The sequence below is a fragment of the Vanessa tameamea genome, chromosome Z (genome assembly GCF_037043105.1).
Source record: "Vanessa tameamea isolate UH-Manoa-2023 chromosome Z, ilVanTame1 primary haplotype, whole genome shotgun sequence".
Classification (NCBI taxonomy): Eukaryota; Metazoa; Arthropoda; class Insecta; order Lepidoptera; family Nymphalidae; genus Vanessa; species Vanessa tameamea.
Window position 1 is genome coordinate 12,604,951 of NC_087341.1, and position 515,050 is coordinate 13,120,000.

The 515,050-nt window shown below is 31.2% G+C and overlaps 3 protein-coding genes, 1 long non-coding RNA gene and 2 pseudogenes across 16 annotated transcripts; 3 read left to right on the plus strand and 3 right to left on the minus strand.

Annotated features, from left to right (window-relative positions):
* Window positions 1-4,462: 4,462 nt before the first annotated feature.
* Window positions 4,463-351,656, minus strand: LOC113401481 (potassium voltage-gated channel protein Shaker). 10 transcript variants are annotated; one of them, XM_064220491.1, is made up of 11 exons: window positions 350,876-351,637; window positions 52,658-52,775; window positions 24,595-24,698; window positions 23,667-23,828; window positions 22,480-23,123; window positions 21,748-21,877; window positions 19,998-20,203; window positions 16,783-17,009; window positions 16,331-16,505; window positions 14,541-14,581; window positions 4,463-12,315 (listed from the first exon to the last, which is right to left on the minus strand). In XM_064220491.1, exons 1-9 carry the CDS (start codon window positions 351,067-351,069, stop codon window positions 16,338-16,340), a joined length of 1,953 nt encoding a protein of 650 aa, XP_064076561.1. In that variant the 5' UTR covers window positions 351,070-351,637; the 3' UTR covers window positions 4,463-12,315; window positions 14,541-14,581; window positions 16,331-16,337. The 10 variants fall into 10 exon arrangements, with proteins under 10 accessions (XP_064076561.1, XP_026497203.1, XP_064076562.1 ...); XM_026641418.2 differs by lacking the exons at window positions 14,541-14,581; window positions 350,876-351,637 and adding exons at window positions 92,852-93,322; window positions 146,029-146,113; XM_064220492.1 differs by lacking the exons at window positions 14,541-14,581; window positions 21,748-21,877 and adding an exon at window positions 21,970-22,099 and having other exon boundaries at window positions 350,876-351,656.
* A 14,252-nt stretch (window positions 351,657-365,908) lies between these two features.
* On the plus strand, window positions 365,909-417,056 carry LOC113402438 (uncharacterized; annotated as a pseudogene).
* Window positions 417,057-426,783: 9,727 nt separating this feature from the next.
* On the plus strand, window positions 426,784-428,759 carry LOC135193296 (SCAN domain-containing protein 3-like; annotated as a pseudogene).
* Window positions 428,760-444,502: 15,743 nt separating this feature from the next.
* LOC113402446 (uncharacterized) lies at window positions 444,503-448,888 on the minus strand. Its single transcript, XR_010309888.1, has 2 exons — window positions 448,719-448,888; window positions 444,503-444,782 (listed from the first exon to the last, which is right to left on the minus strand). It is a non-coding gene; the product is annotated as an uncharacterized LOC113402446 (long non-coding RNA).
* A 7,064-nt stretch (window positions 448,889-455,952) lies between these two features.
* LOC113402413 (chromatin complexes subunit BAP18-like) lies at window positions 455,953-462,078 on the plus strand. 4 transcript variants are annotated; one of them, XM_064220434.1, is made up of 5 exons: window positions 455,953-456,136; window positions 457,202-457,293; window positions 457,900-458,001; window positions 458,474-458,537; window positions 461,497-462,078. In XM_064220434.1, the coding sequence occupies exons 1-5, from the start codon at window positions 456,116-456,118 to the stop codon at window positions 461,602-461,604; spliced, it is 387 nt and encodes a 128-aa protein (XP_064076504.1). In that variant the 5' UTR covers window positions 455,953-456,115; the 3' UTR covers window positions 461,605-462,078. The 4 variants fall into 4 exon arrangements, with proteins under 4 accessions (XP_064076504.1, XP_026498448.1, XP_064076503.1 ...); XM_026642663.2 differs by having other exon boundaries at window positions 458,474-458,636; window positions 461,497-462,071; XM_064220433.1 differs by having other exon boundaries at window positions 455,954-456,136; window positions 458,474-458,579; window positions 461,497-462,068.
* Window positions 462,079-472,273: 10,195 nt separating this feature from the next.
* On the minus strand, window positions 472,274-481,864 carry LOC113402403 (LIM homeobox transcription factor 1-beta). The gene is made up of 4 exons (XM_026642646.2): window positions 481,731-481,864; window positions 474,087-474,288; window positions 473,319-473,941; window positions 472,274-473,195 (listed from the first exon to the last, which is right to left on the minus strand). The coding sequence occupies exons 1-4, from the start codon at window positions 481,819-481,821 to the stop codon at window positions 472,948-472,950; spliced, it is 1,164 nt and encodes a 387-aa protein (XP_026498431.2). The 5' UTR covers window positions 481,822-481,864; the 3' UTR covers window positions 472,274-472,947.
* Between the last annotated feature and the right edge of the window lie 33,186 nt (window positions 481,865-515,050).

Here is a 515,050-nt window from a genome sequence, read left to right on the forward strand (position 1 = left end):
ATGAGAACTTTATATACAGACAGATAATAAAATATATATATGTATAATAAATATGTTTTTTCACCAAGTATGAGAAGAGTAATAATATATAAAAAGAAATAGAAAACTATCTTAGATATTAAATAAAAAAAAAAAAACCGTTTATAAAATGCCTTGGAGATTGGAGATTTTCCATCCGCCAACCTTATGCATGATATAATATATGATATACATATACATAATGATAACCATATGATGATGATGATGTCGTCTTGGCCGATTTAGGTCACTGCAGCCAATCTCTAAGGTGAGCTACGCAAGACTTATACGCAAACACATCCGACACTATCGAAAAGAGTTCAGGCACAGGACCAACGATTACGATGTACGTGCTCGCCGGAGGCAACTTCCAACTTACAGATTGCGGACTGTTACTGAAAATGTTTCGATAGAAAAACTCAAAAACTTATTGTAGGGATCTGTGGCTTTATATCTAGCCACTAGAGCAAAAAAGCAGTGAAAAAATAATACTGTTAAAAATATTAAGCAAAGTAAAAAAGTACAACAAATAAAATAAAGTGACTACTCATAATACAAAAAATAATTCCGATACGTCGACAATTCGCTAGGCTATTTGTCTGCGACATCTACATAAGTTTATTCTTATGTGTAACTTATATATGTATTATGTAACATTATATATTTAATTTGATTAAATAAATAAAAGAAAAACTAATAACATTTAAAATATGTATAAAAAGTTTATTTTTTTATTGGAATTTTATTTATATTATTATTTAGTACATCTTGGTATAAGATTCTGTAGAGCCCTTAGCCGTCATTACAACTTTCCATTTAAGCATAGCTCTTTCAAGAAAGTTTTTAATGATAGGTGGATATTTATAAATATCAAGTACACGCAGTAGCCACTCATAAGGTATACTATCGAATGCGTTTTTATAGTCGATCCAGCACATGATTAAATTCTTTTGAGTCTTATGTGCATCTTTCAGGATAGCTTTATTTACCATTAAATGATCTTTACATCCACGGGCACCACGTCGACATCCTCTTTGATCTGGATCAAAGAGGATGGTGAAGGTGAATACAACAAACAAACAATGAAAACAAACAATATTATGACCACGTCGACATCCTCTTTGATCTGGATAATATTGTGTACTTGAAATGAATGTACAGTTGTTCGGATAGTATCGACGTGAGAAGCTTATACATGCTAGGTAAACATGCGATGGGACGGCAATTTTCCGGATCTTCGGTAGCTTGATTTTTCGGTATTAACCTTTAAGTATCGACGTGCATTTTTTGTAACGTTAGTACCGATGTGAGGCCTGAGAGGCCGAGTATATAATATCAGGTTTTTTAAAGAAAAGTAGGAGTTCAATATTTGTCCTTGCATTATGATGAAAAAATAAAGAGTTTTAAGAACAATTTAGTATAGAAAGAAAATCAACTTAATTAAATATTTGAGTATAACACTATAATAATATTTGGCTTAAATTTTGGGAAAAAATCAGACCATTCGATATAAAAAATCAAAACACAAAAAATACTCTTTGCATAATAACAAAAAATAGTATTTTTCACTAACGACTAATATAACTCTTAGATAAAAAATAATGTAGGAATATAAACCTTTTGAAGATTCCCTGAGTGTGTTTGTTCTTTCATTATGACACATTGATGAAGCTAAAATGACTGTTATGCCTTTCTTGCGAACATGAGATAATATCGTTGTATCCTTTGTAAAACCAAATAAAGTTGATTTTTCTGGTCTCGTTTTAGCAGGCAAAAATTCTGGGGATATTTTTCTTTTATTTATTTTTAATCTTTCGCACAACTGTTTCGTTTACTGCCGGTAGTCCTTGGTGTATCCATAATTCATAATATCTGTCGAAATAACAGCTTACTCAAACAATATATAAAACAAAAAACTTACGTACCTAAGTAACGACGTGAGCCCTGTAAGGCCGCGTCGGAATTTCAAAGCGTAATTACTCACCAAATACATCCGCGACGACAACAATGCCGTTTCCGATATCGACGTGGGCACTAACCATGCAGCTACTGAAAAGCTGGGATCGGTATTGTGCAAATAAAGGACTAAACTAGCGAGTCGAGTACCTATCGGGGCCTCTTAGACCGCACGTCGGTACTTAAAGGTTAAAATGACATTGTCAGTTGTGAGCCAATCTTCTAGCGGTTCTTCGTCTTTTAGAAGTTTGGTGAATAATAATGCTAATTGGTCATGTATATTAGTGAGATTTTTAGATAATTATTTTGAATGTTATCTTGCCCTGGCGCTTTCCAATTAAGTAGTTTACTAACATATTGTCTAACGTTTTCAACAGTTATTTCTTCAAAAGTGCTCGTATTTAAGTTATTATTGTCTTGTTCTATACCAGCACCATTCTGCGTCATGGTTGTATGTAATTGGTTGCGATAAAATATTACTCCAAAATTCCTCGATACTTCTATATAATAACTTCTATATAACCTATGTTCGTCTTCAATAAACATTTTATTCGGCCGAGCTTGCTTGGGAGACACCTCCCTGCTCTGCAAAGTATCATCCGTATGGCTTTGTTCATCGGTTGTAGTTCTTAAGGATCTTTCCCTAACCCCCCTATTCCCGACTCCCGTCCAACCGGCAAGCCGGGAGTCGCTGGATCGCATTCGGTCACGTTTGACGCCAGGCGTTCCCCGGCGATCGCCCCCGGGAACCGACCCTATACGTATATTTCTTGAATGTGCTTCCATATATCCTTGGGTTACTAAAGCTCCGTTAGCCATTGGTTAGTCAACTTAAAAGTTACCAATGTCCGTCCCTCACGTGGCAAAGGTGCTCATGCCGGACGTGAAGCTAGGTTTTGTGGGACTTATTTATATTATTATAATATATTTAATAAACTCATATTTTGTTACTGTATTCGATTTCATGAAAATAAGTGTAATAGATTTCAAAACGTCATTCGTATGGCTTTAAAAATTATTACAAGATTTTTTCCCGCATAAAATTATACATCATGACTAGCGTACGTATGTTAGGTATATTAGCAATTATAAGTAAAACTCCTTTCTATAGTTTAAATTATTTACTTTTTTAAAAAGTCACACTTAACCGTTATTTTATGAATTTATGATTTATATTTACTTTTGTGATTTGTGAATGTGATTTGTGATGTGATTTGTGAAGCCCGCCAAAACAACTCATCCTTTTTTCCACAAATAAAATTTAAAGGTCCTAATTCGTTAACAAAATTAACCCTTGATTCCAGTAGATAGATAAATTATTATTGGTTCTAAATATAAAGTAGGTAATTAATATTCTAAATTATAATATAAAAAATAACTATAATTTGCTTACGCAATAGATAACGAATAGTAACAATAATACCATTTTTACTATTTTACTTTTAAAAGTAAATTACAGTAATTATTTGCGGAATACCTCAGAAGTCAATTCTACGATCATTATTATATATTATAGATATCCAACTGAACATTAATTTTATTCAATAAGTTTACTGTAATCCATAAGAAAAGAATATATAAAGAACTCTGTGTTAGTACATACAATGTGCCTGTGACGTAAACGCATTAAAAAATACCCCTAAAAATATATGGCGTTTTAAGACCAAACCCAAAAAAAAACAACCTATAACATCATTGGAAAAATCGTTGCATAAATACTAGCAGGTCAACTTACGGCCAAAATAGATCAAACGTTGTCGTTCCAAATTATTAACCTAAAGTAATGCCGGCTGAATATAAAGGGAACTGTACGGGGAGTGGGTGAGGGGGTACGTTCAATACTCAGGGAGTTGCCGTTTATACAGGTTATTGAACTAATTTTGCAAATGGTGTTTTACTTTGTTTTCGTTTCCGTGGTAATTATTTTGTTCGAAAATTCCACTTCTTTATTATTCGTCTATTTGTGTTTTCGATAATTTTATCAGCCTTATATTAATGAGTATTAATCGTCGTTTTTTTTAATGTGTACAAAGTGAATCTGAATGTAAAAGTAACAGGAGGAAGGGCTCTTTTAGGACTCTCTCAGACAAAGTAAAAATTTATTTTAACCCCAAATATATGTTTGAAGTAAGCGTAAGTATACGACAAGAGATTTTGTGTTTCGCGAATAGGAAATGTAATAAGCACATGAAATCTTTATCTAATCTACCAGAATGTGAGGGCTGAAAAATAATTTTAGTAATGGATTATAAAAAATAGTACTACAATTACATATACACTTCTATTTAAGCAAAATTTAAAGAAACAAAGAAAATGGCGTATTCACTTTAATTTTGTTTTTTTTTATGACAACACCCTGGTTCACAATTCATTAGGTTTTACGCTTTATTTATATAAACACTAATGAAAATTATCAGAAATCTCTACCAAAAATATATCTAGCGTTATTTTAAATTAGGAAGGAGTGGGGACATAAATGAAACATTAATTACACTTTATTGAATCATTTATACAGGTCTCATTTAAAACTCAGGGTACAAAGTAAATTAATGATACAGCGTAGCACTGTTTAAAATTAGACATAACAGTAGGAAAAGCTTCAGTCACACCAAATTTCAAAAATCGATGATAAAAGCGATTTACTCATTATAATAAGACGAAAAACCAACTATACCAGAGTTAACAATATTTTAATGGAATTCTCTAAGCAGAAACGCCAGCTGATGGGTTATAAATCGAACTTACCGAATTTGTTATTGAAACTAGGCCATTGCAAATACCAGGTTTGAATTAATTGTTACCCTACTGGCGCTGCCTTACGCTGTAAATTTTAATATAGTTGGTCTTTCGAACGACAGGGAAAATGTACATCTATAGTGTAATTTTATTAACGAAACATTTATGCCATTTGAACCGTATTAGGTTTAATTATTAACTAAAAGAATTACATGTATAATTTCCGTTGAAAATCTTCTACGGCAGTTCAACATATTGCCATGCCATGCCAAACTTTACATACATACTAAACACCGTATCGCAAAGCCAATTAGTCATCGCCTCACTCATAAATAAAAATTCATACCGATACACAATAAAATATTGTTTAACGGTTGAATATTTGAGTAAGTAACTTCGTAGACGGACTGACATAGCGTCTTTCTTAATAATATTACAATTACGATGAAAGTAATACACTGATTTCATCATATAAGAAAGAAATACGAATTAAAAAACATCTCAATAATCAAAGTCAAGGTTTGAATCTCGGGCATCACATTAAATTTTATGATTTACTTTGGAATAAATCCGTGAAAAATGTTTCGTTATCAGACTTACACTGCACATGGGATACAGTTAGATGGTAAAGCGATAACGGTTTCTCATTTAAACAGAACCATTCACACTTTTGGCGCAGACGCGTAATTATGATTCTTTAAAGAGATAGGATCGCCGACTTCAGTGTTTACACGGGTCGACAATGTATAGACAGATATCTATTGTGTACGCTAGTCGGGATTTTAATGATATGTGGTACAGCTGTACGCGAATGGCTCTATATTTAACGGTGAATTTATAAGCGATTTATAAGTATACGGCAGTGTTTTGAGAATCGAGTCGTCAGTTTTCAGGCTAGAGCGTTGTGCTTCGAGTGCTTTTTATTAATCGCCAAATAATTATTATATTTATTAATGTATTATGCCTATATTTGAAATTGGAATAATATCATATCATGATGTCTTATAATTTAGTATAAATATTGATACTTTCAAGTCAGAAGTTCGTGTCGTTTCAGCCTAAATAAGTTTTTTTTTTAATTTCATTGGCACATGATCCTAACATTGAATGTTCGTAGCTGTACCACATAAACATTTATTAACACTGGCACGATTTTCGTGAAAGAAATGAAGGATGTAACAACTGTGCTAACAACGACCTTACGTTTAATATTAAGTATAGTAGGAGATACTGTTTTTTCTATCATCTTACGATTTCTATGTGCATTAATATAATTGTATCAGTTTTTTTTTTTTCAAAAATACCACATATTACAATTACGTATACGTTTAGAGGCTGTGATCAGATTATTAACAAACTAGGATACGCTCTAAAAAGGCTTTCAATGATCAAATGTCTGAGCAACTATAAGCCGTATTTAACTCTTGTGTGTGACCAAGTTGCAACACGTGGTCTTCTTGAAAGCACTGCTTCATTTATTTCTCATTCACACCTACTAATGGACACAGGTGCTGTTACATATGACAAGAATATTTTGAAATGCACATTTATGTTTTACACAAGGTCGCCTGCACTTATTTCAAACAATTAATTACCAAAGATAAACAATGTGACTCCTAAAAACCATTTGTCAGGTCGAAAGTTTAGATGAATTCCAAAACTCCATAAACTTCTTGCTCCTTCGTGGTAGCTATAGCTAACAAGGTATGGTATCATCTACCCATATATTGAAACTGGGAAGTTATTGAGAACAATGCTTCCCCGACGCATAAATATCTCTTATTATATTTAAATTTTTGCTTCAGAAAAAAAATATATTTACCATAATTAAAGGTCTATTAAAGCTTAAAATTATTTATCGTGTATTTGAATTTTGTAAAGCCTCAGAAATTATATTGTAATAAATAACGCATTGTCAGGGACCGATATATCGGAGAACGTTCAAATTTTACTTATTATAAGAATTTGTTGGCCAATTAGTGAACCTATGTTATATTAACGTACTATAGGAGCTATAAAATGGCTTTGGCCATTACACCTATTTATCTAATAATACTGGATGGACATTAAATTTAATAAATTATCGCGAAAAATTCAGTTTACTTCATAAGATCTCTGGTAAGTATACTATTCGAAAAGCTCTTAATATTATAAAACCTTATATAATTTTTATGTATTTGTAAGAGGTTTAATAATTATTAACTAGAGAATTCGCTCAATTTAATTTAATTTTATGTGAATTGAGATAAATACACGAATGCGGTGTTAAATTTTCAAAAATCGAAACAATAAACAAGCTCTTATTAGTATCTAACAATCAGCAAAATCGCATTTTAATTTATTATTATAACATTATGTTTAACTAAAAATATATGAATAAATATGCCAATCAAGCATATCATAATCGCTATTTATTTAAAGATCAGACAATTTTAAAAATACATCTAAAACATTTAGAATGTAAGTAATTAAATAAATATAAAAATTGAAAGGTAATATACGGCTAATTAAATGTTAGTAATTTTTGATAGTATCCGTAACAATATGAACACGCTTTAATCTGGACGGAGAGGGATAAGTGAAAATGGATATATTGTTTAGATTGCATATTATATTGTTTCCGATATCGATGTACTTTCAAGATTAATTCTCATTCGTAACCTCGTTAGAGTGCTGTTATACAAGAATAATCTAAATCGATTGCTCGGGAAAAGCACCTGTAACTTGAGAGGTTGGAGACATTCATTGTCACTTTCGTCGTTCGTAAGTTTTACCCGAAACAATGTGATACACAATGTTTATTAATTTAATAAAAAACCCTCTGCGTTGTATCGAAAAATTGAATAAAGCATATAAAAATGCATCAAAGCTCCTACGTTTAAATATATACCTCATAAACCGCAAACAATATAGGCGGGTCCCGTTAGAGTTTTAGAATTCATGAAAACGTTTCGACCACAAAAGTTACTTAGCCGAAACACACAAGCAAAATATATATATAAAATAATTTTAGATATTCCACACTACTAAAAGATTTGTGGATATATCCTACATATAAATCTTAAAATAAATACAATATACAGATAAAATTACGATTACAATTTTATACGAACGTATCGGATGCGGTCTCTCCTTCGAAACGAATACCTTCAGACTAGGATGTTGATTTAAAATTTTGCCAACTGCTTTCCTAACTACAAAATTTGATATTTCTCGAATAAGGAGAAAAAAAGATTCCTTCAGCGAAACCTATGTGGTTTATCTAACTACAATATTAAGTTTTCTTGAATATATTATTATTAACGTAAACATCTAGATATATAGATATATATATATATATATATAGCTTAGTCTTTTACACTGAAATAGATTATACTTGAATTTGATTAAATCGTGAATGTGTATAATGTATAGTTCCCGTTCATAAATATTATTTTATAGTTTTTGTAAAATAAATATTATTTATAATTTTGTTTTCGAATCGCTCTACGAACTGGGAAACATAATTAATAGCATTTCTGTGATTATTTACACAAAAAAACACGTGCAGATTTAATACAAGTAATTAAAATTCAATGGAATTTAAATAAAATAATTTAAACACCAAACTAATCTATTAAAACATAGAAAAATGGTCAGTTACTTATATTTTATTTTTTTGGTCGCATCGGGCCCATGTTTAACCACGCCTATACAATTAATATATGTATAATTATATACCTATTATCGATTGATAACCATAATTCATCCGAAAACAAAATTACTGCGATTTTGGCCAACACGAGTAATTCACACTTTCAACATCTAATGACTTTCGTAAGGTATTTTAGGAATGATTATCAAATTTTAAAATTGAAGATATAAATAAATATTTTGTTAAAAAAGGTAATTTACGATAAAATAAGATTTTGGATAAATTGTTAATAATCGCGTAATTTAAGAATTTAAATAACGAACTAAATAACGAAACAGTACTGAACAAGAAATGAGAGGACAAAGAATTAATAATACATCAAAGAAATAAAGTCATATTTCGTCAACAACCTGTACCCGCGCAGTAATCAGAAGCCTTCATGGACCCGTTTGCTGGTTTTGTTTTGATAGTACACAACATGCATGTTCTACACTTAACAGTATTAACATCGACACATCTAATAATATATTGTAACAACCTCGGCCGCCATAAATACAAAATCTTCGAACTCATTATATTTTATGAATCCTACATTCGTTGAAAAAGTATTACTCTCAAAAACTTCTCCGATCCATCTTACTGTTTCAATTGCTTAAAAGTAACAATTGGTTGAGGGCGCGTTAAATTGAATATGGATCATGAAAAACTAAGTCTGCTTTGCATTTGTGCCTTTCTTTCTATTTATCTAATAATGGCTATGGAATATATGATATATCAACCAATTGATGCTTAAAAACGTTCAATTTATCACATCATGTTATCAGTTAAAATTATTATCTAATAAAAATGTCCTACTTGATGCGATGCGAGCTTTATTTCGAACAACTCCATGACAATCTGTCAATTTATAAGATTAATTGATTCTACATACATAGCTATAGACAACACAAATGTTAGCTTAAATTACAATTCACAAAAGACAATTAATAAAACTGGTGTAAAAACATATTACAGAGAATAAACAATTTCGTATAATTATTAGATACGTAACATAAGATATGAAATTGACAGATTTGAGTTAACTTGTTTTCTTTAAAGTCTATATTGCTCCAAGATATGTATTTTAACATTCCATTGAGATCTACTGAAACCTTATTAAAGTCCATTATTATATCAAAAACGCTAAAGGCTCGATGTACACGCTAGATTCGTTATTATTGTAATAAAAGATTTGGATAAACCGTAAGTACAAGTAGCGTGCACACCGAACCTGATTTGTAAGTAGTAAAGTGAATAATATAACATATACACTAAATTAATTATACCTATGTATAGCTACAATCTAATTGGCAGATTTGTGAAATAAAGCGCATTGAACGTCTATTGACACTTATAATTTCTTTAATTTATATAGTGCTCGTTGATTGAAATGTCATTAAAGTCTATATCGTGTCCTCTCCTTAAAATACGGTAATAAGCCACAAAGTGACAGTCAAAGCGTCTATTACATTGAGAATGTAGATCTATTTAACCGTTATGTAATAAATTGCATACAATCTAACACTGATATAAACACAAATTGTCCTACGCTGTTTCTGAACCTATGAGTAATATTTGGCAGCGTTATGTTAATACAGTTTCTATAACTTACCACACAATGTCTATAAACCGGTAATACACCAATATAACGAACAGTTTGTATATAATTCTGTCTTTTACACGGCCACTTCGCGGTCACTGAATTTATCGACGCGAGTTTTACGAGTCTTTGTGATAGCAATATATATTTTGTTGTACATACGCTTTTTGGTTAGTAATTTCATTCGCCTTGTGTTTTTTAAACTTGATTATAGACTAATAAGTTTACAATTAAAACGAAATTGGCGCTCATGTGAATCTGGACTTATGTATGTAGACACTATTTTTAATTCTAATCTAGGGCATAAATATCATGCGTTTTAATTAAAATGTTTAAACTCTATGAAATGTGTATTAATGATATGATACAAATTATTTCAATGATTACTATGACTAACAACAATTTACCATACACAAAATGTTTATAATACCGGCCTTTGGTGAAAACTTGGTGATGCAAATATCAAGAATTTAGTTAGCAAATAATTCGAAGAAGTAATAGAGTAATTAGAAGTTCGAATAACAATCGCGTCAACATATAGAGAACTATAATTTTGAATAAGTAAATAAATTAAAATACTTTAGAAATTGCAAAGCTTTTAGATATTGTTCGTTAAGGATATTTTATTCCAAACTCAGACTTCAACAAACCCACAGAGAAACGTAAAAGTATGAAATTGACAAGTAGACAAGAATCTCGTGGGTTCAGAAAAGTCGAGAGAAATGAGTATTGGGCCGTTATCTTATCAATAGTTCGAACAATAAACACATTAAGTAATAAAATCACTTCTTATTGGATATGTCTATAATATTAAAAGCTAATATGATTATATTATCCATTCTCATTATTAGCGACAGTGTAAAAATCACGCAAGGCAAGCGAGTCCTTAAAATGTTTGATAACATTTCATAGTTCTTAAAGAAATTGTAAAGATCCAATAACATTACAAATTTGACTAGAACTGTTTGCCTGACGAAATTGAGCATATCCGATGTTGTAACGAAGCGCTGTCACTAACATTTCTCTGTTCACAACCATCCTGTATTGTATACTTAACGAATAAAGCCTTTAAATGTAGTAACATATAAGATACATCAACAAGCAGAGTTATGTAAACCTATGATTAATAATCATTAAACTACGATGCTAGTTGCTGTTAGGCGGCCGAGGCTGTCTCAACATTGAGTCGGAGCGGGTCGGGATCACGGCCGTGTGTCACGGGGCTTATACATTGGCAATCTTTAAAACATACGACATTAATCTTACGACTACGTTCCTGACAACACGAGGTTGATATATTTAAATCACCTCGTTCTGAATACTCATTCGACCGCGTTTCACCGTACCTTAAATCCAACTCTAAATTTTATACCGGAATAGTACTTTGATTGAGTCCATTGAAGCGATTGTCTACTATGGTACGAGATTAGCGACAAGGCGCACAGGCCCGACCTTGTGCTGAATATCGGCTTACTGGATTTTCCGTGAAATTATTGTATGCGAGAGAAATTTATATTTCGGCGTCAAATCCATTCGATGCGTTCAGTCTTTGGTCGTACTCGTACCTTTTGGTAGATTCTACGGCCTCTACGTTAAATCGGCTCTGTCTTCGAAGTGGACTATCTCGGTATCTGAATTTCGGCTTTAAATAAATTGTTGCGTAGCCACGTAGGCTTTTTAAATAATCATTTGTGTCACATTGAGTGTACAGTAATCAGTATCAAGCGCGAGTGATTGGGCAGCGTCGTAGAGACAACAACACGTTCACTTCGCCGAAGTCAAGTCATTTTATGCATTAGGCGCATTACGCATGCATGTACGTATTACAAATGTGGCGTCACTCGAAGCTAACGCCTCTTAAAGTGATTCATAATAGGCCTATTTGAATACATATAAGTCGTCAGTAGTATAATTCCTAATATTACATGTGTATCGAATTGTATAAATTATTAGTGTACGAAGCGGTTTGTAAGCTTTCTGGATTTATTTACAATAAGGGCCGAGGCGAATTGCACTCATAGTAGGTACAAGCGTATTCAAAGATATTATTTATAGAAGGTAAGTCGTTAAAAACTTGATTGCTAGTATTTGTTTAAAACTAAAGGATCGCTCGAAATCGAAGCATCTATAAATAGTTCATAAGTGTGTGACAACGCGGTGGGCGTGCAACCATGCGTGCAGGCGTCGCGCGGCAGCGTCGCCGTCGCGATCAGAGGGCGGCAGGCGTGCGGCGGGCGCGACGCTCACACGTGACACGCGGGCGGCGAGCGCGCGGGCAGCCGACCGCGCCATACGGCATGCGCGTGCTCGCCGTCCTCCCGGCACGCCTTACCTGAAACGCATCAAGCGAACATTAATACTTGTAACCACTGGTACGATACCTTCAAGCGTTTTTGATTTTATTTCACATTTTTCTTGTTAAGTTCCTGCATTAATTTGTCATTGCCTTTGTTAACACCTATTTGGATATTGATGTTGTACTTTAATTTTTTGGAGTAATTTAACCATTCGATTAGAGAAAAATTTAATATTCGATATAACTCAAGATATTTTTCAATAATATATTGTTAATTTAAGTTAATAATTAAAACGAACACTCATTTGACACATACATTAAACATATATTTATCTACAACAGTGACATCTGTCTATGACGTGTTATCATTAGCGTACATTTTAAACTAACAGATAAAACAGTGAATACAACATTGTCTATGGAAGGGGGTCGTCACAAAGCCATGCCAGTATTGACAGGACTGCACATAATAACGCAATACTCACGATATACAATCACAACGACTATGCCAATTGTATAATCATTCTCGATTTGCGTTGAGCAGCGAGTTTACACTAAGCTTGATTTTCTATTTATTTAGTTTCATTTATATCTGAGTACTTCAGAATAATTGTATTTATTTAGTTACGATGTGGTACATGATGATGAACAAACTCTGCCATATTTTTATTTTTAACTTATGTATCAAACTATCAAATAGAAATGATATTGCGTCGCATATTTAAAGATACAGAGAAAGAAAACCAAGCTTCTCGCGTAAACTGACGTAAGCTCGAGCAAGATTCGAGAGTTCATGCGAATTTTGTTACCCTACTAGACATAAGAACACAATTCAATTTATTATTAGCTACCACTGTAACATATAACAAAACCACAAACATTATGCTGCAAGAAATAAGGTATAATTTTGATTCTCAATATTTGAGATATTTTGTCAAGCAAATGCCAATCGGTAGAGTATATATAGATCAAGTTGAGTGTACGGAGTGATTTGTTAATTTAGTGCGAAGACTGGGATCACATTTTATTTATTAATTACACAACACATTCAATCGGACGAACACTTAACTGTAAAAAAAAAAACGAAAACAAAAACAAAGTTGTAAACGTCTATGTATTAAGTATTAACCCCCGACGACTCGACGAGCGATAATTACCTATTTACGTTCGTTACAAAGTCAGATATACGTGAGAGAATTTCTGAATTTGTTAATCGACAGCCTCGTCGGGGTTTAAAGCTAGTACCACGTGCCGATGTCAAAACGTCTTTGATAGTTATTAACAAAATTTTGAATGCATTTGAAATCATTTTAAATGCACAATATTTCTATTTTTTTCACAGATATAGAGGGTCTTATTTGATGCAAATTATTATTAAAACAGATAACTTACGTCGGACAAATACATTTAATTAAGTTGCTAAATTAAATTCGCTTGTAACTGTTAACGATACGTAATATTCTATCAGAATGATTGCGTGCATAATCCATTGTGGTTTTTGATGACTGTGGTGACGGGAGCAAGTTGCTTTAATATTGATACGTGATATAAATAATTACGTTTCCGTGGATATTAATTGTACGGCTTTTTTATATATACATAATATTATTACGCGAACAATAATACATAATATTATTTAGATTAGTAATAATATTTTACGTCTCCACTCACGTCCTCCAGAAACATGAAAAGTACATAGAAAAAAGGTTAATACATTTCCTGAAACTCTGATGAATGAAGGTAAATAAATAAATATTAGTACAAAAGGTATCGATAAAATCAATGTATAAAATCCTCTAGAAAATAAAAAAATAAGGAAAGGTATTTTAATGAACGAATGAGTTTATTTCTTATCACTAAATTGCTATCATAACGCAGTACATAGGTAGAGACAAGTCTCGTCGACATAGATGCAATTTTTACCTCTAAATCTGTGATTTTATGTAAATATTTCTAGTTTATTAATGGTGACAGACGTTTCAACTTCGTACCGTTTTTTTTTAATACAAAACTAAAGCCAGACACGGGACAGAGGGACATGATAACGTATGGATGAGGTAGAGACACCGCATGCCTGCATACAAAATAATAATCACCATTTAACACACCAATAAATTAAGGCTAGCGGGGTCCCAGTCTAAAGCCGAAGTTCTATGAAAAAGATATCAAATAAACACTGAGTAATAAATCGCAGGTTGCTTTTTGATAGATCTACGGCAAGAAGTTTTCATGCTAATTACGTTTTCTGTTGACTAACTTACAATTTAAGACTGTCCCGGGTTATGATGTATGTCTACGGTGACTGAAGAAACGAAAAATGCATTAATGTTTATAATTAGATTACAAAATAAAATTTTAAAAGATGTGATGCGCTATTCTTTTGTTTTTCATTATGAATCTATTCACAATTCGATCGATGATTTTATAACAATGATTTTTTTATGTCTCAAGTCCGATAATATGTGAATGTAGTATGTAATGAAAACCTCTTCATGTTTTTAAAAGTTCAACAATATTTCTTATAAACAAACCAAGAAGACACAATTAATACATTTTAATTTTGCGATTTTTTTGTTACTTTGCAAAAATATTTATTTTTGATTTTCAATTACTTTTGATCAAAAGCAGAATGCGTCAAATAGGATACTGATTTTTTTTAATTTTATTAAAGATTTAGATTTGGTTACGAATATATATATATATTTAGATATTTAAAAAAAGATAGCCTATTAAAACTTGAATTACAATATGAAGGGTAAATATAAATGAAGGGCGCTGTTACAAGCTGATATTAAAGTTTAAATGTTCTAGATAATTCCCCTGAGCTAAGAGAAAAAAAAAACACCATTATTATAAATAAAAAGCAAATACAAAAATATATGATATTGTAAAATATGAACGCAAAAATGAACCTTATTAGTCGAGTCCTATTTATTGTTGGAACGCGGTTATTTAAATGATCGCCTTCACGGCTGTCGTCCACACAAGAAGCTCAGACATGTGACATAATAGGCGCAATGCAGCAGGCGCGTTAAATCGCTTACGTGAACTTCATATTCTTTGCTACAAAATCATGTAGTAACGTAACACAATTTACGCCTCGAATTAGTGTATTATTCAGTGTTCTTTCAATTATTATTTGTATTTTGATTTGATAATTATGTCTTTTTTTTAGTAGCTACATATTTTATTGGACGGAAATTCTCAGCAAACAGAAGAGTTGCTATTTTACAAACACCTAATTGCTATTTACATATATTTTAAATAGGAACTAAGTGTTTTTATTACTCAATTAAATAAATATTAAATGGTCTAGTAACAAAAATGTTCTTTGAAAATTCCCGAAATTTAGGTAAGTAAAAGTTGTCACAACAATAGTTTAAAGTAATATAGGACAGGGGGTGATGTGGGACCGATTCGGGTCGTGCTGAGCACGTGACGGGTCGACGGGCCGTGGATGTGACGTCACGGGTGCGCTGCGGGCTATCGATCACCCCCTTCCATTCACGTCGCGATCGAAGAGGCTGCATCACGCCGTGTCACTGACATAAGCCATTCACTTCAGTCTGTTCGGAGTTGCCGTCTGCGGTATGCCTTTGGGCGCTCTTCACAAAATATTTTGTTCAACGTGGATTGCGAGTTCTTTAAGATAGTTTTTTTTTTGTTTTTGTTGAATCGATGCTTTACTATGATGTCTTTTACAGTGTTTTATTTTACATTATTTTGAGTTTTATCGTTGCGATGGTTAGTTACTATTTAATAATATGATTTTTGAATTGTGAAAGAGTTATTATTTTTATTTAACGTTGTTGATTGTCCTCCATTTATCACAACTAATATGATTTAAAATCTGAAAACTTATCTGAAAATAATAATCACATTCTATGAATACATGATGTTCATTATAAAATTACAGCAATAAGTTGATAAATATTAACTGTAACCACATTTCAGATCTCAAATGATATGATGACTAATAAATGCAGTTCCCAATGCTCTCTAAATCTCAATAATATAATCTGTCCGTGGAAATAAAAATATGGTAACTTACTCGTTGGTCAGACGTCTGTCTCCAGGGCTTCAGCGCCCGAAGCAGCGTGCAAGTGGTTGACGCGCACATTGCACGTCGTGCGTCTGCGCAGCTCGCCGCGCCGATTGTCTGGCGCGTTCGCGTTTGACCGGTTCGCCTGTCGCGTTTGTTGCTTCTGCACCTCTTGCTGCTTTAGCTAGTTTAAGTGGATTACTTTGTCACAGTTTATTCATGTTGGCTCAAAAAGTAACATGTTTATAGTTATGGTTATTCTTTCATTATAATGATTCCCCCTAAATTATAATATATTTACATAAGTATTCAAGAAAAATAAATTGTTGTACAAACTTAAGTCACTTACTTGTGGAGTATTTTGTAATACATTCGCAATGCTTTGATATACCTGAAGTGTATAGTGCTTCGCGCTATTTATGATGGTCGTGGTTGAATGGCGTGAGTCACTGAAAACGTACTTGATTCAAGCGCAGTAAATCCTGGTGTTCTAACGCGGCGATGTCGTCCACGTTCCCTGCAGCTTCCATAGCTGCTTGCTGCTCTAGAAGAAGACGTTCCTCCTCACGAAGCCGACGCATGTTGCTCTCTAGATTAGCAGGATCTGCCGCTAAGGCCGAGTCCTCTAATTCCATCATGTCGGACGATGAATCATCGCTCACTGATGATTTCTTAATGGGTCCTGAAACTGTTTACGACATTTGTTATTATCTTTGTACAAAAAATTACAATTTATTACCCGTCTCAAATGTTGTTACGATGGGACCTTATGAGAAGAACACCGTATAACGTATGATACCTTTAGATGTCGTTGCGAACGCAATCGAGTTTATATTTGCATTATATTAATCTATGGTGCTTTTGATGAAAATCAGTGCTCGGATAATGCTGATGAGTACTTTTGGAAAAAGAAATTGAGTGACGTATGCTGTGAAAAGAATTAATTGGTTGAGTTTAATGTCCATCTTGTAATTAAGAGTACCTTATTATATTTCTTTATTTAATAGACACTGTTAGTAATCTATTGGTTGGTATGTGTAGGTATCTACATAAAATAGATTTTGTTTAATTCTTCCGATTGTTTTTCTGACGCTGTACATAGTCAATTACATGTAACACAGTTTTAAGGTCCTATCCAAAACAGCATTTGGTACAGATAATATAAGCTATAAAACTGTAGCAATATCCAAGCTCATACGCTGTTATTATATGCGGTAGCGTTTACTTTTTAATGGAGTTTTAGAGTAAAATATCATAAAGCCAGATGGTAACAATGAAATAAAGAAGTTTTACAAATGCAATTAAGGCACTACTTTTGTTGTCTTGTGAAACAATGAAGAGTTGATTTGTTTTTATAAAGATAGCCTCTGTTTACTACACCCTTTTGACTTTTATTACGAGGATGGAAATGTTTACACTTAAAAAGAGGAGAATAAAAGAACTAAAAGACTTTTTCGCTTTCTGATTAATTAGTTATTTTATAATTACGTTCTGGAATGTATATTCTATAATTAAAATTAAAAAAAAAAAAAAAGAGTCGCCATGCTAGATATTGATATTGAAGGATATTATCGATACACCGTGTAGACGATATTAATCCTCCTTTGAATTAGAATTATGATTTAAATCACAAAATAAAAAACAGAACGATTTATTAATGTCTATAAAATGAATTAATGCGCGAAAAACATGAAACACGAGCGGCGAGATATATATTTAATGAAAGGAAAATGAAGAGTGCAGACTGCTTTCACTATCGTTTTCCCGATATTCACTACGTTATGTTTTCTAAACAGAGACACGTGACATGTTTACAAACATTTACTTTAAATCTGAACTGACCGACTATACTGCAAATAAATGCAAAACATACAAAATTAAACCAATGTGGAATTATGAGTCCTGCGGCTTCAATTAAATGTATGATTATCCAATCACTTTATCGCTTAAGTATATGTTAAAAATCAATTCGAAATATAGATGTAATATTATATTCATAAATTTTGATAAAATCTTCTAACCTACACTACTATAGCATTATACTTATAAAAACTCTAATCAATTAGCCTAAAAAAGAGCGTCTAAATAACATTTCACATAAAGCCTACGTTCGATTTTTGTGAATGTTGTTTATTTATACCTTACCAGTCAGTTTCATTTTAATTAAACATATTGATAAAGAAATGTAATAAGCAAAAGCAAAAAAATATCATTAAACACATAAAAGCGATAAAATGCAAAATTTAATTACAGATAAAAAAAAACAAGCAAACATAATAAAAAAAAAACTTACTTCTGACAGCGAAAAGCTGAATAAGGTGCTTACAATTAAATATAAAATAAGATTTTTTTAGTTAAAAGCTAGATAGTTTAAGTAATCATTAATTTGACTATTTTCTTTCGAATTTACTTTGAAATTAAATTGTAATATTTATTAATGTGAAGAAGATTTTCTAAATACTTTAATGTAGGAAAAAAATGTCTGTGTACATAAATCAGTCCATATAGGATTTTTATCGTATTGAGTCGTTATTTTTAGTGCATTTGTAAGCACCAATAAACCCGCACTTTATGTGAACAAAGTGCCCGTTACCTACACGATGAAAAATAAAATAAGAATTGAATTTGCTACGAGGAAAACTTCGCTACGTCTTATCTATTCTTTGAGAAGGAGCTTAAGATAGTGCGGGCGAAAGAAATAAAACGACGGCTTACTTCCCAGCGGGCATGGAAATGTTTGAAGAACAGTTTAAGCCGCTTTAAAACTAGTATGCCGTGCTACCGTCTTTTAAATATCCGTTCAACAAATAACTATAAAGAATTAATAAGTTACTTAATAGTTGACTAATTGTTTCACGGCCTTTAAAGTTATTTAAACTATTTAACTGTTTCGAAGTGCTAAACAAAAAAAGGCAAGCATTTCAGAATGCGATCAAAATTCTATTATCTTCAAATAAAATAACATCGCAAACATAATTAAGAACAAAATAAACAACAACTTTTGATGTGGCATCTTCATATAACTTATGCTAATATTTACATGAACACTGCACTTCTGGCCTTATCATAATATCACAAAGATCGTCTCTATCGATAAAATCTAATCCGCACTAAACAAACAAACGCACAACACTATATAGTCAATGATCACCGCAGAACTCGTCTCTCTCATCGTCCTTCCCACCTGAAAGTATTCAAAATGAACTTAAAAAAAAACAAATAAAAGGAAAAAGCGAAACGTGCACATTGTATCGTGGCGGCTTTTGCATGCGGAAATGAAATTAAAGATAAGGGAATGACTATGGGAAATAAACAAAAAATTGTTTCGTGTTTGATAATCGCACGTTCGTTTACAATTTAATCGACATTTGTTAAAACACCTTCACACAAGTCGTTTTCATTGATCAACTGCGTAATTGACAGTGATTTTAATCGAACACACTTTAAATATAATTGAAGTAATAACAGATAAAACAGATAAAAAATTTACCGTTTTAGATATAAGTTTTTATTGATGCTATTTCAATATATTTTTCAATAAAATGTTTTTCTTGTGCAGGAACTATTGGTTAACAATAATCGATCGATATAAGTGGCTGTTAGATAGATTTCTATACAAAGAATTAGAGTAAATGCAACATTACAATGTGATCTCTAATATTTAATAAAAACTTACTCAAGTAAGGTTCGCCCATAGTCCCGGGCAGGTAAGGGCAGCTTGTGACGTGGTTGAAGTTCTGGGACTGCATCTCTTCTTGGTCGGTCTCACGGTGATAGAAGTAATTAAAGTTAGATACGATGACAGGCACCGGCAGAGCGATCGTGAGGACACCAGCAATCGCACAAAGCGATCCCACGATCTTACCCCACACTCCAACAGGCCTATCGGAAAGAAAACGTTGTATATCTCATAGTTGGATTGAGTCATTGGTGATACAGAGCTCAAAAAATATAAGCCCAATGATTATGAACATGCTTCATACACCCTGCACGGGGAATAATATAATAGATGCACTAAAAATAAAAAAATAAATAAAAATAAAAACAAAAATTTCTGGTTAAAGTTTATTTAATATTTTTTGCAAAATTGGATATATTTTATAATTTTAAATACAATTTCATACGTCACCATTCACACACGCCAGCAAATTTATACCTGCCATTTGCATTAATCGCACAGCAAAATTTTAACGCTAGCACTATGTCCAAAATAACCAAAACTCCAGTCTTAAACGTATTAACAGATTATAAATTCGCTTGCAAAAATAGATTATAGAGGCTATTAATACATTTAACGCACCGAGTCTTGAGCTTTTTTGGACATCAAAAATCAAAAGGAATCTCATATAAATTATAAAGGTAAAACGAAAATGATATTATAATTAATGCATTAAATTATCTAAAGGAAAACTATTTACCATAAACGAAAATAATAAACATTGCAGCATACATGCAATACGCCACTTTACGTCTAACGTATAAAGTATACAGGTACATCCTAAATCGAAAATGGTGTGAAAACTAAACATTGATAGGCGACGGAAAGAATAAGCAGTAAAATGGTTGATCGACAATTTTACATAGTAGCAAATGTGTAAAATTTACCAGAACAATATGGATTCTGGATATTAAAATGATTAACATGAATATGTGGTAATCAGGACAGATTCAGCACTGGGTGAAGAATAGCAAAATAATGTAAATGTGGCTATGTGAAGAACAGCTGTTGAGAAATGAAATCAACATAAGTGCAAGTCCTTTATAATCACCATTTTCGATAAGCTATATTAGATCCTTAATATTTATAACAATCACAACAACAACACATCGGACAGGAACATTGTACAAAGATACTTCAGCGAAAGCATTACGTAGGAGCACATTTAACAGTAGGACGTGGACATCGAGACACCAACAGGACCACTTCAACTTGATATCAAAGCAACGAGCCTCCACAGTTTAAATTCATCTTTTACATTTATTTTATCAGAGTTGAAGTGCATCTCTATACGTAAAAGCGTTTTTTTCATTTGATAACGATTTGGAAAGGGCGATTGTCACACCGACGACGGTTGTTGTGGTAAAAAGAAATATCGTTGTTAAAAATATTTTTTGTGTGGAAAATTTTACAACTATGCTTCCATGTAAAATTGTGAGAGTCCAGTGGAATATTTGATAGTATGTAAATAAATAAATGTCTACGACGAACTGTCTGAACGTGCATTGTCTGTTTAAGTAAATAGTATAGATAAAAATGTTCGGTTATGTTCTAGGCGAGCCGTCGATAAAATCAAACTTAAAGCGTAAGTTACATGATGTGGCGAAATAAATCACAACCGTGTTAAAATGCCGATGTAAAGTTGTACGATAAAATGAAATGACGAGAAGGCATAGATGATATTTAGGGTGAAGTCGCTGTATCATACGTCATATCGCCGTATCCTACGGTCGTCATTGTCACGACCGCCCACCAAAACGCATCAGGTATGGATTTGAAGAAGCTGTTCTCACTTCCGGCTTCCGCGAAGTACACCGCAGATGAAAACAGCACCACACCTTTAAGCACATACGAACGCGCATACAGTGGGATTACAGTGCGAGGGAGTGACTGCAGGTGGGCACCGGGCGGGTCGCGAGACGGTGGTTACCTCATGTCTCCGTAGCCAACAGTAGTCATTGTTATGACGGCCCACCAAAATGCATCAGGGATGGAGGAAAAGTTTGAATCGGGACAATCTTTATCAGCAAAGAAAACTGCACTTGAGAACACGACCACCCCTGTGAACACAAAATATTTGGTGCACGAACGCCCGCAGCCAACCCGCAGCGCCCAGTTCCATGGCCTCGATGATTGTGCGTAAGTAACATCAAATGCCACTATGACGCAATCCACAGTTCCTTATTTTATTCCTATATGAAGCTGTTATTTTTAAGCCACATAAAACTTTCATCGAATAGAGGTTTTTCAGACATATTTCCTTAACCTATCCTGGAGTTTTGATTATGCTACTTTTATTGATTATTTTGGAATAAATTTGTTATATGTGTATAATACTTTTGAATAAAAAGTATTATTTTGATGTGAACATACAATTTATAAAGAAACTCGCGGAAGTCTTCTAAAAGAAAAATCGATTGATTTATAAAACGGTACTTACCGATAAAGAGGAAAAATATTAAAAGCCCAAGTTCTCTCATAGATGCTTTAAGAGTTCGTCCAAGAATTTGTAAGCCCTTGGAGTGTCGCGATAACTTGAAGATTCGGAAGACTCGCACGAGGCGAATTACCCGAAGTATAGCGAGACTCATGGCTTGATTGGTGGATTTGTCTTGAGGCGAAACCGGAGCTCTTGGTAGGTTCAAGGTATCTTCTTCTTCGGCGACGACGGTGGCCAAGGTAATGAAGTAGGGGATAATAGCTATTATGTCTATTATGTTCATCACGTCTCTAAAGAAGTTGAACTTATTAGGACAGGCAAGAAACCGTACTATCAATTCGAAGGTGAACCAGATTATACAGAGTGTTTCTATTAAGAAGAAGGGGTCGGTGATATCGGGCACTTCGTCTTCTTCGATTTTGGTTCCGTTGGTGGTGGTGTTGAAAACTTTGTAGTGTTTAAATTCTGGCAGAGTTTCGAGACAGAAGATCACGATGGACAGAAGGATGACGAATACTGAGATGATAGCAACGACACGGGCAGCCTGGGAGCTTTCCGGGTATTCAAACAGCAGCCAGATTTTGCGCTGGCGTTCGTTTGACGGCAGGGGTTTCTCCTCCTCCTTTATGAAACCTTCATCCTCACTGTAAAAAATAACACTCTGTCATATCTGTAAATCTGCATAAGCAGTTGTTACATTTTATAAATAGCAGCAATATAAATGTTCGCATCGAAGCACGCTGGAATACATTTACAATGTAAAGTAATCACAAAATCGAACTGAAATCGTAATTTGTTGTTATAATTCATTCAGTCGTTACATTATTACGGCGTACTAAATATTTTTGCATATGAAGTAAATTATAAGTAATTATAAGTGAATATATTATCAGGAAACGTTTGCAGAATTTAAATTTTATATCATAATAAATATTACTGTAAAGCGATATATGTTGTTTTTAATATATATAGAAATTCAATTCAAAAATTACAATTTTTGAATGTCATGTACTATCTTGATTTTTTAATAAATCTACATTTATTTTTGAAGGTAATATTCAAGTTTTTAAAAGTATGTATAAATGTTCAAATATTTTGTGAAATTATTAATAAAAGATCGTTTTAGGTAACAAATCAACCATGTCTTATGTAATGTTTGAAATTGAGTGTCAGGCTATAATAATAACCGGAATTTGTTGGTGGCCTGCTCCCCCAGTTCGTAGAACTTGATCTCTTCTGAGAAGACGTCCAGAGGGACGTTTACGGGCCGACGTAGTCGACCCCCGCTTTGGTAATAATAGAGGATGGCGTCAAAGGACGGCCTGTTTCTGTCGAAGAAATATTCGTTCCTGCAACAACAACACATTTTAAATAAGGTTCTTATGTAATTGGAAATTTTCTATATAAACTATATACTGCATTGTACTTCAAAATATAATAAGAAAAAGAGATTAATCAAAATATATGTTGTAAGTTAATATTTGTCAATGTGGATTAAAAAACAAGAAACTTAATAGTGTAATATTACCCGATAAAAAAATAATACAGGATTTTAACTACAATCTTTTGCTTGCTATCGATAGCTAAATATGGTATGTCTTTGTGTTAGAGCATGTCAAATGTAGCGACATACAGACAGACAGTCAGACTTCTGGGCAACAAATAACATAATCTGACAAAATTACTGACATCACACTCTCAAAAACGGCTATATCTACCATCTTGCTATCTAAATGGATTTATTATGGCTTCTTAAAGTAGTGATAATAATTATATACTTGTACGTTAAAAAACTAAAAACATAATTTCTTCAGCGTCTTTTACGTTTCCTAGCTCGTTTCAGGTAGCGACACACAGAGGATTGTTAAAATTTGTTTACTTTCAATAAAATTTTATATTTCAGTTACTAAATATAATAATATTTAAACATATATGCGAAGAACAGTCATCACATTTAATAAATATATAATTATTTATTAATTAATTTAATTAAACAATTTCTTAAAAAAATAAGATTTTGTGTTAACTATTTAGTACTTTTGACATGTTGATTAAATTGATTTATATTTGATTTATATTGATTTGATATTTGTATAAAGAATATATTTTTCTTACCTCAGGGGGTCAAAGTATCGTATCCTCCTAGCAGGATCGCCCAGCAGTGTTTCCGGGAACTGGTTCAAAGTCCGAAGTTGAGTTTCAAATTTGAGCCCGCTTACCTGTTAACAAGATAGTTATTTAGTATTACAAATATACGTATATATACTATTGATAACCTTCTGCTTATTGAGATTTCGTGAACATATAAATTGTCTACCAAAATAATTTATATAGACGATGTTGTTATGTTATAGTATTACTTGAATATTATGGCCACCTGACCGGCTTCGACCACTCTCAAGGGTTGGCTGGTCAGTCAACTTCGCAGGCTATTATAGTGTACAAGTATAATCGTCAACAAAAGTGCGCTCTCTATTAATGTAGATTGAAATGTACAGTTTTGTTTTGTGTAAAAATCCTTTTATTAAACAATACCTTTAAGATGGATATCAGAGTCAAGGAGAAAGTCCATTTCTCATTCGAATATCTGCTTTACAATCATGTTGTACTGACCACTAACTGACCTAGTTACGCTGTGGACCGTGCATTGTTTTAATACAGATTCCGAACAATTAATTATATTAATTATAATAACAAACCTTATTATTCAACTTGGTTTAACTGACTTTTATTAGAAAAGCTTTATCTTTCTTTTCTTGTTATGCTAGGAAATTGTCATGAAAATAAATTCCATTAAATTGCACTGCAAAGAAGCGTAGCCTTTGATTTATGTTAAGGAGATATTACAGCCTTGTTATAGATTAAGTCGGAATATTGTTTAGTAATAAATGGAAAATTACGATGGTGATATATTCCTCAGCTTCAAACCAACATTATGCTCTGTACAATATAGGTTTTTAATCTTAATTGGGTCATTTGAAATATTTCTTCTTAAAAGATAAAACATAAAAATATATAACTCCTAAAAACAAAATCAACTTATCCTTTCAATAAGAATTAATGTTAAAATTACCTAGACAATAATAAAAGGCTAACAACAAACAAATGTAACGAATATATTTTATTAAACACTCAACCCTTTCCCTCGACACATTTCAACATGCTAACCCATGCATGGGGTATGGGGCCAAGGTCGAGAAGCAATGCACTTTTCTTAACGAGGTGCGGGTGTGCCATTCATGTGATATGACCGAGAAAGGTCGAGATCGCGAACGTGTCATAACTCATAATGTAATGCTTTGCGAGGAACACGATAACGGTTCTTGTTAGCTTGTCACTTACATTACATGCATACGGAATGACAAGATATTATTGTGAACAATTTTCCGCTGTAGGGTAATGGCGCATTTGCCTTCGCCCACGTGGAAATACCAAATCGTCCCGGTAAGCTTTCAGGTAAAGGTCGAACATTATCTCATTTTATCACTATTTAGATACTGTTTTAAATCTTATCCTGACCTATTTTTAAATAAACGACGATCGTTGAAGTTTTATCTATCATTCGTTAAAACTTCAATCAAATATAACATGTAAGGTAAGTGCAGTGAATTGTCAAAACGGAACACATATTATTAATCTTTTATTTATTATTTAAAGCAAATAATAACCAACTTTTGAGTTCATATGTCAAAGTAGTCGTAGATTATCCGATACCTATTGTTTTTGTAAGACAAGCTTATTTAAAGATACAGTTTCAAATTGATTTTATTATTTGAGGGGAATTAAAATCTTAGCTGTGGTGGTAGATTTTATTAATATGAAGTTACGATTTTTCAAAGTTTACATAGTTTAAATGCACAGCTGATATTGATAATAATATACATCTAAAACTCTGTGCTTTTTAATTAATGCACTTAAATATCGGTACCACTTTTCAAATTAATTTCATTAAATTTTCATAGCAGTTCGGAGGCCGGAAGTTGAAAGTGCCTTGGAAATTATAGATAGATAGTTCGCTTCATTTCTCCCTTCGTATCGTATTAGCAGATTGTGAGAGGACGCTTGTGTTTGCGCAAATATTTGTGCAGTATAACTATAATTGTGTAATTTGCTTTCTGCGGCCGAAATTAGGTAAGTTCCTTTGTTTTTAATAATATACCTGAATATATCTTTAATAATATAATGAATAATTAAATTTACTGAGCCCAGTGCAAGATGTGTAGAGAATTTTAAGTTGAGAAGCATTAGATATATCCAATAGGACGGTTGTATTGATAGATTGGTACTAGATTAATACTCTGCAGAATTAGTGATAAAAAATGTACATAAATATAGTTAGTTCTGTGTAATTAATTAGGTGATTTCATAGTACAATATTCTGTGGCATACTGTTCTCTGGTCATGCAGTCAAATGAATTCTTTGTTTTTGCTATCTGTGCTACTCTGTACATAAAACAGTACTTGCTTTTTTACAACCGAATCCCAATAAACCATTAAATATTTTAAATTTAAAAGAATAGTTAAGAATAGAAAAATAGAATGTAATATATATTATAAAACATAATTGTTTCATTACAAGTGAAAAACACTCTCATTCGACGCCATTCGCATTCGCAGTCGAACTTTTGTCGCCAGTGCAATGCTGAGTTAGATTTTTCAAGCTGGTGGTCGATTTTTATGGTCTACGAAAATGCATAATTAAAAAATATTTTTTAAAAAAGTAAATAATCTGTCCTTTTTCATTTAGATATATGGTAAGTAATATAATGTTGTTTTACAAATAATTTTGACTTCAAATGACTTGAGTAAAACTGCTTTTTTTTTTAAATGTTATTTTATAGATTTTATATAATTTAATTTATTCATTAATGATAAATTCTATCGTATAATCTATAGACATGGTGTATATTTAGAATACGATGTATATTAATTTTAAACAAAAATAACGAATTGCTTTAAATGCTACAAATAATTTAAAATTTTGATGCAATATCCTAGCTATGGAAATATGCATTGATTTACATAATCTTCGATAGTAGGGACCGAGATCGCTTAATTTAAAACCTCTAGACGTTTCTTCTTAAGCTTACTTGAAAGTTGAAGTCACTTGCTTACCCCAATAGGTTAAGAGTAAGTCAAGAGTCTAGGGAAAAAATAGCGTAAAATTAGGAATTTAAGTACGAGCCATTTTGAGTAGAAGTGTACTTAATACGTTTATTAATGAATAGTCGAACATTAAATATCATAATTTTGGTTATTTGTACAAATTAACTGTTATTTAGATAAGTATTTTGTATGTTTACAAATTATTCTAAACGGCTGTGTTAAATGTTAAGACGGGGTTTATCTATTTTCACACTGGCTTTAAGTACCTTTTAAATCCTTTGAAGTCGTAATAATGTCAGTCGTTTTAGCTAATGACCATTGGTTGAAATTCGACCACAAATATTATTTATAACGTTATGGAAACATATATAAATTAAATATTTCGATTCGATATCTTTTTACTAACACATGAGTAGGTACCAAACAAAAATAGAAGAAAATCGGAGAAAAATATAATCAACTATTTTATCTTTGATTATTATAAATGTTTATTACGTTATTATTTTGAAAAATTGTAATATCTTACATTACTAAATATAATAATACTGTCCATGACAGCTAATCTCAAATACTAGTCTTGTACACAATCGATACTACGTAAATTTATGCACACACCGGTACATTTTCTGTGCATTTTCTGTCACTCGCACTTCGATAGAACTACAACCCATAAGCGAGATATCAGTTGCTAGATATTCCTGAGGGAGAAGATTTCTTAAAATTTCAAACAACTGCAAAGAAATCCTATTTTATTTGCCTGAGGCGCGCATGTAGGGCCTCAACATCTGTAGTTTTATACAAAAATGAAGAAGTTTTAAATTTATAAATAAAATATGAAGAAATTTATATAATAATATTTAATCGCTACGCAGATTTTACGACGATTTACACAATAGCATATTGCGGGTACATTGCGGATGCTGCACGGCTTGATAAATCGATCTCACCGCGTCCTCACTGGCGAGTCAGACCGAGGGCGTTTTATTTATTCTTCACACTTAAAATGTCCTACATGAGCGTTGGAAAGACGGTCTATGTTATTTCAAACTTGTATAAAGACGCTGGTTTGTTTATATTTGAAAGACAACGGTGTATAGTATAATGTTATTATAAAATGTGTTTTATAACGTATTTATACAGTGTAAGGTAATTTTATTTTATATTCGAAAAACTTAACCATATATCATACACTGTATTATTAAAATTAAGTCCAACGTAATTTTAAACATTCTCCGTGATATTAATATTGTCATTCACTATTTGAGCCTAGTATGCATTCGGATATTTAAAAGATAAGAAATAGAATCTGGAATTTATACCAGCGTACTATTTTAATTTAATTCTTTATATTATACATTTTATTTAGAAAGTATACGTCGTAAAATTTATATGACCTAAAGGCTATTTTACTTTATAATAATACTGTTACGACACATATTTATTGGATATATTTATAACAGGGGTCACTTTGTTTTCATATGCTTAAATTATGTTTTTAATCCCTCACGTGGTAAAGGAAAACATTCCGAGGAAAACTGTATGGAACTGATAAAATTGTACCGTTTGTTTATTAACTAAAGCTCTAAGCCGCATTGGTGCAACGTGGCGGAATAAGTTCAAATAGGTAAGAGATATTTACCGGCTGTGAGTTTACTTTATTAGTTAGTTTAGCCTGCTTCTAGAGATGAGGATTATATATTTTGATCCAAAGCAAAAACAATATAATGTTATACCTTTAACATCAAATAATACATTTCCTCGTTATATGATCATTGACTTATCAAAGTAACTACGTAATATTAAACACCGTGTTACAAATGTGCATTTCACTAATTTTATATAAGAAAAGACGCTTCGAGAAGCCCTTTTATTTTTCCATTTAATACGAAATTTACACCTTGTATTGTCATCGATTTGGCGATAAAAGTTTCTATAAATTATTTAAATTGTCAAGAAAGTGAAACTATATTATGTGACTTTCTATAGAACTGCAAACACTTGGGACTTTCGACCCGTTTACAATAATTTTCAAATTTTATAAACTTTATAATAATTAAAATCCTCCTAACACAATAATTATACTTAACTTGTGAGTAAAATAGAAACATTAAAACTATAAAAAAATTACATGATATGAAATTATTGTTAAATAACAATTTATTATGGTTGAAACAAAAATACAGAACACAATATACAAGTAAATAAATAAACGTTCGTTATAACCGTTGCTGTATAATAAAGAAAATAAACACAATAAAAATGATTGTTTTCAGGCTGTTTCAGGTTTGTTACTGTATATTTATCCCACAGTCTGTCAAGATGTAAAAGACAGGGTTGGATTTATCAGATGTAATAAAGGCCATGTGTCGTGGGAAACAGCCCGTCTGTTATACGTTACCTTTCCCACAAAAGCGTAATGATTGTATAACTTGACTTGCTCCGCCTTACCTTACAAAGTCTCGCGACTCTGAATTTTTATTAGACTTTAAAACAGTTTTAAAACTCTTTGTTTACAAGAAAATGAAATGATACTTAGAGTTTAGTTTTATTTGTGATGTAGTTGTTACATTAGCGATAAGATTTTTGACTGAGAGGAGGATACGTCGTTGACCTTGCTCGATTGGGCGTTACCAATAAAAATATGCCGCGCGGAAACCTCACTCCCCTGTGTCCTGTATTTGTGTCCCGTATTGATTTATTAGGCGACAGAGGTGTTGCATTGCGATTTTTGCGTATCGATTAGACAAAAAAATCTTTCAAAAAAGACATTCTACAAAAATAAGCCGAAAGATGACTTAGTGTTACTTAAAATTCCAATGTAAATTAAGAATTATTTTGATTGGTAGCGTGAAAAAAAGCTATTAATAATAAATTCAGTGGGTAATTTGCTTATTTATTTGTATTACCTCTAATAGTTCTAATTTTTTTTTAAGTTTCCCCGGCAACGGTTACCGAGATAAAATGAATAATATAACTCAAATAAAGCCATTTGAGTTACCAATCCACGCCTTAAGATTGTATTTATGTATTTAAATTCAACATTACACACTAAACATCAAAACTTATAACGTATATAATTTACTATAAGGTACTGCGTATATACTAAGATAATAATTTAAATTGTTTTATTTATAGTCGTTTCAAAGGAAAAATTGATACAAGTAAATGTTTCATTTACTTCTTTAGTTTCAGATAAAATTATAGAATATGATTTAAGCATAATAAGAGAAAAAATGTTCTCGTATGACGGGCGTGCAAATGGGCCATCTCTTGGTAAGTGGTCACCGCCGCCTATAGACAATATCGCTATACAAAATATTAACATTTTCTTACATCGCCAAGGCTTCACCAATAGGAACTAAGATGTTGTATATCATGTGCCTGTTGTTACACTGGCTCACTCACCCTTTGAACCGGAACACTTCAATACTAAGTGTTTTTGTTCTGTGATAAAATATCTGAGGAATGGGTGACGGTATTTCCTTTTTAAGGTGATATATACAAAACAAAGTTATAACTAGTTACTGAAACAAACATGAACACGTGTTTAGAAATAGTGGAAGTGCAATGATAGCAAGAACGCGGTTTAATAGTAGTAATGGAAATAATTAAACTCATTTGAATCGTAATTCCATTTTTCTGTGTTATGTTTAAGAAAAGTTTTCTTACTAATCATCGAAGGTCCAAATGGTAGAGGTAAGCTAAAACTGCAAACACCATAAATTCGCTTCAATATTTTCCAATGAGGCTCTAGCTTTTGACATCGCATCCCTAAATGAAACGAGGCCTACGTATCAATGCACGTATCGTCTCACAATAGGGCACGTCCCCATTTCCAGGGATATAGAGTTTGTATCATTATTAGATATTTAGCCATCGAATCGAATAATTGCAGAGAGCTTAATCCGAGCAGGAACGTCGTTAGTTGCAAGAGTCATTGTTATTGTATCATGTAAAGCGGTAAAGTTAATTTATACTGTATTGTGTGACTAGGGTTACGTCTTTCTACTATTCATTTCTACACATTTAGCTCTATTAAAAACGCTATTATTTATGCGTTTCTTAACTATAGTTGTTTGACAAAATGCCATAAACGCTATTGTTTAGAACTACAAACAAAAAACATGGAACTAAAAAGGGATTTTTGATCTACGAGCGTTTTTATAAAAATGATATACGTATTACACAAAGGATGAATGTTTGTTTGAAATAGGAATGTGAAGTGTTGCGATTAAAATGATTTATATATGGCGCGTACCTAAAGAGCGGACGGTTGTCGATGACTTGTGCTAATAAACATTTACCAGTACAGTACTTTATGTAATAACAGCTCGTGTACTTGGTATTTGTCTAAGCTTCGGCCTTGGATGTTGAAATTAGATACCTATTTTATGTTTGTACTATTAAGCAGGAATTAAATGTAATCAAAACATTTCATAGACGAAATAGTATTCGAGATTTCATAAATATCAAAATTAATAGCATAACAATATATATTATAATATAATTTTACGTATTTAGATTCTGATTAAAGAAAATGCTTATGGTGATATCTCTTACGGCACGATTTCTTACCTTTTAAATTTTCTACTATATTACGTGATCAGTTAACAGATATCCTTTCGTATTTCGTAGCACTCATGTTATAATCTATATATTTTTTAAATTTATTTGCAAAAAATATTATTTAAATTGGACTGATCATCCCTGAGATTACTTCAAGAAGTTAGATCACAAGTGGGTCCGTACAGAGATAATGAATTACAGGTCTACGTTTACACGATTGTCTCGTCACAAGCCCATTCCTGATAGCAAGTCTTGATTAATCCTGTAATCTTTATTTCAGAGAAGATTTCATTAATACATTGAATGTACCATAAATATATGTATGTGTTTCATAGTTAGAGTGGCAACGGTCGAGTACATACAGTACGCTTTTTGTAAAAACTTCAACGGCTCACGTTTTGCAATAGTTCGATAATAGTGCTAGATACAGGTCCGTTTGGGGGTACCAACAGCTCTCCAGTTATTATACTGTCAAATACCAATTATTTTTATTTATTCTGGTTTAATAGTATGCATTGGCTCATTTTTATTTGAGCCGAGATGGTCCAGTGATTATAACGCGTACATCTTAAGCAATGATTGCTTGATAATTAATTTTCATGTACATAATTTGTGTTTATAATTCATCTCGAGCTCGGTGGTGAAGGAAAAAATCGCGAGGAATCCTGCATGTGTCTAATTTCAACGAAATTCTGCCCAATGTGATCCACCAACCCGCATTAGAGCAGGGTTGGGGAATATGCCCTTACCTTATTCTTAAAAAGGCTTTAGGATTTAGCCCAGCTGTGGGATATTTACAGGCAGTAGTACATGTAGTTGTTTTTATTGACTCATAGTGTAGTAACATGGACGATATTAACTCACTTCGTTTTTATTATTGAAAAGTTATCTAATTTCGTATATAAAATAATAAATATTTTAGAATCTAAAATAATCTTAGTTGTTCATTATAAACGTATTATATTTATAACAAGATCAATTACGTTAAAAAAGGGAGAATTTAGGTTAAGACATATTAGATAGACAATGTTTGTCATAAATATCGGCAAGTGTGAATTAACAAATATACAATTTACAGTCATAGAGTAGGAACATCAGGAAGTAGATACAGGTGTACCAACTATCAGTAGTACAGGTGTAATAGGTAATACTTAATAGCAGATAGTCTGGATTTATGCAAAATGTTTCACAAACATCTTACTAGTTGATGTCTTGTTTATAGAACGTTTCAGTGCAAATAAACTGTAGTGTGTCAGCTTGAAGGATTAATCAAACGTGCTGGCTTGCATCGTATTCCCGACAGAACGGAACGGCTCGTTTTCCAGCTTGTTACATTTGCATATAAATAGAAATGACACACGACTCGACATATATCAAGTTAGGAACGTGAAATGTGAATTCAAGTAAAATATTTTTTTTTTATCGATATAATATACTTTTTATCTGTACGTAACTATATAAAACAGATATTTACAATAACAGTAGTAGGTGATTTGTCGAAAAGGTTAAGTTTATATTTTTTATTTTTTTTTATCGTTCTGATTGAAAATATTTCGCTGCTCTTCTCATAAGTACTACAAAGAATATGTAAGAATAGTTTGCACTATTGTCATTCAAACCATGTACCACCGATATTCAAAATTAACGAAGGTGTGGGAGTGGATTTACCTTATTATTCTAACATTCGTTGCATAGAAGAGTAATAATAATGACGAAATTACGACATTAAAACAGTTTCAGATTACATATATAATAACAAACTTAGATTATGAAACAAAAGGCAGATGGAGCACGTGGATTGTTATAGAGAAGCGGAAGCGAACCAATTCCCTGTAGTTCGAAGCGACACGTCTATTTTGTTAACACGTCAAAATTTCTGTTATTTTAATTGGTAATATTAACAATGATTTTATTACTGCATACACCACTATGGATAGAATTAGGTAAAACGTAACCTTTGTTAAAATACTTGACATAAAACCTTAAGTATCATCACATAAATCGAATGTTAAAATTATGTTTACAATTTTAGTGAAAACATTTTAATACGCGTTGACTATTAGATATAAAATCCGTCTTTCAACCAGGTACTCTTGCAAAGGCAGCCTCAGAAATCATAACAACTCACGTTTTTAAAAAGCGTTAACGAGTAAGTTTTAACGAAGTACCCTCAAGACGTTTACCTGAATTGCTTCTGACTCAATTATTGAAAAGTGGCAGTAAGAGCACTTTGGCTACGTTCATTTCGAAGTGTATTTCTAGTAAAATATTTCAATCAAAAACTTTAATTCGGTTCAAATTTTGCTAATGAGTGAGACAGTTGCTTTGAAATTTAGGATAACTTAAAGAAATAGGACCCGAAGTAATTAGCGGACAACTATAAAAATATATATATAATTCTCATTATTGTTATAATAGAATAGAAGTATTTACTTTATATGTAAATAGTTTAGAATAAAATTATAGTAGATACGCTTGGTGTAAAAATATAACATTTATATTTATTAATATTTTACACCAAGCGTATGTACATAAAAGTGAATTTGTTGTACCTACAGTACAACTGTACGGACTTTTGGTTAGTCCTATCATCAATCACTAAGTAAAATAAAACAAAATAATTTTTAGTTTATTTACTGTACTTGAATATAAATAATAAAATTAAACCGACTTCAAAATTAGAGACAGCTAGTGAACTAAAAATAAAAATAATAATATTTTGTAGGAAAACCAAAAATTAAAAAAGGCATTTGTCTAAGATATACCTAATTCAGTACACACGCCGACAAGTTTTTTGAGGTCGGTGTTAGCCAGCACAGAACAAAGACAAGTTGAAAAAAAAAATTACTTAATACATAACAAATATTAATACTTATTAAGTACTACTACTATTTTAATGAAATTTAGACTGTACCCTAAATTGAAGTGTACGACGGTACTCGGTACGACTAAGTTTTCGAGAAATTCGTGGACAAACTCACAAACACACATACGAACTTACACTTACGAAATTAAGCGCACGTGCTTGGAAGCCTAAATGGATCATCATAATAAAATATAATTAAATTCTATCACATATAAATCTTACATCTACACAGATAAACGTCGAACTGATAATTTCCTTTTGTTTGAAGTCGCTTAAAAAGTATTTATTACAAATGTAAATAAAAAACGAAAACGAAAGATTTATTTGCAGTACAAGTGTGTGTAAGACAGTTAAACTACAGAAACTAGACACAGGACATAGCATATTATATTATATTATATTTCTTACAGGGCCAGTATAATGTCTACAGGCAGTGGTGACCACTATATGGTGGCACATTTGCTCGTCTGCCTGCATATAATAGTATATGTAGTAAAAAAAGAATAGTAAAAAAAATTAACATAGTTACTACTTCTCAGAAAGCAATCTTATTTCTTATCTTAATTCCCTTTTTACCTCAATGTGTTGTCTATTTTATATTCGATCGAGAGAAGGCAGGTTGTAAAACTCGCGTCGGTGTTATTGACCTTTGCAATCATCGTAACGTATTCCTTCATACTTACATAATTATAGATTAGCTGTTTAGTATAAAACACGTCCGAATACGTTTTTATATATTATTTAATAAAATTGTCAATTATATCATAAGCATAATTACACAGTTGCATAAAATATAGGTAAAATATTAGTAGGCGAATCATTACAATATTTTAAATCTTAAACGAGAATCCTAAGTGACCTTTTACTAAAAAAAAAATACCGTCTTGTTTTATCAATATATATTTTTGGCTTTTTATATTATAGAAGCTTCATCAAAGAAATCACTTAATCAATTAATTCTTCTTTTTAAAGTCATGTTTATCAACTGTACAGCTTTATAATAGTGCGTATATTATTATTTCCAGTAGATGGTACTTTTGAAATAATCAGTGTAGTTTTTATAAGATTAATAGAGGGGGTGGTGGTGGCGTCGAGGGTGATTTGCGCGTTACGTTATCGTGTAGGGTTAAGCGATAAGTAAATGTTTACTAGCGACGCGAATGCACGTTTTCGACGCATAAATTAAAATTTACGACGCAAGCCCAACGGTGCTCTGCTTTACGCGGTATTTCTTTCGCCGCGGCTGTTGCGTTGCGGTTGGCAATGGACCGGGCCAAAAATACATTTTATTGTGTATTCACCAAGGGCGCGTGTGCGTACTGCAACCGATAGACCGGCAACGCTTTTATGAAGAGATTTTATAATTAATACGCCGACGGTAACGTTGTAAATCCGACCGCGAATGGTTCCTGGTTTTAAATTTTATTATACGGCTCGCATGTGACGTACGCGGCTCCACTGCGAGCGATTACCATCGCTTACTTTTCTATTTCATATTCGACTGATTTATATTTAGACGCGTGTTGTCGTATACGATAATTTATTAAAGCTCCGTTGTAAACGGGGGCAGTGAGTGTTTACAGAATATTGTAATCATAAACAGAGAAAAAATCTTTACGAGGAGATAAATAAATACTACAAATAATTCACTAGTATTCCCAGTTTTGAGGGCTCGGAATAAAACATGAGATTTTTCCGACGCGTACAATATTTGACAAGCAACATTCCACATTGGCAGTCAACCGTGATCGCTTTCCAATAAATTCAACGGAAAATTCTTCTCTTGTCTGCTAGTTTGACGTCATTAAAGTCGTGTGTTTTTTGTCCCTTAATAATTGTATGTTTTGATGGTCTCATAACGATTCAGAAGCCGTACTTTGATGACACATAAGGTGCTATTTTCAAAACAGCGCGCAACAAATCTATTTGTAATAATCAAAACAAACTTAAATACGTAACGTTGTAATTTTTTGGATGTCTAACGACAGACATTAATACGGAAAACAAAAGCGAAATAAACTCATTAGTCACTTTTATTAAAGGTAAAATACTCTTAAGTTTTAATTAAATAATAGTTAAGTAATGGGGATAAAGCTCTTACTTTCTTTTTCGTACAGACGTTAATGTGTGCCCAGTGTTTTGGCAATCGTAGACATTGCGTTGTATCGTCACTAAAATTCCTCGCGCTAGTGCGTTCAGAGATCAGAGAAACACCAAGTTCAACTATTTATAATGCGGTATTTTAAGGTATCTATATTTGGTTCTTTTAAATGTCTCGGTCCCTGAAGATGACATGGATTCCATGCGACCTACTTTCATACATTTACTCGTATAATCTTTTTATTAAACGTTTGGCCGTTTAGTGTATGGAAATGGTATTTTAGTGATTAGACTTTAAAAAGATAATTTTTTAATGTTGATTTATTTGGAAAGTCTCTATTATTAGTTATAACATGTTATACTTGTACATGATTTGTGGATTGTTTTGTTTTTGTTTTGACAGGTGCTGTTTGCAAGACGAGTTTAACTATTAGTGCCCTTGGAGCTTTAGTCTTCTGGTGGCTCATTTGGTTGTCTGCCTGCCTTGACGACATTAAAAGAAACATTTGTGCGATGTTTATTAAATAAATGTAAAAATAAAGTTGCTTCTTCATCTTATTTTTTCAATTAAAATTATTAATTCTGTTACGTTATTTTTTTACAATATATTTTTAACGCTATAAAAAAAAGTCTAATATAATACAAATACCTTATCAAGTTGATACTAATATATGAAACTTCTACATCAGATGTATCAGCCGCTTAAAACAAGATTAATCTGTAAAGAGCGGTGGCTGTATCGAATATATAACATGCATACATTACCAAAGGTTATCTCGCAGTTGCCTCGTATTAAGCACTATCCTTGGAGGTTGAATATCAGGAAAATGCTTTGTGATGTTAATTTAGCTCGCTAAAGGTCAGAATAGGAAATTTCAACAATGTGCACGTAACTGATAAAGGGGAGTTTAACAGTTATAACTTCTTATTGCAGTTTGTAATTATTTTTTCTTTTTTTATCACTCTGTGCAAGATCATAAGTCATGTTTCTAATATATTACACAACATGACAGTTATGACAGCAGTGGATAAACATCATGCATTTTTATTTACTTTACTACATTAAAGTTTTAAATATAAATTTAATAATTGATGATGAATTTCAAGGAAAAGGTGTCGGGATGACCGATAGATTAAAATAACACCTAAGTTTGCGGGTTCTAACCCGGCAAGCGCATGATAATCATGGGCTTAGCTTCACTTCTTATGATGGAGAAACGTTTTTGATTTTGCTAGTGGGCGTTACCGATAAATTAGCCGCGCGGTAACCTCACACCCCTGTGCGCTGTTTTTGCGGTGGAAGTCGTCGTTCTCGCCCGCACTGATTTATTAGTGACATAGAAGCTACATCGCTTTAAAAAAATCGTTAAATATACTAAAGAGAAATTCTGAACAAATATGCCGAAGGTTCCCTTAGTATTGTGTTACTTATTATTCCAATGTAAATAAAATCAATTTCTTAAAAAAAAAAACGCTAGAAATAATTTCCATTACTTCTAATTATTTTGTAATATTTTAATAGAGGATAAGTAAAAATACTGTTTACGATGAAGGTTTACATTGTGTTTCCGATAGAGATTACCGAGATAAAAAGGAATCAACGTAACTCAAATTAGCCAAACTTAAAGTGTTTATTTCTAACGCAGCTGTGAAGTGAAATATCGTGAGAAAACCTGAGTGTTTGATGAAAATCCACCAATCACATATGTAGCAGATTTCCATCAACACCCAGAAACAGCATTCTCAAAAGAGAAATGAATCCAGTAATATGTCATTTACGGTATGTTGCTAATGCGGTGTTTACATCTGTCGTAAGTTTTTTGAGTTATAGCTTGTAACGGAACGTAAACGAAGTTTTGTACTGTAATCAAAATGTATTTTTTTTTATTTAATTTTTTCACTTGTAAATAAATTTCTGAAAAGATTATAAACTCTTCCTCATTACGTGTGAATAAGCTATTTAACTTAATCTGTACAAAATTAAAAGATTCCAAGCTCTATATATTATTTTGTATTTTGTTACTCGCGTCAGTCAGTATATACTTTTAATCAGTTTCATTGTTTTGTGTTTTCAAGTTCCGTTTCATGCATACTAAATGTGAAATATAAAAATCAGTTTAGCAGTTCACAGCAGTCTTCACATTTACCTCGTGTTGTCCCTAAATTCAGTTTGCATATATTTTCATGTGCGATGGCATCGTGTAGAACGTCAAAAAGCCACGTTTATCACGACTGTGAAATGGAACTGGTGCGTGTTATAACCGCACACTAATTTGATGAACTGTGCAAGTTTTCAGTCGCAATTAGTTATGCAATTTAGTTTACGATTTTCGGTTTCACGTTCATCGTACTTTTTGAGCATGTAGTAGGTGTTTAAATATTGAGTTAAGCATACAACTTCATATCTATACACCATCACACTTGACATATTTTAGAATGTACATTTATACAATATTATTAATATTAAAGTATGTTCGTTAGTAGAGAAGCAGTATATTTATTATGTTGAAATTTCATAGCAATTTATGAAAATAAATTTAACTTAAACGACTGTTTTTTTCGTATGTCGTTTTTTGATATGAAACATCCACGCCTTGCGTTTTGCAGTTAGAATCGACTCGTATAACCAGCCAAAGGCATGCTGCCTTACCGCCAGAGATCTTTAGTCCCGTGCGGCTTAGCAAGTATTCTATGTTCTTTTTTACATATTATTATAATTACAATAAAAAATATATTTATTCATTTAAAGAAACTTTTATTAATTTTACATCTGCCGAGCGTTCCGTGAAGATAATGCTCACCATTTCCTTCACGATTCCAATGTGCCTCAACAGACACGATTGGAGCATTGTTGTGGGAGAGATGCCGAATCTCGTTTTAGAGAAAAAGTCACATTTGCTTAGCAGTGGGACATTGAGAGAGTTTTACTTTATATAACATAATTTAGAAGTTAAAAAAAAGCATTAAATACCAAAAAGTATCTAAACTGTTGACCATTGATAGTTGATAGTTTTTTCGTCTCGAGGAAATCTTAAGAGTAGAAACAGGTCATGCTTACCATAAAAATACATTGTCGTCTGAACTGAATCAACGCCTACAATTTAAACTTCGTAAGATAAGAGAAAAAGTTTCTAATCCAACTCGTCTTAAACAAAGTAACAAATATTGCAAATAAAACCATGTAAAAATTGGTAAAGTACATGAGCACCAGAGTTACCATGAGTATAATGCGGTATTTATATTTTATATTAATGTGTATTAGTAAATTAAGAATATGTTTATAATTGAGTGTGTAATCGATATTATTTAATATTACAAGATAATGTCGTCATAATCTAATTGAGTCAAATTAATCGCAGCGGACACAACCCATCGGCGCGGATGTGAGGCATCGTAGCGAAGCTTAACGTGCATGAGTATTTGTGCATGTTTGCATGTAATTAGAAATTAACTAACACTTTAAATAATTATTAACGCAACCGTGAGTTCATCCATTATGTTAAGCTTTGGATATCGTACACCTATGAGTATGGTAAGTGGTGATCATTATAAGAAATTGTTGGAAAGTTAAGCAGCTTTAAGGAGAGTCCCAACTATAAAACTTGGGACACCAAGTGTCCTTCCAATTGGAACACAACAATATTAAACAATGATGTTTGGCTGTAGAATAATTGACAAGTATTAGGTATCCATAAAAACCAGCCAGTACGGTACAGTACTGCTATGTCGGTATATATATTAAATGCTGCAGATGCAGAAGGTTGAAACCCCAGGTGGGGCTAATAAAAAGTTATTGGATTATTCTATCGAAAACTTTTCAGTAACAGCCCGGAGTTTAAAAGTTGTGAGTGTATATGGTGCCTGTTTCCGTTCATGTCAGATTTGCTGTCGCATCGGTTTATAAGATTGAAGGAATAGAGAGAGCAACTGTGTCTGCATAAACACTTGTGTGCTTTAATATATCTGAACATTTGGCTGGTCTCCCTTGAGATTGGCTCTCGTGGTCGAAACCGGACAGGTCGACATAATTATACATATGTATTAAAGTATATTTTACAACAGACAAAATATTCTTATTTTTCTTATAATTACGGATAACAAAATATATTAAATGCCCATTCGCTTTTAAGTAGTATAGATTTTTATTCTCAGTATAAAAATAATTATCTATTATACACGCAACATTTTTCAGCATGTTTTGTATCAGTAGAAAACCACTTAACCGAATTATACACAGTATAACAACATTTATGTGTATTTGCACTTTGATGCACGATATCTTTGTTCTTATAATAGAGTTAAAAGTACAATAAAATCATTGCAAGTAATATTTATAAGTTATAAAAAATTATATCACAGCTCGTCGTTTACAAAAGGTGCGCTGTGCCAATAACAAGGTAAAGTTCTTGTTAGCGATACAAGTTTAATGAAAAGACGTTTCTTCGCAACCGAAGTCCTTTGGTCTCTTGAGAGCGGCCACCGACAATGGTGCAAAAGTTTTTTAATTATATTTATCGATGGGCGAAACGAGGTTTGAAAGTAATGAGATACTCTGCCGCCATTGATGGGTCAGTGGATATCTTTAATTATATCTTTAAAGTTAAAGAAGTTATGTGTTGTCATTGTTATTTTATATAAGTTTAAAATATAAGGAATAAACGGTATGTTGCTAGTAAAATAATAAAGGGAAAAATATCACCGATATGCAAGCGACTGCCAGTAAATTAAATCACCTTCTTATGAGGTGAAGGGTTGGAGTTTATTCAATCAAGCCACTCTTATACGGATTGATGGGTACACAGGTTTCTCTCCAACATTGAACATGAAATTAATTATAAACACGAACAAAGAACATGATAATCCAGTGGTGCATGCTAGGATATGAGCCCGCTACATTTTGTTAAAATTCACCTGTACTAACCACTGGGCAATCTTGGCTAACCGGTACTCAGTGTTTAATCATCTGACCACACGCTCTTCATCGTCATTGCGGTGAATTTAATTGTCAATTAGAGTCCGAATATTGTAGAGTGAATCCTTCACATCAGGCGTAAAATTAAGTGCGGCGCAAAATTACGTAATTGCTATTTACTTTACGGTACATTTATATTGTATCTCTTTTTCAATAATGACAAACTTTTCTCATTGTCATATAATAAGAGAAAATCGTTGGCTTTGCTTAATATATATAAATACATATTTATATTATGTAGTGTTTAGTTAAAACTATTTTTATTGCTATTTAACTTGTCAAATTTTAAAAGGAGGTTCATTGCATTGATTTTTTTTTATTTAGAATTTATATTTAAAAAAATCTTTCTGTCAAATGTAAAAAAAATTGTTTTAATATATCATTTTATGTCACAGAACTAACATCGTTTTCTTTATTAATTTTCACAGAAATATTTCTTAGCATGTAGGTATCCTGAATCCATCATAAACCTTCACCAATTTAATTCGTAGTTAATTTGATTCCATCAATCGGGTAAATAGTAATTGATTTCATAAAGTATCAAATATATGTTCTTTATAAATATTAGTATTTTTAAGTATTCAGATAAAAAAAACGATCTTTATGGACTAAGAATGTATTTTTTAAACTATTTTGTCTTAAATAGTTATATAGTGTATTCATAATGTTCAAGTATTTGGGGTTGGTCGATAAAACACGAGCACCAATAAACAGTTCACAATTGACGACGTTAACTGCGCGTGCGCACTTGGTACCCAGTTTAATTATTCATTTGCCGCCAGAAATACAATTTTGGGTATAATTTTGAAAACATGATCGTTATAACTACGTTCCAGTTTTAGTGTAGTGTTGTTTTTTTGTTGTGAATTGGATTTAATAGCTTGCTTACATTCCTCATAAAATGTACTCATACATTTTTTATTGAAATTTTAAGCACGCATAAAAGCATGTCTTGAGATTTCTTACTTTTTACTGTGATAGTTGTTTTTCGAGCGATTAAAACGCGTTCAAATTAATCAATGTAGCAAAATAAGCAAAAGATTCAAAACACCCATATGTTTGTTAGATCTACAAATGTAATATTAAAATCGAAACATTTTTAACGATTAAAGCTGTATTAAGAAGCGAATAAACAGATCCAATACAATTTTAAACCGAACAATACTTTGTTTACAAAATAAAATTAACTGTATTTACTGGTGAAAGAAACCTGGTGTTAATAGAATCAAGCTAGCAGTGTTAATAAATTGAGGCTAACGGGAACGCCTGCAGGGAGCGACGGATTAACTTAATAACAATTCTCCGACGTACCTAACATGGAATCCGATTACTAAAACATTCCCTAACAATGTCGGTTACAAAATCTATACTCTGTACTGTGACTTATCGATGTTCGACAACACTTTGATAAACATTATGAAATATTATTACTGAAAATAAACATATTATTAATATTATAAATTTGAAAGTATGTTTGTGCCCTCAAATCATGCTCGAACGGCTGGACGGATTCCAATGAAATTTGGCATAGAAATCGATTATGTTGGTGTGTGGAATTGGACACAATTTTTTATTTAATATCATGTCTTTAAAAAATGACCTATATTTTTCTCTATCTATAGAAATAGGAAACTGGAAGCGTGCGTTTTTGATTTATCTGTCCAATGATACCGACCCATTCTCCGAGATGTTATAATGTTGATGTTGCTTATTAACAAGATCAAATGTTACAAGTACGTAAGTACGTAATAGTATGTATGCCTAAGAGATAAACTTTGAAACTTTATATGTGTTTTTTTTTTTTATACGTTACGTTTTCCGACTGGCGAGTAGACCATTCGATAACAAATGGTTACTACTGCCCATATATATCATGAGTAACCTACCCAGTCAGGCTTATACTAAGCCCTACCACTGTCTGCTTTACCAACATTGTTTATTTTAAATTAAATGACACTAAATATTAAAAGAAGGGACATTATCGTATTCTTGTACATTTTATGTTACAATTATTTAAATTAGATCTGATAGACGGTGACCATATTCAATGGAGAGTTGGAGATGAAGTGGTTATGTGTAGTTCAGGCATATCCTCAACACCTCTTTACCTCATGGCGGAGTGTAAGTGTAAACAGGCACTAAGATATTTTTGAAAAAAAAAAAATTTTTTTTATTGTCCCGACCTTAGTGATGTTATCTAGATCTCCGGACCTGCAGCCTTAAAAGACTAAACGAACGAGCAAAAAACACGCTTAGTACATTGAGGTGTTGTTCGATTTTTAAATCCGAAATAACATCGTATCTTCTTTGCAAGTACAAGACATTAACATTAATGTCATATTTGTATTTCATTTTTGAGAAAAAATTCTCTTTATTACTTTATAATAGAACAATATTTTACAATAGAATACAGAAAACTATTTCTATATTAGTATTCATCGAGTCAAGCTCTCTGAAATTGAATGTGAACACTGGCAAGTTTCGCTGCCAAGTTTCGACCAAGTTATAGAAGTGATATATTATCCAAGTATTCTCGCAAAATGGGGACTATGCATATTTAATTTTAGTATCGATTCAACGTCAAAATATCTCCTTAAGTTTTTACCCATGATGTTTCTGGCTATTATACCTACATATTTGTTATTATGTATTTTGTCGTTATTGCTTGTAATTCGTGCAACAAACAACCAGTTTTAAATTCACGTTGATATTTCCAAGTATATTATAAATATTATGTGTTAGATATATTTTTAATGTTACTTGCAACTTTAAAATAATATTATGAGGGGTAACTTTTGTTTGATTGTTTTTCTGAATTCATGGAATAACTACGTACTACTTCCATTGAAATTAAACTTTCATTATTGCAAACTTGGGCAAGTACTACTGAGTTCCCATAAGCTTATGTGTTACATCATCTCGACAGGTCTGTGTGTCGGAAAATCTGATAAATATGTGTCCCATTTGGAGCAGCGTGGCTCCATAACGTCTCCTCTAAAGGACTTCACTCTATCTATAGGTTGTTACTTTACTTTTTATAAGCAATACAATCAATGTTTTGCTTATAGTTATGCTGTAAACTTTTGAGATGCTACATCTTATTTTCAACATAGATGAAAAAAAAATTCAAGCCTACTTTAATACTTATATTTTTTAATAAATGGAAAGAATTGACATACAGATTTAGACTGTCCTTTGTCTGTCAGACAGAAGTTAGTTTCTTTTAAGACAAAATATCAATTATAAAAACTAAATACATGCTCAAATTTATGCAAATAAATAAATAAGTAAGCGTCTTTAGATTTTAAAGATTTTAAAAATTACAGCCAAATAAAAATATCGTAATTGCTATTTGTAAGCTATTAAAACTAACACATCGATTTTTAATAAATGGAAAGAAGTCGTATGTTATTTTTTATGTGGAACATATTTTGGTGCGCCTTGGGTAGGACCGGCTCGTATGCCGTAACGGCTAACGGCATGATGCTCTCTTAAGCGGTCATGTCTCCTCTCCTTCGTAACTTTCTAATACCTCATAACTACGTGGCGATAGTATATACCTCATTGCTATGTATTATTATAATAATAAGAAATATATATATTTATTTTAGTAACAAATGTTTTTATTTATATTACTCCAGATTTATTTATTGGTTTGCTTTAATTTTAAATTCAACAAAGTATGCGCTTGGCTCGATAAAATATTTATTTATATATAATTGCTTAAAAAAATTGCAGTTTAGCTCTAATTGAAACCTTGTGTCGTCGGGACGGTTTGCTAGTTTGTATAAATAGTTTGCAATATTCGCAGCTGCAGCTGAGATTGCAAAACGTAAGAAAGTAATATTCTGTGTAATTTAGTTCAGATTGGTAGGAATGAAATGAAGAATACATTTTATAATTATTATTTAACCATAGAGTACGTAGATTTGACCAAAGATTACGAGTAATTTGTTTGATTAGTAATGGTAATTCATCTCGTACTCAGCGCTGAAGTAAAACGTCCATGGTGGAGGAGTGTGGTGGAATCATGGTATTTAGTGACCCAAGAATTCTCCTCAAGAGAATTAGCGGTTTTCCAGGAGTCAGAAACGTGCAAGCTTCACTTAACTTTAGTAACCACTCCTATCAATGTAATATATATTGTTAGTTTTGATATTCGATAAATATTAGATATTTTACATTTTTGTACGTACGTAAAGTACCGGAATACGTGGTACTCAACTCACGGCATCATACATCTTGTTTGAGTAAGGTTGTAACACGTTACGCTTAGCAAAAAAAAGTCTTTTTTGTAACGTAGTCAGTCCCCTTTCATAGACTGATTACGTGAACTCAATAAAAATATAGTAGCGCAAACTCATAATAAGCGATATGTTAACAATTAACATTAAATATGCTTAAATATTATAATCAACAAGAAGGAGAATCAACAAATAATTTAGTAAACGCCAATTACTACGATTGATTATTGTCTAGAAGTGTGCATGAATTACTGTTTATTTCATTTATAAAAGATTGTAATTATAATAAAACTGTTTAATTTAAAAACTTAAATGAAAATATACTTCATTCCAATAATCTTTTATAACACAAGTTAAATGAAAATCTGAAGCTACCACCCACTACAGGATTGTAAACTCTAATGAAAAGAACCGGCGAGAAACGTAACACTTACTCAATAAAACGGAATACTTCTAATGCAGGATGTTGGCATATATCAATATCTCATTTTTAAAAAGGATGTATCCAATTAATTTTACTGTTTTTATCATACACAAGAACATGAAATTCACGCATTCACATCAATAGTCTAAATTTAAAGCGTGTGAAACTGCTAAGCCCAGATCCTTATACAATTATTATTATACACAAACCTTTAACGAAACGTGACGCATCTTCTGCTATAGTTTTTATGTATATTGGTTTAGCAGTTACTTCAGTTAAACATTACAAAAAACGTCTCGTCATTTCCTATTATAAATGTATAATATAAAGATATTAATATACAATTAACTGAGTGTTTCATTACACGGGTTCTGAAGCTATTGCATTTGCCTTAACGTTGAAAAATATTCCCAGATATAAAAGATGAAAGCAACAAGAACAGACAATGGGATCTCTAGTGCTTTTACTAAAAAGGTTTTCATGGATAAAATCTTTTTTGTTTTAACGGAGAAAAAAACTTTTGTGTTAAACATCGAAACACTTGAACTAAAGAATATTATGACTTTAAAAGTGCCTTTTCTATAATTTTGTAGTATGATTATTATAAAAAATAATAATTTAATTTTTGTTCAAAATGTATCATAATCATAAATATTGCTTTTTAAAACTTACTACGAATATTTTAAATTCAAATAATGCTCGTAACAACTAATTAATAGAATTTGCTGAGTGCCCAATGGAATTTGCTATTGGCTCACGGCATTTCAGTGTCCACCTGACTTCACTTAAATGTTAGATTCTTGGTAGCTTACAGTGCCTAAGCTCGTTTTCAATTTAAACTCGCAGAGGGGAACCCACGTGATATCTATGTAATACCATGGTGATTATTATACATTCTACCGCCAAACAGCTCTACTAAGTATATTTGTGTTCTGATTTGAAGGGTGATTAAACCAGCGTAACTACACGCAGAAGAGAGATAGTCAGTTCCCAAAGTTGGTGGCGCATTTGATTTTTTCCCGGCGCCAATAACTATGGGCATATTAACCACTTATTACACATTAAGTAGCCTTTTTGTCAGTTCGCCTACCTATGCCATAAAAAATATTACGCGATTCCATTTATACCCTTAAAGTGAAACAATTTACAGAAATATTCAATAACCTCTATTTAGTGCACGTCGTACCTCATGTAAGAAATTTCTGTCCAAAAACATGCTTGATATACCGATTTAGGCTGTGCTTTGTCTGTCAGACAGAAGTTAGCGTCTTTTAAGACAAAATATTAAATATAAAAACTATATAGGTAATTATAAATAATTATAAAACGAACTATAAACCTATATGCTCAAATCTATGCAAATAAATAAATAATTAACCGTCTGAGATTCTATAAATTACAGCCTAATAAAAATATCGTAATCGCTATTTGTAAGCTATTAAAACTAACACATCTTCGTGTCGTTATTTTTATCTGTATGTCTATCTATTTGTTAGGGGTAATCTTCAAAACGGGTTAAAAATGCAAATGTAAATATTTACATTATTACAGAGTTTATATAAATTTAATGCGAGTAATGCCGCGGGTTATATTAAATTGCAAAAACGTTCATAAATCAGTAAATTATATTTTACTTGTGAACCGTCTTCAAGCTTGTCGGTTTGGCTGGATAATCTCATAATCGGCTTTTAAATTGAACTCAGTCACTCAAGATTCGATCAATGATGTCGCATTGGTGAAAGATTCAATTAATTATATGAATGCCGGTTCTTCTCAGGTTATGGTATTTTATTTTCCGAACCGGTGGTAGTGTTTAATGTGACTATCAATAAGTCTGAGTAATGCTTCTATTTTGAATAAGGGACTTTGAGGTTTGAGTTTAAATATAACAATAATGTATGCAGAGATTCGTTTACGATTTCAAAGACTAACCAATTCATATTTTACGAGAACATTTTAATTAGGATAATTTCTTTTTTCGTTTCGTTTTTATTTTTAGGTAGGTATTCTGTTTTGAAAAACAGACGAATAAATAAATAATAAATAATTATCGATTACTCTCGGCCTTAAACCTGCTATGGTCGAAGTATAAATTACTTCTTTTACCACCAATGCAACAATAGAAATTATTAATTAATTACTATTCTCCGCTATAAAATAACTTGTGACCACAGAGCCGCCATCATAAATTCTACATTTTAAATATTCTTGCAGATCGATTCTGTGTTTATTAGAATTATGTATGTATTTCGTATATTTATAAATGTATTTAGTCTTGCATATATTGTGGTATAAAAATTTAGACCATATATTTTTAAAGTATAGAGAGGAGACAGATATGGTAAGTGCCTTCCACCGTCTAATGGCGCTGTGGGAAATATTAATCATTCCTTACATCGCTAATACCAAACTTGGGAGTTAGGATGTTATATCCCTTGTGCCTGTAATTACAACTAGAACACTTCTGTCTGGCTGTAGAATATCTGATAAATGAATAGTATCTATCCACACGGACTTACATAACGGTCTAAACTAAGCAAAAATAGTATAAAGGCTTCATTCAAAGATATCTGAAGATGACAATAAAACTGTATGAAAAAAAATCCTGATAAACGTTCATTTAAAAATGACTGAGTAGTTTCTTTTTAAATGATTTCAAGTTATGAATTCGGTATAAACGCATATCTTATTTTTTTTAAATTATAATCACCGTTTATTTATTGAATATATTATTTTGATATAGTGTTGAGAAAATTTTGGCAGAGAAAACCTAATATTCTTTTATCCGTATTTAAACCCTGGACATGATGTTATGAACTTTCACACGCTAGGCATTAGACCGACAAGACCGTCAATGTGTCATAGTAATAATTATGAAACAAGGCTACTACTATAGGCATGTATAAAAGCGTGGAGTTTTAATTACAAAAGGAAGTCGGTAATTGTCGAGTCCCTGTGCCGGAGTCCACTTTTACTAAAACCCTATACTACGGTATTGTAATATATTGTAGCAAACTATTTTTTGTTGACCATTGACTATATTTTCATACCTTAAGACCAAAGCGTTTTCATAGAACAATAAAAACTGATGGTAATCGTCATAAAATATTGTGGAACAACATACTACAGTGCGTTGTTAGTAACAGATACGAATGTTTGTTTAAACAGTGATTGGTTAAATATAGGACCCGTTAATCCGAAAGAATAACAGTTAGCGCAATATGTTGAATTTTAATTGAATTCATTATCATTAGCTTTAATATATTTTTATAGTACAGATTCGGAAAGGATTATATCTGTTATGATTTATTATATTAGTCTTTCTTTATATTTATGAAATGGTTTGTCCTGACTAGTCTAAAAAGAAATCTAGAAAGCTGAAATTTGGAACATAAGTTTAATTCGTAATGTAAGAAGCATTTTCATTTTCATTGGAGAAAATGGGAGAGTCAACTTTGTATTAATTGTACGCGTATGAAGTCGAGACAAGCTGCTAGTAAATGATAAAGCTGTGGTTACCAGACCCACCTGCGTCCAGACACACATGCCTGTTTTCTCAATTTTGGCTAATGCTCTACTTCGTAAAGTTACTGCATAACATTAAATACAATCTTTCTGAATTGTCTTATAATAATAATCACTCGCAATCATTACTCGAAATAATTCCGATTTAAATCGAACTGATATTCAGTCATACGAATTCCTAGCTTTATAATATACAGACATGGAGGAATAGTCGAGGTAGGCTACCTCGAGGTAGATGACGGAAGTGTCAAAACATATTCATTTTAATAAAATTTAACCCTTATCGTGAAAACTGGACCAGAACTGTTGTACTTGGAAAACATTTTTACAGTAAATTTATTTTGTATATGCCGATCAATGTCCGGTTTTTGAGTTATTTGCATTTTTAAGTAACCGCTATCGGTTCAATAACTGTTGAATTTGCGTTCCCGAGCAACGCAATATAAAAGTATTTTCATTTAAAATTAATCAATGTTGTGACAGTTATGTAACTTTTTCTGACGTTTATTTTTGTGTATGTAACGCGTAATATTGTATAGGTATCATGAATACAATATCACTTTTTAATGGAATATAATTTAGTAAATTAATAGTTAACATTAATAATACGTTAATTTTTTGTTTTTTTTTTTCAAAGGAAGGAGGATTTCAATTATTACTAATATGAAAGCCAAATAAGTACTAAAGTTTAATTCTAAGCCATAAGTTCTTTGAAACTTAAGCCGTGAGAGAAACCATTTCGCAATGTTTACAGATAAAGAATTTTAACTTATTCGATTGTTTTTTATCGATCTTTTCATCGAATATCGATTTGATGCTTCATAATAATTCCACCGATGTCATTACTAAATGTTTCTTTGAACATACGGTGTTACCAAATTAAAAAAAAGGGTCATTACAGTAAAGTAGACATTAATATAGATAGTGATCTCACTTGGTAAAATGTCATTCAATGTACTTTTTTTTAATATTTTACCCGTCCAGTGACGAGAGCAAATAAGGTACCGGTTATTGGTTTTATAGTTAATGAACGTCTAATTGTGTGTTTAGAAATGTACTCGACGCCAAACGAAGTTTAAGTTTTGCACAAATTCATTGAACCGATAGCTATTAACGATTAACGGGGAACTTTAGAAAGATATTTTAGCGAAACTTCAGCAGAACAGTTTTTAAGGCAGTGAGTAAACTAAGAGTAAAGTAACTCTCTGTGAACGTCCCATTCCTAGCCATCTAGGCCATCTGTGAAAAAACTGTAAAGAGAGAAAGCACGTGTCGGCAACATTTATGGGCAGCGACTATTAACTACTCTGATTTTAAATCATTTTTTTTTATAAAGCAATATATATCAATATATATACTGAAGTTAATGCATTGGACAGGAATAAGGAAAATAAAAAAATAATTGCACTACACATATTGAAACATGTTGTAATCTAAGGAATGAAATAATGACGTTATATGAAACAGACTTAGGATTTTGGAGTATACTCTTCAAAAATCTATGTAAACGGACGCAGTACCCAGCTACTATATATATTTACTATAAACTATATACATAAATAAAATTTCAATTAACCGTAGGATTTGAAAACTGAACATATAATTTATATGTACATATATGTATACACATAACCTGTTGTGTTGGCACGTCATATACAACATTAATATCTAATTTCATTCAAAGATAGAAATAGTATGTTTGTGTATATTGATCGAAGCTATTGGCAATTATGGCCCATTTTATAAATAGAATCTGCGCCTAGAAAGTCGAGAGCATTGTTAGACGAAGTCAAGTGTTATTGAAAAATGTTTATACCTATTTTTATTTTTATTGGGTTTTAATGAGGAGTCGATTGAAATATATTTATTTTAACACCTTTCTTGTGTTATAATGGACATTAAAATGGCTGGTTTCTATCCGAGAACTGGCAAAACATTTCTTACGTGTTCTTACATGTACGCCAATAAAATGTCTGACAAATTTATCAAACAAAATATCTCGGTTTCGATAAATACGCAGCTTCGCTCACAAAAAAAATTAATTCTGTGTTTTCAGTACTGAATCAAATGTCACAAACAAAAATACGATATATTCGTTCGATCATAGTTGGGCCAATGAAACTTGTTTGATATTTTAAACAAGAAATTCTCAATGAGAGACAGGAAGTTGACATTGCTACTTTCCGGAGCCTTAGAAAGTATGAAAGGTGTTTGATTTTTGCTTCATCTTTCTCGGGTCGTGTCGGAATATGTTTGACTTCGCGCATAAGATTGCACGCTTTAATATATCATACGCAGTTGATAGTCCTTGAGGCTTGGTCGCAGCTAGGATGATGTCAAAAGTATTTTTATAAGATTAACATAAGCGTACTTACATTGATCACGACCCTCTCGCAGAAGTCGTGGTCATGGTGTATGGGTTCAAATGTGACGACGCCGCCCTGAGGTGGCCGGCCCTGCTCTTCTTCTTGACTGCACAATTTCGGCAGCGACCTTAAACAAAAAAATAATATTAATCTACTTTGTTACATATAAATTATATATTAAAATATGTTCTGTCTTATTTAAATTGTTTTTAAATTTTGATTGATATATAATTAATAAAAATAAAGACTATAAATTAAGTAATGATTATAATTTTAGTATTTTACCTTTAATCCAAAATTATGTCTTATATGATAAAGATATAAATAATATGTCAATAAAGATTATCACACTAAATATAGGGGTATTCCGTGTACTAAACTGTTAAATGAACTTGATTAAATCATATTTACGTAAAGTATTTTAAAATGGTGAGTCAAAGTGGATTTAGCTCCTAACAAGACAGTTCGCGGTAGTGGAACATTAATGAACTAACAAATAACTAACTTAAAAATTAATAACTTACTTGCGATAGAAGTTGCAAATCTTTAATAAGATAATTTATTGCATTTTCCCACAAACATCGGCAATGTCGCTTTCTTGATTGGACGATTTGATCAAATGCCAAATATCGGATGAATAGATAGTGCTTATGGGCAGTTACATAAATCATTGGCCATTAAATAATCACAGCCAATGTACTTAGTAATATCTCAATAGCTCACAACTCGTACGTTAAACATCACTGTGATGTGCCCCCGTCTTCTCTCCTTTCGAGGCGATTTATGAATATGGTTTTATTTTCGAGCGTAATGCTAATTGTTAGTAGTTCCAGAGCAAAACTATAACGATTTATTTCAATCAGTCTTGTATGTACGGCATTTATTTACAAGAGGATAAGACTTATACTATTAAAAATAAAATAACTTTGCGTACAAACACGCTGTCATCTAAAAAATTATTTTAGACGCGACATTGTTGCGCTTTATTGAATACATCAATTATAGAACTCGTGCGAAATATTACATTTCAATTACAGTTAAATTCAATTGACCTATTATTATAATTAACTAATAATAATTGATAGTTTGTATTTAAACAAAACTAATAATTGTAATATTTCATTAAAAAAATCTTAATATAAATAAGTTGAATAAAAAAATCTCGATGATAAAATTAGGATAATAATTTTAATAGTTTATAAATAAAATTAATGGATGGTAGACGTTCAAAATAATTCATATCTATAGGGTCAGCTCTTGTTAAGAGATTACCGCCGACCACGGACACTTGCAGACTGTAAATAAATCGGAGTATCTGTTTATCCTCTTGAAAGGCCTATATAACGTAATAGTTGGAAGTCCATATCATTATTTATGTAATTTAATAAGATCATTTCTTATAATATAATATAAATATATTTCGACAAGACAAACTGCCATTTATTGTATATACTAATACCTTCTCCAAAACACGCTGTATCTTCTGGTATAAGTTTTATATAATTATGTTGATTTAGTATTTTATTTCCGTCTAATACTAAAAAACGTCTCCTCATTTAATCATATAAATATTAAATAAGATTATTTCTATACTCTAGGCTGATATTTAATTTACGGTTTCGATAGAGGATTCGATATAAAACCTTTATGCGTCAAAGTTACGAATCAAATATTGTACGGTCTACTTAAACACGACATTTTTGATTTGTAATATTTCCTAACTGACGTCAAGATATATGATTATTCAACACTAAAATGCAACAAAATTATATTGACCTATACCTATGTTACTCATGCTATTTTGTTCACGTAAAATAGTTTTGTAACGTATGCAGAACCAGAAATAGTTTAGATTCACTATTTATATGGGGGTTTCGACAAATTTACTGAAAATCGGAACACTTTGTAAATATTATCTCGGATGATTTTATTGATGACATATGACAATTATGACTATGAAAATTTCCAACGATGAAAGCGTTTTCGATAGAGAGTTTTGGTGTGATCGAAGACTGGAGGATATCTGAATGTCAATTATTACAATGCGGTGCTTCGCATTATAATTATGAATAACTATATCGTTAGCTGAAAATAATAACGTCACTGGCTTAAATCCCTGGTCAGCTAATCAAGTAATTGTATTTTTTTGGGAAGGAATTATCAGAAGCAAGCTCGAAACTTCAATGGGTATGAATTATGAATTGAAATGAATTAGATAGGGCCAGATTTATTTTTTTATTAATATTAATTTATATAAAATATTTACATATTCTATTATCTCCGTTATTCCAATACTAATCGGAATAGTAGCAGTGATTAGGTTCTTGAGTAATTAATATCAGTTAAGACATGTAGTTAACTCTTTTCTTAATTCACAAGTATTAACAAAAAAAGTATATATGAACACGCGACCTAGTTCCACAGTTATTTCATTTTTTATTGGAGTGAAACATTTTCTGGTGACAAAGACCTCTAGAGACTGGAGTTTCCTCTATTGAATCTAGACGTTACTCTTGTTTTATGAAAGCCCACATATGGCTCTTGTCTGAAAAGGGCCACGTCCTCGTTTCAAGTTATTTAAAGGGATATGAAGAAAATACATATACTAGACGCAACATTACATTTATATAATATCATAAAAAAACGAAATATATTAGACTACAATTATTGTTAGAAAAACAAATTATTTTCTAAACTTATCCGAATAATAATAGGTACTTCTGAATAATATTAATTACTAGTGAAATGATTTTTTAAAAGCATTCCTAAAATAAAAGATGCCAAGTATTGTATAAAATGCTGAAGTCAGCTTAAAGGCATTGTCCTGAGTGCCCCCTCTTAAGGCAGCGTAGATTTTAAACGAGGATTTCAACTATCTTTGTGGGGAGGACGATGACAGATAAAAACGCTTTAGATTATTATCCAAGGCGCTGAGACACGTTTAAGGGAATGTGAACTGAAATAGGAAGGTAATGTTACGTCTTAACACGTTAACATATGCCTGCCTCGATCTAGTGGTTTGTATATAAGTTAGTATGCAAGTGCTGGACTCGAACCCGGGATCGACCACTATAAGTTTGATATTCTGTCGAGAGTTTTTCAATAGCAGGCTGGAGTCTGGACTGAGTAGTGTTTACATTTTGTCGGTACTAGCAACTAGACGCCGCTGTAGCACGTCAACTTTTATTGGTACACATTTTAGTACGGATATTATTATATCTCAGATCGTTTCGGGTAATAGTTTATTTAAACGAATTTAAAGAGAGATTACAACGCATGCTATGTAATTACTATTAACATACGTAATACTATAATATAAATCGGTATGGTATTGTGTAGTGGATTATTATTTTTAATTAATCGCGCATCGTATAATATTTTCTTTATTATTTAATTTTTTACAATGTATATTTTTTTATCTAAATGAGCAATCTGATATGAGGTAAATACAAATAGTCACCATTTTCAATATAATTTATCATTAAAGTAAAAACATTATCCGGCCCTTGTTTGTTTTTTGTTTTAAATATATAGGTGGACTGGCAAATAGGGTGTCTGGTGGTAAGCGGTCACGCCCCATTGATATTGGCACTGTAAAAAATATAAGCCTTTCTTTAGATTGCCGATGCAACAATTGAGAATTAAGTTGCTAAGTCCATTGTGCCTGTAATTACACCAGTTTACTCGCGCCTCAAACCGGAACGCAGTGTTACAAAGTATTGTTGTAAAACGGTAGAAATTTATTCTACCGTTTTACAACATGAACGGCTTTTACCTAATCAGACCGACTTACACAAAGCCCCACGAACGAGTATAAATTGATAGTTCGTTATAAAATGTGATTGTAATGTATGTAAATCGACGAAATACGCTATTAATAAAACAAAGCTTTCAAAACATTTTGTCAGCTGTTGTGTAAACACACGTTAATTATGTTACGAGCATAATAAAAGTTAAAGTATTTTTATCTTTATCGTAAATCCACGTATTATGACTCAATCTGTGGATCAGATTTAAATCATAACTATTTTGAATCTGTTTAACGTGATCTAATTCCCATACAACTTAATCTGTTTTACGCAGAGCTTGCCTATGTTACAATTATTATATTATTGCGTTATAAAAATATAGGAAAAAAAACTAAATCCCTTGTATGGTTAATGACCTCGATTTTTCAGTGACGTGTAATAGATACGTTTTATTCATAAAAAGTTATTCTAGTTACTATAAAAGTTAATAAACGCCTCTGATAAAATATCTTTGCAGTAATATTCTATGTTATGTTTACGTTAAAAATATACCCGTTTCTACAATAATTACAACAAAAACCATCCTCACACTTGGTCTGACATGTATGATAGACTGAATCTCCTTCAAAATTCTCTGCATTTGCGAATCTGGAATAAGTTAAAAGTTTAGTATTTTTTTTTTCAGTCAGTTACGGTTTATTCTAATGACAACATATAGAAATTTGAAATAAATTCGACATCGCCGTCTATAAACAGCAGCACGTGAGAATTATATTTGACATTTCTCACTGCATTAGAGCGAACATTGTTGATTTTAGAGATTGCTATCCGTTGCACGGTAAAATTATACGTCCAAATATAAGTTCACGCAAACCATAGCGGAGTTTGTAATTTCATTTGTGTTATACCCGTAGCGAAGAATATAAATAGTGAAGTTCTATTCAAAGTATGCTTTACCATTTAGTTACTCATAAATAGTTACCAATGCAACTTTATTCGTGTCTTAATTTATTATTTAACTTGTTTTGTTATGAATAATTGAAAAAGTATTCTATTTATCATATCAAGACAATCGATTTTTATAGTCGATTGTGGCTACCATGTATAAACACTTGCAGTGTGGCACGTTTTCATAACGTGAATTTTTACAGGATGCATTTTCAGAACCGCCGCATTTATATTCCCAATTTAAAATATTATCAAGATATTTTATTAAAAATATTTCCCAAAATAAAAGTAATACATGTTAATATTTGTTAAGTGGTAATCGGAAACGAAACATTTTTGACGGTTTAATAAATTCAGACAAGGTTATGACTCTAGATGACCTAATTCAGAAATAAATTTATCCATGTCAGTTTGGAAATGAAACTGTGAATCCGAACTAAAATTATGGATACGATCGAATTTTGTATGGGTTTATAGACTTAGGTTAAAAAAAATTATATGCTACAGATGGTATATTGTCGACATCTGTTACTTAAATAGACCATTGATTCATAATTATCGCCTATGGGATATTGGTTTTATTGATAGAAATGAAATAAAGCAAAGCTCTACTTACACAGAAATATCATTGCTCTGATTTAAAAAAAAAAAAAAATTTTTAACTAATCCCAAGAGATAATTATTTTTAAGTGTTATGTACAAAAAAAATTAAGGTTTCTTAACACATTTTAATTAATATCACATTTATTATTTCTTGTATTATTAATTTATTAGGTACCAACTCTTTCTAGAATAAATTAAAAGATGTCTTACTCAAGAATACAAATTCAGGGAATTTAATTTATATTATTAACTAATTAATAAAAATTCTATACGAATGTAATTTTCTTGCACATTTATTTTCCTACTAGTAAATATTGAATCGTACGTATCCTTTGGATTTAATAAGTCGACCAGACAGTACACTATCTGTGAGCTTACAAAGCCTTAATATTTATTTGTAGATATGGGTCAACCCGTCTGGTCGATATAAATTTGTCAACTAAACTGATTCACAAATTAACCTTCCATAAATTTATACATCTCAAATTGTCATGATACTTCTATGATCAAAGTTGCAGTTAATATATCGTTCAGTTATATAAACCAGTTACGTTTCGATATTATAAACTGAATTGAACTGCACTCTAATATAAGATTGGTCCAGAAATAGGCGACTTTAGTAAAGGCAATATTAGTAGGTATACAAGTAATATAGTCCGGATTGTGACATACTTTGACTTTTGATTTATGTCTTGTATGATTGTTTTAAATGTAATATTTTGTAAACCAGCCAATAAATAATACGAATATTTATATTATTATTACTCTTACTTTGTCTAGAATCACATAATTATTTTTCAAGCCAAACTATTTATGAATAACTCTTATAATATATTATATATTCTATATGTATAGTATTATTATAAATTAAAATATTTGTTTCTTAATAAATGATCGATAATTTCCGATTTTAATAATCGACTAGATTTTATTTCATTAATAGTTAGATTACAGCCTGAAATAATGTGTAAAATAGTATAAAAGTAAAATAGCAAATCACGGGTCGGTTACATAAGGAGGACGGCACGTAGGCAGCCTGTAATATCAGTTTTTATGTTTATTTCGTTATACATATTGATTATTAGCTAATTTTTGTATTGTCATGTGTCAATTTATGCGTGTACCAAATTCCATACATAGAAACATAAAGCTAGTAAATACATGTTAACAAAACTACAAGAAAAAACGCTGTCTAGTTGCGATACTCGCGTTTGTGTACTCGTATAGTCAACAATTGAACGTTTCGCAGGCAAAGCCGCGGTCGCATCTATTAGGTTTTTAATTCCGGTTATAATTACTATGTAAAAAGTATATACTTAGATACAGCATATTTGACACCATAATCGATTGATTTACGTATATAAGATTCGTAAATCTTCTAAATCAACAGAAAATTCTACCATTTATTCTATGATTAAAAAATAGAAAAAATATGAATAAATAATTGTTTTATAGGTTTTCTATAAAAAACAATTGCTTTTTACACTTGTCACAAATTATTTGAATAAACGCACGTAAAAAGTCTTAGATCTTAGATAAGATACATTGGTTCGATATTGAGTTGGAGAGTGCTGTCGGTGAGGGACCACCCTTATGTTATTATTATGATCATATACTTTTATTTAAAAAGTTTCAAGGGTTAACAAACTAATTTTAAACAATTGCTCAAATAGAGTAAACATTTACAGTTCATGTGTATTTACGAGTTTCTTTACGTCACTATATTCTTATATATTAATAGCGTAAGCTGATTTTTGTCCCAGTGATTATGGGACGATAGCTGCACGTAGAAGATCGGCTATGGTCTTATATGCAGTTTACTAAATTGTTACGATTGAACAAAATAATTAATTTTAGAGAGCGGAAAAAATTACTGGCCGGGTAGAGAGCGGCGCTATGGCCGTATAAAAAAAAAAACAAATGTAAAACATGCGGACAGACGTCGTCAGTTTACAATGAAATTAAATTAAAACGAAATCTGCCATAGGTTTTGAAATTCCTAAAAATCTGTTGAATAAACGCGAAGCTTTTACATATCCGATCACGTCTGAACCTGATATCGTTAGAATCCATACATTTACATACTTTTCTCTGTTATTAAAATAGACTTTTATACGGTTGGGAATTGAATAATATTATTAATAAAATCGCGATCAGATTTAGGAAAATTTCACGTTGATAGCATAACGCATATTTTGATCGAACTAACTCATTTTCTAATTACAATAAAACGATTGCTTGAAATGGAATGAATAATGTGCTACTGATATGACAGCAAGGGTAACAGGTAACAACATCCTCGCACGCCTATAACGTCGCCGCCTCATCTCCGAAGGAAATTTGGTCCATATTATCATTTATGGTTTATATCTCCGACGTGAATCCCGTTAACATCTACTATTACTAACTATTATTACATATTAGGTATATTATCTTGTGTTGAATTACATATTTATATTATTTTGTATTTCAAATGATACAAAAGAGTAGCTGAAGAATCTACATTACGAGTTTCCCCGATTCTAGCATAACGTTTAAAATACAGTTCTGTAAAATTACGATTTTAAATTGCCTGTAATAATTAAAATAATTCATTTTCTATTATATTATTGAACTTCAAATCATAATGCAGAATATCTTTGTATCGATTGTCGTATGGTGTAGGTTATATAACAACAGTGTCTCAACCTCTTATTGAACACGTAACCTTAATCACCTGAACGGTGGAAGGGAATAAAAATAAATCGGATGAGGCAAGTGATTGATGTTAGCGATATTGACGATGACACTTGTTTTAGTCAATAGTTGCACTCATTTTAAGAATTTATCTTGACTGTCGTTTATCAATATGTCTACGACTCAAGAAATGATGTGCAAATATAGACATAAAATCTAGTAATCACTCAACTAAAACCGTATTGATTGTAAGATTGTAAACGAAAATATGCACATAGGAAAAATTCAGCGTTCACATATCGCTCTGACATTTCACGACAGTCTATCTCAACAGGATGTCTCTGGCAGCTTATCATTCGCCGAACAACGGCTGTCAGTTAGCGCAATACACCAACTCGATGATACATTATTTAAACTTATTTTTAGGCATTTATTCATTAAAAGTAGCTAATTATACGAGAAAAATTAAATTAAATTTAAATAATAAGGAGGTTTAGATTTTAATATTTAATTAGTTTTGGTTGGTAGGACTTTCTGCAAGCCCACCTGGGTTGATACCACGGGCTCATCATATAGATTCATATATCTGCCACCAAGCAGCAATACTTAATATTGTTGTGTTCCGGTTTGAAGAGTGAGTGAGCCAGTGAGTTTATAGCCCTTGTGTTATAGCAACTTAGTTACCAAGGTTGGTGGCGCATTGGCAACGTAAAGTATGTTTAAAATTTCTAATGCCAATGGACTGTGGTGATCACTAACCACCAGGTGCCCCATTTCCGAATACCAAATTTATAAAAAAAAAGTAGTAAATATTTTTCCTCGTCGAGAACTTGCTACGGCGCGGTTTTATTATAATAATAGATCCTGTTTTTCTGAGTATTTCTTCAAGGTAAATTGGATAGGAAAACTTTTCTAAGTCCGTCTAAATATTATTTGCGATGACAGATATCAATGTTGACGTCATTAAAGCATTAACTTTTTTTCAATTTGACATCATCCTGTAATGCAAGTTCCGGGACAAATAATTCAAAAATTTCAACGCCTAATGTCACTCTACAATATAAGTAATGAGTCATGGTGTGATTCTTTTATTTTAGTTTGATAGTTTGAGTTCATTAACATATATATATATATATATGTGTGTTAATATAATACACATTTTTATTTCATAGTGTTAGTATTAGTACGGGCGTATAGATCGCATCTATTTGTTTAAATTATTTTTTCAGATGAAATCCTTATTTTACACTTACGAGGTCCGAGGTTATGCCCATATAATGAAGAAAATAATTTATATTATTTGTACAAACTTTATTTTGTTCAAAATTAATAGTATAATTAATCCAATTTGATTGTATAAAATTGCTTTAGTACACATGTAATTATTTAAATTAATTTAATGAATTGGATTGCCACGCCGATAACGGTTACACAGAATTGTTATTTACTGTAATTCCATTAATAATGTTCAAGTTTTCAGCAGAAACTGAAATAAATGATGAAGCACTCTTGATGTTGCAATGTAGGCAAATCGAAAATGCATTTCGATGCATTTTTATACGATTAGGGAAAACTTTGTACTTCGTAAAAGAATACAGTATTTAAATTTGAAAGGTATAATTATAAGTTTACTAAATCACAGTGCAAATTTAAATAGAAAATAATGAATATAAAAGTTAGGCTTTAACAAAGAGTACATGAATATTATTGACGTTAAAAAAAATACATGTTTTCTTCAATTTAATTCATACATAACAGTTTGTATACGTAGGTCCTACTGGCCTCCCAAAGGCCTTGTCTTCTATCTGAGAAGAGGACTCAAAGCTTTTTACACCACGATGTTCCAATTAGGTTTGAATACACATTACAAATGTAGCAGAATTTCGAGTAAAATATATTAATTACACAAAAAGTTAATAATATTTGATCGTGTTTGAATTCGCAATTTTCGGTTAAGATTCACGTATTCTGTCCATTGGGCCATATTGACTTATTGTAATTATTATTATTGATTTAAATATAAAACATTTAAACGTAGTTTCTATTTGGTATGTTTATAAGTTATCTAACAACCATCAACTTGTTCTAACAAGAAGTAAGACGAAAAGAGCATTTTTAAAAATTTATAATAAGGGATACACAGCATTCAAGCGAAGCGTCACCCAATCTATAATGCAACGCTAGCCATGTAACATGACTATGAGATATGAATGTCAGTAGTCATCCATCTAATATCGAACTACCCGCCACTTGTACGTGTCGGTTTAGCTAAATATAGCGAGCTATATTTCAAATTTTGACAGTTGAAGGTCGCGCTATGCAGCTTTAAACAGAATACTTAATTTGATGGATAAAGTCAAGGTTCGTGCTACGGGGGAAAGGTGAAGCAGACATTTAAGAAGCGGTTACGGGTATCCGAATTTTTAATGAAACGGTTGCATGTTCGTGTAACCCATGTTACATACGAAGACATAAGACGTGTTGCATTTTTAAAGAAAATTGCTTTATTCAGACACGTTAAACATCAAACTGACATTTACGCCATTTACCGGGTAAATGTTATTAATTACTAATGGAATGTCTGATATTTTTTCATGAGACTTAGAAATTAACGTTTAACGTGTTTTATACTAGGGTTTTGACAAAAACAATATTTTTACGTAATTAATGCATTTTTAGCGAAATAAGATGTTTGTACGTATGTATGTGAACGTAAGTATTGCATTGTCAATTTATTATGTTTGACATAAAACCTTTCTTTATTTTGATATAAGTATTTCAATATTTACGTATAAGTAATAAATAGTATATAAAATATTAGTATACAAAAAAAATAACTATCTCTTAATCTCATCGTCAATGCATGATCAACCTTGAGAACCATGATTTTATGTACTTTGGGACAGTAGTTACATGAGCTTTCCGAACTGGAATCCAACAATCCTTATATAAATATATATATTCAATAAGTGTTGCTATTTGGCGGTAGAATATGTGAGAGGTTGGTACCTACCCAGAGAGAGGCAACCATAAAAGACAAAGCACTACAGCAAATATAGTAATAGATTCTGTGTTTTAGTTGTGATTAAGTAACGAACAGACAAGCTTTCACATATTTTATAATATTAGTCTGATTTTCTTGCCAAAAACTAAATTGTAGAATACTGCACTACTAACCTTATTAGTGCAGTACTGCACTACTGCAGACCTTAGTAGTGTAGTGTTGTACTGCAATATAATATTTAGTATATTGAGAATATAAAGGGTGATAATTTGAGATGGTAGATCTTATTTATTTTTTATTTATTTATTTATTTATTTATCTTTGCTGTTTAAAGTAAACGTCTTTTCACTCGATAAATTTTGAAGACATTTTGGTTGGCATTTAAAAAAAAGTAGTTTTGTCAGAAAAATAAGCCTTGCAGATTATTATTAGAAATGAATGATCCTTTTTATTGTATAGATTTTAATAACAATGAAATTAATTAAGACGTTATTTCGTTAGTAGAATAAAACAAAGTAACTCGGCTGATAAAAATGCGGGTGTTTAAACGGAAAATGTATATTTTTTTGTTTAGCTATAAATAGTTTAACTGGTATTCTACTGTTATCCATTAAAAGATTAGCTGTAAAGTGTAAACTTTCGGATGATAGCGAAGCAATGAAATGCAACTGGAACGCCAGGCGGCGCTGGGGGCGCTTTTTAAGCTTGTGATTCCGAGGCACGATCGTTTAAATCCCTGCATACTAATTGGAGTGCCCGATCCTCATTTATTGTTATTGGAATTGATTGGAAAATGTTCTAGTGACGCCTATAAAAATATATTTTTTTTTGGAAATAATCGGATAATAATATTTTTTTATTTAATTTTTTATTTTTATAAAAATCTTTATAAAATTGCATCATTTTTTAAAATATAAATATTGTAGTGTGTAGAATAAACGTCTTTGAATGGTGCTTTTATTGTGTAGGAGGGTTTTTAAATAAGTTTTCGTCATATTGCAGATATGCTATTTAAATGTAACACTTTCCAAATTACATAACATCTGCAACATGCTGTAGTCGAGAAGTATAAATTTTAATAAAGAAGCATTTATACGGACTACGCATGTGTATTATATATTTTTGACGCGTTTAAATGAACGTATATGAAGATTGTCATAACGATCTTGTTGCCTATAAATAAAAATGATATTACTATAAATATTTTGTCTATTTCTTTTCCGCGATTTCAACTGTGGTAAACCGGGGTGATTAGATTTGTATCAAATCTTTATACGACGAATTTAGTTAGAGAGTTAAAATATTTATCGTGTACAGTGCGGAGTGCAACGTAAAAAATCATAATAACTCAGAAATTCTTCCGAGTCTACGCACGACCGACCTGTAACTATTTCCGATGACTTATTTATTGCAAATGATTAAATTGTGAGTCTGTCATGAGTCATACGTGTAGTCTCTTTATTGATATACATTGAGAGTTACGATCCAAAGTAATCGTTTTAAGTGTATCCAATTTGTAATATAAAACATCACAATTTATATTTTCATCAGCGAAATATTTTTATTATTAAAATATTATATAAAATGATTAATCACAATACCATTGATGAGCATACAATATACAGAGAATTCCATTCGCCGATAATAGAGCACTCGCCAATCGTTTAGAACAAAACCTCCAGTATTACTCCAGAGAGAAAAGCGGACAAAAGCAAGGTAAATTAGAACTGCGATGTGGGTGTTCTCAATACTGACGCTGTCGCAGTCGTGCGGCTCGCTGAGTTGATGCGACCCTCGGCGCACGCGAGTGAATAATGCCGAAACACTGAAACAACGGAATTGGGTCGACGCGAAATGAAGACTCGAGGCGACACTCACCGGACCCGGGGATCGTAAGTGGTAAATCGTTGTTAGTAGCGGCCACCACGCGGCACACTCACCAACACATGTCGAAATATTCCATAACAAAGCTTATATACATTTGCGATCAAACTAGAAACGAACGAGTATCGTGGACGCACTTCGCACAGCGTGTGACGAGAAAAGCGGGCAGGCGGGCGTCACGGGTGTTCCGTGACGCAACCGACAGATCCTGACCGCAGCCTCGTACGTCTTCGCCTTACCGTTCCGGTTTAGAACGTAGTTATAAAAACGATATGGTGTTACGTACCTTTGGTCTTCGCCTTGCTCCTGGGCCCGGGGGCATTCCTGCCTCGGCCTGAGGACAGGCGTCAGCCCCCATTTCTCGACCAACTCTATACGAGCAATGGTGGCTGCTCAATTTCAATGTGTCATCGGGTCGTAGCAAATACGGTGGTACAGCAGATAAGTGGCAGGGGCCGGCTGGCCCGCGGCGCCCCCCGGCCGGCTGGTGGCGCTCGCGGCCGCCGCCACCTTACTCGTATGCCATGCCACGCTCGCGTGCTGCGGTGGACCGCTGCCACTACGCCCGCTCGCTGTTCTCCCGCGCGCCCGCGCTTCTTCGCATAATGGGTTCAAAGCGCGCGGCGCGGTAGGCACATCGCGCTCACTGCGGCTGCGGCACGCCCGCCCAATTCGCGCACCGCCGACTCCCGTCACCTGCGCGTTCTGCCAATCCTACACTCGTGCCCGCACTGGCGTTCGTATTTTAATTAGTGTATAAATGTTATTACGAAGTATGTTGATATGTACGTTCTGTGATTATCGGGCGGAGACCTTACGTAATGTGTAAGGGGCGCGTGCGGCGGCACCTCACCGGGTGCGGCGAGTCATCATCGTCTTATAGAGCCGCGTGTCTATCGCGAGGCTCAAGCGAGCGCGTGTATCGCCGTTGCACGACGGCGGTGGACTGGCGCGGTCGCGCGTGCGTCCCGCCCCTTCGCCGCGTCGTATCCCCCGCGGGCGGCCCGTGCTCGCCCGTTGCCCGCACGCGTATCGACACCGCGTGCCAACCACTGCACCGCGGAATGGGCCCCCCGCTCGCCGCCCAACATCCGCGCCGCCCTCGATGCTCTCGCTCAGCGTCCGCCGCACGCCTCCGCACGTCGTTGCACGCAACCCCTTTAAAAGCCGCGACCCTCGGAGCAAAACATTCGCTTTCCTTGCCCTTATTCGTATTTCCTGGTTTTTAAATTCGCTTTATGAAATTATTTTAACTAAATAATTCCATAGTCCATAAGATGTATCGAATAGATAATGTTTAAAAAAACATAATTTCAATTGAATAATGTAATTTTCAAACTATACTATACTTATTAAATATTAACAAAAGCAACTTCATTCAAACATATTTCACAAAGCTTTTTTACAATTTATATTTCGCGATGTTGCATGGCGAAAAAAAACAACAAGTAAAATAGGGATATAAAAAATTACATGACTGTCGGGTGCTTGAGATGTCGCTGTAGCGCGATGGGCTCGGTGGAGCGGTGGCGCGGTGGCGCGTCGTTGCGGTGGCCCGGAGGCGCGACGGGAGCACAGGGATCACATCAGATGGAAGGCGCGCGTGGCCGGCGTGGAGGCATGGCGAGTGGCGAGTGGCGCCTGCAACGCGACGCGATGCACCGCGGTGCCAAGCCGACCCAACCTCAAGTAAGAAAGCTCGCAAATGCAACCCGTGAGCCAAATATTTGATCTGATAAAATATTAACTATAACGACCATCAATTTATCGATGGTAATACGTGAAAAAAAGGATACCTTTTGAAAAGGAAAAAGTTTTTTTTTTTTTTTTAAATAAAGATAGAAATTTTTATCCGTGATGTGGGAAAAAGTCGAAGAAATTTAACCTTAGAAATGCATAAAAAATTTAAGGTCCAATTATTTGAGGTAAGTAATATTGCAACTGAATCAGTCACACTAATAGACCTAGGTGAACTGATACGGCTGGCGATAGAGAATGCACTGACGCTGAAGTTTAAATTTCCTCACTGATATAAGCCTTTTGCCTTAGAGGGGCTATTTAAAGCTGTCATTTGCTAAACATGTTATAAATTATTTGTTTGACTTAAAGTTATTATTTATTCTCAAGGTTGAAAACTTCGTATTGACTGTTCGACATGGCGAAGACACAGAGCATTTTAAATAAAATTTTATAAACATATTAAATTTTTATTACTGAAAGTTTTTACTGTAACGGAATTTATTACTCTTATTAATATGAAAAATAAAACCCACCCACTTTACAACATTACGATAGTACTTCACACTATTAGCCTTTTTTAATTATTTTTTATTGGGATCTGCGTGTTTTTTAAATTTGCATTATTTAAGATTATAAAAAATAACAGTTATAAAGTAAGGTACATTTTCAAGGTTGCAAAGGAATATCAAAGAAAATATTTTATCTTTTCTTGCAGCCTCACCTTGCAACCAACTCATCTCTAATGAAAATTTATTACCTTTCTCAAGAACTCGTCTGTTAAAATAGATGAATCTCTTCAGTTTATTGAAAAAAAGTTGCTATTTTTAAGGGATTTAAGTTATAAAAAAACTGTAACATAATAAATAAAATATATTTGAAATCGCTTCCTCTTGTGTTGGTGGACTGAGCCCGTGATGGTGAAAGAACCACCCACTCATCAGATATTCCTAGACATATGGGTCTGCCGTAGCGGCTATGTGTAATTACACCTCAAGGCCGTTGTGTTGATCTTGCGCTATGCCATTGCACAAATATTTCCAAGTCTAAGATATTGGCATTCTGTTGCCAGATATGTTTTTTCATTTTTCATCGTATTATTTTTCTATTCGGTTTCCAAATTATTAATCTTTAGTAGCAGATTTTATCGGCGATTTATAATTTGAATGTGGAATCGTAAATGTATATATTATTATTTAATATAAATAATAAGCAATCATCTTGCTACTTTTCTATGAAAAAAAAAAAAATTAGTGCCTGGCACATTCAATGAAAATGATCTAAATTAAATTGTTTGTTAATATTATTGCCATTCATATTTCCTGAGGCACATCACTAGAGTATCGATTTCGAATGACGTCAATAAGATTTTTCATTATTTAGAGGAAGGGATCAAACAAAGGTCTCGATCATTATTTCATTTCTACGAAGGTCATTTTAAATGCATCATGTCTCAAGTATATAATTCTGTACAATTTTATTTGCGTCGTTTTCTATTTGTTTATACTTCACTTTGTATCCTTGATACTAATGTCATGCCTTTTTAAAGAAACGATATATCAATAACGAAACATGAGTGCTTTCGATGCAATGCGATACGGCGAAGTTATTTTAATTTATTACGAAAAAATTGTTATGAATATTGACTTATATTTTGTAAATTTGAATTTTAGTGTACCTATTTTAGTCTATATAAATAATATGAATAGGTGTCATAAATGTATGTTGTTATCACAATAAAATAAATAAACATCTCTAATGTAATTAGCACTTTTTGCAGGTAATTTATTTTTTAAGTACTCAAGGTACTTAAAATAATCCTCTTATTTTATAATAAATTCAATTAAATTATATTGTATTATCTGTCTCGTAGGCGTTAAGCATTATCCTTAATTATTTAATTGGAGAACTTTTTATACTTCAGAAAATCTACAAATACCATAAATACCATTCTTTAATAAAATCGACATTAAATTTACGCGACATACATATTTAAGACGCTGGATTCGATTACAATTATTCATTTGTTTTTTTTTAATGTTTTAATATAAATCAATCAATTGTTACCCACATTTCAGATTTATTTTAATGACATTGTTTCTTAGTACTTAGTTTGTCGTGTTTGTCTTATTAGTATGTCATGCACGCTCACAGTTATGTAAATGATAACGCATATAAAAGAAGCATTAGTATTTGCATAATGTATAACAGTGCACTTACGTTGTAAAGTTTGCCAAAGACAAAATATATTAATGTATTTCCTATAAGTAATTACTTTATTGTAGCTGTTTGCTATAGTTTTTTGGAACGTTTGTTGTTCCGGAATAAAAGTTAACCAAATTTTCATCCGAGCATAAATCTATTAACTCACCGGTATCCATTAAAAGCCATCCGTTCTACATTTTGATATAGACAGGCAAGCAAAATAAAAAATATCCGATTAATGCTGACGAAGTTTAGGACTTTTAATAAACTTTAAACTGGCGTTCCAAAAACTACATTTTAAATTAAAAGTAATAATCGCGTACTTTTATTTTTCACTCGAATGTTTATTGAAATTATCGGAATTAAAGTTCAGATTAAATTTTGATGCTGAAAATCCTTCTGATTGAGATGAAATTATAGATACTCTCGTAGTTGTTTTATATATAGTAAATAAAAGGTTGTTTTGAAAAAAAAATGGTTAAATTTAAACTATTACGTATAAGAATTATTTTTTCGATAATAAATACTTACAGCTATATCCGTATCGTGTTTTCATTAGTTTTATTGTAGATATAGAGTTTAAGTTTTGAAGTCACAACGTCTGAGTGCGAATTTGTCTCGCTAACGTCTTTGTATTTTACGCAATATGCATCTATTTTTATATTAATTTTTGTTTACAATTTCCTAAATAAATATTGGGTCAGTTGTTTATAAAAATATTGAAGTTGCTTTTAGATTTTACAAGAAATGAATTTAAATGTAACGTTAAAAACAAGGCGTATTCGTTGATATTCGTGTAGTATACAAAACTAATTGTAATTAATTAAAATATTTATGTAATTTAATTGTTGAAAGATGCTACTAGATTTTTTGTCCGATATTCTTAGTAGAATTTAATTTGATTATTCAAATGTCCTTTTTAATAAGTACATTTTGATTTTGAATATCTTTGGAAAAAATATGTTGTATCGATGTATGATTTGTCTGTAATCGTCTGATAAATTAAGATAATTATCATATATTAGTAATTGGTTTCATTGCTATAGGTTATAAAGTTGTATATATATTTTTATATTAATAGTAATTAGATTAGATTTGTTTTAATAATAAATTATAAGTAAAATAAAATTTGTAAAACAATTTCGTAGACCTTGTATTTCGTGATATATGTTGGACTTTAGGACTACAGATCGATATCGCTGTCAGTATAAATAGGCTTCTGTTACTGACAGACTATAAGTAAATGAATTATTATAAACCAGTATTATACTGATACTCGATAGTGCTTTGTTTGTAAAAGTTGACACGTGGATGTATTAAACAGCTACTTATTATATAATATTAATAAATTATCATTTTAATATCAGAGCTGTACCAGTTACGTACTAATTTTTCTATCGCCGAACAGTAGTACTATACATTGCTGTTTTCATATATGAAGTATGTGTATAACACATCAGATCCCTTTCTTGGAAGGAGTGGATAATGATCGATCACATGACTCGTTTGGAGCTTTATAAGCTGGCCAATAGACCTAAGAAGCAGTCACTTGAAGTAGCACTTCGCACAGTGCCGGAATCTGTGCGCAAAAAAGACCGACTATTAAAGGCTTACAATCAATTGTTTCTTTAAAAATATATAGTCTAGAAAATACAACAACTTTTTAAGTAAATTATTTTAAACATTAGGAGTATTAAAATATTTTTTAAAACGTATTTGATCGTGATCGTTGCAAATTATTGGCATCGTGGCAAATTTATATTAATTTGAGTGTCATGTTTATTAACGTTTCTGAGACAGATGGGTTATCTTACATGCGTCTTAAGTTGCACTTGTGAATAAATATAGTTATTCACAAAAAGATACAGCCTAAAACCAAACAGATAGTTGCTAGTATTGTATACATTTTTATAAATATAATCAGATATTCGTAATTGGCTTGGCTTGCTACTATCAGTTACGGCCTTTTTGTTGGTACGTAGTTATGAGAAAGTCATTACGATCAGTCAGTCAGTAAGCATTTGACCCATTTGTAATATCTTGTAAATATTCACGTTATTTGTAATGTCAATGGAACTGAGTATAAATTGATTTCCAAATCAAATCAAAATATACTTTGATCAAGTATACTCTTAGGAACACTTCTGAGTTGCGATTTTATAATATTAATTTAAAAACTGTTGTATGTAATGAACTAAACATTTTTTGTAATCATTTTTATTATCTATGAAATTTTATATCGAAGAAATTGCCTTCATTGCCATATTAATCTGTTCTTGTTGTAACAATTAATAACAAATAAAGGGATTATATTACTTTAAATGTTTTTATAGTAAATATACTTCACTAGTCAAGTAAAAACCAATAATATCATAATTATAATATATAATAGTATTTTGTGTCAATGTTGGTGATATAAATTTCATATAATATAAGATACCTTGTTAAGGTCTCGATATCCTGGGATCACATTTCGGTTCGGGCAGATGAAAAGGTATTTTATCTAAAGCGAAATTCTCAGTAACAGCCAAAGTTCGAATGATGGCAATGTTAGTATTCCTTTGCCTGAGGAAGCACGTAAAGCCATTGGTAGTTCATTCGATCTCTGTTTGAACATGTTTCATCCCACTGGGCTTTCAGAGTAAGACAAAACAGAGTGCAAGTATACCAGCACTATCTTCCGCGTGGTTGTACTATAAGAGATTTTCTCGATCGAAATCGTTCAGGACCGAAACCGAAAATGGTTTATATATATATTATTGTATAAATCAACATCGGTAAATGTTACACTGATATTACAAATAAGTAAGTTAAAAGTTTTGTTCGTCTGTTTTAACATATTCACGCAAAAACTGACCATCAAATTGATATATGAAACTTTCATACAGTGAATGACAACGCAGCGAGAGAGAAAATTGCTGGTCAGGAAATTTAAACGAACGATGCCGAAACTAAAACATTCCGTGGATGTATATCATGAATGGAAATAAAATAGTTGGAGCTCCATGCAAATGTTATGTTTTATTCGAAATTTAACTTCATGTGATAACAAACTGATTTTGTTGTTGTTAAAAATAAGTAACTTTATTATTATAACCGGAGACAATTGACTGTGTGTTTATAAATATTAAAATATATAAAGAATAATTTATCGTCTGGTTATTTATACTGATTAAATTTACTTTTGAAAAATTAAAGAAAATGTTATGTAAAATAAAAACCGTTCACGAAACCGTCGTATTGAAATTCAAAAAATATATTGGTATATAATTTGGCTTTCAATGCACGTGTTAATTATTTCATATACCTAATATACTATTTTTTGTTGAGCTGGAGGTCATTTCGACTGCAAAAAATATTTTTAATTCAGTCCATCCAATCCTCACATACGGGTTGTCCATGGCTTTGCCTATTATTTTGGTATTTGGGTGTTGCATGTTCTTATCTCCATGCAGAATCCATTTTAAAATTACAATTAGTGTTTGTTACTTCTCTATCACCGTGTTATTGTTCTTATGGGAATCTGATCTAGGTAGGATTCGGCCAGCCGTGCTGGTGTGGGTGGCCGTGCTGGGGTTATATATATTTTGGATTGTAAAGTTACAAAAAATATTAAGATTTTTATCGTAGCATCGTACTTTATTTTGTCTATTTTATTAAAATGTAGTAATAAATTTACCCTAACATAGCCTATGTAGGAATCTAATTAAAAAATCTATAACTGTTCATAAAATACATAAAAATTGTAAAAAATACAAATAAAATGAATAAAATTTAGATTTAATTGTAGTGTGTAATAAATCTCACAAGTGCTTACAATGAAATTCATTTACAACAATGAAAATGCCTAAACGAATAAATTTTTGGCTGTCTCAGCAAAATATCCGCTTGCATTTCGGTATAAAATATAAGTAGTTAGTTCTAGACTTTGATAGCACCTTATTGAAATATGAATATAAAAATGTTATACGTCTGATGTGAGCATGTAGATCTAATATTAATTTATTCTTAATTTTATTTTGGTATGTAAAGTTACGGCCAGTACTAGACCGAGTATTTATTATAAGATAATCGAATTCTATTTTATTTTTATTCGATTATTATTTGAAGAATGCTGCGCTTAAAAAAAATCTTTTTTTGTAATTATTTTTAGTGTTTTTTTTTTCGAATAAATAAATTCATTTAAAAAAACAAGTTTGAAATTGTGACATTCAATCTACAGGCGCGTTGTACGATGATATCGAGATGTATCTGACCATTTTTATTCATGATATTTGATGAAAAATAGTAACTACTGAATTAATTGTCGATTCTTCTTGGTAGTATTCACGTTGTGAACCGATGAAAGTTTTACAGTAAATTCAATTTTAAACAATAACGATTCAAAAGTGCTTGTAAGAGCCTACTCGAATAAAGTGTATTAATTTGATTTTGATTTTATGCCAAAAATCATACTGGCTCACTAGTCTTTAAAAACAGAATACAGCACTGCAAAGTTGCTATTTGACGGTCGAATAACGGGTGAGCCACCCACGCTAAAACAAGCTGCAATTAAGGATACTTTTAGTGAGATAAACCTTCAGTAAACAAAGCATCAAGAATATCTTATTTTAAAAGTTCTATTTCATATTACAATAACTATTTTGTTACACGGTAAAGGAAAACATCATTAGGAACCTGGAATCTGAGACGCTCTCGGGTGAGTAAGGAGTAAAGCGTTTTTTTCTTAATTGAATAGAAAGCGTTCGCTTGTTAAGAAATTTGAAGGGTTTTTATCAATCGCTGTGATTGCAAAATAAGATTAAAAAATTATTTTTTTAACAAAATAATATATAAATGTAGCACAAAAATATTCTGTGATTTACCGACTACCGGGAAATATTGAAATTGTTAAGAATATAAAAAAAAAATCACCCATTCGAGTATAAATATTAAAACATTTCATAAAAATACAACATATTTGTTTCGAAATTCTCGAATCTTATTTCACCGTTGAAGATTAATGTCCGAAACTACCCATTGAGCTGAAATGGCACACTTCACTTCTCTGTAAAACAGGAAACAGTTCTTATACGTAGAGTGAGCGGGATAGATAATATTTGGGCCGATCGATCCGCTCCGAGCAAGAAGAGAGAGCCGGTGCCGTTTCGACTAGAACAGGTAATGTATACAATTGCACACTGTCATTTTAAGCCTAACGATGATGTTGACGTGTTGATCGCCATTTGTGGATTTACAGTACAATAGCAGCTTTGACTTGACCGCTATTTTTGGGTTCCATATAAAATTCAACGACTTTAATGATTTTAACCAAATATTTATCCAGTTCAAAACTACCGTTATATGTGTTAAGTTAGTATTGGGCGTGTCATTAAAATATAGATTACATATATTTATATGAAGAACAAGACGAAGTGCTCATCTAATTTTTATAGCCCTAAATGTCTTTGTGTACATAACTTGATAATTTAAATTTTCTTACTAAGCGTATGTAATTTATAATTCGTTACACATAAATAAATAAATTACATATTAACTAAATGAACAGTATTGTTAATGAATGTTTCCTTGCAAATTTTAGTGACGTAATTGACTTCGTTATTTAAAAATCTAAAAAGAACTTTGAACAGAAAACCGGGTATTCAGAAAACAAATGTGCGGCTTTAGCCAGTCTTTGAGATGAATGCATCTTTTATTTTGGTTTACATGGACAAAGCCGACTTCACCGGAAACTTTTTGTGACTGGTATCTTTTCGCTCATCGTTCTAAAGGTTTTTTTCTTACACCAAATGCAACTCTGTTGACAAAACTTTTGGTATTCGATGAATTTGAGATTTTTCATGAATTAAATTCAAAGTTAAATGTTTTATTAATTCTATTAAACATAAATAAAAGTACCGTTCAGAGAATATGATCCTACGAGCTTCCAAGATGCTCTCTAAATGAACAGACTTATATTAAAATAATGCCGGGTTAAATAGTTCCATCAAATAATACTAAACCAAGAACACACATTATATGTATGTACAATTAAAATAATTAATAAAATATTTTAACATAAAATCAACGTAACAAATTAAACATTAAATCTTTCATGACGATTATGGTTACAATAATGCTATCCTCAGGACTAGAGCGGAAATGGAACTACGTAAAAGATTTGTTACAAATGGCAAAGAAAACAGTCTCGTTATTGAATGTGTCTCGTTAAATACCAACAATAGCTTACATACTTTGTCACGTGACCGGTTTTAATACCAACGCGCCACCATTCTATCCCTTGTATTGCATTGCGGACGCGATGCGGCGTGACGTCATACAAAGGGGTGCGGGGAACATGGCCTATTTATCCCTGGGAAGAAAAAGTTGAGTTTCATCCCGGATTTTCGGACAAGTCTTATAATAATTACAAGATCTAAATTCATTGGTTTTATTTTAGCCTTAACTATACATTCATCATTCTGCAGTGTCTCGATCTATGTAAGTATTTCAATCTAAATAATTAGTTTTTATAAGAATAATACAGATTGTGTCGTGTGATTATAACTACATCATTTTAAATTATGATAAATACAGGTCTTTTTATTAAAAAAAAAACATGTAATATTATATATATACATAAATATATTATATGTACCGTATATCTATCTGAGCGTATTAACATCGTAAGACGCATTGCAATTCCTTTCAAATACGCTGCCAACTTTGTATAATAATTATTATATTATTGTACCTGATTTTACCTTGTATGAGTTTTATTGCTTTAAGAAGTAGCATTACGTATTAAGTTATACAACTTTAAAACAGTAACATTTAAGGAGGACACTATGCAAAGAAATGTTTAATCATAGTTCTTTATCGAAATCGATATTTTTTTAATGATTAAAATATTATGAAAATGTTAAGTTAGTATGTTTATATTTTCTCATCTGATTTTGATAAATTCAATGAACACAAATAAAAAATATTCATGTGTACTCTTACAGGCACTTTTGATTCATTTTATGAGATTGACTTCAATCTTAGGTTACCGGTTAACAATTTATATTCTAGACTATAATTAGCTTAAAAGTGGTCTCTTTTTTCATTAGAACAATCATATATTATAAAATTTTATAAACCTTAATTACATAAATAGCTTTCACTTAACTAAAATACAAATAACTATTATTTCCACCGTATAAAAAAATCAATGATGATAATTTTAATTACTATCTGTAAACAAAACTTGTTTGTAAATGTAGTAACCGATCTATAATCGCTTAAAGTCCTAAAGGAATATTGTGTTAAAATAAAAATTTAATAAAAGTATCATAATAAAAAATAAAAATAAATTTGTGTAGTAATAAAACTGCGCTCAAGAGAAACTCTCAATAAGAAAATATTTTCCGATGCATCGTTTGTCGCGATATTTCTCACAATATTACTTAGAAAAGTGAACTTTTATGTCATTTCGCTTTCATCGAAGACTATTTAAGACGGATTTATGAATGAAAGTAGTAAGATCGCGTCCCCTTTCTATAGAAAGCTGGGAAAGTGAAATTGAAAAGAAGTTATTGCGGGTGACTGAGACAGAGGGGTCGAGAGCTTTCTGAACTATGTGTAAACAATGTAGCATCGAGCGTTGTGGTCCAATGGTCAACATACAACATAAGTATCTGATTTGTGTTGTTTTAAATTTAATAAGAAATTGTTACAATATTATTCATTTAATTTAATATCATTTCAAGAGAAAATATTCTTTATTTAAACAGATTATATGATGTTCCACAAAATCAATCTTACGGAAGTTTTTGGAAATTGGTGAATTGCAACTCCTTCCATCCTCCTTCCATTCCATAGCATTTAATAATAGAATGTTATGTTATTTTATGATAATAATAATATACCTATTTTATGAATAATAAACATTATTATCGATCTATGAACTAATTTTATTTAAGGTTCGTTATGATTTTTTTAAAATATAATATGTATAATAATAAAGTGCATGACTTTTTCTTATTAATTCCTTAACCTAAAAAGACAGCTCTAAAACGTGACCCTTGATTTTGCAGTCACGTCTTTCGGTAAATATGCAAAATAGTGACGTCATATGCAACTATATAGAAAGCTATGACAAAACGTGACCAGACCGTCAGTATGATACAGCCTTTACCTAATTGCTCGGGTCGGTCGTGACCTAGAAAAGAGAGTCGTCGCGGCGTCTACTTTAGCTCGAGCGTCGCACTGCCGTATCATTCCCGGGTTTCCCCTGCGCCCTACCCCTTCATCCCCTACCTCCCTTCCCTCGCCAGAATTCGTGAAGACGTGCAAATTATGGATTGCCCGAAGTGGCCCGAATTTGATGTACGCGTGACGGGATATATGCAAATACTCTCTTCCAGTCATTATGAATATTAGATCTGGTTTAAGGATATTTCGTTTTTTATCCATATTACGCAATCGATTCTAATTATTATAAATTATATTAAAATACGCACCTAAATAAATTGGCATTTTCTTACGAATATTGAATCTGATATTACGGATTGCTTGATTGAATATTTAAAATTTAATATTATTTAATTATTTCACTACAGTTATTTTTGCCAAGTAAAAATTGAATATTGTTTTAATTAAGTAGAATGTTTAAAGTTATTCAAATGTGTGAGTTCAATTATACACATAAAAAAATATTTTTAACATTTTTCTAATTATATTTACTTATTTTGATTTGTATTCAAAATGAAAAAAAATCTGTAGAAAAATTACAATACGATTGGAAGTACGACACAATTTTGCTTATACCTTATATACGAATACATATCATATCATATTTTTAATGTATTGATACTTATTTTTTTGAAACGAATATTGTACATTGTTGCCTAATTCTATGAAGACTACGCTTGTTACGTTTTTTGATACTATGATATTATTCAATATAATTTTATGTATAATTATTCAAATATATAATGAACAATAAATTTATGTATAGAACAGCAGCTTTACGTAATTTTATAATAGTTATTAAAAACAATGCGTGGGTATTGTTAATACGGCTTATGAATGTCGTAGCACGTTGTTCTTTGTTGGCTACGCCTGCTACGGTATATCCGTAGCACTGTTTGTTAAGAAGTGCTAGTACAGCCACTACGGCGTTATTATTACTAAGTTTACATGTAAATTTTTCATTGTTTCTTGTAACAATATCTTGTGTAAATAGACTATTTTTTTTAAATTTTAATATAATACATAGTTATTGATGCTAAACAGAAAAAATCAATAGCAATTGTCTTAATTACTAACAATTAAAAAAAAAAAATAAGATTTTGATTCCAACGAATATAAAATTTATGTTATTTATATAATTTAAAACTGTATTTTATTTAACGAAACAATAACCTCATTATAGTTACGAATGAAACAAATCCGTCTTTTTTAATTTTGCTCAAAATATAATTACTTGTATTAAAAATGTATTACAAGACTAGTTTATATGAATTCAAATACTGGCCGAGTTAAGACTTAATTAAACTCGGTATGGGGTTTTGTTCTGCGGATTGAATTCAATGCTTTGTTAGCATTTGAGGTTACTAGTGCGCTTAAATGAGTCTTGTTTTTAATTAAAAAAAATTAGCCGCAAGTGTGTCGTTTCGCTCTTTTTAGCCAATTATTTGGTGGGAATGCATTTTTATTCACTTGATTTGTTTATATATTAATTATGCGTGTGTATTATCTTATCTTAATCTTATTATAATGTGTATATCTTTTAATCAATGTTAATTGTAAGGTTAGTCTCTTATATTTTTCATTATATGATTACCAAATAATTCGATTATTATTAGTCTGTAAATTTTGTTTTCTATGTAAGTTATTTTCTACTAATGTAATTTTTTTGGCTATATTAAATTGTTGTAGTAATATTCAGTGCTGCCACCTAGAGACTAAGGGTAAATTTATCTTTGTCGGTTGTAACGCCATCTGTTTTAATACTTATAACTTACAGTAGCGCCATCTAGAGGCATAAATACTAATTAAAATAAAATTTAACTTAATAATTTTTCATTTTCCATTCTCCAAACATTTTAACTGGTAAATAGTACTCATGAAATAGTAATTACTGAAAACAAAATTGCTAACACGAAAGAGAGAAAATTATTTAGTTTGTTTTTTGCGCTACGACACTTAATAGTGTCCCAAAACTTACACTGCACTTTGCAGTTTCCCTCCTTACCGCTAGGTGGCGTAATTTGAAGCTTATAATTTTTTAAGTTTATTTAATATTTTACAAGAAATAAATAGCAAATGTTTTACTGCAATATAAATTTATAAGTATAATAATAATTGATTTATACTGGACAATAAAGTTAATAAACTAAAATATTTAAGTCAATGTTATAAGAATAAAAAAAAAAAACGAAGATTCGTTAAAAGAACGTATGTTCTTTTCAAATCTAAAGTAAAATACAAAAACATAATATTGAAGTTAAATAACAAGCAGCGTCAATCTCCAAAATTCTCCGTTCAATATCTATGTCAAGCCGTAACGGTCCACCGCCCTTAATCAGCCATTCCCTAATACTTCTCGGTAAGATTTAACACACATTATTATAAAACAAGCGCCGTTCTTTATAATTGGTATAGGAATGAATTATAAAAGGTTTTGCGAATTAATTATAAATAAATTCAATAGCCTAATTATGTAAAAACTAAAATTGTCACGTTTACAATTATCAGATTTTTAGTTACCTTCACATTTGAACATGAAGAATAATTGGTTATTAGCGCTGAAGTCGTAATACCAATTGCAGTAAACCTTTTAAGCACATTTCTTTAAATCGGTCTTGATTTTATAAATCTACGTTCTCACCAAACTGCAGTATTTATGATCAACGCAATAAAGAATAATCAAAAGATTTTTTAAATACAATGCTCTTCTTGCAACGAAACCCATATTTTCATAAGTTTTCATCCTAATCTTATATTTAACACACATCAATCATATAATAGTTATAAAAAAGGTATTTTAAAGCCAAGCAAATAACAGTAGGCTCGTTTATAATTTGAACACAATTTTAATTGTATTTTAAAATGAGGACAATTTTTTCTCTATAGCTACATTAATAAAAACTTCATATACTTTGTATTTCCTAACACTCTTCAAAGAAATATTAATATAGATATTTTAAAATCTTTCTACGTTTGTAGGTTTATCCTACTATTAATACTTTTATAATAATTCAAATTACTTTTTTAATAATATATAAAATTTAATATGATATATAATAACGAGTTGTGCTAGTAGGCTATCTGTATTTTTGATGGAATTTTAATGAATATACTCGATATGCATAATGGAAAGGGCAAAGAGTAAAAATAGTAAAGCAAAGCAGAAAGTTAGATTAAACATGAATATACCAGCTTTTTGTCCGATGGGATATCCCATTAGAAATTATGCAGAAACAGTGATGTTAATATAAAATTTAATTCTACTTTTCATTTAATTTAAGATTTTTTGTTACTTTTAAGTTATAAATCTAGAAGCACTGTGTACCCTTGTAATTGAATTGAATTGAAATATATATTAAATATTTTGTTATTGTTATGTTAGTTAACTTGTAAATAAATAAAAAGAACGCCGAATTTGCCTTCAGTAACAGTACACTTTCTGTGTAACCCTGCTGGCGAAACAATTGTATATAATAAATCAACGGAATACCTTATTTTTAGTCTGGATTTGGAAGTCGACCCGTCAAAATGTTAAGCCAAAAGGAAACCATATAACCCCGAAACGCCTGAAATAATTAATTGGCGCCATCTTTTAATGCTAAGTTATAAATGCGCTTAATAATAACGAGGCAACTTAAACCAGACAGTTTTTAAAAATAAATTATTAAATTCCAAAAAATATATCACTGCTTTATAAGTATGGCTCAGATTTTACGCAATATAAACGTTTTTTTATTAACATTTCAGCATAAATATTATAATCCAAACAATTTTTCATACAAATTATCTTCCTAAATTAAAGTCTCTTAGGTGATTCCATTTTCAAAAAGCTATTATATATTTTAATCATTAAATAAGCCTAAATATTGACATATTTTTAACATTATTAAAGACTAATTTTCATACTAATCTTTCATTCACAATTTAATCCCATTTGAATATGAATTTTGAAAAAACTTTTGTGGTTTAATGTCCCTTTTTTCCTGCGTTTCATAAATACCCGTAGAAAATTTCATCCTTTTAGTTCCACCTGCTTAAGATGTGCGTTGTATGTCAGTAAACCATTTAATAACTTTGTTAAGTATATAATGTTATTGTAAATTTAAATTACAGATCATACAATTTTTCCCAAATATTGAAAAGATCAAAATATCGTCCGGAATTAGGTGCAATATTTGATATCCATCAGAATTTATACCAGTTTTAGCGGAGGTTTCATTGGAGGTAATTTCACATGTTAACCATCTTGTGAAGCGATCTAGAACAGTGACACAATACCGTTGTCCTTGGTATATGGGTATGGGATCAAGGGATAATATCCACACGGACGAAGGCAAATTGAGTTGATACGTCACGATTCAACATAGCATACTGACATGACAGTCATTTTCGTGATCACTCTCCGGGTTAAACGTATCTCATGATAGTTTGGCTGTAAGGCTAGTGCCGGTGTCACTGCGACTATACAGATTGTTGAAGATTTGCTTTCATAATGGCTTGGTCACAAAAGGACTTAGCGATGAGGTACTCATATCATATATTTCTACGCTACTATGCGGGATTTTGAGCTTCATAAGGCAAGCAGTTGTATAAAATCTTGGTCAGAACTTTGCGGTTTTTTTAGAAGGTTCAAAAAAAGAAACCCAATGATTGGAAAGAATTATGACCGTTCGTGATCGTAAAATTTTAGAACTAATTTCTAGCTCACGTCGTTAATAATTTTATCCTATTATTTCTACTAAGTAATTTCATTTAAATTTCAAATATCTTTATAACTTCATAATGATTGTTTCTTGCTACCTTGCTCTAAGACTTTGTTCACCGTTTTCGCCTTCTTTTTTGTATACTGTATTCGTGTACCTATGTATTTGTTGGCGATTTTTTTACTTTAATTATTTAATCATTCAAATTAAATCAATTGCAAATATTAACCGAGCGCTATGCAGTAATTATGTGGATACAATATAATGGCTATTATGATAATAATAGGTTATTATATTTTGTGATGTTATTTAATATCTTTAATCCTAAAACACCTACAATATTATCCAAAATTTATAGCCATACTGTAGCTAATATTTATTGAAAATCTGCAATTGAAGGTTATTATTTATGGACATCGAATAATTTTATATTAAATGCTTTAAATGGTATGTAATTGTTTCATTTCAATGGATAATGGGATAGATATATATATATATATATATATAATTTTATATATTATATATACAATTATAAAATTTACTATTATGCCGTGATATTCATATATATTTAAAATTTAAATTGTATTATATAATATATTAATAATAACCAACAAAGTTTACACAAGTACCAAACTAATATACATAATTATATATTTTATAACTTTGTCACGTTTTCTTTGTGTAAAAGTTTCATATTATACAGTTATAAACATAAAAGTGGTAAGGTTTCAAATAATTCAATTATTTTTCAATTAAATCGAAGGACAAGTTCATCTTTGAAAGGAGCACTTGGTAGGTAGGTCTGAGTCATTAAAATACTTTGTGGAAACAAATGCCCGCAGAGATTTATTTTAAAAGGCTAATCAGGTACGAATGGATCAGCAATTCTTTCAAATTTACCACAAGTTATAAATTTAACAAAGAGAAAAGATTTCGACCATGAAATGTGTAATTATTACAATGCTCTTTTTTACGTACATATTACGTTGCTTAGGTAACACAAGTTTAAAGTTATTTAATAATTCTTTATAATTTTATCAATATCGAAGTAAGTTCTTTATTTTAAATGTATAATTAATAAAAAAGTTAATTTTGCCTACAGTTCGTTTCATAAAAACTTACGAAAATATTGTGCGGTAACCTGTTGTAAATGTAAACCTATAATCCTTGTAACTTTTGGTTACCAATTTTTATGTTTTTAAGGATTATGCTGCTTATTACAGACTAGGGCTGTGTTAGTAATTAACCGACGAAAACAGAAGGAGGATGTTCTCAATTCGACTCGTATATATGTTTTTCGTAGATACAATTCTGAAAGTGGATTTCTTTTCAGTGAAGCGAAAACGACCCCATGGGCAGATAAGGGTTAAGAAATCGCAATACAACAGTGTGAAGGATTCGCTCCTTAATCCTTTTCCTTAATAGAAAAAAGGGACTTTAAAGAAACTTTTGGTTCATTTATTTGAATTCATTTGTTGATTAAGCTTTTGCAGAGACATTCGTATAATATAGAATGATCACCAGCTTATTGAGTTTTTGTACGTGTGCGCGAGTTTGAATGAAACTCTTTGAAAAAATACACCAATGGTCCGTAAATGTCTCATTGATAGGTCTTCTCCTTGACAAGATTTGAAGTTTATTTCACCACGATGCTCTAATTAAGGTTATCGGGTAAACATATTGCAGATTTTCATCCTACATAATGTTGGTGTTCTCTTGATGTTTTCCTTCAAAGGCGGGCAAGGTGATATTTTAAATGGAGTGGATATAATGTAATGTAATATTATTGGTCAAAGAGGTTGTGTAACAAAACTTCTGGTGAAAGTAGCCGATTTAATATTTCCATTTCAAACAGATATGGCTCCGAAATTCATAACTTTTGCAACTATTACTAACGAAGCTTTTAACTTCTAGTTTGATGTCAAACTGCGAAAAATTTTTCGATCATTAGCTACCTATTTGCTTGAATTTATAATTGTTATATATGAGAACATGGAGAATATTTAAATAATTATTAAATCACGGAGAAGTTATATTGAGGTTAGGTATATAATATATATAAGACTTTTTTATCTTTTTTATCTGTGATATAAGAGATAATTTGCAACGCATGCTGAACATTGACTTGTGTACTTATATCAGATAATATTATAAAAAGATAATTTTAATTTCTTTCTAAGATTCTTCGGATTCTCGGAGCTTTAATTTATATATCTTTCATCATTTTTAATATAGTAGCTTTAGGGTGGGTTCTTTTTGAGATATATCCTACTATGTCAACATAATCGGTCTGGGTGATTTCCAAATGAACGTTGCCAAAGCAAAACTGCAGATGAACACTTTTCTCGAAGAATGTTAGACTTCCAAGCATCTTTACTGTAAACACAATTAACTTTTAGGTTTAAAAAAATATATAGGATAGAGGATACATTTTAGAATTACAATTTTATATCAATGAAGAACATTTTAAAATGTTAAATAAAGTAAGTAATTTAAGTTTAAATTAGTATAATGTTATATCTTTTCTTATTGTTAAGCGGCGTACCTAGTTTAGGGTGTCGAGGTATCTTTGAAAGTAAGCACCACACCTAATTTAACAAACAACTTTCATTATAAAAATTATTCATTTTTTATTGCTTATAAAAAGTTATAAATGATCACTTTTTGTTTTTAAATTTGGGAGGTATAAAATAATCGGTTCATAATGAATGTAGGCTACGTGGTAGGGCTCTCTGCAAGTCCGTCTAGATACCACCACGTCCGTACCACCAAGTCATCAGATATACTACCGCCAAGCGGCGGCTTAGTATTATTGTGTTCTGGTTTGAAGGACGAGTAACTACTGATACAAGGGACATAACATCGCTATTGATTGCTCCCACATTGGCGATGTAAACTCACTACCTATCACTTACCTTCTGGTGTCCATTTACCCGTTCTCTAACCAACGATACGTTAAAGAAAACAGTAATCTTAAAATAGCACGACACTGTTATCATTTTCTTGTCTCATATAGTATTTAAATTTGTTTAAAAATTCAAATTTGTGGAAATCTAAAAAACGTGGTCGCGAATAATGGAAAATGACAAAAATTAAAGTTTGCTCTCGCTGTACTTGCTGCGGTTCTGAAACAAATGGTGTAAATTTCTCGCGTTCATGTCGTCTTACGTATTGCTTTCTGAAGATTTCCACACATACTTACGTCATGATGAACGGCAGAGTGACCACGAATATATATAGTGACAAATCGCACGTACATTTTGCTTATGTTTTAACCACGATTATCTGCTTTTTATTTATTCTGTTTCTTTAACAGAGTTTCATCCGCAGTAGTCACAAGCTGACTGATTAGATTTTTTTTATTTTGCAAAATAAAAGCGTGAACGATCGTCACTCACAAATGATCATTTAGAATAATACCAAATTAGTATATAAAAAATATATGAAATATGTTAATTTGGTATATGTACCGTGTGTATGCATTTAGTAAAAATCGGTTATTTTAATATTACAAACAGACACTCCAATTTTATTATTGTAGTATGTATAGATTATTGTTATTGTTCTCTTTATGATCGTGTATTTTGTATCTTTTGTAAATTGATGTTAAGATTTTAATATTATTTTGCAGCCAACTTTAAAAGAACATAATCAGTGGGCGAGTGGCTGTTGTTTACAGATTGCTTTCGAAAGTCTTGTCCACGCTCATTCTTACATAATCCGAGCTACATTTTATATAATATTTTATCTTGAATTACTAAAGTTTTCGTCGGAAAGTTGACAAAATGTCACGATGTTGTTGTTATTCCGAAATTTTATTGTATCAATTTAGGTGTTTTATTTGACTTATAAAATAATTTTAATAATTCTTATCAATAAGGCCTTAATACGATTATCATGGTATAGAATTAATCAGCTATGTTTCATTGGGTATATTTCGAGTTTGTATAGTATTAGGATGTAAAACGATTGTATATTTTAATCAATTTGATTACGAACGCTTTGATTCTCTTCGCTTTGAGTCTTCACCTGATGGTTTATAAGGCCAAGAAATGTATTCATTACTAGAATAGTTTCCATTCTATTAATTCAATTTCCCTAATCACCATAGAAATGTTGTTCGTACCTTTGGTGTATCTTTTCATTATTTCATCGAATTTTGTAGTTCGGCGTTTTCGGTTATATTCGGCATTGAAATTTCTGGATTGTGAATATGATTGTTGTATACCAGTTGTCTTACTTATATAATTGCTCTAAGTGGGATTCGGGATTAGTAGCCTAATTTGGATGGTAATTAGTAACAGCTTGTATATATAGTATCAGACTGCTGTCAGAAATATGTACCTACTTTAAAAGCTAGCTCAAGCTAGATTTATGATACCTAAAATTAACTGACATATGTATTACAAGTTTTTATGTGATATTGTATTATTTGACATCAAAAGTAAGAGACTATCATGATTAAGCAAATATAATAAATTGTTTCGTCAAAATGACTTCATATCTATCTCCAAATGTTTGTCAGTTCAGGAAATTATTAAAACTATTTCGCAAATACCAAATACGTGATATTATACAATAGACAATTGTATAGTCGTCTTCAGATTATCTTGTATCAAAGTCGTTATAAATGTTCCATGAAGTTAGTAATGTACGAATTTTAGTAACAGCTTCATCAAAATATGTTTCATAAGAGGTACAATATATTCACAAAGTTTTACGCAAGAATATTGTAAAGAATGACGTAACTCTGCTTAATTTCAATATTATCGTACATATCGTACACACTTCTTGGTTACAAAGTAATATAAACATAAAAAAAAAATCCATTACCTTATTTTTGTTTGTATGTTATGCGTTCGTGTATCGATTAGCTAATTTTGTTGTTTTCTATACTATTACTACCCTGTGCGTGTTACTGTTTGACATAAAACCATCATTGTACAATAAGTGACGTGTGAGTCGTATCGAGATAATTATTTCACTTGCAACGCAACCCTGTATCAATAATCTTTACCATTTATTAGTTCATTATTAAAATTACATCAATAGTACTTCATTAATTTCATGATTTCATATATATTTTGTTAATTTCATGATGACTATGCCAATTAAAAAATTTACTTTAGAAGTTAGTTTTGTTTTCATCTAGTTGCTTTATTAATTATTTCTTTTTGAAACACTATATTTTTGTCTCCACAAGATGACTAGTTTGAAAGATCACAGTTTTAACTGCGTTCAAACTTTTAAAAGAACAGTTGAGACAAAAGTTAAAACAAACGGATCTCACGATTTATTGTGTAATGTTATATTATTCTTATTATTATATGTGGAGATCAAAGGCCATTTGCAAATGTAGAGACAAAAAAATAGGTGCCGAAAGGTACGACGGCCTCATTGTTTCTCATCATGCTATAATGCCTAGCTTAGAAAGTCTCAGATCTCGAATGTTATTGGGTTTTTCTGATGAAACATTCTCACTAGCATCCTGGAGTCTAGATATTGGCAGAGTTTAAATTCCAGTGCGCATAAAGCTGTTGTTATCATCTGAATTATGTCCAATTTGCCATTCCATTCATTAATATTCATTCAAATAAGAGTGAAGGAAAAAGAGTGCCTGTATTAGTGTATTACATTTAGGCACTATAATATACAATTTGCTAGTCTCTCTCGAAAATATCTGCGGTGGCCGAAATCATACTCATTAGCAACTAATAGTAATTCAATAGGAAACATACATAACAGTGTCAGAGTACTGCAGTACAATTTCTACTTTAAGCGTTAAATTACAGGCGTACGTTAAAAGCGATTGATACGTACGCGAACATTTGTATGTGTATTACAATGAATTAGCTATTTACGTCGAGCTAGGCAACTCGCAATGACATGATACCAACGATGTATCCTGTTACATTACGCAAGAGGTAAGCACTGGTTTGTTACAAGTACTTCTCATAATTTCTTCTAGTAAAAGTATCATTGTTTGAAGTTGTTACATTATAAAAGTTAGTTTTAATGTTTTGATATATTCAATACTGCACTTTGCTTGCAGCTTGTTACTAAGCTTGTCAACGCTTGATTTTATTTAGTACGTTTTCCATCCAAGTGTTGTATCCACTAAAAGCTGTATTTATATATTTTGTTTAGGAGTTATCAGTGAAGCAATTCTGTGTTTTCTTTTTTAGATTGTCAAATTAACGATGACAGAAAGAAACTTTATTAGTCAGGCCCACTCGTCTGTTTTACATTAGAATGCTTCCATAAATATTGCTATTTTAGGGATGGTGGACATTATCGAATTAAGTATCATACATTAATTGATTATAGGAATCATTTTTATCACTGGATAATTTACTTTATTAGAGACACAATTTATTATTTTTATTACAACGATGATTTAGCGAATTACATATATTTTTTATTGTTTTTAAATTTCTATTTCAATTAATTTAAGCAATTGTTATAAAAAAGTTAATTATAATTATTATTAATTATAATTTAATATATAAACACAATATGTGTCGTATAGGACACAAATTATCATAAACAAGTTTAATCGAATTTCTCGCAATCTCATAATACACTGGATTCTATGCGGTTGCACGTTACAGTTAAACTGTAATTACGATTGCTTTCCTAGATTTTAACATTATAAATATTAGGATAGAAATACTAAAAATAAAACAGAAATGTCATCGCCTCTCGTTTGACATTTTAATGTTCATTTAGCCGCAATGTTTACGGGCATGAATGTCAATTGGTTTAATTCGAATATAAGTTAAATTAACTTGTTTATAATTTGATTTGTATATTTATTCATAATATCATGCACGTCTCATTATGATTTTGTTATATTTGTCTGACAGTAAATGGCTTTATTCTAAATTACCTTCGCCTATAAACATTGCCGTTGAAAGAGATATAAATAGCTCATTACTCCCATGTCACTCACCACGGAATAGTTGTTTTGACCTTTGCATCTGTAAGCTCATTGGTTCATTCACCTTTTAAGCTGGAATATGGAAATAAAACATTGTTGTTTAGCGGTAGAGTGAGTTATGAGTAGGTGATTTATATTATTTTTTAATAAGGGATGGTTATTATTTCTTACAGCGCCAATGTCTATGGGCGTTGGTGACCACTCACTATCAATTTGTACATTTGGTCGTACACCTGCGTTTAAAATAAAAAAGATATAAACTTGGAGTTTTAAAATTTTGCTATATATGTACAGGCATTGGAGCTGCTTGATGGAATAAATCCCAAGCTATCTCCTTTAGGAGTAAAGAGACCAGTAATTAATGAATGCAAATGATCGACTACTTCGTTCGTCTAGTGGCCACTTCATCGGGCTTCAGATCCCGAGGTTCTAAATTCATACTCAATGTCATTCCATTAAAAAGTTATTGAGGCAGAAGTTTGGAAGTTGACAGTGTTAAGAATGTTGAACACTCTTCGGTCGTGTCCGATTGCCGTCTCATCGAATTTTGAGAATGAGTTAGTAAGTGCATTAGTTTTCTCACACACTTGAGCATTAAAGTATATCCTGTTAGCTATCCTTCTTTGAGAAAGGCCACTTTAACCGAAACATGCCAGGATTACGTCATCATCGTCATTACTATATCTTTTTAAATAAATAATAAATTAAAATGAGTTATTTTTTTCAATAATGAAAAATTGCATAATGGAAAATATATTAATTTTTATTCCAATAAATGAATGGTCTTAAAAGACGTATAACTTTACACCAAAGTATAACTAACAGTGCATTTCAATAGTAGCGTAGCTTTTCCTAATGTACGTAACGATTTTCATGTTATTGGCGATTAATGCGGTGAAAAAGTAACCATTTTCCATGTAAAGTAATATAAACGTCTAGACATTTAGTGAACCGGCCATATTTGTTAACCAGCTGCGACATATAGCTGTGGACTGTATCTACAACATATGCAAATAGCTGTCATAAAACAGGCCCCGTAATATGAATGTGTACGGTTTTTTTTTGCACCGAGTTACGTTTACCAGTAGAATTCGCTGCGACTGTATGAAAACGTTTCAATAAATATGGATATTATTTTTCAATGTTAAGTGAATAAATATTTTATAAAAAAATAGAATTATTTATTTAGTCAAGATTCGTTATATCTTACATAGAGTGGACTGGATATCATAGTAGGCTCGATCATAGAGCACGGATTGAAACCGATATTTAATTTATGTTCATTTCATACTTAGTGGTAAGGAGAAATTCTGACACATGAATAATCGCAGTTTATAAATCAATTTTTGACATATAGGAAGTACTAATATCACGGCAGACGTTTTTCCGCTTGTATATAATAATTGTCGTTGTAATCGTTTTAACGGTTTAGGTCCTGAACTGATTTGACTGACATTTATGCTAATTATTATGGTGATTGGTGAAACAATATTGAAGTCTATTTATCTCAAATAGACTTCAATATTTAGAATCCATTTATATATATATATGCATTATTTTATAAGATGGGCCTGCATAAAGCCTTATCACCAAATAATAGCATTTTCAATAAACTAAAATTGTCGAAACGAATTACTATTAACAATTTTTATTTTCTGGAGTGAGTTGAAGTGGGTTTTAAAACGGATCCGCTCAAACGGATTAAGATAAGGGGTATGTTAAGAAAAATCTAATTTACGCTCTCCCGATGTCGTTGAGCCGAGATGGTCCAGTGGTTAGAATGCCTGTATCTTAACCGATGATTGCGGGTTGAAACCCAGAAAAAAACCGCTAATTTTTCCTGTGCTTAATTAAAAAAAAGAATTAATCTCGTGTGAAGGAAAAAGCTGGGATAATCCCTTTTCTCCTTTTGAGTTTATTCCACAACGCTCCTCCGATGCGGCTTGGTGGATAAACATGTAACAGATTTTCAGTCACACATATAGATACAAGTTTCCTCACAATGTTTTCCGTAAACACTGAATATGAGATACATTATAAACACCAATGAATTTTATGAAAACTCTTTGACGCTTGTCCGTACTTGAACCCAAAATATATGGTTAATGGTCGTGTGTTCTCACCACCGTACCATACTGTCTTGGTTTTTTAAATAACTTTTTACTAACGTTTAAATTTAGTATACTATAAGTAGTAAAGTTTTAAACTACGATTAACTACTTGAAGAACTCTGAGATACCCATTTCTTTACCTCTGATAAGGTTTTAGTTGTTTTATCTATTTTGTTATCTCTACTCTTATTTTTAGATATTAATATTATATTTAGTTTTAGATAAGAAGATTTTATTATGTCGTTTTTTATTTTTCGTATATGTTCATATCACATTTCGTATATGCACAGTGTGTTATTAGGTTATTAAAAAAATGTAAACATATGAATATTTTATTCAGGTATTTTGATAAGGTTATAATGTTTTAGGATCAGGAATACCCGAAGTATTTCGTCTGTAAGATTTTTGTGCTTTATATATTTATGTATCGCACAAATTCTTGACATTCCTGTGTACAACTACTGTCTTGACCTAGTTTGCCGAATTTAAAACGAATATACAGCTTCATTCTAAGGTTACATCAAGACCTGTAATCGATATTGTTTTTAACAATCTATATATAATATATGAAAAAAAAAAACGGTCTTCCATATAAAACGAGACTGCTGCTTTTATTCAAATCAAAAATATTTTAAATAAGGTAATTAATTTTCTTTTCTATAATCATTGGAATACTCATTTAGATTATACGTATTTCATGCAAATAAACAGAAAATTGAATATATTTTATAGTAAACAAATGATATTACTTTTATAATCCTGAATAAAGATTAAATAAATATAGTCGATGTGGCAACACGACATTTATATTCAAAATCAGTTCTTTAAAATTTCAATTGAGATAAATGTTAAAAATAGAGCTCTTCAGCGGTTTCGGTTATATGGCGGAGGCGTCTTTAAGATACCGTTAGAGCATTATGCAGGAATCTAGACTTGTATTTCGAGATATCGAGTTAGGGACTGTCGACAAAGTAATACGACATTGACAGCTACTTCGATTTCAAATGAAATGGAACAGCTTAAATGAAAATTGACAGTTCAGTATTTGAAATGTAATACGGTAATTTAAGCGTTTTCGTAACGTTCAAAATTATTTCATATCGACAATGTTGTCGGATGTATATTTATAATATATATGTATTATTAGAGGTTTATATATTACGTATAAGAAGTGGATGAGATGTAAATTTAAACCGTCGCTTACATGTCATCTCTTTCATTTAATAATCCTACTAATGTCATAAATATGTGCGAAACCAGACTATTACTACTATTGAACACCTAACATCCCTCCCTCTTCTCACACACAGACAACGCTGTGGGCGGAAACTAGATGTATAACTAAAAATATATTAAGTAATAGTAATTTATTAGGCCGTTTCTGTAAATAAATACAATTGTCATGAGATGAAAGATTTAAAGCACTTACGCCTCAGTGTTGTCATCCCTGGACTCGGAGCGTTCGGCGTTGGCTTGGCCGCGCCGATGTCGTCCGCGCTGCTCGTCTCCCAGTCCATAAAGGCCGGCGACGGCCGCCATTCTGGCGTTCGTTCACACCATACCACAACAATCACAGGCCCATAGTCATCAAAACACCACCGGAAGACAGAACCAGAACCACGGCGATCATATTCATGTCTTCACGTAAGATATCACGTAATGTCCCCGCATGAGTGTCCTTAAGTTTATAAACTACGTTAAATCTTTACCTAATATGAAAAATTTGGACGCGTTCATTGGTACAGTACGTGCTAATCATCACAATTGAATTATTGTAACTCGTCATAAGTCATTTAGTATTATTAAGCTTTCATTGTTATTATGTTAATGTTGCGTTGGCCACGTGTCATTCATATATCTCGCGCTCGCGATCTTCTCGTTTTTTATGTGGCAACTGCATCTGTCAATTTAAAATGATTTACATTCATTTGAATATGATACTGAATGCTATTAATCATACGATACTGTCAAAAGTGGTTGTTCCCGTGCGTATCCGATTTTTGGAGTTTCACAATTTAAAATTAAAATGACGTATTTTATTATGACAATTTAATTAGTCTTTTACATTCGAAGCAATTTTAAAATTCAGTTGTTTTTCAATTATCTTATATTAAAATATTATATAATTCAAGCAATATCTCCTAGACGTCAGTTGCAGTAAGAAAATTAATTACAACTCTGTCCGGAGCGACGCGTCAGCGCAAAATATTTGACTTCCAAGTGCAATTAGCTTTTTAAAATCGTTTTCTTCAATTTGTTAAGTAATTATTCATGTATTTTAAATTTTTTTTTCGATATTATTATTTATTATTGTTCAGCTTGTTACAGAATATTCTGTAATGTCCATTAAGTGCAATAATAGAATTCGATCTCTCGACAAATACTTTAATTATATTGATTGAGTGTTATCTTATTTTTTAATTTGTGAACATAAATCTAGATTTAGACATAGAAGTAATCGAATGATCTTATCATGATATATGACAAAACATAAAACAAAGACTCAGTCAACCGAGCTCAAATACGAGAATCAAATCTGCAAGATTGTAAGAAAATGTTTGTAGTAATATATCATTAAATATTTATGTAGAAATAGCTTTATTTATTGATTGTTAAAAATCATGTTCAAAATGCAATCAATGATTAAAAAATTTCGCAATAAGTTAAATATGTAGCAATGTTTTCAGTGATTTAAATTGAATGCGGTATAAACGTAGCGGCGTGGTTTTATTAAAGCAAGTGAAATAAATGGCGTCCAATCGACGATGCGGCCGAGGGCGGCTGAAAATCGTGATTTATTTACATCCTACAAGAGAAAACGATCACTATGGTGCTTTACTGATGTACGAGTTCATTTATATGAGATTGTTGAAAATTTATTTAGTGTCGCTTACAATTAACACGAGTGCGAACATCAAAGTGTAAACACACTCCGGCGCTCGCATTGTTTGAATAAAAATGGTTAATACCTATGTATGTATATTTTTTAATTCCATTCTGGAGATCTTGAAAACTTAATTTATTATTAGTAAAAAATAATATTCTACTATGCTATTGTTAAGCATAATATTTACGGGACGTCGCAGATTTATTTCATGTTTAGTAAATAATATATATATATATATATATAATAATACGATTGTACATTGTTGCATAAATAATTGTTATGAAAGTCGTTAAAAAGATTTACTAAAAATATTCAACGAGTTTAAAAAAATTATAATTTGTAACTATTAATCGGTTTAGTTAAATAGTCCATAGAATAATTAGTACAATACGATGCATGTTTTCTCGGTCGTAAAACAAATCATAAGTGCAATTAAGCTGAGTTGCCGATATAAACTTTACAGCTTGACGTGTAGTGTCGTTGAAATTCGCTGTTTTTATGATATGGGTTGGCGGACGGGCAAATGGCTCGCTTAACAGTAATTGGTCAACACCGCCAAATAGAAATCAGCGCTTTAATAAATACCATTCCTCATATCGCCGATGTGCCGCCAATATGTCGCCTTGGAAACTAAGATGTCATGTCCCTTGTGCCTGTTACACTGACTCAGTCACCGTTAAAATGGGACCACACCAATACAATGTATTGCTATTTGGCGGCGTAATATCTTATGAGTAGCTGGTACCCGACAGGTCTGCACAAAGCTCTACCACCAAATAAATATAAAGGTTACAACGTGAAAAAAATTTTGTAAGGGAATCCCCCCTACTATGTAAGTAAGATGTAATAGACTTTTGTCCGTTCAGTTAAATGAGATTTATAGTTAGGACGCTTTTTGTTTTTGAAGGAGGCCAAATGTCGTATTTATGAGTGATTTTTTGATCGACCGTGAGACACTTAACGTGGTACTGCATTGATTCTTTTGACTTGGCATTGACACTTAACCATAGGAGAACGTATTCGTACAGCCTTGGTGATATTTCGGCTGAAATTATAATGCCAATGATTAACTCTTTTGTGAAATTGAGAGAATCAATAAAAAGATAATTAATAATAGGTTTGGCTCAATGTCATAAAGGCTTATGTCAATAGAAGTTACAGGATTACAATTGATAATTGGTTATGTTTGTACCATCAAATATGTTTCTAGATATTTTTAGAAGTTTATTTAATGAGTTTCGAAGATATCTAACGTTGAAATAACTAATCCGCGAAGATCCAATTACACATTTCTCAAGGGACGCGCGATGCAATTTATTGAAAATTTCAACTTATAAGTTCTCATACTACTTACTAAATTTCAACTCCATCGATTTCCGGACTGACGCGACAGGGCGGACCCTTATATTTGTCAATTTGTCACAGACCACGTATGGAATCCATTTTCTTTTAAGTGAAAGCGGATGATTACTCTTTAAATTATGTAATAATATAAAGTAAATAGTAAAACCTGTAAACGTGTGCTCGACAAAGCATTCCTCTCCTCTTGAGAAGTTTCGGATTTATCACAGTACTTCAAAATATGCTTAGATTTAGAGGACTGCTGAGTTTTTAATTTGTGTTTTTATTTCGTGAGATCTCACGTTCGGGGGTGAAGGAAAATATCATGAGGAAATCTGCATATATTCGATTTAGTTCGGCCATTCACTTGCCGCAATAGAGTAGTGCGGTAGCGTAACTTCCAAACCTTCTCGTTAAATAAAAAGGCTTTAAACCCAGTAGTTGTATTAAGTGACTGGTAACTTTAGTTTTTACCTTAAATAAATTAAGGTTGTAGGTCTTTGTACAAACCCATCTGAATAGGTACCACCTAAGCATCGTATATTCTACCGCGAAGCAGCAATAACCTCTCGGTTCCTAAGGTTGGTGGATTGGTTATGTAAGAAATGGCTAAAATTTCTTATGGACAATGTTGACCACTGACCACCAAATGAGCCATTTGCTAGTCCGTCTACCGATGCCGGAAATATATATAGTTATATAGTTTTTGTTGCGTTCACGAAACAAAGATTTTCCATAAATTAAATTAAATATTTTCATCATAAAAACATAAGTGGTTTAGTGCACTTGTAAAGCTTTCGCACCTATGTCTTCGAGACATGGCCCACATTGAGGTGTTAATCCAATATAAATAAAAAGTAACCTCCTAGAGTGATATGACCTAGTTGAATCTATTACCATAATCTGTTTCATAGGATTCAATATGAAAATAGATTTGTGAGAATAGATTAATGTATTATAAAATTATCTGAATCTGAGGGACTGATTATGTCATATAATTTTGTTAAAAAATATGTTTGGGAACTAGTAGTAGCTACTGAATTTCTTGTCAGTAGTTTTCGGTAGAATACATTTCATATAGTAAATTTTATGAGTGTAATTGAATCAAATTACCATTTTTATTTTGATATTGATATCATCTGAAAAAAGAAATATAAATTTATTCACGTAAAAGCGAAATATGAAAATAGTTGTCTACCCACGAGTGCTGTTAGAAAACACAAAGATGCGAAGTATAGCAATGTTCTGTTTTTGAAATTATACTGATTTGGAAAAACTGTTACGATTCATAAATTTTATGTACTCAAATGTCGTCTCACATTTTCGTGAAAAGAATTTTTTGTGTTTTTTTTCATCGCTTTCGTTCCGTTTCCGATATATATTCTACGTTGAACTACGCCTAGGTGACATTGGTGAGATTTATTTCACTTGGCACAACCAAAAGCCATTAAGAAAAGACTTAAATTGAATTATAACTATCTAGTACTACTTAAGAATAAAAATGTCAAGAAAACAAATAAATACCTTTAATTTAAATTCTTATCTATACTGGATAAGATATTAAGTACAGTGTGACGAAATTAGTATTGAAATTCTAGTGAAATGGTTTCTAGAAGAGTTATGTAGGGAACTTAACACTAATTCTAGGCACAAATTTGCATTAATTTCATTGCTAAAACTACGTTTAAATAAACACCCGTTTCTAAAGTCTTGTTTGTAGAACGTTGAAACTGTCTGCGTATAATCGGTTTTAGCGAGTTTTAATTAACCCAAGCATAATTCACTTAAGTGATTATTCGTTTGAAATTTATATTAAAAGTTATGCATTTATATTATCTGTGATCTCCATCTCTAGATATGTGATTTAATTTAATTTAATTAGGGATTGCATAAAATACATATTAAAAATAACTTAATTATTTACCAAAACAATACTATATTAACTTACAATTTAAAAAAAATGTTAAAATAGTTTCAGATGTAAAAATATATTATGCCGAACGTGTTAACTGTTTATAATATTTTGGGTTTAATGACCTTTTGCGCAAGTCGCAATGGAAATTCTACGCACTACATTGCCTTATTACGGTTACAATACGTGTACGTATTTAGTAATTATTTGTATTTGCATGTTCAATATAAACTGGCTGGATAACGTCAGAGTAGCAAAACAAAAAATCCATTGAGCCACTAGATTAATCATTTATATTTCAATATCTTAGTGATATTCGACCTTTTGAATTTGTATTCAATTACACATTTTTTTTTACTTGACATATTTTTAATAATAGCTAAACCTGCGGCTTTTTAAAACATTACCCAGCGTACAAACAATCACCCCAATTTTATCCCCTTATGGGGTAAATTAAAAAAGCCTATATCTTTCTCAAGGATTCGAACTATCTCCATGCCAAATTTTATATAAATCGGTTCAGCGGTTTAAAAGTGAAGAGGCAACAGACAAAGTTCCCGCAGTTATATTATTAGTGAAGGTATAGATTTACGAAATTCATAATTAACCCGAATGAAGGATTTGCAATAATAGAAGTATTGTACTGTGAAGAACATCACGTTTTACGAATTTTATGTAACATAATTCCTTTCGTTGTTGTTCTTAAATTTTGTTTACTTTATTAGTACGTATAAAAATGAATCCTTCACGTAAAATACTGTATTGACTTTATGATTTCATAAAAATAACCAATAATTTTTCGAGTTTTTTCTATTTGCTCATATTATTGTTGTGTACATTATTTCTGTTTTGCATACCCCTAAACTTAATTTATCAATACAATTATGATGTATTTTTATAATTTTGTACATACATTTTTATAACAATTGTTTTTGTATATGTATTTTATGTATAAGATTCATTGAATTAATTAACGGATTATGTAATTGTTATTTGCGAAAGAGCTAACTGCTGAGATATTTGTCGATTATTTTCAATGTAAATAATGAATCAGTATTTCCTTTGAATTTTATTAAATCTTGTAAAATTATGATAAAATAGTAGGAATAGTACTGATGTGTTTTGATTTAACATATACACACAGGATTCTTAACATGATTCGGCTAACTAAATAAGTAAGCCGAATGGCGATAAAAGTAATTAAGAACTCTTGCAGTGGCAAGTTTTTGAATGACTACTTACTGTCAAATTACTTGTTCACTCTGTATTCAATCCTAAATTAAAAAAAAAAAAAACAGTATATGTATGTTTTGTTTTGAGTGTTTTGCGTATTCTAACAGATGTTATCTAACAAGACTAAAAGTAGAACAGTAAGTCAGAAAGTGTTGCCTCAGTGGCAACTTTACAAAACGGACAGCGACAAGTTTGTAGCGAAATACGCTAAACCGTTTTGTAATAGTGGAAAACAATTGTAACAAAGAAAATGCTCGCGTCATACGCTTACGTTTTGCTACATGTAAATGATACTGTCACGAGGTACTCCCGTTCATGTACTGAACATAGGATAAAATACTGAAAACATTTCAAAAATGTTTTCAGACAGATTATCAAATTACCCACGTGAAAGAATGGCTCCATTGTTACCAGACATTAAAATGCACAGCGATAACTGCTCGGTTAATGTGTATTACTTAAAATGTATTTCGTTTAGTTAGATCGAAGTATTAGTATATAATTGTCGTCAACATGTAGTTTTTTCAATTGTGCGTGCTAAACACAGATGCGCTCTTTATTTCCCCATTATCATAACCCAATAGGACCACAACTCGAACATGATTGGACAGAGTTCATAGGACCAATGGATGTAAGTGTCTCAGCACGGGAATATTGATACTGCTAAAATTAAAATTTGGGGCTGTTACAGACAAAATAATGTTGACGAAAAAATCATAAATTTTATTGTCCCAGCAGACTTGAAGCTAGGATATCTAGCCACTAGACCGACAAGGCCTATCATTCTTGAATCATATTCAATGTAAATAAAGCGATCATTATAAATTAAAAACCTATTAAAAACAAATTGATATGAGTTAAAAAATGAATGCTAAATTGATAGAAGTTTTAGGTAATCCAATCACGAAATAAAACCCATCCCAAGTCTATCGCAAGTTTTTAAAGTTCGAGGTTCAGTGTAATATCATTTGATAACAGATAGTCTGCAACCGATCTGTTGTATTTCACAGAACTTGGGAACTTCGCTGTTTGACTTGTTCAAAGGTTGTATCTTTCTTAACCATCATGCCTTCTTTGGGATTTCTCTTAAAACATTTTCACAACATAAATCCACTACAACCCACAGTGATTAACAAATTTATTTTTAAATTTTTTGCTGAAATTGTTATTACTGGTAGCTTATTTTATCTAGTAAATATGTAATTATAGATGTGGGCGTTCAGCGAAGATCTATTTACTCATCAAATTTATTAAACGTAGGAAGGTTATATTACGTTTATGAAGATTTCATTAAAATTGAGGAAGACTTCGACTTCAAATGGGATTTTTAAAATTTGTGATATTCTTAGATTTATTAATAAATACTGTTAAGGTAATAGGAAACTATAAGGTATCGATGAGATTGTTTTTAAGGAATATAAACCAAATAAAAACTTTGACAATCAATTAAAGTCATAGATTCCTTCCGACTGCATCTAAGAACCTTTAGGTAATGTAAGATTTCACACAGAATGTCGCATGATTGCGCCTGGAAAAACTGTTGTTCTTTGGGCATACATAGATGTTGGTTTAGAAATAGGGATGCTTTTTGATTACACAGATTTTCTTGTCCAAGCATTGACGCCAAGCCTAGCTACCGCTTCGCTACGCGCTATTAAGTAATTCCTATTGTTATCTCATTAGTAATATGGAAGAGGCTACTTTTTGCGATTGTAGAGATTTCATATCTGGGGTAAGTGTGGCTGCACTGTTGTCAATCCTAACTAGAGGAATAGGTGGGTTTGTCCAATGAATTCCGATAGGTTGTTGACAATGATGAGTATCAATATTCTCATAACTTTTTATGTCATAAAGAATTATACGGCGCAGAAGCAAGCCGGTTGAGTGGTTAGAAGATTTGGAATTTTAACCTAGCTGACGGGTCGAGGCTCGGACAAATACTACTGAGTTTTCATTTTCATAGTTTGCTGTTGGTGAAATGTGGTGAATTAACTCCAAAACTTTTTTGATTTATGCGCCATTTTAGTTTTTTTTTTTTTTAACCCGTATAATTTCCTAACGTGGTGATGATATTAATAAAACAATCACATGAGGTACGTTTATTGTGTATTATATAAATATAATACACTAAACAATGTTTATTTTTATAGCTTCTTTAATAAAATAAGCAAATAATTCGTACAGCAAAGAAAATTTCCTGCATACTCATGTGTACTCATACTAACACTAGTTTTTTTAATTACTTTAATAAATTTGGTTATTTATAAAATAATTATGTAATGTATATAATAATTTCGAAGATCTTTTGAATCAGAAATTTAGTAATTAAAGTTAGTCAGTGCTCAAAATAATAATGGACCTTGTAAAATTAAATATCGATTTAATACGAACGTGTTTTAATATTAATCAACTTATTAAATATATTTATTGACCTTTCAAGCTGAAGGATTTTATCTCCTTACTTAAGATGATTACTATTTTTATATACGTCATTAAATGATGAAAATATAATGTCTAATTTAATTAAAATTACAATGCCGTGATAAATAGTGTAATCGGTCACGTGCGCGTCGAGTCACGTACGTTAGCTTGAATGTCTAATGATTTTGCAAGCTCGGCGGAATAAAGTAGAATATTATTTTAATATTATTCTTTACATTATCACAGGCATTTTAATCTACTTAATAAAAAACTAAATTTTACTGATTGAGTTATTGATGGACGGTGGGTTTAAAAGTATGAAATGTGTGTCAATATCAATTTCTACAAAGTAAAACTAAACTGTTTTTGAAAATACATCCTCTAAGAGGACTAAATCGAAAGTAAAAATTTAATAGAAGATGAAGATGAAAGTTGAAACTGAAAGTGTCTTCGGGTTCTTATTATTATTTCTTTTTGAATTATCATAATCAGGTCAACCGAACCCAAAAGCTCTTACTTTTGTCTAAGAGGATATTATTGATTGGAAATCGTTAAGTACGTTATACAGTACAAAATATTGAAAGTTTCAAAGCTGCATAAGAAAATTTTGTCTTGAGAGGTCTTAAGAATTTTTACATTTTGTGATTTCTTTAATTATTTTTATAACATTTTTTCTCATTACTTTATTGATATCTCGTGACAGTTGCCGTGCCGTTGATGTATCTTTAGATTGCATTTTTATTTTAATAATTTTCTTAACAGGCAGCATCACAATTTAAGCCTTAAGAATATATATTTGGAATTCGGTATTAATTAGCAACACAAATATAAGTCTGCATTAGAAGCCGTAGCGCAGCAAAAGTTTCTAAAGCATTATGTTATTAGTATAAACCGTAAAATTTATATCTGGATATTGTTTAAAAATAAATCTGGTAATTTTTTACTTATTCGAAGTATTTTAATGATAATTTATTCAACAATAATAAATCAATTTGGGGACAGCATCACAGACTTCAACGGGTACCCTTTTTTACGCTATCAATCAAATTGAGATGGTGGTTAAGGATTATCGTCTACCAGATTTATAGCATCATATAGTATAGTTCTTTAGTATATTTCTGTAAGCCAGCGCGAATTTTGCCTATATTTATTTTTTCCACAACTCACTTCCGTGGGAGACGATATAGTAACGATATTTCTCGAGATTGTGCAGCCGTGCGCTATTTTTCCAGTAAACAGCCAGGCTAAACCAATTCGTTCAAGCATCGAGATTTATTTAAATTTCTACCGAGCACAGCAGATTCTATCGACTCAGCGAGTCATGGATTTTCCTGTAATGCAATTTGGTTTCAGTTACATTAAAGGTGTTCAGAATAATAAATGACAGCTTACTATATATTAAGTTGCTTAGTGAGTTGTGTTTTTATAAAAACGTACTTTATAAATAAAAGATACAAAGAAAATTTAGTGCATAATATTACATCTTAGGCTTAAATAAGCTCAACTTCACAACGAAATATCCGTAACATCGCCACGTCGCATCTAGAAGGATTAGCAGCTAATGCACAATTGTCAGCGTACTTTAGTAAAAGTTTGTCTTAAATGGTTTATTTCTTGCACAAAGAGTAATACTTCAGCGTAACTGTGAATTGCGTTTACAAAGTGAAACATTCAGTCTTCACTCTCAAGCCTAATCGCGTTTGCCGTCCGACTGCATCTGAATAGAACTTTAAGCACAAATATAAATCCTTTTTGGATTACTCAGGTCGTGATATCTTACTCAGCTGCCTCACTCGGTTAGTGTTACACGAATTATGTTCAAGTTATGTTATAAATGTATCTTGATATATTGTAGTGAGTGTTTATTTTATGAGTAAAGATTAAGTGGTTAAAAGAATACGTAGATCTAAAGCGAATATCGATTTTTCAAATATTGACAAGCACTGCTGAGTTTTCGTATGCTTAATAATGAAACGCGGAGAAGATCAAGTGAGCAGAGACAGTGAGAACAACGAAATACTCACTGTTACTGATGCTGTAATATGTTATGTTGATATAAAAACCTTTCTGTTTGTTGTATTACAATACCAAGGCGTTTGAGTTATATTATGCTTTATCGTTTTAAGTTTAAGTGTTCCGGTTTAACGGATGAACGATTCAGTCTTATTGTAGCGAGATCTTATACCGGGACTCGCGACAATATAAGTAGTTGTTTTTATTTCTTCGAGTATCGTCGTATTAGGGTGAAGGTGACCGTTTAACAGAAAGATAATATCTCTCAAAGTGATAGCTTGATGGCGCTCCACACAAAACTGAACGATAAGCATAATATTTAATAGTTACTCACCCATGTAAAATTTTATGACGTCATAGTTAGTGGATTTTTAAAACATCCATATAGAACACGTGCGGTAACATAAAACTTAATGTTCAAATCAGGCCTGAAAAAAACCATCGAAAATTGAATATTATATTTTTTAATGTTTTTTTTTACATCAAACTTCGCTCCATTTTAAAAATATATTTTTTCCATATGCGATTTTTTAAAGTAACGGCGACTTTAAACCTGTATGGAGCGATTGAAATAGAGCAGTTATCATTGAAAACGATCATTGCAGCTCAAAGCTTTGCCGCTGGCTGCTGTGACGCAGCCGATACACTCGTTCAATATGTAAAGATTTGCGGACTATTTTACAAAATGCCTAGGTTTTATTGAACGTTCGTTCCTATTACTTTAACTATGAATGGTTTTGCTTTCAGTACATAGATATAGTAGAAAAAACTTATCAGCTTATTACTAGGAATTATCTTTAGTGTTATTTTTATGAATATTTTTTCCGTTCTTGTTAAAAAAGTATTATCTGAATGTAAACAGTCTACCTACACAAAGCTTACGACTTGGTTCGGACGGAAACTTCCAACCCTAATCCTTAATAAGAATATTAGTTTCATTTTTAGATCATAATAAAGGAATATTACTTATGAATATTATTTTTTCGAAGATACTCGCTTAGGTTATTTACCAACGCACCTTAAAGCAGCGTGAAGGAATACGCTCTAAGAAACCTCCTTAAATTGGGAGGATGCTTAAACCCGGCCGTGGGCTGTTTACTTTCTTCTATTTTTACTTTTAGGCATTAAAGTGGATTGGTAATAAGCTTCTAAGAAACGAGTTGATAAAAAAAAAAATAAAAAATTATTATATTATTTGTTTTTATATTTTTTAAAAGTGAAAATAGTATTAAGACAAAATACATCGATGTTCGCTGAAAATTTATATAAAAGAAAATTGTTATTTCATCTTTAAAATGGTCAACGGGTTTGATTGAATTCTTACTGAAATTCGGGATTCAATAGGACCGTTGGAAGTTAGCTAGTTACGATTCAAAATGTTCATTCTCTTTGAACGCTGTGCCGCAGATTTGGAGATCGGACAATTCCATAAACGTGTTAGAAGTAACGATTGAATAACAGATTCGTTGTGAAAGAAAATATAATGATATTTCAATATAAAGGATATGAAATTTATTGTTAAATAAAATAAAATTTGTAACTTACTCTGTAATAAAGATATAAAAAATACTGACCAAATGTATGAATATGTATAGTTACTTAAATAAGAACTAGAAAAGGCTTGGATCTAATTTTACAACTCTGGCCCAAAATGCTTTAGATATTTGATACATGTAAATTTCTTCACGATGTTTTTCTTTATCGGCGAGATCGACAGGAATTACAGATAGTAATTAAGCCCACGAAAATTCAGTTGTGCTTGCCCGGGCAAGTACGTAAAAGTATGTAAATATTAAAGCATGATTCAAAGTCCGGACTTTGAATCATGCGTTAATATTTACATCTAGTAACTGGAGTTCCAACAGCTACTAGAAAATCTTAAATTTAGTGTTAAGAAAAAAATGAACAAGAAATGGTTAATGTAACGGACACTGATAAAATACTCTAAAAATAAAAGATAACACATTGTAAAACATGCATTCATAGAATGTGTGATGTAAGTAACAATTGTTACCTAGTATCTACTCTATGATGGTAGATGGTAGACCATAGAGATTTACGACGGTTCCGTATCGAAAGGAGCACTGTTCCAAAATATTTAAATGTAAATAAAAAAATTAAAAAAATCATATAACTTTATACAACGGTGAAAAGATACTACTTTGTAATAGATACTTTATTCAAGCCACCTAGGTAGGTACCACCTACTCAATCCCATATTATAATGCCAAATAGCAAATAACTTATATATATATATATATATATATTATTTAAGATTTAAAGGGTGAATGAGCAACTGTAACTATAGGCACAAAGGTCATACATCTTAACTCAAAACGTTGGTGGCGCATTGGTGATGTAAGGAATGGTTAATATTTCTTACAGCCCCGTGGTCTCGGCGATAGTGACCACTTACCATCATGTGGCCCGTTTGCTCGTCCGTCTATCTATAATATAAATTAAAATAATAATAATATTTTTTTCACCAAACCAGAGGAATGAAAACAATTGATAATTGTAATGTTTCTATATTAAATAAAGATTTTTAATTTAACACCAACGGTGAAATGACAGGAAGAAATGTGATTCGCTTCGTGTCTGTGTAAAAATTACTAGATCGAACAAGATACGACTCTTTCTGTATTTTCGATACAGCCCAGCGATAATTTTACGCCTACAGACTGTGATAAAATAGGAATTTGTAGATATATTCTATTGAGTTTATATTTACCGTATATATAATAGTAGTTTGGCGCGTTGACAAACTCGTTGGATATTATAATCTAATTAAAAATAATCGTCCAATTTTTTCTTATAAATTATGCGATAGGCAATAATGGTATTTAGGAAATAAAGATCCTTGCATTTGCTACAATTGCCTTTAAAAAAACAGAACGTATAATACAGTTAATGAATAGAGGGCGTACTTATCGACGAGGAGCTGTTTTTTGTAATGTCAAACTGAAGTGCTACTAAACCAATATATGTATGTACATGGTTTGTTACGGAACATACGGTGCGTTGCGGAAAAGGTTTTATGGGAAATATTATTATATAAGTATACGTGTTTCGCAGCATTCTTGTGTACTATATTTCATTATTTTATGTAAATTCTACTATTACCAGAAATGTTTTTATGATTTTGTTTTTACTAAATTCATATCGAGGCCGGCAGTTACCCGAATATTGTACCAATTTACAATATGAAGATTTCTAGTTATAAAATACGACATCGAGTGGAATACTGTGAACTTAATTGAGCTGTTGTTCTGAATTCAACGTATTCTTTTTTTTTTTTTAATTTTAGACATTGTTGAAATTTCTTCATATTGTATATCGAATTAAGAAAAAAATAAAAATAATAAACAAATTATAAATAGAGATAGACCTTACGAGATTCTAGAATGACTTTAAAATATTTAACTAAAATTTTTGTCGTATGAAGGTCAATTCATAGATTAATTATTTCAAACTGTACAACCAAGTACGATAGATACTGCAGAATAGCGTCTACGTCTATTATTTTTCGGTTACCCAATCATTACTCGTAATTATTCATCACTATAGAACAGTATGAATAAAGGGAACGAAACGCGGCAAATATATTTCGAAAAATATTAATTTGTGTTTCTTCAAGCGGTGTCTCAGGAACAGGCGATAACGGCCGTATCGTTTTTACTTTTATATGCTTAGGGATTTTTTGTCTGACTATCGTAAGTAACAAACAATAATAAATCTTAATTATGATTAATAATATTTGTGTCTAATTTTACGTATGAGCCGAGATGGCCCAGTGGTTAGAACGCGTGCATCTTAACCGATGATTTCGGGTTCAAACCCAGGCGGGCACCATTGAATTTACATGTGCTTAATTTGTTTATAACTCATCTCGTGCTCGGCGGTGAAGGAAAACATCGTGAGGAAACCTGCATGTGTCTAATTTCAACGAAATTCTGCCACATGTGTATTCCACCAACCCGCATTGGAGCAGCGTGGTGGAATATGCTCCATACCTTCTCCTCAACGGGAGAGGAGGCCTTAGCCCAGCAGTGGGAAATTTACAGGCTGATTATGTTATGTTTATTATGTACGTATCTGTATAATTCTCGGTAATACTATGCTTCTAGAACGAGCGAGAAACGACGTGAATGTTTCACCATATTTTCAAATACAGTTGCTGTCTCCGATCTCGGAATATGCAAAATAAGTCAAATACTGACGCTATACGCCGCTGATATTACGGCTTTGTTACATTCGCACGTGAGACTTTGTTTTTTTTTTTACGTTAATAAAATATATATGGAGATTGCCGTACGGAAATGTTTATTTATTTTCAGTCTATAGTTATATTTTAAGTTACTACGAAACAAAAAATAATAATTTTCTATTGAAAACTTATCTATTTAAAAAAAATAGTAAATTTTATATAACGTTTAATATAATTATTTAAAAAAATATTTTTGACGCATGACCGGTTAAAAAAAGTAGCATAGCATGCTAATGCGGATCCATTTCGTTGAATATTTTTTTAAAATCAAATACACAAGAAGGTATTCCAAGACTAACCCGGCCAAATTTGTGAGTCAATTTTCCAAGCACTTTGTTAGCGAGTTAGCGAGAAATTGCGGATCGTTTACAATTTTCAGCTGTAGTGTTAGGAAACGCTTGATTCATTAATATTTTAATGTATCTGTCATATTATTTTAATTAAATATTCGAGTTTCACTCTTGTTATCGAGGGATATTCGAAACGTTCGGAAATAAATCTGCCTTGGAAATTGTTATATATATTTTTGTTCGTCATATATATTTACAATCGTTGGACGAAATCTTAATTAACATTATCTCATCTGTCTAGAGATAGCGTTAAAAATATACAAATCTTATTTACTTGAAATACAAAAATTGTCGTTTCTCCTTCGAGTTAACTTATCGTATATTTGACAGAGATAAAACAAAATCGAATATGCATTCGTAGGAACATTAACAGTATGATAGATGTGTCGAAACTTATGCAGTAGACATCACCTTGGATACGTAGAATTCAATGCCTGTATATATTACTCGACATTTTCCATTCATTCCATTTCCATTCAGGGAGATGTTTTTATTATTTTATTTGAAATACATATGTATATTGGCTAATGGGGCACATGATGGGATATCACCACCTTGTTTAGACTTAGAAATAATAAAATAATCTTTTTTTATATCGCCAATGCACCACTGATCTTGGTAACTAAGAAGTTGTCTTGTGCCTGCAATTACACTGGCTCATCTACCCAAGCTTTGACTTTCACAAAGCCCTAATACCAAGCTCGTGATAGAATCACGTTCGATAAACGCAAGATTTTATTATAATTTTTGTCTTTACATCAGAGCTCAATAAAATTAATAAGCACGTAGAAGTCAGTCGTCCGTCGCTGGATTCGAAGGCGCGATTAATAATTAAGATCCACGCGTTATTTGCACGAGACCATACCGGCTCCATGTTTAACCTAGCTAATGCGAATTGAACCGGCACATTTTACTGATGGAATTATTAATTACACATATTCAATTTTCATTAACGTCTCATTGGTTCGAGCGAAGTTGGCGAAGTGTGAACTTTGATCACCATGTTAATTTGTGGAATCAATTTGAGTGCTCCCAACATGAACAAAATGTGTTGATGGTGCAATTACAAAAACGCCACGGCGTTTTGTTACCCCAGTGTCTTTTTGTGAATTAGCTAAAAAACAAAAAACAATCAAAAAATCAAAAAAAGCAAAAAATATTGGCCTATATTTAACTACAGTTAGGTGATAATTAAAACCAATTATATTAATAAGTAAACAGATCATACTAAATTGTATTGCTTTTTTTTTTAATTACACGCTGCTTTTTCTCAGTTCGTTTATAGTAATACATACGACACAAACAAACAATAATAATTAATTATTATTTCCGTATTCATTTCATATATTTAATTTTATGACTAATTAATATATATATATATTTATATATATATAATATTATACATATATATATATAATATTAATTGGATTTATCTGATTTTATACGTTTTTTATTTCATTTGATCCATAAGTACTTTGAAATCGTATTTTTATAAGTTCAGTGAAACAAAAATTTTAAATATATCAGTTTTAATAAGCGTATTCCTACGGTCCATGATGTAGATTTATAAAAGCAGTATCTAGTACTAAATAAAATATTCCATTTAAATATATAAAAATAAACCCTCGCTGCCTGCGGATCCCATTACAAAAGCTAAAAGATATGATTTATTCCGTGCCTTGGTGTAATTTAAAAACGGCTCCGCTAGTAATTTTTATGGATTACCTTAAGCATCCCGAAAACCTTGTTCGCATCTCTACGTGATTGCGAAGCTTCGCTTATAAAGTTTGTTACGATAGTTAATCTAATAGTTTTGATATTTTCTTAAGATGCTTATTTAGATTATGCGTATAAAGTTTTATGTTAAACTCTTAGTTTCATGTTAGTCTCCCGAACTCGTATGGGCTACGTAATAAAATATCCTGAAACATGATCGCATTCACCTACCAGGTCAATCAAAACCGACAAAAACAAAATCATCAAATTCGGCCCAGTCCCTTAGGACTTAAGGAGTTTAATTATTTGGAGAATTAATTGATTATCTTCATTTTAGACACGTAATAATAATTATATTTCTTCGTTACGAGTACGTTACATGTCTTATATCAACGGTGTTCGACATTAGAACTTTGAAATATCAATGACGTATTTTCGTCTTTGCGGTAGAAAGTTTACAGCCCGGGGGCCACGAACTTACGAATTCCTTAAAGGTACGTCTCTTTGAGGTGACCGCAGCTGGCAGTATTTCTCCTTAAGAATAAGCCTCGCTATTCAGCGCCGTAATGCAGCTACCCTTAGTGCTATGCGCCATATTGAAGTAGTGGTTTCTTTTTTTTTCGAATATATATAAAACATAGTATGTACAATTGTTATAGTACATTTTTAAATCTGTGAATCTCTGTAGATTGTTTCAAAACAAATATTCATATCCATTCTGTATTAATTTATATATCTTCAATATAACATTTAACTCAATTCAAAAAAGTCGTTAAAAATAAATATACTAAGCACGGAGTATATTTGTTTGCGTTACAAACGACCGTTTAGGTTAAGAGATCGTAAAAGCATTGAACGGCGAGCATTTAAGTGTTTGACCGTTAACGCTAAGATAAAGTATAATTTAGATGAAATATAATAATTTGTATGAGTACTGCTGTTTACTGGTTTGATAGTTTAATGATCCAGAGATATAACGTCTTAGATCCTTAGTTGGTAAAACTTTAACAGTGTAGGAAGTGGATTTTTTGGTGCCAGTATTTATTGGTGTTCATACAATCAGGTGTATAATAATCACAACTAAAAAATAAAAAATAAAATATAACCATACATAGAATTGAAATTTCAAAGCGTCATGTAACATCTAGATTTTACTTTGGAACGTTTTTCTTTTCCGTTTTTCGTAAAATCAAACTATAAAATAAGCCGATATATTTGAAGTGAACGTTTGAAAAATGTAGTCATATAAAGTGTAAAAGCGACAGAATAGTGTTGAAATTTTTATGACGGTACTGGAAAATACTGTCAGGAAGCCGTTGAATAGTTCATACAGTTACCTCATGCTGTGCGTTTGTCTCGCGTTAATTTTTTAGTTACATTGCTTTGTTTATGGGTAAGATTCGTTTTAAATTAAATGAAGGTAAATAGTGTAAATTTAATGTTTGTTTTTGAACAACTTCTTGACCAAATGCTTAACCGAAGATTTCGGGTTAAACACCGGGCGAGTGCTATTAAACTTTAATGGGCGTAATCTGCGTTTATACTCCTAATTCATCTCACGTTTGGCGGTGGAGGAAAATGTCATGAGCTTGCATTCGTCGGCATGGAAAATCTGTACACAAATGTATTCACCAACCCGCATCGGGCAGTGTCCAAGCTAAAATAAGTCTTTACAGAAAGAGAAGAAGCTAAAAGAGAGACATGTCAAGGTTGTTAGTTTTTCGTAATTAATGATTTAAATGAAAATTATTTAATTACATGAAAGTCATGTGCATTAATCTTTTTTTTTATAATATATAGAGACGTTTGCCCATATAACAAAAAAAAATGTGCATGTGCGATTCCGATTCGCGCGCTGAGTTTTTGTCCCACCAGACGGATAGACAAACAGACGCTGATTTAACAACTAATTTACAGTTTTCGGATTTTTTCCTATACTTGTTATACAAGATATTGCTTCTTAACAAATTTCATGATTCTAGGTCAACGTCAATAGGTTTTGATTCCCTTCGCGTCAACAAAATTGATTCCCTTTAGAGCTTTGATTTTGATACTAATTTCAACTTTATACTTCTACGTGTTCTCGAGAATAAAGGTCTCGACGGACAGACAGATGGACAGACGGACAACAAAGTGTTCTCATACGGTTTTCCTTTATAGGTATCCTTAAAAATACCGTTTGGATGTCGTATCTCTGAGCTATCTCGAAAAATGTATACTTTCACCTAGTCTACATTAAGAAAAAATTAAAGTTCATATTTCCTTCAGATTGGTGACGATAACAATTATTATTAGGACTACTAATATCTCAAGATATAAAATCTTTGGTTTTTATTCCAACTGTGTCGAATGTCTCGGGCAGTTTTAGTGTAAATTGGTATTATATAATATCCCAAACTACTAACACGGTTAAATAAGGCAATCTTCTTCTCATATTTAAAAGTATACACTCGACCATACACTTGTTGCGCTGCCTTTTGGATGTGTACATTCAATGAGTTCTTGAACCCTTCTTCATCCCATGAAGTATCACAAAGTTACTTTATACTAGATGAATGTCAAGTTGTTCTAGACTTGGTATAGTACTTTATGATGCTATATTGTACGAGGATTACCAGTAAAGTCAACTGGTAATTCTTTTACCTACTAAAAGTTACATAAACTAAAACTGAACTGCATTTTTACTGCACCATGTAGATCTAATTCCAGACGCGTTAACGCCTTACTGTGATAACAATATACAAATTTTGTATTGTATTATGTATTGCGAGTCCCACTGTAAAACATTTGACGTATGGACAAAATGTTTAAACCAGCGTGCTTCATTTACTCGTTTGCTGTTAACTCGATTGTAAACACTCGTTAGTTACAAAATTATACAGCAGAAAGTGTAATCAACCACAGAATAGACATAACGCACATAAAACAAACACTAAGTTACTTCATAAAGGTGGCTTAAAATATATGTACATAGTTCATTATCGCGTATTTACGAATACATATGTTAATAGTTAACCTTTAACCAACAACGTGACTATTTCTTAACGTAAGTGCCGAAGTGGGGCCTGACAAACCCGTACGATCATTTGATCCTTAATGTAAATTTGTAAACTCAAATGAGTTTACAAAGAATTATAGGATTATAATGGTTAAATTAAGATTTGATGTAGTTCATTGGATTGTACTTTGCAATACTAATGATGTTTAGTCGATCAACATATATTGTCATAGTAAGAAATTCTTAACTGTCTGTAATATTTAGGTCGTAATTTTCAGATTAAAGTTATTTGCGATTATTAATGCCTTTTTGCAAAAAAAAAACAATTAACATAAATCAAAATGTTGTACTATCCATGAACCCTAATTAACACACTATTTAATAAATTTAATAAAAATAAAAAGATCCTAAAGATAAACAAATACAGTGAAAAACTACATTTCCATAAAAAGTACAAAAAAAATTCGCAATCTGGGTATACATGCTTGGTTTTTGCAGTTTTTACAAGTTTGAGTTTTATTGTCTATGTTTAGCTTTTCGCCAAAATATTTTTTTTAGTGTAGGTACCACTAAAAAGCCACACTAGTAACCGAAGTAGGGTCTATGAGTACCGTGATACGTGGATACGTGGCCTCAGCCGTGATAAATTCGAAGCAACACGAAGTGGAATTGTTGCTTTGTGGAGATTATTTGCGATTTTTACTAATGGTCCTCTAGGGCCGCCATGTCGGTGGTTTAAGGTTGAAAATAGATTTTTTTTATAAAAGTTTGATTACGAAATTTTCAACTTAGAAATCAGTTATTTTATAATAAAACTGCTATATTTTATATTTATAGTCAGATTATTTATTGATAATAAAGTAAAAATAATTATTCTCCATTGCAAAGGTGAACAATGTGCCAAAATTTCATTCGAGATATGCAGATTATTCTTATTCTTTTATATATATTATGTTTCAATGTCGGAGAGAATATTTTGTGAAATCTCTAAAGTTACTTGCCCGAGTTGGAATCCCTGAAATTCGGTAAAGGATTGCTTTTTATTCACTAGTGACGAGGCTGTCTAGGTTATATGTTAGCATTATATTAGCAAACAATCTATTATTTAAAATGTAATAATCTGTTTGTGAAATGACATTATAGTTTAAAAAGAAAATTGTATTTACTACAAATATGAACAAAATTCAATTATGAGAAAATTGTTACAATGTGCTTAAAAAAACTTTTATAAATGTGTAATTGTAGCATTATAATTCTAAATGAAATTTAAAAAGAAATTTCACGATGACTTATAAGGATTCCGAGTCGTGGGTTGGTTGGAATGTACGTCAAAGTCACGTTGAACCGACAACTTCGCGCCAACCTTCACTTCTTCAAGTGCTTCTACTGTGGAGCAAGTAACAATTACAAAAAAGTTGTACAATTAATCAAAATAGTTTACAACAAAAAGATTGTCGTCGGCAATAAAGTAACATGCTGATGATGAACCCGACTGTTATTTGCTAATATAACTATAAAGATACTAACTACTACTTTTAAATATGGTGGTATAATATTAATTTGGTGGTAGCTTTGTGCAAGACCGTCTTAAGATCGTCGTAAGAGTTATTTAGGGCTGGATTTAGGGGAAGGCAACTGGAACGACTGCCCCGGGGCCTACACAAAGGTGACACCATACAAAATACAACAGGTATGTATTAAAAAATACGAAAGAAAGAAAGAAATTTCATCTGTATATAACTTATTGAAAAACCTGACTGATAGAAATGAAATTGTTCAAATTATTTTTTAATATAATAATTAGGGTCTCCTCGCCTCTGTTGCCCTACGGCCTCCGCTCCTTTATTGCCCAGGGTTACGTTTCTAAATCCGGCCCTGCACCGTCTCAACACTTAATCTCCCACTTAGTACTGTGATATTCCGGTTTTGAAGGTCGAGCCTGTGTACATAATTTCTTAGTTCCCAAGGTTGTTGGTGAATTGGCGATGTAAGGAATGGTTAGTATTTCTTATATTGCTAATGTGTATGGGCAGTGCTGGTTACTAACTACCAGGTGTTGCATTTGTTGTCCAGTAGCAGTTATTTTTAGAAAAGAACTCGGATGTTATTGGATTACACAATAACTTAGAACTTAAGTACTTTCGATTTCGATCACAAAAACCTATATCTCCACAAGCAACATTCACGCTATTGAAAATTTTTGGCACGAACTTTATAAAAATATCTTTAGCTTTCAATTTATACGATATTTAACTTTATTGCATTATATTCTTTAAAAAGAGAAAGCTACGGTAACTGATGCTTAATAACAAAGTAGTACAACTACTTGACGTAGTTTCAAAGGCTCTACCGCATGACTCTAAAAATAGGTCACAGTGTGGCTGTGGCACCCCTTTTGTATTCAATGGAAGGATGCCTTTTAAAAGGGGTTATTTCTTTAACACCAACTGCGTAAACGTAATTAAAAAATAAATGATTCATTTTTTTTTTATTTTTATTTTATGAATGTCATACTTTTTAACTAGTGTTTATAAAATATTTTATTATAATAATAGGAGTGATTATTATAACTTTGTATGGAGAACGCCACCTTTTTTCAATTCATATATTCTTTTAAATAGTGAATGGTAGAGACTGTGAAACTTTATTCAAGAGCAAAAACCTTGAACTAGTAACTCGTGATAATGGGTCAACTCCTACGCTATTATTTCAATTAAAAGAAAGTATCCGAGGAACGAATCGTTTTAATATAAGTTTCAAGATATAAATTGGCTACGATTTATGAAGTCATTATAATTCCGATACGAAAATAGATCTTATTTTCAATGGTATCTAATAGTATTTACGCAAACAATATTTAATTGAATTGAATTTTAGTTGAGTAGACTTATTTGGTCGTTATTAATTTTATCCGGTTCAAAATGAGTTTGAGTGGTTTTGCAAATAATGACGGTTTGTTTGATTTTTATTATAAAACTAGCCCGCGACTTCGTGCACGTTTGAATTTAATAAAAAAATTATTGTTGGAGCCTACGTTACTCCTTATTACAACAGCTTTTTTCCAGTGAAAGTCCTGACAAAATCGGTTCAGCCATTCCAGAGATTAGCAGGAACGAACAGACAGACAGATAGACAAAAATTGTAAAAAAAATTTTTTTGGTATATGTAGCGTGTTTTTTGGTATACATATGCATTTAGTAAAAATCGGTTATTTTAATATTACAAACAGACACTCCAATTCTATTATATGTATAGATAACAGTTATAATGATGATTCTTCCATATAGTTTATTTATTTCTAATACCAAAATCGAAATATTCAGATATAAACAAAACAAATCAAAACGTAAGACAAATTCGGTTGAATATGAATTTATTTGTTAACGAATTGAAGATTATATGCGACTTTAATAGATACATTATCGTTATTGTTTTGTATCAAACGTTTCTAAATGTCACTTGTACATGGATTTATTAATATTTGCGGCATGTGAGCCTTTATGCCATGTCGCGGAAATTCATTATTATGTTCACAGTAATGTTGGCATTATATCAATTTTGAAGACTACTCTATCTTAGTAATTTTTTTTTAATTTATATTAAAAATATAAGCAAATATAGTATAATGCTTTGCTATTTGGATCTGTATTATTACAAATATTTAATCCGAATCTGCTGCTTTACTCGCGCGAAATTTATAAAAAAATACTTATAGCACACAAATCTTTACCCCACATTTTACGTCCTCGAGGAGAATTAAAAGAGTAGCCTATGTCCTTTCCCGGGACTGAAACCACCCAAACCAATCAAATTTAATCTAAATCGGTTCAGCAGTTTATTGGTGAAGAGGTAACAGACAGAGTTACTTTCGATTTTTATAATATTATTATAGGTTTAAGAAAGAAAACTTAGTACCGTAAGTAAACTTAGGATGTCAGGTAAGCTGATGTACCCGTATTTTAAAAAGTAAGCGTTAATATATGACGAGACGAGATACAGATAACATTATAATACCACTTTGCATCTTATTATTTTAAAATTATCTAGAGAATTTACGTTATAATCGTATCTATGCAACCATGACAAGCCTGTACTTGTAAATTATACTGAAATACTTAACATTTAATAATGATTAAATAGTTTTATAACAAATAAAATTAATGATTTTAAAATAAGTAAAGATTAAATATAGAGTAAATGATCAGTAGGCTATATTTGTAGGTCTTTATGGATACTTAAAGTTGGTCTTTTAACAAGCCTCGTTCAGAACTCATAAGCTATTATATCCATACCGAGTTAGTATAAATAAAATTTTAAGACACGTTACACCTTAAATAACTTGGTAAGAAATTACTTATATATAATTTTGTTTATGCTACTGTACGAGCCAAGATGCCTAGTGTTTAGTCCACGTAGACATGGGTAAGTAAGGAGTTTCAGGGGCTTCGTTTCATTAATCTTGAACTCGACGGTGAAGAAAAATCGACTGAATGTGTAATTCGAGTAGATTACTCGAATTAAAACGGCTTCGTGGAATAGCTTATTCACAAGCCAAAGCCATTCCAAAGGAGATCAGGTATTTTTAAAGAAATGGGGTATAAGTACATCGGTTGTTACTTTCCTTTTTACTGAAAAAGGACCAATGCCTATGAGTAAAGACAATCACTTACCGTCTATCAGCACGTCATTTGCTCGTCTAATTTGTTCGTAAAAATATATTTTCAAAGCTGGTGGATTATATATGGATATATATGGATGATAATCATGCTTGTTTTTATCGAATGAAATCTTCAGTAAAATAATTATTGGTATTAAAAACAAAATATTCCGCTCGAGCTCGGTATAAAGTGTATTTTGAAAGAGTCAGTCAACAAATTGATTTTATCTGCCAACTGGGAGAAGGCAAACAGCCGCTGAAACTAATTGATTAACGGACTAACTCCGGTAGTTTCACATGGAAACTAGTTTAATTGTGTTCGTGGCATTTACTCTTCGATAGCCTCTCGATTAGGCTAATTTTATAATATAATGAATTATTATATAATACATGTATGTATATATTTTAGTTGATATGGATTGGACAATATTGGACAATATTGGACAAAATCACATACGTTACTCTGATCCCAATGTAAGTAGCTAAAGCACTTGTGTTATGGAAAATCAGAAGTAACGACGATACCACAAACACCCAAACCCAAGACAACATAGAAAACTAATAAACTTTTTCTACATCAACTCGGTCGGGAATCGATCCCGGGACCTCAGAGTAGCGTACCCATGAAAACCGGTGTACACACTACTCCACCACGGAGGTCGTCAAACATTTTTTATTTTTTTTTTTGGATTTGGATTCGTCCGATATTTGGATTACATTTTGATTATACTTTTTGGTAATATTATATCTATTTGACTAAAAATATTTTATTTGTTGCGAATTCCATTTAATTTGGATATTTTTTTGTGTATTTAAAACGTTACTGTAATAACGTTCCTTTCGTAATTTGAAATTATATAAGTGCCTTATAACCTTCCTTTGGAAATGTTTTATTTAACGCGATAAGGATTACTCAAATTGGACAGGTAGTTCAGGAACTAACCATTTTTGATAAGAGCGAGATTGAAGAATAATAAATCAGGTTTGTAATATAAACGTAGATCTTTGATATTTGTGTCAAATTTATTGTATTATCAAATTTTAATCTGATTGAGTCTCATATAAACTCAACTGAGCATTTAAAAAATAATTATAGATGAAATAATACTAATGAATTGTCTTCAAGTGCTACGAATATCGAATATGAATAAATTTTGTATATTTGTTGTTTTCTTTTTACTCACCTATAACTGTTTCTTTTTTTTAAATATCATAACTGTTTTGTACTGCTCTCTACATTAACTTGCATTAAAAGCAATATAATTTTTTTCTGATAACTTAGTGAAATGTTAAAAAAATAAGCTCTAATCTGACTTCATTAATAGGAGTATTTTCTGTTGTTTTTCTTTATTTTAAAATTCTTCATTTTAAAATGATTTTAAATGATGCAATTGGTGAATGTTATGTACATTTTAAATTATTATACATATCAGTGGGTGTTTGAAAGCCCATTTATTCTTTAATAATGTAAAAAATTTACGTCGAAAAGTACCTTTTCAAATAAATAAAACTGCTAAGTATACAGAATATTTATATTACAATCTATCTCGCGATATCGTAAACCGTCGAAATGTTTTGAACCGTAACATACTGCTTAAAATTTAACACATTATTTTTGTTAAATGACCGATCATTAAGACTATTCATAAAATAAATAATCTTAAAATTATATAACTACTAAGCTAATGCCTATAAATTTATGGTGTTTCCTAATTGTTCCTACTACGCAAGTGGGTATTTATGAATGATAATTTAAATTAAAATTAATAACACAGATAAAACAGACGTATATCTGTAAATTTAATTATTCGGTCAAATGTTTTTGAAAATAATTTGATCTATGTTCAAATGACTGTTGCGATTTGATTTACGTATTGTACGTACGTTTAGATAACTTGGTACTCATAAACCTAAATACGTATATATTATGTCATATGAGCTCGAAGATAATTACATTTACATTTTAAAAAACAAATACAGGACCTTTTTTTATTTTTTATGTATTTTTTTTTATTGAAATGAAATAAGCAGATTATCAAATTAACCTCCTAGTCGTGAGCGATCCCTACGGTAGATTATGGCACTGTTAAAAATATTACTAAGCCCTACATCGCCAATGCACCAACTATGAGAACTATTGTGTTATATGCTGTATTATGTGTATTATGCCTGAAGTGACACTGGGTTATTCACCGGTAAACAACAATATTAAGTGTTGCTAGATGATGGTAGAATAAGGAATACCTACCCCGACTGGCTAATCAAAATCCTACTACCAAGTACAGTTATTATTCATAAGCTTATTTTATGTAACTCGCTACTCGTTCCAGCTACGCACGGTTATAATAAGGGTCTATGAAACGTTAAATTAAAGGACAAGTACACTAAGAAAAATTCTAGTTTTTACCTTTTTAGAATACAACGGGCTTATCCGAAACAGCCCGCGTTTCATACAAGCGCTTATTAATTAATCTCGAAGTCGACGGTAAAGAAAAACCTCGTAACCTGCAACCCAACTCGGGTTAAAATCTACTAATCGTGTACACGCGAACCGAATTAGAGCGTTTTGGAGGAATAAGATCCAGACTGCTCCAGGATATGAAGTCTTTTCAAAGCAATGATACCATTATATCAGGTATACACACTGACTGTTATTTTTTCATTTACATTACAATTTACTCCCATTTATCCAGAAAAAGAAACTCTTATAATGTTACATAAATCAGTCCAAGCGAAAGTTCATAAGGAAATAGAAACAAAAAACATAAAACGATTTATTTCTAAAACTGCTTATATTATATTATAAACCTAGTTTTATCATATAATCCGTTAAGCTGTATTTTGCGGAAGTTCGTAACATGCTATGAACCAAATAACTTTTCAACGCGATACAAATAAAATAAAGTATTTATCATGTTCTGTGTCGTGGATTATTTTTCATATCGATGTAACTTTATAATTTAATAAATATATTACTATCCGTAAATAAATCTTGAAGACAGTTTTGAATCGTCATTTTACAGAATTTTATTATATGTAAAGATATCGCCGATTACGAATATGGAGTCTACTGAGAGGTTCCAGCAAAAAAATCAGTAGTTACTCTTATCCAACATTCGAAAAAGAGTCACTATCATATCAATAGGAAACTATTAAGAAAACGAATTTAAATATACTACTATTCTACTCTGTGGTGCAAAAAAATATTTGAGAATTCTATGGTATATATTTTTTATTAGAATGAACTTCTTTTACGCGGCTTACAACTAGCAGAAATTGTCACGTAAGGAAAGAGCGTTATGCCCTCTCCAGCTGAATTTTCCCTCTCTTACTCTTTCTCGCTGTCTCTTTCTATGACGTATAAAGTCTCTGTATACGGTATAAATTTTATTTAAACTCATTTTTTGTAATTGTTTTCACTTATTAGTCTCAAACGTTGTATTTCATTTATTTTATTCTATCTGTTATTTAGTACATAATAATATATTGCGAGGACAGATTCATTTCAACCGGGTGTCCCACGGTACCTCTTTTCATTTCACCGTACTTTACGTAAGATTATTTAGTGAGTAAAGTAATGTCAGTCAATATTTCGCTGCTGCGCTAATCTGCGCTCTCATTTTATATGAGCCTATTCCACCACGCGGATTGGTGGATTCAAAGTCGCAGATTTTCATTCAACACGTCTTAACCTTCCTTAACCTTCCTCCTTCTTAACCTTACGGCTTAACCTTCGCCGTCGAGCATGAAATAAATTATAAACATCAATTACCACATAAAACAAAATAGGGCTTGCCCGGCCCTCGTGGTTTGAAGTCGCTTAAGCTCAATTAAAATCTCAGCATGTTCATCATTGGGCCATATTCTTTTCATTTTAATCATTGTAATTAATTAAAGTACCTACGTATAAAACATTTAATATAGTTTTTATTCAGATAAATTTACCAAGTATATCCCAAATATCTCTGAAAATAGTAAACAAATAACTTATTCTGATCTATACAATAGAATACAATACTTTCAAATTAATCCAAATTAGAAACACAGCTTAGTGGTGTTCAAACAAATTTGAACCCGCAGTATTTATTTAAAACCAACGCCACAGCCACTGTACCGTTTCAGCTTTAAAAACAATATATTTCAATCCATTAAGATAGTTAATTAATTAACGATAATAAATTAGTCTCATTGATCATTTCTTTGAATTCAGTCTCATTGTACTCAATTCAGTAACAGATACATTGATATAATAAGTTTTTATTATTAGCTTATGCGAATTCCGTGGCTATTATCAAATTAGTAGGGTTTCTTGCTTACGACACACTTATTCGTGCCTCGCTAGGCAATTATGAACGTTACAATATACTTACAAGTAAATAATTCAAAATGTGTTCACTTACATTGGTTAAATGAAACAAATGATTGTGCTTGTTAGTTTGTTTTAGCAATTATATGAATTTAGTTACGTTTTAGGTTCACTTGTTTTAGTGTTCCAGTTTAAAAGGTGAGTGCATTGTAATCACTGGTACAAGAAATATCTTCTATATATAAGAAGAATCTTAGATTCTATGTTGGGGTGGCGGTGTTAGAAATAAATTATGTTTGTTACGTGACCACGTGGCACCAGCTTGTCTATTTCTTAGTAAAATTTTCTATTAAATCTATTAGAAAAATAAACACGAATGCAATGTAAGCGATATTTTGTTTGGTATAATATAATCAGAAAAATCGGAGTTCGAGTTCGTATAAAAATAAAATGTACCTTTATGATAATATTATATTGGTATAATTTATTTGCGACTTAAAACATATTTTAGAAATATTTTAGAACGCTTGATTGGAAATTTAATTAAGTAGAAAGTCTGAAGGGGAAATACTTTAAAAAAAGTTTTAAAGTTTCCAATAGAAATTCCCGCTCGCGCTTTTATTTTTGAACTTAAAGTATACTTTTATATAAATCCGAGCATCGAGATTACAGTTCACCTTCTATTCTATACATATAGATTACAAGTCTTAAAATATTTACGAGGATAAATATGTTGTACGTTCATAAAAACAGGGTGTAACATGTAACATGTTATCAGCTATTAAAAAAGTTTAAAAAAACCGAACCACCTCAAAAAAACAATTAATCTTTCTTCTTCGAAGATTTTACATTAGAGCTCTTATACTACAAAAAGTGTAATATTCAAGCCCCGGTTCTGATAGCTCGAAGCACTTTGTTTGCGTATGTTTATTACATTATTATTTTGTTCCAGATAGAATATTAACGATAACTTATTTTTAAAAAGTTGCGGATACTTTTATTTTGTATTAAAACAATTTAAATGATTTATTGGGCTCTTTGAATTAAATTAGCAGTAATAAACTAAGATGTATGTTCTTTGTGCGAATTTTAACTTCTTTTATATAAAATATTTATGGCTCAACGGTATGTGAGGTCAAGTGACCTGTAGTTTCACGTTCGATCTCACTTCAAAATTATTATTAAATGACACGAAATAATTGTAATATTACAATAAGATAATTTAAATAAGATTGTTTATTAAGCAAGCCTCTCTGGCCATCTACTCATCAAAACTCAAACTCAAACTCGAATTTCTTTATTCAATATAGAAGCATTACACTTACTTATTGATAGTCAAAATAAACACTACCAACGGTTCGAAAAAGGAAACACCTTTAGAAGAACCGGCGAAAGAAACTCAGCGGGTCTTTTGTTTTTTTGTCAAACTAATTAAACTGATTATTAATATATTGAATATGAATAGAAATAACCAGGAGGCGATCGTTTAATTCATCAGATATTCTTCCGCCAAACAGGAATACAAAGCATTGTTATGTAAACTTACGTAATTAAAAACAGTTTAGTATAAAATAATATCGTCGTCCGACAAGTATTAGAGTTATTAAGACGTGCACTTTCTCGAGAAGCTTATTTGAATTAAAGAACTCATTTAGTTAAAGTATCGCGAACATTAAAATACTTGCAACATTAAACTAAGGTTCTTTACTCTGTAAAACTTTGAAGTATCCCCTAGTATCCTTTTGAAGGTTTGTGTTATTTGGAGTAGAAAAGTAAATCTCTTAGTATGCAACTACAATGGAAAGGAGTATAAAAGTCAGTTTTACTGCACAGTTATGTTCAGTGCGCTAGGGTATCTCAAATGGCGCTTAAGTCAGTCTATTTAGATTTCTTTAAAATATTTAGTAGCATGCTATACGTGTGTGAAGTGATCCTTAAAAGTAAGGAAATATTTGTTAGTAAATTATAATTTGGGTCATATTTAAATTTGCAATGTAATCAAACTTGAACCTGTGCTAATTATTTTCATATGTTTTTAATTTATACCCCTAAGTAATACTTAACATGCAATATTAAATCGTTTAAAATATTAGGTCAATTCAAATTTGTGTTAATTGTATCGTTAAGTTAAGGTTATTAAATACAATACGATAATTATACTAAATTTCTTACATTACTTTAAATTTTTTATTAAATTTCTTTAATTTATTAATGTTTTCAATAACTCCCGAACAGCTGTTAATTATTTAAACTAAAAATATTGATTAACTAAACAACAACCTTTTTAGAGGACAAGGTTACGTTAAATTTTAAATAACGTAATGAAAAATTCAAATGATGTTACATAGTATTAGGGGTTATAGCAAAGAACTATATTTAAAGAGGCCACGGTAAAATTTTACGCCACCCAACAAGGCTTCTACGTACATGGTAATTAAATACCCAAAACAGAATTACACTAAAACCCCTGGTATAAGTGGACTTTATAGAATCACAGAAAAATATATTTTAACACGTGACTTTAAAGTTCATAATACTATAAATATAGGTAAGTTATGTACTATGTGAATGTGTGAGCGAATGTATCGAATAAAAAATAACTAAAGCTTAATTGGTGTTCCAATTAAAGAATCTTACAACATGCAATTTAATTACAACGTTTTTGAAGTACGTCTCATCTATTATGTTTTTATTGAAAATTTCGAAGGTTTTTAGCGACTAAAATATAGTAAAACCAGGAATAAACTGAAGAAATTTGTTAGAAAAATACCCGTGAAATAGTAAATTAAAAGTATTTGCGACACGTTGGACTACATCATCAAAATATTTGTGTACTCCAATAACTCATTTTGAAGTCACGCTTTTAACGCGCGCTATTGATTCTCTATTTTCAAAGACAGGCTACTGGCCTATTGGGCTTAATATAGTTTTGTCTTTTGTGTGCAATAAAGTGTTTATAAATAAATAAATAAATAAAAATAGTTATAGTAAGTAATCGTTATCGTCATATAACGTACAATTTAGTGGCAAGGTTTGTGCGAGTACGTCTTGGTAGGTGCCAACCACACCCTTAGTATTATTGTGTTCTGATTTGAAGGATAAGTGAGCCAGTGTTAACGAGTTCCCGAGGTTAGCGACACATTGGCGGTGTATGAGTTAGTCAATATTTCTTCCAGTATATATATTTATTACTTGGTGGTAGGGCTTTGTGCAAGCAATCTATCACTGTTTTTATCTATAATAATCATCACGAATAGACTATACCCGTTGTTTTAAAGGGTGTTTGTTGTATTTGTTAATATTTTGTTGGATGTTAATACAACACTCAAAACATGTATAATGAATTGAAAATGTTGTAAAAAAACAGTTTGAAAAAGTAGAGTCCGTATTATACGAAATCCGTATTATATAAAATCAGTCTTAAATAGAATAAGAATTCGATTAAATTTATCGTTATAAATAATATAGATGAAAAAAAGCAGAATTATTGCTTTTCTTTATGTATTTTGATCAATTTAAATTTCGAAAAATCAGTACTACTTTAAACACGATATCAGTTTGTTTTTCTCGGTAAAGTATAAGCTACAAAACACTGAATTAATGTTAATGTAAATGTACCTAAAGTCTGTTCTCAGCAATACCAGTTGAGTGTAACTGACGTCCCCCTGCAGGGAACGATACAAGCTTTAAAGGCAAAATGAACAGCTATCCTAGATGAAGCTACTGCACACAACAGAAGTCTTTGGCTCACTGGAATTGTCTCATGAGACGATACTGAGCAACGAGTGCTTTACAAGAAGTTATCTTGATTTTATAATATTTCACATGATATTTCATAATGAATTTAAACAAGTTCATAATAGGAAACTCTTAACTTTTTTATTTCTAAATTAATTGTATATAAAATAATCCATATACGTATTATGCGACATGCTTTTTTTTTTAGTTTTATGTTATTTTTTACTTTTTAGTAATTAAACTCGCATTCGTATTTGCAGTAAGTCCTTTAATTTGATTCCCATATTATAGGCAAGTACTAAAATCTTACTCCGCTATATTAGTTTACAGTGACGTCACTTTATTTTTTTACTTATTCTCAGTAAGTAGGAATTAATTAAAAAATATATCCGCCATCTTGGGTTTGCCGCCATGTTGGATTTAGAATGACGTCACATAGTTCTCTATGCATTGTCATCCAAACTGAACGTGTATACAAAAATTCATCTCAATCAGTTAAATATATCTGCTTCTAAATTGAGTTGCAAGATTTCACCCGTACGGCGTACATACTTGCATTGCAAGTTAAATAAAAGCTTGTCAATATATGAAAGTGTATATTTTACCTTCATATAAAATAAACAAATGTTCATTAATCCGTTTTATTTTAACAAATACATAGAATTAGTAAAGAGCTTAAAAATATTTATGACTTTATTGAATTGAAGTTGACTCCATTGTAGTTTTATTTAAAAACACACATTAGGGGCTAATCGTACACGTGACTTTATATATCTCAATCTATTCCATCGATTTTAACCGTGAGCTATATTCTCTAATGAACAAAGATTACTTTGAAGGGTTTTACACGATAGGGTTTTAGTGGAATTATTCTATTTGCATATTTATTATATAGTTTTAATTTAAACAGTAACAATTTATTTTGTTAATATGAGGCTAAATTCTATTTCAAATACTTAGGCGTACATATTTAATTCATTAATAATTTGATAAATAAGTTTATACCTTAATTAATTAAAATCCGAATCAATTAGACTTTTATAATTAATAACAAAAATGTTTCTTATGAATTGGTTAATAAAAAAATAATATAATTTATAATAACCAATTACTACTTACGTACAAACAAAGGGCGTGCTTTCGATTCCGTTACTCTCATAGGCCAAAGGGTCCAGACACAAATCCAATGATTTTATAGCGTGCTTTCCGAGTCTTGGGAGTATAAAAACTGTCAATGTCCTGACTTCATGCGGATTACCGCAGAACAATAGAAAAGCTAATATTGTTTATAGATTTAAACTTAAGGTATTTAGATCTGCAGCCTCATAAGCCCGTCACTAGACTAACGAGACAGTCAAGTCAATACAGCAATCACAAGGTTTCGTGCCCAAATGAAAAATCATTAAAAACATTTTCTACTGTTCATTAAATTATTAACAAGACGTCTTGGTAGTTTTTTGTTGAAACCGCATTATTCGTAGTTTAACGGTTTATACATACGTTGAAGTGACGGTTACCTAAACCGGTTGACGGTAAATATATCTAGGTATTAAGAAAATTAATTATTTATAACAATGTTAAGTAAGCATAAAAAAATCATCAGAATTTTCGTTAAAAGAATCAGGCAAAGGAAACTCTAAGAGGGTCGCAAAAGTTTATGAAGAGAGAATTAAAAATGTTTAAAAAAATAAATAAGATCCATTCGTGTCTTCCTCTCTAGTTCTTAACGTCATTAAAAATATTAACATACTTTTGTGTTGCTTTCAATTACTTTTTTGATTTATTATTTGAATATTGAATATTAAAATAAAAATGTTCTGATCGAAAATTCTGAGTTGCTAATTTATTGAAATGTTTATTTTAAAAATCATTACAGTACATAGAACTAAATCTTTATTAGTTAAATAGTGTAAAACGCGATGTAAACGGCACGGATCAAACGTTGACTGATTGACTACTTGGAATAAAAGTTTCTTGTACAAGTTTTATCGTGCGATGCAAGTTCGTATGAAATCATTGATACAAGACTATTGATAATGTAATAACGGTTAAGTGTTCTCATTTCGTAACAACTTCGTAATTCACAATTTTTTAATGTTAATAGTTAAATAATTTAAAACATACGACATACATACATACTATCGTCTATACGACTAACTCTTAAGCCTAGTTGAGATGGTGAAGCTCCTAGTATCAAACGTCAAATAAATATCACTTATAAGTACTTTGATTTGAGGTTTTGTGTAGTTTAATAACTTAGATATGTACATATTCCATACGCATAAACATATAATACGCATCTTTCAAATAATTGTATTGATACTTTGTAGCCGTTGGCAGGTGCATGAAAGCTAAGAAAAAATATTATAGGACATTAATCCAAGATAATATTTAAAAGGCTTTGCAACGAATCAGTATATGTGTATATTATTGAGGCTAAGTGTACATTAGTTAATTTCGCCCTTGATTGCATTTAGTCGAGTAATAACACGTGTAAAATATTTGAGCTCTATAACAGCAAATCCTACTTACAACAAGGACTTTTGTGACATTCATAACTTGTGACATTTTAAAGGAATGCCATAAATTGTAGGATATGTGTGACCATATACAATTTTCCCGTGATTCTTTTGTTAAACACTGGATTCATTATCGAAATGTTTCGACGAAATCTCTTCACAGCTTTCATACAATACTTGTAAAGCGAAACGAATAAAAGAGTCGGGCATTCGTTTCAAAAGTAAAATTCGTAGTCTTGGTATAAACACAATATTAATGTTCGTATACGCTGAAGGAAATACAAATGAGATATTTTTAAGAAAATATAGATATAAACTTGTTGTATGATGTTGTAGATTCTCGTATCTTTGAAAATGTAAGATTTTTAATTCACAAACAATGGAGGCAGAAAACTCGAGGCAGACAGAATGTCGCACACGGTCGCATAGCCTAAAGATATATTTGTAGACGAAGAGCGCTCGTTTAATTTCACCGTTAAGACTACATAATATATACGTACAATAATACATATCAACATATGTAAGGATAACAATGGAACGTAACAAGTAAGTAAACTCTGTACATATATTTCGAAAATTATTTTCAAGTATGTTTAGATTTAATTACTCGCTACGATTCGTAACACAGTATTTAACTTTCTAGAATTAATCATAATCAAGATAAATCTAATGGGCTGATGCTAATAACCTAAGAACGGATACATGTTCTAATCTAGGACGAGACGTGCATATTCGACCCGTCTTGTGTCAAGGAAACGACGTTGAGGGCGTGAGCCCCGGTAAAAAATACTAAAGCGGGCAAATGGTGAAAACATTCGTCTCTCATTTGAAATTATATCTTTGTGCCTTTTGCAGTTGAAAAAGCTTGGACCTTGGAGTAATAGTGCAAAAAAAAAATTAAAACATGTAACACCCCGCCTCATTGCCTCCAGTGCAGCTGACAGGAGAGATGGTTCATTTTTCGGCTAGAGAATCAGAATTGCGATTTAACGAAAAAATGCTGCTAGCATTCTTACGATTATTCCATGTGGCCGTGTTTCAAAAAGTACCTATTTTTATTTTGACCTGCATTAAACAGTCTTTTATCATATTTCATAATTTGGTATATTTTATTGAGTCATAAAAATAAACCGCATTAAAAGTGTTATATTTCATTAATCTGTGTAGATTATCCCGATGAAATAATACTACAGAAACACTTCGTAGTAGTACTACTAATCTCGAAAAAAATATAGATCGTTTTAGTTTAAAAATATTATTCCTAGAATTTATGGAGCAGCGGGCTTATTAAAAATGCATATGATAATTTTCAAAGCGATTTCTAGCTTCTATTTCTTCACTCATTTTATTAAAAAATCATAGAAATATATTGAAGTTACTTGATAAAGTTTCTATTCGTTTTGAATTTTCTATAAAACCTGTCAATAAAACTTTTATGGAGGCAGTTCTTTTTAAATAAAGCAAATGGTATATGTTACGTCATATTCCTCGGTAATTAGTCTCATATCAAATGAGTCAAATAAGGCAATACAACTTTTTGAAATTTTTATGTTGAGTGGTAGGTGGGAGATCATATGTAAATAACATTGTTATATTCATATGCACCAAAAATTCCAACAAATTCACTAAACGAGCACGCTAAGCAAGAGTAAATGAACTGATAAAATAAGAAATTGTAAACGTCCTTTCCCATTTGTAAATCATCATCTATCACGTTTGATACACAACTTTTTTCATTTTGGTGTTTTCTACAAATGAAATCGTCAATCTCGAATGTGAATATTCGTTATATTACGATGCATGGAGATAAACCTTGCGAAGACTACGTTACTTCGGGGGAAGCTGAAGACACTTCACACCGCCGTCAGTAAGCTCTCGCGCATCATTTGTTTGTGTTCGAGTTTCGCTTGCGCGGCGACGTTTCGATCGATAAAATCGAATGCAATAAATAAAAATCTAATATAAGTGTCTAATTTCGACATGGACAACGAAGTGTATCGATATAATTTTAGACCATATCAGCAATTATCCTGGGGAATTCGCGGTAAATTACATGACGATGTATACACATTCGCAGTGGGCCGAAGGCGAAGTTGTCTCGCAGGAATATTATCGCGATGTGTGCAGATTATGCATAATGCTATTCCGTGAGATAAAACTCTGAACTAATCGTAGACCACGATTGTAAATTGTTAGGAAGGGATGTACGATATTAATTATAACGATTATAGAAATAAAATGTTACATTACTTCATTATTTCTTCAACTAAAATTCGAAGTCAGTATTAACAGAGTAGCGCTGCAAATCTTAATTCATTATGTTTCCTTTAGTTTAACCCTACTGAATAATATAGGATCTCCATTTTAATAAGATAATATATTAAGCTTATGATTATTCGGAATAAAGTCGGCATTCTAAAAATATAATATCTAGAAAATGTTCTCAGTAACATGTATGTATATAATATGCATGTTGTTGTATGACGTGATGAATCTTCACGAAGTTTTGCATACGTGTCCTTTTGTTGGAAGATATTTATTCAGAATTCTAGTATTTATTTTAATTTCGCCAGCGGATGAGACGCGGTCTGAATTTAAAATATTCTTTTTCGTTTACTATTTATTTAAAATCTATTTCGTATTACGTTCTATTAAATTATATTTTAAAGAAAAATAAAATGTAAGATTTGTTTTTTTGGTGCTGTATATTTGATTATGATTAAGGGCTTGTGAGTAATAATTCAATTCTATTATATATAAATAACTATATTTAATCACGTTTATTAACATTGAGGGCTTAAATAATATAGAATAAAAATAATAAAAAAACTAAATGCTAGATATAAACACATGATATACAAAATTATTGTATTCTATACTGAATTGATGGAAAATAATAACTACCGAGTTTTAACCGCTTTTACTCTGTGGAATCTATATTCATAATCGGTGGAAGCTTTAAATCAATTATTATTGTAAAATTACAATTCAATGGTGCTGGTAAGAGCCGACTGGAATAATAGATATATATTTTGTTTTTAATTTGTTTTGAATAAAAATAATATGATAATTTTATACGTAACTTATTTTACTTGGTGGTAGGGCTTAGTGCATCAGATATTCTACCATCAAACAGCAACACTCAGTATTGTTGTGTTCCGGTGTGAAGGGTGAGTGAGCGAGTGTAACTACAGGCACAAGGGACATAACATCTTAGTTCCCAAGGTTGGTGGCGCATTGAGATATAAAGAAAATTTAATATTTCTTACAGTGTCATTGTCTATGGGCGGTGGTGACCACTTATCATCAGGTGGCCTATCAACTGGTCCGCCAACCTATAGCATGAAACAAATAATAATAATTATTATTTTTTAATAAATTAAGTTGTTATAAATATAACATATCTACTATATTTTAGTGTCAAAACAATTACTTCTATTTAATTCAATGCGTTAAGTAGATTGATTATGTCATTTACATTACTCATTCAAAATCAGATTAAACTTGAAAAGATTTTAAAACCAAAACTACTTATTAGTATTATTAAGTTTCATTGCATGTAAACAGTATTCATATATATAGTAAGATATCTTTATATATCCAAAATGTTTAATAATCTTGCCAATTAAGTCTTTATTCATGTTCAACTACAGTTTTCTTTTGATTTGTCTGCCTATATTTTGACGCACATATTATAATTATAGACAAGGCAGAAAATCAAATATCTTAGGGTTTGTATTCATAGCTGCCCAGTTGCTTTGGCAAAGTTACACGCATTAGTTATGCCCCATAGCGCAGACAGCTCTGCTATATCCCTTGTGCCCGTAATGTCTTTTACACTGCAACACAACGATACAGATGTTGCTTTAACATATACAATATTTGCTTAGAATTTGATACTTACTTTACTTATTAAAATCTGACAATGTGATTTTGATACTTCGTTCGCTAATAAGATTTTGCGTAATGTATTCGTTCACACTTAAAAAATGTCGATGTTGTTATTTAGTTGTTATTTTAAAACTAAAGTAAGAAGTTTACTTTTTGATAGGGCTTTGTGCAAGCCCGTCTGGGTAGGTACCGACAAATAACATTACTCAGTATTGTTGTGTTGGTTTGAAGGGTGAGTGAGCCAGTGCTACTACAGGCCCAAGAGACATAACACCTTAGTTCCCAAGGTTGGTAGCGCATTGGCGATGTGAGGAATTGGTAATATTTCTTACAGCGCTATTGTCTCTGGGCGGCACTTACCGTCAGGTGGCACATATGCTAGTCCGCATACCTATGCCATAAAAAAAGATAAAGAAAATTAATGACATAATTGATGCAACAACAACAATATATATAATATATAACAACAATCGAACTGACTGACTAATATTCGTATCCAGGCTAACCGTATAATATGATCATATCAGGATAATCCTGTAAGCATATTCAAGCATTGCTCAACGAATTTAATGTATGAACCAAATTAGTATTTATATGTTTATATTTCTCTCGATTTAATAATAATAATAATACGTTTCACAGAAACACGTAGTTGTATTAACAATCTCAAAAGAAATTAATCGATTTTAATATAACGCGCAAAATCTGATATTTTAATAAATATATATAATTTTATTAATAACGCCATTGTTGATTTTTTTTACGATAATATATTTAATTTTGTATAATAGTGTAAAATATTTATAAAATAAGTAAAGTAAAGTAACAGTAATATGTATAAAATAAGTAAAGTATTATAAATAAAAAATCAGTGGTGCTTGCACTTGAACCCGCAATCATCGGTTGGGATTAGCGCGTTCTAACTTTTGCATCAGCTCAGCTCATTTATAAGTTAAAGGGTATAAAAGCGGAAGCATAAAACGTATTTTGCACAACAACAAAGCCGCGAAGAATAACTTGTAATAAGTTTTAAAAAGCTAGTGTAAGTAGAGGTTCGGTCTCGTATGAAAATGTTTTGAAAACTGCTCACATCTTGAATAGTTAACATATTTAAGTTTATAAGCAGTGACGTAACTTTGATAGCTAAAGCAGTGGATGCTATCGGAGCCAACATTCTTGGTTTCAATTTTATATGAAAACTTCTAGGTTATTATAATATCCTTAAATTTATACTAACATAGAATAATTAAGTTCTTCAACATGTAGACTACAGGTTAAATAATATTTAAGGAATTCAGTGTATGCTTTTGCGATGTATTTATGATGAGTGTAAGTCGAATACGGTTAAATACACAGCAGCGGTTAGGTTTTCAGTTGTTTTCTAATATTTAAATCTTTCTGCGCTCGTTCAATGTTCAAAATGTTCAAAATGGAAATGTTTTTTTTTTTAAGAATGAAATTTTCAAATTGTAAATAGTTGGGTCATTAATGAGTATCACGTGATCGTAACTATGAGGGAAAGTATTTTTATGACTTTATTTCGATTTCGAAATATCGTTACCAATCATGTAACGATCTTTTTGAGCTTAACAATATATTTTTATCATCGGTCAATCTGCTTTACTTACGTGTGGTGGGTAAAGAATGAGCTCAGCGAAAATTTGAAATTTTGGGATGTAGTGCTGTACATCCCAAAATTTCAAATTGTTGATAAACAATCAAATTTTTAGGTACCACGAAAATATAATTAAAAATATGTACTTGATTGGTGCGCCATATACACATACGCCATTTTAGTAAGAGAAGATATGATGTTAATAAATAATAAGGCACTCAAAAACTAACGTGATTTTGTTATTTCCAGCGTGAATATAATTTTGATCAAGGTATTATTTGACGTCAAAATATTGCATAGAAGAAGCTCATATCGTATTATCAATATGTAATCATGAATTTCTCGTAGTGAATAAAATATTCGATTGGTACCTACGTATAAATTTTATTCTTAGTAAATACATACCTACTTTTATTTTGTCGTGGCGATCTCTTGGGACGGCATCGATCTTTTGAAATCACGTTTAATATTATAGATTTTTTTATGAGATTTGATTTTGGCGGCAAATGGTTTTGTATTTTTTTACATAGTTAATGTGTTAAGTAAATGTTTAAATTTTGTATTTAGTGATATGTATAGGTATATATTTTACATATTCCAGGTTATTTAATGTTAACTTTTTTTATGAATCTTCTGTATATTGTAAGCAAGTAAAAATATTGTTTTATTTTTGGTTAAATTATTATAATCTAAATAAAAAAAATTAAGCGCTCGGTTTCTTGAGCAGTTCCTATTTATTACTTTTATTGTGTGGATATGTTGTAGTATGTAAATGCATTAATTATTTTATAAATGATATTGAAAATAAAACTTAAATTACTGAAACTTAAAAAAACAGTCTTTCACTAATAAATTAAAATAAATAGGTAAATTATTGTATTGAAGTAATTCTATATAATTTAGATCCACTTCTTACTATCACTTGCATATAACTGCAGAAAATCGTTCACGTAGTTAGAGCACGTGCGACCTACAACGCGGTTAAACAGTGACTGAGCGCTACCAATCTCAAGTTAGACTCCCCACCTCCATACGCATAAGGACACTGCGACTCACGTGGCTGTTAAGATAATATATATTTTTTTAACTTTCGTTCATACCTTTATTTTTATATCGAATGTACTATTTATAGAAATATAATATCGAATCAAAATTCGAGTAATCCGATTCGCTCATAGAGGTTATTGTTTTGAAAATCTTAAGATCCTAGAAAGGTAGCTGACTCTTTTGGTACTGGTGACTAACTAATATCAGTCACTAAAGTAACACGGTTTATAGACATATATATGGTTTAAAGGTTGACCGACAGAAGAGAAATATAGTTTTACGCACTACATAGATATAATATAATTATTGTTTTGGGGATGAATAGTTAAGGAATAACTTGGTGATTTTCTTTCGACTGACAACTTCGTAATGACGTAAAGAGATAAATCAGCGTTAACTGCATACCTACTAAAGACGTTTGAAAATGAGGCCGTAAATGTAGTGATCACTTACCATCAAATTGCTTAAGGCAAAGTGACCACCTTTTTAATTAAAAAATAATGTACTACATTTGATGATTCAATAAACTACATATAAAAGTTTTATTTATAAGAGAATTTAATAATTTAATTAACACTGAACGTTTTTATATCGCTGATTTGTTAATGGATGGCAAATTATAAAGTTGTTTCTAAGTATTTAAAAAAAAAAATTTTTTTAGAGAAATAACTCTTCAATAAGCTTGACACGCTGATCTAGTAAGAATTAATTAGTTAATTATATGTCATTAAAGATCTATTATATCCTCTGAATTGATAACCTTTATTACAGTTTTATAAGAAGTGTGGAAGAGAAGTGTTACGCTTACAATGAAAAAGACATGAACAATCACTGATGCATTTTTACTTTAATGTATGAAGAATACGCTGTAACAATTTCATATCACGAACGCTTTGAAAACTTTACTTTAAAGTTCTAGTGATGATAGATCATAGTTATATCGGGCCTATAGATACTGCCCTTAGGTTCCACTCACTTTGGCACGTGTCCAACTTAGGCAAGAGAACTGTCGGGAAAAATACTGCTTCATCGGAATGAAGTACATAAATATACGGGTAGTTTCACGGGGAAGTGATCCTTGGGGGGAGACGTCATAGTCTAGTTGTTGGCTTAATTGAATATAATATAAGTTAAAAGGTTAACAATCAATGCGTATAATAACTATATCGTTAACGTTTAAAGTAATAGGAAAATCTATGGCACTTCTAGAGATTTTTGATTGTGTTGCAAGAAATTTGTAGCGGAAAATATGAATTTTTTACTGCACGAATTTCATGCAAAACGTACCTACTAGCCTTGGACGAAATTTCTTTCGTTATCGCTTGCATATTCGTTAGTAAGTACTATCCAATACACGAGATCAGAACTGATTGGTCGACACGTTTGAGCTGGGTGTGTTCACTGTATTTTTAATAAAAGTAATTTTTTATTTCAGTTTAAACATATTGTCAGCACATTTCCTATTTCGTGTTGCAAATTATGATATCGATACGGACGTCACTGACGCTGCTCAAAACTTGAGAAAGTTATTAATTATATTAAATTTAAATCTGCTTTATCGTCATTTTCATATTAAAACATATTTTGTGTTATTTCTTATTATTAAGTCGTATTTGCGCAAACAGAAAAATGTTGAACGCTTTTTACAATTAAATTACAGGTAACAAAAAATCTGGTGATAACTTTTTTATTTTCCAAAGTGGGTTTTGAGACTTACGAAAGTCTTAAAACAATATATAGTCTTAAAAAATTGGAACTATTTTCGTCAGTCAAATAAAAAATATAATTATATTATTTATTTGTTATTGCTTTCAATAAAGAACAATGAAAACCCCGTAAGGCAATAAAATTCTTGCGATTTAGTTCGGACTTAGCTGTAATTGTGCCTTTGAAGTTTTCTTCATGTATTCACTCATGTTTTGTATCTGATGGCTTATTGAGATTAATGATGTATTTACTTATATAGGATATCCTTACACAAATATTTTAATGAGGATTTCTCCCTAAGAATCGGAAATTGGGAACGCTAGAACCGGGACAAGGCCGGCACTCGCGTATCTGATGATACTTCACCTTTGTATCGTTTTCGATATGTATCAAGCTTATTAACATCAATTCCCAAGTGTTCTTGCATAAAATGATAATATTATTTTTAAAAAAAGATAGCTTACTAAACCCACCATATAATTGGAATTAGAATCAATATGTATGGAAAAAAAAAGTATTTGTATATCGTTAAATAATACAAAAATCTTAAGCGATAATCGCGGATTCAAACCCAGGCAATTGTCGGAGAAGAAAAACATCGTAAGGATATCTGTCACAAGGATTCTAATCTTAATTCTAATACACGTTGGTAAAGTGCGGTAGTATTCGTACCAAAACTTCTTCTCAAAAGGAGGCTGTGCCTCAGCAGTTGAACATTTAAAATTTAAATAAAGTTATATTTTAAATATACTATATCTGGTCAAGTTTTAGTTTAGTATAAATGACATAAAATTATGCAAACTTCTCATTCTGGTTTTTTAGATATGTTCTCTTATACGTGTTAGGCCCAACGGAATATTAGGCTATAAGGCATTAAATATAATAAAAATTGTTGATGAATATATTTTTTCGTTCGCACTTCAAACTTTTTAAATATGTTCGAACTACAAAATTTTTTTTTATAGATCGGTATCCAATTTGTAGAATGCTTGTTCCAAATTATAAAAGATAAATGAGAATATAAAAGTTAAAAATCAATCGCAACAGGAATCCGAACTTCGGTGTGTTCTATTTCTTTCGTGTACGAAGTAAATGCCGTAATCAACTTAGAATTTGTTCGCTAGAGAAACTTCTGAGGTTTTTTTTACTTTATACGTTCTCCTTTTGATACTGTTTGAAGTTATTGTTTAAATGGCTTCACGTATATTATAAAATATCCGTTGGTATGATGGATTATATGTAATGAATTATTATTAATTATCTTTTGAATGAAGTGAAACTTCCTTGGACATTCGTCTATGTAGGTCGAGTTTTATAAACATTTAACATTTATGAACATTTAAATATTCTGCTTTCTTTAATTAAATATTCATTCATGATGTGAACTTAATTTTTTCTTTTCTATTTGCAAATTACATTTTGAATTGAAAGCCAATTTAAAACAAGGCTACACAGTTAATTTTTTTGGATGGTTGCTCTTATTTAATTTAAAAATCGACTTTAAATCGTATATTCGACGAAATAAAAAGCTTTTGTCTTAATTTTTTTTAACTTCCCACATTCTTTGTTTCAAACTTGTTAAGATATTTTCCGGTCTTCAGTGACTTATTTGTAATTACCTAATAATTTTCGTTATTTTTCTGAGGTGGTATTAAATATTACCATTAGAATAACGTATTTTTGCTTTATTTTTGAACAGCTTGATATGTTTTTACTAATAAATGAAGTCACGTTTTTTTAAGGCTTCAATAAAAAATAATAATTCAATATATAACACATAAATCAGAAGAAGAAGGATGTTTCACAGAGTTTCATTATATAAGTAGCTACGTTTCGTAGTTTCGTTTTAAATTTTGATTATTAACGTGAGAAGCGTGAATTTCTAGTTCTGTTTTTTGTATTTGACAAGAATATCAAGTGACGAGTAAAATTTTGGCAAGTGCAGTATATTTTTAAATTAACTGCTCATCTAACGTATATTATTAAATTAAATTTAACAACATATAAAAAAAGATATCTGGGTAGTTTTTTATGAATTTGTCTTTAAATAATAACAATATTTGAAGTGCTTGGACTTTTAAGCGAGTTAAACTAGGTTCCACTTCTTTTAGTTTATGACTACTTTAATATTTTCAACTTAAGAGAAAAGCCAATAATAAAATTAATCTAATAAAATTTGATCATTTTTTTTTAAAATAAAGACACGTTTTTTCGTTATTCTTGTTTACTTTCTTCCTTTACGTTTTTTTTTTATTTTTAGTGACGAGACGTTTTAAATTTTGATATTTGTTTTACGTACCTTCTTCTGCAGAATTTGAAATTACCATATTTTATAAATACATTTATATTTTCAAGTAAACAAGTATAATATATATTTTATATTTTTTTAAATTAATTTTGACTTTCAACCTTGAACTTCTTTTCTACTTTACGGTCAATTATTTATATATCATTACATAGTATAAAACAAAGCCGCTTACCACTGTATGTCCCTGTGTATGCTTAGATCTTTAAAATTACACAACGGATTTTGATACGGTTTTTTTTTAATAGATAGATTGATATAAGAGGAAGGTTTATATGTATAATACGTGCACAATATAGTAGAGAAACACTGATAGTTTTAGAGGTTTCTAAAGTGATGTTGTAAATAAACACATTTTTATGCGCTTACATTACAAACGCTGGCTGAACTCTACGAGATAGATTAAAATAATGTACTACAGTATTATACAGCTTAAAAAGGTCTTCAAAAAAGTCCGTGATATTATATGTTTATCTATTAGGAATAACCCACAATAACCATTTTTTATTCTTTACTTTTTACGAGAAATAATGGCTTATTTTCAAAGCAATTTTAAGCACTATAGGATTAATCCTTATTCAATTAAGTACCTTAAATACATTGTGCATTTAATATAGATCAATATGGTTCTTTACAGCGTGTAATTTAAATGAATAGTTTCGAAGATATTACAGATTTAAAACGTAGGGACATAGCGGTTTGTATTGTTTAATGACTGAAAAACTGTGAACGTTGCAAGACATTCTGTAGTATATTTAGTATCAGCATTGCACCCGTGCATAGCCGGAGCTGGTCGCTAGTTTAAATATAAAGAAACTTACAAACTTGGCGTAGCGGGAGTTTCAGTAATCCTTGATTTGACTTGATTCTTAAGACAGAACATTGTTTAACTAACCACCTCCTAAGCGATATTTAAAGGTATAAACGTTAATTATGATCGTATTAGTGTCTGTTTCAGCATTTAAAACTACTAAGAATAGAACTAACGTGTATTGCTGGTTTGAGATTTTATGTCATGTATCTTGAGTAATAGTTATTTTGTTTAAACAGTAAATTAATCTGAGATTGATATGTTAATTATGTGTATTATTTTAATGTTTACTTTAATATTCACTTGACATTATCCTTATAATGCAGTGATGCGACACCAATTGTCTGATCGCAATGCAGTTGCTGTCACTGCAGTTCCATTATGATTTACGATGTGTTAAAATTTTATTACGCGAACGAGTACAACAAATAAGGTATTCAGACGAAGTTAAAAAAATGTACGTTTTATTATTTGAGCGATTTGTGATTCGTTTATTGGAGCGCGTTGGTTAATACTGAATCGTTTATCGTCACGACAAACGGCATGACGCTCTCGTATGTCGTACACGTACGTAGCTAGTATATAGAGGCGTTATATACTAGCTTATGTTTGTGTGGAGCGTATACTTTATACATCATTGCTCTCTTTGTGACTGTACTTCGTGAGCCTCTCTGTTCGACTACACTATAATTGTCGTTTCAGCCACTTGTATACAAAGTAATTAATTATAATTATAAATTAATCCAATGAAGAAATAAATAATAATTACTTATTATTATAAAGTTGATGTATTTAAACAATATTAACGATTGAAAATGTGATATATACCTATACTCGTATGTGTGATGTTTTAATATACGTAAATATATGAGAGAATATGGTAACTAAAAATATCGCAAAATGCCAGAGCAAAAAAGAACACAGGAAATTGAGAGAGGATATGTTACTGGGTTCGGAAATGAAAGTTGTGTCATTCGTCAACACATTAATGCAGTCAAAACGGTTAGGTTTCAAACTATCGTGAAAAAATCCATTCGGAATACGAAAAATCTAATCAGTCACTAGTCAATAAACATTCGTTCAACTGTTGATCTTAAGGAAATTTGGAGTTTTACAAAATTTACAACAATATATTTTAGTTGATTTATTTTATTCGTCGTTATTATATATACGGCGTACGAAATAAAATGTAATTGAATAAAGCGTGTTAATACAAACAATGGTCTGACTTTAGCCTGGATTACTTTAATCAAGTAAATTTATAAATGGGTATTATTTTAACAAACTACACGATAAGCAAAATTTAATCAAGCAACCGAAAATTCGACGTTGAGATAAACTGTTTTTTTATTAAAACAAATGTTATGAACTTTTTTTTTTGTATTAATCATCAAATATATCTTGACGTCTCAGAATACATCATAGTTATATACGGGTGAAACAGGAGTGGGTTCGTAAAGCGTTAACTCTTATCCGTATTTGGAACCGAGAGCTCATTGAATTTGGCTCTGACAGGTTTTCGTTGAGTTATTACCTGGAGGGATGAACTGTACTGCAATCCTTATAAATCGTTAATACGAAGAAATACTTTTTAAAGCAAAAATTTTGATAATGAATATATTTATTGAATATTGAACTACTTCGTGATAAATAAGATCACTGATATAAGTCAGGATCATTCTTAGAAATAAAATAAATACCTCAATTAAATTATTAAAATTATATTTCAATGCAATGCACGTAAAAGTATATACACGATTTTAATCTTAAAGGTTTTTATAAGGTAGAAGAAGAATTTCAAAGAAAAATTTACCTGCCCCGGGTCACATTATGAAAACCACTAGAAGGTTATTGTAATGGATCAACGGACGGGTAGGGCTTAATTATTATCAAGAATCCCTATTTTCATACTCATATGTCAGCGTCACTACGGGTATTTAATTAGATTGATGTTTTTTTCATATCTTGTTATAATAAAATATTATTATGAAAAAAAAAATAACAAATATTATTTAGCAATAAACATAATATATTTTTTCATTAAGTGTACCTGCAAAAATGCCATCTGATGTTAAACGGTCACCCCAGTCCATAGACATTTCCTTAAAAGGCCAACGTGCCACCAAGCTTGAAAACTAAGATAATTAGTCCCTTGTACTTGTAGATACACTGCCTCACCTTTCGAACGAGACCACAATAATACTAAGTATTGTTAAAATGTATCCTAAATTATTACACAAATATTTATGTATTTCTAAGTTCGAATAAGTGTGTGTATTTATTAACTTGATAACTTGCGAAAGTGCTGCTACAAGTGTTCAATAATTTGAAGTTATATAATACTGTTTATTATATATAAGAAATACATTAATCTTACTTAGTCAGTTTTTTTAAAAACATTCAGAATACTGTTCTCCTATTATACACAATTTTAGTGCAGCGATGTTAGAACTTACGTAATGTTTTAAGCTTCATTATAGTAAAAGCTTTTAAAAGCCGAGCAATGCAAGAAAAGGATAATGCTGATAAAACATGGAATTGTTCACCTATTTTGTGTAGTTTGTATACGCTTTTCATTTTTCTTCGTTTCACATACTCAGACTTTTACTTTTTGTGGAAAATCTTCTTTAAGAATTTTTGTATTTAAGTGGCCGGAGTGAAATTAAACCTTTGAATAATTTGTCCAAATATAAATATAACTAGTCAATCTTAAACTAAAATATTAGAAAATGGCTGTAAGATAAGTAAATTTGTTGATAAAAGTCAATTTTAACGAACGTTTCGACAATATTGCGACATAAAACTTTAAAAAGAACACGTTTGTTAAAACGGTTTCATAAAAAATCTCAATTGAAGTTTTGAATAAAGTGAGTTAGATCCTACGCAATCAAACCGAATATCCTTTTAAATTTCTTTTCATACAAATTTTGGTAAATTGCAAAATGCGAGTTTTACGATTGATAAGTCCAAGGGAGATCGTTAAGAGAGCTCCGTAATGCCGTAAACGCCCTATTAATATTCTAAAGCCAAAATCATCTTTATTTAAATATCTTCTTAAAACTTGAGCTGTTAAACCTGATTTAGCTACATTTACGTATATATCTATAAATTAAATCGTTCTTTAACTGTGGGGACTCTACTTGATAGTAGGGCTTTGTGCAAGTCCGTATCAGATGGTACCATCCATTTATTATTTATTCTACCGCTACTTAGTTATGTTGAGTTTCAGTTTTTAAGATGAATAAGTCAGTGTAACTACAGGAACGAGGGAAATAACTTCTCAGTTTCCAAGGTTGGTGACTTTTGATTTACGATGTGGGGAATAGTTAATTTTCTAACAGCACCAATTACTATTGTCGTTGTTGACCGCTCATCATTAGTTAGCCCAAATGCCAGTCCACCTAACTATTATTAAAAAAAAAAAATTAATGACAAGTTTACTTCATACTGCGTGATTGATCATGATAAAAGAACTTGTATTTCAATATGTCTGAGTTTCATTTTGGCATATTAATCGGTAAACAAACATAATATTTGTCATTAAAATGCTTTTTAATGCAATTAGTAGGAAAAGATTTAGATTTTAGCTTAAGAAATAAGGAACAAAGATCATTTTTACTATTCACCTAGCGTCAACTGTCGGTTGCGATAGGAACGTTTGAATAATAACGTCTGTTTTCCATAAGTTCACTAACGTTTTTATCTTCAATAATATTATTTTGGATGAAAAGTTAAATTGCACAATGATTATTTGACATAACATTAATTTTTACGAGCTACTGTGGTTTATAAAATACATTGAAATATGTATATTAGAAGTGAATGAGTCCAAAATGTCTAGTTGATAGAAATGGAAGGTGGATATTAAGGGAAGATCAAGGGTTTAAGCCCGAGCGAGCATTGCTGAGCTTTGATGTGTTTAATTTGATTTTATAATTCATCTTGCATTCAGGAGTTAGGAAAACGTCGGTGGAGAATCTTTTCGTGTCGATCAAAATTCTGCTATCCACTAATACGATTTTCAACGGCGTGGTGGAATAATATCTTAATATTTTCGTTAAGCGGGCTGCTGCTTTATATATTAGAAAATTGAAAATTAGAGAAATATTAAGGTCTCAAAGGTGAACAGTTTAAGAAGTGCAAATAAATGTTCAATAATTATGTCACTGAGGTCCTTAAAAATATAATTTGTCTAATAAAACTTTTTGGAGTTTCAAAAGAATCTCGTTTTCAGATTGAACGACTTACACACAGAAAATTCCAAGTAGACCGAACTCTCTTTTATCAAAGAGACATTATGTTTCTAAAAGAAAGCACTAGTGGAAAGACGAAAACTGTTCCGCAGCGCTTGGGTTTCTTTTACTTTAAAAATTCCCACACAACTCTATACAAAGAAGTTTACATGCGATGAAATATACTCTACTTATATAACACGGTAAATGTTCGAATTAACACGCGTAACTATTAATAGGAATAATATTAATTAACAGCCTCATGCGCGTACGAAACTAATTTCGACAGACATTGATAAATTACCATTTTTTAAGATTTTTAAAGAAAAATGTTATAGAATTTAATCATCAATTCTAATTATACATTACGAATTATTTATGCGATTATTCACTAACCAAATTATATTTATTATATAGAAATATTGTTGTAAATCGAATTTCGCTCTGAAAGCAATAAGGCACCGATATTGTTTATGACTTGGTGCAAAAACGTAGAAACTGTGAAAAGTGTACTTAAATAAGAGTACGGAAGAGGATTAAGAGCACAACCTGAATTCTTTTCACTATTTCGCTTTTAAAATGCATTTTTGCAGTAAAGCAAAATAATAATAGACTACACACATAAATAGTTTAATAAGTTAATTTTTGAAAGTATTTGCTCATCTCTTTGATTTCACACGCGGCTTAAATATTTTGAATATAGAATACATTTGTTTTTATTAAAAATTATGATATAAGTTTAAAAAATATATGTGAAAACTTTTCATGTAAACGTAAACGTAATAACATTTGATGTTATACGTAGCTTATGTTACTGTCATTATAACTTTACTATATCAGATGTTAATTTGAATAATGTTAATTGAAGTGAGTGCATTTGTTAACATTGATTTTAAATAAAAAGTGTCGCAGCTTCGTGTGCTTACAAAATTTTAGTTGTATTTTTTAGATTTTCTGAAACAATCTCACATACGTTTTTGATAATCATTCCATACAGTTAGGAACCTAAATATACAAATCAGTGTATATATTTATACAGATGATCGGCACTAGCTTGGTTTTGCTATTGAAATCCAATATTTAAAAAAAATGGATAGCAATTAGTTTACCGCAGCTAACAATTGGAGGAATTTGTTTAATTTAAGATCTTTAGAGAACTGTGGAGATTGGAAATGTCTTATAGCTCAAGACAAAGGCAAAGTCTTCAGTCGAATAATTACGAAACAGTCCGACGACAATATCTTCGTGCAGTTACAGCTAAGTTGTCAATAGTGATTGTACGATCATTTATTATGAGGTAATGAACAATTTATTATTTACACCTAAAAGTATTTTTTAATTATATACGTGATGATATAACCTCACGTTCCCAAAACCCCAAGATTAAATATAATATAAAACGAAACAAGCTGTCGCGGTCGTTAAAGAGATTCCGTGAAGAAATAACCAAACGTATCTATCAAAGTAATTCTTATGTATTCGATACATATGATCGACGAAAACACGCAAACTGATTATTTTTGTTATTATAGTAAAGAATATATCGTGCAGGGCTTCAAATATTGAACGTTCAATGTTTTTTTTAATACAACCAGTCTAGAAGAAAATCGAAAGCAATCTATGATTCGAGCTTTAAAATAAGATTTTATGAATCAACTAATAAATCCAAATGGAAAATCAGTAATTGATTTTGAAATTATTTTAACTAATCCTATTCCAAGTGTTCATAGTTAGGAGTAAATAAAGCTCATTATGATATTTAAAACAAATTTAATGAGTCCCTTTTATGAAGATTTATTACAAGAGATCTTACAATTTATAATATAGTTCAGAATAATTCATTTGAGGACGACGAAATATATTCACCCAAATTTTGTGTATTTTGGTTGAATAATAAATAATTACAATAAGACAACGCAAAGCCAAGACTAATATTATTAAATGTGAAATATTAATCAAACGCGAAGTGGAATATTAAATTGATACAAGTTCGCGTCATCTATTTTATCTCAGGTGTTTAGAATTATTATTATAATTCAAACGGCTCATCATTATTACGATAAAAAGGACAACGGATATTTTAAAATATGAGGTAATATATGACGTAAAGGCTATCTTTATCTTTACTTTAATGGAACATTTGGTGACATTAAACGGTGAGTAGATGGTGCTTTCTACCGATATCTTGGCGGCATTTCAAATGGTGCCAAAAACTAAATTTAATATAACAAATTGCTCAAGTGCCGTTTATTAAAATTATGACAGATATTGCATGTTAAGAACATCGTCGTTTAGCGGAAGTTTTTTCGAAGTTTAATAACTATGTTTTCTATTAAATGTTACTACAAAATTTCCCGCAGGAAAACTTTCAAATGTAAACTTTTAATATTTTTCTTAGTAATTTAATGGGTCGTAAGAGTAATTGGGATCATTGATGACAAATTCGCAATGCAGAAACAATCGTATGTAAGTGAGCGATAGAATAAGACAGAGTTTCGTAACAATAAGCGGGAGGCGCAACAATGATAGCCGGCACTCTTAAATCACCCCGCGCTTTGTCCGTGAAACTCCAAAAGTTGCACTGAACTCGTGAACCTGACGGTTTGGCACTGGACGACCGGGAACCACCAGAGAACTGACCACGCGGGTGCGATCGGCGCGTGAGGGCCGTGCGCGGCGAGTCCGCGCTCATCGGGCGCGGCTGCCGGCTGGTTTTAGCGTGGCGGGCAAGCGGCCACGGCGCCTCCACGCTACTGCGGCACGCGCCAACCCGCGCTTGCCCCGCGGCCCGCACCGCGACGCATCCCCCACCGCTCTTCGTCCCGCGCACCCTGCCGCGGCACCACTGCCACCCGCACGCACGCCGCATTCTTGCGTTCCGGCCGCCCTCAGCTTCGGCGCGGAAACAATCTGCACAAAAAGCCTACGCCTCACCACTCCGGCACTCTGCTACTCAACCTTTACATGCACCCCACATGTTGATATGTTGCCATCTCTAATTCATAATACATATATTTCTTTTGCTCGCTGAAATTATCCTATATGGTACGTAACTTTATTAAGGTTTCACGGGTGAAATCGGGAGCAGGAAATTACTATACGTGCTGTACATATGAGTATACTACTAACAAACTTGCTCAAATTCTGTCGGATGACCGCAAACTGAAACTTGCTGTCCTTGTGGTAAAATCTGCTAAAATTTCTCTCGACGAATAACGCGTTTAAAATTATGAAAGAGTTTATATAATTTAACATTCAGTTGAATTTTAGATTATTCATAATATTATCATAGCTAAGTACTAATCCAAATTTTGCGACTTTGTCGAAATTATGACGCAGTAGTTCGAACAGTAAACTAAATTATAAAGATAAAACAGACGTTAGTTAGGTTTAGCGAATTTTGGAAATAGCAATATAATTTAATAAGTGAGGGCTCTTTACTGGTATTTTCTAACAAAGTTAACTCTGTAAGCGTTTGGAAACTAGTAGATATATTGAGCAATTTGAAAACCCAGGGACTAGTTACTTCCAATTTCATTCGTCATGCGGTGACCATTTGCAAAATTGTAAATATACTTTATGCTATTTGACAGTATTTGTGGAAACGTCCTAGCAAATTACCAATTTTGTTTTAAAGTAACTGTGACTAATGATCACTTTAATATTTATTTATCATGAATATAATTCAGTAATATATGAATTAAATAATGTTTTGGACACATTACAGACATTAGTCACAAAATGACGACTTAGAGAAACAAGGAAGCCAGTGGACCGTGATGATCTATGCACAGCTGTGGACGGAATTCGACTGAAAATGATCATGATAATTATTGATATGATGTAAAAGTAATGAATGAATACGTGATTCAAAATCACATTATATATGAAGCTGAGATTGAGCTTAACTAATACGAACATAAAAATGAAATAGATGACTAAAACGGAGATTAAACGACTATGATCGCACATAAACTTCTATTAAGTAGCGTTTCTGAAATTCTTTTAAATTTTAAACCTTATCGGCGTTGAATTTACTCAGTTGATAGTGAATTTGATCAGTATTTCTGAAATGAAATGTAAAACTTATTATGTTTATCTTTTTCTAGATTCAGTAAGAAAGCATTTTAACATGTTATATATATATATTAGTAAGAAATAGTTAGTAGTTTTATGAATTAGTAGTTTACTTAATTTATAATAATATATCTTATATAATAATTACCATTAGACAGAAGGCTTAAATTTTCCGAAAGATTAATTGAAAATCTTTAAGTCTATTTTTGTGATTTTAAATTGATAATTGAGACTCAAGATAACTTCAAATTAACTCTGTTATCATTAATAAGAAAAAAATACGATACAGAATTCGACAACTTGGAAATCATATTGAAAGTTACAACAAAGTAAGTCCTTTGATATCGCATCCAAAATGTTCTAATTAGTGTATAACATGTCTAGTTCGGCGAAACTCTTGGTACGGTTAACGATCATTTGAAATTGATCACATCGAACAGGAATTGTACGAATGATAAGTCGATGAAAATGTAATAAAACACAAATCATAAAACATTTTTATTAGCGGTAACGCCACACGGCGTTTATGCATTTATTAAAATTCTTTCTGTTAACAAAACTGTTTATGCTTTCACGCGTCCCAAGTTGTTCTTGTACGATACTATGACATGTTCAGTTATGAAAACAAGCAAAAACAACCACTTCCAATAAGAATGTCAAATATATGCTATCTCAAAATAAGGTCAAAGTAAGAAGAACTTATGTAAGTTTATTCGGAGAATATATACGGCCAACTATTGGAAACATAGACACAGAAAGTTTAAAATTGGATCGCTTCTACCCACGTTAAATGTACGTGTAATCCCTTGTTACCAGACATAAGTGAAAGGTGGACTGGGATTGTTCCCGTCTATCCTCAGGGAAGAAGTCACAGGTCGGTCGCTTGTGCAAAATAAAAATGCAAATTGCCGGCAGAGGTAAGGGTGAGGTCTTAACGCGGCGGATTTACGATTATCTCCCTGGGGAAAATGCGGATGTGACCAAGCGCTAAAAATACGTAGACCCGGCATAATAAAATCGAACCATTTAATCGGAAAAGCTGTTTACCTTGGCTATTCCTCTATTTATATTTGTATTGTTCTATGAAATTGTCATTGAAGCCAATATTTAGTGCCAAAATGTGTTTGTATAATATTAAAATTACTTTTATAATATCATATTTTACTATCTAGAATTTTTTATTTATTTTATTTTCTAAAACCAGATTTGAGTTCTACAAAATAAAGTTTTCATAAATAGTTCATTAATTTAAAAGTAATATGTTAGTAAGGTTAAATAGTAAACGATTTAAATTTAGTTTTTAATTATATTCATATAAGAATGATAGTTAAAAGTAAAGTCACAGCTCCTAAAAGTTTTGACATTTGCCAATCAGCGGAACCAGATATGAAAGGCAAGATTAGGAGCTTGCGGCTTTACTGCGAGGTGAAGCTCGTATGAGCAATACAGTCGTAAGTCACATTTTATATTCTTATATTCGTCTACCATTATAATTGTTTTAAGGCAAATAATTTTCTGTTTGTAAATAAAATGTACAACGAGTCGTTGATATTTAATTTTAATAAATAAATTATTATGATTATTTTTTTGATCGTGCTAGTGATTTTAGTCCAACTTTCTTTGGCCAGGAAAAAGTCTGTTATGAATTAAGATCGTGAACTACAATCCAATAACTAGTGATTTCACGTTCGAAATCCCATGATTTGATCGTTCGAGGCAACTGTAATTAAAAAATAAAAAGTCTTGTTCTCAATGCATGACAATGAAAACTTCACTATAGTAGAGGTGTTAAAATGTACAGACAGATAATATAAACGAATTTATGACGTAAGTATATCTAGTAAATGAGAGCGCAACGTCATGGTACATTTTTATTCGTGCACATGACAAATAGATCGTAAAGGTGTTTGTCGAGGTCCAATTGTGTGATTCTAACTAGCATGATGATATGTCCGGCGATCGGAAACGTGTTCCGGTGTCAAACAATATACTTCAACTCTGTGTCGCTTGAACAAAATATTTGTAAATATTTCTTGCATTTATTTTTAATTTATAGTAATATAGGTTTTTGTATTAGTAAATATGTTAGTACAGCTATAACTGCGGTGTTGTTTCACTTATTTTTTAATCGGTTGTTTTAAATTACTTTGATAACATTAATGACGTTTGATGAATCGACGAATCATTCTTTTGATGAATATTTGATATGTAAAGATTTTAATATTAACGATTTCTAGAATTGTTAGGTGTATAAATAAAGAAATGCTTATGTATCTATATACATTTAATAAAATTGTAGTGTCTGTTTGTAATATTAACATAACCGCTTTTTGGTAAATGCATATGTATGTATGTATGTATACACGGTATATATACCATAATAACATTTTTTTTTTATTTTTGTCTGTCTGTTTGTCTCGGATTATCTCTGGAATGGCTGGACCGATTTTGATGACTTTTCACTGGCAGATAGCTGATGTAATAAGGAGTAAGGCTAAAACAATATATTTTTTTTAAATGAAATGCGCACGAAGTCGCTGTCACTGCTAGTTTATAAATAAATTATAAACATGTACAAAAAAACGTATGTAAGTTTTTTGTGTTTTATAATCTTAATCGAACAAAAACTTAAGAGTAACTGAGTCTGATCGGATCAGGTTGAAATACTTTCCGAAGCATTAAACATTCACCGGCGATGGATCGGGTTTTCGATACTGTTGTAATGTGACGGTGTACAATTTATAATTTCAAGCATTAGAATAAATAATTACGACGCCTTTGAAACGTAAGCGAAAATATGCAATACGATACAGGTTTAGTAGACATTATAAAGTTTTTGACAAAATGTCTATTTAGAATTTTATAGTTACAAATAATTTATATATAATTTTAAATTAAAAATAACAAAAAAAGTTAATCAGTGATCAGAGATTTATAAATCGAATAGTTTTTCAATCGTCACTTGTTTTCTCGAAATATATATACGGCACATATAAATATAAATACGGCAGAGCTCCTAGAGGCTTGACTCTCACATTATCACATAACAAGGCTTAAGAAAAGGTACACTGTCTTTATTAGTATTTTTGTTTTTTATAGAACGTGATTCGCAGTCAACTTTCCATGCTCCAGAAGTAAGCAGTTTTCGAAAACTGAAATTAATGCAGCCGGTATTAATGAATTGGGTTTTTTTTTTGAGCAAGCTCTTCTGAGTATGTGTCGACTAATTTACCGCCAAGCAGCAATACTTAGGTTGACTGTGTTCAGGTTTGAAGGATAGTGAGCCACTGTAACTACAAACGTAACTTCGTATGTTTGGAGGTGCAAAGGTGAAGTAAGGAATTGTTAATATTTCATACAATTAAAATGTTTATGTGAATATCAACTAACAAGTTGCCCATTTTCCGGTTTATCTATTTTAATAAAATAAAAACTGTTTGAAACTCTATTATTACGTATGAAATACTAGCCGCTCTGTGTATTTTTAACGACGAAGCTCTCAATGGATAAAAGTTTGATTATAATATAACCTATAACCTTTCCCAACGTTCTAACTAGCGTATAAAAAGAGAACGATTTTTTTAGGTTCAAACAAACCGAAATATTCTTTTCAATTTTATATATTACTATAAAATAATATTATGAGCAAAATTTTGTTGTTACAGCAATATCAATTTAGAAGCAGTTTATTATAATCTTAATCGAATACATTTGGTTAGTTTATTACGAACAGATTACGCATTTAAGTATAATTAATTGGTTATTTCGATGTATGTGCAGTATGTTCTTATGTCCTTACTTTTTAGTACTTATCGATCATTACTATAATTCGACATTTTGACCTAGTGCAGACTTAGACAAGGGTCGCAACGGAAGATTTCGGGTTCTAACTCAGACAAGTACAACTGAGTTATCAACTGTTTAATTTGAGTTTATAATTTATAACATCCACCTTGGCGGTGAAGGAAAGCATCGTGAAGAAATTCTAATATATCGGTTTGCTTCCCAAATCCGCATTCGAGCAGTGTGCTGGAATCATCTCGAAGCCTTCATCTAAAGTAATATTATATGACGATAACAATATAAATAGAACAAGGCTTATCGAGGTGTTCGATATTTTCTTAATTCCAAATGATAAATACTATGAAATATGATAGGTAACGAAATATGTTAATTAAACAAACCAATGCGATGCTCGTAAAATAAAATATAATTAAGGTAAAACCAATTTTCTGTACGTCTACAAAATATTATGTCATCAAATATGAATTCTCGCAGACGAGACGGCGATTCGGCTTCAATCGAACCCGTTCTCTACTTCCACGTCCATATGACATTGAACAGAAATAATCCTTAGACAAAAAATATAAAAATACATTTAAAACGATTATAGACTGGACACCGTTAGATACGCAAGTAAATATTAATATAACGAAGCACGTAATATGTGGCGGCGTAAAATATACGATATTTCGTAATACTCGCACGTTATGTTTGATAATGTCGCGAAGTTGTCCGTTTATTCATATTTCGTGAGACGTATGAATGGAGTTTTTTTTTATAACACACTAGCTACCCTACCGGGCTTCACACGAGTGCAATAAATGATTTATACAACATTTAGATCGAAGAACAAACATATATAGAAAATACTAGATTTTTTTCTGTAATATATATTATACATATATGTAAACCTACATTTTGAATCAGACTGTTTATTGATGAAAACCGCATTGAAATCCGTTGCGTAGTTTAAAAGATCAAAACGTGCAGACGCCGGGAAGCGACTATGTTTTATACTATGGAGAAATATAAGCGGAAACGCAAATCGTTCACCTGATGGCAAGAGATCCCCACAGCCCAGAGACATTAGCGTTAGAATTTTGTTTCAATTTGTGGTTAAGGCTTGCCCAAAGATTTATATATTTAATGACTTAATGTAGTGGGTGTAGACGTCCCACTGCTGGGCTAAGACTTCCTCTCCCCTTTGAGGAGAAGTTTTGGAGCTTATTTCGCCATGCTGCACGATTCCAATGCGCGTTGAGGATGTTACAGAATATCAATGAAATTAGACATGCAGGTTGCCTCACGATATTTTCTTTCACCGCCAAGCACGAGATGAATTACAAACTCAAATTAAGCAAATGAAAATTCAGTGGTGCTGTCTGGATTTGAACCCGCACTCGTCGGTTAAAATGCACGTGTTGTAACCACTGGGTCATCTCGGCTTTGAAGCTTAACTAGCTACTGGTCCCTTTTTCGCACGAGTACAATAAAGTTAAAATATAAAACGACTTTTTCCGACATCTTAAAAAATAATTTCAGTCAATTTACACAAAACCTTAATACATTGTATAAATAAACCTCCCAATTGAAGCATTCTGTCTATTAGTGAAAATCATATGAATTTACACTTGGTAATTTTGGAGTTTTAACAGTTTAGTAGTTTTTAGAGTTCAAACAGACAGACAGACGCAGGTGGTAGGAAATTGTTTGATAAAATTATATAGTGATACGATGTTCCTTATTATATACAAACATATTACACAAACACATTGAGAATCCAATTCAATAGTTACCGATGATATGTAATTACGTTAATGGCAGACCTAAAATATATTAAAAGATATCTACTAACTTAAATTGTAAGACATCGGGCGATCAGTTATTTGCAGAATATATTGCGGATCTCAAGCCAAATAGCCGAATATGAGCACGAAAGCAGTCGACGCTGAACTGAAGGAACTATACTTTGATATTAAAGTTAAAGTCAGACTTTATACGTATGACAAAATTGGTAATCGGAATTGATTTATACAAATGAAAAGTAACGATTCTTGAAATGCTAATAACTTAGAGTAATATATCTGCTACTACTTAACTCTAGAATTACTTGATCTAAGTCTATAAGAAGAGAAAAACATAGACTCCATTCTGAATTGTATTCTTTTTTGTGTCAAGCCCGTCTGGGTATGTACCGCCCACTCATCGGATATTCTACCGCCAAACAGCAGTACTCAGTATTCTTGTGTTCCGGATTGAAGGGTGAGTGAGCCAGTGTAACTACAGGCACAAGGGACGTAACATCTTAATGTAAGGAATGGTTAATATTTCTTACAACGCCATTGTCTATGGGCGGTGGTGACCACTTACCATCAGATGGCCCATTTGCTCGTCCGCCTACCAATATCATAAAAAAAAATATTGGAATAACCATCATAGTAAACAAACGAATCCGCGACAAAATAGTTTTTATTAATTAAGTAAGAATCTATATAACGATGTTTCAAACGAAAACTGCTTATTGCCATTTATTCACCGTATTTCGACATTTAACGAAAACGAAAATATTTTTAAATGTGAGAATATAATAATTTAACCGCTAAAACCATAACACTGAAATCAGAAATGCAATTCTGCCGAAACACTGAAATTAAAAATAATCTTTGCGTAGTCGTAAATTAAGCCGTCATATCAATTTACCGCCATTATATATGTATTTCCCCCGCTTTAATATAACTTTGATGGGCGATATTTTTGTCTTCTTACGTATGAATACGTTTTATACTCATTTAAACTAATTTATAGTTGAATAGTGATCAACACGAGTATATAAAGACTTTTACTATTGTATTTCTGTAAAAAAACGTCCCACTCGAAAATATCAGGGTAAAAAATGGAGCTCTAAAAATACACAGTATAAAATCATATAACAAAGATTTTTCATAAGCTGAGAGCGAACTGGTGACCGATTAAGTTGTAAGCTGTTCTGTACTGAACTAAAATGCTACAACATTTCATCATATACGTAGTATTAATGATAGAAAATACAGTTACATTATCTAAAATTACAAAGCTTAAAAAAATACTGCGCGGCTGATTCACGGACAATTACAGTTTTTCGACGACAGTTTTTTTTAAGCATTTTTTGCACCGGTTCCGCGCCAAACCTTCTCCCGCCCGTACCCAAACTATCAACGTAAGCTGTTGCTATCAACCAGCGGGAATTTAATTATCGTACCGCACATGTTTAAGGTATTTTAGATATATCTCAACTGACTCATTTATTTTAAATAAATTGAATTTATTTTAAACTGAAACATAAAATATAATTTTGTAAGGATTAGTATTACGAATATACTATTAGCCTAGTGGCTAGTTTATAAGCTACAGAGCTCAAGGTTCCGGGTTCATAGCCCCATTGGGCAAACGAAAATGTCATAGGGATTTTCTGTCATAAATTTCGCGCTAATCGCCTGGAATTTTGAAGTTGACAGTGTTTACATTTCAAAAAGCCTCCTGCCTCATGTCGTACGCCTGAACTTTCTCCGGTCGTGTCCGATAGCCGTCTTAACGGATTACTAGAGTGACAGAATTGACAGTACACTGTTTGCCCACATTATTGGGCACTATAATATCTTCAGCTGAGACTGGCCAGGGATTGGAACAATTTTATCATTTTTAATGTCGATAAAAAGAATGATTTTGAGCTAAAGTGCAAAATTGACTAAAATTGCCGCATGGGAAAACTTTTCAGTCATCTGAAACCAATAAATTCGTATCGGTTTTTGAAAATATAAATAAACGTAACAATTGTTCAATAAATACATTGTACTAGACGATACATGTTTTAAAAATAGTATTAATTAAAAATATTATATTATTTGATTTCATCCGGTGGTTGGAATGCGTGCATTTAAACCGATTATTGTGGATTTGAACCCAGGCAAGCACCAATGAAGGAAAACATCGTGAAGAAATCGAAGGATTTCAATGGAATTGCCACATGTTTATCCACCAATCCGCAGCGGAGCACTGTGGTTGAATGCGCTCCGAGCCTTTCCTCAAAAGAATAGGAGGCCATAAAGAATTAGTGAGCCATATACTTTATTCTATTATCAGTACTATGTCAAGCGATTTCTCAACATTTACCTTGCTAATTAGTCTTACCGTACGTCCTATACGTTTTCCTCGAAGCGATCTCTCAATCTCTGTACCACTCAAAAACTATTGCTTTCAATTATATAACTATTAACGTATAAAATAGCAAATACCTTCTGTATTTATTTGTATAAGAGGATTACGACATGAAGGGCTTTAAAAAGGTTAAAGGTACCTTATCATAAAATTTACATTTTGCATTGTGTTATAAATAATATCGCACCTGTAACACTTTACTTTTTTTACTTAATGAGGCTAAATATTATAAGTAGTCGTTACGAGAAGTAGCGACTTGAAAAGATTCGAGTGCCGGGTATAAGCCTTATTCTTAGTTAAGGATAAAAATAAAAATAAAACTCGGGTCTCCGAGTTTTATTTTTCAAGACTTTTGGCAACGCCTATTTCAAAATATAGGGCGTGTACTTCTCTCCGAGCAAAATAGAGCCAACATTTTCATCTATGGGCGTCGTAAGAACTAACTTCGCGAAGCACATATTGCATATCAAAACACAAACCATCATAAGGTAATAGAGAACCACCACCATCAAATTGTACCCAAAAAACGTTAAAGTTATAAAAGTAGTATGTGCGATCTTGTTACATTGCGCCTCTAAAATAAATAGAATAGGGGATTGAAGATGACGATAATGGCACGTTTCAGAATATCCTTCGACAAATACTGGTTATCTCACAATGTTTGCTTTCGTCGTTGAGCACGTGACGAATTATGAATACAAATGTAGTACTGGTGTGTATTAATCTTAGTTATGTAGGACAGTCTAGGTGGATACATCTTACTTATCGTTTATTCTGAAAGACATCAATCTTGTAACACTACAACCAGGTTTTAAAATCTTGGCAGGTAGTACAACTACAAGTGTTATAATATCTTGGATTCTGTTGTTTGGTTTTCAATCTGTAAGTCTTCCCTATAACATATAAAAAAATAACACCGCTGTCCGTCCATCCTTCCGTATTTCTGTCTGTCACCAGGCTGTATCTTATGAATCGTGATAGTTAGACAGTTGAAATTTTCAAAAATAATGTAATTAATTGTCGCAATAACAACAAATACTAAAAAACTGAATATAAGAAACATTTAAGGGAGCCCCATACAACAAATGTTTATGTTCGAAATTGCTAACGACAACATGTAGACGCTTGAAATAATCACATAATATTCAGTTATATATTTAAAAATAAGTACCTAATTATATTTAAAAAATAGAACAAATATTTAAAGGGGCTCCTATACAACGGACATGTTTTTTTTGCCGTTTTTATAAATAATGGTACGGAACCCTTCGTGCGCGAGTCCGACTCGCACTTTGCCGGTTTTTTACTTCTTATAAAGTCATTATTTAGCAGAGGATATGCCTTAATATATTATCGCTAGATATTATCTGTCACAACGCTAATGATATTTTTTTTAAGTTTCCCTAATTTCTTTGTAATTGATCATAATTCACCAATTTTCTATTTATTCTTAAAGTACTTACGTACTCTTATATGATAATATTGCACGGGTAATTGTAACTCGTATTGTAGCAAATCTGCTTAGTCTGTGGGTTGGCACAGTCTGACGGCTAATGCCATAACTTTTACACTAGTTAATTAGAGACTTATCTATACAAAACTTATACAATACTATTATAGTGAATCATCGTGCATGATGTATTAAAATACTGTTTTTTGTATAATATTTGTATAACGGTATGTTTTTATAACGAAATATATATAAATAGGTACTAAAAAAATACAATATTTCACTACAAGGACTAAGAAATGTCGTCTACTTAAAACATCTTACTTATTACTTGGTGGTACGGTTTTGTGCAAGCCCGTCTGGGTAGGTACCACCCACTGATCTGGCATTCTACTGCTAAACTTACTCAAATGTTGTCCAGTTTAAAGTGTGTTTACTTCAGGCACAACGGCATGAGATCTTAGTTACCAAGATTGGTAGCGCATTGGCTATGTAAGGAATGGTTAACATATCTAACAGCATTGTCTATGGGCGTCGGTGACTAGTTACTACTAGGTGATCTTTTTGTTCGTCCACATACCTATAAAATAAAAATTGTTTTTTAATTGTCTAAAAAATATATTTTACAGTCTAGTGTATGCTACCTACCCTGTTTCTGTATGTAATGACGAATTAGTCTCGATATCGCCCCTTACTACTCATTTATAAATTCAAGGTATTTTTCTAAACTATTCTTTAATTTTAGAATACATGATAAAATATAAAACATATAACAATTTTAACCGATTACATTTAAATTAATATTTAAATACTTTATCACGTGAATGTCTATAAGTATTATTTTTTATATTTATTTCATTTAACAACATCTACGGGTTCCAAGTTGACCGTGCCTTTTTTTACATTCTACTTTAATACATTTTGGCGTTTTATATTTTATATTATTACTGAATATAAGATCTTCACTGGACTTCGAGTTAGTTGTCTTCTTGGAAGACGTGGCCGACACTCAATTAAATACTTCTTTTTATTTTTTATACAATATCATTGTAATATATAATAAAGAGGGAAAGTATTTTTATATGTTATTTAATCAAAACATTCTAAACACATAATATTAGGAGAAGCCGTAGACGTGTCAATAAGTGTCATTCTTTAATCATCACTTTAAAATATATATATATTATTTGAAGATAAGATTAAGATTAAGACGAAAAATTCTAACATTCAGTATTGATAAGATGAAAATTAGAAACGAACTAATGCGACTTAATTACTAACTGATTTGAATTTGCCCCATTGGGATGGAAGCCAAGGTATTCAATTTACAATACATGTTAACTGGGGTAAACAAACTTGTAGATATACTTATGGTGTTTCAAAACGTCACTAAATGCACGTCAGAGACATATATATATTTATAAATCGTTAATTTTAAATAACATTTACAATGTGCTTCAATATAGTTACGATAAAGTTTGAAAAACCCATATGTGCAATTTATTATTTACATTATTAATAAATATTTCAAAGCGAAACACTTATTGACTTGAAGTATAGTTACTACTTTTGCGTCGTAGACGCTCGCTAAGAAATTATTATTGATTATTTAACTTCTAGCTGGAGTGGTCAATTTGTATGTATTTCACCTATTTTAAGTCGGGAAGGACAACACGTAAATCAAATAAAGTGTTAATATTTAATTCATCGATGACATAGTATATTGGAAATATTTTGCTCAAAGTGGCCGATTACATATAACCAGTCCTAAGGCACAATTTATGGTATCTAAACAAGTCTGGGAGCAAAAATATAACAACAACAACAAGGGCACGTACTATAACATTATATCAGTTCTCGTACTATGAAAGAATGCAGTTAATAAGATAATAAGATACATTTAAACCTTTTTAGTTAAAAAATAAGCAAGTTAAAATGAATACAGAACAATCGTATATGTACAATATTACATTTTAAATATATATGATTCTCAAATAATGCAAAAAAGTATAATGAACAAAAGACGATTATCCTTATTGATGACATTGCGAGATACGCCAAAATAGGCTTAGTGATCGTAACCTCGGTCGAGATGTGGAAATACAGTTTAGCGACTATCAGAAACAATTACGTCTTACAAAATAAAAGTGTAACAAAAACTCTATCTTAACAAAGATAGTGAGTATTCCTAAAGATGACTTTAGTTAAGCGTAGTTAAAGCGCTTCTCCTATTAAAGGTTTTACAAGTTGGTGAAACTTAAATGTTTACAGACATTAACAAGTCTGAAGTTAATATTCTCAAGACGTAAACTCAGGTTCATGAGAAGGTATATAGGATTACCAAACTTACGTTAAAAGCAAGCGTCGAACTAAGTATTTTAAACGGAACGAGAGTTCTACTCACTGGCTAAGATGAAAGATGAAGCATGGATACGTCATCTGTATAACTAAATTTACTTGGTACGGCTTTGTATGATCCCGTCTGGGAAGGTTACACTTACGCTTAACCGCACTACTTTGTATTGTTGTGTTCCGGTTTGAAGAGTGACTCAAGCTTGGTAATTACAGGTACACTATCTTGACAGCGAGAATACTATGCTATTACTACCTAAGCAGCTATTATCGGAACTATATAAAAATAAATATGAAATGCTGATAACAATCAATTAATATTAAGAATTGATGTTTTTAATTATGAAATATGGTTGTAAAACTGATATCTACTCGTATAATGTATTAGAACGAACAGCATAATTTGTAATAAAGTAACTCAATTAAAATCAAGCTTAAAAGATATAAAAGTAACAAACGGAATAGAAGAGTTACATGTAAAGAAAACTCTGTTTTTGCTACAAAATGTATTAGTTTCACATGTTACTTCGAGTAAATGTACTCTAAAAGTTTTTCGACCTCATCCAGTAACATCCTATCTACGTCTGAAAGGCATGCCGTCGACACCGCATCGGTGGGCCTCGCCTTTGCAATGCGGCAAACATGTTACTGTGATGGAAAAACTGTGATTACAATTCAGCTCGACTCGTGGTTTTGCATCTGACACACGAATGCTTATCATGCAAACGTTTTATTGGCGAATTGAATTCCCAGCTTGGGTTTTAACTGCCGCTAAATTGGATAGACAAATATGAATAAAATATTCGGCTACATCCTCAGCGATATATTATATTTAAAGTTTCGAAACGGTCGCATAAGTTAAATGACGTATTTAAATCAGTTGAAGTTATTATATAATAATAGTCGGTGAAAGAGAATTAAAGAGAAGCTTATTTTTCTAAATTATAAGTATGTTTCGTTTACAAATAAAACGACGTTAAACAGCTGATGATTCGGTCTTGTTTTTTTGAGACAGTGTAATAATGTACATTAGTGTAGTAACAACCTGTAAACGTCCCAACGCTGGGAATCCCTTGTCTCTTCTCAACGCTTAGAATTTTATTCTACGCTCCTACAATGCTCCTAAAATGGTAGTAGATACAAAATAATGTAGCATATACAATTTCACCTGACATATTTAAGTGTCTACACGGCGTTCATTTTCACCCAGCATCAGATGACTTGCAATAACTTTCACCATGAAAGCACAGTGGTGCTTACTCTGTTCTGAATCCGCAACCTAAGATTAACGTGTTCTCACAATTTAGACAACCAACAATTAATAAATTATTACTTTAACGCAATCGAATCGAAATGTTATCGTTACTATTAAGCCGTTTTCCTATTCTACTAACACAACAAACCAGTTGCAGCTCGGTCGTAGTTTGATCGGAATATAATGGGGATCGTAGCTTAATCGAAATAAATATATATAACTGACTCTAAGTTACGATTAAAATGAGTTTTATGTTTCTCAAGAATAGTCAAAGTTATATAAGGTTAGAATCGGGAAAATATCATAGAATGTAATTACTCACATTTAAAATGACATTTATTCTGGTACATTTACTGGTAAATGACTTGTTAACTCACATTTAACTGCCGATACATTATTTAGATCTATCTTGTAGGGTTCAGCCAGCGTTTGCAATGTCAGCGCAAAAAAGTTGTTTATTTACGAAATCACTTCAGAAACCTCTAAAATTATCAGTGTTTCTCTACAATAGAGTGCATGTATAATACATATAAACCTTCCTCTTGAATCAATCTATATATTATAAAAAACCGCAACAAAATCCGTTGTGTAATTTTCACGATCTAAGCATACACAGGGACAGACAGCGGTAAGCGACTTTGTTTTATACTATATATATAAAAATAAATTAAACATCTCAAACAAGCGTCTACTTAAATAAAGTACTGTCAATGTCACTTATGTGACCAGTCGTGTGCATGGGAAAGCACTAAATTTACATAGTCTATGTATTTTGATAGAGCTAGTGTCTGACAGAATGAGAATAGCAAAGCACAATATAATCGACGAACGTCAATTACATAGCTGTATTTGAATTGACATACTGAAATTAGCTTATAGATTTATTGTTTTGAAAATAACTGCGCTTATAAAAAATGAACTGTCACACAGCGCGCTCGTGTGTGTTAACGTGAGAAATTGATATGTATTTTTCAAAGAAAGCAATTCGTTACACGTCCTTCATATGCAAGTCTTCTTTTAAGGGGCCTCAGATTGCTTGACAGCTTTTAACCAAGGCGTCACTGCCAGTCGGCCTTCGGAATGTAGCGCTGGAGGACAAGGGGACGACAGTAGATCATGAATATTCATTCATTCGAATTTTGCTTGTTGTATTTAACGCCGAAAGAATTTTTTAAAGAAAAAATTGAAACTAAGAAATTAATCAAGGTATAAGGTAATTTGTATATAATATATTTTATAAATATTTTTTATTTTTACTTGGTGGTAGGATTTTACGCAAGCCCGTCGGGACTTACGTCGTCGTATTTGACTGCCAAACAGCAATACTGCTGAAGTATTACTTCGGTTTGAAGGGTGAGTCCGCCAGTGTAACTACAAGCACAAGGGACATAATATTATAGTTCATAATAATAGTTTAGTTAAAAATAAACAATAACTCATCAATACACAGATCACCCCTAATAGATTCCATATGGAAGATGACAAATGAGCACCATACGTCAATGCATTTGCACTCACATGGTTCAGTATTCGAATTCGTCGCCTCGTTTTTGACCAAACATTAGAACTGTGGTGACGCAATCAATTTTGAATTTTAATGCTTTAGGAAGAATAGTTTTAACGATATATTTTGCTAAAAGTTATTACTTATTTAGTTTCATGGTGCGTAAAATGATCTAGGATCATATTGGTATTTATATACATATGCCCATTTTCGCAGAGTTCAAGTTCATTGATGGACAGAATTCTAATGACGTCATAGGAGGCGTCTTTTTGAAGTCTCTTTCTCTCATTAGATAGCTACTATATCTGTCTTTTTCGCACAATACAGAAGTGTTATTTGTAAGCATCATTATTACATAGTAAGTATTATTTATATCGAATATGTACATAGTATTGACATTTGATTTTGTATTTTTTTTTTTTAGTTCATTTAATTTTATAGTGTCACATCTACGGTATATTTTTAAATACACACAATGAGGAAAAATTTACGTACGCGTTCATTATACGTTACACGTTTAATTATAACACGTCGGTTCTTTAAAGCTTTTTGCTATAAATAATATTCTAGCATTATTAGAAATTAATCACACGAGTAACAGTGTTAGTAATAATTACATGATAACATTAAATTTAGTACCCGATTCTAAACAAGCTACTTTCAGAATCAGAATTTAATTCGACATTGATTATCATTAAAATGTGAACATTGTTATTTAATCTATACATATCGGCAATACGACTTACAGTTTTATTTTTAAAATAATAATAATATCGATGTTTTATGTTATCGTCCGATTTTCACGACGAGTTTGATCAAACGTGACCTTGAAATAGTCAATCATTATTACATTCCTGGCTCCCCGCGTAACCCACACCCTCCGCGAACTTTGGTGACTTCAACACAATGAAAAAGATGTGCGAGGGCCGCGAGATACGCGTGCTGACCTTGTACCGCCAACCGTTACATCCGAGACTTATCTCTCTTCTACCGGTACTTGTACAGGCTTACACAATATTTTATGAAATCACAGCAATGCAAAGTAATGCTCAATGAAAAGTTCGCATGGCGTCGCATTCTCAAAACAAACTTAACAAAACATAAATAATATTCGATATAAAATAATATAACTTAAATATATTATTCGTAGCACATAATTTAATTTGTACGGGGCAACTAGAAATCTGACCTGTTTCTATATACTCATGGGAGCGGGGTATTTAATCGTAACGAAGCTATTCAAAGACCTTTAAAGGTTTTCCTTCGGGATGAACTTACAAATATAATTACTTATTCTCCTTATCAATTGCTTCAAACATTATTATAAATAATTTTATAAGAGTAAAGTAGCTATTTAATTAAAAGTATATGAATTATTTTCACTTGTCTTAATATTAAATGTATTTGTTGTCCAGGCACTTAACCGACTATAACATAATTAAGTCAATAAAATAGGAGCCCTGTTGCATTTCAAATACACCGGTGACTTCATTATATCATAAACTAATTTAATATTTATGACAAATATTTTCAAAGTTAAAAGTTTATTTCGATTTAAGTTCAGGAATTCAAAATACATCAGACTTGGCGTCGAATAGTCTGCCTGAAGCTATTATCGCTTGTAAAAACCTATGAAAACTGGCAACGATTACTTAGACCAATATCGCTTAGCTTATCAATCCTCTAATAACGCTTGAGACTCTTTGTTGTAAATGTACATGTTTGTAAATATGTAACATGACAAGTATGTATGTTTTGTTTCTTAATCATTACGACGCTTTTAGAAGCATTGGTTCCCGATGTTTATTAAACGGAGAAGAAATAGTAAGGACAAGTTTATGTATTTCGAACTGGGGCTTGAACTCAGGACCCACGATTCCATGGGATCTTATTATATTAACTTATACTCGATCATCTAGACCAATGATGTAATGCATACGTATTATAATAAAAAGTTTTATGTATAAATATTTTTTGTCTGATTATAACTGAACAGAATCCAAACGAACTTTGCCTTAGGGATGAATTAACTAGATTCGGGATTCGAGAAATTTCATATTACAGTCTTGTACTGTTATACTGTACCGTACTGTAATGAATGTATCTACATATGTATTAAGACGAAACCACAAGATACATATATTTGATGATAGAAATTAATATATTAAGAAATCTTTGGGGAATAGAGTTGTATACAAAATATGTGTCTATTTTTAATTCTGAAGGGTATTTAGTGTAATAGCTTCTATCGACTTCGGTGTTTTTAATATTGAATTAACTCAACTATGGCGCCATATAGTCTGTTAACCATTTTAGCCGACCGTAAAAAGAATAACTGAAACAGTTGAAATGAAACGATTCTTAAGTAGGCCAATGTTAAATTTCGTTCCAATATTTTATATTTTAAAGAGGCCGAATAAAAAAAAAAATCAAATGCGATCAAACGTGATCTCCATAGACCTGTAACTGTTCGTGTTTTCGGTAAATCTTTTTTATTTGTTTCAATGTCAGACTGACATCACCACAACCTAAATTTTAGTCGTGTTATTAATACTAATCTAATTAATCTCTTTTTGTATATAAAAATAAATTTATTCAGGAACTAAACGGAGCATATTTTCATCTACAGCCAATACTCATTACTGTTTTTTTTATGTCGATGGGCGAGTGAACAATGTAATTATAGGCACAAGGGACAAAGCAGCTTAGGTTTTAAGGTTGGATTATTTTGGTTTTCTTACAGTGTATAAATAATATGATAGAAGTCAAAATTAAAAGGTTATAAATATAAATTAAAAATAAATACACTACAAATCATAACCGCGTGGGATGTTAGCAAGATTGTTAGCAGCATTTCCCCGTTAAATTTTATTTTTATAGATAGAAAAATTAAATTCTTTTACAACTTTTTAAATACAACTTTATGACATATACAGTGAAGTGAAAGTGTTTTTAACGAACTCACAGTGAAAATAAAAATGCATCGTCTTCAATTACGTAACTTTGTAGGATATTATTTAGCTATTCTTCGTTTGCTGTTATCGTTTGTAAACCTACGATATAAAAATCAGTAAATGCAATGTTACCACCGTCTCTTCTTGAGAATTAAAAAGATAAATAGCATGCATTATACAATTGGACGACGTTAGCCGTCTGATAATAAAAGGAATAAAAAAAATTGCCTAATTATCGATCGACATAAACTTCTTTATAATAGAATAAAAACAACCTTTTCAACTAACACATATTTTTAATGTATTGTGTAATATTACTGTTAATCTATTTTATTTATCAATAAATTAAAAATTATCGCAGACGACTAAGCAGACGATCTTACGATCTCTCTAACGATCTCTCAGGGACTTCGATAGGACAGTACTAGCAGCACGATAAATAAAATTTATTATAGAGAATCATTAAAAAATACTCGACTAAAAGGTAAGGTATGTTATACATTTTCTATTAAAATTACGTATTCAGATCCAACGTTGCGTGTATCGCTACCATTATAAAGATAACATAATAGATCAATTTGTTAAATTGCGTGTCAAATTGATCTCAAAGCAGATCCTTTAAGATTATGTTGTAGTCGATATTAAAAACGTCTTCATATTCCTTAAGCTCAACGTCAACCAGTCAGACTTATTGGAGTTACTGTTGACACACGCGGCTTTGGATTTTTGTATGAAAACTTGTAACAGTTTTGTGTACTAATATATTTATAATGATATATAATATATATATATTTTACAAATAAACGATATAACTAATTATCTTTGTATAGCGAGACTTGTTTGTTTAAACGATCTAATTATAAATATTTATAATATGTTGAACAATATTTTTTTATCATTAAATGACGTTAATAAACGACTAGATGGCGTAATGATAAATCTATCATTATTGCAGATCAGTTAGGTTAGTTTGATGTTTGTGTTTTACATATATGTCGTACCTAGCGGTGAAAGAAAACATAATGAGTAAGATTATAAATATATATAACTACCCTTACATGAAATAATTTTAGGCGAATATATATACTAGAAAGATTATATATTCTTTTACATACTATGTAAAATTATTTTCTGTTTCATTTCAAGATTGTCTTTCAACTCGAGAGTTGGAATGATATGCTCATTCATGCGTCGTAATTTCAACGGCCTACGAAAACAGCAAAAACTTGTACAAAGAACCACTCGTTCTGACGGCTGTAATTCGTTCCCAACGACGCAATTAAAACTCATACAACGGGGATTCCATTCATCTCGGATCGTTGATACATGTCCCGAATTACACCAACATTTCAACATGTATATGAAATTCCTGATCGTCTCATTTCTTCTGTCTAATTACAATTTTAAACAAATTCGATTGAACAAATGACATCAAAAATTATAATTAAAAAGAGTATTAAATCCATTATCAAATGGTTTTAACGATTTGTGATGCAATGAGGATCTTATTCCGTATGAAGGAAAAAAAGTGAGAAGTATATTAGAGTAAAAGCAAATAAAATAATTAACCATGAGTTCAGTATAAAATATACAATAGCTAAGATCGATTGGAGAGCTATACGCCTGACATGACAGGAATAGCTCATACTTCTTTTCGTGGCAAGATAATATGGCTCGGCAATGTTTGTGTTTGCGTAGACGATTTATCGTCATCATCAGATATTAAACTTACTTGTCACATACTTATACGTCACTAGCATGTAGTTGTGTTGATTCTCGACTACTGTGGCTATTTCAATTGCCACTAGTTAACTACATAGAATATATTATAGTTGAGGACGAAGATCTACGACTTTACGTACGTTGTAGGACGTGGAATAATAAACTGCTTTATAACTAAAACTCTTTATTGTCTTGGTTGAAACTTACGACCGTAAGATGAACTACTTATATACAAGACTGACTTGTAAAAACTACAAACCAAATAATTTGGTTATTTTTAATACAAATAAATATACAATCTATATATGTAATAAAATTGGAATATTATATATAATATGTGAGTTATTAGTCATTGGTTTCAACTTTTTAAATTCGTCAGCTTAATTTATAATTTCTGGATACAAATGTGATCAATCCCCTAACGATGCAATCAAATCTCATACGACATCTCACTGATCTCGTTCGCTTACCTATGTATATCGAAATACATCCGCATCAATACGACAGCTCAGTTTGGCATACGAATTTCATTACCTGTATCACATATCTGTCGCAAATTAAAATTATATTTGCTAAAAATAATAATAACATAATAACCGACTATAACATATTTGACATAGGTTATGGTTATTTCTTTAAAAAAAAAACATAATTATTATAACATTTAAAAATAAAGGAAAGAAAATTCTTATTTAAGAACGACGAGTATATTGGAATTTTAATTAAAAATAACCCCGCAAGCGGAAGTTGATGGAAAGTGATTATTAATTAATTTTCAATTGCTTCATAAGCTTGCATGTTTCAAAGGCTTAGTATAGTTCTCACCTACTTCGAATACTTTAATTATACTTCAATATTATAAAAAACCGTGATAAAAAAACTATTTTTTTAATTATATTAAATCTGTTTTTTTATGTATCCGGCGGACGGTTAAATATACATAGAGATTGATATTGTAAGAAATATATTTCTATTCTTACAAAAATGCGCCTCTGACGTTATGTCCCTCGTACCTGCAGTTACACTGGCTCACTCACTCTTCAAATCAGAACACAGAAATACTTAAGCAATAATGAAAAATATTGTTTGGCGGTATAATATCTAAAAAATTGTAATAGCTTAATATGAATCAAATATCTTAAACTAAAAAACTGGTCATATGGTTATCTTTAAAACGATATACTTATTATAATTTATAACCTCTATAACCATTTATATCTTTTAAAAATTACTTTACACTGTTTTTAGAAGCCCTATTATTTTAAGGTATTGATTATTATTATTGTAGATTAAAATTGTTTTGTACACTATAACAATTGAAACAATAGTTTATAAGATATTACCGTTTACAAATTGTGTGCAATGACAAAAATCGTTCACTGCGAAAAAGATGGCTGGTTGTTAAAATTATTTTCAAATTTACAATTTTAGATTCAAATTAGAATCTATAAGCCCTGAACACATATTGATAGTTTTTTCACATTTCTCATTTTAATTAAAATTCGCATTTATTATATATTTATTTATAGTAATAAATATAAAATGTCAGAAGATTAATTTAATTGTTACTTAAATATTTTCTTGCTAAACGTATTTCATTTTCCTCATTAACAAATTGAGGATAAGGTTCAAAGTTTATTCCATCACAATTTTTCAATTGGTGTTTGATAGATACACACAGTTAGTAGATTTTCATTCGACTCATGCAGGTTTTCTCACGATCTTCCGACCGGGGAGTACGACATGAATTATAAACACAAATTAAGTATATGAAAATTCAAAGGTGCTCGCCCGATTTTAATCCAAAATTTTTAGTTATAATCCACGTGTTTTAACTCCTGAGCCCACAGCTCTCGGCTACATAATGGTGTTATAGATTCCGCAAATTTTAAAAGAACAAAGCAAATATAGGTATCGATTTTTTTAAGGGTAATATTTTAAAGAATTATCCAAACAGTTTGATAGATAATTCAAAGAATATTTGCGATACAACATTTATAAAATAACTGAGAAAACTTAGTTGATTGTAATTAGCTATAACCACTTCCATACGATCTCTCAGTTTTGATAGATCAAAAATTACCGCAATAAAAAGGTTTTTATATAATCTATTAAATTTTTATATATATATATATACATATATATATCTTATTATATAATAAATAAACAGAAATTTACTACAACTTTCTGTCTAATTAAAAATGGTTCAACAGAATTTGCAGTCTAACTGTTTAGTTGTATAACCGAGATAGGCCAGTTGTTAGAAGTACGAATTCAAAACCGGAAAAGTGCCGCTGTGTTTTTCGGGAACTAAATTTGTATTCAGGTACAGTTATCTTCTGGGTCGAACTTGAAGGAAAATATCTTGAAGAAACTCACAGTATGTTTCGGAAGAATTTCTGAAACAAATATCTGCCAACCCGACAATGTAGCGACGTAGTGGAATGACCTCCGAATTCTTATTTTTAACTAAAGACTAAGACTGCTGTTACTCCAAACGTGTACCAAGTGTAAGGCAATATTCCCACAACTAGACTACATTTGCATCAGAACTATAGAACATTATTTCGGCACTGACTTGAATCGTATTTCAAACGCTGTCTCTTTCATACCCATGAGTGTAAAAGAGAAAGCCGAGTGTCGTGGATTATTCGTCTGTAATGTGCTGTATCCCTAAAGTAGTGCAGTTTAATTAAAGAGGTTTCACTGCGGAACTTGCTTTCATTAATACTACATCAAAAAGAAGCATCGTACGTGAGGAGGTGAAACTATAACGTTTTCACTTAATAACCTTTCCACATCACGTAGCCCATTTACAAGCTAAAATGAAAGAATCATTTTTTGTTGGTAATTTCAAAATTAAATGTACAGAACGTGTGTAAATGTATTACATTACATTTTTCGTAATTTAAAATTAATTTCCCTTTGTGCGTTTTACTTTACAATTTGCTTTGGAACAATCAACCTCTCCATATTTGCTTCCGGTTTGGTTACGTGATATATTGTTAGAAGCTGCTACTAGATAAGTTATACGACGAGTTCTCATTCCTTTGTTATTGATAGGTTTGGAACTTTATCAAAGTCATTTAATTCTAGATGGTAAAAAGAGCTAACTCCGATTTAAATATGTTCACTAAAATAAAATGATTTATTTATTTTGACAAAAAAATAAATTCATATTACATTTGATTTTTCATCACATTATATTTTAAAGTATTGGTTTGTTATTGTGTAATCGTTCGTCGTTTACAATTTTATTGAATGTATTTGCCGTAAATATCTAAATAGTTCATATCAATTTTCTAGCATGACGCACTAAGAACGCATCCAAATGAATCGTTAAATATTTCTTGACAGTTCGTAAATCAGTCAAAGCGCCCTCAATTTTAGTCTATTTTCCTTCCACTATAGAAGATCAAGGTCTTATATAAAAATAATACTATTTTACGTAATTTAAAATTGTATTATATTCTTAAACGTTGATACATAAATGACAAAACCATAAGAGAACTTGGCTTTAATTAACTTTAAGAATTGTACATAATAAAGTGACATTACATTTGACAAGATAATCGAATACTATAATTTCTTCATAAATTACACGTCATTCACCCCCTCCAACATTTTCTAACACGCAGCTATAATCTTTTAAATAATATGGAGTTCGTCTTGTCCTTTCGGATCTCCTAAGATGTTGATCCTCAGACGTACTCGGCGTCACAGATTGCATCTCCTGAACATCAATATGCTCCGCATTTATATTTCGGTCTTCTGAGTCATAAAAAACATCTACGATATCTTCTTGTTCTTGCTGTCTTTTTGTAGTCGAATTATTTAATTGTTCTTCTAAATTTTGATCTATGTAGTGTTCTATTGGAGTGGGGAGTGGAGCTAAGTTCCGATTTGAAACTGTTGATTCCCGCCCATTTCTATGTTTCACAAAAGAGTAATAGGGGTTACTTTGTAATAGTTCAACTTCTTCAACATATGGATCGTTTTTATTGCGTATATTTTTTTTCATTAGCACAGGTCCAGGAATTAACCAAGAGGGTAACGATTCTCCATGAGGTGATCTACGAGGATGATTAAATAGTCGTTCGTGTGGAGTTGTATTAATTGGTATACAAAGAAGTGAACGAATTGCATGTAAGGACATTGGTAGAAATTGCTCCCAGCTTTCAATTGGCATTTCTCTTGTACGAAGAGCAAGTTGTAATGTTTTCCACAAAGTACCATTGAGACGCTCGACTTGACCATTTCCACGTGGATTATAAGGCGTTGTTCTGCTACATGCAATCCCCAAGGAACTTAGAAATTCTGTAAACTCTTTAGAAATAAAAGCAGATCCTCTATCACTATGAATATAAAGCGGTGTTCCAAAAGTGTAAAATAAATCTTTTAAACATCTTATAACAGTTGCAGTTGTTATTTCCTTACAGGCATATGCAAAAGGAAATCTACTGTATTCGTCGATTATTGTTAATAAATACTTATTTGGAGTATTCGATGGTAAAGGTCCTTTAAAGTCAATGTTTAATCGCTCAAAAGGTGCTGTTGCTTTTATTAATTGACCTTTAGATTTCATAAACCGAGGTTTAATTTCTGCACATATTTGGCAAGACTGTATAAGAGATTTTATATCATTCACCGAATACGGTAAGTTTTTCATGCGAACCCAATGCATCATTCTTACAATGCCAGGGTGACAGAGGGAATTATGCAGTTCACGTAATTTATCGACATTCATATGAGCACACACTCTTGATAAAGCATCAGCAACTGTGTTTTCTTTACCCGGACGATAAATTATGTCATATTTAAAACAAGATAATTCGAGACGCCATCGTTCAAGCTTCTCATTTTTTATTTTACTGAAATGATTTTGGTTAAACATAAATGCAACAGAGCGTTGATCTGTTAAAAGTAAAAAATGTTTACCAATTAAATAATGACGCCATTTGCGAAGACTCTCTACAATAGCGCATGCTACTTTTTCGATTGAAGATTGGCGTTGCTCTGAATCTGAAAGTGTTCTAGAAAAAAAAGCTATAGGTCGCCCCTTTTGAGATAGCGACGCAGCAATCGCAAATTCTGATGCATCAGTCTCAACAGTAAGAATATCATTATCATCAATAACGGCTAAAGTTGATTTTTCTATTTCTGATTTTAAGGATACAAAGCAAGTTTTTGCAGTATCATCAATTGGAAAAGATTTAATGCCAATCAATGGTTTTATTTTTTTTGAAAAATTATTGATCCATTTTGCATAGTGAGCAAATAAACCAAGTGTTCGTTTTAATTCACTGTTATTCGTTGGGGGTGGCAGGTCTAATAATGGTTTTAATCTATTAGAGTCAGGCTTGACAGTATTATCTTTAATATTGTATCCAAGCAGATTAATAGAATTGACACCAAATGTAGATTTTTGTTCATTTAAGGTTAAATTATACTTTTTCACAGCAGCCATAAAACAATTTAAGTTTTGATCATGATCACCTTTATCCATTCCACAAACTGTAACATCATCTAAATAGCAAAATGTACCTTTCAAATGTTCTGTTTTAATTATAAAATGTAAAGCTCGCTGGAATGCTGCTACTCCATTTGTAACTCCAAACGGTATTCTAGTAAATTGATATAGATTGCCAGAAGCTTCAAAAGCAGTAAAAATTTTTTCTTTTTCTAATATTGGGATTTGATGGTAGGCACTTTTTAAATCTATTTGACTGAAATAATTATATTTTGCAACTTCAGATACTACATTTTCTATATTTGGTAAAGGGTATGCATCTAACAATGTAAATCTGTTAATAGTTTGCGAATAGTCTACTACCAAGCGTTTTCTGTGAATTCCTCCTCCAGCAACAAGGACTTGGGCACGCCAAGGTGAAACGCTGGGTTCAATAACTCCGTCTGCTAAAAGCTTCGAAATTTCAGTATTAATAAAATCGCTATCTTCTTTACTATATCGTCTAGATTTTACCGCCACAGGCTTAATATCAGATGATAAGTTAGTAAATAAAGACACTGGTGGCACAGATGCATTCATAACGTTACATATTTTTAAAGGCTCTCTGTTACCTCCAAATTTAAATTCCAATTTCGAATGATCTTTTAGTATGTCATGGCCAATGATGATATCTGCACAAAGATTGTTAACTATTAGAAGTTGACGTTGTTGATAAATATGATGTTGTAACTTAACTGTAGCATGGCACATTCCTTCTACGAAGGATACATGAGTCAACGATGCTTAAGTAATTGTCTGTTTACAAGGTTTTATTTTTAAATTCATTATTTGTACTAATTTCTTATTGATAAAACTGACGGAGCTTCCTGTGTCTATCAAGGCATCAGCGCGTATATTATTTATAAAAATAGGTACGGTAGCATTTTGTAAGCTACTAGGCGATGCAGCTAAGAAACTTTCATGTGAATAATGTAAGCATGTGTCTGTAGTAAGAACATTTACAGTTTGTTGATTACCGCTTCGACAAACCTTAGCAAAATGGCCTTGTTTAGAACACAGTTGACATGTGACTTTAAAAGCAGGACATTTTATTCTTTGATGTATGTTGCCACCGCAAAAGAAACAGCGTCTCCGTTGTGTAGTAGATACAGCCACATTTTGATTAAAATCATTTATATTATTAGAAAATGCATTTAGTTGCGAAGAATTTGTGTTACCAGCAATTATTTCTGAATTTTTTTCTGCCGTTTCTAATGATATAGCTTGATTTAAAGCTTCATCCATAGTAATTGTAATATTTTCTAAAAGACGCTCTCGAATTTTCTGAGAACTTATACCTGCAATAAATGCTCCTCTAATCGTTTGTTGTTCGTGTTCTTCGGCAGTAACATTTCGGAAGATACAGTCATGAGCCAAGAGTTTCAAAGCTCGTGAATATTCGCAAATTGTTTCTTCCTGTCGCTGTTTTCTTGTAATTAGTATGTGCCGTGCTAGAACTTCGTTTCTAGGTTTTATGTAGATACTATCAAGTAATTTAATAGCATCTTCGTAAAATTTACAATCACGAATATATGAAAAAATTGTTGGAGCTAAATGATTTACCAACAACATCAGTTTCATAGAGTCAGGAGTATTAGTGGAGATTTCTTCTGATAAAAAATTTGTAAATGTAAATCGCCAATGAGTCCATTTTAAGTCCGAATTGCTAGAATTCGGTTCTATGTCAAATCTTTCAGGTCGGAGATAGCGAGACATTGTGCCTTGTAAAAATGAATGTGTAGTATCGACAGAATCCTCTTGCGACATATTAAAGTTAATTAAATTGATACATAAATGACAAAACCATAAGAGAACTTGGCTTTAATTAACTTTAAGAATTGTACATAATAAAGTGACATTACATTTGACAAGATAATCGAATACTATAATTTCTTCATAAATTACACGTCAAACGTATCGGTTACTTTTCTAAATATTATTAACGAATTGTCAATTGTCACTGATGCGCTCAGTTATAATATTATATAGTGATAAATCTTAGTTTTATTTTCTGAGTCAAGTTGTAATAAATTTTATAAATTGAAGCTTTCCCAACATGAACACAATAGCTTGGAATAATTCCTGCCATATTTCTAATTCTTCATCCATAGTTCCAATAATACTGGGTGTCGGTGCCGAGAATTCTACGAATGGATTCAAGCGGTGTACGAGATACGGTCCAAATGAAGTATTAGACTTTTTAGAAAATACTTGGAAGGGGGAGTCTGCATTCGGACTGCAATCAATTGCAGGATCCGAACAGTCAGCTTCGTCTTGTTTTCGATAATATTTAATGTATCAATTAATTCAAATAATATCGTTATATAATATTTGTAAGTAAAAAAGTTTTCAAAATTTATATTTATGCGGTCTTTAGCATAATTTTTTAATTAGAGGATGTGTATATGGAGCACAAAAATGGAAACAAAGCTGTGAGGACTATATAGGAGTTTATTTTAAATCGCATACATTATACTTCAATATATTTGAAAACCGTATGCAAGGTTTTCCGGGTTGGATCACTAATAATGATATAAATTACGTATGATATTTGTTGCCGCTGTGGATGATATTTTCCATTTTTAAAAATATAAGTTTATTGTGTGCTTAAGATAACGTGGCTATATATTTAGGGTAAGCTGTCTATCTATTAATATATTATTTTTAAAAACTATTTCCTAAGAACTTAGAATTATGTAAAAAAATTACCTTTATTGTTTGATAAATTCAATGTTCGTCTGTACGTTGAATTTTGCCATATTTTTAAAACTTGTAATTTACTATAAATATTATATATTATACGTCCAAATTATTGAAATTAAAGAAGGCCGTGTGTTTAAAAAAAAATTATTGAACGAGAAAACGTTCGAAATTGTTGAAAAATCATTTAAAAAATATAATTATGTAAATATACGTTTGTGTACTAAAGGATATTATGAAAGTAACAAATTTTTAAACGATAACATGCCTTTGTAATGAAAATGTTGCCTGTAGCCCTTTTTGAAATAAAATATATGACGTAATATTATTGTAAAAAACAACTGTGATAAAAAACGCAAGAGTCATAACATCTTCGATCCCATGTAGGGGCATTGATGGTACCGATGTCTACGGGTGGAGGTGATCAGTTACCATGCGAAAAAAAATCCATCTGAACTATGTTTATAACGAATGCTAAGAATGATCACTTGCCATCTACAGCAAGAGCTCAGTTTAAGCTCCTAAAATAATGTAAGCATAACAATTTTCTATATTAATGATTCAGAATATAAAATAGTATTTCATGAACTGACGTAACATACGAATAGTTTATGTATTTTTAATTGCAGGAGCTTAAATTCTGTATAGAATTTAGCTTGAAATGGTGATGTAAACACACGTTGCGACGTGCAGCTGCTCAAACTTGAATTGCGCCTTTTGAAGACTTCCTACATATTACAAATTATTATCTTAACCCGTATGACACAGTTTACGTGTAGCTTTATTAAATGGAGCTTAAAATACCATCATTCATGCATAAGTGGTTATAATTTTATGAGTATGAAGTGTTATGTATTTTTTAATGTTATATTTCCTGTGCGATGAATTATATGTTTATTTTCTTTTATACCGTTTGATCTTATATGGAGTATGAATACTATAAGTAATCAGGTCAACCGAGTGATTGATGATTCAATGCGGTCAAAGTTGCTGTAATCAACTATGAGTTTAATGAAGCATTTTTTCAACTTTATAACTATTAAAACATTTATAATATACATTAGCAGCCTGTAAATTTCCCACTGCTGGGCTAAGGCTTTCTCACCCTTCAGGAGAAGGTTTGGAACATATTCCACCTTCTGCTCCAATGCGGGTTGGTAGAATACACATGTGGCAGAATTTCGTTGAAATTAGACACATGCAGGTTTCCTCATGATGTTTTCCTTCACCGCCGAGCACGAGATGAATTATAAACACATATTAAGCACATGAAAATTCAGTGGTGCCTGCCTGGGCTTGAACCCGAAATCATCGGTTAAAATGCACGCGTTCTAACCACTGGGCCATCTCGGCTATATGTTTATAATATAATTTATATATATATTTTTTTTACGCTATGTTAAAACAAATATATTTCCCAATGACTAAAATATGATTATAGCTCAAAGAAATTTCATATATTATACAGAAATACACAAGAAAAGTTTTGACACAAGAATAACGAAAACATTAGCCTAAAAAGACACTATTTATCCTCGGTTATTAAATTAAATTGTAGCTATTTTCTCACAATAGAAGTTGTCTTTTATAGATACTAAAACAGAATACTTGAGATATTATGGTAGAGGTGTGGAGCGTGCGGTGGGATGTATTAGCACTCTGTAAGCTGCTTAGGTAAGGTTCGAGAAATTGCTCGACGCTTTACTCATTGTATTAAAATATTTGAACATAAAATGGTTAAGAAAAACATATCTTGAGGTGAAAATTTACTCTTCGTAAATTAATGTGTAGAAATATTATATTTTATTAATACAAATAGTTGCAAACATCAAAAGTGATTGACCGGTTCAGAAGTCGCAGACTTTCATTAATATCTACGTGTTTAACTTTCAGAGCTCGGGTCTTCAGTTTGATTGGTCAAGTCTTCAGTTGGATTCTTGATGGCATTTTACTAAATTGTTGCGAATTAATAACAAATTTCTTTTGAAAAAAAGTTACTGGTCGGTTAGAGACGGATATATAAGAAAAAAAATGATAAACGTAAGCTATATAATTTTCGATAAACTCCAATACTAATTGAACTAATGTATACAATTATATTAAATAACTATCCACACATACCACTGTACAATAATTCAATAATAATCTTATGCACTTATAAATTAACGGCGCTTACTCGGCTTGGTACCGTAAGCTTAGGTATGTATCTACGCCTTCTCAACTATCTCCCTTTCAGAATGGATCACGTTAAATAATCGCCTTTTTTCTAAAATATGTCTTATGATATTTTTTGGATAACTTTTTTTTATATGTGCAGTACATCAATTTGGGCAAATGCTCTCAAATTAACGATTTAATGTGAATATTTCACTCAAGCGTTATGGACGTATGTTGAACCTAGCATTAAGCTAACGTGTGCTTACTTGGATTAGCGTTTAAGCTGTTCCTAAGTAATGGGCTAATGTATTCATGAATTTTGGAATAGTCTCGGAACATTGGCGGCGAGAAATTTGCATGACAATTAGGTACATCTTTTTAAGAAAATTGGCTAAAGCTAAGGAAATTGGAATAAGTTTTGTGTAAGGAGTGAAACTTAGGGAGATATATGGTCTTAATGAATTTGTATATATTAAAGCCGTTGAACGTTAAATGCTATTTTAATATCAGCTTTTTTATGAAATTTAACTTATATGCTTCGTATATTATTCGTATATTCAATGTCAAAAATGCTTTAAAATAAATAAAACAAAGTATGAAACACAATTATTTACAAGAAACAGATAAATACTTATTTGTTTTACATTTACGTGGTTATATATTAGAATCGTGCCTGTAACTAATCTAAAATTAAATATACATTTCGTCACATTTTTTAATGTAATCGTGTTGTTTTGATTTCATTAATCTGGTTTAATTCCCGTGGGTGTACAGGTTGTTTAAGCCTGGGAAGGCTTGGACAATTAGTCTTACATATTGAGAAATTTTCATCTAAATTTGTGTTTAAAACTATCTAGTAATTCAGTAAGAGCTAGGACAAATTAGATTTAAAAAGACTAACCATATCATATGATAATAGTTTTATAAAAAAGGTGTTATGTAGAGAGAATGTCAACTTTGAAAAATATTCTACGACTACACAGTCGAAGACACAATTGTTCTTCTTCGCGTATACCAAGCGAAAAATAAAAGATCCATGCATACTCTTCATGTAAAATTTCAAAAAGTCTAGGAAAAAGTTTATGACAGCTATATATAGCTGCTTTTTCCAGTCGAGAGTGACTTAATTAACTTATAGTACACGTGGTCATTTTAAATATAATAGATTATATGAGACAAAATTAATTAAGATTTAAAATCAATTTATTTGACGCACTGTATTACTAATTATTAAAATAAATTGTATACTTCAATAAAGTAGGCTCATATATATTTTTAATTTGATGTATTTGTACATCAACGTAACAACAATTGGTTTTTACACTTTTGGTCATCGGAGCAGCTCCTACTTGGAAGTAGGGTTTTGTGCAAGCACCAACTCATCAAATATTTTGCCGCCCAACATCAATACGAAGTATTGTTGTGTTCCGGTTTGAAGTGTAAGCGAGGGACATAACATCTTAGTCACCAGAGTTGGTGGTCCATTGGTAATGAAAAAATTGGTTTAAAATTATGACTCCGTCAATATCTATGGGCAGTGGTAACTTACCCTCAGGTGGCCCAATTGTCTGTCCGCCTAACAATGTTATATAAAAAAGCTTAACAATATTTGAATAAAAACACATGAAAAAGGACGTGATTTGATTTCACCGCATCAGTCTAGTTATTGGTTTATTCTCATACTGGCATTATCAAAATAAACAACGAACATTAGTTTATGTATAATTATAACAGGTCTGTTTAAGTGTCATCTAATAAAACCTTATTTTGCTTGCTTTGATAGACTTTATCGTTAAACATACTATGCTATGCTCACGAATAAAACTATATTTAGAGAAAATAAAACTGTTTTTTTATTATAATTACGATTGTTATAATATTAAAATGGTTGTGTCATTTTAATATGATATCAATCGTAATACCGCATGGCCTCCGGCGTTTTTCCAGGCACAAACATCGCGTAGACCTATAATATTTATAACGCAATTCATTTTCGTATTTATAATATTGTTTTACAATTTATTTAAATTATTTCTAGCTAATTGTTTTTATACATGTTCTTTTTTTTTAATATTAGAGGTGGCAAACGAGCAGGAGGCTCACCTGATGGAAAGTGACTACCACCGCCCATGGACATCTGCAACACCGGGGGGCTTGCAGGTGCGTTGCCGGCCTTTTAGGAAAGAGTACGCTCTTTTCTTGAAGGTTCCCAAGTCGTATCGGTTCGGAAAAACCGCCGGCGAAAGCTTGTTCCACAGAGTGGTTGTGCGAGGCAGAAAATGTCTTAAAAATCGCGCTCTTGTGGATTTTCGGACATCTAGGTGGTGTGGGTGATATTTTGATTTTTGGCGAGATGTCTGAAGGTGAATTTCAGCAGGCGGAATTAATCCGAACAATTCATCGGAATATTCCCCGTGATAAATTCTGTAGAAGATGCAGAGCGATCCAACATCTCTACGCAAAGCCAAAGGATCAAGCAGATCGGAAAGGGCTTGATCGTCGATAATTCGAGCCGCTCTACGTTGGATACGGTCGAATGGAAGGAGCTGGTACTGGGGAGCACTCGCCCAGAGGTGAGAGCAGTACTCCATGTGTGGTCGAATTTGTGCCTTGTAGAGTCTTAGACGATGGGCCGACGCGAAATACTGTCTTGCCTTGCTGAGCACACCGAGCTTTTTTGATGCCAATTCGGCTTTGCCTTCCAATTGACCGCAGAACTGAACGAGGCTTGAAATATCGACGCCAAGTATTCCTATACTAGCTGTGGCGGCTAATGGAATGTTCTCAAATAGTGGAGATACGACAAATGGTGTTTTTTAGCAGTTAACGCGCAAACTTGCGTCTTTTTGGTTTTGAAATGGACTAGGTTTAGTAGTTTTTATTTTGATTTTAATTTTTGATTTTTAAGTTAAATGATATTAGTCTAACTGTCAACTCAGTCAGGAAACAGCATAAAAGCTTATATGAGCTTTTGTGCTGTTATTTAAAATTTATTGTAAACTATTAAAGTACTTTAATAGTTTACAATAAATTTTAAGTGACCAGAGTAGTTTAACTTTAGTGTAAAAATATCAAAGGTCATCAATAACAACATTTTTCTTTTTTTTTTCGGTTTACTTTTCTAATTCTGTAAAATGCTTTTTAAAGCTCAAAGTGAACTACCGTGTTTTCTTCTAGACTATCGGTATGTCTTAAATGTTAAGTATGAGGCATTTATCCTTTTAAGGAGAAATTTTTGAGTTTATTTACATGGGGCAGAACCCGTTTTGCCATAGCTGCCATGCCCGTGTATAACAGATATAATTTTATTTGACACATGCAACCTACCTCATGAGGTTTTCTTCACCAATAAACGGAGCTTATATTTCCTGATATAAAAAGTTTGTGTGCAAATAATATATATAGTGTATATTAATATAATTGTAATGTGTAAAAATGGTTAACGCTTTTTATACTGTTATAAAATAAACATAACACATTACTTTAAATACAATTGTAATGAAAGCTAAATACACACGTATTCGTGTATCGAAATATTCTGCTTATTTAATATGAAGTTTTCAATGACAGTCTTTTTATTGGATATAAAATATACATTACTAAACTTATTTTTGACAAATAGTTTGGCGGACTTGCGAATAAACCAACTGATAGTACGTGAGGACCAGTGCCATGTACGAGTACATTGATACTTTATTGACTATTTCTTACTTTGCCAATGCGCAATCAAACTTCAGAATTAAAATTTAATGTCTCTTGTAGTTATACTGGTTCACTCACCCTTCGAACCTTCCCCTGAAAACTTGTTTTGGCCGTAGCAACGCATACTTTTTTAGGGTCTGGTAAGCTTTAGGTATAAAAAAGTACCACACGGCAATTTTTATCAAATTCGATTAAGCGGTTTTTCCGTGAAAGAGTAACAGACAGACAGACAGACAGCGTTACTTTCGTATTAATAACATTAGTAAAGATTATTTAATTGTCTATAAGCTTGACATACCAAAACTTATGTTAGATAAACGTTACATATGACACTTTGATGAACATTCAAACGGCTTTATAAGTTAATCTTACTACAATAACGTGAGCCACAAGGAACGAAGAGAAAATCTGCAACGAAACTACATTTTTTCACAACCAAGTGCAACCAATGTAAGGTGAGCTTCCATTTCCCGTATATCTATATTAACGATAGTCAGTTTTAAATGACCCTTGCAATAGATGCCGCAGGCGGAGCTGTAATATATTTATTCATGTAAAACTGTGTTTATTGGTTATATGGGCTGGAAATTTACATTGGTTGCTTTTTAGTCCGGAAAAATTCGTGGAGTGCAGCATACATTAAAAATTAAAAAAGTCAGATAACGTGGAAAGACGTAATATATTTGATTTATAATTAAAATTATTTAAAGTTTTAATAAATTGTTCTCACCTACCTAACTTTTACTGTGAATAAAATATCACGTATTATCGACTCATATACATCTATTGAAAGTTAAGAGTACTATGTTAAAAGCCATCGCGCAGCTTATATAACTTCTTTTTAAAATATATGACATCAATCCTATGTATTTCTCATTAATACAGAAGGTTGGATATTATTTAGAATACAGGTATCTCATTGAATCCCATTGAACCCCATTGAATATCATATCATATATATATTATTCATCGTACTTTGTAAAATAAATGTTTATGTTCCAGTAACATTATATACAGTTCGATAAGTACATTAGAAATCGAACACACTTAAGGGACTTAGCAAAGCGGAAACGACTGCTACCAAATATTGTTCAGCAACTTTAAGGTACGATCACATCTTTGCGATTAATCCAGACGACTGTAAAATATTTTGCAGTTGCGCAGGTGTAACGTAACTTTACATATGATATCACGTCGTGGTCGCTTCCGCCTTGCATGGTCGCTCAGGTGTGAGCGCATCCTTCCTGTACCCTTTTAAATATTTTCAACTTTTATTCAAGCTGTATAACTTGTTAACTTCCATTATTTGTCTTAAAATATTTACTGTCAATTGTAAGTATCACATTTTAACAATACTATTTATTTGATAAGGTATAATTGATCTTATAAAGCGGAACTTTATACCAACTATTGATATTAATCTAAAGTATTTGGTAGTAGAGCTTTGTGCAGGCCCGTTAAGGTAGGTACCACCCACTCATCAGTTATTCTGGCGCGAAACAGTAATACTATATATTGTTCTATTCCTTTGGAAGTTGAGTGAGTGAGGCAGTGCAATACCAGGCATAAGGAATATAACATCTTAGTTTCCGAGATTGGTGGAGTATTGGCGAAGTAAGGATTATTTCTTACAGCGCCAATGTCTATGGGCGGTTGTGACCACTTATCACCAGATGGCCCATTTGCCAGACTATAAAAATTAAACAGTAAATAAGACAAATATATCAAAATACATAATATGTACCAATTGTGGACATGTGAGTTTGACGAGGTAGTTCTAGACAGCAATGAGTTATTCTATAAAAAACAAAAATGTATTTCATTACTGTTCCGCTATATATTACAGACATACATATATTACGGAAATAGTAAAACTATGGATATTACATTAATCGATGTTTAATGATGTTGGTGTTACTGTACACAAACCTTCTATGAAAATATTTTCCTCAAAAGGATAAGAAGTCAAAGCCCAGCGGTGGGATATTTACAAGTCCATCGTCTAATGCTATAAACAAACATGTACGGAAATAAAGATTTGGCTTAATTACTTGCTGTATACAAATGTTTCTATCCAAGCGAGAAAAGGCCAAAGTTATTTTTATCACCATGTCAACATATTACAGCATGCTTCAAGGGACAACCATCATTACACTCTTAAGATGAATAAACTGAAAAGTTTCTATTCATGATAATGTAAAAGACTTTTTTCCCTTTTTAATATTTACTCTTAAAATAAATTGTAAGATCCGTTCTATAAAAATATTGTATGATTGTTTCAAAAATATCGTACGTTTTCAATGTGTGTTTTTTTTTGTTCACATTCGAAATATATTTGAAAATATCACAAGAGTGTTTCGAATATTTTTAAACAACTTTTTTTAATTATATATAAACTATGAATGGAAAGAGGGAGTGAGAGGGCTGGGCCATAAAATTTAAACATAAATTATCGAATATTGTACAAAGAAATTAAAAACCTGCTCTACTCGACCACTACATATACAGGATACATTTTAAATCTGATATATAATAAAATTATCACTCTATCACAATGAAATTTTACGAAGAATAAGAGAAAATCATAATGATAGATTCCATGATGACGTGCACGTTGAGGTAATTTAGTTCCACGATAACACGAATGGACGCGCTGAGAGATAATTGAAAATACTCCTCTTTTTAGCTAGCGTAGTATGAAGAGTGAATAATTAATTGCAACACTGTTGTCTTCTTTCACAATTGTTACTACTCTTTAAAAAGTCTTTAAACCGATTTCAATTCAGTTGGTAGAAAAGATTTCTGAAACAGAAACACGATGAATGTTATTTATAGCAATGAATTAATTGTTTGGTATTAATGAACTTTAGTGGTATTCATAAAAAATAAGAGCACATGAAAATGTTCGAAATATGAAATCGTAATAATAATGCTACCTCTATTTTTCAATATTGTTATATACATGAAAATCCCGTATCTCATCGGAAATATTATTTAGAAATCTATTGCTTTTTTATTTTGGAGTGTTTTGGTTTGGCCACATTATCTGTAATTTATCTATTATAAGATTCCACAGAAAGCCTCATTTTGAGTTAAGATTTAGTAGACAACCCCTTATTGAATAATGCCCAAACCATTCTATGAAAGGAAAGCTTACAAGACTATTTATTTTTTATTTTACATTTACGGACAAAATATTTATTCAAATTATATTGTATTATTTCATATAAGTTTAATAGTTTATATTTTAAAATCTGAGTAGCCACCCTGCTCCAAAGATATTGACTTATAATCTCCAACTTTTAATTTTAGTTGATTTCAAAAACATATTAAGAATAACCTTATTCTCTTAAACAGGCTTGGTATATTATTAACCTGAAAAAAGGCTTGGTATATTTTCATACAATTGTCTCAGTGGCAACACGCGTTTTGCGTAATTTAAAATATCTTTTGAAGAATTAGAAATGCAAAATGAATTAAATCTATGAAAAATATTTTATTCTTTTATCTTTTTTAATAATGAAGTTCGCTGAAGGTCTTGTGATCAGCCTTATAAGCTAGTCAATATATTTATAAATAATATATTATAATAAATGATAAATGTCATTATTTTATTATAAGATCAAGTATCAATTAGTAGTTCGTATAACACTTCAAATACATCATTATTTGGGTATCTTTTATTATTTGATGTTAATACACACACATTTTGACTGTATTTAGCACCATATATTTGTGTATTATCTTTGCATTAATTAAAAGGTAATTCCAATCATAGTTAACACAAAACTATTAATTAGCTAAATCGAATATTTGTTGTTGAGCACGAGATTGAGATGAGATTGCGATATCGGTTTAATTAATTAATTTAGCTCAATATTGTGAGAACAAGGTTACAGTTAATGCATTATCAATTATTCATTAGGTTTACTTTGTTTCGTTGGAATTGAATTTTCGATACGAAATTATTATATTTATCTAAAAGTACTAAATATTCTTAATTTGTTAATCTGGTCCATAGATACTAGACAGATAATTGAAAATCGTTAATTGTAACTTTATTATTGTGGGTTAAACCGAATGATGAATCCAAGATAAATCTTTGGAAATTTTATTTATAGAAATATAAACTTCATTCCATTTTAATTTAAAAAATAACGAATTTTTTATAATATAATACGAGGGATATAAAATAGTTCTATGTAGGTAATTATTATACTATCAATCAATAAAAAATATATCATTAAATTAATTTAGTAGATACCACGTGATGCATGTATGACAATGAAAACATTTGAGACTTTTAATGCATCGTCCCCGTAGATACATTGTGATCTATGTACGACTATGATTTGGAGGTGACCCAGGTGATAGAATACTTGGTTCAAATCAGATCAAATCACGGTCACAGTTTTGCTTCATATAAATTTGTCGCAATGGGGCATCATCTGCACATTACATATACATACAGTGCACGAGTGTGTGCATTCTCGATTTCATCGCTCTAATAATACGATGTCAACACACACACTGTCAACTTCCGGAATCCTATTTTATACAGTCTATAGTAAATTTAGCACTTAATTATGGAATCCAAGATGATTTAATTATCATTATTACTGTAGCTATACTAGCTCGCTAACGCTTCATACCAGAACACTACGTAATATTTATTAGTAGAATAAATGTTGAGCCAGCATAAGGTCCTAACACCAGTAAATTATATATATATATATACGAGAAGAGCTATAAAGCTGAAACATACAACCCACATGCTGTACAAACAGAGGAACTAAGCACTTGTTACGAATGATTATCGCGATAGAGCGTTATCTGTTCCAATCAATTTGGGTGTGATCCGCCCTCCGTGTGGTACCCGTTATTTGCGTTAGTGGACGTACTATTTAAATTTACATTTGGTTTGTTATTTATGAATGCTCTTATGTAATGGTTTGTGTAATCGATTCATTTGTTTATTATAAATAAATAAAAACGCGTTTTTGTATTTTTGTCTTTTAGTTGTGTGTAAAGCAAAATTTTGGTCAGTTCTGAGTACGCCTCAAATGATTTCATGGTAATTTGCATGCTAAAAACTCTACTCAACCCGTGCGAAGTGAGCTAGTTATATTTTTCGAAAGTACCTACATCAAATCACAAAGAAACATTTTTAAATCATTAAGCGTAACCAATTAAAATACGAAAGAGATTTATGTAACCAACTTGTATTTTACGACGCCATCAAACAATAATGAACTTGAGTCGAGTAGAGTCGAGACGCGCAATGGATTCCTTCCACGTGGCACCTACACTAAATCGATTGACCGAGTAATTAGGTATACGTAATAACTTGTAAAAATTGACTGGAGTCGCGTTATTAATAATGTATAAATGCCAGTGTTTATATTTTATGCTCCCATTCTCCATTTCCGTACGATGTCAAATGTCACCTTAATAAAGAATTCTTTTATCAATATAACAATGGTTAAGTTTATTTCAGAAAAGTTCTATGCTCAATAGGAAAATGTATTACAATACTAATAAGGAATATGTGATATTGAGTATCATTATTTTATTTTAATGCTCCATTAAATTTATTATGATAATTCTTTCGTTAATAGGAATTTTAGGTAAACTTAATTCCGTAGGAAGGTAAAGTTTGATAAACTAGTTTATTTATAATATAGCTAAGTTGTTTGGTTGCCAAAATCTTGCATGAGTGTATGTAAAACGCTTGTCAGTTTATTTTCTTTCCCTGTTCCTTAGGAAGCATGCACCCGCTGGTAAATAAGATAGTTTTGAATCTCCTTTACGTGGGAAACTTTTCTGAGTAAAAATCTGGGATTTTATGGGCTTAAAGTTGGAAATCCTTTTCTAGGATAGTATCTTTCAAGTAGTAAGCGATAAAAATCTTAGGCTTACATTTTATAACATTTTAAAGAATATATTCAGGAGTTTAAACATGGTGGAATGTTAAAATAAATTGTATTGTTTTCATTTACATATTAGATATTTTGTTTGTAATTGAAAAAATAATCAGCTTCACCAGTAAATATCGTTTCAGTAGACACAGCATCATTTAACTAATAACATATAGTTTAGCAATTCTATGTCTTCGAAAGTCAAATCAATGTGATCACAAATATTGTTGAAAAATTCAGTGGTTAATTAAAACCCCGTTAAAATATATTTTTAAATAAAATTGTAAAACAGTAACAGTAATAGTCTGTAAATTTCCCACAGTTGGGCTAATGCCTCCTCTCTCTTTGAGGAGAAGTTTTGTTTTTTTTTTTTTTTTATTGATTTGTAATCTTGGAGCTTATTCCACCACGCTGCTCCAATGCGGGTTGATGGACACACATGTGGTAGAATTTCGTTGAAATAGGACACATGCAGGTTTCCTCACGACGTTTTCCTTCGCCACCGAGCTCGAGATGAATTATAAACACAAATTAAGCACAAGAAAATTCAGTGGTGTTGGCCTGGTTTTGAAGCCGCAGTCATCGGTTAAGATGCACGCGTTTATAACCAATGTGCCACCTCGGCTCTTAAAGAGTGGGTAAAGTATTTACATTTGATTATGTCAATAAACACCCCCTCGATGATGTCAAGTAAATTTAACGTAGCGGCTCTTTTACTTTTCAAAAGCTCTCTTTCTAACATTAACTATGCTATATATCTATCTCACTCCCCTTTGCACCAATTTGAATGTAGAAACACATTATATAAGCGCACACGTGCGATGTCGACCAACGCTAAGTTTGAAATTGTGAACGTCACCACACTGAAACTATACGTAAGAGAATGGCTGTTGCCTATAGCAATGCGATAACTATTTTATTGAATAGCTTACGTAATATACAAATTGAGAGAAAAAAGGCTAAATAATCTTTAAGTGATACTGTTGCTAGGGTATTGAATGGAACTATTATAAAAACGGACAATTTATCTGTAAACGTATCAGTTAGCGATAAATCATTAGAAATCCTGTATATATCAGAACTTGTATAAAACTATATCGTGGAATAAGATCTAATATTGACCATCTTTAGATATTTGTTTCATATAGTAATATAATTGAAAAAAATTCTGACAATTTTATTTTAAAACAAACACAATTGCTTCACCATAATAATCAAAGAGAGTTTCAGTAGTTAAAACTTCTACGGAATGTTCTTCGTGCTACGAATCGTCTTTATATCGTTATCGCTTGTTTATTTGAATACATTTTTACGATTAATTAAAAACTTCGTGCCATACTTACAAATCATTTTAAACATTGCACATTTTCTTTTATTAAACGATTAATAATAAGATTTTACCGGTATTTATAAATAACTAAAAAATTATTTATTTTAAAGAATATAAATTAGTCCGTAGTAGAATTAGTTTAGAGTAGACTCAGGTCGCATAATATATTTATGTTGAGCTTCTATAAATGTTCGGTCTATTTCACATTTAAGCTCAGGTATAAATGAACAGAAGCTCCCGATTGGTATCACACGAAAATAGTAAATACTATATCGAAACCTTTAACTTGTCAATTTACTTTAAAACGAAAACTATTAAAAGATAGGATAGAAAGCTGACGTAACACTGGAGAGAATTCAGAAATGGCGTAAACTTTTATAACACCAGAACAAAACGATAATTATTTGTGAATTAAAGAATAGTTGTTGAAATATACCTATATAAATTATTTTTAATTTTAAATACTCGCCGTGAACCAGATGGGATCTCCCTTTGGGAATATCTCAGAAATAAACCAAAGTTCCTTAAATATTAGAGTTTTTTATTAACCTGCATTGCCCTCTCTTTATTTCAGACTTGGCACACTATGTTTAACCCGTATCTAATTTCATTCAATTATGTGATGAATTTTTAAAACGTTGTAAGAACATTATTTTATTCAAAACCTAAACACAAATTTCATGTTAACCTTGTAGGAAGGCGATTTGCTATACAAACTTTCATCCCCTATTTTACCCCCTTAAATAGTTTTTTTTTTTAAAACGGTGTAAAATATTCCCATTTCATGGAATACGAGAGATTTTAGTATTGCCATTTTATCATAATCCCTTACACTCCTGTCTAAGAGGGTGGACATACAACGCACGGCAAAATCATTACATTGTATGTCAGTCAGTAATTTTAGATTCGACTCGTTTAGAGCATTCGCCTGCAGTCAAGTGTTTTTTTTTATATTCGAGAAAAACAACTGTTTTTTTTATATTTATCTTTTCGATGGCCCTTCCACGTCTGGAGTTCTTAGGAACAGTCTATACAAATATCACTATTTTATTTGAAATAAAAGACAAATATATATTTCAAATACGATCCGTGAAAGCTCAGCGGCTCCATTTATATTTTGAAGTCGTTAAATTAGTGAAGCGAAATCGTGAAATCTATTGAAAAAAATCGCAAAGTTAGTGGAATTCTCAATGTAATTTTTAGAATAATGTGTGGAGGAAATGCATTATAACATTTCTCTTCGATAATGGAATGAACTATTTTTGTAAAAAATGGGTTCAATTATATCTTTGAATAAAATATTACTTTTAATTTTGAATAAGAATTTCATAGGAGTGAAATGCGACGAAAGGAACAAGATTTGTTTATTAAAATAAATGAGTGCAAACGTTACTCGAGTATTATAAACAAATAATCGAAAAAATATTTAAATGGAGGAAAAAGCGGACGAGCAGGTTGGTCTTTTTGTAATGTTTTTCAAAATACTTTATATGTAGTAAAAATTAAATATATTTTTATAAATATATTTATAATATTATCGTATAGGTACGAAGTAGTTAGATATGCATCGAGTGTACACGAGGTATTAGAGAAAGAGGACGAAGAGTAAGTAAGAACGCATAACGCCGTCTGCCCCACGACGTACGAGTCGGTAACCTCGAACCGCACCAATTACAGATATTTCACGTAAATAATAATCACATTAACCTTTACGTGTCAGTGACATTATAATTTGTTTTCAGTTTTATTATTCAATTTATTATTTTATCATTTGTTAGTTATTAAGTTATTTCTATGATATTTTGAATTTTTAAAATATTCGTCATCATTACCATTATTTAAGCGGTTATTAAGATGTAGTATTAGACACGTTAAATGCGTGCAATCACCGTATCGTTAGTGCTGTGTGATATTATTTTGTATCACTCCATATTGAATAAAAAAAATATGTACATAAGAATTCTTAACATTAAGTCCTTAAATATATACAAATATTCTGATATAGTAATATAAAGAGTCAATTTAAACAAGTATTATTTTGAGAAATTTGATTTTATCAGCAGTTACGAAAATCTTACTTAAAAATATAAATAAACATCGTTGTCTCCAACTATTTCATAAGAATAATATATTATTCATTCTTGTAAGTATTTACTAGTATTAGAAGCGGTGTATTTAAACTATATATCATTTTATATTATTGTAAACTTGATTATTTTAAATATTTTTTATATAATATGGTATTTGAGTGCACAGCAACGGCGGTTATGACGTTATCACAGTGTCAATACGCGTTGCGTACGTAGAACCCACATAAAACGATTGCTTTAAATATTCATAAATAATATTGTGAAACTAATTGTTTTCCGTCTTAGTTTTGTAATAAAAATAAATGAATTAAACGATGACCAGAGATATATATTGTTATATAATAATATATAAGTAAGCCCGTCTCAATCATGTCTTAAGTCTGACGTTGCCCTTAATCGACTCTAGAGGAGTTGCGTGAGTCAGGAAGTGTAAAGGAAGTGACACTTTCGTTTTTTTAAGCCATTTTCCGTCGACAGCCGATTAGCGATAAATATGTTTAATAATCACATTCAAGTAATATTTTTTACTACTAAATTAATATCATTTTTTAATATATACAACAAACTTTGGGTGCGATGAGTGTACAGTTTCAAGGTCTAATACAACTGCAACGTATTTTAACATTTTAGTTAAACGTTTTTGATGCCAATAAGCTTCATTCAACTCAATGCACTCAATAACGATGAAGTAACTTAATTTTCAGTATACTAATCGGATCGGATTTTTCGTTAACCTAAAAAATAATAACCTTCCTATTTAGATACAGGTCTCGTTTTAATAAAATATAATAAAAATGATTGTAGCTTCGTTAAAACGAATACATGATTGAAAAGGCTTAAGAAAGTGTAACATTTACATCTGTTCTAAATTTTTTTTTCTTCATTTATGTTTTATTCTCAACATAGTAATATCGACTTGTCATACGTCGTAATAAGACAGTTGTGTATTTCTTTATAGATTTAGAATATTACCAGCACGCTACTCTACTGTGTGTTTGGTAAACGCGTGAACATATACATACATATATCTATCGTCCCGTAGTATCTTCGGATCCTGAAGGCAATCGATTAAAACTTCGTGAAGTTATTTCCGTTCATGTTTTCCTTCAATCTCGTCGAATACGAGACAATCCAGTGGTGCTGGCTCGAATTCAAATGAGCGATCTTCAGATGAGATAAAATAATTCTTAAGATAACATCCGTGTTTATTAGTTTTACATCCACAGAGTTAATGTGATTGAAATACTTTAAAAGCCATGTTAGTACTAAACTTCTATAGATATCAAAAATAAAATAAATTATAGGACTAAATAAATTATAATGATTACTGATATTATAAATGTGAAATAGATTTTGTGGGTTTATTACCAATTCACGTCTTAACTACTCAACTGATCATCATCAAATTTTGCATACGCGTTGACAGGGTTTTAGATAAGGACATAGAATTGAAGGGTCGCTAACACCTTCTTGTTCTCCCCACCAAACGTGGCTGAAGTCACAGCTGGAAACTAGTTGTTCATAATCATAATATCAGTTTTTTTAACAGAGATGTATACTTTCGAAATGTTTTTTTCGCACTCCCCTTAAAATGGATTTATATACAAATGCAATTTTATTTTCTTAAAAGTCTAAAAATAATCGATCTATAATATATGTTTTAATAATTTGATTTAACCTATTATTTCAGATATTTACAGTAAATCTATGCAATTAAATATTTTAATGATATTGTTAAAATAATAGTTAGACCTTTTTTTAAGCCAGGTGAAGCAGGATGAGGGCAAAATATCGTGGTAGTAGTTGCCTTGCTTGGTGAAGATAAATATCTTAAAGAAACATCGTTCATCGAATGCATATTAAAGCAGCTCAGAAAGAGGCCTTAGTCCAGCTACAATAGTTCTACTACGGTTCGACTAAATCCTTAAAATGTTGGGTCTATTTACCGCCTGAGGTGAGCTTTTCCAAAACGACAAACTTTTGTTCGTTTTAAATTATTGTACTAAAAACTTCCATATTATGTACAATTATAACATACACAAGGATCTAAATATAAAGTTTATAATTAAATGTAGGTAATTTAATGTTAGTATGTTTAGTATTTTATGCCTAGATTTGAATTGACTGAGCGGAAAAATGTAATTAAAATGACAAAAATATTTGGCGCTAGCCATCAAAGTCAGCGATAATTAATAGCTAAAAATTTAATATTAATTCGGTAATGGATATTGTAATGACATTAATATTTTAAAAGTGCTGTCACAGCGTACGGTTAATAAGCTTCATAAACATTTTACATGACAGTGTGCTGCCGGAACGGAACGGTATTAATTTATTGTAAACAAGTGTAAAGATTGGAGCGCGCTCATGAACATGTTTCGATTGAATTAAAATAAAAAACTAGCTGTCCTTATACTAGTCGCATATTATGATGTGTAACATCTGACATCTCATATTGGCAACATTACTTTTCAAGTTTTAGGTTGGTAATATGTGACGGTCAATTTTAGGACCGCGCTGGTTGGTCAAATCAAATAGCGCGCGCTTGCTCGGCTTCTAGTTACACAATTCCGTCCCTTTTCATTATGTCACTCCCACAGATTGTAGGAAAGCGATACCAAAGATTTTAAAAATCAAAAAATCTTTATTAGGCTTATTTTTATCGATCGGTTTATCGGTCTGTCTGTATGTCCGTCGAGACCCTTTTTCTCAGGAACGCGTAGAGGTATAAAGTTAAAATTAATACCAAATATTGAGGTTGCGGCCCTTGGAGCTGTGAAAAAAATTTATAAGACTGGGCAATTTTTTTTTATTCATATTAATTCTTGGTTGTCATAGATTAATTATTATTTCAATAACCATTAATTCAGAAATACAATCGCGACCACGTTTTTTTAAATATTGCTTCATCTAACTATGTTAATCTGGAGTCGGACACTTTTTTTGTAGTAATATTTGTCTGTTATCTGCTGCAACAATTCTAAAAGAGATAAAAGATAAAGCAAGGCTTTTCTTTTAAATGTGACATTGAGATGTTTAGTTAAATCATTTTTTTCAGAAAGAGAGAGAACTGAATATATGATAAAAAACTTTTATTAAGGTAGCAAAACTCACAAATAAATAAAAAAATAAAAAAGCTCACTGAAATGTACCGAAAAGGAATAAATTAAGTGTTGAGTTTCATAACCACAATTAAATGAGCGAATTGATGTGAGTAGGTACATCATGAAATTTTCGGACCGAAACTTTGTTTCCACGCTGTTTTTCAAATAAATACATTTAAACAGCCTGATTGTTAACTCGCTTAATGAAATTTTCTGTACTCCACTGTCTATTATATCGACACAAGCCCGTTTGTTTGTGGTGTTTGTTTATTTGATTTATATATACATAATATACACAAATAAATTTCCGCTAAAATCTAAAACTCGGCTTGAGTGATAAAGTGCAAAGTTACCTTCTACTGTCAAAAGAACGGAATTGACGTCACTATTTTTACAAGTGTAATACACCATATTATACACATTATATATCTCAGACCAATCCATGTCTACAGTGAGACTCTTATTAAAAAGTCAAAAAAATTGTATTAAACACATATTGATAAGGATAATATGTGCGGTAGTGAGAGTCGAGTGAATAAAGTCCCAATGTTATCAATTACTAATTAGACGGCCGAATAAAAAAATCCTAAGTAAATTTTAGTTCATGATCAAGTTAATAGCATCGCGTGGTGCAACTACTTAGGCAACAGTTAAGAAGTATGAAGTCTTGTTACGGTTGAAGGTAAATAGAAAATTAACACACAAATTCAAAAGCGGTTCATTCATAATCATTATTTTTGTAATAAATTAAATGTTGTCAACAAAACTACAAAATAAATCTGACTATGTTTCGTTACCATAGATATAAAAATAGATGTTAGTATAGTATAGACATTGTTTGAAAAAGACACAATAAGGTTTACCAACTATCGTAGTTGGTTACTAGTTGGTTGTAATGATTGCAGATGACGCTGCCATCGACGTATACATTAACACTGTTCGACCGTTCGCCATGACAAATGGTATACATCATACGACTATACACAGTAGGACAACATCTTCCGGGTTTTGCTCGTACTATTCTCTATATCCATGTATCTGTTATATTATATTATGCAAAAACGATAACTCGGGTGTTTTTCGAACAAATTTATGCACTCTGATTAAATTTGGCGTACGAAATTTTCATGTGTTATTTTAACCTAAAGCCGAACAATGCCTCATGAAGTTCTGAGTACAATTTGCTTTTGAGAGGTGAAATATAATGGATTTCTATTGTTAAATAGTTTCCATTACTGCATTCGCATAATGTGTTCGCGTTTTTTGAGACCAAAATAAATTCGCAACTCTACGACTGCATTATAAATGACTACAGAAATTAGCTAGATAAAAAATTCAGTTTCGTAGAAAGTTTGAAATTAAATTCTCTACGTAGCTTCAATGTGAATTTGATTGAAAATTAGACTCACAAAGGTCTCCTCACCAATGTTTTCCTTCACTGCTGGGCACGAGATGAATTATAAATACAAATTAGGCATATGAAAATTCTGTGGTTTATTATTTATTACCTGGATTCGAATCAGCAACCGTCGGTTAGAAGACCGCGTTGTAACCACTGGGGGGTTATCTAATGTATTAAAACGAATGACACAAAAATCCTTAACTTAATCCGAATGAGTAATAAAACAGCATATAATTTAGAAACAAATTTAAACACATTATATAATCAGTTTCGTGTGGAATCTGTTGAAACAATAAACGGCATTTGATATAAATTATTAGTAATATGTTAAAGTATTGTAACATATGGTGCGTGAACAACAATTAATCAGAGTTTCCCATTAGTCAAGTTATTCCGTGCTGGCTCCTCGCGATAAGCTTTGATGAATGCCGTCGTCAACGGCTTTCGAGATATTGAGATTATTATACAGCCATAAATGTAGCTTGAGTTTTTTTTATATCCATCAATTAGTTGCATCGAAATAAAAAATGTCATGTTGTCAATGTTGATATATTATCCAAAGGTTGTTTATCCAAAGATTTTGACCAAATCATCGTTACAGGTAAGTGGTTTTTGAGTTAATGGACCGACTGACCACAGCCGTAGCCTCAATAGGCTAACAGGAAATGAATCGGTTACTTAAATAGTCATAGGTTGAATCCTAGCACCTTTGCCTATTCTCATACACTTTTCCGAACATATACGTATGTATAATATTTGGTTACAAATTAAAGTTTACGTTTTCGTAAGATACAATGTGGATTTCGTGGAAATAAAAGACCATAACGTACTTATATTCATCGTACCGTATTTTCAAAGAGTCACAGAAGTCATAAATAATCACAAAAAACAATGAGTTCCTAACTCGGAGCGTTGAATCACTGAGCAGTTCGTAGGCTAATAGTGGCCAACGCGCACTAAGCAAATGAACTGAAAGCACGCTGACCACTCGCCACCCAGACTCTTCAAAAGCGCCCCCTGGTGGCACTCGTAGTTCGCTTCCAGTTATAAATTATATAGGACGCCTTAGAATATCCTAGTCGTTCCCTTACAACGAAACTACAACTACTACTACAAAATATATTAAAATAATTAAAATATATCAGAAATTGATTTCAATTAAAACTTATAATTACACTAACGGTATATACAGTTATTCTAACGGTAGTCATAAAAATATAAATACTATTCAGAAATTTTTAATTTTATTTCGCGATGAAATCAAGGCCATATGTAAAAATGCATAAAATATCGTGCAATTCAATTTTATTTTAAACGATATAAACCGTCCTTGATATTTAATTGCTTCAATTTAAATACATTTTGCGGTTTTTATATTAAAATAATTAACACCGTCCATATTACATTTTAAATACACATAACAAAAACGATGAATACATAGAAATACATTAATTTTAATATTAAGAGACGATTGATTATTCAAGGATACGATACAATACGAATAAAAAATATATTATACTAACATATTATCCTCCTGACTGATTCAGTTACGGTGGCTAATATCATCGGCGACTAGCCAAGTGCACTTTCTGTACCCTCACTTTTCTAATCCAATGTATATGACAATCGACGGAGAGAGAGCTTAGAAGAGAGTTTATAAACTCCGAGATATTATCCAAAGTAAAATCCGATAACTTGATTTTAGCTCGGTGATTGAATCCAGGATCTTAGAATATGCAGTTACTACTCCATAAAAAAGGTATGGCTATCGCAGTTCGGGATTGAGGCAGTCGAAGCAGCAGTCATTAAACATGTTTTTTTTATAAATAATAAAATGAAGTTGACAATTTGTTTTACGTAACAACTGTGTAAGCCTCAAAGTTGTGTCGGCCGCATAAATTATTTCAATATCGCTTCCAATATCGAACATTCGTAAAGCACTCAAGCCTTATACTTCAAAGAAAGATTCTATTCTTATACTTTAAACGGTACCACGCTTAATACTATCTTTATTTATTTATTTTTCTGGGATACCCTAAAGAGCTGTACTCAATACTGAAGGCATAGCTGTTCTACATTTTTAAAGATTGAGATACGCTAAATACTTCGATACTTGAGTAAGTAAAGTTATATAGCTTAAATTTTTTTATAATATAATACATTAATACAATACATAAAAATGGAATACCTTTATTTTCTTTAATTGAAAAGAAGGTTTAATTAAAAAGTTTTTAATGTACTGCAAAAATGTTTAAAATCGACGCTCGTGTTTGTTAAGTTGGCCTAACGGTCAAAAAAGATGAAAAAAGAATTGAGACTGAATTTTTTTTTTTAATTGAGTTTATTAATAAAATATAGATATATATATATTGAAATATATCTTAGACATTAATATTTAAACCTGAATTTGGTGTATTTTTTGCACAATTTTAAAATAGTATCCGTTTTGTAGCATCTGAAGTTGAATTTATGTCACGATGTTATCCTTCTCTTTAGATTTTACAATTCACTGTAACTTAATAAGAATGGAAGGGCAGTGAAAATTATTTAGAAAATATGAGAATAAAACTTTAAGGTCGCAACGTTTTCGAATGAAACGTTTCTTATTTTTTTTGCTTCTGTCAAGTCTAGTGTGACGACGCCTTCTTTTTTCGTGAATAACCTACTGTTTTTTACGTAAATTATATTTGGAATCTCTATAATTGGTATGCAGGTACAATTAAAATAAAACATGACTAAAAATATTAGTATTATTCAATTTGCATATTCTTAAACAATAAAACAAACAGGTTACGAAGTTGAAACTAATTTATGTTCGAAGTTATTGAGCAAAAGAACATTTAATTTAACTTTTCAGGATAATATTTGTTATTAAATAGAATTATCTATAATTGAAAATAACAATCAACTGTAATGATTCCGAATGAAAACACCAACACGGAAGTGTCGTGAATAATTTAATATTCTATTTTATTTTGTTGAAATTGTGAACGAATTTGTTTGTACCGAACTATTTCTAGAATTATATTTTTGTTTTGAATATCAATCATTCGAAAATCTTTCAACTCGATAGTTTAATAGTTTTAGTCTATACTCTATATGTTTGTAATATTCATTATACCTGAAAATTACTTCGAAACTGTTATTTTCTAGAATAAATATATTATTTTCCGAAGACGGAATTAATAGATGATGTAAAGTTTCGTTTCTTATAATATTTAATGCAAAATGTATTAAATGTACTCTACCTCACTAGATTTCCCAAGTGGAGGCGGTTTTATAATGAAAGTCAATGTTATCGGAGAAAACTGAAAATTGTTATTAAAATTATTTTTCAGAAAATATATTTTTGTGAATTCAATTTTTTATATCTGAATCAACGCTCATCATACTTATTTAAGTAGCAATTTTGATTTACTTCATATCGAAACCATTATAATTTAAATTAAAGGCAGATTTTTTATAATTTCATATGAAAATATATAATTTGATCATAGATATAACACGCAAAATTATACAAAGATTCGTTTAGTGTTCCTAAAAACAATAATAAAATAAAAACAAAAGAAATATTCACTGTGATAGTATTTTAGCGTCATTTATAACATAGTAGTTGTAAAATTATATTATGTTTTTTATTCTGATTTGATCCTATAATCATTATCAATTTCGCAGTGCTCTACCATCTCTGGATAAAAAAAATTTTTACGAAATGTTCTGAGGCACTTACCGATGCTTCAAGACTTGACCATCAGCCTGACATGACAGTCACCCGACGCCCGCCTGTTTTTTTACATCCCCTTTACCTTGGATTACGGACCAGTAATCTTGGTCCAGTATTAGAACAATTTATAAGTTAAAACCCGAAACCACAGAACACTATCGTGAAAAGACCGAAAGTGATAAAACAAGCTTAACATGTATACAATGATAAGTCAGCTTCAACAATTCACAATCTAGTTACGAAATCAGTTCTTACAGAATAGCGCTGTATTTTCGTGATAGCTATAGTTTTTTCAGATCACTGAAGTAACATTAAATTCTTCTACGATGTTCATTCACGTTAAATATACATATTAATATTAAAAGCTTGTGATTGATATTTAAATAGCACTATTAGTAAAATACCGAATCTGAACCAGAAATTTAGCAGGAGAAATACAATGCTTATTTCTGTAATTATTGTTGGACAGAAAATTTGCGATAAATGCCGACATCCTTGTACGTCTATGACCTATTGAATACTATGTAGTTCTTATTTCCTTAAAGATAAGGCTTAAATTGATAGAATAAAATTAAATAGTATATTGTGTAGCTCGTTCACGTATGCAGAACATAAGTCGCCGCTTCCTTTATTTTGATATATTATCCGGTTTGGGACCACCTTCTATTGCATGCTTAATCCACGTTAGTATGAATATGTTTCATTAGTATAAGTATAAACGAATGTTAAACTTTACCTTGCGTCCGTTGTATATCTCATTATAATTTGTGCATACACTTACCTGAAACAAGAAAGGTTAAATTAGTATTTATTTCGCGATGAAATCCTCTTAGAAAAAGATAAGAATTGTAGAAAATTCAATGCGGAACTGATAGCGAAAGCTACCGCGCGGTTTATTTAATTTTATACCTTGTATCTTCATATCTTCGAAAGCATTTCCTTATTTTCTATTTTCATACATCTTAACGACTTAATCACATACGTACTTTAAAATATCTATATTTTAAGGAATGAAAAAATATCTTAAAATTATTATCATATTTTTAGCAACATAGTTTTTCAAATAAGTTCGAAACAATATAAGTCATATATACCGAAATGCCATCAAGATAAGGGAGTGACCTCGTCACGCATCAGATGAAATATGTTATCAGTGCACCAAAGAATTAACTAGAACAAGTTGTTTTCACAGTCGCTTAGCTTTTTATTTTTTACAGTTCCACTTCACGTTGCCGTCGCTTAGCTTTCACGCTGTAGTGTGCTAGATACTTTATACGGATTATTTATTAGCCTCGATATTATCAAGTCTATGTAACGATCAGTGAGGTAAAAGTTTCTTTAACTTAAACTTTATGGCCTCAGTACTAAGAATACTATACAGATTAAATGTAGATTGGGTATAAAGGAACGTAGTAATAAAAACTTTAAGTCAAATTTGTTTATACTCTACATGAAAGGAGCGCATTAAAATGTCTAAAGCCAGCCAAGTCCATGCATTTCATTTGTGCAATCTGAATTGAAATTGAATAGAAACTATTTCAAATAAATCCACCGAGACAAATGATTTTCTTTAAGTAAATATTTGGATGACGGTGATATTTGATAGTAAGTCCAGAGGCCTTTTTGCCTTTGAACGTATTTAATGTATGATTTATGAAACATTCATATACGTTACTAATAGGTACCCAGTTATCCATAACTCACATTTCAATATATTATAATTTTTAAACGCTTAATACTTTAATGAAGTAGATATTTATTAAAATTACACTCGAAATATAATTATTATATTATAATAATTATATGCTAATCATTAGTACTACATATTGATTTTCATTTGGTTGTAATAATGAAAATATGGATTATTCGTAGTACTTTATTTTTGAAAAACAAAGGTGCATCGTTTTCATAGAACGCCATCTGTGTATGAGTAGAACAACTAATATATGCGATGTCTCCCTCTAATTTAATGACTTATGGAGTATTTATGATCGTGACAAATTACTCTTGACAGGTTACTTTTTTTACAATTTTTCCATGAATAGCACGGCAAAATTATAAAAGCCTTTAATTTGTTTTTAATAAGCCTTGAATTGTTGTTAAAATATTAAAATGACAAAATGCTATTAAATGTAATTAAGGCAAATTAAGTCCGAATTGTTGGTTTGTTATCAAAGCATGCTCCAATAACAAATCAAGGAAATGTCATTCAGATGATTGCTTATAGTAATTTGTCCGACAACTGTAAGAAATTGAAAAAAAATCTTCTACTCAACACCATCAACCGTACCGTAGAATTGAATAAGTTATAGTCTTGTGCCTGTAACAAAATTGTGTAATTTACGGTTCAAGCTCGACCACGCTAGAACAACTATTGATTTATATCTATGGATTAATATATAACTCATGTATTTCATATAGAGCAACGTGACAACACCACGCTGTGCCTGAGGTTGGAAATTGAATCAAACGAAAATTAAATGGTCGTTGAATTTGAACGAGTGATCATTTATGATCCGGTGCTCCCTTTAGCGGGCCAGATTCGAATTCAAGATTTCATATATAATATTAGATGTTTAGGAGGTTATTGTAAGTTTATACTATAGGTCTTAGATTTACTTACAAGCTATACCTCACGATGTTTTCCTTCACCGCAGAGCAGGTGATTGATTGTAAACACAAATCAAGCGCTTGAAACCACAGCCATTGGTAACGAACTGACTATTCGGTAGAGGTCTGTAGATAGTTTTAAAGTGGCTGTGAAGGAACGTTTGTGTTGAAAATGTTATTACAATAATAATATTCAATGAGTGAGGTTATAGATGATAAATATCTTGGGAGTGAAACGGTCGTCGATGACATCGAAAAATATTAAAATAATCTACTAAGTTTAATTCGCAGATTCCTCTCAGATTTACTTTGACCTTTATTTATAAATCGGTGGCACTTTTTACTTTGACTATCGAAGTGTAAACTTAAACATTCCATAAATCAATAGATAATACTGTCGATATTGAAATAACGAATTACAATTACGTTAAACTTCCTAAGATCACGTGGACAAAAACAAATATAATATACTACAAAATAAAACGAAATGTCTTGAGTACTTACGAACATTACGTTCTAAATTCAAAATGATTAATTATATAATTTCCAAACAAAGGAATTTTTTTTTTTTTAAATAAATAGAATAAATATATCCAACGCATCTGTGCATATCGCTTAGAGATTCATTCGACGTAGGTAACCTAAAGAAAGCTTACCGCAACTACACCGCAAGGCAGTTAACGAACCAAAAGCGCATTTCGGAACTAATAATAATAATAATTATATACAGTTGTAAATGAGTAGTGATAATTATATTATTATTGTATAATAATTGAACGATGAATATCGAAGTACAACATAAAGGCTAAATAGAAAATTTCTTATGATAAAAATATAGTTAAACTAATTGTTATGAGAAAATAAGATGATAATAACTCAGAAAACATCATAACGATTCAGTGCAGCTTCTAATACCATAATTATAATTATATTATATGATTATGGACGAAACATTTCCAAAATGAAAATCACCGCGTTATTGTATAGCTTCTAAAGTAACAATTTACAACTTTTAAGGTTAAACATGGGTACTTGGTTAATATTTAGCATACAATGTCATGTTCAGTAGCTAACTTACCGAAGTACTTTATGCAACAATAAAATCAAAGAAATAAACTTTATATAATATTGAATGGAATATCAATATTTAGTAATGAATTATAATTACATTAGTTGAACCGATAATTTATTCTTCATAATTTTTTATTTTGTTCCTAAGCCTAAGAAGTTCATGAATATCTTCGAAATATTTTTGTGCACTGCTGACGTCATTGATTCAACAGAAGGGATGTATATATTAGCTAAGTTTGGCAAGTATGAAGAAACCAGTCAATATTACTACTGCATAGCCCTAGTGCCATCTAGTAATGAGTAGCGGAGTTAAATGTAACGTTTTGCTTATTCATGTTACGTTTACCGCCCTCTGGAAGCGTACAGCCAATGTTAACAGGAACTTCTGAGTAACTGAAAATACTGTACGTGGCGTGTGGCTAGATGGCGCTCTGTGACAACTTTCAATAACACTCCACGTAGCGACATCTACCGCAGGGTGGGCAGTGCAACAAAATAACGTAGTACTCTCATAGAGAGCAAATATTAGTTCACGAAAACTCTGCTAGATAGCGTCTGTTCAAATTGATATATTAAAAAATATCAAGGAAAATAATATTCGATTCAAAAATAGTTAAAGAGACTTTTATCAGTAATATACTAATCTAAAATGTACATAATTGTCGATTGGATCGATATACATACAATACAACTAGGGACATGTAATTGATCAATGACGGACCTTTTTTAATTGCATTAACACACGCTTCTATTTCTGCAAAACAGAATATCAAATAAGATAATTACTGCAGAAAAACATGGAATAGTATTCAATGAAAGAGGCAATTATAAGTCCAAGCCACACGCAAGTACATATCTAAGGACGTATATACATAACCGAACATATCATGCCAATTGTCACTGAAGTCAAGACAGAAACTCAATGATATTGGAAATTTAAAATAAATGTTATGTATTCATTATGTTTATAGTTTTGGTTTTTATACGATGGAAAAAATATAACATCAATAAAAATCTTAGGAAATTTTAAAAATATTATTATTCGGAAAAATTTTAACATATATTATAATACTTAGTATATTTTTTTAAATTGGTGGAGACACTTTTTGTCAGACTTCAACAAGCGAATAGGCTATTCCAAGCAAGCGGTCAGTTATGCCTGTAGACTCGAAGAAATGATCAGGGCATTCAGCAAGTATCTTCTACTACTAGGAAACAGTGCCAAAAAGCATTGCCAAGGATACTTAAGATGTTATGTACCTTATGCCATTAAACTTGCTGTTGCATTAAACTTGGGTTCAACAATCTTGGGTGTTTTAAATTTGATATAGCTTAAAACTGTTGGAAATAGAATAATAAATAGGCTTAATTTGTATCTGCAAGTCCAAATTACATTACATTACATCAACAGCCTGTAAATTTCCCACTGCTGGGCTAAGGCCTTCTCCTCCTTTAAGGAGAAGGTTTGGAGTATATTCCACCACGCTGTTCCAACTGGGGTTGGTGGAATACACATGTGGCAGAAATAAGACACATGCCGGTTTCCTCACGATGTTTTCCTTCACCGCCGAGCACGAGATGAACTATAAACACAAATTAAACACATAAATATTCAGTGGTGCCTGGGTTTGAACCCGAAATCATCGGTTAAGATGCACGTGTTCTAACCACTGGGCCATCTCGGCTTGGTTCAAATTATTTAGATTTAAATATTAAATAAAAATTTGCAACATGTATCCATCAATCTGTATTGGAGCAGCGTGGTGGACAAGCTCAGAACCTACATCTCAAGCGGAGAGGAGGCTTTAGCCCAACAGTGGGACATTTACAGACTGTTAGTTTTAGTTTTTACTGTATCTATATTGAGTATTCGTTTGTTATAAAATATATTTGCAATAACTACGGCTATGAAACTATCCGAACGTTCATGTACTTTTAATACAATTCTTCATCAATACTTGAGTAGTATTGAATACCTTTTTTCAACAGCAGAAGCAGAAGTTTAATATAATGTAACCTTATCTAAGTTACATTTACGCCACCTATTTTTTTGTCATTAAAATAATGACCAATGGTTTTGTTAACAGTGGCTCTCATGCCATTGTGAATTACTAATTGAAAATCGAAGACCGAAAATTATCCCCATTTTCGCATTGCTACAATTTGAAGACTTAGTCATCGCCTTAATTCTAAATATTAATTATCAATCGTTGGGTTTGAATTATTAATCGAAATATTTACGATAATGTCTCATCAAAATAGTATAAAATTTAACGAAAAACATATTTTTAAATATAAATTTCCATGCTTCTGATAGATATTTAAACTGAAAATTAATGCATACACGTTTAACTAACGCTCTGAATACCATGTTCTGACGCCTAGTCTGGTATTATCGTTTACAGTGTCGATGTATGTACATATTTTATTTATTATAAACCATACACATCTGTGAGGTTCTCAAGTCTAATCTAACCACGTGGTGCCAACAAAACTTGGCACGAAAAGGACGTATTATATTTCCCATGCGTTATACATAGGCTGTTTTTGATATCGTACAAGATGTCATCAAAAAGTCCCCAAGCCAATGAATATATGAAAACTTTACTTATTAAATTTAAAACCATTGTGACGGTCTAGTTCTATTAATTTCTTACGTAATTTTTATACTGACAGTGTAGCAGTATTTTCGTTATAATAACATCACCATCATTGCTGGCTTTAATCTCATACAATGAGGCCAAACGCGGCCAACTGCGTTATAATGTATTACTATATTTAAAACAAAATTATATTATCATTTCACATGGAAACAAATGATTTTTTTTTTACAATAATTAACATTTCGGTATTAACTCACTTTAGTGTAAGATCTATAAATAATACTATTGTCATAGACAAAAATAAAGAAAAGACTAACAGACGATAGAAAAATGTTGGTCTATTTATTTTTGACTAATCTACGTTTATAATTTATGAAATTAATAGCAAACTTGATTCTCGCTCTATATTGCTCTTGAAAATCACACGTTCGGTTCTGAATTATAAGAAATTTAGATTCAAAAGTTGGTAAGTTCCACTAAAATCCAGATCACTGGACTTTGTTTTCCTTTTTTTTAAAGGTATCGGTGAGCGGACGGCTGTTAATATGCCATCTTATAGTGGTATGATATACCCATGTACCTGTAGTTTCAGTGATTTACAGTCTTCAAACGGAAATAATACTAAATATTACTTCTTGGCGGTAGAATACATGATGAGTGGGTGGTACCTGCCCAAAGCCACAGCCAGATTTTTTTTAAGGTTATTATTATATTCAAGTTTTTATTATAAGCAAAAATAATTAGCCAATGCACGTAAGGATTAATAAAAGTCTACCATATAAAGAAGCGTTAGAGAAATACGGAGACCTGAAAAAAATAAAAGAAACTAAAATATATTAAACATACATATATTTCCGGCAATTCGTTTAAACGGAAGATAAATAAAATGCATTGTTATTTACTTGCAAATTAAGTAGACTGCAAAGCTCTCAGAAAAATAGCTCGTATTAAATGCGTTTATTGCCTATTTGATTTGTAATCATCTTTTGTGAAATTTATACAAATGAAAGAGGGCTATGAATCCATTTTAATGCCAGTGTATTTGGCATGTGTTCTAGCACCGTCTTTATTGCATTTCTCTTTTAAATTTGCTTATCGTGTGAAATATTACTGAGTTATAGACTGTTTCTTTTCTGTTTTATTAGCTTTTTATTTGGATAGTATTTTACGTACTGTCTTAATTGGATTAAAGTTTTTAAAATGGCGTGTTGATTTCCGCTATATAGAGTATAATGGGGATTTTTTCTTATTTCTTCCCATGGTCGACACCATAAGTGCCGACTACGCTAAGTATAGTTGCGCATGAATACGAGTATATATTACTATACATAATATCTAATTTAAAATTTACTTTTAACAGTTGAAAATATTTTATTAAAATAAAACAAATTCAATATAAAAAATGTACTTTAAAATTTTTTTGTAAAATCATTTTATCATAAAAGGATTATCGTCAAGATAACAGCCCTCGAAGCAACACCACTCACCGTTTTGATATGTTTCAGTTTAAAACGGTATTCAATATCCTGGATGTGACAAGGAAAGCTTTGGAAATCCGGTTGCAACGATGTATCAATCTGTATTAGATTTGTACATTCTCTATTGTGGTATTCCTCAACAAGAAATATTTTTATTTAGAAAATATATTTAGACTATTTTATTAAATCCTTTTATTATAAACAACAATATTTACGTTACTTCGAAGATATATTTTAATATGTTGGCAAATCTAATAGTATAATAAATATTATAATTAAATTATTATATTCCGAAAAAATATATATGATATATACATTTCTTAAGTATATTTGTGGAATTAAACAGTATTGGAAAAATTGTTCTGTTTTCTTTTTCCCTTAAGCCTAGTATATGATGTCGGTCAAGTAAAGTGGGCAGAGCGCACCCCTTTGAAAATATTCAGTACACTGACTCACCTCTTTACTATTATGAGACCTCGTAAAATATACCCAAATATTGTATCATTCTATTGTGCTAGGAATTCGTGACAATAGTATCGTACTTATTATGAAACAGTAACGAAACCGTGTACACAAATTTTAAGTATCAAATATATATAATATGGCATTGTTCGAATTTTATATAATGTAAGCCAAAAAGTAATTAATTAACAAGTACTGGACGAATAAAGCAAGTTTTTGTTCGAAGCTAAAAAATGTATTCTTGTCTTCTATTCAGACACTATATGTGACTGAATAATAAAACAAGAACAAACAAAGGAAATCATGTGATTGCTTGAAGTTTGCTTGATGCGCATCAAGCAAACTTAAAATAACGTATCAAAAGCATAAAGTAAAGGAATATAATAATAATTTATTTATTCTGACTTCAAAGCTCGGTCCCAAATTGATTCAATGTGAAATACATATACAAAATATGTAAAAGTATTACAACGCCTCTTGTTCGCCGTCTTGTTCATGTTAAAATCGAGAATATTTTTCGTAGTGAACAATACGGGTTCACTAAAGGCTTTCATATAACGGATGCAGGAGTTGTGCTACTTGAATAGCTTGTAAAAGAAACAAAATGCTATTACAAAAATCTCGATGAAAACGGCGCAAAATAAATGTTTCCTAAAATTTTGACTGCATAGCTCAGCTAATTAATTCAAAAGAATATTATTAATTAAATAAAATCTTAGGTGGGTGAACTTAATCTAGATCTATTTCAGACCTTTACTTTTCTTGAGAATGTTTGATTTTCTATTTTTGTCCAAGAACGTGAATTCGCGACAATAGACGAAATTTAAAGCGGGTAATTTATCGAAGCGCAGCTACTTAGCTATTTAATATAATTTACCAAGACCCTCTCCGAAACTCAACGAAGCCAGTGGTGTAAGTTTTCTTTGGTTTAAAAAAAAAAACACTTTTTCAATAACGTATGGTATGACAAACAAATGAAATTTATTAGTATATAAGTTTAGTTTCAAATATTATTTCAATTTACATAATCCTAAATTAACATTGAAATAAAGAGCGTTATAAAATCTAGTTAGGGATATAAGGTATATTGTGAAATATAATGTCTACGTAGCAATATTGTTTGAGATGAACCATCACAAACAATGTATACCTAGTTATGTTGGCTCAAGGTGTGAGAACATCACAAGTAAATGATTGATCAGCATGAAGATAAATTCACACGAATGTTGCCCTGTCGATATATTGCATTCATTCTGGGAATCTCGCATCTTGGGTGGTATATTCAATTTGAATACATTTTGTATTAATTTTACTTCACTTGATCAGAGCATGAGCTTCTGCTAGGTCATTTCATTAATTGTAATTAGTTTAAGTTTTATTAATTTATTAAAGTAAATTTAAATGTCTTTTTTTTTAATTTCTTTTAAAAAAAAATCCACTCGCATTCCCGTAAATTTATCTGGCGCAGCCGGTAGGATAGTTTCACGATAAATTATAGCCTTCAATCTATAAATCGGACGTCAAAATTCGCTAGATTCGACTAGAAGGACTGTTTGGAACTATCCCGTACCAAATAAATTAGACAGAGAGTGAGGAACCTGGAGTTGACGATGCTGATCGACGATTGGTGAGTAAAACTTTTCACCTTCCTTATATCCACCGTCATCCAATGTTATAAGTAGGATAAAACCCTCCTTTATTACGTATTCTGGTTCATGTTATTAAAATTGATATAGAATATTAGAAAAAAAAAAATTGTTAAAAAAAAGAAATCTTTGTTAACTTTTAAGTGCATAGCAATTAAAATTAATATTTTAATGCAAAATTATTAAAATATCTCTGTTTAATTATTTTCTTTTTAGATTACTAATTGTTTAGAAAACCTTGTTAATTTGTTAATTTCAAATTAAGTAATTACAGTTAATATTTCAATTTAAAATTATTGAAATACCTGTATTTAATTGTTTTCTTTCCATTTGTACCAATTGTATTTTATTTTAGGTTACATATTTTAAAATTAATTATATTATATTATATTTTGTGTTTGAATAAAAGACAAAATGGAACAAATATCTTTAATACCTAACGAAATTTTGAAATTAATTCCACTGTTTGGTGGCGATAAACGCCAATTAAACTTATTTTTAAGAAAATGTGAATACGTTATTGAGAAATTTCAAAGTAGTGATGCACAAAATATGTATTTAATGCATGCAATTACAAGTCGCTTAGTCGACAAGGCCGCTGCCCTTATAAGCGAACGCGAAGATATTGTTTCAGGGGTAGATTTTAAAGAATTAATGATTCAGCATTTTGGAGACCCACGTAGTGAGGAATGCCAAAGGATTGCCAAAGAGTTAGAAAATTTAAAAATAAAATCGGGAGAATAAATCGGGATAAAACAAAGTAAAATAATTATTTACAATAATACATCGTTAAATGTATTTTTATATAATTTACCTGAGAGTATGATACGAATAGTGAGATTAAAATGCCCTAAAAATTTAGAATCCGCGTTAAGCATTGTATTAGAAGAAGTGAATTTCCAAGAACAATATAAACAACGCAGCAAACAAAATAATTCCTCTATACTTTTAAATCAGCTTAAGTCTCAAAATCATTTTAATTATCACGCGAAACCTAATGATTCAAATAATAGAGTATTTAAACAATTTAATCGACAACCACCATATAAATTCGGATTGCCAAAAGTATCAAATAACCCACCTACGGGATTTAGACCTAATTTGTTATCCAATAGATTCGGTATCCCAAAAGGACCATACATACCACCACCTAGAGCTAACCCTTATTATGGACATCGCCCAGCCCAGCAGTAGATTACCGTCCACCATTTAACACTACTAATCAAAAACCGCCGACACAGTTTGGATATAAGCCCAACTTTAATCAAAATGTACCTTATCAGAATGACGTTTCTGTGAGAAGTGTCCTACCTAAAAAGCCACATTTTCCAGTTAACGAAATACATACAAATGACTATTACTATCATGACAGTTACGAAAATAATGACTATCCAGAACACGCACCGTATGACCTTGAGTATAATCCTTATTACAATGACCATGAGGAGATTTTAAATCAGGGTGACGAAGTTAATTGCTTGACTGACAAAGAAAGTAACAGCGACCATGAGCAGCCGGGTAATTTAGAATTTTTTTCCATACGAGCCTCAAACCTAGAGAATATATAGAATTAAATTATGAGAAATATTTAGGGTTACCTTATATTTATATCCCCGAAATTGATGCAAAGTTTATGATCGATACCGGAAGCACCCGTTCATTTTTAAGTCCTGAAAAAGCTTATTATTATTTTAAAAATTACATTTATTATGAACCATTCGAAGTTATTAGTACACATGTAAGTAGTTCACATAATAAAGTAGTCAAAATTCCATTAATGCCTACATTTAATTGTAATAATATATATAAATTTTACGTGTATAATGTCGATTCAAAATATGACGCATTAATTGGTAACGATCTCTTAAAACATTTAGAAGCCGTAAATGATTTAAAACGTAAAATATTAGAAACGAAACACGCAAAAATTCCTATAATACATAACGAATCGGAGTCTTTCTCACCTTGGAGCGCTCCAGTTCATCTAGTCCCTAAAAAGATGGATGCTTCTGGAGAAGTAAAATACAGAATGGTTGTAGATTATAGAAGACTCAACGAAATAACTATTGATGACAAATACCCCCTTCCTAATATAACTGACCTATTTGACAAACTAGGGAAAAGCACATACTTTACAACTTTGGACTGAGCTAGCGGATACCATCAAATAGAGATCAACGAATCAGACCGACAAAAGTCTGCCTTTAGCACCCAATCAGGACATTTTGAATTTTAAGAATGTTTTTTGGCTTAAAAACTGCTCCGGCAACGTTCCAAAGAATGATGGATAACGTTCTTAGAGGGTTGCAAGGTATCCATTGCATGGTATACCTAGATGATATAATTATTTTCTCACCGAGTTTAGAAGATCATATCAAAAGTCTTAAAATCGTTTTTGATAGATTACGCAAAACTAACTTAAAGATACAGCTTGATAAATCAGAATTCTTAAATCAAGATCAAAAGGCATGCATAAGTGGAGAAATTAATAGAAATGTAAGAAGTAGGAATTAGAGATCAAAAAACACAGGTTCATATTAAAAACATAAAACGACCTCCACAGGTGGTGCTTGATCATCCTGGTGATGACAAAGAACACCCAATACCTTCGACTCCAAAGAATTGAAGGCAATCCAGGATTATTACCTGTCAAACAACGTCAGGCTTATAATCAAGAAAGTAAATGGATTATTATTAAAATATTAGATCTAAGTATAATTTTTAGAGATTTAGAGTTTAATATAAAGGAATATAATAAATTTGATAAGTTAATAGATGTCGATAAACCTTATTTACATGAATTTACTAATTTCAAATTGCAAGTAGAATATTTAAGAGATAATACTATTGAAAAAGTAAGACAAATAGGACCGACAAAAAATTCAAAAAAGGGTTGTTTAATCCGTTAGGTTCATTTATAAAGGCGATATCTGGTAACTTGGATAACGACGACACAATACATTATGACAATCTGACTAACAAGTTAAATGGCAAACAAAATTTATTCGAAAATAAAATCACTGCTTTCCAAAATGATGGATTATAATATTAATAGTACAGAAATTTTATACAACAATTCATTTATTACAAACGAACGCCTGAAACGCGTAGAACAAATGATAAGAGATATAACAACAAAAGAAAATAATTCTATTTACTCGACTATGTTCTAGGCGCTTACAGCCTGTTCATTAACAACTTTCATTCCATATATATAAAATTAAACGAAATAGAAACCTCTTTAGCCTTTGGTAAAATTTCTGTGCTACATCAATCTATAATAAACTCGACAGAATTGTTTAACATATTATTAGGAATAGCAAAATTTATATATAGATTAATATGCCCTGTAACAGAAAATAATTTAGTTAAAAGAGAGTAAACTCTGATTGTTAAAGCATATGTCAAAGGAAACTAGATTACGTTCATAATGGAAGTTCCTCTCACAGATAATAATACGTATAATTATTATAAAATCTATTCGTTACTATTTTTGATAAAAATAAGAATGAAACTTCCATTATTAATTCCTGAATATCCCTTCCTTATGGTGAAAGGTTCGAAATACTTGCCGATCGCAACGCCGTGTCAGCAACTATCTGGAAATAACCAGTACATGTGTATACGCGACTACAACTTGCACGGAACAGTTGATGCAGTTTCAGAGTAATTTATCACATTGCACGCGTTATACAGTACATATAGTGAAAATAAAAGTTCAATGTCTTTCAACTGCCCACTGGATAATATATTCGCAAAATGAAGAAGTCATGACCTAAAAACTTGGGAACGATCTGTCAAAAACAACTATATCAGGAACCTATCTATTAACAATTGATTCTGGATGCGAAATTCTTATTGGTGACCTTTGTCTAAGCTATATTCAGCATATAATAGAAAGAGAGGTATATAAAGCCACACCAATCGTAAGGTTACCGAAAATAATTATAGAAATACTTCAATTTTCTCTCCGATTGACATCAAAGGAATTAATCTCGATGATGTGACATATCTGTCTACAGTTCTAAAGACAAAAAGTGTTAGTGAAAGTGAAAGTGAAACAGAGCCAATTATAAAAATCAATAGTGTCAGTGTCGGTAGCATAGTTTTATACCTAATATTAATTATTTTATTCCTAATTTTTATTTGTAAGAAATTTAATGTGAAATTTTACGCTATTGCTCGAAACTGTCAGAATCTAAACTCTTCCGATAGTTTCGAACTTAAGGAGGGAGGGACTTAGGGAGGGAGGAGTTATGTTGGCTCAAGGTGTGAGAGCATTACAAGTAAATGCTTGATCAGCATGAAATTAAATTCACACGAATGTCTCCCTGTCGATATATTGCATTCATTCTGGGAATCTCGCATCTTGGGTGGTATATTCAATTTGAATACACTTTGTATTAATTTTACTTCACTTGATCAGAGCATGAGCTTCTGCTAGGTCATTTCATTAATTGTAATTAGTTTAAGTTTTATTATTTTATTAAAGTAAATTTAAATGTTTCTTTTTTAAATTTCTTTTAAAAAAAATCCACCCGCGTTCCCGTGAATTTGTCTACCTACTTGACCGATTGATTATTCATATATGGCTCTTGTCAATATATTGCTTATGTAAAATAAAATAAAAAACTCGAATTACCATTTTGTTAATTCTTATTAGATCCACATCTCTTACCAAGAATGTAGATCATAAATAATGCATAACATTTTCTGTTCCACTCGATTCCCAGAAAATTTTGCTTCTTAAGCTGATCAGCTTTGAAGCTGACAGACAGGCAGATGCAAGATTAATCCTATAAACATTCCGGTATTTTTTTTTTCATTTGATGTACGGAACCCAAATAACTGCGTCGTATAAAATAAATTGACCCGCTTACAATATTCATAAATGGGTTACAAGTATACGAAATTCCGTCGTCTTCCAGCCATAGGCCATATAACTATAGCAAATATGTATATGAAGGCTTACTTGATATTATTAAAGAGATGATACTATATTCCAATACTCGGACGACGCTTTGTGCATCGTATATGACCCTGCAGATCGCTTTCTTAAGACTAGCTAGTATTTTATATAATATATTCTGTACGTACTAGCTGATTCCTACGATTTCGTTCGCAGGCACATTACTAACTGCATTAAAAAATTTATTAATATATTCTTATTTGTCCGTTACTTTAAAAATGTATATATTCCAACGAATTCGATGTAAATTGATGTTTTACTTGACCATCGTAAGTCAAGCAATTAATGCAAATTATGTATTCGAGAATTGTAAAACAAATTAACATATTTATAATATAAATAGAAAATAAATTCCAAAATTGCATTTTATTTTATTTTAGTTAAAATATTCTGATTCTGAAGTTGATCATAATACTTCTTGACTTCGTTGTTGCATGAAACTATAAAATTCTACGAATACGGGTATTAGACAGTTGATGCTACTTCAAAAGACATTGAATATCCAGATAAAGTATATGAATTTGGAATAGAACGATGGTTTTTCATTTTTGAGTTTAAAGTTTGATATTGATTTAAAATAAAAATATAACTTGTCTTATGTAATGATATATGTTAAAAAAACTGTAAAATATATTCAATTTATCCAGCGCAGTCAGCTCTTTGTGACCAGTTATACCGAGTTCTGAGGCTACTAAATTCAAATATCAAAAGTTGCGAACGCAGCGGGTTTCGGAGTCTGGAAATCATGATACGTTCGACCGACAAACTAGGATCTGCATTCGACGCGTCTCGGTATTGGACATCATGATAGTTGTAGCTCACTCTTTATACTAGGTAATAAAAATATTATTTACGAGTGCTTCCGATCACATATACAATGTTCTGATAAACATTAATTCAGAAATAAATAATAAAAAAGGGAGCTGTTTAAATGCTAGAAACACAAGCATGATACGGACTATTATGACCACTAGAAGATACCGACTTGCCAGGTTTTGGTAACCGAAGCGTCCGTGTTTTATGCGTGTGAAATATTCGTATGCTTCCTGTTCTCTCAAACCAGTAATTCAACTGTGTTATCACATGAGAAAAATGACACGACATGACGCGAAAACGTCCCTATCGCGGTTGTGGTATGAACCGTGTTCATTGGTTGTCGAAAATCTACAACTATTTCGTAAAAGATTAATTATCAAAGATTTAAAAAGTAAAACTAATACTAGACTTTGTATGTGTTATTTATTGATTTGGACATAAATCATTGGACAATGTCGTCACCACATATTTGATTAAATCTATTTCGTGTTTGCAACGCGATACCAGTGAGCTTAACAGGCAAAGGATTATATATTTTCGAAATGAAACAAAACCACATACATGTTATGCTAAGTGCGCTTCAATTAATAAACACAGATAATGATGTCACAATTTATCAATATACTCGTAATATATACATGCCATTACGTAATACGGGATTAGGATAAATTATATCATGAAGCCTTAAAAGTACATATTAGATATTAATGTTGATTTAACGGGGAGAATTTCGCGGAATACAAAATTAATTGAAATTATTAATCGATTAATTAACATTAGTTGCTACGTCGACGAGTACAGTCGTCAATATGTAAACTTTTTGTAAATTATTTATATAAAATCCAAAAATTGAAAAAAAGTAATAAGTACTGGAAACAGAATCACAAAGTTTAAAAGGCTTGAAAAGGAAAACTCAATTAATTAATAAATACATTTATAAACATATACTTATACATATATAAATAAGAGGTAAGATTATAATAAATTTAAAGTACACTTGTCATTCCAGAGATTAATGTTTAAAGGCACATTTGAAAGTACGAGCTTTTATCAAATCGGTTAACTTACCCGCCAGCGACCAATATCATCTGCATGGTGCTGTTGAATCCTGTCGAACGCTTTGGATAAATTCATAACTTCACGTCATCACTGCACTTACTAACTCTTGATATTCAGAACCACATAGCCAAGCTAAGACCAAGTTACGTCATATTGTTACTTATGAATCTTCACATTTTGTTAGAGCTCACTCAACTCGTGACTTGCAATCATTTTTTATAGCTTTTTTGATCCGCATCGGAGTTGAACGCTAAAACTAAATTACTTTTAAAGTCAAAGCTTGGATGTTAAAATCATATTACAGTTTTATTTTGTTCTTTTTTTTCATTTTATTTATTAACACTTTACGCACTTTCCACTATTTATAAAGATTTATTTTATTTTTGATAACATGATTGTATCGTTTTTAAATAAATAAAAGCTAAATAAAAAATGTAAAAAAATTCAAAAAACTGCTTTTTCAAAATTGTAAGTAGCATCTATATATATGAACGAATATAGTTTTATGAATTCAAAAAAAAAAAACATCACAAGTTTAATTTAATTGAGAAGTAATATACATTTCATAATTATGTCTCTATGAGCGAATTCGTAGACTGTAACCAGAAGATATTAATTAAATGTTTTAAATTTTATAAAACTATTTCTGTACATGATTCCGTTGTGTTTAAATTTTTTGAATATTTTTTTATTAACATAAGAAGTATTCTACATTTACGATGTTGGTAATTTGTCCTAAATTACATTTTTGGCACTATGTATGAAATATTCCCATTATTTTCTCAATTCTACACAAATGGGTTGCCGCTGACGCAGTCCGTGATTCATCGAAGTTTGAAAATTTCCATATATTTTTATCACACTGTAGAGAAGAAAACTATTTCACAATTTACATAATTGTGCGTTTCGTTATACATATTTTTATAACTTTGGCTCAGAACAATGTCAGATTTTTTAATATATAAACATTCTGCATTTAAACTACAAACCACTGTCTAAGTTGATCTTGAATAAGAGAAAAAAATAAAAGGATGACAACAACGTTATAAATAGTTAAACTATATACTACATTGGTCATATTTATATCTTAATTAATACACAAAAAGTAAATCGCAGAAACTGAATGTTTAAAATTGGAACACGGCTTGTGTTGTTTATAGTGATATTGACAGATAAAATAATAGTGACTGAGTGAGCAACAGATAGGTTCCAAAATGATTGATTTTTTGCGACATTCGAGCTTGTTTTTCCTCTGAAAATACTGGTTTGGTATCAGTGGGGCTTAAAATAGTAAAAATGTTTTGTTGCGGCTGAATTATTATTACTTATTATAATCTAAAACCCGATGACTATACTTATAAAATGAGATTGAGATTAAGAAATATTCATACATATATTGAGAAATATTAATACATTCACTCTAGTATATGTTATAATGTCCAATATATCTTTAATTTACGAATAGTTACTTGAATAGCCGGGTAATTGGTAAATAATTCCTTTTATTACAATTCTAATATCTGTAGGTACTGTTTTTTTTTTAATTTATTTATTTCTCTATCAAAATAACAATATAAATATAATAAATTAAAATAAGACGAGATAAATTTATTTATTCTAGTATCCCATTATATTATGTTTATAAAGTTGATTATTGCGTGTGCACGGCCAAGAGGCCATCTGATTTAAAGTGGTCACAATAATACTTTAGGGACTAAGATATATCTGAAATTTCATCTTACTCATCCTTTAAGATTGAATATATCAATATAAATATAACTCTTTGTCGGTTGAATAAAAATTGAGTGAATGGTACATACTTACAGATAGTACAAAATCTGATCCAAGAAATGATAATAAGTAACAGTCATAGTATTTGCCTGTAAATTTTCCTTTTGCAGGGATAAGGCATCCTCTCCTATTCAAGCAAATTTTTAGAACTTACGCTGTTTCCAATACGCTGATCCAATTAGGGACGGTAGATACATTACGAGATGTTAGATATATTGTGGCAGTATTTCATCACACATGTGTATGTTTGATATATTTTTTTAAATAATATTTTAAATATTTTCATCTGTCATGTTTTTTCACGATGCTGCCCTGTACCGTCAAGCACGAGATGAATTATAAACACAAATTAAGCCCAATAATATTCAGATTTGGGTGCTCTGGTTCGAATCCATGACCTTCGATTAAAATTCTTGTTTAAACTAATCTCTATAACTTTTACATATAAATAAATATTATTTCGTAGAAGGAAAAATGTCCGAAAAAAAAAATCAAACGCTAAATATTTTAAGGCGTAATGTTTGTATATTAATCGATAACAGTTCGGAATCCGTCCATAGGATGGATTTTCATATATCAGACTTAATGCCTTTATTTGATTACGAATTAACTTGTCAAATTAATTTTTCGAATCGAAATATAAATCTCTGTATTTCGAAACTGTTCGATGCTTAAAACAATTATCGTTACTTAATTTTACGTACATTCGAAATTAAAAGGTATATTTGTAAGTAGTGAACAATATAAGAGTTTATTATATTTATTCCAAACCACTCGAAACATTGTATCTTTCAACGCAATACGAAAAAATTGGTAAAAACTTAAGTACGCCAATTTTTTTTTTATCTTAAACATGCCTACTAGCAATTGTCCTTACGGTCAGTAGTCAACACTACTTATAGACATTGTACTGTAAGATTATTATAAACGAATCCTTAAGTAACCAATGCGTCACCAGCCTTGGCAACTAGGGTGTTATATCTTAGACTTTAATTAAACTAACACTCTTCCTTCGTACGGAACACGACAATACTAATTGCTACTTAGCAGTTGAATATGAGTGACTGTTATGGACACTGTGAAACATTTATAAAAGTTAAATATTGCCAGATAATGACAAAACAATTCTGAATTAAATATGTCGAAAAACTAAAATTTTGATTGATTTAAATTAAATATATATGTCACCGAAAAATCGTAAATACCGTTAGATTATAATCTATCTCGCGATATTGTGAACTGACGAAAGACTTTGAACCGTAACATATTGTTTACAATTTAACGCATTATTTTTCGTTAGTTTATAATCTATCGAAGTACTTTACAGTTAAATTATAAAAACTCTAACCTAACCGAACCAAATTATTATGAACTATCGAAATTGTATATGTTTTATTGTGAACATTCAGTTCGCAAACTTTCGACAGTTTACAATTGCAATTATAACATACATATTACAATTATAAGTAATTTCATACTATAATTTCCATAGTGACATGGTCATTGACCTCTTGCACGGAAATAAATAATTGGCGAAAGAAAAAGCAATTTATATGGTGATGCGTAAAACGAACAACGCAAATACCTCTTTCACTCAATTCATATCACATGTATATCACGAAATGGAATGCAACAGAATAATGCAATGACAATGTTAATATACTTTGAATTATCCTATGTAGTTATCTGTAATATCAATTTAAGGTTAATAAACCTCATTAATATTATAAATACTATAGTTATTATAGTTACTTATTCTTGCCACCATTCCATGCGGTCAAGATTTATACAGTAACTTTTTTTAATTCATATTTGTATATATATTTAAGCACCTAATGTTATCAATTCTTATGTTATTTGTCTTATATAAATTTTATTATTTAGACTTAACTATTCAACCGATTATCTATCAATTTTGCGTGCAAGTGAAGCGGTACAGAACAGACACTGCCCCTTTCTGATACGTAGGCGAAGGGCAGCGCAAACATCGTTTCTTATATTTATACAATGTATTGTGACTCCATAGTGTCTCATATCACTTCTCTGTAAACAGGACAAAGCTACGCACAATAAATAAATATAACAATTTACATTACGGATATGTTATCCTTTGTTTTATATAGACTCAACCTTAACTCGTCAGATTAAAGCTTCTCGTTTTCGGAATAGATGCAATAAAGTGTCCTCATGTGTAATGTTCAGAGGAAAATGTGTTTTATTCCGTAAACAGTAAGTGTTACTATATTCCGTGGTACCGAACAAACCGTCGCCGTTACGTCGAGACTAGCTGGCGTCTCCGAGATCAGTCATGATTAATACACAAGGATACTAGTAGTTTTTCTTTTGAATTACAAAAATATAACGTTGATTAGTATTTTTTTTTTGGTCGTTCAAAATGATCGGTGCATAACTATTTATTATATACGCTTATATTTTGAATGGTATAGTTATATTTCATGAACATGATATTGTAATAGATGCAAAGAAAATAATAAAATTAAATACACTGTAATATTAGATATTAGTCAACCTTATCTAGGTCCAGCGCTTAAAACATATGAGCCATAAATGAAGATTGCAGGTTTAAAACCAAGCAAACACCACTGCCATCATATAAATAAAAATTAAATATTTTAAGATAAAAAAAAAATATCACCATTAATATGATTAAAAAAAATTAATAGTTGTATTCGCCGGTGTATTTCATCTTGTGTTTGCCGATGAAGAAAAAAGGATGTGTTGAATGAAAATCTACCACCAAAAACCCGTTTTAGAGTGGCGTGGTGGAATAAACAAAGGCCTTTCTTCAAAAGGAAAGTTTACCTTTACCTTTGCCTTTAAGTGCTTTCCGTTTCTCCTGGCGGTAGTTTGTGACTCCTTGCAGAGAAGACACACTCACTTGCTTAAGGATAATTACCGCTTGGGGTAGCCCATAATCCATGGGACGATTATTGTAAAATTTGTAGTAGGTAGCAAATTTTCATTATGTCTATGAAATGACATCAATATTTTCGGCATTTTGGGTAGATGCTATAGTGATTAATCTAACTCTTCATACGCCGAAGTATAGGATAGCGAAACATTAGATTTTGAATCTAAAATTGTATAATAAATTTAAAAAATGGCGACAAAATCAGATCATTATACTAAATATACGAAGTGCTCCTAAAAATATCATAAAAGAACGCACCGGCCCTAAAGTTTTGCAGGCGAGGCAAAAGCCAAGTTCAATGTGGTTAAATTTCTCAAATTATCCTTTGGTAATTATTTTGAGGCACACTTAAGAAAAAACAAACACATGTTCAAGTACTTCTAAAAATGAAAAGTACCAAGTGGAGAAATCCTTTCACAAAATCCAATTCGATTGCTGTAAAAAAAACCAAGGTTCGTTTATCATACTAAAAGAAAAGAAAACAATAAAAAACTTTATATAGCATATTTCTTACAACTAAGCCTAGTGTCTCACAACGTACGTGTTCACAATGTTACACGTTACACTGAAACCTCGATGACGTCAAATATTTGCTTCAAACTTTGTAAATGTTAATGCTTCATGTTTTCAGACTAGAATAAGAAAATGGCGCTCCTGAGCTCGTTCAAACTCGATCAGCGTCAAAACTGCTATTATTGTTCCAGGGCTAAAGGCAGGAAGAAGAGAGAGAAATATGACTTTTTTGAAAATACCTATTACTTCGAATGTGGTTTTATATTTAGGTTTAATATTACTCAATATTGTTTTTAAATTATTCTTTTTTACAGTTTCAAACTCCGCTACATTCTTGTTGTTATTATGTTATCTTGTTATACATAATTATATTAATAAATTTCTATTAATATATGAGTATAGATCTATCGTACATTACTGTATCATGTTATAATATATAATTATCAATAGATAAATCGATAGAAAAGAATCGAAACACACTTAAAAAAAAATAGTTAGTGAATTCACATCGAGATTTTAGATCCAACTCCAGATATACTTGTTCATTTAAATATTTCGTAAGACGTCTCAGCATCCGTCTTTTCATCTAAAAGCCGATTAAAAATGTTATATTTTCTTATCTTCTCTTGTTTATTTAAAAACTACCTAACTTTGCCCTCGTCTCTCGAGTACAGTCAATGCACGAAGAACTCGTACTAAATTAGTGTCCAAAACTTTTGGCTGCTTCATGAGCAAACATCTCTCAAGTTTTATGGAGTTTACGAGTCAGGAATATGTGTCCATAGTGTCTGATTTGTCTTTAATAATATAACGATATTTAATAGAATAAATACAATAAAAAGGGGTTAGCAAAAATATTACAAAAAATTAAATGCGATGTAAAAATCTATTTTTATTGAGCCAATTCTTGGTGTACTACTAGTTTACTAGTTACCATAAAAATTGCATTATCATTATCAACAACATGAAAAATTTCAAATCCATAGAATAAGGTTATAATTCAGCTTGCAAGATTTGACTCAAACAAACAAACATTGGTAAATAAAAACTTTAAGAAATATATCTCGGAAATCAGTGAAGGACATGCTGCATGCTTGGAATTCAATGCACGCTTATAAATGCGAAATGACGATACCTTCTATATTCAGAATATGTACAATACCTACTATTGTAGGAAGTATAATCATTAATTAAATATGTTATCCTTTTCTAACATTTTCGAAACAGCGAAACAAAGTATAATTAGTGTTGTTTCTAGAAGAGATCCAGTATTAGCCTCGACGACCTCGTGGTTAGAACATGTGCATCTTAACCGATGGTTGTGGATCCAACCCAAAAAAGTGCTAATAAAATTTCATGTGTTTATAATTCATCTCGTCTTTGCTGGTGAAGGAAAATCACCTAGTTTCTAATGGTGTAAATCCCGAAGTCACAGGTTCCAATACTTGGGCCAGTAATAGTAAGTATATTTAGTTTTATTGTCAAATATATTTGTTGTAGACTAAAGTTTGACATGACTGTGTTTAGTTTTTATTCATATAAAAAATCTGATAAATGGCAAAAGTCATCGTCTAAAACGACTCAGATTTCCATTACCAAAACATGCGCGAAATCGTGCCGTTTGATTGTTAAAATTACTAAAAACGAGTTTAGTGATAAAGTTTAATTTTGAATTAGTGATCAGGTGTCGCATATGTACATATACCTTATCAAGGATATGTATATCTTTAAAGTGATTGTTTATGCAAATTATGTTGTTCAATACTTGGGACCTAGTTATTAATTTTTCGAATAATCGTTCGATACAAATGTATAAATTTTTCGAGAAGTAAAACTTCAATAAAACTTGCTTTATAATGAAGCCGTGAATCATGAAATGGTAATATGTATGTTACAGGCTTACGAGTGACTCTTCAATTTCCAACAAGACAAGCAAAGCAAACATTTGAAGATATGGAAGCAAACTTGTACGGTACAAATGCAATTTAATGCTTTATAATATATAATCGACTTCCATGTTAAGGCTTAAGCGCAATATCTGTCCCTAACTATTTCAATAATATACTACAATAGCAGATATCAAATGCTATCTTGCGGTATATATATTTGATGTCTGGTACAAGATTATATTACATGTCAGATTAAAGACAGCTTTGGTTCGTTATTAAATCGCTAACGTATATTACCAGTACGTTAAATTTAACCGCGAATCTACGGAATAAAGGTGCGTAGACATAGATGTAGGATCGACATACGGATTACCATAAAAATATTAATCTATACCAATATTATATACGCGAAAGTAGCTCAGTTTGTTACCTCTTTACGCTTAAAACTGCTAAACCGATTTCGGTGAAATTTGGTACGTAGATAGTTTGAGTCCCGGGGAGGGGAAGCCTTTTTAATCCCTCGAGAGGTTAAATGCAGAGTTTGTCTGCTATAAGTAAAGTTTTAAGAATATTGCTCGTTGTAAGACATGAAAAATCATTTATGACATAATACATTACGATGTTCCTGTATCTGTAATTCCAGAAATTACATTGACTTACCTACTTTTTAAATAAGAACATAGCAATAATAATAATTAATAAATATTACTGTTTAGCATTAGAATGTTTAATGCGTGTGAAAAACTCAATGACATTCTATTGGACGGGCTCAGACTTTGAACCCACGATCTTGGGAACAGTGGCCGTATAAGCTAGCTAATGAACCAACTAGCCTTTTTTTTGCCTTTATCTTATTTATTGGTAGTTTTAGATATATTGGAAGATACTTGAATAAATAACATGAAAAAACACGTATTGCTTGCGTTTATTACGGACTCGAACTACCTATCGTTATATATATGTATTTAAAGTAGGTATTTGTAATAAAAAATACGTTAAGTAAAAACACTGTTAGGCCAAGATCTTATATCTGTTTGAGGCAAAGACATAGTGCTTATTTGACCACGCTACTATAATGGCGTAGTCTGGAGTTCGACCCCAAAACCTCGGGGTCTGAAGTCTTAAAAACGACCCCTAAACTAACAAAAAAGTCAAATGAGTTGACAGTTATACTATATAACCTATAGTCTAAATACTAGGTTCTGGTTTTTTATTTTATAGGCTTCAATAACGCTTACGAAACAGTAATAACGATTAGTTTGAAATAGTGTTTTTTTTTTAAATCGCACGCTAGGCACTTGTTATTGAAAGCGTTTGACGTATGTATGTATTTCAAAGAGAGTTAATTATGACAATTTTCAAACATGTATTCACTAAAAAAGGTTTTCCTGACGAAGGTTTTAACGATCTACTCCAATATTCCAATACGCAGAAATAACCAAAACATTTACGTAAAAAATCCAATTAAGAGTGTCACATAACATCACTCTAGCAATGACCTATCGTAATACTTCAATGAAAGTATATTCTGCAATAAAAAATTAAATCTCATCATACCTCTTTTCTGTTTTATTTAAAATGTAACATTTTTACAAAAACAAATATAATTGTGTATAAGTTAATATAATTGTGTATAATCTTTATAGTATAGAATCTGTTACTTTTTAGAAATATGTTAAAGAGAGTCCAAAAGACTAAGTTTTTATGTATTTTATACATAATATATTATTGTAATTAACCTTAAAACCATCTTAATTTTTAAAACGATAGTTTTAATATTGATGTTAGGAGAAAGTGCAATAATACTTTCGATATCAATCTATTTACAAAAGTTCTTATTCTTCTTTAGAATAAGGTTATGGAGCTAAATCCACCACGTTTCCTCCATGCGGGTAATAAATACATACAATTGTTAGTGTTATCGAATAACCTAGTAGTAACATAGGAAAATATATATAATGTATATTAATAAATAGATTGATATTACTGAATCATTATTTATGTAACAATGTTGTTAAAATTCACGAGTCTTAAGAACCGATAGTTTTCCAACATGAGATAATTACAAATGCATTGCATCCAACAATTGGATGTAAACGAGCAGCTTTATTTCGTACAGTGGTGAGAAATAGGATACATACAAAGCTGATAAGCTGATAACCGATTGGTCAAAGACAATAGAATCACACGATCGAACGAAACTGAATAGTTCCACGCAGTTCAATCATTCAATACTGTCTCCTGATAAGCTATATATCCATAGAATATAAGGATATGGAACAGGTTGTGTATGTATACATGTGTGAGTTTGTTTATTGGTTTAGTATTCAAGTCTCAGTATTGAAATAGTTTTAATAATAATATGTTTTTTATTTAAATATAATCGCGTAAAACTCTTATAGGCAAAATAATTTTCATAGCAATGATTTTTTAAACGATTATACTTCGACAACTCAACATACATGACCCACAATACTATCGATTTTACCATGATAATTTCATACTTGTCTGTTTGACATTTGGATGCAATAAAACATAATTGGATAATACGGATAGAAACTTGAAATAATTGAAACTGTAGCAGACCATACTAAATTTAATTTTTTATGTTCTAAATGTCAAACATACTACTTTTTCAGACTTTAATGTGTATTATTTATAGATTTTTTTATTATAAGCGAATCTACGTATTTGTGCAAAGTAAAGAATCATATAACATTCGTGTGGATGTGCTTTTTAATTTGAAAAATACGTCGGGGCATGGAAATAAAGCCGAATCGTATACCGTGACGGTAAACGGCATGACGTTCTTTTATCTGCCGTCACGCATCTGACGTTCTTCTACCTCCTCTCTCCACCGCTCTCGTGTATATAGTATATAAAAATACATTTATTTAATTTACTAAACTCTAATTTTTATACCATATTTTTATAATGGCTTTTTTATTTCGATAACCACCATCTTCGATGTTTCATAACTGCCAAGCTGCCAGTGACGATCTGGTTTTTTCATTTGCCGTCATAATGAACCGCTGGTTAACACAATTAGTATTAGTAAGTCGATATAAATTTTATTACTATTTAAAGGCACCTATTCCTATTCTTGCTTAATGTAAACTTCGCGTAAGTCTTATTTTTTTACAGTTAGTATAGACAATGTAATTTTGCGGATCGTGATTCAGCTGCTTTGCAATTTAACTATTGAATCTCCTAAACTATTCTGAGCGATCACGAAAAAGTTACGTAGAATTTCAATTGCATAACTGACTGAAACATTTTTAATTAACATATTTAAAACTGAATTTGTTTGGAGTAGCAACGGAGAATTATTAACAAACAACAAAACATTTAGCGAGTATATAAGGATAAAATTCAAATTTAAAATAGGTGAAAAATTATTTCAGATTTGACCCCAAAATGGTATTACTTAGTATCATACTATCATTGCGTGTAGAACAAAGCGCGTTTTATATTACAAGTATAACTCGTGTTTTAACTACGATCGTTTTGCCGGAGGTTTCACTGCCCAAGGTCGTTAAAAAAATTACTACAGTTAGTGTATATAAGACATTATGTAAATAATATATTTAATGAAAATTTGCTTGAGCAAAGTTTTAATTTTTGTTTATTCAGTTTAAGTGATGGTCTTAAAGTATAACAATACTATATTATGATATCGAACACTTTTACTTGGTGGTACAACCCTCTTAGCATATATTACACCGCTAAGCAGCAATACTTTTATACGGTTGTGTTCTGGTTACAATGGTACAAAACACAAGGGGCATGACATCTTTGTACCCAAAGTCATTAGCTCATATAAGGAACGGTTAAAATTTCTTACGGTGCCAATGTTTAAGCATAACTCTATTATAAAAACATAAAAAACTGAGCCTAAATTAAATAAAAGCGATCACTATCAACATTTCCGAAGGCTAACTGAATAATTGTTTAATGTTCACAAATTGTAGCATATCTTAAAAAAATAAATCGTCACGCTCATCCAAATATTTACAAAGAGACGGACAACAACATATTTGGTTAAATAAAAATAGATATCAAATATGTCTCTTTTATTACGAATTATATTTGTACAAAGAATCAATCAATAAAATAAATATGGTGCATGACAAAACTGTATGAAACAAAATTCGCTTGTAAGTGGACGTTAAAATTTAATGTTGCAAATACATTAAATTATTATTTGCTCTTGTCAAGGTTGTTATTTGAAATTGTTATTTGTTATTGATTAAATGTTATATCAGTTATTTTTAACGCTCCATAAATAATAACAGTTAACGGAAATAGATTAATGATTACAAAAAAATTTGCCGAAATCATTTAAGATCAGATATTACAAAAGTTTACATATATTAATAGAAAAAAGTAAAAAATATATTTATTAATAGGAAAAATTAAAGACCGTTGTAGGCCGTTCAATTGTTGATATGAGAACTACAGTTAGTGTTTAAATGTTGAGTGAACTAGTGTAATTTCAGATACAAGAGAAATAACAACTAAGACCCCATTGTTGAGTGCTATTTATTTATTTACAGTGATAGTGTATTTGGGCGATGGTGACTACTTACCTTTATTAGGTCCATTTACCTAATAAATAAATAAAAACTTATTTACATCTACAAAAGTAATTGTAATTCTATTGATGTAATACGTAACGGGCTGATCTCAAAGCAATGTTCTTCGGAAAATCTAGAGTAGACTCTGCTTCAGAAAGACTGGAGAATGACAGCCGGGATAACAATGCGCTGCCGTACATACGAACAATGAGAGGATAAATGACTTTTTAATACCGAGAGAGTGTGTGTGTGTGTGTGAGGGAGAGAGAGAGAGAGAGAGAGAGAGAGATCTATAGAGGCGCGAGCAGATAGCAATATTGGAGGAGCCACTGATGCCTTACATTAATAACCTCTTAGATCAATGCTCAGGAATGTGGGAAATTATATTAACTGCTGATAGGTAGGCATCCATTTGCTCGACACAACGACTTTTTTACATGAAACAAAACCGTACGAGAACTCGATTTGGCTTAATTTAAGGACACCTGTTGTGCATACTTGAATACGACGTAGTTCTGCGCTTCGATAGCTCTCACTTTCTCGGTGTCATCTCACGCGTGAACAAAAGATTGGTACTCACATCGAGGAAGAATTTTGAGGGGTTAAAAGTACTCTTCGAGCTCGAGGTGTTACTAACAGTGCCTTTGGATAGGGTCTAGATATAGATAATACAAAGCAATAAGCGGAAGATGGCATGGCTGTGGATGATAAAAAAATCCGTAGATGGTACCTCATTTTTCATTAAAACGGTTATCGTATTGATAGTTATTAATAGAAAAAATTAAATGAGTGTATTAAAAAAAAAACCCTACTAAAAATATATGCCGACAAGATCATACAATCTTAATACGACTAAACCCAGTTTATAAACTTACCGAAATATACTTAATGTAAAATAACTTAGGAATTTAAATCAAAAGTATTTTTAATTGATTTCTGTAAAAGTTATTTGAACGAAGAATAGTTCTGGTTGTAAAATATTATATAATTAATAAGTCAACTAGATCGCTTATATTATTCTTCACAATGAAACTATACCAAGTATGCACATAGTTCCATTAAAAGTTAATGGATTCTACCATTCTGTACAGCTACTTTCAATTCAGTTTATTAATTTATTTACACTCCATTAAAAAAAAAATACCATATAATCCTTACAATATATCATTTTAAATATTCTGTGCGTAATTTAAAAGTCCGGTTGCTCGAACAAACTTTTCCATAATTTGTATTACATTGGCACTTTTCATCCAAAACTTACCTAATTTTTATTTTAGAGAATAACAGATTCAATACACTGTTACTTTAAAGAATAATTGAAAATACGCAGAATAAATATTACTAGATTTTTTTTAACTATTTTAATTTGTGGTACTTATTATGATGAATACTATTTTATCGTAGTATCATCGATATTCACGGAAAAACTCCGGTCTCCAGAGAGTATGTTAGTAGAACTAATATTTATATAAATTTTCTTAATAAAGGACATATTTATAAATAATTGTTTTTAAATCTGGTCAGAGACGGTATAGGTCCTAAGATTACTATAAAAATATGTATCTCTATAAATTTTGATTTACAAAATATTTTTACGCGTCTAAATAAACGTTTTATTAACTGTTCATAGATTTTAATGGTGTAGTTCGAATTAGTTCAAATTGATTCAATAAATTACAAACAAATCCTATAATCCTTTTTTGTTAAATCTAGTCTTATAAGAACAGAACGTAACAGGCGGCTTTGTCAAAGAAAAGCGAACCTACGATTATTGGCTGAGATTCACAAGACACATTCAATTTATACAAGAAATAAGAATAAACTTGTAACCCCTACTTTCCGTTTGCATACGGTAAAGAGAACGTTTTTGGGCAATGGTATACACATATATAATTAGATACCGGGAAATGTAACCAATTTACCATTTACGAAATTTAAAAAGTTTATTAAAACTAAATTAATAAATAAGTCTTTTATTCATTATAAGAGTACTTTTTAGAAAAAAACGCCTGGATTTAGGTTCGAGTTCCATCACAGGACACTAATTATTGTAAAAAAAAGCATTGTTTATCTGTTTATTTGAAAAGAGCAACTATGCGAGTTTCTTGCCGTTTCTTCTCGCTGGAGGCTGCTTTCCGAAACGGTGGTAGTATTTTAATATTGACGATTCAAAAACGCTTTGTTGTGAAGTTTACTTGAATAAACTTGATTTGATTTGATTTCATTTACCCTCTTTTAAAACTGACGTGATAGTTAAAAGAACTAGACAAGGGTTTCGAAGTGTTGACTATTATTTATACTATGTAACTGATTACGTGAAGCTAAATTTTTAACACGAGTATACAGGGACGTAGCTTTGTCGTCGTCACAAGTCGAAAAGGCGCAACGCCTACACAATTTTAAATTAAATTCCTATTTGCCGCTTAGTTAATCGTATATTCTGGTGAAGTGGAAATAAAATAACATTCTTAAGCTTTTTAAAAAATTAAGAAGGATGAACGAAAAACATCTTGTATTCTAGTAAAACGCAATCCATCCCCTTTAATATGGGTCGGTGTAGTCTTAAACTCGGATACTCATCCCTTGCCTCACCGGAAGATGAATGGACTGTGTGTGTGTTCGGTTTTCCTCTTGCGTTCTACCCAATGGTACTTATTAAATTAAATAAGTATTCAATAATTATATTCACATTTATTTTTTATAAATTATATTTACATCTTTATATCACAATGTAGATATATAATAAAATACATAATTAAACTGTTAAACCTGTACGGTGTAGTAGTGGCAAGTAAGAGCCTTGCGATGTGTTGCGTGCGTCAAGGGCATCAAGTAAGATATACCATTTTATGCACTCGGTGTAATCGTTACCGACCTAGAAATCCAGCTTAGGAAATAGGCGGAGGTTAATCATAAAATATTCTTAGATGATTAGTGAGATTCCTGAGTTTCTATTTTTAATTAAAATGATTGACTGGTATTTCGTTAAAATTCATTTTATAGTGATTTTAAATAGGATTTTATTTTTATGAATACGGTAAATAATACAGGTTAGTTTATATGCATTACAAAACTATTTTTATGATATAGGTAAGCGGAAAAACAAATCAATCAACAAGCATCTGATGGTAAGAATTTTATACATTGGCGCTGTAAGAAACATTGACCATTTCTTACACCGTCAATACGCTACCAACCTAGGGAATTAAGACGTTATGTCCCTCGTGCCTGTTATTATACTGCCACACTCACTCTTCAAACTGGAAAATAAAAATACTAATGATTGCTTGGCAGAATTGAATATACATATAATGAGTGGTGGTACCTACCTAAACGGGCTTGCACGAAACCCTAAGAGGTGGTACCTACCTAAACAGGAATGAACAAAACCCTACGAACAAAATATATAGTAAAAATTCTCTTTTGTGTCATACCACATCACAAATTTTATTACAGTAGATTTTTTTTAATTACATTTTATGTATAAACTAGCTGTACCCGCGATTTCGTGCGCGTTTTAATTTAACAAAAAGTTTCAGTTCGCAGATTTTACTGTAACTTATTAATTCTGTATTAGGCAGCTTTTGTGATATTAAGTCGTTGGTAGGAGACACCTAATGTGACGGTGGAGTGGTGGCAGCGTGACTTTATATATAATTCTAAAATAAAAGTAGCCTAAGTTACTCCTTATTACAACTGCTATCTGGCAGTGAAAGTCCCGTCAAAATCGGTCCAGCCGTTCCAGAGATTAGCCGGAACAAACAGACAGACATACAGACAGACAGACCGACAAATAATGTAAAAAAAACATTTTTTTAGTGTATGTACGGTGTATATATACATATGTACATATTCATTTAATAAAACACGGTTATTTTAATATTACACTGTTTGTAATATTAAAATAGCCCCGTTACCGCGCTCCAATTTTATTATATGTATAGATTTCCGTAGTCATAGTTGTATGGTTTCTGAAATGGCCAGTCGCTTTGTGCAGACAGTTGAGGCTTCTTAAAGCCGTTGTCTGTAGACGAAACTTACATTCGGTAACTCATTTTCGGCTCTCTTTTTCTAAATATATTAAAAAAGAACTAAAACAAGCTTAAACTAAAATCTTTATTTGATTGTTTTTTCGGCTTAAAAAATGTACAGAAAAGTGACGTACTTCATTTTACATTCAAATTTCAACTTTTAACATTTAGTACTCCTATTATTAATTAAACTTGCAAATGACTTTTCTTATACAGTTTTAAGCGCTAAATTTATTTTATAAGATTTGGAAATATGTTAAAAAAAATAACTCCAGATTCGTATCTGTAGAAACTACATTCCGATATCTTTACGTTGAATCTTGTGAAAGGATTCTCAAGTGTTTGTTTGAGAGACTTATTACAAGACCTGTTTTGAAAACGATTGGTTTCTTTTTGTTATTTATTATAAAGTTTCTTTCGAAATTTATTAGTTTTATCACGTTCTCTACAGAACTCTAGTTGAATAATAATTGGAGCACAAATTACTTCTCATCGTTTAATTTATTTTCGAATTTGTCACCACGAATTTCGCTCCAAGGGCACATTACATTAATTTCGATGTCATCCTAGCTATGCCTTAGTGTGACATCGATATTTATTTAATGGGTTAATAAGGTCTTTTAAAAAAAGAATAAACAACTAAATGTATATTAGGTACGGCTATGAATAATAGGAGTCTTCAAGAACGTGACAGTTTTAACAAGCTGATTCATATGTTCGTCTGACGACATTTTTTTTCGTCTAGAATATAATGTTCTGTTATTTCGGTCGTTATCATGTTGCCCTTTTGTTTCCGATGTTCATGTCGCTTGTTTTATTTTGCATATTCGACTTTATGATGCTTCAAAGCTGTGAGCTTACGTTACCATCACTGTTTCAATGTTGGATTTTTTCGAGCTGCGTTTTCATTAAACAGTCGCAGAAATTACTTTTCTTTAATATTAAAACTGAAGAATTAAAACTGTCATTTAATTTCTTGTCTTATTAACAATATATATATATATATAAGAAATACTATGAGTATTCAGGTATTTATAATTCTATAAGTTTAAATTTGCTACGTGACTGAGAAAAATATATGCTGACGACGTTGACACTCAAAATAATCACCAACTTCAAAATATTATATCAACAAGTCTAAATGTCGCTTTATACAGGTGCCGATAATTTCAACGCTTTATACTAATTAAAATCATTATCCTTTTTTATTATGTCGTTTTAATGTACTAAATAAATACATTAATAAATATAGAGATATCATGCGTATATTGATATTTGTATGTAAAAGTATACCTTCTTTTCTAGTCGGGTAATGTACTTTACTTTAATATTAATCTTATATTTAAGTAGGAAAAACATATTCATAAATATTTACTTTTGACATTTAAAGATTATATTTTAACAATTACTAATACTTCAAAACCTATTTAAGATAGTAAAACTGAATGACCAAATATAATATATTATGATTTTGAATGCAGAAACGAACCTAAGTTCCTTGTTATGATATCGTGGTCTGCGCTAGACATGTTAAGACGTGACCTTTATACTATACTCATGTAAACTTAAAGCTCGTTTTCAAAAGATTCACCTTACAAAGTAAAATTTAATCCAATGCATTGAAATAGATTAAATGCTTTGTACATTTAAACGCAACGGATAAACTTATTTTCGAAAATGGAATTTTAAACTGCATTGTAATTAAATGACATGAGAAATTACAACGATTTTAAATTTATTATACCTACCCTTCACCGAATCCGTAAATGCTGGTCTAGCGATTAATTCCTGGTCCCTGAGTTCAAATGCATAGTGCGAGCAGAAATTTCTTGTTACTAGGTTTTGGGGTAAAACATCTACTGGTGTCCTTAGGGGGTTAGAACGAGGCGTATGCCGCGATTTCAAACTGTATAATACTCTCCGATGGTACTATACATGGAAAAATAATAAATCAATTAATCAGTATGTTTTTCACTCTTAATTTTTTTTGTATATATTACATTTAATAATTAATAATGAATCTACCGGGCGTCCGTGACGGCCTTTTTATTTTCTGTCAATAAATTCTCAATAGATGAGTTTAAAAGCTCGCAGTATTCAAATTATTTCTCTCTATTTGCTGGATAACCGTGTTTTCAGCTTACGACAGCGAACGTATAGTTTGTGCACTGAGTTTTAAACTTATGTTCTAGTTATGTTCTATAGAATTTCGTGTGCAATTAGCTGGTTTCCGTTAGGAATAAACTCCGTAGCCAGTATCGGTTACGAAGACTTCATTATATTTACTTATACAAGTATATGTGTCCAAAAAATTATTAATTTTATTTTCTATACGTAATACGTAAATTAATCATAACTGCTAAAGGTATACGTAACATATCCCTTAAGTACGAAATTATATTTTCGTATAAAAAGTACTTGAATTGTATTTTAAACGGCATATTATTAGAATATTAAGTTTTCTACTATTTTCAACGTCACCCACCTTTACTATACGGCTTGCACGCCCTTGTACTCCTTTTCCAGTGTAAATGGTTAGTGTCAGTACAAGGAAAGAATATGTATATTTTAAAATGTCAAGGTTAGTTAACCTCAACAGTAACAACGAGCGATTAGGTAACCGCCATTACGCTTTTAAGCCTTGGACTGATGTCATACCAATTCCAAGTAAACTATTATTTAATTGAGTCAAGATATGAACATTGAACATTCATCACGTGACCCATTTAAAACGTAGTTCCAGTAGAACGTTTATATTCAAGTAAATCTCGTTATTTAAATACTTTTGTCCTTATCTGGATATGAGACCTGGATTCCGGGCCACTTCTATGATAATTTTAATTATAATCAGTTCATTTGTTTTATCGTAATGATGAAACAGAGTCACATTCGCATTTTTGCATCAATTAAATAAATATTTTGAGTAACAAAAACATTGAAATTACAAGTAAAGAACTCTCTCTCTCAAGACTCTTTAGTATTATTTTTACTATGTCAAGTTTTATGCACATAAGAAATAACCATTAAAGAAACAATGGGCTTCTTTCTTAAGGTTTAAAGGATTAATTTGTTAAAGAAGAGTGATTCTTTAGGTTAATCTATACTAATATAATAAATGCAACAGTCATTCTCTCTGGCACTTTTTCACGGCCAAACCGCGGAAGCGAATTTGATATATATGTTATAAATACAAGCTCGTACTTCAAGGAAGGATATACACATATTTTTTCATGTTTAACACCTGATAACCAATCCTTAAAAAGAGCGAAGCCGCTGGCGACAACTAGTCTACATATATTATCACCAACCGCACCCAATCACAAGGCGTAAATATTTTTTTTAATATTATTAAATACCTTTGAAACCTACTGTATATTATACGTCGTATATACCAAGTAGAACTTATGAGCAACAAAAAATAAAAATAATATTCACAGCTAGAATATTAAAGATACACTTAATGTGAATCTTGTAAAACTCTAAAATTATTATAATATTTTTTATTAAATAATACATAAACGTAATAATGAATTATGCACAAAGCGTCGAATGATTCATCGATATAACCATTGTGATTACGTACGATTCCTGTGTTTGAAAGTTATTCTTAACAAAGGAATTTTTATTAATTAAGAGAAATATCTCGAGCACACTATTGAACTATTTATAAAACAGAAAGTTGACTTCGATTGTTTGCAACGCCAGCGTGTGGAAAACAAAATCGTCCAGGCAAAGCTTTGTCATTTAGTTTAGTCACGCGTGTGTTACGTAGGGACATCCTACACGTTCATTGCATCGAAATACTGTTTCGTATTAACTTTCTCAATTTTGTGAATTCAATGGAAATTTTACGTTACCGTTTATATATTTGTTCATCATAACCACTCTACGTTTATGTTCGCCTGGTACTTATACTAGGCCGTTACCCTTGTTTTACTGCTAAAAAGCAATTAATAAGTATTGAGGCATTCTAGTTTTGTGGATGGCCTGTAATGATGTCTTGCTAGATGATGTGAGACCAGCCAATTATGCATGGCATATTTTACACACACACACAGGTGCACTCTCTATTTCCTCACTCACATAATCCGATGGGACGGCAAATGCGACACAACCGAGCAAAGTTCAGGCGCAGGAGCAACGGCTTTACGCACTTGACAGAGTCACGGAGTGCGTACACGCACACACTTCCAACTTCTTAACAACATTCTCTTTCAACAACAGTAACAACTCAGTGTAGGATATTACTATTTTTTGATAAAAACCAGTATCTACTTAATACGTCGCGGGATATTCTCTCGCATGTAATTCTTGTGTACCCATCGACATTATTTATGTTTCACTTTCGATTTAAAATATTTACTATGTAAAATGGAAGCACAAACATTGTTTGAATACTCTCCTAAAAATATATAAATTAAAGTCGAATTACATTGGTTGTATAAATAAAAAAAATATTTTTTTAAATACCGGCCGTATTATAATTATTATAACCTCCTAACTAAATCTAATCTCACAGAAGAGCCATATGCGCAGGATATATAAAAGCGCCTAAGTGTTCCGCTCCCGTGCCTTAGAAAGATAGTTTTTTATTTTTTTTTTATATCATAGGTGGCAAACGAGCATGAGGCTCATCTGATGGAAAGTGACTACCACCGCCCATGGACATCTGTAACTCCGGGGGGCTTGCAGGTGCGTTGCCGGCCTTTCAGGAAAGAGTACGCTCTTTTCTTGAAGGTTCCCAAGTCGTATCGGTTCGGAAAAACTGTCGGCGAAAGCTGGTTCCACAGAGTGGTTGTGCGAGGCAGAAAATGTCTTAAAAATCGCGCTCTTGTGGATTGTTGTTGTAGTAACGTTGCTTTTAACACCCCGTGGGATACTAAGAGTAAAAAGACGAGTAGAGTAATCATTTGCCAATTTTGTCCCAGTGATTATGGGACGATAGCTGCTGATAAAAAAATCGGTTATGGTCTTTTGAAGAGCATCAGCCGTAGAAAATTAAAGAGGATTATTTGATGTTAATTCAAAACGTGCGAACAGACGTCATCAGTTTAGAGTGAAATTAAATCAAAACAAAACCTGTTGTAGGTTTAAAATCAATAATTTTCATACAGTTCACAGATAAGGATACTATATAATGTTACAAAATGAGCATGCAATAATTCTTTATTCAATTACTAAAAATATTTTTTATGCTTTTAAGAAATTTCGACAATTTGAACTATCCGCTTTTGTCTGAATAGCGAAGGAGCTGATACTAGGATACATCGGCCCAAAGTAGGTAGTACTGCAAAGGTACTCCATGCGCCTTTCAGAAAAATATATTCTGCCATACACACTGCTATTTATATTGCTATTATGTTATATATTATTAATATTCAGAATGGAAGGCAAAAACAAAATCCCTGTATAATGCGAGCAGATAGGCTTTGATTCTAAGCAAATACCGACACCGACTTTGATGCTACTCCATATAAAAAACTGGCGAACTGATATAACAGCTTCTCGAGAAATCTATAATAAAATAATATCGATAACTTCTATCAAAAAAATACTTGTGTAAAACCCAATCGAAGGCATTCACAATGCGGCAAAGCATTCCTTATTTTCGGTAGCTTTTGTCCAGCTTTGATCGACGTAAACTAGAAAATCGACCGCAGATCAATGACGGTGAAAGCCGTTTTGACGATCGTTGATCAATTTGTGCTCTAAGTGCAAAACCAGTATTAATTATTTACTTAATTTAATTAGACAATTCAAAAAAGTAAATGCAATATGATCTTAGAAACATTCCATCGTATTAATAAATTATTGTAAATTTATCGCTTTCACTTAAATAATCTGTAATGAAACACCAAAATCATTTTCATTTTACGCGTACCAAGCCCAAAAAAACACACATATACAGAGGTCATAAAAGTGATCTTTCCACTACATATTATTATTTTAATATAAACACATTAAATATGAGTAGAATTCATATTATTTCAAAGATTTAATGCTAAGTGTGTTTGCTACCCTTCAACCCTGAACGTTCCCATCGAACTCTAGTTTAGTAGCTGCCTGCGCCATATGTTTGCTTCGAACCCTCGCAATAAAATGCGATCGTAGACATGCAACGTTGAAAATATATTTTTTTGTCGAACAAGACATCATAACAGGCGCGGTAACGCATATTATTTACTTATATTGAACAAACAATTGCGAAGCGATTGTGTCGATATTGTTAGTAAACGTAACAACAATATCATAATTTTATTTGAAAATCATTTAGAAAATAATATTTTGATAGAAAATATTAAAAAATATATAAATGTCATCCATTTTTATTCATTTTAGACACGATCAAAGTTATCTAATAACGAAATGTAGTTCGTTTCAAAGTTTAAATGTCAACATTTACGAACATATGATACGTATGCATGACGTATTTCGATGTAAAGATAATTATTCATTTGGAGCTGTGTTATGCCTTCCAGCGTAACACTGAAAATAACTGAAATAACCCTTTGCCATATTTATATTATAAAACTATTTTATCTGTTTATTAAAACATGAACATATTAAACGTGAGCAAGCAAAACATGAAATCCATGTTCATCAATTCCGTATTTATTTTCAATATAAAACCTCAAAATAAAAAAATAGTTCCTATATTTGGTGTTCCAATAATGGAAAAATCTTGCCGCTGATAATGTATTACTTTGAAATAAATTCAATTTTATACTGATATTCATTATGGAAGGCATTGCGGTGCTTAACCGCTAGAGTTACAAGTATATATAAAATATTAATGATGTACTTTGATTGTAAGTGAAATGCTTTTTAACATTAGTAAGGTATCGATGTATTTTCATTTATGTTTAATGGTCGACCCCAAAAATCATATTACCTATTCTTTAAGACGAATTTGATAGATTAGATAAGTCTATTAGGCAAAATTACCTTCGGCATATCTTTCCTCATATCAATTATATCATATCAATGCAATCCCACAGCTTCTCCGATCCTTGTTATAGATGGCCATTACAGAGGTTTTAGTGAGTAAGAATCATACAAAACCGCCTCCCCGAGGGACCTGGGTATTCCACTGGAGATTTTATATTAGTTAAGGCTCATATCGACACGATAGTACTACCTTCCGCTCCGTGCCCAAGACAGGAATCTCAGTGTTTTAGTGGTAAGAATTACATATTACCCGGTTTTTCCCCGTCAATGGCCCAAGGTGAATATTTAGTGTTAAGTAGTTGTCTTTGAAGATAGTAGTTTCCTATAACAGGAACATTAGACATACCATACAATATTAATACATTTGGTGCATTATTTATATTTGTTGCTTGTATTTTTGAATAAATAAAAACTTTTTGTTCAGTAATGGATTAAATTGTGATTACATATTTCACATACGATTGCCTTTTTTATATAAAGCAAGCACTCATTGAACAGGGATTATATTGTTTTACGAAAAATATTAACTACTGTAAGGTGACTGTTATTTTTTCAATAGAGAACCTATATCGCTTGCGAGTGTTGAATTTTGTTTAATTTCGAAACTAATTTTATAGTAAATGATGAAATGAGAAATATCTTTCAGATCACAATCAAATATGTTATTTAAGTTTATAAACGCTTGTGTGCTAATTATAAAAAAATATGTTATAAAACTAACGACTTTATAAATAGCATACGTAGGGAAAAGAACGATCTCTTCCAAGCCATTTCAAATAATAAATATTTTTTGTTAACACGTAATATCAATTTTATTTTTTCTCAAGCCTGTTTGAACCGGTAAGAGATTTGACAATCAATAAGAAAGCCTAATGCTTATATCTCTAATAGAGATTTTTATTGATTTTATGATAGATTTCCTATCTGTATACAAGATATACATAAAAAACCTTTGTTTATGCAGAAGGAATTAATGAGGCAGGTAGCCAGTACACGCTTTATCGAAGTGTGGTTACTATAAAGGGCACAAATCGATACATTCAATAACGTTTCGACCTGTTTATATTAAGACGATGAATAGTATTCTATGTCAAAGTGAGTGATGTTTTGAATTTTAAAATTAAAAAGTATTATTAAATTAAAACTGTAAGGTTAAACTTTTTGGTATCTTAGTCATGTAAATATAATAAATAGAATAATATTTAAAATTCTGTTTATTATATTCCAAAATAACGCCTTAACACTAACTTAATTCATAGTACATCTTATGAGTGAAATATTATATCAATTTTAAATTAAAAGATATGGACCATTAGTTTGATGGATATTAATTTTTAATTTCCTTGAAAGTAATATGACATAATTCTCGTTCTGTAAAACGCGACATTACTAGATCACATTAGTTGATTGAGATATTTGTATTTTAAATAAATAATATCATTAATTCAATTTAAATATCATTACGTATCTGGAGCGTATAATTTAATTGATTTGATATTTATGTACTCGATCAATCAAACTGTTTAAGTTAATTTTTAAAACGCTAAAAAAAAAATTAATAAAATTCAATGACCTACGTAAAAAAATTACAAATATTTCTTGAGCTGGACAATCAATTACAGACAAATTAATATAATGAATACTTATTTCCGGTTTCTAATGTATTGTTCTAGTTATTTTTTTTTTTTTTTATATTTATTTTATTTGCCAGCGATTTTATTTTAAAATTATATGAAATGCCATAAAAAAGAAAGAAGAAATTGTGTTGCAGTTATTTATTACTTGATCACGAGATTTTGTTTTTTTACAACGTATTGATTTATTACTTTTTATACTATATATATAGATTAGAATAATAAACAAAGTCACATACAAGATGCATTAGGTCAATTGTCCACAAAATGTATAGCACGCAGCTCAGTGAAATTGTATGTAAATGTTGACGTGGCTCCGTAATGTAAACATCGTCAACTAAATTTCCATACAATTTAATCCAACTGCATCGCTATGGATCCATTGGACAGTCAACTTAAGGGAGTTACACTGTTCAAATTGTATTCTATTTTGAAATAAAGTTCACATATTGCACGTTATAAAAGTTTATTATACTCGGGAATCATCGTACACAATCTTTTAAAAATCTGAAATGAAAAGATTAATTGGTATCGATAAGATTGTTGCTGATATATTTTCATTTAATACTAGTTTTCATTCTAAATTTAATTAAGTTAGTGGACTATTAATTGTTATTTTGTTGATTATATTTTGTTTAAGAGAAAAAAACAGCTGTTTTCTGTCAAATAATTCTCTATTATGAAGTTGACACTCTCTCCTGCTTTCTTCACACGTATCGGATTGAATACGTCCGTCCCCTATATATACCGTCAAATTATGTGAGGGAATAGAGAGAATACCTATGTTTACGTAAATATTTGTGCACTAGACAAATCACCAAATATATAAGTCTAATCGTGCGACTGGTCTACAAATTGAAAGTCGCTCAGCGGGCTATGGAGAGAGCAATGCTTGGTGATTCTCTGAAGGATCAAATCAGGAACGATGTGATCCGACAGAGAACGAAGGTGATCAACATAGCTCAGAGGATTAGCCGGCTGTGGCAGTGGGCCGATCACATCGGTCGAAAAACCGATAGCCGTTAGGGCAAGAAAGTTCTAGAATGGAGACCGCGAATCGGCAAGCGGACGCCCTGTGGCACGGTGAAGCGATGATATACGGAAGGTGGTTGGTAGTGGATAAGAATTGCCGAAGATCGGGCTCAGTGAGGCCTATGTCCAGCAGTTGATTGATACAAGCTGATTATGATGAAGATGATGATAGAAATCTACACAGTAAATTACTATCCGTTGGGAGTACTCTAGGTGAAATCGGGTAGGGGATCAAAAATGTATTTACAATTATGTTATTTCCTATCAATGCATACAAAATCTATTCTGATATTAATTTCGAAATAATTACAATATTAAATGTTAATTAAGTGCTGTAAATATATGTCTACCTAAAACTTCACACCGCATTTTCCAACTTCATTCGCTGTGGAAGCTGTACACGTAGTTAGTGTACCACATTATAACGTAATCTGCGAAGTGCTCTAATGAAAGATCTCCGAGTTTCCTAGTCAAGGTTGCTTTTATTATGATTAGGAAGTACATATGTATGTGTGTTTATCTATACGTGTGTGGAAGAAAGCCTAAAAATAGTTGCGATCTTTTTCAGACGAATTATTAATACTTTTTATACGTTGTGGATCAGAAAATAATAATAAAAACATTTTACAAATATAGAAAATAGAAATGATTTCCAATGCTTGTAAATAGCATTGTAAAATGCATTTATATTTATATTGGAATCTGGACACACACATCGGAAATAAACCAGATATATATTTCCAGTTAACATGCACAGGATAATGTATTTTATTTGTGTGAATCGTTTCTGACTATGACATCTCATGCGTGTTTTCTCTGTTTGGAATATATTTTCTGAACGAAATTCAGTCAGGAAAGACTCATCAATTTATAAATATGATTTAAAAAACAAAAGAACACTTTGTAATTTTAATATTGCATGAAATACTCTGATTCAATATAAACATTGCGATTTCATAAATTTCTTTTTAAATATCTATAATGTTCACAAATTGCTTTTACGATGTTATGAAAAACGAATGCATTGTGGAGTTGTGTTGAATGTTCCTTCATTTTTGTTTTTTGTTTTCGTTTCACTAAAAAATCAGAGTTGCTTTCAAAAGCACAAATACAGGTACATTTAATTGGTTTTCTCCAGAATTTAATAGAGATGTAGAACCGTTTCCGAATACATTTAGTTGGATTTATCTTTCTCTGTTGATAAATTTGAAGGCTTTAGGTTCGACTCGTCTATTATTTTAAAAATAATTAAAAAAAACCAAGTTTGACAAAATAATACTATTTCACAACTTTAATTTATGTTTGATTATGGAAGTGGTTACGAAACAGAACATTTCGTTTTAATTAAGGTCGTTTCCATACAAAAATCACTTCGCCAGAAGGAATTATATTCGTATGAGTCAAACTGTTCTCATTTTTATTACACGAAATTTCGCGATGCGGCGGGTACATTTTCATTATATCATAGTTCATACTCAGTGACGTAGACATGTTATGTAAAAATTATAACGCTCAGCAAATAATATAAATTTTAGTGCTTTTTTTCATTTCTAATTAAAATATCGGATAAGAGGAAAGAACAAATAAATTTAAATACTTTATTCTTATCTTATCTGTTCTTAGGGAAAACTTAGTGGTGCTGGGGTCTAAAAAAGTAGTTAACCATTTTACTAATTATAGATATAAACAGAAACGAAGCTTCTAATTCGTCGGATTTTTTTACCATAAGCTTAATTGCGATTATCTTCGAATACTCTGAAATGCGCTGTTCTTTCCAATTTGACTAGTAAAACTGTGTCAAAACCATGTCAGTCAAGTACTAGATAATATAAAATATTATATGTCTATTATATTATACGATTAATTAATTGAGAGAGAATTAAAATTATTACTCATTTAGTTTTAGTTTTGTGCATTATTTTATTCGTTAGTCAAAATTATATGAGCCATTTTTTTAAATTTGTATACGTAGGTAACCATTGGTAGGTATTGGGCTACTTCATGGTAAGCGATCAATATCGTTCATATACATTAGCGCTATAAGAAATATTAACCATTCCTTAGATAGCCAATACGAAACCAACCTAAGGAGTTAAATGACAGTTATATTCCGTGCGCCTGATACACTGGACTCACTCGCTATTCAAACTAAGTAAAACAAGATCGTTTTTGTGAACAATAAGTATTTTCAAATAATGAATATTTTTACTGGAGTGATTACCACGATTCTTATTCTTAGCCATAATCATAAAGATTTAAAAAATAATAAATTCAGAACACGCTTTCTATAGGATTTTATTAAATAGCAAATTTAAAAAAAAAAGAGTAATAATTTATGCCACAGCAACAAATAATCAAACAATGCCATTTTGTTATATGTAGAAAAAACCGAGTCCCGTTACGACGTATGGACAAAAAAACAAACTGAACCGAATTGAAAACGAATAGTCTAAAACTTTTTCCATTACAAAAAGTGTTTTAGTAATACACCGAAAACATGGCTTTAAAATGTTTTTTTAAAATTCCGAGATTTGATTCGTGCATCGACAGCACCGTATCAAGTTGTACCGGACGCAGGCCACGTACATCAAAGAGACAGTTTTCGGTAACCGGAAAGCTTGAAAAAACTCAGAGTATTTAAACCTCATTGTACAGTAAATCACGCCGCAAGGTATTCGGTGAAACTGTGTATTTATTTAAAAACTCGTGAAAGTTCATTTCATATTTAATTGGACTTTTTGCTAAAATGGACATACTGCTACGTATTTATCCAATGTTTCTTATACGATTTTAATGGCGGCATACACGAATTTATTTATATTCTCCCTTTATTTAAATACTTCGAAACTAAAACAACAAAATATTTTTATTACATTTAAAAAGGATATACACATGATGAATAAAAAAAAATAGTAAATTTTAATAAAAAAATATCTAAAAAAATCTTTAGCGGAATGGTAAATCAATATTAAGTCTTAATTATATAATTTCTCGGTGACTTTTGTGTGAATAAATACATACATTTAAATGTATATATATGTATGCACAGGTAATATAAAGATCTTTCCCTATTATTTAATCAATGAGATATATAAACATTCGCTGTGTGAGCGGCTGTTTGTTCAGTGCCCATATCCTGCGTATTTTTTCACGCGTTTATTTTAATATCTCGTAATATTTGCTAATAACTACTGGTTAATTACAATTAGTAAAATATAATATGAATCTAATAATTTATTTTTATTTAAATAGTTCTAATAAAATCACACTGAACCAATGAAATAAAGTCATAAGCTGACTTCTAAATGCCTCTGTCTAGATATTTAGAGATTTATGAAACTTTTATACATTTTTTTTACGATTTAGGTAGGCGGACAGGCAAATAAGCCACCCAGTGGTCAGTGACTACAATCGACAATAGACATTGGCTCTGAAAGAAATATTAACCATTCTTTACATCGCCAATGCGCCACGAACCTCGGGGACTAAGATACTATGTCCCCAGTAATTTCACCGGCTCACTCACCTCTCAAACCAGAACATAGCATTAGTAAGCGGTGCTGCTTGGTGGTAGAATATTTAATGAGAGGCGGTTTTCCAGGCGGTCTTGTGCAAAGCCAACAAGACCAAGAAACATACCATTGTTTTCGAGTATCAGTAATTATTTGGTCAGCGTTCGTTTCAAAAGAAGAAGGATCAAGAGACGCACCCTTCACTTCTTAAATAAAGGTAGACAAAGTTGTGCACGTTACGTGTATTTCAAAATTGCATAGAATTTATATATGTGTATGAACGTGTATTCTCGAAAAGCATATAAGTTTGAAGAGTCCCACTGATAGGAAGCTCAGTTTTCGAACCAATATTTAATTAGGGAATGCGGGCAAAGTTACGAGGAATGATTACGGCAAAACTGCTTTACTATTTTAGTTGATTCAGTGGAACTTGGATTTTTTGGAAGCTTTGGTGTTTTAATAAATTCAAAAAAAGGATTTTAAAATTAACTAATTTTATTCAATTTTAATTTCTCTCTAAAAAAATATCGTAAAAGATTTTTTTGAATGTAAATTAGCTATTAACTATATACCAAATAATTTCTAGTTTTAAGGCACAAAGAAGAATTATAAAAAATAAAGATAATCAATATATAAAATTTAATAATTATTGTTATGAATTTTTATAAACAAATTACTTTTTTCTTATCCTCTTACGTATTATAATGAAAGAAAAAAAAACAACCAACAAAATTGTACATCAATGTTTTTTGGGTGATATCTACGGGAATCAGATAGACAACCATCAACATATGCAGTTAAGCGGTGTTACGAAGTAATTTCCAAGACCTACTCAACATGAGAGAATATTCTTGTCCAGCACTGGGATATTGTTCGTTATAATGGTCTGATTATTACTGGGAATGAGTTTTGACTGCCTCGTTGGTCTAGCTTACTTACAATATCACATAACCTGAGGTTCAGAGTTCTGACACCGGGTTGAGCCAACGATAATAATATTGGACTTTTCTGCATTGTTGGCAGTTTTTAAGTAAAAAATATCCTATCAACACATTGATATTAAGTATTCATGTAATTACGTAACTGTGTCACTTTACACGCAAGAAATATGGTTGTTAAATAGGAAAAGAAAAAAATTGTAGCCATTATGGCATTCATGCGTCACTGTGAAGTGTCGCTTAGTTAATTTGCTCTACGGGGACAAAATACTAATTAAAGTCTAATAATTATACGTTTTTTATAAATTATGCGTGAAATGAACATTATTAAACTTGTTTCGTTCTTTTGGATTCATGCAAAAACTACTAATACGTTTGATAAGTAACGTTTAAATCACAATAGGTTTTTAAATATATTTATTTAATTTCACATATGTAGCCATGCTGGTAAATGAGTTATCTCATCAGGTGGTTAATCTGTTAGTAGGGCAAGGTAAGCGATCGCTACTGCCCCTGATCATTGGGACTTATAGAAATATTAATCATTCTTATGCGGCCCCAGTCTTGGGACCTAAGATGTTACATAAGGAACAGATCTGTAATCTGTAGGTACATATACTGGCTCAGTCGACGTTCAAACTGAATCCCAACATCGCCAACTATTGCTGATTGGATAGAGAATATGTAGTGAGTAGGTGGAACCTACCCAAATGGGCTCACACACAGCTCTGCTAGAACGTTCTTATTGATAGAACAGAAAGTCATTGGTCTGTGTGTTGATTTATAAATATATGTGAATACATAAGCAACGAAAGATTTGGTAATTTCCTTCAATAACGTTATTTACAGCGTATTTTGTATTGAAAAAACTTTTTACAATTTGTACGTTACAAGGCAACATTGATACATCTATGTCGATGAAGTTATCTTTAGAAACGTAATAAATTTGTTACTGAACCTTGTCGCAGTTTAAACTTGTTACTTTGGAAGAGTAATTTCGGCAATGTTTGAAATAAACGTATAGACGACAATATGAAAATGCATACATTTCATGTAGATATGAGGACTGGTCTGTGGGCCACCTGTTGGTGATGATGGTCACTACTCAGACACAATGTCACTGTAAGAAATATTAATCATTCCATACATCGACGATGCGCTACCAACTATAAGAGCTAAAATATTATACCCTAGTTCCTGTTATTACACTGGCTCACTCACCATCCAAATCGGAGCACAACTATATTAAGTTTAAATGTTTCGTGGTAGAATGTAAAATGAGTGGTTGGTTATCTACCCAGACAGGGTCACTCAAAGCGCTACCAGTAATTCATTTACTATAGAACCGTTAATTATTACATAATTAACATGAGATTCTGTAATGACAAAAGATAATGATAATATCTTAATATATTTAGTAAGATAACGATCAAGTTTCAGCTTTCTCAGTTGTTTTCACACCGTTCGTTTATCATTATTACTCATAGGAAATGTAGTGTCTATTAATGAATACGATTAAATTATAGGTAACATCCAAACACGCCCGTAACTAGCTTTGTGCCATCATAATATTACTATTTAACTATAACAAATACTATCATAACAATACATTCGAAATTCAAAGTTAATCCTTTTTTAATCCTTCCTTGTTTAAAGGATACGATGTTTGTATGATTTTTACAAATAGTACAAATACATCCTTGAAGCCTTCCTACTTAGTAAATCTAAATATGTAATTAAACGAAAGTAAAATTAAAAATAGTTGTGCATCCGAATATTTGATTATTTACATGGTTTTATGATTTGACTGAATCTGAACCCCGATTGGATACGATAGAAGAATTCGAAAGAGCACGTGTGGAACTATGCGTTTACGTATGTCTACATTTTAACGAATACTTGTTAGTAAGGTAAAGATTTTTATTTTTTTTTTATTTTGAATTAAGACACATCAAGCGTCCGTCTAACATAATAATAATAAAAGTTAGTCATATTTATTTTAGGAACTTGCTATGATAGGGCTCATTGTTAATAGTAAACGAGTTCAAAGAAATAGGCTGTACGTAAGAGCTATTGAGCTTCTGCAAGCGAAACTCTTGTCTAGATTTTTACCCAAGCATTTTTTATTCGATGCAATTGAATGCAACAAATTTTTAATACTAAAACTTTTCATTCTCTATGTCACATGTAATAAATTACTAATAGTCGGCTTCGAATTGATTGTGACATCAATATTAAGTTTAATTAAGTTAAACGCATTAGCGTTATCGCGACCGTTGGATGTAAATTACTTTTCGTGTATGAAAACATCGTCTAGACAGCCATTATTTTATATTCTCCTTAAGCGTAAACACGCCATATCGTATTAATAATATTTATCATATAAAAATATTTTGTAAGCACTCTACAATTGCGAAGGTTATTTTTAGTGGTTTTTTTAAATCTATATAATTAAAAATAAAAAAAAACCGATTGAATACGTATCGTTAAGTTTATAACATTTTTCTAATATATGAAATAATCCAATGTTTAACGATAGTAATTTTATTGCTTTAATAATAATTTTATTACAAGAAAGCTCACGATTCTGCTGTTTCGTGATCACGGCACCGTCAGATCGTAGCTTTTACGATTTTTTAACGGACAAAGTTCGCGAAACTGAAATTTGCGCGGGAAAAACACAGAGCGACCGACGTAGACGTGTTTTCCCACCGACTGTATTTTGTTTACTGGCTGGAATATTACCGCTTGCGTATCCCCTGTAAGTAGAAAACGCGCATGCGTACTATATCACCATAGAAGATTATTTTATCTATGATGCTTAAGGCGTCGCTTTTAATTAATTAAATTAAATATCAGATTAATCCCCTTGTCACAGATTTCAGTAGTGTCGTTTGGCTGCTTTAAAAATTCAAATGTTTTAAGTAAAGAGTTTTTATAACGTATGGTTTTTCACGCTTACATTTTGTAGTAATCGAAAAGCTCATTCAATTCATAGATTTAAAATTTAAGTTGTATTCTACTTCTTGTATTTTTTTTATCATTATATTTATTCAGAAGGTATTATTTACAAGTTGTAACAAACATTGTAGTGATTTGTGATTTTACTATTGTAATAATCTGTTTGAATTAGAGATCAATGTTTTTTCGATAATACATGTATGTCGTATGTGTGTGTAAATATATATTTAAGCCAAGTAACACAATATTATACATTTTTTTTACAATTAAAAATAAATTATATTATAAGACTTGAAAAGTTTGTGTATGATTCAGTAACAAACTAAAATAGATAAAAAAAGGAAATATTTTTAATACCCAAATTAATAAAATGAAGTGGTATATTTTTTTCTGACTATCACATAATATGATTTTGAATGATATTGACATACCATTTTCACACTTTAAATTTACATTGCACCTAAAAACTGTATGTGCACTTTTTTATCTGTTTCTAATTCATAGTAATGCACGTACCACTTAATATAATGCGATTGACTTAATCTATAAAAAACAATTGAAATTACTAGTTCGTGTATTAAAAAGAAAACAAAATATTTTTTTTTCAATTTAGTCAAACGACAGATTTTTTATCTCTCGGTGATAGGGCTTTGTGCAAGCCAGTCTGGGTACTTACCACCATTTCATCAGATATTCTACCGTCAAATAACAGTACTCAGTTTTGTTTTGTGTTAACCGGAACACATATTTATTTATTTTTATTTATTTATTTATTTATATTTATATATATTTATGGAAGATATAAGAGCAAATGAAGATTAATGACAATAATTACGTTTACAGTCGATTTAAAGTTAAATATATAATTATACAATAACCATATTTTCATTAAATCGCCATTTATTTAAGAAATCTTAAACGAAGAACGCTAGACGTGACCATAATAGTGATTTGACTAAAACAAAAAATTCCATGGCGGTGTTCCAGTGTTCAGTGCATGTATTCACTGGTATGCCTTACCAAAGTTGGCAGTGCATAGACATTTGCCAAATTGCTAATACAATGATTACACTGATTACAATGCGAATGTCTAGAAGAAGTTACTACGAGATCAGATGGCATATACGATAACAAAAGGTAGTGTATGAAGTATGAAAAATGTATAAAAAAATACAATAGTATGTATGTACTTGTTATTCATTCAAGACCCATATAAGTATTAATTATAAACAATAATCGTTTAATTATTTACACATAACACTAACTATTGGTTACTTGATGGAAGCAATGTTAATGTTTGCAAATCTCCTAAGACAAATTGCGAGATGTACGTGAAACACAGTCACGATATCGATTCGTAGTGAATTTCATGTAAATATAATGTGATTAAAATTAAATTCAATATATTAATTAGTATATGTATTCAAGTCTTAGTTTAGTTGTGATTGCAGAATCATAGAGAGGTTATACTTTGTGAATTAAAGAAACGTGAATAACAGTGATTTCATTATTTTTACTAATCTGTTCTAAAATTACATAGACATTTGAGAGTACGGCTTTTTTACTATTTGGATTACGCGTTTTGCATACGGACTTTTGCCTATAGTTTCCCTGGCTCACTCACCCTTCAAAGCGGAACACGAGAATTTTAAGTATTGCTGTTTGGCGGCAGAATATCGGACGAGTGGGTGGTGCTTTCCCAGACGGGTTTCACGTAGATCTTCCACCAAGTGTAAAATAATGTTATTAATATATTATTAAAATCAATTTCGAATATTAATTATCGATTATATTTATTACATCGATTATTAATTATTCTGACATTTTACACTCGTGTTTTGTGGTGAGTTACAGGATTCTTCTTGCATAATAGTTCTATTAGCGTTCCTAAAGATTATTCCACATGGTTGTCTTTATTTATATTAAGTTATAAATATAATGAATAAAGAGAGATGGATGAGAATATTATGTAACAAAAGTTTTTAATTTATAATCATCACTATTAAAACTTTCTACTAAAAATTTCATTTAATATATTTAAATAGATGAAAAGGGTGTATTGTACGGTCACTACAAGCAGCTATCTGCGATGTCTTGTGGCTGCATCAATGTCATTTCTGAAATATCTCTCTTGCCTTATTGTATGTCATATATTTTGTAATATTATTTAGATTCTGATGAAGTAAAATTATAATTAAAAAATATATTGCTTAATGTGCAAATTTGTTTGTAGGATATTGATTAAATGTATGTACATTTTTCGTTTTTAGATATTTTCTAGCCTTTCTCTTAAAACCCACGTATGGCTTTTGGGACTTTGGCACAACTACACCTTCATCGCATCGCACGGACACGATACAAAGAACAAGTTTTTTTAGATGGCAAAGAACCGAATTCGAAGGAATGGCCTTCTGGTATCCATACTTTGATTAAGAAGATATTAGAAATCGCCGACGCCTCAATGTAATTGCTGGAATATCTATAGGTACATTTTCATTTTCATTATATGAACATATACATATAGTATATATACATTTGCTTACAGATTTTTTGCCTCTCGGTACCGCAACTATTATGAATAAAAGAATTCTCATAACTTCCGCGAATTTCTTGGATCCTCACATGCATAGACATAGAGATTTACGTATCTGGGCCTTAGGCAGAGCTGGCTGGCACAATACGCCGTACAGATATCGTGTGTGGCGAGTATGGCGCATCTTCCCCAGAAGCAGCAATCCGGAACATCAGCATGGCCCTAGAGGGACTCAGGTTCCGAGACACGACGTAACTGTTATTATAAGCTTAGATCAAATGTACATAAGTTCCTCGAAACCCACTAGATATCAGTACGCTTACAAGGCTACTCTGACAGGACCTCATGATGCCCTGCAGGATGACCTTTTAATGGCTGGATCATACGTTATAACGAAGACAGAATAATAGCGTTTACGGACTTACGATATTATGTTCAATGGATTTACAAATATGCGGTTTTGTCACCCGGCCAGTACTACGAGTACGCATATCCACAATGGGGAATAAAATAAGGTATTTTTATGATGGAGGATAAATAACTATCAGTATATCCCACATTGGCAATTATCATACGATCTATTTCCCTTGGGCTGATTGCGATGTATGTAATTATACTAGTATTATTATATGGTACACGGTATTAAACGGTTATGCAAAATATTTTGTCATATAACTATTATTGATATTAATCTAGATAGGTACATAAATAGAAAATCTGCCTTCGCATATTTGTGACCGCAAAAATCAAAATGTTATCGATCAATTGATTTGAAATTTTAACACTACGTTGCACTTCATTACGCGCGTGTTTTTATTGTTTAATAAATAATACCTGTCAGATTCCGGGCACTTTCCAAACGAATTGCGTTTAGAAAGTGTCCAGGAATAATTTTCCTTTTAATACACATTACTTTATGAAATTAATTAAGTTATATCCATAATACCAGATCCTATAATTGATTAAAAGTTGTTTGAAGTTGAATCCGATGATACGATATATAGACCATGGAGAGCAATTAATTCAAATACAACATGAATGGGATGGAATATGCACTAAGCTGTGGCTGACTTGTTAGTACGGCTATTCCCTATTTCATCATATTAGTAAACAAGACAAGGGAATATCAATAAATGATAAAATAAAAGGATATTTAGTCATTGATCGTCTGATTGTAACATATTTACCACTTCAATCTCATCATTTTAAAGTGGGTACGAAGAATTGCGATTCTATGAAAGCTATAAAATACATAAATTAGAATTTCAACAAGTTTAAGTGAAATATCTATCAGAATGGCAGATATGTACATACATCGTAAGCAATATATGTGTGGCGTATTTTAGGATTTTGAATCCATGAGAAAGAATTATCGTTCATTTCAATGTACCTCTTGAAAACTTAGCACTAACTAACACTTAACTAACAGTAAGCGTATTTCACAGCAGTGATTTTCTAAGAACTTTTATGTATGCGAACATTGTGGTCCAAAAGTCGTAATTTGGAGTATTATGTGATAATTTTGAAATAAAGATGAGAAGTTAAGTAATTGGTCGACAACTTGAAATATATTCAGTAAATGCTTAAGGAAGATTCTTCCTGTAAATACGAACAACTGTAATGTATAGTTTTATTTACATAAAATTTTGAATAACGTGCGTAGACTTAATTCGCTATTCGACTTAAGTCAATTGAAGATTCATTTATCACTTCTAATCCATTTAAAATACATATATGTATGTATATATCGCAATTATTGTATATACAAGGTTCACGTCTGTCTTGCGATCAGTGACAAATTATTGATGCGATTGGAAATGACAACATAGAATCAGGCCTGTCAGTGCAATATACAGCAGAATCACCTGGCCATCTCATGTTTTGTTTAAATTTAGAAGTCAAATGCCATAATGAACCACAGTGTGGCCAGGTTTAGCTAGTTATTAATAAATAAAACTGACAAATCATATGTAAAAAATATATCACTTGTATATTTTTAGAAATTTTATAAGTCAAAAAGATATATTATTTATTTAAAGTAACCGATCATTATTTATTTTATTCGATTCTAAGTACATTTTTAATTTATGTAATTTATTTACTTACTTATTAATTTATTTACTTATTAAAAAGTTATTGTTTTTATAGATTATTATATATAAAAGCCTCTTTATTCGATTTTCTCGCATATTTAAAATATTATATTATATAATTTAATGTTATATTTTGCTTGGTCATGCTATGGGAATGAATAAATAATGGCATACGCGTTTTGGAATCTTAATTTATTGCTCCATATCCATCACTATTTAAATAGTACAATATTTATTGAAACATTTTGTTCTATTACAATTCGAAAGTGGTTTTTTGTCATGTCTGTAATATTGGAATTAATATGATTGTACATAGATAATACAGCGATATTAATATAGGTTATATATCAAAATAAGTTGTTCTTAATTTGTAGTAATTACTATTCTCTCTTTTATTGCTTTCTATTGTTTTTTAATTGACTTGTAGTCTGTGCCTCAATAAAAGAGTTAAGTCTGTTTTAAAACACTGAACTGATAGTATCATTAATAATATATATAAATAATAATATAATACATTAGAATAATGTACTAAACTGTTTTGTAGTTGCCTACACGGATGAAAATGAATTGATAAAGATATTTACAATGGTAATCTTCTAAAAATATTGTTGTTTTAGATAATTGCTTATTCGTTGGTTTCGATATGATGCAATCGGTGTGGGAGCTAAGATGTTACGTCCCTTTTTCCTATAGTTTCCCTGGCTCACTCATCCTTCAAAGCGGAGAGAATTCTAATTATTGCTGTTTGGCGGCAGAATATCGGACGAGTGGGTGGTAGGCACCACTGGTTTCACGTAGACCTATCATCAAGTGAAAATAGTTTAGTAGTCTAGACTTCCTACCCATAAATCCGTTATAAGCCTGTTGGTATGACGGTCTGTTTATGTTTATGGTAAATCATTGATTACATCATATTTTCAGTCTCTATAGAGTAGACTTTACCATTAGATATTTTGAAATCACTGAAGTGGTAGCAAGAATAACTTGTAACCTAATTATTAAGTTATCAGAAAAGGTATTTCAAAGGAAAGTGAATGGCTTCATTACAAACATAATATTTTTAATGCTATAAAAACTTATATCTTTTGCTGAATATTATAATCGATAAAAACAGAATAGGATCACATGCGTACTCTACCACAAAAAAATAATATTTTTTATCGGTTCGACCAATAAATCTTATGTATTTAATCATGTGTCAATTATTACATACTCAACGTAGTCAAGTTTCGGGCACTTCAAATAGACTTTTTATAAATTATAACATTTATTTCAATATTAAATTAAATTAAACAAAAATTAAACTGAATCATAAAATGAAAACATGTAGCAGAATTGGATGCCAATCTTGTAATGATAATTGAGTAACTATAATGATACTGGATTAATTGCTCTGTGTAGGTCTTCTTTGGTTATATTTCTTGGCCTTTGATGATATCCTTGCAAGCTCGTATTATCGGTGGGTATTTTACTCCACTCGGTAATAGGAAAGAATATCCGGGAACTACTTATAGGTTAGCTTATTGATTTCACTGCGTATAAGTAAGGAGAACAATTCAAAATAGGCGTAGGTTTTTTTATCAGTTAATGGTATTTCAATTAAAAATTTTATCTGGTTTGATTTAACGTAAGCTTTTACATTCAAAGTTTCCTATAAATTAATTAAATTTTGTTCATTTACAGAAAACATAAGGTTACTTTGGCCCTCAGAAATTAATTTTTCGTATTTAATAGCATCTTCGTGGTCCAAATTAACTTCATTACTTTTTGCATGATCTTTTATGAATCGATGAACATAACTTTCTTTTCACTGATCTTTTAACTGATCTTTTCAAAATGTAAATAAAAAATATCGTTGTTATCTGTATATCTAAAAACTACCTCAAAAGGGATAAGGTAAGGACCTGTAGCTGAATGGATGCTATGATTATAGGACAAATTTAAGAGTTGGTTAACTTTAGCAAATAAAACTGATCTAACCCTTTGAATTCGGTTGCATAAATTTAAATAACTCATTTTTTAAAGATTTTGTAATTCAATAGAAATACATACTTCGCTACGCGGATGATAAATGTGTTGTACGAGTATTGTTTTTAAATCTTCCTACGTTTCAATATAAGTACGCTCGCTACTAAGAATAGCGGCATCGCCTTTCAATTTACTTGTAATGCATTCCTTTACGTACTGATTTTATTCTATGGAACCTGTTTTGATAACATAATATTAACAATAATATAATAAATTTATTTTGATAACATAATATTAATAAAAATAACCGCATCTCTCCGGAAAATTCAGGAATGAGTTTAAATAAATAGAAAATTCTTAATTCACTTTCAATAATTGCCGATGTGTCAACCATTTTTAAATACAAAGAATAATTAATACGCACAAAATCAAAAGGTACACACAAAATATCAAAAATACAATTTGTGCTGAAAAACAAACAGTAAAAATAATAAAATAAAATTGTACAAAAGATAATAAAAGCAAAGAAAAAGAATATCCTTACTTACAGAACAATCTTCTTTTTCTTTTAAAGTTAAAGTTCTTTATTTATTTATTTTTTTTTTTTTTTATTTTTATGTTTAAAGGTCTACAAAACAAAATGACAATCACAAAAATACACATGATTACATTTTTCATGATATAGACACGGCATGCGTTTAATATTAAGTACCAATTAGCGTCTAGTCCATGAGAGCAGCAGATACCAAGCATACATTTTTTTTTTGTTGTTGTTATTTAATCTATTGAAATATTTTTTTTAAAACAATTTTTAATGAGGCTATAGAACGGTCGGCAAACATATCGTAATAATAACTAATACTATTGTAAGAGGAACACATACGGTATAAAGGCGAGTGGCTAAGAACATTTATCCGAGAGGTAGGAAGACAAAAGGTCCTAGAGTTGGGCAGGCGACTGTTTGAACGAGGGATGGAAAATTTTATGCATTGCAGGATATCGGACGAGTCAGTAAGCCCATGAATAAGCTTGCAAAGAAAGATAATATCGTTCATTTTTCTTCTAGTATGAAGTGAGCTTGCTCTGTAAAAATTGAGCCTCTGTATGTACGATTTAAGTTCGTGACATTTATTATCAGTGTAAGTGAGGTGATATAAAAATCTCTTTTGAACACGTTCAAGTCTATTAATGTGAACCTGATAGCAAGGGCTCCATACTACACTACAATATTCCAGAATATTTCGTACTAAGGTATTGAATAAAAGAATAGCATTACTCGGCTGCTTAAATATTTTTAACTGTCTAGTAATAAATCCAGATAGTTTAGATGCTTTTTTTATTATATGATCAACATGTAGCCTATAGCTTAATGAACTATCAAATATAACGCCAAGATCACGTATGCTCTTTACTTCTTGTATAGTTGAACTGCCATTAATATGTGACATACTTGTCACCGACTCAGAAATAATCTTGCGAGAAAATTTTATGTAAATACATTTTGTAAGGTTGATGTACATTTGATTTATGTGGCACCAATCACAAATAGAGTTTATATCCGCTTGCAATATTAGCTTATCTAAATCACTTTTTACTACACGATAATTTTTTAAGTCATGAGCAAAAAATTTAAAATTTGATTTTATGTTAAAGCATAAATCATTTACAAAAATTAAAAAAAGTAAAGGTCCTAAGTGTGATCCTTGAGGTACTCCTGTAGCTACCTCATTTTCTGCTGACTTGAAGCCACGAATATTAACTAATTGTGAACGGTTTTCTAGATAAGACTCAATCCATCTCAATAAAGAACCACGAATTCCTTATATAGGTATATATACTATATAAAAATATTTTATTTCATTATCAAGGCTGAATTAGAAGTCTTGAGAGAAATTAAAATAGACTTATTAATACTAGTTGCCTTTTTATTTTTGTATTAATCTAGTAATTTTTATTTTAAAATATAATTTTATATTTTACTTATAATTTAAAAAAAAAAGATACGTTATAACAAAAGTATTTGATTTTGAAATAACAATGTTAATGGAAGAATATTTGAAAGGATAGCGAGGAATTTGACTTACCAAACGATCAGCTTCATCACGAACATAGAGCACTATTCACACACCCGAGCTTAGACAAATTTATTTGGTTCTGTGAACTCACTATCACTACCTAAAAAATATTTAAAAGGCAACTGTAGTTTATTTACGAGTGATCCTACCGGCTGCGTCAGTCAAGTTTCGGGAGCTTCAAATAGACTTTTTAAAAATAATAATATTCAATGCAAATAAACAAAAATTAAATTTAATTATAAAATGAGAACATGTGGCAGAATTGGACGCCAATCATATAATGGATGATTAAACTTAAAAATTATACAATATTAATTTTGAAGCAATCAGCAAGTTTACTGGAACCTCACGGGACGTTTGGTTCCCAGAGATTCCTTAGTTGGCAAACTGTGTGATGCGCAACATAAAAACGTATTAATATTAAACAATAACTGTTTAGTGTTTACACATATCATTATATTTTGTTTACTTTCTGTAAGTCATATTAAATAACGAAACTTCTGCAATTTCACACTTTGAGACGTGTACGCGAAACGTATTGACTATATGAATTTCATGTAAGTTAAAAGTGATTAAATCAATTTAATTCATAAATGTATTTCAATTGAAATTTTGGTTTGGTGGTGGTTGCAGTACTGTATAAAGGATCTGTCCAGAGTGTTCATCAAAAGCAGAAAGTATATTGATTTTTACATTGTTCTCGAAAGAATAATCTTCTGGTACCCATACTTTGATTAGGACGACGTTAAAATTGTCGGTCTTACAGTAAACATTAATATGCTTAGGTAGCATATTAATCTTTATAACTACTTGTATTAAATTAATTTAGATTTTAACAATTTTGTACAACTTTTATTTTGCAGTGAATATTTTTTGTGTGTAGTATTAACTCGTCTTTTTACCATTTTCAGATATCTTATATGTCTACTTTCAAAACCCATAAATGGCTTTTGGGACTTCGGCACAACTACACCTTCATCGCATCGCACGGACACGATACAAAGAACAAGTTTTTTTAGATGGCAAAGAACCGAATTCGAAGGAATGGCCTTCTGGTATCCATACTTCGATTGGGTAGATATTAGAAATCGTCGACGACTCGAAGTAATTGCTGGAATATCTATAGGTTTGTCTTACTGTTACAATCATAATATTTATACGTTTTCAATCATTTCATATATTCCGTTTAATCATTACATATACATACATTCACTTACAGATTTTTTGCCTCTCGGTACCGCAACTATTATGAATAAAAGAATTCTCATAACTTCCGCGAATTTCTTGGATCCTCACATGCATAGACAGAGAGATTTACGTATCTGGGCCTTAGGCAGAGCTGGCTGGCATAATACGCCGTACAGATATCGTGTGTGGCGAGTATGGCGCATCTTCCCCAGAAGCAGCAATCCGGAACATCAGCATGGCCCTAGAGGGACTCAGGTTCCGAGACACGACGTAACTGTTATCATAAGCTTAGATCAAATGTACATATATTACGCAAAACCCACTAGATATCAGTACGCTTACAAGGCTACTCTGACAGGACCTCATGAAGCCCTGCAGGATGACCTTTTAATGGCTGGATCGGGATACGAATACTTGCAACATATTTATGAAAACTATAAGATATTCTATGCCACATTCAAGAAAGCAGACATCGTCGACTGCTCGAAATATATTCCAAAATGGTGGGGAAAATTCATTTGTATTAAAAATCTCAAAGGTTATTCAGGTGTGCAGAACGGGGGTGCGCTTTTGTCGAAACAAAACCTAGTTGGCCTCGGTTGCTTCGAAATACGTTATAACGAAGACAGAATAATAGTGTTTACGGACTTACGATATTATGTCCAATGGATTTACAAATATGCGGATTTGTCACCCGGCCAGTACTACGAGTACGCATATCCACAATGGGGAATAAAATTAGGGTACTTTTCTGATGGAGGATACAACTATCCGTATATTCCGCAATGGCAACTACAATACGACCTATTTCCCTTGGGCTGAGTAGGATATTATTATATAAGCATGTTATATACTTATACACGGTTATTTTTATTTGTATATTCAACATTTTATAGGTAATTTATTTTTTATTTAGGATTGGTTATTATTGAATTAATTAAATTATAACTAAGTTTTGTGTTCCTTTATTTACAGCTCGGATATAGAGAATTAGCAGTACTAACTATATAGATTTCAAATTAAGTAAAGAACTTTCTTATTTCATGGTCATTGGCTAACATTACTGAAGGAATACGTGCACAAGTATAGCACATATTTATATTGTGTATCCCATGTGTATTGTGTATATTTCTCTTCCTTGAGATTGGTAACGTGGCAAATAGTTGTCCAGGAATAATTTTGTAAATTAAAACATACGTATAAAATGATAATAATCATATTACATATATTATGGATAGAAGTAATAAAGAATAAATTAAAAGTTACTTTGCAATTTGATATTTTGAAAGAGTCATTAGTTTATGCAGCTAAAAGACGACTACAAGGACAAAATAGGAGTAATTATTATATTATATAAGGTATACATTTTAAACCCATCATCCTGTTATAATTTTGTTAATGATTAGGTAGGCGGACGGACTCGTGGTCGAACTGATGGTGAGTGGTCACCACCGCCCATAAATAGTAGCGCTGTAAGAAATAATCAAAATTTCTTAAATTGACAACGAACCACCGACGTTGGATAGTATGGTGGTAAAATTCCTATCCAGATCCTTCTTTTTGCATAGAAACCTTCAAAAATCCAGGGATAGTAGCTAAAAGCTTATGTAAAGTGAAAACAAATTAAATAGAAGAGTTGTCCCTCAAATGTAAAAAACTGTTATTCATATCTGCAATAATTTCGGTAAAATGCTACAATATATTGAAAATAGGTTATTTATTAAAAAAATCTTATGTACGTTTTTTCTTTCAGGAAATACGCACAATTAATTTGAATAAACACATTATTATTATTTCAATCTTATTTTCGTATAATAATTCTTACTACAATTGAATTAAAATATATAAAAGTATATAAATTCTTACAAAACTTACATTCACCTGTTCTGGCTTACGACATAGAATCGCCTAATCTAACCTACCTTGGGTGAAAACTAGTATTACATCAATGTCACTTCGTGTTAGGTCTCAAATAATCTATTTTGAAACGTAAAACTTCTAAAGTGGGTTTATGATGAAGATTACTGTACTTTGATATTAATCACTGAACTATTAGACAGGAATAGCCTAGTAAACAAATTCCTTAGTCATCAGTTAAGGCATATCACTAGACATATAATTACAGAAGCTAATAATAGATTAGAAGTTGTAAATCGACAATGGAGGACTTCATGAAAGAGGATAAAAATCCAGAAGTAATTTTTTTTAGCTTTCAAACCAAATGAATATGCTCCTAAAATGATAAGAAAAACACAATATTCATAAATAGAAATAAAAGATGCAGTAGATATGGGAATACCAAACAATTCTCAAATGCCACAGTTGTGAAAAATTAGGACATTTTAGAAAATATTACAAGAGTCAAGGAATTAGGAAAATGAGAATAGATGACATAAATGGACAAGAAGAAGATTAATTGAGTCAGCAACCTCGGGGAAGGAAGGAAGTTGATAACATAATACACAAAGAAGTTGATCATGTCTTACAATTATACAGAATATGACATTGGGAGAATAAGAACAATTATGTAAATCCTTTCCGGATTAAAATATAAGCTTATTACGGACAAGGCATGGAATAGATTAAAATATAAGTGGCCTTTATGTTTCTGCTGTAAACTTTAGTGACGAAATTTTATATTCGGGCGTTCTAGAAAAACAAAACTTAATAAACTTAATTCACGTCTGGAAAAAGTATTGCAAGTGCTAAAACAATATGGCGATTCGCTGAACGAAGGCAAATGTTTGTCCAAGGTTCAAAACGTGAACTTTCTGGGACTTGAATTAATCCCTAAGGGGGTTTGACCTTTAATCAAGTATATTGAAAGCGCAGCCAAATTTATAATTCCAAAGTTTTAGAGGAATTACAGAGTATTCTAGGATTAGAAAATTATTTAAACGAATGGGAACCCAACCTAGCTCCAATAACAGAACCATTAAAGTATTTATTATGTCTGTACCCACAAAGGCCATATTTGCGGTTAATTATTTAAATATTCTTTATTAACGATATCATCTAATGCTTTTATATTTCAACTTCTATTTATTTGCCGATAAAATTATTTACGTCGTAGGTTAACCATACATACGCACGTCATTGTTTAAATAATACATTTGCAGTCCCTTTAGGACGAAATTAAATATAGTATGATAGTAATCACTAATCGGGTTGACAAAAATTAAATAATAATTATCAGGAGCTTTGTAATCCGAAAGGCAATTCAAAATAAAATATGAAAGGCTACATTGTATGTATTTTTGCTTTAGCTACTCTAGGCCTTATTTAAAATAATCCTTAGTGATCTGAAATTTCACTATACATAAGTTTCTCAAGTTTAGGTAGCAATTAAGCCTAAACACCAAATAAATCTTCAAGGACCAGTTCCTTATTCCTTATTAAGAAACTCCAATAATATTTGTGCATGAAATATATCTTGTGCTGAATATGAATTATACTTTAAAGTGGATCATGTCCGTACTCTACCGCAAAAAATAAATGTAATCAATTAACCAATTAATACAAACTCAACGTATTAATATTAAACAATAATTGTTTATTATTTACACATATCATTCAATTTGGTTTCCTTTCTGTACACAATATTAAACAACCAATCTGCTACAATTGGAAACTACGAGACGTACGCGTAAAGCACTGACGAAATGAATTTAATGTAAGTTAAATGTGATAAAATCAATTTAATTCAATATTTAAATTGGACTTCGTCTGACCAGATAGTCTAGTGTGATATATGACATATAAATGAGATAAGCCTGGATCTTCGAAGATTATCCGTATAAGGTCGAAATGCGAAGATGATGTGTTAAAGAGGTGGCGTATAATAGTAAAAAAAACCGTTTGGTGATGGTTACAGTGACGTAGAAAGGTTACATCCACAGTTTTCATAAATAATATAATAAATGTATATTTTAAATTATACTATAAATTTTAATAATAGCATGAATTTAGATTTCAACAATTTTATAGACCTATTAATTGGAGGTAAATATTTTTTGTGTCTAGTATTAACTCGGGGTCTTTTTACCATTTTCAGATATCTTATATGTATACTTTCAAAACCCATAAATGCCTTTTGGGACTTCGGCACAACTACACCTTCATCGCATCGCACGGACACGATACAAAGAACAAGTTTTTTTAGATGGCAAAGAACCGAATTCGAAGGAATGGCCTTCTGGTATCCATACTTCGATTGGGTAGATATTAGAAATCGTCGACGACTCGAAGTAATTGCTGGAATATCTATAGGTTTGTCTTACTGTTACAATCATAATATTTATACGTTTTCAATCATTTCATATATTCCGTTTAATCATTACATATACATACATTCACTTACAGATTTTTTGCCTCTCGGTACCGCAACTATTATGAATAAAAGAATTCTCATAACTTCCGCGAATTTCTTGGATCCTCACATGCATAGACAGAGAGATTTACGTATCTGGGCCTTAGGCAGAGCTGGCTGGCACAATACGCCGTACAGATATCGTGTGTGGCGAGTATGGCGCCTTTTCCCCAGAAGCAGCAATCCGGAACATCAGCATGGCCCTAGAGGGACTCAGGTTCCGAGACACGACGTAACTGTTATTATAAGCTTAGATCAAATGTACATAAGTTCCTCGAAACCCACTAGATATCAGTACGCTTACAAGGCTACTCTGACAGGACCTCATGAAGCCCTGCAGGATGACCTTTTAATGGCTGGATCGGGATACGAATACTTGCAACATATTTATGAAAACTATAAGATATTCTATGCCACATTCAAGAAAGCAGACATCGTCGACTGCTCGAAATATATTCCAAAATGGTGGGGAAAATTCATTTGTATAAAAAATCTCAAAGGTTATTCAGGTGTGCAGAACGGCGGTGCGCTTTTATCGAAACAAAACCTAGTTGGCCTCGGTTGCTTCGAAATACGTTATAACGAAGACAGAATAATAGTGTTTACGGACTTACGATATTATGTCCAATGGATTTACAAATATGCGGAATTGTCACCCGGCCAGTACTACGAGTACGCATATCCACAATGGGGAATAAAATTAGGGTTCTTTTCTGACGGAGGATATAACTATCCGTATATTCCGCAATGGCAACTACAATACGACCTATTTCCCTTGGGCTGATAAGGATATTATTATATTAGCATGTTATAGACAAGCGGTGACTCATAAATGTTATGATTAATAAATTGTAAAAGACATGAAGATAATATTTTAAGATTACTAAGTATTTATATAATTTAATTTCAAGTACATATTTGATTACTGTTTTACTGTACTGTTTACCGTACAAAACATTTCAATGCATTTAATTTAATTTGGTATAGTATTGGGAATTAAATTACTTAATCTTATGATTTTGATTTAAGTAAATCTTTTTATGTTTTTTTTTCACCATTTAGAAATACATATATAAAGAATCGCACTCGCCCCAAGAAATTATTGTTTTTAATTATAGGCTATTTTTATTCGTAGAAATATTTTATTATGACATTTAGTTTTTTTATTTAATATTTGTTATTATTTAATGAATTAAATAATAACTAAGTTTTGTGTTCTTTTCTTTTCAATCCAAGATTTTTCATTTGCAGCCCGGATATAGAGAATTACCAGTATTAACTATATAGCCTTAAAATCAAGTAAAGAACTTTGTTCTTTCATGGTTACATTACTGAGGGAATATATACACCAGTATAGCACTCATTTGTGCACTATTATCGTATCCCACGTGCATTGTGTATATTTCTCGTCCATGAGATTGTCTGCCGTGGCAAATATTTGTGCCGGAATAATTTCGTAAATTAAATCATACGTATTAAAAGACAATAATCATATTACATATATTATGGATAAAAGTAATTAAGAATAAATAAAAAAAAAGTTACTTCGCAATTTGATCAAGTCATTATCATATCATATAAGTTATACATTTTAGTTCCATCATCACGTTATCTTTTTTTTTAAAGATTAGGTAGGCGGACAGACTGATGGTGAGTGGTAACCACCGCGCATGAAATAGTCAAAATTCCTTAAATTATCAATGAACCACCGATTGACTGTACTGTACTTGCTGTTTGACCATATAATATACATATAATAATTATTTATACGTTCTAACAGCAAGTACTATTTGGTGGTCGAATCTCTATGCTGATCTTTTGGAATAAAAACCTTGTAAAATCAGAGAATTTTATGTTATAGCAGGTGCTCACATTCAAATTGTAGCAGTCATCCAGGGATAGCAGCTAAAAGCTTATGTAAAGCGAAAACAAGTTAAATAGAAGAGTCGTCCCTCAAATGTAAAAAACTGTTACTCATATCTGCAATATTATTTCGGCAAAATGCTCATATAAATTAGTTACAATGTATTGAAAATTAATCATTTACAACTTTTATTGAATGATTAATATGTAAGTTTTTAATTTCAGGAAAAACGCACCATTATTTTAAATTAACACAATATTATTATTTGAATTTTATTTCGTGGAAACATTTTATTCTTTGTTTCCGATATATATGTCGCAGCCAACTAGTTAAATTAGCCTTTTATTTAACATTCGTTTCAACCAGCTTCTTGAATGACACCGGCCAATACATCTTCCATTCATAGAATAGGGACTCTCACGTAAATTAAAATATTTATATTGATAGTTTTAGGTTGGAAAATAATTATTTAATTAAATGCTAAATATTTATAATATCACGCCTATATTGAGACAGATTTTTTAAAAAAGATTTTGACATCATAACTACTCTTGACACTTACGTATTAAGTCACCGCAGCAAAAAAATGATTGGGCTTAGAATTTCACCACACGATTATACGGGAAACAAAACATTTTATATGATAAAAGTTTGGTCCCTGATTACAGGAATATGTTTGTTGTGGTTTGTTTTAACCATTTTGCTAGAACGCTCAGATTTATACATTTTATTGCGCAAAATTGTCATAAAACCGACTCAATATGATCTTGTCGGTCTTACCCCTAGAGTGTTTTTAAGAAAGCGAAGTTGCGAAGGGAGTACAGCACCTGCCTGTTGTAACAAAGCACAGGCACATCGTACTTGCGCTTTGATTGCTAAGGTTAGAATTACTGTATATGTTTTTATTTATGCCAACATCTCGGATTCGGAGCATTTTAGGTTAGGAGTCAGACCGAAAAAACTAAATAAAGTTAGAGAGTCGGGCTTTTTTAACCAATTTATTTTTTCAGATTTCTCCATTTTATGAAAGGAAATGAATTGGTTGAGTGTCATGCAGGCCGCCGGTTGTACAGCGCTGTTTAGTAAAGTGGCTTGGCATTGGATTGCTAATTTTATTAAGTTGCTTGCGACGACTGCAAAGAGAACGTTTATTTATTATATTTGATAAAAAGTTGATATTATATATCAAAACTGTGTTAATATCTTTGCTGCCAGCAGCTTTTGTAAATAGAATAAATTATATTAATTAATTTAATAATTTGTAAGTGATTTTGGTTATGACGCTTTTACATCTCAACTATTGAACCAACTAATCATTATTAAATAATTTTAATAGTTCTTTAGCACTGTTGGTAGGAAACAGCTAGTTTGCTATAACACAGAAATAATCATTTCTTACGTTTTTAAAATGATTGACTGACAATGCACAGCATAGAAGAGTGGGTCTAATAGGATTAAATTTGATACTGGAATTCATCTATTAAGGGACTTACTTTTGGGATGTATGATTGTATGGAAATTTGTCATGATGTTATTTAGATAGAAATTATTACTAAGGCTACTTTTTATGTGAAAAGACACCTATTTCACCGTTATTGAAAATTTATTAGCCAAGATGGTGAAGATGGGGATGATGGTTTGTAGGCAAGTTAAATTTTTTAGGTCTGAAAAATTAAAGTCGATGATTAGGCCTGTATTTATGAATCAAACGAAAAATCGCTGTCCAAAATCTTTAATGGACTGCAAACTTTTAAAGAAGCATTTTGCACTACTACTCCAAGATTAAATTGTTACAACAACAAATGTGACAAAAACATAAATGGAATAAGAGACGAATATTTGGATCGTTTATTCGTTCAGCTTTTTCCGCACCGGCTACGGCTCTTAACATTGTTTCTGATACACGACGGGGCCATCGGGTTAAAGGCTCTCCTTTTCCACGGTCCACAAAGGGGACCCCCTCGAGGGGCAAGTATTGGCACCTTGATCACCGTCCCCTGGACGGTTTGCGTGCATAATGTAGGTACATTTATTTTGGAACAAAAGGACTGCGTTTTAAACTAGTAATTGCTATATAAGAATTTAAGTTGCCTAATCCATCGGTATTGACCGAAAATATTCTAATTATATCATTAGGATTAGGCCCTACGCCTTCATCAAACATTGGTACATCAAGGAAGTAAAGTGTATCTTTATGAAAATTTTTGATGCTAGGTGCAATTTTATTAAAAAAGTTCGTTCCGTTATACATATATATTTCGTGTGTTGCTGAAACGATTCAAATGATTTAACTCTCATTTTGTAGATAGATAAGGTTATGCTGGTAGTCTATAACTAATCCGTACAATAAACTACGATATATAACGTCAAAATTCCAGTGTCAGAGAATAAGCTTTCGGCTCAACTGCTTATGTAATCTAACAATCATTCTAGAGAGACATGATCTTGCACGTTGATACAGTTAGCAAATACAATATAGAATCTCTAAGCGAACATACCTGTTTCGTACGCTATGCGATTGTCAATTTCTTAATCGAAGTCGTTGACGGAAATTCTATTATTAGCAAAACATATATTAGAAATATTTTTAACTTTCTTAAATATTATAAGAAATATTATGTGTCATAACTTTAACACTGTTTTCTTTAAAACCACTCGTATATCGATCACAAGCAAACCTATTTGATCCACTGCGTGATCATTTACAGACTCAATACATTTCGTTATAGTATTGGCAGATCTGGTAAAAGGCTGCTTTGTATTTAAAACTTATATTACTGTGTGGTTATTACAGCCCAGAAGCATTGGAACTATCCAAATGGGCCATCGATCCTGATAACCAAGATATTTAGTCCATTGTGCCTATAAAACCATTGGCTCTCACATCCTTCAAGTGTGTGAAGGATGTGTGAGCCAGTAGTGTGTGTGTTATCCTTTGTCGAGTGAGGTACGTAGTCTCTTCATTAATACATTGCACAAAACTCACATCTATTCTTAATAATATTTCGATTAGTCTATATGTTGAAATTAATAGGATTTTTAGCAACCAGAAGCGAGGTTACACATAAAGAATATCACAAACAAATATTGCAAACTTCAATAATAAAATAATATCAATTAAAATAAAAATGTCTCAGGTGATCTTAATCACGACCAACCGATGACAAGGAAATGTCCCGTTACTTCTGAGTTAGTTTTCGTCGGGTGGTTAATGAAGATTCATGAAAAAATTCTTACAGATGCATGAAAACTCTTACAATAAATTTATATTTAACATTTGTTATTAGTCGGCAAAGCTAAAAGTTTTTGAAGTATTTTGATGGCCCTTTATTTTCAAAATAGGTAGGCATATGGCTCTGATTTGTTATTTGTCACTAAGGAATAATAATTATCTCTAACATCTATAATATGTACTATCAGATAGATAACTAAGGTGTTATGTCACACGTGCTTGTAGTGGCTTATCACCGTTCGAATCGGAATCACAACAATATTAAAAACTGCTCTTTTGCCGTTAGAATATTTCTTCAATCGGAATAATCTACTCAGAGTCATTTGCATTAAAGCACCTAGTACTTGTATAAGGCCTAGTACCAGAACACGTGAATTTTAGGCGAAGATTGCTGGTTCAATCCCAGACAAGCACCACTTTAAATCCCAGATACAATCACGTACTTAGTGGTTAAGGAAAACATTGTGAAAATTTGACATTCATCTTTTTCATCAGAAAAAGATTGTCATATTTGAGTTTTATTATTAAGCAATTAGGTCAGGGATGATCTAGTGCGATATATGATATATAAATCAGATAAACCTGGATCTTCGAAGGTTTCCTTTGTAAGATCGGACGCAAAGCAACGATGTCACGTTACCCCAGTGGTGTGAACATATACGCAAAGAGACTTAGTTCCTGTCCGTGAAGTTGGAAGAGACCTATTCCTGAGAGAAATCATGCCGGCGGTGCTCCTCAGGCCCGCAGGCCGTAGACCGTAGAGCGTCATGGTCTAGAAGGCGACGGCTAAGTGGAAACGGGAAATCCCGCTCGTTGAAGACGAAGAAGGCTTCGTTTCGGCCATCTCACAGCCTCAACGACCGGTTTTAATGATAAAGACCCTGTGTCCATGGACGCGTGCGGTGGTGCCTTGCGTTTCTTATTTCTAACGACCCAACGAAAGACCCCGTGCTGCCCTACTCACGAACTACTCTTCGATCCATTCCAAAGAGGGCTATCGCAGTGGTTTTAATTCGTAAGATTCGATAAACGACCAAGCACCAAAGTCCCTCCCGTGGGCTCGGGTACCTTTCTGGTGATTTCTCATGTGTGAAAAAAGTGGATCTTCGAAGATCTCCTGAATCGATCATGCCGTATTCGGATTTGGTATTTATTGTGCTTGGAGGTAAAGAAAAACATTATGAAGAAACTTTCATATAATGGACGATATACTGCAGCTTGTCCACTAGTTTTCATCCTACTTAACGTTAGAAAGTCAGGAGCTGTCATCAATGGTATTTATTTTTTAAATCTATATCTGGAGCCCCACAAACGTCATATTTGGAGCTAATTATTTATATTTTCTTTATCATCGACATTATACAATTATTTTATATTCCAACTTCTATTTATTTGCCGACAATCTAAAATTATTTTCTTCATAGGTTAAACATTCGTACGCGCGGACAGGATTAGACAAAATTAATAATAGTATGACAGTAATCACTAAACGGGTTGGCGAAAAGTAAATTAATTTTATCAGAAGCTTAGAAATCCGAAAAGGCAATTTAAAAGACAATATGAATGGCTACATTGTAAGCATATCTGCAATGACTAAAACCTGTCATGCTATGATAATTATGCACAAATATTTATATGCCTGATAATGAACAAATATTTAAGTGGCTTTGAGCATCTCGAGGCCCCAGAATTTTATAAAATAATCCTCAGTGATCTAAATTCCACTATACATAAGTTTCTCAAGTTTAGGAACGGTTACGTAGTAATTAAGCGTAAACACCAAATAAATATGTCAAGAACCAATTCTTATTCCTTACTAAGAAACTCAAATAATATATTCATAAAAATATATCTTGTGCTGAAAATTTTAACCAATGAAAACAAAATACATTCGTGATCAAATGCAAAAAAAAAAAAATTTTTTAAAGGTTCGACCAATGAATCTTACGTAATTAGTCATTTGTCAATTATTACAAACTCAACGTATGTAATGTTAAACAATAATTGTTTAGTGTTTACAAATTTCTTTAAATTTTGTTTACTTTCCGTCAGCAATAATAAATAAAGAATTTGCTACAATTGTACACTTAGACGTATACGCGAAACGTACTGACGATATGAATTTCATGTAAGTTAAAGGTGATTAAATCAATTTTATTCATAAATGTATTTGAATTTGAATTTCAGTTTGGTGGTGGTTGCAGTAATCCAGAGTGTTATGAACAGCAGAAAGTATACTGATTTTTACATTGTTATCGAAACAATAATCTTCTGCGACAATTGTCGAAATTTTGACAAAATCGTTGAAATATCTTTAGGTTACTTTTTTAGAGTTAGGAGTAATATGCTACATAACCTCATTGTTTATTATATGTTTTGTAAAATAATTTAGATTTCAACAATTTTATAGACCTTTCATTTTGCAGTCAATATTTTTTGTGTCTAGTATTAACTTGGGGTCTTTTTACCATTTTCAGATATCTTATATGTATACTTTCAAAACCCATAAATGGCTTTTGGGACTTCGGCACAACTACACCTTCATCGCATCGCACGGACACGATACAAAGAACAAGTTTTTTTAGATGGCAAAGAACCGAATTCGAAGGAATGGCCTTCTGGTATCCATACTTCGATTGGGTAGATATTAGAAATCGTCGACGACTCGAAGTAATTGCTGGAATATCGATAGGTTTGTCTTCCTGTTACAATCATAATATTTATACGTTTTCAATCATTTCATATATTCCGTTTAATCATTATATATACATACATTCACTTACAGATTTTTTGCCTCTCGGTACCGCAACTATTATGAATAAAAGAATTCTCATTACTTCCGCGAATTTCTTAGATCCTCACATGCATAGACAGAGAGATTTACGTATCTGGGCCTTAGGCAGAGCTGGCTGGCACAATACGCCGTACAGATATCGTGTGTGGCGAGTATGGCGCATCTTCCCCAGAAGCAGCAATCCGGAACATCAGCATGGCCCTAGAGGGACTCAGGTTCCGAGACACGACGTAACTGTTATCATAAGCTTAGATCAAATGTATATATATTACACAAAACCCACTAGATATCAGTACGCTTACAAGGCTACTCTGACAGGACCTCATGAAGCCCTGCAGGATGACCTTTTAATGGCTGGATCGGGATACGAATACTTGCAACATATTTATGAAAACTATAAGATATTCTATGCCACATTCAAGAAAGCAGACATCGTAGACTGCTCGAAATATATTCCGAAATGGTGGGGAAAATTCATTTGTATTAAAAATCTCAAGGGTTATTCAGGTGTGCAGAACGGGGGTGCGCTTTTGTCGAAACAAAACCTAGTTGGCCTCGGTTGCTTCGAAATACGTTATAACGAAGACAGAATAATAGTGTTTACGGACTTACGATATTATGTCCAATGGATTTACAAATATGCGGATTTGTCACCCGGCCAGTACTACGAGTACGCATATCCACAATGGGGAATAAAATTAGGATATTTTTATGATGGAGGATACAACTATCCGTATATTCCGCAATGGCAATTACAATATGACCTATTTCCCTTGGGTTAATTACGATTTATATTAGCATGTTATAGACGAACAGACACTTATAAATATTATGATTAATGATTTGTAGAAGACACGAAGGTATTATTTGAAAATTCAAGTACATTTTTTGTTACTGTTTAACTGTACTGTTAATTTACCGTACAAAACATTATAATGCATTTAATTTGGTATATAGTATTTGGAAATAAATTGCTTTATTCTTATGATTTTCATTTAAGTAGATTTTTTTTTTTCACCGTTTTGAAATATGTATATAAAGGATTGCACTCAGGTTATGGAATTAGTGGTTTAACTACTTAATACACGGTTATTTTTATTTGTACAGTACTTTCTATTTTATAGGTCATTTAGTTTTTATTTAGGATTGGTTATTATAGAATTAATTATTTATAACTAAGTTTTGTGTTTTATTTACAGCGCCTTAAATAACAGCCCGGATATAGATAATTAGCAGTACCAATATATATAGCCTTAAAATCAAGTTAAGAACTTTGTTCTTTCATAGTCTTTGGTCTACGTTACTGAGGGAATACGTGCACCAGTATATCACACATTTATACTGCGTATCCCATGTGCATTGTGTATATTTCTCGTCCTTGAGATTGTCTGCTGTGGCAAATAGTTGTGCCGGAATAATTTCGTAAATTAAATCATACATATTAAAAGACAATAATCATATTACATATATTATAGATATAAGTAATTAATAATAAATAAAAAAAATGTTACTTCGTAATTTGATATTTTGACAAAAAAAAATAGGAGTAATTATTATATCCTATAAGTTATACATTTAAATCATGGGATTAAAATCCTGTTATCCTTTTTTTTTAAGATTAGGTAGGTGGACGGACTAGCGGTTGATCTAATGGTGAGTGGTCACCACCGCCCATAGATAATAGCGCTGTAAAAAATAGTCAAAATTCCTTAAATTATCAATGAATCACCGATTGAATGAACTTGCTATAATATTCAACATATTATAAGGTCAAACAGCAAGTACTGTTTGGTGGTAGAATCTCTATGCTGATCCTTCTTTTGGAATAAAAACCTTGTAAAATCAGAGAATTATATGTAATAGCGGGCTATCACATTCAAATTTTAGCAGTCATCCGATAGGATAGCGATTAAAGCTTATGTAAATCGAAAACAAATTAAATAAAAGAGTTGTCCCTCAAATATAAAAAACTGTTATTCATATCTACAATTTTATTTCGGCAAAATGCTCATATATATAAGTTTCAATTAGAAATAAAACGATAATTATTAGGTTGTCTTACATCATTTTATAAGAATTATAAATAATATTTTTCTCAATGCTCTGTTAAAAATATGTATCCGAGAACCAATTTTCCCGCCATGACGAGTATCTGTCGATGTCTATGTTACCGGATTAAAAATATAATATCATAATGTTCAATAGACAAAGTGACAGACTCGGCTACAATATACAGATTTGTAATAATTAATATAATATTTAATATAAAGTATAATATTCTAATTGAATCTTACACTATATATTATAAATGTTCATTTACAATTTTATTGAATAATTAATATGTAAATTTTTAATTTCAGAAAAAACGCACCATTAAACTTATTATTATTTGCTTCCGATATACATATAACAAATTAAATTGAACTTAGCTTTAAAATCGTGTAATTCACAGACCGTACAGATAGAAGAAAGTTTATTAATTATATTTGGTGAAAAGTCGATTTTATATATCAAAATTATGTTAACATCTTTACGGCTAGCAACATTTGTAAATTTAATAAATTATCTTAACTAATTTAAATAATGTTTAAGTAACTTTGATTATTACGCTTTTACAACTCAACTACTCAACCCAAATAATCATTACAAAATTTGCCTTCACCTCTTCTGGCATACGACATAGAGTCGTCTAAATACTTAAAACTAGTATTAAATCAATGTCACTTCCCATTAGGTCTCAAACAATGTATTTTACAACGTAAAACTTCTAAAGTACGTATACGATGGAGTTTACAGTACTTTGATATTAATCACTGAACTATCAGACAGGTTTAGATATTGGGCTAGTAACCTAATTCCTTAGTCATCAGTTAAGGCGTATCAAAGGAGAATACTGAATGACTACATTTTGCACATACTCGCTTAGTTTACAATCTTAATACACGATCAAATCTTTAAGTGACTTTAATCGTCTCCAGACCTGAGCAGCTGTTAGAATAGAATAGAAAGTTATCCAAAATTTGATTTAAAAAAATAAATAAAAAAAATTTTAGAGGAAAATAAAAATCTGAAAATAAGTGTGAAGTGAAAACCCCACTGCTGGGATTACTAACAGACATCTACTTAATCCTCTCTTCTCGTAGATCTTAAGGGTTTTAATTATGTTGCAGAATTTTATTTGACACATGAAGGTTCCTTTGCGATATTTTCTTTCATCGCCGAGTCCAAGATAAATTAAAAACATAAATGATATGAGCATATGTAAATACATTGTACTCGCCCGGATTTGAATTCGCATTTTCGGTTAGGATTCACGTATTCTATCCTGTTGGGTATATCATTGACCATCTAAGCTGCTAAATAATATAATTGATAAAACACGATCACAATCATTAGGTACTCTGCTGCCAAACCTGGATAATTTATAATGTATGCTATAGTTGATTACCATAGCGTTCGAATACCTACAAGTATTAGGAATCAAAGGTTTAATTAATCGATTGCATCGTTACCTTCAAAACTTATAAAGGATGCTTGTTATATATTACCGAAACTAATTACACAGGCTCTCAACGTATTTTGCCAAGATGCTTTTTCTGATAAAGTAAAGATAAATTTACTTCATAAAATATTTTGATCCATTTGAAAATATTCTAACAAAGTCTATTAGGTAATATGAGTTGACATAACCTAATAAAATCGTTTAACTGATATATCTTGGCTGTATTACAATTTGTTTTCATTATTTTTTACGTTATAAATATTAGTATTAGAAATAATTTTAATGGTGGTATAGCATTTTTGATAGAAAACAGCAAGTTTGCTATAACACAGAAATAATAATTTCTTACGTTTTTTACAGTTATAGACTGACAACCCACAGCCTAGATCTAATTTAGTCTTCTTAGTAAGATTAAATTTAGCACGGGAATTCATCTGTTAAGGGGCTTAATTGGGGATGAATGATTTCATGGAAATTGAAATTGTATGTATTGTCGTTTGACATATGTTAAAGACTTATTGAAAATTTATCAACTAGAGGGGTAAAATTTAGGTCAAGGCTTGGTAATTTTTGTAAGTTATAAATACAGAAATCCATAATTAGGCTTCTAATTATGTGTAAAAGACACCTGTTTCGCCGTGTTTGAAAGTTTATTAAACAAGATGGTGAAATTGGGGATGACGATTTGTGAGAAAATTTCCTCTTTTAGGTTAGAAAAAGTAAAAATGTAGACCTGTGTTTATAAATCAAACGATAAATCACCATCGAAAATAAATTACTTGATAGGGCAACATTTTGGATAAATGTTTCGATAGAAACTTTTTATGGAAAAATTATTAATTCTTTTGCCTTCTGTTTTTACAACTGTTACTTATGTAAGAGGCCAACGTTACAGTGTTTTCCGATGGGATAATTCCAATAAAAAAAAATGTCTTAATCATTATAATTTATATATTATTATAAACGTTCTTATAGAAATAAATCCGAATACATTTCGCTTCTAGTTTATATGTTCAACTTATGTTTCACATGACGTGGGTTGGTCTCGATTTTCATAATAGAATACTTGCAAAATTATAGTTAGTTAGAATTCTATATGAATTTGTTAGAATTTTGTGTGAATTTAGATGTACGTATGTAGAATTGTGGTGACCTAGTATCAGAATTAATGTTACTACTTTGTCGTGAAAGGTTTGGAGGTCAAGTTTCATTACTAGCGTATGTAAGTTGTTCTTGCTCACTTTAGTTTCGACAAGTTTCACAATTACTGTCACTGTCACTCTTGCCATAAAAAAACAAACTTTTCTAATTGATGTGTTTTGAAGGTTGCATTGTTTGCAGCAATGTAATAAACAATAGCAAAAAAACTGAACGGATCTTTTTAGGATACCATGTATTCCGATTAAATTCTATATATATTTATTCAATTTGCACTTAAATATACACAAATATGAATTTAAAAAAGTTACTGTATAAATCATGATCATGTGCAATGGTGACAATAATGTTAGCAGCATTTCCCCATTGAATCGCAATTCTGATCCTCTGGGAAAAACGAACCAAACCCTCTTGCCAGCGGATGCAAAAAAGCGAGGTGTCTTACTTTTTTGCACTACTACTTCAAGGTCAAATTGTTACAACAGCCAATGTGATAAAAACATAATTAGGAATAAGAGACGAATATTGGGAACGTTTTTATTCAGCTTTTTCCGCAGCGGCTCCGACTTATAACATTGTTTTTCTGAACCGAGACGAGGCCAGCTTGTTAACGTATGTAGCGTCCCATACTAGGGCTAGTTCCCTGGGAACCAATGTCAGTCCATCAGGTGTCTTACCGTCATCACGACTAATTCCACGTAGCCAAATAATACCAGGAACGTCAGTGGTGGCAAGAGCCCTTTTGATTGTATCACTAAGCGAACCGTGACCTAAAACCTACCTGAACTCCTTGAAAAAGAGAGACCATGTAACCCAAAAAAAATTCAGAGGGTAATGTATGCAACCAGTGAACTGATTCTTTAATTGATAACGCTAGAGGCTTGGCGCCGTTATACACTTTTAAAATTTTATATCAAATTATGTAGTGTAACGTGGACCATTGGCTAATTCCAAAGTTTTTGTTTAGTATTTTCCTTAGGGGTATCATCATTAGAGCACTTTACGTTCCAGTTCTCTATCGCCTCTGTAAAATTTGTGATCTTGACTGATTTTAAATTTAAAATTTATGAACAAAGACCAGAAATGAGAAGTACACAGAGAAAGGCCGAAAGGGCAAAACTTAAAATTTTCCTCACGCCAATGCCACCAAATGGAATGGGAAGTATAGCTTGAGTGTAAGAATACTTATGAAGAGGTAGATTGAATTGGTAAGGCTTGGATATTTCCAGATGTTGCTCGCACGCATAATGTACATTAATTTTGGAACAAAAAGACAGTGTTTTAAGAACGTAACGTTTGGCCTACGTTGTCGCGAGTATCTGAGCATTGAAACTCGATCCAATGGTTCGGCCCGGCTTCCAGAAGATGTTCCGCGATAGCTAATTTCTTGGTGTCAAGATGATACGACATTCGTAGATAATGTCGAAATATTGAGCTCCACCAAATAAAAATAAAAAACATGGTAAATATCCCGTTTCAAATACCTAAGTATAGTTAATGCAAGATATATAAATTAAAACGTATTTAATTTTTAAACATGTAACGTTAACGATGAAAAAATTACTGAGTTTCTGCATAGATAATTCAAAGAAGCTTCTAAAAACCTTACTGAAATAAAGTATATTTTTATTCTAAATAACATTGTACATTATATACTTATTATAAAGATATCTTAACATTTACACACTTGATTAAATTTTAATTACTTTTATTTTTAATGAAAAGTACTTTTTTTTATATTAATGGACTGTTTTTTTAAAGAATATTTCAGTAGTGCTCATCATCCGCATTGCGGACAGATCATTTGTTTGTGTTTTGAGCTTTAATGATATATTTAAGACATTCAATAGAGTATTATACAAAATATAAAAGTCGTAAATTTCATAGAAATGTCTTTATTTATAAATCTCTCAATATTACTTATATAATGTTAGATCGTAGTATCCTATCTGAATAGGCTTACCAAAGATATATCACATGAACACGAAGATCAATAGTACAGACATTTTACATTATAGACATAGGGGCTCTTATTGTCTTAGCCTATATATCGCAGATATCAGAACATTAGTAATGTAAGTTAAGCCTTAACTCTCAACATTGCTTTAGTAAAGTTTGCTCTACTACCTGTTGTCCAGTTTATTTTCTTTATTTTTTTTTATAATTTCTTTGTTACACAGAATAGCTATAGTATCAGTATGTTAAAATAGGAATTAGTTTATTTCTAGCTTCGATAACGACACCAATGTCCTAGTAATTAGAAGTATGATTGAATAGGCAGCTTGTATTTGAAAATATAAAATGATCATTAAGAAATATCAGGAAGCATTTCAATATTTATTCACTATTCGTATTCATTTAGACCAATATGTTTACTATTTATAAATACTACTCGTAATTGTTTTCACTTCGAAAGCAATATCAATTAAAGCATCTACTACAATTGACATTTGCCAGATGAACCTGAAACGCAGTGTCGACATGACTTAGCCAGTTTATAATGAATTTCATGTAAGTTAAATGTGAATAAATATATTTTATTTTTTCATCAATTCGATTCTCAAGATAGTGATGCCTGCTGAGCTATTAAAAGTGACTATCCATATACTTCTTTTTTTATTATTTACTTACTAATTACCATTATTTAAATTTACTAATTTAACGTTTGTTGGAGAATAATCAAATATGCATGTTTCAAGCGAGATGTCACTATCGATTTTGTAATCAAAGGCTACATTTAAATATGTATACTAGTGGATCGCCCGCGAAACTTCGCATTTATTCAAATTTTTTTTAGGAATTTCGAAACCTGTAACAGGTTTTGTTTTGATTTAATTTTATTGTCAACTGCAAGTCACTCATGTACATCTTTTTAATGTCAAATAGTATACATTCTTTCAGTTAGAATTGGAGTTTGTCGATTACAATTTACTTTAATATTGTTTACTTTTTTCATTGTTTTATACAGACGTAGCACCGCTCTCTAACCGGCCTTACATCCGCTCTCTAAAATTAATTCTTTGTTAAATTATAACAATTTAGTAAATTGCAATAAAGAATCATCGATAATTTTCTGCGTATCTACGACTGGAGTTCTTCAAAATGAGACCATAACAGTTTTTTTATGTGCCGGTCTCGTCCCATAATCACTGGGACAAAAATCAACTTACGCTATTAATATATAAGAAGATTAGAAAAACAGTTAATTTGGAGAGTTAAGGATAGGCATAAGGTAGCACTTTTTAGTGCGGCGGTAATCTTTATAAGAATTCTATTATAATTCATTATTTCAAGTCTGTATCGACAGCTCAACGATGTCTCGCTAAGAGATAATGTCTTTTAGTAACTTATTCCACTATACTACATGCTATAACCGATGGTCTGTAATGTATTTACTAAATATATTCGGAAATCTTTCAGATTTTTTTTATATTTATTCTCAAAACCAACGTACAGTTTTTGGGACTTTGGCACAACTACAGCCGCATCACATCGCACGGATACAATACAAAGATCAAGTTTTTTTCGATGGCAAAGAACCGAATTCGAAGGAATGGCCTTCTGGTATCCATACTTCGATTGGGTAGATATTAGAAATCGTCGACGACTCGATGTAATTGCTGGAATATCTATAGGTTTGTCTTACTGTTACAATCATAATATTTATACGTTTTCAATCATTTCATATATTCCGATTAATCATTACATATACATACATTCACTTTCAGATTTTTTGCCTCTCGGTACCGCAACTATTATGAATAAAAGAATTCTCATAACTTCCGCGAATTTCTTGGATCCTCACATGCATAGACAGAGAGATTTACGTATCTGGGCCTTAGGCAGAGCTGGCTGGCACAATACGCCGTACAGATATCGTGTGTGGCGAGTATGGCGCATCTTCCCCAGAAGCAGCAATCCGGAACATCAGCATGGCCCTAGAGGGTCTCAGGTTCCGAGACACGACGTAACTGTTATCATAAGCTTAGATCAAATGTATGTAAGTTCCTCAAAACCCACCAGATATCAGTACCCTTACAAGGCTATTCTAACAGGACCTCATGAAGTCCTGCAGGATGACCTTTTAATGGCTGGATCGGGATACGAATACTTGCAACATATTTATGAAAACTATAAGATATTCTATGCCACATTCAAGATAGCAGACATTGTCGACTGCTCGAAATATATACCAAAATGGTGGGGAAAATTCATTTGTATAAAAAATACCAAAGGTTATTCGGGTGTGCAGAACGGGGGTGCGCTGTTGTCAAAACAAAAACTAGTCGGACTCGGATGCTTTGAAATACGTTATAACGAAGACAGAATAATAGTATTTACGGACTTACGATATTATGTTCATTGGATTAACAAATATGCGGATTTGTCACCCGGCCAGTACTACGAGTACGCATATCCACAATGGGGAATAAAATTAGGGTTTTTTTCTGATGGAGGATCTAACTATCCGTATATTCCGCAATGGCAACTACAATATGACCTTTTTCCCTTGGGTTAATTTTACTTTTATATTAGTTTTAAAATAAGTTATTATAAAATTAAATTAATAATAAAATGTAACAAATCTCAAAATGATATATATGTATTTGTGTTCTTGCCTTGAAGGTTAGCTTTATATTCAGATATTTTAGTGCCTTAATTCTAAATTGAAATGAAGTTTAATAAAAATACTGATATTTTTAAAATTAAAAAAAAATCGGGGCTTGATGTATTTTGTATATTATATGTAAAACGGACAGTTTACTCGTCTGGGTATTCACAATGTGAAAGAATGGTACCTACCCAGGTGAACTTCAGATATTGTACCTTAAAACAGCAACTTTTAGTATGATTGGGTTTCATTTTACGAAGCACGAGATATATAGAGATCTCAGTTTCTGAAATTATGAGAGATTCCCGATGTAAAAGACGAAGATTAATAGTTCTTACAAAGCCAAAGACCACAAAAACAGTGACAGGATAGATTGCTTAGTTAGTTTGACATAAATTGTCGTATATTATTTTGTGTACAATTCAGTATTCATAAAACTATCATATCATAGGGGCCTCTGTTAAGCTGGTTCTTGTACTAGTAAATATAATAATAATATATACAAATATATAGTTATAATTTTATTTCGTTGTTCTTGTGACAAATATTAGTGGTTGTTTAATAGCTTAAATATCAACTTGTAGAAAGTTTATTACCATGAATTGTTAAAACCAGCTGCACATTTCATTTGGGGTAACAAAAACAATTAATAAACAATCAATAAAAATGAAAAATATAAAAGGCGAACACTTAAAGTAACTTAATGTTTTTTTGATACTTGATGCTTAAATTGATCTTCAATTCACAGAAGATAAGATACAGTGTCTGTTGTGTGTGCACTTGGGCGGCATTTATAGGTAAACAAATAATTTATATTACTATAAATATATTATGTATGTATTTAAAAGTTATTATAATAGTAATGTTAAAAGAAAGGTTAATAGAAATATATAAAATGGTATGACCCTTCTATGTTCTTTATAATTACACCTACAAATAAGTATAAAATGTTTATTATTAATTTCTAACATTTTTAAGTCAGTTCTATACCGCTATGACGATGATGAGGGGTTTGCCCTATCATATGTTTATTGAGAATTTAAAATAGCCTCGAAAATTTTTGCTAATTCTTGATGAGAACCAATAATTTGATTTATAAAAATATGAAAGGACCTAGAATTTAACCTGTAGTGCTTTTTTGGTCAAATATTATCAGTAAATTTTGTCGATTTACGCTGTATGTCGTATTTAATAACTTGATTCACTAAACTTACACTCAATGGCATTTCAAAAGAATGTATAGAAAAAAAAGTTTTGCTTTTACGAAAGAAAGAATAAAACAAACGTTAAAAATTTCAATTTGAAAGATCTTACCCGCCGTTGATTTCCATGGCAATGTGCTGGTAATGATAGATCGGTTAATGACTTCGTTTTGATGTTTCAGCGCGTCTTATTTTAATGACTCCGAGTAGACTGAAGTGTCAAATCAGTCTTAGTAATTTCAAATTAGCTCAAAGAAAACCCAGAAAGATGAATTTTAAAGTATGAAAAAAATCGTCATATTCTCACTGACTAGCATGTTGAGTTTTAGATATAAACAAATAATTTATGTATTTATGATTATTTTAATTAATAGTTTGTTAGTGCTTTGAATGATTATATTTATTAAAAGATTCTTCATTATATTTATACATTAAGACATTGCATACATCAAATCTCCAACAAACGAATTGGACATGTTACTGGACTTTGATATTAATCACTGAACTGGTAGACAGGAATAGCTTGTAACCTAATTCCTTAGTCATCAGTAACGCTATTTCAAATGGGAATATTGGATTGCGACATTTTGCACGTATTCGCTATGCTTTAAATCATAATAGATTATTATTTTTTTAATAAATAATCTTATAATAATAATATGTGAGAAAAATATTTAAGTGGATTTGACCCTGTCTTGACCTAAGCTGCATCTTTAGAGGTCTCATGTTCCACTACGCATCAGTTTGTCAAGTTTTAATATTATGTATTGCAGCAAGTATGCCTAAAACCATATTTCTTTTAAATGTTAATATTAGTTCTAAATGTTATTTAAGGTTCCTTGAATGGAATTTCTTAATCTATAAAAACCAAAACTGATAACGTTGTCGAACTTCAATTCATTGTTTCAGTTTGAAAGAGCATTCAAAGACAAACATAACAGCCATAACATCTTAAGTCATTTCATTAAAAATTAGTGCAATGATGCTTTAAAGAAGTGCTATTATTTGATATAAAAATATCAAATCATCGATGTCCAAAAAACATTGACACTAAATTGTTAAATAACAGCGAGTATTTTTTTTCTTTCATAAGTATCTATCGGTTATATCACTACCTGCACAGGCATTAGCCGTGTAAGAAATATTAACCATTCCTTACATCAATAGTGCACCACCAACCTTGGGAACATATATAAGTGTGTGATATCTACCCAAACGGACCTCAACCAAACTCTACTACAAACTTTTACAGTAGTATTGCAATTATTATTATATTTAAAGGATTATACGTAACGTGTACATAAACGTGATATGTTGTTACTATTGTTAAACTTTTACGACCGTGTAGAACAACAAGTGCTCAACTTGATGTCACAAATATATATTTAATAAGTAATCAATTGAAAATAATTATTTTTTTACTTCACTTTTTTTTTAACCCGTCATAGCTGTTAAGTGCTTCACTAACATAACATTTAATAAACCACTTATTATTTATAATAAACCAAATCTTATCAAAATATTATTATTATTAATTTTATAAATAAATTATATGATTTCAATTTATCATGAGAACTTTCATTTTATATATATCATATTATACCTACACCAGATAGACCAACAATTATATTGCATATTGGAAATCACACCGATGTTTATTGTAACATATAGAATTATATTGAAATGTTCATTTACGCTGAGCTTTCATCATATTACATAAAGGAAACTAAATCTATACGTCATTATATAAATAACCAACTTCCCGGTATTAGTTAGTTGACATGTATTATATAGATTACCTTATATATTAATTTTAATAGAGATATATAATATAATTAAGAATATTTATTCTAAGTTGATATATTTTAAAACCATGTATTACTTTATATTTTTGTGCTACGCCGTAGCACCCCTAAGTGTAGCAATTTACTTACTTAGCGTTGTCTTGGCAGAAATCAATAATAAAGTTATATTTTATATTATGTTCAATTTAAATTAAATAAAACTATTTTTTTTTATTTCTAATAACAGTATTTTATATAATAATATAATTTATTCATAAAAATCTTTGTAAGACTTAGTGAAGACAAAAGCCCGAAAATAATTCGTTAATTTCTTAAAAAAAAATGTTGCTTTAAATAAATATAGAAATAATTCATTTAATAACTTTTATTTAAATAAAGGTCATCATTGAGTAAAAGGCAAAAGCTGAAAATAAACAACGGCTGCTTATTTAAATTATTAAAATTGTACACAATTTTAATTTTAATTATTTTTAAAATAAATGTTACTTCGCTAATTAAAACATATTAGTTTCCCGATGCAAAAATTTTGGATTTATAATTGAATCAATTATAAAAAAAATGAGAGAAGATGATAAATATCATTATATTATTAATTTACATAACATTTTTTTTTACATTAGCAGCCTGTAAATTTCCCACTACTGGGCTAAGGCCTGCTTTCCCTTTGAGGAGAAGGTTTGGAGCATATTCCACCACGCTCCTCCAATGTAGGTTGGTGGAATACACATGTAGCAGAATTTCGTTGAAATTAGACACATGCAGGTTTCCTCACGATGTTTTCCTTCACCGCCGAGCACGAGATGAATTATAAACACAAATTAAGCACATGAAAATTCAGTGTTGCCTGCCTGGCTTTGAACCCGAAATCATCGGTTAAGATGCACGCGTTCTAACCACTGGGCCATCATTACATAAATTATATTAAATATAAAAGTTAGACAAGGAAACCCCAAACCTCGAAACTATTTTCAGCAATACTAGAATTCATTTTTGAAGATCTTTTTTGGGAAAATATCACCATCACTGTGAATGATGTTTAAATACAGCACATATAAAAAGGATGAAATAGTAGAAATGGCAACGGAACGCGAGCAGCCTGGGTAGAAAATGAACCCAGAAAAATAAGAGTGATGATGAACGGTAAGAAGACCACATAATATTAAGGGGACTACATGAGCTCAATGCAAGTTTTATAATGCAAAAAAGTATATGATCCAATGCAGTAAACCAAATGAAAAAAATATATGATAATCTTCAGGATACATGCTAGTTATTTGTTATTTTGAACACATGATGTAATTAATTTGGTACGATAGAAAAAAATCACAAAGTTACCTTTAAAAATATCTTTTAACAAATAATAACTATATTTCTATACATTCAATAATTCTGGTCTTTTGTCAGATTATTCTACAAGCAATATCTTGAACTATAAGATTATGATTGAACTACAAGAATATCTGATTTTTTAAAAATCAGATATTCGAATTTTCGAACAAAATGCGTACGCATGTGTGCGTAAACGCCGTGTACAGACATTGCCGGCCGAGGCCTGATGTTATTATGATTATATAGACGTGTTGATCTTTTCGCCACATCATTACGTTACGAGATATTTTTTTGTAATTTTAATTGTAAATTCAATGTTTCATGTTTTCTTATAATAAATATTATTCTTTCTTGTAAATAAATATATTAAGTTAAAATAGTGTAGTAGTAATTAGGCATTTGTTTTTTATTATATTATTTGTTATAAATTTGAATTGTGTAAATATGGGAAATAAAGTGAAACGCGTGAGGAAAACTAAAAAACGTTTATATAAATTAAGCGCCGAACATACATATGAACGATATTAAAAGGTAAGAGTATTTTATTAGTAAACATTTTTTTTTTTATTGAAAACATCTATTCGAAAAAAATGTGGTGCAATCAGTTCGCATAGAATCAGATTTTTCGAGCTATTCTTTAAATATTACGATAGAGTATTTGGTCAAAGTATGGATAACATCAATTGAGACTTAGTACATTCGATCCCCAGGAACTCGAAGCAATTTGATATTTTTCATTAAAACTACTATGGGGCATATTTAGATACATATTTTTTAAATACATACTTTTATAATTAATAAAAATATAATTACTAACATATATTTCTTTTTTACAGAATAAAGAAAGTCGAAAACAACAAAACGGAAGCTATTTACCTATATTGCGTAAGATTTTAATTTTATCGATTTTGTTTATAATTAAAGTTATGTATGAACTAATTTTAATAATAAAAAAAAGTGAACCCGTAACAAAAAAAAATGTAATTGTTGTGAACCAGAGAACTAGTATATTCAGAAGTGTCGTTTGTACATAATTCAAAAATTTTAATTTTTTTGTAACGTCCGCCATATTGGATTGAATATAGCAGCAATTCATGAATCGTGCATTGTCATCGAGACTAAATATGTGTGCCAACTTTCAGCTCCATAGCTTCAGTGGAAGTGGGTGTAATATTGATTGCAAGATTCCAGGACATATGTACATACATTCATACATACAAGTGAAATTAAATAAAAGATTTTAATAAAAAAATTAACACTAAATGTTTTTTTTTTGTAGTACCAAATATAAATAAAAATATTTTAAGTTTAATTAAATCAGTTTTATTTTTTAATCGTTTTCGAATAACAGTCAAAAGCAATACAAATAATTCTAATATCCTATCAATTTTTATGAGATTTATGATTAAACCTAGTATGATTAACCTAGTTAACCAAAGATTCAATGAAATCGACTTGACAACATTTTTTTCTAGTAAATATTTATATATTTTTTTTTTTAAATTGAATATATATATATTTTGCTCTTTAAACCGATATTAATAAAACGAACAAACACTACGCTATATGTTACCCCACGGTTACTACACTACAGATTTCGAACACTTTTATTATATATACGATTCTATTATATAAATAGATTTAATAAACCTTTTATAAAATGTTAAAAATTGGTATGTTTTAATATTTAGTATAAGAACTAATTGTGGTATAATAATATAAATAAAAGAAAAAGAAAGGTTAAAACTAACTGTCTATTTTATTGTATACAAAATATAAATAAAATATTGTTCACTAACATCGAAAGAAATAAAAACAATTCTGATGTCCTATCTATTTTTTATGAGATTTATGATTGATCTTACTTCGCTCGGTTTGGCGCCATCTATTAGAATATTTGGGCGTAACCTCGTTACCTCGCTTAACCCTTAGTTCACGGGCTTGCCGTTTTTGTCGATTTTGTAAGTGTGTGCGTGCGATTCTCAAGGGCACTTAGCTCTTGTAGTCCTCTTAATAAACACCCCAATTCACTATACAGACACATATATTTACTTTGCAGCTAATAACACTAAATTATCCTATACGCGAATCAGTAATGAAAATTATAATGGCCGGAAGAAACTGGGTCTTAAAATAAGCATTGAAAGATTAAAAAAAAAAACAATATCTGTATACTACCTGGCTTTATGTATGACAACCAAACATGGGTTTTAACACAATATGACAAGTAAACTCACAAGCGACCAATACGCAATAGGAAGAAGTATGCTGTACAATAGTCTGACCGATTAAAAAACCGTGTCATCTGAAAAAGTTGAAAGTTAAGGCAAAGGTAAAGATAAGGAAATATATTTAAATTCAGAAGGCTACTAAATTCAGAAACTACTCGGGACAGGCCATTTGATCAGAGCAAATTAAAAAATAAATAAGCAAAGCACAGAAAAGATGAGATGGAGACATAAGACAAAGTGGAGTCAGGTGAAACAGAGGGCCCAGAATGGTAAAGGTTAGAGGAGGCCTTTGCCGAGTGACAAAAATATGTGTAGCAACCAAGGAAATATTAAATTAAAAAACATTATAATCCTCCAATTATCTATATTTTTTTAATTACTACATAAAGCGTGCGACTGCCATCGGTTAAGTGGACATCGTATTCTAACTTCTTGTATCACCATCATTATTTTTATATAATCAGCATCACATTTGCTCTTATCCTATTTATTTATGTAACCGAGTGAAGAACATAGAGTATATTGTATACACACTTCTCTTTAGAAACTAACGACATCTTTACCTGTAATTGCACTGACACATTCGTAACTTGAACACAGTTATACAAGGTATTGATGATTGATGAAATAATTTATGAAGTTGATATTATCCAATTTTCCACCACACGAACTTGCATAATGATGTTCTATCAAAAGAACCAGTGACATAGAAAAATATATATACTAAAAGTATGAAAAAATAATTGTTTATTGTACTTACAATATCATTTCTTCTTCACAGGCGATTATTATTTCACTATATAGTTACTTCACTTAAAACTATAAAAACAACACGATTAGTAAATTATATTTATATTCTGACATTAAGCGTGTACATTAGATATACGCGGAGTAACTTTATAAGTGTTCACCTTACGCAGATCACATTTAAACTCACCATTGTACTAAGAGGGGCTTGTAACATATTTTATTCTAATTTAGAATGGATCTTATTGTTAAAGCTATAAAGGCTAATATTTCTAAACGTGTAATCACGTGGGCTGTATAAGTACGGCATAATAACATTGGATTAAATGTAACAAGATGTAATGAAGTATGTATGCGCAGATAATTCATTCAATGCACACGTTTACAGTATAATTTAAATACTTAAATAATAATAATAAAGTATAGCTTTATCATTATTTAATATTAAACATACATTAATACAAAATAAAGACATAGGAAATAAATCTATTCAATTTAATGTAATTATTAATTATTTTGTATGTTTTTGTCTACTTATAGTTTGTCTTCTTATATTGAATGATTTATTAACGATAATAATGAATTCATACTACAATAAAATAAATAAATAAAGTTAATTCACTTGGTGGTAGGGCTTTGTATTCTTGTGTCCATATTCTACCAAGCACTCAGCGGCAATATGTAATGCTCCCGTGCTCCAGTTTGAAGAATAAGTGAGCCAGTGTAACTACAGACTATATCGGCATAACATCTTGGTTTCCAAGATCGACGGCACATAAAAGATGTAAGGAATGTTTGATATATACTACACGGCAAATAAACAAAGTCACACTTACCACCAGGTGATTAATGTCAGTCCGCTCTAATATTTTAAATAAAGAAAAAAATATGATCTGCATTAAAATAACCTTTTTAACTAAGCTTGACAATTTTATATAAAGTTTCAACGCATTTGGACTTGGCTCGCATCCCTGAAACTTCTGTATAGCGCAACTATTAAGAAAAAAAATAGAGCAACACTCTCATCTTCCGATTTGACGAACTCATAGAAAGTATTGCTCTATATTTTTACACCGTTATTATTGTTTTTGAATAAAACGAAAACTTGAAAAATTAAATAGATTTACTTTAAAATAAAATAATAAAACTTTTTAATAAAATATTAATCAAGACGCCGCTATCAAACAATTTTATGCGAGACAAGGGTGATTGTTATTGAATTATGTGACGTTTATTAAAATTATCATAATATAACGATAAAGGATAACATTCTGCGCTCGACTTAATAACTACTTCAGTTAGATTAAGAATTATTATATTTCCAAAGAAAATAGTTGCATTTAGTTTCATAAAGTCTAACAGGTTCCTAAGCACTAACTAGCTAGACAAGGGCCCTCATCTCCGCTCGATCTTGGCGAGCTTCCAACTACAGAAATTAAAATGTTTAGCGGATGTTATCGTAAAACTGTAACAACTAACGCAAGTGATAAAACAGAACTTGTTGAATTATATAAGTTTGCTATAATTAAGTCACCTTACTAATTATTACATTCTATAGGTTAGTTTTTTTTTTAATTTATTGTAAATAATCGTACAATAATATATAATGATATTACTGATATTGAAAGAACTATAAATCATATCTAACATCCTCAGTGCCCAAAATTTAATTTCAGGTCACTGGCTCATTTAATTTTCAAAATGAAAAACCGCTATAGAAAAATCCTCGTTTGGCGGTTGAATGAATCATAAGTGTGTCCGGATAGACAACTACCTAAAATTAAGAATAAAATCAGTTTATCTAATTGTTATACAATAAGATAGATAACATAGTAATAAATCTTAGAGAAGGAGAACTCATTTCACGCAGGTGAAATCACGTAATAGCCTGAAATAAAGAATTTAATTAAGAACAAAGATATCCCATTGGATATAAATTCTACGCGAATTCAAAATGACTCAGAGATTGGAACACTTGAATCTTTACCGGAGATTGCGAGTTCAAACCCGGGAAGGACCATTGAGATTTCATGTGCTTCTTTGTGTTTATAATTCGTTTTGTACTTGGTGATAAAGGATAGAATCCTGAGGAAGCCAGCATTTTTTTTTTAATTATAAAAAGAAGCGTTACACTTTCTTATCGATTGTCATTTCGTTACGTATTTTCTGCTACTCGTATCATTCAGCAGTTAAGATAAAATCCATATAACTATTATTTGAATTACGTAAAATAAAAAAAAAAAACAACACATATTGGCTGGTAAGATACTAGAAAAAAAAGTTAATAAAAAATACGAGCAGTAATTTAATAGTAATACTGCGTTCTAGACTATTGAAGATGCTTTTTATCAAAACAATGGTCGCTTAAAAGACAGAAGTGTTTCTCCTAGAGCGTCCTCTATTTTCACAAAGGCGAGTCATTTGAAAAGAAATCCGTGCATGTAAAAATTTGAACCTTATTACAATGGAATAGTTCTCCCGTTTTTCAACGTCAAGTTTTGTTGCAGTTCATAAAGAATGCATCCGGTTGTTTCAGACGCACAAGAGATGGCGCAACAAGTTGCTTCTTAAACAATCTTATGACGATACTTTTAGCATTTAAGTCAAGAATAAATAATATAAAATATTACATGTTATTTATTTATTTATTTTATGTAAATATATAAAATATATTTTTAGTGAATAAAGTTTTTTTTTTCTATAAAACATAATTGATGATGACGTCTATGAAAAATTAAATTTATTAAAATCACTCGTATACAAAAAACATATCAAATTACCAATGCGACACTGACCTCGAAAAATACAATATGATTAATTATCTGTTAAATCCACGAAAAAAAAAAACAACGGATTACGGTACTCACCTATACTGAAGTCACTCAGAAGCCCAGAACAGAGAAATGATTACAAATTGTATTGACAGATGGCATTGTCTTTTAGACCTTACTTTTTTTTAAGAACTCGTATTTAATATTTGATACACATTATTATTATACATTTATCTCAAATCTATATAGTTTATTGCTACTAGTAATTGTTCGTATTGTTAGATTAACATAAATAGCCTTTGAGATACAATTTTAAATGTCTCGAATACAATTTAATTACAGTGGCTTTTTGTAGCGTAACACCAGTTTCGAAGATAATAATCATGTAAATGTTTAATTAAGGCCCATAAATAACACTTAATTTCTTCAATGTTATTCCTCATTAGACAGATACTCACCCTTAATAAAATTTTGTAATACCTAAGCTGTTCTCAAATTTATAGCCAATTTTAGAAATTTTGATACCAAAATAGCTTCCTAACTACAAATGAAATATTTAATTAAATAACTACGAAAAAGATATATTAAGGTTGCATTTTTTGCCATATGTATTTTTTTAGATCTATTCTTAAACGTCGGTAGTCCTATTATTTCGAATACAAAAGATTTACAACTCAACCTTCAAAAGAACGGTGAATGCTACCGTTCAAAGAGAAATGCACTATTAGAAACGAAAGAGTTAGTCTAGTGTTCCGCACGATAAAATATCATTCTTTCATTTAAAAAATATTGATGAATGCGTCATTTGACATCTCCTGATAATTTACTACCTTGTTAAAATGTCATCTCATATTTTAAACTGATACTCAGTTGCTGCAATTTTACTGCTCGCTGGCGGTAGATTAATGATGAGTTGGGGGCTGGTGGTACCTATGAGTGAAACTGTATTTGTAAGTATCAATTCCCCGTCAAGATTATTCACAAAATATATAATGATTTTTTTGCTTGTATAATGGATATAATTTAGGAAGGAAATCCCATAATAACGGAACGTAATTTGGTTCCGACACGTAAGATGATTTGAACTGCGGATGAGAGAATTATCGAGTCACGCCACTTTTCCGTTCAGCCTGGTAGTTGCCTTCTCTTTTATATTTAAATAAGTTTGATCGAATAAGAATGTATACATTTTGTTATATTTAAACTAACGTTAACCTATCTAAATCCGCAACGATAATCGTTACATTAGCAGCCTATAAATTTCCCACTGCTGGGCTAAGGGCTCCTCTCCCTTTGAGGAGAAGGTTTGGAGCATATTCCACCACGCTGCTCCAACGCGGGTTGGTGGAATACACATGTAGCAGATTTCGTTGAAATTAGACACATGCAGGTTTCCTCACGATGTTTTCCTTCACTACCGAGCACGAGATTAATTATAAACACAAATTAAGCACATGAAAATTCAGTGGTGCCGATGATTTCGAATTCAAACCCTGCCTGGGTTTGTCAATCATCGGTTACGATGCACGCGTTCTAACCACTGGGCCATTTCGGCTCATATAATCGTAATTTAGATTTTTTTATACAATTACTATTATTTATTTTGAAGGCAGACAATTATTAAGACTAGTCGTGGAACGTTCATAAAGGTTCTTAATTTTTAAATATTCATATGCAACTAATCAGTGTTAAGTTGAAGATCATTACCTACCTTAATTAATCTTTCAGGCCTCATTTCCTTTGTACGAATATCCTACTAAATACAAATTGTAATATACATTTAACAAATTCGTAGTCCTAATTAATTCCTATTTGCAGAGACAGACAGTTATAGCAGAATGTTATCGTCGTATCCGCGTCTAATAATTGTCAGTCTGGCACTCGATTGGCAGTGATTATAGAGTACGCAGAAACCGAAATGTTTAGTCAGTAGTCATTTGGCAGGTGTAATATTGATAACGTTTATCTAGAAAGGATATAATATATCATTGGTACCGACCGCATGAAAGAAATAAATAAGGTACAAAAAACATTCTTTTTTGTTAATAACTAATTTTGCACTAAACAAAAAAAGTTTAAATTTTAATACAAGGTGAGTTATAATTATTAATACCTTCTGTCCAATTTTCAACCATCTAACAAATTTTTTCACAAAGTTATAAACAAAAACGCTTTTCACCCTCTCAACCCCCTAGCGTACACCCCAGAGGGTTGATAATTTTAATTTGTTGTTATTTTAACGTCCCAAACCACATATAAAAAAATCATAATGATACTAATTACTTGACCTTCACGGGCTTTATTGACTGGCCTATAGACAGTTATACGTAACGAAAAGAATTAGCCAAAAATATTTTTTAAATATCGTGAGTGTATAAATTTCAATGTCAATAAAGTCATTTTAAATTATTTTCACCCTTACAATAACAGCCTGTTAATTGCCCACTGCTTGACTAAGGCCTCCTCTCCCTTTGAGGCGAAGGTTATTATATTCCACCACGCTGCTCCAATGCGGGTTGATGGATACACATGTGGCAGAATTTCGCTTCACCACCACCAAATAAAAAATATACGTAACATATATTCTATTCACAGATAACAAATATGTAAATAAAGTTATTTTTCGTATACTTATTTCAAATCCTCGAGGTATCTGCCATATTGAATTCATGATGAGATCACATACCAATCAGCGGATTGCAAATTGCTTTTCTATGAAACGTATATATCAAAATTGGTTCGGGAGTTTAGTTTCGAGACGTACCTTACATTAATATTAGTTACATTTCCAGAATATCAAATTTATTCATATGATAACCAGTATTATGTGACTCGATAGAAGGTATATTAAAATTAAATAAGGAATAGCCTGTAGCCGTCCCGTGGCATTGCAAAAGCCTTCTCTCCACTCGAAGTTTCAACCTTAAACTACCACATTACTGCAGATACAACTACATGAAGTCAGCCTTCAGACATGTCTTTTGAAAACATTGGAAAAACATTTTCACCGCGGTGGATGGCACATAAAAAAAACAAATAGTTACTACTAGTGACTATTTTATAATTGAATTAGTCAAAGACAACCAAAAAGTCCACAAAAAATGAATTCGGATTATGTATGCGCTGTTAGTAGAGTTGAAAATGTTTTTCCAATGTTTTCAAAAGACATGTCTGAAGGCTGACTTTCGACATAAGTGGTGTCTATATAAAGAAAAACAAACACAAGTAGCATCGTAACAGATACTTTAGTACGTTATACCCAAATGACAGTTTTGCTTGAGAAAATTAGTGTGGACAGAAAAATAAAATTGATTATTTAAACTACTATTTTAATTTCAGTTCTACTTAAGTGTACCTATTGGATACAAAATTACAAAAGGTGCGTTAGGACATACCTCACGCTCCTACTACTAGGAGAATACAGTGAGAGAATTAGAATATTACTTATAAAAATAAATTAAACACATGACAACTCAGAGGTGCTTGCTCAGATTGGAAACCGAAATCTTAGGTTAACAGTTTTCGTCAAGAGATAGATGAACTCTTTTGGTCGTAGTGGGACATTTACAGGCATTGTTACATTAGGTAGGTCTTATAGGTAGGATAGGTATTATTTGTTACTTTATCAATGTTTATATAAAAGTAACAGACTATAAGAAATCTAATACGGGAATAAGACTTCCACAACGTTTGAGATGCAGTTAAGGAATTAATTCCATAATACTGCACCAGTGCTGATTGATGGATACAGATGTAGCAGAATTTCATCCAACTCGTACAGGTGCTTTAATTGGGGTGCTTTCCTGCGACGTCTAGCACGAGTTGAATTATAAACACAAATTAAGCACGTGAAAACTCAGGGGTCAATCTCAACTCTCGATATGTATTGAAAATGTTGTTTAATTATGGGATTGACTAAAATGTAAAAAAAAAAAAAAAACAAAATATTTCCATTTATTTTATACGAATATTTTTAAGCGGTTTATATACGTCATTAACCTTGCTCGATTAGGCGTTACTGATAAATATGCCGCGTGGAAACGTTCCACGTCATCTGCCTTGGATTTACGATAAAAAGTATCACAGGTTTTGTTCAATACAACGCCTCGTCCTTAATCGATTTATTAGGGGACAGGTTGCATCGCGATTTGCACGTATCGATAACATAAATAACGAGAATAAGTTTCCCTTCGTATTACTCTTCCGGTTGTACTCACCACGAAAAAGGAAACAATGTAACACAAATTAAGCCTTTTTACATCTATCCACAACCTACTCTGGTTAATATTATTTTATTATATTCGAATTTATTAATGTTTTATTACATTACATAACATAATCAACCTGTAAATTTCCCACTGCTGGGCTAAGGCCTCCTCTCCCGTTGAGGAGAAGGTAGGGAACATATTCCACCACGCTGCTCCAATGCGGGTTGGTGGAATACACATGTGGCAGAATTTCGTTGAAATTAGACACATGCAGGTTTCCTCACGATGTTTTCCTTCACCGCCGAGCACGAGATGAATTATAAACAAATTAAGCACATGTGAATTTAGTGGTGCCTGCCTGGGTTTGAACCCAAAATCATCGGTTAAGATGCACGCGTTCTAACCACTGGGCCATCTCGGCTATTACATTAAATTAAAATGAAATAAAAGTTGTATTACCAAAATATTTTACCTTTTTTTTAATTTTCCATGATATCTTAATAAGGAACTTTTTTATAAGGTTTTAATTGAAACTACACTAAGAAACTTGAAAATTATCAAATCATCTATAAACACATCTCTTTTTAAACCTTAGTAATGATAACATATTAAAATTTGCAATTTTATAACATTTTTGAATATTATTGAAAGATTATTTGATAAGAACTTTCAATAATGTATATTTTATTTATATGAAGACTATTGAAAGAGAAATTTCCCGTTAATATATAATACACGCTACATAAACCCAAAAGTAATCATCATTTCGGTTAGTTTATTTTACAAATACAACACCGTTCTGGGATAGTATTTGCAGTCAGCAAAAGTTTCTTATTCGCTGTTTGTTTCGAACTTGATTTAACGATTGAAGCTACCTGGTTCGCGTGCCAGGTCGTATGGTATAGTTTTGTGAATTACTAAGGGTTAAAGTTATTGAGTTTCTAACTTGAGTACTGGGGGAATGTTCATAAGGAAACATCGGGGACAGCTATGAATAAGCGTCAATGTCGAACAATTTTAGGTCACTCGTTTAATTTCACCGAAGTATGTAAATAGGAAACGTTGGTATGAATAAGTAAATGAAAAGCATATATTTTTATAAAAAAATTACTTGTATTTTGCCATAAATGCTCAAAACTTGAATTGTATATCAAAATAGTTCGAAATGTGACTTCATTTGAAAAATATTCTCTTTGTAAAGCTAAATGAGATATCGTTGAATTGATAGAAATAAAAGAAGAGCGTTTTTCATTCCAAAAACGACATCTGAAGTATTCTATATAATTGTGAAATAAAGAAGTAGATGTAAGGTTATGATCTTCATAGACCTTCGATGTTGAATGGTGTCTTACCGATCGGTAACAATATTGATCACTACTCTATTACACTATTCTACAATATTTACTATTTTTTGGAACGAAGTTCTTCTACGCGGCTTACGGTAAAGCGAACTGACCGATATCGTCATGTAAGGAAAAAACCTCTCCCTTCAGGTGCCCTTTCTCTCTCTCTGTTTATCTTTAAACTTATTATTTGTTTCTTTTTTTTTAATTTACATCCGTTTCTAAATAATAATCTTATTTCTTGATACTTAATTGTTCTCAAACATTGTTCATCTTTTCATGGTCTTTGTTATTTAATGCATAATATTTTGGCGAAACTAACTTCATTCTAACCGAGTGCTCCAGGACATACATCTTTTTTTTCAGAATATTTCAAAAGTAAAACACAAGTTTTGCTCGTATTTAAATATGTGTCCTAGCAAGGATTCAAATTTTCCATTCCCTTAACCATCGTGCTTTTTATTCAGAATGAACACGAGGCCAAGAAAAACAAACTTATAACATAAAATACTGCTGTCCACAGGAGCAAGTCACTTTACGATAACGGTTTATATTGAAAACCTTTCATGAACGGACGTTCAATGGGTTCAATATTTGTTTTGAGACATCGTAACCGGAAAAAACACTAATGTATTTAAAAAGTATTACATTCCAATGTTTAGAAAATAAATTTTGATATACTTGTCTTTAATTATTATAAAACAATGTATTTTTATAGGATATATTTTGACTTGTAAGTATTTTTTTATTCGGAGTTTTCAAGGTCACTTACTTTTACATAAATTCAAGAAGAAACACACTGTGCATTATACAATCAAGTCATAAAATTTCCTTTAAGCAGATCTAACTTGACTTAATCTGAATTCATATACATCGTATCTATTATTAAAACGTATATCTATAATTGATAGACATGTCACAGTAGCATTACTATTAAATTTTAACGAATGGAGTTTTAACGTAATTACCAATAGAGATAAGTAAGACAAACCAGCTCAGTATGAGCTTCGTCTTTATTATATTTGGCGCTTAATGTGCTGATGCTACTTACCCATAAAAATTACATACGAACCATGGTCTATTTCTGTAAATCACGTACACTCACGCAACCATATACAAAAAATAATCATATCTCTATTTTATTTACTTAAAAACACTTTTTATTTACATAAGATATGTTTTGTAAATACCTAGGCGATATTTCTAATGTATTTTAATTATTTCAACTTTCGAGGATAGCACTGATTGTCCTTAACACAGGTTATTTAATTAGCTAGGATAGCCAGTACTTGATCCGTGTTGCGTTTGATGACTATGTTATTATACATTGAAACTTTTTGGTTTTTTTTGTGGAATAATAATAATTATCATTAAATCGAAATACCCGTTATAATTGTGCAATGTTGACGAGTATATTCGTTTATTTGGTCAAATATATCCAAACAATTGGTAGGCACACAAATTAATACGATGAATATAATAACAGTACAGTCAGATCGTGAACACAGACTAGTGCTATAAGCCCATAATTTATTTCCTACTTATATATACTAAATAATAAACTATAAAAGGTACTAGGTACAAACAACAATCTGGGCTTGTAATAAGCAGGTCCAAAAAGCACGTAAACCCTTTCGTCTTATGCCTGAACTTCGTGTGCTTAGCTTTAGTAATTGTCATTTATTTATTCCAACCACTCCTAATGTAAGGTTTTTATTCTAACATATCTAAAGCATAGTATATTCAAAGTTTTATTTACGGATTACTTAAATTGGATCATGTTTCGGATGTTAGAGTACTACAAAAGTGTCTTCCATTCCTCTTCGTCGGAACTTTCACATTTCAACACTTATCGTACTGATTACATTTTCCTTATATTCCTTCCAAGAGTTTTTTTATCATTCCTTCCGTTGAATTTTAAATCATAAATATTTTACAGTTTTTTATTTCGTCTGTTGTGTGTAATTATTTTTGTTTTATAATAATAACTATTTATTGTAACTCTATTTACATAAAAAGTTATAATATATCCTTTGTGTAAATAATTTCGTACTAATTAAGCTTTAATACGTAAATAATCTACTGTACGATTTTTTTCATTTGTTATATGTTTTTAAAATATTATTTTTTATATGTCTTTAAAAGTACATAAAAATCATTCTCGCTATTTGTTTTAGATTTTTGTACAGTAAGATGTCAAATATGTAAGCTTATATTCTAAATGTAAATATTTTCTTTACAAAAAATAATTGATGTTCAAAATTTTAACGCCCTCTTCAAACTCACCAAACAAATTTTCGTTGTAATCTTTTTAAGTAATACGTTGAAGAAGTTGATGTTATTGCACTGACAGACGCCGGGAAACTTGAGAACTCCAAAACTTGGCTAGAGTATAGTTTAGTTTTATCGAAAAGCATTTTTATTTGAAATAAATTCAAAGTAAAAATACTTTTTAAAAAAAGCTTTTATTTAAATGCCATAAAAAGAATAAAATAAAATTTACCTTTAAAATTTTAATTATCAATTTATAACCTCATTATTCAAAATATCTTTAATCATAAAAGCTTTTTTTTAAAAATATTTTTACTTTGAATTTATTTTTTACTTTTTAGTTATGACTGTCAAGGTTTCTGAGTCTATTCATCTCATTCGACGCATCATTGTTGCAAGGTCGTTTGCCGAATATTTTTCAATTTATTCTTGACAACCCCTTTCCTTTGACACCCATATTACATAAGTGCATAAAAAAATAACTATTCTGCCATCTCGAATGTTCCACCATATTGGACTTATAATGACGTCACATTCTTTTTCGAATTACTCTCAACAAGCCCTATCATTTGATACCTATACTGTAGAAGTGCATAAAAAATAACTATTCTAGCATCTCGAATGTTCCACCATATTGGACTTATAATGACGTCAAGCAGCTTATCGTGTATTGTCATCCAAACTTAACGTGTATACAAAATTTGAGCCAAATCGGTTAAAGATATCTGCTTCAAAATTGAGCAGCAAGATTCCACCCGCACATACATATATACATACATTGCAATTTAAATAAAACATTTTAAAATGACTTGGGTTTTATTTAAATTATAATCTCACTCATGGTACAATAAAATTTGGTTAAATTATTTCTTTCGTTTCTAATATTTATGTCGTTTGTCTACAAACATATATTTCCGTGTATGTACATGTATGTAATCTATTATTATATACAAAACTTACTCTTGAAGCACTCTGTTTATTTATAAAAACAGCATTAAAATCCGCTGCGTACTTTAAAATATTAATAACTAGACAATAAAGTAAAATTTATATTATTATGAATGTAATAAAAATTACATATAATAATAAACATACAGACCTATTCCAAATCATTGGCTTATGCGTAAAAATGTAGCATTTAAGATTGAAAATGTTTTAATGCATTATTAAATAACCTATGTAAGTAATGATTTTCAAAGCGGAAAAATGTTTACAAGCGGATAAAGTTTAAATTTTTGCACCTGTGTAATTAATTAACTTCGCGCAGCCGTAAAACAACATCGAAACAAATGAACAAAACACACTATATTTTTAAAAAATTATAATGGAAACGAAACTATTACAAAAATACTTCGGAAAGAATATAATTGCCTTTATTTATTATAAACTAATTATAAACGTAATTGGTAGCCTTTATTTAGTTAGTTGTTTGTGTGTCTATAGTAAACATTCGTATCAGGATTTGAAGCTTATTGTATGCATATTGACAAAACACACATTGGTTCCTAATCAATGTGTGATTGACAGATTGTATCAAAATATTGTATCACGAGATGAATACCCGGTTTCGCTCGGGTAAAATAAATAAAAAAAAAACAATATATAAATATAATACCTACCGTACCCCTTTATATTATTATTTGGAACACACTTTCAGAACGCACGCGTAAACGACAAACAACGACCCGTAGAAATGTCATGTCATTCAATTTCATGGAGTAATATCGAAATATCTCGATTATACGAATTTTGCGGATACATTTTGTCGACTAAAATTATTCACTTTAACTGTCTATAATTGTGGATAGGTTTCGATCAAATATATCGTAAATGAAACACAATATGAAAGAATATAATGTACTGAATTTTGTGTTAAAGCAATTAAATTTGGAATGCCTGATGATTTAAATGCCGAAGGGTGCCAATGTAATGCGATTCGAATTCGAACTTTAATATTAAAAATACGAGCAATGTAGTTTTTTCCATTTTGTAAGTATTGATATCAACACTGTCATAAGATTTTCTTTTGTGTTTTTCTTGAAGAACATCTTGTTTTAATGCCCAACAGTTCTTCGGGAGTAAACTTGTATTACAGTTGCCATGGTATAATTTTTATTTTTTAACAATATTCTTATAAAATGTTTTCTTCTTGTTCATTGCTAATGGCTTTCAAATTTTAAATATAATAATAAGATCATATAAGAATGACACTGCTAGGCAAATGTGTTCTATACTCTTTAGGAAAAGATAGGGATCTTATTCCACTTTGCTGCAGTCAGGTTGACGCATGTGATACAATTTCATTTGGTACACGTAGGCTCATGATATGTTTCTTCAGCTGAGCACGAATGACATTATAAGGACAGATAAGCACATGAAAACTTAGTGGTGATTGCCGTTTCAGACTCGTAATCTTCGGTAAGATGGTGGCTCATCTCGAATACCTCGCAACGCAAATTATTCTTAAATGTAGTATTAAGCTTTTCGGTCATACTTTTGTACTAATTAGATCGGTGTTTTCCGTGAAAATTGGGGCTGCTCTCGCAAAAGAATTTCAAAGTGAATTTTCCAGATTTTTCTATAAACATTATATTATTCATCAATTGTCAGATATTAACTACTTATAAATATGCCGGTGTTAATTTTAGCACTTTTAATAATTTTTATAACTCTTTATTTAAAGAATAAAAACACGTGTAGATAATCTGCTTTCATGAAGTTTTTCATACCAGTTCCATAAGTAGATGTGATGAATACATTATAAGAATCTACAAGATGACAGAGAAAAAAACAACTTTAAATTGTAGAGAAACAATCTTACCATTTTTACTTACTGGCGGACTTTTGATAGGCTTCATTTTTATATTGTACAGTTTTTATCTGTCTGTTCTATTCACGAGTAAAATCATTTAAAAATTTTGTAATCAATGGCAAACACGAGAGTACACGAAAACCTATAATAACTATCACATCAACTGATATTTTCAATTCCATTAAATTTATGTTTTGTTACAAACTCGAAAAAGCTTTTCATTTTCGGTTTGAGCCTTATTTTCACCTAATCGTTCTCATAACAAACTTCTTTTTACAAAAAGTTGTCTGTGAGAGATTGATATTATCGATAAGAGTGATTTTGTACATCTTTTTATTTCTTATACATTTATATTTGTTTATTACTCTGATGTGAAAGATAAATGATGTATGATTTAATTGAAATGACTTTATAAAACATTGAACGAATACAACATATATTTAGATTTTGTAACTTACGAAACGTTACAAATCAGGGTTTGAGTTCATCATGTTCTGTGGCTACGGTATCGATTCTAAATGAAGACTAGCTAATTAAACGGATTATAATATTATAGTTCACAAGCATGTGATACGCCAACACAAGTGCACACACAAATATGCTTTATAAATGTGAACTCATAATACTACTGTATATACTTTATAAGATTGCAACAATGATTAATTTATTTAAATATAGAGATGAAATATATTATTTATAAATAACAGTATATTTGTGGCGAGCGATTTATTACCGCCGTTCGTAATAATCGGTTGAAATACATATCAGGAAAATAATTAAGTATTCGCGACAGACAGTCGAAATTTATTGTGGTTTCAGTGAAATATGATTTAGTTTTTACTGTTAAAGGTTGTTTAATAAACCGAAAAATTTGACTCAACACCTATATAATGTCTAAACAAGTCTAAGTTTACGAGCCTGCTTTAAATATTTCAATCTTGTCGTTAAGTAATAGCGTTAATAGTTACGTCAGTAAGTTGGCCAATTAGACGTTTGTAGTACAGGATACAAAGTTAGTTACAAGTTCTCTGAAATGCCAATAAATCGCTTCGACGACGGTGTGAGGTCTTATCGTAGAACCAATATGGCTGTTGACTGGAGATAAGACAGAGTAACTTATATATAATTTATAACTAAGCCATACGCCATGTAACTTTATGATTATTTGAAATATTACATCTCAGTATAACCATAATATTCTTTCGTTCTACAAAATTAAAAATCGCAAACTAATCGCTTAGCGTGTAAATTGTAAAATTTATTAAATAATGCTAGAATACTTTAATTATTAAGAATGGTGAATCATCAAGGGATCCATTTTAGGTACATTGTAACATATACATATATATATGTAATTATTTTATTAGTCAAAATTTTCGCAAACTCAACGATAAATTGATGTTCGTTGGAAATTTGCCAGACACTACCTTGGAATCTCGCAAAGCAAACCATGAAAGTTATAACATGGGTACGTAATACTAGTGACTACGCTCGGCATCACTTGCCATAACGAAGTCCATTAATCACAGTGTAATTTAGTCCTGTGCTCACCAGATGTCGCCATGACGCTTAAATGAAGACCGTTTCGTTTACTAGCAATTGTATTATGCGCTCGTTTTTATGTACGCAGTGATATTGTAAAAAAAAGTACGATAACTTTTAATATACGGAACATAGACTTCACATACATAGAAACGTTAAGCAATATTTTTACAATTGAATAAAAATGTGGTACAGCAACGCATACAAAATGAGTAAAGGGAAAAATAAAGTTTGTTCTTTCCTTAATAAAAGAAAATATATAAATATATTGGCCTTGTAATTCGGTTTGTCCTTATTTGTATTGTATGGAATTACATACCGTTTATGCTTTATTTCAGCGTAGTTTGATCAAAACATTTACAAGAGGAACATAATGATCGCGTCAAGAACTGTAATTTGGACTCACTAGCGATACGTAGAAGCTTATTATGATACCGATGAACCAATTCTCTATTTAATCTCTACATTAAGAACATACATCCCAATAAGGTTTAATAAAATCCCATTTGCACTCACGTGTCCAAATTTAACTTAAGCATATAAGACTTAGGGTTCAGATTCCCTTAAATAGATTAGTCAGAAATTATAATTCTTTACACATAAGTCTGAAATATATTCTCAATTTGCTAACTTTTAGACGTTTATATAACATTATTTGAGGTGTGACTATGTTGTGAACTCGTAAAAAAATTTGAAGTCTGTTTGTAAGTTTAATTACTTTGGTATCATGATGAATAGATTTTGGTTTTAATGCCACTTATTAATTAAATTTTCGACACCTTTACTGTTAAATACGTAACTGTATTTTAATATTCTGCTCAAATAATTTTTATTTCATGTCATGTTTACCTATAAGTACGGCAACTGTTAATCCTAGACCTATTCTGAATATTGTTATTTTTTTAATGATTATTTTTGTAATGTTAATAATCCAAATATATATATATATATATATATTTTTATGAAATGTCATAAATTTTGATATTACTTAATTCTTTGTCTAAAATAATGATAAATCCCCTGTTACCAGCAGGACGCTGCAACTATATCATATTTAAAGATTAAAACTTTGTAAATACGTCGTTGGTTTATTAGTAAAATTACTTGAAATTTAATTTAAGAGGTCACTTACCTGTAGTTCAGCTGTCATCGACTTGCAATAGATTTTGTAATATAAATACAATAGAGACATACCTGAAAAAAATAAAAAACAAAAATTTAACTCCCTGATTATAAAATGTATTAAAATATTTAGTTAAACGATCTATTATTACATTAATGAAATAAGTTTGTTCTTCAACGTACAGTTGGAGTAGACAATTTTTTTTTAAATCATTCCTTTTTTTATTAAGGCCTTATTGCAGTAATATAGATCATTGCTTCAATAAATTAGAAGTCAAGTCAAAGTAAAGTTAGACGAATTATTCAATGTTAAGTTTGAATTGTGCAAAAACATATGTTATTTTCAATCTATAGGGAGAAATTCAAGTTATTTGTTAGTACTCATGCTAGAAAACATAAATTTAAAACGATTTAATATTATCACACTGTCATTTTTAATTTAATATTTTACATATGAAAATATATCATAATAACCATTGCTTGTAATGTTCTCATAGAGGCAAAGGTTAATAATGGTGCATTTTAAAATTTTGATAATTAATTATATAGTTAAGGTTTCCGAGAAACTTAGAGTAGTCAATATTATTTATTTGCTATTGGTAAAATTATATATCGAATCTCTGTTATCACACATTTTTAGCGTAAGACGGCCCAAGCCAGGTGGACCGATGACTTGGTCAAGGTGATGGGACCTGACCGGATGCGGATAACGCCGAACCGGTATCTTAGGTGCACTTTCCATCAAGCAGCAATACTAAGTTTTTTTTGTTGATAAACAAGATGAGCCAATGTAAATACGAGCTCAAGGACCATAACATTTTACCATTAGTTCCCAAGATTGGTGGCGTACTGATAATGATCAGTTGGCCTATTAGCCAGTTTACCTACTTAAATAAAATAAAAAAAACTATCTAAACTTCGGTAGTTTACCGCAATTAATGAAATCATTAATGTATATAAATCTTTTTGAAATACCTTTGATACTAATATTCAATACGAAATGCAAGTCTTTAACATTTTAAACTAGTTAATGGGTAGTTTATTTTGATAAAATGTCGAGCACTACGAAGATAAATAGTGGCGAGGGATTCTTAATCTAAGATTGCGACTCTGCAGTAGTTGGGAGTGCAACGTTGCGGAGAAGGAAAATAATAATTTACTTATAGTCTAAGATAATTTGAGTTTCTGTTTTTGAGTTGCTCAAGTGTTAAACTAGTCTAACATATTTTTTGTCCAAGCAGTTAAGGTAGTCTTTTCTGCCACAAAAAATTAGCAAAATTCGTGTAAGTAGTCTGCTAAGATTCCTTGTAGGATATTATATCCCCCATACAATGCCGGTTATTCCGTGTATATTCTTGCCGTCGTGCTTATTTCCAAACCAGAGGTAGATTTTGTCAATCAATAAGAAAATGTAACGCTTCTATATTGAAGTAAGATTTTTATTTTTGAATTGGATATAAAATGATGTCTGAAGGTTTGAAGCTTATTATACTAAGCTGCTCCGATGCAGATTTTAATCCGAAATCAGAATTCATTCTCCGCCGTATATTATAAACCCTAATATAAGCACATGGAAATTCAGTAGTCCTCGCTCGGATTCAAACACGCAATTCTTGGTTAAGGTTTACTTGCTTCTAGCTGTTCAGTACTCTATTTCAGCTTGTACTTTTTATAAATTGTTGCAATTAATATTTTATATTTTAAAATTTATTAAAACGATTTTTAATTTAGATCAACGGAGAAGATTACTTCTAAAAAAAATATACAATAATATTTTAGCAAAATGGACTCACAAAATCATAACGAATACCTAAAGTATCTAAGTTCTTAGAGCCGCTAAGGCTTAGCATCACATAGAAACAGTCTACGAGTTCAATATCTATACTGTAGACTAATATATGAAGCATATGACTGCGCTTGTGTGTTTGTGAGAACGCAACTGTCTCAGATCAGTCATATTTATAAAATTATTGTATAATAGACTATTCTATCATCCCGCTATGACTTCCGGAGATCAGAAGTATTGCTTAACGCGGGTAAATAAGAACAGAACAGCTTATATATTTATTAAAAAAAAAAGTTGATTGCACACGAAGCGGCCAATCTAATAGGAAACAGTTGTAACCATGTACCGTTCGAAGCGAAATAAATGAAACGACGCGGTATATATGAAAACCGCGCCGTCAGACCGGGAAATATTACTCAAAAAAGATAGAGTGAAAAATAGGCTATCAAGTCGCAATAAAATTGGCCAACCTAAACCGCTAACCGGTACACTTTTTTTCTTTTTATATGTACACTTCTGGTGAAACTCTGTATTATCGAAGTTCAATTTTATAAAGTGTTCTTTAAATGATGATAAAATATTACATTTTATGAGTATGTATTTGTTATTTAATAAAATAACTCTGTCTGTCGCCCTTGGTCAATGTTACACTACACATTTAGATACAAAATTTAACAAGTGCCAAAAACCGTGCCAGATTACTAGCGTTATCAACTAAAGAGTCAGGTTACTGGTTGCATACGCTGACAATTTTAAATAATAAATATATCCGCATATCAATTTATCATTCATTCCCCGACTTGGAGTTGAGTAGGAGCAGAGATGCCCGTATGGAAAGGAGGTCTCTTTAGGATGATCTCAAAGATACATCTTTTTTGTCCAAGCAGTTAAGGTAGTCTTTTCTGCCACGGTTCTCTGAATGTTACAATAAAAGAGCTCTTGTCGTGATGATGACAAGAGAATTGATGGACTAGCACTTGTTCCAGAGAGACGAGGACAGTTCCTAGCGTGGGCGCTACTGCGTTGATACGCTAATATCAGAAGAACAATGTCAAGAGCCTGAGTCGCCGCAGAGAATGTGAAATCGGACAAACGATCGAAATATTCGTCTCTTATTCCAAATTTTCTTCATCCCATTTGCAGTTGAAACATATGGACCAGATGTGGACATAGGCATTATGGATTTTTGCCCAGATAATTGGAATTGCAATTCAACGGGGAAATTTTATATAATGGGGATAATATGCTAGCATTCTTGCCAACATTCCACGCGGTCATGATTACAGTAACTATTTTTAATTTATATCTGTATATAATTGAGGCCTTAATGTTAATATTTATAATGTCCGATTATTTTATCTTTTCAAATTTAATAAATTATAATTAAATTATTAATAGGTGAATGAAATAAATATTGCAAATTTAAAAAGTTGCTTCTAAGTTTGTCTTAGCTTAAAAAAAGCATATAATATTTTTTTCCCAAATATTAAATAATTCAATTTAATCTAGTTAGATTAAATTAAATTTAAAGTAACAACTGCTTTGGAATATTCATTCCAAAAGGACGAGAACTCTTACTCTTCTTCTTACGGAAAGTAAGGACAGGAACAGCGCAACTGTTTGGTTAATTAACCAACATTATTTAAAAGGTATAATATTCTAGATGGGCAAGGGTTATATATAAATAAACTAAATACACGATGATATACGTCCACTAATTCGTCCACGGCTTAAGCTGCGTAAATAGTTAAAGTTAACCGAAAATAATGTATGGCCGAATTGTCCCTCATGGAAAGTATATAAAAAAACGTCCCCTTATATTCCATGAAAGCATTTATGTATATATGAAGAAGTATGTTTATTTTCTTAGGATTTTTATTTAATTTACATATTTGTACTTTAACTAAGTTAACTACTTATGAAAAAACGGATAGACAAGTCAAGGCAGACGTAGGTGATGGTCGTCTTAGGTTTGTAAATTTTAGTGCGGCCTATGTGAAATTAATATTTGTATATTAATAATAACATAGATGTCGACTGTCTTAGTTTAAGCAATTTGTATAAAATTAGATTGCAAAAACTGCTTTTAAATACTCCTAGTATCAAATTATTGCTGCTGTGCTTGCTTAAATTTTATCAAGATCTAAAATTATTTGCTTGATATTGAAACGATATGAAAACGTTCATAATTTTTATGTTAGAAATAGAAAAAAAATCTTTAAACTTTATGTTTCACGAAAACCAATATTCTCTACACTAACACTTTGAAATTCGAACCAGTAATTTTAGAAATATTACGAGATATCCAAATCAACGCATGAAAAAATATGGAGGGCGTGTTGTACGATGCCTTGGCCCCACATTACGGGCAAATATATCGGCGAATGTTTATGTCTCGTCATTAAAACATAGCACAGGGTAGAATATATATTTTACCCGCAAGAAATTGTGATGAGCAGCTAGTTTGCATGATTGATTTAATATTTATCATATTATAAAACAATTAATGCTATCTCCACGCTTTTGCATCAGAATTAGGCGTTTTAGACTGGTGATACAAATCTCACTACTCCTCATGAAAGTGTTTAAATATTATAAAAATATATTTTAAAGCCTATGATAAATGGCCAGGTTCCTTTGAACATCGCTTGGAATCCTTGATGATTTCCCATTACTATTCGGTGATTTGCACGCTTCGTCTGACGCTATGGCTTGATGGAGTTCTTGCAAACTAACGCAAAATATCCTTATCTGACTCCTACAACACTCATGGGTGGCTACTTTTTACTCGGCTACAAAGCGTTCAATAGTTAAAATAAATCTTTGTCGTCATAATTAATATATAGGCCAAGAATCAACACAATTTTAGTCCATTACAACATACGATTACGTATACATATATACTTATCTTCCTAACTGATTTCATGTAATATCTATTTGCGACCCATAGTTGATATTCAGCCAGGTTTCCTATTGTGTAATTTCTAAGTTTCTAAGATAGTGTTGTCTTAATATTTTTACTTCTGTATTTAATCTTTAATTACTATTATTTTAACAATATTTTTTTTATTTATTCATTGTTATATATATATGTTTGCCCCACATATTGAAATATGCTTTATTCAATTGGCTATGGGTCTTAAAATATCTTTCGAATATCACTTCACAAGATTAAATCAAATTTAAAATTACCACCTGGCCGGAAATTAATTTTCTCTGAGAAAATTATTATAAAAATACAGTAAAGTATTTTCGTTATAAATTACAAAGAAATTAGAAATCAATTCGATACAAATAAAAACTTGTCATTATATGTTCACGCCTTGAGTATTATAACAACTTATGGAATTATATTTTAAGAAACAAACCATATATTTATTTTTATTTTATTACGCCTAAATTAATATAAAACTTATTACAAATATACACATAAGTTTAAATATTATGTTAATTCGAAATAAAATAAAATATTTGAAAGCGAAAAAATAAACCACTGTCAACAAGTTTTATAAACAAATCACGGTTATATTGCGAGACGATGGTATCCAAAGTATGAATATTAGATAAACTCGTCTGTCGCCAGATTCCGTTAGAAATATCACTCTACAGACATACAGTCTGCATCTTAAATTATGCTATGTATTTTTAAGGCAATCTATTCGTCTTACTGTGTCAAATGAGATATAATATATTTATTTTTATTACAAAGGCAAAAGAAAAAATTATTAGAGCGACAATATATAGTATACCTGCGCTTACGCATAAACTTGTGCACATAAACCTGGGCTATTGGTTAGTCGTAGAGATTAACCGAGGACTCAGACCGGTCAGGACGACTTCATTATATTATATGACTTATCTGAAATCAATAGTACGAATTAAAATAATTTCAATCTTATAATCATTCATTCATTTCATTTCATGTCTAAATTTATTAGTATTATAAAATATATCTTTGAATTATTAATAAATTGAATTTTCCTGAAGATTAAGATACAGGAACTTTATAATGTAAAATTAGTTATACTTCTTATTTTTTTTACTCAGAATTTCTAAGAACTAGGAGATAGTATTTTGTGCAAGCCCATCTGGATAGGTATTATCCACTTATCATATATGATACCGCTAAGCACCAATACTCAGCATTGTTGTGTATTTAATACTGAGGTTTGAGGGGTAAGTAAGCCAGTGCAAGTACTGACACAAGGGTCAAAAAATCTTAGCTCCCAAGGTTTGGTTAGGTTAGTTTTTGGGGTGCATTGACGATATAAGCAACGATTGTCTAATATTTCTTACAGCGCTAATGTCTATTGACGATGGTAACCACTTACCACCATATGGTGGTAAGTGGTTACCATCGACCCATTTGCCCGTACCCCTACTTATACCCATCTTAATACATTTTATAGATATAAGAATTATATTTGAGCTTCATTTAGCGCTTTGTGATTGTATTCAAACGAGTTTCAACACGTTATTACTAATAATGCTTTAATACCGTATGTAAATAATTGAAATAATTTTGAATCGTTTGTTTGTTTATTTATTTATTCAAACAACGATTATGTTGAGGTTTGGAATCCGTGCAACATAATTGAAAGTAGCAAAAGTTATATTTAATTTATATAATATAATTCCGTTTGTGCGTTGGTATAACAAATCCTACATGTGTCAGTTAGCGGTCATTACTATCTGAAAACAATCGCATTAAAATGCATAACATTAAATTACAATAAGCTTATGTTCTGATTAGACTGTATTGAATCGAATCCACCACTGGTTTGTTTTCTTTTTTTTTTAATTTGTAATATGACGACAACCGGCATAGATATTTAGTCTGTTAAAAATAATATCTAAAATTTTTATTTCAATTAATACTAAATCAAACATAAATAGGAACTAAGATGTCGAAATGTAATGGCAATGACACTGACCCATTAAAATGAAAGTACAGCTTTGTGAAGCTCAACAATCAACTTATTTAACTGTTTCAAATCATCCCAAAATCAATATAATTCGTTCAAATTCAATTTCAATCACAGAAATATCAATCAAATAATATTATAATAATAACAAAATCACTTTTATAGTTCACAAACGTAAATATTTGTCGGTAAGAGCATACACGGCTAGGGGCCGAGTCTCACGGCGAACATCTGGTGCCGGCAGGCATAGTGCCAGTCCTTGTATAAACATGATACATTCACTCGAAATTTTAAAAGTTTCATCATGTCATGTGATCTATTTTGTTAGAATGTGTGCAATATATGTATGACAAGAACAATGCATTTTAGCGTAAATCACACGTTAAGTTATTATTTCCTATATAGAAAAACTATACAATTTAAAAAAACACAGTCTAAATTAATATAGTATTCAAATACAATCAGCAAAGAAAACGTTTCATTTTTCAATTAGTAGTGTTTTCTAAGCTATTAATAAAAATGTAACAAGTTATTATGAACCTTACACTTTAATGCCAGTTGCAATTAAAATTGTGGAAAGTTTCTTGTATTTCATTTCACACAATGCTGAACGGAATCTCCATTGATTCTTTGTTATTGCAACATCAGTGACTCAAAGCACTTAAGGCTTTCTAGAAAGTGTTTTTATTTTCAACTGCGCATATTATTATATGAAAAACACTTGTAAAGGTGTTGTGATTTATTTTAAACTGTGGCAATCATTGTTAGAAAATTTTACTGCAGCGCCATCTGGCAGCTACAACAGAGTGAGTAGTTAAAAAACTTTCTCCATGAAAAATATATGTATGTGCCAACTTTATTGGTAATCGGTCAAACAGTGTGGAAATGTAGTTATATCAAACGGATACGAGACGAGTAACATCAATATTTATATGTAAGAAATGTCGAGTGAAATTTGACGTGTTTGGTGGTTACAATTTAACCCGACATATTTTCACATTTCTCCTGACTTCTCGATTAGTTGAGAAGATTCATTTTTAGTACTGCTGTTGGTAAATACTTCACTCTTGAAGAATGATTAGACATTTTCTTGCAATTCAAAAATCGATACGAACTCATCTGAATAACCATAACAAGAGAGAATATTTTGTAACAATTATATGAATAATAATTTCACAAATTTCCTTATTATAGGTTCTAAATATTGAATATAGTATAAGATAATTTTAAAATTAGTTACGGATAAATATTACATAAACATAAACATAAATATTATTTTAGACAAAATAACTAACGCAAACATTAACATAATTTAAACTTAGTAGTAACATAATTTTTTTGTGATACGTTTTCTCTTTTTATATATTTAAGTTAACTTTAGAACGTTAAGTTCCTATTCATAATACGAAAGAGCAACAAATTAGGGAAGAAATTTCCATAATATTAGCGAGGTAACATGGTATAAGCATCGTTGGCTACTGTCAATTCAAGCTCATTATTTAGCTCATATCATATGATTTCTTCAATTTATATTCTATACATAGCAATTACTTTCAATACAATACCTGCTAATCGTCTAAGATAAACATTATATGTATATAGTGAGCCTGCATTTGGAGTTAATATGGCTATCTAGGTCATCGTAAGTCTAGTCATTTCGGAGATATTATGCTGTATGCATTGTGATCTAATATTTAATTAGAAATTAGAATATGATATATAGCTCTTGTGTAATAAATAATTTGTATTTCTTTATATAATGTGTTTCTGTAACTGCTATTTTATTATTTAAAACTTTTTAATTCTTAGTATATTATTGAATGTTAAACACGATATGTATATTTTTATTAAATTCCATTTTATCGTTTCCGTTTGATGCGTCCAAAGACAAGCGAGAGACACGCGAGATACGAGAAGACTGTATTTTTATTGCCTTTATCGACAACAACGTCTTTCATGAAAATATTGAGAATTTAAATATATTCAAAATGTTTTGTCTACAATTTTTAAATGTATGCCTTTAAAATTCCATATTACATTGCATTAAATTCGAACTTGCACAACTTCATGTAATAAGTGATTTAAATCGTTGAGATCATAAAAGTGAAATATTTATCTTCAAAAAAAATCTTTGTTTTTTTAACGATCATAGATGTTCATTAAAATAGCGATGGATGGAGCACGACGCTAACACTGACTCGTATGCTGTGACGCCTTACAGTATGACGCTCGCTGACCTCTCGCGACGACCTCTTCGTCGCCTCTCCACTCACTTGTTTCTACGCCCAGCAATAATATTGTAGGATTTACATCATAATATCATACGACCATCGACGTCCAGAGACGCGCTTCAACAAAGTAAACTAAATACTGTAAATTGTGTATATCACGCGAGAACGGGCAAACGTATAAGGCGCTCTATCGGATTTTCGTATCGTCATACGAAATGAAAATATGAAATTGAAGCTTCGTCATTGGTTGAAAAATCTAACATTTAATTTGTAATTTATTTTCTAAAATATTTTCAACTTTAATGTATAACTTTTAATTGGCTGAATCTTAATTTTTATCATTTTCAAATTCTATTTGTTTTTATTGGTCGAAATGTAAGCGTTATCTTTGGACGAATTTACACTGTACTTAAATGTACACTGTTATTATTTTATTGGCTAATTGTATTTTTATTTTTTGTATATATACTGACACAACGTTTATATGTACTGTACACTCAGCAAAAAATATGTTTTTAATGATATATGTTATTCGCTATAGTAACAAATATTTATACATCTCTTTTTTTAATTTTATATGATTTCTACAATCATCTATATCTATAGTTAATATATCTTATGCCAGGCATCCCGCGCTGGACATTTTATTTATTTTTTTATCTTTCCAGAGTAGGTCTATATATAGGTATATAAGTATTTTTTCTGACCAGGGACAGTTCTAATGATAGTTGCTCGTCTCGCCTCAATTAAATCAGCTTGTCTTTACCCTCAGAGGTTGTACGTGAATCTAGTTGTAATTACTTTATATGCTTACGTTAGATGTACGGTTTAATCTAATTTTATCTACACGAAGCTGCGTCCCATAGATACTAAAATAAAACAAGATAACAGTAAGATTCCATTAATTATCTTCGTCATCGAATATTCACATATCTATATATATATATATATATATGTTTGTGTATATGTCCTATGTGTGTTTGAGTATATTGTATTACTATATTATATTAAAAATGTACATTGTGATGTACTCGGATATACATGTGTACAAATTGTTCCCTTAGACTTCGTAAGGTTAAAATTCGTATAAAGTTATCCCTCCCACTGTTACATTAAAAATTATTTTTATAATTTTAACTTTTTTTTTAAATTATATAAAACATCACAAAAGTGTCAATTCGCTAAAATCCGTGCCGTTAACCCATTTCCCACTTCCCATATATCGGTATTGCTAGCTCAATACATCATTTTGGCATTTTCTTTGTATTTAAATAATAAAATAAATTACATTATAAATTACATTTATTTTATTATTTTATCATTTATTTTATTATTTTATCAGTGCAGTGAAATAATTATTAAAATTAGATTTTATTATCTAATTCGTTTGTTGTATTTGTTGGAAGTCATTTAGCATTGTTTCAGATTAATTTATTAGCTGTCGTCCAATAAAAGGTTAGTATTTGTTTGAAAATGTCGGGAATTTATTATGACAGATTTATTTTGCCTTATAATTGGCTTTTATTAAATTAAATAATTATTCCATAATTATTTCTTTGATTTAAAAATGGATATAATTCCTGTTTAATTTTGGTGGTGATACTGGCCACACTCCCGCAATCTTTCAAAGTTTCAAGAACTTTCGATTTCGGCTTTTTTGCATTTTTACATCTTCGGTTTAACACCGAATTCAAACTTCAAATTCGATATACTGAATATATCGAATATATTTATAATGGAGTTTTGAAGTTTGATAAAACCTTTACACAACATATTTCTACCGACCTTAATAAATTTGATTTTTGACATTGAAATGATTCTCCGTAGTTGAAATCGTCATTTAAAGTAAGCAGCAATTTGATTTTTTTTTACCCACCACGTGGATTTGAAATATTAAGTGTGGACGGCTGCAGTTTCCTGGTTGAGTGTGTCCAGATAGCTGCTGGTGCAACTCCAAGGATGGCATGCGTGTTCCCTTAGATATAAACAATATCCACGTGTAGCTGGAAATTTGGTGATTTACCCACTTTAATTTTTTATACAAACTTAGTTACACCGGCCTGGCGAACGGTGTACTAAATAATTAAATATACAATCTTTGAATCGTCAGTGGTGCCTAAATTTTAATATTCAATAAGGTAAATTATAATGCATTGAATTTTCAAACATTCCTTTTATCCCAAGCGACCCACGCTGAGTCTAGCTGGCATATTTTTAAATTATCTATAGTACAAAAGTCGTAACTAAATGAAGTAACTAAACTTATTGTAAGATTTATAAATTTTGGTTTCTACAATTAAATAGTTATATAACAAAACTGTTTTCTTCAAATCCATACCCGCAGTAAAAAGGTAACACCACTTAAACTTGAAATTTCCAGATGAAAAGTACCTAGTACATTCCGAGTGAGCGTTTACTTCACGAAAGGAGTAACTACGTTAAATTTCAAGACGAATGGAATAATAGGTTGATTTCGTGATAAGTCAGCTGGTTGTGTTTCGTTTCTGTAGTACGTATAGATAACTAATTGTCACCCGCAGCTTAACTCGCGTTTTAGGGGTTGGTCATCACGTGTTAGAGAAAAAAAAAACAAGAATATGTCCATCCTTGGTTTCATATCAAACTTCATCAAATTTCGTTCAGTGGATTGACCATAAAAGAGCAAAAGATATACATATCGATAAACAGACAAAGTTACTTTTGCATTATATATATGTCGGAGGAGCAGGATGCCGAACGGTTATCCGACATTTGGAAGAATCATAATAATATCAAAGGATTACAATAAATCATCTCGATTAAGAGCAAATGGGTTTGCAAGCAACCATAGCATTCGAGTCGCTTGTCAAAACATAACGACTCGCGTTGCCATGACACTTACAAATCCATTCGGGGTGACCCGCTCTTAAAAGTAAATCAGCCATCAAACATTATTGCCAACTATTCATTAATTATCCAAATCAACAATCAAAGTAATCTCACCCCGTTATATATATTATATGTATAGATTATAAATGCATATATTTTTTATAGATGATATATGAATGATTACTCATTTCCCATTTTGTTCAAAATTCTCTCGTCAAAGATACTTCCAGACTTCCAGCAAATATGACCGCCATTGCAAACTCAAAAACCACAATTAAAATAATATTGTTGAATATATCTATATATTATGTGAATTAAAGCTTTTTATATTATACGTATATTTGTATTGATCACATAATAATCTTTGGCTACAATTTCTATCACAGAATTACCTATCGTATGTTCAATATGAAATGCTTTCAGATATCACATTACTTAAATATTACACTAGACTCAACTAGAAATATATCTAAATAAGTCAGTAGTATTAGTATGAGTGAGTATGTTAAAGTTTTAATTTATTTTAATAACACTCATATGTCACACGAGACAATAAAGGATAGATTTTTTTTTTAAATATGTATGTATAATTTGTAAAGAAACATTAGTATATATTAGTACTGCGTTAAGCTTATTATAGCTGATTCGTTTATAAAAACCAGTCATATTAACTCAATTCTTCGAATCGTAGACAGCTCTACAAATCGTAGACAGTTCTACGAACCGTAGACAACTCTACGAATCTTAGTCAATTTTATGAATAAAAACGAATCATTTGTTGAATATAGTAACTAAGTATTAAGAGTTTCATTTTAAGACCATGTCACTATTTTACTGATTGGCAGGGATTTTTTAGCTTTACTAAAAAAATCGTCGGCAATGTTTTATCCGTGCAAAATCAGGTCGAGAAAAACTTTACTTAAAACATTGCGCAGGGATAATTTATCAAGAAGAGCTTGGTTAAATCTTCGTCAGTAGCACGATAGGTAGAAAGTGAAAAATCCATACTAAATATTAAAAAATGGCGTTACGGTTTCGGCTAAAACAATTATCTTTATAATAAACTATAAAAAACAACTATGAAATATGAATAATTTTATGGAGATAAATTTGTTGAGCATATTTTGATGGATTAAATTGAGTATACTCCGTCCAAGTAGTAATAGAATATTTCCAGTATTTTTTATTTATTTTATATTGTTTATGGTTAAGTGACCATTTAATTGATAAAACTAAAATTTGTCGTATTTGTTTATCACAGTCAACTGAAAATAAAAATATTTATCTTATTATTTGTACAATAAAAAATAAAAGTAACTTTAACATAAACCAATATTGGGAACAATTTATAGTAAAAAAACAAATTAAAATAATTTATTTTGGACAAAGAGCATAATTTTCAAAATTTTCGTACGCTAAACCAACAGACTATTATTACTTTTGATGATGGTTTCAAAGGAGACCAGCCAACGGTGCATTGAATATACATCCTCTTATCTAGCCACTAAACCAACGATGCAGTCGTTTACTTTTAAGACACCTAAGGTTTAGAACTCACACAAAGGTTCCACAAAGGTAGAGAACTTGCCCGCACGAAAACATTACACAGACTGGATGGATGGAGACGATCGAAAGTCACGTGATTATTTACCGATTGAGAAATAAAGTTATATTATATATTGTTAACAGATGAAGGCATATTGAAAACCAATAACAAAATTGCATTGGAAGGAGCGAGAAAAAACTACGTTCGAGAAATAGAATTGAAGTGCGCTCGTGGTTGACCATGGTTTTTTTATGGCATAGATAGCAAGCGGTCGTGCCAATGGACCACCAGATGGTAAGTGGTGTAAAATTTTAACCAATTCTTACATAACCAAGTTTCCAAGGTTAGTGGCGTCACTAAACTGATTAATTATTGGCAGTGAAATATGTGAAGAGTGGGTGGTACATACTAAGACAGGCTCACCAAAGCTCTACCACCAAGTGCAACAGTTTATTCAATCACTTTGATGATATTAGGGATCGAGCAAATAAATAAAAGATATTTTATTTCTTGAAGGTGATATCGCCTAAGGTTACGAAATATAACATGTTTAGATTAAGGCAAAAACATCAGGACAGTTCAAACATTTTTATATAGTATAACGAACTGACGATATTATAAAACTTAAAAACCAGCCCTTTTACATGTTTTGGCAGTTTTTCAAAGCACACTGGCAACCTCTTATTCTTTCGGTAGTTTTATACTTAAATAGGAAACAAATAAATAATTATCGATTAGAAATCTAAAGCGATGTTTAATTTGCTTTATTTTATTATTCATTTCTTTTTTTATATGTAATTTTTTTTACTACACCTTTAAAAGTATTCCCTATTAATAAAACTAATCTAGTGTGCAAAAACTAATCTAATGAATTGTCGAGGAATCGCTGACTCTGATATTACAATCTGTATTAGTTTCGGGGTCAGAGGTCAAAGGTCCAGAGTTACTAATGTAAAAACACTAGATTTAGAAAATACTGTAAACAAATTGTATACATGAGTTTCTTGGGTGTAAATAAATTATTATTATTATTAATTGTTTTCAATTGATGTTGAAATGAATTGCGAAAAACATAAAATTCAGAAATAAGTCAATATTCGGCGCACGTACAATAACAAAACTGTTTTGGTTTATATTAGGTTACATAAAAGGGTATTATAAAAAGGACGCTGGATATCAGCCAAGTAATTTAGTTATCCTTAGTAAAGTTTTATATATGAACTAAGTAATAAGCGTAATCATTTTCTGTATTACGACCTGAATTGCTTGCAAAGGACCATATATATCTTCTTATTTATTTTTTTGGTATCGTATCTTACATACATTTTTTAAACCATCATTTTAACTTTAGAAAAAAATGTCGTTCAAATACAAACACAACTTTTTTTTAATCGTCAAACACTTCCTTCTATGAAAGCATTTGTAACTCACACTCGTTTTAAAATTTCATTTAAAAATAAGTGTTTTGTTTATCCGATCGGAAAAACAAGCGTCACAATATATACAGGTTAATTTTAAATAAATATTTGATTTATTTCTAATGAAGTAAATTAATAATAATCTACTCCATTGACTAAATCAAAATCCAACAAACATTGCTATATTTAAACAGCTTTATTAGTTAGTGTCAGCGAATTAACCGCACATTCCAGCGCGTATCCAGTCGTCCTTACGAGTAACTGCAGCGATTAAGTCCGTGTCGTTTTTACACAGCGGTTTAGATACGCTTTGTGGTTTGCTGCGATTTCCACTTCAATACACTTACATATATATACACTACAGTAGTGCTTTTAAGGAATCATTTTCTTCATCTAGTATCCTTAGTCTGAATTAGCTACATAAAACTAAATATTGACAATACACTTAAAGAGTATGAAGCCCGTTAGCATTTCATAAAAAGCTCTAGTCTTACGGAAAATGTAATGTTTAAATGAGTTTTTTATGTTACGTCATATACTGGTATGTATCAGTGTACCTTTCACATAGTATATATTTCATTTTCTACAAAATATATAATACAAGAACAGGAAGTTCACGCTTGCACGTCAATAGTCTAAATTTAAAGCGAGTTAAACTACGAAGCCCAACTACTTGTTTAATAATATTATATACTTAAACCTGGTCCGAAACATTCCGTATCTTCTAGTACGACTTTTATGTATTTTATTTTAGTTTTTTTTTCCAGTTAAACATTACAAAACAAAAACGTCCTCGCTGTTATTAGAATATATAAATAGATTAGTATCACGTTTTTGTTCTTATTATGTGCTAAATTATTTAGAAACCACGATGATTTGTACTTACCCTACGATAAATACCCTAACCTCCTAACCTAAATATGTCAAACCTATATTCAATTTGGATTCAGTTTTATATTAAGAAAAATAGTTACAATATTACAAACAAAACTAAGTGTGATACGACCTTTAGAAACTTGTATAAACTGTATCTGTCTTTCTCTATTATAGCGAAACTAAAACAACTATTATAAAATAAATAAATGATAGTCGGTTAAATGTTAGAGTAACACTGTAAGTTTATTTTTATCATGAAAGGCTAGTAAGATGCGTGTGAAAGGATCTTATAAGTTGCGTAAGGAGTATTGCGTAACTTTGTCCTTCTATCGACTTTGAATATCCTTTGTTCGTCTGAATGGCATTTGTTTAAATATCGATTTGTTTTACTTCACCAATTACGTTTAATTTACCGAATAGAGAATAGTGTATTGTTACTTTTAAAATTATTAAAACGTATTATTCGTATGATTAGAAACATTTAAATTAATGTATATTAATAATATTATTATGCTATTGTCTGCCGCATTTCCATATTTCAATGAGTTTTTTCTAATAAATCTTTCAAATTTCCTTACTCCTATGTCCCACTACTGAGCGAATGCCTCTTCTCTATTTTGAGGAAAAAGTTTTTGTAGCTTACTCCACCATGCTGCTGTAATATGAGTTGATGGAGCGAGATGTTTTATAAACACAAGAAAGCTTAATGACGCTTCTCCGGATCTATGCTCGTTAAATTCTGTTTCATCTCATCATAAGATTCAAGTGCTCTATTCAGTTAGCCATTTCGGCTCTACAGTTGTATACCAATAAATTCCATAGTAATATGTACGTTGATCAACTCAAGCTGCAATTCGTGATGTTGGTTGAAGCCGATTCGTTCGTCAGATTAGTGAATCGGATGCAAATCGAATTCGAGTGCCCTTTAATAATAGCATTAATACCCTGGATCGGGGACATACCACCAAATTTACTATAATTGCATATAACTTCCCTAGAGACAGCTCTACGTGTAATTCGTTTATGTTAACTTATAAGTGTGGATTACAAAATTAGTTTCTGGATTATTAATTAGCTTTTGCTTGTTATATTTTTTTGAATATCGTTGTTAAATATGAAATGTAATTAAGAAACTTATTTCTTATTGCCGAAGAAATACCACAGTGGCGTGTATTTGGATAGGCTTATGTCCAGCAGTGGACGAATATGGGCTGATGATGCTGATGATGATCATTTAAAAATAATATTTTTTAGTTCAAACATATACTTTACTGATATTCTCTATATTTCTGGAAATTTTTTACTCCAAACCTAAAATGTGTCTTTATTTTTTAACATTCGTTTTATTATTGATGTTTTAATAATAAAATAATTATATTAATTTGATACATTAGCTATTACTCTGAACTATATGATATCATTTGACGATTTTTAAGAATTTTTTGCAGCTACATAAATATAATAACATTACTTTTCAAATAGACCGCGTTTTGCAGAAATTTACCACATCCAGATTCACTATTAAAAATTGTTGAGATTTAAAAAAGAAAATTGATATAATAGCGATATTAACTCTGTTGAATTATATACGTATATAACTATAATGTAATACACATTATTATAAAAACAATTTATAATTTTTTATTTCTTATTTTAAACGATTAAAAAAATGTTAGTACTTTTAAGTTGATAAATTGCAGCACAACAGAGTCCAAATATTCCATTCCATTTACATGCCATTTTCCTAATTATGTTGTAAGGTTAAATATGTAATTTAACAATGAGGCTTAAACGAAGAACCTTTTCATATTTAAATATTTTTACCCAACTTAAAAACCAGGTACAACTTTTACTAATAACGCTCTCAACAACATTAAGCTACTTGTGTAAAGTATGCTTCGACCGTTTAAGTTATTTATTAAGAATCTAACTCACTTGATTTATATTTGCTGTATCATTTTGTATTTTTTCGAATTTTTATCGAAATACACCTAAATAAAAATAAAATATATGAATATTCAAAGAGGAATCGAAGTAATTTAAAAAACAATTTTGTCCATAATTTATATGTTAATAACGAATTGTGATTTGCATTTAATATAGTGTTGGACGGCCATACTTTAAACACGTTTTTGCAAAACTACTCTATCATAAATTTATAGTGGCTGTAATTTGTATTCGGTGGAATTCGTGAAAGGACGAAAAACGTAACGGCGCTATTAACCTTACTCTTTCGCACGTATAACTACAAACTGATAGGACTAGACTACAGAGATACTGTAAGAAAGAACGAAACATCATTTAGCTTTTATATACGTATGTACTGAAATACTAAAAGCCGTATAGAAATTCATCAAAAGCCATTTAATCAATAATGAGTCAGCCTAAATGATCATTAAGGGGTCCAGTCAAATATCGAAATATGATCAGCACAGTTGTGTCGATTCTAAATTAATGTCTTTAAGTTTAATTTCAAATGTAAAATGATGATTAGAAAGAGCTTATACGAGCCTACTTGAATAGTTAAGGAAATGTAGTATCCTTCTATCTATTCGCTCACGGAGTCGCACCGCTCAGCGCTAAATTATCGGTGTGCATTAACATGAGTGGCGCTCCTGCTTACAAGATGTCTTAGTTTGCGTGAGATGAATAATGTAAGAATAAAGACACTAAAAATACAAATTCGCCTTTAATTGTTGATGCAACCAATTAAACCCAATTTAACATCGAGGAACGTGCCTTTGTATGTAAACAGATCTGTAATACTATAAACGTGGCATTTTGAAGATAAATAAATAGATCTTTGTCACTTTTTCACGGAAAAACTACACTTTGGATGAAATTGAGAATAAAGATAGCTTATGACCTGATATAAAATATATGCTACCTAAATATTGTCTATATTTTACATGAGGGTGTAGCTGCTAGTAAAGTTTATTTTTATATTCATTGTTAATACTATACAGGAAACTCCGACGATATTACTCGACGTATATCTCGAAATTGTAGAGTTAAAAAAAAAAATTCATCAAGGCAGGTCGGCCAAAAAGGAAACATCGAAACTGACGGCTATTTAAATGATTATAATTAAAATTGAGTAGAATAAAAAAATAGTTTCGTTATTTTTTTATTATGATAATATATAGCTATGAATTGTATGCATAGTTTAGGCACTAAGCTCACGCAAGGAGTGGGAAGGGGAGGTGCCTTTTGACATTACGACATTCAGAGTTGGTTTACATGTTTCCCATCAAAACAGAATTTCATTTGTTTGATTTAAATTATAAATTAATGAATTCGTCTTCCTCGTGTCATTATGGACACCAACTCTTTCTCGCTTACGGAATCCACTTCACGATTCAACGGTTTAATGGCACTGACATTCTTGCCACAATTCCAGCGGGACTTGATTTGTGTAGCAATAATAGTTGCATAGGAACGTATTTACAATTTGTCTCTTAGTCTCTTGTTGAATTCATTATATGTTTTTGTATGATGTAGCTGTTTGAGTCGTCTAAATTAATATCACAAAATATTACTGCAGATTTTATTAAAGATTCCGTATCGTTCGTGTACATAGAAACAATTTCAATAATCAATAATAGTAACTTCACTATATCATTCAATATATCATTTACATTTGACAGTTTTTACTAACGAATTCTTTAAACATATGACTATCAGAACCTCTTGCCAGACAAGCAAACTAGGTAGGAGTCAATATTATTTTAAAGAAATGGAAACAATTATTGTTTAAGACTAAAAAACGGTCACAGTAATCAACAACTAAAAGACGCTATCCTCCCGATCGATTTCAAACACTGCGTTCGTGGTCAACCTTACCATATTAGAGTAAGCAGTTGTGTGAAAATATAAACAAATATATTTCCTCAATTTAATATTCCAATGGGACCGTAATCCGACACGACCGGAAATAATGACGTCCACGACCACGACTATCAGAAGCACAGTGATACACTGTCAAATGTCGAAATGTATCGGCCCAGTTAATGCGATGATCGTAACATATAATAATATCAATACTTACTATACTACCGAGACATGTTTTTAAATTGAAAAATGCATTAAGCTAATGATCCTTAAGCGTTTATTTTTCATAATTAAATCTAACCTATTTCTATGTACATGTTTTACTATATCATATTAAAGTTGTAGTCAAAAAAAATCTATGTCATTATTGTTAAAGTCCAGGTCGTTGAGTGTCTTTACTGATATTATAATATAATTATATTATTCATTCATTAGTGAAACCAGACAGAATATACACAGAGATGTAAAAAGTTCTTTTATATCATGTAATTTTGGCTTACTGTACATTGAGTGGCAATATTTTGTTTTAAGTGATACTTATTATTGTAACGATGTTGATAAATACCATAATAATTTTTATTTAATTCGTATTCCGTGACTGCTTACAATTGTACGTAATAACAAGAAACTCTACTCGAATATCATAGAGCAAATCCTATTATGACTAATGATGAAATTTACATTTTTCTATAAAATATTTCTGCTTTCAATTTATGCAGATTCCCAATAAAAAACCTACAAATGCACGTAAAAATTTTATAAAATGTATAATGAAAAATATACTTCATTCGAGTAGGATCTTATAAGACCTTCATTTACCTTTAGTCGTATTATTGAGTTCTTTCGTCTATTTCGAGATTAATTGTTCGTTCAATATTTGGCTACATATTTAGTACTAGGTACTACTAACATTATCAATAACAGATTTATATGTAAATTATAATATAGACACCAATAAAAATGCCAGTATTAAATGAAAAAAATATATATAACAGAAAAATATGATGCAACCTAGATGTTTCATAAAAAGTTCTTCGACGTGACACATTAGCTGCAACATGACGAGTTTCGCATGCCACTGTATTTGACCTTGCAGTGATGGTGCGCCGTCACGAGCGACATGAAAGCCGTTCGAATCACGGAAACTCAAACCAGTAATTTTCATGTGAATATAAAATAATAACGTATATAGCCACGAAGTGGTCATTTGCCTAAGTTCTGATTTAAACTTGTGACCGTATACTGGGTACATTTATAAAAAATTTAATATTTATAAATGAAAATATAAAATTATTATTATTATTATAAAAATACATAGATACTTCAAAAAGACCAACAAGTACCAATCAATTTAAATATTGTGTCGCAAAGTTGAAAACAGCTGACATTATGTAGCGCAGTCGTAACAGGAATACTATTCAACCGGTGCCTTTGCAACGAAATGACGCGCTAACAATATAAAATATCAGAAACGAATAAGGAAATAAGTTCGCCTACTTATGCATGTCTTGAAAAATATTGATATCACAATAATACATTTTCCTGAGAAGACGCGACGCTTTCATAAAGAATTCCAAGTAATTATAAAAGATACATGCAATATGTTATAAATAGTTTATCTTTAAAGTTTATATAGTATGTAAGAATTAATTGTTAATTTACTTTTCGTTTTTAGAACAGTATTTTTAAATTATAGACAGACATATGAAAGTATATGAAAAAGTAAATGAAACTCGTAGTAACATTCCTAATTATGAATTTGTTTCCAAACTTCAAATACTATATTTGTTTGAAATGTTTTTGCCTGGAGTTATTTCAACGTTGATGAAAATATTTCGTCCAGTTATGTTAAATTATCTCTCGACAAAAAATATGCAATTATGATAATATTATTTAACCTTTATTACTATTTAATAAGGCACTCCAAAAGAAGCTCATTATATGTGTCAGTGTTTTTTTATTATATATCAGTATGAATGTAGCATATATATTATGAAATAATCATAACATTAAAACTTAGATAATACATTCTAATATAATCTTTCAAACAAATCTTTTAATCTTCTGAAGTAAAATTAAAGTTCAAAACTATTTTGTACACGCCCTTGAAAGTCCTTCCATTTCAAACTACTTACTTTTGGACGAGGAAATGTTAAATTATCCATTCAAGAAATAATCTTGTCATAGCTGTATCCACAATATTATTGAACATTTTCAGTGAAAACTATTGACGGATTGATTAAGCCTATGATAAATGACCACATAATTCTGGAGTACTGAGGTCGAATTTTCGTGAAATTCAACTGTAGGTTTCCTCGTAATGTTGTCCATCACCGCTGAGCATAAGATAAATTATGAACACAAATTAAATTGATAAGCACTATGCATAGCATTAATACTCTGGAATTAAATAATATCATTTCTATACATTATTTATAAAGCGTGGTATTTGTTTTCTTAAGCCGTTAAATAACTTTATTTTTAGGGCAGATGAACGCAAAGTATTAGCTTGACAAATTTTTAAAAATATAAGCTATTCGGAATATAGTTTTTTGCTATTATGTTATCAATGGAAAAATAGACAACGTTATCTGTAAAAAAAAAAAGAAAACAAATAATAAAGGTAAATAAAGAAGGTATTTTTATATACTATGCCATTTTGTTAGAAACTCCAATATGTGGCATATACATATGTACATACAGTTTAGTAGAAAGCTTTATTATTATGCTGTAAATTATATTTATGTAATATAATTTTCTTTGTTAATAAATTGCACACGTGCGAATGCGGGTCCGGCCACTAGCCACTAATAAAAAACGATTAGAGTAAGGTTATTTACAAGATTATATGTTTAATAATTAGAAATATATATATTAAATCTATTATTTATAATCTTATTTCTGAGACTCATGGACATAAGTAAGTACATTAACATAAAAACCATTAATACATAAAATACATGATCTCTATTATAAATGATAATAATAACCATTCAAAGTTCTATTTTAAAGCCGAGGTTTTTTAAAAATCGTTAGTAGATTTTTGAGAATCAACAAACGATTGTATTGCTTCTATTTTGAAAATAATATTATCTAGAATTTAGCTTTGATTAACTCGTGTAAAGTAATTTCCAAGCTAAAGATCTAGTTTGGAATTTAAAACGGTCAATTACCACGGTCTTTTAACACGCGTGGTCATTATGAATCCCTCCGAGTACTTAGTGCACAAGAGACGAAGACACAGGATACACTATTAGACAAACTATTTGTTAATTAGGAAACTATTTCCTAATTAACAAATAGTTTTTAAATAATTTACTGAAATTTGTTAAAAGTAAGAAATATATTTATTTTATGAATGACTTAATATGATTGGCTTATTACCGCCATTTACATCCCTGAGCACGTGGGACACGACACCGAAAATCAACTTGTCACGATACAACACTGACAAGGGGTCTTACTGTAGCGCGTAAAGAGCAACGTCACATTTCAACGGAGATCCTAAGTTTCTTAGTCAACTGTTAAGTAAGATGAATAAATACTAGATTAACATAAACACTAAAATATTATGCTTATTTTGAGTGTAATTCTTTCTCTCTAGTAAAGTTCCATTAATGTCTTATAATCTTTTACGCCAAGCGACAATGTTAACGCTGTTAAGCTATTTATTATATTTGATTTATTCATACAAATTACTCAAGGTGAATCCCCTTTGATACCGATAGGCTTTCTCTTAGTATCAACCCAAGTTAAGCCGAATAATACATAGTGGTGTAAATTATAGTAAAATACAATAATTACAACAACGAACAACGTGTTTATACAACATAAACTACAAAAAAAACCAAATGTAAATCTATTTAAGGGGGAAATTCAAGGACAGAAAATAAACCATTTGTGTAACGCACCAAACTGTGATTATAGGTACAAATTATTTTATACACTTTTAGCTCTTTAGCGATACAAAAATTATTAGCTTGAATGTTAAAATATACAAAAGTTTAAATCATTTTACTACGAGTTATAAAGTTTGAAAATGATGAAGCTGTTAAAAGAATTTTAAATAAATACGCGCATCAAGACACTTACATCTCGACTTAAGATCGGCTTCAAGTTTGTTTTGAACTTGAAAAATGATTTGTTTTCTCATTAAGATTGTTAACTTTTAAGTTAAGCGTATTTAAAACACCTTTTAAGGTGAATGAACTAATTACAATAACAGCTGACATTATTAGAGGACCAGCTTTTTATAAGCAACGTAAATATCTTTAGAATGGTATCTTTATTTAATGTCGGATGATTATTAAAACATATAGCTCATATTTCTTTACATAAAATATAGACTGTCGTCACTAAACAAGATGGTTATAGTTTCATTATGTAACACCAATAATTTTATAGTGCGTAAGTATGTCCGAGATAAGTATTATTTGTTAGAAAACTATCTGATGAGTGGATGGCAAATACCCAGACATGCTTACACTAAACCCTACTATTGAGTAAATCAATACTGTAACAAATGTATTTTACTTATAGGCAGAACCTTAAACGTATTTGAACTTATTAAGTGTCAAATTTCCAAAAAAGCATTGTCTCTGTTCTGTAGTATCGTAAGAATTTATGCTTCTGCACAGAAATCCTTATTTCTGATTTACAAGAAACTAATAACTTCAATACAAACATCATCTTCCTCTTAGGAGGTCCAAGGTCCAAAGGAATTATTATTTTATTATCATATTAGATCAGTAGATCTAACCGGTAGGTTACGGCTATGTTTCGTACGTCCATTAGTCATTTCAAACTTTTATTAAGTAGATAAAGAATATGAAATGAAATAAATCAAATTATCGATATTACTTTAAAATCTATTCCCTGTACGTGTGCAGCCTCACCTCGGTGTAATCGAGATAAATGCGATAAAACCACTGCGGATTTTACCTTATATCGCAACATCTACATTTTTAAATTTTACATTATCTGGCTTCGCGATATTTAATAGATCGATATGTTTAATATATTTAGTTACATTTTATACGTCATGTTTACTTGGTGGTAGGGCTTCTGCAAGATCTCTTGGGTATCAACCACTGATCATATAGTTCCAGTACTATAGGCAAAAGGGATGTTACATCTTAGTTCCGAAGGTTAGTCTTGGCAAATCTAAGGAATGATTATAGGCTAATATTTCTTTCAGTTCCAACGTCTATGGGCAGTCGTGACCGCTTACTATCAGGTGGTCCATTTGCACCATCGCATATCTATATGATACGATAAAAAAATAAATAGTCATGGATCGTTAGGTAACCAAATAAAATATAATGTAACACCGATACAATAGGCTTTTTTAAATATATTCCAACGTGTTATTTTAAAAAAGGAATTCAGTATAAAAAATGTGTCAAGTCATTAAAAATAAAAAAAAATCAATAATGTGAATTCAAAATTGGTTCCATATATACAATATGCATTGATTGCAAAGCTTTTGAAAGAGCTTACCATCAATTTTAAATGTTTTTGTATTGTAACTGTTTAATAGCGCGAAGCGTTACTGAATAGAAGTGACCTGAACGGCTTTACCAAATTTCGAAGAGATTTTCAACGACCTGTAGTAATGGTAATTAAATTTCACCGACCTTGTAATTATAAGCCAAGTAAAACATTAAGCAAGCTACACAACTTATATATATTAATTTTAAACAATATTTTATATTTGAAAATAGAATGTTTTAGTTTTTTTAACTGATTTTTGACAATGATCAATTTTATGATGACAAGACAAAAGTCAAATTATGCCTTTTTTTTTTATAATTTTTACTTGTAAAAGCAAGAGGCTGTTTATATTGATACCAATATTCTTCGGAACGTAAAATTTTAATTGTTATATTTGATCAATGCTTCTGCAATTCATTAAATGAAGTCATCCTTAAAAAACAAGTACAAAGAGTTGCAAAATAACGAGTGAAAAGAGTAACTACCCTTGTGTGACGTCGATCGAAATCAATTTATCAATATTTTTTTTTTGTAAACAATAATATATTAATTAATTAATAATTTGACATAAATTGACCTATAAATATATATAAAATCCTTTTTTAATTGTTCAACAAGAAGTTCCAATTTTCTCATTTTAATAATCTTTCACTGCGATTCGCCGTGAAGTTTTCATTGATTTCGAAAGAGAATTCTGCTGATAAGAACCATCTGTCTATAATCTATTGTAAGTTTAAAACTTGTCTTTTGTCAATTAAAACTTAAATATTTGCAACTGATCATTTACCTACATTGTTTCTGGTCTTAACTAACTTAAAGAAAATGGACTAAGGCCGTTTCTATTTTGAGGAGTAATTGAAGAGCCTTCTTCACGGCGCTTCAATGCTGGCTGGTGGATACCATGTTATTTTGATACATGTGTAATTTTCCTCACAATTTTTACCTTCATCGTCGATTAGGAGATTAATTTTACTGCAAACATACCGAATATTCCGTGATGTATATTCTAGGTTTGAACTTTGAACAACTATCTCGTGTGAAAATTTACGAGTTTAAGCCACTGGGCTGTCTCAATAGAAGATTAATTTTACTTGCGAATTTATATACGGATATTTAGTATATGATATTCAGATATTTACCCAACTACCCGCTACTCGAAGCCTTCTGGTGTGTAGGTAACTTCTGAATACAAACACAGTCTCTTCGACAATTCTACTATAATATATTAAAATTTGTTAAATTAATATAATACATATTACTTCAGCAAATCATATCGTTTCTTTAATATAGACATCGAGTATTATTTAATACTCAATAGTTATTCTCTAATGGACTTTATATTTATATAATAATCAATATCCCTGCCATGGTGACGCAAAACAACATTCTGTCATTGTCGCAATACCGCAAACTTTGTCGACAGAAATCATATTCCCTAACATTAAAACCTGCGCGTCTAATGCTGGTTGTTATTGTGTCACGCTTACAAAAATCTTAATGTAGCTGTTAATAAAAACTTAATTATAATATTCATATTTCAAACTAAAAACATCTAATAAGGCTCACTAGAGAAAAATAAATAAAAATCACATGCATTAATGTATTTGACCGAGGTCCAGAACATTGAAACCAGAGCAAGCACGGCTGGATCTATGTGCTCAATTTCTAGAAGTAATTCATTTTTTTACTTTTATTATACGTTAGAGCAGCCTACTGGAATAAAATCCGAGAGAAGAGGAGCCCATCATTGTTACTTTTTAAGAAATCATTCTTTTTATTTGCGACTAAATGCTACTTAGACGATTTTAATTCTTAACAGTTGTTATTAGTGATATTTCACTGATTAAGAATGAATAAACAAGAAATTATGAATCAACGTAATTCCGGTTTTTATATGGAATAGCAATGACAATCGAATGGTCGACTAATAAAGGAACAAAAACCAAGCGACAATAAAATGCTTGTAGAAGAATTAACTCTCTCTTTGTATTTACGACTTATACATTTTTAATATTGGCTTTTTCGAGAACTAATTTACTGTAAATTAATTCTCGTAAACGCTCTTTATTGTGTTTCAAATTATAATATAGAAATCATATTTCTATTTTTTCAATAACATCATTACATTGCTTTGTTTATTAGAATATTTTTACAACTTATCACTAATACTATATATCAAATATATGTAAAGAAACCTTCGTATGAAAGTCAGTATACTGATACAGGTTTGCAGGCACTGCCACTATTTACACGCAAGTCTGCAAAGAAGACTGATATTCGTGCATGTATTAGTAAAACTTCACTCACGATAGAGCCCCACTGCTGTGCAAAGGCAGACCTTTCTTTTAAAAGAAAAGTGGAGTTTATAATAAAAACAAATATAGGTCAATAGTAATAGAATACGTAAATATTCATTGCGGGTTAACACATCAATAGCAGCTTCATAGAATAAAATTTGACACAAGCAGACTTATTTGCAATACCAGACTCAGGCCGAACATCGGGATCTCCGGCTTAAAATCAAGCCACCAACGAGGCAGTCGAGTCGATTCGTTATTATGTAAACGTGTAGGGTGTAGAGATGTGATGATAGTTTCGATCTTATTGATTACTTATTCCAAGCAACACATAAAGAACAATCGGTTATCGACATCGTTAATACAGGTGTTTATCGAAAATTTATAAAAGAGATTGTCGCTTGTCGACTCGCTCGTTAATAGACTATAGATTTTTCGTCATATTATTTCGATGCCAAACGATATTTCAATGCATATCGAGGGTTGCTTGCTAGATTAAGCGAAACAAGCTTGGAATTTAATCTTTTTACATAATTTGCTCCTATCTATTATCAAAACAATTTTTCGCAACTGGGTCGTTTTCATTTCGAGCTTGATCTAGATAACACTATTTTATACGTTACTCTCTGCAATAAATAACTTTACTTATCAAAGTATCAATATTAACCAGGTGATTGACATATTTTACTCCTGCAGAATAATATTATAATATATGATACATTTTTTTTTATTTGCTATCATTATGATTTTGAATACTTTTAATAAGCTCAAATTTAGACTTTAAATTCATTTAATGTGCATGTATTATAGAAAATAAAGGTTTTGATTATTCTATATAAAACATAATTTTCATAGAGATAACCAAGTTAACAAAAAATTGGACTCAATATGTAATACTATTTTTTTCGTCTGAATTGACTAAAAGTTATTTTTCTCGTCATAAAGTACATTTATCTCTAAAATATTTTATTTTTTTTACGTAAGAAGGATGACGCAATTTTCAAAACAATCCTATCCTAATTTGCTTTTATTACCTGTGCGATTTTATTCGGATATGAGTAGACTTGGGTATGATTATGTCACACAAGCCGCTTTCGGGAAAATTGTTACATTAAAAATTATTTTTATAATTTTAACTTTTTTTTTATATTATATAAAACGTCACAAAAGTGTCAATTCGCTAATATCCGTGTCGTTAACCCATTTCCACTTCCCATATATCGGTATTGCTAGCCGATTACATCATTTTGGCATTTTCTTTGAATTTAAATAATAAAATAAATTACATTTATTTTATCAGTGCTGTGAAATGATTATTACAATTAGATTTTAGTATCTAATTCGTTTGTTATATTTATTGGAAGTCATTTCAAATTAATTTATTAGCTGTTGTCCAATAAAAAGTTAGTATTTGTTTGAAAATCTCGGGAATTTATTATGACAGATTTATTTTGCCTTATAATTGGCTCTTATTAAATAAAATAGTTATTCCATAATTATTTCTTTGATTTAAATATGTATATAATTCCCATTTAATTTTGGTGGTGATACTGGCCACACTCCCGCAATCTTTCAAAGTTTCAAGAACTTTCGATTTCGAGCTTTTTGCATTTTTACATCTTCGGTTTAACACCGAATTCAAAAATCAAATTAAAATATATCGAAATAAATGGAGTTTTGAAATTTGATAAAAACTTTATACAACATATTTCTACCGACCTTAAAAAATTTGATTTTTGACCCATTGGAATGATTCTCCGGAGTTTAAATCGTCATTTAAAGTAAGCAGGACTTTGAACCTCCAGAAGGAGGTTTTTTTTACCTACCACATGGATTTGAAATATTAAGTGTGGACGGCTGCAGTTTCCTGGTTGAGTGTGTCCAGATAGCTGCTGGTGCAACTCCAAGGAGGGCATGCCTGTTCCCTTAGATATAAACAATATCCACGTGTAGCTGGAAATTTGGTGATGTACCCACTTTAATTTTTTATACAAACTTAGTTACACCGGCCTGGCGAACGGTGTACTGAATAATTAAACATACAATCTTTGAATCGTCAGTGGCGCCTAAATTTTAATATTCAATAAGATAAATTATAATGCATTGAATTTTCAAACATTCCTTTTATCCCAAGTGACCCACGCTGAGTCTAGCTGGCATATTTTTAAATTATCTATAGTACAAAAGTCGTAACTAAATGAAGTAACTAAACTTATTGTAAGATTTATAAATTTTGGTTTCTACAATTAAATAGTTATATAACAAAACTGTTTTCTTCAAATCCATACCCGCAGAAAAAGGTAACAAGTAACGAGCATCAACTACATCGATTCGGCCGGGAATCGAACCCAAGACCTTGAAGTGGCGTACCCATGAAAACCGGTGTACACACTACTCGACCACGGAGGTCGTATACTTTAAATACTATGTACTTTAGATTATAAAACTTTTTTGTTTAGCTTGTAATTTATTTTGTGTAACAATTATCGGGTCACATTTATTATAAGTAAACATGAAAGGCAAGCTCCAATTATTGCTGAATCATTTATCTTATTATTCATGAGGCTTATTACGTTATACAAGATTAATATATATATATTTTTCATAATAGCTAGCAACCTTTCGCTCCTCATCGTCTGAGATGTGTTAATTACGATGCAAGTTTTTTTTAAATAATACTTTAGTTATATTAAAGTTTTAACAATTAGGTGGTTATAGGAATGATTAATATAATATACAGGATGTCTTTTTTTACATATCTATGAATATATATTTGTACATATGGGTATGAATAAATTGTTCTTGTCTAAAATTAATTTATATTTCATTCGTTCAACTTCAAACGTTGTTAAATACACTTCCTAAGGCTAACTAGCAGAAAATGCTTTCAGCGTTAAGCTTGATTTGTTTTAATTTTTTATACGTTCTGTTTTTTCAATTATATAACAGAGTAACAAGTATATTTAACATAATGTTATAATGGTAAGATAAGAATCTTGCCATAGGGTTCCCGTTTGCTCATATCGTCAACGCGCTGCTACCTTGGGATTTAGGTTGATATTTACCCTGTGTTTCAAATAACGCTAACTTACGATCGAATCCAAAATCTATCAATACACAGTAATCTTAACCAATATAACAGATATTTTGCAAATAATATTATTTATAAAACTTTAATAGAATAGAAACTAACCAAACCTAATCCTGACTTTATGTAATAAAGCGTTAAAGATGATATTTAAATTATATTCCATAAAATAAAAGATAATATAATATTTAATGTAACCGGTTACTTTCTACCGTTAGAACTTATCTTATTTTATTCGAAAATTTTAATAAAAAATAAAATGTATGAGCAAGTAATAAGATATAATCATTATTCGTGCCATGCGATCTCTGAACCGCCCCCCAAGGGCTTCTTCCTTATTCCGCAGTCACTGCCTACCCTTCGCCGTGCTATATACGTACGTATGTTTCTTTTTTAAATCTATGTCTTTTATAAACCCGAAACTATTGGATTAATGAACTAGATAAATTAACAATTCGAAAGGCGTTCGCTCATGAAAGAAATGTAGAATTAAATATGTAGTGTGTTAAAAATACGTTGGAATAAAGTACTTTTAATAATACGTAAAGGGTACAATTCAATGCTCTGATTTAGCCGTTTTTAGACATCGGAATTGTAATAGGAATATAACAAATTCAGAATATCTCAATGCGCTGTATAATAGGATATTTCCGGTCGCGTCGCGCGGTCGATTTTAACGTCACATTATAAGAGTGCAATTGTATTTCCGCCACATTTGTGCCATATTGTATATCCTACACAGATTACTAAAGAGCTGGAATTCTTTAAGGACCACAATGTGGCTTAAATCGGTCAGGAGAACATCGTCATCACAATTAGATCCAGTATATTATGAAACAAGCGGTAGTGAAACCCCACTCATTTTTTAATGAGTGGTACTTATAAAAAGTTACTTTTTTGTATTTGAGTATAAATTATGAGTGCTTGAAACATAACCAAACGTACTTCCACTGGTCTTACCGAAGATACCAAAGCAAAATATTGTGGGTATTCCATCTTAACTTGTAATCATTTTTGTATAGATTAAATATTTAAGCTGAAAATAAATTATTGTAACGTTATCTTATAAAACTCATCGTAACCTTGACATTTCAGAATATATGTTCAACTTTACTCCACCGACGTGACGTAAGCTGCAAAATTCCTCAGAGGAAATCACGCAATATGAGAAGGGCCATCGCAAACACGAGTCTAGACAGCTTCGAGACATTATAAATAAAATCCTCTCCTTTTAGAGACTATCTCACGTATACACTTCATTTTCCAACTACATTTTTATACTGCTAGTCGACTTTAAAATTTGTAATGATTGTAAATTAGATTGTATGGAAAATTGAATATACGTCTTATATTATTTTGGTATTCCTATTGATAATCTAATTCGCGATCTTCCAGCCAAATATAAAATTACATTCCCGTAGTCATTGTAAATATATGTTTACTCAAATGTCGACTCCACTATGTCAGCTTGTGACAACGGATACAAGACGATCGAAACGCCGGATAAAATAAAAGGTATAATCGGGTTTAACATCCGAGTGATATAAATATTAAGAATATTCGACGCAAAAGTTTGTGTCTTACCCTTAAATTATTAACACGATACCAATTCAAGTTGATATACATCCGACGTATCGGTAATTGTACTGATTCACGCACCTAATTTAAGAAACATTTATCGCTTGATATAAAATATACTAATAAAGTGTTTGAAGTACCAACTCGATATAAATCCTTCGCCGTTGTAGTTTTTAAATTTGTTGATCGATAATATGCTATTGTTTTTATTACATTGAACTTTAAAAAAAAACTATTCTAAAAATTGGTCATTTTAAATAATCATGATTGAACTACTAATTATACTTTTCCAATTAAGTGATAAAAAAAGTATCGTATCTACGCCGGCTGTAATCGGGCAGTCAATCAACAACTAAATTACGTTATCCCGTAGCCTACGGCATACTACAGCGGTTTTCGAACGCAAGATGACCGCAAAAAAAATCCAACAAGGTTGTTTTGTAACGGGTCTATTAATAAAGTGACCTTAAAAAAGAAACGTTTATATAAGGTATTAACACATTAAGTAGAAAGGTACAGGAAAATTACCTTACATTCGTGTGCCATATAAAAAGTCACAGTGACATAACACGAAGTAAAATTCGGGTGTTCTAATGACATAATTGTTGATTTCATATCGTTAAAGTTAGAAAAAATATACAGACATTATATACTTGCATATAATATATTAAAGTTTAGTTTATAAATATAATTATATGTTACGATATCCCTGTAAAATTAATTTGATTGTCTGTAAATTAAGAAATGTGTTATGATTTGATTAAGACCTAAGATCTGCTATTAACTTGCTTTGCTCTTTATTGATGTCTGTTTTTTCAACGATGAAAATCGAAGAAGTAGACGTTTATCAGTCTTGGGTAGAAATAATTAATGCTGTGTTATAACATCATAGCATTTTAATTAAAAAGCAGACAGAAATTAATTTGAAAAAAGAAAAGCTCAATTTTTTTCAATTTCGAGGAGTCTTAACCAAAACGGTTGAAAAAACAATGACTGAATTACTCAGAACAGTATTTTTTCTAAAAATATATACATACATGAAAACAACTCTAGGACAACTGGATCCCGTGATTATATGAAGTCCTGAAGAATTACTGCCTCATATATTATGATGATTAATGATCTAAGATTTCTAAAAATTTGAAGTATCGATTGCAATATATTATCGACGTATAATTAATTTTCTACCAAATCGATCTATGTAACTCTGAACGTTATTAGACAATCATTTCCTAGGTTAGATTTAAACCTAGATAATAAATACTATGATTCATTTAAATTTGATAATAAATAAAATAAAAGTGAAAAAGAATTATGACCAATATTTACATAATTTGAAGTATCAACAGCGCAATTGTTTCAGGCCGCCTACACCTATGTAAGAAGTAGGAAATTCCATGCTGATCTCTCGATATATATAAACATTAGTCAATCTTTCAAAACTACACTTACACTAAATATACGAGAGAGATTTACCGATTGACTCCGGGTTGAATCATTCGGATCTTTCAAGAGCGTGAGTCTGATTGGTGATTTAAAGTAACTTTATAGTATCTAACAGTAACATAAAAAAATAAATAAAAGAAGCTCACAAAGACTTAATTAAAATACAATAGGTATATTTAAAATTATTTTTTAGATACTAAGAATAAAATTACAGTTATAAATATTCAAATGCTGTATTTTATTTCAGTACAAATTGAATGAATACATTATAATTCTACGTACAATAGTAAAGTCATCATAGTGTTCACATGAACAAGCACTAGTAGTACCGTGCTATTATTATCGCACTACTTTCAAGATATTCCCCCGTGGAAACTGTGCTCTTGAACAAAGCAGTCGAACCTGATTGTATTCTATTGTTACCTACATCGTCTTCAAAGGCTATCTTAACATACTCCCCTGTCGCTATAATTTTCAAAGCATTTTAGTTTTATTTATGAAGTATTTCAAATATCACGTCGTCATGCACGTGTCAAGTGATAGCATTTTCAATTATAGTCGTGCAGACGTATATTTATATTTTATTAAATCTTACAACAAAATTAACGACTTTTAAATTTGTCTACAACTGCATTTGAATTAATAAGCAAAACCATTTTTTGAAGCGAAGATTCACACTAGTGGTATATTAAAGTAATCCGTCACATACAAAAGAAGTTGAGTCATTTTGATAATCTCTTTTTTAAGTCACCTAAAGAGCCATTTTGTTATCGTTAGTACATATAATTTTATACAAATAATATTTAAAAAAAGGAGCAGATGTAAAATTCGTACTAATTTCAAAGTCTTAAGTGGGGAGAAGGCTTAAGAAGTATTTATTACTTAGGGCTGTGAAAATATACGGTGATATATATCATTTTTCTTCAGGATTATCAAGCATTTCTTTACACTTCTGCGTATCGATGTATACTTTTAAACTAAAACGTGAAATTTTTTTAACATATTTTTGGACTTAAATAAATATATATATTTTTTAATTGCTTGACTTTCATAAATATATGTGTACGATAAAATAAATAACGTACAATACACATAACAGTAAAGCAGCATTCTTAATACTTTTGCAATAAAAATGAATTGTTAATCTGGCTAATAATTAGACTCGTCAATGCGAATGGTGGGCGTTGCGATTTAAATATGTGTCTAAGGTCTATATTGATATTATAACAGACATGTACCACAGTTCCACTTCCGTGGCTAGAACCGTTGTTGGCGATACTGAGCCTTTTCTAATCACTGTAAGTAAAAATTACCTTGATATGTATGTAAAAATGTAGGTAAAAAGTACCTAGAACTAGAACTGCTGAGCGCCCAAGGAAGCGATGGCTGGATGTCGTGAAGCAGGACATGAAAGCCAATAGACTTACACAGGATGACGCTAACGACCGTGCAAAGTGGAGAAGGCTTAGTCGGAAGGCTGGTAATAGACGTGATTAATGAAGAAGAATGAAGATAGAATAAGAGTCTAGTGACTAGCTTATAAGCTTGATATGATAATACTTACTTTTGTAATAATTTAAGTAACAATGTAGTAACTACTTAAAAGAGAACTCGAAATGAACATTAATATGAAAAATATAATTTTGAAAAATCAACAGCACAGATAATGCGTATTTTTTGTTCAATGTTCAATAATAGCTCGGAGAGTCGAGATACATTAATCCATTAGTCCCGCGCCTGCCTTTTTTGTAAGTAATCGGTTCTGTTATGTTACTTATGTGAGTAGAGGATAAAAAAGTGCATTTGTATTTGTGTATACACCTGAACAGTATTATAAGTCCTGCAACTCAGATATCGTTATTTTAAAATGTATGCCATGGCACTGATCGATCACGAGGACCTCGTCGCATCATTGTTGGACATATTCCGGGAAAAAGTAAATAAAAGATATGTATGTATTTATTTCCGACTGGTATAAAATCTGTTGAGTAATTGAATTTGATGACACATAAATTGTCTGTACGTACGATACGTTTTTTTTTTCTCGGAACCGATTCTATTCCGTTATTTCTAATACCAAAATGTCATTTAAGATTTATATAGAGCTCTACAAAAAACGTCCAAATAGTCCAAATTGAAAACTCGGTCGTATATTATATATGTATGATACGTCATTGCTATACGTTTAGCGATTTATAAGTTAAATGTATGATAAAATACATTAAAAATATATTTGAATGTTTATGTCTTTCCCGGATTTCCCGTGACGGATACTTTATTTTCGTACTGTAATTTTCTTGTATTACTAAAAAACTTTGATTGAAAGGTATTTAATAAAATTTTAACTGAAGCATTGTAGCTAAGCCCCCTAAGCCGGGAAACAAGATGAAAATTTCTACAAGAATTCCTTATAGAACAAAGATGATTTTTTTAAATTCATCGTATAAGTGTTAAATCGGAAACAGAAATTGTTTCTTTTTAACTAGCCCTATTTCATCATATCTATTTAGTAAAGTTGAAAAGATTTTTCCTCACATCACAAGCATCACCCAGGGGTGAAATTTTGGATGAAAGATTAGATTAGTTATTTTTGAAGGATTGAATTATGCAAATCTGTATTTAGGCTTATGTTTATGTGTAAAAGATAGATGTTAAAGCTTTTCTTAAATTCATACTATAAGAGAGGAAACTTAGGATGAAAATGTTTATAGAAGATCGATTTTTTACATTATTCGAAATATGCAAATCAGTGTTTGGATTCTATTCTTTTTTAGCGCTTCGAAAATTCATCCCATAAAGGAATGAAAGCTTGTTGGAAGTTAGTTATTTTTGAAATGCAGGGGGTTTTTGTATGATGTTTCCGATGGAATATCCCATTTATTTATAATTTACAATTAACCATATATCGGATATGGCTAATTAATTTTATCTTATAAATCCCTATTAAAAATGTGTGCCTATTATAAAAAACATATTTTGTTAAAAAATACGAAAAAGCTATATATTATTACAAAAGTGAGGCTTTAGTCAGTTTTATTTTCAAATAATTCCTATGCAACGCTGCTACAGCCGTATCATGCATAAAATGCAATATCAATTTCGCACCTTTAAAGAAAACCAGCAACACAAAATTTTACAGAGGATTTTCCAAAAAATAACACGACTTTCTCACTTCAACTTGAAGTACGTGTGACTTTAAACAATATTTTCATGCTATATCATCTACTTACATTATAAAATTCATTTTAGGAACATTCGTAATACAATTAATTAATTCCCTTATTTACTTTTATTGCAAACATTATGTTTATTATGTTTATGTACTAATAATAGTTATAATCGTTCCGAAAACTGACTATCTGCAAGCATACAGGTTCTAAGTAAACACAAATAAAAACTATTTTATTTCCATAGCAAATAAAGAATTTAAAGCGGAAAGAGGCCTCGTAAAGCTCCGCTTTAGCTATAGTTTAGCATCCACTGATTGCGTAAAAAAACGCTGAAGGAAATGAAATAAAAATTGTATGAATGCATGTATAGTTCATATATACTAGCAGTCATTTTTATTTCACGTTGCGCAACGCTACGAATGCCGTGGATTACTGGGCGAAGACAAGTGACGTAAAGGAGTCAAGTTTGAATTTTCCGACTTAAATCGGACATTTATCACCAGTCCGCGGCGAAGTGAGAACACTTGCTAATGTTTAAGAAAATATTACAAAAGAAAATATACTCTATTACAAAAGCTTTAAGAAACAAAGTGATCTTAAACGCATATAAGAATATCCATTAAAGGTGAATATTGAACGTGTAAACAACAATTGTGTAGTTCGCTGGGGCTTTAAGTTTGGTTGTAGCAACTTGACAGTCAATTTAAAAAACGCTGATCTTTACATAAAAACTTTATTTTAGTATTTTCACTTCACCGCGATGAATTAACTCTTTGAAAATTTTTGTTTGTGCTAAAACGACTACAATCACTGACGTAATATCATTTCCGCTCAATCCAATAATTACCAATACAATAAAAATGTTGTTTGTGTACACGGTCTGAATCTGGCTGCTACCTCAGAGCAGAGAAAAGGTAAAATGAAAGGTACAAAATCGTTTTTCGTTTGTGCAATCGTTTCAACGCCAGAGGCGCTGTGAAACGTTTCAACACGTTATCACTATATAGTATAAAACAAAGTCGCTTACCGCTGTCTGTCTGTCCCTTTGTATGCTTAGGTCTTTAAAATAACGCAACGGATTTTGATACGGTTTTTTTTTATAGTTAGATTCACTCAAGAGGAAGGTTTTTTTGTAGAATACATGCATAATATAGTACAAAACAGTGATAATTTTAAAGGCTTCTAATGTGATGTCGTAAATAACAATTTGTTTGCGCTTACGCTGGCTAAATCCTACGAGACAGATCAAAATAATGTTCTACAGTATTGTTCACCATAAAATGGTCTACAAAAAAGGTTGCGCTGGTATATGTCTATTTCTTAGTGATAACAATAACCATTTTTATCCTTTACTTTTCACGAGAAATAATATATAAATAAACCATTATTTATGAAGCTTGTTTAAGCAGTACAGCATTAATCCTTATCTAATTAAGTACCTTAAATACATTGTGTATTAAAGAACAATGTGGTTCTTTACAACATGTAATTTAAAAGAATATTTTCAAAGATATTACTGTTTTAAAATGCATGGACATAGCGATTTGTTTGTTTGTAAAAATATAACAAAAATACTGTGAACGTTGTTTATATAAAGACATTCTATACTATATTTAGTATTAGCATTGTACCCTTGTGAAGCTGGGGCGCGTCACTAGTTTTATAATAAACAAATACGTATTGTGGTTACTAGATGTTCACGATCCACGCGCATTTACCCTCATTAAATTTTGATAATGCTTGTCTGTTTATGAAATATGATGATTAACTATATCTCATTAACTTATGTCAGTACTGTTAGCAATGTTTGCTGGTATATTTTATGGTTACGTTTGAATATTTTTTGGTTTAATCTAAATTTGAATGGAAGTTTCTATTTTGTAATATATAGAGAGATTAAGACTGATCTTTGATTCTAGCTTACTTAGCAAGTCGTTTAATTTAGTGAATACAAATATAGCGGTCTTTTTTTCATTAACTATTAATATAGTTTGTTTTGTTTTTTTTTTTATCATAAAATTTGTCTATTATTATCGACAAACGTAATCACTTGAAGCTTTATCTTAATAAATTTAATTAATTTTAAGCACAAACTATACCCATTTTAATAAAATTCCGCAACTTCACTTCATATAAGCGAGCTTCAATTTCTTATGAAAAAGAATATTATTAATAAATCCTATTCCTCTGTTTCAGAATAGAAATTCCACAAAATTGAATAAAACGATGATCAACAACCAAATAAACAACAAAAAAAAACATATCTCTTGCTATCACAAAAAATAACAACAAAAGTATTATAATAATATTAATGTTAATTGTATCAACGATACGATCAAGCAATCTGTCACAAAATTCCGATAATAATATGACTTCGATTTTGGATGTAGGCAATACATTGTCACAATATCCAAACTGGTTTAGTTATTCACGTCACAGCCGAAAGATATAAATTTGATTTTCTAATTATTATTCTTATATGAGTTACTATATAAGTGGAAGACTGTACCTAAATTTAGTACGAATTATTTAAAGACAAATGCTAGGAAGGATTACCACGTAAATCCCCAAATATATCTATCATCGAGTTTCTCACTAAAAACTTTTCCGTGTAAGCTAAACTGATATCTATTTATATCTATATAAATGAGATCGATATATCTATAAATATCCCAAAGCTCTTAGTTTTTTCCACGAAGCTCTTAATTGTCATTTAGTAGAATATCATCCTACACAAGAATCTTTCATCACTATTTTTTCCTTAAATATTATTGTATTTAACTAACATGACTGTATTTTTAGATGTCGAAAAAGTGTAAGGGCTGAGTGTCTTGCCGGTTCTTCTCAGTAGAAACTAGATACCGAACCGGTGGTAGCTTCACTTAATATAATCGAACACAAAATGAGTTAAAAAAGTAAGAGTTAAATTAATAATTTTTGCCTGTTTGAACCCTTTGTTAACATTCACGTATTCATTATTCTTGACACACAAATCTATAATGCGGTCCGAGTTTCAGTATAACGAAATCAGATTAGCTTTCAACTTGAACAGGCTTATGATTGTGAATACTGTGATAATTAGCCAGCTATTGCTGTAAAATTATATGAACGTATGTTTTACTCGCTTTAAAATAAAAAACGTAAGTACCACGAGTGTACCACTCTTGTGTTAAGGCCTTATTTTTCTCTGAGAAGACGGTGTTGAGTTTATTCCATCACGCTGCCTTAATGCGTGTTGGTCGAAATCAATTTTTTTATTCCTACTAACTCATAGAGTGTCATCGTATCTCAGCATCGTATGGTGGATACGATATTGTTCTTCACCACCATGTATGAGATGAAATATAAATACAAATTAAGAATAAATTCAGGCGTGCTTGTCTGCGATTGAACCTGTAATCTTCGATTCACATTCACTTGTTCTAGCAACTGGGCCATTTCAGCTCTTACATGTTTCAAATTGTGCAGTTTAATTTAAAACGTAGCCGGAACATTTACGTGAACTAATTTTAAAACAAAAACTTTATTAATACGTTTCACTCTGTGGAAATGGATATAACCTAGCGAAACAAAATGACGTGGACTATTTAAAATGTATTTTATATAACTGTAAAAATTTTAGTCAGTAAGTAGAACGCAAGCATTTATTACAAAGGAATTATTATCATAATAATTACTTTCTGATTTTGAATATAATCAAGTTTGTACAAAATAAATAGTAATCATGATTTACAAAATATTTTTATTATGTACGCAATGGGTCGAAATTAACCATTAAACGAAAAGCCTTGAAAAAGATTAATGGATTTATCGACGTATAGTATCGTAATGTCGTGCTTATTAAGTAAACTTAAATAATTTCACGATATTAACCATTGTGTGATATACCTTATTATAACAACTGACTGAATTTCGTTTAAAACTCATTTAAACATTATCATGCATGAGTTAATGATCCTACAGAGAGAATTTAAAATTGAAATCTACTTGAATTTGAATTTAGCTTGGACTTTTATTATCACAGAGTACATATCATACATATCCGATATTCTGTGAATTCTGTGATTTTCCGGCATAAAAGTGTCATATATGTTCCCAGTATTCGGATTCGTGAATCCAATTATAGGAATTAGTCTTAATAAATTCAAAACCAAAAAATATACGTCCAATATTGATTTGCTTATGGATTATTTAAGCTTTTAATATAAATAAAGTAACAGCCTGTAAATTGCCCACTGCTAGGCTAAGGCCTCCTCTCCCTTTGAGGGAAGGTAGCTTATTCCACAACGCTGGTCGAATGCGGGTTGGTGGATAGACATATGACAGAATATCGTTGAAATTAGACACTTACAGGTTTCCTCGAGGGAGTTTTCTTCACCACCGAGCATGAGCTGAATTATAAACACAAATTAAGTACATGAACCCGCAATCGATTAAGATACACGCGTTCTGACCACTGCGCCATCTCGACTTTATAAATGATTTGTAAAAAGAAAATAAATGTTAATTTAAATATTATATAGGTATATAATAACTCTTTTAATTATTATTGATAGTAGTAGCTAAGGAACATGACAAAATTACATTCAGTGAAACAATTAAAACGATTTTTTTTAACGTTTCCAATTAACTAGTATCCAATCAAATGCTAATCTATTCAAATCGATTCATAAACTGGAAATAAAATGCAGAGTATTTGCGTTTATTATTAAATTATTATTATTAAATATCTAACTCCATATAATAAAGTAATATTGTTACGACAATATACTAGAGTTTTTTTATTATATCGGTAGCTTCGTGCAAGCTAGTCTGGATAAACACTATTCACTCATAACTTACTTTAAACAGCACTGGTTAATATTTTTATGCCCTGATTTGAAGGGTGATGGAGCCTGTACAATTAGAAGCACGAGGGAGAAAACCTTTGTAATTCCCAGGGCTGGTGGTGCATTGGCGATGTAAGGAATTGTTAATATTTCTTACAGCGACTTTTTTATGATGGTGACTTACCTCAGCTTACCTTGCTATTATATATATAGGCACTGGTTGACAAGATTTTGTTATATCGCTATCAACCGTAGAATCTAAGATATTATGCAATTTACGGCCGTAATTGCATTGGCTCACTAAATGGAATACAGTAATATGCGTAGAGCCTAACTAGAGGGGCTTGGTCAAGGCTTTATCAGTGAAGGATAAGTGAACTCACTCAGTAAATGTGAAGCTTATGTGAATAGAGTTGAAACCAATACCTATAAGCGAGATGACCAGCACCATATCATCATGGCTGGTTAATTTGCATCGGTTTGCATGTAATCTAGATAGCTCTAGGAGATTATTTGCAGCTTAACGCTCAAAAGGGTCTATGTGCGTCCCAATTTATAAATGACAGCGATTGATAAATAAATTATCATAATTTTTCATTGCTGAATTTTATCCATAGCATCTGCGCTTTCCAAGATATGGAAAGTCATGTTAACATGTATGTGTTATAAATTAGGCCTTTGGCACATATCTATAGCCATTCGAATTTATCTTTTATCATTTTTAATTAAACCCTTTCACGAATAAGAATGAATGTAATTTAACAAAAAATACATTAAGATATACCTACACAAATTCGAGGAAAGATTTCAAAAACAGAATATAATTGCAAAGCCCTACTTGGCCAATGTCAAATAAACTCTAACTTTAAAAAATTGTTTTTCTAAAAAAATATTTATTAAATAACGTACTTACGTATTACATTTGAAAACATTAAGAAAACTGTTTCAATGTACATTGGATATTATAAGAAAAATTTATACACATCACTTATATTTTTAATATACCTAATATGTTATATGTATTTCAATAATATTTATTAAGTAATATGAGCTAATAAATAATGGTTCCAAATTATAAAATTAAATAATCTAAATTCGGATTTATTTTGTACCACACGTCATAACAACGGACAGCCTGAAATCGAAGGCACTGCTTCCGACACAGTCCCAAGCTTGTTCGTTATAACGTTTATTTTGTCGGACAAGTGTAGATATATAAAGTGAAAACGTTAGAGATTTTCTGAATCGCTACGTGAATTTGCAGAAAGATTTTAAAAAAGATTTTATTATATTTTAAAATATTTTATTAAGTTTACAAATTCCACGTTCTTAGAAAAAGTTTAACAATTTGTAAAAGGAACGAAAGAAAAATGTAAAGCTGATTTATTTAAAATAAGAAGGTAGACGAATATATAGACGAATATATGGGCCACTAGTGAGTCTATATATAGGTCACAACTATATATTAACCATTCCATCTTACATTCCCAATGTACCACCAACAATGATAACATGTTGCATTGCATGTACCTGTTTACAGGCTAAGCAAAGCAAAATGAAATATTCCTGTTTATCGTTACAATACGTGACAAGTGGGTGCTAACTACCTAAATGGGTCCCATTCAGTCAAAATATCAGATATAAAAAAATAGAAATAAAAAATATAAGTGATCCATATCCATATCCATAACATAATATAATAAAATAGACGAAATTATCAAATCTCAGAGGTAATCAAATATCAAAAGTACTCGTTACTGCCGATCGTCTGTTAGTACTTTAAAATTAACATAACAAGGGACCGAAATAACTGAATCATAACAAATAGTATCGAACGAGGCAAAACTTCATAAATATCCGACAATAATTATATCAAATCGTTTGTTTTCCATTAAAATTCATTTTGCATAAATATTAATACAATTATTCCTCTCGAATACCAAATACTTCATTAAAACTGGTGAATGCGTTAAAGAATTTGATTTAACATTTTTTCATACTACTTAAATTTGTTTACAAAATGTTTTCCAACTATAGTGTACCGACTACGCCGCGTAAGCACTCACGATATTTTGAAAAGGTTCTGTATGTTTTTATAAATACTTATATTGACATAATATTTATTTTTAGTTTCGAAAATTAGTTATATTATAAATAACAACATATTTACCACGTAAATTGTTTGTATTTACAAAATACATATGTGTATGTACATATATATATATATATATATATATATATTAGACAAACATATACTGAAATAATCCAGAGACAAATATGTAGATCAAGAAACTAAATGAAAAGTTATTTTTACATAAGTGAGTATTTTCGTCAGATACACACAGAAACGAAAAAAAAAAAAAAATATTTTATATAATTTTAGGATATTGTAGAAATGTTTAAGCAACCGCGTAAAAAAGTGTCAGTCGTGCAGTAAGATATACCTTTTAGGTTAGCCTTGCTATATAAGCAGAGACAATCGATTTGCGCAAAATACTGGATGTTAGAGTAATTCTTTATTCTATGCGTAGAAATATATTTTGAAAAAGGTTGTAGTCCCTTACGTTCCCGTACGTATGAGTCCTAAGATATAACAAAAATAAACATATTATTTAATACTAGACTATTATCTGATTAAAAAAGAAAAACAAGTATCAATAATAAATTTTAATACCAAATGAAATATAGTAAAATGTAACTTCCATACATGATTCTAGAGTGACCGTGACGGATTTAGCGATACATTTGATATTATTCAAACCAAAATAGCATTTATTGTTTAATTAGCTTGAGTAAAAACTCTTGATTAATTTAAAGGATCGAAACGGGTCAGATCAATTCCCCTATATAATGAAACTTGAATATATTTCCATTGACCGGACATACAACTTAAGACTTAACTTTTAACACAGTATATGAAGGTACATACATACATATATAAACATACAGAGGGCTATTTTTAATCTTCCTTTGTTCCTTTTGGAACTGGAAAAAATAACCCTGATTCTGTTTTTTTTAGATGGCAATAAAAAGGTTCCAGAAGTATAGAACACGGAGCATGCATCTAGCGTTGTATAATCAAATCTAGCGTTCAGTAAAGCCAAGTGCACAGTGCATCACTTCTAGTGCTTCATACACTATTATATTATTTGCCTCAGTAGTGTAATCGCGTTTGCATAAAGTATAGTATTATATCAGCCTATATGTGTAATAATATTATTAACAGGGCCATTCATGCCAATAGATAAAATTTTGTTTTAAAAATATTAATTAGATAGAACATTATTACCAGACAAATAAATCATCGGTACTGTCTGTCTTTGTGACAAAGTTTTTTTTTATACAAAATACGTAGACGGGTGGACATTGGTAAGAAATATTAACCGTTCCTTTTCCCAGACATACTAAGCACAACCTCAACCAGTGGGTCAAACAGCATGAAATTGTGCACAGGAAACTCGAAATTCGTCTACTAAAGAATGATAAAAGTCTGGATGGAAGTTCGCAACTTAAATAATAAGTTAGAAACATTGAAATCGATGAGTAGGCTTTAATTTATAAGCAAAATATCAACGTTGCTATATACGGCTGGTAATACAAAAAATAATCCAAGAATGTTAGAGTATTCGTTTCGACATTGCGAGGGCGGAGCCAACTTATAGCAAAATGTATTCCCTAAGACATACAAATATAAAAGGTACAATTTGAAAGTGACAGGAATTTAAAAAAAAACATATTGACATCACTAGTGGCAATACCTGGATTGAATTTAAACATAAACTTTAAAAACAAGTTTTGCAATATACACGAAACAAAGATGAGTATGTCTGAAAAACTGAGCCACTTGAATGTTTTGTGAAATTCAAAGATATCATTGTATTTGTCTAAGCTGAATATAAAACTCATGCCTGAATACTGAATTTGCGAAATTCAAATTTAATTGCTGTTTTCTATGGCGTAAGCCAAATTTAAATTTTTTACCAAGCGTTTGAGATTGTTATGAAGCTTTCATTCCAGATAGTACAAGTGACCACCTGATGGTAAATAATCACCACCCATACGTATTGACGATTTAAGTTATAGTTAATATTTCTTTCGACAATCTTTAAGTATACCTATGTATACTCTTAAGGTTTAACCTTAGGAATCTTCCTCGTGTCTGTAATTACACTGGCTCACTCAACAAACAACAATACTAAGTATTGCTGATATTAAATGGCAGACATTCAATTAAACCAGTTCCAAATTGACTTTTTTTTAAATATTCTATCCAATGTCTTTCTGAATATGCTACGAACTTACTAAATTACTTTCATTATGTACATTTCGCTAAGCTATAAAAGACCTTCTATTTTTGAACGTTTTATAAACTAGACCGCATTTTTTATTCGTCAAATGGCTTTATGGCGGTCTCAAACTACCCTCATAATTATGCAGGCGATGTCATTTGTTATACGATATTTAAGATTACTTTACCTCGAAATAAGGAATAATATAAAGCGCGCTGGCTTTGTTGGGAACGAATGGACACACATACCAATTTATTTTTCCTCTTTAACTTTTTTCCACGCGTTTTCACACATTTGTATTGCCGAAGAAGTGATTTCAACTCTTCTCTCTAGCTTTTTTAAAATTTTTCTTGGAAATATTTCTTCGATGAAATATATTTTGAAATGTGTAAATAGATATTTTCGACCGCCTTGTTGGTTTAGGTTAATAAGCTGTAGACCCCGAAGTCTTAGCTTTGAACAACAGAACAGTTTGTTTTTCAGTACGAGATCGTAGTTTGTAGGTTTAACTCTATAATTATGACAGAGACGGATTATAGAGTACACCTGTGTGTTCGGAGAAATACGTGTGGCCCTATAATAAATCCTCTGTATACGAACAACAAGATATATACGATATTACGAAAATAACATAGATCAACGATAGTTTTTTTTTTTGTATAATTTAGTTATCAATATTAGTTTATTGAATAATAAAATCAATAAACATTACGCACAATTTTAAAAAATTACGAGAGTCTTTAAACTATCAGTTTTGATATTGGTTGAACTTGAAGCAACTTTTTCCGTTCTAGGTTCTACGCCAAGAGACTTAGCAATTACAGTTTTTACTAACTAACCGTAAAAGGTATATTTTGCACATGTACGTTCAAATTATCTTTGTTTCAGTTTAAAAATAAATTAATGCTGCATTTTCATTGGCGTTGTTGTATCGTATATACTACTTTCTCATAAAATAATGTATTTTTTAATTAAATAAGATAAATTAACTTCAAGATGTTACTTAATTTAATTAATCGAACAAATTTTAATATATTTATAGATAAAGAATGATAATATAATTATAAGAAGATAAGATAAAGAATGATAAAGAATATAATTCTCTATTTATCATGCATTACTGTTTATTTTGAATTATCAATATTTTTGTAAATTGACATAACATTGTTGTAAATATACTATGATTCAACTGTTCGTAATCCAAGTCTCATGCTTTGATATTGTGAATAGCCGCCTGTTATAAGTATAATAGGACCATACGCTTCCCAGCGCGTTTAAGGATGCGCTTTCTCATGTCTAGTTTGTAGCATCTGGACCGAATTTGTGTTCGCCAAAGTTCGATGCACTTGACCTATTTTTGTTATTTTCGTTGCCATAAGCATATGAATCTGAAATATATATTAATATAACTTTTAAAATGAGTGTTCGTCTATGAAATGTTTTGTTTGTTGTCGTATATATAGGAAAGTTATGAAAAGTTGATTATTACATTTTAATATCATGAAAATAAATTTTATTTTTTCATCTTTTCCTTGTGACTTAACATCATTAAAAAACTTTTTGTTAATTTTGGAAAACTTTATGAGACAATAGATATATATAAAGTCTTGTTCATTTACAATATTTAATTAGTCTGTTTTTATGTATTTTTACTGCATATATTATATATTATTTATTATATATTTTATTATATATACCCAAGATATTTTTAACTTTTTTTTCATCGTAATTTGATTAGGTCTAAATAAGCTGATATCTTGATATAAATATGTATTTAACAAAATACTGAGTTGAGTTCGTAAGATTAAAAGCCATTGAAATAGTACAAAATTGTGAAAAAATAACGATTAAATTTTATTGCTTAATTATGTTTGCTCAAACGAAAATAATAGTGCCAAACTTGTTGAAAACTTGACTCCGAGGTGTGGGTCATGCTTCGGTACCCCAAATCGATAGCCGGAGGTCGACGCGGCAGTCCTTCTGTTTCGCAAGTCCAAGGTGAAGCTTTACTGCCTCATTTTTAGGTCGAGCAATGTTCAATGTCAAAACAGCCGCAGGACTAAATAGGCCTCCTATTCACACGCAGACCGAGGCCGCATATTTTATTTAGATCACGCAATTCGACGTAAAATTTATTTTTCAAACAATTATGCATTGGTTTGCAGACTTATTGAATATTAACTAACTAAATATCATTATCACGTCTCACATTTAAAAAAATGTCCTCTACGAATTTCAACGAAGATAAGAATAGAAGAATAGAAAATGACTACGTCAACTTGCCTCGATCGCACTTGTCATAATTTAAGTTCTATGCCAAAAGTATTGAAGTAACCGGTATGGTATAATTTGATTGTATTAATACACGCAAAGAAAACAACGAGTTTGGTATAAATTCCGTTCGAGAATTATAGTCGTTATCCTGACGATTTGTATATTCATTTAAAATTATACAAACAACATGCATAACACTACAACTGGCTACTAAATATTTCTAATAATGAAAAACATTCAATATTCGTATTATCTAGCTACGTTTCGTATAGAATTTTTTATGACCTTAAAGCAAAGTCATGCATACATTTTTAAACACGAACGACTATAACCGTTTTTAATTGCGCGTACCGAAGTAAACATAAAACAAACCTCTTCCTTGGCTTGCGTCGTGGCCGGCGGCGCTCCCCCTCCAGCTCGTTTTCAAGGCCACGCCGCCGCGGGCCACCTTGTGCCCGTCGTCGCTCCAGCTTGCGATCTGGCTGCTGACGTATCTCCTCAACTACGGCCACGCGGGGCACGCAGTCATCCTCCTCTATTTGCTTTGGGGTCTGCGGTGCGCCCATCCGAAGATGGCGTTGACGCCACCACAGCACCCACGAACTGATGTTGTCGCGAATTTTGGAGAAACAGCTATCGTCGACCTCTAAACTCGCGGACGGCAGGGCAGACTCTCCCTGCTATCTGAATAGATTATATTCAAGCCCCGTGGCTTCTAATAAAATAACTTAATACGCTAGTAGTGGAAGGCTGAGGCGGCAGTGAAAGCTTGTTTTAGCAATGGCTCTGATGTAAAAGTAGCAATTGCATTTTTGGTGTTTTACGCGCTCGAATTTAAACTTCCGGCTCGATTTTATTTATCAGTCTTATTCTCATAATCACGAAGTCCACTTAAGCAAAAGCACTACTTAAATCTATAAATCTTAAAATTATCTGGCAGGATGAATGGCAGTAAAAGTTGATGGTCGGGGACCGCGGGTCTACATTTTTTACGTGTCGCCGATCGAGTGCTTTAATGTCGCGTCGGCGTCGGGTCGGGCTAAGGTGTTCACGGTGAGAGACATGACGTGCGCGCGGATGGTCAGCGGTGGTGCAAGCGTGCCGCGCGAGCTGTAGCCGTCGCACTCAACAGATGTCGGAGTAAATAGCGTTACGTAACATGGGCGTACCGAACGCGGGCGTGGGTGCGCGACGGTGGCGGACGCGCGAATGTCGTGGAGGCTTCGTTCGCATCGCATGGAGCCGCGGTACCCCCGCCCGCTCCACTACAGGCGCCTCTCGCGCCGGCCCTGATAACGCCGCCCTACCGTACCTGTGACGAGGACGACTAAGCGCTAATATCCTCAGAGTTGTGCTATACTTTTGAATATGCTACAGCGAAAGTGCTAGTTCCAATTTAGTCAATTTATCTGAAACGAGCTGTAAGTGACAGCTTTTATAAAACTTAACCGAAGTTACGTTTTCCTAGTGCTGTAAGGCAGAATTAGTATTGTCGACCGTTGCAATGTTGTCGTGTGCGGAATATCTAATTAACGAATCCTGTGTGCACAGAATAAATCTTAAATCACCATCAATATTAAATATAATTTAAGATTACTAAGCAATGTAAAACATTAAAATAAAGATACCATTATGGTTTTTAAATTCCGTTAAATTTGTCTGTTGAATACTAAATGAAGATGCTATCTCAATCATTCGAATGTATCATATAGATTTTTTTATACCATGTACGAGAAAAATTCAGTGCCAAATAGCTGTCTATATAATGTGATACTCGAGTTCGTAAACCCTTCTCTGTGAACGTAACTGACCTTGAACCATTTACCTACTTGTGGAGTATAAGCTTTTTAGCCTTAATGCTCCGGTAAGTGCGTCAGTATCATAATAATTAGACACCGAAGCATTTAAGAAATTTGTCGCACCAATATCAAGAGAGTTCTACTTAATCTATGAAATCATTAATTACATTTGTGTGTGCATTCTCCTTTTAATTTTGCATCTAATAATTTTGTAAAAATATACATGTTTGAGCTCTCTGTGCAAGAAATAGTTCCTTAACTTTCTTTGGCTATCCGATAGGCATCCTAATATTTTTGAATAGTGCTAAGCAAGAAATCTTTCGCTAACAAGTATTATTGGCAAAAGATGATGCGTGAACGTAAAGTACTGCACTAATATTATAAATGCGAAAGGAACTGTCCGTCTATTTCTCTTTAATGCTTTCACGGTTCAAAATCACTGAATCGAAATTTATCAATTTCGGTGTGAAGTAAGCTTAAAATAAGACCTCAAAGAAATACATGGGATACTTTTTTATATCTACAACCTGCTATCCTAACATGCGAGTAAAGTCGCGTTCGAAAACTAGTCCTAATATTAGGTATAGTTAATAAAAATAGCATGAAGTTTCAGTTCTGACCAGATCATTAGGTTTCAAAACAAACATAAAAACATCTGCACATTTACATTACAGTAGTTGTCGCCCGCGGCTTTGCTCGCGTTTTAGAAGTTGATCGTTAAACAAAGCCTAGCCTATGTCCTTCCTTGGAGCCATTAAGCTTGCTTTATACAAAATATCAACAAATTCGATCGAGTGGTTCGACCGTGATGAGTTTCACCGTGTCGGGAGTTTAGCATATATCATATATAATATCAGTATCTATTACATTACGTGAAAGTATTACATTTGTAAAACGTTTGTAATTTTTTTTAATTAATCTTTTACCTATACGTCCAATTACTCCGATGTTTGGTTAAGAGATTTGACCCGGTGCAGCTGGCAAGGAGCCAGGACAGATGATTGCGCCTATGCTCTCTGAACTGCTTATATTCATTTGTGTCGTATTTAATAAGCTCTATTGCCAATAATATTTCAATATCAAACAGATAAATTATTATGTTTCAAATTAAATAAAACGTTTATACTATGGTATGTTAAGATACCAGTCAAAGGAAAAATATATACAGTTTTTTTTTTTTTTATATTAATAAAAAAACAGTCAATTCCATTTTAGATGACTCGTATTTAGACACTAATTATAATTAGACTATATAATAAAATAAGTGGTTTTTATTTGATGCACAGTCAGACACTTGTGGATTTATCACTGACTGTTTATATGCACCATTCGTGTTTAAATTTCATCTCGTGGTTGATATCGAGCAGCTGAATCAGCAGCATGGCGGAATAAGCACCAAAAAGAGTAGTATTAGTAGAGTTTTAGCCTTAGCCTACCAGACTTTCGAACAAAGACCTTCGATCCCCGATTTTGTTCCATCGAAGCCTTGATGGCGCGGGTATTGGAGCATCGGAGATCACGTCGTGTATGAACAGTATACTAAACTAAATAAACGTACAAATTCATTAAGGAATGATTTACTTTTTAATAAAGATAATGGTGTCACTGGGTGAACACTTATTTAAAAAAAAAAAAAAATACTGTGGTTGAATGAGGACAACAGGCAGACAGATTTATAAAGAATCGAAATTGGACCAGTTATAAACTGTTATAAAAGGAGTTTGGATAAAATAATAACCTATATTTCAGAACTAGCTAAACCCAGCAGACCTTGTTTTGTCTATGTAAACCAATTGTCTGGCGATCAATTGAACGCTGAAGCAGTTGTTATTCTGTCATTCTCTAACGGCGAGGAAAACAAAGCGGTTAGTATAAAAACTATATCCGTGCTAAATATAAATGGTTTTCAAAGTCAATTAATATTGAAAATATACGAATACCTACACCCATTTATATATGTATATCAGAGTAGAACTTTCACACCTGTTTTACCCCTTAGGAGTGGAGTTTCATAAAATCCATTTTAGCTGATGTCTACCCTATAACAAACCTACCTGTCAAATTTCAAATTTGTAGGTATTATAGTTTCTGAGGTTTCGTGATTAATTGAATGGTATTTAGCTTTTATATGTATATAACCTATCGATTAATTATTAAATTAAAGTTTAAAAAAAAAAACAAGGTTCATGGTTAATTTTATTCGTGTTTTTAAATGATATTTATGATTAATGTACATTTTTTTATTGTTGACGCCGTTTTAAGAAAATATTGTTGTCGTTGTTTCGAAAATGTACTTTTTATATCACATTATTTCAATTAGACCGGATTATATACGTGTGTAATAATAACAGTGTATAACAGTTGTTAATATTTAATAGAGAAAATCAATTGTATGAATTTAAAAAAATGTTGTGCAATAAGTACTATAACATTATAATAACAGATACATACGTAATTTAATAGGATTACTGTCACTATAAAAATGGTTGTTTTCTTTTTTACATCATTACAACTTTTCTGTTGTGATTAATTATTAGCGATTGTTACATATCTGCACAACACGGTTAAATTAAGTAATTAAGTACATTAAAATGGTCCTAATAAAAAAAAAAAAATAGTATAAAAAATAAACATACAATAAATTAAAAAAATAATAAATATGAGCAGCGTGGTGGAATATGCTCCAAACCTTCTCCTCAAAGGGAGAGGAGGCCATATCCCAGCAATGAGAAATTTACAGGCTGCTAATAAATATATATGAATCATAAAATCAAGGTAACTCATCTTTGGTGTTAATAAAAGCAAAAAGTATTTCCAACTTCTGCTTGCCTCAAGCTGGAATTTCCGTCTCACGCGATGATATGCAAATTAATCGTGGCTCAGATAATAAACTCGAGAAGTTTTAATAGTATCATCTTGTAAAGGATCACGTAGCTCATCAAAATATTACTAATGAAATGTTAATATTTATTTAGACGATTTTACGTATTGTACCTACTTGTATTTTTGACATAATTATTAATATTTATAACAAGCTGGCCCATCCAGACTACATACGCAAAAAAAAAAGATACAAACTTCCTTACTCCTCCTACCCTGAAGTGAAGTTGAAATATATAAAAAATATTTCTTAGTATGGCCCACACTACGCGGTAAAAGTAGTAACTACTATACTTAATTTCAAGTCCATTGGATCTATAGTTTTAGACATCTCCTGACGAGTCGGTCCGTATTTTGCTCATGGTATAATTATACAGGTATGTGGTCTAAGATATGATATTATTCTATAGTTTGGAGTATATATGTATTTGAGTCTGAAATCGAGTCTTCGTTAGATAAAGCCTCGAACTGGGGCCGGCTAAACCTAGTTCATTTCAACCACAAAAACACGTAAGTTTACGCGTTAACCGCTAAAAAACACAATTTGTCGTATCTCCACGGTTTGGGAACATACCGATAGCCGCCACAGCTAGTATCGGAATACGTGGCGTTGATATTTTGAGCCTCATTCAGTTCCGCGGTAAACTGGAAGGCAAAGCCAAATTAAAGGTCGGCAACGCACCTGCAAGCCCCCTGGGTGTTGCAGATGTCCGTAGGCAGTGGTATTCACTTCCCATCAGGTGAGCCTCCTGCTCGTTTGCAACCTATCACATATCACACAAAAAACAAAAAAATCTGCATCACACACTTCACTATTCACTACTCCAAAGTGTGCCATTGACTTATGTAGATTTTCTCACGGTACTTTCCTTTCATCAAAAAACACAACATAAATTATAAATTAGTATGAGATATATCTTAGTATTGCTTATCCGATATTGAATCCGTAATGGACTAGTTCAATAAAATTAAAGTTGTATAATGTTTATCTCATTTTATATTGGAATTTATGAAGGCACCCCGGAGGGGCTTGAAGTTCAGGTAAGCGAACAAGGTCGGCTGAATGTTCACATCTGGTTTACGATCTCTGCCAGACACGTGGCCAAACGCATTGCGTATAACGGTTCGACGGCTAAATTATTTATAGAGTGCTTTCGTTTTCTTTATTACTGTCTAACGAGATGGTTTATATTTTTATATAAAAATAAACATATTAGCTATTACGACATAACATTTAAAAAAAACGGCCAAGTGCGAGTCCGGCCTCGCCCATGAATTGTTCCGTAGCAGCAAGTAAAAAGATTTATGTTTATGAAATTCAATTTTTTATTTTTATATTTGAGTTGATTGAATGAAAAGTGAATTGCGGTTTACGATTTATGACGTATTAAAAAAACACTACTTACTAGATTTCGTTCAAACCAATTTTCGGTGGAAGTTTGCATGGTAATATATGTACATCATATTTTTTTTTTTTAGTTTTATTATTCTCTTATTTTCGAAGTTACAGGGACATTTTACAACTTTGGAAGTGTCTCTCGCGCAAACTATTCATTTCAGAAAAAAAACGATATTAGAAACCTCTCAACCTCATAGATACCCCACCCCACACGTATGGGTTTGATAAAAAAAAGGGTTTTTGAGTTTCTGTTCTAAGTATGAGAACCCCCAAAATTTCTTTTTTTTATTTCTATTTTGGTGTGAAAATCTTGATGTAGACAGACAGACACACATGACGAATCTATTTGGGTTCCGTTTTTTGCCATTTGGCTACGGAACCCTAAACATAAAACATTAAAAATAAAAGTAATGCAATCAAATATAAAAATAACTCAATAAGTTTAAAATGCGCTGAAAATAAATAAGTAAGTCATGTGGATAAGGAATATAACTTAGTGATAAATAAATAGAAACGAAATTATAGGGAGTCTCCCATCCCGAATAAATGCTCGTCAGTTGGTTTTAAAATAATACTATAATCAAAATAAAAGGCCTCAGCCTCAAAATTTACAAGAACAAATTATGAATTAGAAAAAATTAAAATTCCTGATCATGGTGGTATTCGTTTATACAGAATCTTGGCAATTTTAATTTTGTTTTGTTCGTCTCACGCATATTAATCTGATATATATAAACGGGTTATTCTGCCACATGTGTATATTCTGCCACATGTGTATTCTACCAACCCGCGTTGGTGCAGCGTGGTGGAATATGGCCCAAACCTTCTCCTCAAAGGTAGAGGAGGCCTTAGCCCAGCAGTGGAAAATATACAGGCTGTTAATGTAATGTAAAAAATAAACGGGTGACAGCTCAGACAAGCATTACTTAAATTATAGGTATTGTATATACTTAACTTCAAATTTACTTTAAGGCAAATTAATAAATTCGTAACTCTCACAGTACAAACACTGTCCAATATTGGATGCGTTATAATTGCTGCATGTAATTGAATTGGAAATACGAGCCTAAGCTTTTAATCATAATGAAGGGTTGAAATTATTGTCAAAAAAAGGATTCCTCGTGTATAAATTTACATATATTTTTTTTATGTCATAAGCTAACGAGCAGGAGCAGGAGCAGGAGTAGGTGAGCACCTGATGGAAAGTGACTACCACCGCCCATGGACATCTAAACACCGAGTAGCTTGCAGGTGCGTTGCTGGCCTTTAAGGAAGAAGTACGCTCTTTTCATGAAATTTCCCAAGTCGTATCGGTTCGGAAAAACCGCCGGCGAAAGCTGATTCCACAGAGAGGTTGTACAAGGCAGAAATGTCTTAAAAATCGCGCTGTTGTGGATTTTCGGGCATCTAGGTGGTGCAGGTGAAACTTAGAATTTTGCCGGGATTAATCCAAACAATTCCTGGGAACATTCTCCGTGAAAAATTCGGTAGAAGAAGCAGAGTGATCCAATATCTCTACTCAAAGCCAAAGGATCAAGCAGATCGGAAAGGGCTTGATCGTCAATAACTCGAGCTGCTCTACGTTGGATACGGAAAAATGAAAGGAGCTGGTACTGGGGAGCACCAGCCCAGAGGTGAGAGCAGTACTCCATGTGAGGCCGACGTAAAATACTGTCTTGCCTTGCTGATCACACCCAGCTTTTTTTATGCCAATTTGGCTTTGCCTTCCAATTGACCGCGGAACAGCCAGTCAGAACAGCCCACAAAACGAGGTCGAGAGTACCACGCAACCGGCAATGTACTCCGAACAAGACAGTGGTCCGACGAGCCCAGAGGGGGATCGACGATAACCTGATAGCTATCCGGATGGACAGTCAGCAGAAGGTCCAACAGGGAAGGTATATGATCCTCCAGATCCAGTTTTCGCGTTGGCGAGGTGACCAGTTGTGTCAAATCATATGCTAAGTCATGATCATATGCGAAGTCGAGAACAGATCTACCCGTATGATCGGTAGTGCGTGATCCAAGTCATTCAGCATAGAAGGCATTAAAATCGCCAAGAATTACGATCTCTGCGGATATGATCTGCTGCAGCACTGAATCTGTAGCCATTTGGACGTGCTCAACCAGTCAGTCGATTTCGGCATTACCGCTATGGAACCTATAAAGGCACACGTAAATTCGCGGATGGTCGTCGCAGTCTACAGGCAGCTAGATAATCGATAGGTCCTGCCCTTCAAGGCTTGCTATGCTTGCTTGCTTGAGAAAATGCCGAGGCGTCGAGAGTAGATATCATCTCTAACGTAAAAGCACACCCCATCTCGTGGTACAAAGGAATGTCCCAATTTGTACCCGGGGTAAGAAAGAAAAGTCGTATCGGTAGGAGAGGATATCTGGGTCTCGGTAAGAAAGAGCAAGGCCGGCTTCGCCGTCTCAAGGTGAAAGTGAACGACGTTCAAGTTGGAATTGAGTCCCCTTATGTTGTAGAAGTCCACAGTGAGGGTGGTAGGGGTTGCCTTATGATACCTGCTCCACTTGCCCCGAACAGTGGCGAGCGCAAAATTGACTCCCCCCCCCCCGAATTCGGAGGACTGCCTGGGCATCCCTGCTCAGGTGGTGTACATCCTGAGCATGGATGCCCATAGAGGGATTCTCCACCGCAGTCGCTGATGGTACCCTCCTGGGGTAATGAAACCAAATTCTATCCAACCATCTTGTTTTGGGGGGGAGGGGGCTCAGGCCTCCGGGACTCTTACATGCCGGACGAAACGCGGTAGCATAGCTACAACTTTACGCCGGTTTTAAGTGAGAGAGTGGTACTTCCCCGGGCGTGCCGGCCCATTCGGCTGCAACCCGAAGGTATGCAGTGTGGCACTACCACTTATAAATGAATATTATATAAAGAATATTATTGATGCCAGCGTATAAGCGTACTTGAAGCGTGGTGGTCGTTCAATCAATTGATATAACGAAGAATTTACTGAAAATGAAGGTGTAGTAAACGCATCTGTTTACCCCCGAAAGCAGTTTAGTTATGTAATCTATTGATACTGTGGTAGTTGATCCGAGATGGCCCAGTGGTAAGAACGCGTGCATCTTAACCGATGATTGCGGGTTCAAATCCAGGCAAGCGTCACTGAATTCTCTTGTGCTTAATTATTGTTTATAATTCATCTCGTACTGAAGGAAAACATCTTGACGAAACCTGAATGTGTCTAATTTCAATGAAATTCTGCTACATGTGTATGTATATGTATTCTCATAATCAGCCTTTATATCAAATAAAATTCTATATTGTTACCAAATGATGGGTTTTGTAAACGCAACGTATTTAAGAATTGTAATTTTTTAATTTAACAGTTTTAAAACTTATTAAAATTACTTATTAATTTACTATATCACAAGTTTCAATAAAATGGAAATATTTAATTACAATCAACTTTAAAACAAAAAGAAACTGTTTTGTAAATACAGGGTTATTGGTAATTCAACGTATTCCCGTTAGGAGATAAAACGGGCAAAAGTGAACCAATTTCGAGTTGTCACTTTTTTAGCAAAAATGCAACTTAACAAATTATTTTAAAAAAAAAAGTGAAATTATGTTACATGTGAATGTGTGTAACCAGCTTTGATGCAGCGTGGTATAATATGCTCCAAACCTTCTCCTCCCTTTCTCAAAGGGAGAGGATGTCTTAGCCCAGCAGTGGGAAATTTAACGGCTTTTAATGTATGTTGTTATTGTTGATAGTTGCAAATAAATAACTAAGCGCATAAGCTATGTTCTTGTTGTTACAGAAAATAACTTGTGAGCTGTAATTACTTAAGAGCATTTCTGTGACGTCACAACTCTTTGCATTCTTCGCTTAAGTGTCAGCAACAGTCTTCTCTTCCTACCTTTTACCTACATGACGTTACACAAAATTGATTTATTTCCCATATCCTTGAAGAGTACCAAGTGATCAGTTCTTCCTGCCATTCACTTTCAAAAAACATCCATAAACTATTTATTGATAGACACGGTACAAGCTTACATAAATATATTGTAGATAAAATAAATATATGCTTAAACACAAAAATTGCCCACTAATTATAGCAAAGACCACACAAAGATATCATATATCGACATATCGGTCATTACCTTCTTATACACTATACTACATACATATCGTAATACTAAAAAACATAAAAATACTGAATGATGACACATTGCAAATTAGTATTATCTTGAGAACACCGCTGATTCTTCGGACGTTTCAATTCTTCGATGATTATGCTCAAAAATAGATTTTGCCATGATCCCCATGCTTTATGCAATAAAGAATGAAGATTATGGCCAAATCTCCATTTTTGAATATTAGGACGCTGCTTGTAACCTGCTTTGAGAAATAAAAACACGTTATGCCTGTAAATAATGGCACGATATTCATATTTTGTAAATGGGCATGAAAGGATGGTTCCTGTCCTGTGTTGCTTTAAATCCCATTTTTACTCTTTCTACTGAGGCGCAAATAATATTATTGAAAGTAAATAATTCTTACTGAAGGTTTATAAAAGTTATCAAAGAGATAACGGCTTAAGAACACTATTATAATCTACTCACCTCTGTAGTAGTTATCCATTCGTCTAATTTGTATTAACTGACTAGACACTTATTCCAAGACACAGATTCACAATATGGTACATAATTTAAAAACTTATGATCAGTTAAAAATACATGAAAACACTAAATTATGAGACAATTTGAATTTGTATCAATCTTATAAGTTCCTTCTTAGTAATTCGTCGTCTTCAAACGTAAAAATACGACGGAAGCATTACAAATTAAAAGGGTTGAACCCTGAAAAAGAAAATTACCGAAACAATACACACACGATATTTGTCAACGAAGCGAACATAAGGATAATACTTTTATTTTTTTATATATATAATATTGATATAATCATTGCCTGTCTGAGTGTGTACACACAGAATAAAGTCACTAATTAATAAGAATTTAACGACAACGACTTCAAATACTTCAGAAGTAGAGCAAAATTTAGTTGTCTTAACGCACTGTTCAAACCTCATACAAATTAGTGTTGATAACGGTCCAAATACTTTTTCGCAAGTCGTACTTGCTAGTTGTCAATATCTCGTTACTAAAACTACAGAATATACTAAAAGGACAATTAAGTTTTGGTATTATTTTTATCGATTTTACGCAGGAAAGGCTAAAAAGTGCAAGATTGAACCGATTTTAAGTAGCCACGTTTTTTAGCACTTGCACTTCGTTTCAGTCACCTTCGAACGCAACGTTTGAGGCGGACGAGTTGCGGTCAATCGGTTGCAATTTAGAATAGAATCGGATGTTTAACGTTCCATTAGCCAGCATTCGCGCTTGCATGGCGAGAGTCGAATCGAAATCATTTATTTCAATAGTTAGACACAGTTCAATATTGGATGCGTTTTAATTGCTGCATGGAATTGAATTGGAAATACGAGCCTAAGCTTTTAATCATAATAAAGGGTTGAAATTATTGTCAAAAAAAGGATTCCTCGTGAATGAAAAGTACAAAATTGTTGAATTGATTAAAACATACAATACATAGTGTAAGCCTTGTTTGTAATTGTCTAATTATTTATTTCTTACTTAATGTGACACATGCATCTTAACCGATGATTGCTTATTCAAACCTGACGTGACGAAACGTGCATGTGTCTAATTTCAATGAAATTCTGCTACGTGTGTAGAACCCGCATTGGAGCAGCGTGATAGAATATGCTCCAAACCTTCTCCTCAAAGGAAGAGGATGTCTTAGCCCAGCAGTGGGAAATTTAACGGCTTCCAATGTATGTTGTTATTGTTGATAGTTGCAAATAAATAACTAAGCACATAAGCAATGTTCTTGTTGTTACAGAAAATAACTTGTGAGCTTTAATTACTTAAGAGCATTTCTTTGACGTCACAACTCTTTGCATTCTTCGCTTAAGTGTTACAGCAACAGTCTTCTCTTCCTACCTTTTACCTACATGACGTTACACAAAATTGATTTATTTCCCATATCCTTGAAGAGTACCAAGTGATCAGTTCTTCCTGCCATTCACTTTCAAAAAACATCCATAAACTATTTATTGATAGACACGGTACAAGCTTACATAAATATATTGTAGATAAAATAAATATATGCTTAAACACAAAAATTGCCCACTAATTATAGCAAAGACCACACAAAGATATCATATATCGACATATCGGTCATTACCTTCTTATACACTATACTACATACATATCGTAATACTAAAAAACATAAAAATACTGAATGATGACACATTGCAAATTAGTATTATCTTGAGAACACCGCTGATTCTTCGGACGTTTCAATTCTTCGATGATTATGCTCAAAAATAGATTTTGCCATGATCCCCATGCTTTATGCAATAAAGAATGAAGATTATGGCCAAATCTCCATTTTTGAATATTAGGACGCTGCTTGTAACCTGCTTTGAGAAATAAAAACACGTTATGCCTGTAAATAATGGCACGATATTCATATTTTGTAAATGGGCATGAAAGGATGGTTCCTGTCCTGTGTTGCTTTAAATCCCATTTTTACTCTTTCTACTGAGGCGCAAATAATATTATTGAAAGTAAATAATTCTTACTGAAGGTTTATAAAAGTTATCAAAGAGATAACGGCTTAAGAACACTATTATAATCTACTCACCTCTGTAGTAGTTATCCATTCGTCTAATTTGTATTAACTGACTAGACACTTATTCCAAGACACAGATTCACAATATGGTACATAATTTAAAAACTTATGATCAGTTAAAAATACATGAAAACACTAAATTATGAGACAATTTGAATTTGTATCAATCTTATAAGTTCCTTCTTAGTAATTCGTCGTCTTCAAACGTAAAAATACGACGGAAGCATTACAAATTAAAAGGGTTGAACCCTGAAAAAGAAAATTACCGAAACAATACACACACGATATTTGTCAACGAAGCGAACATAAGGATAATACTTTTATTTTTTTATATATATAATATTGATATAATCATTGCCTGTCTGAGTGTGTACACACAGAATAAAGTCACTAATTAATAAGAATTTAACGACAACGACTTCAAATACTTCAGAAGTAGAGCAAAATTTAGTTGTCTTAACGCACTGTTCAAACCTCATACAAATTAGTGTTGATAACGGTCCAAATACTTTTTCGCAAGTCGTACTTGCTAGTTGTCAATATCTCGTTACTAAAACTACAGAATATACTAAAAGGACAATTAAGTTTTGGTATTATTTTTATCGATTTTACGCAGGAAAGGCTAAAAAGTGCAAGATTGAACCGATTTTAAGTAGCCACGTTTTTTAGCACTTGCACTTCGTTTCAGTCACCTTCGAACGCAACGTTTGAGGCGGACGAGTTGCGGTCAATCGGTTGCAATTTAGAATAGAATCGGATGTTTAACGTTCCATTAGCCAGCATTCGCGCTTGCATGGCGAGAGTCGAATCGAAATCATTTATTTCAATAGTTAGACACAGTTCAATATTGGATGCGTTTTAATTGCTGCATGGAATTGAATTGGAAATACGAGCCTAAGCTTTTAATCATAATAAAGGGTTGAAATTATTGTCAAAAAAAGGATTCCTCGTGAATGAAAAGTACAAAATTGTTGAATTGATTAAAACATACAATACATAGTGTAAGCCTTGTTTGTAATTGTCTAATTATTTATTTCTTACTTAATGTGACACATGCATCTTAACCGATGATTGCTTATTCAAACCTGACGTGACGAAACGTGCATGTGTCTAATTTCAATGAAATTCTGCTACGTGTGTAGAACCCGCATTGGAGCAGCGTGATAGAATATGCTCCAAACCTTCTCCTCAAAGGAAGAGGATGTCTTAGCCCAGCAGTGGGAAATTTAACGGCTTCCAATGTATGTTGTTATTGTTGATAGTTGCAAATAAATAACTAAGCACATAAGCAATGTTCTTGTTGTTACAGAAAATAACTTGTGAGCTTTAATTACTTAAGAGCATTTCTTTGACGTCACAACTCTTTGCATTCTTCGCTTAAGTGTTACAGCAACAGTCTTCTCTTCCTACCTTTTACCTACATGACGTTACACAAAATTGATTTATTTCCCATATCCTTGAAGAGTACCAAGTGATCAGTTCTTCCTGCCATTCACTTTCAAAAAACATCCATAAACTATTTATTGATAGACACGGTACAAGCTTACATAAATATATTGTAGATAAAATAAATATATGCTTAAACACAAAAATTGCCCACTAATTATAGCAAAGACCACACAAAGATATCATATATCGACATATCGGTCATTACCTTCTTATACACTATACTACATACATATCGTAATACTAAAAAACATAAAAATACTGAATGATGACACATTGCAAATTAGTATTATCTTGAGAACACCGCTGATTCTTCGGACGTTTCAATTCTTCGATGATTATGCTCAAAAATAGATTTTGCCATGATCCCCATGCTTTATGCAATAAAGAATGAAGATGATGGCCAAATCTCCATTTTTGAATATTAGGACGCTGCTTGTAACCTGCTTTGAGAAATAAAAACACGTTATGCCTGTAAATAATGGCACGATATTCATATTTTGTAAATGGGCATGAAAGGATGGTTCCTGTCCTGTGTTGCTTTAAATCCCATTTTTACTCTTTCTACTGAGGCGCAAATAATATTATTGAAAATAAATAAATAAAACGGGCAAAAGTGAACCAATTTTGAGTTGCCACGTTTTATAGCAAAAATGCAAAATAAGAAATCATTTACAAAAAAAGTTAAATTCTGCTACATGTATATGTGCGTAACCCGCATTGTAACAGCGCGGTAGAATATGCTCCACACCTGCTCCTCAAAGGGAGAGGAGGCCTTAGCCCAGCAGTGGAAAATTTAAAGGCTGTTAATGTATGTTGTTGTCGTTGATAGTTGCAAATAAATAACTAAGCGCATAAGCTTCTTTCTTGTTACAGAAAACAGCTGGTGCGCTACAGTTACTTAAGGCAATTTTTGTGACGTCACAACCCTTTCATTTGCATTCTTCGTCGAAATCTTCGCTTCAGTGTTTCAGCAACAATCTTCTCATTCTACGTTGTCTGTCTTACGTACAAGAGTTCTTTATTTACAATACAAAACACTAAAATATATGTATATCTAATAATTAATCTTTCATATATTTACACTCTGCACTTTAATGTACCTAATAAATATGTATAGACATTGTACCTATCTTTTAACAGTAGATCGATTCTAATTTATTAGTAATTGGTTGTTTACAAATTGTATATGTATATTATATTTAATAGATTCCATTATCGAATTCGGCGTGAAGTTCGTTATGCTAGAGATGCTTGGTATCAATGCAAGTGTGATTTTGTGGAGGACCTTTATGATAAACATGATACATTTAACCTGTATAAGGAAATAAAATCTTTGGTAGGGCACAAAAAGACCACTCACCAACTTACGGAAGAAAATAATATTCCCATATTAGATATATCAGGAAAAAATCACCTATGGGAACAATACATTTCATCAATGTTTGCCGACGATTTTCGAAGCATAGCGGTAAATTGTGATCTAAATGAGGGATATCCTATCCTGAAATATGAAGTCATAAACGCTCTTAAAAAAGCTAAAACGGGAAAATCAACCGGACCGGATAATGTTCACATAGAGGTACTCAAACTTATTAAAGACGAAAATATTGACTTCCTGGTTAAACTCTTTAATTTGGTATACGACTCTGGCCACTTACCCGAAGACTGGCTAATCTCAACTTTTATTACGCTTCCTAAGAAGACCAACGCAAGAAGGTGCGAAGAGTTTCGAACGATTAGCCTTATGAGCCAAGTATTGAAACTATTTCTGAATATCATCAATGAGCGAATAAGAACTAAATGCGACGAACAACTCGCAGATAGTCAGTTTGGTTTTCGAAAAGGAGTGGGCACGAGAGAGGCCCTTTTTGCAATGCAGGTTCTGGTACAAAAATGCAGAGACATGCAACAAGACGTTTTCCTTTGCTTCATCGATTACGAAAAAGCCTTTGACAGAGTACTGCACGACTGTCTAATTGCAATATTACATTATATCGGCTTAGATGACAAAGATGTACGTATTATCCTGAATCTGTATTGGAACCAGAAGGCTACTGTACGAGTTGACAATGAGGAGACTGATGAGGTAGAAATAAAGAGAGGATTCCGACAGGGCTGTATATTATCACCTACGCTATTTAATTTGTACTCGGAAAAAATAATAACAGAAGCAATTGAAGACCTAGAATGTGGAGTCAAAATAAATGGCCGGTATATTAACAACATCAGATACGCTGACGATACAGTCCTAATAGCATCATCTCCTGAAGAGCTACAATTAATTATGAGCCGTGTTAATGAGTGCAGTGAAAACGCTGGACTGAGGATGAACACATCAAAAACGAAGATCATGATATTGTCTAAACATACCTTCGATGACATTGCTATCATTGTAGCGGGCCAAAAAATTGAGAGAGTGCGCAAGTACAAATATCTGGGGATATGGCTAAATGACACCTGGAGCTGTGAAGGTAAAGACTCGCATCGAAATAACTCGAAGTGCCTTCTGCACGTTAAAAAAAGTACTCTGCAATCGCAGACTTAAGATCCCTGTACGCATACGACTCCTACATTGTTACATCTGGCCTATACTTCTTTACGGATGCGAGGCGTGGACAATTAAAGAAATCCTCAAAAAACGTATCGCAGCTTTCGAGATGTGGGCATATAGACGTATGTTGGCCATAAGTTGGACTCAAAAGGTCTCGAACGTGGCAGTTCTGCGACGCGTCAACCAAAAACGGCAACATTTGGAGATTGTCAAGAAGATAAAAGTTGCATATCTCGGACACGTGCTTAGGCATGAAAGATATGAACTTTTGCAACTCATTATGATGGGAAAAGTTGCCGGAAGGATAGCTGTTGGGCGCAGAAAAAAGTCTTGGCTGTGCAACATCCGAGAATGGACGGGAATTGCGAATACTTTGGTAAGAATTAAATAAAATAGAGTTAATAAATGAATGGTTTTGACCATTGAGGATATATAGAAACCGAAAGTTAAATATCTGTTACTTATATTAGTTAGCTGAAGCTGTATAGCGATAGTCAAAACGTTTTATGCATACAGACAAAAACAGATATTACAAAGATATCAGTAACTTGCTCCATGTGTCCGCGACTCTTGCGAAGACGTTACACAAAATTGATTTATTTCCCATATCCTTGAAGAGTACCAAGTGATCAGTCCTTCCTGCCATTCACTTTCAAAAAACCTCCATAAACTATTTATTGATAGACACGGTACAAGCTTACATAAATATATTGTAGATAAAATAAATATATGCTTAAACACAAAAATTGCCCACTAATTATAGCAAAGACCACCGGTCATTACCTTCTTATACACTATACTACATACATATCGTAATACTAAAAAACCTAAAAATACTGAATGATGACTCATTGTAAATTAGTATTATCTTGAGAACACCGCTGATTCTTCGGACGTTTCAATTCTTCGATGATTATGCTCAAAAATAGACTTTGCCATGATCCCCATTCTTAATGCAATAAAGAATGGAGATTATGGCCAAATCTCCATTTTTGAATATTAGGACGCTGCTTGTAACCTGCTTTGAGAAATAAAAACACGTTATACCTGTAAATAATGGCACGATATTCATATTTTGTAAATGGGCATGAAAGGATGGTTCCTGTCCTGTGTTGCTTTAAATCCCATTTTTACTCTTTCTACTGAGGCGCAAATAATATTATTGAAAATAAATAAATAAAACGGGCAAAAGTGAACCAATTTTGAGTTGCCACGCTTTTTAGCAAAAATGCAAAATAAGAAATCATTTACAAAAAAAGTTAAATTCTGCTACATGTATATGTGCGTAACCCGCATTGGAACAGCGCGGTAGAATATGCTCCACACCTGCTCCTCAAAGGGAGAGGAGGCCTTAGCCCAGCAGTGGAAAATTTAAAGGCTGTTAATGTATGTTGTTGTCGTTGATAGTTGCAAATAAATAACTAAGCGCATAAGCTTCTTTCTTGTTACAGAAAACAGCTGGTGCGCTACAGTTACTTAAGGCAATTTTTGTGACGTCACAACCCTTTCATTTGCATTCTTCGTCGAAATCTTCGCTTCAGTGTTTCAGCAACAATCTTCTCATTCTACGTTGTCTGTCTTACGTACAAGAGTTCTTTATTTACAATACAAAACACTAAAATATATGTATATCTAATAATTAATCTTTCATATATTTATACTCTGCACTTTAATGTACCTAATAAATATGTATAGACATTGTACCTATCTTTTAACAGTAGATCGATTCTAATTTATTAGTAATTGGTTGTTTACAAATTGTATATGTATATTATATTTAATAGATTCCATTATCGAATTCGGCGTGAAGTTCGTTATGCTAGAGATGCTTGGTATCAGTGCAAGTGTGATTTTGTGGAGGACCTTTATGCTAAACATGATACATTTAACCTGCATAAGGAAATAAAATCTTTGTTAGGGCACAAAAAGACCACTCACCAACTTACGGAAGAAAATAATATTCCCATATTAGATATATCAGGAAAAAATCACCTATGGGAACAATACATTTCATCAATGTTTGCCGACGATTTTCGAAGCATAGCGGTAAATTGTGATCTAAATGAGGGATATCCTATCCTGAAAAATGAAGTCATAAACGCTCTTAAAAAAGCTAAAACGGGAAAATCAACCGGACCGGATAATGTTCACATAGAGGTACTCAAACTTATTAAAGGCGAAAATATTGACTTCCTGGTTAAACTCTTTAATTTGGTATACGACTCTGGCCACTTACCCGAAGACTGGCTAATCTCAACTTTTATTACGCTTCCTAAGAAGACCAACGCAAGAAGGTGCGAAGAGTTTCGAACGATTAGCCTTATGAGCGAGAAAAATTGCCCACTAATTATAGCAAAGACCACACAAAGATATCATATATCGACATATCGGTCATTACCTTTTTATACACTATACTACATACATATCGTAATACTAAAAAACATAAAAATACTGAATGATGACTCATTGTAAATTAGTATTATCTTGAGAACACCGCTGATTCTTCGGACGTTTCAATTCTTCGATGATTATGCTCAAAAATAGACTTTGCCATGATCCCCATGCTTAATGCAATAAAGAATGGAGATTATGGCCAAATATCCATTTTTGAATATTAGGACGCTGCTTATAACCTGCTATGAGAAATAAAAACACGTTATACCTGTAAATAATGGCACGATATTCATATTTTGTAAATGGGCATGAAAGGATGGTTCCTGTCCTGTGTTGCTTTAAATCCCATTTTTACTCTTTCTACTGAGGCGAAAATAATATTATTGAAAATAAATAAATAAAACGGGCAAAAGTGAACCAATTTTGAGTTGCCACGTTTTTAGCAAAAATGCAACTTAAGAAATCATTTACAAAAAAAGTGAAATTCTGCTACATGTATATGTGCGTAACCCGCATTGGAACAGCGTGGTAGAATATGCTCCACACCTGCTCTTCAAAGGGAGAGGAGGCCTTAGCCCAGCAGTGGAAAATTTAAAGGCTGTTAATGTATGTTGTTGTCGTTGATAGTTGCAAATAAATAACTAAGCGCATAAGCTTCTTTCTTGTTACAGAAAAAAGCTTGTGTGCTACAGTTACTTAAGAGCATTTTTGTGACGTCACAACCCATTCATTTGCATTCTTCGTCGAAATCTTCGCTTCAGTGTTTCAGCAACAATCTTCTCATTCTACGTTGTCTGTCTTACGTACAAGAGTTCTTTATTTACAATATAAAACACTAAAATATATGTATATCTAATAATTAATCTTTCATATATTTATACTCTGTACTTTAATGTACCTAATAAATATGTATAGACATTGTACCTATCTTTTAACAGTAGATCGATTCTAATTTATTAGTAATTGGTTGTTTACAAATTGTATATGTATATTATATTTAATAGATTCCATTATCGAATTCGGCGTGAAGTTCGTTATGCTAGAGATGCTTGGTATCAGTGCAAGTGTGATTTTTTGGAGGACCTTTATGCTGAACATGATACATTTAACCTGCATAAGGAAATAAAATCTTTGGTAGGGCACAAAAAGACCACTCACCAACTTACGGAAGAAAATAATATTCCCATATTAGTTATATCAGGAAAAAATCACCTATGGGAACAATACATTTCATCAATGTTTGCCGACGATTTTCGAAGCATAGCGGTAAATTGTGATCTAAATGAGGGATATCCTATCCTGAAAAATGAAGTCATAAACGCTCTTATAAAAGCTAAAACGGGAAAATCAACCGGACCGGATAATGTTCACATAGAGGTACTCAAACTTATTAAAGACGAAAATATTGACTTCCTGGTTAAACTCTTTAATTTGGTATACGACTCTGGCCACTTACCCAAAGACTGGCTAATCTCAACTTTTATTACGCTTCCTAAGAAGACCAACGCAAGAAGGTGCGAAGAGTTTCGAACGATTAGCCTTATGAGCGAGAAAAATTGCCCACTAATTATAGCAAAGACCACACAAAGATATCATATATCGACATATCGGTCATTACCTTTTTATACACTATACTACATACATATCGTAATACTAAAAAACATAAAAATACTGAATGATGACTCATTGTAAATTAGTATTATCTTGAGAACACCGCTGATTCTTCGGACGTTTCAATTCTTCGATGATTATGCTCAAAAATAGACTTTGCCATGATCCCCATGCTTAATGCAATAAAGAATGGAGATTATGGCCAAATATCCATTTTTGAATATTAGGACGCTGCTTGTAACCTGCTTTGAGAAATAAAAACACGTTATACCTGTAAATAATGGCACGATATTCATATTTTGTAAATGGGCATGAAAGGATGGTTCCTGTCCTGTGTTGCTTCAAATCCTATTTTTACTCTTTCTACTGAGGCGAAAATAATATTGTTGAAAATAAATAATTCTTACTGAAGGTTTATAAAAGTTGTCAAAGAGATAACGGCTTAAGAACACTATTATCTACTCACCTCTGTAGTAGTTATCCATTCGTCTAATTTGTATTAACTGAGTAGGCGCTTATTCCAAGACACAGATTCACAATATGGTACATAATTCAAAAAGTGTCAGCGTCATATAAAGACAGATAAAGTCAAATGTGTGCAAGAAAATAAGTAAAGTTTATTATAAATTAACAAATTACGTATGAACCCGTTTAACTACAAGCACAAGACATAACATCTCATTTTCAACAATATTCACGATCCTTCTCTGTCTACCTCGCCTATATGTCTATACGTACGAGACGAGAGTTATTTATTTATTTTATCTTTAAATTTAACTTAAAATATACGGATGCAGTATTTAAGTGATCTATAAGTAGGTTTGTCCGTCTGATCTTAAAGTCACAAATCACAAATATATAAGTCGGCTTAAAACTATATTTACTGTGATACGAAGCTGATTTTAACCAAATCATTATAGAAAAGAAGTGAAAAAAGGTTTGACTGTATTGGAGAGCCGACCTTCGAGGCTTATGCTACCGTATGTCAAATAACATAACACAGAACAATACATTTACAGGTTTCGATGTCAGCGATAAGGAAGTAGATAAAATCATTCGTAGAGCAAAAATTAGTTGTCTTAACGCACTGTTCAAACCTCATACAAATTAGTGTTGATGACGATCCAAATACTTTTTCACAAGTCGTACTTGCTAGTTGTCAATATCTCAGTTACAATAATATACTAGAAGGACAATTAAGTGTTTGTGTTATTTTTATCGATTTTACGCAGGAAAGGCTAAATCTGTAGTTAACAAGCGAAGAGAGTACTTCTATATAACCTTTGAAAATATATAAATTGAAAGATATCTTTTATATACACACATTAGCGCTTCGTAAGCGTTTAATTATACGAATACCTATAAAACAATTCCCTACCACTGTATTCTTGGCAGAATTATTTATATTTTACTTTATTTTAAGCTCGACATTTAAAGTTTTAATTAGAATGAATTTAATTTATATTAAAATCCAGCATGTAGCCTCATAATGATGAATACTTTATAATTATGTAGGGGAAGGTCAGGAAATGCGACGAAGAAATTACACAAAAAAATTAAAAACCACAAAAGCAACGAACAGTATACAAAAATGCTTAATTATGATGAAAACATATTTAAAAAGAAACATATTAATCCTTTTTATATTCCAGTGGCATATCTGAAGACTACATCTGATAAGGTGGATGAGAAAAAAAAGCAAGACCAGACGAGACCAGACACTAAAAATTTTATTAATAAACAGCGAAAATATATTAGTAACAAAACTAAGATTTTTTTTGCGATCAAAAAATTTTTTTTATAACTAACGAGAAATAGTTTATCATACTCCTTGTCCGTCGTTTTTATATACTTTTCACTTATGTAATTATGTAAAATATATTTTTTTATGTTTTATATTCCAATAGACTGGACTGGACTCGCCAAATTTAAATTATTAAAATTCAATATGTGCGGTCATTCAATATCTATGGTAAATCAACATATCTGTGGTAAATGGATGCTTAAATGATTTCATAATAAATGATATATATTTCATAATAATCAATAATAAATAATTCCAAGTAATTAAATTAATAAATAATTCCACTGGGCCATCTCGGCTCAATGATAAAGAATAATATAACTATTTATAGATGGCCTCCCATCACCCCTCCAACTACATCTATTTAATAATATTAGTCAAATTATTTTTACTCCAGTTGAAATTATTTGTTGACATCATTGTTTATTAGAGAAATAGATGTAATTGAGCCATCGCCTACCCTTCCAAACGACTTTTTTTTTCAAATTAATTTACCTATCTGTGTTTAATTTTTACCATTATATTCAAACTTATTAAATGGTTCATATTTTAACAAATTACGTCATTTTATTTTTAATATAACTATGATATGTAAATATTATAATAATATTTCTGTTTTTATTTCTTACATTTTTAATCGCTCTTTATTAGTTAATAGATCCAAAAAATCTATGTGTGATAATTTTTTTATAATGGAAACGACGAGTCCCTTTACTTTATGATTCGTATGAGTTTGTTTTATTTTAATTTTAATCGAAGCGCTGAAATAATATATCATATTACTAATTCAAATTTTATAAATTAAAAAATGTATTGGATAATTTACGTAGTGCATTTTTACATCCATTTTCGAATTGAAAAGGTTAGGCCGGTGAGTTCGGGGTCATCCTTATGACCTGGATAATGATCGTAAGAGATATCTGATAAAAAGTAAATATTATTTTTTAATTGGATGTGCTTATTTAAAAAAAAAACCTTTTGCACACAAGCGGATTTTTGCATTTTTTTTTTAATTTGGCAACGGATAATTGATTACATGTAAAATACAATTACATATAAAATAAAGTAGATTTTACATTAAGATTTTTTATAAAAGGTTTCAAATTATGTTATCATCTTTCCTTCACGTGCTAATATTCGGTAAAAAAAATTGTAAACTACGCGTATATTAAATTGTAAATGAGGAATATTTCGAAGGGCATCCTTTACCGTGAGATATATGAAGCCGATCGATCTATCAAACTCTTCAAAGAATTCAACGGAGCGGAACATGTTTAAACTCATAGCACGTCATACAACTATGCTCAACTCTACGTTGTAAATTTAAATTAGTTAAGATTCTTGACCACGGCACAATGAATAAATATAACCGTGCTCACGATCAAGATGACTCATTGTAATTTAGTATTATCTTGAGAACACCGCTGATTCTTCGGACGTTTCAATTCTTCGATGATTATGCTCAAAAATAAACTTTGCCATGATCCCCATGCTTAATGCGATAAAGAATGGAGATTATGGCCAAATCTCCATTTTTGAATATTAGGACGCTGCTTGTAACCTGCTTTGAGAAATAAAAACACGTTATACCTGTAAATAATGGCACGATATTCATATTTTGTAAATGGGCATGAAAGTATGGTATAATATAAAGACAGATAAAGTCAAATGTGTGTAAGAAAATAAGTAAAGTTTATTATAAATTAACAAATTACGTATGAGCCCGTTTAACTACAAGCACAAGACGTAACATCTCATTTTCAACAATATTCACGATCCTTCTCTGTCTACCTCGCCTATATGTCTATACGTACGAGACGAGAGTTATTTATTTATTTTATCTTTAAATTTAACTTAAAATATACGGATGCAGTATTTAAGTGATCTATTAGTAGGTTTGTCCGTCTGATCTTAAAGTCACAAATCACAAATATATACGAAGCTGATTTTCTCCAAATCATTCTAGAAAAGAAGTGAAGAAAGGTTTGACTGTATTGGATGCTACCGTATGTCAAATAACATAACACAGAACAATACATTTACAGGTTTCGATGTCAGCGATAAGGAAGTAGTTAAAATCATTCGTAGAGCAAAATTTAGTTGTTTTAACGCACTGTTCAAACCTCATACAAATTAGTGTTGATAACGGTCCAAATACTTTTTCGCAAGTCGTACTTGCTAGTTGTCAATATCTCAGTTACAAGAATATACTAAAAGGACAATTAAGTGCTTGTGTTATTTTTATCGATTTTACACAGGAAAGGCTAAATCTGTAGTTAACAAGCGAAGAGAGTATTTCTATATAACCTTTGAAAATATATAAATTGAAAGATATCTTTTATATACACACATTAGCGCTTAGTAAGCGTTTAATTATACGAATACCTTTAAAATAATTCCCTACCACCGTATTCTTGGCAGAATTATTTATATTTTACTTTATTTTAAGCTCGACATTTAAAGTTTTAATTAGAATGAATTAAATTTATATTAAAATCCAGCATGTAGCCTCATAATGATGAATACTTTATAATTATGTAGGGGAAGGTCAGGAAATGCGACGAAGAAATTACACAAAAAAATTAAAAACCACAAAAGCAACGAACAGTATACAAAAATGCTTAATTATGATGAAAAAATATTAAAAAAAAAACATATTAATCCTTTTTATATACCAGTAGCATATCTGAAGACTACACCTTATAAGGTGGGTGAGAAAAAAAAGCAAGACCAGACCAGACCAGACACTAAAAAGTTTTTTAATAAACAGCGAAAATGTATTAGTAACAAAACTAAGATTTTTTTTGCGATCAAAAAATGTTTTTTTATAACTAACGAGAAATAGTTTATCATACTCCTTGTCCGTCTTTTTTATATACTTTTCACTTATGTAATTATGTAAAATATATTTTTTTATGTTTTATATTCCAATAGACTGGACTGGACTCGCCAAATTTAAATTATTAAAATTCAATATGTGCGGCCATTCAATATCTATGGTAAATCAACATATCTGTGGTAAATGGATGCTTAAATGATTTCATAATAAATGATATATATTTCATAATAATCAATAATAAACAATTCCAAGTAATTAAATTAATAAATAATTCCACTGGGCCATCTCGGCTCAATGATAAAGAATAATATAACTATTTATAGATGGCCTCCCATCACCCCTCCAACTACATCTATTTAATAATATTAGTCAAATTATTTTTACTCCAGTTGAAATTATTTGTTGACATCATTGTTTATTAGAGAAATAGATGTAATTGAGCCATCGCCTACCCTTCCAAACGATTTTATTTTTTCATTAATTTACCTATCTGTGTTTAATTTTTACCATTATATTCAAACTTATTAAATGGTTCATATTTTAACAAATTACGTCATTTTATTTTTAATATAACTATGATATGTAAATATTATAATAATATTTCTGTTTTTATTTCTTACATTTTTAATCGCTCTTTATTAGTTAATAGATCCAAAAAATCTATGTGTGATAATTTTTTTATAATGGAAACGACGAGTCCCTTTACTTTATGATTCGTATGAGTTTGTTTTATTTTAATTTTAATCGAAGCGCTGAAATAATATATCATATTACTAATTCAAATTTTATAAATTAAAAAATGTATTGGATAATTTACGTAGTGCATTTTTACATCCATTTTCGAATTGAAAAGGTTAGGCCGGTGAGTTCGGGGTCATCCTTATGACCTGGATAATGATCGTAAGAGATATCTGATAAAAAGTAAATATTATTTTTTAATTGGATGTGCTTATTTAAAAAAAAAACCTTTTGCACACAAGCGGATTTTTGCATTTTTTTTTTAATTTGGCAACGGATAATTGATTACATGTAAAATACAATTACATATAAAATAAAGTAGATTTTACATTAAGATTTTTTATAAAAGGTTTCAAATTATGTTATCATCTTTCCTTCACGTGCTAATATTCGGTAAAAAAAATTGTAAACTACGCGTATATTAAATTGTAAATGAGGAATATTTCGAAGGGCATCCTTTACCGTGAGATATATGAAGCCGATCGATCTATCAAACTCTTCAAAGAATTCAACGGAGCGGAACATGTTTAAACTCATAGCACGTCATACAACTATGCTCAACTCTACGTTGTAAATTTAAATTAGTTAAGATTCTTGACCACGGCACAATGAATAAATATAACCGTGCTCACGATCAAGATGACTCATTGTAATTTAGTATTATCTTGAGAACACCGCTGATTCTTCGGACGTTTCAATTCTTCGATGATTATGCTCAAAAATAAACTTTGCCATGATCCCCATGCTTAATGCGATAAAGAATGGAGATTATGGCCAAATCTCCATTTTTGAATATTAGGACGCTGCTTGTAACCTGCTTTGAGAAATAAAAACACGTTATACCTGTAAATAATGGCACGATATTCATATTTTGTAAATGGGCATGAAAGTATGGTATAATATAAAGACAGATAAAGTCAAATGTGTGTAAGAAAATAAGTAAAGTTTATTATAAATTAACAAATTACGTATGAGCCCGTTTAACTACAAGCACAAGACATAACATCTCATTTTCAACAATATTCACGATCCTTCTCTGTCTACCTCGCCTATATGTCTATACGTACGAGACGAGAGTTATTTATTTATTTTATCTTTAAATTTAACTTAAAATATACGGATGCAGTATTTAAGTGATCTATTAGTAGGTTTGTTCGTCTGATCTTAAAGTCACAAATCACAAATATATACGAAGCTGATTTTCTCCAAATCATTCTAGAAAAGAAGTGAAGAAAGGTTTGACTGTATTGGATGCTACCGTATGTCAAATAACATAACACAGAACAATACATTTACAGGTTTCGATGTCAGCGATAAGGAAGTAGTTAAAATCATTCGTAGAGCAAAATTTAGTTGTTTTAACGCACTGTTCAAACCTCATACAAATTAGTGTTGATAACGGTCCAAATACTTTTTCGCAAGTCGTACTTGCTAGTTGTCAATATCTCAGTTACAAGAATATACTAAAAGGACAATTAAGTGCTTGTGTTATTTTTATCGATTTTACACAGGAAAGGCTAAATCTGTAGTTAACAAGCGAAGAGAGTATTTCTATATAACCTTTGAAAATATATAAATTGAAAGATATCTTTTATATACACACATTAGCGCTTAGTAAGCGTTTAATTATACGAATACCTTTAAAATAATTCCCTACCACCGTATTCTTGGCAGAATTATTTATATTTTACTTTATTTTAAGCTCGACATTTAAAGTTTTAATTAGAATGAATTAAATTTATATTAAAATCCAGCATGTAGCCTCATAATGATGAATACTTTATAATTATGTAGGGGAAGGTCAGGAAATGCGACGAAGAAATTACAAAAAAAAATTAAAAACCACAAAAGCAACGAACAGTATACAAAAATGCTTAATTATGATGAAAAAATATTAAAAAAAAAACATATTAATCCTTTTTATATACCAGTAGCATATCTGAAGACTACACCTTATAAGGTGGGTGAGAAAAAAAAGCAAGACCAGACCAGACCAGACACTAAAAAGTTTTTTAATAAACAGCGAAAATGTAAATAGTAACAAAACTAAGATTTTTTTTGCGATCAAAAAATGTTTTTTTATAACTAACGAGAAATAGTTTATCATACTCCTTGTCCGTCTTTTTTATATACTTTTCACTTATGTAATTATATAAAATATATTTTTTTATGTTTTATATTCCAATAGACTGGACTGGACTCGCCAAATTTAAATTATTAAAATTCAATATGTGCGGCCATTCAATATCTATGGTAAATCAACATATCTGTGGTAAATGGATGCTTAAATGATTTCATAATAAATGATATATATTTCATAATAATCAATAATAAACAATTCCAAGTAATTAAATTAATAAATAATTCCACTGGGCCATCTCGGCTCAATGATAAAGAATAATATAACTATTTATAGATGGCCTCCCATCACCCCTCCAACTATATCTATTTAATAATATTAGACAAATTATTTTTACTCCAGTTGAAATTATTTGTTGACATCATTGTTTATTAGAGAAATAGATGTAATTGAGCCATCGCCTACCCTTCCAAACGACTTTTTTTTTCAAATTAATTTACCTATCTGTGTTTAATTTTTACCATTATATTCAAACTTATTAAATGGTTCATATTTTAACAAATTACGTCATTTTATTTTTAATATAACTATGATATGTAAATATTATAATAATATTTCTGTTTTTATTTCTTACATTTTTAATCGCTCTTTATTAATTAATAGATCCAAACACTTTATGAGTCATAATTTTTTTATAACGGAAACGACGAGTCCCTTTACTTTATGATTCGTATGAGTTTGTTTTATTTTAATTTTAATCGAAGCGCTGAAATAATATATCATATTACTAATTCAAATTTTATAAATTAAAAATATATTGGATAATTTACGTAGTGCATTTTTACATCCATTTTCGAATTGAAAAGGTTAGGCCGGTGAGTTCGGGGTCATCCTTATGACCTGGATAATGATCGTAAGAGATATCTGATAAAAAGTAAATATTATTTTTTAATTGGATGTGCTTATTTAAAAAAAAAACCTTTTGCACACAAGCGGATTTTTGCATTTTTTTTTTAATTTGGCAACGGATAATTGATTACATGTAAAATACAATTACATATAAAATAAAGTAGATTTTACATTAAGATTTTTTATAAAAGGTTTCAAATTATGTTATCATCTTTCCTTCACGTGCTAATATTCGGTAAAAAAAATTGTAAACTACGCGTATATTAAATTGTAAATGAGGAATATTTCGAAGGGCATCCTTTACCGTGAGATATATGAAGCCGATCGATCTATCAAACTCTTCAAAGAATTCAACGGAGCGGAACATGTTTAAACTCATAGCACGTCATATTTTATAGATAATACAACTATGCTCAACTCTACGTTGTAAATTTAAATTAGTTAAGATTCTTGACCACGGCACAATGAATAAATATAACCGTGCTCACGATCAAGATGACTCATTGTAATTTAGTATTATCTTGAGAACACCGCTGATTCTTCGGACGTTTCAATTCTTCGATGATTATGCTCAAAAATAGACTTTGCCATGATCCCCATTCTTAATGCAATAAAGAATGGAGATTATGGCCAAATCTCCATTTTTGAATATTAGGACGCTGCTTGTAACCTGCTTTGAGAAATAAAAACACGTTATACCTGTAAATAATGGCACGATATTCATATTTTGTAAATGGGCATGAAAGTATGGTATAATATAAAGACAGATAAAGTCAAATGTGTGTAAGAAAATAAGTAAAGTTTATTATAAATTAACAAATTACGTATGAGCCCGTTTAACTACAAGCACAAGACATAACATCTCATTTTCAACAATATTCACGATCCTTCTCTGTCTACCTCGCCTATATGTCTATACGTACGAGACGAGAGTTATTTATTTATTTTATCTTTAAATTTAACTTAAAATATACGGATGCAGTATTTAAGTGATCTATTAGTAGGTTTGTTCGTCTGATCTTAAAGTCACAAATCACAAATATATACGAAGCTGATTTTCTCCAAATCATTCTAGAAAAGAAGTGAAGAAAGGTTTGACTGTATTGGATGCTACCGTATGTCAAATAACATAACACAGAACAATACATTTACAGGTTTCGATGTCAGCGATAAGGAAGTAGTTAAAATCATTCGTAGAGCAAAATTTAGTTGTTTTAACGCACTGTTCAAACCTCATACAAATTAGTGTTGATAACGGTCCAAATACTTTTTCGCAAGTCGTACTTGCTAGTTGTCAATATCTCAGTTACAAGAATATACTAAAAGGACAATTAAGTGCTTGTGTTATTTTTATCGATCTTACACAGGAAAGGCTAAATCTGTAGTTAACAAGCGAAGAGAGTATTTCTATATAACCTTTGAAAATATATAAATTGAAAGATATCTTTTATATACACACATTAGCGCTTAGTAAGCGTTTAATTATACGAATACCTTTAAAATAATTCCCTACCACCGTATTCTTGGCAGAATTATTTATATTTTACTTTATTTTAAGCTCGACATTTAAAGTTTTAATTAGAATGAATTAAATTTATATTAAAATCCAGCATGTAGCCTCATAATGATGAATACTTTATAATTATGTAGGGGAAGGTCAGGAAATGCGACGAAGAAATTACACAAAAAAATTAAAAACCACAAAAGCAACGAACAGTATACAAAAATGCTTAATTATGATGAAAAAATATTAAAAAAAAAAAAACATATTAATCCTTTTTATATACCAGTAGCATATCTGAAGACTACATCTGATAAGGTGGGTGAGAAAAAAAAGCAAGACCAGACCAGACCAGACACTAAAAAGTTTTTTAATAAACAGCGAAAATGTATTAGTAACAAAACTAAGATTTTTTTTGCGATCAAAAAATGTTTTTTTATAACTAACGAGAAATAGTTTATCATACTCCTTGTCCGTCTTTTTTATATACTTTTCACTTATGTAATTATGTAAAATATATTTTTTTATGTTTTATATTCCAATAGACTGGACTGGACTCGCCAAATTTAAATTATTAAAATTCAATATGTGCGGCCATTCAATATCTATGGTAAATCAACATATCTGTGGTAAATGGATGCTTAAATGATTTCATAATAAATGATATATATTTCATAATAATCAATAATAAACAATTCCAAGTAATTAAATTAATAAATAATTCCACTGGGCCATCTCGGCTCAATGATAAAGAATAATATAACTATTTATAGATGGCCTCCCATCACCCCTCCAACTACATCTATTTAATAATATTAGTCAAATTATTTTTACTCCAGTTGAAATTATTTGTTGACATCATTGTTTATTAGAGAAATAGATGTAATTGAGCCATCGCCTACCCTTCCAAACGATTTTATTTTTTCATTAATTTACCTATCTGTGTTTAATTTTTACCATTATATTCAAACTTATTAAATGGTTCATATTTTAACAAATTACGTCATTTTATTTTTAATATAACTATGATATGTAAATATTATAATAATATTTCTGTTTTTATTTCTTACATTTTTAATCGCTCTTTATTAGTTAATATATCCAAAAAATCTATGTGTGATAATTTTTTTATAATGGAAACGACGAGTCCCTTTACTTTATGATTCGTATGAGTTTGTTTTATTTTAATTTTAATCGAAGCGCTGAAATAATATATCATATTACTAATTCAAATTTTATAAATTAAAAAATGTATTGGATAATTTACGTAGTGCATTTTTACATCCATTTTCGAATTGAAAAGGTTAGGCCGGTGAGTTCGGGGTCATCCTTATGACCTGGATAATGATCGTAAGAGATATCTGATAAAAAGTAAATATTATTTTTTAATTGGATGTGCTTATTTAAAAAAAAAACCTTTTGCACACAAGCGGATTTTTGCATTTTTTTTTTAATTTGGCAACGGATAATTGATTACATGTAAAATACAATTACATATAAAATAAAGTAGATTTTACATTAAGATTTTTTATAAAAGGTTTCAAATTATGTTATCATCTTTCCTTCACGTGCTAATATTCGGTAAAAAAAATTGTAAACTACGCGTATATTAAATTGTAAATGAGGAATATTTCGAAGGGCATCCTTTACCGTGAGATATATGAAGCCGATCGATCTATCAAACTCTTCAAAGAATTCAACGGAGCGGAACATGTTTAAACTCATAGCACGTCATATTTTATAGATAATACAACTATGCTCAACTCTACGTTGTAAATTTAAATTAGTTAAGATTCTTGACCACGGCACAATGAATAAATATAACCGTGCTCACGATCAAGATGACTCATTGTAATTTAGTATTATCTTGAGAACACCGCTGATTCTTCGGACGTTTCAATTCTTCGATGATTATGCTCAAAAATAAACTTTGCCATGATCCCCATGCTTAATGCGATAAAGAATGGAGATTATGGCCAAATCTCCATTTTTGAATATTAGGACGCTGCTTGTAACCTGCTTTGAGAAATAAAAACACGTTATACCTGTAAATAATGGCACGATATTCATATTTTGTAAATGGGCATGAAAGTATGGTATAATATAAAGACAGATAAAGTCAAATGTGTGTAAGAAAATAAGTAAAGTTTATTATAAATTAACAAATTACGTATGAGCCCGTTTAACTACAAGCACAAGACGTAACATCTCATTTTCAACAATATTCACGATCCTTCTCTGTCTACCTCGCCTATATGTCTATACGTACGAGACGAGAGTTATTTATTTATTTTATCTTTAAATTTAACTTAAAATATACGGATGCAGTATTTAAGTGATCTATTAGTAGGTTTGTTCGTCTGATCTTAAAGTCACAAATCACAAATATATACGAAGCTGATTTTCTCCAAATCATTCTAGAAAAGAAGTGAAGAAAGGTTTGACTGTATTGGATGCTACCGTATGTCAAATAACATAACACAGAACAATACATTTACAGGTTTCGATGTCAGCGATAAGGAAGTAGTTAAAATCATTCGTAGAGCAAAATTTAGTTGTTTTAACGCACTGTTCAAACCTCATACAAATTAGTGTTGATAACGGTCCAAATACTTTTTCGCAAGTCGTACTTGCTAGTTGTCAATATCTCAGTTACAAGAATATACTAAAAGGACAATTAAGTGCTTGTGTTATATTTATCGATTTTACACAGGAAAGGCTAAATCTGTAGTTAACAAGCGAAGAGAGTATTTCTATATAACCTTTGAAAATATATAAATTGAAAGATATCTTTTATATACACACATTAGCGCTTAGTAAGCGTTTAATTATACGAATACCTTTAAAATAATTCCCTACCACCGTATTCTTGGCAGAATTATTTATATTTTACTTTATTTTAAGCTCGACATTTAAAGTTTTAATTAGAATGAATTAAATTTATATTAAAATCCAGCATGTAGCCTCATAATGATGAATACTTTATAATTATGTAGGGGAAGGTCAGGAAATGCGACGAAGAAATTACACAAAAAAATTAAAAACCACAAAAGCAACGAACAGTATACAAAAATGCTTAATTATGATGAAAAAATATTAAAAAAAAAAAACATATTAATCCTTTTTATATACCAGTAGCATATCTTAAGACTACACCTGATAAGGTGGGTGAGAAAAAAAAGCAAGACCAGACCAGACCAGACACTAAAAATTTTATTAATAAACAGCGAAAATATATTAGTAACAAAACTAAGATTTTTTTTGCGATCAAAAAATGTTTTTTTATAACTAACGAGAAATAGTTTATCATACTCCTTGTCCGTCTTTTTTATATACTTTTCACTTATGTAATTATGTAAAATATATTTTTTTATGTTTTATATTCCAATAGACTGGACTGGACTCGCCAAATTTAAATTATTAAAATTCAATATGTGCGGCCATTCAATATCTATGGTAAATCAACATATCTGTGGTAAATGGATGCTTAAATGATTTCATAATAAATGATATATATTTCATAATAATCAATAATAAACAATTCCAAGTAATTAAATTAATAAATAATTCCACTGGGCCATCTCGGCTCAATGATAAAGAATAATATAACTATTTATAGATGGCCTCCCATCACCCCTCCAACTACATCTATTTAATAATATTAGTCAAATTATTTTTACTCCAGTTGAAATTATTTGTTGACATCATTGTTTATTAGAGAAATAGATGTAATTGAGCCATCGCCTACCCTTCCAAACGATTTTATTTTTTCATTAATTTACCTATCTGTGTTTAATTTTTACCATTATATTCAAACTTATTAAATGGTTCATATTTTAACAAATTACGTCATTTTATTTTTAATATAACTATGATATGTAAATATTATAATAATATTTCTGTTTTTATTTCTTACATTTTTAATCGCTCTTTATTAGTTAATATATCCAAAAAATCTATGTGTGATAATTTTTTTATAATGGAAACGACGAGTCCCTTTACTTTATGATTCGTATGAGTTTGTTTTATTTTAATTTTAATCGAAGCGCTGAAATAATATATCATATTACTAATTCAAATTTTATAAATTAAAAAATGTATTGGATAATTTACGTAGTGCATTTTTACATCCATTTTCGAATTGAAAAGGTTAGGCCGGTGAGTTCGGGGTCATCCTTATGACCTGGATAATGATCGTAAGAGATATCTGATAAAAAGTAAATATTATTTTTTAATTGGATGTGCTTATTTAAAAAAAAAACCTTTTGCACACAAGCGGATTTTTGCATTTTTTTTTTAATTTGGCAACGGATAATTGATTACATGTAAAATACAATTACATATAAAATAAAGTAGATTTTACATTAAGATTTTTTATAAAAGGTTTCAAATTATGTTATCATCTTTCCTTCACGTGCTAATATTCGGTAAAAAAAATTGTAAACTACGCGTATATTAAATTGTAAATGAGGAATATTTCGAAGGGCATCCTTTACCGTGAGATATATGAAGCCGATCGATCTATCAAACTCTTCAAAGAATTCAACGGAGCGGAACATGTTTAAACTCATAGCACGTCATATTTTATAGATAATACAACTATGCTCAACTCTACGTTGTAAATTTAAATTAGTTAAGATTCTTGACCACGGCACAATGAATAAATATAACCGTGCTCACGATCAAGATGACTCATTGTAATTTAGTATTATCTTGAGAACACCGCTGATTCTTCGGACGTTTCAATTCTTCGATGATTATGCTCAAAAATAAACTTTGCCATGATCCCCATGCTTAATGCGATAAAGAATGGAGATTATGGCCAAATCTCCATTTTTGAATATTAGGACGCTGCTTGTAACCTGCTTTGAGAAATAAAAACACGTTATACCTGTAAATAATGGCACGATATTCATATTTTGTAAATGGGCATGAAAGTATGGTATAATATAAAGACAGATAAAGTCAAATGTGTGTAAGAAAATAAGTAAAGTTTATTATAAATTAACAAATTACGTATGAGCCCGTTTAACTACAAGCACAAGACGTAACATCTCATTTTCAACAATATTCACGATCCTTCTCTGTCTACCTCGCCTATATGTCTATACGTACGAGACGAGAGTTATTTATTTATTTTATCTTTAAATTTAACTTAAAATATACGGATGCAGTATTTAAGTGATCTATTAGTAGGTTTGTTCGTCTGATCTTAAAGTCACAAATCACAAATATATACGAAGCTGATTTTCTCCAAATCATTCTAGAAAAGAAGTGAAGAAAGGTTTGACTGTATTGGATGCTACCGTATGTCAAATAACATAACACAGAACAATACATTTACAGGTTTCGATGTCAGCGATAAGGAAGTAGTTAAAATCATTCGTAGAGCAAAATTTAGTTGTTTTAACGCACTGTTCAAACCTCATACAAATTAGTGTTGATAACGGTCCAAATACTTTTTCGCAAGTCGTACTTGCTAGTTGTCAATATCTCAGTTACAAGAATATACTAAAAGGACAATTAAGTGCTTGTGTTATTTTTATCGATCTTACACAGGAAAGGCTAAATCTGTAGTTAACAAGCGAAGAGAGTATTTCTATATAACCTTTGAAAATATATAAATTGAAAGATATCTTTTAAATACACACATTAGCGCTTAGTAAGCGTTTAATTATACGAATACCTTTAAAATAATTCCCTACCACCGTATTCTTGGCAGAATTATTTATATTTTACTTTATTTTAAGCTCGACATTTAAAGTTTTAATTAGAATGAATTAAATTTATATTAAAATCCAGCATGTAGCCTCATAATGATGAATACTTTATAATTATGTAGGGGAAGGTCAGGAAATGCGACGAAGAAATTACACAAAAAAATTAAAAACCACAAAAGCAACGAACAGTATACAAAAATGCTTAATTATGATGAAAAAATATAAAAAAAAAAAAACATATTAATCCTTTTTATATACCAGTAGCATATCTGAAGACTACATCTGATAAGGTGGGTGAGAAAAAAAAGCAAGACCAGACCAGACCAGACACTAAAAAGTTTTTTAATAAACAGCGAAAATGTATTAGTAACAAAACTAAGATTTTTTTTGCGATCAAAAAATGTTTTTTATAACTAACGAGAAATAGTTTATCATACTCCTTGTCCGTCTTTTTTATATACTTTTCACTTATGTAATTATGTAAAATATATTTTTTTATGTTTTATATTCCAATAGACTGGACTGGACTCGCCAAATTTAAATTATTAAAATTCAATATGTGCGGCCATTCAATATCTATGGTAAATCAACATATCTGTGGTAAATGGATGCTTAAATGATTTCATAATAAATGATATATATTTCATAATAATCAATAATAAACAATTCCAAGTAATTAAATTAATAAATAATTCCACTGGGCCATCTCGGCTCAATGATAAAGAATAATATAACTATTTATAGATGGCCTCCCATCACCCCTCCAACTACATCTATTTAATAATATTAGTCAAATTATTTTTACTCCAGTTGAAATTATTTGTTGACATCATTGTTTATTAGAGAAATAGATGTAATTGAGCCATCGCCTACCCTTCCAAACGACTTTTTTTTTCAAATTAATTTACCTATCTGTGTTTAATTTTTACCATTATATTCAAACTTATTAAATGGTTCATATTTTAACAAATTACGTCATTTTATTTTTAATATAACTATGATATGTAAATATTATAATAATATTTCTGTTTTTATTTCTTACATTTTTAATCGCTCTTTATTAGTTAATAGATCCAAACAATCTATGTGTGATAATTTTTTTATAATGGAAACGACGAGTCCCTTTACTTTATGATTCGTATGAGTTTGTTTTATTTTAATTTTAATCGAAGCGCTGAAATAATATATCATATTACTAATTCAAATTTTATAAATTAAAAAATGTATTGGATAATTTACGTAGTGCATTTTTACATCCATTTTCGAATTGAAAAGGTTAGGCCGGTGAGTTCGGGGTCATCCTTATGACCTGGATAATGATCGTAAGAGATATCTGATAAAAAGTAAATATTATTTTTTAATTGGATGTGCTTATTTAAAAAAAAAACCTTTTGCACACAAGCGGATTTTTGCATTTTTTTTTTAATTTGGCAACGGATAATTGATTACATGTAAAATACAATTACATATAAAATAAAGTAGATTTTACATTAAGATTTTTTATAAAAGGTTTCAAATTATGTTATCATCTTTCCTTCACGTGCTAATATTCGGTAAAAAAAATTGTAAACTACGCGTATATTAAATTGTAAATGAGGAATATTTCGAAGGGCATCCTTTACCGTGAGATATATGAAGCCGATCGATCTATCAAACTCTTCAAAGAATTCAACGGAGCGGAACATGTTTAAACTCATAGCACGTCATATTTTATAGATAATACAACTATGCTCAACTCTACGTTGTAAATTTAAATTAGTTAAGATTCTTGACCACGGCACAATGAATAAATATAACCGTGCTCACGATCAAGATTATTACGAATAGCCATTTAGCTGTGTATGTTGAAAAGCCTAAAAATCACCATTTTTTGCCATATCGGGTCCCTTTCAGTGCGGGAGTTCGAAAGCGTTCCTTAAAGACTTTAATGTTCGGAATTCCTTTATCTGATAGTAATAATTGCAATTGATACGTACAGTTATTATTTTATTATTTTCTATAACTATACTACATATTATACAAAAAACACTTGCCAACGAGATTATAAACAAGCTTGCTCTCAAAGACTCTCGGGTCGCATTATTGCAATATCGGCAAATCAAAAACCATATCGAGTGTATAGACCTCGTTTTAAAAAATATATCGAAATTCCATGCTTTCATTCTAGAGGTCTTGAAAACATGGCTGTCATTTGACGTAAAAACTAAAATGCAGTTTTAATGTGATTTCTTAAGTATTTCATTTTTTATATCTGTCTTTAATTAAAAAATGCTCGGATTCATATTACATTATAAATATTAAAAAAATTAGGTAAAAGCTGTATGAACCTACATACACAAAAACATAATTACATTTAATAATTCATTTGTAGTCATAGTGAAATTATAATAATTTTATAAAAATAGGAAAATCAATAAATACTTTAAATAAGACAGAGCGTCTAAGGTGTAAGCAAAGTGCCTACACACAGACGGCGTGGGCAACGTGAACCACCGCCCTATAGGGTGAATAGACTTCGCAATTCCAAATTAAAACTACCAGTTTTGGATATCGAAGTTCTAGAAGACAAACACTCTAAGCACAGATTTCGTAAATGTTCAGATCAGTTTTTGTGGTTTAGCTCTGAAGCAGAACATTTTGTACGGAGAATTCGTAAGTATTCTCTATATTTAGTAATGTGTTTAGCTATATTACCGTACCAATTTCAGCATAGATAAACTATTTTCAGAAATCACTGAAAAAAACACAATTTAATAAAACATTGTATCACTAAGTAAATTTTAACCTACTTCCATCAATACGGATGTTCTCAATTTTGATGTTCTTAGATCTGATGATTAGTTTCGGAGACAGGAGCTATATGCTGTTGAAGTCAGATTTTTATTTATGACCACTAAACTTTTATAAACTGTTTATGCTGTGTCCTGACTGAGTGGACATTTAAACTAATGTTATGAAATCCAAATTAAATACAATAATAAACGAAGTACTGCTGCACTATTAATCTTTTTGAAAAAAATCACTCTCCTAGTCTCCTGCCATTCTATAAATCCTCCTTGGAAAGCAGTTGATAATTAAAAAATAATAATAGTATAATATGAAAAAATATCCAGACTAATAATATAAAGTCAACAGCGTCTAGCAAAACATCGTTTTTATAAAATTGAGCAAACAGGATGTGAAAAACAACCAAACGAAATGAATGCAAATCACTGCAAATACATCAATATGAATGCCGAACTGAATACCGACCTAGAAAAAACATGCCACTGATAAATTGTACGAAATCGTACTAGGAAAAAATACTTAGGTACACTAAATAATATTTAAATTGCTTTTTTTTTAAATATTCTTGTTTTAAATCCATGAATTTAAAAATTAAATTGACACAGGTCTCAGATTAGCTGGTCCAATTCTAAAGGTCAATCAAGAGCAAGGTAGACTCCATTTGGTAAGTAATCGTTTGTTTCGATACTTTATACACATCGGTACTTCCGGTACCACGATGGGACGTCCAGGTGATGTAATTAGTCTAAATCTGAACATAAATTTTTGACCTCTCATATACTGGCGCAAATTATCCACACATCATTTAACCAACGCATTCCTACCCGAAATTCTTCGCCTTCAGGTATGATGATACCTGGGGGCGGTGGCGCTTACGTAGATAAGTAATATGCTCTGAGAAACGTGCTCGAAGACCGTTAACATATAAGACTTTTAGGCAATTCACAGAATCGATTGTATTGCAGCGAATTAAATACGAATGAACCATATAGCCGTGGCTTTTGTAGTGTTCCTCTTCTTCCGTACTTTCTTTAACTTATCCAATGCACTACTTGATACCGCCATGCGTCGCTTCACTTCTTCTATAAAATCCCCTCACCTTCGTACAGAACAACCAGGACGTTATGGATAAACTCTCTTTGGAGCAAATATGCATGTTCAGCTTTACAGAAATGGGCTCTCTTAAGAAGTTTAACGAGTCTTCCAAATCCATTCGTCTCATTATTAGACCCGTAGAACATATTATTTCGAGTGTTCAAAGAAACGTATCCAGTTAACGTCTATACAGGATCTTCATAGGCTACCACGTTTAATCTAAATTTTTACATCAAGTCTTTGTTCATCATTTTATTTTATTGCAACCCGGACGTCATTGAGAAACATGATTGTTTTTAGTTGACGATTTTAAGGCAGTAAACCGGGCCCGAGCAGCTAGTTCTAAATTCGGTGAGATAGTTGACAACACTATAATAATAATTATTATTTTATTTTATAATATTATTCTTTATTATTATTTTTTCCTTTTGGTATTATTTAATTACTATTATTTTTTACTTATTACATAACCGATGCCTTAGAATGAATTATTATATAACTATTTATAGATGGCCTCCCATCACCCCTCCAACTACATCTATTTAATAATATTAGTCAACTTATTTAATTACTTATTTTTACTCCAGTTGAAATTATTTGTTGACTTCATTGTTTATTAGAGAAATAGATGTAATTGAGCCATCGCCTACCCTTCCAAACGATTTTTTTTTTTCAAATTAATTTACCTATCTGTCTTTAATTTGTACCATTATATCCAAACTTATTAAATGGTTCATATTTTAACAAATTACGTCATTTTATTTTTAATATAACTATGATATGTAAATATTATAATAATATTTTTGTTTTTATTTCTTAATTTTTTTATCGCTCTTTATTTACTTAATAGACCAAAACACTTTATGTGTGATAAAAAAAATTCTTAATGAAATTGTTATTAAAAAAGGGTAAATGTTGTAAACATGTATAAGACCTCTTTTTTTATAGATTTTTTTTTTTGTTTTTACATCTATAGAATTTTAAGCGGTTTATTATGACTTTATTTTGTATATAATATTTTACTTCTATATAAAAGTTATTCTGGAGCTATCCCATTTTATCGTTATATTCGTATAGATAGCTCATAGCTTCATATATTCATTAAGGACTGTTGTAACTGTTCGCTTATTAAAGCTAAAACCTCCAGAAATAGTTTCACCGCCTCCGTAAGTACTCTTTGGAAGCTGAATCCACTTAGTCAAAACAAAGAAAACACGCTTAATACAGCGGTGCATCCATAGTAGTGCTAAACAAAACCTTCCTCCAATACAAATTATACGGACTCTATATAATAATAATTAGTCAGATACCTAAAATTAGCCCATCTCGAGCAACCACGTCAGTCATCATATTAAACTCTTGTATGTGCCAAAGGGAGCATGTGTTCCCTTGTGAATTGTGAAGTGCCTGTTAAGCCCGGAAAGTCGTAGACTCTATTAAAATAGTCAAACGCAAGGGGATCAAAAAAATGTTTATGATAATCAACTATAAAATGACTATTTAACCTCTCGACGTGTATTCCTGTACCGTCAATGAATACAGCTTGATGATTCTGAGTATAAAGTTTGGCATCCTAGTCTATACACCCTTTCGAATTTCACTATGTTTTTCAGGTGGAATTGAAGACTATAATCCCTACCCCACCTTTAGTTAGAATAGATATTCCGGTTTTCAGGATAATTAGGTTAGTAAGGCACTCCTATTATTAACCAGTATAACCAGTTCAAATCCAGTCCAGTGATGTTTTCGTCGGTTTGCATTGTGCCACTGTTGAATTTTACCAAGGTGACTTCTGACCAGGGATTCTATGCACCCATTCCCCTAGCTACCGATTGCTGTGTTACAGATATTGCAATAGACTTTTTTTTTCATGCATTATTATTTGTTAGATGAACAGACCATTTTACCCAACCTCCCCTTTTTTTTTAAATTAAAATGCTTGTTTCATTTACTACCCATTATATTGGAATAAATTACATGATTAATGAGATTACAAGGTATTATCATATAACTACGTATAGAATATAGATGGCCGGACGGCTCTCCAATTAAATCTATTTAATACAACTTGTCAAGTAAACATACTATTGTTTGGTAGATTGTATAAGTAGATCTAATTGAGTTATTGCCGACCCGACCTAAAACATTTTTTTTCCTTTTTTCGTTTTTTAATTTTTTTAGTCTTTTTTTATTTATTTTTTTCATATTACCAGCTAATACTATTTAGTAACTACTATAATATTTCTTAAAACGTAATCATCGTATTCTAACTTGGAATATGAAATGTAAGCAAATAATATTTCTTTTTTAAAAATACTTTAACAAAATCTTGTACTTTTCTTCAGTTATGTTTTCTATTGTTATCTTTTTTAATAAAATAACTTTGTAATTATCATAAATAGGATCTCTTTTCTTTGAGTCAATTCTTGACTATGAGATGCACTATAAATTCATTAAAATTAAAATAAAAAAAAACAGTATTCCATGGTCTATTTCATAATAACATTATCTTAAAAATATGTATCATTTTATAACTGTTGTACAATAAATCTTTTAAATATATACCATTTTTAACCAGCATCAGGTGTTGTTCAGATTTTTAGTTAGGTTATTTCAATTTAAGAAGAAAATTAATTTTATTAACAAATATCACAGTTACTCTGTGACTCTATCATAAAAAATAATTTCCAAGCATACGATGTTTACTTTATAATAATTATACGATAATATGGAATATATATTGGCTAATTTATTAAAATTTCACCAATTAGAATAATATATGAACTATATATCTAAAGATGGCCACCCGTCTCCCCTCCAACCACATCTATCTTTTACCTATTTATAGGTTTTCTTTGATTAAAAATTTTACAAATAATTATTTTTTAATAATTATTTGTCATTAAATCGATAGATGTAATTGAGCCACCACCGTCCCGACCCATAATAATATTTAATTACTATATTCGATAAATAACATTATTCACTACAACTACTTTTTACTACTTGAATAATGTTTACTACTCGACTACTATATAATATAGAATACAGTAATTGATTGCAATAGTATCGTTACATTGTTACAAAAGAACATAATACGATTAATCGATATTTTTCGTCAATCGTTTTATGTTCAATTGTTTACAGACAAATAAAATCGATTCCATTGCCTTCAACACTTTAGGAGATAATAATTATAATATTAATGAATGCATCTATCGTCGGATACATTGACGCTACAAAGATTAAAATATCCAGTAAGAGGTGCGGCATCCGCGTGGAAGCTGGATGCACTTAGTCCAGACGAAAAGATCGCGCTCGATACAGCAACACATCTTTGGAGTAGATCTAAACAAAATCCCTGCAATACAAATTATACAGACTCAATAAAATGACAAACGACATAATATAATATATTCGATATTTGTCATATATTATGTCACCGTAAAATCGTAAATACTGTTAGATTTTAATCTATGTATATCGTGAGGTTTTAAACTGTCGTAAAAGTGTGTACCGTAACATACTGTTTACAATTTAACAAATGTTAGTTCGAAGATCATTTCTGTTAATTTACAAAAAGTCTAACCTAACCTCACTAAAAGAGTACATACTATAAAATCATCGTACCATAGAATCGCTGTTTACAATATTCCGAAAGTTTAGAAACTCGCGCGGTAGATTATAGCCGCAGCAATCGTCAAGGAGAGTGCAAGTGTTCCAATGAGCCCTTGAAGCCGTAGACTCCATTAAAAAACGACATTATTTTGTCTTACTATAAAAATGCATTACGCATTTCCCCCACGTGAAATGGGACTCGGCGGTGCCCAGGACGCCTATTACACGAGAATACCCACTAAAAACCAGCGATATTCCCTCCGACTTTCCGGCGGGTGCCACGTGATCGCATACGCATGCTATTTTAAGGCCAAATCACTATAAACTACAAAATTAATTAGCACCAAATCCAAAACCTGCAATTAATGCCGACTGACATTAAATTTATTTTTGGACTCAACTTCCACTTACAATCAGGTGAACTGGATATGTCTGTTCGGACATAATAAAAAAAAATATTTCAAAATAATACTAGATAAATAATATTAAAACAGAATGATTGTGAAAAAAATAACAACCCTTGAATTTGGGTTAGTAATGACAATAATTGAGATAGTTATTTATACAATTAATATATGAATTCGTAGTTAAAACTGATGATTGAAAAATACAAAACAATCTCGGCAGCGAATCTATTTGAAAATACTATTCAGTGATACCGCTAAAAATACAAATTATATTCGAGCCGAACAAAATCAACATTAGAGAAACATAATGTGACTTTTAATTTGTAGCTATCAATTACAATCAATTTTATATCGTTTTTGACTATTAATTTTGTATAAATATTAAAAAATATTTTCCGATCTAACTAAAACTACCTAACGAAATGATTGTCATATATGGAAACTACTTTAAAATTCCAAGTAATACGTAATTTTGAGTACATAAGTCAACCGTTATTGATGTACAGAAACTGATACAAGAACTTAATAATATGATGCTGTACATATACATATAAAATTCAAGGCTTAAATAGTTACAAAAATATCAAATAAAATATTAAAATTACACAAATCGCTGTAAAATATGTATAGTTAAAAAGTCGGGATTACACTCTGTATCAAATGCCTAACAAAAGACATCACATTGATTAATTGGCGTCATCTTTTAATGCTGAACTGTAATAAATAATAACTGAGCAACATGACTTTGAACGGTTTTTAAAAATAAATTACAAAATACGCATTAATAATTAAGACACTGATTTAAAATAGGTCTTAAAACTTTTTTGATACCAATATATTTACTTTATGGTATAAGTTTATATATCTAAATAATGAATTCCACGTTTTTGATGAATTATGAAACGATAATGACGAATATCTATACAAAGTCTCATCCCCAATTTCATCCCCATAAGGGATGAATTCTGTATAAATGCTATCGAATTTATTTTACTCACACACTGATGCCAAAATGCCTTTAGGGTGATACATTTTCAAAAGCGCTGTATGTGACAATTGTCTTATACTCATAAACAGTTTTTGTTTTTCATTATTCTAATATCATAAAACGATTTTCATACAAGCTTTTTTTATTCGGTCCGTACTTTTATGATCCAATATTTTCATCATGCATGCAAGTATTAGGATGTACACGCTAAAATGTGATGCCGTCATCATAACAAATATATTCTATGTAGAGCATTCGGAAAGGCTTAAATGGTAAAAAAAAAAATTAATTAAAAGGACTTTTATTAAATACAAATACTTTTATTGAAAAATATATATTTTTTGAAAATATTAATTCAAAATGCTCCTAATGAATAAATAATATCGGTATTTCACAATGTAGTAGGACATATGTCCTGTTGACTATGATTTTTTTCTGTCATTTAACTTGTGTGCCTACATAGATACTCTGTGATAGACACTATAATAATATGACTTACACTCAAAATCTCGACTCTCACTTCAACACAGACAACAACAGAATCAATGCAATTATTACAGTCAAAGAGAACGTTACAAATAATCTCATGGTAGGCAAAATATTGGCTTTTAACAATCGGAAATCCAGTATTATGACATACCTACTTTCGTAGCTTTAAACGTACTGAGATAGATATAGTTAATCTTTTCAGCTGTTCTGCTTTTCTGTAATTTTATTTTCAATATATTTCTAATCTGATGAATATTTGGTAGAAGTCTGTTATCGATAATAATAAATCGACTAATATGTTTGGTAGCATACTCATTATATGAAAACAAGTAATGAAATTCTATTCATCAAAGATCATCAAGGCTATATGACACTTACACACTCTGATAACAGCTAGTTTTACACTTTAATCGCGGTAAAGTGAACTTATTAACTTATAGTACTATTTATCGTCTCATTCGTAAACAAAGTGAGGTCACGACCTAGTTACAACAGTACTATAACTTTTCAAATGAAATACCTGACATAATTTCTTAGATTTACATCAATTTACGACCCAAATTTTCACGTATGTTCATAAATTCAAACAAGAATTTCGACTCAAGAATACAAAGTAGACCTATCAGGTTTTATTTATAAGCGTAATATCATACTCAACGTTAATTTAATAAATGAGCCAAGTATTTACATCTTAAAAATTAAACGCGATTAAGTGTCCGTGGCGACATTCGTTTTATATCTCTTTCATAAGGTGCGGCTACCACACTGAATGACCAAGGGTAGAAAGTTGCGTAACTTTTTGCTTCGTTCTCATTGATAACCTATTGTTGAGGAAAAATTGAATAGAGACTGTAGTGATGTCGAAATTATCGGAGAAAACGACTTGTCATGGAAGGAAACGTATATTTTTTCGAATAGTATTATTAATAGATGTGCAAACGAATAATTATAGGTATACGGGTAGGGAATGACTACCCGAATACGAGTCGATAGTATTTATAGGTTCGTCTTTAAGTTTTTAGTATTTAATGAGTCTACTAAATTTATAATATTATTATTATTTTAAACTTTAAGGGAAGCTTGAGCTCCCAAAAAGGTGGACCAACCGTCGGGACGTCACGGTAGTATGCGCAAGCGATCCTTTTATGTCCCCTTAATTAATGAATTAATGTACCGGTGTGAATGGGTATACTAGGCGTACTAACCACGCCTGCGAGACCCACGAACCAAACACGGCGAGAAAAAAGGGAAAGCCTGAGGGTACAGAAAATATTTCTGATGAAAATACTTTACAATTTTACATAAAGTTTCTGCTTAAGAGGGATGTAAAGGAAAAGTGTTACTCTTTAATTTGTTTTTTTGCAGGAATAAATACAAATCATACTTGAAAATAAAGTATAAAATATACAGGTATGTATAACTATTTTATATTTTTAAAGGTCAAACCCACAAAAGAACACATTTACTACATAGAAAAAAAAATACAAAATATCCTCTAATATTATATTATATGTATAGGTGGTAGATTTTTGACTATGTTTCTAAAATATTTTTTTTTTAATTTCTTTAGTCGGTATTTTGTGCTTATGTATTAAACAAAGATTTATTAATTGACATTAAATTACTGACGGATGTATTTAAAAATAATAATTATTGATTATTATGCATTACATTTAATAAAACTATGTCTTGAGTATTCAATTATAGTTACCTTAAATTCAGTACGTATACAAATGGTAATTAATCGACAATCGCCTGTATAGCCGTAGTATATGAAAATGGAATTGTTTTTTCAGACGAATTTATATCACTACCTTACTATATGAATATAAAAATAATGACAATTTTAATTAATATTCATAATATAAAATTGTCAAAGTATTTCCTTTGTAATGATCTTGATTGATCTTGAAATAATAAAGTGGATTTTGCGAAGCTAAGACAATGATTTAAAAATAAAAAGTCTATTAATATAGATACTGTATACATTTGCTATGTTTGAACTACAAACTTCAAAGATTATGTTGGAAAAGCAATATTACATCAAATTGGATAAACCTAGCCCGTGCACCTGTTATTAAAAATTCTTTGAACTATTTCATATTTCGCTCGTTGGTTCTAGCAACTTCGTGGAAAGGACGACGATTTTCTGCTGTTTTAGATGTTAATGATTCTGTTATTATCTTTTAAATGTAAAATGATTAAAAATCGTGTAATTATTCTTAGAACAAAAACTGATAAAATCGATTTTTCCCAAATCATAACTACCCACTAAACCGACAACTTTCATATATGTATTAATTAATTATTATTGACGTCCTGCGAAACGACAACAAATTATGGTTACAATAAAGTTGCATCAAATATAATTTAAACGCCTACAGAAATTAATTACTTTACCCAGAAGCTAAACGAGGCTAATCGCTCCATTAGGTGTTTACTATCTCCCTACACTTATATGAATATAATTCATATAGTGTACCATTATTGTAACATAATATTTACATATTGTTGCAATAGGAGTCTACCGTATTCTTAATGTTAGACATTGTTAAGGACGAAATTGTATCCAAAAACAATTTAACAGTGACTTTTAAATGACGCCTAAATTATTGCGAGTTTTGTGAAATGTTAAATACCACTAAAAAAATGTTTACAAATACGATGTTTCAATTGAATGAATTATTATATTACCATTTATAATAATTATTTAAAAGAATATGTTCTGGGTTTGTTAGAATAAATATTTTTTTTGATTTTTATATATTTTCTAAGTGTATGTACAAAAAGAAGCAGATACGATGCAGTAGCAGTACATGATATTTAAATTTTGAATATTTAACTAACTAAATCTGCCGCTTGATTGCACAAAAGCACCTAATTTCGTTCTCCATAAATTGGATTGAGCTAAATATGGTTAATATTTATTATATTCATTGATCATTTATTTGCTAAAATCACAATAAATAGAAATAAAAATAAAACACACAATTTAACTATGTAGCTTAATAGGGGAAAGACAATTTTCTTTTAATTATATAATGTGTTCCTACAAAAGAACGAATTGAATAAATAATATTATGAGGTGCCTTTCAGTCGCGATTTTCAAACCTACCTTTCAATGTTTGCGTCATTAGCCCGTAAACTGGGCTAAGGCCGGCACGTTTACCTATAATCGTAGGCAAATGCTCTACTAGCCTGTATGCAAAATTATTCGAACATGTTACCGCAATATTCTGTATTTACTAAAAGTGAAAATATTTTATTGCAATTAGCTATTGCCAGCGTTTTGTCTACATTAGGAGTATTTAGATTAACGTCTCACGTATATTTTATCAACAGGCCCTTCGATCTCGATGAGCTAATAAGATAAACTGTCATCGGTTCTTAATAAAACGTTGCAATCGTAAATAATAATTAATAGTTTTTTATAATCTAATAAAACTTTGTTTTGTACTATTTATCGAGGAAACTATTAAACCTTTGTCTATATCTTCGCTAAGCTCGATGGCTTTTTATACGATTTTTCTAATACAAATAAGCATAAAAGAAAATGTTCGTAAGTATAATTTGTAAATATTTTAGTCAAATTGGCTGAAATATGGCGGTGTTTTTACCAAATAACTGTTAACATCATAAAACTTTACAAGATAAATCAAAATATTGTACTATTAAAATTTATTCCTACAAACAGTCTGCTACAGTATGTCTATCTTCTAATGTGAACTCATAAGGTAGTTTTTATCAATTAAGTATTAGTAAAAATATGTAGGTTATTTGCGAAGAGATTTTATCTAAGTCGTTATTATACCTTGTTAATAAGTATGTGAGCTAAGTTAGGAATATAACATAGAAGAAAAATAATTTATACCATACGAATTAAAAAGGGTAGATATAAGATGTCACTGATTCTAAATTACACGAAACAAAACAATCGGACTGCTGTAACAATATAATGTTGACCTCGGCAGTTACATTACCCAAATAATCTACCAGCCGTGGACAAATATTGATACGTCAACATTTTTTACAACAACTTTTCATATATTGCACGACCCATGATGTGAAGCGTCAGAAAGCGATTTACGAAGGTTTTCGCATCCTTTCGGCAAATATTTTTATTATAATAACCAGACGTTAGCTCCCGGAAACAAGACAGACCAACATAGTAAGCATGCCGTTATATCGGTAATTTAATAGATGAATTTAAATCAGGACTTGTCAAAAATTTATTTAAAGTGATGGAAACTAAAAATAGTCCAAAAAGGATCAAGTCAATGAAATGTGTTGGTCACCTTCGAATGGCTATCTCACTTACAGTGTTTTTTAATTATAATGATGAATATAAAACCATAATTGAATATTGAATACAAGTAGATACTACATGTATTATATATTTATATAAATATATTTTTCATTAATTTCGTACAGTGACATAAATGACATACTTTTATGAACGAAATAAAATAAAAATACGTACTTAATATTTTCTTCATTTATCAATAAACTGCACAAATGCGAGGTTGTGTTAAGTTTTATTTTTTATATAAAATATAAGTTATAATCAAACCGATAATTTCGCTTTTATTAAATTCGTTTGATTTACATGCTAGCACCAGAGTTCACGAGTTATAGTTACGAATTAATAATACTTATCAAATTTTATGTATATAGTTCAAATGTTTCTGATTACTAATTAAGTAAATGCACTGGAAGCGATTACGACTCATTCAAATATATAAAAAAGTGTGAAGTATTTTCATTAACAGATACCAATTTTGTTTGTTCCTCTATGGATCGCTTGAAAATTAAACTCGATATTGCAGCCATCTATGCACACGCGTCGGACCGATGTCAACTCATAGTCATATGAGATTAAATATTAACTACGCTCGAAAACTATTTATATCTTTGGTTATATATACAAATTTCAAAGAAACTCATATCTATAACGAAAATTTTAATGATAGTCTCAGTGTGAGACTTTAAGGCGATTTTAAAGATTAACTTAAAACTTCTGGCAGTCCGTAAATGTACTACTAACTAAATCATCAAGGATACTATGCCATATTTTCCATCTTTATTTCCAATAAGTCACTATTTCATGGTGTTCATCTTTGACAGTAGGATAATTTATAGTATTATCTAAATGGTAAAACTAAAAAATAATATATTTTAAAAAGTTTGGAGTGATCTGTTAATATGATAAGTAAATTTGCGTTACATAGCCGACAGAAAGTATTTATATGTAATTATTAAAAAATACTGTATACTTATACAACTTAAAGTATAGACTGATTTGTGAATAACGTTTATTATTTTCGTTCTCGTCACAATAATATCACCCTTTTTTATCCACAGGGTTTTCGATATTTGGAAGAAACCACTTTCAGGACCTCAAGCTATGAATTTCTATCCAAGCCCTTTATTTCAAATCATTAATAAACAAATTATGTGAAAATCATAAAAATCAATTTAGCAATCGCCAAACTGACCACGAAACTTTTCAACGTATTGCAAAGTATAAATGATTACTGTTAAGAAGCTTAATAATTTTAGCAGATTAAAAGTCAATCGAATTTATTTATTTGACATAATCTATAGTATTCCATTTTAAACACATAAATAACTATAATTAGTGGACATATTTACAAGCAATACTATACAAATCTATTTTATATTAGTATAACTGCAATATAGTCAGTTATGTCAACTTTATAAACAAAGATTAAAGTGGCGCCCAACGTGGTATTAATAATTTGGATTATTGAAAAGTAATCATTGTTACTACAGCATAATCAAGAAAGTTTTAAATAAATTAATAATAATGTCAGACATAATTATATTGCGAAACCATTATAATAACTATCTAGACCTAAAAAAGTGTTGTCGCTAGAGTTATTCTTTATTCGTTTCTTTTAACATGTTTGTGATAACCTAAGAATCTAATAGATGGCAATGCTATCAATGTGACATCAGACGAACAAAAGGACAGTAGCGTCATCTACATATTTTGCAACTAAATCAGAAACCCTTTTACCGGTAGTACGAAATACATTGCATCGAAAGAGACGTCCAACAGATGGCGACTGGTAATGTAGAACCTATACTATAAGACTAGAACTAAAGGACAGTAGCGCCATCTACATATTTTTGCAACTAAATCAGAAACCCTTTTACCGGTAGTACGAAATACATTGCATCGAAAGAGACGTCCAACAGATGGCGACTGGTAATGTAGAACCTATACTATAAGACTAGAACTAAAGGACAGTAGCGCCATCTACATATTTTTGCAACTAAATCAGAAACCCTTTTACCGGTAGTACGAAATACATTACATCGAAAGTCTTCCAACAGATGGCGACTGGTAAAGTGGAAACTATGTTATAGGTGGCGCTTTTGCAATCCCATGAATTGCAAACGCAAATGATAGATGGCGCCATTACAAATCTAGCAAATATCATGAAATAAGCATGAAACTAGCCAATCTGTAATTCTCTACTCACAAGATATATATCGCTGTACCGGTTCTTTCAAGCGTATATAACAAACGTACAACCAGGAAAAAAAACGTAAAAGTCAAAAATATCTTGAAACGATATGAAAAAAACATTCGTTATTTCATTTCTTTAATGTCTCGATTAAATAACTGGATTGTACTAAACTGAATTAATGCAAATCGAATGAAACTACGAAGCAAATTTCAAAATTATACATTACAAATATGGTCATGATAGTTTAGTTGCATTGCATTTGTTGATAGCCTACAATCACAGTCTGTACACTAATTATTATTTGAAATTATGTACAAAATCAACGCTGTAAAAAGCTAACTCGTGTGTTGTTTTCTATATATTGTATAAATATTTTATTATGATAACCCGTTCAATAAAGAAGTCATATTAACTAAAGTTACACCATGACATTACCTCTTTATCAATTAACATATAGTCTGATATAAATAAGATGATATTCACGTTACTAAGTCAATATCGCTTCAATAATCGACAAAGTGAATTCGAAGTGTAGTAGGATGAAGAATGCTACGTATTACATTATGCTGGACTTGTGATGTACACAAAGTGCAGGGTACTGTCGCCCATACCAGAGTCTATTCAGTTTTGGCCATGTTGGTATAAAGTTTTTGTTATTGCAGATCTAAATTATTATAAATCACCAGTCATGTGACCGGACAACAATGATGCATTCATTGAAATAAACATTTGATACCGTGGAATTTGGTGTGCAAAAAATATCAATAGTAAAATTTTCTTTTACCGTATTTATTGAGTTTTAATATAATCGGAATAATAATACCTTAATTTTCATTCTTTACTTTTAATTTAATAACTGGATTTGAAGTGATCTATAATAAATTTTTGACCGTTACACAGAATATGAATTCGAAGTTCAAAGCATTCTTGGTCGCCGTACGAGTAAGCATATTCATATTTTGTATTAGAGTTTTTGGTACCTTTGTGAGCCTATTAGGATTTTTAAATATCAATACTAAATTAGTAATTGCGGTTGTGATAAAATTAATTACCGTCAAATACTTTTACTATTTATTAAGTGGATTTTATTATTCTTTTATTATATACCTATCTTGGTTAAGCATCAAAGATTAAAAATAAAAATACCTTCAAAGGAAAAATACTTGTTATATAATAACGCCCAAGGTTGGCTTAAAGCTGTAGGTGGTTAAGAAATAATCAAGGTATAAACAAAGAAATGTACAAAAGAAATCCGCCCACGCAGAACTCACAATAAATTACAATTGCACGACGGTATCAGAACTATTTTTAATAATGTAATAGTTACAAACCCATTATAGATAATACTTTAAAATATACTATAAAAATAAACACAAGTAGTTATTTATTTTCTTAGTAACCCTATATTCAGTATTTTCGCTTCACTTAAATACTTCTTTTGACGTAGAATAAGTTGATTTTATTTTTATCCTCAATTAAAGTGAATTAAAATTATTAAAAACAGAAGGTTGATACATTGTGGATATTACCCGGAGGTTAAATTCAAGGAAAAGATTAACCTTTAACTCAAAAGATGAGGAGACCTGCAACACTGCGTTATCATTTGCTTAATTTTTGATTGTAATATGATTTCGTGCTTAGCGGAGAAGGAGAGCATCGCCAAAACCTGCATTATATATTTATTAAAATTCTGCTACATATTTTCCACTTACACATTTACAGCATTGTGTCCACCTCTTCGCATTCGAACAGTGTTAAACTTTATCCTTAAGATGTAACAAGGAATGGAACGTTACGCTTCAGACTTAAAATAATATCATCGTAGAAATTATTTTAAATTATCATATAGGAATCATTAAAAACGTGATTGCTAAAGGATATCTAAAAAACAATTGAAACGAATTTTTATTTTTACAATTAGGTACCTATATGGTGGGTAAATAACATAAATTGGATTAAACGATTATAGTTTATAATTTTCTAAAAATCGGACTTATTAGTATAAGAAACTTTAATTTGGCCAACAAACTCATTGTTCAAAAAAAAATACCTATAAATGAATAATGGTCTCATTATTCATATATACCTAAATTTTTAGTTATAAAGAAATCCGTAAACGAGTGATTTACGGATGCGCGTTTTACTGAATTCACTCTAATTTATAATAAGGTGCAACGCTGTCGCCTTCCTTAACAAGATATTATCTGAAACGGGAAATATCCAACAGAAGGATCGAAATATCGTAGACCCTTTGCAGTAAATTGAAAAGCGGTATTGCCTGATCATATCTCGCTTAACTTTGATGTTACATTTATTGGAATATTTATCACGGAACTCTATGAATAGCCTCGATTGATAAATATTCTTCTTTTTGTCTAAAACCCTTTTTTTAGAAATGTAAATCTGTACGGTCTAAAATTAATATGCTTAAACAAAAAAGACAATTTGTTTGTTTTGTTTTTATTTACATTTTTTTTTATTATTTTTGTTTTTGTATTTTCATTTTGGATGGAGATATAAATTAATATATACTAACTTTATAAGATTACATGGAATGACGTATCTAATGATTGTACTAAATTTATTAAAATTTAATTTCGTTTTTAAGGTATGAATGATTTAGTTAAAAAGCATTTAGTAAAAATTAAATCAATATTACATACCAACTCGGCGAAATTTCAGAGTTTGTGTTAATGCTTTCTCGAGGAGGCTTCGACTGCTTCTGAAACCCTGCTCCACCTCCAGCAAACATTGTAATTTTTCTCTTAAGCACGAGATTTTATACTATACACTATAACTACAACACACTCACGTGTAACTAAAATAGTACAACACTTAGAACTATATACAAAACAATTCAACTTTTGACCAACGGTAAATGTCACGCATTAATCATTAATGTTTACTTCGAGTTTCCGATCCTTTCGCCCAATATGTCAACAAACGCGCGCGTTCCGTCGTATCCACGAAATCTTTTCGAATAGTACTGTGTATTCCGGGATTTTCATACCGTTCTATCGGCGCGTCAGCGTTCGCGGTGACCGCTTGTTTTATTTTTGGGCACGGACACTTATTTATCTATCATTTGCGTATTTTTTTAACTAAACATTCATAGTTTTATGGCCGGTTAATTCGAGGTACGTCCATATAAACGTAGTTACTTTTAACACAATTTCTCCAACATCAAATACTAATCAATGGATGAAGTAAAATTTGTATAATTAGATATATTTATTTAGAGAGCGCTCCATTTAGCGTCGCGTATTAGGTCAGTGTCGGAATAAACAGTTAATTGAGGAATGCAATGTTTTTTTTTATAATTATATGTGTTTATTTCTGATTTGCTATATATATATATTATTTAAGGATTTCACAAACCATCAATTTATATTTTTCAAAAAACATTATTTTTGCTTGATATTATTCTAATTAATTTCAATTTAAAAAAACGGCTTTCAAATAAGGTTCACCAAGTTCATCGGTTTTTAACTCGACTCTAAGTTCATATTTAAAAATTATATGTGTACTTTAATTTATGTAATATGTATCTATATGCGTTAACTAGAAGATATTTTATTTTCAATTCAGTTTAATATTCTTTATATTTTTATACGAAAATTAATGTGATCCGTGTAATTGCTGACGTTTAATATTGAAATACTTACAACATTTTGATATCTCGTAGAAAATAAATATTTTCTTTTCTTAGGAGACAAAAGTATTTGGCACGAAACATAAATAAAAACTTTAATAATAAAATTAGAAAATGTTGAGAATAAACTTCAAATCAAAGGAATGAAGTCTGTTATATTGTACGTTTAAGCTTTAATAGATTATTACGAAACTGTTCTTACACAAGATCTGAGCTATCTGAGAAGCAGAAATGGGAGACAATTTTAATACTAGGAATATCACAGTCATTAACATCGTTAAAGATCAAATACTAAAATACTCCGCGAAGGATTTTAACTATTGAAATCCAATATAAAGCGACGTCGAGAAATATAAATTTATTTCAATAAATCAAACGTCGAGCACTAAAGGAATTTCGCAATGATATTATGTTTAACAAGAAAATTGACGATATTATTCTACATTCTCATTGAAGAGTCTCGGAAATATCTGTGATTGCATTCCATAAAACATCGACGCTAAAATTAAGGAACGATCAAAATATTTAAACGTATTAATTAAATCGAGAGACTGTAATGTGTAGTTATAAGTCATGTGTTAAGTCTGTCCTATAATATTACATTAATTTTATTATTTATTGTCCTCTAAATATTTTTATTATATTATATCAAAGAATGAATGAATTTAATAGATGATAAATAAAATAATCACAGTTTTAAAAGTTGTAGAACATTCACGAAATCAGGGCTTTATCACAGTTAAGAACGTGCTTTTCGAGTTAAGCTAAACAGCGAGATTGTTGTCGGTGAGAGAGATTATTAAAAATGAAAATTATATTACCGGCAACGGCGCAGCAAACGCAGAGTTGTGACATAGACGGCTAGTACACATTAACAGTTGTAATAATTTAAATAAAATAAAGAACAAAATTATCAGTACTTTTTATTTTCGTGAAATCTTATATCGTATGTCAAGAGTACCTACTTCAAGCATAATAATGTTAGTATAATCCACGAAAACGGAACGGAACGGAGTGCTTGAAATTGAATACAAACGTTAGTCTCGAGTCGGCCACGGGTCGGTACACATAGCTAGTTTAATTCGCAATGCTATGGATATGTAGTTACCGGTTAAAGGTAAAGTTATCCTATCTTTTTTCTGTTTTATGTTTTTAATTTTTTACTATTCTCGTTGAAGATGAGTCTTCAGAAGTTCTTGAAATTGAGGATCATATTTAACATATTTAGATGAATACATTTTAATAGGATTTATTTATACATTAATTTTATTATAAACTATGTTGTTTATATGTTCGCGTGACTTAAGACTCAAAAGTAGGGGTATTAAATGGTTGGCATATCGGTGTATCTACGTACGAGAGACGCAAGAGATACGTACGATATGCAGACGTGAGGAATCGTAGTTCCCAAATGGATGAACAGATTTGTTTTTTTTTTATAGATGACTTATTCGAGTGACATCTATAAAAATCCACAATAACCGAACGTTTTAAATTTATAATTTAATCTTGTAATATTAAAAAGTTTGTAAAATTATGTATTTGTCTAACTGCGTAATGTATATTACAGTCACATAAAGCTGGCCGCTTAAAAGTAAAGAAAAGTTTTATGGAATGAGAAGGTACCGGGGTAAACATAAAATCATCTGCGCCGTACTTCAGTATATTTATTTTCAAATGCAAAGGGATGATGTTACACCACTGGAATTCTTTAAAAAGTTTTGGGTCCATAACGTCTCGATTTTAGTAAAACAAAAGCTATATGTTACCCCAAGTTTACTACAATATTTCAGTGAAAACCGCATCCAAATCGGTTAAGCTGATTCCGAGATTAGCGGTAACAAACGAACAGATAAACGACAAACAGACAAAAATTCTAAAAATCATATTATATATATATATATATCACTATATCGTATTACTGGGGGTATTTATTAAAATACTCCCAGTAATATAGTTTCTCAAATATCTTCCATGTATAGATTTCGATCAGTTATAATTTTACTATATTAAGTTTTATTATCAATTTCAATAAAATAATGCATAAAATCTTTGATCAATACTCTCCTATCGCAACAAAGTCTGAATATATAAAAATTAAACAAAAAATAATAGAATCAGATTAAAAACATAAATGTTAAAATTTTGACACGTTTGAAGCCTTTTATATCACATAAAATTGTATAATTTCTGTTACACGAGGCACAGAATTGTATTCACTTCAAAATTTATTATTTTCATTTTGATTTTAAGTATGAAATAAAAGCTCGTTTTTAAAAATGTTTTTAATAATTTTTCTTGTTTAATTTTTAGTTTGTACTGAATATTTTTCTAAGTCTTTATTTCAATGAATACATCATTTCTATTCGGTCAATTGATAATTAAATATAATTCAGCTTTAATTAGGAGAACTTCTTGTGACTTGAGTGTACTTAAATAAGCTTTGAACATCAAAGAGCTTTAAACCTAAAGAGAGAGAGTAATGTATATTACATCACTATTCCTGTATTTCGTGTACCGTACATGCCACGTATAATTTAATTTGCAACATTCGATCGATTGCAGTATCTTGGCTATAATTTGCTGACGACTGTTGAGATTTGGACTGAAAAAGGTAAATACCATCTTAGTTGGGCTGTTATTAAAACGGGTTGTCATAATTGGTTGCCAATGCAACATTTCTATGTTCGTACTGTGGACCGTTCTGCAGTTCCCTCGCCAGAACATAACTCTAATTGCAATAACTTTACCGTGATGGTACTAAAAAACACCTTAATTTTATGAATATTTGGGATTTCGTAACTTTCACGTTAACTCGCTCAAAGAGAACCAACCCAGAGCGTAACAGTTATGTTATAACACATATACAAAATTTCTTGTCTGTGCTGTTAACGATTATGAAGTTCAGTCATTGCGATCCAAACCTACAGTCTACAGTCAGTGCAACAGACTTGTAATAGTGAATCATAATTAAATGTTCTTTCAAAATTTCGTGTATTTAATATAAATCCTTTGCTGGCGTTCTTTTGTCTGCACACAATTTAAACGGATTTCAAACGTTGAATTTCTTCGTTTTAATTACTACGTTATGAAATAGGAATATTATGTGCGAATACAATCCATATATATTAATTAAGAATATTCAATATTACATTTTACATTTTTGTTATGATGTCTATTGTTTAATATCAACAAAGAGATATTTTTAAAACGAATGAATTGTACATAAACCATTAATTAAATAATATATATTATGTACATATATCCTCCGTCCTAATTATATTTTTATATATTACATATTTTATAGATCAAGTTAATTCCTTTTATTGATGAGAGTCGATGAAAAGTTTTTTCAATCAACTTTTTAATTTAATTTAGATTTTAAAATATACTTCAAAATCTAAAATCAAAAAACGTTTTATGAAGTATTTATCATAAATAAAATAAACGTAAGATACTATAGATGTAGTAGTAGTGAAAAAAAATTGATGATTCCTGTATTAAAGACAAGTTGCTGATACTGACTTCGCACGGATTAAACATTTATTTAACCATTCGTGATTTCTATTTTTGAACATTTGCTCATCGATATACTCGCCCGTACTGTCCGCACATCACCAATTTTTACTATAAATATTTTAAAAAGTTGTTTTTTTTCATGATAACATAAGAATCGATAGTCTATGAAAATTAAACTAAAGTACAGTCGTGTTAAGTAATTATGGTTAATGTTAATTTTAGAAATTTACAAATATATCATGCATCGTTTTACGGCATCTGTAATGTTGATGAGTAATGTGATGAATTTGAGGTATCTAGGGAAAAACCTATACGTAATGTTAAAAATCGAACCAACATGATTTTTTTGTATCTTTGTTTGATGTATAATCTGTATGCAAAATTCAAAGCTATGTATACCCTCGCGTGTTCTTTCCATTTTCTCTGTGAAAACTTGGTGTTCATGGAATAATACATATACAATATACATATATCTGTGTATTAATATTACGATATTTTTATCACAATTTTATTTTAAATAATAACCTTACGTTTGTCCAGTTCCATAAAATAATTCTGTTTAATAAATTGGATTCCATTAATTTAGCCCATAGACAACATAAACTTTACTACCTGAGTTCTTTTTCAAGTCTTATATCTATTAGAGAATAGGAAAGAAAATATGTCTCCATCTTTAAATAGTATTATTATATATGGCTTACCTTTCGTCTGACATCCTGTATAGCTGTGACAGGAACGACGCGATGAACAGAAGAAAATAAGTTTTTTTAAAGGAAAAATCAAAATAAAGTGACTTTTACAATACTTTTGTAAAAGTCTTCCTTTTATTCGTCAGGCTCATCTAGATTAACGAAGGTCGTTTCTATCCAGCGGGCTATGCGGTTGATACCAAAATAGATATTGTTATTCGCAGCGTCTAGGGCTTGTCGTTGACGTCTGTTTCTGATTATCAAGTATATTACCATGACCCAAAGGGTCCATATTACCAAAATCAAGATATTATTTTCATGCATACAGCGTCTCATGTTCTCTTGTTGCAATCTTATTCTCATACGACAAGTCATATTGATTTTATGTGTCTCTTATTTATTTTTCGCGTATCTGAAAAAGAAAAAACACAGATAAACAACTATATATATTTCTGAAAACAAACTGGACATAAATACGACGTGGCCCTCCTCCATAGGTTCTATAATGTAAATTTAAGAATTTAATCGCAGTTTAAGATAAATGTTATCATACCGTACCGTTAAATGTTAAATTTATCAGGCATTGTAAGTCAATATCAAAGTATTCTTTATTCAAACATGCTCTTACAAGCACTTTTGATTCATAATTTCACAAAACAAATTGTAAATTAATGTTACCAGTTACGATCGGCACATATGGGCTTACCACAGGGTTCAATTTTAGGATATCTGTTATTTTTAATATATGTAAACGATTTACCTAATCTTGTAAATGACATACACTACTAGTTGCAGGCGTAACATCTTTTACTAAAATTTGACATAAAGATAAACAACTACAACGTTGTTAGTGCTCTGTCGCAGTAAGATTGGTTAGACAAATTTTATTTAATAATTTTAGTATTTGCAAGTGCTTCTGTAGTTATCTTGTATAATTAAAGGCTTGAGTGTTTTGAGTCAATGTTCTCGGTATTACTCTTAATTCAAAGGATTATTGGGGAAGCCATTTGTTTTCTTTTACGCTCACTAAAAGAATATTTTTATATTGTAAAGATGTTTGGATGTAGGCTCGAGTTCCCATGCAGGATTGATCAACAGATGTTTCTAAATCTGGTTTGTTTTTAAAGAACAACTATGTGAGTTTCTTGCCGCTTCTTCTCGCTAGTGAATATATATAACGGTAGTAGTGTTAAAAAATTGACGGTTCAAAAATACATATATTAGATTTGATGTAAATTGTACGAAATAATATCAATTATTATAATATTCTAATTTCATATTAACGCAGGATTGCGTAGCAAACAAAATTCGATGCCGTGGCACGAATCTCAGACTTTTCGAAATTACGTTCGTATTGATTAATATTTTTTTACTAGTCTCGAAGATGTGTAAAGTTTAAGTTTGCTAACTCCTGCCATCTTCAACACGCACTAGGCCGTCGTGGAGTAAATTTTGACTTGACCTACCTTTTTTCACACTGAGAAGAGACACTTGCCCAGATGGAGAATATTTTATAAACAGAGCCGGTATTGTTGTTATTTAGGATTTGTTGCCATCGCGATACTGAAAATACATATTTTCATCTTTATGTATTGTTTGTATACTAAAAAATCTAAGTGCTTTTCAAATTACTATCTTCAAAAGGGAGGAAGCAATTACATGCCCAATTTTATTAGGAATCCTTTAACTTTGGAGAAAACAAATTCTTTCAGAATATATTTCAGAACTCATAAGTATCCGTAGACTGTTGACTTAGAAATAAAACTTCCATTATAAAGCTCTATAAGATACTGGTTCTCTACCATGAGTCAAGGAAATGAGGAGAAGCGAGTGGCTTCGTTTGACACGGATTTCAAGGCGAATTGTACTTTTGGTACAAAAGTAACTTAATTGGTAATTCTTCTTTAACCAGTTTTGTAATTTAATGTAATTATTCGTTTCATCTCTCCACTCTCATTTGACTTGACTTGATTTCACGGCACTGTTTAGGAGTTAAGTGAAATTCTGGAAACTGATATTTTTGTTAAACAAGGATTTCATTAATTAATTTATGTGTACGTAACAAAGTAGATAAAACAAAGTATTTAAATACAAATAATATACCAATTCGCCTACTAAAAAAATATATGAAATAATATACCTAATGTATAAAATTGAATAAAATAACTCTACTGTGTGACCCTCTCTCCTACCATTTTTTTTACTTCGATGTTATACTTTATTTCACGCCAATAACTTTGCCTAATTAAAGACTTCCATATAATATATCCGAAAGCTTAGAAATTACTTAAGTTAAAATATTTTATATCAGGTTAATAACAAATATAAATAACGTATTATTTCAACCGAAAAAAAGCCAACTCAATATTCCACATTACTCTTAATTTTTACTTATATTCTACTATATTTTATTTGGTTAAAATTAGCTATATTAACTGTTTTTTAAATTTTCTTGGTTGCTATGACAACAAGAATTTTACTTTCCCAGCAACAACATCAACGAGGTCGAAGCTCCTCTACCATTTTTTCCAAATACATATATAGGACAAACATTCTAAGGTCAAAAAAAAAAACGAGAACAAAAACGAAATATGTTCAGTTAATGTGAATTAATACAATACGGAAAGTCGATACGATTGAGTTAGTTTGGGCTCTAGCTGCGTGATAAGATGCTGGATGGAGATGGTCTCTTTCTGCGAAAGTGTAATGTCACAAAGTGTGATGCCTATCTAAAAAGACGGTGTGGGTACCACTGGTTTTTTAATGGGTATTCCGAGCCCCACATAATCCTCCACTTCACGTGGGGGAAACGCGTAAATGCGTTTTTAAAGCACAAAAAATATATTTGGGCTCTTAAATATTTTGGAACAATACAAAACCAGAAGTATCTTGCTTAACAATAATAGATAAACTAATTGATCATAATAAAACTATATTCCTCTTTGGAACCAATTAGTGCATTTTCCAGACTAGACAGTATCTTATGTGTTATTCCAAGCTCTTAGTCCATTCCGTATAGAAATAATTAAAAATCTTTTGACGGGTTTGTGAATTTTGAATGACAATTGTTTGTTTTTATTATAAATATTATTCCAGTATAAATATCGGCTTATACATGGGGCTTAACGGGACGTACATATATTGTCATATTATAGGTACATTAGAAGGAAAGATAAATTAATAACACATAGCAGAAACTACATCGCAAAGTTAATCCTTCCTGGGGCACGGTATTCGTTTCTATAAAATAATATTTATTATTTTATAATAAGATTCCACAGTTATTTTTAACTTCAAAATAATTAGTCTCATATCAAAAAACATTGATAAATAGAGAATATTACTCAATACATGATTATTAAATAATAAAAAAGCGAGGACGTAGTATTTGTCTATATAAATTTAATTGTACTCTGATAACAGTAGTACTAAACTAGTGTTTTCTTGTCAGTCTTTCTCGGTAGAATATACTTTCAAAATCACTACAAACTACCATGCTTTACATTTCAACACTGCAACATAACTGTGTAATTCAAATGTGCTTTTACGAGCCTACTTAAATAAAGAATGTTTGATTTTGAGTTTCGAAATTTATATAGACTATTTTTTTGTTTTTTGTTCTTAGATGCATCTATCATTGTCTATTGAATACTTTACTATTTGAATACTAGATCGTTGCGACTCCTAAACTATATACTAATACTTTACATAAGCTAAGCACACTTACAATTTCTAAGCTTGGCACGTTCATGATAGTCTAAACTAATAATAAAATTATATTTCACCATTTCATTGTTTGTTCAAGTGCACAATCCTCGATCTCTTAAGAGCGAGCTATTTAATCCGAGAGGCAAATTCAGTTGGATATCTAACAGCGCTGAGGTAATTAAATAGATCCTAAGGTAATTGAATAGGTTTTTATTTACAAGTATAACCTATACCTATCTTAAAATGTGATAAGGAAATTGTTTATTATACTCTGTTTGTTTTAATTTGTTATGTCATTATTTTGTAGTACCTTGATATTTTTGAAGTTCTATTCCATTATTTCTTCGAATTCACCTGATAGACTGTGGTTTGTTTGTAATCTACTTAACTCTATGAAATTGAATTTCGCTTTGCGAATTCCATGTGATATTCACTCCTTTGATAATGACGGAATGGACGCAGCCCGACTTATAACCGAAATTATTAATATACAGATGAGAGATATTTCTCCGTGTTCAAAATGTTTGAAACATTGATAAACATTTCAAATAAATTAAATTAAAATATTTGTCATGTCATTTGAAATTAATTACTTCTATGGAGCCGACCTTTTAATGTCAACGAAAATCAGATAAGCAATTTTTTTAAATCGTTTTTTTTTCAATATATTTTTTTTATAATATTGTAAAAACATTAAAAAAGATTCAAGTTGTCTATTACGAGCACTTTCGAATTATCATTTTACGTTTGGAACTGGCTTGAAATGTAGAATCAAAGAAGAGGTACCAGCAAGAAATTAAGTATTTTCTCTTTTCCACCAACCAAATTACAATGGTATGGTAAATAGGTACAATTAAATTTATGTTTACTGATAATCAACAAATGACTCCACGCGTTTTCATTATCTATGTAATCTCTACTAACTAGTTATCGTGAACAGCAAAAAGAACCAACAAGTCTATTGTCAACCAACCGAAGATTACTATCAGCCTATCCAATAACCTAACCTACCAACGAGTCCTTAGCTATTTTGGTCAGAAAAATGAATTAGCTGGTTGTAGTAGTAAAAATAGAAGGCAAATCATCACGCGGTCGATTCCCTACCCGCTGGTCCGACCAGATTCAAAATATAACGGGACTGAATATTCCGACTGCCCTGAGACTATCCGAGGACAGAGTGGTGTGGAGGAAGCTAGTCGACACATCGGTGAAACCATTTTAGGACAAACACGACTTTCAGTAATGAAACACACGAAGAAGAAGAAGTGTCCACCAGCAGCTTCGCCAGTGTGTGAGCGATGTGAAGGCCACTTGGTATATAACCCATGTCCATTTCTGTACCTATGACAACATGTATGTAAAATGTTTTGATGATATATAAAAGTCTTACGATTTAAAAGCGTCACAAACAAATTAATAAACTCGCTTTTGCATCTATAATATTATTTAAAATTTTCAAGTTTGCAAATGCTCGCAATATGGCCGGTTGGTTGAAAGTCACTACTGGCTTGCTCCTACCCAAGATAAAAAAATACAGGGTTATTGGTAATTCGACGTATTCCCGTTAGGAGGTGATAGGAGTGATTATTTGCAATAATTTTAACCCCCATATGCAAAAGTGAACCATTTTTAAGTTATAACGTTTTTTGATTTTTTCAAAATAAGTCAAAAATGTAACTTCAAAAATTTATTTAAAAAAAAGTATCGTTTTTATAAATTAGAAGAAAAAAATAGATTTTAATTGATACTTTTTTTTAAATACATTTTTGAAGTTGCATTTGTGACTTATTTTGAAAAAATCTAAAAAGCGTTATAACTCAAAAATGGTTCACTTTTGCATCATGCATATAGGGGTTAAAATTATCGCAAATAATCACCCCTATCACCTTCTAACGGGAATACGTCGAATTACCAATAATCCTGTATATCTATTTAAAATGAATAACTTGGATATAATTAATAATAATATTAATTAAATTTCTGCTTCAGATTCGTCAGTTTGTTCTCCTGATCAATGTTATAATTTTTTAGAAAATAAAGCAGAATTGAAAATTTTTCATGTAAATATTCGAAGCCTGAATTGCAATTTTGATAGACTTTTAATTTTACTACATAGATGAAACTATCTAGTTGACGTACTAATTTTAACTGAATGTTGGTTACATAAAGTGTCGGTCATTCCTCCGTTGTTAGACTTCAATTCTTTTAAGTCAAATCACTTTAGTCAAAATGATGGGGTGGTGGTGTACGTCATAGATTGTTTTGAGTTTTCTGTTTTAGAGCCTGCTTTTACAAAAGGCAATTGCCTGGTCCTCAAATTCGGTTTTGATGTTGCTTAGGTTGCAATATATCGCTCACCATCCTATCATAATACTGCATTATTTATCAACAGTCTCGATAATGTTTTGCAAACTCTATCATGCTATAAAACTGTAGCAATCATAGGGGATATTAATATTAACTCTGCTAGTAAAGAACCTCATGTAGATGATTACCTTGTCCTCGCTTCTACACACGGTCTGCTACCGGCATATGAATTTCCGACTAGGAGCGATAAATGTATTGACCATGTCATCCTTAGAAGCAATAAAAGAACAACAACTTTTGTGTTAGACGCCCCGTTTACAGACCATGCACCTGTTATCTTTTATTGTGATCTAAAACCAACAGTTGTGAGATCTGTATGTAAGGACGGATCCAGAAGATTTGCATCTATTATTTACAAACTATCATCTTAAGGCTCACCCTCTAAATGGATACATTTAAAAAAAAAAATCCGTGTTTGTCTTATACATCTAAGCTTAAAAAGAAAATTTTCATCCCGTTAGACCTACTCGTTTAGGCTACGCTTAGTATGTCAGTCATTTATTTTAAAATTAAAGTTAAGTTAATCATCAGTGCGAACAAAGATCGTGATAGTATACACGCGCATAAAGCGCTTTGTCTTAAGTGCAACGTGCGCACGATGCGCGATTTTGAAAGTTTAAAACTAAAGGAAAGCGCTAGAACTGAAAGAAGATTGCTAGCTAATAAGCTAGTCTTTCAGTTTTTTTCAAAAGAAGTATTTAAACAATAAAAATTTTTAAACAGAATATATAACACTGGTTTGGAAAGAAATACCTAGGACCTAAGAAGGGGATATATTTTAATATGTAATAGGTAGGAGGACGCGCGACCTTAAACAACCCAACTAAGTATTATTGTTTGCTGGTAGAATATCTGATGAGTGGGTGATACCTACCTAGACGAGCTTGCCCAAAACCCTACCACAAGTTAAGTAACTTGGTGGTAGAAGAAGATGAGAAGAATAGGAAATAACCTCGGAGCAATTTCTTTTTTTTCATAATATCTAGTAAGTAGCTGGCCTTTTAATAATCGTAGGCCAAAAGACGTTTTCTTTTCTTTCAATTGTTAATTTATTAACATTTTTAGTGCAACAGAAATATGAACTTTGTGTTTGCTTTTTTTCTGGTACCATTAATCAAACATAAATTTGTAATTATAAGTCTGAGCGAGTGCATAAACATAAGCAAGACTAAAGGCAAATTTGCTTTGAAATGATCTTAATCCCTAATTTAGACTTTATTCAATATATCAGCATTATAATTATAAAAAGAAAATATTCCCAAGCCGTGCCGCCATCTTAAAAGTCGCTAATCTTATACAAAGACGTTATACATAACATGTTTTTTTTTTCGTTTATCGTTGATAAGTATAAACATAAGTATGGTATATATTTTCTTAAACATAACTCTAAACCATAAAATGCAATTACGCATTTACGGATTTCGCAAGCATTTGTTATAATAGCGTCTGCCGTAGCACCAGCGTAGCACGTCCGTAGCAAATGCATAAGTCGAAGACACATATTGACGTAAATACATTCAATTTTATAAATGGGTATATACTATCGCCTAAATTTCAAAATTCAAAATGGATGGACGTTCGCTACATATATAATCACAGATAAAACTCGCAGAATGAAAAGTCATTATAATTTCAGCACAGCAATGTGAGCGACATACATTGTTTTAAAATAAAAGTATCAAACGCATAGCACAAATCGAAATGAGAACTCAATTATAGGTTTTAAAACATACGCAAAGTATATAAAGCTAATTTGCAGAGTTTAGTTTAGAAGCTATTTCTGGAAACTCATGACTTATTTAAACTTTTAAAATATGTCACAAAACAAAGAAGACACTCTCAACTTGAGATTTGAAATGCAATTTATTGATGGTTTTATTTTGAACGAGTTATGTTTGTTTAAATTAACGCCGTAACGGTTCCATAAATATAATTCAAACAAATGTTTTTTTTGTGATGTTAAATATCATAAAGCAAACAAGACAGTCTGGACTCGAAAATTGATGTGGAATTTTATGAACGCGTTATGTTAAAATACCGAATTTTAGTTAAATTATCTCAATACGTTATTAAAATGTTATTCCATAAATAAAATTTGAATACCTGATATTATTTTTAATGTGTTTTGTAAATTATTTAATCTAAAAACCTACTTTTGTATTTTTGCCGTCGCTCCAAATCGCGGTAGCTTTTAAACGATACAAAAACATAGTGTGTTAAATGTTAAATTTTATGGAAGTAAAAAATAAATTCACCGAGCAGAAGAATTTAAAATACGTGACTATTAAACATTAAACACGTTCTATATTTTGAAAATTTCTAGCGGTTTTTTCTTATACTTACCAAGCTGGTCTTCACGGGACAATGGGTTGAAGCCGAAGATCACTCGGTTTAAAAAGTTCTTAAAATACGAATATTCGATCAAACTAAAATTATGAATTAAAATTCAAAGATTTTTTTAAATATCACTTTTTAAGAAAAAAGCGAAAAAAATTAAACCCGTAGAATTAATTAATATTTCAAAACGAAACACTCTTTAAAATAGATTAACACTCCAAAAAAGTAAAATTACAATTAGACTCAGTTGCACTGATCAAACTATTTGTCCGAAGCAACTAGTCGCTAGCAAGTTACACTCCGGAATGCGCGGAGTATCTCATGCGCCCCTACGTGTGCACTATGCAGCTAGACTTCACGAAGTGACCAGACAACGCCGTAATTGTTAGCAGCGTCCGGGCTACGGGTATAGACTGCGATAATACCGAAGCTTCTGGAAATATCCGGACCTTTTATAAATGCAGTTTTATAAAAATATTTATTTTAACATTTCAAATTTTTGTTGCTCGTAGATTACAACTTGATAATGCATAATAAAGTAATATAAGAACTCAATAAACACCTAAATGTTATAACTACATTGTTTGGTATTTTGTTTGAAGATATTATTGATTGCTGGTGTGTTACAGTGTCATTTTTAATAGTTTTTATTAAATACCTTGCGTCTAGTGTTTATTTTCATTTTTTATATATTTGCAAATTTCAGTTAATTACAATTGTATTAATATTAAAAATAATGATTCAGTTTCGGTTTCAAGATGATGAGAAAATGCAAATCAATAATGTCATAATATGATATAAAAAATTGTATATTTTATACAAATATCATAATTAAAATCTTTTATTCTTGCTACGGTTTTTTCAGAACTTTCGGAGGGAGTTTACTAGAGAGTAGATAATACTAAAACAAAACATTTCTTAAAGACTGGCATGGCACCTTTACTTGGTGGTAGGGCTTTCTGCAAGCCCGTCTGGGTAGGAACCCATCAGATATTCAGATAAACAACAACAAACAACAGTACTCAGTCTTGTTGTGTTCCAGTTTCAAGGGTGAGTGAGCCAGTGTGACTACAGGCACAAGGGAGATAACATCTTAGATCCCAAAGTGGTGGCGCATTGGCGATGTAAGGAACGGTTAATATTTCTTACAGCGCCATTGTCTATGGGAGGTAGTGACTACTTATAATCAGATGCCCCATTTGCTCGTCCGCCATGCTATGATATAAAAAAATAGTTTTTACATAAAATATATAATTATTAATGGTTTGTATGGCTTCAATGTTACGTGTTAATACCTGATGAGTACAAAATTCAAATAGAAATTCTAGTGATATCGTAGTTATTGTTTACTTTGGAAATTTACTATGGTTATGTAAAGGTGCCGTACGAAAATTAAATAAACGATCTGAAGATCTCCTAAAGGTAATCTAATCTATTCGTTAGTCCATGAAATTTAGACTATTGATTTTGTGATCGGTTTATACAGGGGTTGGTTATATAAAACTATTCGACTCGACAACGGACGAGAATTTGTTAAATCCAATTCATTAGGTAGTTTTGATCCATATACTTATTCGTCACAGTATTAGCTTATTAATTATTAATTACTCTTCCGTCTTTTTCAGTTTTACTAGAGCAGTGAATAGACAATAAGAAATCTTTTATTTTATTAAAGTTGTCACCAGAAAGCATGATTTGTAGAAAGTGTTTGGAACTATAAATTGCAAATAAGTTACCAACAATTTCGGAAGGCATTTATTTGCTTTTGCGATTTTTTTGGACAAAGAAAGGTTTTTTGATTTGTGTTTTTTATCTTTTAAGATGATATTCTGCAGGATACCGACATAAAGAGAAGGAAGATATTTTCATAAGTCTAAGGCAATTCCCAAGTGATGACAAAGGCTCAAAATACAAAAGACGAAATCATAATATGGTTTTTATAATTAATGTCATGCTCGGCGTTGAAGCAAAACTTTATTAAGAAATCTATGTCTTATCTGCGACATCTGTAATCTAAAATCCGCTATGTAGTAGTGCAGTGGTATACGCCCCAGAACCTTATCTTCAATATGACAGGAGGTTTTCCCTCTTCCTACCCATCAGTGGGATATTACCAGACAGTTACAAATTTTTGTCAATGCAAAGCCGGAGCGTAATACTCGTATTTCATATACGAACTACAGACAGCTTTTGTTGGAGCTTAAGCCTGGGGCGTTTCCAAATGGATTAAATTGAATTAATTTAGTCTATACGTAATAGTTTCAAAACGATACTATTAATATATGTCTATTTACATTTGTTACGCAATTATTATTATTTTTAATTTCTTGTTCATATTTGTGAATTTTTCAAGATTCGTCTCAGAAAGAAATTACACATAGATCGAATGCAATAAAATTAAAAACAAAAGCAATGAGTACAAACTGTGTTGGTATATTTCCTAGAATTAATTGATATATATAACGTAAGACTACACTGTCTGTTTCACTAATTACAATAATATAAAGCCTTAAGAAGAGATAAGGCATTTTTGCTTAGCAGTGAATTTTATAGTTTAACACAATAATTAAGGTTTTCAATAGGAATGATGAATAAGCATCTTTAGCGGATATAATATTTTTATTATATAATTGCCTGTTGCACCTCATGCAACTTTTTGTTTCAATATTGTAATTTTTAGTTTTAAGTTTGGGTGCAATAAAGTATAAATAAATAAATAAATAAATATTTTTATGGATCTCTTTTGAATACCGTCAACCAACCCACACAAGTTACAAGCCACACAACAATATCTCTCTATATATCAAAGGATCAATATTGCTCCTCCCATCCTCCCTCCTATGATGTTCTATTTATAAAATACTTTGTTACATATTTTATTGAAGTTTTAAATTCAATATACATTATTAAAGGTATTGTGTACATTTAAGAATGCTTTTTTTTAATATTTTAAAATTATACTTATATTAACTCGAAGTTAATTGGATAAAAGTAACGGTTTCAAAGGTACCGCGTACTTTATTTTTATTCGCTATGACGTATTCTAACCTAACCGAAATCGACTAATACTATCTAATTTCGTAATAACAAATAAAAATCAACAGTAACATTAATTACTTTAAATTAATGAATAACCAATTAAACCAGCATACTTTCTATGACTCAGAAATAGTATATCAGAAGCTTTCACGCAAAAAAATTTAATCCAAGCCCCTGTGACAGGCGACCGCGCGCTCTTTTTTTATGTTTTACGCTACAAGGTATTGGTACATTAGGCGGTAAATATTTTAAAAGGTAATGCTTTCAAGAATATAGTGAAAATATAAAACGTAATATTTTCATAGAATTCATTTTAAATATTTTTTGTATGAGGAATATGTTCTTAATAATTATACTATTTATGTTACTTAAACCGTCGGTAAAGTTTTTGTTACACTAAATGCTAATTGACCCTTTCATGAATACAACTTATGTATTTTTTAAACAGAAACTTGAACGATGATTCTCTCCTCACACGTTGCTATCAGATACCTACTGGTATAATACATGGAAGATGAACGATGGAACTCTTTGATACTTATTATTCCGTATAAATAAGAGAGATTCGTCACGTTTAATATTTTTATTATGTAAGTGTAATACGAAACACACGTTTCGTTTCAATTCAATATCAACTGCACGTGTAAGTTTTAAAGCGGCTTGTGTCATTATGTTCATCATCGATGAGTTCACGTCCTTTTTTAAATAGCCTGACGCTCATCTGAATAGCGGACGGCCGACAATGCTTCACAAGTAAATTTCGTTCGATACAGCTAATTGAATACTTTGTTTCCGTTATTAAATATGCAATTATATTTATTTATTAAGATCTTTTGTGTAATAAACTTACGTTATGAAACAATGAAAATAATTAAAAATCGAAAAAGATTTGTTGCGTCGAAGATCCCGGCTTTCCGTCCGTTCTGCGAATACTGTCTTATAAGAATTATGATTGCTATTTTCAGTAGAGGAATACAGAAGTATCTATCTCGTGGATTTATTAATTTGACATAAATTAAGCTCACCGGGTCTTCAAATGTTTTTATTATACCCGTGTCTTAATTCTACATAGCTTGCTAACTTGAAAATAACCAAATTAGCTTCAACGTTATTATAATATCACACTATTTCAGCTTTTATGATCGTTAAAATAAATTACTAAACTACTAAGTATGATGTTTTGTAATCGTTGCGATGTTTAATGTACAGTATTACGTCTAAGTCATTTCATCGGAGTGCAGTTTTAATCCCAATGCGTCTGTTGAGACAAAGAGATTAAAATTCAATTAAATTATTTATCGGTATTCCCGTTAGCGAGGTGACCTATTATGTCAAATCATATGCTAAAACGAAATCAAGATGAGATCTATCCGCATGGTCGGTAGAGCGTGATTCAAGCCTTTGTGCTCACCTGGGTAGGTACTATCTATCAATCTACCGTTAAACATCCAAACCCAGAGTTATTAAAACTAAAAGAAAATTTATATCTAATTGTACACTTTATAATTTTGAATTGCAATTTTAATTGTTATTAAAACAAGATCAATAGAATGATCCCAGGTCGAGTCACTAGATACTTGATATCGACTGAGCAACAGGCTAGTACATAATATTGTTCGTAGTAGCTCTTCCGTGCTTATTCCGAACGCCTGTTGTAATATTTAAATTGTTCATTAGTATTTAAACCTGGTAGCTCTTCAGACCCCAACAACTATGGCCAATCTCACCTACCCTCAGCAAAATATTTCAATTTTTTTTTTAAATCAATTATTAGTAGACTTTAACAGACCATAATCTGCTTTATAGAAAACAATTTGGATTTATAAGGGGTCGCTCCATGCTGTTATCGACCTTATAAAGAATATCTATTAAGCCTGGGAGGAGTCATAGGATGCCTTAGGGATTTTCTGTGACTAATCTATTCCTTTGATTATGTTCAACATGTAAGTCTGGTCAGGAAACTTTATCACTATAGAATTAGATAATGCACGTTCGACCTTCTGACTTCTTATCTTAACAATATAACTCAGAGGGTTAATGTTAAAGGAAAAAGGAGTCTCAGTTGATTTGGGGGTCCCTCAAGGATCAATTCTTAGCCCTTTTCTATTTCTCATATACATAAATGAGTTGCCCTTTCTTGTTGGAAACAAACTTGCCAGTAAACAATACAATATAGTATATTAGTATTGTTTGCTGATTGTAAAATTAATAGAAAGCAAGTACAGTAGGACAATATAAAGTTTTACGTAAATAATCTTAAGCTTTAGATTTAAAAAATTAAAAAATTGTAAAATTTAGTACACAAAATGTGCAAAATGTAAAGCTGATGTACTTGTCAATGGGGAATCGATGGAATTAGTTGAGTCAGCTGATTTTATTGGCCTTACTGTTGATGCCAAGTTGCAATGGATCCCCTATATTAACAGAATGGCGAGTAGACTGAATTCTGCGGCATTTGAGGTCAAAAAAATTAAATTATTTACCGATATTAATACGGCTCGCTTAGTATATTTCAGTTACTTACTGATGTAAGTACATGCTTACTGATTGTAAGTAGGTACTTGCTTACTTGCTTGCTTGAAACCTATGATTGAATACCTTGAGAATGAAACGTACTCCTCCTGGATGGCATAATGAATAACATAATTGACAAAAAAAAGACCCGCTGCTTTTCTTTCGCCGGTTCTTCTCAGGTCAGGGTATTTTCTTTACCGAAACGGTGGTAGTCTTTAATTTGACAATCAATAAGTAAGTGTAATGAAGGAGTTTGAGTTTGTATAATTAATAAAACTTTTTAACTTTAAAAGTGTTGTAAGTTAATCACAATGTTATTAATATATAATTATGATGTGATAGAAGTTTGGGATTTGACATGGTAAGTACCTACTAGTCAACAGCATATCTACCGCCAAACAGCAGTACTAAATGTCGTTGTGTTCCAGTAGCATTATTATCATAAATTATAATATTCATATTTTACAACGCCTATATTGACCCTTCTCTATTGATTGCTTAAAATTGTTACATTAGTATGGTATGGATACATATTTCTGAGGATTATGTTGAATGAAAACAAATTGTTATTGACAGCAAATAATATTTTGATAGCAAACGTACGAGCCCAATAAAAGATTAATCTTTATCATTATTGCGAAATGTTTTTTAATCTGTAACGGCATCACAAATTAAATGTTTTCATATTCCAGTTTCATGCGAAATCCTTTTAATCCTATTAAAAACATTTTATTTTATACACTACTTTCATGTTTTCAGAGCGCTTACGTACCTGTTTTTTATGAATTTTTATTCAATTTATTTGAAGTTCAGTAATAAAATTTACTACAAAATATTGTTTCATTATCTTTTCCCGATAGTTTATCCGGATCAATATCACGTTTGATATCCGTAAAATCTGTAATTTATATACATACTAGCTGATCCAGTGACTTTACTCCTTCGAAATTTATAAAACGTTAATAGTACATAAAATTTACAGCTAAATAAAAAGTAGAGTATGTTCTCACCGGGAATCAAACTGACTCCCTACCAAATTTCATCTAAATCTCTTCAGCTGTTTAAGAGTGAAGAGGAAACAGACAGTCACTTTTGCATTCATAATATTAGTAGAGATATAGAATTTATGTTAGTATTCATATTACAGGCTACCTTAATATCGATCCTTTCAATGGTTCGTCATCCAAAGTCGCGACGAAATGACAAACAGGCAGACTTATAGAATTATGATTTTCTTTTATTCACCAATGAAGACAATAAGACTCAGTTTAATTTCACTTCAAAGACTTATCAGAGCTAAGGTATAAAGAATCCTTTAGACAAATTATTTTCTGCTGTGTTCGGTGTCAAAGAATTGTAAGCTTCAATTCACTCAAAGGCCAAGCAGGCTGCAGGATTTGCATTCGCATTTTGCACTAGGGTTAATAAATTTGTAAAGAATAAATAGTCCGGTCAAATTAGATATTTCAATTAACAACACTTGGCATAGAGTTAAAAATTATAAAGTACTTCATTATACTATTCCAAATGAAATATCAAAAATCCCTACAAAGGAAATATGTGCTGAACAAATAAAAATTATATTCTTTTGATCTACCAGTTTTGTAGTAACATTTTCATCTAAGATTAATACTTATTTAATAAAATTAACGTGAAGAATTAATTATACAGCATTTTTAGTGGATAATTTACGTCAAATTTAATTATCTTATCCGTGCTCAGTGATTACAAAAGTATACAATTTTTTAAGGAAAACATCGTGTCGGCTTCGTGGACAGTGCCCCAAAAATTAACTACTAAATGGCATGACCTATACCCGATGGGATATCCCTTCGGAAATATATTCAATATACACGTAATTGTCTTAAATACGAAATTCTTTTACGCGGATTATAGTAGAGTGAACTGGTAGAAGCTGTCACGTAAGGAAAAAGCGTTACATCGTATCCAGGCGAAGTTTCCCCCTCTCTCTGTCTCACTTTCTCTTTCTATTGTATAGGGCTTCATATAAAATTTATCAAATTATGAACACTGTTTTAATACACAAGGGATTTTTAATTATAAAATTGTCATTGTCACTGAACTCTTTTTAAACGTCGTTCATTTGTTTTATTGTGATCTTGTTTTATTTAAGACAGTGATTCCCAAAGTGGATCCCCAGGGGTCCACGGGAGACTTGCTGGGGTTCTACGTAGGCGGGAATAAAAAATGGGGGTCCATAAGATGTTAATGGGAGTCCACGAAAATTTATCTAATTTTGATAGTAAAGAGCAAAAATGTAAGTATAGTTGTTATAAGGGCCTACCTACATTGTTTTAAGTACCTAACTAAGCAGATAATATTTTAATAAGGCAAGCGACTGTTACTTGTCCAAACTTGCGTATTCGATATTACGTACAAATTAGTGGTAAATTAGGTACTTTAAAATTGATACCGTTTTGTGAAAACGTCTGTATTTGTGTTAGCGGTTTATTAGTTGGTCCCTTTACAAGCCGTAATTCTATTTACAAAGGCTGCGGTGTGATACCTATATTTAGAAAAAAACTTGGTTACGAAACATACAGCAAAGAAAAAATGTCGACAATATAGTGTCGATTATTTGAAATATGGTTTTGTTCCATCAGAGGCTAATGTGCCTATTATGCAACAAAGTTTTGAGCAATGACTGTATGAAATCATCAAAGCTCGAAGATCATCTAAAAAGGTGTCATACTGATAAAATAGGTAAAGATTTAAAATATTTTCAAACATTGAAGGAAAAATATGAAAAGAGACCCACCATGCACAGTATGTTCGCTTCATCATCTCTAAGTAACGATGATGGCTTGCGGGCTTACAATATCTCATTACTTATAGCAAAATCTGGAAAACCGCACACTATCGGAGAACAATTAATTTTACCCGCTGTTGAAGAGGTTTTAAAAACTGATTGCACAATTCTCCATTTGACGTACTAAAAAGAATTCCATTAAGTAACAATACTGTACAAAGACGCGTTGATGAAATGAGTTCCGATATCGAAAATTTTTTGTGCAATCATCTGCAAAAAACTCATTTTTCTATACAACTGGACGATTCAACGTTACCCGGTAATGAAGCATTATTATTGGCATATGTCCGATTTATTATGGAGGAAGAAATTCACGAAGAATTGATATTTGCTAGAACTTTGGAGACTGACACTAAAGGCGAACCAATATTTAATGTCCTGAGTAATTTTTTTACGGAAAAATCAATTTCATTTACAAACATTATTTCAGTGGCAACAGACGGAGCTCCTGCAATGGTCGGGCGATATCGTGGGTTTATAAGTCATCTCAAAAGAATTATACCAGGACTTACAGCTATTCATTGCGTAATCCATCTACAACATCTTGTGGCAAAACATTTAAGTGACAGGTTGAATCAATCTCTTCATTTTGTAATAAAAGCTGTCAACAAAATCAGAAGCAATGCATTGAAACGTGTTTATTTGCTCAATTGTGCGACGAAAATGATGAAGACTTCCAACGACTGCTCTTATATACTGAAGTACGCTGGTTGTCAAAAGGTGCATGCTTAACGAGATTTTACTGTTTTCGATTTGCAGTTATAAGGTGACAACCTGAATTTAATAAAAACAAAGGGGATATTTTGGGCTTTTCTTGGGAAATTGAAATTTATGAAGCAAAACATTAGTCGGCGCGAATTCTCTCAATTTACAAACTTGTCGCAGGTAGAATGTATTGATGAGGATATCCATACCTACAGTCAACATTTAAGTGCCCTGCATGATGAATTCAAAACCAGGTTTGAAGATATGCTGACGATGGATATACCACCATGGATCATAAATCCATTTGATGAAACTGAAGTGGCCAATGTTGTATTACAAGAGGAGCTGCTCAAGCTAAGCACCAATGAGGAGTTGAAGGTGAAATTTAGAAAAGGCTACCAAACATTTTGGCTGCAAGCAGAAATACCCGAAAAATATCCTGGACTGTGGGAAATCGCAAGGAAATTTTTAATAGCTTTTCCCTCGTCATACCTTGTCGAAAGGAGTTTTAGTGCCATTACATACCTCTTAACAAAAAAAGGAGCAAATTAAACATCATAGAGCGGGGGATTTGCGGTTATTGCTCACAAAAATAAAGTCAAACGTTGATCGTTTGCTGACACGTCATCAAATACATCCTTCCCATTAATTAAAATTATGACCTGAACCTATATTACCTTATTAATTTTTTCTTGTAATTCTATTCTTTTAATAAATAAAGTGTTATATAATGTACCATTTTTCGTTTTTATTTTACCTATCGGAATATAGGGACAGAACTCAGAAGCGACACATTTTTATTTTTTGGCGACTTTAAGAATGTGGTAGAAATGTAGCAACAGGGGGTCCACCGAAACCAGTAAAATTTTGAAAGTGGTCCACGAGAAAAATAAGTTTGGGAACTACTGATTTGAGACATAAACCTAACCGAACCAACTTTACATTAGCGCAGATATTTTTTGCTGCGTTGGCGTAATACGTATGTACCAAAATTGTTTTCATTGAACATGAGACGAACTACTTCTTTTTGTGGCGTGTGTGTATAGCGAAAGCAGCTTCGTTTCAACAAGGTGCAAAACGACACCTCTCGTTTTTTAATAACCTGCATTTCCTATTCCCCTATTTTACCTTGATCACAGCACTCAATTTGTGTATCGTCGAACGTCCATACAAAGTTTCATCCCCCATTTCATCCTCTTAGGTGATGAATTCTAAAACATTACTACAACTACACTTTACTTATAAACATATATATACTTAAACACCGATTTTCATACTATCACTTCAAAAATGAAGAATTTCTATCCCTATTTTACCGATTGCCTTTATATAGAAGCGAGAACACCCTGTTCGTACTTTAAACATTTAGTACAGACTCTCATCCCTCAAAGCGAATCATAAATTTAATTGATACAAATTTCACGTGCAAATTTTCGACCTGTTAGAAACACCAATTTAATCTGGGCCTTCTATGTAAATTACTAAGAACCTAGATATATACTGATAATTATTTTAAGCCGCTCTTTTTTTTAAATTGCCTGAACTCCTTCAAACTATTCGTATATAATCATACATGTCAATTAACAAAATCTGATCATGTTCATGAACGTGGGTAATCAACATTGGAGCGGTCTACTGCTATATAACAATATGAGGAAGTAGCCAGATATTTTTTTAAATACAGTAAAATCTAAACCACCAATACTCTAAAATAATACAAAAAAAACAGAACAGATCAGACAGACAGACTTTACGTTTAGTATATAGTAAGTTTTACATATACATATCATATAATTGTTATTATTGACACCTCGAATGCTGTACCTAGAAATGCATTAATTTTTAAGAGTAATAATCATAAATATAATAAATGTAAGATGTAAGAATAATTTTCTTAGTAAGTTAACGTTACCGGCTCGAATTTATACAAGCACAATATTTGACGCTGTTCCTATTGGAATAATAAGAACTACTATTGATATACGAATATATTCCAATATAATGAAGACTGGTTGGTTAGACGAGAATTAATCCTAGCCACTGTTACATATTATTTTTCTGATCATTTAACAGAATTTTACCAGTTTCTAAGTTTGTTTATTATTTTTTTATAATGCCTCTTGAGAGGCTACTGTAGAAGAAGATTAATTGTGCAATTTATAGACTGGTTCCTATATTTCCACTTAAAAAATAATTTATGAAAAAAAAAAATTGTTATGTTCGTAATAATAGAAATTCGTATGTTCTCACTTTTACAAGGAACGGGGAATAATCTTATCACCTTTGTTATCTCCAACAAAGGGTTAGTAGCTCTGTTGAAAATGTAAACGCTTTTAAAAGTGTCCTGGAAAACGATAAAAGCACATCAAACATAAAATTTTAACCATGTCTAAGAACGTTTGTGATTGTTTATTTGAATTGTTTTTTAGATAATTATGAATTCAAAGGTCATCATATATATCATTATCATCATCGAATATCAATTTTTTGTAAAGTAAGTACTACTCCTATAATATTTTCGGGCTTGCACTTTTGGCATAAATGGTAAAAGGAACCATAGCATCATGAAGTATATTTACTTGGTGGTAGGGCTTTGTGCAAGCCCGTTTGGTTACTTGGTGGTAGGTACCACCCAAGGGTGGTGGCGCAAGGAATGATTAATATTTCTTACAAAGCCATTGTCTATGGGCGGTGGTGACCACTTACCATCAGGTGGCTCATTTGCTCGTCCGCCTATCGATATCATAAAAAAAAGTAGCCATAAGGCCATGGTCAGACCTGCTGTCCTATATGGATCAGAGTGTTGGGCTATAAAAGGGATGACTGAAAGACAATTGCATGTGGCGGAGATGAGAATGCTGAGAGGAATGTGTGGTGTTACGCGAATGGATAGAGTAAGGAATGAGTACGTAAGAGGAATTTTCAGACATAAAAGTATGGAAGAAGAAGACATGCTGCGCCTACCAAATAAAATTGAAATAAGGGCAGGAGGAGCATCATGAAGTAGCCTTCGTCTGAATCATGAGATACTTAAGTACCAATTATGTGGGTGTTCCTGCATTTTCCAAAAGAACATCTTTGTATCTTATTACGCTTTGAGAATGAGGAGGAGTAGGATGAGGTTTTAAACCAAGATGTGGTGTGGGCTTAAGAAATAGCAATAAAAATGTTTTCGTTCCTAAAATGCATTTGTTATGTTAGGTGTTTGGAGTTTCTCATCCATAACGCACGGGGCTTGCAAATTGGCTGGATATATGGTTTTGTTGTATTTTAGTCTTGACATTCAATAAGCAAGTTTAACGCTTCTATAATGAATCAAGATTTTGTGCTATTGAATAATAGTTGAACGCGCCGTCTCACCGGCGCGTAATTAGCTTTTGAAAGCGCAACAGACAGACAGATTTACTTTAATAACAAAAAACCTTTCACCTGTTCTTTTCAGGTCAGAGTAATTTTTTTCCGAATTACTGGTACTTTTCAATTTAGTAATGTATCAGTTGCTAATATTTAACATAGGATTTTGATTCGATTTGATTATTTGCATTGAATTCAAATTCGTATTAAAATTGAAAATGAAATAAGTATTTGAGATAAAACAGATTTACATCCTCCCACGTAAAGCTGTATCGATTTATTGCTATTTAAAGGTCATCAAAGGATACACCTTTGCTATCTAATATAGTACTGATACACGTACTACACATTCAAACTATTTTCGTGATAAAATTTGATGTGGCATTTAATAAGGCTCACGAAATTCGAAGTTAACATTGTTTTTTTACTTCAATTAATTCTTGTGTAAAAACTAGGTAATTTGAAGAGGCTGATAAAATTAAATGTGAGGCATTATAATAATTTTATATTATATAAGAAATATATGCGTTATCAAATAAGTAATGTAAAATAGCATAAGACCACATAACAAATTTGGTATATATATATGTCAAATTGCTTATTTGCATATTGTAATGTTGTTATTGTCTATTGATACCGTAGCTGATAATCTTTCTATATATAATAGAAAAAAATATAACTATTGAGCTTCTTGATTTTTTCAGTAGAATCTAGATTCGTAACCGGTGGTAGCTTTGCGCTTTAAATAAAACCTTTACGGTAGAAATCCTCAGCATTTCTTCAGTAGATTTATTCACAATGCGAGTGCTACTAGTGGCTCCACAAAACTCACACCAGAGGGAGATTTCAAACTCACCCTTACCACTACCCCCCTAGTGGTGCGTATTACAGCGTCGGGCCATCGCGGCTGCCACCCCCTCAACACGCGAGAAATTACCCGTTTCAAATTTATATGGATCTGATCACTCATTTATCTTCAATAAATATGCACAAAAACTAATTTTAAAGTTATTTCAGGCATGTTTATAATTGATATACACACGACCCGGATTTTCGTGCTTTTGGGTTGTTTCAAACAAATGTTTTTTTTATTTCTTTATTAATGAAAACAAATAAACTACAATTTACCTTTACACTTAATCACATAACGAGGTGAATTTTACGAGAATACTTGATACATAAAACAAACATTAAAAATCGACTTGAAGTAGTTCACTGCAATAGATTTTAAGTTGTATAATATATGTATACAAGAAGACATAAAAACAAAAAAGTTGAATATAAAACTTACTAGATTTATTTTATTTTAAAATAAAATTAAATATTTATTCACTTTCTGGGAATTTACTTGTTTATTTAGTTTGTTATTGCAACGTTTAACACGTTCAATACGCACCGAGGTGTAATCCGCCTCGTATGTATCAACCTTGCGGTGCGGCTTATATAAATATAGACTTATCTGTCGTGTCGTGTCGTATATTTGATATATTGTAGGAAAGAGATGAATATATTTATGTGATGCCTATTGAAAACAGAATGTATAATAATAGTATAATACCTACTTTAATGCGGGATTTCTTTGACCACGTGCCCCACTGTAGAAATAAAATTTGATCACAGTGTGAAACGGGGCTTAAAAGACCCCGTACCACGCCGACATCATACAGTACACAGCGGCAATCGCGTTCAGGCAGACAGAAATCAAACTTTGTTTGATATAATGTGGTAATATTTTTTTTACTTTTTAAAAACGGTCTCAAATAATTAAACACATAATCTCAGAAGATGTTACGCCAAATTGCGTAGCCAATTGTCTAGCCGTTAGGCGGAAAAAAATTAAAAAATGATCACACAATGTGTTGGGTGTCAAATATATTTATGTTTAAATTGTTTTAACGAGAACTATTTGTAATAACTAATATTAAAATAAATTTAAAAAAAACAATTACCGTCATTTAATCATACTTAATAATAGTATACCAAAAATTATATACATATTTTTTTAATTTAACCAATAAAAAACGTTATGGGGTCTTTATGATAGTTTTATACAATTAAAATATTTATAAAAGTTGTAGGAAATTATAAAGAGGTGAGGCAAATAAAAACTAATAGCAGAAGTCCCTTTGTACAAAGTATACATATACAGGGTTATTGGTACTTCGACGTATCCCCGGTAGGAGGTAATGGTGGTGACTATTTGCAATAATTTTAACCCCCATATGCATAATGCAAAAGTGAACCATTTTTGAGTTATCGCGTTTTTTAGATTTTTTCAAAATGAGTCAAAAATGCAACTTCAAAAATTTATTTAAAAAAAAAGTTTCAATTAAAATCAATTTTTTTCTTCTGATTTATAAAAACGATTGAACACTGGATATTTTTCAATATTTAAACAATAATTATCGGTCCAAATTTAAAAATGCGAGATGGAAAACGATATTATTTCAATATTTTTTTTATTTTTTTCACTCAAATATGCCTAAAAAACAAAAAAAATCATTATGAAACTTGTTCTGCAGATTATTTTAAAAACATAAGCGTTTACTTAACTTTCCGAAAATGTATAAAAACTAGGAATTTATTTCAAAGCAACCGAAATAAAATGATCAGAAAGGACGCTGGTGGAAATTCGTATTCGAACATGACCGAATTCGTACTAAACGTCGCTCTTTAAAATTCCCACAAAATTGATTTAAAATAATAACCAAAGTAAAAAAAACTTACTTATTTACTTAACTTACTTACTTAATACAAATTTAAAATAAAATTTAGATAAATAAACAGTTCAGTAGCTAAGTTACAATTAAGATATTTTGTATTATCATTTTAATCCTGTCTTATCATTTTAATCCTGTGCACGTTATTTACGAAGAGGATGCTGAAAGAAGAGTTGCTTTCTGTAGATTCATGCTTAATGAGGATTTAGAAGACGCATCTTTTTTGAAAAAAATCGTCAGGACCGACGAATTCAAATTTGATCAAGATGGTATTACTAACTATCACAATAAACAGTTTTCTTTCTATTATTTCGGTTGCCATGGGCAACAGTATCTCTTGAATAAACTAGGGAATGAAGTTCCGAAAAGAATGCTTCGGGTGTTTAAAAAAAAAGTAGGTTATATTTGCGAGATTTGATTTTTATGCATATTTCACGTATATTTCGAAACGGTTAAACCGATTTAGATTATATAAACATAATTCTATTGAGGCAGGTCTCTTGTGACAATATCTAGGTCCTACACATGTATTTTACTTATTTCATTCTCCTCACCTTTTTTCACTTTGGAAATGACGTAAAATATTTTTGTTTTTTTTTCTCCAACTACTATTCAGTCATGTAATCATAAGCGTCACGCACACCAATATAATAAATTTGACTCATTTGTTTTAAGTCTTTCGAAATATCTTTTATAGTTTTTTGATATATAATTTTTTAGTCATTATTATGTTTAAATTTCCAACCTGTTTTTAAAAGTTACATTGATCACCTGTGAAAAGTGTAAACTAACTGTGTAAAATTATAACTAAACTCTCAAGAATTTAGATGTTATAAACAAAAAACGTTATCAAATAATTCTAATAATTCAATGTGCTCACGACCTACGACAACTTACAGTATCGAGACGCGATCCTAAAACACTGCTGCGCTTCATCGCTTTAGTGTACTGTGCAGTGCCGCATATTAATAGTTACTAATCCGCGGAAGCGCTAATCTCGCTTGAAAGTTTGATCAGTCGGTTCGGCCGATAAATCGGTTAACGGACAACTGTTGTGTTATCGCTGCGCTGCATCGCTCCAAAAAACGAAACTAGCCTAGCACAATAGGCAATTTGACAGCACTAAATCGCTCTAAGTGAACTCACAAAAAGTTATCTCATTTCTTTACTTTTGAATACCTCAATACTTTTCTATACATACCGATTGACCTATTACTGCGTACGTAAAACAGAACAAATATATCAAAACATGACGAAATTTTGTGCAGTTTGTTCTGTAAATCTCCGAAAGGAATTCTTTGCTTGTCAGAAATGTAATGATTTTTATGAAATCATGTGTGCAAGCTTAACGCCTAATAAATTTAGTTTAATGGGCAAAGAGCGTCAACTGTATCTGTCCGTCCTAATTAAGCAAGAAAGCATGATAATATTCAGAGGCGGCTTTACTATGATGCAGGGTGTGCGGCGGACACGGGTGCGGGGTCTAAGGGGGCGCCGAATGCCCTCTAATGCGACAAGCTCTTTAACTATTCTACACAATAACTTTTTCGTCATACTGTTACGAAATGTTCACTTTTCCGCCTACTCCCGTTTGGAATAAGTTGACAGCTCTAAGGAGGTAATTAGACGATCTCAAACCACGTGCTCATAAGACTGATATTTTCACTTTCAGGCAGAAACTACAATTCTTCCATGGGCTAGGAGTATTCGTTTTAGATTCTGATCGACTTAGACCGCACAGAAATATTTCAAACATAAACATTGACTATAATATGGGATGAATGAACTATGCAAACCTTAAACCGATGGAAGCAGTAGATAGAACTGATAGCAGTACGTCGTTACGTCGTCGCCGTTAGCAAGAAAAAGCGCATGCCAATGCAATCAAAACACCCTTGCAAACACCATATCAAGATCCATATAGAGTTGTAAAAAGTACAGAAAAAGTTTTTACAATTCAATTACCCGATCGTCAAATAAACAAAGTCAAACAAACTCAAATTCCTTTATTCAATATATAAGCATTACACTTACTTATTGATAGTCAAATTAAACACTACCAACGGTTCGGAAAAGGAAACACCCTGACCTGAGAAGAACCGGCGAAAGAAATTCAGCGGGTCTTTTTTTTGTATTCAATCTAATTAAGTACATATATTGAATAGTCAGGTCAGTCAGGTCAAAATATAAATAGCCAGGACTCGATCGCGTCATTCCCAAGGTGTGCTATCAATCATAAACTCACTAATTGTGTAGTAACTTTCGCATACAAGCGTTCCTTAATATTATTTTTTTAATTTGGCAACAGAAGCATTTTGAATTGCATTTTGATCCTGTTGTAGGACCGTATACATTGCCCCACAAAAGAGTTACTGACTCTATGCAGTCGAGTAACAGGAGTAACAAGTTTGTGTTTGTTCCTTGTACTAATGCTATGAAAATCACATTTTCTCATAAAATCATTAATATTTTACCGTATATACAAAACATTACAGAATATATGTATATTGAGAAGCAACAGTTAATATTTTGTTGAAACATATCAATAGATCGATTGAAACCTGCATACACTTTACCAGTTACCGAAACCAGAATGAACCCGTTACCCGCTCAACCGCTTCTTACCATACCGAACCGAACCGTTTCCCTACATACTACGTCAGCTGATTCATCGAACAACGTTTCACCTTGCTGCTGTCCCTTAGCGTGTTAACCACGACTCTATTACTACTATTCAAACTAGTGTTGGATATCGACAGTCCACTATCGATAGACAATGTCGATAGTATTATCACGTGTCAATAGTATCGATAGTATCGCCATTATCAATAGTATTGCTCACGGAGAGCTATCGATACTATCGATAGTATTGATTACAACGATACTATTAATAGTACTATCGATATCCTGAATAGTTTTAGAGGTCAACTATGGATGGTTTGACTATCGATAGTTCTGCAACATAGATTCAAACACTACTTGGCGCTGCGCGAAAATTACTATTTATAAAAAACTAGTATATTTCCCGCGAAACTTGGCGTTTATTCATATTTTTTCCTCTCTCTAAAATTAATTCTTTGTTAAATTGTAACTATTTAGTAAATTTCAATCAAGGATCCTCTTTAATTTTCTGCAAATCTACGGCTGGAGCTTTTTTTTATGTTATAGGTGGCAAACGAGCTGGAGGCTTACCTAATGGAAAGTGACTACCACCGCCCATGGATATAAGCTTTTGAAAATAAGACCGTAGGCGATCTTCTACGTGCAGCTATCGTCCCATAATCAGTGGGACAAAAATTGGCTTACGCTATTTAATATAACGTGGACAACCGAGCGACGACCGAGTGAAAGGAAAATAAATTAAAAGTTAATACATTTTAAGGGAAAGGCGCAAGGGCGAGACGGCTAACAACATATTTTTAAGCCTATCAGGATAGCTACTTTTAATCTACGTATTCTAATTGGTTATTGTTTTTATATTTTTATAACTTATGATTATATTTATTGGTTAATTTTATTTTAAATTTCTGTATATATACTCGTTCATTTTTACAATTAAATATTCCACTACTCGACTCGCTACAACAAAGAAAATGTTTTAATAATGTGCCAATCTCCAAGAATCAAAGCAAAACGACCAAACCCCATGGGTTGGTCGTTTTGTTTTTTGCTTTTTGCGTATTACAGTATTACTTTATTGTGGGAACTTTCATCACTTAGATGTTATACTAATAGGATGTTATGGAACCAGAGCTGATGAGATTATAACCTTTTTAAAGAGTTCCAGTAGTGTTACAGCATCCCTCTGCATTTGGAAATAAATATACGAGAGCGTATCATAGGTAATGAAAATTTACAAGAGTTTTCGACGAGGAAACAGTTGTCCTTCGTGAAAACCTCTACTGTACAGTTTCATTGATGCAAGACCTCATGTCATCGAAAGTACTTTTTTGACCATATTAACGACTAAGCCGCTACAATAAAAATTGACACTATGCGAATTATTCCAGGGAATAATGGAATAAGCTATTAGAAAAGCCTTATGTGGCTGTGTCTCCAAAAAAATCTATTTTTTAATCCCTGTCGGTACTACGTGTAATATCGTATAATATACATTACGAAGTTAGACAAATACATCATAATATTTAAATATTACAATATTAAATTATATATTTAAAACGTTCGGTTGTTGTGGATTTTATAGGTGGCACTCAAATAAGTCATCTATTAAATAAACCCTTAATCTGTCCATCTATTTGGGACCTACGATGTCACGACAGACACGAAGACACACAGATATGTCAATCATATAATACCCCTATTTTTGAGGCTTAAAGTCACGCGAACGGAGTCGCAGGCACCAGCTAGTATATAACAAAATTATAAAACGATAGTTTTGATTTATAGTATAATATTATTTTGTCCGTGAGGACACGATAAAACCTTCTGAAAGTCAAAAGTAGCAGAAATAATGTGTCCATTTTAATTAATAGCTTTACTTATTTTAAATTTTAAATTAAACTTTAATTACTTTTATTCAATGTTCTAGATAGTTTTGCTATAGTTACTATTGAACAGATACATCTGTACTATCCTTTACTATAAGCTTTATTACAAAAGTTATTGCGTTTGACGATCCTTTGTATAAATTGAACATTCGAGCGATGATTAAGCCGTCTGAATACATCCTTTTAGAAGCTGCTCTAATATAGTGAGACTACGGGCACTAATGAATTTACGTGACTACAAAATAATTTAACTATTTCATCATCAACAATCATACATATTTATAAGTAATAAATATCATAATAATATATAATAAGGGCTTCCATCGTGTTTATCTAAAGCAACTTAACCAACGCATCAACGTAACCTTTAACTGATCAAATATGTGTTGCAATACTTAGTTGTAGACACCTCCAATTTAGACAAGTTCTTTGACAAGAAATACTTGTATGTAAATTGACGATTACGCTTTAACTCTCTTTGAAGACCTCATTTCTTTCTTTGTTATCTATTTATTAGTCGCAACATGAAGCCATTTTTTTCACGATTACCTACTTACTACCTTTGAGGAGTATTCTTTCTATCCTTCATCGTGTGATAATTACGAATATGTTTTTTTTATCCCAACATTGAATAACAGCTGTATAATAGTAATAATAGTAATCAGAACAATCAAGATTGGATTTAAAATGATTACATACTTCACTATTGTCTCCCTCTGATGATCACAAAGGTGTTTTCCCATTATTGGCAACTGCAGGTAAGCAACTAAGTTCTTGTGGACACTGGAGATATCTGATATCAATGTGAAGGTAATTCAACGAAGATATAGCCGAGTTAATATTAAATAAGGACTCAACATATTCAAGACTAGATGTTGCCCGCGGCTTTGCTCGCGTGGAAATTGATTATATTACAGAATTATTTATAATATTACGTTAATTTAAGACCTCATTTGTGGTTCGACTTTCGTGGGCTAGAACACCAGACTTACAGAGCTCAGTCTTGAACAGGCTATTTAGAACTGCGAAAAACAGTCTTCTCTTATATCTTCTCCGGCCATTTTAGAATTGTCATGGTGAAGCATACTTTAAGCACGAACTGTAATCTCTTGAAATTAAAGGGGTATTTGATGGTATCAAAGATATTCGTGGAATATACACTATTTCTTCTTTAGTACATCCAGTGATAACTGTAACCTATGACATTACGATAGAGAACCCTTACTATTAGTCTGGTGCCGTTGCATAATTTTTGAGGTCTTAAATTCCTCAGTAACATTATTGGCGCGCCAATCTACTCGCCCGTTATTTTTTATGTTAAAAAATGACGGGGTTCAAGACTAACCTATATACGAAATTTCAACCCCTATTTCAACCCTTATGGGTAGAATATCCAGAAACTCTTAAATACATATCTACTCATTTCTCATCAGTAGCCCAAAATAAAGATGAATGCTTATAACTTCAAAAATGACGGATTTCCAGACTAACCTACATAAGAAATATCAACCCCTAGGGGTGGAATATGCAGAAACGCTTAAATACATATCTACTTATTTCTAATTAGTAGCCCAAAAATAAAGATTCATGTTTCTAACTTAAAAATTACGGACTTCCATACAAATTTTCAACCCTTATTTCACCCCATTAGAGATGATATATCCAAAAACTCTAAAATACATATGTACTCATTTTTAAACAGTACCCAAAAACAAAGTTTCGTGTTTCTACCTTAAAAACTAACGAACTTCCAAACATATTTTCAACCCCTATTTCACCCCCTTAGTGGTAGAATATCCAGAAGCGCTTAAATACGTATCTATTCATTTTTTATCAATATCCCAAAAATACAGTTTAATGTTTCTACCTTAAAAAATCATGATTTCCATATTAACTTTCAACCGTTATTTCACCCCTTTAGGGGTAGAATATCCAGAAACGCTTAAATATGTATATACTAAGTTTTAATCAGTATCTCAAAAGTAAAGCTTCATGTTTCTATCTTAAAAAATGACGTACTTCCATACTAACTTTTACCCTTATCTCACCCCCTTGGGGGTAGAATATGCAGAAACGCTTAAATATATATCTACTGATTTTTAATAAGGGATGTAAGGGGGCGCAAACTACACCTTAGCGCCCCAAGCCAACCTCCGTGGTGCATCCTGCCGACCAGCGAGGCTCTGGCGACCGACTGATGGCGGTATAACGTCCTCAGGCACGGTGGAGTGACGATTTGCGCAAGACGGCTGGCAGGAGCTGGATGCGAGTTGCCGAAGAAAGACCACAGTGGCGTGCATTTGGAAAGGCCTATGTTCAGCAGTGGACGAATGCGGGCTGATGATGATTTCTAATCAGTATCCCAAAAATGTCTACGAACCTGTATACGAAATGGCTACCCCTATTTCACCCCTTAGGGCTAGAATATCCAGAAACGCTTAAATACGTATCTACTCATTTTTAATCAGTATCTCAAAAATGAAGTTTCATGTTTCTAACTTGAAAAATGACGTACTTTCATACAAACTTCAAACCCCTATTTCACCCTCCTAGGGGTCTACTCAATAACGTTATATTTTATATTTTGTGAGTAGGATCGTTATCCTACTCACTGGGTGGTGCTCTTTTAAAAGTTTTTTTTAAATATCAAAAAGTATACATCAGTTCAGTAAGAATGTTTACGTTTTCATTTTTTTTTCTTATGCAGCCGTAGAACCTCTCTCTAAGCGGCCAACTAAATTTTTTTTTCTCTCTAAAATTCTTTCTTTGTTAAATCGTAACAATTTACTAAATTACAATCAAGAATCCTTTTTAATTTTCTGCATATCTACGGGTGGCGTTCTTCAAAGCGATACTATCATCGATTGTTTATGCAGCCATCGTCCCATAATCACTGGGACAAAAATTGGCTTTCGCTATCAACATATAAGGTGACTGGTGAATTACTATCAATATTTAAGGAGAATACTCGGTACATGATTCTCATTCGAATTATGTACAAAGTAGGTACTTAATTTTCTACCCAATTTCCAAAAAATTCAATTTAAATAAATGAAGTGTGGACACATTGCCAGCGGCGCGTGCGGCATGGTGTTGTACTGTGCCGCTTGCCACCCGCAAATCCCGCCCCGTGGGCCGTGACTAATTAGGTCAGTGGGGCGAGCGCCGCCGTAAGGTTCTTATGTCCGTCTACCCGCGCGCGCGCCTTGTGATCGATCTTACGTGTAACCTAATCTGACGTGTGTGAGTGTGACCCGTCATTAGTAATTATGTATAGCATGGCTTATCAATTCACAAATGCAGAGTACTTAGACATGGTTCATGCTTATGCGCTTAGGATCGTGCTTAGTTATCAAAGGTAGCTTGCTACCCTGTTAACCCGTGACGGCGTTTGGACGTACGGAAACTACCGCGCAATAGCTAAATATACCTACCTACATACCTGTTTTGTGTCGACAGCGCAACTAGGGTGTCCACACGACGCGTAATTAATTACATAGCTTTTGGTTAACTTTACTTAGAAGTTTATTAATATTTATGTTATATTTATTTTTTTGTGTCATATATGATCCCCAAATATTACGTCCTTAAATATCGATAGTATTCAAACAGTCATGCTGTATAAGTTAAGATTATTGGTTTCTTATGTAGTAGTATTCATATTTATAATGTGTTAAATATAGTTAAGTGATTTCTGAACTATTTTCCGACCCTAATCTACGAATAGGATGAAATAATCTAAGATATTTACAATAACAATACAATAATAATATACTCAAAAATATTTAATAAACTAGAGTAAAACTAATACTAAAGCAAACATAAATTGAATTTGACGTATTTTATAGTCTGCGAAAAAAAATGCTTATTACTACAATTCAATTAATAAAACTATTTAACTTAATTTTTTTCCATAACATATTATTAAAATCGCCGTGAAACGGTTATTAACAAACATTAAATCTAGTATACTAGACATCGAGTTTCAGTTAACATGGCGCACTGGCGTTCTTCCGTTTTGTCAAAATGGCCGCCTTGCTACTAGATGCGATGCTCTGCTAGAGTGCTATTAACAAGTCTGAAAGAAAAATTTAATTAGTTGCTATCGCTTGATCCAGACAATATTGTTCATTCTCTTTCGAATTCATTTCGAAAATTTCGAACACACACACACATCACATTAACAGTCTGTAAATTTCCCACATCTGGGCTAAGACCTCCTCTCCCTTTAAGAAGAATGTTTTTGGATCATATTCTACCAGGCTACCAGGATTGGATACACATGTGTGAATTTCGTTGCCATTAGACACATGCAAGTTTCCTTATGATGTTTTCCTTCAACGCCAAGCACGAGATGAATTATAAACAAAGCACATTAAAATTCTGGGTTTGAACCCGCAATCATCGGTTAAGATGCACGCGTTCTAACCACTGGATCATCTCGGATTTTACATTATCCTTACAATCTGAATCTCGTAGGCAACAATTTACTTGTTTATTTATAGCATACGCGTGGGATATCTACGTAGAATCGGTCCCATGACCTTTAATAGGAGAGCATTGTGTTAGTCGCTCAGCCCAAGAATGTCTATAAAAATATTAACTGGATCAATGCAGTATTTTTTTAAAAAAAATTAATGCTTCTTACAAGCTTACCGATCCTGACAAAAAATATCAACAATTTATTTTAATCGAATAGAGAATTGCAAGTAATCGTTATATTTTTATGTATAATAGACAATATTGTTACATATCTTGTATATAATTGCAACGAGGTTGTTATGATAATGCGATATGGTCCCTTCTAGGCAACATTTGACATGAAATTGTTTTTGGTGGGATCATATTTAAATCAGTTTAGGGCAATGCTGACGAAAATGCAAAAATTACGTTGTTTAAATAACTACGTACATCGTTCCATGTTTAAGTTCTGATGATAAAGGTAAACAGAACCAATTCTTTCAAAAATTTTTTATAATAATATTATTAATATAATAATATTATTTATTAGCTGGAAAAAACTCTTAGATTATCTATTAGGACCTTTTTTATTGTGCAACATAGCTCTGGCAAAATCTCAAGGTCATTTGAGCTATAGAGAAGTGTGATTTGACACATAATTATAACCTATCATACTAATGTTACAAAGAGGTAAGCCATGGTTATTTGAAAGTATTGATCCTTATCGGAGGCCTGATATTCCTCCCCCCTTAACTACGATGGTTAAATGTTCCGAGGAATTGTTTGGATTAATACCGGCTGCTGAATTTCACCAAAAAAAATATGATACCTCATGATACCAAGGGCACAATACAGTATTATAATATATTATTTATGATTGGTCTTATCATCGACTATAACTACATTATAGTATTTATACAATGTATATTACTTTATAAATATATATTTCTTGGAAGTTTTTTAAAACTTTCTGGGATCCTGTGGTAAAAGCGTTGATACACAATGTGTTTCATTTTTATCCCTGCGTTGCCGAGTAACCTTTGTAAATAAATTCACAACGAGCTTATAGGTGCTTCTAGTACTAATGGTATATACCTACGTCACAATTAAAAAAAGTCGTTACTATTTTTACAAACATACATTACATTATCAAAATATGTATTAAGATCTGATGGTCAATATTTTAATTACTTTAAATTAGCTTCATAAAAAAATTTTAGTCGGTCGGGTTCTGGGCCTCCTATGAGCAATACTTATTATTATTGTGTTTCGGTTTGAAGTATCAGTTAATCGGTGTAACTACAGGCACAAGGGACACAAAATCTCAGTGACCCAAATAAAAAGCTGTATTATTCTCAAATATTTATTAAATTTTATTATTTCTTAGATGATATTTGAATAATGCATCCTGCACGTTCCGGCACATCGCAAACATGTTTATTAGGGTTGAAGTGAAGTTGAGCTGGGCATTGTCGGCAAATCGGCTCGTGATCGGGACTGACGCAGTAGTAAAACAAATTACAATCTTCGGGATGTGCTAGCAAAGCGTCGTCAGAATTTACATTCCTGCAGGAAACTGACGAAATACTATTCTCTAAGCAACGTTGCGGTATATCATCTTTAGCTGGTCTGTAATAAAGAGCATAATTAAGTTAATTTATAATTTATAAATAACAAAATATTCTATAAATGTAAGTAGCACGAGTACGACATTATAAACCATTAATAGAATTGTACTGTTCTAGAATGATCTTTAATTAGTTTAAAAATAAGGAATAACATCAACAATATAATAGATCTTCATAAAATAAACGGCTCGTGTAAATATTTTTTGCACAGCACGATTGCTTCTTGAAAATTTTTTAATAAAATAAAACACAAAAAATATATATTAACGCAAACTTTGAAGATTTTCTAGTAATTCTAGCTGAAGTAAAATATGCATTCGTAAAACGGAAAAATAACATATTATATAAAAATCCTTTATGATATGGTGCTCGTAGCGTTTGATATAGTAAACTAATGACTCGGATGTAGGGAAGATTGGTTGTAAGGTAAAGTTTACATCTGAAAAGTTCGTTTGTGTGTATACAACTACAAAAATCATGGGATCGAAATGTACTTAACGATATTGTAAATGATAAAATGATTTTAAGATTTTTATTACATATTTACATTAACGTCTTAATTGTAAACAAATTAAATTTAAATATAGTTAATGTCTACAAAACATGATCACGTGGACAGAATATTTATATTTATGATTTAATAATATTATAAATAAATATTAACCTATTCATCACTATGAAATTGTAAAATTTCAAGCATAAGATGCAATTGTAATGTATCGAATAACGACCATAATCTAAAAATAATTGGTACAGTACAAAGTTTTAAGGGTTGTTTGCCGAAACACTTCTATTCAATATAACAATTTGAAAGAAAAATTATTTCTTATTTGCTTTTATTGAAGATCAACAATCATTATAGATCTCGCCTCACAGAATAAAATGCTTTTCAAACACATTATTATCTCCATGGAAACCAATAACGAGAGTATTTTTAGAAACCAGACACAATTGATATTATATTTTACATTTGTATATATCAATAAAGGTGATATCAGACGGTTCCTTCGAGTGAATGTTCTTTTGAGTGAATGATTCATTTTTCTTTTATTCCATGTTAACACGGCTTAGCTGGAATGACGTAAAAAAGAACATCCATCCGTAGTTTCTTTCAATATGGCGTCGAATGAAGTCGTGTCTCTTGGAATAAGTTTAATTTGTGATCATTTGATCAAAGAGCTAAAAAAAAGATTAAGAAAAATGCGTTCGAGACAAAATGGCCAAATCCGAGTGAACGTTCACTCTGTGTTTAGATTGTTCATTTTTCGTTCATTTCAGTGGGAATGAAAGATGCCGAATGAACCGATCCGACGTCGTTGGATCAGTTCACTAATTAATTCATTCGGCACTTTTGTTTCACTTTGTGTTTAGACGTGTCACTTTGAGTGAAACATGCAAAATGAAACACGAAAATGAACAAAAAATGAACCGTCTGATTCCACCTTAAATGATCGCGTAGCTGGAAAAACTAATCGATATGCACGGAACACGTTCCGTTTCACATTCGTATACAAGCGTCAATGTGATATCTTATATACATACATAAATAAATGTTGGTATATCGGTTTCAGATTAATTAATCTATTGATTTCGATAGTGTTATAAACTTATACCTTACAAGTTACCACATACTCGTACATGTATTTTTTTTATATAATATTTATTTTTGGTATACGTAAGTCGGCAAGAGTGCATTTTTTTACAAGCTTGTATTTAACTTACAATGTAAGTAGTACGTACGGGTGAAATCTTGCAACTCAATTTAGAAGCAGATATCTTTAACCGATTTAGCTTAATACACTGATACACGTTCAGTTTGGATGACAATGCATGGTTAACAGTGTGACATCATTCTAAATCCTGAATGGCGGAACATCAATTCATTCCTATAATATGGGTATCAAATGAAAGGGCTTACTGAGAATAAGTAAAAAAATAAAGTGAGGTCACTGTAAACCAATAAGATGGAGTAAGATTTTAGAGCTTGCATATAATATGGGTGTCAAATGAAAGGACTTACTGAGAATACGAACGCGTGTTAAAGAAAAATAAAATGACGTTAGAAGTTAATAGTAAAAGTTTTAGTGTAACATTTTTTTTTCTTTATAGCGCATATTAATAAAAGTATGTTTTTATAAAGTTTTTTACTTTTAATTAACAAATCTTTTCATGTATACTATTCTTCTTATTTTTTTTTTATAAATATCATTTTCTTTACGGCATAGGTGTAAATTTATTAAGCGAAAACGGAGTATAAAAAAAATGGGCGTATCTTGTTAATTCTGCTATCTTGCTTATTCGTATAAGATGCATCGTTTATTTGTGTTACGAGAATTTATCTTTGCCTTCTTAACAGAGTCTGTGCTATGCCACATCCATCTGACAATCGCTTGTGATTCTACGGTCACTAACTAACGCAGTTCGTTACCTAATTGATGCCGCACACCGATTGCAAAATAAAACTAGGGCTAAATCTAATAAACTCGGCGTAATTGTCTTCAATAAAAATACGTTATTCACGTACTAAAGAACTATACTATTACCTATTATAAAAATATTATTTTATGCTTAATGGCACATTATCATATTAGTAAAACTCATAATCTCAGTCCTTTTTGAATTTAATTTACTAAAGTGACTGTGTTGTGAAAATGAAATGGTAACATTGCTAATTAAGTAAAGAGCATTGTTTCGCCCAATCAGTAATATTGGAAATATCTGTTTTTATGTTTCATATGGATTAAAAAATAAGCCAACTGACTGTTTGTGAAAATTCAAAGCTTATTTTTAGGGTAATAACGTGAGTGGGGATTTGTTATGTTCTGCTAAATGAATAGGTCCTACAGTAAAGGTCCTAAGAGTTTAAAATATATATTTTATTTAATATATTAAAAATTTAATAACTAAATAAATTTATATATTTCATGTGATTTGCAAAGTTCCGATAACAGCTTCGCTGATATTCATCACCAACATTAACCAACCATCTTCTTCGTAAATAACGTGCACAGGATTAAAATGATAATACAAAACATTTTAATTGTAACTTAGCTACTGAACTGTTTATGTATCTAAATTTTATATTAAATTTGTATTAAGTAAGTAAATAAGTAAGTTTTGTTACATTGGTTATTATTTTAAATCAATTTTGTGGGAATTTTAAAGAGCGACCTTTAGTAGGAATTCGGTCATGTTCGAATACGAATTTCCACCAGCGTCCTTTCTGATCATTTTATTTCGGTTGCTTTGAAATAAATTCCTAATTTTTATACATTTTCGGAAAGCTAAGTAAACGATTATGTTTTTAAAATAATCTGCAGAACAAGTTTCATAATGATTTTTTTTTTGATTTTCAGGCATATTTGAGGGAAAAAAATAAAAAATATATTGAAATAATATCGTTTTCTGTCTCGCATTTTTAAATTTTGACCGATAATTATTCTTTAAAAGTTGAAAAACATCCAGTGTTTAATCGTTTTTATAAATCAGAAGAAAAAAATAGATTTTAATTGATACTTTTTTTTAAATACATTTTTGAAGTTGCATTTTGGACTTATTTTGAATAAATCTAAAAAACGCGATAACTAAAAGATGGTTCACTTTTGCATCATGCATATGGGGATTAAAATTATCGCAAATAATCACCCCTATCACCTCCTAACGGGAATACGTCGAATTACCAATAACCCTGTATATCTACTATTCATTAATCTAATCATTTATTTAAACTAAGAGCAACTAGCCACTTTTATTAGCTCCTTTAACTTTTAACTGGAATAGAAATGTTAATATAAATAAAATATTTCTGATGGCGTATACATGTTAATATGTGAATCACAATCAGAATATCCACCTCATGATTGCTCTCATGTAGGGTGATGGATGAAACTTACACATGACAGGGTTGTAAATAAAATATGTATATCATAACACTTACTGTGAATTGTCTTGTTTAGTGTCTCTGATTTGACCGCCAAAAGTTAACAAAATAATGAAAAATAAAATCCCGCTGCGTACCATGGCTGGTTGATGGTATACTGGCCCAAATAGAAATGTTCGGATACTCTTAAATCTTCTATTTATATAGTCAATCAAAGTGAATTACTAAGATTGCTTACTGCGAAATAGCACTCAAATTAAGTGGCAATAGTTCAACTCTGGGTCCTTATGGTTTTATCAATAGATAATATATATTTTATCAAGTAAAACAACATATATTCAAAAATGTTAAATATGTTTTGAATTTGAATTTTCTTTTCAATTACAGATACAGTTTACGTCAGAATATAAAGTACATTAAAATAGTTGTAATTTTAATACCTGACTGTAAAATTAATTCGACCATTATGTCTATAAAAATATCTAATATGAGATTTATACTATTTCTGTAAACAAATGTAATCCTTTAATCCCTACTTAAGCTTAGCTATGTTTTATTTTATTTTTCATCTAATAAAATTATATTTTATAAAGGTCACCATTCAAAATTAATATATAAATGTACATTTCCATATTTATAAGCACTTTGTCGTTAATTATTAAAATAAAACTCCAGGTAATATGTAAATAATCTTAAATTTTTTCAAATTTTTTCGACTCAAGACTACAATGGTTGCAGTAGAAATCTTCTCTTAACGACTAAACTTGAGGATATCACACTAATTACATCGTTTCGTCGAGTGCTCACACACAGCAACGATATATTCGCCCTATCTCTACGTTTTCCAGCTAAACACGAGTATAAGTATATTGATTTCTGTGTGATGATTAGTGGAACAAAACAGCAATGCAAGATGTGTAATATGTTGTTGACTGTGCGGGCGAACTTGTTGATTTGTAGATTCATGCCACAGGGCTCGAAACTTAAATAGACGCTGTAACGAGCATACTGCACGTCCTGATACAAAGAGTCTGTAGGCGAAAACCAATGCTTCGCGTCCATTTCAACAACTCGTTCAGGACACAGGTATATTACAAAACCATCATATAGGTACTAAGGCTGCCTTTTAAGTCGTAGCAAGTGACAATGTCCCGCGATTATTAAAAAAAACATATGACATTTTCATCTTTTTGAATTTAGAATTTAGAAAACCGAATAGTTAGTCTGTAGTAATAGAAAGTCGAATAGTTTTATTGTATCATCTATACGATATATCGATCATATTAGACCAATCTAAAAATGATATGCTATTGCTTTTTACAACCGACTTGTCATATTTGAATAGCCAAAGGTTGTCACCTTGTCAGTCTGTTGTAAAAAAATAGAAATATCTAACGAAAATTTGCGTGCGATAATTTTCTACAACTTTCAAAGGGGATTATTGCCACTTCAGTGCTTTGAGGAAATAACTTCTGTGTTTAGTGATGCAGGTCTTAGGCCATGTCTTAGGACTGTAGAACGTTGGTATTTAGAATTTCAACGGGAACTTTAGCCTCAGTAACAAGTCCCGTGAGGGTCGTCCAAAAACCGCCATGACGCAAGAGAATATTGAAGCCGTGCGGCAACTAATCCTCGAAGATCATCATATGACATACCATGAAATAGAGGTGTCCGTGGGTATTTCAGGGACCACTGTCCAAAAATTACTGCACGAAGAACTTGGCGTAAGAAAGTCGATCTCTCGTTGGATACCACATTTGCTTAGCGACGATCAAAAAACAGCCCGTGTTAGTTGGTGTCGCAAAACTGCAGCGATTCAACCGAGGAGAGTCAAAGCCTCTTTATGATATGGTTAGTGGTGACGAGTCTTGGATATATACTTACGATCCAGATTCTAAATAGCAGTCAACTGTCTGGGTCTTCCAGAATGAGCCAAAACCGACCAAAGTCATACGCTCACTTAAAAAAAAATGGTTGCCTCATTTGTTGCAAGGGAGTTTACGTCGCCACTATTGTACAAGAAGATCGCAAAATGGTTACCGCTGACTGGTATACCACTGTTTGTTTGCCAAAAGTCATCACCGAATTTCGAAAAAACAATTCAAGACGTCGTATGATATTGCACCATGCCAATGCAAGTCCTCACACACCCGCCAAACAAAGATCTTTTTAAGCATCCAAAATGTCGAAATTTTGGATCATCCGCCTTACAGCCCTGACTTAGCCCTAACGATTATTTAACCTTCCCCGAAATTAATAAAAGTCTTCGTGGTCAATGTTTCACCTCGCCCGAAGAAGCTGTTGTCGCATACAAATCGGCCATTTTGACTACCCCCACTTCGGAGAGGAATAAATGTTTTAAAAACTGGTTTGAACGCATGCAAAAGTGTTTTAAATATCGCGGACGATTCTTTGAAAAACAATACACCACAACATTAACAGGCTGTAAATTTCCCACTGCTGGACTAAGGCCTCCTTTCCTTTTGAGGAGAAGGCTTGGAACATATTCCACCTCGCTGCTCTTATGCGGGGTGGTGGATAAAAAATAATAAATGATAATAATCTAGAAGATTATGTGTACTTATTTCAAACGACTTACAACTTAAAAGAAAGCCCTCATATGCACTTTTTCTGTCATTGACACTGAGGCGATACTTTGAAATAACAGACTGAACTTTTTCCATTATGGATGCAAGTAATCAGTGTAATACAGTGTCAGAACACAGAACAACGATCACAAAACACTTCAACGTTGGCCATTTTAATTCTAAACGGAACCTCGATTCCCATATTTAAAACATTAAATAAGGAAACTTCTATATAAACTTTCATCTCCATTTTCACCCTCTTACCTTTTAGTTCATTAAACTAAGCATAAATACCGACTTACGTATTTCTAACATCAGATTTCTTTTTTTATGCTATATAGATTAAAAACGAGCAAGAGGCTCGCCTGATGAATAGTGACTACCACCGCCCATATTTATAGTTTTAATATAAGATGTATCGTCCACTATTGGCAAACGATTTTGCAAATTGATCTCCGCAACGATACAACATTGCAGAAGGAGGTGTAAAACTAGAAGCAAAAGAGGAAAATATATTTCAAGAAGTAACATAATATGATTTAAGACAATTTGTTGCAAGTTGTCCATGTGAAAACTACTAAGCCTTGGATTTATTTTAAAATCTTAAACTAATTCACGACAATATATTCGCTATAAGATACCACGACAGATAATGTCATAGAATAGGTTAGCCTAATACGTGTCTGAAGTGTTAGAGACTGAAATAGTTTACAAAGAAATTGAACAAAACTGATGCACTCGCGTGTCAAACACATTTTAAAGATTCATTGAAACCAAAAAGCCACGGTTGTATACAGCTATAAATAACCACTGAAAATTTAGGTAATAATGAACTCACTTCAATGTCATAACGATATTGTTGAATTAAGTGATGATAGACCTACCGCAATCATGGAATTACTTGGCGTTAACTCAATTGCAGGGGTAATAGTAGCACTGTGGAAATTTCTATGGGATTTACTAAGTATGATGTATCGGCCGAGACCTGTTTCACTACCGATGTGGTTAAGCTAGCTTCATATGATGTAGTAAATGAATTATCATGGAAAATGAAATTACTGATAAGTGCAAACACGAACTAATAAGTATCTCGTACCACATAGCCACACAGGGCTAAAATAGCGATGCAAATACAGCAAGACAAAATACTGAAAAAAACTTCAGTGATCATTTTGGTGGTAGCAAACATTTGAGCAAGAGGCTCCATAAACAGCTTCTTAGATACCAATAATTTATTTCGAGCAGAATTTGTTTACGCATCATTCAAGTACTGAGATGTTGGATGAACTTTTGTTGAACTCAGACTTCGAATGTTAACTTTTAGATTTCGTTGGATACCGACTTAAACAAATCATATCCGAATACGAATAATAGTTCATTAGGTTGAAAATGTGTTCGAATTACAAATTATTTTGGTATTTCATTTGTATGGGCTAGTCAGGCTTCACACCCTTTGTTTATTTCTCAATTACGTGACCACTGATATCCAGTGGAACTACCTAACATTTAATAGTGATTTTTGCAAAATCACGTATTGCCTTTTGTTTATTATTTAGTTGGTAGGAATAAAGCATTAACAGCCACTGTATTTTCTGTATTTTCACCCACTACTTGATAGTAGTGGGCGAATATCAGTATACTAATTTTAAAAGTTTATTTGCAAATAAATATCATTTTCATTTTATAATTTACACGATAATTCAATAACCATTAGTATAAAAAGATAATAGTCTTAAGTAAGTAAAATACATTTAAAAAAAAAATATGCTGTATTCCACGGTAACCAAAAATTCACTAAGAAGTTTATTCATATAAGTTGAATACCCAGAATTTCGCAAATATTTATTTGTTTCATTTGGTTTCAATTCATGTAGATTTTATATTCTTATATCAAGCAAAATTGTGCCATAACATTGATTTAAATTACATCACAAATAAAAAAATGCTTTAAAACAACTATAAGATGGTACACCTTATACTGTAGTTGAATATTTTTTTCTACTTAAACGAGATATAAAGATGTGTTATTAAAATAGCAGTAGATATTAAATATATTCATATAACTTGAGAACAATGGAATATAACGGGACTTGATTGGATGCAGAAGGACAAGAAGCAGGACCTTTGATGTACCTCGACAGAGGTTTAATATTCCGGAGTGGTTTCCAATTACGACATATGCACTCAATTATCCTTTGAACTATTAATCCTTATGCCCACCCAACCTACATTCATTTTAAACAAATAAAAATTGATACAATAAACAAAGTAATTGCAAATATTCGTGATGTAACCCACACTTTAATCCCGTCCACCCCTTCAATAATAAATCCATTCATTGCTACTCGAATCCACCTAACCACCTTTACCCCATCCCCGCGCTCCCGTCATACATAAGCGGAATACTTCATATAATAAATCTACCTTGAATATTACTTTAATTTTACTATCAGGGTTTCGTATTTATTAACTCAGTGTTGCTTATGAAAAAAATACAAGAGTTTAAAAATATTAAGATATCATTATTATGTACGCTTGGAATCGAATGGAATTAGAAGACAAATCTTAGTTGAAGCGCATATTTATGACCTTGGCAAAATTGCATAAAATGATTAATGAATAATAATATGGTGGATTCAGTTCGTAATATTGTCCCCTGCAGACGCTCCGATAACCAAACTAATTTTGATGAAATTATAAAGTACTTACATAAAACATTACATACAATATCTATCAGGGACCATCGGCCCGTTCCCAGAACAAGTATAAACGAGCTGCCTAAAGACTTTATCATTCTAAGTAACTAAAATTTTACCCGACGTTTTAATATAACATTATTTATTTTAAAAATTATATGAAATGTTTCCACATTGAACTACTTGGATCAAACACCAAGGTTGAAAAGGTTTTAGGACGGTGTTATAAGTTAAAAAAATTACTTAAAGCACTTCTAGGTACTAAGACAAAGGTACGCGTTGAAACAAGAATCTTGTTTCGAATCCTTTAACCACCTACGTCATATTGGTAAATACTGCAGCCGTCGTTCGTCATTACCTAAAATCGAAATCGATTATGGTTTTGAGTGGAGTCATACAAGAATTTTGCCACTGGAACGCAATAGCAATTTACTAATTATTACTCGTTGATCTCTACGTAGTCTTTATATAGTAACTAGAGTGACTGTTCTTAGGCTTAAACCATAAGTCGGGTCAATAAAAAGTAATTGATTCTGATAGGATTTGCCGTCCCATTGAATTATGATTAGAGTAATGCACACATACACACTTATGCCTTATAACATAAGATGACTAGTCTCCATTGAGAACAGCAACATGACCAAAAAGAAAATCGAAAGTTTGCTGTTTTGTTAGAGTTGCTAATTATTTTAAATAAATGTATCAAAATGTACCAAAAAAAATTACATATTACTGTATATTATGTGACTCTATGCTTAATTTCTTAGAAGTTTTAGCTTCTTCTATATTAATAGGTTGACATTGCACATTCGAAATTGACGCCATTATTCAAAATCAATAAAGTAAACGGAAGTGACGCATATACAGTTTTACCAACACAAAGACTTTTTAAGAAAAAGTGAAAACCTCATAAAAATAAAAGGACTGACCGATATGTTTAAGCTTTTTTGAACGGCCAGTATTATCTATTAACGGTATTTATTATCTATTTATTTGAAAATCAAATAAAACATGAATATTTTTTTTTATAATTTATGTTTTTCTTGTTTTTACTTGACATTACAATTTGAGAGCAACATTTTTTTTTATTTAAGCTATCTCTAAGCATTTATTATTATTACCTATTATAATTGTCGTTATTGCAATCTATACAATGGCACATAAATCATACAATTTGCGTTAAAGGTACAATTGTTGCCATGTGTAAAAAATCTATGCAACAGCTCTAGTAGCGTAAAAAACATTTTATCGATGATTTTGAGGTACACTTTTTATACACAATGATAAATTCGTATTACCCCTGCATTCAATATTACGCCTGAAAGTTGTCTTAAGTTGGCGAGGAAAGATCAAGCTGTTCTTTTATCTTTAATTTCTTCATCATTCATTCAATCAAAATCTTTTTTGTTTTGTTTTTATAGATATAGATTCGAAACAAACACAAATTGGTCGAACAATAATTAAGAACAGTAAATAAAATATGTTAGGACAACTCAAAATTTTGTAAAAGCGACATTTTTTTTTTTTTAATAACCTATTTTAAAACTGTTTAAATGTACTTATGGGTGACAAGTTACACCATTATCCAGAAACAAACTATTTGATAGCATAAGTTATTTTTTAAAGTTGTTTAGAACGTCAAAGTTATGCGACGTGATAAATGAAACGGTCTACAACCAAAAGTTGGAACCAAAATATTGTGTTGAATGAGTTTTATGAGAAATTGGCTTCTCACGTTTGTGCCCAAAAAATACATGTAAATTCAAATTTTTGGAATTAGAAGTTATAATTTTTTTTTCTACAATTTATTTTTAATTGTTTACTTAGATACAATATATTAGGTACTGTTTCTACTTAACTAAATAAATTTCAGAAACTAAAATTAATTTATTTTAATTATTTAGAAATTTGATATAAATAATCAAAAAAATTAAACCAAGGATAGATATTTAAACATTCTTATTTTTAAAAAAGACCGACGTAGGCAACATTTGTAAAGTTCGTGAGTTAATTTTATTGATTTACTTTTTCTCTTGGTTATAGTTACAGATTGTGTTAATGCTGAAAGTATTTAATTGATTTACTACAGTTCGTTTAATTTGAATCCAAAAACCTAATTTAGTTTAAATAATTTCTATTATTAAACATATTCTCATCCCGGCGCTCTTCAATGAACACTCCAGCAAACAAAGTAAGTTTATAAATATTAAATTACTAAATGTTTATATTTACATTTTGATTCATTAATATTTATTAAGTTAATGTTCATTTTAAAATAAGTTATAATTATTATGACATTTAAAAAAATTCCCTCTACATTATTTTTAATTCTTACATACGTATGAACAAAGTAAGCAATCGAATAACTCAGTTCTGAAATTGGTAAATACGCAAAACAATGATCAACATTATATTTTATTAATTTTAATATGAATCATCAGTTATATTTATATACTTAGCAGTTCTTATTTATTTTTATTATTCCTGATAAAATACTACTCGTAGTATTAAACATCAACAATATTTACAAATATAATATCAAGACAACTTTTAATTGCTTTTCCTGTATTGTAATTAACTAATGTTGGTAGTCCTGTTTTGTTATTCATATTTCAATTTCATATCATAACATTATCTTAACTTTTTAACTCTCATCATGTATTTTGAAGAAAAAGGCTTTTGCATTCACTACTTGATTTAGGCTTCAGTACATATGACAAGTTGTGATTAATTTTCAAACACGGAACATGATCGGACAGAGCATGTTACCAGTTACCATTTACTGATGCTATGATCGAAGTGGTCCATTCAGCTCTATTTGGTTAGGTTATGTGGTTGTTTTACATATCGTTATATTTAATTATCTTAAATTGATTTATTTAATTTTGTTATTATAAATCCCTTTCGTTTTTATATTTGAGAAGGAATTATTTAACTCTTTTTAATATGAACAATTCGGCGGCAAAGGTAAGCAAAATTCTCAATATTCCTCTCTTACTCATTATATTTCAACAAGATAACATTACACAAGTAATAACACAATAGTATTACTAGGTACCTAAATTTGTTTTTGAGTTATAAATATCCATTAAAAGATATTATTTTTATAACTTAATAAAGAATATCCTAAATGAAGCAAAAAATAAGTTAGGAAAGATTGGTAGGGATATTATCTTTGTGTTAAGATTACTTTAACAAGGCTTATTATGCTATTAATACTTACATATAAATAATCTTCTAAATCTATATTTTTTAGGTGGGAGAAATTTTTAGGGAGGCAGGAACTGCCTTCAATAAACTGTCTGAGATGACAATGCTCCTACATCCTATGGGAGACACACAACCAGGGTATGTGCATTAAATATTGAAATTTACATAAATTTATATTTACATCTATAAAAAGTATTAAAAAAATGTTGCTTTTTCCATTTCTGTCTGTATCTCCGCTAACTTATAAGCTAGCGTTTGGCGCTAATATAAAGTAAAAAACGAGGGAGGCTTGTATACATATCATATTTTGTGCACAATGGCTGAATTATAATGTATGATCTAAAAACCTGCTATTGTATGCTCACACCACTGACAAAATCCTAGGAGATGAATCAAAACTATTTACTACAAAACTGTAAAGTTTACAATAACATGTGTCTGTACATAACATATAACATCTTCTAAATTTCGTTAGTTTAATATTTTTATCAATTAAAAATTAATAAAAGACTATAGGTTACATACTTATTTATACTAAAAAATAAACATACCTACTTAATATTGGCATGACAAGCACACTTCTTATTATCTTTGTTAATAAATTGCTCCCGTGCGAAACCAGTGCTGGTCTTGTACATCACAATACTGCCCTGATTTGGTCATTATAGCACTCATTATTAATTACTCTGCCAAATACTAAAGGGCTATTATGAACTAAGAAATAATTTATTTCAATGTTTTTAGAGGTAAATGGACAGATGAAGAAATTGAAATGCTCCGTAACTGTGTACATCGCTTTGCAGTTGATCTTAATAAACTCAGTCAGCACATAAAAGCCAGGACGGTGTAAGTAAATTGCTTATTTATTGCTATAAGAATGATTTAAGAGAAAAGTACAGTTTAGAATATATATAGGGAAATTTGTTTCCCAATACAATTATGTACCCTTCGACCTACTAAGAAACTTCAATCTAAAATATTTGTTTCATTTAACTGCAGATAAAGTGAGTCATTGTAATTACAGCCAGCAAAAACATTTTATTTTCAATAGTTTTATTTTGTGGTAGAAGACTTACCATCAGGTGCCTAATTGTATTCTTATATGTGTATACCTTTTTCTTATGTCAATGTTACTGGATAATTGTAAGAATGGTTATTTTGTAGCTAGATTGTAAACTATCCAAAAATTATGAATAGGCATTTCGTTGGGCCTTTTAGTGGCATTTTAGTGATGTGCGTATTTGTTCAAAATATATCTTATTGTGTTAGAAATGTTATCATAAAGAAATCTAATCAACAATACATCAACTGTTTTCAGTTCCCAAATACGAACTACACTAAAGAAAAAGGCTTTTGAGGACGCAGGTATACCAGTAAGGCAGGTAAGCAGTACGGTGACCAGCACGACACAGCAGACACCTCAGGTAGTCCCACCACTGAGCATCATCAGCCAACCGAGCGTGTTAGGAAAAAACGCCGAGGTTCAAATCTTCACTAACTAATGCAAACCAATCACAGATTTTCTATAGTTGTTGTGCTGTCTTTTTTTATTTCAGTTAGTGAAGTTTGAATTTTTATTTTTTTGTACATATCTGGCTTTGCCTCGCACTCGGCTATATGCATGGTTCATTTAAACATATCTTTATAAGTTATTATTGTTATACTACAAAATGAAATACATACATACATGTAGGTCTCGTTTTTATGTAGTATTTATACTATAGTTTGCAATTTTAGCAGTGGAAAACTTATTATCAGTGTACAATATCTGATTTTTTAAAAAAAAGCGGTTAAGTCGGGATTTTAACCTGGTATATTTGTTTACTTAATAAGATATTACAAATGCAACATTCATGAAGGAAAATTATTTGAAGGTGACCGTAAATTCATGTAACCTATCAATGTTCCAATTTAAGGTCATATTATAAGATGGCAAAATATGTTAGAATTATCTTAATTTTTTATTTATACTGTACAGTTGTACAGGAATTACAAAAATATTATTCATATTTTTTATGTTAGGCATTCTTCTTGAGAAATTAATATTATATTTAAATCTATCAATATTCCCTGCACTAAGCTATTGACTGTCAGGCTTAGTCTTTATAAAAATATATTAAAACCACAAGAATAATCACTCCAAATTATAAGCAAATGTAACATCTACTTAGTGATAGGGCTTTGGGCAAGTATGTCTGGGTTACAACAACTCATCACATTTTTTATCATCTTACAGTAATACTTAGCATTGTTGTGGTCCGGTGTAAAAGTTGAGTGAACTAGGGACTTGTTTCCCAGGTGGTGGTGACCACTTTTCCACTTATGATTTTAAAATTTAAAAAAAATTTAATGTTTTTTTTGGACATTTTTTTAATAAATTACAACATTTAGTACACCAGATGAGACTAGTTCCAAAAGGATGTGCAATATTTCAGCTGAATTGTGTAGAAAGCTCTCATCAGTTTTATTATTTCATGGACAAATACTAACAATTGAAAGTAAAGTAGTCTTTGTGACTTGCTTTTTAAACCATAGAGTTTTGCTGTCAAAATGCCAGTTTAATTCATTAAAGCATACTCATTTTAATGGATGGCTTTATAGCATTTCAATTGTATAGGAATAATATGGTAATTTTTATACATTAAAAAAAAATAAACAGTATTAGCTGATTTTATGAAGTTAAGTAAGCTTAATTTTAAATTAGCCTAGGCTAAAAGAATTCCTGCTTGAATATTTCTACAGATTAATTTTGTAGTTTTGTTTTTCAATTGTTAATAATTTTTAGGAATAATGTTAACACATCACTAATTGTTTAATTAAATTAGAGACAAATAGACTAGTAGATATTTTGTAGTTCTGCTTATTATTTATCAATTTTTTTCCAGCACCATTAAATTTTACATATAATATAACCAATGATCTAAGCATATTGATGTTTTGAACATATGAAATTTTGAATTAGAATATTGTTGTTGTTATCTTGTTCCCATTATTATTCAATATTATCGCATGTTAATATTTTATTTCACAGAGCACAAACATAAAAACCTTTTTAAAAAACATTTTCAATATTTTTTTTTAAAACTGAACTAATATTACATACATTTATTTGAAACAGCTTTGGCTACTTTTTCGCAAAAAGAATGAATTTGGCAATTGCTCATGTAGCATTTTAGTCCAGCTAGCATGAAGCTTAAAATATCAGTTGTATGGCAGTGGAAAAAAATATGCTAATAAAGTGACCTAAACAATATTTAAGTGGAAAAAAAAAGAAAGTACTAATATTGTAATAAAAATGTACAACCTTTTTTAATTGTTAATCATTAGCATATTTATAACCCTACAACTGAGTACATTACATATATATATATTGATTTTTTTGTAGAATAATATGTATACTACATTTCCTTGGCATGAGGAGTACAATAAACCAACCTTATATAATACCAAGCGATTTCCAAATAGCTCAATATAATTATATATTAATGACCAGCTGTACCCGCGACGTCGTCGTGCGCCTTTGAATTTAACAAGAAAGTTATTGTTGTAGCCTAAGTCACTCCTTATTACATTAGCTATCTGCCAGTGAAAGTCCCACCAAAATCGGTCAAGCCGTTGCAGAGATTAGCCGGAACAAACGGTCAGACAGACAAAAATAGTAAAATATGTTGTTTTGGTATATGTACCGTGTATACATGCACATGCATTTAGTAAAAAGCGGTTATTTTAATATTACAAACAGACACTCCAACATTATTATATGTAATAGATAAATAATAGATGAACTGTGTATAGTGCATTATTATTTTTAGTCACCACTATTATCTACTGAATCCGTTTTCATTTTACTTCCATAGTATAACGTCTTCGCTGTCATTCAAAGCAACACATTTTTTTACAAATACCACAGATATTTCGTTCAATAGTGTCATGTCAATTATATTTAATCTTTACTCCTCCTTCCATTGGAATCGACCATATAGTTGTAATGTTTTGTGTATGTCGCAGGCAAGTAGCTTAAGCCATTTAATTAAAAGCCTAGCCTTTTACTAAGCGGAGCCATTTGATGAGCGGCCGAATGACATTCAGCTAGTACATCTTTCGTTTATAGTATAGGGTAATATGCTTTAGACTCTCGTGATAGTAGACATAGTAATAAATATTTTTAACTTTATTTCCTTTGGTTCTTAAAGAAATGTGTTAAAATGTATTTAGATAATATTTTGTAGATATTTACAATCATAGTAGACATTAAAATTGTGAACATATTTGATATTCTTGAAATAAGAGTTTTGAATTTTGAACCTTATTAAATCTAATAAAACATAAATATTCTTGCAGGTTACGTTGAACATGTTGAACGCTTCAGAGAATGAAGTGGATGTTGAAGGTCTGACCGGGGATGTGAAATTGGAGTTTGAAGCGAGTAATGAGGAAGTGGCTGCCTGAAACTTGTTTAACCTTTCGTACTAAATGGGCAACATTCCTATTGTACACTGAAGCGTACTATACAACACAAATGTGACTACATACAAATTTCTTAAGCGGCTTGCAAGTAATAATATGTAATATATTATGAAAAGTATATACATATTATAAATTAATATTTTTATTAAAACGAAGTATGTGACAACCTATTTTGAATATGAAAATTTAGGTGATTTGCAATGTTTTAAAAAAATAGTTACTTGCAAACGCTTATATCAAATTGTTTAGGTAAATATGCAGTTTTACGCCTCAGTGATTAATAGGCTTTAAGCTTGTTTCAAATGGCTTGTGGACCTAATAAGAAATTTATATCCAGTTAACAAAATTATTGAGTTTAACTTCAGTTATATGGTTAGAAATTTAAGTTCAAAATTAAAAACAAGATGGTGTTTCAAATACTTATGTCCGAAATATAATAATAACTACAATACAACAGAATAGATTGTAAAAAAATTGAAATTCATTTAAGTGGCTATTTAAGTATTCTGATAAAATTTAGCAAACATACATTATTTGTAATTGAAATCAATGCGACATATATATAGCCAAACTCGTCATTTTTTTATTAAATATATATCTAATTTTTCTGTTAAATATTCCTCACTAATTCATACACAATTTCATACAAAATAACATTTATTTAAAAAAAATATATTGTAATTACATATCTTATAACTAAAAGCAATTAATTGTTAATGCTATAATCTATAATACTAAAATTTTAATAAAATTTGAGAAATGACAGCCATGTTAAGAGTTTTATCCGCAAGCCATAGCCCGATAGTACGAATAAAAAGTACAGAAATCTTAGGTAGCCTTAAGTAAATAAATATTATGTACAACATGTCTTATATTTGTAGAAGGCTAGATTATAGAGTAAAGAACATTTTGTTCTTAGTAAATTAATATAAAATGCACTAAAATGAAACTTCAGATATCAAACTTTTATCCACGAGTAAATTAATTGTGAATGAGTTTTTGTCCCTCATCTCGTGTTTCAATATTTATATCATTTAATCTGACTCATTTTTTTTCTGTTATTTTGTTGACCTATCCACTAAGAAATATTTTTGCAATCTTTTTTTTATTTTTGTGTTATCTATTACACATCTATGCAACAAATATCATGAACATCAACTTTGCTTTATAAAATACATAACTTTTAAAAAGCAATATTTTTATAATTAGACTTAAGCGCACAAAACTAAATGGATATAATGTATAAATATATAGTAAAGATACTGCTTTAATATTATATGAATACAGGAAAAGATCAAACACCCCATCTCAGTATATATATATATATATAAATTCTTCTTATAATAAAAACCAATCGTATCTAATTAGCGAGGTAAAAAAAAATTAAATCTTAAGATGTATAAACATTCAATTAACAATGTTTAAATTGCTTATGTATTTGGGTGACAGGAATACGTAATTAATTTAAATTGGGCTTATTAAAATAGAGTAGTCTTTGTTCGGCTTATTTATAGTTATATAAATTAAGTATACATAATTTGAAGACTAAAATTTACTTAACCCATTATCACGAGTTTTCTTGCGCTACACTCAACAGTAAGTTCCCAATTCGAATCCGAAAAATAATTCTTCTTTCCGAAACCTACTACCAGTCAAGTTACACTAAAAATAAATCAAAGTTAGAATTAAAATTTTATAATTCTTATAAGTAAACTGTTATATTAAAATAATTTGTAATGTATTTGTAAAAACACTTTCTCACACAATATTCAAGTGCTCATTCTATAACGATCGTTCAATGTGTGATTTATTAGATAGTAATATTGAAGTACCTTCATATTTTAAGTATCTATAAGTCGAAAGGTAATCAAGAAATCATCTGATCTGATGTCTTCTTAATTAGTGTACCTAGTGTATTGTATGTTTCATATGTGTTTTATACCTTGGCAAATATTTTACTGTATCTCTAGTGTCTTTGCATAGTTTATGAGTAGATATAGAAATAAAAAATCTAAGATTCTAAATATAAATATTTTCATTCACAATTTACAAATTTTAACTTTAACGTTACAATAAATATGTATATAAACATATGCCTATTCTATTTTGAAACTTAATACAATAGGAATAATAGAATATAAAAAAGTCTGATCACATAATAAAAATCAAACTATGTAAACACACTTTTTTTGTATTTTAAGTATGTTTGTTTGTTAGTAAACTGTTTTAAGCAAATTTAATTGTTGTTTTATTTAAATAATTTTCAGTTGCTACTAAACGTATATAACTAGCTGGTGCCCGCGACTCCGTTCGCGTGATTTTAAGCCTCCAAAATAGGGTATTATATGGTTGACATATTTGTGTATTTTTGCGTCTGTCGTGGCATCGAAATGGATGGACAGATTATGACTTATTTGAGAGCTTCGCCATTAGTGATTAGAAAACCAGTTGGCAAGTCTTGCATCAATTTAACTGTACAGAGAGGTCTTCAAGTACGACAACTGTTTCCTCGTTCCTGTAGATAGGTAATAATCCTTACCTTATCTAGATACAAATCCGAAAACTCTTGTACATCTTCATTACCTACATAACTTACATTGGAAATGTTCGTAATTTCTAAATCTCAGTAATCTACATTTTTTTTACTTTGTGTTCGCAATAAATAAACATAAATGCTTTGTGATACCCCAAGGCTACTACAGTACATCAGTGAAAACCGCATCCAAATCGGTTAAGCCGTTTCCGAGATTAGCGGTAACAAACGGACAGATAAATAGACAAAAATTCTAAAAATCATATTAATGTGATCTTCTCCAACATTATTATTACATAGGATAAAACAAAGTCGCTTACCGCTGTCTATCCCTAAATATGCTTAGCTCTTTAAAATTACATATCGGATTTTGATGCGGTTTTTATGTGTCTATCTCTTAGGGATAACCCACAATAACTGATCTTGATCCTTTACTTTTTACGATAAATAATGGCTCATTTTCGAAGCGATTTTAAGCAATACAGCATTAATCCTAATCCATTTAAGTACCTTAAATACATTGTTAATTTAATATAGATCAACGTGACCCTTTGCACCATGTAATTTAAATGAATATTTTCGAAGATATTACAGATTTAAAACACAGAGACCTAGCGGTTTGTATTGTCTAACGACTGAAAAACTGGGTACGTTGTAATACATTCTGTAGTATATTTAGTGGCAGCATTGCACTCGTGCGAAGCCGGGGCGGGTCGCTAGTTAATAATAATTTTAGCGAAGAGTTGCACGCCTTCTTGTAATTAACTGATCTATATACATATAACGTAGACTTTTTCTGTCTTTCGTTATCTTGTTGAACTGGCGATATAAGGATTAGTTGTTTTATTTCCATCAGAAACAACTTGTCAGAGACAATAGGATACACATGACTCCGTTAACGGCTAAATTAAATTAAAATCTAGTGACCGCACTCGATCAGTCCACAATACGCATTACCAATTGCCATCTGCTTTCGTTCAGTACTTTTAAAATAAACTTTTTCTTTCCTTCAGATTTGGTGGGCGAGCCTCACTTTTATTCTTGTGGAACCCGTTTTGATTAACAGATTGTATCTCTCATCTATGTATTAGTATATATAATTAGGACTGCTATTTACCTTTAGGATTTCTGATTTAGATTAATATAGGTACACAATATAAACAATGACGGTTATAGTAACGTTTTTATCCTTGATTTATCAATATATGGACAAAAACAAATATTTTTTTTAGTCTTTTACTACTATTTTATTTTTATTCATGCTACAATTATATATTACTCTTATTTCCATTGTAAATATACCCAGATGTTTATAGAGTCATCTATTTCTTAGTATACGAGTTATTATCATAAAAGTCCTTGTAGTTCTCTAATTGAAGACTAGATGGCGCAGTATGAGGTACTAAATAATTCCTCTTTTAGTATTTTATATATTATACAAACGTTTTACATAACAATAAAATGGTTATTTTGTGCCGAAAGAAAATACAGCATCGCATTATGAAGAAGCTGTGTCAACTCATCTTTATATTTTTACCTTTTATATCTGAGTGTTTTAAGCTGAATCATACTAATCCTTTGCCTTATTTGTTTGCGCTGTCACCGCAAGGCGGTAACCGGCCTGTCAAAGTCATTGTCAACTATCAAGTCATCAGGAAGAGCCTTCCTGTGATGTTGTGTTTTCTTTCGGCACATAATAATCGTTTTATTTTACGTAAAACATTTATATTATGTTCCTTGTGGAAAACACAGCATCGCGTTATGAAGACGACGTGTTTGATATCTGCTGGTGACAAACAAACACACGCAATGTTCAATTAAACATAGAATTATTAATGTTTTAAAGGTTTATACATAAAAAAATATCTTTTATAAATTAATATTTGCTGTCCTCCTGGAAATAAAATTCAAATGACCGACTATATCTTATCTTAAACTATTAGGAATTTACCTTATTCAGTCAATTCCTATTACTTACTTACCCTGCAACTGTAGAAATATTAAAACAAAGAATTTGAATTAAAATCAGAATAGTCTTTATCTACTACTACAGAAAACAGCAAAAATAATAATTTTTAAGCAGCCATTAAAAATAAAAAATATAGTCTATAAAATTTTAATATAATCATCAAAATAATAACAATGAAGTCATCACATTAAATAGGTTTAAAATTATTAAATAAATTATAATTGCTTTCCAAGTTACCTCTTTCTAAAATTTCTTCTACAGACCTATCCTCTAGCCAAGCCAAAGAGGCTACTACTGATCGACATGAACCAGGTGAGACATCGATTCCTGCATCCTTCAGTTCAGACCGCACCCATCCTTCTATTAAAATCTTATTAACTGGCTTTGATATAGGTACATCTTATTTTTATGAACAGAAGCTTTATATCTCCTCTCCATCTACTTTCAGATGCTTGAATCAAAAGAGAAAGCCGGCGAACTGGATATAAATTAATTTCTTAAGTAGGCAGAAGTCTCCGACCAAACTGTCATCTAGTTCCTTTATGTTTTAGCTCCGAATACTGGCCAAAATGAAAAATATCCATCATCAGTAAAATGTTGTTTAGATATTCTCAATAAAGTTAAATCGTGTAACCTACGCCCTGACGTCAGGAGTCAGATTGTTGCAGTTCTTCTTCCAATTTCAAATAATGAACTATCCTTGGGGCTATCTTTTAACCACTCTATCACTTGTCTGGCTTCAACGCTTGTTTCACTATAAAGTTAGAAGATATTACACTCCTTTGCCCACAAAATATTCTCTGCTAATTTATGAACCAACATCGTGCCATATGCTAAACCTATTTTTAGAAAAGTGTTAGCAAGAAATTGGTCTATCTCTAGAGGTGGATCTCTTTTATCAGGTAGTAGGTAGTGCCTCTCACCCTGTTAAGATGACAAAGTGCCCTTGCTATTAGATTTAGTGGGGGAAATATCCACCCCAACTGATAATTCCAGTCTCTTGAAAAAACATTAGCATCAGCAGTAGAAATTGGCGTCTTATTGGCATTAGCTGGCATTGACATGATATTTTGTTCTGTATGCCAATATATAATATGCCTAGAAAGTCAGGTGACCTCACTGGAGTAAGAGCTAACTTCGTGGTATTGACTTTCCATCCTAGGGACTGGGAAAATAAATTTTGAGTGATTCTGGTGTACCAGGTGTAAATTGTCGAGATACACCAGAATATACATTCCTCTCGAGTATCCGCGACCCAGCAAATGACTGCTGAAAAATCCTTGGAGCTTATGATAGGCCGAAAAGCATTGAGGTCATCTGAAGTATTTTCTGTTTATAAAACAGGCGCAGAATTGGTCTGTAGGAGGCAGTTATAAGTAGACGAAAGTAAGTTTGAGGTATGTCTACTTTTATCAACCAGTCGCCTGGTTGTAGGCACTCGGGTACGGTTGTTTGTCTTTGAACAAAGGGTATCCGAGACCCTGATGTATAACATTCCGGATAAAAGGTATTGCTCCGAGCTCCTACCACCTTTTTCTGAAATTTCTTAATGAGCCCCCTCTGAAACCCAGTTTGGCGACATTATTTCAACTGATCATATGCACGAAAGGAAGTTTTTTTTACCTCTGCCCTTACCTACGCCTCTGGCTTTATAGTCTATTATATATTACCCTGAAAATTAAATTTCCTCCGAGGAGCCAAATATGAATTTGGGTTTCTTTGGGACTGAGCTGGGTAATATGTTTGAGGCTGAGTAAGAAGGACTCTTCCTTTTATATGCGATTACTGAATTTTAATCTGTTAAAACGAGAGAACTTAGCCAATGCTATGGCTCACCAAAACGTTGAATTGATGTATGTATGTAATATAGTAATATTTAATTTGATCAAATAAGGAAGTTTCTGAAGGGGGAATATTTCTAAGTGCCAACTGTATGCAATTATTAGGAATTTCCTTAATTAACCCATATCTTGTCAACCCTTTCCGGAAGCGCGGGTTTCATTAAATTAAAAATTGTCTCCTTTTCTTGTGGAAAAAAATAAAAATGATTCATTTGCAATCTGACTACCTATACTCTGTGAACTAATAGGATGTTTATTTTGCGAGCCGCCGAGACTTTGCATATAAATGTTCGATAAAAATCCTACCTGATTAATGATTGCATGGGTCTCCTTTTAAAAGACGGACTCTCCGTTACTGATGACCATTACGACGAATCCCAGTTCGATACGCCTTCGTTAGAAACTTTCGGATCGAACATTCGGATTGTTTTCGTTACCATTCGGAACGAAGTTCTCGTTTTCATTCGTTTTAATTTCAATTAAAAACTATAAAAGCAAACAAATAAGGCAAAGGATTAGCATGATTCAGCTTTAAACACACAAGCGTAGGTAAAAACAAGGCACATAATAAAATATGGTTATTAGTCATGGAGACTAACATTATAAATGCGTAAGTAACTCTTTCACTGATTCGGTTTGGTCTGACACAAATGAAATTTGGTACAGAGTGCAAGAAAGAAGAAAGGACATAGTTTATTGGTCCTTTCTTCTTTCTTGCGGTACGGCTATCGTCTGTACCATAAAGATACACGCAGCCCGGTGCCAGAACTCCTATCCTTCGGGGCCCCGAAAGGCCGCTTTATTAGCTATAATGTATTTTTTCATTTTTAAATGATATAGCCCAACAAAAATATTAAAACATTTATTAGTAACTATTTTAAAAGGAATATTATAATATATATCTAGCATTAGCAGAAAAAACGTAATCTACTATTTGTAGTTTTTAACTTTCCCATAGGGGTCTTATTATATTCTTGTGTGCCTTAGGACCTCGAAACCCAACCTTTTAATAAAGCTAGGGATCGCTCGTTTAACTATGGATATATCAGCGAGTATATATATATATATATATTAATATTTTACCATCGACATTTATAATACATTATTTACCAATCATTATGTAAAATGAATGAAATCACATCATTTAAAATGTCCTCTAGATCTGTATGCACATATTTACATAATAGGCTATTTGACAATTCGAAAAATGAAGTGTCAATTATTGTAATCAGTATATATTATGAGTTTAAAAATGGTTATTTATTAATGAAAGTTGAAAATAATAACTAATTTATTCAAAAATCCTTAAATAAAATGCATTTTATTAAACGTTTGTCACATAGACGCAAAACGCTCCTGATTGGTCGGGCTTATGATGACGTCACTTGCTTGTTAACCTCGTTTGCCTACTGTATGTGGATTATATGTGCCACAGATTACAATACAGGCAAATGACGTCATCGAATTTTTCAGCAAATACTTCTGTAATAGAATTAAAAAGATCAACTTTTACTGGAGTCCTTAACCCCAGTACTTAAATAATATAAAATTAATTTAAAAAACCAGTCAAATAGCCTATTATGCAGGAATAAAAATATTGTTCCTAATTAGTAAATAGTTTTGAAAATATAGGTATTTTAAGGTATTTTAAGTTCAGGAAGTAGGTAAGGGATATTACATCGTTATATGCCGATGGGATATCTCATCGGAAAACACTGAAACGTTGGTCTTTTACTAATAAACAGAAGAATAAAGAACGAACTCAGTCGTTCAAAAAATTGGAACTTCCATCCAAACTTTTATCACCAATTCCATCGCCATCTCTTTACTCTCTCATCTCTTAGGGGATGAGATTTCGTAAGCAATCTAACGAATGAAGTCTATTCATGATACAAATTTTAATCCCAATTTCTTGCTTCTGGGCAATGCATTTTCAAAAATCCATTTACAAAGTCAAAGTCAAAAATCTTTATTCAATATAGAAGACAGACACTTGATTATTGATAGTCAAAAATCTACCACCGGTTCGGATTTTAACACCTCGGGCTTAAGAAGAACCGGCGAAATAAAGTCTGTGGGATTGTTTTTTTTTAGTGTAATTTTTTGCAACTATTGTTTTCATATAATAACAATAAATATATTTAGAGCCGCGATGGCCTAGTGGTTAAAACGCATGCGTCTTAACCGATGATTGCGTGCTCAGCGGTGAAGGAAAACATCGTGAGGAAACCTGCATCTGTCTAATTTCAACGAAATTCTGCCACATGTGTATTCCACCAACCCGCATTGGAGCAGCATGGTGGAATATGCTCCAAACCTTCTCCTTAAAGGGAGAGGAGGCCTTAGCACAGCAGTGGGAAATTTACAGGCAGTTAATGTAAAAAAATATATATTTTCTTTTTTTGAAACAGCCTGGAGGCGATCATTCCCAAGGTGTACAATCAACTAAAAAGTTATTTGTGTTGTAATATCCTTTAGCACACATACGCTCTTTAACGTTTCTTATAAATATTATTTTTGTTTTAAAAACGTATACAAATTTCCATAATTCTATATTTTAAAAATGAGAACTTTCAGCTTAAATTACAACCTCTTAGGTAATACATTTTCCAAAATCATCTTCATCTGTTTTTAACTCTTCATAAACTCTCATAAACCTCAGGTCCGGTTATTAATATCAGAAATGACGTGTTTCCAAACAAACTTCCATCCTCCACGTAACCCCCGCAGAAATGAATTTTAAAAATCCACTCTTAATGCTCACCTGCGTTCCATAAAGAATTCCTGTAAAATTTCATCCTGCTAGACAGTCAGTCGTTTTACAAATTTTTCTTACAAACTTCTTTAGAAATACAAAGAAAAAGAAACATTTGGTACTTTAATTAAAAATTAAACACAGATTTCTGAGTCATTATTTATTTTACACCGATATATAAAACAACGGCGTGTTTCGAATAAAACACAGTACTTTGGCATTTACTTAAATCTAAAATCACACGCCGTTTGACTAGAGACGTTGGTAGGAAAACATTCCGAATATTAAAGTAATGAGTGATAAAAAACATTTAATGACTATTTTAATAAAATCAATATTCGATATAATAACGTCAAATACCTACACTACAAAACATGTGCCTACTAGAAACTAAGACACGTGGCATTAGTCTAAATAGATTAAAATATTTACAGTCTTACTAATTAATGTTATATAGTGGTCGAATAGTTAAATACTGATTTGTCTCTTTCTTTCTTAAGTGAATTAACATTCGAATGAAGATGACAAACCATTGTTTAACAATTCAACCGTTAGACAACGTTTTTTAGAAAGATGATTAAACAAAACGAATACGGTGCGGTAACAATAAGGCTTACGTGTGATGATTGAAACATTAATCAGGTGGAGAAGATAAAATGTGTTCGTTTCTATGCTGTTGACACAAGTAGAGGGTGATTGATAAAAACTTGAACAAATGTAATAATACAATTCCATTACTTTTAAACTTGTTTCGTTATTGTTGGTACATATTATGTAACATTATATGAAAGTATCTCTCTTTAGTTTCGATGTGATTTATTATACATAAAATGAATATAATTAAATTGAGAAAATACAATTATATGTGCTACAATCTGTTTAATATAACTTTCGAAATCAGTGTGACATAAATATGAGACTATTTTGTGAAAAACTACACTATTCATAGCTCAGATGATCACGACTTTCGTGGCGAACAATGAAACAAACATCACTTCATTTCAAACGAATGAAATATGATTAATATTTTATAACTTTGGTAATCTAGCTTTACATAAGTAGAGTAGGTACTTAGACTTAATACGCGATTAGTGACAATGGATATTTATTACAATAATTAATTCCTTATTTACAACAAATTATTCTATCGATATTTAAAAAAAGGATTATTTTTCTATAATATTCCCCAATTTTATTTGGATCATTTAATAATAATACAAATGATGAACTAATCATAATAATTGCAGGGCTATAATGATAATGATAGATTATATCCTCTTGATTTTGTTCACGGCGGCTAGTCGCAACTGGGACTAGCAATCTCTGCAGGACATATAATGGTAAAAATTCACTAACTCACATGTGCCTTCACTGTTATAAAGCGAAGGTTCGCCAAATCCATATCACCAGATTATCTAGTTCCGTATGAACCGCAGGACTAATGGCTTTACATGCTTCCCGAGACACGAAAGTGTAAACAAATTCATCGATAGCAAAATCCGATATTCTTTAATAGCCCGATCTGGGTTTTTGGTCAGAAACTCGGGGTCGACGAAGTTATAAGCTAGTCACTAGACAATTGAGGCAGTCAATACTATAAACCTTGTTGAAGTGATACACATTACATAAACATACATTTTCATAAATATATTTACACTATACTGCAATTAACAATCCTTTAAAAAGAGGACGATACATTTTATTATACATCATTTCTTAAACATTTTAAAATGTTAGGTACGTATTAAATACTTATGTACAGTTTATATTTCACTGACCAGAGAAAAAGGTGCCGCTGTGTATAATATTTACAACATTCCATAAAAGGTAGTAATGCAATAATGTTACCAAATAAATACGACTTACTACTAAAATCTTATACTTAATATAACACATATGAATACAAGTTTCTTCATGTAAATATCGCTTACTACAGTTCAAACCAATATAATATTTCTGCGATCATATCATATCTACTTTGAATGCTATAAATTTTCACAAATTTTATACACTATTATTATTTTAATTAAACATCTATGTTTACCGTAACACTGATAACATAAAAACCACTTTACAATGTTGAATAAAAATCGTAACGTAAAATAGAACTGCTCGTATTTGTCACTGTTTCTGTGTGATTCGTATTCGTGGATGTATAATTAGAAAAGTCTTTAGGATAGATGCGCTGTCGATTACCCTTGGGCGTGACAGTGCGATTGGCATTAAATCAGTGATCCGTACTAAAATAAGAGTTCTGCATAAGATAAAGCTTATCAATTGGATTAACCACAGCACCGGTACCTAAATTGAGGGGCTCGTGAGATGAATGATTTCCGTGTTGATGGGGATGGTGTGGAACCTCCAAATTCTGTAGGCTCATGGTGTCGGAGGCACCTTCGTCGAGCTGATCAAAGTTGCTGCCATCGAGTGATATGTCCGAACTGCAGAAACTGTCCCCAGAATGAGCTGGATAATCTGAAATAAAATTGAGATTAAATATTCTTTCGACGACAGACTTACAAAACGTCTTAAAGACGATTTAACGACTTCTTAGAACAAATTATTACATGTACACTATTTTTGTAATTAACAACGTACCATCAGGGGAGTACGGGAGATTTGGGTTTAGGGGTTGACTTGATGCCGAATACGACGTATCCAAGCCGAGATAATTTCCATGTTCGTGTTCGCTTGACGGCGATTCCTGCTTAATGCTCTTCTCGTCCTTATCCTTTTCCTTGTCGGCATTCTTATCACCCTCTTGTTTTGCCTTGCGTTGAATCTTTTTCATTTTAGCTCTTTGGTTTTGGAACCAAACTTGAACTACTCGGACGCTCAAGCCGGTATCTTTGGCAAGAGCTTCTCGTACCTTACGACAAGGCTTGGGGCTCACTTCAAAAGAAGCTTTAAACTGTCTACGTTGTGCAGACGTCAGAATCGTTCGTGGACGCTTTGGTCCTCGTCTTCCATCTCGGGGCCTTTCTGAATCATCAATTATCATATCGTCTTCCGTATGTTGCATCAAGTACATCTCCTTTTCAAAATCTTGCCTACAGAAAATTTGGCCTGCTCTTATAACGTACTGTTCACCCTTCTGAAGGGGCTGGCAGCACATGACGCAAACGAAGCATTGAATATGAAAGACATACTGCTGTGCCCGCATAACCATCTCCTGGGGTAGCAGTCTGTCGCCACACCGCGTACATTTAACACCGAACAACCTGAGACAAAGATATATAATGACACACTAATTAGGCAAACGCACAGCATTTCGCTTAGCATAAATATCGCGAGCGCACGCCAGCGTAATTCGCAATGAATGTATCTATATTAATTTATATTAAATAAATTGATAGAAAAAATTACCTATCATAGTCAGGTTTGCAGTACAGTTTGGCATTTCTTGTGTAACATGTATGGGCTAGTGGACAACCGCACACGCAGCAGCTGAGGCAGTGTTCGTGCCAGGATAAATCGCCAACTCGCATCAAGTAGCGGTCCTGGATCTTCTGGCCGCATCCTTCACATATCTCGACGATCTTCTCCCGCTTGATGCTCGCGCTCAACTCTGCATGTGATAAGTCTAAAATTAGTAGCATGTGGTAGGTCTTCTTGTGCAGAATATTTCAAAATAATATCCTCTAGCTCTACATTCTATACACGAAGTTGTTTTTGTGTTAAAACATGAAATTGAGAGAACACAATATATAATTATATATATTCGCAATTGCTTACATTAAACATGTGTTTGGGTAACAAATATGTTCATAACTAACTAACTAGTTAAAAGCGCTCTACGTAGTTTGCTTTAAACCACCGCGCTTTTCGTTAAATTCTCGATTTATTTAAAGCGCGAGCTTTTCAGTTTATTTTACAATAATTACAAATTAATAACAAAATTATAAATTTAAACGTTAAGTGTACGTTCTATCAGGATATAGTTAAATACGATTTAACGATGATAGACTGGCGATAAAGCGACTCTGATGAAATAACGGCCCCTTCGTAGATGTACCTACGTTATAAGCGAAATATATATAGGTAGGGTAAGTCGAAATGGCTTTGTGAAAGTATCAGCCGTCTCAACATGCTCCTTAGACATGGGGAGGGATCCGCCCCAGTAGGAGGAGCGTCCCGGGTCACCCGGGTCACGGGATCAACCCGAGAACAAAATGTCTGCGTAAAACTGCCATCCTAACCGTTAATCGATGTGTGCGGCTCACTTTCAGCGAATGCCTTCGCTTTTTATTTAGGCCTGACCTTTGACTGTCGAATTTCGCGATTCTAGCTTCTACTCGTGAAACAGGCAATTATTTACAAAAGATTCGTTTAATTTTACAATTAAAATATCTTTTTTGAAAAATATCAACTGCAAAGCGTTATCTCGAGTATTTATAACTATTTTATGCGTATACCTTCTTTTTGAAACTCAATATCAATAAAGTAAGTATTAAGTAGGTATACTCAGCTTTAAACAAATTCTCTTTGTAACAAGCTTATATTAGTCAGATCTTTAACTTTGCAACTTGGTAAATGTGTAACTTTGTAATCTTGCAATTCGATTTCAAGACCACTTGCCGGCTCTGTATTTACTTGAAATTCTGTAGACTTACTAGAAGTCTGATGACAGTGCAATGTTATTATAATAAACTGAACAACTACAACTGATAGAACAAATAAATGCCGCGAAACCATTATTACTATTTATAAATGCATACTGGCTAATATAGTATTGATTATTGTTTTTATATAATAATTATAATAAATATAATTTTAGTCATCAATACTGACGAATAACTTCAGATATAAAATTAAATTAAATAATCTCTCTTAACGCAGCACAATTATCTACCATTATTTGAAAATGTCTCATTTATTTCACCTCAAGCTTTTATACTCAAGAGTCTCAAAGAAACTATTTCACTGCAGAGAGAATTCTTCTCGTCGCCGAGGTCTGCGAGGCTAAGATTTTTCCAGGTAGAATTGTTTTAAAGAACAGAAATTTAAAAACTTAAAAGCATTTCTAAAGAATGAATTACTGTGTGTATACTTTTTCAAACAAGTTAGCTACCGTAAATGCATTTATTACGTACTGACTTAGCACGAGTAAAATGAAAGTTTACACTTCGATAGTCTTTTAAATAATAATATAAAGGTAGTCGTGTAACAAATTGACTCAATCAGTATCGTGCCAAGCTAATTATTCGCCCGTATCATATTTTAATAATACGGTCCACGTATTATTTTTCTCTGCCGTGAATTTCAAAGTGTAAACAGTCATTTTTATAACAGATAATGTTTTAAATTAATGATATTTAATTTGTAAGGTATGTGTGAAAATTTAATCGAACGAAATATATCATTGAATATTTCCTTTTGGAAACAAAATAATTAAATTACTCTGATGTGTCTATTAAATATATCTTTCGGAGATTTATTTGTAAACCTACACCGTACCGCTCCGCACCGGTTCGCACCGGTTCGCACCGCTTGTCAATTTAGTCTTCAACGTCCGCTATATAATCTACATTACTCTTGAAATTAAGAAGTGATAAAAAAAAACAACTAATAAATCTTATCTTTATGCAACATTAGTTAAACCATAGTTGTGGTATATTGTGTTATATGGCATATTATATTGTTGTCAATATCATAAAGGCAAAGGTTTCATATGCTGCTTCAATATGGATAGCGAAGTTATATCATATTCTAGTTTACCCTATTGAGAACTCTTTGAACGTAGATTATTATATTGCAATGTAGCCAGACAGAAAGTAATAAAAGAATATGAGATTGTTTCTCGAGTTTCAAATAATTTTATACTAAATCAGAAATGAGATAGATTTATATAAATACTTATATTTAACCATTCAAATTTGTAAATTTTAATACTAAGTTTTAGTGATTAATTAAACTTGTAATTATGTTTTAGAATATATTCTTTTGACTACTTTTGGAATTGGGATTTTTGTTTGTAAATACTCTGTAACCGCCTAGAACGTGTGTGTATAGTCCCGTGCCTCGGAGAGCCTAGTAAGAGAGAGTTCTACGCGTAAACTATTTTAATTTTTTTAATTTAACTTATAAGGTTGACGCTGACCGAGGGTTTAGGTTCAAATCGTGAAAAGTTATTGGTTTTCAAAAATGACAGTAACAGCCCGAGTTTAGGAAGTTCAAAAGTTTGTATTCGTCCAAATCATGTAGAGAGCCTGTCCCGTGCTTGATCTCTTTCCGTTTGTATTAGGTCACCATTTGATCAAGACAATAAAAATGCCCTGTGCTTTTCACATACTAATACACATTTATTCTGTGCAGTTTTGCTATTATTCATTTTTATGATGTCGTTAGGAGGACGGGAAAATGGATCACTTCATGGTAAGTGGTCAACGCCGCCCATAGACAATGGCGCTGTAAAAAATATTAACCATTCCTTACATAACCAACGCGCCACCAACCTTGGGAACTAAGATATTGTGTCCCTTATGCCTGTAGATACACTGGCTCACTCACCCTTCAAACCGGAACACAACAATCCTGAGTACTGATGTTTGGCGGTAAAATATCTGATGAATGGATGGTACCCTACTACCAAATGAATCAAGTCTAGTTACTGAGATTAGACAACGCGCATATTCGCTATTACCTACTAAGCAAAATGTAAGCAATAGCTTGTCCCCTTATAATATTTATATTTCGTTGCTCGAAACTAAATAGTTTACAAAAACTTGAAAACTTATTCCATGAAAAGCTATTTAGAGCATTATCTTATTTTTATTCTCAGTGAACTTGTGATGGAATATTCTTTTTCATCCTTATATAAGAGTTTTGGAAAAAAAAATTAAATGAAATATGCAATGAATTTATGTACTCTGTGAAATTTATCATTTTTGACATAAGTAACTCAGCAATTTAGCGCTATTTTTACTAACTCAATCTATACACATACGTACGTAACTAAAACTTACAAATATTTTGTATTGTATTTTAATATATTTTTTTAATTGGGATTCCAAAAGATTCTTCATTTATAAATACTTTTATAGTATTTATTAATTTATGCGTTAAAATTATATAAAAATATTTTTTTATTAAGTATGATATGATATGACATCCAACTACTTAGTTATATAATTATAAGGAACACAAGTTTTTCTTTTACTTCTTTAAATGATATATTGTTTTTTAATTAAAGCAGGATTGATAGAATTATTTTTAAAGCAACCAATAAAGAGACCACAGGTTTACCGTAAAATATTAATAAGACAGCTTTATGAAAACCGCCGTAGAGCCAATGTTATAATTAAGTTTTATATATATTTTTTAATTTTTAAAGCCTTATTTATATAAATCATACTATTCTAATCATTACTTGATTACGTAGGTGTTTCATCAAGTAGATACTTCTATACTAATATTATAAACAAGTAAAATTTGTTTGTTCGTTTGTAGGGAAATAATCTCCGAAACTAATAGTCCAACTCTATTTTTTTTTGTTATTGTTGAGTTGTATAGTGTATAAAGTATATTTATATCATATCATTTTCTTTATTAACAACTGCATCTGCTGCTGTGCGAAGCCAGACGGCGTCTATAGTATTTACTTTTCAGGTTGACATTGATTTTTCCTTTTAAATATAGATAAAATATTTCACAAAGGTTTTTTGATTTAAATATTTATGATGGTAATTTTAATGCAATTTACATAACAAAGAAATAGGTAGGTACGATCATCTTAAATTAGTTTTTTAGATGACCAAATTGAAATGAAATTGAAAAATAAATTATTTTATTGCAACAACATTATTTTAATTATCAATTTTCTAATCATTTCTTATATATAAAATATATATACTTATATAGTTTTTAAATTGTTAAAATACGACTAACGCCCTAAGTATTGCGATATTATACCTACCGCATGTAGGTACTACATAATAAACGATATCTGTATTAAGCTGAAATAATGCTATTGCCTTTAAGTAGGCATCAAGTTACTCGGTGGTAGCCGGTAGGGCTTCGTGCAAGCCCGTCTGGGTAGGTAACAACCCTGTCATCATACTATATTCTACCGCCGAATGTGACAGTCAGTAAAACTACAGGCACAAGGGATATAACATATCGATTCCCTATTTTGTGACCAATCTAACAATTTCTATAAAAAAATTAACTAACTTCGCACAAATTTACTCTGTTTGTTGTATAAGAATAATTCTTCTAACGAACTAAAGTACTTAATGCTGCTCGTCCCGATTTTGCAAGAGACCGTTGTGACTTAAACATTCAATCTATAGCCTATTCCAATGGAAGTAGGAATAAAGATAAACAAACCTTAGATTTACGTATTTCATGCGATTTGCTAATAGCTTAGCTATATTGTACACTGCTAAGAGTTTATGATTAATATATTGAATTTATAATACAACAATAATAAACTTAACTACGTATTTCCACTGTAATTTTACTTCCAAAATTCCGATAATAGTTTCATCGACGTTCAAAACGACATTATTTCGTAAATCATAATATAGTGAATATCAGAGATCAAAGAGCTCTCGACCAATTGTACCGCGTAAATTTGCGGTCAAATTTTGTTTATTTGTGTTTTCTCTTCTAATTGTTGGAATAGAGTTTATCTAAATTGTCTTCTTAACATCAGGGAACTGCAATTGGATATTAATAATTGTTGCAATATTTCTTCTTTACGATTAGGTGTTACTAAAGTTAGCTATAATTAAAATATTACAAATGATTATGACGGTTATGACATATTCAAGGGACATTATCCAACTGTATAGGTTATATTATATTGCGCTAGTGTGTGTGCTAACACGGGTGCTGTGCCCGAGAGTACACATACTTCCAACTTCTAGAGTCCGGTCTTCTGAGAATTTTACGACTCGAAAACCAAATACCGTTTCATTGGCACGACCCGGAACTTAACTGCCTTTATAACTTAACCACTAGACCAACGAAGTATGCAATACAATCTACAAATAATTATAACACAAAATAAAAAAAGAAATAAGTATTTCAAATACCAGAAGAAATGAAAGTCACTACAGCGGAAACAAATAAATTTAAAGCATCCTCGTAGCACTCCTGAAATGCCTCGCTTAATTGCATTTGATTAAATTAACAAACAAATCGTTTAGCGATACAATTTACGACAAAGCGTCAACTTCGTTTACGTTGAAGTAGTGCTAGGTAATAGGTACCTACCTAAGTATAGGTTCGTACCGCTCAGCACGTAACTATAGCTAGGTACGTTAACCGCGTTATCGCCCGGACAAAGCAATCGATAGTGCATATACTTACCAAAGTCTATATCTATAAAGCACTCACAAATATTCGAGGTAATTTATCTTAATTAAAAAACTAAATCGAAAATCGATGTTACTTTCTATTGATCCGATAATCGATCCCTCTTTATATACTTATGTCATCGTTTTCGACGTACAGTTAGTTTGTTACTTAATTTTACCTACGGTTTTTAATAAAAACACCGAACTAGGTATTTAGTACTATAATGTTTCGGTTTAAAGGATGATTGAGCCAGTGTAATTAAAGTTAGATAGTTTAGAATCTTCTTAGTTCCCAAAGGTGATGGACCAGTGGCAATGTAAAGAATGGTTAATATTTCTTACATCGCAAAGGTGGAGCGGTGGTGACCATAAATTAACAGAAGACCCAAATGTCAATCCGCCTACCTGTCGTAAATAAAATAATAATATACTTATTATTATTATTATATATTCAAAACAAAATTGACTTTAAAAATGCCCCTCCCACTCTTTTCAATTCGGTTTGAAATAAGATTAAAAGATGAGCTTTATCTTAAGAAACGTAATCGTAACTTGGAAAGCTTTGCAGTATATTCACGAATGACACCCAGATATTACCTAAATATCATATAACATCAAATTTTAAAATATTTCTTTCCTAACTATAATTATAGTTAGTTATTTATATAAAAATTATTCTTTTTAATAAAATTATTATCTCTAAAAGTATACGTACCTATTATATATTATGTCAATACGTAACTACACTATTATAATAATTATATCGAAACAGTCAAACAAATCGATTATTAATAAGACTCAATAAATAAATAAATTTGTTTCGATTAAAAACAAAAAACAAATATATGTACTTTTATGTGAAGTATCATATGCATGATTTAAAAAACGCACGAGTCAATTGTAAAATCAACATTCAATTTAATTCAGAGCAATAAATTAATTACATTCACAAACCGGCGAGACGAATCGTAGCCTGATAATGGAAAATAATAACGATTTTAAAACCAAACACCTTTTCTGGAAGAATTTTATAAAGAAAAATGTTAAAGAGCAAAATGTTTCCAGAAAAATGCTCTCGTATTTAATAAAATTATGTTTAAACTTTTTAATTAAAAAATCTTTGGAGGTACGTAAATTTTATGTTAAAATTACTTTACTATAAAACTTAAATGTAAAGTATTTTGCTTTGTAAGTTTTACGTGTCATAAATAATATGAAGATTTATATCTAAGTATGTAGGTAAATAAAAATACTAACGTCGTTGCTAAAAAAATAATATAAATTTAATTATTAAAGTCTTCAAAATTTTAATAAAAACAGAAGAAATGTCCAACAATTGTTATTCATTGTACATATATCAGGTAACACGTTCTACAAATACTAGGTCTTTACGGTTTCACGGTAAATAAATGCCTAGAATGCGTTTCCATATATTTTTAACAGTGGTGGTACTTTTTTTTTCAGAACGTCATGGATTTTTTATTATTATTTCTACTATTTTTCGGAAATATATAATTAACAAAAAACATGTTGATTACAATTTTTTTTAAAAAAAAAATTATAGGTATACAAGGAAATTTTAAATGTCATCTAAACCAGAATCGTTATTCAAACTTTAAAAGTTTGTTTACACTTAAAACTTTGTTTTCCAAACAAGACCGAACATAGAAATTCGCTAGCTGCAATTTTACTAAATGTGCGTACTAACCTGTTCTACCAGCACAAGAGAGCGGCGGCTGCATGCTCTCCTGCATCAATCCCGAATTTATATTTGTGTAAAACTCGAGCATTTTTTTCATATAACTGTCGCACGAACACCACACCGAGGCGCACCACGCGCCTGCCGACCGTACAATGAAGAAGGGTGCAAGTGACGACCTCTAGCGGATCACATCAAACGTCTCTCCCTACCATTTATCCCACCAATCGCGTGCTGTTAAGCCTGTCCGCACCGCCCACTGTACCCGTAACCCAACCTACCTATTATACAGCTCACAGCTATAACATTTGCCGCTTGCCGAAACGGCACCAACAAATTGTATTTTTTCATTTGCTGGAAAAATTTCGGCAACCTACCGCTTCCAATACACTTCTATTTGAGGAACAGTGAGAGTTTTTTTTCAAAATTTCACCGTTATTGAAAACTATATACATATATTTTTTTAAATATTTTAGATCTACACTAAAGATAGATAGGTACCTACATAGGTACTCGCCGTAGAATATTTGTGTCCTTTTCGTTTCTTACATATATAGATAATATTAGTAAGTGTGAAAGTTTATATATTTAAGCTTAGGTACATTTGAGTTCAGCAAGATTATTTTTACATTGCCTAGTTTAGTCTAAATAATATAACGATACTTAACAGAAAAAGGGGAAATCAATAATTATAACTATATGATGTTTAACTACGTTAACCAATATGATACCAGATGACGAGCCTGAAGAGGCTGGCGTATGTAACTCGAATATCGTGTAAAATTGAGAGGAGTTATTAAAATATCCATAAATTCTTAATTGAAAATTTTGCTGCAAAAAGCCTATGAATTAACTGGTTCTCACGAATTATTTCTTTTTTATATAAAAATTGTAAAATTCACACATGCATCGAATAGCAGTGAAATAAGGTTAAAACGAAATAAACAAAATTTAAATTCACACGACATGATTGGTCGGTATCTAAAATAATATACTGTAATAATTATGGATTCATGATAAAATGGCTTCTGGAATGTCAGCAAAGTTCTTATCGGAACTTTGGAAGTAAATTAGCTAAGTAGATTAGTATCTTGTTGTACATAAAGATATATTTATTTTATTTATTCGATATTTTATATATTAGATGTTGTAGTTATTCGTGTTAATCACAAACTGTTTGTAGTCAATATAAGAAGAGCTATTAGCAAATCACATCGAATATGTATTCTAAGGTCTGTTAATCTTTGCCACTTCTTCTTCTTAGGTACAATAAGCTATAACAAAATTTTTGTTGGTGAAAACAATATAAAAATGTTAATACTCCCATAAGAATGTATAGGGTATAGATTAAAAATTTGAAAATAAAATTTATTTCAGTTGATCATCAAAAATTTTAATTCACAAACAGATTATAAATATCTCACAGGGTCCTGTACCCTAGCTCATGGAGAGTTAAGAAAAGGTTTTAAAGTTTATTGTGACAAAGTTTTATTAGTTTAACATTGCATTATACTTACAAACATGTATCAAAATAGGGACCTATTTTTAATATTGGCAAGAAGATGTAGGTAGCCTATTTGTGGCTGTATGTAACCTTACTGGTGTAATGCCTTTGCTCTGTCAACCATTGTAAAAGAAACCTATAAAAGTTGACAATCACTATAAAACCGGTAACAGTTTAAATAGTAAAAGTTGAAAGCAAGATTTCATAATAGAAATAAAGGTTAGTGCTTGTCCAGTTCAGTCGAAGATCTCAGAATAAAAACCTTCGTAGAATACTAAAGAATTATAAATATTTTAGTGTAACATAAAATTCATAAAAATTTATTAGAATTTAATTTTTTTTCTTTATACAAGAGGGCGTTTTAAAAAACATAAAATGTGGTTGCTTCATTGAGAGCTATCTCGGCTGGGTACGAACTATTGTGCTTCGAGTGGGCCAATTCTGCCATTGAACGTATACTTGCGCCATCCTACTGTAAACATCATGAATGTAAACGGTAAGCCACGCTTGGATATGGCTTTAATATTATAAAATATATTTTTCATAACTTTTTTATTTATTTAAAATAATTTTATTCTATCTCGTCTCAATTAAATACTTTATAATAATATTTTTCTTCGAAATAAAACATTTTAATAATTTTACTAGGATTTATTTGTTTATACGTTTTGTAAGATGCCACATCAATTTTTATTCAACATCTTTAATTTATATGGAATTATTATTATGTTTTCATTTATCAGGATGAATGAATAGCTCTGCGTGCGTTTCTGCCCATTGTGTTCTCGACCACTTCAAGCTGAATGGTGGGATGAACAAGAAAAATGACGTAGACGGGTTACCGCAGGACTGTGGAGGAAATATATTTAATACAAAAGCAATTTGTGCATTACAAACCGATAGCCCGTGAGGGATTCCGCTTTAATCGTCGTATCAATATTTTTTTATGATACAATTGAAGAGTTGACAAAGCATTTTTTGCCTTTTCTATTTATTTATTCCATGTCAATAAAAAGTATTCGATTTTGTTTCCACAATAAGAATAGACTAGACCACTTCAGATGTGATCTTGTATTTTATAAAGCAGTTTGTGCAATATTTAAGTTCGTTAAGGACAATTCTTTATTTGCTTGTTACATAGGTCGTTATGATAATGAGACAACGCATGTACCTATATTAATTCTCTAGAAATTTAACACGAGATACAGCGACTGAGCGTTATAGTGACCGCGATTGAAAGAATGTTTTTTATCTAGATGTGCTACCACGTGACTTGTATAGATTCACCATTCATCTTTATACTAGTAGTGATGATTTCCTAACCGTATTCGCATCCACCATAGTAAAATTGGTACAATTCCTTATTCAACAGAAACTTATAAATTTTAGTTTTGAGATAAAATTATGTTCTCCAGATTCTTAAGCTTTTTTTTAAGCGAATAACTCGTGATTATCACTACACATTGAAACAGCGCGATGGAATCAGCTCTATAACGAACTTGTAGATTAATCACTTTATATACCTATCTAATAACTTGTTTCTTATCTAAAGTGATGTTGTAAATGCGAAAGGAATTCTGCCTGTTAATACTTCACGGCCAAAACATTGAATCGAATTTGACGTAATTTGGAATGTAACAAGCTTGAAGTTTAAGGAAGGACATAGACTACATTTTATATAAAATGAATACATTTATTTTTTATATTTTACCAACTCCTAAAATGCGAACGAAGCTGTAGGCGGTGGGTATGGTTTGTGTCAGATCGCACGACCCCTATACCTGCGAAATTTTATTTCTAACATCGAGTACCTACATCGATAAAACTTAAAACAACTTTTTTTTTTCTAAATATGTTCCGTATAAAATACCTACATCAAAAACATGACATCGGCTTTGCAATATTACCAGAAACATTTATTGTTTAGATAAGTAATACCTCAATGCCGGATTAATCACGTATCAAAAGTAGCAATTGCTACGGGCCCCGCGCTGAAGGGGTCCCCGCATATTTGAACCCACTCGCCTCTATCTGAGCATATTTTTTTAAATAATTTAATTTATTTTTACTATCAATTTTCAATTGTTAGTTCTTACCTATTCCAAATTGCCAGGCAATCTCATCTTTCGCTTTTCGTACCTACTTGTCAGAGCCTAGCAGAGCCTATAATATTGATGATGGCCTGTAAATAAACGTATTTTTTATACTTAAGAACCCATAACAGATCAATCGCTATTTGAAAGAATTTGCTACGGGCTTCGCGCTAGCTTAATCCGGCACTGTAATTTAAAGTGTATTATTTATTTATAACACAACATTATTCCACTCAACTAGATACTATTTCCACTTTAATATTTCTTTGGAACGCTCCGATAGGTTCACTGCCATTCAAAACGCCTGATTTTTAAGAGTCCAAAATGAATACCGTAGATTATTTCGATCTCGACCACCGATATATTTAATCTCATTGAAATCGGCAATACAACACGTATACACCCACTCATACATATTTATGTACCTACAATACATTTTATTACCTACTGAATAATAAAATTTTAGAATGTATATTAGGTACTAAATTGTTTAATACCATTTAATGTGAAACGATTTAATGTTAACATGTAACAATGAGGATATTGCGAAACCGTATTTGAATTAATGTTAAATAATGTTAAAGTATTTGGAAATAACAAATCAATAAATTACTCGTTCAATTTTTGAGTAAAATATAAATTATTTTAAACATTCTTTAGGGCTTTATGCGAGTCCATTTGGATTGGTACCTTCCACTCATCAGATATTCTACCACCAAACAGGATTATTACTGTGTTCCGTTTTGAAGAGTGAGCGAGTCTGTGTAACTGCAGGTACAAAGGACATTCTTCTTCATTTAATTCTTCTTCATTAAATTCAACATCTTAGCTCACAAGCTTGTTGGTTGGTCCGCCTTCCCAGAACATAATTTTAAACAATAAGCTCAATATACAACCATATCACGCGCACACGAGAGTCCTATCTCTATAATATATTATTAGTATGTACTACTTACTTCGATTCGTGTTATTTAGATTTTTCTAAAGTATATTGTATAAGTGTTACGAGTAATAGACGAATTTAATGAGTAATATTACATAAATAAATAAGTATGCCATTGACATATCAAAAAGTTTTGATTAAATTTATAACGAAAATTCGAACTTGTAATTTGATTCTCGTCGCGATGTTTCTCTTTGGCATTTTAAACAGTAACTAAACTCGCATCGCGATCAAAGAACTTCACATGAAAATACTTCTGTCCATTTGTCATTTAAAATCAACAGCGTTTTCTTAAATAGCTTCGGCTCTTTGAATGTTATGAAAAATCAAAATAAGTTTTTTAATTTTGTATAAACGGTCGGTATGTGTAAATGTTATGTTGTACAAGTTACAGTACCTACACGAGAATTGAAGAATAAAAAGTGACTGTCCTTAATGTCCCACTTTTCAGAATTAACCTGAAACTCCTATTTCTACCATGTTTTCTTTTCGCGGGAAAAAATGCATTTATTCGTTTCTTTCTCTTGGGGACCATAGGCGCCAACTGCACTAAATTACCAGGTGTACCACTCCGTCTTTTCGGGAGGGAGGGGGGCGGCGATTTCTTACGTACCTAAGCTTCTGGTTACTCGTGTACATAAACATTTCTATGATACTTTCAGCTTTCGTCACAATATTTGCCTTCACTTATAATGCGTATGAAATTTCATTGGTGCTTGCCCGGACTTGAAATGGAAATTGGTAACTTTAAGATTCACGAGTACGAGCCACTGAGCCATCTTGGTTGTATAAAAAAGTGACATCATTTTTACCGACAGTAAGTAGTAGTTTTTTTATAAACTATATGGATAGTTCCTTTAAAATATTATCTATCTAGACATATCAAATAACAGAATTAATACAGAACCACGAGCACAAAATTATTTCGACGAATCGTGTCAACGAACACTCACTTGAACACACAACGCAACTGTAAGTTTAGGTTCTGATCAATATTCCAGTTCAAAACAATAAGCCAAATAGCACATAGATATACCAGTAAAATTTTCCTGCCCGGTTTGTGATTTTTATACTGACAAATATGAAAAATGATATGTATTCCGAACTAGCGTATACATCGTCCTCGATTTCACCGTTCCGACAGTTATTGAATTTACATTCCGTCAAAACGTTATTTCATTTCCGTTCGTATAAGTGAAACGTGGATCTCAGTAGAATCGTTTAAAATGTGTACGAACTTTTAATATAGCCTTTTCTTATCAGAAACAGACGTTAGATTTTCACTTGGTGGTTTCAGCTAGCCCGTTTGGGTTGGTACCACTAAGTCATCAAATATTCTACCAGTAAATATAATTTCTTTATATTGTTATATTCGGGTTTGGAATATGGTGAGCGAGCAACTGCAGGCATAAAGGACACTTTAGGCGCCAAGGTTGATGGCGCGTTGGTGACGTAAGAGACGGCTAATATTCTTCCTTGAGTCAAATAAATTATATGTTTCATACAATTTAATAAAAATTGTTCTTTATCTTATAAACGTCTATTTATAAATACAATGCTATCCGACTTAAGTACCTACTTATTTTATTATTTTTATTTATTTTAAGTGAATATACATTTTATTTATATTGTACTGTATTAAGAACGATATAACAAAAATCCTATTGGATTTATCCGTACATCGGTATTCGTTGTCAACACTTACAGACTTAAAACTATACAATAATAACAAAATAAAATATAAATACTATAATAACTTACTAATACAATAACTTATAATCACTTTAATTTTAATTCTAAAGTTCTGACAACAATTTCTTGATATTTAGAATGAAATAGATTATTTATTCAAGATATCGGCCAATTTTATCATATTAATTCGAAATATTTACTTTTACGTGATTGGAATATTGGCTATTGTGACCAACGCTTTCTTTCAACAAACCAATGGTCACCGTGTTGCGTAATTTTAGACTCCAAATTTGAAGTTAACGCCAATTACCTAATGCCAACCTTTATAAAGAAAAAATAGCGTCAGTTTTTTTAGACAATGGCACCGAAAGAAATATTAACCATTTCTTACACCGCCAAGCGCCACCAACCGGAATATAACAATGCTGTGTACCTACTTTTGTTTGGCGGTATAATAATAGTAAAGGAATAAAGAATTATTGTTTAATATTTGATATAATATTATTTAATATTTTTAATTTTGTTAAATATCAACCTTACCAAAACTAATCGTATGTCAATCAATCTATAGCCTATTCCAATGGAAGTAGGAAAAAAAAATAAACAAACCTTAGATTTTATTCGTATATTTACGTATTCCATGCGATTTTCTAATAACTCAGCTAAGTACCTATATTGTGCACTACTAAGAGTTTATGATTAATTTACCTTTATTTATAATACAACACTATTCCACTTAACTAATTATTTCCATTTTAATTTTAATTGTAAAATTAAATAAAAAATAAACAAAACAACAATCTCTGGACCAATTATATTATATATGTCAATCCTGTCAAATGTTGTTTATTTGTCTTTTTTCCTCTTACGATTGCAATAGATTATAGTAGGTCACATATAAGTTATCTAGTCATTGGAATATAAACGCATAGGTATACATAAACGCCTATCCTATCCGTTTTCTTGTTCATAATTTTGACTGTACTATTTCGCTTATTTTTTTTTTATGTTGTAAGTATATAATTAATTTGTCGTTTCAATATACAACGTATCCTAGTCACTGTTTAAGTTTTTAGTCGCACGAAAAATATTTAACCCATAAAATATTTAATTCTTTGAAAATGTTCTTAATTTTAACTCTGCGTAATATTTTGATTGATCAGATATCCTAACTATTTCGTATGATTGAATAAATCATATTTAAGGGCCAATAAAGACGGCTATGTTTTAAGAACAGGTGGAATTTAATTTGCCTTTGGGCTGCTTCACGTCAATAAAGGCTATGCAGCACACGTGCCGCCGACACGGGTGATCTGTAATACTTAACAGATTCAAAGAAATTTCAAACTTATATCGAGGGCACTAAGATTATATCCGCTTCAAATGTCAGGAATCTTATGCGAAAAGGGACCGGCTTACCCCTGCTGTAAACATAGGGATGTGTTCCGTTGTAGATCTGCTAACGCAGAATTGACTTTGTGATGTTTAAAATTTCTACATTGATTGTGTGTTTTATTACAAGTTATTGTATTAATTAGAAGGAATTCACTTCGAAATACTTATAGTAGAATCTTCGTACAAGGCATATGCCTAGTGATAATTATTTTTACCAAAATAGATTCACGAGTACAAAGAATCTTATTTACCAACGGATGAACTTATTACTTTCATCTATATGATTGAGAAATGTTTCATTTACCAAAACTATATATTGTCTCGATGAGTTCTTGCAGTAATAGGCATGTAAAATGAATTAAATATTTCCTTACCTTCATTCTACGTAAATTTAAACCGATCTAAATAGATATATAGATCGGTAAACCTGGGATTTCAATTGCGGCGTTGTATTCTGAAGCTAGGTAGTTGCAATTAGAGTAGAATTATTGTAAGACTGTACATATTATATATTTTTTAAAAATATTACATACATTTAATGCGTTATTACGTATAAATATCTAATTGCATGTTAAATAAATTTCCTTCTCCGAACACAAATTAATAAAAAAATTATTTATAAAAGTATAAGTATTTTTTTATTTAATTTTACTTATTTAATTACCTAATCATTTGAAATGAGAAATATAATTAAGACAGTAACGATTTCTTAAATATAGTTAGAATGATCGTGTAACCAGCCAGTCGTTAAATGTAAATAAAAGTCAATTCGTATGGAAAGATTTAATCGCCGTGTGATGGCGTGGGGCGCCGCGTGCGCGAGAGTTCTTTCTAATCCTAGGGGACGCACAGACGGCGCAGCGTGACGCTGAAGATCAAACTGTTACAATGTTTGTTACGTGACGCTTGAATAAAAGATTGATTCTAAAAATATTTTTTACATTTATTTTTCTTGTAAGTAACAAAAAAAAGCGTGTTATATTAGTAACTTAACTATCTAAGCGTAGATATTGACCGAACGAACTCGCAGGTTAGAATAATCCTATAACACTTTTATAAATGTTGAAGGAATTCGTAATAGTTCATACTTATTAACATATACCGATATAATATAAAGTATATGCAATACGGGAATTACTCACATTCTGAGATGGCTGGAATAAACAATCTAAAGATTTTTCTTTAAACACAAAAACTGCCGCGTGATTCTGTTAGAATTCACTTCACATCTCACTCGTGAAATGTTGAAAATCGACTTAGGTACGATCATATTCTATAATTTTATAATTATTTAAGTCAATTTCGCTTGTAACATTCTAAATTTTCACGTTCGTTTGTTGCAGCGGGTTTCTAGTTTCATCTTACAGAATAGCTGGCACGACGATAATAATAAATTATTTCAGTCGAGTAGACAGAGCAATTATCTCAGTTATCTTATGGTCAAGCATTCGCGCAATACTAATTGCATTGGCTTATCTTGGCATTCTTTATTTAATTAAGAAATATTTCGATTCGACACCCGACTATACCTCGATCTCTAATACCTACGTTATTATTGGTGCTAAGCCAGAATGAATGAAATGAGGTATTATTGAGACATTTTAATTTCATCTTAAATTATACCAATTTTACGATGCCTTTAAAGGCAAGTTTGATATATAATAGTCGATTCCACGTCTGCTTCGCTATTTTATTTCTGTTATAACGTTAATTCTATTTCAACGATTTAGAAACTACAGGTCGGCTAAATATACAACACAGCGAAAATGTTTTGGAATTGCTGTTGTGAGTTGCCATTGCAGTGCTACCGACACAAAGGCTCTATATTGTTTTACTAACGCGAATTCGTTGCGAAATATATTAAATCGCTAAAATATGTTATGAATCTCACCATGTTGACAACGTCATATCGTTACTGGAATTCTCTATTATTTTTTATAATATAATATATCTAAATAATTAATTCATAAAAGGAAAATAGTCAAGTAAACAACATTTGACAGTAAATCGACGCGATATAATTGGTCGAGAGCTTGATTAATCTATGATATTCACTATGGATTTGCGAAAAAAATGCGTTTTGAACGTCGATGAAACTGTTATCGAAATTTTGGAAGTAAAATTAAAGTGGAAATAAGTAGTTAACTGTAATATTGTTGTATTATATATAAATATATATTAAACATAAACTCTTAGAAGTGCACAATATAACTGAGTTATTAGCAAATCGCATGAAATACGTAAATTTAAGTTGCTTACAAAAATACTGAAAATACTCATTAACTAATAGCTTTTTCTACAACACTAGAATCAATTTTAAGTGAAAAAGAAGTTCCTTTTGAGTACTATTAAAAACATTTTTTTTATTACAAATATTATAAGAATAACCGAACGTTAGAATTATGTCGCATTTCCCGCTAAATTGTAGCTGAGAGAAAGGGGAGTTTGAGAAGCCGTCCCCAGAGTAGTATTAGTGTCTCTTTATCTAAACCGGTGTTGATTTGACGTATCATTTGATAACTGACACTATTCTCCTATTTGTTTTTCAACTGCATAAAGTTTTCTTAAGACTTATCTGGTTTGGAACAAATTTTGTGTCAATTGTTTTCGTAACATACCTATTTTTTTTTATTTCAGAAATACTATTAGACATAAATTAAATATCACATTGCAATGTCACATACTAATTATGTAAAAATTTAAAATAACAATTGTAAAATGAATTTAATTGACATTAATAATATAATGAACTTTAAATCATGTATGTGTGTGTACCTCTTTTTAATATATGTATATAATTGAGATACTTCTATTTATATGAGATATAAATATGAGATAAAGATATTTAGAGGATAGTATTTATTAATATTATAGAAGATTTTATTGGTAACTCAAAATTTAAAACGACCATGTCTCTACGAAAACCGTGTAATTGCTATTTAACACTCTTTAAATAAATTTGATGTCTGTCTATATGCATTTAAAAGCGGAATAATAAACTGCTCATTAAAAATAAAATTCACTAATCTGTGATGAAAATATTTCTACTAAACTATACTTTTCCCATTCGTCGTAAAGTTAGCTATTTATTCACGAACTTGTTATTTCAAAGTGGTGTAGGATCGTTTATATTTAAAAAAAACTTAAAGTATCGACTTATCAGCGCGGGCTCGTAGAAAAACGTCGATCACTATGAAACTGTCAAGACATTGATAATATTGACAGTACATTAAGTGAGTAGTGAGTATATATGTTACTTTATAACAAATGTACTTCATAAAATGTTCAATTTAACTAAATAGTTTTAAACTCTTTACATAAGCTACGTAACGTCACAAAGAAAGCTTATTATTAGCGTTTTTCTAAGCAGGTTGCCTAGAGCATTTTGTGTTTGCATCTTTAAGATTAAATTCCTTTAAGCTCTTTTTATACTATTTAAAAGTGATGTTTATCGCATTTAGGTAGTCTATATTTAGTGGTAACTATTTTTTATTGGAAATATTTCTTTGTTAAATATAATTAATTTACCGTGAGAAACTAATAACACGGCCGGTAATGTTGCTTAAATGCAAAAACAGGTGATACATTTATCTTATTTGTAACATAGAAATACAATATGTAACTCATAGATGGATAATGTTTAAATGAATGGGGCGGGAAGGTTTTAGTTAAATCGTGCCACGCGACCGTCACGTGACGTGCCCGTCGGGGGTAGTTTACAAAGCCAAAATATAAATAGCTCATTTTTGGTTAGTATTTAGTGATTTTATCACAGACTTGTCGACTTTCCTTGACTTTGATCGCGTTCGACTACCAATATAGAAAAGCTTTTTATTTTTTTTATAAATTATATTAGATATAGGTTTAATTTAATTTTATTTTATTCTTATCTAACTAGTATTATAAAGATGAAAAATTTATGAAATATATTTCAATAGCTTTGACGTCGTGCGAACATTACGAGCGGCATTTTTGCTTTGAATAGCGAAACTAGTTATGAGGCAGGAATTTAATTTAAATAAAAAAAAATCAAATTACAAACTAAATAAAATAAACTAAAAAAAATCTTTTGGCCAAAATACTCGTTAAAGTGATTTAGTGTGTCACAAAATTTGCCCATACAGCCTACTTAAAAAACGGCGTACTTTCCGTAATTAGAAGTCGCTTATTACAATCATTTTCATTTAAACTTGGAAACAAAACGCTTTCACGAAACGATCAATAGTTCGTTCGGACCCTACTCGAGTATATTGAATCTCAGCCACTTGAACGATTGTGGGCCTTAGCAGACCACGCTTATTGACGCAAAGGGGCCAAATCCGAGTAAAAGAACGGTTATTTTATCATAGTTAATAACGTCAGCTTTGCCGTAGGTCGAGATTTTTATTGCGCTTTGTACGACGATGCGTTGTACTTATCTTTTAACCGTCGCAATTTTTTATAGAATACACCGAGCTGATCTATCAAATATCATTACTGTTATACTGACTTCTTGGAATTATCAATATGATAAAGATTTAGTTACGGTAGGTACATTGTGAAGGTAACAAATGTCATATGTACTAAGTCGCACTTTAATTGTTTTTATTTTTCTAATTACTAATATTTTATTTTAAAGTAACAGTTCATAAATATCTCATGACTGAGGAAAACCTTCCTATTGCCATATTGAGAATAGTCATCATGGTCCAGTAGAGATAACACCTAGATCTGCAGCCGAACATTGTTTGAAAATCTATACGTGTCGAGTGGAAATGTCAAAATTCCGCAACAAGTATATTTAACAACCTGCAGTGGAGATGTGTACTAGAATAAAACCCAAATCTTTTTCATGCTCGTAGTTTATAATGTAATAATTATTATGCATCCTGCATTTAAATTAACCCTATACATTTTTATGATGCAGTGAAATTTAAATTAAATATTAAAACTTATTAAAAATATCTAAAATAATTTCTATAAATTTAGTAATAGTAGTTGAAATAAATTAGATAGTCTTTTTACATTAAAAACTAGGAATAAAAATGTGGTGCGTGCAACTCGTACTACCCGAAGTAAAAGAGACAAGTTCTTTGTAACTTTGTACATTGGGGTAAATTTACGTTGCACTCGTAACACAAATGATCTTGAGTTTTATTGCTATCGCAAAATAAATAATCAGAACTCATGAATAGTTGATTTCAATTTAGTTTCAACCGTTAGAAAAGGAAAATCGGAGCCGCTGTTTTTGCGTATCACAATGGATTTTAAGGCATATTTTATTATCAGGGCATTACTGGAACCCCGTGGTGTATCGCCGCCCTTAAGATACTGTTCAAACAGTCGGTCGAACATTGGCTTATTGCTGTACTGGAATATGTGTGTAATAAATATTTGTATATTCCTTGCTTAGGTTTGTATTTGAATGTATATGATATATGTTTTCCTACTTTGTTTATTGATGATTTACTTGAATGTAAGTACGTCATAATCACGGCTATTTGACACTATATTGGCAAGTTTAAAGCGAATTATATTTATGACATTCGGATAATAATCATATTTTAATGTGAAAGGATTGATATTTTCCGCAATATATTCTACCTACATAAATATACAACATAAGGGAATATAGACAGATTTTCAATAAATCTCTCGTATTGACGATATTCAATAGAGATACGACGTCAAGAGCGCCGCTGGAGTCTTTATGAAAGGCCGCCCAGAGCGCCTGACCGCTCATGATGAGTGGCGTCAATCAAACCGGTCATTTCATACGACAGCTAAGCAAATATCAAGACGAACTTGAAATTAATTTTAAAGTACCATATTAAACATATCGTGTAAGTTCGTTCATTCAATTTCTGATTTCATTGATAATATGTGAAGACTGATTAATAATTAATTAACCCGCAATACCATCAATATTTATACAAATTCATAAAATTAAGGCGTTTGTCGGATTAAAATAAGTCACTAATTCAATAAGTAAATTGAATACAGCTTTTACCACTATTTTTATATTTGCGCGTCCGGGATTATCTTCAACAATGGGTAAAAAATATAACTATTTATTTATATTTTTTTCCCATATCGGAGTAAATATTATATCGCTAAACAGCAACTTAGTGTTGTTATGTTCGGGCTTGAAGGGTGAATGAGTTTGTTTAATATTCGTTTCGAATATTGGTAATTTCTGACGTAACGAATGGTTAATATTTTTAAAATAAAAGTGTAAACGAACTATCAAATTTTTATACTCTTTATGAAATCTAAGCTAACAAATACTTTGGGTTTTATGGACACATCGGCTTGCTGCAAGATCAAATTAGTACTGTGTGGGCTTTTGAATACGTACTTTATAACAAACGGAACGCTAATATTAAATATTATAAAAGATTATTTTATCTTTTCGGGTGACAACTTAACATGAAATTCATATTTTAATAATATTGTATTACCGGCAAATAGCAATATTGAATTGCTTAGCTCCAGTTTGAATATTTATTCACCTGTAAACAATGGTTAAAGAGGAGTGTAAGAGAATTTACGATAAATAACCATGCAATAATATATTTATTACAGGTTGATCTTCTCGTTTTTTTACGATTCAAAAATGCTTGATTGTAAATGCTTTATTGGTTATAATACATTTGATTTCATTGATATTATTGGATAATTTAAATTGTATTGAAACAACTCATCGTAAATTTATACGTTTATATTAGAACTATATGTAGGTACATATCAGAAATAGTTAAATTAAAAAGCCTTTATGCAATTACGCATCAGCCTATATGATACAGAATGCTCTACAATATTAATCAAAGAATTGAAAGGCGATTGGTGCCTGATACCGCAAAACCTTTCAAAACCTTTCAAACCTTTCAAAATTTCAAACATAAAATAAACATTTTTTTTCTGCTTTATTTGATACAATACATCCTTGCTCATCATAAAACTTACTTATTAAAATCTATAAACTTGTATTTTAGTGATATTATCTTTAAAAACTAAAAGTTATACGAGTTGTGATATTCTTTGATACTCTAGCAGTATCAGTAGGTAATACAAATTTACTGAGATCGAAGTTCATTGCAAGCGAATAACGGCGGAACAATTTTTAATACGCGACGCTAACACAATGTTTCACACAATTCATTTTAATCCACACCTATCCTCTTGTTGATTAGATGCAAATAAAAAAAAAAACAAATACCATTAACAGTTGCACATTGAAGGGCGAAAAAGTATTTATTAATTTTACAGTCTTTTATTTCTTCTATAAGGCTTTCTTTGATCTGATAATTCTTATGTATTTGTTTAAAGCATAAGTATAAAAAATTATATTAATGTTTTTTAGCTCAACTATAAAATTTGGTTTTTCCAAAACACTTAACACCACTATATATTTATATATAAATAGATCTCCTGTATAGACACACAATCTGTTTAGGAGTTCAATTACAGACGTAACTGAAATCCTCGTAAACGGTTGGCCGGATTTCGATTTCGATCTTGTTATATTGGATATTATAATTAATTTGTTCCTGCTCTTATTATGTTTTTAGTTATAAGTGGAAACTTTATTGGTATATGTTAAATTTTTTGTTATAGATTTAAGAAGGACTTATACTGTTTGTTTCCCTAATAAAGTAAAATAAAAAATAAATGAAATGAAATTTTTTGTATGGACGTGATAGATAGGTACCTACTGCGATCATAAGTAAATTAAATTATTGTTTGACTCTGAAGAAGTAGGGACGGGCAACTAGTATGATAAAGTAAATAGTAATTAAATAGAAGATGACCTTTGAATGAAACTCGATTCAACTCTTTTGAAAAATATATTTTTTTCAATGAACTCTTCAATATCGCGATATTGTCTACGGCGCGGCTGGCGTGATGAAAATACGAAATGTATTCCATTCCGAATTTTTTCATTATTTCGATATTACGTTTCAATGGCCTCGTATATTGATGTTGCTGTTTGCAGGTGGATTATTGAATATCTTCAACGATGATATTTCATCATCACTGGCTATTCATATAGCCTCGATATTTATAACACGACTTGTTACACCCCGCGTGTTTATCAAGTGCGAGATACCCGATGTCCTTCACTGTACCCCTGTACGTTTACACAAAAATTCAAGTTGATCGGTTGAATAGATAAGGCGTGAAATCGCAATAAACAAACAAAGACACTTTCCCATTTCCCCCCGACCCCCTCGTACGAGTACAATTTATTAATAAAAAAAATTAAAAGTGCGCTTAGAAAGAAAATATTTGGTAGGTAGATTTATTTCGTATAGTTTATTTGTTTATGAGGTTATATATAAGTATGGCATAAATGGGAAATATGAATAATATGGGTATAAATTGATCTGAGTTGTAATTTTAATGTGAAACAGATCAAAATATGTCCTCGCCTTACAAATTCAAATTCGGCAATTTTAACTTACAACGTCAGAACTTTATTGTACAGTTATCCGTCTACTCTCTTCGCAGCGAACGAATTTTTTTTCGTTGCATTATTTTGGAATCAGTGATATCTTCTAAAGTATTCATTCGGATGATATAAGAGACCATTTAATCTAGATAAAATTCCCAAAGTAACTAATATATTTATCTAAATAAGGATTAACAGTGTATTGTTGAAAATGGTTTGCAAATAGCTTTTTATTAATCTGTAATAGAAAAAAATAGTATGCACATGTTATCGAGGACATTTTTCGAAGTCATTTTAAATCGTACAATTTTCTAGTACATTGATTTCATTTATTTCCTAAGGCTTTAGCGTTAGCCATGTAAGCGTACAAAACCAGTTTTTTGGATAAAATCAAAAATAGTCCTGGTGTGACGTTGGAACACGTGAACCTTTAAGTTTTCATTTGCTTAGTTGTGTCCTGCTTGGTGATGAATGAAAGCAACCTTCATCTGTCGGATGAAATTTGGTGTTTCAACTAATTTGTTTCTACATTTAGTGCCTTTTTGAACAGATCTCTTTACTATACCATTTAAAATACATTACTTAAAAATGACTCTTAAAAAAACTCCTTTTATAGTCGATAAAAACGTCTCAAGAAATAATAATAAAAAGTACGGAATCGGGAACTCGGAACTATACGAAACTTTACCGCGTCTTCAACGAGACATCGATGAGATCAAATTCTTGCTTACCGCTTCAAAAGTTCGAAGTTGTTTGCATCGATGTTAGTTGGTTTCGATGTTTCGGAAATCGACTCCTTCGTGAATAAGTAATGATTACTGGATGACTATTTCAAGATTGGAGCAATTTTATTAACACAGGAGAGGTTTTATTTTATGTTTTGATTTGTATAATACAATAATAATTGGAGAAGATTATTATAATTTTTCAACGACGATGGACCCAAAAAGGAATGTAATGTTTCCACACATTTGTTACACCCTAACTTAAGTTAAGTTAAGTTTCGTTATTACACCCTAACTTTTAAATATCTGAACAGAATTGGATGTTTGGAGTGTCGTTAGCTTCTTTACATGATTGAGAGTAACACTGCATATAAACTAACTCTTTCAAAGTAGCCGTATATTTTAATTGTTAAGATAAAAAAACAATTATATATTATTTACGGGTATCGTCAATTATTTTAATGATTACACTGAGTGATCAATAGCGTAATTCGTAATTCCTAATTAATAAATTCATCATAAAATCTTTCTCGAAGTTAATGTTATTTCTACGTCTTGAAATATAGTATTTTATTATAATCATGTGTTAAAGCTATGTGCGCAGTCTAGTCAAAAAAAAAAAAATTACCAACATTATATTCGGATATAGGATGAGTGACCTTCGGCGCCTTTTGGTATAGGTTGAGCCCAGCAGTGGATTACATTTGCCTAATTAAGATGATCATGACAATAAGGTTCATTATTTCAACAAGTAACTAGATAAAATAAATTAAGATGCACCAGTAGTAAGAACACATGACGTATAACCGAAGATTGCAGTTTCAAATTTATTAAATAAATTTAATTTAAATAATTTTAACTCGAGTTATATTGTAAGGGTTTCGATAGGTGAAGAGATCTGCACCTGCAACCAGCTTTGGAACAACGTCGATTCCTCTACCCTCCTAAGCTCCAGACCTTGAATAGAAATAAAATATGAACATTATCATAATTATGTTTGGTTGTAGCGTGCAGACTTGGTGTTGTTTTGTGCTAGTTTGGTGAGTGCGCCAGGGTGAATATACGAGTAACATAATATCATAGTTCTCAAGGCTAGCGGCGTAAGAATAAGGTTAGTCCACCTAATTGTTATAATAAAAAAAATGTCCTAAACTATCAAATTTTCGTATGACGCTAATTTATTTAAATACAATTAGTAAACGCAGCAAAGCATTTACTAGCTACTATATTAATAGCTCGCTAATTATATTTGTGTTAATCGTGCGGTAATGTTTGTTTTTGCTTAGTTTTAAACTCGTTATAAAATTTCAATATGTTTGTAAATTAAAATTATTTTTCATATGACTGCATCAATATCAAAAATACACGGTTGCACGAATATTAATATGAAGGCCCTTTTGTTTACCGTATTTCAGCATTAATTCTCGCTGAACTTGACAAAGGCTACACGATAAATAACATTTTTGTTTTAAATGACCTAGAGAATGTATTTTTTCTTAACTTTACTAAAAGATAAATATAATTATAAAACAGCATAGGTATATTTTATTTATTATACGAACATACATTTTTATTTGTAAAACATTTTAAATTTTGACAACGAGAATTCTGTTCGTGATTTCATCGTTTAAATGCCTGGAATCAACAGATTAAAATGTTCTTATTTTGAAATTTGTATTTAAAATAAAATTTTATTTTTTTTAATTTGATCAACAAAATTATGACAAGTGAGCGTTATAATTTTAACATTTTTTCATAAAAACAGTAACAGAAAGTATAGAGGGACGAATTTAGATATACATTTAAATACATAGATGGCATGTAATGTAATGTATTGGTCTATATGAATTTCTCCAATGTAAATTAATTCCGTCGAAAACATTACAATTAAAAAGTGTCAACCGGCTATATTTGAAATGCTTTAAGAGGATCATAATACTAAATTAAATGTAGTTTTAGCAGTGGGACATAATTTTTTTTTAATTATATGCATATTTTCTTATCTTGAAGTTATCTCTATAAAATTGTGTATGTATTAGCTAGTAGTGGTTTTACTCACTTTTAATTTTTTTTTAAATTACAACATAAATAGGTACCAACATGCCTAATAATTACTCAGACTATTTGTTTGCGAAATAATGCGACGGCTTCATTGAAATGAATAAATCAATTTTAGGAGTTTCATTTGTATTTGGAACTAACACGTTCCGAATTCCGATAGTGAATTGGGATTATTGTAAAATTTATTTATGATAAATATATAAATTTAATATGAGTATATTTTAAATTTTGCTTAACAATTTTATGATGAAATAAATTCTCGTTATCTCTGTGTAATACAAATATCAGTTTTCAAAATTCCGTGCCGAAAATCTTATGCTAAAGTTCAAGTCAAAGTGCCTCCTTTCGCTTTTTCGCAGAATTCGCATTCATGTAGGGTTAACATTGGTTGCAAAAATTTATTAAATAAAAATTTGCGTTATATTTTTCTAATGACCAATACATTTTTACTTTCATTTGTCAGGGTCGCAACTTCGCAAAATCTTCAGGGCGTTTTCTGCGTTTCATTAAGTTTCGGTTCGCTGGTAAAAATCTGTTAGGACCCTGAGTTTTACCTTACATACGTATACATAAATGATAATTTTCATTATAACTATTGAAACTAATATTTACTAAGCTTTGTTCCATTATTTTTATACACTTGCTTACTTTATTAACAATTTTTTTTTTCATTTTAAAATATTTCACAGAAATAAAACATAAATCGACAATAGGTGAAGCTTTTTAAACCGAATTTTTCAGATTCCTATCATATATTTTTAGATATAATAAATGCGTGAGCTTCGTCGAAATTCGACAAACTACACCGACACCAAATAGATGCTGAATTAATTTTATAATAAAATATTTTCGAAGCTCCGAATCATGATTTTGGTATTTCGCATTTTCGGTGTTTTATTTCAAAAAATATTTTATGCGATTTAACCATTTAATTATTTGTCGTTAAAATTAATGAATATGTTTTTTCGCGAATTTAATCGTTTATTAAACAAATTTTACGTCTGTTTTTTTATAATATTAATAAAATATATTTATTTTAAGATGTAACGAGGTCCTATTTTTTGCTTTTGTTATGTTTATTTTACTCCGTATTTTTAATAAATTAAAAATATATTTAAATTAATTCACGTAAGAATTATTTCCTTTAAAATCTTATTTATTGATTATTGGTTATCTTTAATTAAATATATTTACAATAAACATTCGTTTCGATTTTTTCCATTAATTGCCTGTACTTTGACGAATACTTATTTTGTACAATAACATTATTATCTGTATTAATAAAGAGTATAAAACAAAGTCGCTTTCTGTATCTCCGCTAATTCCTGCTAAGCCACCAATACAACAAGATTGATAGGATTCTTTTGATGTATTTTACATTTCTGGAACTAACAAGAGTACCTAACTTTTTAATCATAATGCACTCTGATAGTTCGCATGACCCGTGCAACTTCAGTACATGGTATAAAACAAAGTCGCCATGGTATAGGTATATGTCTATCTCTTAGGGATAGCCCACGACAACCATTTTTATCCTTTAATTTTACGATAAATAATGGCTTATTTTCAAAGCTATTTTAAGTATTATTCCTTATCCAATTAAGTACCTTTAATACATTGTGCATTTAATATAAATCAATATGGCCCTTTACAGCGTGTAATTTAGAGGAATATTTTCGAAGATATTACAGATTTAAAACGCAGGGACATAGCGGTTTGTATTGTCTATGTAGACATTCTGTAGTATATTTAATATCAGCATTGCACCTGTACGAAGCCGGGGCGGGGCGCTAGTACATTATAATATTCGAAGGAATACTTTAGAAGATATCATTATGTCCAAAGTATGTGCAACGAAAGAATCGTTCGATGCGAAACGAAAAGCTGCGAGTCGAATACAGCAATAAAATGTTGACATTGGCTATTAAATGTGAACGTTATATTATCCAAAGCTGAATCTATAAGCTGTAGAAAAATGTTGATCTAGGTTTCACAATAAAATTATTATCCATATTCCTCATGTATGATATATCACATACATATCTATATAAAATAATAAATAAATAAACTGTATAAACGAAACATACCTACTTAATATACATATCTACCTGACAGGCGCAGGGAGGCTTCACTTCCTTTCCGAGGCACGAGAGTGTAAACTAGCAACTTCCTGTTACTGAGAATTTCTCGTCTCCTCGAAATCTACAGTATCACAACCACTAGACAAACGATGCTAACAATATACATCCCTAGCAATGCTCACGTTAAAAGGATTGTATTTATTTATATCAAATATTGCAAATACTCCCATGCCTGGCATGTAGTCTAATTTCCCATACAAAGATTCTTTGTAACAGATTTCGAATACACAAATGGGGTGTGATAATCATAGATTAAAAAATTATTGAAATTTTAGATACGAATTTTCGTTTTAGTCTTTTTTATACATTTTGCTTAAGGTTAAAGTGACCACTGTTTTTGAAACGAAACTTATTTTAGCGGAATGTGAGTAAAATCGCTTGGATAACTTATAATTTTTGATTTTTACTTCATATGATACTGGTTGAATGTTCGGGAATTTCTGGTGCTTATTTTTAATTATAAGGTAAAATGTATTAATATAATAACAAAAAAATCTATATAGATAGATATAAACTTTCTAAAGAGCTACTACCTTTTGGTATATCTGTGTATTTTTTTAATCTACACAGGTATGTAGCGTGCACGCGCCACCCGTGAGAACGCGCGCGCGTCTATAGCACAGATAACATCTATATTGGCACTTGTCCCTTTGCGATCTAAATTCAAACGCTTTTGACTGCCCGTTGACAAGCGCCAGTGAATTCATGCATACGCTGTTCGCTTTTTAAACTCAATGACCGATAATAGGATAACGTTTTGTTCCCAGCCTGATAATGATTTTTAAGTTAATGTTTCAATCTTCGCCACATCATCTATAACTTAGTACAATATTATACATATTGTGATGTTATTTATACTATGTTATGTTTCATATTGGTAAACTATATATTTAATACATGTTACTGACTCGCTTGATATATTATATAAGTAATCAGCGACAGTAAAAAAAAATTATTATAATAATACTTAAGCTTAATAAGTTAGAAAATAAGATTAATAAAATAGGATTCTTGCTCGTTTATTTTTCTATTATTAATGTTTTAAACCAAACACTGTTCTATCATTCAATAAAGCAATGAATTATTCACGCCATGAAAACAAGAATGACGTCAGTGGGAATAGTACATTTGGCGATAAATTCTAATAGTTTGCCGTTATCTACCTTGTATCATTGTGTTCGGACGAAATTACCTACAGTATTTACTTAAGCACCAGATAACGATTGACGCGTAAATCATGGACGAATTTACAAACGAAAATAGAGCAAGCAACTGTGAGCCTTATATACAGAGCGTAATGATTCAAATACCTTGCAAAAGCTAAAATCAGTTTGAATAATCCTTGTTACGATTCACTTATTTATACAGGTGTTATTGAAACTTAGATTCGAATGGTAAGTTTTTTTTTTGTTTAAAGATTTGACAATTGTCAACATGCTGTATATTTGTAGTACATATATCTGTGAGCTATAAAGCTATGACTGATTTTGTGTGAATATATTGAGCAATTATTTTGTATCACGACTCTCGCCTAATGAGTAAAATACTCAAAATTTCATCATAATATCAAAAGTCTGTATATGATTTTTAACATTTACTTACCTACTTGCCTAAATTGAATATTGCTGCTACTAAACAATATTCAAATATAATTATTTGAACTTCAAAACGTAGGTATCAAATTAAATGATATTAAAGATTTAATATTAATCGAAGCGTATCGTGTTAAATTTATTGTATTGTTTTCCAACCGATATAGCCACGAACTATAGAATTCAAAATCGTTGCCGGTAATAATTTGCAATTATATCGACGTATAGCAATTGTAAATACGTTCGCAATCAGCGTACAAACACCGCAAACCGAGGAAAAATATTGTTTTTCCCAGCAAAACGGGTGACACTATTTATTGAAGGTTTATTGGAGCCAACAATGGTTACAACCCAGGGCAATAAAGCCAGCAAACACGGGGCGCAGTCGAATTATCAATCGCCGTTTGACGTTTAGTGGCGCACGGCGTATGCACTGGCTTAAGGACGTACGTCGCGCCGACGGCGACACGCGACTGTAGGGATGCTTTCAAATAACCATTTTGTGGATATATGATGAACAAATATCGTTATGGTGAGTTATTAAGTGAGAAGTCAAAATTATTAAAAACAAAATCTTAATAAAAAAAGTATATATATCAGAATCTTATTTTGTAATTAGTAATAATTTTTATTAAGTACTATCATATCATACTTAAGAATTGCAACAGCGTATTAGATTTGTTTTGTAAAATTTTTTTAAAGACGACAGAAATAAAGTAACTAATTATCTAAGCTACAGAGATAACTTTTTGTATCAGAAACTTTATTATGAAAAATTACGTATTACGAAAATAATTACGTTAAAAGAGACGTGATCGACTTACACACAAACAAGGAATCATAAGTAAGGTTTTAAAACAACATCAACTAGTGACATACACTACCTTCAAAGCTACAATAATGTATTATACTTAATTACAAAATTATTTTATTTAATTATAGAAAAATCAAAAGGGCCATCTAATGTTAATTTATCATCACCGCCGACAGACATTGAACTGTAAGAAATATAAACCATTCTTTACAGTACCAATACACCACCAACCAACGTACCAACCTTGGGAGCTGAGATGTTGTATCCCTTATGCCTGTAGATTAGGGACACAAAAATACTGAGCATTGTTTAGTGGTACGTGGTAGGATCCTACGCAAATAATGACTAAGAAAATATAGTTGTGAGAATAGTAAAACTATAAACTAGACACAGTATTCATATACGTGACAATATCATTGATTAGAATCAAATTTGAGACTGTGTCCGTATCAGATACAGTCGTCGGTAAGGGACGGAATACAGAACATCGGCCATCGAAGTCAAACTGCTTTTAATACCTACTTATAGATTGATTGATGAGACAATGATACATAAATTATTAAATTCTCCATAATTATTGGATGATATAATTTTTAAACTCGTCATTTCTTTTTTTTCAACAACTTTTTTTTTCGCAATTATTGAATTTTCGGTATTTATTGGTTGATATGTATGCAAAGGTAAAACTGTTTTAACACAAAAATAAACCGTAAAAATGTTCAGTAAAGAGTTTCCTACTCTTTGGTTTCTTATAACATTCACATACTTATATTATACAGTCACAATTTGTATAAACTTAATATAATAATAAATTATATAATATTTTATAAACATTTTAATTATTGATCGGAAGCAGTCCTTAATATTCTGCTAACTTGGTAACCCTACTTTACCCGTCACCACGGCCGCACCTAACAACCTTTCCGATCAAACATAACATTCAAAACATACTTTAAATGCGTAATAATAGAATACAAATTCCCTTGAAATAATATTTTAATAAAATTATTTATAATTGAGCTGTTATACTTATCATAGGGCTCAAAATGGCACAGTTAATATGGAAGAATTTTTGAGCGTAAGTTTTAAAGCCTGGGTCGACGGCAGCGGAGTCTTTATTGTTACTGTATGATATAAAATATGACTTCGAAATGCGGGGTAATAGCTACGGATTAACTACTGCCGATCTTTGCGAACACTGTCATACAAAACTGTATGAATTATTTATAGCCAAACGAAATGTGGGAATGAATTAAATTTAATAAACTCTTTGCATTAGTTAACTATTCCTCATATACAGTAACGATTCGTTAGCTTTTTGGCTCAGAAATATATTTAAAACTAGTTGTAGCTTGCGGCTTCGCTCGCGGTTTAGGGGTTGGTTGTCATGCGCTAGGCAAAAAAGTAGCCTATGTCCTTCCTTGGAGTTCATACCAAATTTCGTCAAATTCGGTTCATTGGTTTGGCTATGAAAGAACGACAGACAGACAGAGTTACTTTCACATTTATAATATTAGAATTAGTATAGATTTATATGATTTGAATTAGACATCAATAGTGTCTCAATCTATTATAATAAATGAGATATTTTTTAAACTGTGAAACTTCTTTAGAGTCAAATTAAAAACTCGATGAAATGAAAATGAATCAAGGAAAAGAAACAAACAACAACCAACATATTTCCTTTTTTTTCGTTTGTCCCTTAAAGTTTAATTTCTACCGAGTGTGAATTGCCTACATACACCCTCTCTTTTGTAATGTCTAACTGATTATACTAGTAAATCAATATAGATGAAACCTATACACGGTTGCTCTTCGCAGTTTCGCTCGCTTTAATTATAAACTACTGGCGTAGCAGGCTCGTATTCACTTACTTGTTACTAATAAAGCCTCGTTGAATAAAGCCTTGTTAAATCTTAACAAAATCATTGATAGGAGATTTTTTAATTATTAGTAGCAAAGCCAAGATAATAAGAAACGAATTATTTATCTGAGAACATATCTGTATGGTGATTGTATAAGTCAAAGGATTTTCAGATTTTATAAAAATCGTGAATATTTAAGAGCAATTTATTAATTACGGAAACCTATCAAACGCAGTATCAAATTCAGTAAATTAGTATTATCTATACCTAATTGCATCAGAACATCAAATAAATCCAATGAAGGTATTTATTAACATACAATGATTATAATAATATTAAATTTAATAATATTAAATCTACGGTAGCGTAGACTAGACTAAGTGACTATTAATATATGAATTACCCAATTTTTCTGAGAAACGTCTCAAACACGAAAATTGTATTATACAAAAAATATCTACCTCATAACCTACATTTCTTTAACGAGATTTCTTTCACGCAAGAGATAAATACTTTATTAAGCACATGAAAAATGAAAAATGTACTTATGGATTTGAACCCACAATTTTAAGGAGATATTTATATGTTCCGAAAACTAAGCAATCTTGGCAATCTATAGTCTATTCCAATGAGGAAAAAGGATAAACAAAACTTAGATTCACGTATTTCATTCGATTTGCTAATAACTCAGCTATATTGTGAACTACTAAGATCCATTGATTAGTATATCTTTATTTATAATACAACAATATTACACTTGACTACTTTCCACTTTAAATTTACTTCCAAAATTCCGATAACTAATTATGTATTATTAAATACAATGTTATGCTGAGTTGCAATTAAATTTCACAAAAAAATATAAATAAAAATGAAAGTAAAATTATAAAACTTTTATATAATTAATAAAAAAAAATAGTTTTTGTGTAATGTATGTAATACTTTATATATATATATATAAGTGGTTTCTATAGGTATACATCTAAAGCCGATGTTTAAAATAGTTGTCCCTGCGCAGGCGATCCACACTTTGAATAAACTCCTGGATAAAACGTAAACTTCAGACTCACTGAATCCTTCAATTAATAGTACGATTGTGATTTTAATAAATTACGCCTTCCCCGTCGCGGGCACCCAGCACCTCATTACCATTTTATTAATCCCAAGCGTTAATTTTATTGAAACTAAATTAAATGAGTCCACGTTAATTAAATGAAAATTCACGCCATTCACTTTTCATACTCATTCATAATCATGAGCGTTTTATATTTTTACGGTTTCTTTTTTAATTTTACTTAATGGAATATATTAAATGACCATACAATGTTGGAAGGCAGGTCAAAATGGCACCGAGTATATGCTGACGATGGAAAAGCGACATTTTAACATTTTGACAAGACCTACGCTTACTCTAAATACATACTTATATTCATAAATAAGGTCAACCATATTTATTCAATGAGTATGACTAAAAATTATGCAATTATAAATAATTCCATCACCAGTTAATACTACCAATTATGTTAAACAATTTTTTTTATTTTCCAGATTGAATCTTAAACTGCAAAGACCAGTACTTACTAATCCTAATATTTATATTATCTTGTATTAATGTTTGATGTGGTTCTCACTTAAAGAAATAACGATAAATGAGGAAAATTTAAATATATCATTTGTAAATATTTTGTACTAAATTATTGAACTATGACGGTGTTTTATCAAAAAACTTCGTAAACTTTGGCTAAACCTTAGGAGATTCACCAACACAATGTACTAGAAAAGTATAGATCTAAAAAAGTGTACCGAAAATTCTGCAAAAGCATGTTTCTATCTTCTAAAGTAGATCTCTGACAATCTTAATAAAACGACAAAGATAGGATATATTACATTCCTTAAAGCAAGCCTGCAAGCCTGTGTTGTGTTGTAGATGTCCATGGGCGGTAGTAGTCACTTTCCATCAGGTGAGCCACTGGTTCGTTTGCCGTGTCTTCCATAAAAACAATTTTGGCACTGGCAATATCAGCAATACCAAATTTTATCAGGTGGAACTGAAATTTTATCATACGTAAAATAATGAAAGATTTAGCTCTTCTTCATCTTTCTTCATTTATCTATCTTACTTACTGAAAACTTGGATAGTGGTCTAAATTTGTAGGTCGAGTAATAGATCTAAATATAAAAATATCTAAAATACAAAATGGCTAATTTGATTTTGAGCCTTTACTTTGATTACTTTTAGAGAAGTAGATTTTGCTACGGAAAGCCTGATGTACGTAACTATTGCCTGCATCAAGTATTCCGCATCACACAAATATCAATTTTACGCATGCCTCACAATCTCTGTCTGCATTCTAGCTTCGGTGTCAATTGCCCCTGTCATTGTAATCTAAACAAAAATAAACTAAATGTTATTTGTTGGTAATTTTGCGTCATGGGAACAGCTGGATCAAGAAGACTATTTTTTTTTTCATTTTCTCAATAAATAGTACAGGAAATAGGAATAATCAAGAAAAACTTAAAAAACTTTTACAGCGCTTTTCGTATGGCTTTGACTCACGCTTCGAACGATGAAAATGCATAACTTTTTTGGTCTTTACTATTCTGGAAAAGACTTAAAAAGGAAAAAGCAGGTCAATTTCAAAGAATAGTCAATAAAATCAGATGTAAAATAAAAACACTTAATTTTCTGCAAATGTATTTCATGAGCTAATTTTATGTGCAATATTGTGCTACAATAACACATACATACGTTGATACGTTTTAGGAAAAAATATGTTTCAATAGTGAAAAAACACCAAGCTTTTTTTATGTCGTCTATTGCTTAATACCGCATTGAACTGCTTGTCGTCTAATAAACACAAAATTGTAATCGAAGCTGATAAAACGCCTGCGAGAACAACGACAAAAAATATTTCCTGTCCAATCGTCCAAAAATTTGTGAAATACACAGATAGATTACATGTGTGTTTCATTTCATAGAAGCATCGCGTGTTCAGTGAAACGCACGCATTCTCATTTGATTGTTTGAGAAGACAATATATTATAGACCGAATGTAATCGATGATCTGATATCGCATATTAGCCCTAAAAATACATGCTATAATCATTTTTATGTCTCATTTCCTTGTCATAACATTATCAATTTTGTTTATTTTTACAAAAGAAAAAATGACATGTATTCGTTATATATATATTATGATAGGCATTACAATAACTAAATAGAATTTTATTGTAGTAACCAATACAAGCTTTGCTTTGTTTTGATAATTTGATCATCAATTCAACATCAGTTTTGTAATCAAAAATGAAATGCAGTGAACGGATGAACACCTTGAGTATTTTTATTTTTCTGCCTAATGACGCCAGGGTCCGCTTATCTTTTGTATTTTTATGGTGAAATTTAACGGAAGAAAATAAATAATTTGGACAACAAATTGTGACACAATTTAATTGAACTTCAATTTTGAAACAAAACCGCATTGTTCCAAGTCGATCACATTCTATGAATATCAAACATTTCCAGCATTTCAGCGGTGTACCTATTGTCGATAGAATTCATCTCGTATGTAAATTTACCCATTGGCGTACGTCTGAGTGTACTCAAATTAAACGTCCGGAGGCACAATCGTTCATAGATACATTGATACTCAGAATTTCACAATCAAAATTACTGTCTGATCTATTTGATAAATATAAAAAAATATATATTTATTAACTTCAAAACTCTAATAACGCCGACGTTCAACGTCCAGTAAAAATAAAATTCCTCGTGTCGTTAGTTTCCCGGCCATTTATTAAATTTTTAATAAAATGAATTTAAGAAATTATTTAAAATCGAGGCAATTGTCGTATAAGATATTTGCTGTGATTTTGCATTATTTCTACCAAAAAACAAAACAAAGAAAAAGAACAAAAATATTAGGTAAGGTGACTTTCCAACTCTAGATCATCGGCAACGTGAAATATAAGCCGTCTTCGATTGCCGTGCCGTGCTAGATTTGAACTCGGTGAGTTCAAATCGAGCACGGCACGGCAATCGCTTTCAAGCGAATAGTTGGGCTCGTCTTTGTAAATTGAACTAAGTACATTATGTTAGTTTGATATGAATCACCTCATCTAATAATTCTTAATAGCAATTATAAAATTCGTAAGCCTGAAAAATGTTAAACACAATTTTCTTTATAAAAGTTCGAGGTAAAAGCATTCTATCGTATAATTGCATTACGTTCGCAATTCCTGGCGTTAACGTTTTAAAATACTTGCTCTCGAATATTGGCGGTATTTTAAGGGACAAAAACAAAATTGCTAGAAAATTATATTTTGTGCTCTTTATACAGTAAAATATCTCAAAATCCCAACAATTTTTCTCTACTGCTACATTAATTGAGGTTTAACAGCTACCTACTACGCCACAAAATAAGAGCTAAACTGGAACTTAGGTGGGTTGTCCAGGTTTAACTTTACTCGACAGGCTTGCTATCTTCTAAAATCTTAGAGATATCGCATTTTCCCACTGCACATTTTCGTTTTATTTTTGTTTATTCTTACTAATTTTATCGTTTATTTCATATTTATTCACATTTTTTTACCGTAATTTCGCTAAGTCCAATCTGTTACGTAGTATTAAATTTTTTTCATATAAAATTTTTGTTCGATTTTGACCGTAATTTTTCGTGAATCCTACTCGGATCCACCCCCAGACCATCGCCCCGCACTCGCTTTCTCGATTTCCAGTCGGGATATCGAAAAAAAAGCCCCCCACCCTCCCATCTGTCATTTGGTATATTGATTCAGATGACCTTGTAAAGGAAATTCAAAATTTTTGTTTCACTTTTTACAAATTAACTTTCGTTTCGGTTGCACATCAGGCTAACTTTTAATATTAAATAAGGCCATTTTCTTCTCAGGCGGGTGAATTACACACAAAAATGACGTAATAGCATAATCAGAACATATAGACCGTACCTGTCGTACGGGATAATCTAGTCTGTGACCAGATTAGTTATATCCAGATGGATTCGGAGATGGAGACCGCTTCGGAGGCCTCTGTCGAAAAACTTCGACCGCTGGAGACGGACGACTCCGACTCCGGAAACGAGGGAGTAAAGACGGCGAGACCCGCTGCCCACCACCGCGGTAAAAATAACGGTAACGGCCTCACCCGGGCTAGGGCCGAATTAAAGGAAAAAGAGGAGGAGGAACGGGAAGTTGCCTTCGAGAGGGCGCTCCGTAGCCGTGCCTTTAAAAAGGCACCAACCGAAGAGAAGGACGCAGTAGTGTCGTCATCGTCGATAACAAAAAACATGGCGGACCCGGCCGCGCTCGGAGCGGAGGAACTCCACGCGGAGGCGGAGCGCAACGTAGCCGCAATCCTCACGGTTGCCAAAAAATCGGGCAACCTCAAGGGCGGCTACATTAAAAGCCTGAAGGAATCGGCTGCCGCCCTACAGGCTATAGTCGAGGTCCTTTCTTCTCGCACTGAGATGGAAGAGACACGGCGTCTGCAGGCGGACAATAGCCGCCTGCGCCGGGAGGTAGAAAACTTCAAAGAGGACCTGAAGGGAAAAAGCAGAAGCAGTCCAAAAAAAATAGGACAACTCCGGCTGCAACGGTCCCACCGGCAGCTAGGACGCCCGTCCCTTCAGCTGGCTGGTCGGTGCGCCAGTCGACACGGCGCACCACACCCTGAGTGAGTGTGTTGCGTGGGGGCCCCAGAGGCACACCCTGGCGGCGATTATGGGCGGAGACCTCTCGCTGCCGAACATCGTCAACGAAATACTCGGTAGCGAGACGTGCTGGTCGGAGATGCACTCCTTCTGCGAAAACGTGATGTCGCAGAAGGAAGCAGCGGAGCGGGAGCGGGAAGAGGATGACTCTGCAAACCCGCTCCGCCGAAGACAACCAGGGAGGAGGAAGAAGCGCTACGCGCACCTTCTCCCCCCGCCTCAATAGACGTCGCAGGGACTAGGGGGGTCTCAGTATCCCGAGAACCCCCTCTAGGTGTTGGTGTGGCCGACCGTCAAGGCGTCACGGTAGTATGCGCATGCGATCCCGTGGCGCCCGCCGAAAGACGGAGAGGGTACCGCTGGTTTTTTAGTGGATAAACCCGGCGTACCTGGGCGCACTCGGCGTCCAGGGCTCCGGGGAGTACCCCCCCACTTTCCATCACGTGGGAGAAGCGCGTAATGCGTTTATCAGCGAGAAAAAAAAAAAAAAAGCTTTAACTTTACTCAAGGTATTGGAGGCCTGCTTATCCAGTCTATGGAATATTGCGGTAGGAGAAGAGAATACTGTTGCTACCTACCGAGAAAAATTGCGAAAAGACAAACTCTTCTGCCTCCATTCGCCCTTCAGAGAAAGACGATCCTATCGTCTGCAAGCTGAAAGGAAGTCCTTTGATAAAATAAATTATGAGTCTGTCGTATGAATGCCATAACTCTATTTTATTTATATTATATCGTTCAAAAGATATATATATTTTTTTAAATCAACTAAATTTCAAGAGGTCTTGAGAGATAAATAAAATTAACGATACTCGAATACAAGTTATCTGTCTAGCAATAACATTGCTTCAGTTTAATTAAAAATAGGTACCTAAATATTGTGTTTAAGGCGAAGTTAAGATAGAACTTAAGAACAATCCATATTAATATTATAAATGCGAAAGTATCTCTGTCTGTCTGTCTCGCTTTCACGCCAAAACTACTGGACCTATTTAAATGAAATTTGGTACACAAATAGTCTAGAGCCTGAGAAAGGACATAGGCTACTTTTTATTTGGAAAAAAGTGCTGTAAAGGGTTGAAAAGGGGGATGAAAGGTTGTAAGTTGTTGAAAATATTGTCGTTTTTAGAACTAGAAGCACAAAACTTATATTTTAGGCTACACTTATAAACTAACATATCATAACACCCACGAAATTCTACCCCTAAAGGGGTGAAATAGGGGTTGAACGTTTGTATGGAAGTCCGTAATTTTTTTAATTATAAAAACTTTATATATGTAAACAAAAACAAACTTAAGACATATATAATAATTTAATTGCAAAACAAAATACGTAATATGATTAAATACTTCAAACGACATCTAGGCAAGAGTTTATGATATGAGTATAAATATATATTTCGCACTCTTAATACATTATAATAAAGCTTATTTTAACAGTCTGTGTATTGAGATAAGTCGAAAATTATCTTCAACAGATGCGCACAATCGGATTAAAAAGGACAGCGTGACATCAGATCACAACACAGGCTTGGGTGCTTTCGCACATGCAGGGATTATAGTAATTTCATTGTTATTTCCAATAAACTTTAAGCAAAAACGAAAATACGGACTACTAAAGAATATTACTGACTTTAGTCTACAAACACTAAAAAGAATTTGTATATATTCAATCGTGCTAATATTTTTTTAGTGACTATTGAAATATTTTCGATCACGTACTTTTGCAAAGTTTTCGTGCTGTTCACACCTAATTATTATAATTGTCTGTTATTATGCATGAACCACTATTGAAGAATTATTATTATACTACGGACCTACTGCTGCTTATAATAATTAAAGCATTTTTTAAAACTCAATTTGAAAAGCTAACAAAAGAACTGAATACGCTATGCTACCTTGAATGCAACAACGCTTTCAGGATTGCCTGAGTCTCCCATGTATTTATTAAATTGAAAAAAAAAAACCGGGTTTAAAAATAAACCAACATATATAAATAACTTATATATAAAATGAAAGAAGTGAAACATTCCACTTGAAAATTAAACAATAACTTAAGTTTACACAAGTCGTTAAACAGATTACCTCGAACCAAACTCGCGACGTCATACGTGAACGGGTCAAATTAGGGGTAGTAACAATACAAGTGACACTAATACGTGTTATTGATGATACATTCCCGGTCACGTTCGACGCACTTGCTCGCCAGCGTTATTAATAGCCTGTCAAAATACGAGTGCGAACACATCGAGAGTAACATACGTGCTTTAGGTAAATTCCAATAGCGCTACCTTAAAATTCATACATTTCCAATTTCTAAATCCGAAACCTCTATATGTATATGTCGCAG

What these genes read in the sequence shown, in the direction of transcription:
- LOC113401481 (XM_064220492.1), bottom strand. Translation starts at nt 351,069, where the DNA reads ATGGGCGCACCGCAGACCCCAAAGCAAATAGAGGAGGATGACTGCGTG. An exon ending in CAGGCCACCAACAAATTCCG is followed by an intron (nt 23,124 to 23,666) that starts GTTATTATTATA and finishes TATTTTTTACAG; the next exon opens with TGAGGATGAAGGTTTCATAA. An exon ending in TATGGGCGAACCTTACTTGA is followed by an intron (nt 17,010 to 19,997) that starts GTAAGTTTTTAT and finishes TGTCGTAAACAG; the next exon opens with TTTCAGGACCCATTAAGAAA.
- LOC113402413 (XM_026642663.2), top strand. Translation starts at nt 456,116, where the DNA reads ATGAACACTCCAGCAAACAAA. An exon ending in CACATAAAAGCCAGGACGGT is followed by an intron (nt 458,002 to 458,473) that starts GTAAGTAAATTG and finishes AACTGTTTTCAG; the next exon opens with TTCCCAAATACGAACTACAC. An exon ending in TGTTAGGAAAAAACGCCGAG is followed by an intron (nt 458,637 to 461,496) that starts GTTCAAATCTTC and finishes ATATTCTTGCAG; the next exon opens with GTTACGTTGAACATGTTGAA.
- LOC113402403 (XM_026642646.2), bottom strand. Translation starts at nt 481,821, where the DNA reads ATGAAAAAAATGCTCGAGTTTTACACAAATATAAATTCGGGATTGATG. An exon ending in TGCAAACCTGACTATGATAG is followed by an intron (nt 473,942 to 474,086) that starts GTAATTTTTTCT and finishes TCTTTGTCTCAG; the next exon opens with GTTGTTCGGTGTTAAATGTA. An exon ending in TCTCCCGTACTCCCCTGATG is followed by an intron (nt 473,196 to 473,318) that starts GTACGTTGTTAA and finishes ATTTTATTTCAG; the next exon opens with ATTATCCAGCTCATTCTGGG.